The 503423-nt window shown below is 44.4% G+C and overlaps 4 protein-coding genes, 4 long non-coding RNA genes, 1 other non-coding gene and 2 pseudogenes across 20 annotated transcripts; 6 read left to right on the top strand and 5 right to left on the bottom strand.

The window, feature by feature from the left end:
- Window positions 1-70679: 70679 nt before the first annotated feature.
- Window positions 70680-71958, bottom strand: LOC109551420 (uncharacterized). The gene is made up of 2 exons (XR_002178185.3): window positions 71853-71958; window positions 70680-71524 (listed from the first exon to the last, which is right to left on the bottom strand). It is a non-coding gene; the product is annotated as an uncharacterized lncRNA (long non-coding RNA).
- Window positions 71959-72015: 57 nt separating this feature from the next.
- On the top strand, window positions 72016-76281 carry LOC141277360 (uncharacterized). The gene is given in 2 exon segments (XM_073797777.1): window positions 72016-72374; window positions 74681-76281. A coding segment is annotated over 1 exon segment (1194 nt). The 5' UTR covers window positions 72016-72374; window positions 74681-74757; the 3' UTR covers window positions 75952-76281.
- A 14743-nt stretch (window positions 76282-91024) lies between these two features.
- On the top strand, window positions 91025-110451 carry LOC109551419 (uncharacterized). Of its 4 annotated transcripts, XR_004523647.2 has the most exons (5): window positions 91025-94471; window positions 95808-95900; window positions 96897-96958; window positions 104438-104742; window positions 106368-110451. It is a non-coding gene; the product is annotated as an uncharacterized lncRNA (long non-coding RNA). The 4 variants fall into 4 exon arrangements; XR_004523648.2 differs by lacking the exon at window positions 96897-96958 and having other exon boundaries at window positions 91027-94471; XR_004523646.2 differs by lacking the exons at window positions 95808-95900; window positions 96897-96958 and having other exon boundaries at window positions 93966-94471.
- TRNAG-CCC (transfer RNA glycine (anticodon CCC)) lies at window positions 101121-101193 on the top strand. The gene has a single exon. It is a non-coding gene; the product is annotated as a tRNA-Gly (tRNA).
- Window positions 102926-127644, bottom strand: LOC141277361 (uncharacterized). Its single transcript, XR_012328633.1, has 2 exons — window positions 127559-127644; window positions 102926-123392 (listed from the first exon to the last, which is right to left on the bottom strand). It is a non-coding gene; the product is annotated as an uncharacterized lncRNA (long non-coding RNA).
- Window positions 127645-139916: 12272 nt separating this feature from the next.
- On the bottom strand, window positions 139917-166713 carry PSMD12 (proteasome 26S subunit, non-ATPase 12). 3 transcript variants are annotated; one of them, XM_019944461.3, is made up of 11 exons: window positions 166527-166713; window positions 157670-157729; window positions 157453-157581; window positions 153504-153611; window positions 151838-151942; window positions 147793-147942; window positions 147571-147705; window positions 146443-146555; window positions 145272-145446; window positions 143370-143447; window positions 139917-142400 (listed from the first exon to the last, which is right to left on the bottom strand). In XM_019944461.3, exons 1-11 carry the CDS (start codon window positions 166632-166634, stop codon window positions 142173-142175), a joined length of 1389 nt encoding a protein of 462 aa, XP_019800020.1. In that variant the 5' UTR covers window positions 166635-166713; the 3' UTR covers window positions 139917-142172. The 3 variants fall into 3 exon arrangements, with proteins under 3 accessions (XP_019800020.1, XP_019800022.1, XP_019800023.1); XM_019944463.3 differs by having other exon boundaries at window positions 139917-142382; window positions 166527-166711; XM_019944464.3 differs by lacking the exon at window positions 139917-142400 and adding an exon at window positions 142422-143094.
- Window positions 166714-171569: 4856 nt separating this feature from the next.
- Window positions 171570-177342, bottom strand: LOC109551411 (uncharacterized). 2 transcript variants are annotated; one of them, XR_002178166.3, is made up of 3 exons: window positions 176510-177342; window positions 174636-174807; window positions 171570-173323 (listed from the first exon to the last, which is right to left on the bottom strand). It is a non-coding gene; the product is annotated as an uncharacterized lncRNA (long non-coding RNA). The 2 variants fall into 2 exon arrangements; XR_012328733.1 differs by having other exon boundaries at window positions 174636-174724; window positions 176510-177339.
- On the top strand, window positions 175621-430492 carry PITPNC1 (phosphatidylinositol transfer protein cytoplasmic 1). 2 transcript variants are annotated; one of them, XM_019944351.3, is made up of 10 exons: window positions 175621-176519; window positions 301774-301922; window positions 315570-315658; window positions 316688-316695; window positions 338407-338478; window positions 385711-385806; window positions 409676-409831; window positions 412625-412688; window positions 421772-421890; window positions 425874-426013. In XM_019944351.3, the coding sequence occupies exons 1-10, from the start codon at window positions 176472-176474 to the stop codon at window positions 425877-425879; spliced, it is 807 nt and encodes a 268-aa protein (XP_019799910.1). In that variant the 5' UTR covers window positions 175621-176471; the 3' UTR covers window positions 425880-426013. The 2 variants fall into 2 exon arrangements, with proteins under 2 accessions (XP_019799910.1, XP_073654212.1); XM_073798111.1 differs by lacking the exons at window positions 316688-316695; window positions 421772-421890 and having other exon boundaries at window positions 175622-176519; window positions 425874-430492.
- On the bottom strand, window positions 198095-198212 carry LOC117309903 (5S ribosomal RNA; annotated as a pseudogene).
- Window positions 225762-226330, top strand: LOC141277376 (RNA-binding protein 4B pseudogene; annotated as a pseudogene).
- Window positions 430493-446879: 16387 nt separating the features above from the next.
- Window positions 446880-489827, top strand: NOL11 (nucleolar protein 11). Of its 5 annotated transcripts, XR_012328726.1 has the most exons (19): window positions 446881-447043; window positions 449308-449421; window positions 449538-449594; window positions 451129-451277; window positions 452421-452478; window positions 452795-452939; window positions 454316-454504; window positions 457946-458022; window positions 459187-459310; window positions 459804-459892; window positions 460712-460786; window positions 461241-461425; window positions 461595-461720; window positions 461874-462104; window positions 462550-462628; window positions 463148-463240; window positions 465392-465499; window positions 465659-479358; window positions 485540-489827. XR_012328726.1 is itself a non-coding variant. In XM_019944500.2 (18 exons), the coding sequence occupies exons 1-18, from the start codon at window positions 446903-446905 to the stop codon at window positions 465773-465775; spliced, it is 2142 nt and encodes a 713-aa protein (XP_019800059.1). In that variant the 5' UTR covers window positions 446880-446902; the 3' UTR covers window positions 465776-489827. The 5 variants fall into 5 exon arrangements, 4 of the variants coding, with proteins under 4 accessions (XP_019800059.1, XP_019800061.1, XP_004314981.1 ...); XM_019944500.2 differs by having other exon boundaries at window positions 446880-447043; window positions 461889-462104; window positions 465659-489827; XM_004314933.4 differs by having other exon boundaries at window positions 465659-489827.
- The last annotated feature ends 13596 nt before the right edge of the window (window positions 489828-503423 follow it).

Raw genomic sequence — 503423 nt, 5'->3', positions numbered from 1 at the left:
CACTTCCCGTTCTGTTATTTGCGTGGTGAGACGTCAGGGAGTGAAAGGGAAGTCGGAGGGGAGATGTAGTTACACACGAACGAAGATGCACTTTTCCTGGTGAATGTTACTCTGTTGGGTGACTTATCTCCAAAGAATGTCTGAGTCGGATAAAGGCAAATGGAAGAGATTAGTCTGGGTTGTTCAAGGGTCCTTAATGCCTCACCCGCAGAATCACCTGGAGCTTATTCTGGATTTACTTTCTCCTCCTCCTCTGATGCGACTTGAGAGCTTCACTCCCTCCTGGCTGGACCTCACAGCTCCTCCTAGGAGCTGGCTGCCTGTGCTGATGGAGAGAACAGGCATGAGATGTATTCGGACCCCACAGCCTCTGGGGGAGGATGGGGTGGTGGCAGCTTGTGGCCTGTGTCTCTTCTGAAATTTCCATTTCAGTTATTTTTCAAAGGGATGTTCAACCTTTCTTTTCCGGCCAACCTTAGCATGACACACTTCACCTCGGGATGAGATGGGTGACCCATGATGGAGGGAGGGGATGTCATGGGAGATTTTCAGTTGCTTTGAGTTGGGGAGTAGGGGAGGGACAGGCATCCCATCTCTGCTTGGAACACCCACTGTTCTTTTTTTTTTTTTTTTTGAGTATAATTGCTTTACAACGTTGTGTTAGTTTCTGCTGTACAATGCAGTGAATCAGCTATATGTATATATAGGTTTCCTATGCAAGCTCATTGTTTTAAGAATAAAAGGTGAAAAGATGTGAAAAGGGGGAGTTAACTAAAACCCTTCCCTGATAAAGATCTGCAGGCTCTCAAAGTTCAAGGGCGAGGCTCAAAGATAAGTGGTTTCTTCAGGGGCTTTAAAGGCTTTAAAGCCTGCGGGTCTGTAATCTCGGAGCTGGAGGTGAGGGAAACAACAGAGCATCCCTGGGTCAGTCTTCCAAGGACTGAGGATCCAGTGGGGGGTGCCTGCTCTGAGAAACAGGGAGAAGGACAAAATAGTCTTCAAGAATGAAGACACAATAAAAACTATAAGCAATATGAATCCCATCAGTGGGGAAATGGTTAAGAAATAATAGCTCATCTATAACATGTACTGTTATGCACACAGTAAAAAACATGAATTAGAACTATGTTGAGGACTTCCCTGGTGGCGCAGTAGTTAAGAATCCGCCTGCCAATGCAGGAAACATGGGTTCGAGCCCTGGTCCGGGAAGATCCCACATGACGCAGAGCAACTAAGCCCGTGCGCCACGACTACTGAGCCTGCACTCTAGAGCCCACGTGCCACAACTACTGAGCCCGCATGCCACAACTACTGAAGCCCACGCTCTCTAGAGCCTGTGCTCCACAACAAGAGAAGCCACCGCAATGAGAAACCCGCGCACCGCAACAAAGAGTAGCCCCCACTCGCCGCAACTAGAGAAAGCCCGCATGCAGCAACGAATACCCAACACAGCCAAAAATATATAAATTAAAAAAAAAAAAAGAACTATGTTGACATGGAAGGGGTGACAGTTTTACAAAAATGGGATAACAAACTCTTATATATTTGTCTACGTTTGTGTGTGTATTTCCAGTGCTATACCAACGTGGGAAGATGGTGCAGTTTGTCCCGGGTATAGACCGTAATTGGGTACCATGTCTGTAGAGAATGTTAAAACAGTAATACAAGTGCCTAGAAGTTTGTCTCCTTTTTATTATCACCATGCATCAGCAATTCTAAACACTGTTGGTGATAAAACACTTCTCCCTGCCGGGGGTATGGCTGCCTCTGCTTCCTGTCTCGCTCAGCCACTGTCTATTTGCATACAGTGTATATAAACATGAAGTCAAACATGGGGTGGGGGGCACACAGTTGTTCTTTAACCTGGGTTACCTGGGAAGGGCTTAGGGTTGGTGTGGTGGAGGTGGAAGAAGGATCAGCAAAGCAAAAATACAGGAGGAAACAAAACAGACTTCACTCAAGAATCATGGTGTGATGACACCCGTGCTTTTATTGAAAATTACACGTATGTACGTTTAAGTAAAGGGAAATTTTTTAAAAAAAGGGAAAAGGTCTTCAAAGGTCTAGATCCTCTTCCCAGAAAACCGCACACTTTCACACTGAACTCAGAAGGTTTAGACACCCTAAAATGGGTCTCCTCTTCCGAGGTGAGAATCTGCTGCAGACTTTGGGCTGGTCTGGGCTACAGTACGATCCCTTCTTCACCTCACACAGAGCAGCTGAAATCCCTGAACTTGGTCAGATGACCTGGATTGGAATCTTGTCCTCACAGCCCACTGTCTGTGACCTTGGTCAGGATCCTTACCCTAAGGAGCAATTTCCTCACATGTAGGAAGGGCCCCCACCTCCAAGCTGAGTGGACAGCACATGTGAACTTCTGGCCAGCTGAGTCTCGGTCTCCGCAGGTCACAGTCAACCACGGGACTTCTAAGAACAAAGTGTGTCTCCCATCATCCCCTCCAGGCCCCCTCAGTCAGCATCTGCCCAGGCAGAACTACACGTTCAAAGCTTTACATACGCGGCGCTTGATCCAAGCTAGTTGGATGTGAATTCGGCCACAGCTCATATAGTTGGAGAACTGGAGTGGCTGTTAGGGATCCAGGAACAACCCTTGCTGTAAACCCTTCAAAGACAGGGAGCCCAGAGCACAGCCAGACGCAGGTGGGATGGACTGGTTTGTGAACACTCACTGACTTGCCCTGGTCCCCGCAATCGCCTCTCATTCTCTCCACCAGTTTCCTCCTTTCCCCATCCTGCCAATTTTCTCTCTTTCTGCCTCCATTTTTTTCTTTACTTTCCCCCCTTCCTTTGCTCTCTCCACCTCAACTGGTCCTAAGTGTTTGCTGTATGTATTTTAAACGTTTTCTCTGTTTTTAATTAAAAGAAGAGTTCAATCCCCTCTCCAGATCCCCCACGTAGCACTCAGGAAGTGGTGCTGGTGCTGCTCTTACTACACGCAGCCGCATCTGCCCTTCACACCCCCGCTTCCAGGCATGGGCCACCTACGGGAAGGTTCCTGTTGGCCTCGCTGCCTCCAGTCCTACTCCGTGGCAGAGGCTGGGGAAGCTGACGGCTCTCGGTGACCTCACAGCGGGCTGGAGGGTCAGCTGGGAGGCAGGAGCTGTCCATGCTCCCGGGCAGTTGGGGTTTAGCCTCTCCCTTTCAGCTCAGAAGAGGCCTGGGAGCCTCAGCTGGTGACTCTGTGTTCTGCCTTTGGCTCTCAGCAAACACTGCTTGGAGGCCCTTCTGAGAGCACCAGGATCTGCACAGTTTGACCCAGGTCATGCCTGCCTCTTTCCTGGGTGGCTGCCCCCAGCAACACAAAGCTAAGAAGCAGAGGCCACTGGGAGACTGAGGCTGTGGCTGTCTAGGAGAGCTGGCCACTGCCAGGCCACGTGGGTAGGCACCCTTGTGGGGCTTGCTGGCCGGCGGTCAGTCCACGCCACGCCCAGCTCCCAGAGGTGCCACCGTGGTGTTCAAGCCTCAGACCGACCGGGCTCCGAGAGCTCTGGGCCCCATCACACAGGAAGCCCGGCTCCAGCGCATAGGTGGCCCTGGCAGTGGTGGGGCTGACCGCCCGTCCCTGCAGCTGCACTGGGAAAGCAGCACAGGGACTGTTACCCACCACTCGGCACACCAGCCCAAGGCTCCACCAGCCAGTTACCCTGACTCTGGGGTTTTCCTGTTTGGGCCACTGGCTTGGGCCACATCCTCAGTCCATCACGGAAGCCCCGTTCAGCACTCCTGCTGTAGAAGCAAGCAGAGGGATCTGGGTGTGGAGGCTGGACATCTTTCATTCTCTGCAGGGTCTTTAACCCTTTGTGTGTGTACAGGGGTCTGGGGGAGGATTGGGCCTGGGGCCAGGTGTGTTTTAGCTCACTTGACACCACAGGGTCCCTGAGAGGTTTGGGGCCTAGCCTGATGGCTGAGCCGTCACATAGCCGTTTCCTTGGCACTGGCAGCTCACCTGTTGGAGAAACTCCAAGGGAGAAGTGCTGGGTCCTTGAGCAGCCCAGCCCAGGCCAGGGAGAGTGACGCTTGAGCAGGGATGCTGACCCAGATTGGCACATAATGCTCCCAAAGTAAATTCAAAAATGAGGTTAAGGAGAATCCAAATGTAAGAGATGAGCCATTTGGGAAATGGCCTAACAGATTGGCTCTGACTGTGAGGTGTTTGCTGTCCAGGCTGATACAGAAGTGCTTCTCTAAGGCATTTTATTGCTCCGCCTGAAAAGATGTATAAATGGTTGGGTGTGGTCGGCATGGCACCTAGAAAAGGGAGCCCAGGGAGACAGATCTGGCTTTGTTCTCCAGCATTGCTTGGAAGGAGGGTGCCTTGGCCCTGAATATGGGATTCTGACCTTCATGGGAGGCACAGTCCTGGGGCGGAGGTGGGTGTCCCCACTGCATATTAACAATTCCCCTCTTAGGCTCATTTGTCTATTCCGCTAGCACTGATTCCCTGTTAATTTTCTGATCATAACTTGGCTTCCTTTGAAGAGTTGCCTATTGAATGAGGAAATACCGATGGGCAGATGAGTGGTAAATTGAAGTGTTGGCATTTTGGTTTGTACGTCAGTCTCTAGGAGTTTGTTTACTGTTGAGTCAGTCCCCTGAGCGGGGGAGCCCTTCTAGCCTATTCCTCTCTTCCCTGTGTGCTCTTCTTTCAAACTGCAGCAACACCAGTCTGTAGCATTCCTGATGCTGCTTTTTATAAATAGCTTTACTGAGGTATAATATGCATAAAACTCATTCATTTTAAGTGTAAAATGCACTCTTTTTAGTTAATTTATAAATTGCACAGTGATCACCATAACCCTGAAAGTTGTAGAAAATTTTCATTACCTCCAGAACACCCCTCATGCCCATTAGCAGTCAATCCCTCAAACCCCTCTCAACTCCAGGCAACCACTAATCTGTTTGCTGTCCCTATAAATGTGCCCTTTAGGGAACTTTCGTATAAATGGAATCGTAAAATAGGTAGTCTTTTGTATCATGTTTTGAGATTCATCCATGTTGTAGCATGCATCAGTAGTTTGTTCCTTTATGTTGCTGAATTGAATCCCATTGTATGGAGAGACCACATCTTGTTTATTCATTCACCAGTTAATGAACATTGCATTGTTTCCAGGTTTTGGCCATTATAAATAATTCTGCTGTGAACATTCACATTCAAGTCTTTGTGAGGACATATGTTTTCACTTCTCTTAAGTCGATACCTAGGAGTGGAATCATTTGGTTAAATAGTAAGTTTATATTTAACTTTCAAAGAAAATGCCAAATTATTTTCTAACATGGCTCTTCGGTTTTTTCTTTCCCACCAGAAATGTGTGAGCGCTCCAGTTCCTCTACATCCTGGTCAACACTTGTTATTTTATCTTTTTGATAACAGTCATTTTAGTGGGTGTGAGTAGTATCTCATTGTGGGCTTTAATTTGCAGTTCCCTATTGACTAATGATGTTGAGCATCTTTTCATGTTTAAAATCATTGTGTGCTTAAAGACATTGATTTATTATTATTTTAAATTTTTATTAAGTGACAGAATATGTGAGGTACTTAGTCCAGTTTTTCATATATATTTAAATACACTTAATTTCTTTATTGAAGTATAGTTAATGTACAATATTATATAGGTTACAGGTGTACAATATAGTGATACACAATTTTTAAAGATTATATTCCATTTATAGTTATTATAAAATATTAGCTATATTACCCACGTTGTATAATACATTCTTGTAGCTTATTTTATACATAATAGTTTGTACCTCTTAATCCCCTACCCCTATATTGCCCTTCCCCCATTTCCTCTCCCCACTGGTAACCACTAGTTTGTATTCTATTTTATTTTATTTTTTTATTGAAGTATAGTTGATTTACAATGTTGTGTCGGTCTCTGCTATACAGCAACGTGACTCAGTTATACACATATATACGTTCTTTTTTTATATTCTTTTCCATTATGGTTTATCCCAGGAGATTGGATATAGTTCCCTTTGCTATACAGTAGGACCTCATTGTTTATCCATTCTAAATGTGATAGTTTGCACGTACCAACCCCAAACTCTCAGTCCACTCCATATATATATCTATGAGTTTGTCCTCTATATCTGTGGTCTGCTTCTTTTTTGTTATATTTACTAGTTTGCTGTAGTCTTTAGATTCCATACATAGATGATGTCATACAGGATTTGTCTTTCTCTGTCCTACTTATTTCACTTAGCACAATGCCCTCCTGGTCCATCCATGTTGCTGCAAATGGCAGTATTTCATTCTTTTTTATGGCTGAGTAGTATTCCACTGTGTATATATCACGTCTTCGTTATCCATTCATCTGTTGATGGACACAAGCGATTCATTTATTATATCTACTCAAACCTCTTGTCCATTTTTAAACTGGGTTTTTTGTCTTCGTATTATAGAGTTTTAAGAGTTCTTTATATATTCTAGATACAAATCCTTTGTAAAATACATAATTTGTATTTTCTAGTCTCTGTCTTACCTCTTCACTTTTTCAATGATGTCTTTTGAAGTGCAAACATTTTTAATTTTGATGAAGTCCCATTTATCAGTTTGTCCCTTTAAGGATTATGCTTTTGGTGTTGTATGTAAGAACTCTTTGCCTAACCCTAGGTCACAGAGCTTTTTCTCCTACATTTTCTCCTAGAAGTTTTATAGATTTAGCTATTACATTTAGGTTCGTGATCCCTTTTGAGTGGTTGTGTGTGTTTGTGTGTGTGTGTGTGTGTGTGTGTGTCAGGAAACAGTCTACATTCACCTTTTTGGCATATGGATATACAATCGTTCCAGCGTCACTTGTTGAAAAGACTGTCCCTTCCCCTCTGCATTACCTTTGTTGAAAATCCACTGAACAAAAATGTGAGAGTTTGCTTCTGGGCCTCAATTCTCTTCCATTGATCTATATGTCTGTCCTTAAAGCCAGTTCCACGCTATCTTGATTACTGTCACTTTGTAGTAAGTGTTGAAATTAGGAAATGTTAAGTCCTACAATTTTGTTCTTCTGTTTAAAATTGTTCTGGTATTCTGTGTCCTTTGTAGTTCCACACACATTTTAGGATTAGCTTGTTATTTTCTGCAAAAAGAGAATGAAAGAATTTCAATAGGGGTCATGTGGAGTTTACAGATCCATTGGGGGAGAATTGCTACCTAAAAATACATAGTCTTTCAGTCCATGAACATGAAATGCCTCTCCATGTAGTTAGATCTTCTTTAATGGCTTTCAGCAATGCTTTGTAATAGTTTTCAGTGTACATGTTTTGGACTTCTTTTGTTATTGACTAAATTTATTCTTTTTTTTTTTTTGCTGCATTGGGTCTTTGTTGATGCACGCGGGCTTTCTCTAGCTGCAGCGAGCAGGGGCCACTCTTCGTTGCGTTCGTTGCGGTGCACAGGCCTCTCACTGCAGTGGCTTCTCTCGTTGCAGAGCCCAGGCTCCAGGCACGCCGGCCCCAGCTGTTGTGGCTCGCGAGCTCTAGAGCGCAGGCTCAGTAGTTGTGGCGCACGGGCCCAGTTGCCCTGCAGCATGTGGGATCCTCCTGGATCAGGATTCGAACCCGTGTCCCCTGCATTGGCAGGCGGATTCCCAACCACTGCGCCACCAGGGAAGCCCCCTTTTTTTTTTTTTAATTTATTTATTTTTGGCTGCGTTGGGTCTTCTTTGCTGTGCGCGAGCTTTCTCTAGTTGCGGTGAGCGGGGGCTACTATTCATCGCGGTGCATGGGCTTCTCGTTGTGGAGGCTTCTCTTGTTGCCAAGCACGGGCTCTAGGCACGCGGGCTTCAGCAGTTGTGGCACACGGGCTCTAGAGCGCAGGCTCTGTAGTTGTGGCACACAGGCTTAGTTGCTCCGCGGCATGTGGGATCTTCCCGGACCAGAGCTCGAACCCGTGTCCCCTGCATTGGCAGGTGGATTCCTAACCACTGCACCACCAGGGAAGCCCTAACTTTATTCTTAAGTTTAAAAGAAATGGATGCTATTGTGAATGGAATTTTCTTCTTAAGTTTATTGTTTGTTGCCACTGTATAGAATTGTAATTGCTGTTACATAGAAATGTTATTGATTTTTGAATACTGGTCTTGTGTCCTGTCATCTTGCTGAACTTTAGTAGTATATAGTTTTAGTATTTTTGATGGATTTCTTAGGATTGTACATAGGATCATCTGCAAATAATGACAGTTTTACTTCTTCCTTTCCAACACAGATACTTTTACTTTGTTTTGCCTTATTGCATTGGCTAAAACTCCTGTGCAGTGTTGAATAGAAGTGGCAAAAGTGGATGTTCTTGCCTTAGTCCTGATCTTATAGGGAAAGCATTTCATCAATCTTTCATCATTAAGTGATCTATTAAATTACATAGATGCCCTTTGTCAAGGGGAGGAATTTCCATTTCTGTTCCTCATTTGCGAAAATGTTTTATCATGAACAAGTATTGGATTTTGCCAAATGCCTTTTTTTTTTGAGTCTATTGAGATGATCATGAGGGTTTTGTTCTTTATTATATAAACAGTGTATTCCATTAACAAAATGTTGAATATTAAACCAACTTTTGGGTGTTATACCTCTTGCAAGGGGAGTAATTTTAAACATTGCTGGATTTGGTTTGCTAATGTTCTGCTAAGGATTTTTGTGTCTATATTCATGAAGGTTATTGGAATATGATTTTTTTTCTTGTTATGTCTTTGGCTAGAATATCAAGATAATACTGACCTCATCGAATGAATTGGGATGCATTCCCCCCTCTTCTATTTTTTTTTTGAATAGTTTGTGAATGATTGCTGTCATTTCTTCTTTCAGTATTTGCTAGAATTCACCAATGGAGTCATCTGGTTTTTCCTTGTGGGCTGATGTTAATTATTAATTCAATATCTTTACGTGTTATAGATCTCTTCAGATTCTATTTCTTCTTGAGTCAGTTTTGGTAATTTGTGTCTTTCTAGGAATTTGTCCATTTCATCTAAGCTGTCTAATTATTGACATAAAGCTGTTCATAGTGTTGTTTTATACTCCTTTTAATGTCTGTAGAGTCAGTAGTGATGACTCCTCTTTTATTCCTGATTTTGGTATTTTCTGTCCTTTTTCCCCCCTCATGTTTCTTCTGCTTCATAGCATCTGCTCCTTGCCTTGGACCCTGCCTCTTAAGCTGATCCCCAGTGGCACTCTTTGGGTTGTCATCTAACTTGGGCTTTTTGGTCGTGTGAGATGACACAGCTATGCACCTAGCAGGTGGCTGGCATTAGAAAGGGCTCAGTAAATGTTAGCATCTCCCCTTTTTTGTTTTCCTTGACCCTGGGCCTACCTGGACTTTGGTGAACTCCCACATGGCCTGTATATGAAAGCCCCAACCTCTTTTCTCCGATGATGACTGGAAGGCAGCCAGTCTGACTCTAGAGGTACCCTCCTACCCCACAGGAAAGACAAACACCCAGCCTGCTGGAGTCCAGACTCCTTAGCATACGGCATCTCTCCACTTGTTTCCTGCACAGTGATGCTTGGAATGGGGCTGGGGCTGGAGTGCAGTCAGCATAGAATATTTGGTGGGATCTCACCTCTGGGGGCACAGAGGTGTCAGGTAGGGCGGGGTGGGCATTGGAGGATGGGCTTGGCCAGTTACCACCACAGTATCTGCATGCTCTTCCTCCCTGTGCTGATCCTGGGCCACCCTGAACTCGGGCCCTAACTCATTCCTGCTGACCCCAGCTTCTAGGATGGGGAGTGGCCACAGTGAGGATCCCAGTCAGACCTGCAAGAAGTACTTTGCAAATAAGGGCCACCAGACTAACCCTCCCATCTTGGCTTTTCTATTTTCCTCTCCCTTAAGGAGCCATAATGAAAAATGTTATTTGAGTCAGATGTATTCTACTTACAGATGCTAGTTATAGATGGAAACAGGCCTATGAACTCTTGTTGATTGGTTGGAACCACGTTGGTTTTGGCTTTTGCGCTCCTTGTTAATATTTTTATTCCATTCTAAACTAATTAGGCATAAACAGTGGGACAGGAACTCCCCAAATGAGGGGATGCTGATGGCCTGTTAGGAGGCCTTGCCTGGGGAGCTCATGTGATCTCTTTAGCAAGAGCAGAGAAGTACTTTAATTTTAAAAACAAAGGATGTGGGTCCTGCCTGGGTGTTGTTTTCAGGGACCCCCCCTCCAACATTTGAGAGCTGCTTGTGAAGATTTCGGGGAGTCTTACTGACTCCTGGCCAGACTCTCACTCAGAGCCCTGCCAGCTGAAGTGATACACCCAAAGGGGCCAATGTCGCCAGGCCTGTCCATGTCCTGTCCCCACGGAGACCAGGCCATAAGCGCTCTGAATTGCAGCCCAGGGCACCTTCCTGGCTGAGCTCCCGGTAGCATCACCAGCAAGCAGAGGCTCTTCTGGTTTCCTTACCCTCTTGGGGCCCCCTGCTCCGTGGCCAACAACGCCAGAAGGGCAGGCATATTATTCTGCGGGGGCCACATCGACTGCGCAGTGAATCCCCGCCTCAGATCCTCATCACAGCTGCTGTCTGTGATCTCTGGGGGATGAAGCAGGGCTTCCATGTGGCCCTCGTGTGGTGGCAGCTGTGACAGGCCCCGTGGCTTTCCAGGCACCCACAGCTTGGCCACCTGCCCGTTCCTCCCTCTTCCTGGTAGAGCAGCTGGAACATTCTGGGTCCATCTCAGGATCGTTCTCTCCCCACTGGTGGCCCAGCTCCAGGTACACCCGCCTCCCTGCTCCAGAGACTCAGAGTAACTCAGACGCAGGGCGCTGGGGGCTCATCAGGCCTCTGCTCTGCCCAGGAAAGTCCAGGTGTGTGCAGTCAGAGCCCCAGGACTGTCCCAAAGGACAGGGCTGAGTCCCCCATGGTGCTTTTCCATCCTCCGCAGACAGCGTGGAATCCAAATGCTTGAGCAGGGTTGGGGTTCAGCTTTTCATCCCCTAAGCCATGTTACAGAATCATGACTTTTGTTCTAGAATCCACTTTATTCCCTTTCTTCTCTCGTGTCAAACTCTAATTCTGTGATTTAGGACAACTTCTCCTCTTGGGATCGAGATGACTAATCCTCAGACAGGTTGATACTGCGAGTCCCCCAGCCCTCCCACGGGAGGCAGTGGTGGGGAGGGCCGGTGGGCGCAGCTGCAGCTCCAGAGCCTTCGGATTCTCGGGGACTAAGGAGATGACTCCAGTGTTTGCTGTGCCGTCCACCCACAGCCTGGGAGGTGGTGTCTGGGGCAGGGTCCTGGGTCTGCGGAGACGACAAGCAGCTCTGCTCACCCAGCATCCACGCAGCCTCAGTCCTTCCCAAATCGCTTCCTTCTTATCCGTTTTTTCTACGAATAATGCCCAAGCAAGCTAAGAAAATGGAAACAGTATGAAAGTTCATGACGTGAGTCCTACTTCCCCACCACTGCCACCCACCCACCCACCCCCTGCCTCGGCGTGCCCTTGTGTATATATTTTCCTATCAGAGCTTCTGTTTCTTATGGCAGAATCATCAGATCTCGAATAATCCCCGCTTTCTTCCTGGGGAATGTCTTCCTACAAAACCCGCTTCTTTCCCTCCCCGTTGACGTTTGCATGCTGCCTTTTCTTTACTGTGACCCTGTCCTCAGAGAAGCCCCTTTCAGACTTGTCCCTCTGCCTCTGGGGCCGAGGCCGGCCATCGAGGTCTCTCGGGGACAGACGCTGGTCCTATCCTGGCCCTTGAGCTGCCGTCTGGGCTGATCCTCGTGCAACCAAGACAGCAGTACCGAGATGGTCCATACTGGGGCTGCTTACCCACGCCATGTGCCTAAGAAGAGAAAGAACACATGAGAAAAATAACAGGTAGGCAACTTTCCTGGAACTTGAAAGCTGTTAGCTTAAGCTGTGAACTTCATATTTGTAAGAGACGACCTGTTGTGTTTTCATGGGACTGAAGGCGCAAATGGTCCTCTGAGGCGTCAGGAACACCCTGCAGTTCACAGCAAGGTCACTGCCCCCACTGACGCTGTGCCATGCCTGTTTACATTCTGACCCCAGACCTCTGACATTCCTTAAATTGTTGGTAACTTGGGAGCAGAGACCAGCATGAAGTTTCAAAACCCACCCCCACTGTCTGTCCTGCTACCATGTCAATGCTGAGACATCATGCAGGGCCGTGGACAGAATGGACTACAGTGCGGACAGACGTCGATTGACCTTGGAAGTGACAGTGTCCCACCCTCCCACGTGCAGTAGGAAATCTGGATCCAGGAGGGTCGAGGGGAGGGTGTCTACAGGGCTGACCTGCGGGGTTGACAGGCCTGGCCACAGTCCCAAGATGGTCAGCACACTCTCCCTCTACTCGGGGTTGAAGACGTGGGTGCAGAAGCCGCTTCTCCTGGTCTGGGCAAGAGCCAGGAGCACACCCTGTCCTGGGCTTGGGTGTCTCCCCTGCCCACTCTGGGTGAAGGGGCCTCAGAAGAAGGGACCTGGGCAGCTCTGCTGAGAAAACACCTGAGAAAGTGACTGTGCTTTCGTCTGTTTGACGCAGTTGGGAAACCTCAGCGAGGTGCGTGGCTGAGAAAGCATGAAGGGTCAGAGCAGCCCGGCGGGAAAGCGAGTGGGACGGAGGCAAAGGCAGGGGCGGTATGGCCGCTGGCTGGAGGGTGGGGAGCTCGGGGTGGGGAGGAGATGGTCCCGGGTCCCCAGGCCTGTACAAATGGCAGGAAGGAGCCATGCTGGGGTGCTGGGCTTTCCTCACATCTAGGCAAGTCTGACCTAATTCGTTTGCACTGAACTCCAGACAGATCCCTGGAAAGGGAACTCGGGTGGGAGCCAGAGAGGAGACCCATCTGTGCACAGCAGGGAGGGGCAGGCAGGTGGGAGGCCCGCGCTAGAAGGAGCTTGGGCACATGATGGGAGTGCAGTTGGGGCAAGGGCAAGGCCAGTGGGGTCAACCTGCAAGGCTGTGTGACTCAGGGCCCCCAGACAGGGACAGGGTCAGAGCGAGGAAAACTTCCCACCTTGGGCAGGCTTGGCTCAGGAAATGGGCCTTGTGGCTGTGTCCTGGGAAGTGGGCATGTGAACAGGGAGGGCGTCTGTGGGCCCAGCAGGGGGAGCCGGGTGAGGCCGAGGGAGGTACCTGTGGGCTGGCAACACCGCCAAATGAGGAGACACCCAGCATCTGGAAAAGGAAAGTCCCAGCCGGGCAGCTGCTCCTCCTACCACGAGAGCCGTGAGCTAAGAGGCAGGGACCGGGAAGCAGCACACGAGGCTCCTCTGCCTGTCTTCCGTGGGTCAGCCCAGAGCAGGGGGCTGCCAGGGGCTGCACCCCAGGGACCCCCGTCACTCAAAGGCCACAGGACGTGTGGGAGCGAGCCTGGTCTCAGGGTCGGACTGAGGCCTAATCAGGATGTGTACCATTGGGACAGCCTGACAGCCCACCCAAGTGGAGGCTGAGGTCCCTGTGTGGGGAGGGGACAGACGCCCTCAGGCCCAGGTGGCTGACTTAACTGTCAGGCTCTCTGAGCTGTCCTGGGTCCCCAGTGCCATCAGACAGGCCGCTATCCAAGACTTTTCCCTTGTGACCTGAAATGAGAGATGTTTACATGTGAAGACAAACCACCGCGTTTGGGAGACACATTTTGCTCACTGCCCTTCCTGCTCCTTTTCCAGCCACGTTTTGCTCACTGTCACCAGCACTTTCCCCAAAGAGTCGCCACAATAGGCTAACTGGAAAGACAAATGTTCGGTCCCATCCCCACTTTCTCTGTTCCCCGTTTTCTCACCACTTCCTGTTAAGTTTGGGTTTAGTTCTTCCTTTTACTTTCTTCTCATGTCCTGGATCCGGCTGTGTCCGGCACTTTTTTTTTTATTATTAAATACCTCATTTCAAAAGTATGTATAAGAGTGGCTGGCCCCTGGTACTTGGGTCACATCTGCACCCTTGTCCTCACCCCTCAGGGCAGGAGGGAGGGTGTGAGCGTCCTGAGGTCACAGCCGGTCACCTTCCAGCAGGTGCTTCTCCTGGGAGCTCAGTGGGGACCTGGGTTGGGGGATATGCTGCCCTGGGTCTTCCCCCCGTGGCCCTCCCCAGGGCACCAGTGACTGCCCTGCTTCGCCCGTCTCCTTCCCTGGACATCTGGCCTGGACAGGTTTTGTGGCTATGGGGGCCGCTGCCCGCTGAGGTCCTGGGCGAGGAGAGGCCCAGGGGAGGCAAAGCTGGATGCGGCCGGGGCCTGTCGGGTCCTCCGGGCACGGCCCAGCACCTTCCACGGCTCCAGTGGGGAGGAAGACAGTGGGTATCGCTGGACCTGGCAGGACCCAACACCCATCCCTCTCTGTTGACTCCCCTCACACCTGCTCCAAAGGGACCCCCCCAATTTCTACACCTGCAAGAGGTCCACCTCGGGCCACACACTGGGAGTCCCCGGAGTTAGGGAGCCTGAAGGGGCCTCCCAGGGCCTTTGGGACCCAATCCAAAGAATCACCTGGATTACGTTAGCCCCTGGATTTGGCCAGCCCTCTCCCAGGGAGTAATGGGACCCACGGGAGCCAGGTGCTGCCCTCTGCCCCGGCGAGGGGGCGGGCAGGTTTTAAACCCCACCTCCCTCCGTTTGTTCCTCCCTCCCTGCACGTCTCTCGGTCAACCCTCCAGTTCTTCACGAGAAACACCGTTCTGACCCCAAGAACCCCTCAGCCCCCAGGAACCGCCCACACTGCAGGGGATCCAGGTGCCCAGATCTGGCCACCAGTTAGAGGCCCCTGAGCTACCAGGTGACACTGGGGTCCCTGCCTCTACTCCCCACATACCCTCAGCCCCCCAAGGCCAGGTGAGGCCGTCTGGGTGGTCTTTGGTGTATGGGCCCCTGTTTTAGCCCGGATCTGTTGTGATCATTCGGGGCTGCGCATCAGCTCAGACCTGAGTCCAATCCCCGGGGTGCCCCCTGTTGCTCGTCGGGGACCCCGTCTCCATCCAAGGACTCTCACAGGGCAAGTGGGCCTTCTCTTGGGGCAAATTTCACCTGAGATTCAGATAAGCATGATTCTTATTAAATATATACACTAAACTCTTCCGTAGAATAGATAAGTATAACTAACAAGAAAACTTTGTAATAAGAGGTGATGTGTATTGGGAAGTGTTTTAAAAGAGCATCCAAGGGCTTCCCTGGTGGCGCAGGGGTTAAGAATCCGCCTGCCAACGTGGGGGACACGTGTTCGAGCCCTGGTCCGGGAAGATACCACATGCCACGGAGCAACTAAGCCCGTGCACCACAACTACTGAGCCTCTGCTCTAGAGCCTGAGAGCCACAACTACTGAGACCACATGCCACAACTACTGAAGCCCACGCACCTAGAGCCCGTGCTCCGCAACAAGAGAAGCCACCGCAATGAGAAGAGAAGCCCACGCACCACAACAAAGACACAACGCATCCAAAAATAAATTAATTAACTAATTAATTTTTTAAAAAGTTTGCTCCCACTAATGGGTCACCATCCAGTTGGAAAAAAAAAAAGAGCATCTGTATAAAGATTGGCATCATTTTTACTAATTCTTTAGTCACAGCTTAATTCAACCCTGGACTTACTTCCCTTGAACCCCCTGGAATTCTCTAGAGTCACAGGGTTCCTGAGGACACAGCCTTTTGGGGTACTTATTCTCCATTCTTTTCAAGACACCTAATCATTTATTTAGCACCTATTATGCAGCAAGGACTGAGAATAAAAGTATAAATAAGACATAATCCTCATCTTTAAGGAAAAGCAAAACATACAATATGTAAAATCTACAGAGATCGGAGCTCTGAATCCTATTTTTCAAATCATTTTTCTCTGACCAGAAGGATGGAATCTTCTTTTTCCCTAAAAAGTTGTCATACATGCAAAAAGATAGTATATTCCAAAATACATGGAGAGTTTAAAGAAAACCAAAGCTCAGTCCCACTGAACTCCCAGGAGAATCACCTGTGAAAGGTGACCGGCTGTGACCTCAGGACACTCACACCATGCCTCCTGCCCTGAGGGGTGAGGACAGAGATGCAGATGTAACCCGAGTACCAGGGGCCAGCCACTCTTATGCATCTGTGGTAACTTTTAATGGAGTATAAACTGTAAAAATACTGAATCACTATGCTGTATGCCTGAAACTAATTTCAACTGAATCCACTATACTTCAATAAAAAAAAAAAAAAAACTAAGAAAGGAAGCCAGAACACCCACTGCGCTGCCCCCACTTGCCTGGTGAGGGGGGCGGCGTGGACGGCAAGAGTGATTGCTCAGGTCCACCACGCTTGGCCGTTCCTGTTTGGGAAACGGGTGGGTATGGAGTGGTCTCTCACTGGGGTTTATTGAGAGTTTGCTGATTATTAATGAGATAATGAGACTGGCATCTGCCCGTAGCGTCTGCCCATAGCTTCCTCTGCGAGTGGGCCCCTGCTCTGTCCCCGCACAGACCCTTCCTCACCTCCGCCCTCTGCCCCTCTGCCTTATTTTGGCTGCACCAAGAGGCATGCGGGGTCTTAGTTCCAGGACCAGGGATGGAACCCGTACCCCCTGCAGTGGAAGTGCAGATTCTTAACCACAGGACTGCCAGGGAAGCCCCTGCCTTTTGTCTTTTGATGCAGTTCCTGATTAGGATGTGGTGGAATTTGTCTGCCTTTTCCTTTGTGATTTTCCCGTTTCCTATCTTAACAAACCCTTCCCAGTCTCGAGTGCATATTCTCCTGTAGCTTTTACTTTCACAGTTTTGATTTTCACATACAAGTGCTTACCCATCTGGAAGCGATCTTTTGTGTTTGGTTCAAGATAGGGATCCAATTTCACTTTTTTTTTATACGCGTAACCAGCTTCTGGCGACGTTTACTGGTCTGCACTGGAGCTTCCATCTGCTTCTGGGCTCTGCCCCCTTGGCCAACACCATCCTGACCCTGTAACTCCATCACAGGTCTAGACACCCTACAGGGCAAGCGTTTCTCCCTTGTTCTTCACTCACTCACCCAGTAAGTGTTTATTGAGCACCTTGTATATGTCAGGAAGTTTCTAGGTGCTGGAAAAAATGTCACTGACAAAAACATCTGCTTTCTTTAAGCCTCCATTCGGGTGAGAGATAGTCTATAAATATAGTGATAGGTTTTTTGGAAAAAAAGAACGAGGAGAGTATAGGGTGACGGTGGGGTGAGGACTGCACTTTAAACAGAATGGTCAGAACAGAGCTAAAAAAAAGGACTTCTTTCCACAGCATCCCTCCCAACTGCTATAGATCTCTTTGTGCCCCCGGTCACCCTCCCCTCTCCCTGTGTCCCCTCTGTCCCCGACACCCCTCCCTGGCTTTGCTTACCGTGACTGCCCCACTCTTGTGTGCTCAGCTCCTCTCTCAGCCTCCAGAAGAGCCCAGATCCACCCAGCCCAGCGATGGCCCTTCCCTCCCCCACTCCTCTGGCCAGCTTCCCATCTTTCCTGTGTTCTGTGAACGGGCATCCTCACCTCCACCCCTAACCGGCCACTACGTCCAGCGCCAGTTGCATCTCTTTGCGCTGGCTCTGCTCCTCGGGACCCAGCACCCCTCTGCGGCCCTTCAGTTATAATATGTGGACCCCTCTTCCCTTGCCCTGCTTCTTGGGATCATCAGTTGTCACCTTCGCTGGGGCCTTCCCTCCTCGGTGCACCGTGAAGTCTGCAGGTCACGTGGAGTGCCACCTAGACTGAGGTGGGACGAGTGGTCCTGAGGGTGGCCCCGCCTGGATTCCTGCTTCCCGTTCTGGCCCCAGTGACCACTGACCCCCTCCTGTGTGCTAATGTTTATTAAGCACCACTGCGTGCAGGGGCTGGTCTAGCCCTCTCCTTCTCAGGGCCATCTGTGCATTTACCCTGGTGTCCCTAAAACCCACTGCTCTCTGTGATTTTGGCCTCTGTCAGAGGGGGCTGCCCACATCCACATCATTTTGGGAGGGATTGCAACTCTGAGCCTGGGAACCGCTGTGCAAGCAGGGTGTCTGGTGTCCTGAACCCAAGGGCAAGAATCGGGCCCAGCCTCAGCCGCGCTCCACCAGCTCAGCTCTGGATCCAAGGGGCAGCACTCATGTCTCTTGTCTTTTTTCCATTCACATTCTGAATCATCATCTGTTTATTAAACATGTGGGTTTTTTGATTTGCAGTTCTTTGGGCAGCAAAAGCGTGATCCCACCAGCTGTTTACAATCCATCATCCAGCAGTTTCCACGAGTTTGTTATGCTGCTTGTGACTGGGAAGGACAGTCTTGGTATCCAAATACTGGACTTGCAGCTTAATTCATCAGTGGGGCTCTCAGCATTCAAGTCATCATGTTGACCGCAAATTTGCATAATTCTCCTTGTTTGCTTTGCGCTCAAGGTCAGGTCTCCCCTGTTCTCAGCGGGTGCCCCTGGGAAGTAGCCAAGTGGCGGTACCTCCACCTGAAATTGGAGGAGCCAATCAGAGGTGTGTGGAGAGGTGAGGGAAGCTCAGGCCGATGTCTGGGACCAGCTCTAGCAAGGGAGCAGCTTCCCAGGCCTCGGTGACAATGTGGGTAGAGTCAGGGGGAGAGTTTCCTTTCCTGGGGAATTGCAGTTACCTTCCCCTAGAGCACAATCTTGTGCCAATAGATAAATGGGCAAAGGTCAAAAACCGGCATTTCAGAGCCGTGAAATTCAAATGGCTAATAAATACATGAAAAATAATTTTCCCACCAGTCATTAAAGAAACGCAAGACAAAATAATAAGGCCCTTGCATTTTACCCCCTGTGCTGGCGGGCGTGACTGCTGAGAATCTTGTTCAGCTCCACTTTCTGGGAAGAAATCTGCCAGTGTCCTTAAGAAAGTGCACACCTTTGGGCCTGTTCATTCTACTCTTGATAAGCTGTCCCGAGGACAATGGAAATGGACAAAGGTGAGGCACCAACACGTTCTCACAGCATTGTTTATAATCAGAAAGAATAAGACACAGCTTAGACGCCCAACATCAGAGCCATCACCTAAGCCAGTTCCCCTGGGGCCTCGAGATGGAAGAAGAGACCTAGAGGAGGGGGCCGTGTAAAGACAGAGGCAGACATGGGAGGGATGCGGTCACAACCAAGGACCCCTGGAGCCCCCAGCAGCTGGAAGAGGCAGGAAGGATCCTCTGCAGAGCCTCTAGAGGAGGCTGGATTCTAGGCTTCTAGTCTCCAAAACTGTGAGAGGATAAATTTCAGTTTTTCTAAGCCCCCCAGGTTGTGATCATTTCTAACAGCAGCCCTAGGCAACAAATAAGGCATGTAAAACCCCTATAACCAGAAAAAAAAAAAGTTTAATAGAAAGATAAAAGGTAGAAAAATCTACAGAGGATAAGCCAGGCCCTGTTCCAGAGATGCATGGAGCTGAGGCATAGCCCCGCTGAGTGGGTGGGCACAGCCCCTCCCCCAGCTGCCCGCCCTCCCTCGTGCCTGGTCCCCCCCACACACAGGCTTGCGGGCTCCTGCTGTGCTGTACCTCCTGGTCATCGGATTCTCTTTCTAACCTCTGTGGTTTCTGTCGTAACTGACTCTAATACAGAATAAAGTTACAATTTTAATGTAAAATTGTCCTTATTGAATCAAGTTTTTTGTTTATGTAAAGTTATGTAAAGTTGCTCTGGCCTCTCCCTTCCCCTCACAGACCTATGCGACCTGTCCAAACCCTTGACCACACCTTCCTGCAGGCCTCCACCGCTGCCTGGGCTCCTCCAGCCTGAATTGCTGCTCCCACCACCCCCAGCCCCAGCCTCCTCCAGCATGGCCTCCACCTTGCACCAAAGGCCCACTGGCTTGCACCTACCCTGCCCCAAGATCTCTGACTTCTCCTACCGGTGGAATTGAAGTCTGGCTTCACATCCTGGTAATCACAGTGCATTCCCAAACTCCCCAGATCCCTAATTTTGACTTCTTGCCTGCTCCAGCTGGCTGCACCCCAACCCGGCTCCAAGTGAAATTTGGTGGCTTTAATGAAAGGGTCTCCATTCAAAAATATCTCCTCTCACCAGCTGGTATTTCACCATTAGAGATTCATTCCTTTGGCTGAGGTGTGTCACTAACGTTTCCCCCCTACCACCCACAAAGCCACACTCCCTTCTTTCCTGGCCCCACCAGCATGTCAGCCTCAAGTCTGGTCTCACCTGCCCCTCCTGTGCCCACCCATCCCTATGCCGGGGTGCGGCCCATGGTCCCCTTCTCCCACACTCCCCCGGACAAGGAGAGAAGCACCTGGCAAACTCAGCTCTCACCGCACGTGGGGAATTACTGTTTTGTTTTCTCACACCCTAAGTACTTAATGTTTGCTGAATAAATGTTTGCTCTTTGGCACTGAATGGAGTAACATCAGTTTCTTTGTGAATGCTGGAAGCGACAGGAGTGAAGAGAGGTTTTGCCACCATCAGAACAAAGGGTTAGAAGGGGCTGGACCGTGGAGGGGAGGGATGGCCAGGGCCCATTTAGGCCATTCCCCCCATGGCCACCCCATGGTCACCTCCTGGCCTTCCTGTCAGGACCTTGCTCTCTGCTGGGCCAGCCCAGGACACACTCAGGTGAGACGGTGTCTCTGCCTCGGTCCCTCCATCCGTGAAACTCAGGTAGGTGGGTGTCATCAGGAGTGGGGGTCTCATTCCTCCACAATGTCTCGCCCCAATACGGTAATGCCTGCTGATCAGGCCCAGGGAAAGCACCAGTGGCCATGGCTCTCTGAGTCAGAAGCAGAGAAGGTGCTATTTGGTTTCTTTGTCTGCATGGGAGCCACTTCAAAGAAGACTCGGGGCCTCCGAGAAGATGCGCTGGCCCACGATCAGCCTGTGGGCCCTGAAGGTTATGCCAGGACTGGGGTCTTCATTCAAGTGCTTCCTTGTATCTACTTACAGACTAGTTTAGGGGACACCAAACTAGCATACACTCTCAAATAATACGCTCATGCCCTCCTGGAACAGAACAGTCTGGAGTGGATGGTGGGCCAGGCTGGGGGTGCAAAAGCCTAGAGAGGGCCGGGCTGGGGCTGAGGTGGGCGTATATACCCCAGTGGGACGGGGCCCCCCAAACACCCTGTGTGGCTGTGTCTAGTCAGGCTTGCGGGGAAGAGGGCTAGTGTAGCAGGTCTGCTTCTTCCCCTCTGCCCACTGTCCAGACGCCACCCAGCGTGCATCACCTGGAAGCTCGGAAATACAGAAAGAACGAGTGGAGAAGGAAGCGTTCAGGGCTGCTAGAGCCTCCCAGGGCGGTGGGAAGGGGCCTGACCCTCGGCATGAGGGCTGGACCCCTCCCTGCTAGGTGAGAGCTCTGAGGCGGGGCTGAGAGGGGCTGAGGAAGGGCTGGGAGGTCTAGGAGGGGCTGGGAGGGGCAGAGGGGCAGGAGGGGGGCAGGGAGGTGTATCCTTCATCACACATGTCTCCCAGTGCCAGGATGTCCCTCTGTCCCTTGGGGGTTGAGGTGGACGGCGTCATGGAGCAGAGTCGGTGAACCCCCTCTGGTTCCGAGTCTGGTGCAGCCAGTGGGGGTCGGAGCTGCAATGAGGAGGCAGGAAGGACCCCAAACGCCTCCTTTGTGCGTCCAGAACCCCGACTCCCCCAAACAGAAAAGCCCTTTAGACCAGTGTGTTGGGACAGCTCTGGGCTGGTTAGGGCTCTCCCTCCCCCCCAACCTGTGTCTCTCTCCGTGTGTGTCTGCGCGCTCTCACGTGTGTGTGATTGCCCGCAGGCCTCGCTCAGTCTGTAAGGGACGGCGGGGTGTGCGAGAGGGACGTCTGGGGCTTTTCTGGCTGGCACGGGTCCTGGACCCCAGTGCTGGCCGTGCAGCCCTGCACCCGGGTTTCCTGACAAGTCAGTTTCCCCCAGGAAATGACTGCGGGCTTTTGCCTGCATGTAGCATTTCCCATCTCCAGATGCCCAGGGACCCCACAGCCTTGGTATTCATGCACTGAACCCAGAGAAGGACCTGAGGCCCCCTCACCTGCCCACCGGGGGAAGGTGCAGGTGCAGGTGCCCAGGTCCAGGCTCTTGCTGTCATGGGGCAAGGGCGGGAGGGCGTTTCAGGCTGGCTGAGCAGTTTATGTAACTGCACACACGTGGGTTTACTTTGGCAGCCTTCAATAGCCCTACACACTGTAAATGCCTGCCCTCCTCCGGTCATTGGAACCCCCATCCCCCCACCCTGTGCTGGCTCAGCAAGTGTGCTCAGCTGATGCCTCCACCTTGGCTGTGACCTCCTGTCAGCTGAGCGAGGGTCCCTGGGGAGTCTTGGCAGCCTTGGCCATGCAGATGCCTTGCAGTGAAGGCTGAGGACTGGGGTACACGGAGCTCCCTCAGCTCTGCTGGTCTTCCCTGTCTGGTGCAACCACAGCTGCCTTGCGCCTCTCTCCTACCTGGTGGGGTCTCTCTTTTGACCTCAATGATGTCTACTGCTCTCACTATTCTCCTCCAATTGCGCTGACCATTGGGTCTCCTCTCAACCACGGCACCATTCCTTCCATCTCTGAATTTGGCTTCCTTCTCCATGGTATGGTGTCAGCCAAACAAAGCCCACAGAGGGGCTGGTGCTTGATAATATACTGGTGTCCTCCACATCCAGATACCTGCATTTCATAGGAAATGTTAGTGACACATCTAAGCCAAAGAAACGAATCTCTAATGGTGAAATACCAGCTGGTGAGAGGAGATATTTTTGAATGGAGGCCCTTTCATCAAAGCCATCAAATTTCACATGGAGCCAGGCTGGGGTCCACATCCAGGGATAATTTATTTACAGAGCAGCTGGTCTTGCAATGCAAGTGGCTTGTCAGTAAAGTCTCCACGGGCTGGACAGTGACATGAAGACTGAGGATACTCCTGCCAAGCAGTGTCTGTTTCTGTGTTTAGAAGAGATCTCACCTGATGCAGCCTGTACTCCTCTGTCAAGTTTGGAAAATATGCAGCAACCTTGGTGAGGAAATCCTATGTAGAGGTGATGTAACCACAAATATCTATGTCAGTGGTCCCCCACCCCTCCCCAGGTTTAGCGAAAACATGTCTGAGGCCTGTGGACAGATCGGTGTGAACACGGAGGATCCTGTCCAGTCCCTCCTGGGCCAGCAGTGGACGCTCCCTGTTGCTTCTAACTAGTGAGGCAACAGCTCCCTGAGCTCAGGTCTGAGGCAAAGCCACAGGTCTTGATTTTTCTAAATCACTCTGGATGCCACAGTTGGAGGGGGCCTGGCCTGGCCTCTGGGGGTCTCTGGGAACCCCCAGGGGCATTGTTTCCCCCACTCTCTGTGGCCCCCGGCCCTTCAGACAATCTAGCCCATCCCTTGGTGTACCTACTTCAGAGAACAAAGGGCTGTGGTATGCACAGGACACTACAGACCTGCAGGACACAAGGGGCGCTCTGTGGCGGAAGCGGGGACTGTCCCCTTTGGGGCTCTGAGTCTGAGCCTCAGGAGGCAGGACACCTCGAGTCCCCAGCGCTGGGACTTCCATGGAGGGAGGGTCCTGTGTCAGTCCCTGTGCCCCAGGCTTCAGGGGCACAGATGAGGAAACTGCGGCTTCTCAGGGTCACTAGGTAGCAGGGGCGGGGGGCGTGACTTGGCAGGCTTCGGACCCAGCTCATTTTCCACTTGGTCACTTTTTTAATGTAAGTGATTTATTTATAATAACAGTTTGCGTAATTCCAAATGTGGTGCACGGTATGTAGACTCTGAGTGGAATAAAGATTTCTGGACTTTGTTAAAGATTTCTGGACATTGTTAAACCCCCAGATGAGCTCCGAGCCTCCCTGGTGTCAGGACGCTGGGCACTGGTGGGGCCTGAGAGACTGAGACCGTGCTGGCCCTGGACCCTCCCCGGGAAGACCTCACAGTCACCCTTGGACAGCCTGCCTCCAAGAGGAAGGGACCCCCTCCCACTCCCCCACCCCCATCCCCACGCTCAGGGCTCTGGCTGTGCTGAGCTGTGTCCAATCCTCCCAGGGCCTGTGATGGCCAAGGTGCTGCCCTCACCCTGCCTCTTTGGGTTCCAGCTGTGACGTCACCAGGCTTGCTGGAGTCCACGGTGGAGGGGGCTGAGGTCGGGTGAAGGCTCCAGTTGGCGCAGAATTCCTTGTGCCTGACCCAGCTCTCAGGGGTCAAGACTATAGGGGTCAAGACCATGACCTCCTGGGCATCGCAGCTGCCCAGGGCCTGCCTGGGGAATCAACAGATGGAGTGTGTACAGAAGACAAGTTCACTTTATACATGACCACAGAGAAGTACGGGGTGGGGGGTTGTCACAACTCTTTGTGGGGGGCAGTTTCCTCTGGGCCCAGCATGTGGCCTCACCCTAGGTCCCCCACCATCCCCTTGAGCGAGCTCTGTGATTTCTGGACACCCAGGTCCCGTGACCATCAGACTTAGGACCTTCTCACCTCAGCTTCGCTGGAGCCCTTCTAGAAGCTGGCAGAGTGTCTCTTGGCCAACGGGAACTTCCTGTCACTCAGGGGAGGCTGGGCAAGGCTGGCAGGGATGCTCAGAAGGCGTCTCTGGGGACAAAACCGACTGCTTCTTGCTGTTCATCAGGATGATTTAAGTAGAAATGATTCAGAAACACATGGATTTCATTTCTTAGAAGCACATGGTTTGACGTTGGAGGAGGTGAGGACGGTTTGGGCCAAAGAAATTTGGGTTTGGCCCGAGTCAAACATGTGAGAGATAAATTGGGACAAGTTTTCCAAGCCCATTCGGGTCTGTGCACGGGTCTCCTCAAGGCGGGTGAGGAAGGGGCCCCCCCTTCTGCAATCAACAGCAGTCAGGGCAGTTGTATGAAATGATGTCCCAGCATTGTCTCTTTCACCCCCCAAACAGCTCTGTGGGTTCAGCTTTAGAAACCGAGTTTCTGAGAGATGGGGACCTGCCCATAGTCTCCAGGAGTCTGTGGTGAAGCTGGGGAAACAGTCTCTAGGCTCAACATCTGCCTACTTTCTGCACCTCTCCTCCAGCCTTCCTCTCTGTGCTGGAGGAGATGTTGTCCAGGGGGTGATGCTTGGGTCCCTGTTTCATACAGGGACCCTGGCAGTGTCCCTCAGGGGCTGGACCCTGGCAGGCACCCAGGTGCACGTCCAGCAGCCCTATGGGTCTGCTCAGCCCCTCAGGCCCTGAGAAAGCCGTTCTCCTGGATCAATCGGGATCAGCTGTGGGAGCAGGCCCATCCTGACCGCTCCAGGTGGGGCAGCAGAACCAGCCTGAATGGTGGGGAATCAGGGGACCAGCTCCGGGACTGTTGATTTAGGGTAATGTGAGACACGGGCGTAAGAGGGCTGCTGCTCCCAGCGGCTCTGGAGTCAGGGAGCAAAATCGCACGCAGTGGCCCCAGTCACGACATCCACAAAGCTGCATTGGATGCCGGACCCTGAGCAGGCAGACCCAAGGCTGGCAAATGTGCCCAACAGCAGGACGATGGCCTCCGAGTCACCCGCCACTGCAGTACCTGCGAGCCAACGTGGGAAGGTGTGTGAGGTTCCTTGGCTGCAAGGGCTGGGACACAGGCCTCCTCCAGGAAGGTGACAGCCGGCCCCAGGTCCCCGTGCAGTGCCCCTCTGGGGTCTTCGTTCCTCCTCTCAAGGCCCTGTTCCCTTTCCTTTTTGCTCCTGAAACCCTCATCAGCAACACCTGCCGGCCCCGCCCCCTTTCTCTCACAGGCGTTTCTTCCAACAAATCCTGGTACCATTCACCTGCCTCAGGGCTGCTTCTCGGAGGGCCAACTACCACATGCCCTCTGGAGGCATCACCTCAAGGCACTCAGGGAGCCGATTCCCCACAGGCTGCCTTTCGGGGAGTGCCATGGTCTCGGTGGCACAGGGGCCTGTCCCCGCAGTCTTGGGAAAGCACGGGAGGGTCTGCGAGGGAGTAGATGCCGAGTGCCCCCTTCCCAAGACCTGACCTGCCCCTCAGGCCCTGGAGCAGGAATGGGGAGGCACAGATGACCCCTCAGGACGGACAGGCCCACAGCCCACTCAAGGGCAGGCTCGGGATCAACCCACAGGCCTGTGACCCTGTGGCCGGTGATGGGCCGAGCCCTGGCCCGGGGGTGCTGCAGCTCTGCAGCTGCCCTGTAGGGCCCAGGGCTGAGGGGGTGCAGAGCTTGGGTCCCCCGCTCCACCTGGCCGTGCCCGGGAGCTTTGCTGGGATGACGAGAGCAGAGGAACTCGAGGGGCCCAAAGCAGTGCCTGGCACAGTGAGTAGCCTTACGTTAATGTCTGCTTTTCCTCCATTTTCACTGGTGCTTCCAGATCGGATTATCTCTGGAATGCCAAAAACCCTAGGGATGGGGAGAGGAGGACGGGGAGGGGGGAGATGTGGAGCGTGCAGAACGCCAGAGGGCCCAGTGGGCTGCCCAGGGCCAGAGCTGGACGCCCAGGGCAGGTTAACCAGCAGCACTCAGCCTCGGGCTCCCCTAAGCCACGTGTTATGGTCACCTCTGACCCCAATTAATAGCTGAAGGTGGTGCCGACTCAGCCCAGTACTCCAGCTCTGGCCTTCTCTCCACTCTACCACCGCGTCCCGGTTGGGCGGCGGGAAAGAAGGGTGACGGCACTCGGGCTGTGGCCGCGCTGCGTGGCCTCTGGCCCTCTGGTCAGGAAGGTGCGGGGGGTGGGGGCGAGGCAGAGGTGCCCTGGGGAGGCCCCGTATGCCAGCCCTACCCGCACCCCTCCGCCCCCCGTCTTCTCACAGAATGGAGCTTGGAAGGCAGAAACACCAGCATAGCTAGGCTGGCTCCCAAGGGCTGTTATTTTCAGTTTCCCCCACTTCTGAGTTCTTTTTCTCTGAATGGATAAAGATGGATGCGGTAGAGTCTTCCCAGTTTCCTCTCTTCTCCTTGGAGGACTTTTTATTTTTTACTGGAAAAGAATTTTTGACAACAGTCTGAGTAGCGCCCACCACAAGCTCTGCCGGGCGCCCAGTGCTGTGCTTTGCAGCCACCTTCCGTGCCAACGCTCCAGCCTGGTTCCTCAGCTGACCTCGGGTCCGGGGCCAGCGACTCGGGCTGGGAGCATCGCAGGCCTGAGTGCCAGACTCATTGTTTTCGTCAGCATGGTGGAAAACATTTGCTTTCTGGGAGGTGACCCTGTTTTCAAGAGCCAGCCTTTGGAGAACACAGGACGTGAAAGCTGGCTTTGGTTCTGAGGCCCGACAGCCCCGAGTCCTTGCTCGCAACCTGACGCTCCATCTGGGTCAGAAGCCCCAAGGGGCTTGAGTTGGTCCAGAAGGTTCCCTGTCTCCTGTGAGAGCCATGCCCAGCTGTCCACTGCTGGTAAAGTGGCACGACTGAGCCGACCGTCCCCCCCACACACACTGCAGGCCGCTGCCTGGCGTGGCTTCCTCCCTGGGCATGGGATCAGGGCATGGGGTCAGGACCCGCTTTGGTGGCCAAGCTGTGGAGGAGTGGACAGAGGGAAGCAACATTCCAGTGCGACGCTGGCTTTCCCGGTGGTGTTCGCTCGGAGAAGCTTGCTCTGAAGCCTGGCCCGAACGCTGGAGGTCGGACTGGGTGTGCCCTGGCCTTCTGCCCGGGAGGGTTTCTTGGCGCTCGGCTCTGCCCAGACTCTTGTGTAGGCCACTAGGTGGCCTTAGCCTGCTGGGCAGGTTACCGAAGCTGCAGCATCAGAATGAAAAATGAGCTGCTTGGTTCAGCTGGTCTCATGACATCAGGTGGAACATTTTAAAGTGGTTTCGCTGAATTTAACCTTTTGAGCATTTCAATGAAAACAAAAGCCCCTTTCATAATACCTAAAATTGAATTCAACAAACACTGACATCTACAGACACGTCACACCAAGTGGCCAGCATGGCCCTGTGGATCCTGGCACTCGTTGTTAGTTTGGGAGACCAGCGCGTAGTTGAGTCCCATAGAGAAAGGACAGAGTCGGGACCAGCAGAGCCGCAGCAGAGAGCCTGAGTCTGAGCCCTGTCTCCCTCACTGACTGAGGGACCTGGAGCAGGGGCTTAGCCCCTCTGAGCCTCCGTCCCTTCACGGCAAAGTGGGCTTAGGGATGGCGCCTGCTTCACCTACTCATGGGGATCAAACAGGATGCTTGTGGAAGTGTTGCCACAAAACCCACTGATCAAGACAGATCGGGACAAGGTATTTACAAGTTCTAAAATCAATTAAGGACTAATATCTTGAATGTACAAGAAGTCCCTTACTATCGACAAGAAAAAGACAAGAGCCACAATGGAAAATGGGCAAATGATATGAACAGGTAATTTGCAGAAGGGCCAACAAGCCAACGAAGAGATCCTCAGACACAGTGTCGACCAGAGGGACTTAGAGCAACAAAGAGAGGGGCATCTACACCTACTCGGTGGATGAAGTCGGGAAGCTGTGTGACGCCTGGGGCTGTGGGCCAATCTGATGGGACTTTGCTGAACTCGGAGTCTGCACGGGCCAGAGCCCCAGCTTCCGTTTCTGCCCAAGGTGAAGAGCAGAGGCTAGATTTACTCTCCTTCCTGAAACAACAGCAACAACACAGGTGAGCCCTATGACTCCTCAGCCCGGGGGGCACTGCGTGGAGGTCCAGACAAACGGGGTGGGGTTTGCAGCCGCAGGGTGGCCACCCAGGCTTCCTACGGCACCTGGGGAAGGTAGGAACCAGCACAGGAATACATAACACGAGTCTCCTTCTGTTTGTTTATAGCAGCTGGTCACATTTTGCAGGCAGTATAAAGCATTAAACGTGTCGGAACGATCACTTTTGTGCGTGAGAGAAGAGTGGGTGTGGGGAGTGGAACTGAAACGCATACAAGGTGGGGGGACCAACGTGGGCCACCTTGATCCAGAACCGTCGACAAGGAGCTCAGACCCCTTTGCTGGAGTCTCCTGCCCCCACGGAGAGAAAAGAAAAGGAAGACGGCCTTGTCCTGGTGCTCACCGCAGAGGAGCTGATCCGTGCACCTTACGGATGGTTAATAGTAACCGCTTGTCTCGGTGAGCCTGGAACTTAGATGGTGACGTGGAAAGGGGCCAGAGTTGGTGTTTACAGAGGAAATTGGGTGCGACGGTTAAAGGAGGCTCACTGGTAGATGTAGCCTTGTCTCTGAGCAGAGGACAGAGGAGCTTCAGGGTCACCACCGGCCGTGGCGAAGTGAGTGCCAGTGGCGCCCTGGTAAGAGGGGGTGTAGCCTGAGCTCCACCTGGGGATGTGGAGAAACGGATCATCTCCAAGAGAGAGCCGGGTAGGACTGGCTCAGGGTGAGGAGAAGAGGGGCTGGGAGCAGCCCTCGGTCTCTGAAGTTCTGGTTCATGGAACTGGATGACTCTGGGTGTGGGGGGCAGGTTCGAGGGGACAGAGGTAGGTTCAGTTTTATGCCATCTTGAGAGTGCGGTTTCTGTGGGGCCTCCAACGAGAGACATTCGTGTGCAGGAAGCGACCTCTGAGGCCAGCGCACATCCTAAGACTCTGGGACCTGGTGACCTCCGCCTTGGCCTGCAGCCTCCTGCCCCCACGTCAAGCGGAGGCTCGAGGCTTTGCTGAGACTCCCCAGCCGAGATGCCAAGTGTCTGCTTTCCCAGGTCCATGTGCAGCTCTCCCCAGAGGGCAGACGCACACCCACCCAGGCCCCAAACGCCAGCCCAGTCGGGCCACTCGTTCCTTGATGAGCTAACCTTCCAGACAGGGCACCCGACATGAAGAGGGCCCCTACCCCCTTCCTGAATCAAAGGCCAGGCTCTCGCCCTGCAGGGTCCCCCAAAGACAACAGATGCCTCAAAAACTGGCTGGTGCTGAGAGGTTTATCCTGGGTGGAGGGAGTGGGCCGGGCTTTCCACTCCTGTTGAACGTTCTGACACCAAGATGTACCTCTGTGAAGACACTTGAAGGTCACCCAAAGATGTGGAAATCTCCCTGACGTAACAGCATCATCTTCTCTGGGTCCCGGGGGTCGGTTGGCACGGCGTTCGGGCCTCTCGTGCACTGGGATGTGGATTCCTCCAGGAAGCTGCTGTGGAGGGTGCCGTGTGCTGGGATTGTTGAGGGGCAGGAAAGAGGAGGACGCAGAGCCACGAGAACGGATGCTTGTCAGCGACCTCTAGGAGAGCTCGCATGACCCTCGGCACGGCTCAGAGCCCAGCACCAGGGTGAGGCAACGGCATCCCACATTGTTGCCCTGGGACCTGTGGCATCGGGTGCGAGAGGGGAAATAGGTGCAACTGAACCTTCCGGAAGTTAGGACCTGGTGTCCCAGAGAGCCAAGGGCTGAGGCAGGACAGAGGACTCTGGGCCACGCAGCTCACCAAGCAGCTGGCCAGAGGCCGTCAGGCCGCCAGAGCAGACGCCTGGAGTGCCGGGGTCCTGGAGTTATCGATCACCTTTGTTTTACTCGAAGACGTTGGGCTTCCCGGGGAAGACAGACGCCCTGGCCGATGTTGTTCAGCTGATGGCTGGGTGACACCAGGAAGGAATTCACAAAGCCTGTGTGGCCCAAACAGGGGTCCAGTCAGATGAGGTCCATCCAGACAGAGATGAGCCATCCCAGGCTGCAGGGGGAGTGTGCCTGGGAGCCCGTGGGAATGGCTTTGTGCTTCCAGTTGGGGCTAGGACAGCCAGCAGCAGGGTGAGCCTCAGAGCCTGTCTCCTTGAGGTCCAGCCTTGTCCGCAGACAGGAAGTGATGAGAACTGCTTCAGGACAGCACCGGCTGGCCTCTGTGTTTGATGAAGTTTCCAGCTTCACACCCTCTGAAGAGGCCCTTGGCGGAGCCCTGAGGGAGGGTGTGAGTCCCAAGGGAAGTCGTAGGGTGAGTGGAGGCGAGGGGTATTTGTCCACCGCCTGGAGAAGTGAGCCTAGGAAAAGGACAATCCTTTTAATGCAAAGCCTATTTGCTTCTACTTGAATTGGTGATAATTTGGACGAAAGTGGATTGGAATTTATCTTTTGCCACAAGAAGCAGAGGGACAAATTTGCTATGCTAAATGCAAAGGTTAAAAAACTTGTGTTGCTGGCATCCAAACTGATTTAAAACTCTGTCTTCCAAGCAAAGAGAAGTGTTGGCTCTACCACGAGCACAGTGGTGCTCGGAAAAAGCAGGTTTTGTGTTTCTTCACCTATTGATGCAGCTGTTGTCATGTGAGGGACAGAACTGGGCTTCTTCAGATACATCCCGACAGTTGGCCTCTTTCACCATTTCAGCCCCATGTATCTCCCAGGTTCAGTTCCTGGACCTGCCCGTGCTTTTTCTCCCGTCTGGTTTCCACGGTCTCCCCTCTTTTCTGGCAAAGCCCCTTGCTGTGAACATGCTAGCGTTGTGTCAGGATTTCCCAGAACTTTACCCGGCTCCAGCCAGGGTCCCACCCACACGGTCATGCACAAGGACAAGCAGGGGCTCTGTGGGCACTGGCCTCACTTCCCTGATAATACCGTTGTCATCCTCGGCACTACCTCTGCTTCCACCATCGCCACCAGGGAGGCCTTTAAGGCACTTCTGTTGCTCAGGCCGGCTTCTAGGGAATGCACCCTCTCCATCACATTCCAAGATTGGTTGTGGTAGTAGTTCTGGTTCACATATGTGGATGTCGAGACTCAGAGAGGTTAAGTAACTTGCTCAGGGCCACACAGCTGTGAAGCAACAGAACCAGGATTTGAACCAGATCTGGCACCAAATCTCAGGCTTACGTTTGCTTGTCATGTAGCCTTTCTCAGACTAAAGGCAGTGACCACAGCTTCCAAAAGTGCCTCCCTTCCCAGAAGGAGCCCTGTTCATGAGGCCGGTCAAGCAAACGTGTGGACGCCAGTGTCCGGGCAGAGGTCCTAGGGGCTGAGGCCACAGGAGGTCTCCGAACAAGAGTAGGCAGCAAAGGGCCCCAGGAGGAGGGTGAACACCCTTCTGCCCCATCCTGCTTTGCGGCAACTTGGCTAAGGTGGGTTTGAAGTCAAAACCATCACTGACAGAGAACAGAGAGGGTTAGCTCAGGGCAGGGATGGTGGTGTCTGCGGGCAGCGCTGGAGCCACCGTGACCACCGTGCTTCCCTCCTGGCACACCTCTGTTTATTGTCTTTGTTCAAGGTCCCACTCCCTTTCCCTCGGCGTGTTTCCTTCATAACAGGATAGCAGCCACCTCGGCTGCTACGGGCTGTTCCAATGACTGAAAACACCAAGATAAGCACCCTGGCGGCAAAGGTCCCCAAGGCTGCGTCTTTGGAGCTCAGAGAGCCGGTCTCCCTGTATTCCGTCGCCTTGGACGGTGGTCGGCAGCAGCTCAGAGATCACGTCCTGAGTAGAGTGATATGGGGGCCTGGGTCTGTGCTTGGAGGCCCAGCCTCCGGGGCTGAGTCTTCAGTCTTAAAAGCTTTTCTAGCTCAAGGTGCTCTTCAAGTTTATTCATTATTGGTTGAAGGAACAGGCTCGATTCTTAATCCCGCAAGTGCTAGAATTTCTGGGCTCCCTGTATTTCCTCTCAATTCTCCTGCAAGTTTGTCCATTCTTTTCTGAGCTCATCTTTTTTCTTGAGGTACTTCATCAAACGCAGCAATAACAACTGATTCACTCTAGAGATATTTTGCTTGGAAAGCTATTCACCCAAAGCCAGAATTGCATTAGGTATGTTTCCTGTTTCCTAGCTTATTGCAGGAATCAGTTTTAGTGACTTTTTTTTCACCATTATGTAACATAGGTTGCCATTTTCCAACTTTCTTTTTTATTTTATTTTATTATTACTGTTTTTTTAGTTTTTGGCCTCACCTCGCAGCATGTGGGATCTTAGTTCCCCGACCAGGAATCGAACCTCCTCTACTGGAAGCACAGAGTCTTAACCACTGGACCGCCAAGGGAAGTCCCCCAACTTTCTAAAGCAGTTTCTTCACCACCTGGTCTAGCAGTCATATGGTATCATATGGCATCACTCCACTGTCAGCATCGGATTCTCCACTAGTCAGCTATTGCTGCAATAAGGCCGTGTGACAAGAGACCCTGCCAGTCCCAGTGGTTTAGGAGCAAATGTGTGTTCCTCACTCACACGTTTGTGTGTTGACAGCAGAATCCACTTCAGGCTGAGGTGGGGTCAGGTCTGCCTCTCAGCTCTCATCCCGGGACCCAGGTGGAAGAGGGGAACAAAGCAAGGGTGCAGGGGGGAGGCAGAAGCATGCCCTGCCTCTGAGACCTCTGGGCAGTACTGCCCACGTTCCACTATTCACAGCCGGTCAAGCTGCCAGGCCATGACACGGGGGCAGGGAGGGAAGGAAGAATTGTGAACAGACAAATACCATCTGCTACGGGACTGGCCGAAGGACCAAGGCGAAGTTAACACAAGACATGGCCTCAGAGCTGCCCCCGGCTCTCTGCTCCTGAAGCCCTTGGTCTCACAGAGCCAACACGACGAGGTAGGAAGGACGGAGCACAGGGTAGGCCATCCAGGTGCTGCCACCTACGTGCTCTCACAACGTGACCCGGCAGGCCACTCCCCAGTGTCCCTGGAGCTGCAGCTCCCTGCTGTGAATGTGATGAGGGGCGCCCCCCTACCAGGTAACCCAGAGTAAACCGTTGTCTGTTTGCAAAGTGCCTGCTTTGTGAGAGATGCTGACAGACACCACTTCTCAAGCCTTTGTCCTCTCCGTCTGGGTGGATGGAGGGGCACCAGATCCAGCGTGGTCCCCTGTGCTGAGCACCAGCGGAGGGCCCCACTGTCGTGTAGCTCGCATCTCAAGGGAGACGCCAATGCGGGAAGCAGAGGAGCAGAGGGAGGGCTGGGTCCTGGCCACCCAATCCAGGGAGCCAGACTGAACCCCCCCAAGAGCAGAGAAGCATCTCTCTGGCCACCCCACGTCCGATCAGGGTCTGGGGTTTTGGTGATGGCAGAGGAGGAAACGTCCCTGCCCCGTGGCGTTGCAGGCTCTAGAAACAACCCCACAACAGCCATGATAACACCCGCAGCTGCCTTCTCAAGTTCTTGCTTTGTGCTGGACATTTCCATAAGGAACATTTAACGTACTGTCTGTGGTAGGCTGATTGCGGCCCCCGAAATACACGTCCACATCCTAGCTCCCAGAAACTGTGAATAGGCCCTTATTTGGAAAATGGTCTTTGCAGATGTAATGAAGATAAGTGTCTCAAGGTGAGATCACCCTGGATTACTGGGGGGAAGGGGAGTCCTGAATCCAATGACAAGTGTCCCCCTCTTTTTAAGGGTATAACTCTTTTTTTAATTAATTAATTAATTTTATTTATTTTTATTTTTGTCTGTGTTGGGTCTTCACTGCTGTGCACGGGCTCTCTCTAGTTGTGGGGAGCGGGGCCTACTCTTTGTTGTGGTACGAGGGCTTCTAATTGTGGTGGCTTCTCTTGTTGTGGAGCACAGGTTCTAGGCGCACGGGCTTCAGTAGTTGTGACACGCAGCCTCAGTAGTTGTGGCTCCCAGGCTCTAGAGCACAGGCTCAGTAGTTGTGGCGCACGGGCTTAGTTGCTCCGCGGCATGTGGGATCCTCCCGGACCAGGGCTCGAACCCGTGTCCCCTGCACTGGCAGGCAGACTCTCAACCACTGCACCACCAGGGAAGCCCAACAAGTGTCCTTTCAAGAGAAAGGCAGGAGATTGGAGACAGAAGAGGAGAAGCCACTTGAAGACGACAAGCTACAGCTACAAGCCAGGGACACCTGGAGCCCCAGAAGCTGGAAGAGGCAGGAAGGATTCCCCACCCTAGAGCCATCGGGGGAGCATGGTCCTGCCAACACATTGGACTTCTGGCCTCCAGAACTACGAGAGAATACATTTATGTTGTTTTAAGCCCCCAGTTTGTGGTAATTTGTTACAGCAGCTGCAGGACACTAATACACCATCTTATTTATCTTACAAAGCCCGTGGTAGGTAGGATGCCCATTTTACAGGTGGAGAAACTGAGGCCCAGAGTTTAGAAAATGTGCCTATTGGTGGTTGCTGAGTGGCAAAAGCCGAATCCAGCCTTCTCCCAACTCCTGTGCCTCTGCCCTGAAACAGTCTACAGTCAAAGTGAAGTTCAGCTGACAGAGATGGGATGTGTGGCCCCGTAATGAAGAGAGAAGGGCAGAAGAGCCTGCCACACAAGGGGCCGCTGGAACAAAGTGGCGGGAAAACACTAATGGGAAAGCCCCAGAGAAGGCCTACCCTGGAGCATCGCTGGGTCACGGCCAACAGACCTCAGAGGAAGCAAGACAAGGGTCCGGTGTCCATGTGCAGGCTCTACACAGGGCTTGGGTAGGGACTTCCCTGCTGGGGGCGTCTCTGAGTTAGAGTTGGTTGGAAATGCCCACCCCACCTCTCATCTACCAGGAGGCTGGGCCTCTCCGTGCAGCCTGCTTCTGACCAGGGAGACCCAAGTTCCCATCCTACTTGGTGACTTGAGAGGGATGCAGCAGAAGTGCATTGTGGCCTTGCTGGGGAGCCCAGGGGATCCGCCCAGGGGGCTGATGGCCTCCCAGAGACTCTCTGTGCCTGGTGCATGGCAGGAACTCAACAAAGGGTAGTTCCTGTTCCTTTTCCACAGGAGAAAAAGGAGAGAGTCTGGGGATAAAGGAGGGGAGAGAAGGGACATTTACCCACAGAGATTCTCTTCTTCTGGCATTTAATCCTCACAACAGCTTCCCGAGGTGGGTCCCCGCATCTCCTCCTTGGTGGGGGGCACGTAGCTGTCACTGGGACAGTCACACTACCCTGTCCAGACCTCTGGGTGGTGTTCTGCCTGTGCCCTGGACCTCCTGTGCTCCAGCCCCTGCTTCAGAGCACCTGGTCCTGGGTGTGTTTTGACTTCGGGTCTTTCAATTCCTCTTCTGTCAGGCATCCACCCTGCCCCTGGCCTCCCATCCCAGCTCCCCCTTCTCAGACCCTGCCTGGGCAGCTACTCTAATCTGATCAGGTGACACCCCAGAGCAAAGACAAGTGTTCATCTGGGTGTGCACACACCATGTGGTGTGTGTGGCCATTCCTCTGTGGGTAGAGAATGTGTGTGTTTCCGGGTGTTCTGTGTGTGCACAGTGCATGTATAACATATTTGGTGTGTATACAGGGTGTCTATAAGGTGTGTGTGGTGTATGTGCATATTGTATAGGTGTGTTTGCAGGACTGTGTGACTTGTATGCTTGCAATGCAGTGAGTGCTGCAGTGTGCATGTGTGTACATGTCCATTCATGTGCTGTGGGTACGAATATGTGCGTGCACTCAGTGGCGTGTGCAGTATGTGAGTATATGTGTGTGTGCACACGTGCATATGTGCTCTAAAAAGAAAGCCAAGTGTGTGGCTGGACAACTTTTTGCTAATACCTTGGAGGATGGAAAGGCCAGAGAATTCAATCACACAGACTGCTCTTTGAAGAGATTGGTATGTGATGCAAAGATCCCCTCAGCAACATCAGCAGAAGCCAACAACAGAGGATTGTCTAGGGAAGACCTGTAGAGGACCCTCCTGTCAAATGGAATGAACCCTGTGACATACACAGGAGGCCCACAAAGTTCTTGAGAATATGATATCAGCAGAAACACTGTGATTTCAGCTTGAACGGAAAGGGACGGAGAGAGGATGAAATGAAAGATGAAAGGAGACTTTTGGACCTCCCAAAATTCTACTGGCAGGAAACAGGCTGATAAAACGGCTTATCTGCAAACACATGCTACCCTTCCTGAAAAAGGAAGGATAATTCAAAGAATGGAGCCATGAGCCCAGAGGACAGAACTGGGAACCACAGAGGATTATGCTCAGACCTTGAAACTTAATACTGTTTGCCCAGCTGGATTTTGAAATTGTGTGGGCCTGGTGACTCCTTTTTTCTTTCCATTTTCTCCCTTTTTGAATGGAAATGTCTAACACTGTCAACATAGGCCTGTCCCAACATTGTATTTTGGGAGAAGATAACTTGTTTCTTGAGTTCCACATGTTCACAGATGAAGAGGAGCTATGCATCGGGAGGACTGTACCTGGAGCTTCACCCATCCCTAATTTAGATTATTTAGATGATGAGATTTGGGACTTTTGGACTGATCGTATTTAAATGAGATTTTTTTTTTGGATTTCGATTTGATATTGTAATGCATGAGACTTTTGGAGATATTGGGGTGAGGTGAAAGCATTCTGCACGTGGGATTTTGCATGTGAATCTTTGGAGGCCAGAGGGCAGACCAGGGTCAGCAGAATAAGGGCCCCTAAAGAGGTCCACATCTTAATTCCCAAAACCTGTGAATATGCTCCCTCATTGGTCAAAGACGATTTTGCAGGTGTGATTAAGTTACGGACTTTGAGATGCAGAGATTATCCTGGATTACCCAGGTGGACCCAAGGCAATCGCAAGTCATTATAAGAGAGAGGCAGGGACGTCGGAGTTAGAGAAGGAGATGTGACAGAGAAGTGATATCAGAATGATGAGATTGTTGGTTTGAAGATGGAGGAAGAGACTAGACTCTGGAAGCTGGAAAAGGCAAGGAAGTACATTCTCCCTGGAGTCTCCCGAAGGAAAGAAACCTTTTGGACAACGTGGACTTAGCCCAAGGAAATCCATTTTGAACTTCTGACACCCAGAACTGTAAGATAATAAAATTGTGTTGTTTTAAAACACTAAAATTATGGTAATTTATTATAGCAGCAGTAGGAAACTATTGATAACACACGGGCCATGGTGACAAGGAGGAATCCGTAAAGGAGACGGTGAAGTGATAGAGGAGGAGGACCAAGACACGGGGGTCCTAGGAACCCCAGGAAGAAGGATTTTCCCGAAGGGGAGAAGTGCTCGGTACTAGGTATTGCTGATCCTCCCAGACGAGAGCTGAGACTTAACCCTGGCTTCAGCAAAGTGGAGGTCAGCCAAAGCATTTTTGGTGAACCAGGGGAGAGAAAAGCCTGCTTGAGAGGATTCAGGAGAGGCTAGGAGGAGAGGAGAGGGAGATGGCAAGGCTCTTTGCCGAGGGGGCTCGTGGTGAAGAGCAGAAAGGTAGTGAGCAGTCAGGATGCCCCTGGCCCACAGGAGTGGGGCAGCACGAGCGCTGTGGAGAGCGACCCGGTCACGGGGAGACCCGCTGGGGGGCCGTGTCCTTGAGTGGCAGGACGGGCTGGGTCCGGTGCACCCAGCCGAGTCAGCTGTGGGTGGGAGCTTGCCGTGGTGGGAGCACATGGAAGTTCTTTAATGATTGCTTCAATTTTCTCAGCGAAATGGGAAACAATCGTCTCTTTTTCGCTTGCTAAATGTGCTGGGCAGGCTTGAAAATACGTGCGCTTCACCCGGCGCCCTGGAGCCAGCAGGAAGCAATAGTCATGCGTCGCAGATGCAGCTTCAATATTGTTTGGTTGGAGAAGTAATATACCGCCCAACTAGCTTGTTTTAATTAGACAAACACCCCGGAGCCTGCCTGCTGCTAGAGAGGACCGCGCTGAGGTCAGCTCTGTTTGACATTCCTGACTTGCGAAGGGCGGCTTAGAACAGCAGAGCGGGCCCTGGGCTGAGCTCCCTGGAGCTGCTCCAGGGCCCTGCTTGAGAAATGTTCAGTCCTAGAGATTCCACCCCAATTTTAAACATCTGTTGGTGCTTGCGGAAAATGAGGTTGGGATTGTTTTGGTCACAGCCCGTGGAAGCTGCCATCGCGCAGTTTTTGAAGCGTTGGTGATGGATGCTTCACACTCCGACTCAAGTGGGGCCGCGCTGGCCTGACGGATGTAAACAGGGCACCACCTGCCCCGCGTGTCGGGCCCCCGCTCTCCTCAGAGACCAGCCGTGAGAATCCAGGGACCCGGGCATCCGGGGGGCTGCCCGGCAGCTCCACGCCATTCTGTCAGGTCCCCAGGGAAGCTGTGTGCGGTTCTGCGTTCTCCAAGGCTTCCCACCTCTCGGGGCCAGAGGCCCTGGCCTTCCTTTGAGAGGCCCGGTTCATCGCCTTCGGGAGCCTTGAGGGTGGTCCCTCCCTCTCCTTCCCTCCACACTCCCCTGAGTGCCTCCTCGGAGCAGCCAGCCGGCGTGCATGGCACAGATTTTTGTTTTATTTTGTTTTGTTTTTTTCAATCAAGCTGAGGCCAGCTTGGAGTCCCATTTCCCCTGGGATGGTGGAAACGTGAGTCTCGGGCCCTGAAGGGCCACCCCCTGCCCCCTGCCTGGTCTCGAGAAGTTTCTGGACCCTGTGCTTCCCCCCATCACCCACCCGGCCTCCTTGCTTCTCCTCTTCAGGTAGGCCCCTTGCTCACTAGGGCTGGGAAATGGGAACACTCTTCTCTGGTCTCCTTCCAGGCCCTTCTGACTGAGGCCACCTGGCACCTGCTGACCCTTGCCTGCCCTGGCCCGAGCTCCTTACCTGCACCTGTAAACACCTCGTGACCGTGTTGTCAGCCTTTCTGCTGGAGACCGGGGGGCAGGGGTCTGAGTCTACCTCTTATGGACCTGTCCCAGGCCCTAGAGCCATGCCCGGCACACCATCAGATCAGAGTAAGAAGCCAGATAGCAAACCTCAGCCTGCCGCTGTGCTGCGCACAGGCCGTTTCGCGCTCACACTGACCCTCTGCATGTGGGTCCTGGTGCTACACAGATACCCACGTACAGCATACAATGGGTCACTGAGGAGGGGTGTTCAGAGGCCTGGTGCTGGACTCAGGTCTGTGGGTTCCAGTCACTGTGGACACTGCCTTCTCTGAGCCTACAGACTCTTAACACACACAACATGTTTCCACACACACCCACCTCTCCCCATCTGTCCTTCTGCCTCTGCATCCGTTTGTCTAGCCATCCACGATTTCTATACCTATACTTAAACCTCTACACATCTATCTGTAGGACCTATCATCTTTCTATCCATCCATCCACCACACAACCAGATACACACACACACACCCCTCAGTCCCTGAATGTACTTGCATCTGCCTTGCCAGGCCAGCCTACCCCCTGCATCTGCTCGAGCCCTCAGATGGGCCGCCCCAGGTCCATCCCGCTGCCCTGGGGAGAGCTCCCTGCCCGGCTACCCTGGCTGTGTTCCCTCTTTGCTGGTCCCAGTGCCTTCCAGCGGGAGTAGGCTTCCTTCTCAAAGAATTTCTCCTCAGTGCCCGTTTCTTGCCTGTCAACATCACAGAGACCATCAACCCCAAGCCACGTAACATGGCCAACCCGATGGTCCCCTCTGCCCCCCGTTGGAGGTGGTTATTTAGCTGAAGGAGGTGGAGTTAGAGAAACTGAAAGGATAAGGCCCTTTACTTCCGATTTCACACCTGCAGCAAGGCTGAAGGTGGCAGTAAAGGAAGAGCATGGAGGCTGAGACAGGGGCCTCCACCCTGGCCTGCCTGTGACGGACACAGTCCTGCTTCCGGCCCCAGCTCAGCCAGCACAGCACCCACTGGCCTGGGTCCTGGACCAAAGGTGGCCGACATGATGGCACCTGGGGGACAGGGGCTTCTGAGGGTGGCCACAGGTGGGGGCCTCCTTTGGATGGATTAAAATATCAGCATGTGACTTCAGTCACATCTTCAGGTGATAACACACTTCTGAAGTCAACCTCATTCCTGGGAGGGAGGCACCTCCACTTTTCTGGTGCAGAAACTGTCTTGTGGAACTTACAAAAGTAAAGCCATTTTGTTTGTTTGATGTTAAGACCTTTAAGGTTGTTTCTGGTTTGTTCCCTCCTCCTGACTCCAGCCTGCCTGGACCAGGCGTCTGTGGGGCACGTTCTCTCCATGGGGCCTCAACACTGGGCTCCAAATGCCTCTCCTTTACAAGTGCACAGCGTGGGCCACCTGACAGAGCCACTGAGCCCAGCCCTGTGCCTGTGTACTAGCGTGTACATGGGTGCATGCGTGCATGTGTGTGCTCACACACGCATGCACACGCCAAAAGCTTCAGAGAAACAGCAGGCAGGAATGCAGGGGTTGGATGGGATGTGGGCTGTGCCTGGGGGTCCCTCCCGGGCCTGTGTAGGGGCGGGTGGGGCTGAGGCCACAGGAAGAACCTGCTACCCAGGACGGTGTGGGAGACACTGCTTCTCACCTACTTTATTTCCTGTTTTAACACATGTGAAATAAAAACTGTTAGGTCCCCATGAGGTTGAGCAGGTTTCCTGGAGTTGAAACCCTCCCAAACTGCCTGTCCTGGAGATGTGGGTGCTTCCTTGGCTACGAGCCCCATCCTTCCCCAGTCGACCCCTGCACAGAGTGGGTCCGCATGCCCAGGACCGACACCCCTGTCTTTTGTCTGCCCTGCTCCATGGGTGGAGCTCCTGAGGAGGGCCTCCAGGCCCACCTGGCCCCCTCACTGTCCCTGGGTTCCCTGAACCCCTTCTTGGGATCTCTGGAGGGGCTTCCCTGGGAGCCAGGGGACCTGATGCTGCCCAAGTCAGAGGGTGGAAGGTGTCAACGGAGGCCCTCCTGCTTTAGGACTGGATTTCTTGACCCACATCACCCCTGGGGGGTCCTGAGAACGGACACTCTCCCCTGTGGTCAGCCAGGCCTTGCTCTGTGCCCTGGGGATTGGGTCCAGTCCCTGGCTCCTGCCACAGGGAAGGACTCGAGGGCCCTATGGCTCTGCCGGTGCATGTCCCCTAACCTCCCTGCAAACCCCCGGCTGAGTCAGTTTCTGCCTGGAGAGGGCTCTTGGTGGGAGCCGGGGGCTTCAGAGTTCACGATAGAGCAGAGGCTGAGTAATGGGGAGGCTGGGGCTACACAGGGACCTCAAGGGGGTCTCGGAGCGGGGGCCAGCAAAGTGAGTCCACAGACTGGGGCAGGGCTGCAGCTGTGAGGCTAGGACTGCGGCTGGGGGCCGGGTTGGACCTGGTCCCCAAGAACGCTCATGGAATCTCAGTGCACTCTTCATGGGGCTGCCGTGATGAGAAAGGGCACCGTTCCCGGGCCCTGAGTGGGCCTTTCAGGGCTCATGAGCAGGGCCCGGGGACCCCATGGCCCCAACAAAGTCCCAGTACCTGTCCCGCCCAACCTGGGGGATGGTCATCAGGTCCACTGGGCCCAGGGAGACACCTGTTTCTTTTGGGAAGAGCTTGAAAGCCACTCTCCGGGGAGCCTATCCGCCTATGAGCCTGGGCACCTTTGGTGATCCAGCCCCACTGGGTGAGGCCGGCCACTCACTAATGTGTCAGGAGGGAGCTCTGGGTGTTCCACCTGGGTGAAGGGCCGGGTAGGGCTCAGGAGAGGAGGAGGTTTTCCAGGCTGGGGTGGAAGGAGATTCAAGGTCAAGGAACAGGCAGGGCCATGACCCGGAAGGACCCCCAAAATTACAGGGGGTCCTTCACCTTTGGCATGAGGGGCAAGGTCTGCAGGAATGGGGAGGCCCGTCAGGGAAGACCTGCTTCCTGGGACAGGCTGTGTTGGGAGTGCTGAGAAACTTGTGGGTCACAACGAGGGAGGATGGTGAGGCCCACACGAGGGGCAGGAGGGGCCTGGGTGGGGACAGAGTGTGGCCTTGGAGGTGGGACCCTGACAGCCCTGGATCTGTGTTTCTGCATCAACGCCTGTTGAAGCCACTGCAGGGCAGGCACCTTCCTCTAGGGACAGGGAACCTGAGATGGGCTCCAGGGTGGGAACTTAGGCTGGTTGGATTCAGCTGGAATGTCAGTTTGTTGTTCTTTGATGGAATTCAGGACCACAGCACAGCCCGGCCCGGGCAGGGCTGCCAGTGTGGGCTTTTCCTGCAGGGCAGGGCTGGCCTGATCGTGCCTCCCACCTGGAGACTGTGAGGAAGGAAGATAAGCACCAGAGAGGCTCCTAGCTGCTGGTGAACACAGGGAGATCTACAGGGACTCAGGACAGAATCTCAGAGCCCCAGACCCTGCCGGGTCCCAACAGGCCCCCTGCTGTGGTTGCCCTGGAGCCCATGTTGTGCCCCATGCTCTGCTCCCAGCCTGGGCTGTGGCCCTGGACCTCACCCCTTGGGCCTCCCCAAGTCCTCCCAGCCCCTCCCTGAGGCCCTGGAGGACACTGGAGCGTGTGTCATTTGGACACGACTCTAGTGTGTGGTTGCTCTTTTCAGACACACCCATAGCTGGGGATGAGAGGTCCCCTTGGACTTTGGTTTGGGGAGGGAAATAGGCTCTGGTCCATGTTAACCTAACTAGTATTTTGCTCTTAAAATTCCAGAGTCATATTTGAAGCCAGTCCAAGTCCTTCCTGCCATTGGTGGCTCTGAGACTCAGGGCACATCTGAGAACACCCAAGTGAGGCGGCCTGTGGTGCCCTGACTTGGGGGTGGGCAGGAGGCTGGGCAGCCCCCACCCACCGAGGCTGCTTGGCAGAGGGGCTGGAACCCGGTGTCACCCAGTGGGGAGGAACGTGCCTTCTGCTGGACAGCGCCAGCATGTGCGCGTGGGGCGGCGAATCCCCCACTTGGGGCCCCTACCCCCTGGATCGCCCCTCCTGACTCCCTGGCCCCCAAGGGGATCTCCACTCGGCCTCGGGTTGGGCTGTGTGTGCGGGCACCCTTGCTCTGGCCAGGTATGAGCACACAGTGGGCCTTCAGGGGCTTGTCCAGAGATTCACCCCAGAGTCGGCGATCCCAGCTGCAGCGGCATCATTCAAGCGCTAGGAGCGCTTCGCTACGACAGGGCTCTTTGCGGGGAAGGGGCAGGTCCAACCTGCAGGGTGAACTGGGCAGACGTTGGGAGGAAAGAGGGAGGCATCCAGGGTGGGTGGGAACGAGGCTTCAGCGGGCGGTTGGGGCCCTGGGCCTCCTTGGGGCCTCTGACCCCCGGCTGGCCGATGTGCACAAGGGGAGGGTCCCCCACGGTGGTTGGGGTCGGCTTCTGGGACGAGAGCAAGCAGCCCTCAGCCTGCGCTTCTTGAGCCGGCTGGGCAGTGAAGGCAGGGCTCAGTCAGTGTGGTGGGAGAGGGTCGTGCAGGCCCCTGGAGAGGCAGCCAGAAGAGGAGATGCCACCTGGCCGGGTACCCACCGTGTCCCTGCAGCTGCCCCATGAAGAAGACCCCATGGGGCAGCCAGGAGGAGATGATGGGACGGGGCCGTGGGTGGGGTGACTTCCAGAAGAGTCCCAAGGTCGAGGTTGGAGATGGAGGGGAGAGCAGGAGTGGCAGGTGGCCTCACAGCATCACATCATGCCCCATGGGTCCCACACAAGAAGCCTCAACTCCCAAGGGGGCCTGAGGCGGCCGAGCCCCCCAGGTACCCTCAGGGTCGCTCCACGTCTGGCCACCGCTGAGCACTGGCCCGTGGCCTCATAGCCCCCAGGTGAGCAGAGGGCCCCTCGTGGGTGACCCTGATCCTCACCGCACTTGGAGGAGTGCGGAAGGCTGGGAAGGCTGGGGCCTGCCACGCCTCAGCTCTCGCCACCGCAGCCCAGCGCCCCTCCTGCGTGCCTCCCCCAGGCCCCGAGGCGCGGGGGTGGGAAAAGCACCTGGAACAAGTCCCAGGTTGTTCCCAGGAAAGGGAGGTGCGCCCCTCCCTGATTCATGAGACGGGAAACCTGCCCAGGACACCCACCCCCGTCCAGGATGTTCCCACCGCACAGCGCACTTCACAGGCATCTGGCTCAAATAACTGGCTGATAGCATGAATAAATTAGAGACGGAACTCTCGGGAAGGCAGGGCCACCGCAGTCCATTCCAATGCAGTGTACACGGCGGGGGCTGTGGTTCCCTGGGATTCAAAGTCATCCCAGAGGGAAGGGCTGTGGGGCCGCCCACGCCCGCGCTGCCTCAGTGGCCACACAGCCCGCCAGTGGCGCTCACGCCGGGCTGGTAAGCCACACGGTGCTGGGCACGGTGGGGCGACAGGCCTGCCTGAAGAGCACAGCTCCGCCAGCGCCCCAGGCCAGACCCTGAGTGTCCCCCGCTGCCTCCTCACTGTGTGACCTCGCTGAGTCTCTTACCCCATCTGGGCCTCCATTTCCTCCTCCGGTTCTTGTGAGAACTGAGCAGAGACTGGCCCTGGTGGTGTTGGGAGGATGGCTTACCGGGAAGGTCCAGGACGTCGGGGTGGGGGACACACAGTGGTCCAGTGGGTGGCCACAGGAAGGCTGGAGGGAGGACACAATGGGCAGACCGCTGGTGAAGGAGCAGGATGGGAGCCAGGTCCGGAGGGGCCAGCAGGGGTAGGGGACCCTGAAACACAGCAGGGAGGGCTGCGGTGGGGAGCCTGAACGCCTGTCCCGGTAGTGGAGTGCTGCAGAGGGACACGCACCTCCCCGAGACCAGGAGAGTCAGGCCCTACTGCCCCGTCCTCAGGACCCCATCGCTGCTGCCCGGTCTATGTCTCCACCAGGGTTGATGGTGGCCCCTCAGAGTCCAGGACAGGCCACAGTCCCAGCCACATGTCCACAGCCCCACAGACACAGCCAGACGCAGGGTCTGCAGGCAAGGATGGCCTCCCTGCCTCCAAACCCCCCACCGGCCTCCCTGCCAGACCCCCAGCCCGCTGGCCCTCAAGGGTCTCAGACCCCACAGCCACCGCTCAGGGCTCTGAGTTCTCCATGACAACTGGCCTCCCTAGAAGGTGAAACTCAGGGCTTGGGCCCCTCAGGGTCTGTTTCCAGACGCGGCCTCAAACATCCCAGCACAGACGTCTTTCCACAGGGCAGGGGGTCACAGGGTAGGTGCATTTAAATTTCTGGTACAGGCGCCAAGTCGCCTTACAAAAGGCTGTTCTGATTCACGCCCCTGCGTATGGTTTGTGAGTGACCCCCTTTTCCTCACCTAACCAGCACTGGTTCTTGTCACTGAGTAGTTTTCAACTTCTCACGTCTATGATTAATACGGAGAATGAGTATTTTGTGGTATTCATTAAGGTGTTTTTATATCTTTTTTGTTCTTCTCCTTTGTCACTTTTCTGTTGGGTCGTTGGTTTTTTTCTTACTGCTTCACAGGAATTCTTTATACATGATGAATAACAGCCCTTGTATTTTCCCTGCAGATATTTGCTCCTAATCTGTTGCTTAATATTTTACCTTACTAATGGTGGTTTTCTTTTTCCATCACATAGCTGTCCTCAAGTTCTATGTTGTCAGATTTGTCAGTGGTTTCCTTCAAAGGCTTTGGATTTTGCATCTTGCCTCCCTTCCCGAGAATGTGCACTTATGCTCTTGTATTTTCTTCCAGTGCTTTTGTAATTATGCCTTTAATCTATCTTAGTTTATCTTGGGGTATGGGGTAAGACAGAGTGGAACCGTTCTTCCACATTAAATCTTAGATATCACGAGCCATGGAGGACACAAATTATAGCATGGGGTCTCGGAGCACAGGCTCTGGAGCAGGGCTTCCTGGGCTAGCATCCATGCCCTGCCCTTCACGGCCGGCGGGGCTCGGGGCGGGTATTGCTGAGCCTGTCTGAGCCTCAGTTTCCTCTTCTCCAGATAGTTCTTGTGCGGATTAAGTGAGCACCTGTGTGTGAATGACTCAGGAGTGAGCCAGGTGGTCTGAGGGAGACGGCATCGCATCCTGGGAGACTCCACAGCCTTCAAGTGGTTCCCCAGCCCGGGGTCCCCACCTCTTCCTGCTGCTTCCAGAAGAGAGGGGGTTGAGGGTAGGATCAGGAGGGGGAAGAAAAACCTCAGCCTCCAGGTGACTCTGCCGGAGTGAGACCAGCACCTACGCTCTGCAGGAACCCCCACACCCTGGTGACCTCAGGACAGAGACAGCCCCACCAGGCTGCTGGAGGCCTCTAGGGAGAAAACAGTCACGATGTTGTCATGTCCAGCCAGACTTTGACAAAACCCACGGAGGCCCCGAAAGCTGGAACTGGACATAAGGGAAGTGGTTAAGAAAGGTAAGAAGTAGAGGGGCCTGGCCAAGAGTGGGAGGTGAGGGTGTGAGTCGTGGGGATTGAGTCAGGACCCTCTCCAGACCACCACTGCCGGGAGCATCACCCGGGCGGCCTGGACCACTGAGGGATGGAGCTTGACCAGGAGCCAGGAGCCCCAGGCCCAAACCGCCCTGCTGACCGCGGTGGGACCTCTCTCCCGCGCTCTCCTTGTCTGACGGAGGAGGGGCTGTGCTGGCTGCCCACAGCGCCCTCCCAAGGTCCACCGCCTCAAGGATGGGCACCGAGGGGGTGGAGGGACGGGGCTCCCCAGCCAGACACCAGCTCGGGGAGGTCAGTCTGGGAGCACTGGCAGCAACAGCGGAGGCCACAAGAACCTGCTGCCAGAATGTGAAGAAAGAGCGTGCTCTTTTCAAAACGGGCTTCTTGAATTCTACAGAAGGAGAAAACTATTGAGTTTCCTCCTTTCCATCCGAGCCTGCCTCACATTTCCAACTTTATTAATTTTTGTGAGACTTGGGAGGCGAGACGGGCTTCCCCTGCTGCTCCGTGCCTATTAATGTTGCTGAGCTGAGCACAGTTGCAACACTTTCCTGTAAAATGGACTAAAACAGAAGTTGATGTGTTCCTCATATAAGAAATATATAAATCAGTTAAAAATAGTTCTCAGAGCGGATGTGATGATGTAGTGGCTGTCACAGGAAACACATGAATCAGGCTCATCCCCAGTAACAGGAAAGTGGAGGCAGACTCCACAGTCTTTGGGCCGCTCTTCGGGGGCCTCCAGGAAGGCAGATCCCTCAGGCTGCACCCCACACCCAGCCCAGGCAGAGGTTCTCAGCTGCCCTGAGCTGCCTGCACTTTTGCACACGTAGCTAATTGCTGGGTGTTTGTTCCTGGTTCAGATCTTCTTACCAACCACAGGACCTTACCAACGAGTGACACACATGCAAGTGCTTCACGGGTCATCCCTGCCAGGGACCCTGGTCCCTGGGGACAGAGCACAGCTGGTGGATTTTCAGGCTGGTTGACTTGGTGGGCAGAGCCCATATCCACCTGGGCCTTCACCCTGGTGGGGAATGGTGAGCATGGCCCCAAGAGCCTGGGCACAAGGCCTCTGGTTTCCTGTGAGAGCTCCAGATCTATGTGGACACATGAATAAGCAGAAATTTCACCCCCGTGCTACACAGTTGCCTGAGACCCAGGATGTCAGCATGGGCCCCGCTGCAGTGACAGTAGCAACCGTGGTTCTGCCAGTCAGGGGAGCAGGTGCTGAGGCCGCTGCAGCGCCGTGAGGCTGCCGGCTGAGGCCGTGGACCTTAGCTTTCGTGCAGTCGTTACAGAGAAAGGCTCTGACTCTGGATGCGTGGTGCAGGTTAGAGGGAGTAGATCAGCGTCCTCAAGCGACTTTTGGGGTTGAAGTCCTCTGAGCGTTTTCACAGTATTAGCCTGAGGGCCCTTAGCACTAACCGGCTACAGGCTTCTCACTTCCAGGGTAGGGGGTGGAGGGGGAAGAGCCCGGGGAGGATAAGGACCACCCATCGCCAGCCCGTGAGCCGCAGAGCCAGCAGGCAAATCATTTGCCTCATGAGCCTAAGTCAATGTTGAATGTGAACTTGAGAAAAACTCAGCTCAGAGTTGACGGAAAGGCCAGCAAGCGCTGAGGAAGTCCCACGTGCCTTTCACCCCCATTCCCTGGGGCGGGGACACCTCCCCGGGGGCCTGCACTGGGCTGGACCTCCTCCCCGAGCCCCAGGCCTGAGGCACGTGGCCATGGAGGCGGGTGGGGTTCCAGCTCATCACAGGCAGCGCTCTGGACATCCAGGTCAGCTCGGCGGGAAGACAGCAGAGGAGGTGAGCTGGCCCAGCTCTGCCTGAGTCAGGGCCTCTCTCTGCCTCCTGGCTGGGTGGGGTCCTTGGGGGACGGGGGCTGGGGGCAGAAGGGAAGGCACCTTGGCTGGGGAGGAGGCTTGTTTGGGAACACGCCCTTCCCAGGAAATCCCCCAAACACACACCTGTGGCATGTCCCCAGAGAGCAGCTGCAAAACTCAGAAGCAGTTTTCGTATTTTGGAGCCAGTAAAAGTGGCCTCCCCGAGTCTCAGCAGTTTCGTAGGTCCTCAAAAGCCTGTGGACTCTGTGCCCTGCGATTTAGGGTCAGAAAACTAAAGGAATCAGGAGGCTCCAGACCTCCCCTCCTGGGGAGAGGCCCCCAGAGGGAGAAAGAAGAGTTTATTCCCTGAGCTCAGCCTGAAAGTGGACCAGGAAAAAGAGCAGCCCAGCCCCTGCCCACTTATCACAAATGCGTGGGTGCTCACACGTGTGTATGTGTGCACATGTGCACACACACACTCACCCCCATGTGCTCACACGTGTGCTCACACATGCACATGCTTGCATACCCGCCTGGGCTTCCATGGGTGTGCACATGCACACGCACACACATGCACACGCACACACATGCACACGCACACACATGCACACGCCTTCATGCACACGTGCACATGTTTCGGCGTGAGGAGGCCAGGGGAGGGGCCTGTTCTCTGCCTTCCAGCCGCTTTCATCTTGCCGGGACCTAGCAGGTACTCACTGGCTATTGCCAACCCAGGCAGAGAGACAGGGGATCCAGATGGCTGGGGCTGAAGGGGTGGCTAAGTGGGGCTCGGGCTTGCCCATGGCTCCTGGTGCCTTCCCATTCCAAGCAAGGCTGAGGGGTGGACGTTACCATTCGCAAAGGGCTGGCGAGATTCAGAGATTCCCCAGGACGTGAAGGTACAGCTGTGATCTCTCTGGGAGGGGGTGACAACTGTGCTCTCCAAATCCTCATGAGATGGGTTCCTGTGGCCCCCACCCATCCCACTCCTGCCCCTCCCATGCAGTTCAAGGGCGGCGCTCCTGAGTAAATCAGACCCTTCTCCTCTCCCCCCACCTACAGGTGCGGACTTGGTTTCTGACCTCTGACCCTAGCACCCAAGGCTGTTGACTGTCTCCACTGGCTGGGATGCTGGTGTTTCATGTCTCACCCTTGATCTCCTCTCATGCTCTTCCTGGGTTTCTGAATCCAAACATCTCGAATGGCCTGAGCTCAGGGAAGGCACCTCTTCCGAGACCAGGGGTGTGATTTCTCCTAAATACTCCAAGCCCAGGTACCTGGATCCAGGCTAGAGACACTGGGTGGGGAAGTGCTTTTGGGGTCAGTCCCTGGTCGGCCAGCGTTTGGGTGGTGCTGGGACCCTCGCATCTGTGTCTGGCTGCAGAACGATTGCCAAGGGGTCGCTGTCTCCTCCAGTCCCTCCTGCTGGGCAGTGCCAGGCGGGGTAGATGCCGGGATCTGTTCCCGGCCAGCTCTCCCCTGTCCACACCTGTAAGGGCCCATCCTGGGCTCAGCAAAGAACCAGCCCTGCTCTCACTGACCCGGCGATGGAAAGTGTGTTTGAGCTTTACAGAGCATCTTACTGTTTTCAAGCCTGTGTTTAAGCAGCAGGTGGCTATGGAGCTTCACGGCATGGATGGAGTTAAGCATCACCGACTCCGGCCTGGAAGCCTCCCAGCTCAGCCTCGGACCTCTTGTGTCGCAGGCCCAGTCCCTGGTTGTCCACACTGCCCTGTCCGGCCATGGACTTTACCATGTGGTAAATATTGGGATGGCTGGCTTTCTTCTTAAAGTGTTTAAATGGCAAAGCACAGCACCTGAACACAGTTATCGACTGTGAAAATCTTCCCCAGGCTCCTAGCTCCCCATGAGGCCAGTGCACTGGTCAGGGCCTGTCTCTGTGAACCTGAACCTTAATCTCACGTGGCCAGGTCCTCACAGTTCAGGACCCTGTTCCTGGTACTGCCTGAAGAGGATCTTTGAGCAGCACAAACTTTGATAAGATCAGACTCAAAGCTGGGCAGCCACAGAGGCGAGACCTGGGAGTGGTCTCGGCCTTCCCGCCAGGTTTTGGTGACAACCTTAGCCAGGGGCACTGAGTGTCCACCCAGCCTGTCCCCGCCCTTTTCTTCCCTTGTCATCTATTTCTGCACTGTTTCTGGACTGTGAATCCTGAGTGTCTGCCCCAGACGCTCACCATGTGGGAGCTCATCCTCAAACCTCAGGGGTTAGTCGACACCCCAAAGCCCATCATTTAAGGTCCAGAACCTTCATCACGTAGATATACGAAGCGCCGGCTATTTCTGTGCCAACTTGCTAATGCACAAAAGGAAGAAAATTCAGGACATGGAGGGAGCGCTCCCCAAAGGCTTCTTCTGTGAGATGTACATCTGCCACGGCTGGCCACCACCTCCTCACCCTCCTGGGCTCACACCGCAGAGTTCACAGACCAGTCTGGCTCTGGGAAGGAAGAGCCCACCCTGGGCTCTGCTCCAAGCATTTGACAGGTCCTGGGCATCTTGTCCTCCAATCACACCCAATTTCCAGATGAAGAAATAGGCACAGAGAGGTTGGGGAATTTGCCCAATGTCACACAGCAGTGACTGAGATGGCACAGAGACTATCAGAGCGGGACAGGCCTAGGGCAAGCTTGGCGTCCTGAAAGGACAGGCTGCTTGGCTCCTGGCCAGGGGCTATGAGAACACGTGAGGGCAGCCCAGCCCACCCAGAGTGGCCGTGAGCATCACATTAGGTGCTCCGGGTGGGTGAGGTTGAGATGACGTTGATAAGACCCTGCTCTTGACCCCTCCCTGACTATCACTGCCCACCCCCTCCACTTGTGCCTCCGGAAGCTACCACTCCACCGAAAAGCCAGTTTTGCAGCTGGAGGAAACCCTCTCCTGGCAAGCTGGGCAGAACCCCTCCAAGTCCCCCTCGCCTAGATGCAGAGGCTGCCCTCCTGCTGAGCCCCCGGCCGGTGCGACCTGACCCTCTTCCAGCCTCACTCACTCCTTCCATTCTCTTCTCTCTGGCTGTGGAGGGGGTGCTGAGGCTGCAGAGGTGCCCCTCGGGCACTCTGGTTTCTGTATGGAGTGGCCACAGCTCTCAAAGCCACATTCCGCAAACCAAGGAAGGGCCCCTGTGCTAGGCCAGCAGGCCAGCGGGTGAGCACGCCTTCAGGCTCTGCCACCAGCCAGGCCATTCAGTCAAAGCACATGTTCTCCCTCTAATTGGAGCTGGATTAGGGCTGGGGCAAAGGAAACGGCTGCTTGTCAACAAAGAGGTCTTAGACTCAGGGCAGCGGTGGGTCAAGGCAGCAGCCAGCAGTGGGGAGGTCGGAGCAGGGCGGTGGCCCCCTCCCTAAGCAGCTCCCTTGGCAGTGGCCCTTCCTCTGCCGTTTCAGCTCTCACGGACCCAGCACAGCCCCAGAGCAGCAAGGCTCGCAGGGTTGATCCCAGCCTCCTCTGCTGAGCCCTCAACCCCTCGTGGGCTGAGGCCCATCAGACATGCCAGGGACCCCCAAAATCAGAACAGCCTGGGTGCAGGGGTGCCAACTGCTTCCGGGCCAGGTGGATGGAAGCTCTGGGGGTGGGGTCTGCAGAGTGCCCCAGGCATCCCGTTCTGTGCTTTCGACAAGAATACCGCCTATTCCTGGTGAGCTCATGGGGACCGATGGCACTGAATGGAAACCAGAGGGGGCACTGCTCACAAGTACCCCCACCCATCCTTCTGCAAGAAGGCACAGGCCCTCCGCACCGACTTCTGACTTCTGTCAGTCTGATGGAGATGGTGTCGGTACTGAGCATCCCTGTGGGCTCCCCTGAGCAGACGTTGGCTGGCGGCAGGGTTGGGGGTGGGGTCGGGGTAGAGGAGACCTTCCCAGAGGCCAGAGGAGGACAGCTGGGGCAACCAGGATCACAGGAGGTTCCTAGGCCCGAGGACCACAGAACACTGCACCAATGGGGCCGCATTCTCGCCTGTACAGGGGAGAGCAGGTACTCTGGGCTCAGACACCCCTTCCTGCATTCCCTGGAGAGCAGCCTGCCCAACATACCTGGTTGAGACGCATCCAAGCTGGGCTGGAACACGGGACATGCAGCCAGAGGCACCGTCGAGAATCCCCCTGGGAGGGTGTAGGTGGGGGTCTGGGCAGTGAGGGGTGTGAGTGATGGGCATCTGGACGGGGGTGGGCATTCTGGGCAGGCCCTGGGCCCCCACTGACATGCTGCCCACAGGAGCTCTGAACCCTCTCCTGAGGTGATCAGAGCAGGCGGGTTTGGGCTCAGCCCTGCCCTGAGAGCAGGTGAAGTCCAAAGTCTGGAAAGACGGCCCTGCAGCAGGTGTGCAGGGAACGCAAGGCTGGGAACCTGATTGCTGCCCACCGAGCACATTCAGGGCAGTGTAACTGGGCACAGACAGGCCAGTCTCAGGTGTGCTTCCAGAGTGTCACTTTCTGGGCAGGCTGGTGGGACCCACGGGCCTGCTCAAGTTTCTGCTTATGGCCTCTTGTCCCCACTGAGCCTCTTTCCGTTTGCAAAATGCACACACCCAGGGTCCTCTCTCTTAGCAGGGTCTACCTGGAACTTCTCTCTCACGTTGCATATTTCAAAACATCTCTCATTACAGGCTGACCAAGTGCCTGGGACTCAGCCCTTCTGCTCCCACACAGGTTTGCTGGGGCACCGACTGATGTTGGAAATCCCAGGAGACACCAGCAGCTGGCCAGGCCACACGGCCCCTCAGTCCCGGCTCTGCAGCCATCCAGCCCCTCCTCTCTCACACCTTGACCTGCCAGGGCCACCAGAGTGTTTGATGGTCACCACTTCTCAAGTTGTTCTGCCCCTTGAGTCAGCTGCTGCCAGTACCCAGCTTGCCCTAATCACCTACGGGGCTGGGGGGCTTGTAGACCCTACCCTCCACGCCCCATGTACCCCCCAGGATAGGGTGGCAGCAGGTGAGGTGTTCCCAAGGAGGTTGGGTGAGGGCGGCAGGGAGCAGAACCCGTGTGCTGGGCCTGCAGAGGCGCGACGTGGCCAGCTTCCGAGGGCTGTGGGTGGATGGAGTGCAGCCCAGAGCCTTCTCGAGCTGAGTCACACTCGAGCTCCAGGAAGCCCAGCCACATGACTTCCAAACTGAGGCAACTTGGACTTGCCGAATGTGAGCAAAGTTACTGCTGCTCCTGGAATCAAAGGGGAGTTGATGAGTTTCACCGATCATCCCCTTCCAAGAATTGTCGTCATCCCTGGGGCACCTCCAGGGTCAGCAGGGATGGTGTCAAGTGAAATCATATGAAGGGTGGGGACATCTCCACCTGCAGACGCTGGTGCTCCCTTTGACAGGGGAAATGGCTTGGACCCGTCTTGCAGAAGCTTTTGTGAGACAACTTGTCTATCTTAGACTGAGGAAGAGATGAAGCGTACAGGCTCAGAGAGACCCAAGTGCATGCACACTTGGATACACAGACACACACGCCTGGCCCACACACTGTGAGATACACACCCAGTGAGATACACTCAGAACACTCACACTCACCCACAAGAAACACACCCCCGCCTCACACCCCGACACGCTCACAGACACCCACCCATGCCGGCACTGAGCACACCCTCAGCCTGGTGGACGGGCTGGAGACCAAGGGCCCCAGGCCGACCTGAGACCCCAGGGCTTGGGACAGAAATGGTGGGAACATGCTGACTCTCTGCCTCGGATGCTGCAGGGCCGTGACATGTGCACCCTGGGTCCTGCCCCTGACCTGAGCCTCTAGCTTCTTATCCATGAAGTGGGCATCAAGGGCTGACCAGGTTGCCTAAGTGGAACCACACCCGAAGCATCGGGCACAGAGGGCAGAAAACATGGGAAAGTGGTGGAGGGCTTCCCAGAGCTCCGGCCTCTGCGTTGGGACACCCTCCGACGTCGCAGCCCTCTCTGCACTGCAGCCTGGCCCCTCATCCTGAGCCCACGCTCCCCAGCCATCAGGGGAGCCTCAGCAACCACCTGGGGTTCCAGCCAGGGCTGCAGGGAGTGTGCCCAGCCAGCAGCCCCTCCACTGCTCCTGCAGCGCCACCTGCTGGCCACAGGGAGCCTCAGTGTGCGCTGGGCACCAGCCCTGGGCATCTATCTGCCTAAACCCAAGGTTCCCAGAGCCCCAGGACAGGTTCAGACAGGGGGTAGGGGTGCAGACTGGTAAGGCCAGGGACCTGGACCTCAATTTCTAGAGTCAGGAAGGGCAGAAGCAAAGCTTTGGCGCCAGGAGCTGGGCTCCGTTCCCAGACTTCCTCTTGGAAGTGGGCGAGCGCAGGAGGGCTGGACGCTGAGCCACAGTGACCGGCTAAGCCTTCCAGCACTGCTCCCTGCCCCGGCCCGTTCCCTTTGCAGGCCCCAGAGTCGAGGCTTCCTCCTTGATAAAGCAAGGTCCAGGTAAGGACACAGGCTCCCATGGGATGGGCCAGCTGATCCCATGGACACACCAGGAAAGCCAAACACGTGGCCTGAGCTCTAGTCCACGAGGTGACCCTTGGCAGGACACCCCAAGAGAGTGAACAGGCTGCAGAGGGTGGAAAAGAATATTCGGGGGAAGCAGATGCAAGTTTTGTGTGGCTTACTAGTGTGTCCCTTAGATTCCACTCGAGATAGTGCATGGCTTTTTCACCAAGCTGCACAACCTCTCTGACTCTGGGCTGCTGCATTCCCACTGCCTGAACTCGCACCCCCAGCCTGCTTGGCCCCACAAGCCCCTCCAGACCCAGGCAGCAGCGCCCTCCACACTGGGGGCGTTCCTGGGCCTTGCTCCTTCTTTATTCAGGAGCGTGGTGTCATTCTCTGTAGAAGCTCACTCTGACTGAAGACAACAGTGTAACAGTTCACCTAAAAATACGTAAAAGTTTGAATCAGATCTCCAGTCTCCAGGACACTCAGCTACAACTTGGCACTTGGTCGAGTCTATTTCAACTCATTACTTCACCCAATTAGTTTCTCAACCCAGCCCCAGAGAGAGGATTTTTCCCTTACCTGGATTGCCCCCTTGGAGTTGAAAAATCCCAGATTTCACCCCCTGGTGCTGACATTGGCTCCCGTAACTTTCCACCTGCTGCTTTGTTCTAATCAAGATTTGCTGGTTACTCAGTTACGGAGTTGGTGGTTAACCCTCTCCCCTCCGCTGGTCCCCCAGAGAGAACCATCTTGCTTGCCTCACAGAAGGCTAGGACGTGCCTTACCGCTCACTTGCATCTTGGAGGTGCTGGAGGTGCTACCATCTGCTTTTTTTTTTTTTTTTTTTTTTTTTTTGCGGTACACAGGCCTCTCACTGTTGTGGCCCCTCCCGTTGCGGAGCACAGGCTCCGGACGCGCAGGCTCAGCGGCCATGGCTCACGGGCCCAGCCGCTCCGCGGCCCGTGGGATCTTCCCAGATTGGGGCACGAACCTGTGTCCCCTGCATCGGCAGGCGGACTCTCAACCACTGCGCCACCAGGGAAGCCCTACTATCTGCTTTACAGGTGAGGAGACTGAGGCCCTTAGAGCAGGAAGACCCGTTTAACACAGTTCCTTTGTCCTTTCTCTCCGGGCCCCGACCCCCTCTCTCTCTGTGTCACACACACACACGTACGCACGCACACACACACACACACACACACACACATGCATGCACACACACGCACGCACACACACGCACACTGGAGCAGAAAACGTGATGTGATAACGTACCTTAGAGCCTGTTGACTTGACCTTGTTCATGCAGACTGATGAGAGATGATAGATGATTGATAGATAGATAGATGGAGACAGATCACTGGGGGCTGAGAGCAGGGGGGGAATGGGGACAGAGATGAGGACCCCTCAGGTCCCCGCACTCACCCCCAGTAACCAGGGTGTTGGGACCGAGCTCTGACAGCACCCCCTTTCCCTGAGATGGGGGCCCAGGATGAGGAAGACGAGATGCTGCAGGTGCCTCCTTTGTGGCTGATGGCTTCCGGGGCTGTCTGAACTAGACAAACATCATCCCGACGGCTCTGTGCACACCCCACACTGCCCAGACGCAGATGCCCACTTGTAAGGAAGTGTCTTCTCCTGTCCCTTCCGCCACCCATTCTCACTCGCCTCCTCTGTACAGGGTTAAATCCTCTTCATCAGCATCTCCCTGCTCGGCTCACCTCCCAAAACTCTTCCCCATCCCTTCTCAGCCTGCAAGAGAAACAAAATAAAGACTGCAAGAGAAACAAAGCCTGCAAGAGAAACAAAATGAAGTAAAGTAATTGGACACCAGTTCTGACACCACATGCTCCTAGGAACTCTTGAGGAGCTAATGTCCACAGAATTGAGTATCGTTGGGCAGGAGGGAGATTTGCCTCATCTTGGTTTCGTCTTCCTGCGATTCAAGAGATGCTGTCTCTTGTTTGGGTCTCCTGCCCAGTGCGAGGCCCTGGCCTGTTCACTCTTCTCTGAGTGTTGGTCACAGGCCACCCCAAGGGGTCTCACCTGGCCGTGGGCTGCTGGCACAGGTGGTCGTGGTCTCTGAGGGGGTACAAGGCTGCCCTAGGCTCCTGTCAGGGTCCTCTTGTCTCCCCTGGGGCTAGATGTCCTCCGAGGGGGTCCGGAACCACTGATGCCTAAAGCAGACCTGGGGGACCCTGCCCCCTTCCCTTCCGTGTTCGCAAGAGCTGGGAGGTTCCAAGGATGCAGACGTCCCCCTGTGGTTTTCATCCCTTTTTCTGGTGAGCATCTGACATCCCTGAAACCCTCATTTCCCACTTTTCTCCGATTGATTCCTTTCCTCCCAACCCCTGTTCACTTTGTTCCTTCCAGGCTCCAACCATTTGTCCTCCCGTAATTTCACCCAGATGCCTCCCTCCTCACCCTGCCTATCACCAGCAGTAGTCTCCAAGGCCATATGAAGGGTAGATCCCACCAGAAGCTGGTCCTGAACCAAGGCTGCTCCCCTGGTGCCCAGGAGAGTCTGACCTGGGCAGCTCTGATTCCAGGAGAGTCTGATTCTGGGAGAGTCTGATCCTGGGACAGTCATCCTGGGCATCTCTGCTGCTGGGAGAGTCTGACCTGGGCAGCTCTGCTCAGGCCTGCCTGCCTGGCCTCACACAAGCAACCGTGGCTCCAGCTGACCTCCTCCTGTGGGAATCACCGAGTCAGGGGCCAGGATCTTCCACAAAAGGGCGCTGTGACTTGGTCTCTGCTGAAGGGAGGGATGAGAATCCGTAACCCGCCCTTCAGGCCTCTGACACAGGACTTTCCTACCCAAAGCCTTGGCCTTCTTTACCCTCCATCAAGAGCAAGGCAGGGCGGAATTTAACTGGAAAAAATCTGAAGTCAGTCCAAGTGCAAACCAAGCGCACGCTGGGCAGGTCAGAGGGGGCCACACCCACAGGAGCAGCCAGCCTGGGCTCGGCAGTCTGAGGGGGCCCACTCGGCAGAGCTGGGCCCGGGGCCAGAACAGACTCCGGGAGCCTGACAGGTCCGCCTGGTCCGGAACTGCAGCCCTCTCCCCTGCTTCTGGGCAACATCTGACAGGCTCCATGCCCCCACCCCCGGGGCTCACAGGGGGCTCAGTGGGGAATGAGGTTGGGGTTTTTTTGTTTTTGTTTTTAACGAAGATGTTAGGGGTAGGAGTTTATTTATTTATTTATTTATTTTTGCTGTGTTGGGTCTTCATTTCTGTGCGAGGGCTTTCTCTAGTTGTGGCAAGCAGGGGCCACTCTTCATCGCGGTGCACAGGCCTCTCACTATCGCCGCCTCTCTTTTTGCGGAGCACAGGCTCCAGTTGCGCAGGCTCAGTAGTTGTGGCTCACGAGCCTAGTTGCTCTGTGGCATGTGGGATCCTCCCAGACCAGGGCTCGAACCCGTGTCCCCTGCATTAGCAGGCAGATTCTCAACCACTGCGCCACCAGGGAAGCCCAAGGTTGGGATTTTACTTGTAAAGTTGCTCTTTATTAAGTTTAGACATTAATTCTTTAAATTAGCATTCAGTAAAATTATAGTTCTTCAGTGTACGGTCCTAAGAACTGAACACATTTATAGATTCATGTAATAACTTTATGGGTACAGAACAGCTACATCGTCCCCAAATCACTTTATAGTCACACCCTCCGCCACCCAACCCTTGGCAACCATCCCTATAGTTTTGTTTCTTATGAATGGAATCACGCAGAATGTCACCTTTGAGCCCAGCTCCTTTCACTCCTGTGATGACCTGAGATGCACCCCGGCTGCCGGCTGTATCATAGCTCCTTCCTTTCACTGGAGGGTCGTGCTCCACTGTGGGGTGTGCCACCCTATGGGAACCCACTTACTCCACTGAAGGGTATTTGGGTTGTTTCCAGGTTTGTGTGGTTATTGAACAGAGTTGCCACGTGCATCTGTGTACAGGTTTTTGTGTGAATGTAAGATTTAATTTCTTTGGGGCTTCCCTGGTGGTGCAGTGGTTAAGAATCCGCCTGCCAATGCAGGGGACACGGGTTCGAGCCCTGCTCCGGGAAGATCCCACATGCCACGGAGCAACTAAGGCCATGCACCACAACTACTGAGCCTGCGCTCTAGAGCCCGTGAGCCACAACTACTGAGGCTGCATGCCACAACTACTGAAGCCTGCATGCCTAGAGCTCATGCTCTGCAACAAGAGAAGCCACTGCAGTGAGAAGCCCGTGCACCAAAATGAAGAGTAGCCCCCGCTTGCCGCAACTAGAGAAAGCCTGCGCGTAGCAACAAAGAAGACCCAATGCAGCCAAAAATTAATTAATTTTAAAAAGATTTAACTTCTTTTGGGTAAACGCCCACAAGTGCAATTGCTGAGTGATATCATAAATATACGTCCAACTTTATAAGAAGTGCTAAACTGTGCTTGAGGGTGACCATACCATTTTGCATTCTTCCCGGTCATGAATGAGAGTTCCTATTGCTCCGTGTTCTTATCAGCCCTCAATAGTGTCAGTAATTTAACTCCATCCATTTGGTATGTAGTGGTATCTCACCACGCTTTTAATTTGCATTTCCCTAATGGCTAATGATGTTAAACATATTTTCATGGGCTCAGTTGCCATCCATGTATCTTTTTGTGGTGAAGCATCTGTTCAAGTCCTTTCCCAGCTTGTAACTGGATTATTTGCTTTTCTACTGTTGGATTTTGAGCGTTCTTTCTCTATTCTGGATACAGTGCCTTTGTAAGATATGTGATTTGAAAATATTTTCTCCTAGTCTATGTCTTGTTTTCATTCTCTTAACATCGTCTTTTGCCAAGCAGAAGTGTTTTGTTTGTTTGTTTTTTTGATTCGTAAACACTTATTTATTTATTTACATCTTTATTGGAGTATAATTGCTTTACAATGGTGTGTTAGTTTCTGCTTTATAACAAAGTGAATCAGCTATACATATACATATGTCCCCATATCTCTTCCCTCTTGCGTCTCCCTCCCTCCCACCCTCCCTATAGAAGTTTTTAATTTGGATGAAGTCCAGCTTGTCACTGTTTGCCACAGTTTGTCCCGGGGCTTTTGATGTCAAGTCTAGGAACTCTTCCCTAACCCCAAGTTCATGAAGATTTTCTCTATGTTTTCTTCTAAAAGTTTTACAGTTTTGTATTTAAATCTATGATCCATTTTGAGTTCATTCTTGTGTAAGGTGTGTGGTTTAAGTCAAGGTTCGTCGTTTGCACATTGTCCTGTTGTTCCCACGTCATCTATAGGTACAGACATTTCGTCAAGGCATCCCCCTTTTTAAAAATCTCCAATGTCTTTCTATTGGAGACAAAAGTCCTTACCCGCAGGGTCAGGTTTCCCCTCCTCTCTGAGCTTCCCTCCACTCTGTTCTCACCAGCCTCGGGCTCTCCTCCAGGGACCCACCCTCTACAAACTGTGGCTTCTGTATTGACTGGCCCTGTGCCCACCTGCCCTCTCCCTAGGATCTAAGCCCATAAGACAAGGGACACGCCTGCCTCGCCTGCCCTCTCACAAATATGCGGGAAAGTGTCCAAGGCTCTTTCCGGAGGAGCCACACCAGCCCAGCATCTAAGTGTGGGGTGTGCTGCGTGGATCGAGGGGCTCCTGAGGCCCCTCCTCTGGGTATGTCCTGCCTGGGAAGTGAAGGGGGAGCAGGCGGGCTGGGCAGGGCTGGGCTAGGAATCCATCCACATTTTAGGCAGGTCATTTTTGCCAGAGTTGGTGTGAGATTGGAGGGTCTAGGTGGGGAGAGAGGGGTCTGTCAGAAGGTGATTTCATTCATGCAAGTACAGAGGACAAGGTCACAGAAGGGAGACAGGGGAAGAATGGGGGGCAGGACTCAGTGATATGGGGATGACCTGATGGGGCTGGAGGCAGCCAGTGACCCTCTGCCAGAGGGACCAGGTGGGGGCCACATGTTGGAGGGTCTGTAGACAACCAGGATAGGGAAGCTGCAGTTTGGATGCAGCAGAACCAAGAGTCTGGGAAGCTGGTCTGCAGAAGAAGGATGGAGCAGTGGGGGAGAGGGAGAGAGGAGGAGGCGGTGGTGGAGAGTGAGAGAGACAGAAACAGACAGACAGCTAGAAAAGTAAGAGAGGAGGGTGGCAGAGAGAGAGACCAGCTTTGTCTACAAGGTCCCGAAACCCAGGGGAAAACACCTAAGGCCACATCAGTGAAAAGCAGTGTGTGTCGGTGACTTTCTGAGCGACATAAGGCACACGTTTCCTGTATCCGCCTTGAAAGTCAAGAACCTGACTCCGAATGATCCTAGCAAAGGATGAGGATGTCAAATCCCTGTTGTGACAGTGAAGGGGGGAGAACCAGGAAGGAGGGAGAGGCGGAGGGGAGAGAGGCTGTGAACACTGCCCTCCTGCTGCCAGCGACGCAGCGCCTCTGGGAACTGGGGCCAGTGGTGTTTCCTCACCAGCCACCCTGTCCGGGACGCCACTCCTTCTGTCCAAATGGACCTAGTGGTGCCTCTTGCTGTTCCCGCAGCGGCTGTTCATCAAGTGCCACTTCTGGATGTCCCCTGGTGCTCCAGTGTGCTGCCTGGCTTTGGGGTTCATACCTTGGGCTGGCCCTGTCCTGCCATGTGCCACTCCCAGGGTCAATAGGGAAGTGTACCTTACCCCCAGACGTTATTTAATTATTTATTTATTTACTCTTTTTTTTTTTTTTTTTTTTGAAGAGGCAAAATTATAAGGACAGACAACTGAACAGTGGTTGCCAGGGTTGCGTCCCCTCGAGGGCCTCACTAGCAAAGTTGTAGGGTGATGGAACTGTTCTGGGTGGTTCTATGATGGGGGTGTGTACTCCATGCACTTGTGCAACCCCATAGGACACCACAAAGAGTGACCCTGGCTATGAAAAAATCAAGAACAGCTGGATGTGTGGGGTCCCGGGCCAGTGCAGGCTGAAGGGAGTCCGGTGTATCAGATGGAAGACACACTCTCACTAAAAGGGGAGACAGAAAGGAACTGACCTGGACAACTTTGCAAAACCGTGCTTTGCTAAATGCTATAAAGAAAAGACGACTCTGTATACATACTGAACTCTAGTTGGTAAATTTATTTCCCACAGTGGTACAGGTTAGCAGTTTGAACCTACTTTACACGTACACTAGGATTTAACAAGTAAACATGCAGTAGGGAACCGCTGCACAAGGAGGGTTCAGATACGCTTGGGGAGATGCCAGAATGAACGGTCATATCAGCGTGAACTCAGGCTTGCGTCATATGTGCACGTGTGGGTGAGCACACACCTCCATATTTCCTAGCTTTGCCCCCTGAGAGTCCTGGAAGCACGTAACACCCCAGTGGCCACAAGAGTACCTCATGCCCAGATTTTGGTTTCTAAATCCTATCTTCGATAAAAGGAACCAGGGCTCCTTGGAGAAATGCCTGGTACGGGGGCTGAGGCTGAGAAAGTGCAAGATGAGCCTGGACCGTCCTACAGTCCCAGAAAGTAAGAAAAGGCTAAAAGAAAAAAAAAAAGCAGTATGGGTAACTAAAAGAATAGAATAAATATCCAACATGCATTTACACCCTTACGCTAAAAGTAAGCACAATTTACCGCAAATTTGCAGAGTGGTTCTTTTTTAAAAATATTTATTTATTATTTAAAAAACTGGGGGGGGCTGCCTCAGGTTTTACTTGCGGCACACGGGATCTTTGTCGCAGCGCGCGCGCTTCTCTCTAGTTGTGACATGCAGGTTTTCTCTCTCTAGTTGCGGCGCGGGTTCCAGAGCGCATGGGCTCTGTAGTTTGCTGCAGGCAGGCTCTCTAGCTGAGGCACATGAGCTCAGTAGTTGTGGAGCACGGGCTTCGTTGCCCCTCTGCATGTGGGATCTTAGATCGAACCTGCGTCCCCTGCACTGGAAGGCGGATTCTTTACCACTGGACCACCGGGGAAGTCCCTGTGTGGCAGTTCTTAACCATAAGTCTGCCCTTTTTTGTTGTTGGGAGAGCGGGTTAGCTGGGTGGGCCAGGGGGTCAAACTCCCTTGCCTGATCCAGACAAGTCCCCAGTAAGCTGCTGAGATTAGAGGCTTGGGATGCTCAGAACAAGACCTAAAAATACCTGTGCTGAGGAGGCCCACGGGGAGGGCCGTGTCTTGCCTTAGCACGATTTCCAAGGGTTTCTTATTTCTGTACCGGAGGTGGGGGATCTGACCTTTAACTTAATTTTTCCTTTTTCGCCCCAGGACTTGTACTGAGAGGTGATGTTTCCATATTTGCCTCAAATCAAGAAGCATACCTGGCATCCGAGGCCTTTGACTGCTGCTGCCTCATCAAGGTCGTCTGCCTGTGACCCAGGGGCGTCTGCCCATGGAGTTACCCTTCGATTCAGGTTCCTTCACGTGTCTGTGGCCCTCTCCAGGCCAGGCTCACAGCTAGAGCCAAGGTCCCTGAGATGAGAAGCCGCCAGGCGCTGGGAGCACCACACAGACTGCAGCAGGAGCTGGGGGTCCCCCTGGGGCACCCGAGAACCCCCCTCGGGGGACAGCACTCCCATTGATTCAACCTGCCCTCTTAAATATGGTGACCCTAATTAGATCAATCATCCTTCCTAATGGGCATCAGGAGATTTAAGAAGGATGATTGATTTAATGGGGGTCAGGCTATTTAACTGGGCTGATTGAATCTGTGGAAATCACGTGATTTGAGGGGCTGGTTTAATATATGGGAGTCACATGATACGAGGGTGCTGATTGAATCAATGGGAGTCACCTCATTTATGGGGACTGATTTAACAATAGGAGTCACGTGATCCAAGGGACTGATTGAATCAGCCCGAGCGCCGAACCCCCTCCAAGGAGGACAGCACCTATGTACACAACTGTGTACATACTATGTGTCCACAAAGGAACTTTGGCTATACAATGCACACACACAGCTGTGTACATAGCCCTCGCTCCCGCCATGCCCTCACTAGGCACTCACGGCTGCCGTCTCACAACCCTTGTTAAGGACAAATTATTCACCGGACACTTGTTAGAAAGTGCAAGAGAGACTTTATTCAAGACTGGCAAATGTGGGAAGAAACTGATTTCAACTCCCAGTGTAACAGGGACGAGTGAAGAGTGAAGGACGAGACAGCCCACAGCCAGGTGAGGATGCGAATGCAAATTACTAAGAGGAACCTAATTAGCTTCAAGCGTGGGGAATTCTTTGCTAAGACCGGGCTCAGGAGGCCAAGGATGAAGCCCGGGGAAGAAGAGGCGCCAGCCAGGGAGCCTCCAGAAGGGAGTCTCTACCGCCCTCACAACAGCCCCTTCCCTCCAAGTGGAGGTTCACACAGGTAAGGAACCAGTTCAGGAACCTGCCAAGGAAAGGCCACGCCGTGGCCAACGGATCCAAAGCTGGAGACTGACGCCAAGTCGAATGGGCCAAGACTCGAAGGCGTGTCTCCTCCCTTGTGTGTCCCTTTGCGCCTCAGCCTCTGGATTTCCCTTTATCCCAGGCCCTGCGTCCCTCTCTCTCGGACTCTCACTGGCCTCTGCTCTGACGTTCTCGGCCGGTGTGAGCTGCTATCTTCCCAGGCCCTCTCCACTACCACATTCTCCATCTGCCTCCCTTCCCGTTGCCTGCATGGAATTTCCAACCATGAGTCCCACTCTCTGCCCTGACTGGCCACAGCCCAGAACAGATCTGCTGATTAGGTTGTGTGCCTTGTGTAACACACTTATGTGCTGTGTGCCTGTTTCTAAAGGCGATGAGTACAATGTTTCATGTCTTCTTCTTTCTTAAAAGAAAAATCCAAACAGCAAAATTAATTTGCCCTTCATGGACTGTGCCCTGCTGGAAGCTTTCCACAGGTGCCCCGAGAGGAAGGGGTTCTTGGAGGAGGCTGAGCCCCGCCGGACTGTCTCTGCCACTGCAGAGGGAGGCTCTCAGATAACAGGTGGGGGATAGTTTCCTGGAGGCCACACCTGAAACTGTCCCGCTTCCCAGAGGGATGGCCCATGAGCCCCCTCCTCAAAGCCCAGAAACCAAGTTGAAACTGGTGTCCCCAGGACAGGGCCAGTTTTTCCTGTTTGTCCTGTTTGGGTACCCCAGGCAGCAGCCAGAAACCCAATATGCCAGAGCAGAGGGGGAGAGCAGAGGAGGGAAGGTAAACAGGAGACCCCAGGCAATACCATTCTGGGAGAATGTGGGGGCAGGGACACTGGAGGGGGCTGCAGACAAGAGCTGGATGGCCCAGCGCTAAGACCCTAAACACGTCCTCACCTGGTTCCAGAACCCTGCTCCCGCCTCCTACTCGGCGTCCTGTGCTGGAGGTACCTACCGCCACCTTTGGATGCTGGGTGCCCCGGGGCTCACCTCCTTGGGCGGTCTCTCCCCTCACAGTTAATGCTGTCCCCACACAGAGCTCATCTTCCAGCTCCAGCTGCTTCCTCTGCTGAAGACTCTCTCCATGGTCACCTCTCACGTGTCATGTGCAAATAAAGGCCCTCCATCGACCCCCGAAACCTCGTGCTTCCCATTCAGTAACAGGCAGTGTCGTTCTTCCAGATGCTCAGGCCAAACTGCAGTGTCACGCTCCACCTGGCTCTTTCTCACAAACCCCACATCCATCCTTGATTTCTTGCTGCTCTAATTTTATGATGTTTCCAAATCCACCACTCCTGTCATACGGCAGCACCACCCGGCCTCCTGCTGGTCTAAGCTACTTCACCAGGGCCCGGATTATGGTAAAGAGCCTCCCAACCTCCCCTGCTGTCTTCCTGCTGCCCACAGTCTTGTTCTTCACCCTCAGCCACCGAAAGACCTAGTCATAACCTTCTTCTCTCATCTCATTTAGAATGAAATCCAAAGTCTTCATGACACTCAGGAGGTCGGCATGCCGTAACCCCATTGTCCCCTCTATCCTCATTGCCCTGCAGATACTCTGGACTCTGGTTCCCCTCAGACAAGCACCCCTACCTCAGGGCCTTTGCACATCCCACCCATCTGCTAGAAAGCTCTTCCCCTAGGCATGTGCACGGCTGGCCTCACTTCATTCACACCAAAGCTCATCTTACTTGCTTGCCTATGATCTGTCTCCTTGCAAGAACCAAAGCTCCCAGGACACAGGGGCCTCATTTTCCTCCTGCTTCCCCAGCACCTGGGGTGATGGCTGGCACATAGTAGGTGTTCAGTAACATGAGTTATGAATAAATTAGTGAGTGGGGATGCTGCCGGCCACGACGTCTGGAGACTGTGTCCTGGCTGGAGGGGTGTGTCCTGAGCCACACCCTCTGTTCTGGACAGGTCCCCAGTGAGCCCCTGCCCCCACCCAACTACACAGACCACCCAGCTGCTTTCTCTGACCTTGGTACATGAAGCCCCCCCTGGCTTCTTCACAGACCCTCTTTTCTTCCATTCAAACCCTTCTTCTACCTCCCGGCCAAGCTCACTTAATTGTCCAAGCGGCTGGAGGACACTGCGTCACTGCTGTGTCTAGGGGGAGTATGGGGGAGCTCTGCAAAGGGGCTAGTGTTAGACAAGTACCAGCTCAGGGTAGAGTTCCATGCACCAGCGCCCTTTTCCAAAGGGTAGGGGGTCTTCCCTGTTGCACCTGGTGGGTGGTGGGTGGCGGATATTGACCAGGCAACAGCGAAGTTCCTCATTTGTCCTGGCCTCACTGGTGGAGATGGGACCCCCGTGGAACTGACTGCCTCAGGTGTTCTGTGCGCGCCCCCCACCCCTTGCCCTGGTGACTTGCTGTATCCAGCAAGCAGGAAGCAGCTGCCCCGTGCACAAAGAGCAGAGCTTTCCTCTGCAGTGAATCCTGGCGGGCAAATGCCAAGGGGGCACTCCTGCCAGCCTGGGTGCTCAAGGGTGATGAGCTGAGTCCTGCCGCCCCAAGGACACTGTGTGCTACTTAGGCCACTGACACTGGCTTCTGCACAAACAGCACATCGTGGGCATTTCATTACTGTCCAGTGGGTGCATTACTGTCCACTGCACCCCAAAGTGCCAAGTTCCTGGAGCCTGTTGGAGAGTTTGTCCTCTTCCGTGTGTGCCAGCCATAGTTCCAGGAGGAATACCGTGCAGCCTGGCGGGTACAATGTAGGGAAAGGGATTTGCATTTCCAGCCAATCACCCACCGTGCACCAGGCCCTGTGTGTGTGAATGATCTTGTGTGTCAGAGACCCCAGTGCCCCAAACGGAGCCCCAAGGCACTAAGTCCTCAGCCAGAATCCTACACACAGCCGCTGGCCACACCCCAGTGGTTGGCTGCCCCTGTTAAAACCACTTCTAGCTCCAGGCTCAGAGCACCTCGCTAAAGCCAGGGGTTGGGGTCCAAAGCCATCCCTGTTGAAGCTCATAGCAGGAGGAAGAAGAGAGCAAGAACCAATAAACCAAAGGAGCAGCCAAACACTACTAAGAGCTGTAGCACAGAGGGAGCGCACGGGCCCACCCGGCTTTGGCGTGATTCAGAGACCGGCTTTGCTCTTCCCTCTGCTGCCACCCAGCCCCCCCAAAGAGAGGCCGACCTGCAGCCAATCAGTTCCCTTCGACCTCAGCTCAACATTGGGGTGGGGGGAGGCAAGCAGCCCTTTGAGAATCTGCTTAAACGTGGGAAAAGCTTTCTTCTCAGGAAAATGCACGTGCCCAAGTTTGTGAAAACACCTGTAGGGGTACTCCAGGGATGCTAGGTAAAGAACTCCCTTTCAGAATCTAAATTTTAGATGAGGAGTGGTGTTGTTTGTACTCTATGGCCATCGAATCCTTGATTTCCTGAGGCCCAGGCGTGAAGAGCAAAACCTCCCAACTGAAGGCACCTGGAACCAGGATGTGGTCAGAGGGTGACAAAGCTTCCTGGGCTGGGACCAAAACAGAAATCCCAGAACAGACCCCTGATTCTATAAAAGCATATTTGATGTACTGGGGGCACTTCAAATCCATGGAAGAAAGGGCAGACGACTTTAGAAACAGTGTTGGGATGAGTGCTTGCTAGTTCAGCTTTTCCTCCTTAACGAACCACCCCAAATCTTAGTGGCTTAATGCAATCAGTTATTTGCTCGTGATTCTGTGGGTGGACAATTTGGGCTTTGCTCAAATAGGACGGTGACTTTGCTGGCTTCACCTGAGCTCCCCCGACCCTCTTAGTAATTGACACATTCCTCAAGCATGCAGCAGGTTAATGCATGTTCAACAAGCATGCAGCAGTTTGTCTCAGGCGCCTTCAAGCGACAGCTACTCTCCAAAGAGAGATCAAGCAGCCAGGGAGATCAAGTCCCATTGCACAAACACTTCTGTGCATCACATTTGTACCATTGCCTAAAGCAAGTCACGTGGCCAATCCCAGATCCAGGAGTGAAAAGATGGACCCCATCTCTTCATGAGAGGGGAGGCAAAAAGGCACGTGAGAGGGTCTCGAGCAATTTGTGGTCACGTGTTGTTTGCAATCTACCATACTTAGCCTTTTGAGGAAAGAATTAACTTAGAAACTTGCCTCAAATAGGACATTCACCAAAATGTACTCCCAATTGGAGTAAAATTTAAATATAAAAAATGAAACTGTGACAGTATTTGAGGACAGTATTGGTGAATATTTCTATGTCCTTGGAGGAGAAAAAACCCTTATGGTGAAAAAGTAAAAGTCAGAAACCATAAAGATAAAGTTATTTTGGCATGCATTCTTTTTTTTTTTTTTTTATTTTTGGCTGCATTGGGTCTTCGTTGCTGTGTGCAGGCTTTTACTAGTTGCAGTGAGCCGGGGCTGCTCTTTGTTGTGGTGTGCGGGCTTCTCATTGCGGTGGCTTCTCTCCGCTGTGGAACACTAGCTCTAGGCGCGTGGGCCTCAGCAGTTGTGGCACACGGGCCCAGTAGCTGTGGCTCGTGGGCTCCAGAGCGCAGGCTCAGCAGTTGTGGCACACCGGCTTAGTTGCTCCATGGCATGTGGGATCTTCCCGGACCAGGGCTCGAACCCTTGTCCCCTGCATTGGCAGGTGGATTCTTAACCACTGTGCCACCAGGGAAGTCCCAGGTGTGCCTTCTTAACAATTAAAATTATTCTTTTAAAACATCATGAACAAAATTAAAAGCCAAAATATAAATTGGAAAATTATTTGCAACACAAGTTTCAGAAAGAAAGATTTAATACTCTTTATATTTTGAGAGTTTATATCAGAAAGAAACAGCAAATGACATGATCAAATCTTGATAGAGGACACGGAAAATAATCACCAGCATTTTGTATGTTTTCTAAATGAATAAACAGCCAACAACACATGAAATATGCTCAACCCACTCTTAATTAAAGAAATACAAATTAAAACAAGGTGCCATTTTCACTTACTGAGTTGGCAAAGAGTTTTGTTTTGTTATTATTTTTTGTTAATAGGCAGTGCCCAGTATTATCAGTAAGTGATAGTGAGTAAAGAGGAGCTCCTGAACTAGGTCCCTCTGAGGATAGAGATCTCCTTGGTCCAACTCACAGATTCATTCCTTCAACCAATGTTATTGAGCACCTACCATGTGCTGGGCACAGCTTAGACTATAGAGCCTCCACTCAGAAGGTGACATTTGTGCAAAGATCTGAAAGTGAGAAGTGAGCCATGTGGCTATCTGTGGAAAAGGTCTCCCAGGCAGAGGAAACAGCGACATGAGCCCTGAAGATCCAACACATCCAGGGATCAGCCAGGGCCCAAGGGGCTCACGTGGAGCAGCTGAGGGAGAAGGTTAGGAGGACGTCAGAGGAGGTGGGGCATGGTGGGGCCTCTGCACGTCTTGAGGGACCTCACGAGCACCACATTGGCTTTTATTCTGAGTGCTGTGGGAGCAGAAGGGGAACAGGTTGACTTGGGTGTTAGCAGATCCCTCTGGCTAGTGCGTTGAGAATAGACTGGGGTGCCAGAGTAAAGTTTCTGCAACAACCCAGGTGAGAAGGGGTGGTGGGCCCTGAGTAACTGGTGAGATGCAAATAAGTGATCAATTCTGTACGTGTATTGGAGCTTACCAGGTAGGATTTCCTGATAAACTGGATGTGGGGTGGAGGGAAAGAGAAGATGACTCCAAGGTTCTGGCCTGAACAACTAAAAGGATGGAGCTGCCCTCCATGGAGATGAGAAAGCTCGGAGGAGCAGGTCTGGGGAGAGTATTGGAGCTCAGTCCTTGTCACGGATGTTGGAGTGGCGATGTTGAGTGGCAGGTGGACCCATGAGCCTGAGGTCACCTTAGCTGTGGTAACTTGATCTTGGAATTCCCAGCCTCCAGGATTAGGAGAAATAAATTTCTGTTGTTTCTAAGCTCTTTGATATCCAATTTTTTGTCTTCTTGATTTGACAAGGACTGAAAATGATGGAGTGACGCTTCCCCTCCTATTATTTTTTTGATTTCTTTTCATCGTTTTGCCTTCAGTTTTGGAATATATATATACGTATATGTATATATATACAAATTGATGAATATTGTATCCATATTACATATAGTAAATGTTAATCATTAAGAAATTAATTATTTATGGACTTCCCTGGTGGCACAGTGGTTAAGAATCCGCCTGTTAATGCAGGGGACACGGGTTTGAGCCCTGGTCTGGGAAGATCCCACATGCCACAGAGCAAATAAGCCGGTGCACCACAACTACTGAGCCTGCGCTCTAGAGCCCGCGAGCCACAACTACTGAGCCCACGTGCCACAACTACTGAAGCCCGTGCTCCGCAACAAGAGAAGCCACTGCAATGAGAAGCCTGTGCACCTCAAAGAGTAGCCCCCACTCACCACAACTAGAGAAAGCCTGTGTGCAGCAATGAAGACCCAACACAGCCAAAAATAAATAAATTTTAAAAATAATAAATTTATTTTTAAAAAAGAAATTAATTATTTGGAATTATATTTTGACCCTTTTATTTAACAAATATTTCTAGAGCACCACCACATTTTGGGGCATTGTCCTAGGCCCTTTGTCTCATCAGCAAAGTGCCACAGCATTGACTCTGCACTGCACTCTCCCATTTTTTTCATCGTGATAGTGTCACTGATGGCATACTTTCTCCATATTCTGTACCTTATGCCAGTTTTGCTATTTACGAAGCTATTTGTGATCAACTCTGAGGGATCATCTGCTTCTATGCCCTATGTCTAACTTTATGTGAGAGTATGTAATGCTTGCCATGTAACCTTCCTATAAATCGCAAAATATGTATTTTTAAAACTTTTTATGATAAAGCAGTAATTCTAATTCATGGTAGAAATTTTGGGAAATATGGAAAAACATGTAAGATAAAAAAAATTTTTAAAGCCTATGATCCCTGCAGCCCAAAATAGTATTCCCTCCTGGTATTTTTTTCTATATACACTTTAGTGCATTTTCCAACTTTTGCATAATGGACAGGCTGTCGCATTTGAAACCAGAAAACAAACATTTGCAGTTACAGTAGGGTTCTGTCATGCTCTTTGCAGGCTTGGCCAGAGAGAGGAAATGAGAAGATAAACAGCAGGATAGGTCTCCCCATTGTCACTGCTGCAGTGGCTCTGAGACGGAGACTTGATTGTTCTCAGGGGCTGCAGTACTTGGTGGGTCTGCTCCGCTGCACGTTTTCACCCTGCATTCCAGGCTGCCTGAGCTCTTGGCAGATTAAAAACAAACATAGCTGACATCTGGATGGTTTTGAAGTGTCTGCTGAGAAATGCCAAATGTGACGTTCACTCAGAATAATTCCTTAATGTTTTCTAATACCTAGTTCCTCGTTCCATTTTCCCCCGAATCTCAAATATATCTTTTTACAATTTGTTAGAAACAGTATCCAAAGAACCACAGCGTCCTCTAATGTCTGTGACATTTTACACTGTCTTTCCTTCCCAGGGCCTGTACGGTCCGGCGCGGGGAGCCCTCTGTCCTGCGCACACCAGTCCCCAGAATCTAAGCGCCGGCCAGCGCCCCTAACCTCGGAAGCAAGCTTCAGCCTCCATCAAGAGCACCGCAGAAGGGAGCAAGCGTCGGTGGTTACCATGGAATTCCAGCGTGCGGCTCTGATTAGCTGAGACACCTCCCGCTCGCCCACTCCGCTCCGCGCCGGGGGAGGGATACCCAGAGGCAGAGATTTCTCGGGGACTTCTGGGAAAAAGTAAGTCCTTGAGAACGAAAGCGGAAGCGGCGCGGCCCGAGGCCTTCTGGGAGTCGCAGTTCGTCGTCGTCAGGCGCTTTCGGACCCGCAGGCGGAGCCGCTTGGTTTCACGTGAGGTCCGTGCGGACTGGGGCCCTGCTGCCCCACCTCGTCTCCTGCCGGGAGCAGCGGGCGCTCGGCGCTGGGGCCTGGCGGGGAGCGGGACCCCGGGTTCCCTAGAGGCCGCGGAGGCCCAGGGCATTCCCTGTGCCGAGGAAGAGCGGAGGTGGAAGGAGAAAGAAATGTCAAGAAGAGAACTGCTTAAAGGGAAACTAAACCGAGCCAGAGTTTCCTTGCTGTGACAGCACATTTGGTGCAGTGGGCCAAAATTTTAATCTCCGGACTGCAGCCTGCGACCCCTAGACGGTGAGCCTTTGCTAAAATGTTTGCTTGAAGACCCGAAATTTGACTTGAAACAATTGTTTTTTGGGAGGACTTGTGGAGGACTTGCATTTATCCATATACTATAATCTACACCTTTCCAAGATTTTCTATTCTTAACACTTGCTGAAAATTATTTGAGTATGCAAACCTTGATTTAATTAAGAAAGCAAAGTATTGGCTTCCACAGTTTAAGTGACCATTCATTTGGGATTCTCAGAGGTTTGTATTTGTGAAAAAGAAAAAGGAACAGTTCTCTAGTGCCTTACCTCTCTTTGTACCACAACATCTCTTATGTTTATGATTGGTGAAAATGCTGTTGCCTCTAGTTAGTGATTCTACCCAAACGTTGACTGTGATCTTAGATCACCTTATCATACTGCCCTTCTGTTTTCAACCAGTCTGATAACACCTCCCTCTAAGGCTCTGTGTGTGTCTTCTCTAGTTTTGTGTCTTGTTGTTTGTGTTGACTGGAGGACAGTAAGTCTTTGTCCTTCGACACAGACTTTTGGGAGACTCAGATTATATGCTTTTAAAAACTGATAGTGCTAGTGCTTTAAAATTTTCAAAATATTTAGGTGATGACAGTTTTGATTTTGTTGCATATTTTCTTTCCCCACGAGCAGAATTCTCAGTTTCTAAAATGTGTCTCAGCCCAGGAAAGAATTGTGGAGATCCTGTGAGATGCTGAGGTCTCCAGAGGCACTTATTCAGATGAGGGATAAATCTGTGCACTTTAGGGGTGAATGTTTAGGAGGAGTGGAATCTCTAAAATGTTGTCCAAGGAGCTCTCCTTAATGCCTTAAATTCTGCTATTCTGTTCAGAGTTGGACCTTCTCTCTTTTTTTTTTTTTTGACATGGAAATATGTTTTTTGTTTTTTTTTTACCACAGTGAGAAACCTTACATTTATAAGGTTTCTCCCCAGTATGAATTCTCAGATGTTGAACAAGAGATGAATTTACAGTGAATGCTTTTCCACAAACTTTACATTTATAGGGTTTTTCTCCAGTATGAGTTCTCTGATGTTCAGTAAGAGATGAACTCTGGATAAATGCTTTTCCACAGTCATCACACATATAAGGTTTCTCACCGGTATGAATTCGTGTACGGATAAATGCTGTTATTCCTTTGTACATTGCTTTATCAGTTGCTGTTTTTACATTCCTCAGTGGCTTCTCTCCATGTGCTGTAGCTCTGCCATTTCTTCTTGTCACACTTTCTTTTTTTCTTTTTAAATTTATTTTATTTATTTATCCTTGACTGTGTTGGGTCTTCATTGCTGCCTGTGGGCTTGCGGGTTTTCTCTAGTTGCGGCGAGTGGGGGCCACTCTTCGTTGCGGTGCGTGGGCTTCTCATTGCAGCGGCTTCTCTTGTTGCAGAGCACGGGCTCTAGGGGCGTGGGAGTCAGTAGTTGTGGCATGCGGGCTCAGTGGTTGTGGCTCGCGGGCTCCAGAACGCAGGCTCAGCAATTGTGGTGCATGGGCCTAGCTGTTCCGTGGCATGTGGGATCTTCCCGGACCAGGGCCTGAACCTGTGTCCCCTGCATTGGCACGCAGATTCTTAACCACTGCGCCACCAGGGAAACCCCTTTTTTTCTTTTTTTTAATATGTATTTATTTGGCTGTGCCGGGTCTTAGTTGTGGCAGATGGGATCTTCATTGCAGCACGCGGGATTTTTTTTTTTTTTAAGTTGTGGCATGCGGGCTCTGAGTTGAGGCATGCAGTATCTAGTTCCCCAACAAGAGATTGAACCCAGGCGCCCTGCATTGGGAGTGTGGAGTCTTAACTGCTGGACCACCAGGGAAATCCCTGTCGCACATTTTCTAATACTGCTATACATCCCCTTCATTATTTGTCTTTTGACTAGGTACCTGTCCATTCTCTCATTTAAGCTCTGTTTAGTCTCCAGATTACTGTGGTAGTATAGTGGACAAAGCCTAAGTTCTATTTCTGACCATCTCATTAATAACTTCTGTATCTTTAGGTTATAATCACATAACCTCTCTAGTTCTAAACTTGTTTATCTTTAAATGAGAAGGTTAAACTTTTACATCTTTAAAACATTTTTTTCAGCTTTCAGACTCTTTGTGACATTGCCTATTGGGCCAACTTCTTTCCTACCACTTCTGCCTTTACTTAACTCTACTCCATTGACTTATTATTTTCCCAGATTACGAGACTGTAAATATGCATTCTAATTTTTAGTAAGGTTATTTATTTCCTCCTGAGTTCAGTTCCTGTAATCCCAACACAGAATATATGTTTTTATAAATGTTTTATTCCCCTCAGATTTGAAGAGCAGAGCAGATACCAAAGAGAAGACCATTAGAATATACTTTTGAGTGAGCAGTTCCATCACTGTCATCATGGAAAGGCTCAGAGGGGATGTGTTCAAAGAGTATTTATTTGAAGAAACCTGTGAATATGAGGCCAAGGTAGAAAAGCAAAAGGAGCACTCTGTAGACAAAATTTCAAAAAAATCTGTTGCCCAAACCACTGGTTTTCAGCAAATAATAGTTGGCCATGAAGAAATATCTTGTGAGGAAAATGGGCATACTTTTAATGAGTTTGAGAGAGGTTTTGATCTAAGATCTAAACTTATCCCACGGAATGTTACTCATTCAGAAAAGAAACTACATATATTTGATCCATTTGGGGAAAGTGTCAAATGGAACTTATCTCCAATTAAAAGTCAAAGAGCTTCTAAAAAGAAAACTTATAATTGTAGTGACTGTGGAAAAAATTTCAGTGACCGTTCAAACTTTTTTCGTCATGAGAGAATTCATACTGGTGAGAAACCTTATAAGTGTGATGACTGTGGAAAAGCATTTATCCAAAGTTCATCTCTTACTGAACATCAGAGAACTCATACTGGAGAAAAACCCTATAAATGTAAAGTTTGTGGAAAAGCATTCACTGTAAATTCATCACTTGTTCAACATCTGAGAATTCATACTGGGGAGAAACCTTATAAATGTAATGAATGTGGGAAAGCCTTCAGTGACTACTCATCCTTTATTCAACATCAAAGAATTCACAGTGGAGAGAAACCCTATGAATGTATTAACTGTTGGAAGTCCTTCACTGATATCTCAACTCTTACACAACATCAGAGAATTCACACTGGAGTGAAACCCTATAAGTGTAATGATTGTGGGAAGGCATTTAGATGAAGTACACACCTTACCCAACACCAGAAGACTCATACTGGGGAAAAGCCTTATAACTGTAATGAATGTGGAAAAGCATTCAGTGCCCACTCAACCTTTACACAACACCAAAGGATTCACACTGGAGAAAAACCCTATACATGCAGTGAATGTGGGAAGGGCTTCCCTGAAAACTCATCCCTTACTAAACATCATCGAATTCATACTGGAGAGAAACCTTATGAATGTTGTGAATGTGGTAAAGCTTTTAGCCAGAGCACTCATCTTATTCAACATCAGAGACGTCATACTGGAGAGAAACACTTTAAATGTGATAAATGTGGAAAAGCATTTGGTAACAGTTCGATCCTGATCAGACATCAGCAGCTTCACACTTTAGAGTCATCCTAACGATACTACAGTTTTGTGGACTACTTCATCCTTTCATGAGCCACTCTTACTTTTTGGTCATATGTCTCTTACCCATGCCACCCACTCTTGCTTACAATTAGAATTTCTAGGAATATTGTATTCCTGGGATAAAGTAAAACATTACATAATATTTTAAATTTAAGTTTCCCGTACTGACGCTGTTTTGTTAGGTGCATAGAGATTTAGATTGTTATGTGTTCTTGGAGAATTGGCCCTTTTTTCATACTTTAATGCCCCTTCTTATCCCGTAGTATCCTCCCTGTTCTGAAGTCTGCTCTGTCTGAAATTAATAAAAGTTACATCAGCTTACTTTTGATTAGTGTTAGCATGACATATCTTTCTCCATCTCTTTACTTTTAACATAATGTTTGTTACTGTTTTCTATTCTTTGTGTTTTTGTTTCCTTTCTTCCATCTTTTCTGCCTTCTCCCTCCACAATTTTCATCAAAAGTAGGCTATGACATCCCAAAGCACAAGGACCATCGGATGCTGCATGCGGTGGGGTGTGGGGGTCAGAAGGCACCTGAAGGTAAGAGTACCTCCAAACCTCACATTTGAAGTGTAGACTCTTTTCACAGTGGCTGTCCTGTGGCAGGATATTTTGCTATTAATTATAAACAAATACATAATTGAGCATTTTATGATTCCATTGTATCTCTTGTAGTACATTAATTATATGTCTTTTAAAAACATTTTATTGGTTGCCTTAGAGCTTGCAATATGTATTTTAAACTAAGTGCACCTTTAAATAAAATGACACTGCCTCACATGTAATGCAGGTACCTTATATCAGAAGTATTCCCATCCTTTGTGGCATTGCTGTCATTTGCTTCACTTGTGCATATACTATCACCCAATCACCCAATATGTTGTCATTATTATTGCTTTAAATAAACAATTATCTTTGAGATTTAAGAGTAAGAAAATATGTTTATTTTACCTTCCTAAAATTTCCTCACTGACGCTTTTCATGTCTTTTTTTTTTTTTTTTTGCGGTACGTGGGCCTCTCACTGCTGTGGCCTCTCCCATTGCAGAGCACAGGCTCCGGACGGGCAGGCTCAGTGGCCATGGCTCACGGGCCCAGCCGCCCCGCGGCATGTGGGATCTTCCCGGACCAGGGCACAAACCCGTGTCCCCTGCATCAGCAGGCGGACTCTCAACCACTGCACCACCAGCGAAGCCCTTCATGTCTTAATATAGATCTAAGTTTCTGAATAAATAAATTTTCTTCTGCCTGAAGAACTTCTTTTAACATTTTTAAGGACGGGTCTGCTAGCAATTAATTCCATTGGTTTTTGTTTGTCTGAGGAAGTATTTCTCCATTACCTTTGAAGGATAATTTCACTGTATGTAGAATTCTAAGCTGGTGAGGGTTTTTCTTTCAGCACTTTGAATATGTCATTCCACTACTTGCTTGCTTGCAGGTTTTCTGATGTGAGGTCCATTGTGATTCTTATCTTTGTTCGTCTATAGGTGTATTGTATTTCTCTGGCTTCTTTCAAGATGTTCTCTTTGTCTTTTTTTTTTTTTTAAAAGGTTGAATATATGCCTAGGAGTAGTTTGTTTGTGTTTTATCCTGCTTGGTATTCTCTGAGTTTCTTGTATATAAGAGTTGGTATTTGTCATTCATTTTGGAAAGTTCTCAGTCATTATTACTTCAAATATTTGTTCTCAGTTCTCAGTTTTTGTGCTCAGTTTTCCCTTTCTTCTCCTGGTATTCCAAGTACATATGTATTTCTTTTTTTATATATATAAAAATCTCCTTTTTAGGGCTTCCCTGGTGGCGCAGTGGTTGAGAGTCCGCCTGCCGACGCAGGGGACACGGGTTCGTGCCCTGGTCCAGGAAGATCCCACGTGCCGCAGAGCGGCTGGGCCCGTGAGCCATGGCCGCTGAGCCTGCGCGTCCGGAGCCTGTGCTCTGCAACGGGAGAGGTCACAGCAGTGAGAGGCCCGCGTACCGCAAAAAAAAAAAAAAAAAAAAAATCTCCTTTTTATTCTTTTTCAATTAAATATTCCTATAAATGCCAAGCAGTACATACACACAGAGCCAAGTTCTAAAGAACCAAAGAGTCATCCCTAGGTGCCAGAAAATAAGAAAAAACTCAAAGTCACAGCTGTAAGGGGGAAAGGTGGTACCAATAACCACAATACTATGTTTTCCCATGGGGTGCCATATCAGCTCTAGACCAGAGTGATGGAGACTGAACTTTTAACGACACAAGGATTAGGTATGTTCTAGTGCTGCACAGGTACAAAGCTAGAAATTTCCCCATAAAAATGATTTGTTCTTTGAATCTGTCATCCCTCTTATGGCCTCCATTGTTTGTGATGAGAAGTCAGATGTTAGTCTTATTGGGGTTTCTTAGTATCTGACAGGTCATACTTCTCTTGCTGTTTTCAAGATTTTGTCTTTGTGTTTCAGTACATATGTATTTCGTCTTTAATTTTGGCCCACAGTTCTTGGATGTTCTGGGTTTTTTCCTTCTTTATTTCTTTTTGCATCTCAGCCTGGAGATTTCTATTGACCTATTGACATTGATTCTTTCCGTGGCCAAGTTGAGTGTACTGATGAGCTCATTGAAAGATCTCTTCATTTCTGTCACTGTATTTTTTTCCTAGCATTTCTTTTTGATATTTTCCAGAGGCTCCATCTCTGCTAACATTACCCGTCTGTTCTTGCACATTGTCTCATTTTTCCACTAGTGCTCTTATTGTATTAATCATACTTACTTTAAATTCTCTGTCTGAAAATGCCAGTATCTGTACCCTATCTTAAGTCTGGTTCTGATGCTGGCTTGGTCTCTCCACAGTGTGCTCTTGCCTTTGGCGTACCTTGTAATTTTTTTGTTGAAAGCTGGACATGTTGTGTTGGGTAATAGGAACTGAGGTAAATGGGTCTTCAGTGTGAGGTTTCATTAACTCTACTAGGAGTTGGGCTGTGTTTAATGTTTGCTGTAGCCGTAAGTGTTGGAGGCTTCAGTGTCCTCTGGTGTCCTTATTTTTGCCTCTTGTTGTCTTTAGGTTTCTCTAGAAACTTTTCTTACATAGAGTCTGAGTCCTGGCATTCTCCCCGTTGTAATCCATTGTTCGTATACTGGAGCCTGTTGATGTGGTGGTAAGCTATTGGGTAGGGAAAGCATTCTGTAATCTAATAATTAAATCTCAGTTGTTTATAGTGAGTCTGAGTCCCTGGGCTTTGAATTTCAGAAGAATTTCTTAGCATTTTTCCCCCTTACCTTCCAAAACTAGGGCTTATAACAACAACATCTGGTTTCTTCTTCCCCACCCCTTGTCCACCTTCTAAACCGTCACTGTGTGGCAGGGCAGCGGTGGGGGCTCAGAGAGGAGGGAGAAGGTCTCAGAGTCCTGAGCTAGCTCATACTGGTGTGTGTGTGTGTGTGTGTGTGTGTGTGTGTGTGTGCGTGTGCGTGTGCGTGTGCGCGCGCGCGCGCGCGCGCGCGCATGAGTGGGGGAGTAGCAGCACCCAGGAGAGCAGCCTGGCCACTCCCTCCCCCTTCAGGCTACAGATGGAAGACTGAGGCCCAGGGAGTGTTCAGCTTCATCTACCCCTGCCCACATCCTTAAATTCCCCAAACCTCAACTGTGGGGGGGGGGGGGCAGAGATATTAGCAGATACAAATGCAAATCATTAATATGTCTACAATATATTTCATTTCTTGGTAATTCTAGCCTGCCTTTTCCCTTCTGTATTATAAATTTGGGAGCTTTTACTTTAGGTAGACTGAAGCGTTCCAGCACTTGGCCTTGCTGCTGAAAGAAAGCAAGAGGAGAAAAGAGTCTGTCTTCTCCCTGTAGCTGCAGGGAGTCCGATTCTCTTCAGTCTGATAATAATGTCTTGTTTAGGTCATGTCTTGCAAAGGAGTCCTGTGAGATGTCTGGACTTTAAGGTGATGGATACATCCCATGAACAAAACCCTCACCCTCCCGACCCACTGTCGTTCTGCTGGTCATCTTACTTGCCAGCTCAAAACCCTGGTAATACAATTTAAATTAACATCTGAGGTTTTGGGGCTTCCCTGGTGGCGCCGTGGTTAAGAATCCGCCTGCCAATGCAGGGGACATGGGTTCGAGCCCTAGTCTGGGTAGATCCACATGCCACAGAGCAACTAAGCCCATGCGCCTCAACTACTGAGCCTGCGCTCTAGAGCCTGTGACACACAACTGCTGAAGCCCTCGTGCCTAGAGCCTGTGCTCTGCAACAAGAGAGTCCACTGCAATGAGAAACCCGTATGTCGCAACGAAGAGTAGCCCCTACTCACCGCAACTAGAGAAAGCCCGCATGCAGCAACGAAGACCCAATGCAGCCAAAAAATAAATAAATAAATAAAATTTTTTTAAAAAATCTGAGTTTCAAAAGATAAATACTTTTCTTGTCTCCCACATGCAGAGAGGTAAAACTAAACCCAGCTGTGCTAGCTTTTAAAATTTAAGCAGAGTTTGGAGAGCTGCCAAATTGTAATGTGATTGCTGGGTTGCAGCAGAGATTTGCCACCTTGCTCAGGTCACCCAGGGAAAGGCGCACGGGAACAAGAGGAGGTTCCAGGGCTTACTAAGCATGATCGTTACACTTCACGCCCTTCCAGAGTTACTCAACAGGACTGTGAATGCTGCCTTGCTGGGTGTGCCTGGGGAGCAAGGGGGGACAAAAATGCTGACAAGGATCTCCTCCTCCCTTTGGGGGCCTTCTGTCAGTCTTCAGCTCTGTTGACAAATACCTGCGACTGCACTTTAGAAGCAGATGGCACAGGACCTTTTGGATTCACTTGTGCCTTTACTGCCCAATTAGCCTACAAACAGTTGGGGAGGAACTACCAGAATGGAACTCTTAAAAAATCAAATGGGCAAAGTTTGTGCAGAGATCAGACTGAAGTGACAACACTGCTCACAGCTAAGGACCTGTGACCTCAGACCCACAACAGATGGAGAGTTGGCTCTTCCCCAGGGAATGGCAGCCCTAGGAGACCTCAGGTACCCTGTCCCACTTCCCCTTGAACAGTTACTGCCCAGACATCTACCTTCTGCCTGGAACAGGCATGATACCTTCCTGTTGGGAGTCAAGTCCATCCGGAGTTGGCTACTCTGAACACTAATATGGGCAGGGGGCAAACCCTTGTGCCTGCTGCCCCTGGAGCAGGGTGGCACTCCAGAGCTTGCACATGACCACTGTTGACCTATCAGTTATTTGTCCAGCAAAAATGGGTTTATTCACAATCAGCAAAGAATTACAACCACTTCAAGGGTCTGCAACCATGGTGAGCCACGTGAAGGTCCCAAGCAAAATGGAGAGGGGAAATCTTATAGCGGGGGGAAAGGAAGTTGAGAGGACCATAGTAAACAAAGAGTCATGGCTTTTCTTTGGCTGAGTTGTGATGGTCTCTCATTGGCTAAGCTCTTGCTAGAAAAGAAGAGGAAGTCTTTCTTCCTCCTGTTAGGCTCTGCTGTTGACATAGAGCATGAGAAGACATTATAATTTAATCCACAGGCCCACTTCAACTTGTACCAGCTGTCCCAACTGTTTGAAAACATCTTTTTCCATTGTGATCCAGTTTTCTTTTTCTGGAACTGTTACTGAGTTTTTTACTTATTTTTGCAACCTTGATGGATTTAAAGCACACAAGATGAGTATGATCTGGATGGCCTTTTCCGTATGGCTTTTTAAACTAAGGATGTTTTCAATGTCCATTTGTGTTGTAACATGTATCAGTACTTCAGTTTTTTCATTGTGATTAAAATTCATAACATGACATTTACCATGTAAACATTTTAAGTGTATAGGTCTGTGGCATTAACTACCTTCATAATGTAAAAATATTCTCACCATCCATCTCTAGAACTTTTTCATTTCCCCCAAGTATCCATTAACTAACTGCCCTCAGCCCCTGACAACCACATTCTTTTTGTCACTGAATTTGACATCTCTGGATACCTTATATGAGTAGAATTGTACAATACTTGTCCTTCTGTAACTAAGTTATTTCACTTAGCATGGTGACTTCAAGGTTCATCCACATGTACCGTGTGTGAGAATTACCTTAGTTTTAAAGGCTGAATCATGTCCCTTTGTGTATATACTACACTTTGTTTATATGTTCATCCATTGATGGATACTTGGGTTGCTTCCACCTTTTGGCTATTGTGAATAATGCTGCTATGTGTATGGTTGTACAAATATCTGTTCCACTTCCTCCTTTCAAATATTTTGAGTATATACCCTGAAGTGGAATTGACAGATCATACACTAACTGTTTAAGTGTTTGAGGACATGCCATATTATTTTCCATAGTGGCAGCACCATTTTACTTTTTCCTTTATATGGCAGAATAATAGGGTAGTTTATGAATCTACCCATTTTGTTTATCCATTCACCCTTTGATAGACGTTTCAGTCATTTCTATCTTCTGGCTATTGTGAATGGTGCTGCTATGAATATTAATGTACAGGTTTTTGTTTGAACACCTGTTTTCAATTCTTCAGGGTCTATATCTAGGAGTGGGTTTGTTGAAGCTTATGGTAATTGTATTTTTTTTATCTTTTTGAGGAAATGCCAAACTAGTGTACACATATGCTGCAGTATTTTCCATTTCCACAAGCAATATTTGAGGGTTCTGATTTCTCTACATTGTTGCTAACATTTGATACTTTCATTTTTCTAGATTATAACCATTCTAGTGTTTGTGAAGGGGGATCACATTATGGTATTAATTTGCATTTCCACCATGACTATTGATGTTTGACATCTTTTATGTGCTTGTTGACCATTTGTATTTCTTGTCTGGAGACGAGTCTGTTCAAGTTCTTTTCCATTTTAAAACTTGAGTTGTCTTTTTGTTGATGATTTGTAAAAGTTCTTGATATATTCTGAAGAACAGACTCTTATCAGATATATCATGTGAAATACTTTCTTCTATTCTGTGAGCTGTGTTTTCACTTTCTGGATAGCACCTTTTGATGCAGAAAAGTGTTTAAAATTGAGGAAATCTAATCTATCCATTATTACATGGATGTTATAACTTTCTGCCTTTGTTTATCTGTAACTTCCCACTCCAATGATAAGAAACCTGGCTTTTTGTCATTCATTGAATTCATTTCTTGTTCCATTCCAGATTACAGATATAGTAGTTTCACTATTAGCTAATACCCCCATGGGAAAGAACTTACAGAGTCCAGTATTTGTGTATGCTACATTTTGCCTTTGTTCCATGGATTCCGTTCTTTTCCATAGTTACTTAGGTCAGTACCTTTTGCCCCACCACCGACAGTGAGTTTTTTTTTCATACATTTCTAAATCAGTTAGATTCTTTGTCATATTCTCTGTTCCATCCTGTGACACTCCCATATCATAAAAAAGCTAAATTTAAATATATTATGATTTACTTGTTAGGTTGTAAAAATCCATTAGAAAAGACTAATGCATAGTGGCAGGTGTCCATCACTAAAGTATCATATGTAATATTTCAACCCCCCACCCCATAACCTGTTTACCTTCTCTGTTTTACCTGTTCCAGAATGTCATATAAATGGAGTCATACAGGGTGTAGCCTCCTTAGACTGAATTCTTTCACTTAGCAATATACATGTAAGATTCATCCATGTTTTTTGCATGGATTGATAGTTTATTTCCTCCTATTTCTGAATAGTATTCGAAAACGTGTATGGGAGGAAAAATAATTTTCCCTTTACCCTCCTAGGTTCTTGGTTGAGGAGCACCCCCTGCTGTGATAAAAGTCGTCCATAATCATACAGACAAATGCAAATAGATATAGTATCTTTTTTTCTTGCAAAATTTTAGCCGTGAGTCAGTAAAACTGAGTAATATAATCATCAGTTTATATAAAATAATAGGCTCTGAATTGTGTTTCTGGCAGATGAAACAAGAAAGATTACTTGCTTAGTGAGAACTAAAGCTTTTTACTAATATTTGTGGAGAAGACTTTTAAGATTTGGATTTGCCCTGATATGTAACCTTATGGAGGCTGTGGACCAAAGTCTGTAACAAAGCAACTTCTGGAAATACCATGTGTCCATCTTGGTGTTTTTTAAAGCCAATCTGAGTGGATAAAATATCCAGTTTGTCTACAGTTAGCCTTTTCCTTTTCAGTCTCAGATAGTGCTTTTAGTGAACTAGGTTACTTTCCAATGGTTGGGCATGCAAAGGAAGAAAGCATTGCACTTTTTTGGGGGGGGAGGGAGTGTTAATTGCACTTCAGGTGAAGAAATAAATGGCTCATACTTTATGACAGGAAGCAAGAAGCACAATTAAAAGAAAGGCACCCTCAAGTTACACTTATATCCTTGGATGTTTGCATTTAAAGACATGGTTCTCCTACCTCAACATAATAAAGGCCATATACGACAAACCCACAGCAAACATCATTCTCAATGGTGAAAAACTGAAAGCATTTCCTCTAAGATCAGGAACAAGTCAAGGATGTCCACTCTCACCACTGTTATTCAACATAGTTTTGGAAGTCCTAACCACGGCAATTAGAGAAGAAAAAGAAATAAAAGGAATACAAATAGGAAAAGAAGAAGTAAAACTGTCACTGTTTGCAAATGACATGATACTATACATAGATAATCCTAAAGATGCCACCAGAAAACTACTAGAGCTAATCAATGAATTTGGTAAAGTTGCAGGATACAAAATCAATGCACAGAAATCTCTTGCATTCCTAGACACTAATGATGAAAAATCTGAAAGAGAAATTAAGAAAACACTCCCATTTACCATTGCAGCAAAAAGAATAAAATACCTAGGAATAAACCTACCTAGGGAGACAAAAGACCTGTATGCAGAAAACTATAAGACACTGATGAAAGAAATTAAAGATGATACCAACAGATAGAGAGATATACCATGTTCTTGGATTGGAAGAATCAATAGTGTGAAAATGACTATACTACCCAAAGCAATCTACAGATTCAGTGCAATCCCTATCAAATTACCAATGGTATTTTTTACGGAATTAGAACAAAAAAATCTTAAAATTTGTATGGAGACACAAAAGACCTCAAATAGCCAAAGCAGTCTTGAGGGAAAAAAACGGAGCTGGAGGAATCAGACTCCCTGACTTCAGACTATACTACAAAGCTACAGTAATCAAGACAATATGGTACTGGCACAAAAACAGAAGATCAATAGAACAAGATAGAAAGCCCAGAGATAAACCCACATACCTATGGTCAACTGATCTATGACAGAGGAAGCAAGGATATACAATGGAGAAAAGACAGTCTCTTCAATAAGTGGTGCTGGGAAAACTGGACAGCTACATGTAAAAGAATGAAATTAGAACACTCCCTAACACCATACACAAAAATAAAATGGATTGGAGACCTAAATGTAAGACTGGACACTATAAAACTCTTAGAGGAAAACATAGGAAGAACACTCTTTGACATAAATCACAGCAAGATCTTTTTTGATCCATCTCCTAGAGTAAGGGAAATAAAACCAAAAATAAACAAATGGGATCTAATGAAACTTCAGAGCTTTTGCACAGCAAAGGAAACCATAAACAAGATGAAAAGACAACCCTCAGAATAGGAGAAAATATTTGCAAATGAATCAACAAACAAAGGATTAATCTCCAAAATATATAAACAGCTCATGCAGCTCAATATTAAAAAAACAAACAACCCAATCCAAAAATGGGCAGAAGACCTAAATAGACATTTCTCCAAAGAAGACATACAGATGGCCAAGAAGCACTTGAGAAAGCTGCTCAACATCACTAATAATTAGAGAAATGCAAATCAAAACTACAATCAAAAAAAAAAAAACTACAATGAGGTATCACCTCACACCAGTTAGAATGGGCATCATCAGAAAATCTACAAACAACAAATGCTGGAGAGGGTGTGGAGAAAAGGGAACCCTCTTAAACCGTTGGTGGGAATGTAAATTGATACAGCCACTATGGAGAACAGTATGGAGTTTCCTTAAAAAACTAAAAATAGAATTACCTTTTGATCCAGCAATCCCACTACTGGGCATATACCCAGAGAAAACTATAATTCAAAAAGACACGTGCACCCCAGTGTTCATTGCAGCACTATGTACAATAGCCAGGTCATGGAAGCAACCTAAATGCCCATCGACAGATGAATGGATAAAGAAGATATGGCACATATATACAGTGGAATATTACTCGGCCATAAAAAGGAATGAAATTGGGTCATTTGTTGAGACGTGGATGGATCTAGAGCCTGTCATACAGAGTGAAGTTAAGTCAGAAAGAGAAAAACAAATATCGTATATTAACGCATATATGTGGAACCTAGAAAAATGGTACAGATGAACCGGTTTGCAGGGCAGAAATTGAGACACAGATGTAAAGAACAAACGTATGGACACCAAGAGGGGAAAGTGGCAGGGGGTGGGTGTGGGGGTGTAATGAATTGGGTGATTGGGATTGACATGTATACACTGATATGTATAAAATTGTTGACTAATAAGAACCTGCTGTATAAAAAAATAAATTTAATTTAAAAAAAGAAATAATAAAGACATGGTTCGCAGGACCTGGAGAACACAGCTCTTGCTGGTAGAAGGGCCTGAGGAAGGATGTAAGCATTTTAAAGAAGGAATTCTGGGGGCATATTTCTTATTATCAGAGGTGTAGGGCAATTACTATTTAAGTTTTTCTTCTTTCTTGAGTGTAGGACAGTTCATTTTCTAATGACCTGACATGAGAAGGAAGTAGAGGCTTTGATATCGGTGAGATGGGTGGGTGGGCTTTGAATTCCTCCTAGAACCACAGTTCTGTTTCTGTATCGATGAGATTAGTAAAGCAAGGATGGCTGCTTTTAATTCTTCAAAGAATTGCATATCCCACTCAATGATAACATCAAGAGGCTGACGTGCCCATTCAACTTCTTTTTTTTTTTTTTTTTGCGGTACGCGGGCCTCTCACTGCTGTGGCCTCTCCCGTTGCGGAGCACAGGCTCTGGACGCGCAGGCTCAGCGGCCATCGCTCACGGGCCCAGCCGCTCCACGGCATGTGGGATCTTCCCGGACCGGGGCACGAACCCGTGTCCCCTGCATCGGCAGGTGGACTCTCAACCACTGCACCACCAGGGAAGCCCTGTTCTTTTGTTTTGTTAAAGAAGTGTTCTTAGGCTCACCATGATCTTCCTTTGTCTTTCTTTTAATTTGATCATCTGGGAGGTTTCAATAGGATATTTGTTTTAGGGTGAGAACCTTTTAAAAAAATCCTTGCAAATATCGTCTTATCAGGTATTTGGCCAAAGCAACCAGTAAATTCTCCTGGCAGTATTGAACTCTCTTTTTCCTCCCAGGGAGTCTCCAAATGTATATTCCAAACATGACACAAATCCAGTAAGCCATTTTATTGCTTAACCATGGACAAAAAGTTGTCACTAAAGAGGGTAAAAAAGGCATCCCCCATGATCTAGTGAGTCACTCCCAAAGACAGCCAAAAGAAATAGACTAGATGAACCCCTAAGAGCTGGCAGCCTCCATAGGTAGGACATCAGCCTCAAGTGGGATGCAGCCCACATTTCTGGTCAGCCAGCTACAAATTCTGAGGCCCCAAATGTGACAATTGGCTGTCTACGGATGCAGGGTACACAAGCGGTGTTCCCCGCAGGAGAAAAGCCATAGAGAGAACATACTGCATCCAAGCCAAGCTCCCAGGACACCAAATAGAGCAAAAGGGAAAGCAGTGCTGTGCCTGGAGGGAAGGGACCCCAAAACTGAGGGTCATGCAAGATTACAACACCCAGAGAAGTAGTCCCTCCAAGTGTTTCCTCCTACCAGTCTAAATGGAAAGGAGACAAGGAGAGACTGTTACTGCCCTAAGTTGACCCGTTCAGAGCAGATATCTGGGAGGCTGACTTGGTCAGAATTTTTACCTTTTCTTAGTTCTTTCAGACATCCTGAGATCCCGTCACAACCTCTGGAGTGAGTGGTGTGTCCCAGCCTTCCCTTTGTTTTCGCCAAAACTGTGAGGGAGCAGAAAATTTTCCTCCGCCTTCTCAGGATTAGTGGCTAGGGCTTGTAAATTAAAGTTACAGAAGACAGCCAACCAAAAAAGTAACTAACGTGATAAATGGTGAAAGTTAAAGGCTTATAAACCTAACTTAATAGGGGAAACAGAGAGGGTAGAATTGGCTTCTATGGGAAGAACAGATAGGTTTCTCCAGGAATACAAACGGGTATTTTGGAAAACAATGAGAAAGTTTGTGACAGTGTTTGTCTGTACAAGGATGCGTGATCTTTGTATCTTCTTCAGGGTCATAGAACACCCTGCAGAAGGATTTATGGTAGGTTTACTCTTGGTCTCTCTTTTGGGAAGAGAAGCCACTCTGAAGAGGGAATTTATGGCCATGGTCATTTTAAGAAGTTTCAGCTTTTATTCCGATAAGGGGAGTTTCAAGAAGGCTTTTTTCTTGCATGTGTTGAATCTCACGTATCTTCAGCTTAAACTGTTTTTATACCAACCATAGGGTTCCGCCTGGCTCTCCATACCTCCAACTTTGTTCTTCTTTTTCAAGATTCCTTGATCTATTCTGAGTCCGTTACATTTTCCACATGAATTTTAGATTGTCAATTTCTGCAAAACACAACCTGGGAATTTGGTAGGGATTCTTTGAATCTTTTGGTCTATTTATGGAGTATTGCCATCTTAATAGACTTAAGCCTACTGATCCATGAATATGGGATTATTTTGCATTAATTTAGATCTTTTTTAAAAATTTTATTTATTTTTGGCTGTGTTGGGTCTTTGTTTCTGCATGCGGGCTTTCTTTAGTTGTGGTGAGCAGGGGCTACTCTTCGTTGCAGTGTGCGGGCTTCTCATTGTGGAGGCTTCTCTTGTTGCAGAGCACGGGCCCTAGGCAGGCTCAGTAGTTGTGACTCGTGGGCTCTAGAGCGCAGGCTCAGTAGTTGTGGCGCACGGGCTTCGTTGCTCCGCAGCATGTGGGATCTTCCCGGACCAGGGCTCGAACCTGTGTCGCCTGCATTGGCAGGTGGATTCTTAACCTCTGCGGCACCAGGGAAGTCCCTAGGTCTTTCTTAATTTGTTTCAACAAGCTATTGTAGTTTTCAGTGTACAGGTCTTGTACTTCCTTCCTCACCTCCAGTGGATGCTGATTCAGAACATACATAACCTCCTGGAGAAACTTGCCCCCACCCTGCCATGTCCTGCCACCTAGCTGGCCTGAAACTGAGTCACCAAAAGATTTTGTTCTTTACTTGATTCTTAATTCCTTTAGAATTCATTATTTTACTCTCATAAATGTTTATTATCCTTGTAGTAAATCTTTTAAAAATAAAAATGAAATAATGTAATTTAATTACTACATAGATGAGTGATGAATGGAGCACATGTGATTATAATCTTTTTGGAATTATAAAGGTAATACACACACATTATAAGAAATTGAAATATCACCTAAGGAGAAGATATTTGCAAATCCCACCCCCAGAGGTGACTGTCATGAGTGGTTTGGTGCATATCTCTCAGGCTCTGTCTCATTCTGTCTCTATCTCTGTCTCTCTCACTCTCACAAAAGCAGATTCATTTACATCTACGTTGATTTCAGATGTATGTAGTCTTACAGATGGGATCCTGGATGCAGACGGTTGGTCTACGTGCATCCCACATAAAGAACCCTGAAGTCCCCTCTCTCCTCTGTCATCAGGTAGAGACCCTGCACCCACTTTCCCCAACTGCACAGCATTCATTCATCTATGTGGACCAGAACTGATAGATCATTTCCCCCTCCATGAACATTAGTGTTGCTTACAATTCCCCACTATTTCAACCAGTGCTGTGATGAATACTCTTGAAAAGCCATCTTTGAAAAGTTGTGCAGGAATTTCAGTGGGATCAACTCTAAGGATTAGCACTGGTAGTAAAGGGATATACCTGTGGAACTTTGATGGGTCGTGCACACTGTTCTCCCCTAGAGGACTGTGCATTCACTCTTCCCTCTAGGGGATCTGCTGGGGCCTTTGCTTCCCCACATTGTCACCAGGGCTGGTGGTCACCAGACTAAAAACCTGCCAGTGTGATGGTGACCAACACTGTCTCCATAGAATTTATGTTTGCGTGTGTCCTGACCTGAGTGGTCAAGCATCTCTAAGATATATTGGCCGTACGCATGGCCTCTTGTTGAAATTATGTGTGTTTGCTCTGTTTCTTTTTAGAACATTGATTTTTGAGAGATTTTTGGACTACAGGGATGTTCAACCTTTCTCTGGGCTTGGATCATGGGGAATGCTTTTCCAGTTTGTGATTCGTCTTTCCAGGCGTCTTTCTTGGTCGGTTGGTTGGTTTGCTTTTGCCACATGAGAAGCTAAGCATTTCCCTTCTGTCTTCTGGCTCCGGTGTCACACTTAAAACAGCAGTGTCTACCCCGAAATTATGCACATATTTACTAAAATCTTGTACATCTCATCTTTAATCCATCTAGACTTCCCTTTCAAATAACAAAAATGCTATTTCAAATAAAAACAAAAATTCACCAGTCCCCTCTTAAAATATGTGGGCAGACACCAAAAGCCACCTTTTGTATGATTTCATTTATAGGAACCATCCAGAATAGGTAAAGAAACAGAGAAATAAAGAGGATTAGGGGTTGTGAGAGGGTGGAGGAGGGAAGAATGGGGAGTGCATGCGTTGGATACAGGATTTTATTTTGGGGAATGAAACAGTCTGGAACTAGACAGTGGTGGTGGTTGCACAGGATTGTGAATGTACTTAAGGCCCCTGAATCGCACAGTTTAAAATTAAAAAAGTTTAAATTTTATTATTTTACACTTAAAACACTTAAAGTACAGGGTGTCATAAATAATGTGAAAGAAAACAATAAAATTACAAGACACCCAAACACAAACAACGACAGGGGAAGTAAAGTAAATTTCAGGTCGGGGGAGGGTTGATGGTATAAATCTGGAGCTGACAGTGATGGTGGTTGCAGATCTGGCTCTGCCCATGGGGCTGGTGATTTCGGAAATGGCGCTGGGTCTCCTGCAGGTTCTCCCTGCAGGGGTGGTAAATTAACATCTGGATCTGGGACTCCTGCAAAAGCAGCTGCAGGTTCTCCCTGCCCAGGTGGTGGATCCTCATCTGGCTCTGGGTCTCCTGCTGGAGCTGTGAGAAAAGAAAAGATTACCCACAGGCCTGCCTTTTCACGAGCCTTTCCAAGGACAGAAATCTTCCCAGAGCCTTCCAGAGAAGTCCCAGCCCAGGAACCCATAGCAGGATGTCTTCTTTGACTGCAGTCCACCAGATGGGTGGTCTGATGCCAGTCTTTGCTCCTGGCCCAACACCAGCCTGTAGGGACTCCTCCCTGTGTAGCCCAGCACTCACCCCTCCCCACACACTCACACGCACCCAACCCCTTCTCTCCTTTGCGCTCTGCCACAGTGAGAGGCTCTAGGGCCTCCAGCTGACTCAGGCGAAGGTTGACACGGTGCTCCAGGTCAGAGCCAGATATGCTGAGCTGCATGTAAGCTGGGGACAGGACCCTGGGGAGTGGCCTGGGTGGTGTCTGGGCAGGAGGCCTTCATCTCTGGGTCCTGGTTCTGGAGAACCCTCCATGGCCACACTCAATGGGAGCCTGCGTTGGCCCTCGTTGGCAGTGTGGCGCACGGCCCCCTCTCTTGGGGAGATGGATTGGGAGTCCCCGTCGACCAGTCCTCGCTTATCTGCAGAGTGGGGCTCTGCAATGACAGTGACCAGCAGCCGGCCCGGCCCGGCCCGGCCCAGCCCAGAGGTATCAGAGCCCTGTCCAGCCATAATCACTGATTCTTCTGCCCACTTGACCTCTGCTCCCCGATCAGGCACAGACATGTGTCCGCTCAGATATCCACCCAGGAGGAAAGAGATACATTTGGAGGGCTTAGGGTAAATTTTGGGCAGAAGGGCACTGCCCCAGCTCTCCACATCCTACCCAGCCAGCTTTAACCTGGGGTGTGGACATGACCGGCCCACCAGGCTTCTGACCACTCATCAGCCTGCTCTTGCTGAGGCAGACCTACCCCACGTAAATCCCCCACCTCCACACATACAGGGAGGGGACACAGGGCTACCTGGGTGGGATCAGAGTGGTGGCCTGGCCTAGGCTGGCCTGCCCTGGGCCTCCGTTTGTTACCTTTGGGTCCCTCTGGGCAAATGGCCAAAGGCATCTGGGGTGAGACCTGACCAAATGTCTGGAGCGTCAGTAAAGGCTCTCACTGTGGACTTTCCTGAGACCATGTCCTCAGGATATTGGGACGCAGCAGAACATATCCGTTTGAGCATCTCCAACCAAGTGAACCGGGTAGGGGCTTCTCTAGAATGTGGGTGCCTAGTTACTCAGGTTCCAAGTTGTGTTGGGCTCTATTGCCAGGGAAGTGAGGTCGCTTCCTAGGGTCCCTTTACCCAGATTTCTTCCTTACACAGAGCTCCCCAAGGGCACCTCTGGGCTGCTGAGTGCTCACCGGCCCCCCATGCCATGTCCATGCACAGTGACACCAACACAGCCCACTCCACAGCCCTGGGGAGGCCAGGGTGCAGCCAGGACCCCAGCTGAGGACACAGCTGCTTTCAGACCTGGCTCCTCCTCCTCCCCAGTGATGTGGCCCTGACAAGCCATGTGCCTCTCAGGAACTCCCCAATCTCCCACCTGCACAGTGGAGGTCATTCTAGCAGCTACTTCCTAGGGAGTCCATCACGTGTATAGAACTATAAACACCTACAGTGCCTGTAAAACCCCTGGGCTGGTATCACATGTAGCTCATGCAGAGACTTAGCAAAGGAAGGATTACGTAAAGGGCTGGCGTAGCACAGAATACAACTGAAACAGGCCTGGGTCTGCTCTGGGATCTAGGGAAGGTCACTCCCCTTCCTGCCTGTTTCCCATCCCTCCTCCACCGTGGGAGGGTTGAAATTAAATAAAATTCAGACATCGTCCCCTTTGGCATACAACCTTCCAGGTTCTCCTGTTTTTTTTAAATTAATTTATTTATTATTTTTGTCTGCGTTGGGTCTTCGTTGCTGTGCGCCAGCTTTCTCTAGTTGTGGTGAGCAGAGGCTACTCTTCATTGTGGTGCGCGGGCTTCTCATCGTGGTGGCTTCTCGTTGCGGAGCACAGGCTCTAGGCGTGTGGGCTTCAGTAATTGCAGCATGCAGGCTCAGTAGTTGTGGCTCATGGGCTCTAGAGTGCAGGTTCAGTAGTTGTGGCACACGGGCTTAGTTGCTTCACGGCATGTGGGATCTTCCCGGACCAGGGATCAAACCGGCGTCCCCTGCATTGGCAGGAGGATTCTTAACCACTGCACCACCAGGGAAGCCCTCCTGTTATGTTTAGATTCAGGAACCAGTGTCTCATCTCAGCCTCTGTGGTGCCTCCTGGTCAAACGTCCTTGTGTAATCCCCACCCCTCCAGGGTGCATGGACATTGTGACTGGGTTCTAACATGAAGACTGATTTATGAAAAGTCTGTGACTTCTACTCAATCCCTCTCCCTTGCGTTCATTCTCTTTCTCTGTCTGTCAGTGCCTCTCTCTCTCTCTGTTTCTCTGTCTCTCTCTTTCTTATATGTATGTATGTATGTATATATTGTTAGGGCCCAGAGCAGGTCACTTCTAAATATGTCTTAATGACATATTAATTCTTTTGAATTAATGTTACTTAAGAAAAGACCCATGCAAGAGAGACACTTTGCATATTCTCTGTGTCTCCTGGAAAGCAGGAAATAAATCTCTCCTATGAAAGGTGCACCACCTGGGGGCTGAGGGCTGAGGGCTGCAGGCATGCTGCCTCCTGCAAATCAGTTCATTCTGGGAATCGTCTGTTGTGATTCCTGAGGTGTGAGGTAGCTTTGTGATGACAGAGGTCCTTATTTTTCTTTGTGGATTGCCTTTTTGTGTTGTGTGTTAAAACTCAAAGCTCATGATCTACATGACCAAACCCAAGCTCCTATTGATTTTCTTCTGTTTTCTTCTATAATTTTGAATAGTTTTGCATTTTAAGTTTGTCTATGAATAATTTTGAATGAATTTGGTGTAAGTTGTGAAGTTTGCGTCATTTCATGCCATATGATGTCCAATGAATTGTTCCTTAACTATTTTTAGAAAAGTTTTAGGACACTGTCTCCATTTCAGTTTGAATTTCTGCAGTTTAGTGGGTTCAGCCGTTCTACCAGCAGGGTGCGCTGTCTCCAGTGAACTGTGAGTCAGGTGCAGCCTGCCTGTCCCGCACTGACCACAGAGGAGACTGAGCCCGCCTCTCTGACTCACGGCGCACGCGCCTACCACCGGTCTTGGCTCTGCGCGCAGCTGACAGAAGTTTGCCTCAGGCGCCGCCAGAGCTTGTGCAGGGGTGGCCGGGTCAGCGTCTCTGCTGACAGGAGCTGAGTCTCCTTTAGACTCGCCGGGGCTTGGGCTTCAGGACAACACGGGGCTGTGTCCATGCTGACAGGAGCTGCGTTTCCTGACGACCCAGGAGACGCCAGGAGGAAAAGGTGAGGAGAAGTGAGGAGAAGCTTTCTGTGTGTGTGACTGACTGCTGAGGGAGAGGTGTCCGTCTTCACGCCCCCCAGGAAGGGCTTAACGTGGAAAACTGCGTTTTATGTCAGGTTTTTTGTTTGTTTTTGTTTGGTTGGTTTTGGGTTTTTTTTGCGGTATGCGGGCCTCTCACCGTTGTGGCCTCTCCCGTTGCGGAGCACAGGCTCCGGACGCGCAGGCTCAGCGGCCATGGCTCACGGGCGCAGCTGCTCCGCGGCATGTGGGATCCTCCCGGACCGGGGCACGAACCCGTGTCCCCTGCATCGGCAGGCGGACTCCCAACCACTGCGCCACCAGGGAAGCCCCTTTAGTCAGTTTTGTGTGCAGTGTAACCGGCATGAGTTATGTGGTGTCCATTTTTCCCAGCACTGCTTATTGTGGGGACTGTCGTTCCCCTTGGTGTGTCCTTGGCCCCTTTGTCGCAAAGTAACTGACCCCATCTGTGTGGGGTTAATTATGGGTTCTGTTCTGTTCCTCTGGTCCCTGCGCCTGTTTTTGTGCCAGTTCCACACTTTTTTGGCCACCGTAGCTTCACAATATAGTGTGAAGTCAGGGAGCAAGATGCCTGCAGCCTGTTCTCCTTTCTCAGGGTCGCTTTGGCTATTTGGGGTCCTTTATGGTTCCACACAAATGTTAGGATGATTTTTTTTTTTTTTTTTTTTTGCTGTACGCGGGCCTCTCACTGCCGCGGCCTCTCCCGTTGCGGAGCACAGGCTCCAGACGCGCAGGCTCAGCGGCCATGGCTCACGGGCCCAGCCGCTCCGCGGCATGTGGGATCTTCCCGGACCGGGGCACGAACCCGTGTCCCCTGCATCGGCAGGCGGACTCTCAACCACTGCGCCACCAGGGAAGCCGTGTTAGGATGATTTGTTTTATTTCTGTGAAAAATACCATTGGAAATTTGGTAGGGATGGCATTCACTGTGTACGTTGCTTTGGGCAGAATGGAAATTTTAACAATATTAATTCTTCCATTCCTTGAGAAGGGGCTATCTTTCCATTTATTTATGTCTTTTTCAATTTCTTCATCGATGTCTTAAAGTTTTCAGTGTGTAGGTCTTTCAAGTCCTTGGTTAAATTTATTCCTAGGTATTTTGTTCTTTTTGATGCAATTGTAATAGGGTTGTTTTCTTTCTCTTTCTGATGGTTCATTACTAGTGTTTAGAAATGCAATTGACGTGTGTGTATTGATTTTGTAACTTTACTGAATTCATGTATTAGTTCTAATAGTTTTTTTGGTGTGATGATGTAGAAAATTGAAACTTGAAAATCCCACTGTTTCTATTGCATCCAGATCATCCACAACACCAAAGACATAGTGGCTCCTAATCTAATCTTCCCACAGTGCCTGTAAATTCCATGTGGACTTTGGGTGAACTGGATCTGGGTAAGGCTTGGCCTCTATATGGAAGTTTGATGTTTTCTCTGCTTTTCTGGCATGGTAATGACAGGGCGTTTTGAAAAGTAACTTACTTCCCAGTAATTTCGAACATACAAACAACTTTACATACATAAAAACAAGTCATAGCTTGATCACGTATATTCCTAAATATTAATATTGACATTATTTAAAATGGAATTGTTTTCATAAATTGTTTTTCAGATCACTTATTGCTAGTGTACACATATAAGATAGATTTTCGTGAATTGATAATTTGTCCTATAATTTTGCTGAATTAGTTGATAGCTCAAATAATTTTTGTTGATATAGGAAGTTTTATATACAAGATGTGATCTGTGTTCTGTGAATAGACACAGCTTTAATTTTTCCATTCACACGTGGATGCCTTTTATTTCTTACCTCAAGACTCTGGTTAGAACTTCCAGTACACTACTGAGTAACAGCAGTGAAGGCCAGCTTCCTGGCCTTGTTCCTGATTTCAGGAGTAAATCTTTCAGGCTTTAACATTGAGTATGATGTTTTCTGTGGCTTTGTGTACTACTCTTTTCCATACTGAACAAATATCCTTTTATTACTACTTTTTAAAAAAAACTTTATTGGAGTATAGTTGATTTTCAATGTTGTTACTTTCTGCTGTACAGCAAAGTGAATCAGTTATACATATACATATATTCACTCTTTTTTAGATTCTTTTCACATGTAGGTCATTACTGAGTATTGAGTAGAGTTCCCTGTGCTCTACAGTAGGTCCTTATTAGTTATCTGTTTTATATATAGTAGTGTGTATATGTCAATCCCAATCTCCCAATTTATCCTTCCCCCTCTTTTCCCCTCTGGTAACCATAAGACTGTTATCTATATACCAATACATCTGTGACTCTATTTCTGTTTTGTAAATAAGTTCATTTGTACCATTTTTTTGGATTCCACATATAAGCGATATCATACAATGTTTGTCCTTCTCTGACTTACTTCACTCAGTATGACAATCTCTTGGTCCATCCATGTGGCTGCAAATGGCATTATTTCGTTCTCTTTTACAGGTGGGTAATATCTCATTGTTTATATGTATGCATCTTCTTTATCCATTCCTCTATCAATGGACATTTAGGTTGTTATTCCTACTTTTGAGTGTTTGTATCATGAAATAGCACTGGATTTTGATTATAGCTTTTTCTGCAATAATTGATAGGATCATGTGGGGGTTTTTCTGTTTTTTTGTTTGTTCTTGCGGTACGCGGGCCTCTCACTGTTGTGGCCTCTCCTGTTGCGGAGCACAGGCTCCGGACGCGCAGGCTCAGCGGCCATGGCTCACGGGCCCAGCCACTCCGCGGCATGTGGGATCTTCCCAGACCTGGGCACGAACCCGTGTCCCCTGCATCAGCAGGCAGACTCTCAACCACTGCACCACCAGGGAAGCCCTGATCATGTGTTTTTACTTCACACCTTTATTGTGGTTTAAATACGTTGCTTAGCTTTAATATGTTGAACAAGCTGAAATTTCTGGTGTAGAGACGCTTATGGCATTATCCGTTTAATATTCTTTTGCTTTCATGTTGCTCTTATTTTGTGGAGGATTCTTACGTTCCTAAGTTATACTGATGTAGTTTTCTTTTTTATGATGTATTTGTATGATGTGGTTAGATTTGGCTTGGTGTTAGTGGTTTGGAGGGTTAGTGTTAGGGCTGAGACTTGCGGGGGCTGGGGCTGGGTTATGGTTTACGGTTATGACATATGTATGGTTAATGACTATTTTATGGTTTTGGTCACGGTTGTAGTTTTCTTTATTAAGGTTTATGGTTTTGGTCTCATTGTGTTAGGGTATGGGTGAGGATTGGGATACAGGTGGGATACGGGTATGGGTATGGGTTAGGCTTAGGGTATGCACTAGGGTTAAGGTTAGGTCAGGGTTTAGGGTCAGGGTCCGAGTTTAGGATTGGGATCAGTGTCAGGGTGAGGATCAAGGTTGAGCTAGGCCATTGTTTTTCTGCCCCTCCAGCCCTGGGCCCTGATAGATGAATGTAATGTCTGCTCTGGTCACTCAACTGATTCAAATTGAACTCAGCTCAGTCAAGGGTACTTAGGGTCTCAGAGGTCATGCAGGGTTTCCCTCTACCCTCCCACCTGGGAAGGGATGCTGGCCCCACTCTGTCTGAGCAGCCACAGTCCAGCGCAGCCCTGACATGCAAGGTACTCTCTAGACATGTGTGGATTTATACAGGACTGGGTGCATCAAGCTGCCGGCCCATCGGTGCTACCTTGTTGAGGGCTGGTGGGGCCCTCCTGGGACTGGATGGATCCTCTGTTCCATCTGCATGGGTGTAAAAACAGTCAAGTCTCCGAACAGCCCTTGGCCTCTGAGCATCCAGGGAGGCATCCGTGGTCCTCCAGCTCAGGTCAGCCTTTGCCCCTCAAGCCCCTGTGGCCAATTACTGAGCCAATTGTGCTGCTGGGTAATTGAACAGCTACCTGGTTATCCTAGACAGTTCCTTGGGATGTTTCACTTCCCAGTATCCATGTGGTTGAAACAAATGCCTCCTCCCTCATTGCCTCTTAGCCTGCCAAGAGAGGTAATAACCCTCCAAACATTGAGTGTGGCCCTGGTCATGACAACCATACACAGACTGTGGCCCTGCAATCCTTCAACCTTCTGGTTGTAACCAAGATTGACATTCATATCCATTGAGAATCAAAGGTATTGAAGCACCACCTAGAGGGGCGGGATAGGGAGGGTTGGAAGGAGACGCAAGGAGGAGGAGATATGGGGATATATGTATATGTAGAGCTGATTCACTTTGTTATACAGCAGAAAGTAACACACCATTGTAAAGCAATTATACTCCAATAGAGATGTTAAAAAAAAAAAAGGTATTGAAGCATCTGGGACTCAGACAGTTTCACATTGAGGCCATATTGTTGGGGAGATATGTGCATCCCTGTCCCATACCCTGTGGTCTCTGGAAAGCCACCAACTGTGTTAGCGTGGTATAAAATAATCCTTGAGACTCCCACTGTTTCATTGAGTAATAATTTCTCTACTTTTTGTAGAGAGAAGAGACTGGAAAATGAGCAAATTTGTTCTTCATGGGTGGGTGATTAATGTGAACATGGGGCATGATGCCTGGGCTTCCACCTCCCAGGGACAGGAATGAGATCTCTGTGCCTTCCGAGGACACACAGGCTATTCTTGACCAATCTCTGAGATGTGTGGACCCGATGCCCAAGGCAGGAGCCCTGAGTTTCCCAACAACAACAAAGTTGCTTTTTCAGCAAGTGGGAGAGCTTCTTGCCATCCTGGGAGGACAGCAAGAGCACTGGAAGGGTGGCCACAGCCCCTGACCCTAAGTGAACCATTTCCCTCCTTGGACTTCAGATTCTGTCCTGTGCAGTGGGCTGTCGGTGATGTGGAATCTGCTGCTTCCCCCAACCCAGCATCTATTCTCAGCATCTCAGCTTTTGGGAATTACATCCCACCTGCTTCCAGTCCACACTTTTGCAGAGGGTTGATCCCATGTTCCACTCACCTCAAAAATGGGTATATGGTCCATGTCTAGCCAGTCCCATGTTCCATCCTCTTGTTCAAGGATGAGAATGTGACCCAAGCTGAGCAAAGGTCTTTAAAGCTGTGACTTTTCATGGAACCTAAAGAAGGAGAGACCCTTCCCAGTAGAATGGACATGAGTGGGCGTCAGCCTGGAGTTGCTGGAGGCCCCTGATGCAGAGATAGAGACTGTACCTGTGGATGGGGCCACCACAAAGTCACTTAGTAGGACAAAGGGACCAGGTCACACTATGAGAGTGTGAGCCCCTGTCCCACCAGGCCCAAAACCACTGCCATAACTGCCTCTTGCAAGTAGAAATACATATTTCTATCATTAAGAAATTTATTATTTTTACATCAGTAAGTGTGTCATTGGAATCAGAAAAGTCCTAGCTTACACATCAGAATCAGTAATCCCTGAGACTCCCTCTCGCAGGGTGTTCTCATTCAGGGCGTCATGGTGGGTGGAGGTGAAGACACTGGGTGGGGTCAGATTGTAGGGGAGCTGCTGGACATCTCTGTTCCTGTTCCTTCCCTGTCCAGGAGAGGGAAACTCCAGCAAAATGAGAGGAGAACCAGCAGGGGAAAGAGGTCCCTGGGTGGCTAATTGGTATGTTTGTATTTTCCTAATTTTAGAATCATTTTGTTAATGTGTTTTTATTACAAAATCACCCATTTCCTCTATATTTCCAGTTTGATACAATAGGTTTTTTTCTTATTTGACTTTTAATTTTCCCTCCCTTTTAGCTTCCTACAGACCTGTCACAATTAATGAACACATATTAATACCTTTTTATTAACTGAAGTCCATATTTTATTCTGGTTCCCTTTGTTCTACCTTTTTCTGTTCCAGATCCCATCCAGAGCACCACATGACATATAGTCATCATGTCTGTTCAGGCTCTTCTGGGTTTTGACAGTTTCTCAGACTATCCTTGTTTCTATGCCCTCGACAGGGTTGAGGAGGACTAGTCAGGTATTTTGTAGACTGTTCCGCATTGGGATTTACTTGGTGTTTTTCTCATGATTAGATTGGGTTTATGCGTTTTGAGGAAGTTAGGTCAGAGAGGTCAAGTGCATTCTCATCATTTTATGTCAAGGGAGCAGGCTCTCAAGGCAACTTATCACCGTTCATGTTAACTTTGGTCACATGGCTGAGGTCGTGTTTATCAGTTTTCCCTGTGAAGTTATTCTTCCCGTGTCCATACTGTATGTCTTATTTAGGAAGAACCCACACTTCAGAAGAGGGTTGGGTTACCTCCTTGATGGATGGCTGTGTGTCTACATCAGTTATTTGGAATTCTTCTGCATAGGACATTTCTATTCAACCCAATTCATAAGAATGTTTGTAATCATTTATTTTACTAGTGTGGGCACCTGAATAGTTATTTTATACTTGTGGTTATAATTCATCATTACAGTATTTGGGTGCTTAATTCATTCTTGCTTTGGATATTGAGAGCTTTTTTCATTGTCTTGTGGAATTATGTCAAATGAAAACATCTTGTAGGTTTTTTTTTTCTTGGTACTTCTTTACTTTCTGATAATTCAACATTATCCTGGCTCATATATTTAGTGTCTCAGTCCTAGTAGCAGCCATTTCTTCAAAGAGCCCTGATTCCTTTTATTAGAGGATGGTATTAAAAAACTTACCTTTGGGGACTTCCCTGGTGGTCCAGTGGGTAAGACTCTGCACTCCCAATGCAGGGGGCCCGGGTTCGATCCCTGGTCAGGGAACTAGATCCCACATGCGTGCCACAACTAGGAAGTCCTCAACCCCATGTGCCGCAACTAAGACCCGGCACAGCCAAAATAAGTAAATATTTAACAACAACAAAAGATCTCCCATTAAAAAAAAAAAAACAAACTTACATTTGGAAGCTAAATGTACCCAGCTGATAATGCACTGAAATATGTATTCCAACTTATATGTATACACCTAATTATAAACATTTTTTTAAAATTTATTTTTGGCTGCATTGGGACCTCTTCATTGCTGCACGCGGGCTTTCTCTAGTTGCGGCGAGCGGGGGCTACTCTTCATTGCGGTGCACAGGCTTCTCATTGCGGTGGCTTCTCTTGTTGCAGAGCACGAGCTCTAGAGCACGTGGGCTTCAGTAGTTGCGACACGCGGGCTCAGTAGTTATGGCTCACGGGCTCTAGAGCGTAGGCTCAGTAGTTGTGGTGCATGGGCTTAGCTGCTCCACAGCATGTGGGATCTTCCTGGACCAGGGCTTGAACCTGTGTCCCCTGCATTGGCAGGCAGATTCTTAACCACTGCGCCATCAGGGAAGATCTATAAACATTTCTATATGGAACTGTTTGTATCCATGTTAAGCTAAAGATGAGTTTACATAAATGCCACCAACCTGATCCATTATTACATGGATATTGTAACCTTCTCCCTTTGCTTATCTGTAACTTCCTACTCCAATGGTGAGAAACCTGGCTTCCACCATCTGTCATTTTTTGAATTCATCGCTTGCTCCATTCCAGATTACAAATACAGTGGTCTCAGCATTCTTAGCTCCTACCCCCAGGGAAATAACTTTATAAAATAGAGTCTAGGGACTTCCCTAGTAGTGCAGTGGTTAAGAATCTGCCTGCCAATGCAGGAGACACGTGTTCGATCCCTGGTCGGGGAAGATCCCATATGCCGCGGAGCAACTAAGCCCGTGCGCCACAACTACTGAGCCTGCGTGCTGCAACTACGGAAGCCCGCGCACCTAGAGGGCATGCTCTGCAACAAGAGAAGCCACTGCAATGAGAAGCCCGTGCACTGCAACAAAGAGTAGCCCTTGCTCGCCGCAACTAGAGAAAGCCCGCGCACAGCAACGAAGACCCAACACAGCCAAAAATAAATAAAATTTTTTTAAAAAGAAACAAAAACATAAAATAGAGTCCACTGTTAAGGTAGAGTCCACTGTTACCTTTATTCTACAGATTCCATTTATTTCCAAAGTTACCGAGGTCAGCACTTTTTGTCCCACCACCAACAGTGAGGTTATTTTTTAATACATTTCTAAATCAGTTTTTGTTAAATTCTGTAATGCATCCTGTGGCACTCTCATATCCTAAATAACTAAAATTAAATATATTATGATTTATTTGTTGGGCTGTAAAAATTTATGGGTTTAGACAAATGCATAGTGGCAGGTATTCATCACTAAAGTATCATATGGAATATTTCAGTCTCCCACCCATAACCCGTTTACCATCTCTCTGTTTTACTTGTTGCAGAATGTCATAAATGGGGCCATACAGTGTATAGCACTTCAGACTGGATTTTTTCACTTAGCAATATATGTGTAAGACTCATGTTTTTTGCATGGGTTGATGGTTCATTCCTTTATATTTCTGAATGCTATTCCACTGCATGTATATGGGAGGGAAAATAATTTTCCCTCTATCTTTCTTTGTTCTTCATTGAGATCCCCCATGTAGTAATGAAAATGAAAGGCAGATGAACTGGAGAAAGACATTCAGAAGTTTAATAACGTGTGTACCTCCTATATGCATAAGAGATATTCAGGAAAACTGAGTAACGCCCTGAAATGGCCCAAGCCATCACCTTAAATACCATCTTCATCTAAAGATAAAAAAATGAAGGAAGGGTATGGTTGTTGTGCAGATTTAAGTCTTACCTTCTCCACTGATACGAGTTTCTTGAGATTTATTCATCCTTCCATTCTTGGTATGGAGAGAGAGAGCTTTCAAATGGAGACTTCCTTTATAAATGTCAACTTCCTTCACAAAAGGGCAATCTTGACTTGATTTTCAGAGATTCTTATGTGTCTTCTTTTTTAAAAAAAAGAAATCAGCTCAAAGTAATCCTTATGCCAACAGGCATATTTTGGGGTGGCATATTCTGCTCCCCTTGAAATGAATGTACCCCAATTTGCTTATGCATTCTTCTACTGAAGGACATCCTGGTTTCTTTAAGTTTATAGCCATTATGAATAGAGTTGCTGTGCTTAATTACATCCTTGTTTGCATTTGGACATAGTTCTTAAAAGCAGTTGTCTAAATGCTGGACGCACGATGTTGGATCCTCACGTGAGCCTTATTAAGCTTTGGAAAAAACTTCTAAAATGTCTTTTAAAGTAGCTGTATATGCATTTCACCAGCAGTGAAGGAGAGCTCTTGTTTTTCCTCACCCTCCATCAATCAGTAGTAGTTTTTTTTTTTTTTCCTGAGTTTATTAGTTCTAATAGGTGTGCAGTGCTATCTCATTGTTGTTTTAACTTGCAATTCCCTAATGGTATATGATGTTATTTACTATCTGTATATCTTCTTTGGCCAGGTGTCTGTTCCAGTCTTTACCCATTTTTAATGGGGTTTGTTCTAGAATCCTTGGTGTAATTTGAGTACATATCTTTTATCAGTTATGTATTTTGAAAATATTTTTCTTTCAGTTTGTAGCTTGTCTTTTGGTTTTCTGAATAAGATATTTCATAGAGTTTAAAATTTTTTAAATCCATGTGCAAAATTTTATTTCTGGGCTTCCCTGGTGGCGCAGTGGTTGAGGGTCCGCCTGCCTATGAAGGGGACACAGGTTCGTGCCCCAGTCCGGGAGGGTCCCACATGGCGCGGAGCGGCTGGGCCCGTGGGCCATGGCCGCTGGGCCTGCGCATCCGGAGCCTGTGCTCTGCAATGGGAGGGGCCACGGCAGTGAGAGGCCCGCGTGCCACACACACAAAAATATATATATATATTATTTCTTAGGCTTTTGAGACTCTGTGTTAAAATTCATCACCAAACCCAAGGTTATGTAGATTTCCTTCTATGTTTTCACCTATAATTTTTATAGTTTTACATTTTAAATGTCTATGGACAATTTTGAGTGAATTTTGGTGTAAGTTGTAAAGTTTGTGTCTACAGTCTTTTGATTGCATATGGTTTCCAATTTATTATTCTATAACTATTTTTGGAGAAGTCATGGGATATTTGGCTCCATCTCAGTTTGAATTTCCAAATTTAGTGGTTCTGCAGGCTCGCCAGTTGTGAGCGTGGGCTCCAGGGAACTGAGAGGTTGAGGTCTGCACTTCCCAGCTGGCCAGCAGGCGGCACCAAGCCCACCTCTCTGATACTTGAGGTGCATGTGTGTTCCACTGGTGGACTTGGCTCATGAAGGAACTTGGCTACTTGTGCCACTGATAGAAGCTCGGTCTCTTCAGGATCCACCATGGTTTCAGCTTTGGGACAACACTTGGCTGAGTCCATGCAGACAGATCTGAACCCAGTGTCTTCAGGAACCACCAGGAGGCACCACTTTGGGAGTAAAAGGTGAGGAAAAATGGGAGGAGAAGCTTCCTGTGTGTGCCTTACTGCTAAGGGTGGGGGTGGGGGGTTGGGTGTCTGTTTTCAGAGGACCCAGCAGAGGAAGGACTTGATGTGGAAAATTGTGGATTTTAGTTAGTTTTGTATGTGTTGTTGATGGTGTCCAGTTTTCTTGGCAACATTTATTGAGGGGACTGTCTTTTCCCCGTTTTGTGTTCTTAACTCCTTGTTCGTGAATTTACAGACAACATACAAATGGGTTTCTTTCTGTGCTCTCTATTCTGTTCCTCTGGCCCATGTGTTTGTTTGTTTTTGTGCCAGTACCATACTGTTTTGGTTACTGTAGCTTCGTAATGTAGTGTGAAGTCAGGGAGGGAGATGATTCCAGCAGTGCTCATCTTTCTCAGGATGGCTTAGGCTATTCAGAGTTCTTTGTTGTTCCATACATGTGGTAGCATTGTTTGTTCTGTTTCCATGAAAAATACCATTTGAACATTGGAGGGATTGCATTGAACATATACACTGCTTCTGTTGCTGAATTAAGTTGTATGGACCCCCCTCCTTGGAGGTCCATACGACTTGATTCTGTAACAAATTTTAGTGAGCCAGCCAGAGGGTGGCTTTGGATCTGCCATTCTATCCAGTAATTCAGCCAGGACTTGCTTGCTGACCTAGGATTGACAAAGCTGGCTAAATAACTGGGTAGTTTGCCCCAATCCTTGACCTCTGGGCCAGTGAGGGCTACTGAATCCAGTCTGAGATCAAAAAGCAGCCAAGGGTTAGGTAGAGTTCTCCCTAGGTAAAGACCGGTTCCCCACCCTTGCGTATCTATAGCAAGGATGCTTGCTACACATTGGGGTAGTATCCAGGGGACAGCTGGCACAGGGGGCCCTGACCCTACTTCAGCCAATAAAGCCAAGATTGGTTGTAGGGGTTGGCTGGTTGAAGGAAAGGATCCTGGCCTGGCTAGAGCCAGACCTCTGTCTAGAGGACTGGACTGGGCAACTGGTTATCTAAATATAGCCGATCCTCTAGTAGTGGGTGAGATTGGACAATAGGCTGTCTAGTTGGACTGGTTCCAAGCAAGGGGACTGGACTGGATGAGAAGCCCTCTGGAGGCCACCACATGGTAAGAACATCGCCTTGTTTTCTGTCTGTATCGTAAGTCCTAGTCTCTGTTCTTTATACAAGTGAAGCTTCAGTCTCTGTTCTGTGTGGTCTTATCTGTCCTAATGCTCTTGGAAATCCTTGCTGCAACTGTGGGCACGGATCGAGCACATAAAAGCCACTAGGGCACTCACCACTGGAACACTCCTGTGAAAGGATAAGTCAGTCACAGACCAGGGTAGATGAGCACTGGGCACCCTGCTGACTGGAAACAAATGTCCGTGTAAGTAGCCACACTGTAAAACGCCCAAGCCACCCAGTCCCTGCTGTGTTCCCTATATCCTTTAGGATATAGTAAAATATCCAAGAGCACATCTTTTGTGTTGGTCTGTCTTACCCCAATTTGCCATCCCAGGGCAGGGTACCTGTCTCTGTCAGGTAGATCTCTCCCCACTACTGTCCATCACAGATCTCTTGGGATCCCTCCTCAGACGTGAACCCTTTAAAAATATTATTTTTGTCAGGTTTCAGGAAAATCGCTTTGCCTGGCTGGGGAAAGAAGAGGACCCCCAAATCATCCGAAGTCCTTGGGTCCTTGTAGCTGGTTGTATAGAGAACTGGACACATGCCAAATGAGTATTTGGCCTCCCTGCTCGATCACCTGTAACCAAGCATGGACAAGCCCTCTTTGAACAGTCTCCTGGAATGCTGGAGAGGCTCTCTGGGTAATTTATTTGGCTAGAGAACCCTTATTTCCCACTCCACCTTCACCCTATCTATCTCCAGGGACTGCTTGCTGAAAGCACCCACCTATATCAGGTATCTCCTACAGCCCCACAGTGGGTCTGGGAATGTCTCATTGCTGACTTAAGAGGGGATCTGGGACTTCCCTGGTGGCACAGTGGTTAAGAATCTGCCTGCCAGTGCAGGGGACACGGGTTCAAGCCCTGGTCTGGGAAGATCCCACATGCCGCAGAGCAACTAAGCCCGTGTGCCACAACTACTGAGCCTGCACTCTAGAGCCCACAAGCCACAACTACTGAAGCCCGTGCACCTACAGCCCATGCTCCACAAGAGAAGCCACCACAATGAGAAGCTCGTGCACTGTAATGAAGCCCCCACTCGCCACAACTAGAGAAAGCCCGCGGGCAGCAACGAAGACCCAATGCAGCCAAAAAAAAAAAGAGAGAGACAGAGAGGGGGGACCTTATAACTAAGGCCCTCTTAGACAGCATCTCCCCTCCCATACCCCACAAAGATTGGTTCACGTTTCAGAGCACCTAGATCACCTGGTGTGGGCTAATCTTGTGGGATCTGCATCGCCACCAACCCTAGAAGGAGGCCACTGGGAAGTTGGAAACAGACTAGAAATAAGGACTCCCCAGTAGGGGTAACCAAGCCTCTATCCCAGCGAAATCGCCACTAGGGTGCATCCTCCATAACTAGAAATTACCGCCCACTAACAGCTTCTTTTCTTTTGCAACACATGGCCCCAGTATAAACTGGTGGATGGAGAAAGTTGGCCAACTAATGGCTTTCTAAATTATAATACCATTTTTCAATTGGACCTCTGTTGCCAGCATTTGAAAAATATGGGATGAGATCCCCTATGTCCAATTTTTCATGGTGCTTTGCAAAAACAAGGGCCTCCGTGAGAAATGCAACATTATCTCTAATGTCTCTCTCTCCTGGTACTGGAATCTCAGCCTGAAGATTCTTTTTTTTTTTTTTTGCGGTACGCGGGCCTCTCACTGCCGTGGCCTCTCCCATTGCGGAGCACAGGCTCCGGATGCGCAGGCTCAGCAGCCATGCCTCGCGGGCCCAGCCGCTCCGCGGCATGTGGGATCCTCCTGGACCGGGGCACGAACCCGTGTCCCCTGCATGGGCAGGCGGACTCTCAACCACTGCGCCACCAGGGAAGCCCCTGAATATTCTCTTGACTTCCTCTCTCTGCCAAGGGTAGCTTCTCCCCCTTCTGACAGTTCACCCGAGACTCCTGAGTCATCTACCCCTACCTGACCTGGTTCCCTGACACCTTGTACGCCCTCTAATTCACAACCACCCTACCTGGTGCCCTTGCCACCTCCCCGACTCTCCCACCTCCATCTCTCAGCATGCCTCCCTTGGGGACTAGTCCAGTTCACACCCATAGCGGCATTCAGTACCAGCCCCCTGGAAGCAACAGGCTATTCCCCCTTTCCGAGGTCCTTAATGGAGAGGGCAGACTGACCACTGCATGTACCCGTATCTTCCTCAGATCTGTGTAACTGGAAGGATCAATCCAAGGGTTTGAAAGAAGATACCAAGGGGGTCCTTAATTTAGTCTGGGGAATATTCCACACTCCTTTCCACACTTGGGTGGATGTCCAAACCCTCCTGAACATCGTATTCTCTGTGGAAGAAAAGACACTGATTATAACTAATGCAACTGAAGAAGCTGATAAGACCAAGCAAGATAACGCAGGACAGGTTCTATACCAGCCTTGAATCCAGGCCATTCCCTACATGGACCCTTGGTGGGACCAGTAAGTGGAAAATGGTCAGCAGCACCTCACACATTTCAGGGATTTGATTCTTAAGAGCATTCAGTTGGCTGGGAAGAAACCCTTAAATTGGAGTAGGGTTCAGGGAGTCATCCAGGGACTGAAGGAAACCCCCTTGGCTTTCCTGGAATGCCTAAGGGAGTGCCTTTGTGGGTACACGAAGGTGAACCTGGAGTCAGTGGAAGGGTAGGCCATTCTTAAGTCCCATTTCACTTCCCAGAGCGCTCCAGACATTAGGAGAAAATTACAGAAGTTGGAGATAGGGCGCACTACACCTTCTTCCTGGGGTGGAGTCAGCATTTCGGGTGTTCAACAACCAGGATCTGGAGGCAGATGCCAAGGAAACTAGACCAGCGGAACCCAACTGCCAGTATTCTGGCTTCAGTAATTCAGGGTCAGTCAACCTCCCAGTGATGATGGGGCCTCCCCCAGAGGGACCCTGTGACATCAGTGAGTCACCCCAGGTATTGAAGACCACACCCACAGTGGAGAGAAGGGCTCAAAGCCAGTCCGTAGGGAGGAGGGCCACGGGGAGGGGGATGCCCCAGACGTCTCAGAAGGAAGCTAAAGGGACCACTGTGTCCAGGCTCATCCTTGCCGGTCTCACACGTGAAAGAAGAGGACTGAAGGGGCCCAGGGGCTCCTTGGAGAAGCCTTGGCTGACCCTGACTGTGGGGGTAAAACACACTTTCTAGTTCACTTTCTAGTCGACACAGGGGCCATCTACTCAGTCTTGAACACCCGACAAGGCAGAATGACCAAGGATAAATGTAAGATAATGGGAGTGGAAGGGAAGCCACAGGAACATAATTTTATAGAGCCCCTTGAGTGCGATTTGAAAGGGAGAATGTTATCTCACTCTTATATGTACCAGAATGCCCAATTCCCCTAATAGGAAAAGACTTACTATACAAATTGGGAGCTACAATTTATCTCTGAGACAAAAACCTTACCACTGAAAAGCCCAGAATACCCAAGGTGGATGATTAACAGTCATGGGCAGCTGTTCCTCATCAGCCACTGCACTGCAGGCCATCCTGGAAGCTCACCAGAGGACACATTATGAGCAGGAGGCCCTATATCAACGGCTCATCAGGGATTTCCCTGGTGGGCCACTGGCTAAGACTCTGTGCTCCCAGTGCAGGGGGCCTGGGTTTGATCCCTGTCAGGGAACTAGATCCCACATGCTGCAACTAAGAGTTCTCATGCTGCAGCTAAAGATCCTGCACGTTGCAAAGAAGATCCCACGTGCCACAACTAAGTCCCAGCACAGCCAAATAAATATATATATTTTTTAATGGCTCATCAAATCCATGACTGCCCCCAATTTCCGTAGTCTCCTTAAACAGGTGGTTGAAGCTTGCCCTATCTGCCTCCAGAATAAGGCCAACACAAACCCCCAACCAAGGTCAAGGGAGTGACCCCCACCCAGCATAGAGGCACATATCCAGGTCAAGACTGGCAACCTGATTTTACAGTAATGCCCTGGACACAAGGAAGTTTTAGATACTTGCTGGTTTTGACTGACACCTTCTCCGGCTGGATGGAAGCATTCCCCACCTGAACTGAGATTGCCTGGGAGGTCTCTAAGGCCCTGTTCAAGGAAATAATCCCTCAGTTTGGGCTCCCTAAGTCCATCCAGAATGACAGTGGGCCTGCCTTTGTTTCCCAAATGACTAAGGGAGTCACTAGAGCTCTAGGAATTAAATGGGGTTTACACTCCACTTGGAGATGACAATCCTCAAGAAAAGCAGAATAGGTCTTCCCTGGTGGCACAGTGGTTGGGAGTCTGCCTGCTAATGCAAGGGACACGGGTTCGAGCCCTGGTCTGGGAGGGTCCCACATGCCACAGAGCGGCTGGGCCCGTGGGCCACAGCTACTGAGCCTGCGCGTCTTCAATGGGTGAGGCTGCGATAGTGAGAGGCCTGCGCACCACGATGAAGAGTGGCCCCCACTTGCCACAACTTGGGAGGGCCCTCGCACAGAGACAAAGACCCAACACAGCAAAAATAATAAATTAATAAACTCCTACCCCCAGCATCTTAAAAAAAAAAAAAAAAGAAAAGCAGAATAAATCAAACCCTCAAAAGAAACTTAGCCAAACCATGTCAAGACAGTCATCAACCCTGGATCTCCCTTCTCCCCACAGCACTTTTGAGACTGCGAATAGCCCCTAAAGGAAAGCTCAGGTTAAGTCCATATGAGCCCATGTACATGAGGCCCATTCCTGAAGGACCCGGCTCCAAGACCAATCTTAAGGATATGGACCGGCAGAAATATACCTTACAGACAGGGGAAATAATCAAAGCTTTACATGCCTACGGGAATCCGGAACTGCCTTCCCCTTTAGACAGGGTTTTACATCCTTTCTCCCCTGAAAATTGATTTATTTGAAAACCTGGAAGGCTGGAAATCCACAAGACCAGTTAGACCCCAAGTGGACAGGACCTTATCTAGTAATCTGGACTACTTATTCTGCTTTACAGTTACAGGGTATAACTCCATGGGCCCACCATACCAGAGTGAAAACAGCACCTACACCGAAGGAAGAAGTTACTGAGCCATCCACTCAAAGCGCCTATGAACCTGTCACAGACCTTAAGTTACTTTTCAAAAGGCCTAACTTACCAATAGATAAGTAATGCGGTGGGCAGGCTTAGTAGTTGGCCTTGTCATTGCTATTGCCTTACTTGGCTCCTGCTGTTCTGCCAAACTCCCTCCCTCTGGCAGAAATCTCCTCTGTCCATGCTGGATATCAGGGACATTAACGTTGGAAGCAGGATGAGTAGCCATTATTGTCTATTCTTTCTTATCTTCTCTGCTCTCTTACAACTGTCCACATGGAATGGGAACTCAGTGCAATAGTAAATTTCTCACGGATTATAGCCCGTGGACAAAGTCTATCCCAGTGCTGGTCTGTCACCCCCAACCACAAAGTGATGCCTATGGATTAAAGGTATTACATTTTACCCCTAAGAATGACAGCCTCACTCTCACCTTGGCTAACGAGTCTGCTGAACCTTCCCCACTTGAAGTTCGTATCCCATCCATAATGCAGCTTCCCTGCTTGGACCTCACCCCTTGCACTAACATCTCTAACAAATACAAAGCCCTCACTCTAAAGTGCCATCACTCTAACCAGTCTCTGTGTCGCTGCCACTGCCCGTCAGCAGCCCTTACCAAAGGGAGGGACTTGCGATAACACCGGGGGCTGCTCTGGACTCTGATCACTGCTTCTTCCATTACCCCACAATTTAAGTGCCCCGGGACTGACTCCTATGGAAATCTCACCCATTGGTGCCCTCTGTACTGACTCAATGAATACACACAGGGACCAGATGGGAGATGTATTTACTGGGGAGGGAAGACACCAGTTGTCTGGGGTTTAGTAAGTGGCCCTCCTGAGGTCTGAGGAAAAGCCATTAGGTCCAGAATCCCCCAGTGACCCCTGCTATGCAGGTGGGCTTCTCTCCCCACACTGCAAGGGCACCCCCTCTTGGGCTACCCACTTACAGAGGTGGTTCAGTTCCTCAGAGGTGCACCAGGCATGCACGCCCCCTGGGTACCTGTTCCTTTGTGGCCCGAGAGTAAACCAGCTGCCGCATCAGAACAACCCCAACACCTTCCCTTTTCCAGGGTGGGCTCTAGCCTGCCCTTGCTTAGATAATGCCCAATTTGTGCACAAGGCATGCTAGGCCAGCTAAGTTCGAGGAACCTAGGTATAACCATTCATAATGTCACCCAGCCCCCAGATACAAGGGCTATAGAACTCACTCTGGCAGGAGTAGGGATTGCTCTTGGACTGGCGGCCTCCTGAGGAGGTTTCGCATACCATGAAATCACGCTACAAAATCTCACACGGGCCCTTGAGGACTTGTCTAAAAATACAGGGGATGCTTTACAAGGACTCTGTACTTCTCTGGACTCACTAGCAAATGTTGTTCTCGACAATAGGCAAGCCCTTGACGACCTCCTGGCTGAGCAAGGGGGAGTCTGTGCAGTTATGAATGAAACCTGCTGCATGTATCTCAATAACTCTGGTCAGATTGAGGTCAACATAAGAGAGATATATGAGCAAGCTCAATGGTAACATAGATATAACGCACAAAGTCCAGATCCAAGCTCCATCTGGAATACGGTCAAACAGAGCCTCCCCAGCTTAACCTGGTTTCCTTCATTTCCTGGCCCACTAACTGCTATCATCCTCCTGTTCATCTTCAGGCCTTGCCTCCTTAACTGCCTTGTCAACTTTGTTAGCAAAGGGCTTGAAGCCAGCAAACTTCAGATGACACAAACACAAGGGTACAAGCAACTGGGACTACAGCCTGGTGACCACCAGACATATTTTAGGCAACACAGGGAACAGTTCTGCCCCTCTAATCCAGGGGAAAACTATGCCCATGTTCAGCAGGAAGCAGCTTCAGAAGGCAGAGCATTGCCCTTCAGCACCCCTCAAGAATGAGGAGCAGTAACAGAAAAGGGGGGATTTTGTTGTCAGAGCTGTGCCAGTTCTTTGCTCAAAACCCACCAACCCCCGCTTGAACAGGAATTAACATGTATCTTTAAGTCACAGGGTCTGGAGACAGAAGAAGGAAGCTATAGGAAGAGATAAACACCAGATAGAACCAGCTGGAACAAAGGTGGCAACGAATCTGACCTCCAACAGACCCTCAGTCTCATTCTGCTGAGTTTACTACATTGGCTACTAGATGACACACCTACTGGTGGCCCTAACTGGAAGATATGGACCAAGAAAGGATAAAAAGGGTGTGGCTCCCCTTTCCAGAGAAGTGCTGCCCCTTCCCTAGACTAATGCATGTGCTCCCCATCATTAGCCTCACTCCTCCTGCCTTTGTCTTTACTCTTTAAAATCAAATCCCTCTCACCACATGGGCAAGGTGATCTGTGAACTAAGTTCCCACTTCTCCATTCCTTGGCCACAGAATAAAACTTGAGCTGCGTCAATCTCAGCTTCGGTTTCGTTCTTTGGGTATACAAACCCGAACTAGCATCTATTCTATACTTTCTTTTAATTCTTGTCCTTACACCAATAACAAGCATTATTGAAAACAGTCTCCTAAAAAGAAGACTCTTTGGGGAGTTTCCTGGTGGCCTAGTGGTTAGGAGTCCCAGCTTTCACTGCTGTGGCCCAGGGTTCAATCCCTGGTCAGGGAGCTGAGATCCCGCAAGCCACATGGTGCAGCCAAAAGAAAAAAAAGACTCTTTGCAGTCTATTTATTACCCTGGTTTTGTAAATCAGAGAAGGAGAGGGAATTCCCTGGCAGTGCAGTGGTTAGGACTCAGTGCTTTCACTGCTGGGGCCCAGGTTCAATCCCTGGTTGGGGAACTAAGATCCTGCAAGTCGTGCAGTGTGGGAAAGAAAGGAAGGAAGGAAGAAAGAAAGGGTTTTTTTTGCTGTTTTTTTTTTAGAAACAAAGTTTTTAAAAATAAAATACAATAAGGAAGGAAGGAATTGAATCCTTGTCAACTGGTGTCAAACCAATACCACAACCATTATGTCTTTCTCAATAAGTGAAATACCATTAAAATAAATTACATAACGTTGTAAAAGTTAAGTCATAGGCAAAACTCCTGTGTAACACTATGGCATATCCATTTCATCTAGGCTCTCAGGATGCAACATCACCTATTATGGAAGAACTTTTACATCTTCATGATCACATGTTAATAATCAGTTTTTGGATAAGTTCTCTAGTCCTCTATATGATTTTACTAATATTGACAACTAAACTGACTCATACACGTACACTAGATGCACAAGTAGAGATAACCATTTACCAGCCACCATTCTAATCTTAACTGCCTTATCATCATTACGAATCCTTTACGTGATACGTGAAATCAATAACTCTTCCCTAACATAAAATCTACAAGTCATGAATGATACTGAAGCTACAAATACACAGATTATGAAGATTTAAATTTAGACTCCTCAGGACTTCCCTGGTGGCGCAGTGGTTAAGAATCCACCTGCCAATTCAGGGGACGCGGATTTGATCCCTGGTCTGGGAAGATCCCACAAGCTGCAGAGCAGCTAAGCCTGTGCACCACAACTACTGAGCCCACATGCTGCAACTACTGAAGCCCCCATACCTAGAGCCCATGCTCTGCAACGAGAAGCCACCACAATGAGAAGCCTGTGCACCGCAACGAAGAGTAGCTCCCGCTCTCCACAACTAGAGAAAGTCCGCGCACAGCAACAAAGACGCAACACAGCCATAAAAATAAAATTTTAAAAAGTTAGGGCTTCCCTGGTGGTGCAGCGGTTGAGAGTCCGCTTGCCCATGCAGGGGACGCGGGTTTGTGCCCCGGTCTGGGAGGATCCCACATGCCACGGAGCGGCTGGGCCTGTGAGCCATGGCCGCTGGGCCTGCACGTCCGGAGCCTGTGCTCCGCAACGGGAGAGGCCGCAACAGTGAGAGGCCCGCGTACAGCAAAAAATAAATAAATAAAATAAATTTTTTTGACTCCTCTATAATCCCCACATCAGATCTAAAACCAGAATTATGACTAAGAGAACTCAACTAAGAGCTGAGTCATCTCAACTAAGATGACTAAGAGATAGTCATCGAATATTAGTTTCATCTGAAAATGTTTTACACTCATGAGCTGTTCCTTCTTTAGGCCTATAAAGCTATCCCAGGACGCCTAAATTAAAGAACGCTAATATTGACAGGACCAGGCCTATGTAGTGGAAAATGATCAGTAGAAGTCATTTTCCTGCATTCAAAGGCAGGACATAGGGAGATGGCTGAGGCTCGGGGTAAATCTGGAGCCTAAGGTGGACGTACTCAGCTCCAGAATAGGAACTGGGCCTCTGGGGTCCCAGACCACCCACTACTCCCTCCTGAGCGGGGTCTCGGGAACACCCCATGTCAGTGATGAGGCAGCCTGAGCACCTGTCACGACCTCGACGCTGTGTTCTGTGAGGGCCCCATGCTCTTGGGATCACACCCCACACTCTGCGGGTCGGCCCTGCAGGGTCCCTCTTGCCGCAGGAGCAGAGACCACCTAACAAGCAGCCCCCTCCCCAACCGGCAGGAAGAGGGGAGGGGAGCAGGGGCACCAGAGGAATCTCACTCAGACACCAGCATCCTAGGGGCGCCAGCAGGGACAGGGATGACACAGAAGGGCAGCCTGGGACCAGAAGGCACCACAGGCAGCTGGTCAGGTCCTGGCTCATCTGCACCCCCAGGTGCGCTGTCCCTTGTACACCCTCTCCCGAAATGCAGGTTCTTCAGATGCAAACAGGCAGAGCTTCAGACTGAAAGTCAGCTCTTCCAAACCTGACCTCTTCACAGCAAACTGCAAGATTGCACTCAAACAGGTGCCATGGAGTCGACAACTCATGGACCAAAGTGGACGTCAGTGCCAGGGCTGTGGGAGGGGGTGCGGGGTGAGACTTTCATGGTTATGGGATTTTGGTTTTACAAGATGAAAAGTTCTAGGGATGGTGTGATGGCCCCACGACAAGGTGAATGCACCTGATGCCTCAGAAACGTGCCCTTAGAATGGTGACGATGGTAAAGGGTAGGTGATGTGTGTTTTATTTTTTCCTGATTCTTGACCTTTAAAAGTTCTTTGTATGTTTTTTAAATTAATTAATTAATTAGGTTGTGCTGGGTCTTAGTTGTGGCAGGCGGGCTCCTTAGTTGTGGCTTGTGGCTCCTTAGTTGCAGCATGCTTGTGGGATCTAGTTCCCTGACCAGGGATCAAATCCGGGCCCCCTGCATTGGGAGCATGGAGTCTCAACCACTGTGCCACCAGGGAAGTCCCTGATGTGTATTTTAGTTCACTTAAAAATAAAATAAATTTTTTAAATGATGTCTTGTTAATTGAGATTCCAATTCAACTCCCCTATCACAAATGTGTGAGGCCCAAGCACCATCCCCCACCTCGGGGGCCATCATGGTACCCTCCCATGGCACGTGACGGACCATTCTTAGGGGGGCTCATCTGTGCTACCTGAGCTCTGTCCAGGGGAACCCAGACAGTGTGACCCCCATGGATTAGATATGCTATATGATATGCTGTGATATTAATATGATACCACCAAGGGTTACTGATCACTCAGCAGAACACAGAGCAGCAACCGGCTCACAGGTGCCTGTCCTCATATGAACATGACAAGATCAAGAGAAGAAAAGGGACCACAGGTTAATCAGGGCAACACCCTCAATTCAGATGTTGGAAATCTCAGAGGGGACAAGACACACTGCAGGCAAAGAGCAGATATGGCGTCTCCCCCTACATGTGAACCTGACCCATGTAGATGGGGTGAGACCCACACAAGCCCCAGACCCTCACCTGGGGTCACACATCCACACTCACCAGGGTTACCCCACCATCCAAGACCCCACACCTGGGGTCACACATCCACACACGAGAGTGACCCCACCTTCCCAGACCCTGCACCCAGGGTCACACATCCACACACGAGAGTGACCCCACCTTCCCAGACCCCGCACCCAGGGTCACACATCCACCTCGGTCAGGACACCATGGCTGTGTTGGGTGGACCCCCAATGTGTGAACAAGCCGGGTCCGCAGGACCTCCTAGGGCTGTAGAAAGAAGTGTAGGGTCCGTCTCCTCTCCCAACACTTGTCCCAAGAAGTCAGTCCCCTCCTGTTTTAACTTCGGTCCTGTGCTATTTTAATTGTTTTTCAAACTTTCATGCTGGGCTTCCCTGGTGGCGCAGTGGTTGAGAGTCCGCCTGCCGATGCAGGGGACACGGGTTTGTGCCCTGGTCCGGGAAGATCCCACATGCCGCGGAGCCGCTGGGCCCATGAGCCACGGCCGCTGAGCCTGCGCGTCTAGAGCCTGTGCCCCGCAACGGGAGAGGCCACACAGTGAGAGGCCCGCGTACCGCAAAAAAAAAAAAAAAAAAAAAAGTTAACGGTAAATGATTTTTGATTCATAGGACTTTCTGAAGTTATTCCACAAATATTATAAGACATGAGAAATTAATGTAGGTATTACATGTGTCCTTTGAGGGATGAATGGAGAAGCAAAACACGGTCCATCCATTCCATGGAATGTTATTCAGCCTAAAAAGGAAGGCAATTCTGACACGGGCTACAGCATGGATGAACCTTGACAGCATTATTCTCAGTGACATAAGCCAGACACAAAAGAACAAATAATGTTTGATCCACTCACACAAGGCCCCTAGAACAGTCAGGTCCATAGAGACAGAAAGTAGGATGGTGGGTGCCAGGGGCTGAGGGAGGGGGAATGGGGAGTCAGTGTTTAATGGGGACAGTTTCAGTTTTGCAAGATTAAAAAGTTCTGGAGGTAGATGGCAGTCGTGGTTGCACAGCAGTGTGAATTACTTCCCTGAAATGTGCATTTAAAAATGGTTAAGATGGTAAATTCTATGTTATGTGCATTTGACCACAATTTTTAAAACTTAAAAAAATAAAAAAACAGGGCTTCCCTGGTGGCGCAGTGGTTGGGAATCCGCCTGCCAATGCAGGGGACACGGGTTCGAGCCCTGGTCCGGGAAGATCCCACATGCCGTGGAGCAACTAAGCCCATGCGCGATGGCTACTGACACCTGCACTCTAGAGCCTGCGAGCCACAACTACTGAGCCCACGTGCCACAACTGCTGAAGCCCGTGTGCCAAAAGCCCGTGCTCCGCAACAAGAGAGGCCACTGCAATGAGAAGCCCACGTAATGCAAAGCGAAGAGTAGCCCCCGCTCGCCGCAACTAGAGAGAGCCCGGGCGCAGCAACGAAGACCTAACTCAGACAAAAATAAATAAATAAAATTTATATTTTAAAAAAAACAGTAAATAGTCCATGAATGCAACAAGATGCACACTTTACTAATAACCCAGGGAATTAAAACCATAAGAAAAAATTATGCATAGACCTACCAGACTGGCAGACATTAAAAACACGGTATCAAATATCAGCGGGATGTGGAGCAATGGAAAGCCTGGTACATGCAACCAGTGGTGGGCATGCAACCACTGCTAAAACAATCTGGCCTCAGCGAAGTCCCTACACACAGACCCACACTGCTGTTCCCAGTTAAACACAAACCCATAAGCACTGCACCAGGACACACTGTCATGGACTCTGCAGCCCCAGGAGCCAAAACCAACCTGAAGGACATCACAAGCAGATGTAGAAATGAACTATGCACACTCCTACGAAGCATGCTCGTGTTCACCACTGTTTTCCAGCTGCCTTCCCATAACTTACTCCCCTCAAAAGAAACCCAAAACCCTTTGCTTTGTACAGCCCCAGATGGGTGACAAGCCGGAGTTCTATTCACTCTTGGGGTGACCATCAGTGGGTGCCCCCCTGCATATGTGCGACATCATGAATGCGTCTGTGAACTAACATGATCCTAATGAACTTGTGTGTGCCTTTCTCTTGTTGATCTGTCCTTGGCCCGTCTTGTGTATGGGGCCCCCGCCAGAGAACCCAAGATGGGCAGAGAAAAAGATGTTCTCTTCTCCTCTGCAGTGAGACCCTCCCTCGATATGTGGTCACCCCAGAAACCTGGTCACCCTGGATATCTGATTGGTTCCTCATCCTCCACCCCGCCCCCCCAGGTGATGTCTGATTGCAAGGATCCCGGTAGATCAGTTTAGCCAGAATCCCCGCTGACCCCCAATGTATACTCTTAGCAAGAGTCCATCTCTGCCCGCTCATTCTGCTCATTGGCTGTAAACCCCTTGCCCATGCTGAATTCAGAATGGAGCCTGGTTCTATACAGAGGCTTCTTTTCCCCCATTGCAGTAGCTCCTGAATAAAATCTGCTCTTGCTGTCTTCATCACCATCTGGCTCTAGTTCTCTCTGAGAGAGGACACAGCCGGAAGAGAAGACAGCGGTCTACACACCAAAGAGGGAGCCGCAGGAGAAACCAACCCTGCCAACACCTTGAACTCGGAGCTCCAGCCTCTGGAACCCATGAGACAATAAATGTCTGTCGTTTAACCACCCAGTATGTGGTGTTTGTTACAGCAGCCCCAGGAAACAGACACCATCCTCTGAGAGAAGTGGTGAAGAGCTGGTTTTGCACCTGAGCTCCACCACCAGCAAGCCACCCTTGGACCAGTTACCCCATCATCCATGCCTTGGTTTCTCATCTGTAAAATAGGATTGGTAATAGTGCCCATCTCAGAGCGTTGTAGGGTGGATTCCGTGAGCTAAAGTGTATGAGGTACTCAGAACTGGGGCCCACAATAACCATGCAGCGTGTTGGCCATCACCCCAACATTTTGGACCCTCTCCTCTGGTGAGGAAGTGTTCCCTCTAGTCTGGGGGAGGCCCACCCACCGGTACCATTTCCAGCTGTTAGAAACTCTTTGTTTACAGCTGTGGGGGATCAGAACTTGCCACCCCAAATATGCCACTTTGGCATAAGGGTTACTTTGAGTTGAGATGATTGAAAAGCAGCAAAAAGAAAAAGTCTGCCCTCCTCCATATGCCTGATCCCTTTGTGAGGATGTGCCCCTCCCTTTCCTGTAGCAGGAAGGGGAGAAAGAATCTTACCATCTGAGAAGGTACTGGCTTCAGTCTGCATGACCTCACTAAGTGAGCTCTGTCTTCCATGATTTTCCCCTGTTTATTTACCTTCCCAAAACTTCCTGTCCCTAGAAACTGAAACCTGTTTGCCTTTGTCTGGTCAGTTCTCCAGAAACTTATCACCCTCTGTTAACAGGCACACAAGTCCCTAAGTCTGTCTTTTTGTGTCTCTGCTTCCTTTTTATGAAGGACTCTGTAAACAGACATAATAAACCTTTTGCTCCTGTTAACCTGTTGTTCGTCAGTTTAATTTGCAGATCCCAGGTACAGAACATAAGAGGGTAGAGGAAAAGTTTTTCATGTCCTACACATCAGGTACACCAAGAGCCAACCCCCCAATGTTCTTGTTCTGCCTCAGCAGCAACAGAGACCAACCCTCTACCCATCTATGAGACACTCAGCTAGCACCCCTGCCTACATCTTCTCTCACAGCCTGTCCCGAGGCTCTCTCAGCTCATGCCTTGTCTTATAAATGTCCCCCCAGGTGTGAGCGTGGGACCACAGGCCACCTGGGGGGCATGTGACATTCAGGCAGCAAGTGTCCAGGTGGCTGGAGCTGGACTCTGCCACGCAGCACACACGGCAGTGATTCCATCCCTGTGCCATCAGCTACGATGGCCCGCCCATCCCCCATGCAGATTTCTGAAATGCTTGTGGATCAGGGCCAGGGCTCAGACCCCAAAACCCCACCCTCAGGACTCTGCAGTGTGGGATGGCTGCATCCTAGGGACCCCAAGTAGGAGTGTGGTCAGCCCCGATGCAGGGACACACACCTCTGCTGTCCATATTAGGAGAACAGGGGAGGTCTGCACCCCTCTAGACCACCCACCCCACTGGGCCCCCTTCACAGCCAACTGGAGTACTGACTGGCATCTGTGTCCTTCTGTATCCTGAGTTGGGCCAGGTCTCAGTGATCCCAGACGCAGGGGCTCAGGTAACTCCTGGGATCTCATGGGGATTCCCCATTTGCTTTTAAGGGAAAACTACTAGGTTTCAAATGAAGGGAACCAGAATTCACCAACCCAAAAAGTGCCCGTTTGGCATAAGCATTATTCTGAGGGGAAGGCCACTGAGAACCAGGAGACTCAGGAAACGCTCTAAGAACAGGGCACAAGCATTGTGTATGTAAAGGAAATTCACATTGATAAAGAAAATGCTCGGGATTCGCTGGTGGCGCAGTGGTTAAGAATCTGCCTGCCAACGCAGGGGACTCGGGTTTGAGCCCTGGTCCAGGAAGATCCCACATGCTACGGAGCAACTAAGCCTGTGAGCCACAACTACTGAGCCCGCGCACCACAACTACTGAAGCCTGCGCACCTAGAGCCCGTGCTCCACAAGAGAAGCCACCGCAATGAGAAGCCCACACACCACAACGAAGAGTGGCCCCTGCTCGCCACAAGTAGAGAAAGCCCATGCGTAGCAACAAAGACCCAACGCAGCCAAAAATAAAGAAAGAAAGAAAGAAAGAAAAGAAAAGAAAAAGAAAATGCCCATTTGTAGGGCCCTCTCCTTCTCCCACACCTAGACGAGGAGGCCGCTTAACAACTCTCATCAATAAAAGTCACCAACTTGAATCTGCATCACAAACCCCACTAAACACCCTTGTTCACTGTGCTTTCCTGGCCGCCTTCCCATTAAATACTCCCCCGAATCCCTTCCTTCTGTCCAGCCCATGATAGTATTTAACTCCCCGGTTCTCACTGCCTCCTTGAGTAACACTGCTTTATAAACTCCCACACCTACATACGTCATTCAAAAAAAAATTTTTTTTTTCTCTTGGGTCTTCCCTGGTGGCGCAGTGGTTGAGAGTCCGCCTGCCAATGCAGGGGACACGGGTTTGCGCCCCGGTCCGGGAAGATCCCACATGCCGCGGAGCGGCTGGGCCCGTAAGCCATGGCCGCTGAGCCTGCGCGTCCGGAGCCTGTGCTCTGCAACGGGAGAGGCCACAACAGTGAGAGGCCTGCGTACCACAAAAAAAAAAAAAAAAAAAAATTTTTTTTCTCTTGTTAGTCTGTCTTTTCTCATTTTAACTTCTGGGTTCCAGATACTGGACCTGGAAGGGGAGAGGGCACCGGAGATGGCTGCCATCCATTGTGAAAGCCATATTGGCATCTTCAGGAATGGCGTGAGCCATTGGTAACCACGGCTACTGTTAGAAGTTAACTTACAACCTTACACTGCATAAACTATATTCACAATAAAGGCAGCAAATTCTCAAAACTCACCACTACTACTGTAGACCTCACTGGTTATCGTACTGCATGTACCACCATCCCTGCTTGCTCTTACCCCTCCCACCCACAGTGCATGTGGTGGAAACGCTCTCTGGGGTTCTTCCTGACTCCAAGTTCAGGAACATCACATTGGAAACCTGAAACTGGCCACTGTGGAAATACCTGGGAACATCTACACCACAGAAACGGCAATGCCACAACCCAGCCTTGGTTGATTGTTTTGTTGATGGTCTAGACTTAGGAAGTGATGGGGAAAGTGTGACTCGTGCAGACCAGGTGCACAGGTATGTGTCTGCGGTGCTGCACTGTAAAGACAGAACACTCTTCCGCATCTGAAACCCAGGATGCAATTCAGCAGAGGCTGCTGACGTCAAGGAGGAAGGAGGGAGGTTCTACACACGTGGAGTTCGTAGTCTGACTCCTTAATTACAAGAAAATACCAGGCAATGTCAGAACCGCTCTCGTGTATCGACTAGGGGACCATGGGTGATGGGGAAACAGGAGCCGGGCAAACATCCACAGAAGCATCCCAGGAGGCCCTGGGCTCTCTGGAATCTATACCAGCATCCTGTCCATTAGCATTTGTTGTGAGTTGTGTGCTACGCATCCTGTATATCAGTTTACCTAATAAACGTATGTGCCCATACATGCACCTTTTTGGGGAAGACCATTGATAATAACTGTGTTACCTGTTATTACATGATATCCGCATATTATCATCTCTGTTATCTGTGTACCACTCTCCTTCACATCATCTTATTTCATAAACCGCGCACGCATGCTGCCTCTTCTTTCCTTGGAGAGCGGGGTCCTGAACATTGGCCAGCACACTCCTGCCCCCGACCCCATCACCAGCCCCTGGCAGAACCTGGACCCTCAAACATCTGCTGGACTCACACCCAAAACCCAGGTGTCCAGGGGTTTGGATTTTCCAGACTTTTACCTCGATTTCACAACTTGCCAAATTGGATAAACACGGCCACTTTGCACACTCAGATGTCAGCGAGGGCAGTGGGCAGAGCTCCTGTGAGACGGAGGAAGAGGAACACAGTGTGTCCGACCAGCAGGTCCACAGTTACGACCACGGTGAAGCTGGGCACCCTCACACGAGAACAAGACAAGGATGCTGCTGTTCCAGGATGTCTGCGTCCGGGCACCGTCACCACAGGAGAAAGGGTCACCCCAACAGACCTCAGCCTCACTCATGCCTGAGTAAAGGAAGGAATAAAGGAAGGAAGGAAGGAATGGGTGGTGACCCAGCAGGGTGTCCACAGGGACCCAAGCCCCTCCCCCAGAGAAATTCCAGAGTCCCTCCCAACAGGGAGCTTGCCTGACACCTGCACTGCAGGCCCTCCACACACTCCTTGACCCCAAACACAGGTTTGTTGAGTGAATGAACAAACGTCACCCCCACGTACAGTCACTAGAGCCCCTACGTTTTAAGACTGCCCCTGCACCTTAGAGGCACACAGACATTTCTATCTACAGGGTCCAGTGTTCCTCCAGGAGAATCCAGCTAAAATGTGAACTTGAAAGTGGAAAGGTCACCCCTTCCCTGTACCTGTCTTGTACCTCCCTCAGGCCTGCTCACCTGCTCGGCATCCTCAAGTGCACACACCGGATTGATTTGCCTGTGACTAATATTAGCGGCAGTGGTTCCAGAAGCGGGGGTGGTGGTGACTGTTCTATCACTAGCACGTTGCTTTGCAATTTTAATCCTCGACTGAGTGAAATAATTCCTGGGGCCTCATCTACCTTGAGACAGAACAGAAAACATCCATCCACAGTGCAGACAGATTTGCAAAGTAGGCAGGAGAACTCGGTTTCTACACAGCCCACCTGGGACTCACACTGGGCAGCATAAGAGCAAATCTAAATTCAAACCTCCGGCCTTAATTCTCCGAGAATAAAGGGCGACTTCCCCCTTTCCTTTCCTTAGGACATTTATTTTAGAAAACATGGGAATTCCTTCTCTGTCTCTTTGAAGTGTGTGCACATCTTTTAAAGACGGACATGCCTCTGACACTCTCACATCTCAGAATGTTTCCTGCAGAACTGGGCGTGTCTCAGAAATGTAATGGAGGAAAAAACCCTGACTCCCAGCTCCTGGAAGGAGAACCTAATTCCAGCGGGGCCTGGCTCCAAACACAAACTCGCCTCCATCATGAAGAAATCAGGGATTGTTTTATCTGGGAACATGGATGGAGCAGGTGGTCTCCGGTAAGACTCTTCCTTCTCTGCAGCCTCTCAGCGGGTCTGCCCCTGATGCCACCTGTGAGGCGCACCCCACTGTGGTTTCATGCAGGTTCCAGAATAAACAGGGTCTTCTCTCCTGTGTTTGTGGAATGTCCTCTCCCTCCTGGCACAGGTCAGGGTCTGAGTGACCCGCCCCCCCACTCCTGTCACAGCCTAGGATCTGAGTGTCCCCTTCCTCCTGTCACAGCCCATTGCCTTTCGACAATGTTGAAGCTGACCTGAGGTCCAGAAATCCCCTCACCCTCTGTGTCCAGGAAACAGCTTTCCGCAAAGACCCTTCCCCACAAAGGCTCAGCTGAGACTCAGGATCCCCCCTTTTCTGACCAGCCACACAGACCCAGTCCCTCCCTGGGCTCATCAGCCAGGAACTGACCCACTCCTTCCGAGGGTCAGTCAGAACAAGGGCTGGTTACACACACGATCCCATCCTCCCCATCCCAGCCTGCAGCCAACCACCGTCCTCTGCCTGGCAGAAGCCCTTCTCAGAGCACCTCCTGCGTCGGGGTCTCTGATCCACGTGCCATCAGGCTACCTTTCAAGCCAACCTCACACCCGGGCCTTTATAGCTGTGTTTGCACCCCTCCATGGAGAAACCTCCTTTGTCCCAACTATCCAGATGCTTGCAATCCTTGTTGGGAGTTATCCCTGTTGTCACAGTCCCTGCTCGACAGCAACAGTCCTCTAGTTTTATATTCCCCCTCTACAGTAATAATCCTCCTCTATTGTTATATCCCACCTCTATGGTAACAACCCCTCCCCAGAGAGTAATAATCCTCCTCTATTGTCATAGTCCCCCCTCTACAGTAACAGTCCCCCCTCTAGACTAACAGTCCCCCCTCTAGAGTAATAGTCTTCCTCTACTGTAATAGTCCCCCTCTATTGCCATAGTCCCCCCTCTACACTAGTAGCTCCACTCTAGTGTCACAGACCTCACTCTACAGTAATAGTCCCCTCTGTATTGTCATAGTTCCCCCTCTGCAGTAACAGTCCTCTATTGTAAAAGTCCTGCTTCTTTTGTAATAGTCCCCTCTGTACAGTAATAGTCCCCCCTCTACAGCAATAGACCTCCATCTATTGTAACAGTCTCACCTATACTACAATAGTCCCCTCTCGACAGGAATAGTTCTCCACTATTGTAATAGTCCCCCCTCTGGTAAAAGTCCACTCTCTACAGAAACAGTGTTGCCTCTACTGTAATAGTCCCCCTCTACAGAATGGTCCCCCTCTATTTAATAGTTCCTTTTATTATAAGTCCCCCCTCTATTGTCACAGTCCCTCCTCTATTTTAACAGCTCCCCACATTATCATAGTCCCCCCCATTGTAAGATTCCCCCTCTACAGTAAGAGTCCCCCCACTACAGTAGTAGTCTTCCTTTATTGTAAGAGTCCCCTCTTCACAGTAATATCCCCCCACGTGGTCATAGCCCCCATTGATTGTCATATTCCCCCCTCTATCATATTAGTCATCTCTTTACAGTAATATTGCCCCTTGTACAGATATAGTCCTTCCTCTGCAGTAAGAGTCCCCCCTCTATTGGAATAGTCCCTCCCCCACTCTCACCCCCTTGTAATGGTCCCCCCTCCTCCTCACAATAATCCTTTTGAAATAAAAGTCTCCTTTCTAACCCAGATTTGATTTTATTTCATAGGCCTCAAGGGACTGCAAGGGTGACATACAGCAAGACACTTATTGCAGGGTCCAGGCGTGAGTGGTGTACAGGCACCTGTGGATGTATGTCCCCCATCATGTAGGGCACCTGTTGGTATGCCTGTGTCACCATCGCGGGGGCACCTGTGTGTGTGTCTGTCACCATTGTGGGGACACCTGTGGGTGTGTGTCTGCATCCCCATCACAGAGGAGACCTCTCCCCAAACACAAGTCACATGACACTAAGCGTGTCCTGTCCACTCCTGTCCCCATGTCCCCAGGCCTCTCCCCATAACTCAGGTCACCTGACCACTGAGTCTCCTGTCCCATCCTGTCCCAGATCCCCCAGACCTCTGTTTCATCAGAATCTGGGTCACTTTGTAACAAGTCCCTCATCCTCCCATTTGCTCCCTCCTGAGGTCATGGGTTTATCCAGGGTGGGAGGAAAATCATCCCATCCCCGGGGACACCAGTCCTGCACTTGCCAGGCACTCACCACCTCCCAGGTACACAGATGTGGGTCACCCGTCCACTCCCTTGACTGCAGACCCCAGCTCTCTGGTTTCCAAATACAGATTCAGGTGTGCTCAGCACTACTGTAAACCCAGAACCGCCCAGGCAATCCCCACTCCCCAGCTGCAGCTCAACCTCCAGCCCTGGGCCAGTACCCCTGGGAGTAAGCTGGGTGCACCTGTGCACCCTGAAGCCTTCCCCACCCAGCGCTTCCTCAGCTGCATCCACTCCATTCTTTGCCTTCTCAGTCAACATGGGACTCAGATGAGCACCAGGAGAGGATTTCACAAAATGCAGCAGCTGCAAGATGAGTTAAGGTTCCAGCCCCAGTGACCCGCCTGGAGTTCTCAGGCGAAGGAACGCATGGACGTGCACACAGCCGTCAAACCCGCCCGACGTTCCCGTCCTCCTCCTCACCTGGCCTCCCCGCGAATGCTCAGCGGGCTCCTCAAACGCTTGCTAGGCTCCCCAAATGCTCACGGGGCCTCCTGACCGCTCACCGGGGACCCCAACTGCTCGCCAGTCTCCCCAAACGCTCAGCGGGCTCCCCAAATGCTCACCCACACCGACCTGCCCGATGGCCCTGTCCCCGCAGCATAAGGACAGGGCAGGAGACCTCAGCCAGGAAGTTCTTCCCCGACCCCGACCTGACCTACCGACTCGGTTGGCGGCACAGGAGACGGTGGACTTGTCGCAGCCCCAGTGAGCCGCAGCCCCGGGGCTCCTGCGGGCTTAGCGGCTCTGACCCAGCAGGGTGCCCACCTGCCCACCCCACCCCAGCCCCGACTCCCCCGCCACCCCGGCGCTGGCAACAACGAAGCCGGCGAGTGGACGCCTCCCCACTGCGGGCCCCAGCCCTCCAGCCCCTCCTGCTGCCCCTCCAGCCCCGGCGTCCCAGGAAAGAAGGAGGAGCCGAGGCCTGAGGGGAGCGCGGACCACCCTCGACCCCCGCCCCACCTCGAGACTCAGTTCAGCCGTGCAGGCGGTACCCACAGCGCGGTCCAGCAGCAGCTCCTGCCTCCTCGCTCCGTCTCTCACCGCTGGAGCCTCCGGCGCTTCCGCAAACGCTCTGGGCCGTGATTGGATGTGAAACACCCACTCCTGTGAGGGCGTGGGCGGGGCTGCCTCCCGCAGCTGACCTATCCCAACCCCAGCGCGGGCAGCAACCCCCCCCCCCCCCCGCAACTCTGGAGGAGACCCGCTGTGGGAACAGCGCTGCCCCCAGCTGGTGGGGGGGGGGGGTCCCCAGATTCTCACGCCAGACAGTATGGAGGGACCAGACCCTCACAAGGGACGTGAGCGCTTTCTGAGTGTGACCATGGCGTCCAGTAGTCAGATGGCGGCATGTGAGGACGTCCTGGGTGTGACCTCGGGGTCCAATGGAATGTTCCCAAGATTATAGTTGATTATGTTGGTAAATAATATTCCATTTAAGCTCAGCTACAAGTTGCTTGACTTGTGTTCAGGCCTCTGATGGCCATAGCTGACATACAGCATCCCCCAGAATTAAAAAATACCAAATGCATGAAACCAGTTATGTATGAGCATAAGCTGATCTGATAGTCCATCCAGATGTCTTATTTAGGGGGAAAGAGTGGGCAATTTTAGGTGAGATGGCCCAGAAGTAAGAACCAGATGCCAGATGTCATTCATTTATAGAAATCCCCATTGTTCTTGGGCCCAGAAAAGGGGAGAGGCACGTTTGTGGATGAGTTGATGGTTTATCAAAGTTTTCTGATTAAGCTCTCTGGTTATCGGTTATGATAAGCATGTAGACTGGAAATGTTTGGACAAATTGTGGTATGTACAATTAATAGACATATGTTGGGAATTCCCTGTCAGTCCAGGGCTTAGGACTCCGCGTTTTCACTGCTGAGGACCAGGGTTCAAGCCGTGGTTGGGGAAGTAAGATCCCACAAGCCGCACAGCGCGGCAAAAAAATAATAATAATAATTTTTAAAATAGGGGCTTCCCTGGTGGCACAGTGGTTAAGAATCCGCCTGCCAATGCAGGGGATACGGGTTCGACCCCTGGCCTGGGAAGATCCCACATGCTGTGGAGCAACTGAGCCCGTGTGCTACAACTACTGAGCCTGCGTGCCACAACTACTGAAACCCACACGCCTAGAGCCTGTGCTCCACAACAAGAGAAGCCACCGCAATGAGAAGGCTGCTCACCGCAACAAAGAGTAACCCCTGCTCGCCGCAACTAGAGAAAGCCCACTCACAGCAACAAAGACCCAACACAGCCAAAAATAAAAACAAATAAATAAATTTATTTAAAAATAAATATATAAAATTTAATTTAATTTAATTTAAAAAATAAGCATATGTCTTATATCAATCACTTCAATTAGCCCTGTGAATATTCCATAGGGACTGGAATCTAATATGGATTAAACTGTTTAATGTGTCCTGTAATATCGATAGGCTGAAGTACATGCTTATACACATGAGGTAGATAATTAATACATGATTACATGATCATGTATTATGATAAAGCATAGGTATTGTACTTATATATGTGGAAGGGCATGTAATGCACAAAGTACAGTATAATATCTGTTTTTATAATGTCATTTTTAACACTTACACAGTACTTAAAGATAGTGTTAATGTCCCATAAGCAAATTGTTCAGGGAATAGTTTCAGTAGAATTTCAACTTTGGGAGCTGAAGGTGGAGCTGGAGCCTCTTCCTTGAGTCTTAGGGAGATATGTTGTTCTCCTTTTCTGATTTACAAAACCAGGGTAATAAACAGACTACAAAGAATCTTCTTGGGCTTCCTTGGTGGTGCAGTGGTTGAGAGTCCGCCTGCCGATGCAGGGGACACGGGTTCGTGCCCCGGTCCGGGAAGATCACACATGCCACAGAGCGGCTAGGCCCGTGAGCCATGGCCGCTAAGCCTGCGCGTCCGGAGCCTGTGCTCCGCGACAGGAGAGGCCACAACAGTGAGAGGCCCGCGTACTGCAAAAAAAAAACAGTCTTCTTTTTAGGAGGTTATTTTCAATAATGCTTGTTATTGGTATAAGGACAAGAATTAAAAGAATTAATAGAAGCTATAGAATAGATGCTATTTCGGGTTTGTGCAGCCAAAAAATGAAACTGAAGCTCAGATTGATGCAGGCCAAGTTTTATTCTGTGGCCAAGGAATGGAGAAGTGAGCACTTAGTTCACAGATCATCTTGCCCATGTGGTGAGAGGGATTTGATTTTAAAGAGTAAAGACAAAGGCAGGAGGAGTGAGGCTAATGATGGGGAGGCACATGCATTAGTCTAGGGAAGGGGCAGCACTTCCCTGGAAAGGGGAGCCACACCCTTTTTATCCTTTCTTGGTCCATATCTTCCAGTTAGGGCCACCAGTAGGTGTGTCATCTAGCAGCCAATGTAGTAAACTCAGCAGAATGAGACTGAGGGTCTGTTGGAGGTCAGATTCGTTGCCACCTTTGTTCCAGCTGGTTCTATCTGGTGTTTATCTCTTCCTATAGCTTCCTTCTTCTGTCTCCAGACCCTGTGACTTAAAGATACATGTTAATTCCTGTTCAAGCGGGGATTGGTGGGTTTTGAGCAAAGAACTGGCACAGCTCTGACAACAAAATCCCCCCTTTTCTGTTACTGCTCCTCATTCTTGAGGGGTGCTGAAGGGCAATGCTCTGCCTTCTGAAGCTGCTTCCTGCTGAACATGGGCATAGTTATCCCCTGGATTAGAGGAGCAGAACTGTTCCCTGTGTTGCCTAAAATATGTCTGGTGGTCACCAGGCTGTAGTCCCAGTTGCTTGTACCCTTGTGTTTGTGTCATCTGAAGTCTGCTGGCTTCAAGCCCTTTGCTAACAAAGTTGACAAGGCAGTTAAGGAGGCAAGGCCTGAAGATGAACAGGAGGATGATAGCAGTTAGTGGGCCAGGAAATGAAGGAAACCAGGTTAAGCTGGGGAGGCTCTGTTTGACCGTATTCCAGATGGAGCTTGGATCTGGACTTTGTGCGTTATATCTATGTTACCATTGAGCTTGCTCATATATCTCTCTTATGTTGACCTCAATCTGACCAGAGTTATTGAGATACATGCAGCAGGTTTCATTCATAACTGCACAGACTCCCCTTGCTCAGCCAGGAGGTCGTCAAGGGCTTGCCTATTGTCGAGAACAACATTTGCTAGTGAGTCCAGAGAAGTACAGAGTCCTTGTAAAGCATCCCCTGTATTTTTAGACAAGTCCTCAAGGGCCCGTACGTTGATTACAACATCGATCACTAGGAAGATTTACAGATGGCTTAAACTCTGTGTAATCATGTGGAAAATGCCAACTGTCTTAGTCTGGATTCCCCAGAAAACACAGCCTGAGGCAAAAGCTTATGGGCTACTAAAGTATTAGGGAGTGTGATTTCGGGGGGCAGGAATGAGGTACCAGGGGAGGGAGGCCAGGAAGGAGAGAGAGGCACTACTGGAGGACGATGCATCATTAAACCTGCTGCCGCTCAGTGTGGCTGGCTGCTCAGTCCTGGGGGACTGTCCTCCAAGAAGTCATATAACCAGCACCTTCCTCCCTTTTGGCAGCACAGGCTCACCTGCGTGTCAAGCTGGAGGTCCTGCTGTGTCAACAGGGAAGCCTAAGGGTAGGAGGAGGGAAGTGGTGAAGCAGACCCAGGGCAGGACCTGGTGTGGCCACATCAGCTTGAAATCATTTGCATCTACACAGAGATGATCAGTGAGTTTGTGGCTGGAAAGTGACAGATGAAAGCCAGAAATTCTCAAGTGGTGCATGAGTGGTATCTGATAGGCCATCTGAATACTAATCCAAACTGCGACCCTAAAGAATATAAGAAGCAAAATGTCAGTGAGGCCTTAGAGCCTCAAGACAACAGCCCATCCAGAATGTGTTCAAGGATATTTACAACAGTAGTGTTTGTAAAGGGGAAAAAATAAAAATCAAGAACAAAAACTAGGGGAATTCCCTGGTGGTCCAGTGGTTAAGACTTCACCTTCCAATGCGGAGGATGAGGGTTTGATCCCTGGTTGGGGAGCTAAGATCCCACATGCCTTGGGGCCAAAAACCAAAACATAAAACGGAAGCAATATTGTAACAAATTCAATAAAGACTTTAAAAAATGGTCCGCATTCCCAAAAAAAATTCTTAAAAAAAAAAAAAGAAAAACCATTCAAACAAAATGGAGACTGGTTAATAAATGATGATATCTAAGACAATAAAAATCTACAGCTTATTAAAAAGAATGATGACGGGGGATAGTGGGGGGAGACAGGAAGAAAGGATTACAGAGGGACAGCAGGAAAGTTTTGGAGGTTGGTGACACATATGTCCACTATTTGCTATTGGTGAGAGTTGGCAGGATGAATACAGATCTAAAAACTGATCAAGGGGACTTCCCTGGTGGCGCAGTGGTTAAGAATCTGCCTGCCAATGCAGGGGACGTGTGTTCGAGCCCTGGTCCGGGAAGATCCCACATGCCACGGAGCAACTAAGCCCCTGTGCCACAACTACTGAGCCTGCGTGCCACAACTACTGAAGCCAGCACACCTAGAGCCCATGCTCTGCAAAGAGAAGCCACCACAATGAGAAGCCCGCGCACCACAACAAAAGCTCCTGCTTGCCGCAACTAGAGAAAGCCCACGTGCAGCAATGAAGACCCAACACAGCCAAAAATAAATTTATTAAAAAACAAAACAAAAAAACTGATCAAGGGACTTCCCTGGTGGCGCATGGTTAAGACTCCATGCTCCCAATGCAGGGGGCCCGGGTTCAATCCCTGGTCCGGGAACCAGATCCCACATGCATGCCGCAGTTAAGAGTTCGCATGCTGCAACTAAGGAGCTGGCGAGCCGCAACTAAGGAGCCTGCCTGCCACAACTAAGACCCCACGCAACCAAATAAATAAATTTAAAAAAAACCTGATCGAAATGTACCCTTCAAATATGTGAGGTTTAAGGAATTCCCTGGCAGTCCAGGGGTTAGGACTCCACGCTTCCACTGCAGGGGGCACGGGTTCAATCCCTGGTCGGGGACTTAACATCCCGCATGTCGCGTGGACAAAAAAAAAAAAAAGTGAAGTTTATTGTATGTCAATAAAGCTGTTAAAAATAAAAAAAACTGAGAGTGGGGTGGGGGAAATGGAGAGATGTTGGTCAAAGGGTACAAATTTTCAGTTATAACATGAATCAGTTCTGGGGAGCTAAGGTACAGCATGGTGACTGCAGTTAATAATATATAATAATGTGTTATATAGTTGAAATTTCCTGAGAATAGTTATTAAATGTTCTCACCATACACACACACACACACAAGATAACTATGTGAGGTGATGGATGTGTTAATTAGCTCGATTGCGGTCATCATTTCACAATGTATACATATATCAAAACATATTGTACACGAGCTATAGGACAGGGACTTCCCTGTTAGTCCAGTGGTTACGAATCTGCCTTCCAATGCAGGAAACGCGGTTCGATACCTGGTGGGGGAACTAAGATCCCACATGCCATGGGGCAACTAAGCCCTTGCGCTACAACTAGAGAGAAGCCAGGGCACTGCAACTACAGAGCCCACGCGCTCTGGAGCCCATGCACCACAACCAGAGAGAAGCCCGTGCGCGGCAACGGAAGATCCCACATGCCTCAACTAAGACCTGATGCAGCCAAAAATAAATAAATAAATATTTTTTAAAAATCTATAGGACATAAATTTTGAAAACAACCTTGAGACTCAGTGCTTCCAGATGCATCTAAAAGAAGAAAATGAAAACAGCTCTCAGCAATTCTCCTAGTTTAATTCGTTTTGAGTAGCAGAACTGGATGATTTTGATCCAAACCCCAGGATTCCAAGGAAACTGTTTTGACAGTCAGTTTACCATTTAGAGAAGCCGGTAATTCATAAACATACACACGTCATGATGATACCATCTCAAAAGACACAGCATCTAATGCGGCTCTACCAAGCTGTAGTGTAACTCCTGTGACCAGTAAAGAGTTTGAAAATGCTTTGACAGAAAGAGCACTTGAATGTAATATCGGCCAATGTTTTCCTGAACATAAAACGCTGCCATAAACATTCACAAAGAGCATGGGAATTGAAAAACCAGAAAGGAAATGAGTGATAGGTATCTCATGGGAAGGAGCATAAATTCCTTGCAAAGGCATAAGTGTTCTATAGGCACTTGTATCCCATCCAACTTTTACCTGACAACTGAGTTTACTTTGAATGACTTCAAGTAGTGAGCAATTTGCCTATCTCAGCAAGCATTCCATAATAATTGGAGTTTAGCTAACTTATTTCAACAATATGGTATATCTCAAAAGCCAGGGAAGTATATAAATGGTTGAACATTCAAGATTTAAAAAAAAAAAAAAAAAAGCTTCAGGCCCAAAATGAAGTTGTTGAAGTTCAAGATAAGAAAAGGACACTCTTGTCTCTTTGACCAGGGAGAGTACAAAAACTGTCTCTCAAGAAAGACTTCACTGTATCACATTTATTACCTTGGTGAATTTTCTACAGGCCAGGTCTGACCTCTGAACTTGTAGACACAGAAACCTAGTGTTTCCAGCTCAAAGAGCAGATCCATCTTTCAGAGGAAAATATACACCATCTACTCATTGCATTCTGGCGTATAACACCAGAATGATCACTTACTTATCGCTAATGAGAATTTAACTGTTATCCTCATGATCAACTCTTCCTCTCCTGGTAGGCAAATATATATGTTATCAGAAAAAGTTATGTATGTAAAAACAAAATTAAAAATAATAAAAAGTATGTATGTATGTATTATTTCTCGTTTGATTTTTATTATAGTAAAATATAATACCATAAAATGTACCATTTAAACCACTTGTAAGTATAGAAAAAGTATTTAAAACTTGGAAATAGGTAGAAGAGATTGCTGGGTTTTCTTTCAGTGCAGTGTTGATCTTGACTTTGGGCTATTTTAAAATTCTGTAGGAGCAGAGATTAATTTACAGATTTCTGTCCATTAGTGATGCAAAGTGTCTGGCAAAATAGGAAACCTCAAAACATTACAATGCATGGCCCTGTTGGACATTAACCAATTTTGTATCTAGCAGTTTTATTCTTATATAAATATTCCTTTGAACTGGTTTTAACATCTTACTGATTCCCTTATTAATTGTAAGTTGAATAAAATCTTTTTTTAAACATCTTTATTAGAGTATAATTGCTTTACAATGGTGTGTCAGTTTCTGCTTTATAACAAAGTGAATCAGTTATACATATACATATGTCCCCATATCTCCTCCCTCTTGCGTCTCCCTCCCACCCTCCCTATCCCACCCCTCTAGGTGGTCACAAAGCACCGAGCTGATCTCCCTGTGCTATGTGACTGCTTCCCACTAGCTATCTATTTTACGTTTGGTAGTGTATATATGTCCATACCACTCTCTCACTTTGTCCCAGCTTACCCTTCCCCCTCCCCATATCCTCAAGTCCATTCTCTAGTAGGTCTGCGTCTTTAGTCCCGTCTTGCCCCTAGGTTCTTCTGACCATTTTTTTTTTTTTAAGATTCCATATATATGTATTAGCACACGGTATTTGTTTTTCTCTTTCTGACTTACTTCACTCTGTATGACAGTCTCTATGTATGACAGTCTCTAGGTCCATCCACCTCACTACAGATAACTCAGTTTCGTTCCTTTATATGGCTGAGTAATATTCCATTGAATAAAATCTTTGATAAGCATATTTTATATTTACATGAGTCATGATCTTACCTTGTTATAAAAAAAAAAAACCTAAGGTGAAATTCACATAAAATTAACCATTTTAAAGTGAAAAACTCAGTGGAAAATAATATATTCACAATGTTGTACAACCATCACATGGATCTAGTTCCATAATTTTTTTTCTTTTTAATTTGGCTGCCTTGGGTCTTCATTGCTGCACGTGGGCTTTCTCTAGTTGCAGCAAGCGGGGGCTACTCTTCGTTGCAGTGACTTCTCTTGTTGGGGAGCACGGGCTCTAGGCACACGGGCTTCAGTAGTTGTGGCACGTGGGCCCAGTAGCTGTGGCTCCCAGGCTCTAGAGCGCAGGCTCAGTAGTTGTGGCACACGGGTTTAGTTTCTCCGCAGCATGTGGGATCTTCCCAGACCAGGGCTCAAACCCCTGCATTGGCAGGCAGATTCTTAACCACTGCACCACCAGGGAAGTCCCTCCATAACATTTTTATCACCGCAAAATAAAATGCCTGATCCATTCAACAGTAACTTTCACTCCCTCCTCCCCCAAGTCCCTGACAAGTACCAATCTGCTTTTTTCTCTTGGATTTACCTATTCTGGATGTTTCATAGAAATGGAATCACACAATATGTGGTCTTTTGTGTCTGACTTCTTTATATTTGGCATGTTTCAGGATTCATCATCACCATAGCATATATCAGCATTCCTGACTTTCCTTTTCCTGGCTAAATAATATTCTATTGTATGGACATACCACAATGTATCCATTCATCCTCTGATGACCAGTTGGGTAATTTCTGTCTTTTGGTTATTTTGAAAAGTGCTGTTATGAACATTTATGTACAAGTATTTGTTTGAATACTGTTTTCAGTTCTCTTTGGTATATACCTAGGAGTGGAATTGCTGGGTCATATGGTAATTCTAAGTTTATGTTTCTGAGAATCCACTGAACATGTTTTCCACATGACTGAATCATTTTACAGTAGGTTTTATCTTTTTGAAAATAATACTTGGTAAGTTGTCAAATAATACTTCATAAGTTATCATGAACTTAAGTTAAATCATTACCTTAAGTTTGCTTATTGAGTATTAAGTCAGATCAGGTGAGCTTATTATACGACTTTAGGCTATTTTTGCATGCTGCCTCAATTTCTTGAGAACTGTTTCCAAAAATGGGACTATGGGCTTTGGGCTGTAATTCCTGTCCCCATTTCCATAGTTAGGATGGCCCAACCTAAAAGTCCAGAACACTTGGATTTGGTGAGCTAAGCATGTCTCTCCCCCACACACACCCCCATGTACTTCTATGACTAATTTTTCTAGCTTGCAATGGCCACCTCCTTGATTGACATTTTAGATATAAATCTTAGAGTAAAGTTAGAGTTATCTGGTTATTCTTCAAAGTCCACGCATTTTGCAACTATGAGCTAGGCACTATTCTGGATGTTGAGAATTTAGTTGTCAACTAGTTGTGAAAGTTGGTCTCTAGAAGCTTACCTCCTTAGAGTCAGATTTTGTCAGTCAGGAAGCCATTACATATCTGCTTCTCTGCTTTGGTCCAGAATATGTTGCTATTATCATCTAAATCTTAGAGGAAGAGTTTACTTCCAAACTCTTACTACAATCCCTAAGTACTGATGGCAGAAGAAAATTACATTATCCTTTCTTTCAAGATTTGCATGCTAAAAGGTGAAGGGGATGCGGTCTTGTATAGCATTTCCATTAAGTGGGAACACTTTGAATAAAATAACGGCCCTGCATTCTACACACAATGGAAATCGATGTGGAAGCACCAGGAAGCCAGTTGTTTAGTATTCTGTAGCGAGGCATCACATCGTACATTTGGCAGCAGCAGATACGCATTTTAAGAAACATCTATTCTTTCCCAGCATTCTCTTTGCTATTTCTTGAAGGTTAGTTAGCTCTTTTAAACTCATCTAATTCTTCAAAATCCTTAAATGAATATGAAAATCTTGATCAAGTAAAATTAGTTTACATATTTAACCTTTTTACTTTCTGTGCTTTCAAGTGACATTTAAGCATAAAAAAAAAAAAAAGGCATTATGAAACCAGAAAGTTTTCTTTCACATTTCAAGGAAAATGTCCAAAGTTCAAATTAAGATATGAAATTAAACAGGGCACTAAATTTAGAAATATTAAAGATGAAGATTTTTTACTGCAGGGTTGGTACTCATTACATATTAAATAATGAGGCTGTATGTATGGGAATATAGAAAAATTAAGAAAAGGTGTTACCTGTGACACCCACTTTTTTCCTTGTAGATAAAGCTTCTTGCATTGAGAACATTATTTCTACAGCCTGAAGTTTCTGAAAACTTGGCCCAGATATTTCGTGTCTGTGTGAATGTGTAAATAATATTTAGCAACTTTTATTATTCATATTAAATAATACTTTTATTTGTCCCAGAGATGCCAAATATGCTTTAGACTTTTTGGTACTAAAACCCTAAAACATTCTTAATGGGTTTCAGATACAAGACCACCTATTATAAAGACAGGAGGGCCCTATTTGATGCTAATCGCTCTACTGGGACTTATGCACATGATACACAACCAACATGGCTGACACTTGGTCTTATAACTCTGATGTGGTTCCTATTCCATTGACCCCCTTGAGAGTAGATCCAACAACACAGTTCTTTTGGAATTTGTCTTTATGGTTAATGAGAAAATAGTAACAGCTTTACCGGGAATTGGTCCTTCTGGTCTACCACATCATTCCCTTGTACATAAATATTCTTTTGGTTTTAAAAGCCAATGTGCAAATTGAGTGAAGGGTACAAAGGACCTCTCTGCACTATCTTTACAATTGCCTCTGAATAATTTTTTGTTGTTGTTTTTAAGCCAATATACCTAAAAGAACTGAAAAAGGACTTCAGATAGTTGTATACCCATGTTCACAGCAGCACTAGTCACAATAGCCAAAAGGTAGAAAAAATCCAAGTGACCATCAAAAGATGAAGACACAGAAGTGGTCTATCCATACAGTGGAAATCTATTCAGCCATAAAATGGAATGAAGTCCTGAAACATGCTACAACATGGATGAACCTTGAAAACATTATGCTAAGCAAAATAAACCAGTGACGAAATGGAAAAATATTGTATGATCCCACTTACACGAAATATCTGGAGTAGGCAAAGTCATACAAACAGAAAGGAGACCATAAGTTACCAGGGGCTGGGGAAGGGGGCAGGTGGGGAACTACTGCTAATGGTTACAGAGCTTCTGTTTGGGATAACGAAGTTTTGGAAATAGTGGTGATGGTTGTACAATACTGTGCATGTAATTAATACCACTGAATTGCACACTTACAGGGTAATTAGAAGTTGGAAGCTGAGGATCAAAATTCCAGTGATATGCTGGTGAAGGGTTAAAAAAGATTAATTGGGAGCTTCCCTGGTGGCGCAGTGGTTGGGAGTCCGCCTGCCGAAGCAGGGGACATGGGTTCGTGCCCCGGTCCGGGAGGATCCCACATGCCGCAGAGCGGCTGGGCCCGTGGGCCATGGCCACTGAGCCTGCGTGTCGGGAGCCTGTGCTCCGCGGCAGGAGAGGCCACAGCAGTGAGAGGCCTGCGTACCGCAAAAAAAAAAAAAAAAAGAAAAAAAAGATTAATTGGTTAAAACAAGTGTTTAGGTTTCTATTATGTAACAAAATGATGGATACAACGATAAACATGGTTCCCAATCTTATAGAGAGAAGATAGCAAGATGATGAAACTTTTGCAATCTTCAAAGAGATGTCATTCAATTCTTTCAACATAGGAAATATTAAGCTCCAAATTAGGGACACTTTTATATCCACTCAAAAAGTGAGAACATTACATCTCAGGGGGCAAGATAAAACTAGACTTTCCAATCGCCAGGCTCAAAAACAAATGAAAATGGATAAGCATCACCCTGCAGCACAATCCTAACTTTACTGATATTCATGTTCACTCAATATTTTTTTCTCACCAAAATATCTTTTACAAACTTAACATGGTTCTTTTCTTGCATTTACTGCAAGTATCCTCAAGGAGTGGTTCTCAAAGTGTGGTGCATGGATCAGCAGCATCCGTGTCACCTGAGAACTTGTTAGAAATTAAAACTGAATCAGAAACTCTGGGGGTGGGGCCAGTAATCCGTGTTGGAACAAGCCCTGCAGGTGATTCGCATGTGTGCTAAGTGAGAGAACCATTGGTCAAAGCACAATAAGGCACAGCCTGTCACCAACCCCAAATCAGAAAGAATCCAGGGGAAAAAGCCAACCTGTTGCAATGTACAAAATGTTTTCTCACTGCTTAAAAACAGGATTAGAGGGCTTCCCTGGTGTTGCAGTGGTTGAGAGTCTGCCTGCCGATGTAGGGGACACGGGTTCGTGCCCCGGTCCGGGAAGATCCCACATGCCGCGGAGCGGCTGGGCCCGTGAGCCACGGCCGCTGAGCCTGCGCGTCTGGAGCCTGTGCTCCGCAACGGAAGAGGCCACAACAATGAGAGGCCCGCGTACCGGGAAAAAAAAAAAAAAAAAAAACAGGATTAGAGAGGTAACATGACTTAGAAAGAAAAATGAAAAGTATCTGTGGCTTTTTGTTATAAACAGTAAAAGAACTGAAAAAAGTGATCTTTTAAAGTATGAGTTTATTCTCTAGGTTTTCTTAAATATCCACAAATTAGTGCTTTTATTGCAGCTATATCCAGAAGCTGGAAACAATTTAAAATGTTCTTTTATCATACATTTAACACTTAAGAGATAGAATGGAACAGTATGAATTTTAGAGATGTTTTTCAATGATTCAACAAAACGCATATGGAAATTGATAATTACAGAAATAATGATTAAACTCTAAAATAAAAACATAAATTATATAGAAATGAAAGGGTAAAAGGTGTTTCATTAAAAACAAACAAACAAAAAAAACAGTGGCTCATCACCTCTCCTGCTGGTTAGTAACCTAATGAAAACAATGAGTCAAGTATTCACTTCTCCATATTAAAACCAAGTGGTTCTAACCTTTTCATGCATGCCAGCTTTAGGTCAGAAATGCGAGCCAGGATTTTAGGTTCAGAACATCTCAAATATTTTACTGCCTTAAGCTAATGGATTCTTCTTTGTAACACGAGAAATTGGTAATAATTCTTAAGTTTGCTTGGACAGAAAAAACAATGGATGAGCAGTTAATCAAGTCAAGTGGGATTTGGTCACTGGGACACAGTTACAAATGGCGCCAAATCAGAACACACAAAAAGCTTAGTTTGAGGGTGAGCATGTTAAAATAAAAAACAAAGAAGAGGAGCATTTGAGATCTTTACAGAAACATATCTGGCCAAACAGTCTAGGTTTGGCAAGTACAAGGGGAATGAGTCCCTAGAAAGATGAAGTTAATGAGAAGCTAGATTCAAATTAGTTCCAACTCAATTTACAAATTAACAATGCAAAATGATTTTATTTTCCATCCTTTTCATTCAATAGAAAATTAAAAACTATATTCTTACTGCTAATGTAAACTTCTGATGTTTCTTACCTTGCCATATTTTTCGTTAGTTTTTAAAGATAAGTGATAGCAGATATTATTATTAATGTGACCAATACATTAAATTTCCAAAGAATAAAATTAGATTAATACTACGTTATTCCCCCCCCCAAAAAAATACTACGTTATTATTCACAATAGAGGTTCTACAACTGTCCCCAGCCCTGGGATCACGAAGTAGGACGATTTAGTGATCATTAAGTGGAAAATGAATTGTGAAAACTGTTGTTTCCAGAATACCTTTCCCTCTCTATTTGTATTTAAAAAAAAGATCTTATACTTTCTTCATTTAAACATATTTTAAATAACCTAACATTGTTTCCTTTTTCCATCTTCTCTGAAATCAAATTTTAAAACTTCTAAAATTTGCTCATAGTAAGTGATCTCAGATGTTTCTTTTAACAGTAAAACTACTTTAATTCTGTTTAAAAAAAAGTGTCAACACTATACCATTTGCCAAGAGGGTGGCCTGAAGTCTCTTTTTTTTGGTCATTTTTAATGCATTTTAGGTTGTTATCTAGCATGCATATAATGGAATTAAAGTTCCTATAGGAGAGAATGAAGTTGGAGCATTAATGATGTAATTACACATGGAAGTTAAAGCCACAAAGGAGTTATAAAAATGACCTTGTGTATTAACCTCTGTCAACACAATTAGTTCAACACCTGGTCAAGTCAGGGAAAGGGGGTAACAATAAGCTACTGTGACTGAAACTAGCTTGACTCAAAAAAAAAAAAAAAAGTCTATAGCCTACCAGATAGCTCTGTACACACTCAATCTAGAGACTTTCTACCACAATACTAAAATACAAATTCTTCACAAGTCACAACTTTATCCCAAATGTTCTTATAGGTTCTATGCTGCTTTTTAAATTCTACTAAATAATCAATAGCTTTACAACAAAATTAATTTTATTTAAAAAACACTTAAATCACTATCCCACAAAATGTTTAGAAACACAGGTAACCATGGAAGGTAAACGTGCATATACTGCTTTTATTATTATAGTTATGGTTGTTAGCTGAATGAAAACAAATAGCAGCTAAAAAGGTTTCAAATGATAGAATAACGTATTTAGGTAAGTTATGACAATTTTTTGAGTACTCAGACAATAGAAATGTATTATATATTTTTGCACCAACTGCACATGCAAAGTTAACAATGAAATCGAGGAACTGAAGATCAAAAGGGGCCTCAAATATGTTCACTAGCTTTTAAATTTTAGACAAAAGAGCTGAGAATAGAAAAAAAAAAAAACCCAACATATACCCCATAAAAGTCTTTTTCTTTTTTAATGACTTCCAATTTTAACTCTCTTCTAAAAGCATTAAGGGCATGGAGACACTTATTGTAGATTATGTATCATCTCCTCTTTGGCTATGAGGTGTGTGGTTTTGTTAACTAGAGACATCAATGAGTTCAGTTTCTGAGACCAGTCATTTAATAAATTATTTGGATCCTTGGGTCTCTGGAAGTTGATAATTCCTGCCAACCTGTCTACTTTAGCAAAGATGGTCTTGTTAACTACTAGATTCGAGAGAAAAGCCTCTGACTCCTGCAAGAGAGAGACAAACTGGATTAAGACAAGATAATTTTAATTATCAATAAACAAAATTTAAGGAAAGCATTCTCTACACTCTTCACTCAAGAATATGCTAAAATTCATTAATAGTTAGAAACTGCTGATTTCCTGCAATGATGTACTTATTTTACTAAGAGTCTAGGGAATGATTAGAATGAGTACACTCAAAGTCAGCATTCAGTTTGAACCTCCCGGCAAACTTAATGCTGTGGGTACTGCCCAAGAACCTGTTGCCACCAGCAATTTGGTCTACCTTCTACGTTTCCCCCTAAAAGGCAGTATTATACAGTTAGTTTCAGTTAGAAATGGTGGGTTAGAATATATGCTCTGCCACTTGCCAACTCTGTAGCCAAAGAGAAGGCACTTTACTTCTAAGGACCCAGGCACCCTCGTCCAGAAACGAGAAGAGCTAATGAACTAACCGAGGATCAAGCCCTCTAACCCCAACATTCCACAATTCCTCCTTTTCAGCTAAACTGTCAGACTCCTTCTGGTGACAGAAATGGTTTTTCAGACCATTACTATACACTTTGCTTAACTCCTATCTCTTTGTTATTGTACATTTTACCAACATGAAAACCAGACCTGAAGATGATATCCCTCTAACATGTCCTGGGTCCTTTTCAGGTGAACTGCAGTCACGTCTCCCTCATATGTTTTATTTGTACAGTTCACTTTTGGGAACCTAGACATATTTATTACAGAAATATATACTTTATCTTCAAATTAATCACTGTAAAACTACCATATTTAAGTGAAGATTTTAACTAGTATAAATAATATTAATGTAGCTATAAACTTGTTATTTAGGCTACTCTTTGGTATTCAAGATAGCTTGGGGAAACTTTCTATCACCTAAACTTAAAATTAAGTAATAAAACAAAATTGATTTTCTTGCTCAATTTTTACAAGTCAGTTGATTTTCAAAATGAACGGTTACAAACAACGTTTACTACTTACATCGACAGACAGATCCAGAAGTTGTGCCATCCTCTTCATCGTTATCCTCGTGTAATACTTGGCCATTATTCTAATATTCTGAAGAGAGAATATAGGGCACAGAGGACACAGCTGTCAGTAAGGCCAAAAGCCCATCCCATTTGTTTTCATATCCAAATAGGTTTAGTTAAAATGTCAAATGCTCAGAGCTTTTATTTTGCTATAGTCCACCACTGGAATGAAGCTGGTTCTAAATGTCAATAACGAAACTAAATATTTAGATATTTTGGCTTCTGCAGTTATTTTTAGTTATTCTGAGTACACTCTACAACTCTTCTAAAATATATATAGTCAAAATATAGGCTTAACTAAATTAGTTGTTAAAAGTTGTAACCGTACTAAAATATGTTTGCTAAATGCAAGAATCTAAAGTTAAGTTTTTCTAATTATGACACAAATGTTTAAAAGGCTAAAATTTTTAAAAGATCAAAATCATCTCAAAACGCTACCTTATCATCATTATAACTATGTAAAGATAACTCAGAATTAAACTCTTAATTTTCACTGGAAGTGGTGCTAAAGTTAGAGAGACGCCCCTTTGTTATTCTTAATGTTAATGTTATTAACAAAGCAGCAGCACTCACAAGGAAAAAGGGGGATGGTGGGGAGAAAAATGAGCTCATCTCTGAAGAAGCTGCACCTCCTCCCATCTCTAATCAGGGCTGAGGGCAACTCCAACCTCTCAGAAAGCATAAGAATCACTCAAGACTCCCCGCTTTTCCTTCATCCTTTAAATTTAACCAATGACCAAATTCTATTACTTTTCTTCTTTAAAACAGTTAATTCCATTCCACCCACTCTTCCTCAATACCTTGGCTACTGCCTTAATTCAAGCCCATAAAGCCACTTAGCTAGTCTCATCTCCAGTCTTTTCTCTCTCCAAATCCACTCTTCACACTTCCTCCCAGAGGAATCTTTATAAAATACAAGCCTGGTCATTATCCTCTCAGCTTTGTTACGACCCAGCCCTTTTCCGTACCTCCAACTTCCTTTCTCACTGAGCCCTTTCCTTGGAGGTCCTCAAGTTCCCCTGGTTTGCTGCCTCCATGCCCCAGCGCAGACCATCCCATCTGCCTACCGGGACTGCCCTCCCTTGTCTGCCTGCTGACTACATACTCTTCTCACAAATCTTACCTCCCACATCGATTCCTATGTATCCAGCCTGACCATTCTTCATGGTGGAACCAATCAACTCTCTCCTTGTGCTCCCCTCTAGTACATGTATACTTGTACCATAATACATAATTTATAAATGCATCTTCCACTGTGATTTATTTTTAAGCATTTTGAAGGTAGGGACCATGTCTTATTCTCCCATGTGTCCCAGCACCTTGTACAGTGTGTGGCATATAGAAGGCTCACAATAAATGTTTGTTAATGAATGAATGTTGACATAATTCAATTTGTAGTGACACCAAGAAGATCAAAGGTCAGGTTTAAGACATGCTACCCATTTCCAAAACTACCCAGCGAGTACCAGAAAGAAAACACTCCCTCCACCCCCATCCATCCCTCACATTCTTAAGAAATTCCTTCTGATTTATATGCTATAAAACTGGATTCTTGAGAGGTCCTCTCAAAATGCAGCATGCTAACACAGTTATCTTTTCTGAAAAGCTAAAAAGAGGTGGGGAAAAAAAGACAAGAGGGGTAAGATAAATTCTGATATGCTTTGGGAAATAAGACAATAAACATCTGAACAACAAAGTTACATCACTACTACATTGGGCATAGAAAAAAAAATCCTAAAGTGAAGAATTAAAGACATAACATCCAAAAGAAACATTTGAGGAATAAAAGTTTATGCTCAAATTTGCCAAAGTTTACTTCTAAATTGTCATCTCCATCATGCCAGATCCTTACATGTTCAACAACTCTGTTTTTCAAGTCTTTCCACCTTTTTTCACCTTCCTCTGTATAACCAAAAACATCAGTTGCAGGACTCTCCAGAGAACCTTTTCTTAATTCCATTCCATAGTCTTCAACAAGTGTGGACCAACGCATCAACTCCATTGTGGTAAAAAGCTTTAAAAGATCCCTGTAAATTAAATAAAACTTAATATATTCCAAATCTGTAAAAATTAAGTTGCATCTAATAGCAAATTTTAAAATATCAACAAAGAGGATTTTTACAGTTTTGTTTGTAGAACAAGATACAAGTTATTACTTATTTTACCAACTTTACTACCATTTTTTCCACAGTAATTGTGAAAAGCACATTCCCCTACTTATCATTTTGCTATCTCCTCTATTGTATTTGCCAATCTCTGGACTAATTGACTGTAAACTTACTAATGAAACAGATAAAAGAAAAATAGCTTAAAAAAAAAGCACAATGGGCTTATGATAAAGCCTATGTCTGTTTTATTATTTATTTATTTATGGCTGCATTGGGTCTTCGCTGCACGCGCGGGCTTTCTCTAGTTGTGGCGAGCGGGGGCTACTCTTTGTTGCGGTGCGCAGGCTTCTCATTGCGGTGGCTTCTTTTGTTGTGGAGCACAGGCTTTAGGCGCGTGGGCTTCAGTAGTTGTGACACGCGGGCTCAGGAGCTGTGGCTCGTGGGCTCTAGAGCACAGGCTCAGTAGTTGTGGCGCATGGGCTTAGTTGCTCTGTGTCATGTGGGATCTTCCCGGACCAGGGCTCGAAACTGTGTCCCCTGCACTGGCAGACGGATTCTTAACCACTGTGCCACCAGCGAAGCCCATGTTGTATATAATGGATTTTCAGAAGCATCTACTTCTGAAAATCACAAAGTCGCAAACATTTATAAATGATAAAATTTATCAGATGATTAATTAAACAAAAGTGAGTTTGAAATAAGACTTCTACTTGATAAGTGGCTTAGAATGGAGTGTTATAACCTCACTGCATTAATTTCAAATGTAGTCCTAAAAAAACACTTTATTTTCTCTAGTTTCATTCTCTAATACAATCTATCAGTAACCAATTAAGAAGGATACACTTAGGTTAACCAATTTTCTTTCAAAACGGTGCTTCTACTGAGACATACGATACTAATTATAAAAGTACTTACTTGTATTTAGGAATTTCTTCTAACTTCTTGTCACCACTTATTCGGTGAACCAAATCTGACTGTTCATTGTCAAAAGGAGCCAAGATAACATAAAGGACAACACTTTTCAGGGCCTAAAAAGGTTGTACAATGCAACAGTTTACATACAAGACTAGAAACAAAATGGAAACTTTGGCAGAAAGTGAAAATTCATGGCATAATTGTATATACTCATTTTTAATACTGTATTCAAAAGTCAGGGGAAAAACCTTATCAGATTGCTCTTCATAGTGCTTTTCTTTAATGTTGACTTTTCATAAAACTATTATAAAACAAATGCAGCGAATCTTTGCTAATTTTTTTTCCTTTCTGGCTGTGCTGCACGGCTTGTGGAAATCTTAGTTCCCCGACCAGGGATTGAACCTGCACCCTCGGCAGTGAAAAAACAAAGTCCTAACCACTGGACCACCAGGGAATTCCCGAATCTTTGCTAATTTGAATTACTACCTGGGTTGGCTTTTTTTTTTAAACTGAAGTATAGTTGATTTACTTAGTGTTAGCTTCAGGTGTACAGCAAAGTGACTCAGTTTCTTATATATATATACACACACACACATATATATGTGTATATATATATATTCTTTTTCAGATTCCTTTCCATTACAGGTTATTACAAGATATCGACTATAGTTCCCTGTGCTATAGGGTAACTCCTTGCTGTTTATTTTATATAATACATAGTGGTATGTATCTGTTAATCCCATACTCCTAATTTATTCCTCCCCCAAACTTGTTTTTTAAATAAATGTATAAAAAAAGGTTCTTATAACAAGTTAGCAGCAAAAATGTGGAATCCACATATAATCTATTCACAAACTTTGCAAAATAATTTTCCAAAGTAATGCTAGGTCTTTATCTGTGACCTTTGTTAGAAGGTAACCTGCTGTACATGTCTTAAATAGTAAGCCTACATTTCTTCAAAGGCCATAAATAATTCATCTGAATCAGTAAGGATAAAGTGAACTATCAACAGACTGAACAGAAAGCAGTACCACACAATTGCGTGTAATTACTGAAGTTAAAATTATTTCAAAAAATGCAAATTCTTCCTAATAAGTATCAATGTCAAGTTTAAGACTATATTCTTACCTGTTGCCACTTTTCACTTTCTGCCTGTATACAGGGAGTATCATAGATTGCTCTGTAGTGCTTACAAATAGACAAATAAGATCCTTCATGTTGATCCAGCTGAATCATTAAGTTATAGTATTTCAACTTTAATTTCTGAAAAAAGTTGACAAAATAAATCGGGGTTTACAGGGTTTCCCCCCAACATTTTCAAAGTAAACTTATAGTAAGAGATAGGCTTACCTCTGTATTTTCTTCCTGGAAAAATTTGGTGTTAATTTTCTTGCTGATGATTTGTGTACGAATGTAATCCTTCACAGCTAGGCAGAGCCGCATTTGCTCCAAAATAAACTCCACTCGCTCTTTCTTTTCCATTGACCCATACGTTTCTACCTAGCAGAGTAAGCCCCCAACCAAGATTATAATCTTTAGTAATATTTTTAAATTGCAACAAAATTAAATAGACATTAAAAATTCACACTTGATAAATAATATGAACCTTCACGCATATTGAGTGTTGATGGTGATATAAAAAGCTAGTTTCCTCCAGGAAATTACAATTTAAAAAAATTATTATATAGTAAAACGGATATTTTTCTTTTGGTGTAAAGTTCTATGAATTGTAACACATGCACAGATTTCTGCAACCACCATCACAATCAAGACACAGAACAGTTCCATCACCCGCATAACTCCCTCACATGCCCCCTTTACAGTCACACTCATAACCCCTGAAAACCAATGATCTGTCCTCTAATACCACAGAACTGTGTTTTCTTTATTATTATTCATTCATTCATTCATTCATTTTTGGCTGCATCGGGTCTTAGTTGCAGCACGCTGGACCTTCCATTGCGGCACGCGGGCTTCTCTCTGGTTGTGACGCACAGGCTCCAGAGTGTGTGGGCTCTGTAGTTGCAGCACACAGGCTTAGTTGCCCCACAGCATGTGGGATCTTAGTTCCCCGACCAGGGGTCAAACCCACATCCCCTGCATTGGAAGGTGAATTCTTAACCACTGGACCACTGGGGAAGTCCCCCAGACTTCTTTTCAAGAATGTCAAATATAACATGCAACCTTTTGAGACTGTGTTTACTCAGCATAATGCTTTGAATAAGATTCATTCAAGTTGTTGTATAAATCAAACAGTTCGTTCCTTTTTATGGCTAAGTAGTATTCCATGCATGGATGAACCCCAGTTTATCCATTCACCTGCTGAAGAACAACTGGGTTGATTCAATCTTTTGCCTATCACAAATAAAGCTACTCTGAACATTAGTGGACAAGTTTTGTGTGAACATAAATTTTCCTGTCTCTTGGGTACCCAGGGATGGGATTGCTGGGTTATACAGTAAGCGTATGTTTAACTTTATAAGAAACTGCCAACCTGTTTTCCAGAGTGGCTGCACCATTTTGCATACCGATCAGCAATCTATGAGAGTTCCAGCTGCTTTGCATCCCTGCCAGCTCTTGGTATTGTCAGTATTTTAAAAAACTTTTAGGTATTCTAATAGGCATGTAGTAGTATCTCATCATGGTTTTAATTTGCATTTTCCTAATGGCTAATAAGGAAATGACAATTCTAAAAATGAAAAAAGATATCAGTTGCAATGCTAACTATATAATAGTTGAAACCGTTATACAAAAAAGAGGCACAGGTCTTTTGAAAATTCAGATGACAAGGCTGATATGACCCTTCATGGGTACAGAATGTAGAGTTACAGTAGATACCCACAAATATAACACAGAATCAATTATATCAAACACTATGAAAAAGTTTCTAATATAATATTTGGCATACATATGTTATAAATGATTTATAACATCTAGAATGACACTTTTACAAAGTAGAATGAAGTAAGGCTATTATTACTACAATTTGGTCTGAAATGTTTTTATTTCACTGTCTTGTCCTTCGTTATTTTTTTTAATAGTTAGTCAACATATTGTGTGCCAGGCACTGTGCTAAGCACTCTATGTACACTAATTCTCCTTTGTAATTTCTTAAGGAAAATAAAAACACACACAATGAACCATCAATGTTTCATTTTGACATGTTCACTCACTCTCCATGTGTCAATTACTTTGAAGCAAATCTCAGACAAGATATTATAAATATTTCAATATGTATCTCTAAAAGATAAACTGAAAAAAATATCATACCTAAAAGTTCTTTATATCACGAAATATCTACTCACTCCTCAATAGTCTCATTTATTTTTTTAATCAACTCAGAATCCAAATAAGGTTCATATTCTGCAATTTGTAGCTATGTTTCTTATGTCTCTTTTTTCCTTGCCATTTATTCATTGAAGAAATCAAGTCAATCATCCTATAGTTTTCTAGAGTCTGAAGTTTGCAGACTGCGTCCCTGTGGTATCATTTAACAGGCTCCTCTGTCCCTGGTATACCTTAAAAACTGGCAGTTAAACCTAGAGGCGTTATATAACTGAGATTAATTTTTTGGCAAGAATACTTCACAGGGGATGTTGAATCATGAGGCATATAGTCCTCCTGGTTGGCAAATAGAGTTGGGAGGCAAAACTGTGGAGCAAATAAAAAGATCAGTGGTTGCCAAGGGTTAGGGAGAGGAAGGGATAAATAGGCAGAGCCCAAAGGGTTTTCATAAGCAGTGAAACTATTCTTTATGATACTACAGTGCTGGAGACACGTCATTATATGTTTGTCAAAATCCGTAGAGTGTACAACACCGCGAGTGAACCCTAATGTAAAACTCTGTACTTTGGGTGATAACGATGTGTCAGTGCAGGCTCACTGACTGTAACTAACGCACCACGCTGGTTCGGGATGCTGATAGTAGGGGAGGTTGTGTGTTGTGGCAGCAGTGGGTAGTACTTCCCACTCAATTTGCTGTGAACCTAAAAATATTTTTTTTAAAAAGTCTTTTAATTGAAAAGAAAAAAAAAAGGTGTGTGTTTGGCGGGGTGGGGAGCCTGAAGCCAAACAGAACTAGTGGTAATCCAACAAGTTACTTAACTCCTTTGAGTCACAATTTCCTTGGCTGAAAAGTGGGGATAAAAACAGTGTTGCATGTGAACATTAAATGAGATCAAGTATATAGAGAACATGTTTTAAAAAATGACAACAAACACAATGCATGCCATACAAGTTCCTTCCAGTATTATTTTTTTCCTTTCCTTTATCTAAAATGGATAAGGTACATAATTGAAAAGTTAAAATAATCGATTTAACTTAATGGGGAGCCTTTGATGAACTAAAATTATAAGCAAAAATTTGAGCATAGGGCTTTCCTGGTGGCACAGTGGTTAAGAATCCGTCTGCCAACGCAGGGGACACAGGTTCAAGCCCTGGTCCAGGAAGATCCCACATGACGTACAGCAACTAAGCCCACGAGCCACAACTACTGAGCCTGCGCTCTAGAGCCTGTGAGCCACAACTAGTGAGCCCACGTGCCACAAATACTGAAGCCTGCGCGCCTAGAGCCCGTGCTCCGCAACAAAAGAAGCCACCACAAGGAGAAGCCAGCACACCACAACGAAGAGTAACCCCGGCTCACCACAACTAGAGAAAGCCCGCGCAGCAATGAAGACCCAACGCAGCCAAAAATAAATAAATAAATAAATTTATTTAAAAAAAAATTTTGAGCATAGTTTACGTACATTTTTCTGATAGGAGAAATGGCTTTTCTCAGATTTCTTAGCACTCTGCTATCTCATTTTAAGGCCTCTCTTAAAAACTGTCCTGAAACACAGCAAACTATGAAGGAGTTTTTCTTTGTTAAACCAATATAGACTAGAAGTTGACCACCAATCAAATATTCATTAAGAATGAAGCCAACGATGAACAGTAAATTCCTAAGGCATAAGTAAATGAACGTGAATTACTGGTTTTATTTAAATTCTAAAGAGAATTAAAATGTTCAAATAAGGGCACAAAGTTAAGACTAATTTGTTGAACCTACTTTTCTTCAAAACGTTTTTAGCAGTTAAATTTGGTTGGGACCATAATTACACAACTTCCAGCTACTTAAACAACCTCACACTCTACAGTACTCACTCTTAATCCTGGTGGTTCAGAAGAAAGTGATAAGGTGCCAAAATAAGCAATTACAAGAAAATATTGCTGACTGTTTTTTTTTTCTTTGCTGCGCCACACGGCTTGTGGGATCTTAGTTCCCCAACCAGGGACTGAACCTGAGCCTTCGGCAGTGAAAGCGCCAAGACCTAACCACTGGACTGCCAGGAAATTCCCAAAATACTGCTGACTGAATGTAAAATTTTACATACTCTAAAATGCAGCACCTTACCTGTAACTCTTGTAAAATGGAAGCTGCCTCTTTGACGTCACCGTTTTGCTCTTTTATAGTTGCTAATGTTTTAGTCAGCCGAGCACGCTCAATTTCAACATAAATCTACAAATACAAGAGGTTTATATTATCTAAATTCCTACAGAAACGTGTTAAAATTGAAAAGGTAGAACTGAACTATTATTCAAACAAGGTATTTCTCTTGCAGCTGTCATGCACTTTATCCTCCACATACCAACAGCATTGTGTGACATTTTACATTTCACAATCACATAATTTTTAAAGAAAATATCTCTATAAAATGTTATCCATATTTTGCACTTTGCTTTGAGAACTTCAGTATGAAATCACTGTGCTTAACAACTAACAGGACCAAAAACTAAATAAATGGCACAGAAAGTGCCTTTAAAAGAACTGATTATTTGAAAAATAACACTTTGCAAAGAGCGTATGCAGTCTATTATCTATAATTCAACCAATACTCTCATTCTGATTTCTCTTTAAATGCAAGGCTACTTTCTCTAAAGACATCTGATCTTGCTAAGTTAAAGTTACTAGCATTTTTGTAGCCATTTGTAATGCTAGTAGATTTATAATTTCCAACAAATTAAACATTAAAAATATAACTATAGCCTAACAAAGTCTAGGGAACTAATTTTCATGCTTGGGCTTGCTGACCCATTTAGCCTTTGCTCTGCAGCAACCCCTTTTCCCCACTCCAGTCCCAAATCCTTAATCTCCAATGATAACAAACTGCTTACACTTTCCTAAATGTACTAAGTGTTTCTCACTCTGATATCTCTGCATATAATTTCCCCTATGTCTTAAATGCCCTTCTCCCTATGCTCTGGCCCAGCAGAATTTCTATTCATTCTTAAAAAGCCAGCTGAGCCACCATAAACTCTCTGAGGCTTTCCTGGGGTCCTCAGCCAGTCAACCCCTACCTCTGTGCTGCAGGGAACAGCAAGCACATTGCTACTGTCATGACCAGCACAGTAACTATTTCCATGATTGATCTCTTTTGAGGTTAAAAATAGCGTCCTGCCCATTTTGGACCTCGCACAACACAGGTAGGTGCTCAATAAACGTTTAATGAACTAAACTATCAAAAGAGGCAGTAAGTTATATATAAACTAAGTTTTTGTCTTCAAACCACAAAAATCTACCTAGAAAGAAACGTATCTACCATAGCCACCATTTCATACTTGCCGTGTTTAGAGAAACACTAGATTGGGGGTGGGGATGGGGCACAGGCATCAAAAGAAATACAGATCGTTTCTGGCAAGACAGTCAAAGTTTGAAAGCTAACCTCACACTGTAAACGCTCTAAGAAACCTTAGCTATCCCAAACATAGACTTCTTGAGCAGGTCTAGGCCACGTGAAGAAATAACCTTATGTTTAATTATTACCAAATGTAAATTTGGGATAAGATCACTAATTTCTAGAAAAATCTGGATATACTAAGACTGTCACTATTTCAGTATATTCACTGGCATATGGGAAGACACTAGAAGGAGATGTATTTACAAAGATATGGGTTAAATTAAGATGACGACATTCTGTGTATTCCATCTTATAAACACATACATATGTACCTATATAAAATGTTTAAACACATAAGTATCTCTGAGTACTTACTGTGAGTTCTGCTAATAGAAAACTTACCTTTCCTTCTGTAACCATTCGTAGAGTATCAATTAATCGAAGTTTGATTGGAAGGTCTGTGATTTCCTCAACGTAAGTACAGCACTGTTGAACCATTTTTGCAACAGCCTAAAATAATAAAAACCATTCATAAGTTAAATTCATTCCTCATACAGGAAAAGGAACTATTTTATTGATGGAAGTGCTGTGGTCAAATCTGGTCTTCCCAAGCAACTCTAGATACTGAATTGCCGATTAAAAAAAATATAAGAAATCAATTCCCCCAGCCCCACCCCTGCAACCCTTAGCTAAGAAGTACTGAATACTCAGTGACAAAGCAGTAAAGGTTAGGAAAACCTCAGGTGTAAAGACCTTACCCCTCTCCACTACAACTGGTGGGTGAGCTGATTACACAACAGGAAAGGTGGAAGAGGCATGTCTGGCAATGTCTGTTAGAAGGCTGGCTGGCTAGCTTTTTTACAGTCAAGAAGGAAAGTATGGAAGAAGTGGCAACAGATTAAGGGCAGGGAAAGGTGGGGGGAGAGAAAAGCAGAGTTTAACAGTGGCTATGACAGTGGTGAAGCCATAAAAAAGAGTCGGTGGCAGAGCAGAAGGTAAGACAGTTCCACCATCTGGGCGGGGAGCAGGAGCCACAGCCAGCCACGCCCACCTCAATAAAATGCGACACTGAAAAGCTCAGCATCTCTTGCCCACAGTTCCCTGACAGGTAGCACAAGCAGCTTGTACTACATTTCTTCCAGCACTAACAGTCTATGATCTAGGTCAGGGGTCAGCTGACCTTTTCTATATATGTTTATAAATATTTACACAGTAAGTATTTTAGAGTTTGTGAGCCATAGGATCCTCTGTGGCAACTACTCATTTTTATTTTATAAATAAATTTATTTATTTATTTTTGTCTGCTTTGGGTCTTTGTTGCTGCACGCAGACTTTCTCTAATTGCTGCGAGCGGGGGCTGCTCTTCATTGTGGTGCGTGGGCTTCTCATTGCGGTGCACGGGCTTCTCATTGCGGTGGCTTCTCTTGTTGCAGAGCATGGGCTCTAGATGCGTGGGCTTCCCTACTTGTGGCTCACGGGCTCTAGAGTGCAGGCTCAGTAGTTGTGACGCACGGGCTTAGTTGCTCCGTGGCATGTGGGATCTTCCCAGACCAGGGCTTGAACCCGTGTTCCCTGCATTGGCAGGTGGATTCTTAACCACTGCGCCACTAGGGAAGACCTGTGGCAACTATCCGGCTCTGCCTTTGTAACTCCACAGATATGCCATACATGACAAATGGGTGTGGCTCTGTCCCCCCAAAATTTTATTTACAAAGGTGGCAGGTAGGATTTGGTCCTTGGCCCATAGTTCACCAACCCCTAATCTAGATTCTAAACAGCATATCATAATCATTGATAATAATAATTAGGACTCTGTCATCAGGAAAATGTTAAATTACATTAAGCATATTTTAAGATAGCAGAAAAGTAAACAGAATATCTTGCTGTCAATTATATCTCAGTAAAGCTTTAAAAATAAATCCCATGGTATATCTTGCAAAGATTTCCTTGAAAAACATTTAATGTTCACATAGCTCAGATCAGACTTAATTATCTGAAAATTAGCTGTTTAGAGACTCCCAGGAGTCCCAGAAGGCGAAGGTTTTATTGTAAAATATAACTCCTTCAGTAAGTGCAAAGCTCTGGAACACCTAGTCTCTCACAAAACAGATGATCCCTCTAAAACTAATTATAATAATGATTTCTAGAAGGGCATACAACTTGATCATTCTAAAAGCTGTGCAAAAAATACATTAACAGAAACCAGATGGGGAAAAGAAAAGGAAACAAATCAATATTCTAATGATAAGTGAACATCCTGCTGCTCCCTGAAAAAACTGTAGGGAAGTCATTAGTGAAGTTACAGTTGGCGTGATGCTGACCCTCTGCACTGAAGTGATAGTGAGTTAGAAAACGTTAATCTTAAGCAATCTAGAAAAGGTTATTTTAAGAAGATTACTAATTTCTAACCCTGATAAAGCAAAAATGAAAAGTTTGAGGTAAAACATAATTATGAGAAAAGGAAAGAGATATTTGGAGTCCCTAAGTACTTTCCAGCTGTGAAGACATAACATATTAAGGCACAAAGAGCAGCTCTGGTTCCAGTTCTGGGGATGTCACTAGCCAGCTGTAACACTGACTCCAACTCTTTCCCCAAGAAGCCTTCCCTAATAAACTTAATTAAAACCTTTCTCTTCCTCTTTTCATACATCTTAGCATTTTTACTATTCTAATGTCACTTACTATATGTTGCCATGTATGCAAGTAATTTTTAAAAAATTTAAAAATCAATCTTGGGACATGTTAAAGATTGCTATGATTACTTGCGATTTATGTTCTGTACTAAGCTATAGGTTACTTACACATTTCTTCACATTCCAAAAGGCTTACATATAAAATTCAGTTTCTCTATTAGAAAAGTAACAGAGTAAACAGTCCCTCGACTAGTTCTAAAATGTTATGACTCTATGAAATTAAATCTGTATTTTAGGATATGTGCTTTGAACTTTATATTAATACTATATAAAACACATATTTTTGTTTATTTTAACCCAGGTTGCCCCAAGACTTCTAATTAAGTAGCCCTTTCAAAACTGTCCCATAGAAAGCAAGTCTCTTAGAAAATCAGAGGAGGATGATGGTTTATCCATGTTAGTCTCTCAAACCACAGAAATGAGCAGCAAAAATCATATTTAAATGAATTTCACATTCACATGTACTAGAGAGCCTCAATTAAATCTATGTTAATTCTTAACAGTGAATTTTATATGCATGTAAACTTATCTAAGAAAAAGGAAAAAAACCAATCACAGTAACTTTGCTTTTTGCAAAAAATAATTTAACCCACTCTAATATCAAGCTCACTCTCACAGCAGACTAATTAATAAAATACGGGCTTTGGACAAGAACCCTGTACTTCTATTTTTTGGTTCTACTACTACCTTGTTTTACAATGTCATTACCTTTACCATTTGAAAGCAAAAAATAAAAACCCATAAGCTACTCGGAACAGCATTTTAAAGATGAAATATAAATGTAAAAAGTGGAGTCTATTTCTAAAGAGGATCATTTAAATACATCTCAAGCAGAACAGGAAAGCAGTAAAGAAAATCCAGCTTCACAAAAACACCAAAAGAGAACATATATAATCTTTAAACAAAATGAGTAGTCTGAAATTTTTAACAAAATGATGTCTGAAAATGGCCTCAAAAATAAGTTAAATAGGGGCTTCCCTGGTGGCTCAGTGGTTGAGAATCTGCCTGTCAATGCAGGGGACATGGGTTCGATCCCTGGTCCGGGAAGATCCAACATGCCGTGGAGCAACTAAGCCCGTGCACCACAACTACTGAGCCCACGTGCCACAACTACTGAAGCCCGTGCGCCTATAGCCTCTGCTCCGCAACAAGAGGAGTCACCGCACTAGAAAGCCCACGGGCGGCAACGAAGACCCAAGGCAGCAATCAATCAATCAATCAATCAATAAGAGAGAGTAGCCCCCGCTCACCACAACTATAGAAAGCCCACGCGCAGCAACTAAGACCCAACGCAGCCAAAAAAAAAAAAGTTAAATATTAAGTGTTTAATAAAGGCATGATTAAGTAAATTACGGATTATCGACTTGACAGATTATAACACAACCATTTAAAATAATAAATATGAAGGAGCGACATGGAAATAGAAGCTGCATCAACACTCTCAGAACAATTTTGTAAAAATATGCAAATATATAAAGATTAGAAGACAAAAATAAAAGCAGTTGTCATGAGAATATGGATAGAATTTTTTAAAACTCTCTAAATGTTGTGATGTTGATTTAACAGTAGATTTAAAACAGATTCATAGAAAGGTTTTTTTTTCTGAAAGTCCTTATTTAAATTTGAATGTATTTGTTTTTGATCAATCATGAACTCACTTGTTTTAACTGACTCCGTCTTTTTGACAAAAGCATAATATTTTCATTAAGTAAATCCCATTCTTTAGCCTCATAGCACATCTTCACTACTGCAACTAAGATACGGGATGTAGACACCATATCAGAAGCCTGTAAGAATGAAAATATATTGAAAGTTAATGGAAACAGTGTCAAATGAAATTAATGGCAATTGAGGTTTTCATTATAATCTACTCACAGTTCGGGTCTGTTTTTCCAAAGAGAGAAGGGTTTCAATGACTTCTTGAAGTCTTCCTTCCTAAAACAAAAGGTAAATGAACAATGAAAACACCAACAACACAAAACCAAATAACAGTCTAACATGAGATGTTTCTGACACAGAAAGACAAAATCAATAGCCTATTTTAGAGGAAAGAGACTACTGTTGTCTTTTTCTCCTTTTCATGATACTGCCTGCTTCTCCAGAGGATTCCAGAAGTCAGTGGTTCCCAACTTGGGGCCCACAAGCTACTTTTTTTTTTAATAGATCTTTATTGGAGTATAATTGCTTCACAATGCTGTGTTAGTTTCTGTTGTACAACAAAGTGAATCAGCCATATGCATACATTTATCCCCATATCCCCTCCCTCTTGAGCATCCCTCCCACCCTCCCTATCCCACCCCTCTACGTCATCGCAAAGCACTGAGCTGATCTCCCTGTGCTATGTTGCTGCTTCCCATTAGCTATTTTACATTCAGTAGTGTATATATGTCAATGCCCTAACCCACTACTGGGCATATACCCTGAGAAAACCATAATTCAAAAAGAGACATGTACCCACAATGTTCATTGCAGCACTATTTACAATAGGCAGGACATGGACCCAACCTAAGTGTCCATCAACAGATGAATGGGTAAAGATGTGGCACATATATACAATGGAATATTTCTCAGCCATAAAAGGAAATGAAATTGAGTTATTTGTAGTGAGGTGTATGAACCTAGAGTCTGTCATACAGAGTGAAGTAAGTCAGAAAGAGAAAAACAAATACCACAAGGTTTTTTTTTTTTTTTTTGCGGTACGTGGGCCTCTCACTGTTGTGGCCTGTCCCGGTACGGAGCTCCGGACATGCAGGCTCAATGGCCATGGCTCACAGGCCCAGCCACTCCGCGGCACGTGGGATCTTCCCGGACCGGGGCATGAACCCGTGTCCCCTGCATTGGCAGGCAGACTCTCAACCACTGCTCCACCAGGGAAGCCCCACAAGCTATTTTTAACATTTCAAAATGCCTAGGAGAAACTGACTCTAGAACAACAATGATTTAACACTCAAGAAAAACATCAAGTCTTTGTTTTGGATTCTAATTCATCACCTCAGTGTGGGAACACCTGTTTATCTTGTTCTGAAGAGACTCTTAACTGGCTGTCACCCGTGTCTTTGAAGAATAAAAATGGGAAAGTAATGATTTCTTTATAAATTCACCAAAAGTATTTTAAAACATGAAGTTCTGAGGAGAAATAAAAAGGATATTTGGTGGTAAAAAGATAGGAAACCCTGGTTTAATTTTTCAATGACTTTAGAAATAAATTATAATTGTGCTTAAAGAAAACAAAGCCTACCTGAGATTACCCACGCATGCTATACCAAGTCATCAATTGACAATAATCTCCATCTCGTACGTAAAAACAAAACATTCTCCCTGGGGCATACATTAAGAAATGGGAATAACAAAATTCAAATAATATAAACCTAGATGATAATACACCAGGACTAAAATAAGCCATATTAGGAACCACACATTTTGATAAAAACAAAACCACCCCACAGCACAAAGATTGCATTAATTTAAGATATTGATATTACTAACATTGAATGAATTGGAAGCGATGAGGAGGGTTTCATTTATAAATCGCTTTTCTAACCCTAAAGGAAATTTATTTTTATTTTAATGACATTCATAGATGGTACATGAGTACTACTCTTTTACTGATGAGAGAAACTAAACAGCTTTTGAATTAAGGGCACAAATAATGTTTAGACTTTTCAAAATACTGTTCCCATATTTTCCAAGATAACTTTTAAGCTATGAATTTTCTAGGCAGCACAGAAAATGCACTGTATAGGCATTGTTTGAATTTATTTTAATTAAATCTAAAACATACAATTACTAACATTTTAACAATGTTTCCCATGCAAAGGGGAGCACCAGTTCTGAAAGCTGTATAGGTTTACGTGTACAATAAATGTTGGCTAAATGTCCATCAGAGCAGAAGAACAAAGAACAAATCTATAAATTCTCCAAAGTTAAAGGTTAATAAATCATAAAAATCAAAGAATCAAAACCTGTGTTGTTCAAAGGTCAACTGTAATTTCCATAGGGAAATGGTTACTACTTGGCAACAAAATATAGTGCAAAAATTGCTAAAATGCAAAATACTGTTTACTGATGGTCCCCTCTTGTCACTTTTGTAATTACTATTAGTCACATGATTGTGATCAACAGCATGTAGTTTACTGTATGGTATTTTAATTCAGAAATATGCATTTTAAAGAATTGCACCCTCCAATGAAGGAATCACATACCACTCTAGAGCTGGGGTCTACCAGTATCAACAAAACATTAAATGTCACCATCACCTTCTCAGAAAGGCGTTCTTGGAAAATGCTCTCTAAAGTCAGTAGTCACTCAGCACCTCCTTTAACACTCCAGCCCACTGACTTTCTGCTTTGCAATGACCCTGTGGACAAAGAATGTCACCTGCCATTTCAGTAAACAAAGGACGTTGCGGCTGTAAAACAGGATACTGGTCCTAGATAGTTACGATGCATGTCAAAGAAATGATTTCAGTAAGCCCAGGCTCCTGCATCTTCCCCTACAGAGAAAAACACTAAAATCATTAACTTCAGATGTCTGTTTTTGTGATTAGCAGTAATCTTTTGATGTTCAACTACATGTTTGTTTTTTTTTCAGCCAAAACTCCTATGTATTCTGGCTCCTCCATCACCTCTTTGGAACAGTCCCTCAGAGCTATCTGAGTGGCTGCCTTTTTGGGCTATAGTTCTCAGTAACGCCCCAAATAAGACATAATTCTCCACTTTTAGGTTGTGTATTTTTTTTCAGTCGACAACCCCAAACTCTTTTCCATTTTAATGTTCACTGTCTTTCTAATCTCACTAGAATGTACTCTGTAAGAGCTGGGGCCATGTCTATACTGTTCATCACTGTAGTTCAGTGCTCTGCACCTGCCCAAGCATATAATGGTGTTTTGTAGATACTGTGTACCAGTATCTTTATACCTTTATACCTTGTACCACAGTTATTAATGTGCATGTCTTGCCTCCTAAGTGGTCTATAAGTTCTTTAGGGCTGGACATTGTTTGATTGTTTCCCTTACACCAACCTGCACACAGTATGTGTTCAATGGATTGACATTGACCTGAACTATTCACTTGATCTTGGCTTACAATTCCTGATTCTTACTGTTACAGTAAGTAGGATGTGACAAATTATATGGCTGACAATTCAGTGCTATCTGAAAAACGTTACCATCAATTTCATTAAATACAACTCCCAATTCTCTAATCATCCCACTTTTCCACCCAATCTTCCATGTACAAGCTCATGGCTAAACATCTTCCTCGTTCCTTTCCTATCTATTCACGTATCTTCCTTGAAATTCTACCTCCTCAATGCTGCCTTTCAATTCAGAGGAACAAGGTGGTCAGAGCTATCAAAACCAAGTTGTTAGAACATGTGACTTTTGTGACTCCTTTTTCTCATTAAAATAATCCTTGTCGGGGCTTCCCTGGTGGCACAGTGGTTGAGAGTCCGCCTGCCAATGCAGGGGACATGGGTTCGTGCCCCGGTCCGGGAGGATCCCACATGCCGCAGAGCGGCTGGGCCCGTGAGCCATGGCCGCTGAGCCTGCGCGTCCGGAGCCTGTGCTCCGCAACGGGAGACGCCACAACAGTGAGAGGCCTGTGTACCAGGGGGAAAAAAAAAATCCTTGTCAATGAGGTAACTGACTAAGGAGTTTATTCAACATCAATACATGTTGGGTATCTGTATATTCTGTATGTTTGTGTCCTTTAACTCCTAAATGATCCAATCTTTTAATGATTTCTTAAACAACCTCAACAAGTAAGAAAAGGCCCATAAAAAGTTAACCACAAACAGTTGAAATGTAATGCCAATCCAATACTTTTAAATGACCTATTTCTTGAAGGGGTCTTTTGTCCAAGCTACTAACAATCAGTAAACTGTTTTACATTTCACCTCCTCTTTATTTTTAGTGTTAACCATGAGAAGAGGTTGCAGGTGACCAAATGAAATGAAAAGACATTAAGAGGAGGGAGAGGGACTTCCCTGTGGCGCAGTGGTTAAGAATCCTCCTGCCAATGCAGGGAACACGGGTTCGAGCCCTGGTCCAGGAAGATCCCACATGCCGCGGGGCAATTAAGCCCGTGCGCCACAACTACTGAAGCCCGCGCGCCTAGAGCCCATGTTCTGCAACAAGAGAAGCCACCACAATGAGAAGGCCGCGCACCGCAACAAAGAGTAGCCCCCACTCGCCACAACTAGAGAGAGTCCGCGTGCAGCAATGAAGACCCAACGCAGCCAAAGATAAATAAATGAAATAAATTTAAAAAAAAAAAAGAGAAGGGAGAAACGAAGGATATATTTGATTTAAGAATGCAAGTAGGGCTTCCCTGGTGGTGCAATGGTTGAGAGTCCGCCTGCCGATGCAGGGGACACGGGTTCGTGCCCCGGTCTGGGAAGATCCCACGTGCTGCGGAGCGGCTGGGCCTGTGAGCCATGGCCACTGAGTCTGCACGTCCGGAGCCTGTGCTCCGCAACGGGAGAGGCCACAACAGTGAGGCCCGCGTACCGCAAAAAAAAAAAAAAAAAAAGGAATGCAAGTAGTCCCTAAATAACCATATGCCAAATATACACGGTAATCCAAAAGCAGGCGGTGGGGGTAGGGGTTGGAGGGGAACCTTCTGTGCATTAGAGCTGTTAAATACTACATCTTTACAGTTCAGAAAAGGCCCTCATTAGATTAATTTTTAACTCCCTAATGCCAGGGTGAAATAACAACTATTATCTAGAACTAGTATCACTTTTATTATCTCACCAATCTGATACAGGGTCCTCAAATACCAATCACAGAGGCAGTAGAATGTAATGGTTAAAAACAGGCTCTGCAGCCAGAATGCTTGAGTCTAAATTCCAGATCTACCACTGTGTTACTTTAAGAAAGACACTTACCCTCTCTGACCCTCAATTTTCTCTTCAGTGATATGGGCATAATAATATCTATAGTTCCTGCTGCATAGAGTTGGTGTTAGGATTAAGGCAATGATGGCTAACATTATTAGTCACTGTTGTTATTTGCTAGGTGAGTGTTAGGACACAGAAACAGAATTGTACTAGGTCAGGGACTTCCCTGGTGGTCCAGTGGGTAGGGCTCTGCGCTCCCAATGTGGGAGGCCCAGGTTTGATCCCTGGTAGGGGAACTAGATCCCGATTGCACGCCACAACTAAGAAGTTCGCATGCTGCAATGAAAAGATCCCGCATGCTGCAACTAAGACCAGGAGCAGCATGCATGCATGCATGCATAAATAAACAAATAGATAGATAGATAGATAGAACTGTACTAGGTCACAACTGTAGGAGATTCAAATGGCCTAGATTTGGCAAGTATACCACGTGGGGTTAGACTTCGGTCTGACTTTTGAAGGCTTCTGCTATATGTGGTATTCTCACCTGATACATTCTTATTAATTCTCTATACATATAATTTTTATCTTCGAATGTCTTTCACATTAAAAATAAAAAATGTCTTAAGGAAAGTAAGCACAAAAGTGATAGTCTCTTAAAGAAGCCATGGGATGTAGCAAAAAGAACACTATACCTATTGCCAGGAGACCTCAGCTTGATCTGATTCTTCTATAGACCTTGGATAACTACTGAAGCTGCCTGAACCTTAGTTTTCTCACAAGCAAAGTGAAGGTAACAAAACTTCCTTCAGTTTTATTGATGGGCTCAAAATAAAAAACTAAAGAATGTATGCTAAAGTGTTCCATGCATTCCAATGTAGAAATGCAATGCTTTAAATATATTTTTATGATTGGCAGAATGGCTATAAAATAATATAAAATGAGGGATAGAAAGCAAAACAGGGAAACATACCCTAAAAAACCCTAAGACAGCTATCTAATCCAGAAGTTGAAAACTGCGGGTCTGTATTAAAAAATCCTTCTACCTTCCCATGCCCCAGCCCTCTTCCCCCTGCCCCGCCTCCCCACAAAGACAATCCATATCTACACCTTGTTTTGTTCGACAGGCACAGTGGCTTAAGAGAAAAATCAGGGCTTCCCTGGTGGCGCAGTGGTTAAGAATCCGCCTGCCAATGCAGGGGACACGGGTTCGAGCCCTGGTCCAGGAAGATCCCACATGCCGTGAAGCAACTAAGCCCGTGCGCCACAACTACTGAGCCTGTGCTCCAGGGCCCGCAAGCCACAACTACTGAAGTCCGCGCACCTAGAGCCCATGCTCCACAACAAGAGAAGCCACGGCAATGAGAAGCCTGCGCACCGCAAGGAAGAGTAGCCCCCGCTCGCCACAACTAGAGAAAAGCCCATGCGCAGCAACGAAGACCCAACGCAGCCAAAAATAAATAAATTAAATAAATAAATTTAAAAAAAGAAAAATCAAATGGCTTTAATTTTACATAGTTTAGCAGGCCCCAACATTCCCTGCTTCAAACATTTCCATCACCCACTTGACACCCAAAAAATCATTTGGCATTTGAGTTTGCAAATCTTCTCAACTGTCTTGAACGTAACAGCGATGTTCTAAATAAATGCCATACATTGACTGCTAGAACAATTGTAGCAGCGAAATATTTTTTTCTTACTGGCCTATAAGCTATTTGAAAGCAAGAGCTCTGTCCACTAATTTTATACCCCCATAAAGTCTAGCACTGACTGGGTCTTACACACAGTAGGCTATCAGAAGAAATTGGTAAGGGGAAGATTTTTTTTCACCCTAGTCTCAGTTCTTGGAACAACTGTACTCCTTTAAAGCAATTAGTTTCCTCCTTATGGCAACTATCAATCTATTAATTCCAAAGAGGTGGTTTGGGGCTGACTTTGACCTGTACATATGTTTTGTCTGATCTACATGGTATTGGCTCAAACAGTGCTTTAAAACAGATTAGTGTCCAGTTTCTAAATATAAAGGCAATTCATATAAAAATCCATATTCCTGGTCTCTCCCTCAAATTAGAGGAGTTCATAAAGTGTGGCCTTCATTCGCAATTGGCAAAGATTAACCTAAGGTGCAGAGTTCCTACTCTCTTTCCTTGAGCAGGTGCTCAGAAGTTCAGGTTTCATTACACTTTGCTCACTGGGCAGGACACTTGGTGAGAGCAGAAGCTCTAGAATCAGTATGCCTGGGTTTGCATCCTGGCTCCACCACTTTACTAGCTGTATGACTTTGGAGCATGTGACTCAACTTCTCTTAGACTGTTTTCCTATCATAAAATAAGAATGATAATAATACCTACCTCACAGGGCTAAGGTGAGGATCAAATGAGTTAATACATGAGTGCCTGGCACTGCAGAAAGCACTCAATAAATGTCAGAGATTGTTTATCTGCCCTGCGCTGGAGGTGTTTGAGTTTTCCAACCTCTATGTAACAGGTGATGTTTCTTTTATGTAACTGGTGATGTTTCTTTATAGTAGCAGCTAGAAAGCTCAGAGATGAATTGATGGCTACCCTCCACTTAGGGTACTGAACCTAAGAAATACAAGTGTATCAACTTCATCATCTTTCCCTAACCTTGTCTTTTGTAAAGCCCCACTAAATTCTTTTTTGGAAAAAAAGGGAAGCATTGAAAGGGTTCCTTCTGAGAATTAAATGTGAAGTATTACTTGACACTCCTCCTGCCCCTGAATTTAGTATGTTTTAATGTACTTAGGTAGTAAGCTCCTTAAGAGACAAAAACAACCCTATTAGTGAATGCATCCCAGATGAATAGCAATACATGTTTGTGGCTGGATTGATCAAGGAATTTAAAGAGGCCTGAGCACAACCCTTAACAACGTTCCCTGATGAAGGTGATGCAACAACTATCCAAACCCTAGTCAGGCACCTAGGTTTAAATCCCTGGTTCTACCTATTGCTAATGTTAGGATGGACAGACAACTCTAAGCCTTGGTTCCTTTACATGTAAAATGATACACAAAGTTGCCTGACACACAGCATCCCATGTTGCACGATAAATGTTCAGATCAAGTAAAATTTCTATTTCATGGAAGATATGCAGCTGGGCTAAACTACTGTTAACGACCTCCATTAATTATGTTACTTTGTACTTCTGTGCCTGTTTGTCTTTACTCGTGCAGTTCCTGCTCCCAGGGATGACTCCTCCCCAGCCCAATCTTACTCTGCAAGGCCTGATACAAACGTCAGCTTCTCTGTAAAACCCTCCCTTAACCGACCAGTAAAAACGAACGGCTTCCTTCTGTGTTCCAGTAAGACTTTCATACTTGTATGGCACTCACTACCACGCGTAACTTGTGTAATTTGTTGTGTACACGGACTCCTTAGGGACAGGGGTCCTGTGTTAATCACCTTCGTCCCTATCCCTTTCCTGTCCCTTCTCCTGGCCAAAGGCCAAGCACATCGCCACGATGCGTACGCAACTTAACCAGAGAAACTGATTCGACAAGAGCAAGAGAACTAAACTCTCTGATCTAGCGTGAATGCTGACGCGGCCTTAATCCCTGAGAAACTACTCAAGTAAACGTGAAACAGTATCCAAGAAAAGGTAAAAAGTACTAATGGAGCCCCAACTCCTAAGGCAATGAAGTGACCATCTGTCCTGGGGAGGTTCTGGGAAGCTGTATGCACTAGCGTACTCCGGCTGCGGGGTCTCCCTGGTCAGGCCGACCTGGGATCTCCTACTTCTGCAGGCCTAGCTCGGGCCGGGCAGGCAACAGCGGGATGCGCGCTCCAGCCCGCAGGCCCCCTGAGGCCTAAGCAAGCTCGGCGCCGTGACTCAGCCCCTGGCTCCCGCCAACACCCAGCCGGCCTCCCCTCACCTTGGCCAGCTTCTCGCACTCCGGCAATCGCTGATCCACTGTGGCGCTGTAGTCCACCTCCATCTTGACGATGCGCCCATCTGCCCGCTCCAAGTCGCCGTCCGCCATGGTCCCTACCTGAGCGTCCGTTGATGTCCCCCTAATTCGGCACCACTAGTCACCCACACCGGAAGCTGCCGGCGCACCCCCTCAGGCAGTGCGTCGGCGGCCCGCGCGAAGGACCCCACGAGGCCCCTTGCGCAGGCCGCCAGGCAGGCAGCGCCGCGGACAGCCCTGGGGGGCGGAGCTGGGGCGCGAGGCTCGCTCGTGCACCCTACGTCCGGTTTTGTCTTTGCTGACAGACTTCTCATCTACAGTTTGCGGTGAGAAAAGCTAGTGTAATCGAATAGGCTATGATACATATTCTTACACCTCTGCTTTGAAATATTATGATTTCTCAGAGCCGTGGGCAAGCCGCTTAACTTTTCTTAGATCTCGGTTTTCTCCTGTCTATAGGAGCAGGCTGAAATAAACGCCGAAGAAAAGAGTTCTCAGGTTTCATCTGGCTGAGAATCTTGGCATAATCTGTGGGATCTCTTAAAGTTAATAAGAGAAGGTATGGCAGTGGCTGAGTAGTATAATAGGTAAATATTATGTTGCTAAGAAGAATCTTTAGAAGTTTTATTTGCTTTCCCTTTCCAAACTCTTATGAGCATCAAAAGAGATCACGTATATCCGAGCCGATTTTCCAGTTAGGGACCATACAAGTTTTCTTTATTATCATCCACACCATCTGGGTCCCTTTTTTTAAAAAAAGCTTAAGATCCTTGAACGTGAGAATGAGGCTGTGTGTGGTGTGGTCCAAGTGTCAACAGTAGCCTGGGAAGCAAATGGGAAATCTTGGAGCGGTCTACTGTTATGTTAGTGATTCTCAGTTTAATCAGCACCAACCTCCCTTTATATATGCTGAATAGACCTTTTTTTAAAAAAAAAAAACTGTTCTGGGGACTTCCCTGGCCGTCCAGTGGTTAAGACTCTGCTTCCCATGCAGGGTGTGTGGGTTCAATCCCTGGTCTGGGAACTAATATTCCACATGCTGCATGGCTTGGACAAAAAAATTAAAAAGAAAAAACAAACAAACTATTCTGGAATGAAAATCATGGATAATATAACCCATCTACACACATAACTAAAAAACAAACACGAAACAAGAAAACATCCTAGCTGTAAAGGAGAAACATTGCAAAATAGCAAAATAATAATATATTTCAAAATATAAAGGCTAAAACATGTCTACAGTAGAAATACAAAGAAGTAGCCATTTGCTTGTACACATATACAATACAATAACTATAAATGCAAACATTACAGCTGCCACAGGTGTGTTCTTTTGGTTCCTCAAACATAAGGGTGGCATGATTTTTCCAATATGGTGTACAACTTCTTGGTAAAGTTCTGACTATATTGAAGTATAATTTTCCATTGTTTTTCACATAGAAGAAGTCTTAGAAAATTTAGTGCGTATTAAAACTTCAAAAAAAAAAAAGCTTGGCATATGTTTAATGGAGTTAGGCCTCAGACACATAAGGAGGTGTCTGGCAGGACATTGAAAAGTCTGATGGAATGTGAGACGATATTTTATTGTGTAGGTTTGTTGCATTGCAGTTGTTCGGCATCCCAATTACATATTGATACCTTCCTCATCCACCGTGACTGTGACAACCCCAAATTCCCTTACAAATTTCGAAAACACACTCTAACAGCTCGTTGAGACACACTAGGGTAAGATGTTTTCTGGCTCTACATTTGGTGGGCAGTTGCTTTGACTAGAGTAGACGAAAGGATTTGGAGTTCTACACTTTGTGCGAAAAGTTTGAAAAAACAAAAAGTAACAAAGGTGTGATGGACTAAACAGATTTATGGTTTACGGAACTCAAAAAATAAGAGTGTAAAGAAGGCAAATAGGTGGAGAAAAGTCAGCTCCACAGCAAACTGAAGCCCTTCCTCTCTAGGCTTGGAGGTAACAATAATGAAAGCCAACTGAAATCTAAGAAAGTGCTTGCAAAGGAAACAAAAATTTAAAGTGAAGTAAATAAAGAAGGAAACCAGTAAAAGTCCGAGCAATGGGCAGAGAAAATAGGTAAAATTCCTGTATTATAGACAGATTCTTTATAAATCTATTATTTGAGTGAGTCTGAGATTAAATATGTGGCTTTGTAAGAAAGAAATTGGTTTCAGAAGAGAAAAATTGGCAGTGGAAGAATAAGGAATCTAGGAATTCCCTGGCTGCCCAGTGGTTAGGGCTCCAAGCTTCCACTGCAGGGGGCACAGGTTCCATCCCTGGTTAGGGAACCTGCGTGCCACGCCGCATGGCCAAAAAAAAAAAAAAAAAAGAATAAGGAATCTAAAATGAAGGGAGAAGTACTGATTGGAAAAAGTTTATTCAGAAAGAACCATGGTAATATATATTATGATACTAATTATTGAAAATAGTGTGCCTATATATTAATTGCTACATTGGTATATATATTTTTTCATATTTGGCATTTCTGGCACTTTCAGCTTATTGGCTGTGCACATATCTGACCCAAAGTTCCTGCCTTTGTGAAGTGAACATTCTAATGGGGAGGAAGACAGAAAATCAACATGTAAATATGTGCCAGGGATGATAGTGCTTGGGAGGTGGTCGAAGAGGGCATCGCCAGTGAGCTAAGACCTGAAGTAAGGGAGTCTTGCAGGTTGCTGGGGGATGAAGATTCCAGGCAGAGGCAGGAGCAAGAACCCTGAGCTGAGAGCAATCAGATCATGCCTGGCTTGTTTGAAAAACAGAATGAGTAAGGGCGAGAGTTGTAGGAGATGAGATTTAAGGCAATTTGACCATTAGAAGGACTTGGTTTTTAATCTGAGTGAGATGGAGAGCCAATGGGAGTTTGGGGCAAAGGAGTGGCAGGACCTGATTTACATAGTAAAAGAATCACTCTATTTCCTAAGAGACGGAAGCTGTTTTCTGCTGGGCAGAAGCTGGGAGACTAGTTAGAAAGTTTTTGCAATAATGCAGGGGGAAAATGATGGTGTCTTGGACGAGGGTGCAGGCAGTAGAAGTGGTAAGAAGTGGCTAGATCCTGGATATAATCTGAAAATAGAGCCAAGATAGGACTTGTGGTTGGTTATGAGAGGAAAGGGGTCAAACATGTCTGCAAGATTTTTGAGCTTAATCTCTGAAAAGATGGAGTTGCCATTTGCCAAGATGGAGCAGACTAGGGACAAGAAAGTCAGAAGGAAAAGGACAGGAGTCAGTTTTGGATATGTTAATTTGAGGTGCCTATTGGGTATCCAAGTGACAATGCTGAGAAGGCAAGTGGATATACAAATGTCAAATTAAAGGGAGTAATTTGGGCTAGAGGTTTGAAGTTAGGAGGCATTAACATACTGATGGTATTGAAAGTCACGGGGCTTACATTACAGAACACTTCCTGAAATGTGTGTAAAATATTTGTTTGTAAAATATTTGTTTTTATTTATTTACTTATATATTTTTTTGGCCGCACCGCTTGCGGGATCTTAGTTCCCTGACCAGGGATTGAACCCGGGCAGTGAAAGCGCCGAGTCCTAACCACTGGACCACCAGGGAATTTCCAAAATATTTGTTTTTATAAATTGCTTATTTTAAAGGCAATGGGAGAACTTGATATTTTCAAGTCTGTTATGAATCATTTTGTAAAGAAAAATATTTTATCTTTTGGGTAAATGTCAGGTGAGTAAAGGCATACCTAAGTCATTGTATCCATTTACTCTTGCTCCTGTAACAAATAACCATGAATTTGGTGGCTTGAAACAAAAGCAACTGATGTTCTCACAGTCTGGAATCCAGAAGTCTGAAGTCAGTGTCAGTGGGCTGAAATCGAGGTATGGCAGGGCCATGTTCTCTCTGGAGGCTCTAGGGGACAGTCTGTTCCTTGCCTCTTCCAGCTTCTGGTGGCTGTGGGCATCCCTTGGCTTGTGGGGATCTCATCACTCCAGTCTCTGCTTTCATGGTCACAGTGCCTTCTCCTCTTCTGTGTGTGTGTGTGTCAGATGTCCACCTGCCTTTCTCTTACACAGATACTTGTGACTATATTTAGGGACATCCAGATAATCCACGGTAGTCTCATCTCAAAGTCTTTAACGTAACCACATCTGCCAAGACCCTTTTTCCAATACGGTAACATTTTCAGTTTCCAGGGCTTAGGGCCTGATGTCTTTGGGGGGCCATTATTCAGCTGCACTGTAGTCACCTACGCAATTTCTAAACTGGGGTTTTGATATAAATGGTTACATACTCTTAATAGCAAACATAATTCCTTCTTCTCTCTGGGGACATTTAAAATGTTCCACAAAAAGTCAAATTCCATGACGTCTCTATGGCACTACATAGCTAAGAAATACTATTTCTGGATCTGTGTTGACATCATTTGATGATACTAGGTCAAATATAATTTGGCATTAAAGAGTTACCGTAAGTTATGGTTGCACAGTTACTTCCTCTTAAAGGATACTCAGGGTCAAGGACAACGTCTTCTTTCATCACTAAAATTTCTCTCCAGTGAGTATAAGTTACAGATCCTCTCATAATTCATCTCAAAATATTCCAGTGTTTGCCAACTTCTGTAAAAACAGGTAATGCAATAAAAAGTGAAACCTTCATAAAATTTATTACTAGCTTATTTATTAAAAAAAAAAGAAGACAAAACCATACGTTTGGCCACGGATCCTCCAGGGTTTTTTCCCATGTGAAGCAATTTGTACCACATCATTGTCAATTAATCTTTATTTTATGAGCATTTACTGCACAGCTGTAAGCAATTCCACATCAAAGGCATTCTCCGTATTTAATAGAGGACTGATAAATGGGTCTACACATAAGAATTGCTTTGGGACTTGCTTTGTGTAGTTTTATTAAGAATGAATTTAACATTTGCATAGGACCTAACAAGGTTAGACATACAAGTGTTTAAAACACACACACACACACACACACACACACACACACACACACACACAGGAATATATAGACATAGCCTCCTCTGGAATTAAATAATGTTTAATAAAACAAAAATTAATTGCAAAGTATAACTTTGGTTTTCAAAAATCGCCCTTAAAGAGGGGGAGGGGCATGTCAAAAGGACGCAGGAACCGACCTGGAAGAGCTACCAATGGCCAAAGCTGGACCAGTGTGAACAACAAAAATAACGTCGTATTGAATTATAACTCAAAGTAGAGAGGAAATATGCCTGAGTCCACACTGATATAAGTAAATAATTGAATGAACACACAAATGAGGGAGAAAGGACACATCTCGCAGGATACCATATTGTGTGTGTAGATACCCTCCCCTTGAGGGGGTGGGGCTTAGCTCTGCTCCCTTGAGTGTAGGCTGCACTTCAAGACTGCCTTCCAAAGAATAGAATAGAGTATGGAAAGGGAAAACTAGTCACTTTAAAATAGAAAAACTTGGTAGACATTACCGTAACCAAATGATCAAGGTTAAAGTTAAGTCCTTTATCAAGGGCTACTTGGCTAATAGAAAGCAGAGCATGGGAATGAGAAGGGGACATCTTTATAGAACTGTGATATAACAGTTTTGTTCTGTTCCTTCTCTCCTTAGCTCTAAAACAAGTTGAAGTTCAGTCTCTTCAAAAGCTTCTTTGGAGTAGCTACACATTTAGATAAGATTAATGAATGTTACATAATGCAGTGATTCTCCACTGCAGCAGTTCCCCCCCTCCACACCCATCCCCATATTTGGCAATGTACGTGGGTGTGTGGGTGGGATTGCTACTGATACTCAGTGTGTAGAGACCAGGGATGCTGCTGAATCCTACAGTGATTCCCCCAGCAAAGAATTATCTGTTATCAAATGTCAATAGTGCCAAGGTCGAGAATCCTGAACTCATATGCATACACCTAATAGACCTTGATTGGGTACCCACAATATCCCTCAAACCAGGCTACACTTTACAGATGACACAATAGGACATGGCCCATCTCCTCAGGAAGGTTACCATCATGTTGGGGAATTGGAGAACAAGTGAAACACTTCAAGTAAAGGATATGACATTATATATATAAAGGCCACACTGGCATACAAACCAGAACCAAAATGAATAGTCCAGATCAGTGATCTGGGTTGTCTAGAAAGGTAAAGAGTTATCTAGAATGGCTCCACGTAAGAGATAGGATTCTCATTGGGCCTTGATTAACCCAGAGACTTTAGTGAGGAGGAAATAGGAAGATGGAAAGAACCACAATAGCTTACTTTACAAGTACCAGGGGATATTCTTGGAATAAAATAGGAAGAGTCACAAAGTCTGTTGATACACTCTTCTTTCAGATCCTAGTTACAGAACTAGAACTAGAGCCCTACAGTTTTTTTTTTTCCACACAAACTGGGAAGAGGTTTCAATGTGGGGGAGGGGGTGAATCAACAGAATTCGGGTGAACACAATGGGTTGAACAGCTCCCCAGATGATTGATTGAGATGCACACCTCCCCCATCTGGCGTTCTGAGACCCCCTGCCTTCAGAGGGTGTCACCCATCTGAGAATATATGCTGTCATAGACATGAGTAGGCTAATACTCTCTTCCTTTTGGTCGCATCATTCCTCACTGGTAACTTTACTCCTGGTTCTTCTCTTTGCCCTCTGCTCCCCATCCACACTTTTTAATATGTGATGATCCGTAACTGTAGAGTGTACGTTGTTAATGGAACATCGCTACCATCCATAGTGATGATAGCAACACCTTCAAGGCTCTTTGGAAATGGATATTGCAAACTCCGTCTGTTGAAAAGAAAACAAAGATACAGTTCTTGCCAGACTCTTGCTGACGATGTGACTTAAAACATTTTAAAGCAAGGTGTCTGACCAGTAGATGGCGCCCTCCTCCCTTGTGTGAATGAGTTATGAATGAATACGCTCTCTCTTTGCCCTCCCCTCTCCCAAGCACTGTTGTGGAGAAAACCCATCGGTTCCCAAGTCCTATCCATATCTTTTAAATTCATTGTCTTTTCTTCATTCGCTGTCTAATTCAGACCCTCCCCGTTGTCTCCTTTAGAATTACAGTCATATAAACCTCTGGCCTCTGGTATCCTTCTGTCCCAACCCATCCAACACACTACCATCAGAATCACTTTCCAACAACACAGATTGTCAGTGCCCTGCTGCTTAATTGTGTCCTGAGGGAGGGAGTGGGAGAGGATTCTCTGTGAAGGCAGTGGCAAGAGCAGAAGGATCGAAGTAAGTGGAGCCCTTCTCTGAACAACAGAGTTTTTTCATTTGGCTGGAGCAGGGCCGGGGAAGGGTGATGGGGCTCTGTGGGAAAGGTAGATTCAGAGCCTCGATCCTCCCGCCAGGGAATTTTAACTTGCTCAGTTAGACCACAGAGAATCACTAAGAGGTGTTGAAGGCAGAAGGATTAGAGCTGTGCCTGAACAAGGGTCATGTGACCAGGCGTGCGGACTGACTGAAAAGGAAAAGTTCAGGAAAGAAGTCAGCTTAGCAGAGGGGAAAGAACAGAAGCATATATGTGGTAATTTGCAGTTTGCGAGATTCGGAGAAGTAGTTCCTCAACCGTAATATTCATCAGTAAAATACTTCATTATACAGAATCAATGTCAGGAAGCATCTAGGAAAGCCAGGAATTTGTCCACCTACCCTGATGTCGTGTGTGCATATGCATGTGTGGCTAGCCAATACATCCCCTAGCTGCCTCTGGGAAGAGTTTTAAGTGCCAGAAGTGAAGCCACTACGCCGTGTTTTAGTGAGAAGCAGGAAAAAGAAAAACAGCTTGAGCATCCTCTGCGTATCACAGGCTTTCATGTGTTATTATTCAGCAGTACAGTGTCAGATTTAGATTTTCCACCTCGAGGAATTTGGTTTAGCTTCAATTAGTTGCTGTGAATCTTTCTGAGCCAACTCTGGGAAGCATTTATCTAGAAAATAGTTTTTTCCCTAGAATATAAGCTGGATAGAGGGTGTCATTTTTCTATCAGCCTTTGTATTATATTCACACAGTTATAATTTCTCTCCAGCCATCTGGATGATTTTAGCCACAGCCCACCATAGTTATATTGGTTAATTACTTATTACTTACAATTTTAAATACTATAAGATTGAGGCCATCAGTATCGCCATCCAAAGCCCTGTGAGGAGCTGCAGGATCTTAGAGCACGAATATTTTTTCTGAGGAAAGATGATGCTTGCAGGTTATTCTGCAGAGAGGCAACTGATGCATTTTTCATCCAGCAACTTTTCAGAAAAACAAGCTTAAAAACACCAGACAAATGAAAAACAGACTTCAGCAGTTACATGCAGCTTCCTGAGTAACTGAAGAATGTGCCTCTTGTGGTTAAAATGAGGGATCTGTTTAATATGGATGAAATACCAACACTCCAGGCATTTTCACTGACATTTCACTGTGACTTTTTGAACTTGGGAATGCTGACAGGAAAACCTATTCTTGCTGCTCTGCGAAGCCTGCAGTCAGACTGCAGAGCAGTGCCAGGAGAGGTAAAAGGCTATGCCTGGTTCATGTTCCCCGTGGTTTGTGTGTCTTTCTGTTTGGATTTCATTTTCATTCACATTGTTGGACTTTCCAGTTTCTGGATTCCTGCTCTGAAACCAGTTAGGAAACCAGGCAAGGGTTTGCTCTCCTGCTCCCAAATCCCATCGCCTCTCCAGCGCTGGACTTGCTTACTGGACCAAAGTGAAAACACTCTCGGTGGGCATTTGTAAAAACCTTCTCTAAAGGTCAAGGGGCACTTCTGTACCTTGGACCCAGAAACTACCCAGAGTGGCTGGACAGAGCACTGTGGCACCCGGGGTACATTTGAGAACAGATTCAAAGGGTAAAGGAGCCGAAGGGAGCCCCCTTTTCCGATCCTCCCCATCGCCGGCCGGCCTCGGCTCTCCGCGGCAGCCCTGCCGTCTGGCAGCAGCCGGGGAGAGACATGCTGTTTTGTTTAAATCCTCCACATTCTTTGCCATTTCCCCATTGGCCGGATGGGGCTACCCTCCCCGCCGAGGCGGCTGCTGATGTCAGCTTCGCTCGCGCTCGCTCCTCCCGCACCCACCTCCCCGGCCCGAGGCACACTGCAGCTCGGCGCCGACTCTCCGGCCCCGGCGAGGTGGCTGCAAACTCTCGGGCACGCACGGCGCTCGGGGATCCGGACTCGGGGGAGGGGACGCGCACGGAAGGCGCCAGCTTCCTCCCGCCCGCCCCTCGCAGCCGCGAGCTGAGGTCGGAGGAACCCGGAGCCCCAGCCCGGCAGAGCTGAGCGGCGGCGGCGGCTTCCCTTTTCTCCCCCAGCGAGCCCTGAAGCGCCTCGGGGACCGGCCCTAAAAAGAGCAGGAAATCTTGTTTACCGCCCAAGGAGCACAGCCGATCGAGCCTTTGTCTGGAAAGTCAGCATCTCTGGCTCCGTCAGCAATGTGTGCCTGGTGACATTAGCCTTGGGCAGACCGGCCGGAAAAGGGGGGTCGCCAGGTTCAGATCTGGTTTCAGAGGCGGATCGAGCGGGTGACTTTTGTGCATTCGTTTTAATTTTTGGAAATCTCTCTTATTTTTCCTCCCTCGCCCGCTGCCGGGCATGTCCTGAACTGGCGCCCGCTACTACTGCCCCGGGCTGCCGATCAGAGCGGTTTCCAGTGGGTCTCCCTCCCTCCCTGGCTGACTTTGCAACACCGCGTTCCAGGCGGATCGACCTCGGCGAGGAAGGAGGCGGGGGAGCCGCGAACACCAGGACCCAAGCCTTGACATGCTCTCGGGCGGAGAGGAGGAAGCCAGGACCTGAGCGCACCGCCGGGGCTAATTCGCCGCCCGGGTCCGAGCACGGGGCTCCGGGCGCTTTGCCCTGAGCCTGGGCGGCAGCCTTGTTGGTCTGGGGGAGCCCCCCTCTTCCCGCCTCGGGGGTCCGCGGCCGGCAGGACCATGCTGCTGAAGGAGTACCGGATCTGCATGCCGCTCACCGTAGCCGAGGTAAGCGCCGCGCCGGGCCCGGCCTCGCCCACTCCCCGTCCCCGGCTCCGGGGCGCCGCGCCTCCCGGCCGGCGGGTCCACTGCGGGCGGCGGGGAAACCCTGGTGGAAAACTGCCTTCCAAACCGGGAGGCTGGAGGGGGAGGAGGAAGTGGAATTACTGCTTCCACTTGTCACCCCAGCAAGGAGGGCGGCGTTGGGTGGGGCGGTGGACTGCAGGTGGGTTTAGGGGGGGGGCTACCAGAATCCAGATTGCTGGGGATCAGAATGCGCCAAAGGGATTTGGTCGCCCCCTCCTTCCAATTAATAAAATGAATAAAGCAAACCCAAGAGCCCCAAGCATGCCCTGGTAGCTGGGGGGGCAATCCGACCTGGCGTGGGCCCAGGTTCCCCTCCCGCCCTTCGCTGGAAGGTTGGGGTAAGGGAGAAGCCCTTCGCCCTCGGGATTTGGAGGGCCCGGGCCCCGCCTCGGGGCACCTCGGAACCCTCGGGGGGTCCGTTTGGGCTCGGACCCCTTGCCATCGCCGCCAAACTGGGCGCCTCTCCCGCCACGCCCGCGCTTCGAGGCCCCCGGACCTGGCTTCGACCTTTCTCTAACCGCCTGGGTCGGAAACTTTCTGCTTGTCTTGTTTCTTGGGCCGTGGGGAGAGCTCTCTGCGGGCGAGCGGGGAACGGCGGGGGCTGCGGAGCGGCCACAGGGGGGCGCTCCAGCACGTGGGTGCGGGCCCGGTCCGGGTTCCCGGGTCCCGCAGCTTCAGGGCGAGGGGAGGGTGCTTGTCCTGGGCTCGTCCTCCGCGCGCTGCTCAGGTTCCTTTCTCCCGAACCCCTCCCTCCCCACCCCCTTCCCCCACCCCAAGCCTCAAGCTCGATCTTTCAGGAAACGATGACTCAGTGAGGATTATTCAGGCCCCGGCTTTCCTTTATTCCCGCTCTGCCTCCTTATCTTTGGTGATTTCACAATTGCTTAGCGCTTGTCCAGGGACATCGTGGGAGCTTGAAGCCAATCAAGGCAATTTGAAACTTACCAGTGTGGTTTGGTGTGGCAACACACATGACACCAGCGACCCAAACCGTGTTTATGTTTAAATACAGTGCACTTAATCTGTCAGACATGTTACTGAGCCACTATTTGGGGAAGGGGCGAGGTGCTTCGGGAGAGAAAAAGGTGGGGACTTGTCTACATTTGTTGTCTGGAGCAAGTGTTAAGGAAGAGCCAAGTACAATCCAAGGCAAGATCAAAGTATGGTTCCGAGTTTACAAAATGTATTCTAGGGACACTGGCTGCCAAAGAGATCAGCCCCCACCCCAACGATCAACCGAGCGGTGCAGTTCGTTGGCTTTGGAGGAGATAACATTTGAGCAAGTTCTTGAAGGAGGGATGCCATGTGGGTAGGCAGACCGTGTAAATCACGTGGAAAAGCAGCACACAATGCTATGTGGACGATGGGAGAGGCAAATGAATGAAACTGGTTAACCGGAGTTTTTCTAGAAAAGGTTATCGAGATCTTCTCACCCCTGAGCAGATGAGCTGGAGTAGTTCAGCTTGGAGGTGTGTCTGCTTCCACTCCATCTCCTCCTAATGCCTTTATTTATTGAGAGGAGTTTGGGATCTAGGGGCAATGCTGGTACTGCATGAAATGCCCCCCATTGCAGGTGATAGTCAAGAAAGTAACCAGCTCTAGAATCTTCTGTACTACCTACAAAATCTCTTTATTCTGTTATTTTCCCTCCTCAGGCTTTCTTGAACCCTCAGACACTGCCCTTTCTCCACATTTATTTTTGTACTGAAATAACTACAACTTTGGGGAGAAGTAATCATATTTGAGTGGTATAGGTGGAGACCCTTCCTTTCTTGATTGGCAAATGAAATGAGACTCGGCCTGTAATATAATGTATAATTATAACTTAATTAATGTGTAATTCATTTGGACCAAAGCATGATTCAGTGTCTGTAAGGTCATATTCGGAAGTAGTTTTCTTCTTTGTTAGTGAAGCAGAGGGGCAGTTTAGATTGAGCAGGGTTTCAAAGCGGAAGGATTCAGATTAACCAAGTCAGATGATGGATGAGGACGCGAGGCCCAGCTTGCCAGAGGTTAGACCCCTAGAGTCTGACTGGTAGTGAACCCCACAATCCACCATCCACCTTAGCACTGTGTCCTCCCAACCTTAACTCTGAAAACTGGGAAGGCATTATCTTCAAAGAAGACAACTACCATCCACTTTGGTAGACTTTTAGAAACCTCACTTTTGCTACAACTCTTGATTTGCTCTGGGCCTGATTCAGCCTACATGAAACTTCTAGGATTTGTCCCTGTTCTGACAACCACAGTTAATTAGTAGCAATGTCCATACTTTTAAAAACGAGACAAATGCCCTTGTTTTGGAGAGTCATCAAAAGGACCAACACTGTATGTCTATTCTTTTTCCCTGGTCTTATCTAGTTTAACTCTTCTTGGAGGGGAGTGTAAGGGAGACTGGTGTGTTATCCACATTTTGCAGATGAGTGAACAGAGATTCAGAAAGGTTAAGTAATGTGCGCCAGGCCACACAACTAGTTAATAGCCAAGCCAGAACCATGGTAAAACCATTAGTATTTGTTTCTCCTTACTCTGCTTGCCCGTTACTCATGTTTAATCTAGAAAAAAAAAAAAATTCTTGAAAACAGAAAAAGTCAGCACTATCAACTAAATGAAAAATCAAAGACCTTTTGATTTGGTATAGAGTGTGCTAGTTTCTACTATTTCTCTCGCCTTATTTTAACTCATAAAATATTCCTTAGTTCCAGGAAAGAAGAACAGGTCTGGGAGATAAAGCAAGTAAAGCTGAATTACAGTCTAGATCAGTGTTGGTGTTTTGTTTTTCAGACATTCATATCAGAGTAAAGAATTATAAGTAACATCCCATGGATTTATTTTTTTATTATTATTATTTTTTGCGGTACGCGGGCCTCTCACTGCTGTGGCGTTTCCCGTTGTGGAGCACAGGCTCCAGATGCACAGGCTCAGCAGCCATGGCTCACGGGCCCAGCCGCTCCGCAGCATGTGGGATCCTCCCGGACCGGGGCACGAACCCATGTCCCCTGCATCGGCAGGCGGACTCTCAACCACTGTGCCACCAGGGAAGCCCCCATGGATTTATTTTAATTTAAAAAACCCCACTTCATTGGAATAGTCTCCTCATTTATTTTCAATGTTGTTGTCTCTGAACTAAATATAAGCCCATTGGAAAGTTCTAAACAACAAAGGTCCCTGGGGGCCAATAGTTACCTATGAAGAGACAGTTGTCATTGTCTTCATTTGAAACATTTGGTGATATAGATTCTAGAATTTTAGACTTGGAAGGACCATTAGAGATGGTCTAGAGTTGAAGCATTTCACTTTGTGGAGGAGAAGACTAGAGCTATAGAAGGTGCAGTTAGTTGCCCATCTCATAGCCAAGGGCAAGGTCTAGGCCAGAACCCGGGGCAAAGCTCTTTTGCTGGGATTCCTTGTTGGAAGGAAATGTCCCTAAGCCGAATGTGCAAAGCAGGAGACTAAATCAGTCTCTAGTTGGAAGGTGGGTTGGAGACTCTGACCTTGTCTTCTTAGGGGAATTTTAGGGGTTGTCAGCTGCCCCTAAAGGTGGCCAGGAGCCTCTCTTTGAAGCTGCTCTTGTATAACAAGTCCACTGGTTTTCCTTAGATTGTATTTTTTTGGGGGGGTAGCTTTTGGATGTGTGGCTCAATGCAGATTATGGTGGAGTTCAAGGCCCTTCCCTCCTAAGCCACTCCTTGGTGCTGCCACTGGTCCCAGCATCCTGGTCCCAAACTGCATCTTCAGGGCTCCGTGGAGCACAGTCTGATCACTCCTCCCTGGCAGGTCCTTATCGGTAAGATAAGCATCTTCCAAGAGCTGAGCACAGCCCAGTATGATCTAAGGTAGGAATCTTTTCAACTTCATTGCTTGCTTTGGTGTTTAATACTTCCTTTTCTGACTGCATCAACATTAATGTCTGGGATTTACTTGTGATTTTCAGGGATTTTTTTTTTTTTTTGCTGTACGCGGGCCTCTCACTGTTGTGGCCTCTTCTGTTGTGGAGCACAGGCTCCGGACACGCAGGCTCAGCGGCCATGGCTCACGGGCCCAGCCGCTCTGCGGCACGTGGGATCTTCCCAGACCGGGGCACGAACCCGTGTCCCCTGCATCGGCAAGTGGACTCTCAACCGCTGTGCCACCAGGGAAGCCCGATCTTCAGGGATTTGACGCACGATGGAAAACAGAAACACTCCCCTCCAAGAAAAGAAGAAAGAGAGAGAAAAGAAAAATAAAAACCCAACTTTTTAACAGAATATTATTTTATTCTTTGTCCTGGCAGGGAGCCAGCGCACTTTATTCAGGCCCCCCTGAGTCCCCAGAGAATTTTCTTGCGCACATTTCTGAGAACAGATTTGGGATAGGGGTGATGCCATCTCTGGAATGACATAAATGAAGATGCCAAAATGCCCAACAGTGTTCCTTTTTGCTCCGTTTTAAAGCATTTTCATGAAATGCATCTGCAAACCTATTGGGACAGAAATTCTTTAAGGAAAGAGGGTTTTTTTCATATATAAATTTATTTATTTATTTTTTGGCTGCGTTTGGTCTTTGCTGCTGCGCGCAGGCTTTCTCTAGTTGCGGCGAGCGGGGCCTACTCTTCGTTGCGGTGCGCAGGCTTTTCATTGCGGTGGCTTCTCTTGTTGCAGAGCATGGGCTCTAGGTGCATGGGCTTCAGTAGTTGTGACGTGTGGGCTCAGTAGTTGTGGCTCACGGGCTCTAGAGCGCAGGCTCAGTAGTTGTGACGCACAGGCTAGTTGCTCTGAGGCATGTGGGATATTCCCGGACCAGGGCTCCAACCTTTGTGTCCCCTGCATTGGCAGGCAGATTCTTAACCACTGTGCCACCAGGGAAGGCCAGGAAAGAGGTTTTAAATTTGATATTTTCATCAACACTTTGTTTTCGGTACAAAGTGATATCCTTGAATGTAAAGGAGAAAAGACTCCTTGGATTAATCTCATAGACCTGCTCCAGGGTTCCTCATAAACATAATTTTGGAATTTTTTTTTTTTAAGAATGAGCCCTATTTTGACTTTTGTTTTTCCTAATTGTTAGCTTAGTTGGGAGGGACAAAGGCTGGGGTTGTGAGTGATCTCTGGGTGATCCCGTTAGCTTCTCTGGCCTGTTTCACAGTCATCAGGGAACAGTGTTGCTCATTGCTGCCCAGCTGTCTCCCAAAGCTCCCTTCTTGGTCGTGAGGGGCACCCGGGAAGTGGGGGGCGGGTTAATGGATCAGTGCAAACCTTTCACCACTAATAGAACAGACAACGAGGAGCAGATGCTGTCTTCCTGGCTGGTCAGTGAAAGTGACTTTGTGGAGAAAGGACACTGCATTTTCCCTGTGATTTGGGTGTGAATGCCTGTCACATGAAACAGATTCTAGGTCTTGGGAGAAAAAAAAAACAAAAACACTATTGTTAACAAAACCCTAGTTAAAAGTGGGTAGTAATTAACTTTTGCTTTTCATTACAAAGGCAGGGGGTGAATTCCCAAGGCCCTTAAAAATCAACTTCAAAACACTGTATCTGATTGACTATAACTGATATTCAGGGAAAGTGAGGCATCTTCCTTTCAGAAAGGCTCTCATTTTGGTGAATGGAGAATACTATTTTTTATAGGTAGTTTTTTTTTAAAAAAATAATCTATTTTCAACACTTAACCTCTTTAAGATCTCTTCCTTGCCCCAGTGTCAATCAGGGAAGTGTGCGTGTGTGTGTGTGTGTGTGTGTGTGTGTGTGTGTGTAGGGCAGAGGGTTCACAAAGATGTTTTATTTTGTTTTTTTAAATATAAAAGTGTGTGCACAGTGACAGGCAGTAAGTGTGTTTTTCAGGGGCAGCGATTACTGGAAAAGTACGTCGAGGTTCATTGCTTTGGCCGCTTGAGTGAGGGCGCAGCTGCCCTGGCTGGCCTCTGTGGATTCTGGCCTGCTTTCTGTCGCCTGGAGGTCTGTATGGTCAAGTAACTCTGAAAACTTTTTTGAAAACTAGCAAACGTGTCTGCCTCTGTTCAGAGAAGAAGACAAATACAGAAACCAGCTGATTTGTAGCAAGAAGTCAGGAAGGTTTTACAAATCTTTAGCAAATCGCTGGGAGACAAAATTTAGCAAATCGCTGGGAGACGGAAAAAAGAATTTCAGGTTGCAGACTGCCAGCTGCCTGCCCTGTGTCTCATGCTTGAAATCAGGAATTTTGTTGTATTCCCAAGTAGAGATTTTTTGTAGGCTACATGGCAGATGAAGTTGAAGTGTGTTATAACTATTAAAACTGGAAAACAAATTGTATCTGGAAAATGTAAAGTTTGAAAGAAGTATCTTATGAAAACTTAGAAGCAATTCATACAAACAGGATCTCGGGGTGCACACCTCCAGGGGGCGCCATTTACATGGAACCCAAACGGAACGGTGCAACGTGATAGCCCTGCAGCTGACCAACTGCCTTTGTCAGTCCTCTAAAGCTCCCCAGCCCCTGGTGCTGTCATGTGTTAAAACTTGAGAGTTAATAGCAGTCTTGCAGGTTTATAAGTGGATATGTTAACGCCTCAGCGACATCTTTCCTGACCACTCCATATAAAATAGTTTTCCCCTATTATTCTCTATCTTTGCACTTATTTCCTTCATAGCATTTATCTTTTTAAAAAATTTTTATTGGCGTATAGTTGATTTCCAATGGTGTGTTAGTTTCTGCTGTACAGCAAAGTGAATCAGTTATACATATACATATATACTCTCTTTTTAAGATTCTATCCCCATATAGGTCATTACAGAGTACTGAGTAGAGTTCCCTGTGCTATACAGTAGGTTCTTATTAGCTATCTATTTTATACACAGTAGTGTGTATATGTCAATCCCAGTCTCCCAATTTATCCCTCCCCTCCTTTTGCATTTATCTTAATCTGTACTTATTTACTTGTTTGTCATCCATCTCCATCACTATCTTTTCAACGTGTAATCCACATAAGAAAACACTAACAAGATCTTTTAACTTATTTTTTCTTTCATACGAAGTGTTTGAAATCCAGTGTGTATTTTCCATTTGCAGCACATTTCTTTTTTTTTTAATTAAATTTTTTTTTATATTGGAGCATAGTTGATTAACAATGTTGTGTTAGTTTCAGGTATATAGCAAAGTGATTCAGTTATACATATACATGTATCTTTTCTTTTTCAAATTGTTTTCTTTTAGGTTATTACAGAATATGGAGCAGAGTTCCCTGTGCTAGCACATTTCAATTCCCATTGGCCACTTTGCAGGGTTCAAGGGTCACATGTGGCTGGTGGCTGCCATATTGGATAGGGCAGCTCTAGTGCTTAAACCTTGGGTCTGGCATACAGTAAATGCTTGCTGAATGAATGGATGAGAAGAAGCTGAGAAAAATAGGAACCTTTTAGGAAAGCTGTCCCTAGATGTTTTCCTTCACACTGTTTAAGTTTTTCACTTAAGCTTTATACCTCTTGAAATTTTGCAAACTAGAGATTCTTTTTTATTAAAAACCTCCTCATTTTAAAATTCCACAGCAGTACCTCTGAGAAGTTTGAGGCCATTCACTCCTGGGAGTTAATGTAATCAGTCTGCCTTCCTCCAGATTCCTGGAGGAGTATATTCAATATCTATTGTTATATAAGAAATTTTCACAAACTTAGCAGCTCCATGTTCTTCTGGAGCTTGGAGTACTCTTGCAAGTTCACGTGGTTGTTGGCAGAATTCAATTCCTTGTGGCTGTAGGACTAAGTCTCCCCTTTCTTGCTGGCCATCAGCTAGGGGCCAGCTCTTAGAGGCCACCTGCTATTTCCTGCCATGTGGCCCTCGCCACAATGTGGCCGTTTGCCCCTTGGCCAACAGGAAAGCATTTGCTCCAACTTTGAACCTCTGACTTGTCTCTGACCTCTACTCTTTTTCAAAAAGAATGGTCTGATTAGGCCCACCCCCATTCAAGGTGAAGGAATTGTACATATACAGGGTGTGCACACTGGGAACCTCAGGGATCATTCTGCTTACCGTAGGGAGATGAGCTGAATTGAAAGTTTCTGTTGGAGGAAAGAAGTAGTTATTTCTCGTATCTAGGAAACTTAGGGATCTGGAAGGTTCAGGCTGGCCCTGGGGCAGCATGAAAGTGTTTATCACAAATACTTACTGAACTCTTACTCTGTGCCAGGTGCTAGGCCAGGTGCTAGACCTGGTGCCAGGGATGGAGCAGCAAACAAGGCAGACATGATCCCTACCCTCTTAGAGCTTACAGTCCAGAGAACATTGGAGAAGTTTCCTTGCGATCTTAAGATAGATTATGGTGATGGTTGCACAACTCTGTGTAAATATATTAAAAACCATTGAGTTGGTATGTAAAATACATCTCAATAAAGCTGTGTTTTTTTTTTTTAAGAGGTATCTATGGATTTTTCCAGCAGAATAGACATCTATGTTCAGAGAGAGAGCCATTGACAGAAAGCACGGAAATTGAATTATGAGTACGAACACTGAAAAGTTATGGTCCCTGTTCTCAAGAAGATGACTCTGATTGTCCTGAATTTAGACAGCTTTCCAAAGGAGGTTGTTCTCTTCTGCAGCAGTGTGGGAAAAAAAAAATCTGCCAGATTTGGACTAGAATGACCACAGTTTAGGTCAGAATTTGATACTTAGCAGAAAAAACATAATCACAACTTGGAACAGCTACAGGGCTTTAGGGTACCAGGCGGTGGAGCGGGGGGACGGACATTCATTGACAGATTTCACAATCTTCAGGAACAGCCCCCCTCCCCACCCCTAATCGGGGACAGAGGCTGGCACCAGCCATCATTAATGGAAGGAACAGTAAGTACCTGGTGACCTTTCTGGCTGTGGTTCCAGGTGCAGTCCTCTGCTTTCTCTGCACATTGAGTGGGAAATGATGTGTTGGCAGAATGAATCCTGGAATATGTGTTCTGGAGGAGATGATTCTACATGGGAGTTGAGTCCTCTGCTTTATTCATCTCTGGCAGATGTCCTTGAGACTTTCTATCACAGGCTTCATTATAAAATAGACTAAATGACTATTTAAATTGTGTATCAGTAGTCTCTGTCTAGGATGGCAAAATCACGCCGCATTAGGCTGGGCAAGTCTCCCAGGATGACACAGAGTTAGAAGGAACCCCCCCCTGTGCCCAGGACACACTGTCTTGGCCACTAGCTTTACCCGTGACAGAGAAAGGAGTATAGGGTCACTGGCCACTTCCTGGCTTATGGCCTGAGCAACATTATACAATGCTGTTTGTTGATTTAGAAACACGAAAGCCAGTGCTCACCAAGATTTTGACATCAAGTATAAAGTGAGTCATTCTTTCATTTCCCAGCACTCTGACAAAGGGGCCAGCTCTTAAAACTCCTTTTTAGACTTTAGTGGAAGTCGACTTATCCACCTAAACAAGTAGCTAATGTAAGTTCTTGATCAGATTTATCCAGTGGTTCTTCACTTTTTTTTAATCTTTCTTTTTTTTTTTGCTTCTTTTAAGTTTGGGTGAAGCACGGCCTTCTAGAATTCCTATTGTTCCCAAGCAAAGAAAAAACATCATCATCCTTTAATTTCTTTAGAATTAATCTGACAATCTTTAGGGTGTTGTTTCTTTCCCAGGATGAATCACCTAGAGAAGTGAGATTGGCCAAACAAATGTAATTTGATGACAACCTGTAATAATGTTGCTTAAGCACCTAATCTAAGCAACTAATCTCCAAAGACTGCGCCCTGTCCCATGTCAGCTACACACACACACCATTTAGGTCTGATTATATTTGCCGTATTAAGGTCAGATCCAGATGTTTCTGAGCATTAGTTTGTGTATTTTTATACCCCAATTAACTGATCTGTGTATTTATTCAGAAGAAAATTTGTCAGCTGGGGTTAGAGAAGTCACCATGAACTTGGATGCTAATATAATTAAGTGATTGAAGCCTTCAAATGCATTAGGTCTTATTTGCTGGATTAGGAGTTCCCCAAAACTCTCCAATATTTTCTAGTTTTAACCGTCATGGTGGGATTTATTTATTTATTTATTTATTTATTTATTTATTTATTTATTCTTAAAACGACCAAGTTTCACTTATCTCTTGGCTCTCTGGCAAGAGTGTTTCCAACTGGCATTGACCGTTTATAGAAATGGTGTAGGACCTTTTAATAATTACTGTGCCCACGCTTCCTGAAAGGTATCGTGGAGGACTGAATAGTCCCTAGGAAGTGCAGGGTTACACTGTTCATTATGCTTACCTGAGCCATCTCTGTCTTCGTGTCTTACACAGATTGTGAAAGTTGCTTGCCCTGATTCTCTCTTTTTTAAACAATAAATTTATTTATTTATTTTTTTTGGCTGCTTTGGGTCTTTTTTGCTGTGCGCAGGCTTTCTCTAGTTGCAGCGAGCAGGGGCTGCGGTGCACGGGCTTCTCACTGCGGTGGCTTCTCTTGCTGCAGAGCACCGGCTCTAGGTGCGCGGGCTTCAGTAATTGTGGCACATGGGCTCAGTAGTTGTGGCTCATGGGCTCTAGAGCACAGGCTCAGTAGTTGTGGCGCACGGGCTTAGTTGTTCCACGGCATGTGGGATCTTCCCAGATGAGGGCTTGAACCCATGTCCCCTGCATTGGCAGGTGGATTCTTAACCACTGCGCCACCAGTCCTCACTTTGCTTTTCTGTACATAATAAAATAGCACTATGTGCCTCAGCGACGCATCCCGTGAAACCTGCTTGGAAAGTAAGAGTTTTAAAAATTCAGTTTCTGTTTTGTATGCTTGGATTGCAAGCAGTCACATTCCGCATGCAAAGGAGGCAAAGAGAAATTACATTTGTCCAGCGCTTTCTTGTTTATTTAATCCTTGTAATGGTCCTGTGAGTTGCATATTAGCATCCCATTTTACAGATGTGGATCACAGGTGCTTGCATGGCTATTCAATGGTAGACCTGGATTCATGCCCATGCTGGTCAGACTTCCGAGCCCAGGCTCTTTGCTTTCCCAGTTCTGCCTTCCCTAGAATCCCAAAGCTGGAAGGAGCATTAGAGATTATTTAGTTCTATCCCAATACACACACACACACACACACACACACACACACACACACACACACCCCTTAAAGATTAAATAACTTGTTCAGGATTATCAAAGGAAATAGTTGGGGGGAGGTAGTTCTTCTGTTCCAGTTAAGCTAAGAGAGTGGTCCATAAGCTTTATCTCCTACTGAAGAATCAGTTTTATTCAAGTATTAAACCAAGTGACGTTCCTCAGTTTAACTTTGATAAATGAATCATACTCCTCTTTGAAAAGAAGTTTTGTAGTTCATGCTCTAAAAAGAGAACCACCCCTACACTTTGAGAAATTATTCCTTTTAATGGCAGTGACAGCCTTTGGCTTTCATAGACATCTTTAGCCGAGATGTTCACTGATAAGCACCTGTAGGTTTCTGAAAATTAGTATCTGGAAATAACAATGGGAACAGACAAGTGACACCATGTTTCTGGCACATTTCGTTGAAAACTTAAACCTCTTTCACATGGAGGTAAGCAAACTGGAGGGTATGAAAAATGATCAAAATGTATTAGTCAGCACTGTGTACTTTCCCTTCCTGCTGAGAAGGCGGCTCCTTGGAAACTTGTGTCTCACCTTTACTAGCATTGCCTCACAGGCAGTTTACAAACCACATGCACAAATTCATATTGCTCCTGTAGAGTCACACCTCATGTGGGCTAAAATAAAATTTTTAACTTGATAAGATTATTATTCTGAAAATGGAGCTATAAAAGGCTTTTTTAAAATTAAAAATTGTCCTCCAAAGACATTTACCGTTATCAGGAATGTTCAAAACAATGAAAAAAATCCAAACAAACCTGTCTTAAATTTTACGGCAGAGATTCAGAGATGTTTTGCTCTGTGTCAACACTATGGAAATAAACATGTAATGCCCTAAAATGAACTATTTGAAGGGGAGAACACTTAATTGGATGTGTAATTCAGGTCAGTTTTTTAAAATAATTTTTAAAAAATTATGGTAAAACATATTACATAAAATTGCCATCTCAACTTTTTGGTTTTCTTCCCACACTGCGCGGCACGCGGGATCTTAGTTCCCTGACCAGGGATCGAACCCTCGCCCCCTGCAGGGGAAGTGTAGAGTCTGGACCGCCAGGGAAGTCCCCGTAACTATTTTTCTTAAACTTATTATTTTTAATTTTTATTTTATTTTATTTATTTATTTAGTTAGTTTTGGCTGTGTTGGGTCTTCGTTGCTGCACGTGGGCTTTCTCTAGCTGCTACTTTTTGTGCGGTGCACGGGCTTCTCATTGCGGTGGCTTCTCTTGTTGTGGAGCACAGGCTCTAGGTGCACGGTCTTCAGTAGTTGTGGCACGAGGGCTCAGTAGTTGTGGCACACGGGCTTAGTTGCCCCGCGGCATGTGGGATCTTCCCAGACCAGGGATCAAATCTGTGTCCCCTGAATTGGCAGGCGGGTTCTTAACTACTGAGCCACCAAGGAAGTTCTTAACTATTTTTTAAGTGTAGAATTCGGTGACATGAAGGGCATTCACATTTTTGGCCAGCCATCACCACCATCCATCTTCAGAACTCTTTTCATCTTGTAAAACTGAAACTCTGTACCCATAAACAATAACTCCCTATCCACCTCCCTGCAGCCCATGGCAACCACCATTCTACATTCTATGAGTTTTCTGTTCTAGGTGTCTGGTCAGCATTTTTTTCTTTCCTTTAAAGCATTGGTTATATTACTTTATCATTAAACTCATACATCATTTCCTGAAGCAAACTTAATAAAACTTGAAATAACAGAAGGTAACTAGAAATATTTTCTGAATTCTGCCTTCTTTCAAAGGAGGAAAATGACAAGATGGACCTGTATCCATATTTTGGGTGGCATTAATGACTCAATTTAGTGACCTATACCTTTGTAGCAACAGCTGGAGTGCCTGACAGTTTTAATTCAGGAGTCCTACTATATTGTCATTTAAGACAAAAAGTGCATTTTTGCTTGGAATACTTACTAAGACAGGAAGAAGTACCAGTGCATTTTAGAAGTATTTCCAACAACGTTGTCACTGACAAGTGTTCTTCAATTAAAGTAGAAGACAGAATATTTGATTAATGATAATGCTTTATTCCTGTACCAGGTGGAAACAGACATCAATTGGACTCTTTTTCTAAATAAAGAAGTACAGTTAAAATGTTAGCTTTTTTTTTTTTTTTTTTAGGATTTGATAAATATTTAACTCAGGAGAAAAAACTAATTTATTATTATGATGGCTTATTAACAAGTTAACTTTGCAACATTTTCATTGTTGTCAATTCTCTTAGTGATGTCTGTAGGTAGAGTTTTCAACTCACTAGCCAACAACCTGGATTTCATTAGATTTTTTAGGATTATAGTCCTGCCGCTCTCAAGGAGCAGTTTGTGTCCTGCACTGTCCAAGAAAGTAGTGGGTTGTAGAAAAATGTTGGTCTCCAGTCTGAGAACTTTCCAGTGTGCCTGGGCCACCTTACAGATGTCTGTTTAATCTCTAATGCACCCGAAATAGTAGACATCTGCAAAACAAAGTCACAGAAAACAACACTCTTGTTAAAGTAGTAATTAGCAGTTTAACCAAATAGAAAAACAACACTGGATAGATGTTTAAGAAAACAAGACTTGTAATCACCTCCTTGTATGGACAGGTAGTTCTGAAGACAGGGGTTATCACTAAAGTTTGTATTTGAATCCCTGGACATGTCTTCTGAGATGTGTGAGTTCCCTGTGGTTTGTACCCTCTTGACATGGGCCTTCATCAGGAAAATTTTGCTGAGTTTACCCTGACCTGAAATAATGATGATGAAGATGCTGGAGCCGATGAAAAGACAAATAAAGCCATTCATGTCACCTAACATTTATCATCATTTTGGGCTATTTCAGCCTCCATTAAAGTGACATGGTGGATAAAAGTGGTTTTCTCAATGCTTGAAAAATGCTGTGAAAATAGATGGTTCTTTTGCTCAATGAGACAGGTTTAAAGATACGAAATAGAGTTATTTAATCCCCCCCCAAGTGCAAAGAGTTTGGTAACTAGAATTGTCTTTAATCATTGGGGTACAGACTGTACTGTGTACACTGGAGCCCCGAATCCTGGACTATTGAAGGCTATGACGAATGCTTCTTTTTTGGATGTTGTGTTTTTGTTGCTCATAAAGAGGCATCGTGCTCAAAATGAAAAACCTTTAGATTCAGGCTTCAATAGTTCACCTCTTTGGGATTGTGTCTGATGGAAACTTGGATGCAGCTGACTGTAATTATGTTTTTTTCAGCAGTATGACATATAGTGCTGCAGAGATGGGTGTTCTTAGAGATTTCTTGCCAAGACTGGCTGAAAAGGAGTTTGGTTATTGTTTTCTTAAAAAATAGTAATTAGGCTATTAGTTGTCCAAATGGAATAACCCCCTAAAGCCTTTTCAAGAAACACACTTCCAAAAGGGTCAAGTATATTTAAAATTAGCCATTATTTACATAGTGTTCAGCCTTCTGCCTTAGCTCTTTTAGGAGGTTTTTGTTTGTTTGTTTGTTTTAATGTTGGTTATATCTGTCAGAAACCATCTTTTTTTTTTTTTTTTTTTGCGGTACACGGGCCTCACACTGTTGTGGCCTCTCCCATTGTGGAACATAGGCTCCGGACGCGCAGGCTCAGCGGCCATGGCTCACGGGCCAAGCCGCTCCGCGGCATGTGGGATCTTCGCGGACTGGGGCACGAACCCGCGTCCCCTGCATCGGTAGGCGGGCTCTCAACCACTGCACCACCAGGGAAGCCCAACCATCTTATTTTTTAAAGGGGTTCAGTAATGGTTCTCATATCAAAAGCAGCCAAATCCCTGGCATCATAGGAAGCTTCATCATAGATTCATCTGTTTTTCATCTGCAGAACGGCTGCATTCAGTGTTGTCCTGGCCTTTGGACAGTCTCTTCTGTGGATCTGGAGAAGGAACTGCGCACGGGTCTTGCAGGCCTCTATCTTTGAGAATACTCAAGAGCAAAGGAAAAAGAAGCAGTTAGAAATGGTGGCCAGGGCTAATGGACTGTGCTTCTGGGATGGAGCCCAGGCCTATGTTTGTGACCACTGGGCTCAGGATTTGCCTTGGTGTCTCTCAGATCCCCAGATGAGGTAGAACCTGTTCACCCAGATGCAGACTCACTCGGCCCTGCCACATGCCACCCCACGACACACCTTTTGGGTGTGTCTCATCTTAAAGCTGGGTGATCAGCTTTCTTTCCCGTTGGTTGGGTCTTTTTGAATGGCAAATCAGCCGTACCTTACAAAGTTCATCTTTTAAGTCCTGGTAATCAGCCCACCTCTCACGGGGAGTATCATGCCTGAAAAGAGGCCTCATCACTTTCAAACATGATTTTCCTTTCATTTTCCTCCACCCTTTCCTTGGCATTTTATCTCCTGGAGCTAAAGTACCTATATTGCCCTAACTCGGGGTTTCTGGCTTAGGGTGGTGCAGTATGGTGAGGCCTTGCTGATTGATAGCCATGAATTGATTTAGGAAGACTGGATTTTCTTGTGCCTCAGTTTCCTCAACTTTCAATACCCCTCTTTTTAAATTTTTTATTTCTCATACAAGTTTAAAGGTTACAGTTATTTATAGTTATTACAAAATATTGGCTATATTCCCCGTGTCGTACAATACATCCTTGAGCCTATCTTATATCCAGTGGTTTGTACCTCCCACTCCCCCACCCCTATATTTCCCCTCCCTGCTTCCCTCTCCCCACTGGTAACCACTAGTTTGTTCTCTATATCTGTGAGTCTGCTTCTTTTTTGTTATATTCACTAGTTTGTTGTATTTTTAGATTCCACATATAAGTGATATCATACAGTATTTGTCTTTCTCTGTCTGACTTATTTCACTTAGCATAATGCCCTCCAAGTCCATCCATGTTGCTGCAAATGTCAAATTTTCATTCTTTTTTATGGCTGAGTAGTATTCCAGTACCCTTCTTTTTGCCTCCATGAGGGGCTGATCACATGACATACAAGCCCATTCAGCAAATGTAAGGGACAGTGATAATTGTCCAAGTGTGGATGCTGTGTGAATACCTGGTAATCATGCATTCCCTGAGCTGTGCATGAAATCACACGGTCTCACACCTTTAAATACCTTTATTTTAGAAGTCCATCTAGTACAATATTCATTTTTGGAGTCTGTACTTTCCAAATGGCCCGTGGGAAGGAATCCTGAGGTGTCCAGAGGATCTGAGTTTGTCCTGTGGGAACGTTATGTCATAGTAACACATGCTTAAGGATTAGTTTATTTCCAGCCCTGCAGAAGCTATAAATTGCTTCCTAAAATTTTATTCTCCAACACCGTGATGTTTATGTTGCTATGGTGGTATGTCTCTTGCTTGGGTGTGAAGGTTACCATTGGAAATAGATAGGCCAAAATAACAGCTTAACAGGTGGCTGTGCTTTGTGAAGTTGTTTGTAAAACTATTTTATGAAGTCCAGTGCAAGTAAATCACCCAACTGTGCCCTTTACTGTATTTTGTATTTGAGCACATTCTTTTTTTTTTTCTTAACGCATTCTTCCTCTTTCCATTTTAAATATATATAGACTATTCCCCTTTTTCAAGCAGCACCAAGCTGATTTCCTGTAGTAACACAAGGCAAGATTCCAGCTCATTTTATTTAGCAGTGGACGTCCTTTCCTTATTTTCTGTAGTTGGAACCCTCCTCCTAAAAATAACCCTTCTTGTTTTTACTGTGCTTCTTTTTGTACCTCCTGTGCTCTTTATTTAAATAAACCTCTTTTTAATATGCCACTTGCATATATATGTACCTACACACATATATGTATACACATACATATAGGTATATATATTTCCCTGTAAGGTATAATCCTTAGTGAATGTGGTAATAGAAATTGTTTCCATTGACCTGTCATTAAGCTGTCACCTGTTATTTATGATCATTTTCTTTGGAGATAAAATTTAGAGAGAACCTGAGTGTTAAACCAGTTCAGCTTCCTACCCACTGTAAGAATCTTCTATAATAATCTTGCATGGCAATCATCTTGCCTTTTAGCTTAAATACCAGCATGGCAGGGTGCTTGCTCTTCTGTGATATAACATCTATGATTGTCCACTTTGATGTGTTAGAAGATGCTTTTTTTTTTGGCTGAGCGGCTTGTGGGATCTTAGTTCCCTGACCAGGGATCAAACCCAGGCCACCAGCAGAGGAACTGGGGAGTCCTAACCACTGAACCACCAGGGGATTCCCAGAAGATGCTCTCTTATGTTTAATTGATGTCTGCCTCCCTAGAACTTTCATTTTCCTGTCTATGGTGACACAAACACAAGCCACTTCCACATGCTGGCTCTTTAAATATTTAGAGAAAACTATAATGTTGTCCTTTGGTTTTCTCTTTTGCTGGCTTAATATCCACAATTCCCTCAACAATTCGCCTTAGGAAATGGTTTCAGACTCCCTCCCCAATCTGTTGGACCTCCTCTGTTATTGCCCTTTCAAAAATATTGAATGCGGTGCTCTAGAGCAAGGGTCAGTAAGCTTTTTCTGTAAAAAGGCCAGATAGAAATATTTTAGAATTGCAGGCTATAAGATTGCAACAACTCAACTCTGACCTTGCGACATGAAATCAGGAGGAGACAATACGTAAATGAATGGGCATGGCTGTGTCTGGTAAAATTTTATTTATGGACCCTGAAATTTGAATTTCATATAATTTTCAAATGTCATGAAATATTATCCTTTCGCCTTTTTTCAACCCACGCATAGCTAGCTCGTGGGCCGTACAAAAAGAGGTGTGGGCCAGGTTGGGCTCAAGATATTATCGGAGGACCAGTACTGAAAATATGGGAACTGTTACTTCAGCACCTTATGCTATGTTGATGCTTTAGTATTAGCATTGTCATTTTTGGAAGCTGCATCAGACTGCTGGCTGACACGGTTATCAGTTCACCTTCGTCTTATCCACGTGATTCTTCGGGCAAAGCTAAGTGTCTCCATCCGGTGTGTCTGAGGCCTACAACAACAAGCAGCCTTAGAGTGATAACAACCATTACCGTAGGACTTTGAAATGTAAATGTGATGAATGGCATCTGCTGATTTCAAGTTTGACAAAACGGTTTTGGTTCTTGCTTTTGTTATTTACCGTATTAGCTACTCCTCTTAATTTAGTGCTAGGTGTGATAAGCATGCCTTTCTGTCTTCATCCAACAACACAGCGACTTTTCAGTCCAATCCAAATCCTAAAATATAGGTCATAGCTGCTCACCTTGGTTGCAGAAACCAGTAAGCACTTGGGTAGAGAGATGAAGCCTTCAGTTATATTAATAAGCTTAAGAATGGATGATTCTCCACTTCCTCATTAGTTTTAATTTTAAAAATAAGGTTCTCATGAAATTTTTTTGAAACAGTTTAACCAAGATTATAATTTACCATGCAGAGGAGAAAATTCAGTAAATGGCGAAGCCGATTTTTTTTTTTAGTGCCTAAATGTTTAATTAAAATTATATATTTCTCTATGTGGACATTTACTTAAGAAGGCTTTGCTTTTTCACAAGAAAGGGGAAAACACAGAGGGCCAATGTTTGTGGAACATTCTAGTGTGGCAGGATCACTGTGTTAATTATCTCATTTCATCTTTGCAGTCATCCTCCAAGGTGGATCCTAATATCTTCATTTTACAGATGTCAGAGAATCAGTGGCAGATTTGGATTCCAATCCAGGGCTCTTTGGCTACAAATTTCCATTTGCTTTCTCCAACACCATTGCTTTCCACAGCCAAAGAGAAGTTGACATTCATTCATCATCAAGTTACTTGTATTAATTTAGACAGTTGATTCTAAAATGGATATATGTTCCTGAATTAATTACTGGAATGATACATTTCTAGAGTATATATCCCAGAAACTGTGATATAAAATAAAAATATTGATTTCCTTAGTGGAAAAAGAGTGTTCAAGTTAAAACTATTTGCTTTTGCCGATCTTTGGTAAAACTGGAAACATAGATACAATTTTCGATGACCTACAGCAATTATAAATCTTGAGGGTAACCTTAATTGTTTTTAGAAAGCTTGTCTGTTTATCTAGACCGTATCTTGCAAAAAAGGCACTTCAAGATGTCATTATATGAATATTCAGAAACTAATAGAGTCTAGATGAGAATGTGTGATAATCTAAAGATATCATTTAAGTCGGGGCTTTAAAAATATATTACTTCGGGCTTCCCTGGTGGCGCAGTGGTTGAGAGTCCGCCTGCCGATGCAGGGGATACGGGTTCGTGCCCCCGTCCGGGAAGATCCCACATGCCGCGGAGCGGCTGGGCCCGTGAGCCATGGCCGCTGAGCCTGCGCGTCTGGAGCCTGTGCTCCGCAACGGGAGAGGCCACAACAGTGAGAGGCCCGCGTACCATAAAAAAAAAATATATATATATATAACTTCAAGTGAAGAACAAGCCTCATAAACAAGTTCCTTACAATTTCCTATGGTCTAATTCCACCTTATCCCAAGTCCTTAAAAGCAGATTTATAAAAGGGAGAGGAAACAACTTTTCAGAATAAAAATTTGAAGCTCTCAAAGTAAAATATATTGATATTTTAATTGTATGAAATTGTTATGTATGAAATTGTATGAAATGGATTCTTTAATAATAGCTGGTGCTGGGACTGTCAAAACCTTTGCTGAAATTATTCCATGAGGAAGCTGGTTTATGGCTTTCTGGAGCTGGTGGCCGCTCATGCTTTAGTTTATAAGTTCCTTGGAGGGTTGTGATTGTCATTGCCTCTATTTTAACTCCCCATAATTTTCTGTAATGGTATTTTGCACACTGAGGTTGCTTAGTTAAGGTTGACTACCAACTTATGGTCATTTAAATTCAAATCCAATTTTTGTGTTGATTGTGGTTTGAAAAACAGAAAAAAAAGTATATTTATTGCTCTTGTAAATGTTTTGTTTTTTTATTGAATATTGAATAGATATGAAGCAATACACCCACGAACCTATTGCCCAGCTTAATAAGTAGAATGATACAAGTTCACTGAACACTGTACATGCCCCCAGTGATCCCAGGCTCTCTATACATGTGGCATCCCAGAGGAGGTAGTCTTCAACAGCTTGCTGGGTTCTTTTCTATTAACTTTTTGTATTGAGATATAATTCACATAACATAAAGTTCATTCTTTTAAATAAGTATACAGATCACTGGTTTTAGTATATTCACAAGTTTGTGCAACCATCACCGCTTTCTTATTCTAGAACATTTCTATCACTCGGAAAGAAATCCTGTCCCCATTGTCAGTCACCCCTCACTCCCCACTTTGCCTAGCCCTTGGCAACCATTGATCTACTTTCTATATTTATGGGTTTCCGTATTCCAGATATTTCATATAGATGGAATCATACAATATATGGTTTTCTGTGTCAGCTTCTTTCCCTTAGCATAGTGTTTTCAAGATTCATCCATGTAGCATGAATCAGTACTTCATTCTTTTTTATGGCCGAATAATATTTCATTGTATGGATATATCACATTGTGTTCATACAGTTATCAGTTGTTATCAATTGTTTCCACTGTTGGGCTATTATGAATAATGCTGCTATGAATATTCGTGTCTGGGCTTTTGTTTGAACAACTTTCACTTCTGTTGGATATATACCTAAAGGTGGAATTACTGGGTTGTATGGAAATTCTGTTTAACTTATTGAGGAACTGCCAGAATGTTTTCCACAGTTGATGCACTGTTTTATATTCCTACTAGCTGTGTATTAGTGTTCTAGATTCTCTGCATCCTAGCCAATACTTGTTACTTTCTGTCTTTTTGATTCTAGTCATCCTTAGTGGGTGTGCAGTAGGATCTCAGCATGGTTTTGATTTGCATTTCCTTAATGACAATCATAATGTTGGACATCTTTTCATGTGCTTATTAGCTATTTCTCTATCTTTGGAGAAATTTCTATTCAAGTTATGTGTCTTTTTATTGTTGGGTTCTAAGAGTTCTTTCTGTATTTTGGATGTTAGACCCTTATCAGATAACATGATTTGCACAAATTTTCTCACATTCTGTGGGCTCTTGTTTCACTTTCTTGATAGTGTCCTTTGAAGCACAACAGTTTTAAATTTTTATTAAGTCCAAGGTACTTTTTCTTTTGCTTTTGGTGTAATATCTAAGAAATCGTTCCCTAAGCCAATGATCCAGTGCCACAAAGATTTATACTTATGTTTTCTTCTAAGAGTTTTACCACTTAAGCTCTTACATTCACGTCTTTGGTCCATTTTGAGTAGATTTTTGAGTATGGTATCGGGTAGTGGTCCAAATTTATTCTTTTGCATGTGGATATCCACTTTGTCCTAGCACCATTTTTTTTTTTTTTAGCTGTGCTGCACAGCTTGCAGATCTTAGTTCCCCGACCAGGGACTGAACCCAGGCCCCAGCAGTGAAAGCGCCAAGTCCTAACTACTTGACCGCCAGGGAATTCCCAGCACCACTTTTTTTTTTTTTAAAGCCTACAGCACCTTGTATTCACATTTGGTCTCCCATCCAAGTACTAACCAGGCTGACCCTGCTTAGCTTCCGAGATCAGACGAGATCAGGTACATTAAGGGCGGTATGGCCATAGATTCCACATCATTTCTGAAAAGACTGTGTTTCCCCATTGTATTGCAGAGCTTGATCTTTTTATTTATTTATTTTTTTTGAGGTACGCGGGCCTCTCACTGTTATGGCTTCTCCCGTTGTGGAGCACAGGCTCCGGACGCGCAGGCTCAGCGGCCATGGCTCACGGGCCCAGCTGCTCCGCGGCATGTGGGATCTTCCCAGATCGGGGCACGAACCCCTGTCCCCTGCATCGGCAGGCGGACTCTCAACCACTGTGCCACCAGGGAAGCCCGAGCTTGATCTTTTTTACTGAACATTTTGATCTTGAGATTGATGCATATAATTCATTCACTTTTATGGCTGCCGTAATGTATTTAATTCATTCTTTGACCCATAGTGGGTTGTTCCCAGAGTTTTGCTTTTCTACACACTGTTGCTGGGAACATACTTAAACATGTTTTTTATTACCCACATGTGAGAGTGTCTTTCTAGGGAATATGACTAGGGGTGTAGAGTTATGCACATGTTTCCCAAAGTGATTGTAATATTTATGCTCCTATCAGCAATGTATAAGAGTTTATATCCAGGAAAACTCAGCTTTTAAACGTTCTCTTTGTTAGTGTCTCCTTGAATAGTTACTACCGAAAGGAAAGAAGTAGTATTTGCAAGTGAAATTTGCCTCTTAGGCTTCTACTATTTTATTAGCAAGAATTATTATTATTTTAAAATTTTTTATTTATTTATTTATGGCTGAGTTGGGTCTTCGTTGCTGCGCGCGGGCTTCTCTCTAGTTTGTCTAGTGGGGGCTACGCTTCCTTGAGGTGCGCGGGCTTCTCATTGCGGTGGCTTCTCTTGTTGTGGAGCACGGGCTCTAGGCGCACGGGCTCAGTAATTGTGGCTCGCGGGCTCTAGAGCACAGGCTCAGTAGTTGTGGCACACAGGCTTAGTTGCTTTGCGACAAGTGGGATCTTCCTGGACCAGGGCTTGAACCCGTGTCCCCTGCATTGGCAGGCAGATTCTTAACCACTGCACCACCAGGGAAGTCCAGCAAGAATTATTGTAAGCAAGCAAAAGGCCAGTAGTCGGAGAACCCAGTATCCAGTTAGTATCTCTTTAAATTTGTAAATATCAGTGTGAGGCTTAAACAGATCTTTGGCTCGTTGAGGTGGTGAAGCTTTTGCTAATAGTGAATAAGGGTGTGTGTTCATTAAAGCAACATCACACCAGCCTATTATTACTCTCTTACATAGGGTCTGGGACTAGTATAGTGTAGCAGTTGGCAGAATCAGGGTATCAAGGGGTGAGGAGAGCTGCTTCACTTTCTTGGAACCCGCATATTATAGTTATGCTAAGACAAAATTGTGTCCATGATGATGAGAAACATACCCTATCACATCCTATAGCATCATGTGGAAGGGTTGGCTGACACAAAGTTGGGTAGATGGTACTCAGAACATTGAAGGAGATGGAAATGCTCTCTGCTTGTGATTACAGGGAGTTACACCTGGAAAACACAACAGCTCTATGCTGGACCACCAGTGTGGTCCAGATAGGTGGGTGTCAACAGGGATGGCCATGAGAAGGTGAAGAAAGACCTCTAGAAGGCAGGTGGCTGGGGGGTGAAGGAAGCCTGCCTAGCAGCATCAGAAAAGCATGTGGGGAAGTGCTCCAGCTCAGAGTGGGACTCAGGGACAGGATGTCAGTTACAAAGCAGGAGTGAGGGTTGGGGGAAGAAGAGATGGGCAAGATGCCCCAGCCCTAGGGGCACTTGAGTAGCTCATCAGTTGCTGTATTCAAGAAACTGAAACTCAAATCCAAGAGAAATGGCAACTCAGTCTCAGGAACAAATTGATGTTATGACTAGTGGTATATAGACTGAATGTTTATGGTCTCCCCCACCCCTCACCTTGACGTTAGCCCCAGGATGCCTGGAATTAACCAAGTCCTCCAACTCAACTAGATACTAAAGTCTTGATGACTCCTCACTCATTTGCATCCCTGTAATTATGCTCCTGATCTCTCGTGACCTGGGGAAAGAGAAGAAATTGGAAGATAATAAGTACTGGTATTCCATTTCCTCAAATATTTATCTTTTCACTTAAATTTCTTTTCCCTTTTAGTGTATTGTTTCCCGTTTACATATTTCTTTTTGGTTCCTATCTATTGTTTCTCCATTATAGTTTTCCTCTGCAGTTAGTTGGTTCCTGGATGTAATTTCAGAGTATTTGAGAAGTCGAGAATGATGGAGGAGAAATTGAAAGTGTAGGTACAGAAAGAGATGACAGTGGGGGAATGGAATTTATTGTTCCTTTTGTCCAATGTGAAGCCAAAGCTGGAGGCTAGATCATTCAGAAAGAGAATTCAGTGTTTTCTAAACTACCTGCATATAAGAATGACTTGGTGGCGTGACCTGATTCAGTACTTCTGAGGAGAGGATAAAGAATTTATTTTTTGTTTGTTTGTTTGTTTTTTGCGATACGCGGGCCTCTCACTGTTGTGGCCTCTCCCGTTGCGGAGCACAGGCTCCGGACGCGCAGGCTCAGTGGCCATGGCTCACGGGCCCAGCCGCTCCGCGGCATGTGGGATCTTCCCGGACCGGGGCACGAACCCGTGTCCCCTGCATCGGCAGGCGGACTCTCAACCACTGCGCCACCAGGGAAACCCAAGAATTTGTTTTTTTAGCAAACACTCCCCATGACTATAATAAACCAAATATGGGAATCAAACTTAAACCTTTTTAAAATAAAGCACCCAAGTTGGACCCATTAGTTCGACTATAGAATTACTGAATATTTTTAGTATTGACAGAGAAAAACACTTTATAAAGTGCTTAAATTTATTTACTTACTTATTTATTTATTTATTTATTTATTTTTGCGGTACACGGGCCTCTCACTCTTGTGGCCTCTCCCGTTGCGGAGCACAGGCTCCGGACGCGCAGGCCCAGCGGCCATGGCTCACGGGCCCAGCCGCTCCGAGGTATGTGGGATATTCCCGGACTGGGGCGCGTAACCATGTCCCCTGCATCGGTAGGCGGACTCTCAACCACTGCGCCACCAGGGAAGCCCATAGATTGTAAGTTTCTTAATAACAAGACCCATGTCGCATTCTTCTCCGAATCCCTAGGGTCAGCGCACCCTCTTTTACAGTGAGTCTAAGCCTTTAAGTGTGACATTTAAAAAAAATAATAAATTTATTTATTTATTTATTTTTGACTGCTTTGGGTCTTCGTTGCTGCGCACGGGCTTTCTCTAGTTGCGGTGTGCAGGCTTCTCATTGCGGTGGCTTCTCTTGTTGTGGAGCATGGGCTGTAGGTGCGCGGGCTTCAGTAGTTGTGGCACATGGGCTCAGTAGTTGTGGCTTGCGGACTCTAGAGTGCAGGCTCAGTAGTTGTGGCACATGGGCTTAGTTGCTCCGCGGCACGTGGGATCTTCCCGGATCGGGGCACGAACCTGTGTCCCCTGCATCGGCAGGCGGACTCTCAACCACTGCGCCACCAGGGAAGCCCCCCATACCTATTTTTATTAGAGACTAAATTTCTAACTTGCTCAATTTGTTTGTTTATGGCAGCGCTGCTCTGCCAGTCCTAGGAGAAGACAATTTTACATTTAAATGGAATATTCTAACTTTGCTTAGTAAGTAATGACCTAGAAATTACAGTGCAGGGAAATGGGATTTCAGTGTTTCATGAAAAAAGTTCCTATCAGAAGAGCATCATGTTTTTCATTTTTTGGATAGGTAGGCAGATTTCTACCTGTTCCGTGAAACAGTCTTGTTAGAGGGGGAGGAAACGAAAAAGAAAGGCATTAGCGACCAAGGATGACAGTCATTTTAGGTTTTCTGCTTAATATAATCATGATGAAAATGAATGCCCTCGACCAGAGAAAACATACAGTACTGATGCCTTGGGTTGTGTTCAGAGATCTCTCAGCCTGTGAGAACTTCATGTTACTTGGGTCTAGCTTGGCATTGCAAAGTAACTAGCTCTTTTTATGCCAGCTGATCTGTAAGGGACAGAGGACCACACCTTCTTTGCCCAGATTAACACTGGGTTGAGAATTCAGTGAATTTAAGCGGAGATGGTGGCTTGCAACCACAACTAAAAGCTTGCTTAGAGGGAGAAGGAGAAAAGGAGAGGAAAAATGTGGAAGCAAGAAAGATGGCAATAGGAGGTTGGAAAAGGCTGGCAGCAGGTGCAGGGGATGGAGGGGTACTTGTGGTACATGTGGCGGAGAAGTAGAAGCTCTCTCCGAATTGTTCAATCAGCTCTGTTTCATTGGCACAGATTCTAGAAGTTTCCTAATTCTTGGGTAGAGCATAGATAGGGTGTATTTCGTACGAAGCCAGATTTATATCCAGCAAACATTATCTCAAGTTGCTGTGCCAGACTCATGCATCCTTCTCTGTGTCTTTGTCTCAAGTTTTGTGGATTCGGTACATGCTTTAGATCTCAGAGCTAGCCAGGCTTTCATGCTTGTTTGGGATACTTTCTCGTTTTGACTTTAAAATGGGATCAGGAAAATTCTGAGAAAGGGAAGTCCCTCTTTTTCTCTGAATTACAGAGTAAATGGACTCATGTTAAAAAATCCTTTTATTCCAGAATGATCCACCTCTGGCTGTACATAAAGCACAAAGTTATCAGAGACATTTTCCTTTGTGCTCTGTGGGCCTGACATGAGTCTGCCTTTGATTCCCAAGGGGGTGTCAGGAAAGCACTGCTTTTCAGATTGGAGGTAAAAAAAGGTACTCCATGGAAGGGAATATATTTTATTGATCCATGATTAGTGAGTCTTTTTTATGACATGCTTTGTATTAAATGCGATTTGAAAACCTTCAAAGGAAGATGCGCAGGAATTACTAAGTCACGGCCTGTCGGCATGCCTCCGAACGCAGCCAGAAGCAGGGGAGCAAAAATCTCAGTGTGCAGCAAGATCTCCAAATTCTTGGAGGCACATGACGTGAATCCGTTCAATTTTCTGCTTGTGTTTTTATTTCCAGTGCATTTCCTGACATTTATGTATTTTCTCCTCATAGAAGCACTTATAGTGCCTTGGTACTCAGGCTTATTTTCCAGTATTTCTTCTGATCAAATCAGTAGTCCTCTACTTACATAGTCTGTATGCAGTGGAAGGAAAATCAGAAATGCCTAATGTGGGTCCTAATTCATAAAGAGCCTACTAAGAATCTCACCATCCATGAATAATGCATTGTCCATGAAGTTAACTAGAACATACTCAGCTCCGGTCCATTTGTGGGGAGGGGGCTCTTTTCGGGTCCTTCTGGGTGCACGGGGGAAGGTGGTACTTTGGGAGACCTCTGCACACCTCTCCCTGGCTTCTTCCCTTCCAGGTAGGCTGAGCCTAGGCTTTCTTCTTTATGGTGCTTGTGAGAACTTGGTAGGTGGAAAAAGAACTGCTAGTTTTTCACCCTGTGTTGGATTCATTCACACGTACAGCATAGGATCAATGTCTTTTATCTTGGTGCCAAAGACTTGGGAAAAGCAGATGGTAAATTTCAAAACCCATTTATGTTGTTCCTAACCCCTTTGTATAGCATGGCATTAGGGAAAGAACCAGGTTGCTCTATCAGATGACACCTTATCCAGGTTATGGCTGTTCTTAAATGGCTTTATGTGAAGTCCCACTCTTTTTGTGGTCTTAGAGAAGTTATCTTAAATCTTCCTGTGGCTTAGTTTCCCTACCTCCTTGAAATGTGGCAAAAGTACAGTGTCCATTGGTCTAGTCAGTATTTATCAGGTTCTGGGAATACAGTGGTGAGTGAGCCAGCAAATCCTTCCTTGATGGGGCCTACAGTCTAGAAGGGCCAAGGCAATTAGAGACCTTCCAGAGATAATAACGAGAGGCGAATTCCACATGTAGATGATACATGAGGCCCACAGGAAATGACCTCAAATTGAAGTTAAGATTCACAGTATGAGAGCTTAATATCTGTGAACGCTTGGAACCCAGCAAGGTGAGCTGGTATAACTTGCAGGAAGTATGACTCACTTGTGACTGTAATGAAGAAGGCTTAAACCTAATCATCTGAAGTACCTATATATACTTCGAAAGACTGAAAGGAGAGGCAAGGAAAAATAAAATAAAAATAAAAGGAGAGGCAGAGAGCAAATCAAAACAGCACGTCCCCAGGGCTGTCCCAGGAAGTGAGGAGGTCGTAGACCTTTGACATTGTCCAGCTATCATTACATAGAGTTGGGGGGAGAAAACAAAACAAAATAGGGTTTTGGGGATAGAATGAATTTGAATCCCAGTTTTGCCACTTCTTACTAGGTGCTTGACCTTGGACAAGTCACGTCAACCCTCTGAGCTTCAGTGTGCTCATCTTTTAAAGTGTGCCGAGACAGGGAACTATATTCAATATCTTGTAGTAACCTATAATGGAAAAGAATCTGAAAAAGAATAGAGATATATATACATGTATAACTGAATCACTTTGCTGTACACCAGAAACTAACACAACATTGTAAATCAACTATACTGCAATAAAAAAATAAATAAAAGTGGGCTGAGAAAGAGTGGTCGTGTGGTCGTGCCTCAGTGCCTTCTGTGGCCTGTGCACTTAGCAAATGTGGCTCTTCCCTAAGGGATGAAGCTCAGATTTGAACCCAGCAGCTAGGTCTTAATTCTGTTACTCCCAAGACTTCAGCATCCTTGCCTTTTTTTTTTCTTTTTAAATATGGGAAAGAGTACAAGGAAGAGCTGCATTTTAATTGTATTACTGCTTAACTGCTAATTGTTTTGATAGATTGAAAAAAGTCCATTGATTCTTCGTGGAGGAGTGCTTGCTGGAGAGTGAGTCAGGCGTCTGCGTTAACTCGTTCAGAAGCTTTTTGTGGCATATTGATTTAAAAACCTCCCAACAAGATGGGAGGATCTTATTTAATAGAAATATTGTCAGGATGGCATTGAGATTTGGGTGTGGCTTTCAAATCAAGCAATACAAGTTGAATAAAGGTCTTTTCCCTAACAGACAGAAGAATCTTGATGGACTGGGGAAATACTCACCATCATCTTGCAGGGCTTTGCCTGGGGGAGGTAATATTTGCCTGGAGCACCCTCACCCCCACCAGCAGGCCTGCTGGGGAGAGCTGGTGAAATATGGTCACTTTCAACCTACAGGGTTACGTGGTTTACCTGCGTTGAAAGAAATGGGTGTGCTCCCAACTGTATCTATGTGGGTTTCCATCCTGGGTTCTGGGGTCAAGGGCAAATAGGAGAAGGTTGCTAAAGAAAAGAAGAGAGTTTCTGTTGCTCCTTCAAAAGCAGGCTCCAGATTTGTATTCTCCAGCCTGGAAGGAATATGTGGTCTGAGTCTCACATGAAGAGAGTCGCAGTGTTCCTTCTTGAGTGTCTTGGTCCTTATTTGGATTCAGTGCTGAAACATCCGGATCAGTTTCACAGAAGAGGTTTTGAGTAGATTCCTTGCAGATCTGAAAGTCACACTTCTGTGAAACTGGTTTTAACACCAATCCAAACCCCACTGGTGTTCCTGTTACATTTTACAGCTATTCATATGCCCCTGTATAAATGACCTCTGCAGAGAAAGAAGAATCACTAGTTCATTGTGCAGGAAGATGGGGCCCTCAGAAATAGCTACAGCTTCTTCAAGACCTGCCACCCGTTCAGAAGGTGCATTGCTTCACCAGAAATCCAGTTTACTTTAGGCAAAATTTTTCTTAAAGGGCCAGCTAGTGACTGTTTTTGGCTTGGCAGGCTACAAGGTCTCTGGCACAATCATTCAATGCTGCCACTGAAGCTCAAAAACAGCCATAGACAATAGGTTAGAGGGATGAGTATGAGACTGCATTTCAATAAAACTCTATTTACCAAATAGGCCATTGGTCCTCAACCTCTGGTTTGCTGACACCTGCATAGATCATCATAAACTTCCTGTACTCTTCGAAGTATGAAAATTATACTTTGGAGTAAGAAACTCATTTGAATATAAATACATGTTTAGAGTTTCTATATTGAAGTATCACAATGTTTTCTTACAACTTATTTAATTTTTATATAAATGTTCCACATTTATTTCCTGAAAATTGGATTTCTCATTTGCATTGCTTGGTAAGGGCACCCATGTTTGATATGAAACAAATTAATTGATAATGTTGGAATTCCTATGCACGTTGAAGTTCACTTTCGCTTGCCAACGACATTCTCAGCACCGTGTTCCGTGCTTCTCTCCTTTGTAGCAAATGCAAGTGTGAGGTCCCTTTGACTCCTTAATACCATGGAGGTGCCATTCCAGGCCACTCTCTCCTAGTCCCAATTCCCCCCAGGAGAAGTTCTCCTGGTTGTCTGGAATGAGTTCACATTAATACGCAGGGCTTTGTGGCACTGTGAGATGCTGGCTACTTTACTCCTTTCCCACCATTTACAGTTTCTCACTATTAAAACCTCCTCCGACTCCTCTCACAGGAGCGTGTGATCCGGATTTGCCGGATTTTCAAAGTCTTCCTTCATTGCACGTGAACATTGGCTGCACCCGGAGCTTGGCTGCGAACTGATTATTCTCACCAGGACCTGTTAACACAAATTCCATCACTCCCAAGGCTAAAAATAAACCGTATTTAACACTTGGAAGCAAAATTCCAAGCAAATATATAATCTGATTTGATTGAATCTTTGTTGAAAATGTTCATGGTGGAATCAAATGCTTACTTTTAAGGTGGAAGATGGCATTCCTTCTGTGAACAGGTAGATAGAAATCAATTCCATCTATCAACTGATGTAATCACAGAGATTGATGGATGCCTCAGCATCTGAAATGGCACTATTTCATCTTGTTTAAGAGTGTTCCCCCTTAGGGGCTTCCTTGGTGGCACAACGGTTAAGAATCCGCCTGCCAATGCGGGGACACGGGTTCAAGCCCTGGTCCGGGAAGATCCCACATGCCGCGGAGCAGCTAGGCCCATGCGCCACAACTACCGAGCCTGTTGTCTAGAGCCCGCGTGCCACAGCTACTGAAGCCTGCGCGCCTAGAGCCGGTACTCCGCAAGAGAAGCCACCGCAATGAAAAGCACGCGCACAGTAACGAAGAGTAGTCTCCACTCACTGCAACTGAGAAAGCCTGCGTGCAGCAATGAAGACCCAACGCAGCCAAAAATAAATAAATTAATTTAAAAAAAAAAAAGAGAGAGAGAGAGTTGTCCCCCGCCCCCCCCCCCCCCGGGAATTCCCGGGCCTTCCAGTGGTTAGGACTCAGTGGTTAGTACTATGATCCCACAAGCCGCGTGGCCAAAAGAAAAACAAAAAAAATAAGAGGGTTCCCCCCAGTTGTGGCACACAGCCATTGAGGATCAGTCTTCTATTTAAATCATGGTGCTACATTAGAGGACTTAGGAATATTTAGTGTTTGTGTGTCCAGCTAGTGTCTGTGTAATATAAAAACATACTATGCTTAGGAGATAAAAATATTAATATAGTCATTTGTGACAGAATTATAGATGATTTTAAACTTTCTTATAATTTGTTTTACAAATGCTCAATTATGAATATGTATTACTCTAAGAAAAACAGTACAAAAGTTTTCGAAGTTTTTTTTGTCTGTGACCCACAGTAAGAAATATTGTACAATTTACATCCCAACCCAGTACAAACATGCATTTATGTATTTATACAATTAAAACAAGCGTTTCATGAAGTATTAGTTAACCTTTGTGCTACCTGTCCTTATCTCCTGATGTTTTCTATTTTTCTATTTTATTTTATTGAAGAAAAAGAAAGGAAGAAGAGAATGAAGGTATTTACCAACTAAAATGACCTCATGAACCCCTGATGCGTAAATTGAAAAATACTGACTATTGTGCAATGGTGCCAGTCTTGTATTTCATGGGTCAGTAAAATTTCAAAAGAAATTTTGGCACTTGATGTAAGATTAACTCCCTGCTGCTGCTCTGTGCCATAAAAAACTTGGAACGTTGAAAGACCTTTATTAGGTGTTTCTACTTTTGATGAACTGTCCCTTTAAGGATCATTGACATAAACAATGCTTCTTCTAAAAACACTTTCCTGTATTGTCTCACCCTGGAGATTTACCCTTCTTACATTTTCTCCCATCTTTTAACCTCCTGTCAGCCTCTTTATACCTTTATTCATGACGGGAACACAGCTTGTTTGGCAGTTTTAGGGGACAGTTAGAAAATATTCCTTGACAGTGCCATGAGTCTGCAGTTTTTAAGTTGTGGTTTTGGCTAGAGAGGACTTAGATGGGTGAGCGGAATACTAAGAATAGGGGAAAGACGTGCTTCTGTTTAATTACATGGTAATTTGTAAAACAGACCGGATTCTGTGGCCCTTGAATGCTAATGTAGATTTGTCCTTACTTAAAAGCATAAAGCCGGAGGAATGCATAACTCACACATTTCCACACATTTTAGATCTCCAGGGGCTCCAGGGGCTCCACGTGCATCAGTCTGAAAACGTTTTCTTCGTTTATCTTCGAAGTGGTGACTTTTTTGGACAACGGGTTGTATGTCTATTTCATCAGCAACACCTGTATTTACAATGTCCTCTCTTTGGCTCCCTCCGATATTTTCAGTTTCAGATGGCACTGGCCACACCCCTGTATTTCCTCAGTGGATTAACCCTCCAGGAAAGTTCCAGCCATCTGAAACTCAGGAAACAAGCTGGGTGTGCCTGATAAGGAAGGTTGAACAAAATCATGTAAATTTTTCTAGGATGTTTTCTGTCATAATAGCTAACGTTTTGCTGGGCTTGCTATGTTCTAGAAACTTTGTTACAGGCTTTCTGAACATCAAAGAAAAAAATTTAACTCTAAGAAAAAAATAAATACTCCTCTGCCTTGATCTCTTGAGAGATCTTTGTAAATATCAGCTATTATAGTGTATCCTACCTATGGATTTCGGCTCTGTGGGACTATTGTTCTCATTTAGCCTATCACTATTTATTGAGTGATTATTATGTGCTAGACACTGCTCTGGGCACTAGGGATGTGCAGCCACATGTCAAGGAACACCTGGGGCCACCAGAAACTTCCTGCTTTCTGCATGGGGGGACCCAGACAATAACGTATAAACATAAAAATATAATGTAATGTCAGGTAGAGATTTTAAAAAGGCAGGATAAAGGAGCAGGGAGTAGGGATGGGAGAAGCAATGGGGAAGGCCTTTGATGAAATGACATTTGAGCTGAGACCTGCATGAATCATGGGAACAAGCCTTGCAGATATTTGGCAAAAGAGCCAATTGCTTCTGCGCTAAATGGTTCTCCCTCTTCTGCTTTTTATAGTTTTCCTGTCTTCTCCTTGCTTGAGCCAGACCAACGGAAGCCAGATCTAGAGAGGAGACAGAGCTACAAGTGTGCCTTAGGGAAGGCAAAGGGCTTAGCTGCAGCTGCAGGGGCAGGTCTGGACACGTGGGTGACGCCGCATAGGGAGAGTGCGGTGGCTGCTATGATCGGCCAAGCTTGCAGGCAGTTGCATCAGAGGACCACCCAGCTGGGGGAGAAGAGGCATCCAAAGAATAGTCCGGCGGCCAGCAGGCCAGCAGAAGTGCAGTACGGGCTGAATGGGGGTGTTGTCAGCAGAGACCACAGGTGGCACTGCTACTCGGGCTCAGAACAGAACCTGGCTCTCCAAGGGCATGGAGCAGAGCAAGGCTGGAGCACAGAAGCAGAAACTCTGGTTTGAGAGAGCACCTTGATTACATATGTTAAGGAGGTCAAGCGTTTAGTGCTTAGAACCAGGGCTGCAGCTTGGGAATGAGTCTTGCAGCAACTGACTTAATGCTGACACTTCAGCTATGGAGCCAGGGTCCTGTGTCCCCTCCTCCTGCTCATATAGGATGACCAGAAACTTCTTTGCATCCCTTTGAATGCCATCGGCTGTCTGCCGCTCTCTGTTATACTGCCTGTCCATTTGCACATGTTGATTGCCTCCTCTGCCCAGGAACTCATTAGCTTACCAGCAAAGGGATGCTCTCAACCCTGTTCAGACAGTTTCCTCTTCCGGCTCTCACAGGCCTATAACATAACCTTTACATTCCCCTTGGCAAAATGCTGTCATCTTTTTTGGGGAGGTAGGCTAGAAGCCAAAAGCACAAGATCTAGACTCAGACCACCTGGTTTGAGCCCTGGCTCCCCTTGGCAAGTGACTCAACCTCAGTTACCTCATCTGTAAAATGGGAATAATAATAGCACCTACCTTGTAGGATTTTTGTGAAGACGAAATCCCCCCACAGTGTCTGGACCCATGAGTGTCACTGCTTTTTACATGTCTTTGTGCCCTCACTAAACTGGGAAGCCCTCCAGGCACGTCCCTGTCCTCATGGGGCTGACATTCTACTGGTGGAGACAGACCATAAGTAAGCGAACACAGAAATAAATAATATAATTTCAGATGGTATTGAGTGTAATAAAGAAAAATCAAATTAGAGTAATATAATCAAGTGACCTAAGGTACCTGTGGGTGTGCGTATGGGTGCTATTTTATTTTATTTTATTTTCATAAATAAGATCTTTAATTTGTCACCATTAAAAGTCTGAATTTTAAACAGATTCTTGGACTGGTGGCTCATATCCATCAGCTTGTTCAACTTTAGCACCTGTCTCATCCCCAGTAGCTTTTCTAGAACTACTACCTTTACCATGTAGCTCCATGAGTTTTCCCAATTCAAACTTGGGCTTCTTCAGCTTTTTACTTTTCTAACAAAGACATCATGGAGCAGACAAATAGATTGACAAGCCTTTTCTATGTCTTTTCCAGTGCTGTCTGGAATCCTGCAAACCAGTAATGATATATTAGAATAAACCTACACTTCATTTAATATGGGTGCTATTTTATTTTTTAAATTAATTAATTAATTTATTTATTTTGCTGCGTTTGGTCTTCGTTGCTGCACGCGGGCTTTCTCTAGTTGTGGCGAGCGGAGGCTACTCTTTGTTGCAGTGCGTGAGCTTCTCATTGCGGTGGCTTCTCTTGTTGCGGAGCACAGGCTCTAGGCGTGCAGGCTTCAGTAGTTGTGGTGTATGGGCTCAGTAGTTGTGGCTCACGTGCTCTAGAGCACAGGCTCAGTAGTTGTGGTGCACGGGCTTAGTTGCTCCACGGCATGTGGGATCTTCCCGGACCAGGGCTTGAACCCATGTCCCCTGCATTCTGAACACTGTGCCACCAGGGAAGTCCCTATGGGTGCTATTTTGAATAAGATGGATGGAGAAGGCTTTTCTGAGGAATTGACATTTGAACAATGGTAGGATCCAAGTGACAATCTGGAGGACAGCCGTCCAGGTAGAGGGAGACAGAGGGGTCAGCAAGTGCTGGAGTGACCTTGGTGTGTTTGAACGAGGAGGAGAGTAAGGGTAGAGCTGAGTGAACAGGAGGAGCACAGACAGGGTGAAGCGAGGGCAGGGGGAGGAGAGGGGACGGAGGGATGAAGAGGGCAGACTGTGAAGGGCTTCCAGGAGTTTGGGGTGTGGCCTTCTTACAGCAGGAGCCACTGAGAGTTATAAGCAGGGGAGTGACATGATTTTTTTTTATATATAAATTTATTTATTATTTATTTATTTATTTTTGGCTGCGTTGGGTCTTCGTTGCTGTACGCAGACTTTCTCTAGTTGCAGCGAGCAGGGGCTACTCTTCCTTGCGGTGCGCGGGCTTCTCATTGCAGTGGCTTCTCTTGTTGTGGAGTATGGGCTGTAGGCGTGCAGGCTTCAGTAGTTGCAGCACGCGGGCTCAGTAGCTGTGGCTCACGGGCTTAGTTGTTCCACGGCATGTGGGATCTTCCCAGACCAGGGCTCAAACCTGTGTCCCCTGCATTGGCAGGTGGATTCTTAACCACTGCGCCACCAGGGAAGCCCACAGTGGTTGTTTTTGATACGCTTGTTTTGGAGGTGGGAAGGTTCTCACTCTGGACATCCACTGATAGACCTGCAAGATTATGAATTTTGACATGTAGTCTGAAACCATGCACCTCAGATTGGGACCTGAACCCAGGCGTCCAGGAGTTGAACCCGGCCAAACCCCACAGTCTTCCAACTGAGATCACAGCTGGTTTCAGGACTTAATGAAGCTCAGGTTCTTGACGTCTCATCGCAGAAAGAATTCAGTGAGAGACAAAGTGATAGGTAAGAAGTGGACTTATTTAGAGAGAAACACACTCCACAGACAGAGTGTGGGCCACCTCAGAAGGTTAGAAAGGCCGAGTGCCATGATTTGATTTCTGTCTCTTTGCTGTATGGAAAGTTGAGGCAAGAGGAAGAGCAGGGATAGAAGGGCACCAGGGATTCTTGGACTTCAGGGATGTTGAGGTTCAGGGATTTGTTCTGGTGGCCTTTCGGGGGAGGTGGGGTGCTCAGTTAGTTTGATGATAGCCTTCTGTGGTAGGTCTGATAGTGTCCCCTCAAAATTCATGTCCACCCAGAACCTCAGAATGTGACCTTAATTGGAAATAGGGTTTTTGCAGATGTAGTCAGTTAAGAACCTCGAGATGAAATCATCCTGGATATAGGGTGACTGGGATCCTTACATGAAGAGAGGACACAGACACAGAGAAGATGGCCTTGTGAAGGCGGAGGCAGAGGTTGGGGACATGCAGCTGTAAGTCAAGGAATGTCTGGGGCCACCGGAAGCTGGAAGAGGCAGGAAGGATTCTTCCCTAGGGCCTTCAGGGGGAGTGTGGCCCTGCTGACACCTTGATTTTGGACTTCTAGCTTCCAGAGCTGTGAGAGAATAACATTTCTGTTGCTTTAAGTGACTCAGGTGGTATTATTACTCTGTTATTGCAGCCACAGGAAACTAATGCAGTTCCTAAGGGTCTTTGGTCTCTTAGGAGATTGCACTGGGGTGGAGGGTGGGAGTCTTTTCAGGAGCTTTGACAGCTCTTTAGACCTCCCTTAACATCAGGGAGGGTGGTCTTAACCAGGAACTTGAAGGAGCATTAGTAGCCCAGAGGAGGCGTCTGATGAATGTTGGTTGAATGAATGAATGAATGCATGAATGAGTGAGTGAGTGAATGAATAGGCCTGTCTGTGAATGAATAGGGCCATGATCTGCCCTGACCATCATTAAATAGCCCCAATTGTGATAATTATAAGCTGCCATCTACAGTGGCATGGATGCCCCTTCTGCCATGTGCCTTCTAAGCTCCTGCAGGTTGAGAAACCAGATTAATTAAGATCTTTGGTAGAATTTGGATGAGAAGGATGGAGTTCCTGAGTGAGAGCCTAAGTGACTTTCGAATGCATAGAATGTGTGGATTTTAGAATCTGGACTTTTAACACTGATTTTCTGAGCTCAGAGGTAATTTTTTTCTTCCTTCCTTTTACATGTTCATTTAGCTGGGTCAAATTAGGAGAACTGGAGAAGCAATCCAGACATATAATCCTCTGCCTCAGCAACAAAAAGCAGTCCTGCTGATGGTTTATTGCTACTAATTTTTTTGTTTTGTTTTGTTTAGAGGTTGAAACTGCTGAACAGTGAGAGGAAACTCCAGGCCACAAAAACTTTATTTTATCGTAATCCTGCCAGGGGCCCACCCCCTCTGCTACTATAAATTTCTCTTGGCCTGTCCTGTAGAAAGTGTACATGGCCTGAGATCAAGCTTTTTTTTTTTTTTTTTAATTAAACTAATGGACTGCACTCTCCTCCATAAAACACGGGTCCAGGTGGTGATGCCCTGCTGAGCATCGGTCTCTCCCAGGAAGCCTGGCCCTTTGTCTTAGTGATACAAATTCCTGGTCACGTCTGGACACACAGTAGGTACTGAATGAATGCTTCTTTAATTGAAATCAGGGCTGAAATGCAAAACTGGTTGGGCATGTGTACCTGGACAGTGTCCATTTCTATGTCAGTTTCTCTCCTGTGTAGTTGATGAGCTTCCTAATGTTGATTTTTAAAAGAACCAAGAACTGTATTTAGTTAATTTAAAAAAATGCAGACTAGGATTCAGAACAGCTGTGTTTGCTGTTGGCATGGCTGTTATCCTCCTCATGCTGGTGTTTTGTCACAACAGTACCACATTGTAGAAACAAAAGTTTAGAAAGAGGGGCGGAAGGAGGGGGTGGGATGAATTGGGAGATTGGGATTGACATATATACACTAATATGTATAAAATAGATAATAATAAGAACCTGCTGTATGAAAAATAAATAAATAAAATAAAATTCAAGGAAAAAAAAAAGGAAAAAGGATGACTTTTCATCCTCCAGCTACCAGTACAACCTGCAGCCTCAGCTCACAGTACTTAATTTTGTATCTGGTAATAGGGCGCAGAGACAATTCTTTTTTTTTTTTTTTAACATCTTTATTGGAGTATAATTGCTTTACAATATTGTGTTAGTTTCTGCTGTATAACAAAGTGAATCAGCTCTGCATATGCACATCCCCACATCCCCTCCCTCTTGTGCCTCCCTTCCACCCTCTTTTTCCCACCCCTCTAGGTGGTCACAAAGCACCGAGCTGATCTCCCTGTGCTATGCGGCTGCTTCCCACTAGCTATCTTACATTTAGTAGTGTATATATGTCAATGCTACTCTTTCACTTCTTCCCAGCTTACCCTTCCCCCTCCCTGTGTCCTCAAGTCCATTCTCTACATCTGTGCCTTTATTCCTGTCCTGCCCCTAGGTTCATCAGAACCTTTTTTTTTTAATTTAGATTCCATATATATGTGTTAGCATACGGTATTTGTTTTTCTCAGAGATAATTCTGTGAAGCAGATGTGTGAAGGGCTGATCCTTATGGAAGCTAACTTTTTTTGTTTTTTTAATTTATTTTTATTTATTTTTGGCTGCATTGGGTCTTTGTTCCTGTGTGCGGGCTTTCTTTAGTTGCAGTGAGCTAGGGCTACTCTTTTGTTGCAGTGCGCTTCTCTTGTTGCGGAGCATAGGTTCTAGGCGCGCAGGCTTCAGTAGTTGTGGCACACGGGCTCAGTAATTGTTGCTTGCGGGCTCTAGAGCGTAGGCTCAGTAGTTGTGGCGCATGGGTTTAGTTGCTCTGTGGCATGTGGGATCTTCCTGGACCGGGGCTCAAACCCATGTCCGCTGCATTGGCAGGCGGATTCTTAACCACTGCGCCACCAGGGAAGCCCTGGAAGCTAATTTCTTATAGAAATAAATATATTCTGCAGCCCTGGGAAGGGGGCATGAAATTATTCTAAGACGCTTCCTTTTTGAGTGCGTTTGAATATGTTCATGGGTTGTGTAGAATTTTTTGCATCCCGTTATCCAATGTATCACCTTTTGACACATTTCTTGTTTATAAGTATCCCAGCCAGTGATGAATAGAGAAAGAAGATAAAGGAAAAAAATAAAATGAGCAGGAAAACAAAAGAAGCAAACAAGCAAGTCAAAAAAAAAGGAGGGGGGGGAACTTCCCTGGTGGCACAGTGGTTGAGAATCCGCCTGCCAATGCAGGGGACACGGGTTCCATCCCTGGTCAACATGCCGTGGAGCAACTAAGCCCATGAGCCACAACTACTGAGCCTTCACTCTAGAGCCCGCGAGCCACAACTACTTACTGAAGCCCGTGCGCCTAGAGCCCGTGTTCACAACAAGAGAAGCCCTCACACCGCAATGAAGAGTAGCCGCCGGTCACCGCAACTACAGAAAACCCGCGTGCAGCAATGAAGACCCAACTCAGACAAAAAAAACCCAAAATCCCCACAAAACCCAAAACCTCTTTCCCAGTAGGTAATAACTTTGGATGTAAAACTTATCAGGCAGGCAGGAGGAGAGTGAAAAGTCTGCCTAAAATGAGAGCTGTCTGTAGGCTGCATTCAGGTTATCACAGGTCACCTGCAGGCTGGAACACAGCCAAAACTAGGGTGAGGCTAGTGAGACATGCCCCTGGGGACCCAAATTGAAGGGGCATCCCCCAAACTCAATAATCGCAATGAATAATATTTTTAATCCATTGTATTTTAAAAATCATCATTAATGCAAAATATTCCCATGCTGAATAACATATCAAAATGTCGAGTGCAGGATCTGACACTGCACTGGCAAACTCAAACTCATTCACCTCTCTCTAACCAGAACGTCACTGAGCTCTCAAAAGGAAAAGTTTCTCCTTACTCTAAGCCTGGCTTTGCTCTGGGTTTGAATTCTAGCTCCTTTAGGACCAGCTCTATGAACTCAGGCTCACGACTCAACCTTTCTGAGCTTCCTTTTGTAAAATAAAGATAGCGCTTTCCGTTGCAGGGCTCTGGGGTGGTTTAAAAAATATGCCTGTGATATACTGGGCACATAGTAGATGCCCAATAAACCATAGCATTGAATAATTCATAGTTACTCACAGAGAATTCAGTTCTTCAGGAGACCCAAGCAGGTCCTGCCTCTTACACGAGTCTCTTACACATCTGTCAGGGTTAACACAGCTCTGCTTTCACTTTATAGAATGTCTCAGAGTATAGCCTGGTGCCTGCGCTTTGAACACTCATACATCCGTTCAACTGCTCAGTAACCGATTTCCTGTTTAGTCGTAGCTCCTTGCCTGGGCCGGGCCATGGATGGCAAGTTGATATCTCTGTACCTCCCTCTCAGAGCAACTCAGCCTTCCGAAGCCATCCAAAAGTTAGGTTTGGTAGCAGCTTTTATTTATTAAGGCCTCCTCCATCATTGTGATCTCTCTTGAGTGCATTTCCACACCTGATGGTTCATCAGGATGACGCCTCACCCTTATTGTCACTTAAACTGTCCACAATCCTGAACTGGCCTCTCATTTGCTCCGCAGAGATGGGGCCATATTCCATGACACAGGACTGAAGCTGGGGGCCGAGTGGAAATCACATGGGCAGGAGGGTCGAGTGGGAATCCGGTTACTATTTGATACAGAAAACTGCAAAGCCCCCCACCCATTTTCTCCTATTGTCCAAGGCTGGTGGGACCAACCGTTTTTTTCAGCCTTTCTTCTAATCTGATCATAGCTTCAGAGATGACAAAGCAGAGCCCTCACTTCAGTTATTCTCCTCCTTAGTTCTAAGGATGCAAAATGAGATGGGAGAATGACAGGAGAGTGTCACTCAAACAACTTATTAGATTTTGGGGAGGGGGGTCTTAGTTATCATGAATGGGTCGTACGTTTTGAACATTCATCACTGCGTCCTGCTCTTCAGCGAGAGACAGTTTGTAAAATAGGAACGACATACTTCTGGCTTCAGTTGTGTGTGCTTTGGACTTAAGCTCTTATTTTCCACTTAATTAGTTAATAGGAATGTATCGAGCTAGGCGCAAAATGATACAAAAGATTAGGAGAACGGGATTTTTGACCCTGAAGGTTTATGACGTAGTTGGGGAGAATAAATTGTGCTCGAGCTGAGCCTTTAGGCTGATACTCCTACTGCATTTATATATTCTCTCATTTCTGCCCTAGAAATGTTGCTCGAGTTTGGCCTCTTCCTCTTTCACACTCTTGTTTTAGGGCTGTCGGCCCTCACTTACTGCCCGGGCTATGGCAGGGCCCTACCAAGCTCTATGGGGGCCTTGAGGCAAAGAAAACTGTGCACCCCTATGTCCACTTATCAAAATATCCTCCCGTGTTGACAACCAAGTGGGAAAAGTTAATAAAAGCTCTACAACAAAAAAATACAACTCTATGGAAAGCCTCATGTTGTCCAATCTGTTCCTATATCATTGCCCACCCTTGTAAACCCACCCAGCATGGTGAGGGCTGGGGGGTGGACAGGTGGGGTGGTGCTTGCAGTTTCATAATAAAGCAGGGTGGTAAACCAAAGGGTAACATCTGTCTTTACTTACATAATTTTTTTTTTCCATTGTGGACTTTCCTGGCTTTAATTTTGATTTCTAAAAAAATATTGCATTAAAATAATATGCATCCGAATCGCTGAGTTCTTTGGCGTCCCCGTAAATTTTGTACCTCACTCTCTCCGTACCTAATCCTGGCTATGACCTGCTGCAAAAGCCCATTCCAGGCTGTTAGGTGCACAGCTGACAGTGACCTTGCTAACAGACCAACAGTGATCATGTCACTTCCGCATTTGCTCCTGATTGTCTAAGAGGTAAAATTCAGCCCTGTTGGCCTGGCTGCAAGCCTCTTCACATTCTGGGCCTCCACTTACCTCACCAGGGCATCTGCCCCACCTGGCCCTGTTCCTTCCTCATCACGCCTCTTCAGGACTGCGTCTTTGCCCACACCACAACTTCTGCCCGAGTTTCGCTCCTGTCCCCAAACTCCTTCACCTTGGACGTCCCTGCTTAGCTCTTGAGTTCTACCTGGGATAACAGCTCCCGGCTGGGCTGCCTTTTTGAGTTCCCCAAGTAGGCTTAATTGCTGTTTTCCCATAGAAATTTATTTGTTTCCACTCGATTCCTATCCTGGCTGTTACACTCACGATTCCACTGTGATTTATCTGTTTACCTGTGTCCCCAGTTACACTGCCTGCTCTCCTTGAGGAGAGCAACCGGGCTTTTCATGTCAAATGAATAATGAATACAGCTGGATACAGTGAAAAAAAGCAGTAACAGCAACTATGAAATAATTCATGGAAAACAATAGAACAGCCTAGCGGGCTCTGCTTTTAATGTCAGGTAATTCTGAGTTCAAATGTTGGTTGTCCTTAGCTAGCTTTGTGACACTAAAGTTTTCAGATTTTTACTATGGAAACTTTCAAACATAAGCAAAAGTAGAGAGACCCAGGACTTCCCTGGTGGGCCAGTGCTTAAGACTTTGCCTTCTAATGCAGCGGGTGCAGGTTCAGTACCTGGTCAGGGAGCTAAGATCCCACATGCCAAAAAACCAAAACATAAAACACAAGCAATATTGTAACAAATTCAATAAAGACTTCTTTTTTTTTTTTTGCGGTACACGGGCCTCTCACTGTTGTGGCCTCTCCCGTTGCGGAGCACAGGCTCTGGACGCGCAGGCTCAGCGGCCATGGCTCACGGGCCCAGCCGCTCGCGGCATGTGGGATACTCCCGGACTGGGGCACAAACCCGTGTCCCCTGCATCGGCAGGCGGACCCTCAACCACTGCGCAACCAGGGAAGCCCAAGACTTATTTTTTTTGAGATTTATTTATTTATTTGTTTGTTTTTTGGAGGCGTTGGGTCTTTGTTGCTGCACGCGGACTTTCTCTTGTTGCAGCGAGCGGGGGCTACTCTTCGTTGCGGTGTACGGGCTTCTCATTGTGGTGGCTTGTCTTGTTGCGGAGTACAGGCTCTAGGCGCGCGGGCTCAGTAGTTGCGGCACATGGGCTCAGTAGTTGTGGCATGCGGGCTCAGTAGTTGTGGCACGCAGGCTCAGTAGTTGTGGCTCGTGGGCTCTAGAGCGCAGGCTCAGTAGTTGTGGTGCACAGGCTTAGTTGCTCCGCGGCATGTGGGATCTTCCTGGACCAGGGCTCAAACCCGTGTCCCCTGCATTGGCAGACGGATTCTTAACCACTGCGCCACCAGGGAAGCCCAATAAAGACTTTTTAAAAAAAGTAGAGAGACCCCCTCTGATGAACCCACATGGGGCCCACCCCGAATGCCCCACCCTCCACTCCTATCCTTGGATTGTTTTTGAAGCAAATTCCAGACAACATATTATTCCAAATAGAATTATTTCGATAAGAACATTTAACTTTTAATTGATTGCAAACTCAATATGAACCACGTGCAAAAAAGAGCTGTCAGGGGGTTTGGGTCATGGGGAGGCCCTTTTAAAGCAAGTCTTGAAGGATGAATACGGATTTTGGCAAAGAAAGGTTGTAAGTCGGCAGCTGTAAGTCATGTGTGCGCAAGGGGTCAACAGATTGTTTTTGCTGGAACAGGGGTCAGGGCAGGGAGAGGGAATGGGAAGGAAAACCTAGGTGTGGAACAGATGGGGGGCCAGGCCCTTGATGCTTTAGAGGCAGCCTTTTAGGTGTGTGGGGGGGCTGGGGGAATCTTAGTTTGTGTTCCTTTGAAGGTCTGCACTCAATTGTGACAGGGGGCTGAGGACAGTAGTAATATTGATTCAGTGCCCTTCAACTGTCTCTCAGAGCATTTTCCTTGTTTACTGATTTCTCCTTTAACAGCAAAAGCAATCGTCGCTGGACATTTAAAGAACTGACTCCTCTACCAACCACCAGGCTTTAGTGGAGGAGAAATGAGGACTCAGTTTTCCATGCTGAGCCCTACACTAAGATGACCTGGCAACTGTGTATTTTATCCCACTGGGTTTAATCCTTATTATGAATAACAGAGCGAAGCTTTGTTATTCACAGGAGTTGCATTTCTGCTGCTGGGAGAATTAGCTGCAATCTTATTCGCAAGGTGCCTTCTGATGCAATGAGGCCTTTTGAAGTGTGCATAAATAGAGGCTATTGTTTAGGCATTCGGAGGTAAGGCTTAGATTGCTCCAGAAGTTCCAGTCTGACTCTAGGTATCTTTGTTTGGCTGATTCTTTTTTTTTTCTCCCTGGGGCCACAAGTAGTAGTTTTCTCCATATGGCTTTAGCGACTTGCCTCTTCATCACCTCCTGAAACTAGGGCACAACCAACACTTTTTCTGTAGGTTTTTCTGCTTAGAGGAGGAGGAAATTGTTCTGGGTCCAAAAAACAGAATGGAGAAAAAAATGTGCAAGTTTAACTAGGATATCACACAGAAATGGAGCCTTTGGTAAAGAAATAATTTTGTTTCTGATTAAGTTTTTTTTTTTTAAGCTAGGAGAAATAGAAGCATAGTAAAGAGTGAGCCTATTAATTTATTGCCACCTGGAATCTCTTAGGAGACTTTAGGATCTCTGAAGGAGAGAACTGATCATTTGTTTAAGTCTTCGAAGCTCGCACACCCCAGTTCCCCAGCACAATAAGCCTTTCTGGGCCTTTGGAGCAGCGGATGTGAAACTTCGTCTTCAAAACCGCAGAGAGAAGTCTCCTTTCTTTGAAGGTGTTTATTTTCTGAAGTTTTTACCTGGGATCCCAGCTAACACACATGGCTGTTTTTTGGTTTTTTAATTTTTTTCTTGCAATGAGAAATTTTAAGATCTACTCTCTCAGCAGCTTTCAAACGTACAATCGAGTATTGTTACCCACGGTCTCCACACCAATACATCACATCCCCAGGACTTCTCTCACCACACTGCTTTTCTGGAAAGGCTTATTGAAAATGATTTGTGGGTTTAATCTGGGTGTTTTCTTTTGATCACCTCGGTCTGCATGTGTCCCTAATTGTATGGCTGTCTGAGGTTCTTCCACCCAGAGTGAAGTGATTTTCTCATCTGGAACCAGATGCTTCCAGAATCGGGGCAGCTTCCTCGACTTGCGGGAGGGGGTACCAGGCTTCTCCAGGACCCAGGAAGCTGCCCTTTGTAGGTGCTTCACACTTGCTTTATTCACGACTCCGTCTTCATAATGTTACCTCCGTTTCTCCCCTCCACTGGATCTGTTTAGAGCCACCGGGCCATTCTCTCCTCTTTTGTGACTCTGTGAATCTAAGACTAGAATCTAGTCCTTCCCAAGGGATAAGATCTTCTGCTGCAAAGTCCTTTCTCACCATCCACAGACAAAATCACCATTAGGCCATGTTTACTGAACTGCAAAGGTGGGTGCATCATCTCCTTCAAGCATTAACACTTTTATCTCTTTGCTCTTCCCCCTGCCACCTGTGCGTTGTCACCCAAGCGATTAAAACCATTTGGTTGTAATTCTTCGATTTGCACTGACCTTCTAAGGGGTGTCCATGTTGACACAGCAAAGTCCCTTCTCTTGCCTTTTCTCCTCCGCCATGTTTGAGCTTGGCTTAAAGGCTTGGTATTTGGAAGAAGTTAAAAGTGATCCAGTGACTTGCTTTGGACGATGCTGATACACACATCTTTGGAAGCCTTAGACTGGGGAATGTCAACTTAATTTGGATTCTGTCAGCTTGTTGCATTCTCATCACCCGTTTTGAGGGCTTGCTGAGAACCTGAGATTATTTGTTAAACTGCCATTGGAATAAACACAACACTTTTCTTGAAAGGGAAAAGGACTTTTTAAAGAAAGTAATAAGCATACCTCTATATTTTCTTGACAGATATCAAAGAAAAAAAAATCTTCCTGTTTTTACCTTGACAAGACATCTAACATCGCTGGGAGGTTTTGCTTGCATGAGAACTTCAACATTATAATCTAGAAATCTCAAGCTCAACAACTTTCTCTGTCTGGGGATGGGGAAAAGGGATGATAAAATAGTTCTCTATATAGCTGGTTACCAAAATAGTCAAATATGAAAGCTATTTCATCTCCTTTTAAAAGGTTAGTCTTTTGATATATGAATCACAATTGATGCTAAAAGGAAAGTGTTAGAAACATAAACTTTTTTTTCTCTGCTAGTTCAGGTTTTGAATGTTTTAATTACTTAACTGTTTATTTTTCTGGCAGTGAGGTTAGTACTGGTAGCCAGTGATTACCAACAATTAAAAAAACAAGTCATCTAAGACAACACTTACACACCCAGAAAACCCAACTAAAATCACACTTCGTTTTTTGCTTTTATGGTTTCCAAGTAAATTCTGAATCAGTTTCATGATTCTTGTGGTATTTTTCCAAATTAATGACTTTGGACATTTGGACGCTGAGCTGTGTGAATGCTGAATGTGTTTTCTTCCCTTTGCTATCAATTAGGTATTTAAGAATGCATCTTATGAAGAAATAGCCACCTAAAAATACGCCAAAGGCCACAGTCCTGTATCCTTCCTCAGACGGAATACTGCAAGGGAGACTTAAAAAAATTGCGGTTATATGTGTCATAAAATTTACATTTAACATTTAAACTTTTTTAAGTGTACAGTTCAGTGGCATTAAGTACATTCATAATGCTGTGCAACCATCACCACTACGCATCTCCAGCACTTTTTCGTCAACCCAAACAGAAACTCATTAAACACTAACTCCTTGTGCCCCTTTTAAACAGATTGTTATATACATTAAACACTAACCCATTAAACACTAACTCCTTGTTAAACCCATTAAACACTAACTCCTTGTGCCCCCTTTCCCCAGCCCCTGGCAGCCACCATTCTATTGTACTTTCTGTTTCTATGAATTTGACTATTCAAGGTACCTCATATAAGAGGCATCATGTGTCTGGATTATTTCACTGAGCATAATGCTTTGTAGGTTCATCCATGTGGTAGCATCTGTCAGAATCTCCTTCCTTTACAAGGCTGGATAATATTCCATTGTATGTAGGTACCACATTCTGTTTATCCACTCATCTGTCAGTCAATGCACAGGAGACTTTTAAATTTAATTTTTGCTCTCATCACACACATACACAAAAAGGTAACCACGAGAAGAAATATGTTAATTAGCTTGACTGTAGTAATCATTTCATTGTGTATATGTATCTGAAATCATCATCTCAAATGCCTTAAGTACATATAATTTTTATTTAAAAAATAGAATAGTATAAAAATTTTACTTTTTTTTTTTTTTTTTTTTTTTTTTTTGCGGTATGCGGGCCTCTCACTGTTGTGGCCTCTCACGCTGCGGAGCACAGGCTCCGAACACTCACGCTCAGTGGCCATGGCTCACAGGCTCAGCCGCTCCGCGGCATGTGGGATCCTCCCGGACCGGGACACGAACCCGTATCCCCTGCATCGGCAGGCAGACTCTCAACCACTGTGCCACCAGGGAAGCCCAAATTTTACTTTTAATATGTGCCATTTGGCATCTTTCCCCCTAATTTCCTGGCATTCTTTCACTTGGGGGTCATTTTTTGAGCCTTACATGCTGACAGGTGTTGAGAACACAGAAATGAATGAGCTCTACCCTGCATGCAGGGAACTTCTTTTCTGGTTGGGTAGACAGACCAGGAAATAGGGTCCAAGGCTTGGTGGTGGCCATCCAAGCAGAAAGCAGAGGGGAAGGTGGGTGACTCACTGTTGGAGAAGGGCTACATCCATTGTGGCTGGGAGTGTGGGGGCCTGATGAATGAAGGCCTCTAGGTCATGTTCTAAGTTCTCCTACTCAAAGGCTAGAAATAGAGGTCAGCAGAATTAAAGGTCATGTATAGAAGGAGAATCTGATATACTGCAGTACTCCACCTGTAGGCATGATTTCTTGTAAATTATATTCACGTTTTACCGTCAAAGACACTTCTCTCCCCTAAAATAATAGAGCACAACTTTAACTCATTTGGCCCCTATATAGACAGGAGGTTGTGTGGGATGACAAACTTTCAAGCAGTATTACCATACACTGTGCAACACCTTAAATTTTCAAAATCTGATCCGTGCATTCTATTCCCATTTGTACATACAAAGAATATAATTAACTTGTCCATGGTGGAAGAATATAGAATCTGGATCTTCTGGTATTTAGCCTACTGTTCTTTTGTCTATATTTCCTAGTACCCTGTATATAACAATCTGTGAAATTTTTTGTCCTCTCCATGTGTCAGCCATATGGGGGCTTTGGGAAGGTCCAAGAAGGTAGATCTCCAGGGTGCCAATTTGCACAGTATATTATTGACAAGATGGTAGAACTGATGTGCATTTGGATGGTTGTGGATGAGCTGAGGGCAATAGATGGACTCTGACCCATGTACCCTTAACTTGAAAGAGCAGACTAGTACCCACATTCACAATATGAGAGTTTCAAAGGCAGCGAAAGCATGCGCCTTGCTTTCTAGATAGCAGATTCTATATAGTCTCAGTTGCCTCTGTTATGTTCTGCATTCTGCTCTCCCGTCTATGTATTTGTCCCCAGTTTGATCATCATCTTTGGCATGTTTGTTTTGTAATCTGTATCTCTTTATACAATCTATTGGTGGTCTGCTAGGAACAAACTGACAAGAAAAGCAACATGGCGCCCGCGAGCCTGCGGCAGCGCGCAGTGGCGCGTGCGTGAGCTGACGCGCGAGCAGTGCCCGGTCGCGCCGCCGGCGCTCGGGCGCCCGCCGCCATTTTGTAGGGTTCTCTGAGACGCCAGAGCCGCCTCCGCCGCCGCCGCCGCCGCAAAGCGGCGGCTCTTGTCAGGACGGTGACGCCGTTCATCGGACACCTGCCCCAGGAGGGCACAGAGCAGGCGATCCGCTGACTCCTTGAGCAGTGTGGGAAGGTGCGGGAATGTGACATCATTAAGAACTACAGCTTTGGGAATTCCCTGGCGCTCCAGTGGTTAGGACTCCTTGCTTTCACCAGGGAGGGCTCTGGTTTGATCCCTGGTCGGGGCACTAAGGTCCCGCAAGCTGCACCGAAAAACAAACAACAACAACAGAAGCCACAAAACTACGGCTTTGTGCACATAGAGGACCAACCAGGTGGCGGCCGAGGATGCCATCCACTACAAGTCGCACAGGGTGAACATCACCATGGAAGCCGCAAGGATAAGAGCAGAGCTTCAGGGACTTCCCTGTTGGCGTAGTGGTTAAGAATCCGCCTGCCCATGCAGGGAACACGGGTTCAAGCCCTGGTCCACATGCTGCGGAGCAACTAAGCCTATAAGCCTGTGCGCCACAACTATTGAAGCCCGTGTGCCTGGAGCCCGTGCTCTGCAACAAGAGAAGCCACCGCAATAAGAAGCCTGCGCACCACAAAGAAGAGTAACCCCCTCTCAGTGCAACTAGAGACGCAACTAGAGAAAGCCTGCGCGCAGCAATGAAGACCCAATGCAGCCATAAATAAATAAATTTATTTAAAAAAGAAAAAGAGCAAAGCTTCAGCCAAGTTGCACATAGGCAACATCAGTCCTACTTGTACCAACCAGGAGCTTTGGGCCAGGTTGGAGGAGCATGGTTCAGTCATCGAATGTGACATTATGAAAGATTATGCCTTCGTACACGTGGAGCGGGCAGAGGATGCAGTAGGGCTGTCAGGGGCCTTGACAGCACAGAGTTTCAAGGCACACGAACATACGTGCAGTTGTCCACCAGCCAGCTTCGGACTGCCCCTGGGATGGGAGACCAGAGTGGCAGCTGTCAGTGTGGGAAGGAGGGGCACTGGTCAGAAGAGTGCCCCGTAGATTGTACGGGTAGTGTGGCGGACTTTACCGAGCACCGTAACAAACGGTGTGGAGCTGCGTGCACACCTGACACCGTTGGCTACGGGGAATCCGTGTGTAACAAGGATGCATAGGGCGCACTCCACCACCAGCCTTACCGAGTCCGCTCTTAGGAGGCAGTGGCAGCAGCAGCTTCCGTGTCCAACTACCTGCAACTATTACTTGTCCCATCTGCTTCAAGACCACAGCACAACCCCAGGTGAGGATTATGCTAGTAGCTTCTCTTTCCTGTACAGTGGAATCCCTCCTACCTTGCTTTCCTTAGGAGTTGACCCCTCTCTCTGTCTACCTGCAACATCTCCTTTCCCTTTATTTTTATTTATTTTCAAATTTAATTTTCTTTAAAAATTTTTTTCAATTGGCTGCACCTCGTGGCATGCGGGATCTTAGTTCCCTGACCAGGGGATGAACCTTCTTCCCCCCACCCCCAAAGCGCTGCTGGGTCATGACCACTGGACCACCAGGGAATTCCCCTCCTTTTCCTTTAAAATGACCATATGTAGTGACAGGCAACCTTCTACTCTTCTCTGTTAACTCTGGACTTTGACACTGAAGCTAATCTTCTGAAATTGCTAGGACCATTGGGATTTTGTTTGTTGTTGTTTTGTTTTGTCTTTTTATGGCTGATCGTGGTACAACATTAACTGAAATTTAGCCTTGCTTTACTCCACTTCTCTCACTTGTTTTTTAATAAAATATTTTGGCAAATAAACGTTTCTAACGCTTAAAAAAAAAAAGAACAGCAACTGAAGGAAAAGCACTTTCTTAATGTCGTTGCGTGGATGACTGGGTAGACTCTGTAATTAGCCTTTTTTTTTTTTTTTTTTTTTTTGGCTGCACGCTTGCAGGTATCTTAGTTCCCTGACCAGGGATCAAACCCAGGCCCCCAGCAGCGGAAGCGAGGAGTCCTAACCACTGGACTGCCAGGGAGTTCCCTATAATGAGCCTTTTTGATCTTGAGCCCTAAGTTCTTGCTGTTTATGTGAGTCCATAGCAATCTTAACAGTTCAGTGGTTTCAGTGACTATTTCTTTGCTAAGAATTCCCCAAGCCACAGCGTCAACCCCAGACTCTTTCCAGTTTTGCAACTCTTTGCTGGATATTTGTACCTGAATATCTTGACAGCACCTCACAATCAACCTAAAACAGTATTTATGTCACCACCTTCCCCCAAAACTGCTTCTGCTCCTGTCGTCCTTATTTGTTTTAGTGACACCACCATCTTAGCTGCTAAGATTAGAAACTGTCTTCTTTCCCACCACCTCATTAGAAACTAAATAGTTGGTTCTGTGTCTTTCACCTGGACACGGCCTCTTGCTTTTTTCCCCTCATCTCTAAGTCATCTTCTTTTTACACTGCCTCCAGAGTTAGCTTTCTAAAACTCAAATGTGATAGTCACTCAGCCCCCTTCAGATTCCGTAGTGACTCCCATGACCTATGAGATGAAGTACCGACTTCTTACCAACTTGTTTTCTCACTTACCCCGTCTCTAAGTGCAGCTTGCCCTTTAGTATCACCTATTTCTTTTCCCTCCCCAAATCCTACTTGAGTTTTCATGCCTTCCTGCCTCTGCCCACTGTTAAATCCCTGCCTCAGCTAAATGTCCGTTATCAGGATATTATCTCAAAATTTCCCTCTTCTAAAGGCTTCCCTACCCTTTCTTCTACCTCGAGCAGATATCTGCCCCTTCGCTCCTGTAGTTTTGTTTTAAAACAGCTTTATTGAGGTCTAATTTGCATACCATAAATTCACACGTAAGTATACTGATGAGTTTTAGTAAATCCATGTATTTGTGCAATTCAGTTTTAGTACTTTCTGTCACCCCACAAAGTTCTCTCTTGCCTGTTTGTAGACAGTCCTTGCTCTCACCCCAATCTCAGGCAACCACTGATCCGCTTCTGCATCTATAGTTTGTCTTTTCTAGAAATGTCATATAAAATCATACAAGGGCTTCCCTGGTGGCTCAGTGGTTGAGAGTCCGCCTGCCGATGCAGGGGACACAGGTTCGTGCCCCGGTCCGGGAAGATCCCACATGCCGCAGAGCGGCTGGGCCCGTGAGCCATGGCCGCTGAGCCTGCGCGTCCGGAGCCTGTGCTCCGCAACGGGAGAGGCCACAACAGTGAGAGGCCCGCGTAAAATAAATAAATAAATAAATAAATCGTGCTACTTTAAAATCATACAATATGCAGTCTTTTGAGACTGGCCTCCCTCAGCATGCAGTTTTTGAGTCCATCCATATTGTTGAGTGTATCATAGTTGGTTCTTTTTTATTGCTGAGTAGTATTCCATTGTGTGGATATACCACATTTTGTTTATCCAGTTACCAGTTGATGGACGTTTGGGTTGTTTCCAGTTTGGGGCTATTATGAAAATACTGCTATGATCATCTGTATATAAGTCTTGGTATGGATGCATGTTTCCATTCCTCTCAGGTAGATACTTAAGAGTTGAATGTCTGGGTCATATGTTTAACTTTAACAGAAACCACCAGGCTGTTTTCCAAAGTGGCTGTTGCATTTTATATTTTACGTTCTGCTTTCTCCACATCCTTGCCAATATTTGGTATTATCTGTCCTTTTGATTTTAGATATTTTACTGGGTGTGGTGGTATCTCATTGTGGTTTTAATTTACATTTTCTGTAGTCATTTAAAACTGCTTTCTATTATAGAATGTTGTATTGATATATATCTTCTGATCTGTGCGCTATGCTAGGGTTTGGTAAGTGGATGAATGAACAATCCCATACTTAGGATGAGTGGCCAAATTCTCAGTTATTTTTGGAACAGAAAACACTGATAAGTTAACTTCAGAAATGATATAAAAGTCAAGTCTCTTTCCCTGAACAAATTTTTGCCAGAGTTTCTAAGAAGCAATAACCTTGACTGAACTAAGTTTTACTTTCTTTTTTTGCTCACCCCTTGGTGGGAGGTAATAGATAAAAAATATAGACATAGCAGGAGAAGGAGAAAAAAAACAGTCTCTAAACGACTAAGAGCTTGTGGAATAGCTTGGGAGAGAGAACCATTTGGGTTCTTGGTTACTCCATGGTTCCAGGTGTGGGGACTCCATTAATACTGTGACCTCTGCTTCTCCCCACTTGCTTTTCTCTGTCAATTCAAACAGGAGTCTGCAGACATTTTCAGTAAAGGGTCACATAGTAAATATTTTAGGCTTTTTGGGCCAATACACAACATCAAGGACATTATGTAGGTGCTTATATAATGAGAGACTAAACAAATTTCCACAAATTTTATTGATGAAATTCAAAACAGAATAATAATAATAAAAGGGTACAATTTTCTATTATACAGGTCTACTAATAAAAAGAATGGAATTCTTTTTTTTTTTAAATTAATTTATTTGTTTTCATTTTTGGCTGCGTTGGGTCTTTGTTGCTGTGCGTGGGCTTTCTCTAGTCACGGCGAGCGGGGGCTACTCTTTGTTGCGGTGTGCGGGCTTCTCATTGCGGTGGCTTCTCTTGTTGCGGAGCACGGGCTGTAGGCACGCGGGCTCTAGAGCGCAGGCTCAGTAGTTGTGGTGCACGGGCTTAGTTGCTCCGTGGCATGTGGCATCTTCCTGGGCTAGGGATTGAACCCATGTCCCTTGTGTTGGCAGGTGGATTCTTAACCACTGTGCCATCAGGGAAGCCCAAGAATGGAATTCTTTTGAGGAGGATAATACTTTGGTTAATTGGAGTTCAGAATTAGTGTTTCCTATCATCATGGTAGAAACAGGGCCTCATTCTCCAATGACGCTTCACTGAAACATTGTGGTCTTCCATCCTGAGAATTCACCAGACTGTGCTGGCTGCATTTGCCCTTATAGTGGTGGAGAACTTTTCACATGGAGGAAGCAGCTTAAGAGGATGAGGTCTGGGGTAAGACTCCTTGGGTGTGAATTTCAGCAAAGACTCAGTAACTAGGAGATCTTTGACTACTTACCTGACCAATCTAGGAGCTTCTGTTCCTTCATCTGTAAAATGGGTCATAGTACCTACTTCACAGGGTTGTTGTAAAGATTAAATACAAAGATTAGATTAGAATGGCAGTTTATAAATACTATTCTTCTTTTGATTTTTTTTTTCAACGATTTAAAAATGTAAAACCATTCCTAACTCACAGGCAGGGTGGCAGGCTGGATTTGGCCTGCGGGATATAATTTGTGGACCCCTGCATTAGAGTATAAACTGGAATTATTGCCACTTACTTTAGAAGTAATGATTGCTTTTCCCCCCTAATTGCAGAGCACCATATGCTCACTGCAGAAAACTTGGAAAACAGAGAAAAGCACAATAAAAAAAAGTCATTCAGAATCTTTACCATCCAGAAGTGCTTCACTGGAGGTCCCTTGTCTTTGTATATATATATATACACATATTTTTTAAAATTAAAACAAACTCATACTATGCATACTGCTTTGTATCTTTTTTCACTTACTAATATATACTTGTCACTAATAATCTTCTATAACCTTAACCTGAATTTTAATGACTGCATACTGTTCTGTTATACAGATGCATTACAGTTTACTAAAACAGTTCCCAACAACATTAAAGTTGTTTTGAACTTTTCACCATTTGACATAACTCAGGTGTAAACGAATACACAAATGTTTGTACACATTTCTGATTACTTCCTTGGGATAAATTACAAGAATTCAGTCCCTGGGTTAAAGAGTATCTACAGTTTTTTAAAAAGATTTTTTGATGTGGACCTTTTTTGTAGTCTTTATTGAATTTGTTACAATATTGCTTCTGTTTTATGTTTCGGTTTTTGGCCCAGAGGCATGTGGGATCTTAGCTCCTTGATCAGGGATCGAACCTGCACCCCCTGCATAGGAAGACGAAGTCTTAACCACTGGACTGCCAGGGAAGTCCCAAGAGTATCTATATCTTTTAAGTTTTGGTGTATCTTGCAAAATTGTTCCCTAGGGAAGGTGTATAGTTCTATACCCTCCCAAGTGGTGTATAAGAACATTGTCATTTACTGTGGTCTTATATTTTTACTTGGTTATTGGGCTTATGGATTTAAACAGTGAAAACATTTTTATTTTTGAAACAATTCAAATAGATTAAAATGTACAGACAGTAATGAAACTCGCACCCACGTACATACCAGAAAGATTACGCAAGTGTTAACATTTTGCTGTACTTGCTTGTGTTATTTTAAGAAAAACATGTTACAGATTAAAAACTAAGTCTGTCGGGGCTTCCCTGGTGGCGCAGTGGTTTAGAGTCTGCCTGCCGATGCAGGGGACACGGGTTCGTGCCCCAGTCTGGGAGGATCCCGCATGCCGCGGAGCGGCTAGGCCCGTGAGCCATGGCCGCTGGGCCTGCGCGTCTGGAGCCTGTGCTCCGCAACGGGAGAGGCCACAACAGTGAGAGGCCCGCGTACCGCAAAAAAAAAAAAAAAAAAGTCTGTCATTATCATCCCATTCTACAGATGAGAATGGGAATCTCATATCATTGATGAGAGCAATCAATCTGCAAAAGGTTAAGAAATTGTGTAAGTAGTAAGAACAGGTAAGTGGTTTTACTTACTGGTAAAGTAAGTAAGAGGTTCTTATTTACAAGAACCTCTTGTAAATAGCATATGGCTAAATTTAAAAAAAAAATCCAGTCTGAGTGTTTTTTTTTTTTTCAGTCTGAGTTTTTTAACCAGCTATTTTAATCTGTTTGCATTTATAGTAACAATTGATATTTTAAATTATTTCTCTTATTTCATGTTTTCTATTTTCCATACTTTTCCTTTGCTTTCTTTTTCTCATTTCCTGTCTCTTACTGAATTGAGTTTTATTGGTTCCTCCCTTTTTTCCTCTACTGGCTTTATTATCCTTAAATGTGTGTTCTTAGAAAGCAGTCTAAAATTAACTCCAGTCATTCCCCCCTACCAGTTTCTTTTCTTTTCATTTAACTTAAATTTCTCCTTGTTTTTGGTATTTTATAGCCTTTGATATTCTGCCATTTAACTATAGCATGTGTAGATTTGTTTTGGTTTATTCTGCTCAGAACTTGCTGTTATTCTCTACATGGGAGATTTATGGTTTTTACAATTCTGGAAAATCCTTAACTATTATCTTTAAAAATATTGCTCCCCTTCATGTCAGCAGCCATGAAAATGTGCCTCTCAGATCTCCTGCTGTGGGAAGCCTAGTTCACTGACCCCAGATGCCATGTCTCAGGATTCACTCAAAAGCCACACTTCCCCTGGGCTGTTACTGGTTGCTGGCTTAGTAAGATGTGGCTACTAGTGCTAGCCCATCCTGTAGGATATAGGACTCTTCTAATGGGGAGTCCTTGAGCCATGACTTTCTGGTCTGAGGTTTCTCCTTGCCCACTCCTTCTCTTCCCAACATCCTTTCTTGGCATCTGCTTATTGGAGGACCCAAACTAACACAGTCTCTCTATTTGCATCATCTGGATCTTGCATTAAATGCGTCAGAATAGTCTCATTGTACTCCCTATTCCAGGAGCTATTCTTTCATGCCCCTTTTATCTCTGTGATGCCCCTTGGTAATTTCTTCAAATCTGTCTTCCATTTTACTTAATTCTCTCTTTACTTGTGTCTAATCTATTTAACGTATCTGTTGACTTTTTAATTTCAGTGATTATAATATTTATTTCTAGAAGTTCTATTTGGCTTATTTTCATACCTGGCTGTTTTTGGTATTTTTTCCCTCAGGGTTTTATTTCCTACTTTTATGTCTTTCATAGTTTTAAGCATATTTATTTCTTATTCTCTTTTTCAAATTTTAATTTTATTATCCCAAGTTCCTGGAATTCTTTTTTTTTTAATTAATTTTTTTTTTGCTGCTCTGGGTCTTCATTGCTGCATGGGGGCTTTCTCTAGTTGTGGAGAGCGGGGGCTACTCTTTGTTGAGGTGCATGGGCTTCTCATTGCAGTGGCTTCTCTTGTGGAGCATGGGCTCTAGGCACACAGGATTTAGTAGTTGCAGCATGTGGGCTCAGTAGTTGTGGCTCATGGACTCTAGAGCACGGGCTCAGTAGTTGTGGTACACAGGCTTAGTTGCTCCGTGGCATGTGGGATCTTCCCGGACCAAGGATTGAACCTGTGTCCCCTGCATTGGCAGGTGGATTCTTAACCACTGGACTACCAGGAAAGTACCCAAGTTCCTGGAATTCTAACAATCTTGTTTGTTGTGTTTGCTGTTTTCTTCTCATGATATGTTGTAATTTTAAATTTTCTTATAAGCTGATCTTGAGTGGGGATTACTTTTTCTGTGACCTGATAACAGGTCCCCTCCAGAACAATTTGCATTGCTTCTTCTAGAGATCTCAGGAGTATCACTGGCTTGGGGCCAGTGTTTCTGCTAATTTCTTAGGTTGGAACTTCCTGGATTACTCTGCTCAAGGCTCAGATCTGGATATCCATATTTCAGAGGAGAGGTTTCTTTTTTTCACTCAAAATTGTCCTCTTGGACCCCTTTTGGACCCCTTTTCTAGGGTATGAGTTCTCCCCCGCCCCCAGTCTTCACTGAGGAAGCCCCTCTTTGAGGATCCTGCCTCTCCTCAAGTGTTTTAGTTCCAACTCTGTGCCTCATGGCAGCCCATGGTTCCACCTCCTTTGTCCACTTGGGTTTTAAAATGCAAGTCTGTAAGTTACAAAAGCAGTCTCAGAATCCACGTGCTTTCACTCAGTTTTTCCCTTTCTTTTTCAGGTCATATTTTACCCAGCATTCTTAAGTATTTGTAGTAGGAGGGTTTTTTCCACATTGTCTTAATCTGCCACCCTCTTGCTGCACCTGAAGTCCCATTTACCATATTCAGTTCTGTGCTGCAAGGCTTCTCAGGGTACCAGTTTCTAAGCAGTATCATTAGTGAAACCCATAAACTCACCCATTGTTAGAAAAGCCAAGTGCTTGAGATCCTGTTGAGACTGTAGATATATAGTATGTCCTAAGGGATCTGGAAAAAAAGCTACCTTTGTTTTCCAACCCATGGTCACTTCATTGGTAAATCCAGGAAGTGCCGTAAGATTTTACAGATGGAACTGATGCTTAGAAAACAATGAAATTGAATCATCATCATCATCATCATCATTTCTTTTACGATACGGCCTAGGAACAGAGCTCTTCTGTTTACCTCCCTTCTTTCTCCCAGCTTTCCCACCTTCCTTCTCAATTTGTCCTTTGTCAACAGGGCAGAAAAGAAGGGCTGAAGTGATGTATGGGTATAATCCACTGTGCACTGCTAAAAAGATAAACTTAAATGAAGTGATTTATTACCTGGTGACAGGTATTCTGCCCCCGGAATTGTCTGTCAGAGTGAATGCTCATTGATTTTCCTTACTTTCTCTGTCAGCCTCTGGATAGCCATTGTTCATTACACGTGGATAAGATGCCAGCGTATTCTCGCAGCCTCCGCACCGTGCTGCAGGGGTTAGCCTTTATTTCTGTTCTAGGGCTCAGAACTCTTTGATTCTCTTGCTTTAAACTGTGTATATGAGAAGAGCAAATGCCACTGGTTTCTCAAATTACTCAAGTTAGAAGTAAAACATATTCTGTATTCCCATTTTGAACAAGCTTCTAGAATCTTCCTACATGAGTCAAATAGATAATAGGTCCCAATACAACAGCACAGGATAATATATAGCTGTCAGGGCAGTGCCTGAGTCAGTCTGGTCTGTCTTAGAATAAAGATACTCCATATCCTTTGGGAACTAATGAAATAGGTAATTTTCTTTCACTTAAGGGGACCACATGCATACCATATAGGACATGTCTTTCCTGTTTTGCTCCAAACCCATCCCATTGTGTTGGAGAGTGACAAGCAAAATCTTTTCAGCAACCACAGTGCAGCCTTGGGAGTCAGGATCAGTGTTGTGGAGTCTCAGCAATGACCAGGTGTTGAGGTGGTCTTAAAAATCTGAGAATTTTGACCTGGCATGAACCTTAGACCATTTAATCCAGTGTTTTAACTGTAGATGAGGAATCTGACGCTTCAAAGTATGTTATAACTTGCTCATCATCACAGAATCAGTCACACAGCCAGCACTCAACCTGGTCCTTGGACTTCCTGCCCATCACTGTTCCCTGGGGAACTTCTCTTCCACTTCTCACCTGGGTAGCAGTTCCATTTGCTTTCACAATGTACTGCTTGAATTTAAAGATGACTGTTGTCAACGGCTCGCATCATTGAAGTTCATGTGTTTGGTCCTTTGATAAGGAGAGTTCTGCTGATTCTGAGTTGGGAGGAGGGAGCTTAGCTACAATTTTGATTTTTCCTTTTTTTCTATCGTGTGCTTAAGTATGGTGACCTGGACAAGAACACCACAAAGCAGGCACTTTCCAAATACACGTTGCACTGGAAAAAAGACTGCTTTTATGCAGTTGGGGTGGAGCCAGGGAAATTATTTACATGATGTAATGGTATTTTCTAAATGGCATATTTCAAGGAAAAAGACTAGTTGGATCACTAAATAATTATAGGCAAATACATAGATTGTATTTATATATACACACGTATATATAGTAATATACTAATCGTATATAGCATTTGTATTTTTTAAAACCATAAGCATCCTGTAGTAATTTGGACTTGTAAATGCCTTTGCATAGCAAGTAACAGTTTATAATAGCTAAGGAGAGATGAACACTGATAGTATTTTTCTTTTTGTATCTCTGATTGGCAGGTAGGGGGAATCGAAAGCTTGATTTGGGTTACTTTTTTGTTTATTTATTTATCTATCTATTTATTTATTTATTTATGGCTGCGTTGGGTCTTCATTGCTGCAGGCGGGCTTTCTCTAGTAGCGGCGAGCGGGGGCTACTCTTCGTTGTGGTGCTCGGGCTTCTCATCGCAGTGGCTTCTCTTGTTGCAGAGCACGGGCTCTAGGCGTGTGGGCTTCAGTAGTTGTGGCTTGTGGGCTCCAGAGAGCAGGCTCAGTAGTTGTGGCGCACGGGCTCAGCTGCTCTGTGGCATGTGGGATCCTCCCGGACCAGGGATCGAACCCGTGTCCCCCGCACCGGCACGCAGATTCCCAACCACTGCGCCACCAGGGAAGCCCAGTTTTGATTCTTTTCAATACTTAGTTACAATACTGATGAATCACTTTCTTAATTGAATATGTGGCATGTATTTCCACAGTATGCATTTGTGGCAGCATCAGCTTTCCCTGAGCCCTTACTAATAGTTCTTACAAGTTAAGCAGGATGTTGCCTTCATGGTGTAATGATTTGGTACTTCACATAGTGCTTTGGAGGCTGGAGGAAGCAAATTCAGCCCCCAGAAGTCCTTAACTTAGAGTCGAGAAGCATCACTGATACCAGGAGAAGCTACCTGAATGTGTATTTGGTGGTAAAAGTAAAAAGATATTTTATGTGTCCAGACAAGCAGAGGAAAAAAATATATAGACCTGCATTATATTCATTTTCTTCCCTGTGTTCCCTAGTGGCCTGATTATTCATCTGGCTGAGATGTAAGATCTTTTGAGCTTATAACATAATAGTTATTCATAAAGGCGTTTAGGCTGATGGCTTTCTCAGAACGTCCTGCTGTTCAGGATGGACTTCATCTATATTTCAATGAATTTCTAAACGGGAGAAACAGAACATTTTCCCTTTGATTAATTCATTGGTTTTTTTAGTCCTTAAGGACCCATATGCTGGTGAACTCCAAAAGGAAGTCAGTAAAGGAAAAATGGTAAATTGGAACTGAAACCGTGAACTGGCCCCATAAAAATCTTTGAACACTGTCCTAAATTCAACATCTGAAATATAATGGGCCAGGCAAAGATCTATGAAAGCTAATTTTAAAAGCTAACGTAAAATTGCACCAAAGAAGGACATTGTTATGAGTTGTATAAAGTTCTTAGGCTGTTTCAGACCACTCTTTTACAACTCTCTGGCTTTTAACCTACTTTGCCCAAGAATCAAGTACTTTAGCAAATTATAACTAGTTAGGTCATAGACACATGCTTTGCGTTCTTGGGCTATTCACTGGGAGTATGCCCTCTGGAACTATGATTTTAAGATTTTACATTATTGGATGTATACCTGTCTTAGAGTGGTCCCCAGAGATCAACCCTAAGATGAGAAATGGGGGAGGTGATCCTAGGAAGCCCAAAGAGGAGCACAGGGCAGTGAGAAAGGGGAAGGAGGGAAGGCAGTAGAGTGTAAAGGAGAGAGTTTCCTACTGATCCGGTATAGAGGAAAAGGCCTTGAAAAACACCAAGGAAGATCATCTGTGCCTCAATTCTAGCACCAGTGTGAAATCCCATTTTAAATACCTTGTTGAAAAAGACTTGATAGCTGACATAACTCTTTTTTTGCCTTATAAGTGATCTGTGAGATTGGATTTGCCAGTGTTGAGTTTTTCCCAACTTGAGTACACAGTGTCCAGGAACTAGCAAAATCAGCCTTTTGTAGTAGGATCTTTTTAGGACATGGCTCTGTCACCCAGGTATGAGGGGGGCACCTCCTTCTGGCGTCCTTTCTCCAATCTGAGTAAGGGAGAACCAGGACATGAGCTTTCTCTCTGGTGCTTGGGGCGTCGGTGGGCTTGGGTCTGAACCTTCTCTGCCTAGTTGTCCTCAAGGGAGCACTGGAGTCCTTGAACTGGAAATTCTCTTCCCAGGATCTACCAGAAACCTCTAAAACTTCAAGGAAGCTTAATTCCCAATGTCTTGGGTCAGATTGTTTAGAAGTTGAGGGATTCTCATGGAGATGATGTATGGGCCTAGGAGGTGGAGGTGAGGAGAGTGGCAGGGCAGTGGGGGAAAGGGGAGTTTTAGCTGGGTTTCTGGGGAGCTCTGTCTCCCCTTGCCCAGGGGTCAGCCTTTTGTTTCCCTCTCCCATGTCAGCCATTGATTGGTTATGGGCCTCCCTCAGGGCAGGTATAACCTTCTAGGTGGAGATGCTCCCATAGGCCAAAGGCAATTTTACAGACTAGGGGGCCAGATGGGACCCATTAGCAGTCAACACTTACAGCAAACCTTACGTGGTATAAAGGGGTACAGGCAGGGCACTCTGGCCTTACCCAGCAGAGAATAGGGCCAGGCATTCACCTTTTCTTACTCATTCCCTTTAACACAATTCACCGCTCCTCCAAGTGTCCCTCTTCACAGCAGTCCTTTGCCCTTCCAAATTCAGTGTCCTCGGCCCCCTCCCTTGAAAAACTTACTCCTGGACACAGGAGGGGAGAATCAGATGCCCCTGCCTTCTGGCTGAGCTGGACCCCACTGGGGGTTCGCTGGCTCTGGGAGGAGTGGTGGTCCCTGGTGTTGGTGGGAGGTAGGATGGGAGATGATGAAGGCTTTCATCCTGATCCATCTTTCAACCATTTGCTTCCAGAGTCAACCCATGGCAAATAGGTCTCAGCAGTGAATATTAATTTTCTGCCCCAAACTATTTTCCTCCTATATACAGGGCTTTGACCCTACTGTTTGCAAAATAACAAGCTGGCGTTCTTGTGCTGAGGTCCGCTTGATTCCTTCTTGAGCCTGCTTTTGTTCCCATTTTAGCTGAAAAGGGCTTTGAGGCATCCAGATTTTTTTCCTGACCTCAGATTTCTTTCCAGATACAAGATGGGGAGAGGGAGCTGTGGACGAGTGAGAAAGGTTTCAGGTGTACCTGTTTCATATTTACTCTGACCCAGAGTGACTGGGGTATTAATTTAATGGATGTTGTCACCAAGGCTTTTGAAGTGGCCGTAGTCGGTGACTGAATGGCAGTTACACAATTTTGAATTTGGGAACCAGGTATTGTTCTTTCGCTACACCAACCTGTCGCTTTAGGCATGTTATAAGGTTTGCTTTGCCCACACCCCAACCAGATTTGCTCTACAAGTTAATGTCACTCAGGGTAAACGCTACACTATCTCTGCATCAAAGCCACCTGCCAGCCACAGCCAGGTGTGTAGTGCATTTGGATATTGTGTTAAAATATCTCCATGACCTCTAAGAATAGAACTGCCATAGGTCAGCCTGATATTCTAGAAAGCTGTTCCTGGGACCTACTCCATCCATTAGAAGTGAGTCACTAAATCCAGCCCACATTCAAGGTGGGGGGGATTAAGCTCTACCTAGTAGAGGGAGGAACATGAAAAAAAGGTTGTTTAGGGGTGCTAAAACCACCACAGTGATTAATAAATGCTTTTGGAGAGATGCTTTGAGGCTATGCCAGAAACTTGTTTCTCCTTTAAAAACTTTCAACATTTACCAGCGGATCTCACCGGCAACCATTATTACCATCATGTTCTGTTAATGGTTTTCCATTTCTTTCATTCCTTCTATGTTTATTTCTTGGAATTCTTCTGTGAGGTTGTTTTGTCCCTTCTCTTCCATTTATTTATTTATCCACTTATTTTTTATATCAGTATAGACTCAACAGGTATTTGTGTATTCTCTAGGTGAGAGATGTTTTTAAAAGGGGAAAACAGCCTCTCTGAACCAGGTAGAGGGAGGTGGTGAGGGAGGGTGTGGATGCTGAGGAGGAGGACGTGGTGGAGGAAGACAAGTTCCTGAGAAGGCCGGTGAGAATGAGGTCCAAAAGAGGGGGGGCCTTGGCAAAAATGAGGGACACTCTGTTCTCAAAAACAGGGACAAAGAAAGCTTGGGAAGGTTGCTTTTTTTCTCAGGAAGGAGTTCCCATTAATTATCTTTTGTCTTCTCGGTCAGGATGTTTTTTGGTGACGACAGTAGGAAATTGGCTTTTGGAATTTAAATTTTCTTGGCGGAAATTCCTGGCCTCTGGAGGAGGCTTTCTTGAACCACAGCACTATTGACATCTGGACTGGCTCATTCTTTGTTGTGAGGGGCTGTCCTGTGCACTGTAGGGTGTTTAGTGGCATCCCTGGCCTCCACTCACCGGATGCCAGTGGCATCCTCCCCTGCTTTCCCAGTGTGATCACCAGAATGTATCCTGTGCCACCAAGTTGGAGGCAGTGCCACCAAATGTCCCCTGGAGAATAAAATGGCTTTTGGCTGAGAACCAGTGATCTGAAATAGCATACACCATGCTGGCCATGCACAGAACTCCTGAGTGTTACTTTTGAAAGACTAAGACGATGGCATTTACCTGAGCTCCTGCACAGAGAACTCTGCTGCCCTGGCGTGAACATCAGTGTGGCCGCAGTTGATAAGTGGGTGGGGGGGTTCTGGGGAACAGCTGATGATGTTCTCAGCACACAAGAGGAAATGGAGCTCTGGTTCTCAGAGGGTCTTTGTTCTGGCGAGTGTTGCTGTGGTTATAGCCTTGCCTTCTGGTGGTGGGTTGTTTTGCTTTCTCTGTGGTTTCTGTGTGCGTTTGAGAATCAGCTTCAATGTGATGTCAGCTGGGGACAAGAAGCTCTTCTCACCGATGAGTTTCTGAAAGCCCATTTGTTCTAACTGCAACATGACACTAACCTAGCTTGGGTGCACGTCGGTTGCTGGTAAAGTTGTTTCCTGAGCGAGCCGGGGATGGCGGGGACTCCTAGTCCTTTACAACTCTCGTTTTATTATCCAGAGACACTTCTGCATTTTGACTTTTTTTTTTAAACCTTTTTTACCTTCAGTTAGTTTTTAACGAGACACTGCATTTCAAACATAGCAAACATGACAGAGATTGAGGAACGAGGGGGAGGCTGAAACGACCTTGCACGACCGCTGATGCCATCTATTGGTGGTTGGCAGAACTGATGCCCTTCGAAGCTGTTCATTGCACAGAAAGTTGAAAATTGGCAGCAGAGAACCTTCCTTGCACCCAGGGAGCTTGGGATTGGCAGGACAGGGGAAGAGTTGGGGGGGGGCGGTAATGTGGGTTTGCTTCGTAGATCAGCACCAGTCATCGGTGGGTGCCGGGAATCCATATTTAAAGTAATTTTAGGAGGATTTTTCAAGGTACTGGCTAGGTTGCCATTGGGACCTAAAATCCATTGATGAGTCAGTTGTCATTTAAGAAAGAATCCCAGTGCATTGGGCTTTGGGGTGTTAACAGAACAGCCAGGAGATCTCAGCTAAAAACAGTCTCTTCCATAGAATTAACACGGAGCTGGTATTTGTGAAATTTGATTAGTCGGGGACACTATGAACTCATTCTAACCAAGGAAACTAAGACTCGATGAGTAAAATAACTATTGTATTTTATCTTCTTTCAAAGTGCTTTCAAATACTGCACACTTGTTTCTATACCAATCCATTTCGGCCAGCATATCCCCTTTTTCTGATACCAAACTGAGATTCCTAGAGATTAAGTTTCCTGGGTCCACATATCTAGTTGATAGTGAGAGCCAGAATTAGTCCAGCCAGTGGATCCTCAACCCTGGTTGCACATAAGACTCACCTGGGGTACTTAAGAAAAAGAATTAGTCCAGCCAGTGGATCCTCAACCCTGGTTGCACATAAGACTCACCTGGGGTACTTAAGAAAAAGCCCAGTGATTGGCATCACTGCCACATATACTGATTTAATTGAGCAGGGGAAGGACTGGGTCAGGGGGTTCCCTTTCAGAACTATAGTGATTCTAATGTGTTGCCTGGATTGAACTGCTACAACTCAGAGTATGGTCTATAGGCCAGCAGCAGAGCATCATTTGGAAACTTGTTAGAAATGCAGAATCTCAGGCCCCATCCCAGAACTTCTGAATCAGAATCTGCACTGTAACAAGATTCCCAGGTGAAGTTTGGAAATACTGGGTGTTGCCTCTGAGGCAAGATTTTCTGAGCTGTCCATTGGTATCTCCATTGGGCACTCCAGCTTTTTTTTTTTACCATTCAGACAGCATTCGAGGGTTGGGTGGCCTCCACTGAGGGTTCCAGCTTCCCCCTGCCCTATGAGTTCTCCTAGACTGAGAACACAGGTGCTCCCCTCCTCCCCCTAAAAGTCTTGTTCAGTGCTCGCAGGTAGAGTGTGTTTTCACAGGCCCCAGTTTCCGGGTGCATCGTAGCATTGTCACCAAACCAAGACTCCAGTCTAGGTGCCTCCAGGCTCTGCCTGTTAAGAGTGATGGCACCCTGATCAGCCGGTGATGAAAGGGTCACCTTGTGTTCAGCCCCTAAGACTCTCACTTTACCTCTAGCTTAGAGACCGCTTGGATTGGAAAGGAAGGAGGTACTATGCCTTTTTCTTTCTCCCTAAAGAGAAAGTACTCTGGGTCAGTGTTTGTTTTTTGAATATTTGAATGAAATGAAGCCTGTGAGGGCATCTGGGAAACTTTTTGACGTTACAGACAGGCTTCATCCAACCCCAGCTGGGTTTCGGTGGAGGGACCTCTTACCCAGCAAACGCATCCATTGTCTTTCTCATAGAGATCTTTTTTAGTTCATTTCTTCAAATCCAGTGCTCTACGAGTGATCTTTTCTAAATCTGTAGCTGCATGTTGGGTAGTGCCTGAAAGAGACACAGAAGTCCCTGTTCAGCCTCTTTTTGGGAAACTGAGAGCCTTGGCTTCTTTTCCACCCGTCCTCTGCTGTTTTTAACAACAAACCCCCTTTGATGAAGGGCCAGTCTGAGCTGGGCAGAGCCAACCATTTCTCCTCACTTCCAAGCTCCCCTCCACCATCTCCTCTCCCTCTTCCAACCTTCCTCCCCGCAGGAACAAAACAATAACAAACGAAACTGGGAAAAAACAAGGGAGGTTTGTCCCCATTTCTGAAATCCTTTGAAAGGATGTTACTGAAAGAGGATTCAGAAGTGCATGGAGGGTTTCTATGTCTCTTTTTCTGGAAGCGTTGGGAGGTCTCTGTGCACCCGATCTGGAGAGACTGGAATGATCATTTCTGCATGGAAGCCACTCATTAGTGGCTACCAACAAGAAGACCTTGCCAGGTGCTTGTCATGCCTCTGAATTCAGAGGTTTTGAAAAGACCCCAAATGGGGCTTGTGGCTTTCTTCAGTCTTGTTGGGTTTCATTTTTTTCCCCTTCCTCTTCCAACCACTCTGTTCTCTGTCCAGCGTTTCTCCTCTGTTGCCCACAGCAACCCCAGCAGTTGGTACCGGAGTAGGGGGAGCTGGAGGCCAGGTTACCTCGGAGTCAAGAAATCCTTAACTGATCAAGTCACCAGAGTCATACACAGGAATAGGTTTTCCGGAAAATCTCCCGATTCAAACCACCCTCCACAGCTCCCCCCCACCTTGCCTTTCCAGAGAGGCTTGTTTCTTCTGGTCCCCGAGAAGCCAGTTACTGAGACACCCGGGCCCCACCTCTGGAGGCATCTGTTTACAAACAGTGCTGCGTAAACTCTCTAATGCGTTTCTTTTCAGCTCACACTTTCCCTCCACACAGACAGAGTCCGTAGGCTCTTTTACAGTGGAGGGTGTTACAGAATATAGTATCACTCTCCCTGTGCAGAGAGACAGACTGGGGGAAGAATCAGCCCACGGCCAGTGGTGTAGAATAGTCAGCCAGGCTGTAAGGTTTTTTCTCTTTTGCTCTTTACCACAGGAAAGCGCTTTGTCAGGAGGAAGTGCCAGTGTCGTCATGGAAATAAATGATCAGGCGGTAGCAGCCAGATGAATTGAGCCGTCCTCGATTTCGGAGACCTCTACCATTAATATATCTAAAATTCAGTGTACAAATGAGCATAGGACGACTTGATCTGGGATACCTCTTGCAATTCTTTTGCAGCTCAATTAGTAAATTTCCTTTCCCTTTGAATACCACAACACTCTCTGAAACTCAGAGAACCTAGCAGGTAGAACGTTGAAGGAGTTTTCTGAAGGAGAAAAAACAAAGCAAGTTTGGAAACATGAAATAGTGATCCTCATTTGGATCATGCCTTCTGGTATCTAAGCGTACCAGTTCCTTTAAATTCCAAGGACGGGCAGGCTCTTTGGATATTTGTCAATGACAAGTGAGTATGGGTTGAGTAAAGGCATTTTCTTCTGCAGTGTTCGTTTCTATTTCCATGGTTTGCCTCAGTCCTTTTCTTTAATTAATGCTGTTTATGCTCACTGATGAATAATTCAGAGTCATTACAAGCAACAGATGTCAGAGGATTCAAAATGACTTTCTCTGAATTATTTATTATTTCCAAAAAAGTAACAGGTTTGTTGAACAAGTAATTGGCAACACAGATGTAGATCAAGGTTTGTCAGCAGGAAACAAGGTCTACTACTGCTTTCCCTTTTGTGCATGTTACTAGCCAGGACTGCATTGTACAGGGGGAGTTTGCCTGACACTGCATAGGGAGTCAGTTACTTATTCCGGGTGCTGAGTGGGGAGCTGGACCTTGTTTGGTTTTTCCGGTTGACAAAACATAAATAGGAGTTCGTTCAAAAATATAATGAATGAAGGCAGCCTTGCAAACACCTATCAGACATAATGACTTAATGCAGGTCCCCAGAAAGAGGGAACATCTTTGTCTGCAAAGATATGCCGAGAATAGAGACCTGGGGGGAAAAAAACCTGATGGATGTGTAAAGGTTTGTATATAAAAATGTTCTCTGCAGGGTTGTTTATAACAGAATTTTTAAAAGGAAAAAATGCGGGCTTCCTTGGTGGCACAGTGGTTGAGAGTCTGCTTGCTGATGCAGGGGACATGGGTTCGTGCCCCAGTCCAGGAAGATCCCGTATGCTGCGGAGCAGCTAGGCCCGTGAGCCATGGCCGCTGAGCCTGCGCGTCCAGAGCCTGTGCTCTGCAATGGGAAAGGCCACAACAATGAGAGCCCACGTACCACAAAAAAAAAAAAAAAGAAAGAAAAAACGCAAGTGGCCAACAATGAAAAATTAGTTGAATAAATTTTGATAAATCCAAGCAGTAGAATATTATATAGCCATTAAAATTAATTATATGTATTTTTGATACAGAAAAATATTAGAGAGTTCCCTTGCATCCAGTGGTTAGGACTCAGTGTTTTCACTGCCAGGGCCTTGGGTTCGATCTCTGGTTGGGGAACTAAGACCCTGCAAAATGTGTGGCACGGCCAAAAAAAAGAAAAAATACATTAATATATTAGATAGACGATGATATTAAGTGAGAGAGGCTATATTTCTGTAGAAAACTATGTGTATGTGGTTTTTCTATAGACATAGAGAAAAGTCGAGAAGGAACTACCCCAAAATGTTAATAATTATTTAGGTGGTATAGGGCAGTGGTCCTCAGCCTTTTTGGCACCAGGGACCGGTTTTGTGGAAGACAGTTTTTCCCACAGATGGGGCGGGGGGGAGGGGGGAATATGGTTCAGGCAGTAATGTGACCAATGGGGAGCGATGGGGAGTGGCAGATGAAGCTTCGCTAGCTCCGCTCGCTTGCGGACTGCTCACCTTCTGCTGTACTGGTCTGCGGACCAGGGGTTGGGGACCCCTGGTGTAGGGTCCAGGTGACTTTTCTTCTGCTTCTTGTATTTTCTCATCCTTTCCACTATAAATATTCATGCATTAGTTAGAGTAAAAAGCCAAGCTGCTAAGAAATCCACAGTATTGAGGCTTAATGAATTTGTCTCTCATTTAACAATTTGAGGTAGCTGTTCCAGATATGCAGGGGGCTCTGTTCCGTTCAGATATTCACAATCCCGGGTTCCTTCCATCCTGTGGCTCCCCCCTTCCCCAGGGCCTTGTCATCTTTTTTTTTTTTTTTTTAATGTTTATTTATCTATTTGGCTGTGCCAGGTCTTAGTTGCGACACACAAGGATCTTCGTGGCTGCATGCGGGATCTTTAATTCCGGCATGTGATCTCTTAGTTGCGGCATGTGGGATCTAGTTCTCTGACCAGAGATTGAACCGGGGCCCCCTGCATTGGGAGCGTGGAGTCTTAGTGACTGGACCACCAGGGAAGTCCCAGGGCCTTGTCGTCTTGTACATGGTCAAGGCTGGGTGCTGTCACAAGGAAGAAGAGGGGGCATGGAAGAGACTCTGTTCCCAAAGTGGCACACATCACTTCAGCTCACATGCCTTTCCAGGGACACAGTCACATGACTAAACTCAACTGCCAACTACAAGGCAGGCAGGGAACAAAATCCTGATAGGCATCTATTGTGGCCTGCGACAACGCTATGCTACAGAGGAAGGAGAAAATGAATTTTGCTGGAAAGCTTTCAGGCTGTGCTAAATGTATTACCTGTATAAGAAAAAATAATATAAATTTTTTCTAAAGGGATAGAACTTTGGATTAGATGCCTTCCGAGGGCACTTCCTTTAGAAATTAAGCGTACAGAGGAAGTATAAAATTTGGATACCGCCTTCAAGGGATTTACAGTTTGATATAGTAACTAGACCAATAATAATTCAAAGTCTTATATGCAAAGGGCCAAAAGAGGAGCCAGATCAATACAGAAGAGAAAATTGGCTAGGATCGTGGAATAAGGCTTAGGTGATTTGAAAAGTTTGCAATTCTGCTTTGTTGAGCTACGAGGATTACTTGTATCTTTGGAAGAAGAAAAACTATTTATGTTTTGTGCTATTTTACAGTAGTATGATCTCCTTTTACATCATCGAGGAACCGAATCATAATTTCCTACTGACCTAACAGTAAGACTCTGATTGACCTTCAGTTAGCTGTTGTTCATTGTAATTCCTTGTTAAATCTGTATTGATCTATTTTTTAAAATAAATTTATTTATTTTATTTATTTATTTTTGGCTGCGTTGGGTCTTTGTTGCTGCGCACGGGCTTTCTCTAGTTGTGGTGAATGGGGCTACTCTTCATTGCGGTGCGCGGGCTTCTCCTTGCAGTGGCTTCTCTTGTTGTGGAGCACGGGCTCTAGGCGTGTGGGCTTCAGTAGTTGTAGCACACAGGCTCAGTAGTTGTGGCTCGCGGGCTCTAGAGTGCAGGCTCAGTACTTGTGGCACACTGGCTTAGTTGCTCCGCGACATGTGGGATCTTCCTGGACCAGGGCTCGAATCCGTGTCCCCTGCATTGGCAGGCGTATTCTTAACCACTGCACCACCAGTGTAGTGATCTTATCATAAAATATTTCAGAAGGGCTACAATTTGAATAAAGCTCTTAACAATAATTTATCAGTTACTTAAAGAATAAACTTAAAAGAATACAGTTTTAAAGTTTTAAAATATGATTATCTAGAGGTATTTCTAGACCTGTTTGGAAGGCAAACCAGAAGTATAATATAGATAAAGGTTTTTTTTTCTCCTTTGGATAGAAATTTTTCTATCTTTGATATTTTTAGTAACCATACGATATATTACCTCCTTCACAATAGGATCAGATTTTGCATATCTTTTGCCTAGCGTCAGATTTTTCAAGTCTGTAGAGTTTAGGCTGTTAAAACCGAAAAATGTTCTGGTTTTATATATAAAACTTTGTAAAGTCAAATGGTGGGTTTTTCTCTCTTTTTTTTTTTTTCTTTTTTAAAGTATAGTTGATTTACAATGTTGTGTTAGTTTCAAGTGTACCTTTTTCAGATTCTTTTCCATTATAGGTTATTAAAAGATTGAATGTAGTTCCTTGTGCCATACAGTAGGTCCTTGTTGTTAGTCCCTTCTTTAATCCACCACAAATATCCCTTAAGACATACTGGAATCCAATTGCCCTGTGATTTGGTATTTCCCTGATAGTTCATGAGGTGCAACAAAAATGTTTGAAGGAAGACAGTAAGAACTGTTTGGTGCTTTAGGTTTTTTTTGTTTTGTTTCATTTTCAGGAAATTCAGGTTGCAGAAGCCCCATAGGGCAAGAATCATTGCAAATGAGGCCCAGATTTGAACATTGCTGTTTTGTAAATTGTGCTTATTCTCATAATAAAGATTTCTACAGCTGGAAAGAACTTTAAAAATTGGGTGATCCAGTTGCCTTATTTTGCAGATGAGGAACCGAGATGCAGACAGGTCAAGTCACTTGCTGAGGTCACATTCATTCGTGGCAAAATTCAGAACCATGCTTTGACTTTCTGTCCTCAGGTCACTATACCACCCCATGCCTCCCTTTATCTTAGGCCTCTGGGGATTGCCAGCTTACTTTCCACCAGTGATAGGAACCTCAGATAGAAACTCCGATGAGGAGAGGGCAGTACTTTCACAGCTCCTGACCTGTGGGAGTGATGGGTTGGCATCGGGATGAAGTGGGAGTGAGGGCACCATCTTTATAACCCAGCTCTTCTTGCCCCTTTCTTTCTTTTTTTTTTTTTTTGCCTGCCCCTTTCTTGATGCTTTGTCTACTGAACATTTGCAGAAATGTTCTTGATTCATAGTAATAATAAACACGTTAGGGGGCAGAAATTGGACTTGCAGCCAATTTTGTAGGAAGTTTCATTGCCAACACATCTCAAGATACAGAATTTCAGTTTCTCTCTTTATTTTTTTTACCATTATTTAAGAGCGCTGAGAGTTGAAATCTCACAGTGACAACAAAAATATAGTATTTTCTTCTTATTGTAAAAGTGGTCAAAGAGCTGAAAAGCCATACCATTTTTTGTATGTGTGTGTGGTACGCAGGCCTCTCACTGTTGCGGCCTCTCCCATTGTGGAGCACAGGCTCCGGATGCGCAGGCTCAGTGGCCATGGCCCACGGGCCCAGCTGCTCCGCGGCACATGGGATCTTCCCGGATTGGGGCACGAACCCGTGTCCCCTGCATCGGCAGGCGGACTCTCAACCACTGTGCCACCAGGGAAGCCCAAGCCATACCATTTTTTAAAATATTTATTTACTTGGCTGCGCCGGGTCTCAGTTGCAGAATGCAGGATCTTTTTAGTTGCGGCATGTGGGATCTAGTTCCCTGACCAGGGATTGAACCCAGGCCCCCTGCATCCCTGCATTGGGAGCACGGAGTCTTAGACACTGGACCACCAGGGAAGTCCCCCATTTTTAAAAAATAATTTTATTCTCCTTTTTTGATCAACATTAAGATGAATTGTCTCTTTGGGGGTGTGATTCTGGTTTAATCGGTCCAAATGTTTTGGAAAATGTTTCATGACCTATAGGTTTATTGATTTCAAAGACTATAAATCCATCTGCCCATCTATCCATCACCTGCCTACCCATCTGAGGGCAGAATGGGAGGATGGGAAGTTCCCAGGGAAGTACCAACTGCTTAGATTGGTGGGTAGCCTGGGCAGACTTAGTACTTTATACTTTGATTTTTCGACTTGAAAAGCACGTAGATCTTAATTTTCAAAATATAGCTCTGTTTATAATGGAAGAGAAGTAAAATGTAGCCAAGACTGTTGACTGTCATGGAATAGCCATTCTCCCTTCACCCCTATTAACCCATTTCTTTATTCAGTTTCCTTGCTTGTAACATGGGCATGATACCCAGCTCTGAAAGTGCCTGTGTGATAGATGCTTGTGTTAGTTTCCACTGTCTAGCTTCGCCTAATTAGATTTGTGTTAAGCTTGAGATCATTTATAGCCAACTTTTTCCAGATTAAAAACATAAGCCTTTGTTGAACTATCTCGTCATTCTAAATTGGAACCATCTTGACTTTATATCAAAGAATTCATCTTTAGTTCAGTTACCACATAAGCGGGCTTAATCCTCTAGGGGCTGCTGTCATTGTTAATTTACATCTGACCTTGTTCTGAAAAGAATATTTAAAGCAGTGGAACCCTAATTTAGAACTTGCTGGTGCTTGCTTTGCCTATTCGTCTGGACCTGTAAAAACGAGTCCATTTCCCTAAGAAATCAGACTGAAGGCTTTAATAAAAATTTCAGATGCCACCATAAGAACTAGAACTTCTTTTGATTCTTGCTCATTGTGTCAATGAAGGTGGTTACGCTGAGTATTACCATCTTACAAATAGGGAAGCAGAGAGAGACCCAGTGACTTACCTAAGGTTGGTAGAACGTAGCCACTGGGTTCTCACTCCCAACCACTTGACCAGACACTGTGTGTGTGTGTGTGTGTGTGTGTGTGTGTGTGTGTGTGTGTGTGTGAGTTTGCTGGTTTCCTGGTGCTCAGGCTACTGGGAGCATCTGTCACAGGCACAGTGGGAATTATGTGGAGCATGCTGGGAAGCGTCTGGCTTTTCATCTGGATTTGTGGATTTATTTTGTAATAGGGTATCTGCCAGACCATGTGCCTGGGAGTCAGCAATAGCAGCAGCTGATGGGTGTTTCTTTGGGAGAAGAACAGACTTGCCAAGTCAGTCTGGCATATCAGGATTTGAGAGACATTGGAACTACAGAAAAAAAATTATTGAAGATGACTCTTAAGATGTCAAGAGGAAAAAAAATGACTTCTTAGGCCAGAAAAGCAAAAGCTATCATACTCTGTGAGCCCTGCGCTGAGAGATGGCTTTTCAAGGGCGGCTTAAACGCGTTAGATTAGTCTGCAATGTGGATTAAGGGACTGTGGGATTTAATAACTGATGTATTAAAGAATGGCCCTGCGAATGTTACTCTGCCATAAAAACGTAACCACTCTAATTGAATTTAGAGGCAATATTAAAGTTACTCTTTTGGTGATGCTTCCTAGATATATTAAATAAAATATCAAAAGTCACAGTTGATTAAGCTGAAACTTCAGCATGTGAGAGTTATTAAGCACTAAATTCTGTTGCTAGAGGTTTTTATTTTATTTTTTTCTGAAATGTAAGAAATTTCTCCCTTTACATAATTTATGGTCATTCCACTATTTCAGTGTGCCAGAAAATGTTCTCAGAGCCTTAACGGTGTTTTGGAACACAGTATATTATCTTATTGTTGGGCTGTTTATATAACGAACACTCAATATTTATTGATGGTGGTATTTCGTGAGCTGAATTCTCTCTTATGGGCAAAGAAAGCAATAGGCTATTAAGCTACATATGGTGCTTTGGGTGCTTTTAAGGAGTAATGGTGGAAAATACACCTTTTCTTCCTCCTCCCGTGGCAGTATGTAGTTTTGCTAGCCTTATGTCTGCACACAAAGACCTTCTGAGAAGATGGCCTTGATCTGCGGTGGTACCAATGTATAGCTGGGATGCTGCTGTGCACATACATACTCCATGGACCACTTCATGTTCCAGAGTTCCATGGACTCCAGAGAGCCTTGTGGAAATCATGAAGCTTCCATGGCAGTTATAAGCAGGGAGTATTTTCCTTTCCATCCAAACAAGGGGGGGATCTTTTCCTTTCCATCCATGGGGCAAACTTGAGACAGGGGGGCGGGGAGGCAAGGAGGTTACGTTTATGTGTCTGAATTCAGAAACATAATGAGGACTATAGTTGAAAAGTATCTATGCATTTGGAGCAGGGGGTAGCGATTAGAAGCACCCAGGAAACCAGATCCCTTCTTGCTCTTCAGGCTGTCTCCTGGAGTCCCGAAAGTGGCACGTCCTGTATTAAAGAGTATTGTGGAATTTATTTGTAAGTATCTATATGAAGAAAACCCATAAAATATGGACATTGGTTAGAACTTATCACAAATGAGTCATACCGTTTATGTTTCCTTTTCCCTCTGTGGACAAGAACCTCTCCCCTTTTCTGTTATTGCTTAGATTTAGAGAAATTTCTTTTATCTTGCAGAACCTTATGCCAAAGAAACAACTGTTTCACTGTGTCTGAGCTCAGTAGAAGGATGTTTGAGTACTTAATGCAACTCCTGTTGAGTGATTGGCTTCTGGCAGAAGTGTTAATATGCAATCTCTTAAAGCAGAAGGTTTACATTTTTCCAGCTGCCAAACTTTGGGCTTCCTGGTGAATCACTGGGACAGACTTTCTTGGTCAAGTGTGAGTGGTGCCCTGGGGCTGCTGGTCCGAGGCTGGGGAAGCATGACAAGTTGTTTTAGATGCCTGGCCAGAGCTCAAACACGTGGGCTTGGGGACCAGCCTCTAGGGCCCAGGTGACTTCCCCTAGAAAACATCTTCACAAGTCATCCCCTGAATAGGATCATCACAGACTGAAGGAAAGGGTTAGGACCATTGATCAGAGGAGAGCTGCAGGTTTTTTCCTTCTCTGTCTGTCGCAGAGGTGTTAGTCAAGAAGAAAGCTTACTCACTTGAAAGCTTTGGATTACAGAGCAGCTAAAAAAGAGCTGCTGCCAACGGAATTTTCTTCTTGTTGAAGTTGTTCTTTGCCCCTAGAATACTAAGCCAAAAGGAAGGAAAAGATGAAAAATAAGCCCCTCTTTCACAATACGTTTGAGTCAACCCATCAAAAAGGAAACCAGAGATTTCTCAACTAACAAATAAGTGGCATTTGGGAATTAGAAAAAGGCTCCTTGATAAAGTTATTTGGGAATTAATCATCAGTTGGCTCCTCGTAGGCGTGGAGCACATTGGAATTCACCTCGTCTTGTTTGGAAACTGGCAGCTTGGTGGTTATATAACGTGAAACACAAGGCCTGCCAGCCGGCCCTCATGTGCCCCCTGGGGAGTTGCAAAGCTCTATAACTCTTTCTTGAGTCAGCCAGTCCTGCCAAACAGATTTCAGTGGCCTGGGGTATGTCGTGCGCAGGCCTCAGACGTCAGAATTTTACAGATGACACATCTACCTTTGTGATTTTGCCCTCAGTAACCTCTGCCAACACCAGAGAGAAGTAAGTGAGAGGCACTCATTGGGTACCCCCCTACTTGTTAAAAAATTTACCATCCTAACCATTTTTGTGTCCCATTCAGTACATTCACATTGTTTGTGCTACTGTCATCACTGTCCATGCAAGTTTTCTTCTTGCAAAACTGAAACTCTGTACCCATTAAACAATAATTCTCTGTGTCCTCCCTCCCCCCAGCCCCCAGCAACCACCAATTGACTTTCTGTCTCTATTATTTGACTATTCCAGGGACCTCATATAAGTGGGATCATCCAGTATTTGTACTGTGACTGGCTTATTTCGTTTGCACCAACATCCTCAAGGTTCATCCATGTTGTAGCCTATGTCAGAATACCCCTTCCTTTTTCAGGCTGAATAATATTCCTCTGTATGTATAGACCACATTTTGTTTATCCATTCCTCAGTCGATGGATGGATGGATTGCTTCGACTTTTTGGCTATTGTGAATAATGTTGCTGTGAACACAGGTATACAGATATTTGTTTGAGTCCCTGCGTTTTAGTCTTTTGGATATATATCAAAATGTGGAATTGCTGGATCATATGGTAATGGGCTCCTCTTTTAAATAGGAAAAGTATCCTAAGAACCTGTGAGTACTTTAAGAGTACAGGACCTGAATGCTTGCTCTGTTCCTCCTTTCTCCAACTCTAGTCCACATGCCTCTGTGGTCACAGGCATGGTGGGGAAAGGTGACCTTGTCCCAGGCTGAGATCACCCATGTAGATCTTCTCAGTTTGACCACACATTCATTTAGCCCACTGAAGCACAGAGGATGACAAATTGAAGATCACGTCATATAAATGACCCCTCCCTCCTCCTTTTCTTTTTCTTTTCTTTTCTCTTTCTTCTTTCGAAAACTATGATTTTGGTCTCTACGCAGCTGTTTTGGCCTAAACTCCAGTAAACCAATGGCACTCCAGGTTGGCTACACATTGGAGTTACCTGGTTGCTTACTGCCATCCAAAACCCACCTCCAGAGATTGTGATTTAATTGGTTTGAGGTCTGACCTGGGCATGGGGGTTTGGGAAAGCTGAGTGAGTCTGCTGGGCAGCCAGCGTTCTGAAGCACCAGGTAAATGGCTAAATATAAATGAATATTTTCTCCATCCCTTTCTTTCTGTCTGCTTCTTGGTTATTTCTTTAGAACACATCTGCAGATTTGTAAATCTCAGCCCACATTTTAAAGACTTTTAATAGGCTTTTCTTTTTAAATTAATGAGCTGCATGATGTAATTTTGAAACAAAGAATGAGGAGACCTGGGTTGTATGCTTGTGTACATCATTATCTAACTGGGGAATGATGAATTACTTGTCAGGATCGCAGGTTTCTTGTGCTTTGGCTTTAAAACAATCTTGGCTTTAAAATTAGAATGAGGATTGGCAAACCAGTTAGAAGAATGAGATTAAAGATCATTTTTCTTAATTTTTTTTTTTTTTGCGGTATGCGGGCCTCTCACTGTTGTGGCCTCTCCCGTTGTGGAGCACAGGCTCCGGATGCGCAGGCTCAGTGGCCATGGCTCATGGGCCCGGCCGCTCTGCGGCATGTGGGATCTTCCCGGACCGGGGCACGAACCCATGTCCCCTGCATCGGCAGGCGGACTCTCAACCACTGTGCCACCAGGGAAGCCCCTTAATTTTTATTTATTTATTTTTGGCTGCGTTGGGTCTTCGTTGCTGCCCGCGGGTATTCTCTAGTTGCGGCGAGCGGGGGCTACTCTTCGTTGTGGTGCGCAGGCTTTTCACTACGGTGGCTTCTCTTGTTGCGGAGCATGGGCTCCAGGTGCACGGGCTTCAGTAGTTGTGGCGCGCAGGCTCAGTAGTTGTGGTGCATGGGCTTAGTTGCTGCACGGCATGTGGGATGTTCCCTGACCAGGGCTCGAACCCGTGTCCCCTGCATTGGCAGGCGGATTCTTAACCACTGTGAAGAAGCCCGAGATTAAAGATTTTGTTTTAAAAAAAAAAAGTCCTCTCTGGCTTTAACATGCCATAACTCTGAATGAACAGGTGGAATTGATGGGGAGTGAGGCAGGCCTGTATTGTAGTTCCATGAGTGTGAATTACGTCATGTTCTAGCGATAATGAGCAGGAAGATAAAGAACCTTCCCACAGGGTGCTGCCGGGAGTTCTGTCCCAGAAGCAGCCTCGGGCAGTTCTGATCAGTTACTAAAAGGATACAAAATAAAGATCTCCAAAGCTCTGTAGTTAATCAGAAAGCAGGAATGTAGTGCCAGGTAGACTGTAAGAGTGTTCGGGCTTTTTATGTGATGGAGAGAACATAGCAGGACTCTGGTCCAACAGAGCAGAGCGTCAGAGGCCTCCCCATCTCCATGAAAATTGTCACCTCTTTACCACCATCCACCTTGTGCCACATGCTGTTTAAATCTGTATTTCTTCTTGGAAATTCTTTCAAAGTTTATACTTCTTTCTCTCCTCAGATCCTATTTGAGGACTGTGAATGGCTCAGGTTTTTTATGTTTGTTTTTTCCTCTCTCTAGATTAACACAGCTAATGTTGAATTATGGTGCCAGGAGCTATTAGTGTAGAAAAGCAGAGAATGCAGTCCTCCCCTGGATACCTCCAGGCATGGAATTTTACTTCCATGGTGACTTCTTAGGCCCATGGGAAAGTGAGAGGCGGTGGCCTCCTGGGGGGCGGCCGACTCAGCCTCTGGAACTGGGAGCCGGAGCCAGCCCCATAGTGTGTGACGGTCAGGATGACGCAGAGAGGCATGTGAATGCAGCCGGCTGCTGCAGCTGGTGCACTTGACTCTGGGCAGGGCGTTCCCAGGAACCCGCAGGACACTGAGGACCGAGAGTGATATAACCCAGATCTGCCAGATGTGGGAGCCAGTGTGAGTCCCGCTGGACAATTCATTAAGAAACATTTTCTGGTCATCTGGGCAGGGAACACTGGCTGCTTCCCCTGCCGTCTGGGGTTGGAGGCACCCAAGTCCACATACCAGGAATCCCCAAGTTTACGAACATCTGTCTAAAATTACAGCCTGATTCTCTGAGCTGACACAGTGCAGAGCCCAGACTCTCTGATGGCCCCTGGCTTGTAATTTGTTAAAGAATTTCAACACTTTGGGTAGTGGAGGATGGGGGGAAATCAGTTAATAAAAACATACATGGAAGTTGCTGTGAGGTTTCTGTACATTCTACTAAGAACAGAAGTGGGATGGGAGGTTGTGAAAAGCCAAAAACTCTGCAGGCATTACGGCCAGTGAAATACCAGAGATTGTGTTCTTCTTTTTTGTTAGATGCGTGCAGAATGTGTCATGGTGAATAACAAATGTATTTCTGAGAAGTTGTACTTTTTTTTTAATCCTTGTGGATATATACATACAATCAGAAAAGTGCATTCATGCACCACTGTGTAAAATTTCACACCCAGGTAACTGTAGTGAGTTGAATGGTGGCTCCCAGAAAGAGATGTCCTCCAGAACCTGTGAATGTGATCTTTTTTGGAAAGGGGTCTTTGAGATTAAATTAGGGCTCTTGAGATAAGATCATCCTGGGTGGTCCCTAAATCCAATGACAGGTATCCTTACAAGAGACAGAAGAGGAGAAGAGACCATGGGAGAGAAGCCCACGTGAAGATAGAGACAGATTGGAGAGATACGGCCACAAGGAACAGTTGGAGACACCAGAAGCTGGAAAAGGCAAGGAACAGATTGTCCCTTAGAGCCTTCAGAGGGAGCCTGGCCTTGCCGACACCTTGATTTCTGACTTCGGCTTCCAGAACTGTGAGAGAATAAATTTGTGTTGGGTTAAGCCACCAAGTCTGTAGTAATTTGCTCTGAAAACTAAAACAATAACCAACACCCAGCTCAAGAAATAGGATCCTCATGCCTCATTCCTGTCTTCTCATCACCCCAGGATAACCACTGTCCTGACTTCCAACACCATAGATAGAATTTATGCCCTTGGAACTTATTTAAATGGAATCATATGGTATGTGGTCTTCTGTGGCATGCTTCTTCCACTCAGCACTGTGTGTGAGATGTGTCCTATTGTTGCGTGTTTGATCATTCCCATTGCTGTGTAGTGTTCCATGGTGTGAAGATGCCACAATTTATTTATTCTTCTCCTTCTGGGGACATTTGAGTAGCTTCCTGTTTGGAGTTATTACAAATCGTGCTTTTAGGGAACATATTGTATATTTTGTTGGTGATATTCTCAGGAGTTGAATTGTTAATATGTTCAGCTTTAGTAGATAGTGCCAAACAGTTTTCTAGTTAATTTTTAAAATATCCAGTCATATTTGGAATCCTTTTGTTAAAAGGAGAATCGAATGGTGAATTCAGTAGCTGTTCTTTAATGTGGATATTTTGTAAGACCCAAGTGTTGGACACAGGGTTTTCTAGGAGCAAGGACCCTCTTCCTTAGGTGGGAACTCTGCATTCTCAGTGAGGAGTACTCCATGTGTCAGAAGAACCCGTCACAGGGCCGGGCAATTGTTAGAGCCCTAACAGAGAGGCTGCTGAGCTACTGACTGTGAATTCTAAATATTCTTAACCCATCACTGGAAAGATGAATGGCACAGCTGCAGTATCCTCCACCTTGAGCGTCAGCAACAAATTTGCAGTCTTGTAAGAGCTCCAGTTTTAACTCTCCTTTCCAGCTTTCAGGTTTAGTTCTACACTCTATACCTGAGAAAGCGATCAAATGATGTGCAGCGTTTCTAAATATCCTGCTTTGATAGGCCTGTGGAAAAAGTACTGGTGTAGTGGAGTAAACTAGATTAAAATTCAAGGCCCCACCCGTCTAAAGTGGAGGCTGCTTCTCAGTTGCCTGATGCCTCTGGACCCTTGTGGGAATAGGGGAGAGTGGGTTTGACCTTGAAGTACTGAAATGGGGCTTGGAAAGGGGAAGAAGGTGTGGTGGCAGCAACCTAGCAATCATTGTAAAAGATGTCTTTTTTTCTTACTTCAGTAGCAATGCATCTTCCTTTTAAGAATGAGAAAAATACAGGTCTGCCAGATAATACCCACGAATCTGACTCCCAGAGTTAACCACTGTTGAATATATTTGCATATACACTGCATGTATAAACCTTCCTTTCAATGCAGACATCTGTTTCTGCAGTTTACAAATATTTATTGAATGCCTGCCATGTGCCAGTCCCTAGGGATAAAGCATGAATAAACAGACAAAACCCCTGTCTGCATGGAGCTGACATTCCAGGGAGATTATGTATAAAATACTACTACCAAAATGAGATCATACGGCACACATTTATTATCAACTGCTTTCTTCTACTGAACAATACTTTTAACGTCTTTCCATGGAAACAGATATTCTGATATAATTTTTGTAGATTTATCAGTGAACAAAACCTGAACTAAGCCTCTGCCCTTAAGAAGACTGCCATTATCAGGAGTCAGCCAGCCTGCCCTATCCCTGGGCACGATTTGCTTTGTAACAAATCAAATTGTAGTAAATCAAAATTTGGAAAATAAAAGAGCCTTTGTCAGAGCAAAAGTTACCATTGGATGAAATTTGCCTGAGCACCTTTTATTATGGAACTTGTACTTTGGCATCATCTAGAAATGGGCCAGCCATTGGTAGCCACGTGAGATATTTTCTTTCTTTCTTTCTTTCTTTTTTGGTGGAAGACCAGACTCTTGTTTGTTTATTTATTTTTTCCAGGTTTATTGAGTTATAATTGACATACAACACTGTATAAATTTAAGGTGAGTAGTACAGTGATTTGACTTACATATATTGTGAATTCTTTCTGTTTCTTAAGGAGTGGTGTTTACCTCCTTCAGTCTCTTGAATTTCTAGGAGTGAATATTTCCCATCTCTCCTACAGTTCATTAACCATGTCATACTCACTAAAGTTATTCTCAATCTTGCTGGCTTTGTCATCTCTGGACTAGCATTTCTCAAACTTTGTTTCCAGGGAAAATTAATTTCCAGGATAAAAGGGTTCCATGGTTGGGAATTCCTTGGCGGTCTAGTGGTTAGGACTCCACGCGTTCACTGCCGAGGCCATGGGTTCAATCCCTGGTTGGGGAACTAAGATCCAAGCTGTGCAGCGTGGCCAGAAAACAAACAAACAAAAAAACCCCACGCACACAAGGGTTCCATAAACTTGAGACATGCTAGGGTAAATAAAGTCACTATGTCCTATGATAAAGGACTTTTCAGAGCCTATTCTATGCCCGTTGGCTTTGGTCTCTCTGGAAAGGCGATCTTTTATTCATTTAACTACTATTTATTGAGCATCCATGAGCCAGATGCTGGGGTTACACTAGTAAACAGGACAGACAAGGTCTCTCTTTGTTTTTTGTGTTTTTTTTTAATTTATTTTATTTTTATTTGGCTGTGCTGGGTCTTAGTTTCATCGTGTGGGATCTTCGTTGCAGAGTGCGGGATCTTTAGTTGTGGCATGCGGGCTCTTAGTTACGGCATGCAGGATCTAGTTCCCTGACCAGGGATGGAACCTGGGCCCCCTGCATTGGGAGCATGCAGTCTTAACCACTGGACCACCATGGAAGTCCCAAGGTCTCTCTTTTCACATGCTAAGTGGTTGAAACAGCCGCAAACACGTAAATCCATACGTGAAATAAATGAATAAGTAACTTCTGATAGTGATAAAAGCTGAAAAGACAGTAAAACAAGATGACATTATAGAGTGGGGATAGAGTGTTTTCACTTTGGGAAATGTTGCTTTTGATGTGAAACTGTAGCTTTGTGCATTTTAAACTTTTCTTTCTGGTTTACCATTAGTTTTATTATTACTAAGTATATTTTAAAAATCTGCATCTTGGTCTGCCGCTGTTTTAATGCTACTAGTTGACTATTGGAAATGCAGTCATGTATGACACGATACTGATGCTCCTAGTGACCAATGACAGGCATTTGGCTGGAGTTAGAGCTGGTGGCCATTACCAGATGTGTTAATAGCTATAACAGATGCAGTTGGTACCCTGCCCATATTCCTTCATCTTTACCACTTCAATGCACATTGGCCTGACTTCTGACTTACAGCACCTGCATTTCTTTGCTTGAAGATTTTTCTGGCCTATAGGTCACTTTGCTGCCTATGAAGCAATGCTTCCTGGGAGCAGCCCAACCAATGACTGACATACCCCAGCTCCCTCACCCTTCGGGGTGGGTAATTCTAAGGGGTGTGTCTACATGGTTTTTGCAGGTTCCACCAGTGGGGTTCAGCTCAGTTGTGCAGGGTGGTAATTGGCTTGAAACACACCATTTATTTCATATCTTCCCTTCTCTATATCACTTCCTCATTCCTTTTACCTCCCAAATAAATTGCTTGCACTTGAGTTCTTTTCTTTCTTTTTTTTTTTAAGAAGACTCAGGGCCCCCTGCGTATCCATGCTGTCACTTCTCACTCCTGATTTCTCTCCTGTTCCCTTTTCTCAGTTCTTTTCTGCTGGGGGAATCCACGTTAAGTGCTAGCCCATGTCAGAATCAAATCTATGACCTTGAATTCCACTCACAGTGATTAGTCACATAGATGACTGGTCATGTCATTTAGCTGATCATGACAAATGAAAAAAGAGAAGGCAATCTAATGACATCTGTCTACAGAATTACATGAGGGGAACGTGAGGGGAAAACACACTCAACTCTAGAATGATGTGGCCTGTTTTCAGTGGCTGTCTTGACCAATGACTTGGGCAACTGTACATTGCATACATTGACATGTAATTAAATGTGAGTTAGCAGTTTGTAACTATGTATTAGCCAACATAAACTCTGCTTTAAGAAAGTTGGAATGATGTCTTCGTTAACAGCTGCCTACTTTCCTTTTAGTCATTTGATTGAACTGGCAAATCACATTTCTTATTTTAAAAAAATTAATGGCTAAGTACATCTCGATTTTAGCTCAGGTTGTTTTAGAGAACCTGAAAAGCTAGACATTCCTCTTGCTTGGCATCCTGTTATGCCAAAATAATGAGATAAAATAGAAGAAGTTTGGCGCTATTACTAATGCAGCAGATCCTAATAATTAGTTACATTTCCTTTCCTGAAAAGCAAACATCTATCAAAAATCAAATAGTGAAAGTTTATTTTTTACTTCTTAGTTCTCAAGAAATGCTTACAAAGATAGAATGGTTTACGGATTTGGGCTGCAAACTTGAACTTGTTAAGACAACCTTGATGGATAAAGGTTTCTCAACCTAGAGGCTGACATCTTAGTATCGTCACACAGATAGAATTCCAGAATATTACATCCATTTTGACAACAAAATTACATTAAAAAAAACAGCCTAAAAAATTAACAAAAAAATCCAGCCTATTTTATAGTCTCATTTCTAGTGTTTTTGAAAAGCTATCAGTTATTGTTTCTTCTTGTTTCTCAAATATTTCTATTAATCTCTCATTCTGGACATACAAGAGAATTGTTTCCTGGTCTTTTGTAGCTGGATGAGGCCACATGACTAGTTCTGGCTAATGACCTGTAACGCGAGTGACATAGTGCCACATTCAGCATTTTCTTGCTAGTGTGGGCCCTCCAAGAGTTCTCCCTTCCCCTTTTGTGTGGTGACCAGCAAAGTTCAAGGTGGTGACTGCTCTGTCAACCCGGGTGTCTGAGTGATGAGGAGGATCAGAGCAGTCCTGTTGACCTGCTTGAGCAAGGAGTAAACTTTGACTGTTCTGAGCCATGGAGATCTTGTAGTTCTTTGTTACCACAACATGACAGACCAACCCTGACTGATACAGCTATGGGCATAACATACAGCGGCTTACAGGGAGAGCACTTCTAGCTGATTCTATTATGTTGTCATTGCTAGAGAGTTTTTGTTGTTGATTATAAAAAACTGAACACATATAATCAGCATTGAGAAATAAATGTCTTTGTTTTTTATTTTATTTAAAAAATATATTTATTTATTTATTTGGTTGCGCTGTGTCTTAGTTGTGGTTCGTGGGCTCTTTAATTGCAGCAGGCCGCCTCCTTAGTTGTGGCATGCGAACTCTTAGTTGCCACACACATGTGGGATCTAGTTCCCTGGCCAGGGATCGACCCCGGGCCCCCTGCATTGGCAGCGCGGAGTCCTAACCACTGCGCCACCAGGAAAGTCCCTGTCTTCGTTTTTTTTTTAAAAAAAAATTTATTTATTTTGGCTGGACTGGGTCTTAGTTGCGGCACACAGGAACCTTGTTGCAGCATGCAGACTTCTTAGTTGCAGCATGCAGACTCTTAGTTGCAGCATGTGGACTCTTAGTTGTGGCGTGCTTGCGGGATCCAGTTCCCCAACCAGGAATCAAACCCAGGCCCCCTGCATTGGGAGCATGGAGTCTTACCCACTGGACCACCAGGGAAGTCCCTAGAAATAAATGTCTTTGGATATGGGACAGTTTATATGTATTGGCCATCTTTTTTTGTGTGTGTGGAAGTATAGTTGATTGACAATGTTGTGTTAATTTCTGCTATACAGCAAAGTGATCCAGTTATACATGTATATACATACTCTTTTCAATTATGATTTATTACAGGATATTGAATGTAGTTCCCCTGCTATACAGTAGTACCTTGTTGTTTATCTGTTTTATATATAGTAGTTTGTATCTGCTAATCCTAAACTCCTGCTTTATCCCTCCCCCACCCCCTTTCACCTTTGGTAACCATAAGTTTGTTTTCTGTGTTTGTGAGTCTGTTTCTGTTTCATCAATAAGTTCATTTGCATCATATTTTAGATTCCACATGTGTGATACATATGGTATTTGTCTTTCTCTGACTTACTTCACTTAGTATGATAATCTCTAGGTCCATCCGTGTTGCTGCAAAAGGCATTATTTTATTCTTTCTTATGGCTGGGTAGTATTCCATTGAGTGTATATACCATATCTTCTTTATCCATTCATCTGTCTGCGGATTCCATGTCTTGGCTGTTGTAAATAGTGCTGCTATGAACATTGGGGTGCATGTATCTTTTCGAATTAGAGCTTTTGTCTTTTCCAGATATATGTCCAGGAGTGGGATTGCTGAATCATATGGCAGTTCTATTTTTAGTTTTTTGAGGAACCTCCGTACTGTTCTCCATAGTGACTGCACCGATTTACATTCCCACCAACAGTGTAGGAGGGTTCCCTTTTCTCCACATCCTCTCCAGCATTTGTTATTTGTAGACTTTTTTTTTTCTTCAATTTATTTTTGGCTGCGTTGGGTCTTCATTGCTGTGCGTGGGCTTTCTCTAGTTGCGGCGAGTGGAGGCTACTTTTCATTGCGGTGCGCGGGCTTCTCATTGCGGTGGCTTCTCTTGTTGCAGAGCACAGGCTCTAGGCGCATGGGCTTCAGTAGTTGTGGCTTGTAGGCTCTAGAGCACAGGCTCAGTAGTTGTGGCACACGGGCTTAGTTGTTCTGTGGTCTGTGGGATCTTCCTGGACCAGGGCTCGAACCCGTGTCCCCTGCATTGGCAGGCGGATTCTTTTTTTTTTTTTTTTTTTGGCAGGTGGATTCTTAACCACTGCGCCACCAGGGAAGCCCAGTCCCTAGACTTTTTAATGATGCTCATTCTGACTGGTGTGAGGTGGTATCTCACTGTAGTTTTGATTTGTATTTCTCTAATAATCAGCGATGTTGAGCATCTTTTCATATGCCTGTTGGTGTATTGACCATCTTTCATTTGATTATTTTCCACTCCTTATGCTTAGAATTTGGAAATTCTGAAACACAAATGAATTTTTGGTGTTGCTGAGAATTGAATTCTGAGGAGAAAACGTTGCAGGAATTACAGAGAGCATTTTTGGAGTAGTGACAAGTGTAATACTTGTCCTTAGAGAAAAAAATGGAGAGAGCACAACTTGAACTGGGGAGTGGAAAGAACACATTTTCAAAATACCGCCCCTCTAACAAACACTTTCGTGAGGGAGACATTTCCCCTTCCCCATAATTTTCTTCTCCATCTCCTCCTACTGTTGAACTATATAGATTCTTGCATGCGGTAATTTCCCCATGAAAATTATATGAAAAATATTTTCAGTCTTCTGAGCATAACCAAATATGCAGGTTTTTAACTAGTTCCGTGAGGCATCTAAGTCTCATTCCTGGCTTTCTTTGAGTTGAGCCATACAAAGGTTAGTGCTTGTCTTTCCTAAACCAAGTTAGGTTGGGTTCCTTTGTGACAAGTATTACGCTAAACTTAAGCCTTAATCTCCCCTTGTTTACTATGGAATTACTGTGTCAGCCTTTGAATTCCAGTCCACTGAGACACATGGAAAGCACTTACTGTTCCCCTCTGGTTGAGCCCACCTGAGAGCATTAGGTGCAGTTCATTCTACAAAAAATGTTTTCATTTCTGTCAGACTTCTCAAGCGATTTTAACCCAGACTCATACATGGTGATTGAAAGAGTTAGTATTATCACAGATTAGCAGAATTATTTCTATTTAGACCAGAGGAGAGAAGGTTGAGGGTGATACTGTCAAAAGTGTATAAGTGGGTATTTTTTAATTCAGAAGTGATACACAGGGGCTTCCCTGGTGACGCAGTGGTTAAGAATCCGCCTGCCAATGCAGGGGACACGGGTTCAAGCCCTGGTCCGGGAAGATCCCACATTCCACAGAGCAACTAAGCCCAAGCGCCACAACTACTGAGCCCACGCACCATGACTACTGAAGCCCGCTCGCCTAGAGCCCCTGCTCTGTGACAAGAGAAGCCACCGCAATGAGAAGCCCGTGCACCGCAACGAAGAGTAGCCCCCGCTCCCTGCTCGTTCCAACTGGAGAAAGCTCTCACGCAGCAACGAAGACCCAACACAGCCAAAAATAAATAAATTCATTAAAAAAAAAGTGATATACAAATAACCCATGTATATTTACAGTAAGAAGTACTCTTTCAACCTTCCCAATTCTGTCCTTCTCTGCAGAGCTTACCACCATCAAAAATGTGCTGTTTATCCTTTCAGACTTTATTCTGTGCATTTTACAAACATGAAAATAAGACTTACCTAGGTTGTTTTTTTTTTTTTAACATAAATGTCCACACAAGACATGTTGTGATAAACTCACCTTTTAAAAACTTTATATATAATGGAAGTCTCTCTCTGCAGGTACACTTATATCTACCACATTCTTTTTAGCAGCAGCTCATCAAGTAGATGAACAAAAATGTAACTATTCCCTTAATGATCAACATTCAGGAAGTTTCAATTTCTTGCTGTTGCAAATAAGATAAATCTCTATTTCCATAAACTCATTTGTGTGTTTCTTTATGTTTTCACACAGATGTGTATTTTCCCAGGATGGATTCTTAAGGTGGAATTACTGGTCCAAAATATGCACATCTTCAGGACTTCTCTGGCAGTCCAGTGGTTAAGACTCTGCTCTTCCAATGCAGGAGGGGCACGGGTTCGATCCCTGGTCAGGGGCCTAAGATCCCACATGCTGTTTGGCGTGGCCAAAAAAATTAAAATAAAATAAAAATATGCACATCTTCAATTTTGGCAGACGTTGCCATCATGCCTTCCCAAAAGCCATATCACTTCATAATCCTACCAGCAGTGTTCCATGATCTCTTTTTTGTCAGTTATTTCTGTTTCCTTCTCTTTCACCATATTTACTGGCTGTCTATAGAGTTGTCAGATAAAATATAGGATGCCCAGTTAAATTTGAGTTACAGAGAAACAAAAAATAATTTTTTTAGTATAAGTATGTCCCAAGTATTGCATGGGAGATATTAATACTAAAAAAATTATTTGTTGTTTATCTGAAATTCAGATATAATTGGGTGTCCTGTATTTTTCTTCGTTGAACCTGGCAACTCTAGCTTACCCAATACCAGAGACAAGACCTCATTCGCTCCTCAAGGAACTTACCTTCTAGTGGTGGAGAAAGACTACTGCAAAACGCTGTTTTCCTTACTGCTGCCAGAGGGATCTTTCTGACAAGATCACAATCTCTCCTTATAAAGATGAGCCTTTTCCTTCGAGGTCTGCCCCCCTGCTGGGCGCTAGGCTCATTTTCCCCACCACTAACAGCCATGCCCTCTTCAGCCCTATACATCCTCTCCACTCTCAGCACTTCTTTTGTTTGTTTGTTTTCATTTGTGGTAAAAAACACATGACATGAATTTACCCTCTTAAAAGTTTCTAAATATATAGTACAGTATTATGACCTTTATGCACATTGTTGTACAACAAATCTAGAGCTTTTTCATCTCACATGACTAAAACTCTGTACTCATTCTCTGGTAACCCTGGTGACCACTATTCTAGTTTCGTTTCTATGGGTTTGATTACTTCAGATACCTTATTTAAGTGGAATTATGCAATGTTTATCTAGTTTGTGATTGGCTTATTTCACTTAGCATAATGTCCTCAGGTTCATCCATGTTGTAGCATATGGCAGGATTTCTTTTTTTAAGGCTGAATAATATTCCATTGTATGTTTACACCACATTTTCTTTATCCATCCATTGATGGACAGATGCTTCCATGTCTTGACTATTGTGAATAATGCTGCAGTGAACATGGGTGTCAAATATTTCTTTGAGATTGTATTTTCAGTTCTTTTGGATATATACCCAGAAGCAAGATTGCTTCTGGATATGGTAGTTTTAATTTTTTGAGGAACCTCTCCTCCATACTGTTTCCCATAGCAGCTGCACTGTTTTACATTCCCACCACAAGTGTTCCAATTTCTCCACATCCTCGTCAACACTTGTCATCTTCTGTTTTTCTGATAGTAGCTATCCTAAAGTATGTGAGGGGATGTCTCATTGTGGGTTTTTTTTTTTTTTTTTTTTTGCGGTATATGGGCCTCTCACAGGCTCTGGACGCGCAGGCTCAGCGGCCATGGCCCATGGGCCCAGCCGCTCCGCGGCATGTGGGATCTTCCCGGACCGGGGCACGAACCCATGTCTCCTGCATCGGCAAGCGGACTCTCAACCACTGCGCCACCAGGGAAGCCCTCATTGTGGTTTTGATTTGCATTTCCCTGATGATTAGTGATGTTGAGTACCTTTTCTCCCACTTTTACCTGTCAACATTCTAGATAAATAAATATGGCATATCCATATAATGGAATATTATTTGGCATAAAAAGGTATGGAGTGGGCCTTCCCTGGTGGAGCAGTAGTTAAGGATCCACCTGCCAATGCAGGGGACATGGGTTCGGTCACTGGTCCGGGAAGATCCCACATGCTGCAGAGCAACTAAGCCTGTGCGCCATACCTGCTGAGCCCACGTGCCACAACTCCTGAAGCCCACGTGCCCTAGAGCCTGCAAGACACTAATACTGAGCCCACGTGCCACAACTACTGAAGCCCGAGTGCCTAGAGCCTGTGCTCTGCAACAAGAGAAGCCTCTGCAATGAGAAGCCTGTGCACCGCAACGAAGAATAGCCCCCACTCACCACAAATAGAGAAAGCCCACGTGCAGCAACAAAGACCCAACGCAGCCAAAATAAAATTAAATTAAAAAAAAAAAGGTGTGAAGTACTGATACATGCTACAAGATGGATAAACCTTGAAAATATCATGCTAAGTGAAAGAATCCAGACACAAAAGGCCACATATTAAAAAAAAAAAAAAGCCACCTATTGTGTGATTCCATTTATATGAAATGTCTAGAACAGACACATCCATAGAGACAGAAAACTGATTACTGGTTGCCATAGGCTAGGGAGAATGGGAATTAAGTGCTCATGGGTATGGGACTTCTTTTGGGAGTAATGAGAATGTTCTGAAATTAGATACAGTAGTGGGCATGGTTATAGAACGTTGTGTGTATATATTAAAAACTAGTGAATATTATATTTTAAAGAGTTAGTTTGGGGAATTCCCTGGTGGTCCAGTGGTTAAGACTCCGAGCTTTCACTGCTGAGGGTGCAATTCAATCCCTGCTCGGGGAACTAAGATCCCACAAGCCATGTGGTGGGGGAAAAAAAGAGTTTTATGATCTATGAATTCTATCTCAATTAAAAAACTCTTAATTGCCATTCTCTAGTCTTAATGTCTTTAGGTTGTTTCTAAAAGTTGAACACCAAGGAACAACATTTATGTGATTGTTGCTGTGTAAACATTTTCACTGCAGGCCCAGGCACTAGGGTTATATTATCTTCTCTACAGGATTAACATCACAGACCACCTAAAAAACAGTATTTCATGCATCAAGGTCCAAATGAATTCTCTGTTTTGTACTATCAACTACAGCTGTTTTGTTTTCCTGGAGTTCCTACTTATCTTTCTTTTTCATGTGGACAAAAAATAATGTTCTTTCATCATCTAGTGTGATTACCATGCTCTCGGTTACAAGACATCCCCTTACTTCTCAGAGCCACCATCATCTTGTCCCAGCCCACCAGCCACTGTCCTCAGTTTCACTGCCTTGGCTCAACATTTTATTGAATTTCTTGTCGTCTTCTTTTCATGTTCTATCCCCTTATTTTGAAGCCTCTTGAATGGGTATACCCTCTTGGAAATTCCGAATAAGAAAAAGTACAGGAGAGATAAACTTTCTGAATCCTAGCATGTCTGAAAATATCTTAATTTTGTTCTACTTTGCCTGTGCCTCAGTTTTCTCATCTGTGCGATGGGGGTGATCATAAATTGCACCTACCTCAGCGTTGTTAATGAGGATTAAATGTGTTAGTGTGCGAAAAGCTGTTAGACAATCTTTGGCACATAGTAAATTTGTTCAGTAAACGTTAGACCTTAATGTTGTAATTGAAGCCCATTAGATGTACCATAGCGTTCAGCACTCTGAAAACGTTATATGGACTAACAGTAAAGTAATAAGATGAAAGTTTGTGTGATTAAGTAAATAATCCTATTACCGTAGTTGCACCGTAGGCTTATGAATTATTCCTTAGTGTTTTTCTTCTCTTATTTCATGAAGTCATAATCAGTGTTGTAGGATTTACTTGTGCTTTTTTTTTTTTTTAGGTCACTAGGCTGTTCTCAGCTCTCTGGATTTTTAATAAAGCACAGTCTGTTCCAGGAAATGGCTTTAAATTGTAATGCAAATTTGATTTAGATGTATGAAAGCAGCTTGGGAGGGTAACAATGCAAGCTACTTAAGGAGTTTGGAAAATTTAGGATATTGAAGATTTAAGGAGTAGTTTGGCTCCGGCACCAAAGCGCTAAAACGTAAAACTATCAGGCTGATCAATCTGTAGGAGCTGTTCAAGAGGTTTCTCGGGGCATTTAGACTATTGACACTAAGTGATGTCTGCCAGGGGATAGTCGGTGCATTTGTCAGTCCTGGCCTCACCGTAACCCTTTCTCAAGAAGGAAGGGACAAGGGGTTATGAGCAGGCTCTGACAGGGAGACTGGGTCTGGTCTCAGGTACTCAGGAATGTGCCTGGGGAAGTTTGAGTGAGCTCAGTCGGGTGATGCTAATTAGATAAAGCGATAGAGGTTGAGAGAACTGTGCGTTCAAAAGATCCTAGGAGGAGGGGAGCAGGCCAGTGTATCTGTAACACAGAACTAGAAAGGAGAGGCGGGTACATGCTCCAGTTAGACGAGGTACCCAGTCAGGGCGTCCATCATGGGCCATGCTGAAGCCTGGGGCTTTATTCCAAGAGCAGTCGAAGGGCTTTGTCTTGGGAAGCAACAAAAACAGATTTATAGTGAGGAGAAGGAAATGGATAGGGACAAGAGTAGATTAGAGCACTCCTCTTTGGAAGCTATTATGGGGTCCAGCAGTGGTTGTATCTTTGACCAGGGCAACAGCTGTGGGATGGAGAGAATCAGTGGAGGTGAGAGTTATTGGGAAATAAATCTCCGGGATGTGCTGGGGGGTGGGGTAGGGAGGCATCCAGGATGATACTTTGGATTTCCCAATTGTAGAACTGGGCAGAAGGTGGGAGAAATTATCACATATAGAACCGCTTCCTCTCACAAATGAGTGTATGGAAGGGACTCAGATTTGAAAGGAAAAGGCTTTCTGGGTAAGTTCTTTGCAGCCCTGGTATTTTCTCCAACCTTCCAGGAGTCTGTGGAGCATCCTTCCCCAAAGGACCACTTGACCACTCTATTGAACATAAGTCGTTTTCATTTTCTTTTGTATCTGTCTGGAAGTTTAGAGAAATGAAAACACGCCAACATTGTATAAACAAAACAGTCACTCAGATCTTCCCATTTTCTCAGGTTGGTGCCAAACAGGTCTTATCTAAAAAGCAAAGCAGCTAAAAAGGCACAGAGGCAATAATTGCTTTGCTATTCCAGGAACTGGCAGCCACATGTGCAAAACTATTAAAGAGCACAATTTCAAACTTCTGCTGAAAAGTTATAAGGAAATGGCTAAAATCTCTCTAGAACCCATTCCTCGCTGGGGCAAAAGGACCTGGAAAACATATTTTAACAAAACAGTGTTTAACGATATTCGTAATTTGAGTCATCTGTCTTTTTTTCTTGGTCAGTCTAGCTAAAAGTTTGTCAATTTTGTTGATCTTTTCAAAGCACCAGCTTTTGGATTCATTGATTTTTCTCTGTTACTTTTCTCTGTTTTAGCTGCATCTCACAAGTTTTGATATGTTGTGTCTTAATTTTTATTCCTTTAAAAGTATTTACTAATTTCTCTTGTGATTTCTTCTTTGACCCATTGGTTATTTAAGAGTGAGTTGTTTTATTTACACCTATTTGTGAATTTCTCAAATTTCTTTTTCTTTAAATAAATTTTTTTTTTTTATTTTTATTTTTGGCTGCATTGGGTCTTCGTTGCTGCGCGTGGGCTTTCTCTAGTTGTGGTGAGCAGGGGCTACTCTTCGTTGCAGTGGCTTCTCTTGGTGCGGAGCACAGACTCTAGGCATGCGGGCTTCAGTAGTTGTGGCACGCAGGCCCAGTAGTTGTGGCTTGCGGGCTCTAGAGCACAGGCTCAGTAGTTGTGGTGCACAGGCTTAGTTGCTCTGTGGCATATGGGATCTTCCGGGACCAGGGCTCGAACCCATGTCCCCTGCTTTGGCAGGCAGATTCTTAACCACTGGGCCACCAGGGAAGCCCTCAAATTTCTAATTTCATTCCATTGTTGTCAGAGAACATGCTTTGAGTGAATTCAGTCCTTTTAAATTTATTGAAGTTTGTTTTATGGTCTAGCAATTGGTCTATCCTGGAGACTGTTCTTCTGCACTGAAAAGAATGTATTCTGCTCTGTTGGGTGGAGTGTTCTGTTATGTTAGGTCTGGTTGGTTTATGGTGTTCATGTCTTTTGTCTCCTTGTTGATCTTCTGCCTAACTGTGCTATCCATTATTGAGAGTGGGGTTTTGAAGTCTCCAACTGTTATAGTTTAATAATCTATTTCTCCCATTAATTTTTGCTTTATGTACTTCAGGGCTCTCTTAGGAGCATACGTGTTTATAATTGTATCTTCCTGATGGGTTGACCTTTTTGTCATTATAAATTGTCCCTCTTCATGTGGAGAACAGGGAACCCTCCTACACTGTTGGTTGGGATGTAAATTGGTACAACCATTATGGAAAATAGTATGGAGGTTCCTTAAAAAACTAAAAATAGAACTACTGTATGATCCAGCAATCCCACTCCTGGACATATATCTGGAGAAAACTCTAATTCGAAAAGATACATGCACTCCATTGTTCATAGCAGCACTATTTACAATAGCCAAGACATGAAAGCAACCTAAATGTCCATTGACAGATGAAAGGATAAAGAAAAGGTGGAATATTACTCAGCCATAAAAAAGAATGGGATTGACATATATACACTAATATGTATAAAATGGATAGCTAATAAGAACCTGCTGTATAAAAAAATAAATAAAATAAAATTCAAAAAAAATGAAATAATGCCATTTGCATCCACATGGATGGACCCAGAGATTATCATAGTAAGTGAAGTAAGTCAGACAGAGAAAGACAAATATCAAATGATAATGCTTATATGTACAATCTAAAAAAATGATACAAATGACTTATTTACAAAACAGAAATAGAGTCACAGATGCGGAAAACAAAATTATGGTTACCGGGGGTGGGGGGAAAGGAGAGGAGGGATAAATTGGGAGATTGGGATTGACATATACACACTACTATATATAAAATACATAACTAATAAGGACCTACTGTAGAGCACAGGGAACTCTACTCAGTACTCTGTAATGACCTATATGGGAAAAGAATCTAAAAAAGAGTGGATATATGTATATGTATAACTGATTCACTTTGCTGTACAGCAGAAACTAACACAACGTTGTAAATCAACTATACTCCAGTAAAAATTTTTTTTTTAATTCTCTGCTTCATAATAAAAAAAATGTCCCCTTTATTTCTGGTAGTGTTTTTGTTTTAAATTCTACTTTGTCTGATATTAATGCAGCTATTCCATCTTCCTTTATAGCTACTGTTTGCATGATTTTTTTCCCCATCTATACTTTCAACCAATTTGTAACTTTGCATCTAAATTCTCTTGTAGACAGCTTATAGATAGATCTTTTTTTAAAAAAATGTTTATTTATTTAGGCTGCACCGGGTCTTAGTTGTGGCATGCGAGATCTTCATTGCAGCATGTTTTAGTTGTGGCATGTGGACTCTTAGTTGAGGCATGAAAACTTGTAGTTGCAGCATGCATGTGGGATCTAGTTCCCTGACCAGAGATCGAACCCTGGCCCCCTGCATTGGGAGTGTGGATTCTTACCCACTGGACCACCAGGGAAGTCCCTCTTGTTGTTGTTTTTTTTTAATCAAGCCTGATTATCTCTGCTTTGGATTGCTTAATCAGCTCACATTTAGTATTATTGATATAGTTGGATTTGCATCTGCTGTTGTACCTTTTGCTTTCTATATCTCATGTCTTACGTCTTTTTATGTTCCTCTATCTCCCTTCACTGCTTTCTTTTGCATTGAGTGAATATTTTTTAGTGTAGCACTTACGTTATTTTAATGAGTTTTTTTTGTTTTTTTTTTGTTTTTTTGTTTTTTTGTAGTACACGGGCCTCTCACTGTTGTGGCCTCTTCCGTTGCGGAGCAAGGCTCCGGACACGCAGGCTCAGCAGCCATGGCTCACAGGCCCAGCTGCTCTGTGGCATGTGGGATCTTCCCGGACCGGGGCACGAACCCGTGTCCCCTGCATCGGCAGGCGGACTCTCAACCACTGCGCCACCAGGGAAGCCCCTAATGAGTTTTTTAAAACTATTTAAAAAGTTATTTTCTTAGTATTTACTCTTAGGCTTGCCATATACATCATAATGTATCAGAATTTATTTCAGATTTATACTATAGTGACTTAATTCCAATGAGACATGGAAACTTTAGTCCTCCTCCCTCTTTTTGTTCTATTATTATTATATGTATCACAGCTGTGTGTGTTACAAAGCCCACAGTACATTGTTATAATTATTACTTTATATAATTTTAAGTCATTTGAAGAAGCTGAGAGAAGAAATGGAGAGTATGTATTTATAGAGTTTGTTATATTAACCTATTTATTTACCGTTTCTGGCTCTCTTCATTGGTGTTGGCGGATATGAGTTACCATCTGGTACCATTCCCTTCCTCTAATATAGCTTTCTTCACACACATCTCCTCTGTGCAGTTATCGTCAAATATACTACATTTCTATCCATTATAGGCCCAACAGTACAATTCTAGACATACTGTTTTATACTGTTGCTTTTTAAATCAGTTAAGACAAGAAAGGATAAATATGTGCTTATACAATTTTTTTAGTTACATAATTACCTTTATTGGCACTCTTTTTTCATGTGGATTCAAGTTGCTGTCTGGGGTGGCTTGTGATATTTGAAATGCTATTTATATTAACTCCCACTTATTTGTTTTTAAAAAAACAAGAAACCAAAATAACATACAACAAAAGAGGAAATTCTCTTCAGCCATTCTCTTTTTTCCCCATCAATTCTGTAATGCAAATGCTGCTATATATGACACTGTTAACCTTAAAATAGCAGTCACCATACTGTCCGTGGTTCCCCACGTGTCTGAATGCTTGATTTTCCCTAAAAAGAGGTGATGATGCTTAGGAGTTGGCAGCCTCTGCACACCATACCTGACATCCAGGCACAAGACCAGAGGATGGAACTGTGCTGAAACAGTAAAAACAGGCTTGTAACAGCCGTCAACAGGCTAGAGCTTAAAAGTGTTAAAAGGAGAGAATTTTAATTGCCTTGATTACTTTGCCAAGATGGTGTTTTGTGTTGTTCCTGCCCTCTGATGACTGTAAATTATGTTTTGTTGAGCTTTTGTTTAATTTTGTTCTGATTATAAAAGTGGTACGTTCTCATTGAGAATATTTAGGAAATTCAAAAAAAAAAAGAAAAAGAAATTCACAACCCAGAGATAACTACTCAATATTTTTTTCTTACTCTTAATATTTTGGAGAGTCTTTTCTCCCTTCCTTCCTCCCTCCCTCCCTTCCTTCCTCCCTCTCTAATGTGTATATGTTTATATGTACATATAATATTTAAATGGCATCTAAATTTGGACTTAGTTTCCTTTAAGCCTAAGACTTATATAATAGTCATGTTCCTATCTGTTTATCTTGTTTCTGATAGCCACTTTGCCTATATCACCTAATATTTAATATATAGTGTTCCTATTGTTATTTTCTATTTTTTAATTGCTTATAGCTATAGTTTCTATTTATACCATAACCAAAAGTTTATCAAAAAGTTCTTTTAAATTTCCAAGTGTGGGGGAATTTCCTGGTAGTCCAGTGGTTAGGACTCAGTGCTTTCACTGCTGGGTTCAATTCCTGGTTGGGGAACTAAGATCCCACAAGCTGCGCAGCATGGCAAAAAAAAAAAAATTCCAACTGTTGGGGTTTTGATCTAGACTTATGCTATTTTAAGTGAGGTTTTTTTGAGGGGTGAGGGAAGGTGTGACAGTGAGTCCTGTATAGTTTCATTTGGAATTTATTTAGGTTTTTATTGTGGTTTACTATATGATTAGTTTTTATAAATGTTCCATGAACACATAAAAAGAAATTATAGCCCTTGTTATCATGAATCAAGATCACTTCTTTTTGTTTGTTGTCTGCTAAATCTTTTTTTTTTTAATAAATTTATTTATTTATTTATTTTTGGCTGTGTTGGGTCTCTGTTTCTGTGCGAGGGCTTTCTCTAGTTGCGGCAAGCAGGGGCCACTCTTCATCGCCGTGCGCGGGCCTCTCACCATCATGGCCTCTCTTGTTGCGGAGCGCAGGCTCAGTAGCTGTGGCTCACGGGCCTAGTTGCTCCGCGGCATGTGGAATCCTCCCAGACCAGGGCTCGAACCCATGTCCCCTGCATTGGCAGGCAGACTCTCAACCACTGCGCCACCAGGGAAGCTCTGTTGTCTGCTAAATCTTTGATCATCCTTTTATTGTAACATTTCAGTCTCGTTTAGTTTAAGACTTGTCTCTTGTAAGCAAAAATGTCACTGGGTTTTATTTTTTTCCACCCATTATGAAAGTTATTTCCTTTTAATATGGAAGTGTATATCTTTTAAAATTATAACTAATAGTATGATCTTGTTTCATCTTATTTTATTTTTACTTTTCCTTTAACATTTGCTATTTGCTATATGTACTATATCTTCTCTAGTGATTTGAAAATTCACATCCTGTTTTTTTTTTTTTTTTTTTTTTTTTTCAATATACGGGCCTCTCACTGTTGTGGCCTCTCCCATTGCGGAGCACAGGCTCCGGTCGCTCAGGCTTAGCGGCCATGGCTCACGGGCCCAGCCGCTCCGCAGCATCACATCCTGTTTTAATCCTTCCTTTAAACTTTGCAAAAAGCATTCTCAACCTTCACTTTTTCTGATTATCGAGGTCAAAGTAATCAATACGTGGAACAATATTTTTTGTCTTCCCTCCCCTTCTTCATTTATGTTCCTTCAAGCCATCTCCACCTACAATAAAACATGTAGCTCTCAGAATGTTATTAATACTTTTTTTGCATTGAATATTATATTTTAAAATTTTAATTTTCAGTCAGTATTTCATATTTATAGTGATTATTTAGACATAACTATTTTGCTGGTTTCACTGTACACTACTAGACCTTTTCTGTCTTGAGCTCTTAATTTTGATACTTCTTAGACATCTAGAGGAGATCTTCAAATAGTAGTTTCAGAGAAAGGGATGTGTTTGAACCTCTGCATGTGTACCTTCTTTTTTTTTTAAGTCTTTATTGAATTTGTTACAATATTGCTTTTTTAATACAAATTTATTTGTTTATTTTATTTTTTTTATTTTTGGCTGTGTTGGGTCTTTCTTGCTGCAGGCGGGCTTTCTCTAGTTGTGGCAAGCGGGGGCTACCCTTCGTTGCGGTGTGTGGGCTTCTCATTGTGGTGGCTTCTCTTGTTGGGAGCATGGACTCTAGGCGCGTGGGCTTCAGTAGTTGTGGCTCGCGGGCTCTAGAGCACAGGCTCAGTAATTGTGGCGCACGGGCTTAGTTGCTCTGCGGCATGTGGGATCTTCCCGGACCAGAGCTCGAACCTGTGTCTCCTGCATTGGCAGGCGGATTCTTAACCACTGCGCCACCAGGGAAGCCACTTGCATGTGTACCTATTCACACAGATGCCAGCTGGGCCATACATAAAATTGTGGAGTAACTCTCTTTTCTTCCCAAATTTGTTTGCCGATGTTTCTTTCTATTCTGGCCAGCAGCTCTACCTCTTTACCTAATTTGCACTGGGGCTTCCATCATGGCTTTTTGGCTATATGCTTTTTCCAGTTGTTGGCCCTCTGTTGTTACCCCATCCTTGAAACCCCTTGCCTGCCCTCATGGGCACTGGGCTGATATCAGTCCCATTCAGTTCCTTTCCATTTTCTCTCCTTCCTTCCTTAAGTCGTCATGCTGGGGAGACACAACTGTGTGCCAGGTAGACCAGTTAGTGACAATGAAAGTTCACTTGATCGTGGGCAAGTGCATAAATCCTATTTAACTGGCTTTTACCAACTGAAAAAGTGCCAATATATTTTAATGTGAAGAGAAATACTGAAGAAAGGAGAAACAAAAAAAGATGAAGTAAGATTTTACACAAACTTCCAGATTAGATGATGCTAAAGATCTATAGAAGTTTTCTGAATATACAATCTCTCTATAGATTTACGATTTTGTTTGTTTTGTCCACATCACTGCCTTAATCATGGATTTCAGTCTTTGGAAGAAGATGTGGTGGCCCTCATGGGCTGGGGAAAGTAGTAGTTTCTTCAGTTTTAATAGGCTTTTCCGGCAAAAGTTTATAAATTCTGCAAGTCCATGTTATCATACAAGCTGAAAAAAACTTTTTTCCATTTAATAATTTATTTGTGGGAAGTCCCTGGCAGTCCAGTGGTTAGGACTCCACGTTTCACTGCCGAGGGCCCAGGTTCAGTCCCTGGTTGGGGAACTAAGATCCCACAAGCCACGTGGCGAGACCGAAATTAAATAAATAAACAAACAAATTATTTGCTATTTGAATGCTAGAGTAAATTCAGAACAGGAATTGGCAATTGCTGTTGTCTTCTATCAATGATAAAAATTCAATTCAACAAACATCTTCTCAATACTTACTATGTGTAATGCACTGGGGTAAACAAAAAATTTTTAAATTCTTATTTGGTAATTGGGTGCTCATTAAATTATGTCCATACAAGGGATATCTTGTGCAGCCATTAATAATTTTTGAAGAATATTTAAAGATATGGGAAATGCTGATAATAATATATTCAGTTAGGAAAAGCACTTTACGAAGTGATATATTTAGTATAATTTCTAATTTAGCTTAAAAACATTTTGAAAGACTAAAAAGAATACGTACCTAAATGTTACTATTGTTTATTTCTGGATGAGTAAGAAAACTCTTTACCATATTCTAATTTTTCTATAAGGAAAACAAATCAATTTAATAACCAGATAATAGTATGATTTTGTTGTTTTTTAAGGATATAGTGCAGCTCTGTAGGATTATAGGGAATAGGCACAATCATCCCCATTTCAGGAATCCACTTTGACCTCTCAGAAAAGGTGAGATGGAAGCTGGGCCTTGAAATGAGGGCCAAATATTAATAGGCAAATACGCAGAAAGGATGATGCGTACACCAAGCAGAAGAGCCCATTGAAAAAATGTGCAGTATTGAGCGGGAGCACAGCAAATGAAGTGGGGTGGGTGGTGAGAGAGGCAGGGCTGAGAGGATCTTGAAACTTTGGTAAGGAGGCCAGATTTTGCTCTGCCTATTGGGGGAAAACATTGAAGGTTTTAAATTTGGGGTGAGAGAATCAGATCAAGAGTAAATCTGTGCTCTAGACAGGTGATTCCAAAACGAATAGGTTGAATGCAAGGCCGGAGACCAGAGGCAGGGGAACCCTTAGGAGACATGCTCCTGGTTCCTTCTGTGTCTCTGGCTGAGCCTTCTCAGTTGTGTTCCCCAGGCTTTCTTCCTTCCTCTCCCGCTAATTGCTGGATGCTACTGGGTCCTGCCTCCCATCCCTATTCTGCCTTGGCTGTACCACCTTCAGGATGCTGTCCATTTCAGTGGTCCAGCCTAGGTCTTTTTTATAGACTCCAAACCAGTATGTGTTTAATTATGTCCAGGTCACCTTCACCTAGTTGTTTCCTGACTCCTCAACTTCACAGAAACTTCTGTCTTCCTTCTGAAGTCTGCTTCTCCTCCTCCTCTCTCGAGCCCCGGAACATAGTCTCTTTTCCCCATCCTACCAGTTAACCGAGACAGAAACTTCAGTGTCCTTACAAAACATACAAAGGGACAACTATTGTATGATTCCACTTACATGAAGTACTTAGAATAGGCAAATTCATAGAGATAGGAAGTAGAATGGTGGGTGCCAGGGGTGGGGGGATGGGAGGGGGATGCCGAGTTAGTGTTTCATGGGTAAAGAGTTTCTGTTTGGGATGGTGAAAAAGTTCTGGTGATGGTTGCACCATTCTGTGGCAGTAATTAATGCCACTGAATGGTATACTTTAAAATGGTTAAAATGGTAAATTTTCTGTGATGTATATTTTACCACAGTTAAAAACTAAAATAAGATAAAATAAAACCTGTTCAACTTGGTTTGAACCAGTTTCTTTCAGACTTATTTGATTATGGAGCTCTCTGATCAAAAGGGGAAAAAAATGTTTTAAAGTGGAACATAATATTCACATCCTTTAGATGTAAGAGGAACATACTTTGGGGAACATTCCACTATTTGAGGGCAAGGAAGAGGAATTAAGTTCCTCATTTCCTCACACACTGCTGGAACTCAATGCATTTCTTTTTAAGAAACATTATTAGAAATGGTGATTGGGCTTTTATTTAGGAAAATTGTGGGTCAGTTAGCCTTCCTCAGGCTGACCTAATGATATTATTTCTATGGGAGCTTCAAAACACTTTAGCCTGAAAAGGAAATTCTAGGACACAATCCACTCAAATTGGAGGCAGATTTACTTCAACAGTTCTAAGTACATAGTCTCACTTTATGCAGAGCTTTGCAAATTACTTTGAGAAGATAGGAGTTTCTCCCTATTTTGGGTAACTTCTACGTCTCTTCTCTGGGCCACCTTTTGATAACCTCTTGTCCTGCATGGATGCCAAGACTCTTGCTTTGGTTACCTTTCTGAGTTCTTGTTTCAAGAGCCTATCTAATGCCCCAAGCCCTGTACAACTCAAGAGGGTGCTCTTGTGCAGTACACAACCTGTGCAACTGCCCATGTCAATAAACACCCTCAGGTCCCTTTCTTATTCTGTGTACCGTACACCCCAGGAATAGGAATCCTGCCTTGCAATTTCAGCATAGGGTCACCTTTTCCATACCAACTTATTTATTTTCTTTTCTTTTTTTTTTTTTTGCGGTACACAGGCCTCTCACTGTTGTGGCCTCTCCCGTTGTGGAGCACAGGCTCCGGACGCGCGGACTCAGCGGCCATGGCCCACGGGCCCAGCCGCTCCGCGGCATGTGGGATCTTCCCGGACCGGGGCATAAACCCGTGTCCCCTGCATCGGCAGGCGAACTCTCAACCACTGCGCCACCAGGGAAGCCCCCAACTTATTTCTTTAATTGAAAAACACATGCTTTTTATAAAAGCTTCAAACCTTACAGAAGTACATTTCCCACAATCCTCTCTTAGGTAATTATCGTTAACAATTGACTATATAATTTTTTTTAGTTTTTTCCCCCATTCATATACTAGTACATGTGTGTGCACTTTACTGAAACTCCTGCTATACCTACTGTTTGCAGTGTACTTTTTTTTTTTTTTCCACTTAACTATGCATCTGGGGCCTCTCTCCATTTTGGCAAGTAGAGATCTATTTCATGATTTAATAGCTGTATTGTATTTCATTATTTGGATGTACCTTGATTTATCTAGCTGGTCCCATTGATAGACAATTGGAGTTTTTCCAGCTTTGTGCTATTGCATATAATGAATAATCTGAAGCATATAAATCTTTGCACAATTGCAAAACAGTTTCTCTAGGAAAAATTCCTAGGTAGAGTAACTAGGTCAAATGATATAAACATCTTAAATTTTAATAGATAAAATCATCTTCCTAGAGGATTTAATCACTTCGCTCTCCCACCAGTGTGATCAAGGGTCTATTCCCTCCACCTCACCAACACTGGCAAACCTTTTTCATCTTTACTAATCTGATAGGTGAGAAGTTTTAGTTTGTGTTAAAAAGATTTTTTTTACATGTCTTCCCATTGTAAAATTCTGTAGTGATACTGAATACTTGAGGTTGAATATTTTTCATTTGTTTATCGGCCATTTGTATTTCTTTGAGTCCTTCCCCGGCTTCTACTTGGCTGTACACTTCAATTCCTCATTTCTGTGCTCTACCTGCCAGGATGGGAAATCTGTTCCCTCTCTTCAGACCCCTGTGCTGACTACCACTTCCTGCCTCAGAGCTGGAAGGAGTGATGTCCAGCCCAGGACTTTTGGTGGGAGAGACCTGGGGTGAGTCCCAGCTGCTCCACATATCTGTGTGACTTTTGATAATTTTCCTAACTTCTCTATGCCCCAGTTTCCTCATCTGAAAACTGAGATGGTAATTTTGCCTACAACAAAGGGTTGCCTTCAGGATTAAATGGGATAATTGTTATGTAAAGCATTTAGTCCTTGCTTCATACAGTGTAAACGTTTGGGAAACACTAACTATTGTTATTATTGCTATAATAAAGTGTACTCTTTGTTTTCTAAATTATGCTTCCTGGCCAGTGTCAGTATTGAGATGGTGAGGATATGGAGAAAGCCTTTGAAAATGGAACGATGCTAAAACATTTACAGTGTTCTTATATCTTCTGCATTCCTATAATTGTCTTGGGGCTCAAACATTAATAAGGCAGCTTGGCTCCGAATATAACACTTTACAGTATTATTCTGCTTGTGCACATCTGTTTTCTCTCTTTATTGTAACCGAGTTACATGTAATCAGAGGTTACAAACTAATGTGGCTAAATGTAGCTCATCAGTTTCTCATGTTTATAGAGTGTTATGAGTTGTTTTTTAATTTTGGCCAACATTTAGAAGTAGGATGTTCATATAAAAATCTACATTTCCAGCTTTTCTTGAGTAATAGGAAATGTTGACTAGCCTCCACTAGAGCTGGGTCGCTGCGCCCCCTTTAGACGGGGCGTGGGTTCTCCAGGTTCCTATTGCCCGCCCTGCCCCCACGCCGGTTCTTCCCCTTTCCCTCTCCCATGCAGCTGGTTATCATTTATAATTCATCATCATACTTGCCTTGTTGTTTTCCTTAAGGTAGAGGAATATATCCTGGTACCCGTGTCTCTACTAAAAGTGGGAAACTAAGACAAAAATTGTATATTGAACATATTTCTATGTATAAGTGAAGGATTGCCCCATGTGTTTAATTTGCCGAGAAAGTGAATCTGTTCATTTTATTTTATTTTTAAATTTATTTATTTATTTTTGGCTGAGTTGGGTCTTCGTTGCTGCGTGCAGGCTTTCTCTAGTTGCGGCGAGCGGGGTCTACTCTTCCTTGCAGTGCACGGGCATCTCATTGCGGTGGCCTCTTTTGTTGCAGAGCACGGACTCTAGGCACACGGGCTTCAGTAGTTGTGGCACGCAGGCTCAGTAGTTGTGGCTTGTGGGCTCTAGAGCGCAGGCTCAGTAGTGGTGGCACACGGGCTTAGTTGCTCTGCAGCATGTGGGATCTTCCCGGACCAGGGCTCGAGCCCCTGTCCCCTGCATTGGCAGGTGGATTCTTAACCACTGTGCCACCAGGGAAACCCCAGTTTGTTCATTTTAGCCATGAGCTTCATTCATTGACCTAACCTGCCCCTGGAGACAATAGAGATGTGAATTCTATATGAATCAGTCCTAACAACCTGCCTCTACTGGGCGTTTAAGGGCCCTCTCTGCTCCTTTTCCCCAGTGGTTCTCAATCTTAACTTGGAAGTTTGAAAAGATACCGAGGCCTGGGTGTTCGGTTGTTCTACCCCCCACCCCCCCCGCCCCTCCTCCTGCAAAGAGCAGGAGAGCCTTTTTGGATGGATCAAGGGGAGGAAAGTTTACTGGATTTGTGTCTAGGGACATGATCTGTCTTTCTTGGCATGCTGCCTCTTAGGATCCCCAGCTTTCCCCATAAAACTGAGGGTTATGAGTCCTGGCATTCGTGGGCTGAAAGGCCAAGAGGGCTAATGAGACCAGCCATGCCCTCCTTCTCAGGGAGGAGAGATGTGCTTCCATTCTTTTCCCTTGGTGTGTTCCTTTCTTTGGACTGCTCGTCCTTCACTCTCAAAGTGGTGAGACTTAGAGGGTCGAGCTTTGGCTGTGGACTTGAAGACAGTGAGGCCAGGCTGCCTGCCTGGCTGTCACCCCCAGGACAGCTCTCCCTGGGCAGCAGGCCCTGCCAGTTGCAGGCGGGGAGGGCCGCTCATTAGGCTTGGAACCCCTGTTGGGGCTGAGGACAGAGCAAGTGTGAATAATGCCTCAGCTTGAGCAGCATCTTGTCCAGTTTCCCCCCAAAGTGTGGCTTAGCATGGCCGGTTGAGGACCTGGGTGGTCAGGCCCCAGTGGCAGATCCCTCATCAAATCTCAGCATCATAGAGCACTGACCCCTCCCAGCTTCCACAAGCATACACGAGGGCTCTATCTTGTGTTCGCAGGCAGCCTGTTCTTCCTTTTCAAGTATTTATATTTTATCATCATTTTTTGTTTATATGTCTGTTTCCCTTACTAGAACCTAAGCTCCTTGACGGCAGGGACTGTACTTTATCATTTTAATAACCTTGGTGCCCAGGGCATAATTGGTGTTTGATAAATATTCTCTAATGGATTTACATTTTCATAATTTTATTGACTCTTTTGCCATATGAAAAGCTGTTTTCTAGGTGCTATGGGAACATAGGAGGTTTAAAATGTAGTTTGTGTTCTGAAGGAACTTGTCATCCAGTTGGGGAGATAAGCTCAATCATTCATTCCTTCAGTCATTCATTTGAACATATACTGAGCATCTAAGCTCTGGTCAGTTTGGCGTTGGGGATATGATATCAAGGTGTGTACTCCACTCTCAAGTGGCTTCCAGTTAGTAGGAGAGATAGATATAAAATGATATAAAATGAGCACAACGTAAGGTGATAAGTGCAATGATAGGATTCCTAACAATTGTTAAAAATATAGAGTAAAAAATAAATAGCTCAAAAGAGTAATGGAGGAACTAACACAAAGCAGTGCATGACTTGGTAGTTGTGATTAGAAGTAAAGCCCAGCTTTCCTAGGGGCCACCGAGGGGATATTGAGAAGTGTCTGCTGAGAAAGCGTCTCCCATGAAATCAGTGGTGCACAGTGCCCCTCCGTACAGCTAAGGTGCAGCAAAGGCCCACCTTGAAAACACCCGTCCTGGGCTTCCCTGGTGGCACAGTGGTTGAGAGTCCGCCTGCCGGTGCAGGGGACACGGGTTCATGCCCCGGTCCAGGAAGATCCCACATGCCACGGAGCGGCTGGGCCCATGAGCCATGGCCACTGAGCCTGCACATCCGGAGCGTGTGCTCCGCAACGGGAGAGGCCACAACAGTGAGAGGCCCGCGTACCGCAAAAAAAACAAAAAAACACCCGTCCGACCTGCTTGACCTAGTGTTTCCCAAGCTTATGTGAGCGTGATGCTCTTTTCTCCCCACTATTTAACTAACATCCTATGGAACTGACATTCCTTAAAGTCATTTTAGGAAATGCCAGTGTAGATACCATCTGTAATTAGATAGCTGGTGGCTCTTAACATTTTGCGGGGAGGTGGATCTTTTGAGAAGTTAACAGTGGGGGGAATTGTGCACAATTCATGCATTCCTTGAAGCCCATCTGAGACCCTTGTCCATGGTCAGGGAAAGAAAAGAAGGGAGCAAATCCCAGGTAGGAGGGATCTGTGTGGGCCAAGACAAAAGAGGATGGAAAAGATGGGTCTTAGTGCCAAGCAGTTTGACTGTGAGGGAGGGAGAGATGGGGCAGAGAGACAGGGGACCATGGTGGAGTTGGAGATGGTCAACTGTGGAAGGCCTGAGATAGCTGGCATGGAATTACCAGTCGTTAATGACCAATTGCCTGTGAAGGTTAAGGGAGATGCAAGGTCGAGAACACATCTACTAATGGACACTGGAGTCATAGAAGGATTATTCATAGAAACAGGAAAGTCACAGAGCCAAAATCTTCCACATGTCAAAACCTATTATTATTATCATGTTGAAATGCTCCAACTTGCCTTTTTTACCAACCCTGCCCTCCCCCCGCCAACTTGCCCTTATTAATTTGTGCTGAATCTCCCAATTGAAAAATTCACTTTCAGAATTGGATTTGCCATCTAACTGGGCCTCCTACCTTGAACAATTAAAAATCCGATTGGTCTGACTTCTAATTTTAGAAGGAATCAAGCTGACCTTCGTTGAGCTGTTGCCAACGGGAGCCTGTTACCTGGGTGACTAGATTTACAATATGTCAGTATGCAAATACCATCTGCCCAAGAGGAGGAAGGAAGGCCTTCCTCCTCTGAGGGTTGTCAGAAGTTCTGGAAATGTCTTCCTCTGGGAATGGGGAGGAGGCTTGCCAAAGAGGAGGAAAACCAGGAATGATGTGATTTTTCAAGGTTAGAGTCTTTTCCTCACTCTAGGAGTGAGGACAGGAGTTTGTGGTTTGCCTTACGGACTGTCCTGTAAGGTTGATCACTAGGGATATACATGTAAGTCAGATTTTACATTTCTTGGGGAGGGGGGGAGGGAACCAAAAGGGTAGCATCTATCACTTCAGTGTATTTAGATTCAGATGACTGCAGAAGTTTAATGAAGCCTTTGAGTATGCAATTCTTGTTTTCCACAATGCCTTCAGGAATCTAATTTCAATTGTTAAGAGCATCTGAGCCCGCTGCCTTGGGCTCTCAAGAAGGGTGAAGAGAAGTGGATATTTCATCTCACTTTCCCTCACATCAGCTTGACTGGGGAAGCTGAAGGGATTTTCTCCCCAGAATATCTGTATTCAGCTCCTGTCCTGCACATTGTTTCAGGCTAAGGTTTACAATCACATTTGGAAACATTCAAATCTGAAGGCAGGCAGGGAAGTTCTATTCCTTTTCATGAAATAACTGTCACATCAGCTGTCAGCTGCAGGAGTTTCTTCTACCCACGTGTTTTGTGAGTCCAAATTAGATGGACTCATTAATTTTAATTTTTACTTTAAAATCTCAAGGACTTGTATGGGTGGGTACGCTTCCTTTAATTGCCGTGTGTCAGAATTTGTGTAGGAGGAAGAGTTTCCAGGAGCAGGGCCAAGAACCTTGGGCTCTTAGCTTCTAATTTTGTCCCCCCTGGTAACTTCCCGTGACCTCCTTCTCTGCTTGCTCTCGTTGGCACTGCCATCTCCCACCTCTTTAAAAAACTCCTAATATCCACCTAAAACTGTCAGCAGCATGAAAGAGTGAGGAAGGTCACTTTACTTCCCAGGGTACTTTCACCCAGCCTTATAAATAAATAGCTTTTCATGTCAAGCAAGTGGCTGAGGAGATGAATGCCAGAGACAAGGGATGGTAAATCCCGGAGCTCGACTGCCTGGTTTCAAATCCCAGCTCTGCTACTTTCTAGCTGGGTAAAGTTGGGCAAGTTACTCAACCTCTGTGTGCACCAGTTTCTTCATTTGTAAAACAGGGATAAAAATACTACTATCTCATAGAGTTGCTGTGAGGATTAAATAAGTATGAATGCTTTAGGACCATGCTGACCCCAGAAAAGTTAGCACCGTGTAGCAGCATTATTCTTCTTTGCTTTTTTTCCAAAACAAACAACTTTTTATTGAAGTATAGTTGATTTACAATGTTGTGTTTGTTTCTGGTGTACAGCAAAATGATTCAGTTTTTTCAGATTCTTTTCCATTATAGGTATTACAAGATACTGAATATAATTCCCTCTGCTACACAATAAATCCTTGTTGCTTAGCTATTTTATATGTAGTAGTTGTGTATTTGTTAATCCCAAACTCCTAATTTATCCCCCCACCTTTCCCCTTTGGTAACCACAAGTGTGTTTTCTATGTGAGTTTATTTCTGTTTTGTAAATAAGTTTTGTAAATAAGTTCATTTGTATCGTTTTTTTAGATTTCACATATAAGTGATTTCATATATTTGTCTTTGTCTGACTTACTTTACTTAGTAGTAAGATAATCTCTAGGTCCATTCATGTTGCTGCAAATGGCATTATTTCATTCTTTTTTATGTCTGAGTAGTATTCCATTGTGTGTGTATATATATATATATATATATATATATATATATATATATATATATATATATACACCACATCTTCTTAATCCATTCCTCTGTTGGTGAATATTTAGGTTGCTTCCATGTCTTGGCTATTGTAAATAGTGCTGCTATGAACATAAGGGTGCATGTATCTTTTTGAATTAGCATTTTTGTCTTTTCCAGATATATGCCCAGGAGTGGGATTGCTGGATCCCATGGTAACTCTATTTTTAGTTTTTTAAGGAACCTCCGTACTGTCCTCCATAGTTGCAGCACCGATTTACTTTCCCACCAACAGTGCAGGAGTGTTCCCTTTTCTCCACACCCTTTTGTGTGGCAGCTTTTATTATTATTTCTGTGTGTATCTTCAGAGGCCCTAGGAAGTAGTGAGGTTTTGCTGTGAGCAAGTAAATGTCCAGGATTTATTTGCAGGCTGTGACTTCCTGCTTCCTTCTTAACAGGCTAGTGCCTGTCCACACACAGGTCAAGCCTCATTTTCTGTGTGATGCCCTCCTGGACAACTGTAGTCTGTGCCGCTCCCTTTCTAACCCTCGCACACTTTCCGTGTGTGTCGTATAATTAGTACCTTTGGATCTGCTATCTTAGCTCCTAATTGTCTGTAGTGTCATACTTAGCTCTTTGTTGTCCCCGCAGATTAATGAAAAGACACCATGAGCCTGGACAGTTGCCCAGGATGTCTATTCATCAGACGTGCCCAAGTTTCAAATATGGTGACATGAGCAAGCAAGGCCACACTTGTCCCATAATTTATTCTTGGTTTTTGAAGTCACTTGTTTGACTTTCTACAAGTCACTTAAAATTATCAAAAGTAAGTATGAGACATTATTGGTGGGAATGTCAAATGGTGTACCAGCTGTGGAAAATGGTCTGGCAGTTCCTCAAAAGGTTAAACATAGTTATCATATGACCCAGCAATTCACCCCTAGATATCTACCCAAGAGACATGGACACAAGTCCACACAAAGATTCATACATATATGTTCATTGTGGTATTACTTGTAATAGCCAAAAAGTGGAAATAACCCAAATATTTATCAAGTGATAAATGAACAGACATGGGATAGCCATATAATGGAATATTATTTGGCAGTAAAAAAGGAAGGAAATACTGATACATGCTACAACATGGATGAATCTTAAAACTTTATGCTAGCACTATTCACCGTAGCCAAGACATGGAAACAACCTAAATGTCCATTTAGGTTGACAGATGAATGGGTAAATAAGAGGTGGTATGTATATACAATGGAATACTATTCAGCCGTAAAAAAGAATGAAATAATGCCATTTGCAGCAACATGGATGGACCTAGAGGTGATCATACTAAGTGAAGTAAGAAAGATAAAGGCAAATATCATATGATATCACTTATATGTGGAATCTAAAATATGACACAAATGAACTTATCTACAAAACAGAAACAGACCGACAGACATAGAGAACAGACTTGTGGTTGCAGGGGTGGGTGGGGGTGGAGGAGAGATGGAGTGGGAGTTTGGGATTAGCAGGTGCAAACTATTATATACAGAATGGATAAACAACAAGGTCCTATTGTATAGCACAGGGAGCTATATTCAATATCCTGTGATAAACCATAATGGAAAAATATGATAAAGAATATATATGTATAACTGAATCACTTTTCTGTACACCAGAAATTAACACAACATTGTAAATCAACTATATTTCAATTTTAAAAAAACACACTATGCTAAGTGAAAGCAGTCAGTCACAAAAGGCCACATACTGTATGATTCCATTTATATGAAATGTCCAGAATGACCATATCCCTAGTGACTGAAGGTAGATTAGTGGTTGCCAGGGGCTGGGAGGAGGGGAGAACGGGGAGTTACCGCTAATGGGTGTGGAGTTTCTTTTGGGGATGATGAAAATATTCTGGAATTAGATAGTGGAGACAGTTGCATAGCCTTGTGAATATACTAAAAACTACTGAATTGTATACTTAAAAAAAAAAAAACACAACTAGCAAGCATGAGAAACTACTTAAATCCACTGCAGAGTCTAAAGTTATTTCCAAGATTACTTTTTCAAGAGTAGCTTCACCTAAAATAGAATAAAGAGTGACTTAAACCATAAGAAAAACATGAAAAAGGCAAATTACCCAGAGTGGCTTTTTTTACCTCAAATCTTTGAATATAAGTCATACACGTTTGATTCATAAGTAAATTCTGCAAGACTGTTTGCTGCCTTCTACATTGTGATTCTATAATTTACTACATTCCTGGCTGGGCCATCAAAATAATCCTGAAAGCAGCTTCTATAAGAGAAATAGAAGTGCCTTTTCAGGTCATGCCCACCACCACCCCTGGACTCCCTAAGGTAATAATTCATGGCTGTCTCTTTGTGGTGCCCTACACCATAGTCACTTAACTATTATGAATATGTTGGGGCCTTTTTACATAAAGGGATTTATTGCATTTTCATCTTCTGTTTGCAGGCAGAGCATTTCAAAGGGATACCCTCCAATTCCCTGAAAAATAACCACCTCAGTTCATCAGTGCTTTATCAGAAAGGTCTTCTGATTTAAATAAATGGTAGAGTTGAAATCTCTCCCAGGGCAGTCGCAAGTACTTATTTGGAAGACAGATTTGACATGCCCAAGCACCACCTAAAGAGAGCCTTACAACAGTGAGATCCAAGAAAGAAATTAGCGTTGACTTTACAACATCATGTGACCACATCCCACCCATTAGGATGGCTATTATTGAAAAACAAACAAAAAATGGAAAGTAACCAGTGTTGGCAAGGATGTGGAACAACTGGAATCCTTGTGCATTGTTGCTGGGAATAAAATGGTGCAGCTGCTGTGGAAAACAGTTTGGTGGTTCCTTAAAAAGTTAAACATAGAATTATCATATGATCCAGCAAATCCACATCTAGGTGTGAACTCAAACAGATACTTGTATACCAACGTTCATAGCAGCATTAGTCACAATAATAGCCAGAGGGTGGAAGCCACCCAAATACCCATCAGCAGATGCATGAATAAGTATCCATGGTATACACATACAATGGAATGTTTTTCAGCCTTAAAAAGGAATGAAATTCTGACACATACTACAACATGGATGAACCTTGAAAACGTTATGCTAAAGTGAAAAAGCCCATCAAGAAAGGACGCACATTGTGTGATTTCACTTACATGACGTATCTAGAATAGACACGTTCATAGACAGGAAGTAGATTAGAGGTTACTAGGGAGGAGGAATGGAATTGCTATCTAATGGGGACAGAGTTTCTTTCTGAAATGATGAAAAAGTTCAGAAATGGAAGGTGGTGTTGGTTGCACAACAATTATGAATGAACTTAATGCAACTGAATTCTACATTTAAAAATGGCTAAAACGGGCTTCCCTGGTGGCACAGTGGTTGAGAGTCCGCCTGCCGAAGCAGGGGACACGGGTTCGTGCCCCGGTCCGGGAAGATCCCACGTGCCGCGGAGCGGCTGGGCCCGTGAGCCATGGCCGCTGAGCCTGCGCGTCTGGAGCCTGTGCTCTGCAACGGGAGAGGCGACAGCAGTGAGAGGCCCGCGTACCGCAAAAAAAAAAAAAAAAAAGGCTAAAATGGTAAATTTTGTTAACTATATTTTACCACAATTAAAAAATAAAAAAAGAATCCTGTGAGGAACAGCATTCCGATTCATCATTTTGTCTCTGTGTTCTTTTTTCTCCCCACTCTTTGAAAACACGGTGAATTGTATTTATTTCATCACGGCGTTGCCTCCCCTAGGAGAATGCACAGAGATGGAGGATTACTGACTGTTGACGGAGCAAGAACAGGGTCACCACTCGGCCTTAAAAGTACCATTTGATGGAATCTCTCTCTTGGTCATTAGAATAAGTCTGAGATGCATCAGAAAGTTATTTATTTATTTGTATTTTTATTGAAGTATAGTTGATTTATAATGTTGTATTAGTTTCTGATGTATAGCAAAGTGATTCAGTTACACGCACACACATATATTATACATATTCTTTTTCATATTCTTTTCCATACGGTTTATTATAGGATATTGAATATAGTCCCCTGTGCTGTACAGTAGGGCCTTGTCATTTATCCATCCTATACAATAGTTTGCATCTGCTAATCCCAAACTCCCACTCCATCCCTCCTCTACTCCCCCTTTAGCAACCACAGGTCTGTTGTCTATGTCTGTGAGTCCGTTTCTGTTTTGTAGATAAGTTCATTTGTGTCATACTTTAGATTCCACATATAAGTGATATCATATGATACTTGTCTTTCTGACTTACTTCACTTAGTATGATCATCTCTGGGTCCATCCATGTTGCTGCAGATGGCATTATTTCATTCTTTTTTATGGCTGAGTAGCAGTCCATCATGTGTGTGTATATATATATATAACACATCTTCTTTATCCATTCATCTGTCGATGGACATTTAGGTTGCTTCCATGTCTTGGCTATTGTAAATAGTGTTGCTGTGAACATTGGGGTGCATGTATCTGAAAAAGATAGAATTTTTTGTTTTTTGTGGGTTTTTTTTGCGGTACGCGGGCCTCTCACTGTTGTGGCCTCTCCCGTTGCGGAGCACAGGCTCCAGACGCGCAGGCTCAGCGGCCATGGCTCACGGGCCCAGCCGCTCCGCGGCATGTGGGATTCTCCCGGACCGGGGCACAAACCCGTGTCCCCTGCATCGGCAGGCGGACTCTAACCACTGTGCCACCAGGGAAGCCCCAAAGATAGATTTTTAAATGTAGCAATTCCTGGAAATGTACCCAGTTTACTCTATTTTGCCTGTCTTCATTAACTGTCTCAGGAGAGCAGGAGTTGACAACTGTATACTTTTCTCCATCAGTTATCTGCTTCTTTTTACCAAGGAAGAAACACCCATAGGCTGCTATTGCTTAGGAGAATGGTGCCTTCCCAGCCACATACCCTACAGCTACCTATGGGCTACAGGTACCACTGCAGGCATGTGAAACCTGGGGCCACTCCTCCAAAGTGGGGTGAAAACAGATGCTGGAGTTTTCCAGACTTTGAACCACAGATATAACTTGGTCATAACTCTCATCATTGCTCTAGAGTTAGCAGAGCCCTGAAACCACTTGCCGTGTCAACTAGCACTTAAGCAAGCAAAGGGGTTCAGTGACCTTCAAATATTACTGAGATCTTGTTCTAGGCATGAAGTGTCTTGAATAATTCTTTCAAAACATTAAGAACTCCCATTGTTCAATTGTACATGAAGCAGCACGTGCTTCTCTTTGCATTCAGTGTGCTCTTCTGCTCTCAGACGTTCTCAAAGACACTAAAACTAATTGCTGTCATTCCTACGAGTATATTTCTAGCTTTAACCAGAACAACAGCATCTCTTGATGTCACCCATCATTTTCCTGAAGGATTGGTAGGTACAATAGGCTTCACAAACAGGGGCTTTTCTAATTCTGGAAAGAGCCTGTTACCCCCATAAAGCTAGAACTCTCTCCTAGAAACACCTCTGGTTATGAGGCCAAGGTTAAGGAGATGAGCATCGACACAGCAGGGTGTGGCAAGGAGACGGTGCAGGATATATTTCTGGGAAGGTTCTATCTTAGTTTTCTCCCTTTTTGGTCTTGTGATTGGCTGTGGGTTTCTGCTTTGTAGTAAACACAAGAGCCTTGATTGCTTTCTAAAAGTCAGCCCTGTTACCAAACCTCTCCATTTACTTGAGTTGCAGTTGGTTTCACATTTCTTGGCAAATGGTCCCATGGCTTTTACGTCAGCCTCAAGTTCCTTCAGCTCACAGCCTTGTGTCTTCGAGGTGGAACTCAGGAAACCCTCCTCTTCTCCAGAGACCAGGTCGACCTTGTTCATCGCTCTGCCTCCAGTATCTACAGAGCCTGATGTACTCTGTTTGTTCAGTGCACGAACGAGAAGGGACCAAGAGTGTCCCCCAACCAAAGTCTGGAGAAATCCTATGTTCTGCCTCAAGGGCCAACTACCCTTGTGGTTTTGAACTGAGTTCTGGCAGTTCCTGTCTTTGCTCTCAGTGGTTTTTCATGCTGCTCTCTAATGGCTAACGTGTTCAGATTCTCATTTATCAATACCAGGGGATGACACCTCTTGCCTGAGCCGATGCTTATAAAGTAGGCTCTACTCACTCTGTGTTATCATATTGGCTTTTCAATATGTGTATCAAATGAGTTCTCAGGGCTAGAATACCACCCCCAAGGATGAGTCAGTGTTGGAAGGAGCAGTTAAAATGTGCTCTCTTGGGACTTCCTTGGTGGTGCAGTGGTTAAGAATCCCCCTGCCAATGCAGGGGACACGGGTTCGAGCCGTGGTCCGGGAAGATCCCACATGCCGCGGAGCAGCTGAGCCCGTGCTCCGCAACAAGAGAAGCCACCGCAATGAGAAGCCCACACACTGCAACGAAGAGCAGCTCCTGCTCGCCGCAACTAGAGAAAGCCCATGTGCAGCAACGAAGACCCAATGCAGCCAAAAATAATAAATAAACTTATTTTTTTTTAATGTGCACTCTTACTTTTCATATACTATACCCTCCTGTACTCGGTCAAGTGGATTATGCTGCTGGACGGCTGAGTGTACTAGAAACAATTTACGGTTTTGTACAGTCACAGGCGTGTAGAGTTCTGCTTGCACCAGCACGAAGCATACCCTGAGCCCTTTCCTTGGCATTGAGTTGCTCTATTTCTATTCAGTTTAGTCCAAAACTTAGAATGGGTTAAGCACCAGCCTACAATGCTGTTTATATTAGTTTGTCACAGAAGGTGGATTTTTGAATTAAATGTCAATAACCCAGCTCCTGCTTAAATCTTTTTATCAGCTTTTTCATTCCTGCACCCTGGCATTATGACACAGTATTACGTAATAAACAAGGCACCTCTGATAGCTGCTTATAAAGATCCGGGAGAAAAGATAAATATGTGATGAAGCACTGATATCCTGAAATATGAGCTGCAGGTTTGTATTTTCTTTGTGGGATCGGATATTGGTTTTCGTGCTTTATTGACCTGGCAGGGAGAGAGCTGACGAAACACCAAGGAACTTTACACCTTCTTTTTTTTTTTAAACCTCACTTGTCTACATGGAGAAATCTGGACATTTGAGTCGCAGAGCCAGAAGGACTGATGGGGCTAGCCAGTCATGTCGTTGCAGAACCCAAATCAGATCCAGCCCTTAGAGGTAAAAATACACACCATACCTTCCCAATGGAATAAAGGAAATGGAATTGGGCTTGTTGTAGAGTTGCTCCCAGGCAGATGGAGGAGCTGGGCTGTGAACTGTGAGCTGGGGTTCTCAGTGACCCTAGTTAAGGTTGGCGGGGTCAGAATGCATTTGTATTCGGTTAATCACTCTTTCCCTTCTGTCAGGCTGTTTGTCCGTAACACTGTCACAGTCAGCACCATGTTGCTTGGGAACATCAGCAACAGGAATCCTCCAGATTGCTAATGTCAAAGACATTTAAGTTTAGGGCAGAGCGAGCCAGGCATCTCCCCTGGCATGGCAGGAATCGGGCGTCTCATGCAACATTGTCTCTGGGGGAAGTCATTTTATAGTTCTGTCCCCTTGGCTCAACACCTTCAAATAAGCTTCCAAACCAAAGGTCCATCCAAATATAGAAGTCCCTGTCCTAAAAAAAGTTTTTTCATAATCATAAAAATAGAATCACTGATAGATGGCCACCTTGAGGCGTGAAGTAAGTAAGCGACAGGGGAAAACGACATGTTCCAGGTTTTTTAAAGAATTGTGATGAAATATACATCACATAAAGTTTACCGTTCTAACCATTTTTAAGTGTACAGTTCAGTGGCATTGAGTGCATTCACATTGTTATGCAAACATCAACACCATCCATCCATCCCCAGAACTTTTTCATCATCCCACACAGAAACTCTGTCCTATTAAGCGTTAACTCCCCACCCCTGCTGGCAACCACCATTCTACTTTCTGTCTCTGTGAATTTGACTGCCCTAGGGACGTCATATAAATGGATGTTCCCAAGTTTTTTTATAACGTTTTGGGAAGTGTTTGATCTGACTACCATCTAATACAATTTTTGCAGAAGGAAATGACGGTCTTGGGCTGATGCTCAGGTTTTCCCCGATTTTTGCATTGTAGGGGTGTGTATGGCAGATGCCTTGTTCTCTTAGCCTGTATAGAACTGTAGCAAGGGACTTCTCTGGTGGCGCAGTAGTTAAGAATCCACCTGCCAATGCAGGGGACACGGGTTCGAGCCCTGGTCCGGGAAGATCCCACATGCCGTGGAGCAACTAAGCCCGTGCGCTACAACTACTGAGCCTGCGCTCTAGAGCCCGTGAGCCACAACTACTGAAGCCTGCGTGCCTAGAGCCCGTGCTCCGCAACAAGAGAAGCCACCGCAATGAGAAGCGCGTGTGCTGCAACAAAGAGTTGCCCCCGCTCGCTGCAACTAGAGGAAGCCCAGGCGCAGCAACGAAGACCCAATGCAGCCAAAAATAAATAAAGATTTGACCTTTTAAAAAAAGAACTGTAGCAAAATGGAAACAAATGAAACAGATCTTCACCTCCCAGTCAGATGTGTTGCCAAACAGAAGGAGCCATAGCTACAGCATACAGTTTTACATTTTATAAAGCATATTAATTTGTAAGTTTTTTTCTCACTTGATTGTCACCATGTCCCATGAGGTGTTTCCTTAGTCCCATTTTAATGATAAGAAACTGTGGCTCAGTTAAGCAAATTGTCTAGGGTTACAAAACTCATCAAAGGCAGAATCAGGACTTTGGCTGCAGGTTTTCAATTTTAAAACTGCAGTGCTTTCCACCATAGCACACAGTGAACAATTATCACCTCTCTGGAGGTCCAGGTAATGCCAGTCCTCAGAAAGGGAGAGCTTCTCCAAATGTATGCCTTATTACCAGTGCCCTACCTCGCTAGCTTGGAAACACATGGAAACCCTTGACCTGACCAGCCAGCCTCTGAAGTCTTGGTATGGATTGATGGCCTGACTCTCCATCCCTGATGGTCAAGTTTAGGGCTTAGACCAGCACCATCCAATAGAAATATGTGAGCCACAAATGCCAACCACATATGTAAAGAAACAGGTGAAGTTATTTTTAAGAATATATTTTAGTTAACCCTGTATCTCTAAAATACTATCATTTCCATATGCAGTCAATTTAAAAATTATTAATGAGCTTTACTTTTTTTGTTGTTGTTACTAAGTTTTTTGCTGTTGTTACTAAGTGTGCGTTTTACACTTATAAGCAGTCTCAAGCCAGATGCTAAAATTTCATCAGAGGTACCTGATGTGAATTGAGATTTCATAAAAGTTTTCAGTTTAAACAGTAGATTTATGTCTACTGAATGGTGTGTCTCAGACGTGTGTAAAAGTTTTCTTATAGCTGAATCGAGTATCAGTTTTAAAGTTTAAGTTAATTAAAAGGAAAGAAAATTTTAAATTCAGTCCCTCCATCGCACAGGCCCCATTTCCAATGCTCATAAGCTACATATGGCGAGTGGCCACCATCCCGGACAGCGCTGGTTAGTGCTGGACCCAGTAGCACTGCACTAGACAGGGGTCAGCAACCTTTTTCTGTAAAAGGCCTGATAGTAAATATTTTCAGCTCTTTGAACCACACAGTATCTGCTGTGGTATCGTGAGAGCAGTCACAGAATGAATGAGTACGGCTGTGTTCCAATGAAACTTTATTTTAAAAACACAGGCACCAGGCCACATAGTTTGCTGACTGCTGGACCAGAGCATTTGTCCCACTGCCTCAGCTGTGCTGTGAGATTCTAAAAAACAGCTGGCTCTAGCCTCTAGTTTTCTGATATGAGGTTGTTAAAATCTGGCCTCATCACATCCCCTTCCCCGAGTGGAATTACAATTTTGGCACCACTTGGCGTGAAGACTGCAATGCACTGGAGTCCTGGGTGATGTTTTATCTTTCAGGCACTCTCTGCAGGGGGCTCCTTGGGCATCGTGAGGCAATTGCTCCACTGTGCTTTGAGGTCCGTTTATTGAGAGTAGAGAAGACTGGGGGAAAAAAGCCAAGAAATGCATTAAGGGTGATGTGAATAATGTGGCAAACTCCCAGCAATGCCACCTTGTATCACCCTCTGCTCTTTCCTCTCTCCACACAGCCAGAGTGAGAGAGGCAGGAATCATGCACATTTCAAAGATGGAAACATACATGATATCAGGTTAAGTCAGAGGGACAGGTATTTCTCCGTGGTTGTCATATTGTGTGGTATCTGTCTGCTTTGATGGTAGAAGTGGAAATAGTTGTAAATTCTGATTCCCAATCTGGGGCCTTGAAGACCTGAGTCATGACATCAGGGAATAACTCCATCCAGGCTGAATAATGTTTATTGCAAAACAGTGGTTCCCACCTTTCACATCGTGATGTTTGAAAAAGGTATTGGGACTAATGAAGGATGAGAAAGGGGGCAGGAAGGGAGGGATTGGAAGAAAGATGACACCCCCTTGGTTCTTCATGGAGGGGAATATGGGAGCCTGGCCTTGCAGAGATCTCTGAAGCTCAGCAATTGGGGGAAGGGGCAGTTAAGTGAAAGCTTAGGGTTCTACTGAACCTAAAACTTTGGGCCTAGTACTTCTAATGGCAAGGATGCTATTTAGGTGTTGGTGATGGTCAGTTAATAATCCCTTACCATAATCAGGAGTTTTGACTTGGGGTCACCTTTTCTAAAAATCAGGGTTTGAGGTGAACTGTATTAAGTACCTTGGTCGTGCCCAGTCACAGAGTTTGCAAAAGTACAAAGTGATGAAACCCCCTTGGCTTTTCCAGGCATGTTATGCAACTCTGCCTTCCCTCAAGTTCTGCAGCTTTATCAAACATGCAGTGCTGCATGCAAATGGGAAAGATCTGCGTCCCCATGGGTTTTTTTTGACTACAGAGAGAATTATTTGGGGTAGCTGTTCTGATGATGGCTCTCATGGAGGCTCAGCCCTGCAGCGCAGAGCTGTCTCTAATCGTGATTGCCTGTAATGATGATTTCCCCAAACTCTGGAATTATAACAGTAGATTTTACAAAGTTAGAGCATAATTGCTCCATCATTCCATATGTGCGCACAGTTTAAACAACTTTGATCTTTCAAATGATATCAGACTTTTGTTCTTCATCTTCTGAAATAGCAAAGTTCAAAGGCAGTGGCTCTGAACCATCCCTCTTTGTTCATCATAATGAGATCTAGGTTTGTTAAAGCAGTTCACCTGTTAGAGAAATAAGGGCTGAAGCTGAGTGGAGAAGAAAGAGTACAGACCCATGGTCTTCAAACCAGCTCTGCCACCTAGAAGCCACGTGGCAGGAGGAAGTCTCTAGCCTCTCGGAGACTCAGCTTCCTCATCTGTAAATATGTACCTGAATCATTGTGAGTCTTAGAAATGAATATAAAGCACTTAATTGGTGCCTCTCACTGATAGGCAATCAGTTAAGCTTTACTCTATCACCACCACCATCATCATTATCAATTCTGTTATCGACTCTCTGGCTTCAGTGTCTTCCGAATCCTTCTGAGTCTATGGATTTCGCAGCCTTCATTTCACATACAAGTTTGTTTGGAGTTGGTGATCTGTGATGTAGTATTCTCACTGAATTAGTGATAGAGCTTTGCAAGAATTCAGTGTTAAAAGAGGAAAGAAGAAACAGGTCCCCTAAAGATGGAACCTTTTGGTCTTGGCACCGTCTGGTACTGAGCAAGTACTAATGAAGGCCTTCCCCACTCTCTGCCGCAGTGGTTCTCAGCTTTTAGCGTTGTATTTGGGTAAGATCCCCAACTTCCATCTACCTCAGAGTGTGAATGTAAAAGGGCTGGAATGGCCCAGGATTCAGCATTTTTAGGAGTATCTCTGGTGATTTTGAGACACGGTTGAAGGACTCTCTGTCCTGCCCTGTCCGCTCTAATTGAGAAGCTTCTCGATGCATGTGTCTTTGAGTCAGTTTGTGTTTTAAAACCTCTGCTTCTGGATGGCCCAGCTCAGATGGCCACAACCAGGAGAACAGGCCTGATTTGCTTGAGCGTGAATAAAGTGACAGCCGCAGGGCCCTTGACCACCTCAGTGTCTGGGCTTGAGTGTCCCGCCACCTCCCAACAATGTCACCCACGTTACTGCCTCCAGCGTCTGTCAGTCGCCCACGGCCTGACGCTATCTTAGTGAGCTAATGCTGGTGTCTGCCCTGCAATGGCTCTTTCAGGAGCCACCAGAATGATCAATGAGGCTGGGCAGCCAGGCCCTCCTCTGGCTGACGGTGAATCAGCCTCTGGCTGCCTCGGCCCTTTCCTTTCAACAGGGCAGGAAGCAATCGAGCTGAGCGCAGCCAGGCTGACTCGCGTCTGGCTAATGGCTTTTCTGTGTCATGCATCGCCCTTGGTCCCATACATTTTCATGCGTGAGTGAGTTGGAGCTCCTGGAGATGGTCCAGGGATAGGCATCCCTTCTGTCAAGTCCCCCCACCCCCGACTAAAGCCCTTGACAGCATTTTGGCTTAGGGGTATCTGCTTCAGAAGTGGGGTCAACACTTTTTTAAAACAATTGAGGTTTTCAACTAAAGAAAAATGCACAACCTAAAAGACGCAAGTTAAGTTGTATTTGGGGAGCTTACTGAGTCCTAGAGCTCTGAGAAACTGCTCCAAGAGGTAAAGGAGGAGCCAGAATATATAGGAGTTTTTTTTGTCTTTCTTTATAAATTTATTTATTTATTATTTTTGGCTGTGTAGGGTCTTTGTTGCTGCGCGCGGGCTTTCTCTAGTTGTGGTGAGTGGGGGCTACTCTTCATTGCAGTGCGCGGGCTTCTCACTGCGGTGGCTTCTCTTGTTGCAGAGCACAGGCTCTAGAGCACGTGGGCTTCAGTAGATGCGGCTCATGGGCTCAGTAGTTGTGGCGCACGGGCTTAGTTGCTCCACGGCATGTGGGATCTTCCTGGACGAGGGCTCGAACCCGTGTCCCCTGCATTGGCAGGCGGATTCTTAGCCACTGTGCCACCAGGGAAGGCCTGGAGTTTTTTTTATGTGTGGGAAGATGCAAGAGTCTGGGCTCATTGAAATGATTCCTTAGATATACATCTTAACTATCTAGGGCCAGTATCCAAAGCACAGAATGTTACATTTTTGTCTCCATCCTGAATTCCCCTCAGGGCACGCCATTGGGGCTGGGTGGGGTGGGGGGACGTTGTGTGGCTACAGTGGCTAATGGCTTGATGGCCGGCAAACATTCATTGTTTACTGGAATGGTGGCAGCATTCCCTTTCCACAAGGTGGAAATCACATAACACAAAATTAACCATTTTAAAGTCAATTCAGCAGCATCTAGTACACTCACAATATTGTGCAACCACCACCTCTATCCAGATCCAGAACACTTTCATCACCCCAAAAGGAAGCCGCTTACCCATTGTATGGGTTTGCTCGGGCTGCCATAGCAAAGCACCACAGAATGGGTGGCTTAACCAACCAGAGTTGTAACGGCTCACAGTTGTGAATGGTGGAAGTCAAAGATCAAGTGTCAGCAGGCAGGGCTGGTTCCTTCTGAAGGCTGGGAGGGAAGGATCTGTTCCAGGTCCGTCCTTGGCTGGTAGATGGCCATCTTCGTGCATCGCTTCATCTCCTATTCTTTTTTTTTTTTTTTTTCATCTCCTATTCTTCCTATGAGTGTCTCTATGTCCAACTTGCCCCTTTGTGTAAGGAAACCAGTCCTATTGGACTAGTGCCCATCCTAATGACCTCATTTTAATTTGATTACCTCTGTAAGGACCCTATCTCCAAATAAGGTCACATTCTGAGGTACTGGGACTTCAACATATGAATTTTGGGAAAACACAATTCAACTGGTAACACACATTAAGCAGTATCAGTATCAGTACTTCCTTCCTTTTTATGGCACAGTAATATTCCATTGTAAGTAAACACGTATTTTTTTGAACTCCAAGTACAAAGCAACTGCCAGTGAAATCTCCACCCCCTGGGCAGCTGGACATGCTGTTCCAGGCTTGTGTGCCCATCCGTATAAGGTAGAGTGTTGATCTCACATATCTCCAATCTGTAAACTTTTTCTCACTGTCTTTCTCCTTGACACAGTATTAGTCAGTCTTTGTGAGCAAAGGGAAGAGGGGAAGCCAAGGCAAGTTTCTAATCCCAAAATTTGTTTAAAAATAAATTTTATCTTTGATTTTCCTCTCTCCTCTCCCTGCTCTTATCCTCAGCACACACACACAGTTACATTAAACGCATTTTAAATGCAGACCCTTCTGGGGGAGAGGCGTGGCACAGACAGGAAGCACTGCCCTTTGAGAAGAGCCAGAAGGCTGCAGTTCCCATTGTCATGGTTACTGGGCCTGGTCCCTCAGGCTGGCCTCACACCAGAGCCTTTCCCATTCTGTTCACACTCCCCTCCCGGCACCTGCCTCAGAATGGAAGAGGGACCTTTGGATGTGTGTGTCCTCTCAGCTTTGGAACTGACTGCACTGTTGACTTGTACATTATACATGCCCCCTTAATTTAAAATCTATTTCTCTCTCTTATGCACATAGACAGGGGACCTACATACCTGCTGGCCTGGGCTCTTTGGGAATAACCCGGAGCCGTGATTAGCCTGCTGCAGACTCAGGCCCCTTCCCCCCATCCCTCGGGCCTTGATGATGCTGACGCTGTGTGTTGTTTCACACCGAATCTGTGGAAGGACCACAGCAGTGTCTCATCGCCCTGCCTGCTGATTCTGAGCAGACTTCCTCGGTGCAAAAGTCATTTGACTCCCTCCTTCCTTTCTCTCTTCTTTTCCCCTCCGTCAAATTAGTTTTGTCACTTTGGAAGTTCACTGGGTGAAGAGATGCCTGCTGGCCCCAGGGTTTTCAGAGAGGCAAGAAAGAGAATGGAACAGCTCAAAGATACAGGTGGCACGGACAGTGTTCACATTACATGTTATTCCATTTTATCATTTTCGTGTAAGCACATGTAACTTCTGGCATCTCAGCCTGGAAGGCCCCGCACTAAAGCCCCAGGACTTAAAGATACTGTAGATTTTCCTCCTTGTGGACCAGCCTAAAGGTGGGTCCAGTTTCCACTCATAGTGGGGCCTGGGCATCTGGAGGGTTTTTTTTTTTAAAGCTTCCAGGTGACTCTAACGTCCAGCCACCTTTGAGAACCACCATTCTATGGGACAGAGGCCTCCAGGAGAGTTGAACACTTTGAGAGAGGCGATGGAAGAGACAGGTGACATCTAATTCTCTTGTGCCCAGCAATGCAGTTAATCAGGCAGAAAGAAGGGACAGAAATCACAAACCTTAGCCTGTCTGAGCCTGTCTTGAGCCAAGCAGGATAGGACTTCAGCGTCACTTAACCCTGTAGAGCCAGAGTGGAAAGGGAGACTCCAGCGTGCCCACCTCCCAGCTGCTACCCATGGGTTGGTTGATCGGCTGCCAAACCTTGAAGGCCATCGGCCACACCAGCAAGTATCTGCCAAGGTGATGCAGAGTGTTCACAGGAACAGGCCGTTTCTGCATTCTACTCACAGCTCGTTCTCCACCTTCTTCCTGGGGAAGAGTACCAGCAGGCCCACGTGCCTGCTTTCTTTTCCCAACAGGAAGTGCTGATGCTCTGAGTTGCTTGCGGCGCAGCGGCGGCGGTGGCGCGGGGGCAGTTTTCGGAGGCGAGCGATGGGTCTGACCCCTCTGTGTCTGTGTGTTTTGTAGTACAAAATTGGACAGCTGTACATGATCAGCAAGCACAGCCACGAACAGAGCGACCGAGGAGAAGGGGTGGAGGTCGTCCAGAACGAGCCCTTCGAGGACCCTCACCATGGGAACGGGCAGTTCACGGAGAAACGCGTGTATCTCAACAGGTAAGTCCTGGCAGCGGGTGCTCCGCCTCCGGGCGCCCACCCTGCCCAGGGGCTCCCACCCAGCCCCACTGCAAGACTGAGGTAGAGGCTGTGACTGTCTGGGATAAAAAGGTGACTTGGAAAGTCTTTACATCCGCCCTCCAAAACTGCCAGTCTAGTTGCTGCCAAAAACAGAAACCCCTGCGTTCTGCAAAATAGTCCTCAAGCGCGTTTTCATCAGGAGGAGCTTTCCTCTTACCTCTCCCAACCCTTCCACGACATGTTAAGATGAAATCTGATCTTAAGAATGAAAGGGCTTTGTCTTCACCCGTGGTCCCGGGTTAGCAGAAGGAAAGAGACAGCTTTGCCTGTAAGTTGTACAAAAGTAAGTGCTGAATGTGGCCGTGTGCTGTTGGGGTCTTGACTCAGTAAGATTTCCACTTCCTGCCGAGTGACCACTCGGGTGTCCGCAAAGGGAGATGACACAACCACCGGTCACCTGTGACCAAAGTGATATGGAGTACTCGGGTGGTTTCTGTTTCTCAAGTAGACCCATCCTTCCGAAGGTAGAGGTTGTCATCTCTCCTCTGAAAGGGTAAAGATTCAAGGATGATCAACCAGCACTGATCAGGACTGCCATTTCTGTTTTGCAAAATACATTCTTTAATCTCTTCTGTTTTCTTATCACTAATGACATAATTGATTGTTGGGGCTTGTCTGATCTTCTCCTGACCTTACACCCCCCTTCCAGGTCATTTTCTTCCTTTCAGTTTTCTGGGTCAGAACATTTGTAGTCACGTGCCATATTTTCTCAAAAGTAACTGTCTATGTCAGTGAACCAGCATATGACCATTGTGGTCGTTGCTAGCATCTCCATGAATACTCTTTACCACCATCTATGGCCTCTCCTATTGGCCTTTTCTCATCCAGAAAGCACTTCCAGCATAGTAGCTGGACTGTGTCCCCAGTTTAAACACTGACGCTTGTGAATATTTCTCCATGCTCAGTGCCACGGTCAGGTGTTTCTGAGAGGAGCCATATTTGGATTCCCTCATTCTTGTATGACCTCTACCCTTCGACAGGCTGAAGGGGACTATTTCTTCTTGATGGGAGGGTTTGTGTTCTGTCAGCGTGTTTGGAAATCTCTCAGACCAATATCCTGACCCTGGCTGATTTAATCTTCCCAGGGAAGCAGTACCAGGGAATTCCTGAGTCACGATGAAATGCAAATGAGATTGATCCTGTTCATCTCTCAGTAGCTGTGAATTCCCAGGATTTGGAACCCGTGCAGCCTGCAGCCAGCTGTTGATTTGCAGGAGTAGCTGAGCTCTGGGTCTAGCCTGAGGATGGCTTCCTTGCAGAGAGAGGTTTCTCAATATGCTGCTTTGGCATTCTTAGTGCAAAGGGTGTACTCGAAATCAAATATTGAGCATCGATCACCTCTGTAGAGCAAAGAGAAGTGGGGCAGGGGGGTGGTGCAAGAAAATAGATACAAACCTACACAAAATTTCATTTCTCAGCAGACGATTGCATTTTCCAAAGTTATTGCCTGGGGAATGTTCCCTGTGTACCAAATTCAAGAAATTAGAAAACTTTATAACTTTTCCTGAAACAGAACAAGAAGTGTCCAGCTGTCTCTGTCATGTCTGTTTTCTCTATCAAAATATATGACATTTATTTTAAAGGAGAATACTAAACATTAGTAAGAGGGAAATTTGTTATAAATAGAATATCTGGACTTCCAGTAATAATAACTAAAAGGATTAGTACGGACCCTCCCCCCACCTCATATGACAGACACAGGATGAAATATAACAATATAAAGCTGAGTTCAAAGCAAAGAAAGGGAAATCCTCAGGTACTAGAAATAAAGAGGAAACTAACTGGAGTGGAAAGCAGATGAGTTAATGCTAAGTAAGCTGGGGGATGTCAGAACTGAGTGTGGGCCCTGACACCTAGGGGCTGTGGATGTCATTCCCATAAGGGGACAGGAAGTGTAGCCTCGGTGCATGTAAATGGGGTGTTGGGACTGAGAATGGTGCAAAAAAAATCATGTCTGACAATCAAGGGCTGAGAAAGGTTACTACTCAGAGACACAGATTGAAAGAACTACTAAAGGTTGTACTTGAAGTAAAAGGAAATTGAAACCAAGAAATAGGAGGAGGGAATCTAAAAATAATAGTAAACAAAGAAATTGGTAAACATCTGGACAAATCTGAATGAGCATAGAATGTTTCAAATATATGAATAGTTAGTAATTGGAAATATTTGTGGAATTTAAATAACAGACAATAATAACAGAAGATGAAAGGGTAGTAAGTATAGTTAAAAAAAAAGTACTCTAAGTTGCTAATATCATCTAGGAAGAAAAAAGAGATGTTTATTAATTAAAAAAAATTTAAGGCAGGGAATTCCCTGGTGGTCCAGTGGTTAAGACTCTGTGCTCCCAATGCAGGGGGCCTGGGTTCGATACTGCGTGCCATAGCTAAGAGCCTGCATGCCACAACTAAAAGATCCCACATGCTGCAACTAAGACCTGTCTCAGCCAAATAAATATTTTTTAAAAATTTAAGGCAAATATGTGTATTCAAAATGTAAAGGTAACCTCTAAAAGAATAGTAAAATAATATGTAACTTCCAAGAGAAAACTTGACCAATCCAATGGAAGGCAGAGGAAGAACAAAGAGAAGCCTACAAAAAGCACAGTAAATAGAAAACAAATTTTGTTTGTCAGATGATAAATTGAAATGTGTCAGTGATCACAATAATAATGTGTGTTACACCCTAAACCTGAACCTAGCTCAACAAAGATATGGCAACACTGACAAAATCACAAGTGGCCTAAAGTTATAATGGGAGATTTTAACCTACTTGTTTAATAAACTGATAGATCGAATAGACAAACAATTGAAGAAACATAGAGAAGATGTAAATGACAGAATTACAAGCTTGATATAGTGGACATTAATAGACCCTGGAACCAACATGCCTTTCAAACACACATGAAAAAAACTGATTATACAAAGTAGGCCAGAAACCAGTCTCAAATACCAGAAAATCAATATTGTGTAGATCCTGTTGGCTGATTAAAGAGCATGACAATAAGAAATTGGTAGCAACAATAAATGAACTCCCTCATCATTTAGAAATGTAAAAATTTCTAAGTATTTCACGGGTTGAAAATGTCAGATACTTATTTTCCCAGCCACCTTTGCAACTAGGGATGGCAAGTGACCTAGTTCCAGCCAATGAGATGTGAGATTTTCCTCCCTGATTAAAAAAGGAAAGATGTTCAAGAGAGGCATGATCTGCTTCTAAGAAAGGAGGTGGGAAATACATGGTGATGGCTGGGAAGGCAACTAATAGTGCCTACCACATGAATCTTGATAACAAAACTGAACAGTAACAGTATAAAAGGGAAGCTTATAGACTGATTTCAGTTAAGAACATAGACAGGAAAATCCTATATGAAACTTTAGCAAATCAAATACCTCAGAGTATAATAATAGTAATTCATGACCTGATCAGATTTATGACTGATTGTTAACATCGATTTGAGAATTTGACAAGATTGCTGGGTATAAAATTCATAATACAAAAATCAGTAACACTATTATAGTGCAGGAGCAATAAATGGAAAAAATAATTTTAAAAAATTCCATTTATAAGAGAAAGGAAACCTAAAGGTAGCCAGTAAAGAATCCACAAGATATACAAAATCTTTTCGGAGGAAAATATAAAACATTAGCAGAGGACATTTTAAAAAACCTAGACAAATGAGAATATTCATGGATGGGAAAAGCTATGTAATAAAGTTGCCATCAATTCCCAAATCAATTATAAATTTAAGGCAAAACTAATTAAAATGCCAACCAGGTTGTTTTTAAACAGAATTTGAGAATATAATCCTAAAATTCCTAATTACTAAAGCTTTATAAGGAGTCTTGATGTCTGGTAAGGTGAGTCTCTCCTACTTACTGAACTTTTCCAGAATTGTTCATATGAATCTTAGGATTAGAAACCCAAGTGATATGCAGAATACCGGAAGAAACCAAGGACATTTAACCTAGAAAAGCTAGACTTGGGTGTATAATGGTTTGATCAGGTGGGAGAAGGATTAGGCGTATGTATTCTAGATGACCTCAAGAGGACCAATTAGACTAAGACCAATGGGTGAGAATGCCAGGAGAAAAATTTAGGCTCAGTTTAAGGAAGAAATCTAAGTATTTGAGCCATCAGAGAACAAAGTAAGGTGACTTATAGTCAATTATGCTGCTGCTGGGGGTGTTTGAGCATAAGCAGAACACACCCTTGTCAGGCTGTCCTTGAGTAGATTCAAACATCAAGTAGGTGGTTAAAATGGACAACCTTTCAGATCCTTTTCAACCCTAATTTTCTATACTTAAAGTCTGTTTCAGATATTGTCTCATCTCCTCTCCAGCATACATAAATGAATAACCAGTGAGGCACCGGAAAAAAATATACCTTTAGCTCCTTTTGCACAAATCTAAAGTAGGTCCATTATTTTATCTCAGAACCAGGGAGATTATGGTTTAGTAAGAGAGAAAGAAAGAAAAAATTGGTATGTGACATAGCTATAAAATAATAAGTATTTTCGTAATCATAAAAGTAAACCAAACCTACTACTTTGTAGTTACAAACTAGAGTTAACCCACCTCGAGTTAACCCATGTCCTGCATGCACAGGTCATGGGACTGCCATGTTGGTGAGGCTCCTTTGTAATTGTGATTCATTAAATGAGTGTGTATTGAAATTGACAATGTGTAACAAATTGCTCTGGTGTTGGAGAGAATCTCTTAATAATTAAGACATGGTTCTTGTATTCTGATCAAAGTAGGGCCGTAGGTCAACCGATTCCATTATTTGTAAGTTCATCTGTCCACCTTATGAGTGGTGTCAAGGAGGAAAAACTTTTCTTCAGTCTACTTAGTTATTGGTGATTCGGGTCCCGAGAATTAAATTGAAACTGACAGATAAACAGGAGAAAAGACAAGTTTTTATTCATGTACATAGGCAAGAGCATACAGAAAAATGTGACTCAAAGGGGTGGTTAGAATTTGGGGCTTATATACCATTTTTTAAAAATAAATTTTAATTTATTTATTTATGGCTGCGTTGGGTCTTCGTTGCTGAGCGCTGGCTTTCTCTAGTTGCGGCAAGCAGGAGCTACTCCTGTTGCGGTGTGCAGGCTTCTCACTGCGGTGGCTTCTCTTGTTGCAGAGCACGGGCTCTAGGTGCGCGGGCCTCAGTAGTTGTGGCACGCGGGCTTCAGTAGTTGTGACTCACGGGCTTAGTTGCTCCGCAGCATGTGGGATCTCCCCGGACCAGGGCACGAACCCGTGTCACCTGCAATGGCAGGCGGATTCTTCACCTCTGTGCCACCAGGGAAGCCCTTATATACAATTTTTAATGAGGGAGAGAAAAGAGATTTATGGGAAAAGAAATGTATGAAAAATAAATGAGGCCTTAGGAGAATGGATGGGAGACAAGATGGACATTGTGACAAAGTCTATTTAGGTGATTTCTTATCCTGGTGCTTACTTCTTGTCTCTGGTGATCGGAGTCAATCTTCTCTGGTTGTGAAACTCACGGAGAGGGGATTTATGACAGTTGAATTCTTTTGGGAGGTTCTGTTTTTATGCAGATAAGGGGAGTTCAGAAAAAGTGTCTTTCTGCGACTGTTGGATTCTCAAGTGTCTTCAGCTCAAAATAATCCTGATGTCACTGTAGCATGTTGTGGACCCCTTCACTGACCACAGGGAAGTGGGTCCTGAGAGTTGGACTGGAAGTAGCCAAGATGTTCCAGTGCCCACTTAATAATTTACACAGAGGGACTTCCCTGGTGGTCCAGTGGTTAAGACTCCACGCTTCCAATGCAGGGGGCGCGGGTTTAATCCCTGGTCGGGGAACTAAGATCCCACATGCCACACAGTGTGGCCAAATAAATAAATAACAACGCAAAGAAATATCAATGTCCTGTGGACCTGAATTCACGAGCTGGCAAAGGGAATGCATGCTCTTCCTTATGTCAATCTGTATGGGAAGACAAATCACATTCAGAAACTGCTTTATTGATTTATTACCCAAAGTAGCTATTTGGGGTATTGGAAGTACTCAGTCCCTGTGTCATCAGGGCCTCCTCTCTGAGTCTGTCTTGACCAGAAAGGACATTTTGTGTAAGGATGTTAGTGGTCCACACAATTATCTGGAGGCTTGAGAATGGACAGCTCTCAGGGCAGCTCCAAGAGGCCAAGAGCAGCAATGATGACAACCATCTTTAAGTGAAACTGACCTTTTCATTCTGCCATTACCATCGTGGCTGCTGTGGGTGGGTCTGAATTGTCCATTTTTTCTTTCTATCATTTGTTCTAAAATTTCAAACATGGGGAGTTCCCTGGTGGCCCAGTGGTTACGGTTACAGACTTGCACTGCTGTGGCCTGGGTTCAATCCCTGGCTGGGGAACTGAGATCCCGCCAGCTGCATGGCATGGCCCAAAAAATAAGTAAATAGAATAAAATAAAATTCCAAACATAAGCTTCCCATTGAGTTCCCAGGCCAAGCCAGGCTACTAGTGGGTGGGGAGAGGGACTTCCAGACTGTTTTCCAAAGCGGCTGCACCATTTTACACTCCCTCCAGCAATGTATGAGGGTTCCAATTTCTCTACATAATCACCGACACTTGTTATTGTTCGTCTTTTTGATTACAGCCATCCTAGTGGGTGTGAAGTGGTATCTTGCTTGGGTTTTTGATTGGCGTTTCCCTAATGACATTGAGCATCTTTTCATGTGCCCATGGGCCATTTATTTGTCTTCTTCGGAGACATGTCTATTGAAATCCCTTGCCCATTTTTGAATTGAGCATAATGTCTTTTTCAAATGCCATTTATCCTTCTAGTACTTGCCTCTTATCTCCCAGTACTGTGGGGTTACTCCACTCTCTGGCCCTTCCTGTAGCGTCTGATACAGTTATGTGCAGTACATTTGGGTGGCTGCCTAATGCATTTAGAACATTACATTAGTTCTAATACATTAGTACATTTGGTGGTTGTCCTTGGGCCTTTGATCCAGTTCAGTTAACCAAATAAGTGGTATTTCTTGGCTTGTCTTCAAAAATCCTGGTTTCAACCGGCATCCAGGGGAAGGAGGCAAGATACTAATCAAACTCTGGAACAGCGATTCTAAATAAAACCTGTTGTCCAGAATCATGTGAGGGTGGGGCTTTTCTTTTGTTCCCTTTCATTTTCACTTCATCCCTAGCATCACTCCAATCCCCTCCCACTGAAGCTCATGAGGAGAGGGAATCTGATTGGGGGGAGGGGCATTGGAGAAAAGATGGAGCCTATTTTTAGGCTTGTTTATCAGTCATGAAGTGTCATGTTCTTCTCCACTACTGCTGCTGGATTAATTAGGCTGTGCTGGCAGCTGCCAGTCAGGGAGGGTTGCCAGCTTCTAACGGTGATTCCGCCTAATGCGTGAATCGATTTGCACAACGTGAACATTTCTCCCACTACATGGCTCTTGCCTTGCAGGGCAACCTCTCCTGGCTTCTCGTGGCTCTGGGTAGGAGAGGGTACAGCTTCCCTAAGCCATGAATCCTGTTTAACTGGATAAGCAAAGCCACCAGCTGGTCACTTTACCTTACCTCAGCTCATTGGTAGAGCCTTGTTGCTGTGGCTTGGGTCTTTCTTTCACATTTCTTCTTCCTGTTCTCCCAGATCTTCCCCACAGTATGAGCTAACTGCCCACAGCTCATGTGGCAGAGGGAGAGCCCACTACCCAGGCAACAAGTCAAAGAGGAAGTGTTGGGGCCAGAGACTCTGACCTAAGAGCTTATTTCCGCACTATTTTGAAAGACTCTTCATGGTTATTATTGACTTCTGAATATCCAGAGACGATCTTCATTCATTCAGAAAATATTTATTGAGCACCTGCTGTGTGCCAGGCATCATTCTAGGTGCTGGCTGGGTGAGCAGCAGTGGACAGGACAAAGATCCCTGCCCTGATGGGAACGCGTTCTAGTTATGAGTGACAGGAGTGAAACAATAGCCATGTATATAAGAACATTATATATTTTAGAATATTCAGTCATATATTCTATATATATATTCTATGTGTATAGAATATAATATTAAATAAATTAATAGTATTTTAAATATATACTGGATGTTACTTCCCTGGTGGTGCAGTGGTTAAGAATCTGCCTGCCAAGGCAGGGGACACGGGTTCAAGCCCTGGTCCGGGAAGATACTACGTGCCACGGAGCAGCTAAACCCGTGGGCCACAACTACTGAGCCTGCGCTCTAGAGCCTGTGAGCCACAACTACTGAAGCCCGCGTGCCTAGAGCCCATGCTCTGCAACGAGAAGCCACTGCAATGAGAAGCCCGCGCACCACAATGAAAAGTAGCCCCCGCTCTCCGCAACTAGAGAAAGGCTGTGCACAGCAATGAAGACCCAAGGCAGCCAAAAATAAATAAAGAAATAAATAAATTTATTTAAAAAAAAAATATATATATATACTGGAGAAAATAGAGCACGTAGAGCCTTCTTCCCAACATACCTTTCAGTCCATGCTCTTCTATTTGGTCCCCATCTCAATCCTTAAGAACACGCCAAGGCGTCTCATGCTGCCGGGTCCCCTGCCTTCTGCCCCCTCAGCTACTCCCATGGAACATCACAGAAACAGAATGTTTTGGCCTGGTTGGGATCTTACAGGGCATCTCGTCAAGTGATTTCCACCTTGGTTGTGCCTCGCTCCTGCCTGATGATGTTGACACATGTGGCTGGCTCCCCTGGGTGCTCCCCACACCCCTGCCACATTACCCTAACACTCGCCACATGCAGAGCCTTCCAAGAACTGACACGAGGCAGGCTTCTTTTCCCAGAATCACAGCACAAACTGTCCTTTTTTTTTTTTTCCTCCTTGCGGTACGAGGGCCTCTCACTGCTGTGGCCTCCCCCTCTGCAGAGCACAGGCTCCGGACGCACAGGCTCAGCGACCATGGCTCACGGGCCCAGCTGCTCCGCGGCATGTGGGATCTTCCCGGAACAGGGCACGAACCCGTGTCCCCTGCATCGACAGGCGGACTCTCAACCACTGCGCCACCAGGGAAGCCCTAATCACATTTATTAAGTCCTTTGTGTCCTTCCTAGAGTTATCCCTCCCGAGCTACACATGCCTTAAATTCATTTTGGGTTCCATTGCCTAGATACAAGGCCATGAAAATTTGATGAAAATAGGGTACTTCACTCCATTTTAAATTTCCTAACTCATATTGTGACCAAACTTGATTACATAACGCACTAAGTTTTTTTCCTTTTAATTCCTGTTGTCCAAATCTTTCCCAACCCCAGAGTATATGGCCCAGAGGAGTATTGGTTGGGACTGATGCAGCCCTGACCCATTTCAGACAAGCCTGAGGTGACGTCTCTAACTCCTGAGCTATCCAAAATTCCACTCTTAAGTCAAAATCCACCACGCAATTTAGTCAAGATTTGCACTTAGTTTTAGATGCTATCCCTTCCAAGGTAGTCTCCCAACCAGGTGTTAGTTCCCCAGAAGTCGCAAAGAGATGGCACAGAAGACGTCCCCAATGGTGTTGATGATGAACAGGAGTTGGTCTAGCTATAAGCTGGGAATAAAGGGTCAGCACTTGTGAGTGTCAGAGGGAGGGGAGTAAAAACAATAAAAAGTACACCTTGGTGGTCACACAGGTCTTCTGGGGTTAACAGAAGAAAGAAAGAAATAGAGCAGGGATGAACAAGAATACAAGAATGTAGGAGAAAAACCTCAGGGTCAAGGAGAAGAGTATAGAGATTAATAATTCTGTCCTGGACCTGCTGTTGGATGTACATAAGTATACGGGGTTGACCCGCCAGTCAAAAATGAGCAGACAGGGCTTCCCTGGTGGCGCAGTGGTTGACAGTCCACCTGCTGATGCAGGGAACACGGGTTCAAGCCCCGGTCCGGGAAGATCCCACATGCCGTGGAGCAGCTGGGCCCGTGAGCCATGGCCGCTGAGCCTGCGCGTCCGGAGCCTGTGCTTTGCAACGGGAGAGGCCACAACGGTGAGAGGCCCGCGTACCGCAAAAAAAAAAAAAAAAATGAGCAGACACTGGCAGAGCATCTTCCCCAGTATGCATGGCTTGTGGCATCCCACGGGCCTCTTTAGGACCAAGAGCTGACTCTCAACATTTTCTTACCTTATCACTGTCTCTTTGTGGTCACCAGCTGAAACTGTGCACGTCAAATACAGACTTGAACCCACGTGGCCGGGACTCAGACCCGGTCAAAACCCTGACTGGGACTCGAACCCACGTGGCTGGGGCTCGAACCTGGCCAAAACCCGGACTGGGACTCAAACCCAGCCAAAACCCTGATTGGGACTCCAACCCTCGTGGCTGGGACTCAGACCTGGCCAACACCCAGTCTTCCAACTGAGATCACACACCTGGTTTCAGGACTTAATGAAGCTCAGATTCTTGACATCTCATTGCAGAAAGAATTCAGTGAGAGACAAAGTGATAGGTAAGAAATGGATTTATTTAGAGAGAAACACACTCCACAGACAGAGTGTGGGCCACCTCAGAAGGTGAGAAAGGCACCAGGGTATGGGGTTGTCAGTTTTTATAGGGGTGGGTAATTTCATAGGCTAATGAGTGGGAGGAGTATTCCAGGTATTTCAGGAAGGGGCGGGGATTTCCAGTAATTGGGTCACCGCCCACTTTTTGATCCTTATGGTCGGTCTTGGAACTGTCACGGTGCCTGTGGGTGTGTCATTTAGCTTACTGATGTGAGCGTATACTAAGGCTCAAGGTCTAGTGCAGTCGACTTGTCCACCATCTTGGACCCATTTGGTTCTAATCAGTTTATGTCATGTTCTCGGGCTGTGTCATTCTTTCAGAGGTTGTACCCTGCCCCCTTCTCTCCTGTTTCACAACCAGGACAGTCCCATTTAACCTGAGACAAGTTGACCAGCTGTCACTGATGTATGTTCTGTTCCATGTGAAGTAAAGAAGTAAGAAACAACACAATTTGAGAAGTTTATCTTTGGTAGGCATGGACAAAGGTTTTGGGGAAAGGTGGTAGCATTCCACGTCAGCACATTTCCTAATTCCTTAAAGGTTTTAGAATTTTGTCTTTTTCCTCAGTGTCCCTAAAGCCTGAGCCATGGTGAGATGGTCTTGGGAGGTTTAGTCTCGGCCACTGGACCAAGAGGACGTGATTCAAGTCATGCCACCTTTCCAGAAGAGAGGTTCTTGTTTGATGCCAGGTAGTGAGTTTGAATGACAGGCTTCTCCTTGGAATTGTAGGCAGTATACATCACAAAAGGGACAGCAGCAGTGGGGTCTAATTTAATTCCATTTTCCTTTGCAGCCCTGATAAATTATTGCTGCATGGAAAAATGAATTTTACTTTCTCAGACAAAAATGATTTGAATGTTGAATGTGCTCTGGGGAAGTCAGGGGCTAGGAGAAGGTCTCTAGTGGACTTAAAAATATTTAAATGGCATATCACAGAATTTGTTCCAACACCTCCTGTGCCTGGCCTGGTAAATGGATTATTCCAGAAGGGCCTCCTTTCCAGACTGTTTAGAAGTCACATAAAATTGTATCAGCCATCTTGGCTAAATGTTATGTGTTTTCGGGCGTTTTGTTGGAAAAGGTATTCGATTATAGTTCTGCATACATTGGTGGATGGAGCAGCTAAGATAAAGATTCTAGAGCCTGGAGTCGTGACCACTTACAAATAGGACAAGTTTCAACATGAGTGGAAAATGGCCAGTGTTTGTCATCTTCCTTCCAGAAAATGATTGTTGCTTAGGGATGTGGTTCTGCTGGGAGACTTTTTAAATGACAGAGGGATTGAGTTATGGAGGGAGGAAGACTTGGGTCCCAAAGTGGTATGAAGAGGAGGCTGGTGAATCTGGGGAGGGGTGCAGTGTAGACGGAACACCCCCCGCACTAGAGAACAGTGGAGAAAGGGCTCTAATGCTCGTAAGGAGACATAAGTACTTTGTCTAAACTGAACAATGCCTAACTTACCTTGGGGAAATTCCACAATCCTGTTTCGGTCCCGTTAAAAGCAAAAGAAAACCACTTGCCTGTGAGTAGCTCCACACCTCCCTGTATGACACTTTGGCATATCACTCTGGGGTGTGGTGGCAAACAGGAGGGCACCTGGGGGACGGTATGCTCGTGACCACTTCCCACAAGCCAGCCCAACGCGACTTTCCCACTCAGTGTTGACCCCAGTTACCCTCCAGCTTCAGTGACTGAAAGAATAAATCCTAGGCGAAAGCTGTAAAAACCCCTGTTGGGAAGCAGCCCCTTCCTTCTAAGGTAAATGAGCAGTTACTGCAGAGCTGATTTTATGGGAGTGAGACATTCTGCGTTAGATCAGCAAGAAGAATTGTCCTGTGAATCATAAAACTGCTCCGTGCGCCCCTCATAGCACACCTGAGAGCAGTGGCCTCCATCTGACACTCACCCGGCTTCGGGGGGGCGGGGCGGGGCGGGGGACGCAGCTCTGATTTCCCCATTTGTTTTAGCGCTGAGTATCGGCCTGGAGCTTTCTTTGGGTTAGGTCTGACCAGCCATCGAAAATACGTATTTGCCTTTTAGAAAGCAGGGACTGGATACTGTCAGAAATAAGAGAAACAATTTGGGAAGACATGCAAGGTGCACAGTATTTCACTGGCTCTGGTTGTCATTTAAACCCCATGTCCAAGAGGGATTGGGGGTTTGGGGTTCTTTTACCTTGATGTCCCCCCTCTCTTAGCTAGATCAGCTTGCAACTCACAACCACTTCTTGATGTTCTTTATTGCCAACACGCAACCCTCAGGAGCTGGGAGTCTGCGTCATCGCTCTAGGTGTGAGGTACTGCTAGACGTTGGTGTCCCAGACACTTAGCTGTAGGCACCAGCATAGGAAAGAAACAAAATGGTAGCATCTGGAAAGACAGAAAACGCCACAGTAGAGTGCTGGGTGGGGAATAAAATCATGCAGCCATGCTTCAGTAGTATATCATTCTATATATTTAAATATAATATTTAAAGGAATTCTCTGGGCCTGCAGTAAGCTGTAGAGTTTGCCTCAGAAGGAAAACAGAACAAAGCAAAGCAAAACTTAATTCGTCCTTGGTTTACCAAGGGTCTTGGGACCTGTGCCCTTGGGTTTTCCTTGTTTTGAGAATGTTTTCTGCAAATGGCTGCCCGGGTGCCTGTTCCAGAGGAATGACTCTGTCTTTGCATTAGTTTCCTGGGGCTGCAGCAACAAATGGCTGTGAACTGGGTGGCTTTAGACAACACACATTTATCTCCTCCCAAGGTGGAGGCCTGAAATCAGGGTATTGAAATACCTGAAATCAGGGTATTGGCTGTGTTGGTTCTTTCTGGGGAACCAATCCGTTCTCTGCCTCTCTCCTGCCTTCTAGTGTCTGTGGCCATCCTATGTGTCCTAAATATGAACTGAGGACGATTTAACTATGGTAAAGACCAGGGAGGTGGGGACCGAGTGGCTACAGAGAGAAGAGCGGAAATAGAAGTCCTCTGATTTCTCTAGCAGTCAGTTTCTCTGGAAAAATGTGGTAGCAGGGTGAGGCCCTGGACAGACTCTAATTGTCTTTTTTTCTTTCTTTCGTCTTAGCAAACTGCCTAGTTGGGCTAGAGCTGTTGTTCCCAAGATATTTTATGTTACAGAGAAGGCGTGGAACTATTATCCCTACACGATTACAGGTAAGTCCTTGTACACCCAGTATGTTGCATGTATCCATGCAAGGACATAGGAGGATTCAGATTTCACTGACTGAGGGTGGATTATCCAAGCAGGGACTGGTGGGAACGCTGTGATATCTCCCTGACCCTTTGCTCCATACTTTTAGGTCAGCACTCTTCCTAGCAGGGGGTTGGGGGGCTTAAGCTAAACTATTCCATCTTCCTTCTTAAAGTGATTGTAGTAAATAACATATGGAGAAGAAATGGGAAACTCTTTTTAGTGACATTTCTAGAGATTTCATGATTCTTATTTCTCCCTCTTTTCTCAGTAATCCCCAAATAATGTTGAGTTGGGGTTTGTTCATAAACAAGTTGTTTATTTTGACTTGTTTGCTTTGCAAATGCCCCCCCCCCCCACAAAACAAAACCTGACTGTTTTTTATATAAAAGGTTCTGTTGGGTCTCTCTGCTCCAAAGCACTTCCTTTGCAATAGGATAATATGAAAATCACTTTCTTCCTCACTTGTAGTGGAGTGATAATAACACTCAGTGTTGGTACTGAACTAGACACTGTGGCCAAAAATTTAGAAGGTTTGGTTCCTGCCCTCGAACACATGAAAATTCAAGATCCTATTTGAATGTCATCCTGACAGGGTCTTATTGGTTTTAAAAGCTGCTTTTCCACTTAAAAGATTTCCTTTGTGGTTAATGAAATGCTCTACTGGAATTATTAGTCTTTAATTCTGCTTTTCTAAGGCCAACTCTTTGGTTTTTAATTAGCCACAAACCTATAGGCTAATTGAATCTTATCTTACACTCCTTATCTACCTAGCCACAGAAGTATGTGAAAGAGTTTCGAGAGCAAACATGGAGACACTTAGTATTTATGAAGGTTTAATCCTCGGAAGGTTTCTTTACCACAATTTTAATAATTATAATTCAGCAATATTTATTAGTTCTGTGGTTTTATATTGCATGTAAGTGTGGTCTAAATCATCCTTTTCTCTCTTTTTTCTTTTCCCTCTTGTCCAAATGAACATCTGGGACCAGAATACACAGTAAGTTTCACTTAATCATTTAAAAATATTCAGCCTAAGATCAGTGGAGTAATTGGAACTTCCCTTGTGCTTCTCATCTTATCGATGTAATAAAAAAAAAATAGAGGAATAATTCAGAATCAGAAATATTTAAATGTAGGCTATTACATAGTTATATATAATGCAATAATTTGAATGTTCTCATTTGTTCAAGAGTATGAATGTTAATTTAAAATGCCTTTACATAATTAACTTTGGCTTGTATTTTTAAATAGCTTGACTGCTCTACTTGTGATAGTTCACTGTAATAGAACAGTTTCTAGCAATGTGGTATTAAAGAGATGGTGGTAGTTATCAATGGAAGGTGAGGCTTTTCCTTATAGTCTGTGACCTGATCCCTCATAGAAAGACCTTGAAACAAAAGGTCAAACTATTGAGGTACGTTCAAACTGTTTTACTCAGATTGGACAGTCTCGGTGGCTTGATAAAGTCGTTTAATTTCTACCTGTCCTAAGAGCCTGTAGAGTCATTACTTACACTTAAAAAAAAAATGTCTGTAAGGTCATTGTGTTGTGGTATTTTCATTTGGATCATTTCCCCCAATGACAAACAGGTCAAACTGTCATAAGAAGAAAATGGTTAACTGAGCTGTGATGGAGTTGAGTTTTTAGTCTTAATCAAAACAGCCAAAGGGAAGAGAGATGGTGAGAACTACATGGAGAAAAATGATTCCTCATGTCCTTGGTATGAGCATGGTACATACATGGCACATAGTAGATTCTCAATGAATAGTTATTGAATGACAGAAGGAATGCATGGGTCAAAGGTAGATGGGTAGTCCCAACAGATACAAGAGTGTCACCTGCTTTGGAGTCAGGTAGGCCTGAATATCCTCTGGTTCTTACTAGCTAAAGTTCTTAAGTAAATGACCCACAACTGCCAGTTCTTGAACTCATGCTGGTCCATTACTGTGTTCTCACCCATCCTTTGCAAAATGAAAGAAAAAAAAAGTTTTTCATAAAATTAAATTTATTCCACTTAAAGGACTGTTGATAATTAGAACCATCATTCTTGGGTATTAAAATGTCTTTTCTTTTATGAAATGAAGGAATATATATAGCACCCTCCCCGATGTCCCTATCTTTGGGGAAAAAAAGGCAGTTCTGTGGCAAAATACAATCTTTACAATTTAGACGTCAGAGAAACACTGTTCTAGAACAAGGAACTTAACTTCTGTGAACCTAAATTTCTTCCTCTCTAAAATTGGGATAATCCCTTTTTCATAGAGCTACTAGTAGTAAGATTCAATGATCTAACACAGGGGTTAGGAGACTTTTTCTGTAAAGGGTCATCTAGTAAATATTTTCTGCTCTGTGGGCCAGTCTCTGTCTCTGAGAAAGCAGCCAGAGATGATATGTAGAGATATGGGTTTGGTCCTGTTTACCCAGGCAGTAGGCTGCATTTGGCCCCCAGGCTATAGTTTATCAACCCCTGATCTAATGTATGGAAAACTGTTAGCAAGTTGCCTATAAATAGCAGGCAATTAAGTGGTTCCCGGACAGCACTCCCCAGCCCCATCAATTGCACCATCTTCAAGAGGAAGACTTCTCGGGATCTTTTGAATCCCGCCTCCATTAACAGTCATGCAGATTAATTCCTTTTAAGCCTCCATTTCCTCATCTGTAAGAGTGGAAAATATGATAACTTTCCCGTGAGGATGATATGAAGATTATATCAAATAATCCACATGAAATCTCAGCCTAGTCCTTGGTACATGGTAAATCCTCCGTTATTATTATATATCATACAGTGCTGGAAGCTGCCATCATTAAAATGGAAGTTCTATGGACAAATAAATGGGACTATATCTTGGTGCCCCTCAAGGCAGACTGGGCTCGTTAGACTGGACGGTACTAATTTTCTAGGATTTAATTTGATTTTATTGATAGCTGATGTGACCCCATTTCCCACAGTCTCCCTAAGCTTGTATGTGGACTTTTCATTTGAAACATAATCCGTAGTTGCAAGGCCAAGAGAATGCTTGTCCCTATAACTTTGCAAAGGCAGTTATTTGCTGCTTTAGAATTGGGTCACCTTGACTTGACCCGAAACTGATAGTACTTATTCTCCATAAATTCATGACACTGCTGTGAAATATGGGGGTGATTAACAGAGAAATGAAGTCTGAAAAATGTTTAGTGGTATTGTGCTCATTTTTTAAGGCTATGTATTAAAGTACTGAAAACAGAAGGCAACAGAATGGAAACCATGGTTCCTGACAAAGCCTTCCCCACAGGGACGCACCTCCCATGGAAGCCTTTCCCGCCAGTCTCCATCACCATGAACCCTGGTCTCTTGTGCCCACCTCTGTGCAGGCCATGGAGGATTTCTGAGGGGCTCATAGCCTTTACTTCTGCCCAGTCTCTGCCCCACAGTACTGCTGCAGTTCTAATCATACAGTTCAAACTTTTAAAGGGACACAAATTATTTCTGCTTGAGGAAATTTGGAGACAAAACATGAAGAAGTTAGAGTTGTATAGTCTCATACTCAGCCCCTTCTGACTCTTTAAGTATTACTTGATTTCTTCTAGGCCCTCATGTTTTTGGTCAATTCCTCCCTAATGTAATCCTTGGGATAGTTCCCCAGAGCTGCCGTAACAAAGTGTCACAAATTGGGTGGCTTAAAACAACAGAAATTTATTGTCTTACAGTTCTGGAAGCTAAAAGTCTAAATCAAGTTGTCGGCAGGGTAATGCTTTCTCTGCAACCTGTAGGGAAGGAATCCCTCTTTGCCTCTTTCTAGCTTCTGGTGGCCTCTGGCATTCCTTGGCTTGTGGGAGCACCACTGCAATCTCTGCCTCCGTTTTCACATAGCTGTCTTCCCTCTGTGTGTGTCTGTATCTTCACATGGCATCCTCTTCACTGTGTCTCTCTCTTCTTCTTATAAGGACATCAGTCATATTGGATTAAGGACCTGCCTTATGCCAGTTTGACCTCATCTTAACTAATTACATCTGTGATGACCCTAATTCCCAGTAGGATCACATTCTGAGGAACTGGGTTTAGGAATTCAACATATATTTAGTGGGGACCCAATTCAACCCATAACATCATCTTTCAATTTTAGGTTAACAGTAATTTATTACTGAGCACCAACAATGTGTAAAGCATCCTGCTAGATGCTAGGCTTCATTAAGCAATAACCCCTGCCCTTTAGGAAGTCACAGTCTGGTGGGAAATAGTTAGACATTCCAGTCAAAACCTGGGAGTCATCTGCAAGTCCTGGAGTTTTCTGGAGGCAAGGTGGGACAGGCCATCACACAGCTCAGGGGACAGGCTGGCACTCAGACCTGGATGAGCTCTGAGCTGGGCTAACAGCAGAGGTTCAGACCAGAGGGCAGAATGAACGGCACTGGGAATCTGGGCAGAATGAATGGCACTGGGCATCCAGCCAGAAAAATGATTGCAATGTGAGAGGGAAGGCCCTGGCCCCTGCACTGGGGCCGTGAGCTTCAGAGACAGGACTAGAGTCCTCAAAAAGCTGTACAGGTGAGAATAGGACACAGCCCTCTTACATAGGTTACTTGGTCATGAGATGCTGGGCTGATAAAGTTGCCAGCTTTAGCAAGTAAAAATACAGAATGTCCAGTTAAGTTTGAATTTTCAGATTAACAGCAAGTAATTTTTAGTATAAGTATGTCTCAAAAATTACATGGGCTATACTTATACTAAAAGAGGGCTCATCTCATGTTTTTTTCAATTTATTTTTTACTTATTTATTTTTGGCTGCACTGGGTCTTGTTGCTGCATGCAGGCTTTCTCTAGTTGCGGTGAGCAGGGACTACTCTTTGTTGCAGTGCACGTGCTTCTCATTATGGTGGCTTCTTTTGTTGCGGAGCACAGGCTCTAGGCACACAGGCTTCAGTAGTTGTAGCGTGCAGGCTCAGCAGTTGTGGCACAGGGAAGTCACCTCATCTCATATTTTATCTGGCAAGCCTGTTAGGGGGAGGGGTGACAGTGGGGCAGAACTGGTCTCAGAGACTAATGAACAAAAATCAGGTTATAAGAACAGGGGCATATTGGCAGGCCAAGGGAAACGGAGGAGAGAGAATTGTATAACTCAGGAAACTGTCCTGCAGTTGACATGCCACATTAATGGTGGGGCCAATCACGTGATATGTCATAACAACGTAAGTACTTCCTGCCTCAGTTAGGATTAACTCAGGAAGTGAAATGGAATGAATGGGACAGAGTAGGGGAAAATAAAGTGAGAGCAGGTGAATACGTAGCTGTCAGTAATTCAAGGAAGACCAGTGCTATGTGTTACAGTCAAAGTGCAAACAGAGGATTGTGCAAAGGAGAGAGAAATTCTGCCTGGGAGAATTGTGGGAAGATTTCTTGGAGCAGGTGGGGTTTGAGCTGGACCTTGGGGAGAGTAGAACTCCCACCTGTAGATACCTGTTCTGTCTTAGTCTGCTTGGGCTGCGTCACAAAACACCATAAACTGGGTGGCTTAAACAATAGACATTTATTTTTCACAGTTTTGGAGTCTGGGAAGTTCGCAATCACGGTATCAGCTGGTTCATTTCCTGATGAAAGCTCTCTTCCTGGTTTGCTGACAGTCCTCTTGCTGTGTCCTCACATGGCAGAGAGAGAAGAAAAGCAAGGTCTCTGGTCTCTTCTTATAAGGGCACTAATCCCATCATGAGGGCCCCACCCTCATGACCTCATCTAAACCTCATGACCTCCCAAAGGCCCCATCTCCAAATACCATCACATTTGGGGGTTGGGGCTTCAGCATATGAATGGAGGGGAACAAACATTTAGTCCGCCATGTGGTCATTCCAGGCTCAGTGGGCATGTGATGTTGCTGGATCCTGGCTGCCCAGACATGTGGAGGCCAGGTGATGGTAGCTTTGAGTTTCAGGGCAAGGTCTGCATTTAATTCTCCATAGGGAAGCAACATTGTTCCCAGCTAGTCCACTTTTATTTTCCATCCCAAATATAGCACAGCTTTTCTTTCCATCTCCCCAGTGAGGACCTCTGCGTTTTTTTCTCTCTGGCTGCAGGTGCACACTTTCAGGCCTGCAGTGTTCATTTTGAAGCTGCCTGCCTCCTCCTGACTAGGACTCAGCCGTGTTCTCATGCTCTCTACCCGGGAGGAAGAGCCCACTCTTCTCTCTGACTACAGGGTCTGCTCCCAGGATTTAGGACAGAGGCTTTCAATTGTCTTCATCTTTTCCCCTCTTTTGAATGCTTTTTCACTGGGCTCTTTATCCACTGATCCTTTAATCCTAAATACCTCTTCTTGATGTCATTCCAAGCCCCATATTTCCTATCTGTGCCCCAAAGCAAAACTTCCCCAAAGCCAAATTCCCAACTGGGGTCACCATACTCCACCCTCCCTCAGGGAGGCAGAGGGGCTCAGTAATACTCCGGACAGGTGTCTTTTCTCATATGATTAGTCCAGAGCATTGTATGTCTATTCCTAGGATCCCCTGGGTCTTATTTCTGACTGCCCAGCTTATTACTGAGACCTCACGCTGCCCTCATTTGTGAGAAAATCCAGCTAAGGGAACTTTCTCTTCAGGGTCATCTAGGGCTTCGGTGTTATCACAGTTATTAAGACGTAAAAGCTTTTTCATCACCGTGAGTGACCGTGTGTGTTTAGGATTATGTGGAAATGCCATTTGCCCAGGAAGTGAAAAAAAATATCTTTAGCTCGGTTATAGGAAAAAAAATCTTAATTGTACAGTAAACAAAGAACAACACAACAGCTATTTTCCAGAGGACAGACCATCTAACCAGTTCTTCAAAACCTGCCGGTTCTTCTGAAGTTTATAAAGTCACAGAGGAAGGTGCCCAAAGAGACTGGCTGCTTTCCAAAGTCGCCGATTTTGTTTTTCTAGGGCTAAAAAAAGGCCTCACTGGAGTATGAACATAGCTCAGCAGCATCAATTCAACCTCAGTAGTAATGAAGGGGGGAAGAAAAGGCTTTTCTTCTCATTTGTAAGAAATTGAAAACTCAAGCTATTATAAGTCGATAGCAGTGACCTAGAATATACAGTTGCTGTATGTATTTTGCTGCCATGAGCACCCACTCCAGCAAAACATCTTTTAATTCGAATCCGCAGAAGAGGTGATGACAAATGGAGAGCACCCTTCTGTTAGTTGGAAGGGCTAGCCGTTCCCCAAAGATAGTAGTGGGCTGTCCAGTGCTACCCAACATTTTAATTATTTAGTTGAAAGAGGTAGAAAAAGTCAACTGTAAGAAACCAGGGGGTAGGAAATGACTCTTGCATGAGAACCTCAAATGGTACTGAGCCACAGTGAGAGATGCGTTTGTTCAGTGTTGGGTTAGTCCTGCTGGGGAAGAAAGTCAGGATGCTCACAATTGAGTCGTCAGTAACCCAAGGTGAACTCGGGTTATCTTCCCAGGAGTGGCACTAGGGAGATAGAGGTATTTTTCTGAAAGCAGCTAACTGTCCTGGATAGGAATTTCACTTTCAATCTTGACCTCATCAGCTTCCCCGATAATAGAAAGAGCTGATGGGTGCTGTGTGTACAGACCGACCTCCATTCCTCTCAGGCCTCTCGTCCTTCTTAAGCTCCCCCTCCCCCACCTTCCACTGACTCCCAGCCAAGGGCAGTAGAAACCCCTAAATTGCATAACCAGGAAATAGTTACAAGTCTAGGGCAAATACATTATTACACCTGAACTCTAGGAGTGGTCTTGTCTGGAAGGAAATTAGAAGACAATCTGGCCATCTCAGCTACTATGTGAGCTAAGATAGAATGGAGGTCCCTAAATATTCCTTTTTTGGCATCATGGAGATGGGGTAATGATGGGAGTTAAGTCTCTGCATCACAGTTAACCCTGAGTATCCGGGGCAGTATGTAATTTGGGGGTGGAGGGGGCAACGGAAGTATCCCTTCTTAGAAATGGGGCCGTATGAGCTGGGACCTGTTAGGGACCAGGCCATAGAAACAGTCTTCCAGCTGGGGATGCTGGATGAGCCAGGCACAGGCCATCCTCCCAGAGAGGGTGGTGAAGTCAGGTGAGTCATGGGTCATGGCATGAGGCTGGTGTCATAGAGTCAGAGCAGCCAAGTTCAGAAGTCTTCCAGGTTCAAGAAAACTTAGACAGAAACAGTCTGGAACCGTTTATAACTATCACTAAGATGGTTCATAGCCAGTTAAGTAAAGGAAACACCGGGTTATACTGATTTTACCACATTTTGTTATTGTAGAATAACAGTATCGTTGTGAATCTCCAAAAGGAGGCTGTAGTGTGCAACACTTCCCACACTCTGTTTGTCCGTGAGACCTCGGATTTTGCAAAGCCAGTCTTCTAAAACTTAGGGATGCTCCAGAAGCTTCTCTCAGGGTCAGAGCTATTACGTGCCCACTAAATAGGCCAGTGGACCAATTCTATTTCAGTAAATGTTACTGTTTCCCTAAATTTTAGTGGGCTAATGTGTTGCCTGAAGATTACTATGACTCAAATACCAGAGTTTTTTTTGAAGAACTCCCAACTGTAATGATTTTTTTTTTTAAGAATCAGGTGACACAGAACCTGCAAGTTCTTTTCAAGCAAAGTCAATTCTGTTAGACCAAACAGCCAAGGCAGTAGTACATGGGGATGACAGTGAGCTTATGCATTCTGATTTATTTCACTTTAGAAAATGAACTTGGTTGCACGGGTGAACCAGTTACAAACAAGCTTATTCGCCGAAGTGCCTTTGTCCTTATGCAGGGCTAGGACTTGTCTCCACATCTCAGCAACCCAATTGATTGCTGCCTGGGGAAGACTTTGGAACAGACAGTGTTGTTTGTCCGATTTATCCCAGTTCCATTTGCTCTAGCTGTTCCCAAGCTCTTCTTTGTACATCAAAGAAAATTCATTCAGCCATTTTGGTGGGGGGGAGAGCAGAAGCTAAACTATGCTTCTCTACCATAATGTAGCTTTTAAAGTTATTTGCATTTTTTAAGAATTGAAATATAGTTGATTTACAATGTGTTAGTTTCAGGTGTACAGCAAAATGATTCAGTTATACACACATATGTATATTTGTTTTCAGATTCTTTTCCATTATAGGTTATTACAAGATATGGAATGTAGGTCCCTGTGCTATACAGTAGGACCTTGTTGTTTATCTTTTTTTTTTTTTTTTTTTTGCGATACACGGGCCTGTCACTGTCGCGGCCTCTCCCGTTGCGGAGCACAGGCTCCGGACGCGCAGGCTCAGCGGCCATGGCTCACGGGCCCAGCCGCTCCGCGGCATGCGGGATCTTCCCGGATCGGGGCACGAACCCATGGCCCCTGCATCGGCAGGCGGACTCTCAACCACTGCGCCACCAGGGAAGCCCTATCTATTTTATATATACTATTGTGTATCTGTTAATCCCAAACTCCTAATTTATCCTCCCCCGCCCCGCCTTTCCCTTTTGGTAACCTTAAGTTTGTTTTCTATGTCTGTGAGTCTGTTTCTGTTTTGTAAATAAGTTCATTTGTATCTTTTTTACATTCCACATATAAGCGATATCATATGATATTTGTCTTTCTCTGACTGACTTCACTTAGTATGATAATCTCTAGGTCCATGTTTGCATCTTTTTAAACACCGCTAAGAATGACTTTGCAGAGGATAATCACCAAAGAAAAAAATATTTGTTTAAAGGTATTTTCAATAGAAGATTTCCCTAAGAAGTACTCTTTTCCTTCTTTTCTATTTTCTACTTGTACTGAAAATTAGATTTCTCTTCTACAATTTATTGATACCTATGAATTTGTGTTCAGTTCAAGTTGGTGAGATCAAAGTAATACAACCTGGAAGATTTTGTGGGACAGCTTTCTTTCTGCAAAAATAAAATAAAACACATATAAATATGGATATACTGAAATAGTACATTTCAGTGATTAAATAAAGTGAATGCAAGTTGCCCCCATGTCTTTCAACTTTTCTAGTCACTAAGATACTCAGAACTACATGATAGTATGTGTTTAAGTGAGGAATTTGCCCAGTTGGTTAAGAGGGGTGATTCTTACCATTTTTAACTGAGAAGGCTTGTAATCTGGAAGTTTCCTCCCTGGCCATATGCCAACCTATATTTGGGGAGTCACTGATTCGTTCCAATCTCTCTTACTTACATGCAGTTCCTTTTCATTTGATGTATTCCGCCTGCTCCTTCACTCGTCCTGCCTCTGTCGTGTGTAGCTATTGGTATTCACAAGCATCCTGGGCTTATTCCTGCCTTGGCAGGTCCAGCTCTAGATTGGATGAGCCTGAATTTAGTTTCCCTCCTCAATTTTCATAGAAGCGCCAGTAGCAAACATTGCCCCGTTGAGAAAACATACTTTCATTCATGCATTTGCTCCTTCTCCCTCCTGGCCTTGCTTCTCCAGTGAGTGGCTGTTACTCAGCATGTCAGAAGAGGGACGAGGCTTCATCAATGGAGGAACTAATGAATGAACAGAAGCCTCAGTGTAGGGTGCAGGCTGGTGAGAAGCAGCGGAGAGGCTGTCATTCATTTCCTCACTGTGGGCTGGAATACAAACAGCTGTTTCCTGCTGTATTTCCATGCTCTGCCTTCTACACACTGCCTTCCTCTCACCCTCCCCAACTTCTCTTTCAGGCCCCACCGCTCCTCTTGGCCCCATTTTTCTTCCGATGCAGCCTATATTTGGGAAATCACTCTCTGATTCATCCTCATCTTTATTATTTACATGTGATTCCTTTTTGCCTTCTCTTTGCTTTAAAATTCTTCCACTTTTTTTCCCCACTTGGGTTCCTCATCTCATTTTTCCGGACCGATCTTCTTTGCAATTTTTTTCCAACTATCCTGTCTCTAGGACCACCCACCCAGATGTATAAAATCATATGTGACCCTCGGAACCCAGAACAGCCAAGGAAGCCCAAATATCTCCCCTTCTTTCCTTTGCATCTTTCCCTGCAGGATGACTGAGATTCTGAGTAGATGTGGGACCACCAGACATACACCTTCTTGAAATTGTTGTGTGTATTGAAGATTTTCTATGCACAAAAGAGTATATATATATTACCTTCCAACTATGGGGCAAATTTTCTGTCCAAATGGAAGGATAAAATTTTTCTGATGAAGAATAAAGAAAGTCGAAAGGTACTTTAAAATCTAGGTTGTCTACTGCCTCTACATACAGATTCACCACCCACAGTCTCCTGTTTTACAAACAGCAGAGGCTCCAGCCCCAGATTCCTAGAAGGTAATAAATCCTAAACTCTACACCTATTTCACCAGGTTCACTGGAACATTCTGGATGTAAGTCTTCTGTTAGTGACAGGACGAAGCATTTGCAAATCCAGTTTTATTAAGGATCCCATCTCAAGCTGAAATTCCCTGTATGGCTTTGGAGTGCATTTAATATGATAATATAGAATATAGTACCAGGGAATCGATGTCTTCAGTGGGGTTCCATTAGAGAGAAGGTCAAGTCTATATAGAGTTTTATGTTCATTGATAGGAGGGAACACATGTTGCTTGCAGTCAGAACAAGATGGTCAGAGAGGAATGCATTGAATTCCAGATAAAAGCTAAAAGGAAATGATTTTTTTTAATGTTTATTTATTTATTTGGCCATGCTGGGTCTTAATTGTGGCACGCGGGATCTTCGTTGCCGCATGTGGGCTCTTAGTTGCGGCCTGCGGGATCTAGTTCCCTAACTAGGGATGGAACCCGGCCCCCCTGCATTGGGAGCATGGAGTCTTAATCACTGTACCATCAGGGAAGTCCTAAAAGGAAATGATCTTTTAAAAGCCTATAAATACTTCATGTACCCCAAGCCAGCTTCTCAACTCTTCCATTTAATTTTCTTGACTCCAAGCCTCCTTGTAAAGTGTTGCTCTCAGACATGGAAGGATTCCGGCTGCTAACCAGAAACAAGGCATTGAATTATTGGGCTCAATCAGCGGTTTTCAAACTTTTCTTCTTTGGTCCAGGAAGTTCCACGGACATGCCTCACTGGCCACCGCGACCCTGCATAACATTTTATTTGTTTTTTTAAAAACAAAACATTTTACCATTTTATTTTATTTTATTTATTTATTTTATAAATTTATTTATTCATTTATTTTTGGCTGCGTTGGGTCTTTGTTGCTGTGCGCAGGCTTTCTCTGGTTGCGGAGAACGGGAGCTACTCTTCGTTGCAGTGTGCGGGCTTCTCATTGTGGTGGCTTCTCTTGTTGCGGAGCATGGGCTCTAGGTGCGCGGGCTTCAGTAGTTGCGGCACGTGGGCTCCTTAGTTGCGGCACATGGGCTCCCCAGTTGTGGCACTCAGACTCCTCAGTTGTGGCATGAGAACTCTTAGTTGCGGCATGTATGTGAGATCTAGTTCCCTGACCAGGGATCAAACACCCGGGCCCCCTGCATTGGGAGTGCAGAGTCTTATCCTCTGCGCCACCAGGGAAGTCCCGTGAATTTCCTAAATGAATATTTCCCCAATTTATCTTTCGGGTACCTCCTGTTTTTCCTTCTTTGGGCTTGTTTAAAAGAGGCACATCTCTCATTGAATGGATGCACATGGACATATTTTCTTTGCTCTCAGTGGCCACAGGGCATGCTGAGGGGCCTTAGCCACCATCACCCCCAACTGAGCACTCAACTCCACTGGAAACACTCGTGTGCTTTCCTAATACTCAACAGGCAGCAGGATGTGGAGTCATGAGCTTGAACTCAGAGCCAGACAGCCTGAGTTGAATCCATCCCAGCTCTATCATGTAAGTGTTATGATTTGGGGCATGCTACGCAACCTTTCCCTGCCTTTGTTTCCTTATCTGTAAAATGGGGGTAACAGTAGTATATCCCTCATAGAGTTATATGAGGGTTATGGAGTTAATAGATTAATTATTATATACCACGTACTTGGAAGAGTGCCTGATGATAGTTAGTATAGTATCCATACTGTTGTCATTTTTACCTCAGTACTGAGTCATGTCTGTGTGTCTCAGTTGGACATGAGGAATGGTTAGCTGGGATCATCATTTTGACCCAAAGGTATTTCAGAACTTTCTGGGATTAAGAAACACTGGGCACTTATAAGTGCTGCAAGGATGTGGAGAACCTGGCACCCTCAGACACTACTGATGGGGATGCAAAATGGTACAGCCATTTTGGAAAACCATCTGGCAGTTCCTCAAAAAGTTAAATGTAGAGGTACCATATGACTAGCAATTCCACTCTAAGTGTATACCCAAGAGAAATAAAAACATATGTTCACACAAAAACATGTACAAGAATGTCCATGGCAGCATTATTCATAATAGCCAAAAACTGGAAGCAAATGTCCATCAGTTGATGAATAGGTAAGTTAAATATGGTATATCCATACAATGGAATATTATTCTTCCATAAAAAAGGATGATAAGTGAGAGAATCCAAACACAAAAGACCACATATTATATGATTCCATTTGTATGTAATGTCCAGAATAGACAAGTCAGAGACAGAAAGTAGCTTAGTGGTTTCTTCAGGCATGGGGTAAGGGGGAGGTGGGAGTGACTGCTAACGGGCACAGGGCTTCTGTTTAGGGTGATGAAATGTTTTAAACTCAGATCATGGTGATGGTTGCACAACTCTGTGAACAGACTAAGAAACAGTGATCTATACACTTGAAATGGGTGAATAATATGGGATGTGAATAACGTTATTTTAAAAAGAAAAGAAAAATCAAGTTCTAGGTTCAGGTGTGGGCTCTGGGACTCCACCAACTTTCTGAAAGCAAGTCATTAGGAGAGGAGCCTGGGATCTGTTTTTAACAAGCCCACCAGATGAAGCATCATTAAGTAAGTTTTTGAAACACACTGTTAGAATATGATTGCTACTTTACTGGTATGGGGAGGGATTAGTACCCTTTAGCTTACAGTTTTCACCATGCGCTAGGTGCGATGGCGGGTATAGTGTGACAATAATGATGATCATCAAAGTGCATGGTGCAGTTCTTCCAGGAGTTTCGCCACTGCGTGTTTTTGAAGTGCAGAGCCCCCGGAGAGCCTCAGACTTGTCTCCCTGGCCCGTTCTCTGCAGCCACCATCCCCTCTCGCCCTAGGCAGGTGTGGAAACTGCAGCCAGCACCACCCAGAAACTGACTGTGAAATTCCCAGTGCACTTGCACCTTTCTCTTTAAGACTTGCTTACATTCAGTTTCCTTCTCTTAAGTGTTTCTTATTGCCATGGCAACCCTAATCAATCACTGGACTAAAAATATCTCTTTCACTTTTCCAAAGCATGGCTGTAGTGAATTGAAAATTCAGCTCTGCCATGTATTTTGCATATGCTACTTTCCTTTCCCAACACGGAACCTGGGTGTGCCTGTGTCTGGAAATTAGTCTTGCAGGGGCCCAGGTACTTCACTCGTCTTTCCTGGCATTCTTCTTCCCGACTGCAGATTCTCCCATCACTTCCAATACATACAAGTACACGTGTTTAATCTTCAACAGAGAACATTGCTTTTCTGCACATCGGTTTTAGGTGCTGGAGATTTCACAGGTACCCGATGATCACTTTGCAATAAGAGGTTCATTCCAGTGGATAACATTATGTTTGAAAGGCAAATTAAAGATGCTCAGATACTGGCTACAAAGGAAGTTGGTCCTGGTAGGGAGCAGATGAAAGCAGTACTAGTGAGACTCTTCTGGCTTGGGAAGATCTAAGCTAGAAAATCAAAGAGGATGATAGGAGATCTTTTGCCTTTTTTATCTGATTTCTCCATGATACCAGTGTTATTTTTAGAGGGTTAGGGACAAAATAAACCCTGGGTCTAATAAAGTGAATATTTGTTATGTTTCTCCTGGCCAAGCTGCTTTTCTAGTTAACAAGAGAGAGAAAAAGATTTTTCATGAGAGAGAAGGTTCCAGATCTTGAATGGGCCCAGGGGAGGAAGGAGGGCAGGGAGGGGCCGAAATGACTCATGACGTCCCCCAGGCTCCGGGGGAGTCACTGGCCCAACCCTCTGCCTGTAAGCAGGCTCATCTCATGGGACCCCCTGGGGTTCCCAAATGTTGTTTTTTGATGCTATTTCTTAACTTTTCTGAGCCTCGGTTTTTAAAATAAGGCTGAGTGAACCAACAGGCACAAAGCCTTTAGATCTAGGAAAGAAGAAAGTTCACTGAGATTCTGGTAGTATTCTTGTTTCCCTACATGTAGTTGGCAGGGGATCAAGGAAATCTGAGAAGAGGTGAGGGGAGAGGACCCCTGTGCAGAAAGAGGAGCTGCTAGGCCTTTAGGTAAAGGAGGACAGTAAGAGGATGGACCTGGAAGATGTGATGACATGTCCTCAAAACACAGCAGGTCAGGGGTCACAGCAAGGCTGGAGGAACCCAAGCCTGCTCTGTGGCTTGGCCACCATCCATGTCATGGGAAGGACCAATCAGGTGTTGTGTTGCTACCACTTCAGCAAACCCACAACCTCCCAAGACATCCTTGCACATACACAGTGGAAGGGTCCCCCTACAGGCATACCAGCTCTATTTACTCTCCATATAGTCTGTGGGATTCCATGGGGAGGGGTACAACAGGGTGGGCCAACATTTCTCTAGTATCTGTTCAGCCAGATACTGCCTGGCCTTGGACATTTGTTATCTCACCCCACAGCTGTGAGGTTGGTATTGTATCCATTTTACAGATGAGAAAACTGAAGCTCAGGGTGATTAAGGAATTTGCCCAAAGTCTCAGTTTGTGTGAAAAGACGCTGGCGTTTGAATTAAAGGCTGTCTCACTCCAAAACCTGCATTCTTTCTACTGAACAATCCTACTCGCTCCCTGTGGGCTAGGTGCACACTGCTGCGTCTGGACACCAGTCAATGGCAAGTTTTGTGGCATCAGTTCCTAGTAAATATCGCCCTGGGCAATAAGTAGTGGCCATTGACAAAGTGGATGACATCACAGGTGGAACAACTAAGAAAGAGTACAGATTTCCCGTCCCATTTCCCTAGATATGTTCAAACCTCAAAGTCAGTGATACTTTCCTCACATAAGAACCAAATGGGTGATTTGGCAGGGAAGCACTGGTTGGATTCTTGAGGTTTGGTGTTATATTGGTTTTCTATTGCTATATAATAAATTTCCCACAAACTTAGTTACTTAAAACATCACACATACATTTTCTCAGAGTTTCCACTGGGGCTCAGGTTAGCTGGGTCCTTGGTTCAGAGTCTCAGTCAGATTGAAATCAAGGTCTCAGCCACGGTTCCAATCTCATCTGAGGCTCAGGGTCCTCTTCCAAGCTCTCTGGTTGTTGGCAGGATTCTGTTCCTTGCGGTTGTAGGACTGAAGTCTGGTTTTCTAGTTCGCTGGCCTCCAGGGGTCGCTCTTTGCTCCTAGAGGCTCCCTCAGGTTCTAGCCACGTGGCCCTCTCAGGATATGGCAGCTTACTTCCTCAAAATCAACCTGCTTCTTCTAAAAAGAAGTCTTATATAATGTAACATAATCTGATCACCTTTGTAATCTAATCAGAAGAGCAACTATCCCATCATATTCACAGGTCTTGTCTACACTTAAGGGGAGGGATTATACAAAGTGTGCAAGATTATACCAGGGGCTGGGAATCTTGGAGACCATCTTAAAAGTCTGTCTACCTTGGGTATTTTAAATTTATTTATTTATTTTTGGCTGCATTGGGTCTTTGTTGCTGCACGAGCTTTCTCTAGTTGCGGCGAGCGGGGGCTACTCTTTGTTGCGGTGCGCAGCCTTCTCATTGCGGTGGCTTCTCTTGTTGCAGAGCACGGGCTCTAGGCACGTGAGCTTCAGTAGTTGTGGCACACGGGCTCAGTGGTTGTGGCTCTTGGCCTCTAGAGCGCAGGCTCAGTAGTTGTGGTGCACGGGCTTAGTTGCTCCGTGGCATGTGGGATCTTCCCAGACCAGGGATCAAACCCGTGACCCCCTGCATTGGCTGGCAGATTCTTAACCACTGAGCCACCAGGGAGGTCCCTACCTTAGGTATTTTAGCCTTTCCTCCATGTTGCTATGGGCCAAATGGAACTTTAAGCATTCAGTGTTCCCAAATGACATGGAGAGCATAAGAATCCTCTGAATCCCTTGGACATCTTACAGTTTTAGCCAGTTGGTGGCACTCCTGATGTCTCTCTTCTTGCATCATGTAACAGTTTGGTTGTGTCAGGATTCCCAACTTTTTTTCTGCTCCTACACTCTGACAGTTCCTTCAGTGATATGGAATCCCCCTCACCCTAGGAAATGTGTCAGAATCTTTAGGGGCTGGCATATATTTTGAGAAAGTCCAGGGTTGGACGGTGGGGTGCTCCCTTCTCCACCCCCTGGATATTTGAGAATGACTAGGTTAGGTGGTATCTTCCCAGCTGGAGCAAAGCCCTTTGTCACAGAAAGCAGATTTAAGCAAATTGAAATTAAAGTAGATGCTCTGATGCCTGAATAACTGGAGGGAAAGTGACTTAAGCCATTCCTGATGGCAGTGGGGAGTAGGGGAGGGATCCTGGTGTTGGAATAGTATTGGAGCTTATCATCTCTTTGGTGAGCCAAACACATAGACAACTCATTGTGATGATGGAAAAGGAGACAGTGCTGTGACAAAGGAACAAAGAGAATGCTACGTGCGTACAAGGGATAATCATTCTGAAGTGGTTTGAGATGGCTGATGGGTAAAATTTAGGAAGGCAATGTCAGGCTGGGGGAACTGTAGGCATAAAAGCGTGGTAGCCAGAAGTGTTCCAGGGAATGGAAAGCGGTCTTCTGTGACTGGCCATGGGATGAATACAGGGCAAAGCCGGAAAGAAGATTCGGGTCAGATACAGAAGACTCCAGGTCTTCCCCTGAAGGAGAGAAACTGAGTCAGCAGAACTTGGGGGTTCACTGGATGTGACGGGTGAGTGTAGTGGATGGAATAATGTCCCCCTAAATATTCATGTCCACCGGAACCTCAAGTGTGACCTTATTTGGAAGTAGGGTCTTTGCAGGTGTAATTACTTAAGGACCTTGAGATGAGAGATGAAATCACACTGGATTTAAGGTGAGCTAAATCCAATAACTTATGTCTTACAAGAAGAGGACACAGAGACACACGGAGGGGAGAAGGTGAATGGAGACAGAAGCAGAGATTGGAGTTGAGCCACAGACCAAGGAGCGCCTGGGACCACCAGAAGCCGGAAGAGGCAAGGAAGGATGCTTCCCTAGAGCCTTCAGAGGGAGCACGACATTGCCAACACCTTGATTTCAGACTTATAGCCTCCAGGACTGTGAGAGGTTACATTTCTGTTGTTTTAAGCCACATTCGTGGTAATTTGACAGCCCTGGGAAACTCGTGCAGTGCAGAAGAACATTCGAGTTCAGTATGGACTATTCAAGTTTGGTGGGCCTAGAGGACCCTTGTTGGGGACAGCCAGTGGGCAACTGGACATGTGACAAGGGCAGTTGGGGTGAAAGATGTCAATTTGGGAGGATTCATAAAAAAGGGTCATGGAAAAGTCAGGAGCAGATGAGATCACTTGGTGCAAGAAAATAGGGTGGAGGACAGAACCTAAGGGACCGCCTTCATTGAAGGAATGGAGGAGGGAAGAGAAGGCTGGGAAGGAGCTGCTATCATAGGAGGAATTGCTTCATCACATAGAACAGTGTAGAGAGCCCTACAGGGTGTGGATGCAGAATCAATTGCTGCTTTGGAAATTCTTTGATCATCAGTCATTTCCATACCATATTGCACTGGTTGAGAAAAAAATGGTAGGAGATGAAAAAGTAGAGCCAGCAAGCATCGACTGTTCTTTTAATAGAGTTTGATTGTGAAGACGAGGAGGAATGGGATTGGTTGTAGCTTGAGGAAGAAACATAACTGAGGGAACTTGATGCTTGTTTGTTTTTTTAAGAATATGACACTTTGGGGACTTCCCTGGTGGTCCAATGGTTAAGACTCCACGCTCCCATTGCAGGGGGCCCGGGTTTGATCCCTGGTCAGGGAACTAGGTCACGTGTGCCGCAACTAAAAAGATCCCACACGCTGCATCTAAGACCCGGCACAGCCAAAGAAAGAGAGAGAGAGAGAGAGGGAGGGAGGGAGGGAGGAGAGAAGGAAGGAAGAAAGGAAGAAAGAAAGAATGTGATACTTTTCATTATATTTTTAGATGGTAGAAAGGAAGCAGGGAGAAGATGCAAATAATCAATGAAACAAGTTTCTGGAGAAGAGACTTACATATATTTTTAACCCTGCACCTATTCTGTGCCAGGCATTGTGCTGGGTTTACCTGAATGATCTCATTGATCTTCTCAGCACGCCTACAGAGTAGAGAAGGAGAGTCCCCATTCTGTAAATGAGGAAACAGGCTGGGGATGGGAAAATAATTTGCCCCAGTTGATACATCTCAGGTCTGATGACTCCTATGTCTCAGTTCTGATCATTATATTATTTTTCCATTGGGATAAAGAAGGCAGCATCTTTCTCTGATTCATGAAGAATAAGAAGCATCATAAAGGAATAAGCAGGACTTCACTGGTGGCACAGTGGTTAAGAATCCGCCTGCCAGTGCAGGGGACACGGGTTCGAGCCCTGGTCCGGGAAGATCCCACGTGCCACAGAGCAACTAAGCCCGTGCGCCACAACTACTGAGCCTGAGCTCTAGAGCCCGCAAGTCACAACTACTGAGCCCGCGTGCGTAGAGCCTGTGCTTCGCAACAAGAGAAGCCATCACACTGAGAAGCTCGTGCACTGCAACAGAGTAGCACCCGTTCGCCACAACTAGAGAAAGTCCGCGTACAGCAACGAAGACCCAACACAGCCAAAAATAAAATAAATTAAATAAATAAATTTTAAAAAAAATAAAGGAGGGCTTCCCTGGTGGCGCAGTGGTTGAGAGTCCGCCTGCCGATGCAGGGAACACGGGTTCGTGCCCCGGTCCGGGAAGATCCCACAGCACTGACCAGCCTGGAGCTGGCCTGGCTGACCCAGGTCTGCCCACTGCCTTGCGGAAACCAGGTGCACTTCTAGCCTCCGGCAGGGTTACCATTCTGACATGAAAATAACCTAAGTCCTTGACTCAAAAATAACAACATCTGTTACCTTGCATAAGAGTTTTGCATTTTGTATTTGGGTTTAATACCCAAATGCTAAAATTCATTTGTTTGACCTTAGTTAAGTGGTTTAGAGATTCAACCGATAAAAACTCCTTGCGGGGTTCCACTCTGACGCACCCAGACCCACCTCCCCACCCTGAACAGCTCTGTTCTCTCGCCACCTTGTACTGTGCACACGTTGGATTTAGCCTCATGAATTATGGGTTAAAAAGGACAAATCGGTTCACCTGAAGCTTGTTATTTTTAAAAGGGTCTCTGCAGGTGTGTGTCCTCAAGTTCACGTGTTGATTGAGAGCTCTGCCGTGGGGCTCTGAGCCGCTCCATCTCGATTCACTATGGGAGGCCCCTCCTTGGAGAACTCCCTGGGTCTGGGTGTGAGGGCAGCAGTTGTGCAGTGAGAGGTTTGAGAGGAGACAGCAAAGAAAGTGTTAATGAATGATCGCAGGGCTTCTTTCTCCATAAAAGCAATTACTGGGATTGATTGTTTCCATGTTTCCTTAGTCACGTTCAGCTTGCTTGTTTCACTCAGATTAAGACAGATGAACACCGAATGCACACAGGCATGTGATGTCAGCAGAATTATCAATGGCACATCGAAGCCCTCTGCCTTCTTGCACAGGTGCCATTGGGGGGGGTCTCAGCTGGGCTGAAAGGGGATCACGGTCACGGTGGGGTGACCGTATGGGGCAAGGGTGCATGTTGTGGACCTCGGGGTTTTAGATAATGCATTCTCTCTCTTTCCTTCCCATGCATGGTATAGTGAGGTGGTTTTCCAACTTAAGCCTGCATCAGCATCCCTGGAGGGCTTGTTAAACACAGATGCCTGGGCTCCATCCCCAGAGTTTCTGATTCACTGGGTCTGGCATTGGCCCCAAGAATTTGCTTTTCTGAGAAGTTCCAGGATCCTGCTGCTACTGGCTCAGAGATCCCATGCTGAGAACCAGTGGGGTAGTCATCAAGAGCATGGACTCGGGGACCAGGCCACAAGACTTTCAATCCCAACTCTACTGTTCACTACCTATGTGATCATGGGCCATTTACTTACCCTCTCTGTGCCTCCGTTTCCTCATCTTTAACACACGGCTGATGATAATAGTTCCTACTTCATAGGGTGGTGACAAGGAATAAAGGAATTAGAACTTGGAAGCTCTTAGACCAGTGCCAGGTGTAGAATATGTGCTCTGTGTACGTTGGATAAATAAATAAAGGAGCCAACCTCTTGGACTGTGAGCGTGTTGGCCCAAGCCTCACTCCTCCAACACCAGCAGCTCCCAGTGGAGTTGCTAGGTCATTTTAGCCGGTAGTCTTCAATCCCATCTCTGGTGGTAGAGAAGGTGAATGCCCTGCTCAGTGCCAGCAGGAGGAAGGCTACATCGACATCCATCAATATCCTCTTCTCGGGCTTCCCTGGTGGCGCAGTGGTTGAGAGTCCGCCTGCCGATGCAGGGGACACGGGTTCGTGCCCCGGTCCGGGAAGATCCCACATGCCGCGGAGCGGCTGGGCCCGTGAGCCATGGCCGCTGAGCCTGCGCGTCCGGAGCCTGTGCTCCGCAACGGGAGAGGACACAACAGTGAGAGGCCCGCGTACCACAAAAAACAAACAAACCAAAAAAATCCTCTTCTCAAGCTACGCTAACCCTTATAGTCTACTGAATACATAGAATGGGCTCAAGGAGACGGGGACTCCAGGATGGTGTGCATTTGGGGTTTTTCTCCCCTGTGCCGACAGAAAGAGAGGCCGCATTTCATGTCAAGTTCAACTGCAGCCTCATACTGATTTGCTGCCCTCTGTGCAAAGTTGGCTTGATGCCCAGCACTGTTACGTTTTATGCACATGATTTTATTTAACCCTCACAATGTCACTGTTAAGTAATCGTTATTTTACCTGTTTAAATATTGCTGGGGTTCGGACAAGTTCAATGACTTGTCCAAAGTCACATGGCTATCAAGTGATAAATCCAAAACTAAAACAAGTCTGTCTGACTTCAGTAATTTATAATCTTTTTTTTTACACCAAATTCTAGATATTTTATTCAAGAGTAAAAAGACAGAACACAAACACACACACATTCCACCCTGGGTTAGGCAGGATAATGGCTCCCTAAAGATGTATATGTTCAAATTGCTGGAACCTGAATTAAGATTGCACATGGAATGAGGGCTGCTAATTAACTGACTTTACCTTGGAAAGATTATCGTGGGTCACCTGGGTAGGCCTAAGTAACTTATAATCTTAAAGCTCTACGCTACCGCCTCTAGCTTTACATGAATATGTACATCATGGTTAAGGCTGGTTCCCAGGCATCCAGCAGTGGCAGCTACTCCCTGAAGTGAAGCACCCTGGAACTGGAATTGTCTCTGTTCCAGGGGGTTGCTCTTCTAAAGCCTGTGGTCGGACTCATAAAGCATATTCTTTTGGGAAATGTCCTCTTCGGCGACTTGCCTGATTGCTTAATTATTCTCTCCGGCCTGACTCCTGGATGAAATCGTGTTCACGTTGCCAAAAAGGTGGCTTTCCTTGCATACAGACATGGAACTAGTATCTTAACATTTCTGATCGTGGACAGTGCTCGCAACCAAACGGTCAGGAGAGCAGCCGGAGGCTAAACTGAAGATGTGAAGAGAGAAAGGACGGTGTGTTGATGAAACTTTTCTTTTTTTCCGTAGTGTTCCTTTCTGCCAAAATTCTCCATTCATATAGAAACCAAGTATGAGGACAACAAAGGAAGCAACAACAGCGTGAGTAGCCCCCTTGCCACCCCACCCCATGCCCCGCCCCAATCCATACCGCGCTCTCCCCTCACGGACTCTGAGAGCCCCTCACAGCTCCTGTGTGGCCAGGGCCAGCAGCACGATCTGTGCCTGGGACCTCAGAGAAGCTCTGGCTTTTCTTCTCATCATTCTGTACTTTCCATGGCCTCTGTGCAGAAATCTCTATCATCTGGAGTGATTGTCTCTGGGGATCAAGAAGGTTGATGGGGACCTTGGAACTCTAGATCATTGGATTGAACACAAATCTTCTCAATGACATTTGCTTAGAAGAATGAATGCAATCAGGTGTATGTGTGCACACATACATGGATACACATATTTTCTGGGCTGTGCATATGTTCACGTATTCACACACACACGCACACAAATCCCACCTTAAAAAATCAGCGTAACCCTCCAGCAGATGTTTACCTCGTGAGGCATTCTGACTCTCGCTAAATTTTAGCCAAGAACTTTGTTTATTAGTATTGCTTAAAATTCACTTCTGACCTGGCTTTTGCCCCACCTCTTTCTGTCGGGGTGATACATTTCTAAATCCCCATCCCCTTGGGAGTGGATGGTTTGACCTACAAGAACCTCACCCTGACATTGGGTTGTGGGTTCCATCAGGACGCATTGAGGGAAGAACCTGTATCTAGAAGCTGCAGGGCTTCACTTATTGATTTCTACTTCATTTTCATGTTTTGCATTTGTGGAGAAAGATGAAAATTGAGGCTGTGGCAAAATGAGTAAGAGAGTTCTGACAAGGTGACCCCTTTGGTGCTGTCATTGAGCCAAGGAGATGCAAAACAAGATGCAGGAGGCCAAGGAGATACCTAAGTGCCCAGAAGAACTATCTAAGGTCATAAACGTTGTCAATTTGAAAACCTTTTTTTGTGAAAACAGTCACTGAGATAAACTAAGAAACTCTCTAGAAGGGACAGCTTTGGCCAGGCTGACTCTGTTTCTTCATGTTGACATCTTCTAGAAATTTCCTGCCCTTGGCAAGAACAAATACTTCTAGAAAGTATGGGTGTGTTTGTGCAGAACTCAGGGTGTCCCATTCAAGGTGGAGTCTGCCTGGACAGAGCTTGAGTGGTTCCCAAGAGGAGTCACCCAAGAACTACATTTCATACCAGCATGGTAAGGGAGGACACTGGTTCATTCACTCAGTATTCAATAAGAGCACATCCAGCACTCTCTATTTAGATGTCACTGTGTGAGCTGCATGGATGGTGTTAAAAATTCAGACCTGTTTCTCAAATTCCAGGGACTCATGGTTTAGGTTGGGGGCGAACCAACATATTAAATGACTAAAAACATTAGCGCGTTAATGGGCGTCCCTTCCTTCGGTGTGAAGAGTCACCACTAGTCAACCCTTGGAATGGAAAGCGCTTGAGGAGTGACATTCCATAATGACCCATCTATTCACAGGGACTGCCATGGCTTGTGCCCGGTCACTTCAGCTTCTTGAACTAAGTTAGGAAACCTGAAGATTATCAGGGGTTGACAAACTACTTTATTTGTAAATAAAGTTATTTTGGAACACAGCTACATTCACTCATCTGTGGATATCTAAGCTGCTTTCATGCTACACCAGCAGAATGAGTACTTACAACAGAGCTCATGTGGTCTGCAAAGCCTAGAATATTTACTACATGGCCCTTTACAGAAAAAAGAGTTTGCTAACTCCTGGTCAGAGGGACTCAGATCAGAATGGCATGCACCACATCTCCAAATTTGACCCCTTGATAGATCCATCCCAGCTGAATGCCTTCTCTAGAGTTCCTGAAACTTTCCAGAGAAGAATGCAAACTGCAAGGGTGCTCTTCCCCCAGTAAGTTCAGGATCCTCAATGGTTAGCGTCCCCTGGTGGTGGGTGACCTAACAGAGCCGTTTAGTCCCGTGTCCTTGTCAACAGCCTGAAATCAGAGGTACTTTGCTGGCCAACTGCGTCAAAGCCTCATTGTCTAAAATAGTGTTGCACAGTGTACCTTGAACCCTTCTTTTCTGATTGGAAAATTAACATGGTTCTTAAAACTTGGAAAACACACACAAAGAAAGCAAACCCAGTAGTAATCCCATACTTCAGAGATAACTGCTGTTAGCATTTTGGTTCATCCTGCAAAGTGTTAATGAATTTACTTTTCAGCCAATTTCCCTAAAATTGACTCATACAACATCCTGTTTTTACCATGTCATGAAGTATCCTTCCCAGTAATATTTAATAGCTGTGCTGCATTCCCTACTTAAATGTACTTCTTTGAACAGTTGACAGTCACTGGATCTTGAAGTGGTCTTGACCATTTTGATGTAGCTGTAGACCATCAGGAAAAGGGTGATAGAGATCAGAGATGCCTGAATTGCTTTTCCTGTCACAATTTAAAAAATACGGGGTGCGGGGGAGGCAAAGGGGTTTAAAACATCTTTTAATCTTTCTAGACAAATCGCCTTGCTTTCTCTTTTCCTCTGTCGCTCTGTCCTGTCTTCATGAATAGTTAAAACCCGCTCCGTTTGTAGAGGTATGGAATGGATGTGCGGCCTCGCCTTGATCCTTATAGGACCAGCGTAATCTTCTGGTTTATCCTCAGCTCAGGTCTAATCTAAAAAAAAACAAATCACATGGTTATCATTTACTGTCTTGTATCCCCTTTTTTGGCAAGTGCTAGGGTCTTTTCACTACTCTCCTAGGAATTTAGCTTTGTCACTACTCTCTTAGGAATTTAAAATACCAGGTTAGTCACCCTAAAGTCAGGATCCGTGCTTACAGTCAGCACCCTCTACCCACGCCAAAGGCCAGTTCTCTCTGAGACTTAGGCTGGCCTGCAGGAGAAGCACTGAACCCCAGGGCACCTGTGGGCAGTCCATGTCAACACAATTTGCTTCCTCTGGGAGAAATGCCAGCTAGTGTACCCTGTGTGGCCTCCACCTCCACAACTGGCTGGCTCTGAGGCTGCCCGGGGGAGCCAGCTCCTTATCTCTCTGTCATGACACCCAACTTGCCCAAGTCCGAGTTCACTGAAGAGGCCCTGCATGTGTTTGCCCAGCCTCTGCCTGGCTCTGATCCATAAATCCCCAGGTCTTGCTTCTGAGCTATTGGACCAGACAGGCCAGCCCCAGCTTGATTAGACTTCTTCTTTGCCAATTCGTCTTCCTCTAATTTCCATATTCAGCAGCAGCTGTTGGTTACCCAGCTGGTTCAAGCTTGGTCCCTGGAGGCAGAAAAGGAAGACTCCATTGGTTTTCATTCACACTTGTTAATGTTTCCAAATCAGAACTTGAGAAATATATATTTATGTAATAATACTTCATTAAAAGATAGCTTTGTCCAGGGGTTCAAAACTGGAGCCTTAAGCAGATGGTGTGTGCTGGCATGCTCTTTTTCTGTCCAGGGATGAGTATGGAGTTTCTGGTGGGAGGCAGAATTGCTAAAGAAAGCAGTGCAGTGGTGGGTGTTTCTCTCGTCTCACTGCTTTGCCAAATTATTTAATAAACTCAGGCCACTTCTTTGCATTTTCTGGGTATATAGTCTTATCATTCAGCTACCATCCTTCATACTGCTATCTGCACCCTATTTCCTTCCCTACCTGCCAAAACTTTAATGAAATGGATGACGATAAGAAGCAGTAATTAAATTGAAAGACGCTAGTGATAATCATATTGATTACTGATCGAATAGAGTACATGCTGTTATCCTATTATCAATTACCACCTAAGTCATCTTTTTACATGACCCAATATCTAGTGTAAAAATTGGGATATCTAGATTTAAATATCTTCTCCTCCTTGTTAAAATAAAACTAGTATATTTATGATTGAGAAAACCTGTAAACTGTGATTACATTAACCAGGACACAATGGGGAAGTTGTCTTAAATCGAGACCCATTTGTTTTATGCACATACTGATGAGAATTCTTTAGGCCTTAATTAGTGCTGAGGAGGATGGCACCATGCCAAAAAGTAAGGCTCTGTTGTTTGTCCAAGGCCATAAATCTAGATCTGGGAGAGTCAGTGCTTATCATTCGAGTGTCAGCTGCTGCCAGGTTACTGTTGTTCATTGTGGTTAATGGGGGGCAGCCTTGCGTCCACTTCCTCTTCCAAACAAAGCAGGTACCACTTAAAAGCAGTGGTTCTCAGCCTTGGCTGCACGTGGACTCATCTGAGAAGCTTTAACAATGGCTCCTGCTTGGGTTCCACCCATCCTGGGATCCTGATTTAATTGGTCTGGGGTGCAGACTGGTCTAGGGCAGTGCTTCTGACACTGTCCCTCTAGGAACACAGAATTTTCCAATTGGAAGTGTGTGGACTTTTTTTTTTTTTTTTTTTTAGTGAAAACGTATGCATTTAGCTACAACATTTGAAATTAAATTGCAGGTATCATAACACTTTGCACCTAAATACTTCAGCACGTTATCTCCTATGAACAAAAGCGTTCTCTCGTTCTCTTGCATAATAATAATACCATATCACATCCAAGAAATGTAATATTGATAGAATAATATTATTCAATATGAGTCCATATCAAAATTTCTCAAATTATCTCCAAAACATCCTAGATATTTGTGTTGATACAAGATTCAATCAAGAATCATGGATTTCATTTGATTATCTCTTCTTTTTAGTCTCTTTTAATCTAAATTCTAGAATAGTACCTTTGGCTTTTTTTCCTTAATGATAATGACATTTTTGAAGAGTCCAGGTCAGTTGTCTTGTTTACAATCTGGATTTGTCTGATTGTTTCCTCGCGATTAGATTCATAATAAACATCTTTGGCAAGAATACTACAGAAGTAATGTTGTTTACTTCCCATTGCGTCACATCAGGAGGTTCATATGCCATTGCCCTGTTATTGGTGATGCTAAATTTGATCACTTATTTAAGGTGGTGTCTTCTAGAACTCTTCATTGCAAAGGTACACTTTTCCTTTGAAATTAATAAGTAATCTGCAGAGTAATCAGGAATGAGCATATTTAACAAGCTCTTATGGTTATTTTTTTTTTTAATTTTTATTGGAGTATAGTTGCTTTACAATGTTGTATTTGTTTCTTGCTGTACAGCAAAGTGATTCAGTTATACGTATACATATATCTGCTCGTTTTTGGATTTCCTTCCCATTTAGGTCACCACAGATCATTGAGTAGGGTTCCCTGTGCTAAACAGTAGGTTCTCATTAGTTATCTATCTTATACTTAGTAGTGTATGTATGTCAATCCCAATCTCCCAATTTGTCCCACCTCCTCCTTCCCCCCTTGGTAACCGTAAGTTTGTTCTCTACATCTGTGACTCCATTTCTGCTTTGTCAATAAGTTCATCTGTACCATTTTTCTAGATTCCACATAGAAGTGTGTGTGGCCTTTTAGAGTCTACCCTCCAGTCAAACCTGATATGTTCTTTTTGGAGGGCGTAGGATATGCCATCCCCACCCCATCTGAGGATCTAGACCAATGATTCTCAATCATGGCTGCATATTAAAGTGACGTGGGAAGCTTTAGACTCGCTGATGCCACCGTCCCACTCCGCAGGATTCTGATTTCATTTGTCTGGGATTGGGGTCCAGTCACTGGGATTTGTAGAGCTCCCTCAGGGGAACCTAAGAGCCATCAAGGCTGAGAACTACAGATTTAAACGAAATATTAAGTGCTATTTAAAACTAACAGTGAATACTTAGGAAATCAGGTTCTCCAAATTTCTTCACTTCTTCATACCCTTGCAAACAGAACAGTTTACAAAAAACATATTTATAACCACCACCACCCCACACACACGATAAAGGGGCCGGGGGGCACTATATTTCTTCTCATTAGCCATTATTCCTCAGCAGTGAAACTTCTCTGACCAGATGGAAAACATGTCCAGTTTAGTTCCTGGAAGCATGAGGCTCTGTCCTTCACAGAGCTGTCCTTGGAAATTGCCTAGAAAAAGTTTTTGGATTTTTTTTTTATATAAATGTATTTATTTTATTTATTTATTTTTGGCTGTGTTGGGTCTTTTTTGCTGCGCGCAGGCTTTCTCTAGTTGCGGTGAGTGGGGCTACTCTTCGTTGCGGTGCACAGGCTTCTCATTGCGGTGGCCTCTCTCGTTGCGGAGCATGGGCTCTAGGTGCGCAGGCTTCAGGAGTTGTGGCGCACGGGCTTAGTTGCTCCGCGGCATGTGGGATCCTCCCGGACCAGGGCTCGAACCCGTGTCCCCTGCATTGGCAGGCAGATTCTTAACCACTTCGTCACCAGGGAAGTCCCCAAGTTTGGGGAATTTATTTAGTTTCTAGTTCAGCTATGTCATAATGAAAAAACACAAAGTTGTTCTTTGTGAAACAAAAAGATATGTATTGAAACCCCAGCTCTATGACTTAAGCAATGGAGTCTTGGCTTCTTCATCGAGAAAATAGAATAAACAATGCTTGCATCACAGTGTGGAGGATTCGTCCAGGTTAATTTACCTGGAAGCACTTCATAAACTGTAAAGTGCTATACAAATATTAAGTATTGCTTCAGTTATGGTCCTACCTTGGGATTAACTACGTTACAGATGATTTTCTAATGAGACTCTGCTTTTGTCTGAATTGTCAATTAACCATTTCTTGTCAACAAATTTTGAGTACCTACTATGTGCCAGGCATTGTAAGAGGCAATGAGGATACAGCAATAAGACACACAAGGTCTCCACTACTCATGGAATGGGGGAAAGCACATAATAAGCAAGTAAACAAAGGATTCCAGTTGTAGGAAGTGCTAAGAAGGCGATAAATAGGATGGAGGGGAGCTCAGCTAGAAGCCATGTGGTCAGGAAACGCCTCTCAGAAGAGGTGACAAATCCATGTGAGACCTGAGGCTGGGAAGGAGCCGACCCTCTGAAGGGTTGTCCAGCCAAGGGGACTGTTGTAAGCTGAGTTTGTGTCCCCCCAGAATTCATGTTGGAGTACCTGAGACTATAACTGTGTTTGAAGATAAGGCTTTTAAAGAGGTGATTAAGTTAAAAGGAGGCCGTTAGGGTGGGCCCTAATCCAATCTGACTGTTATCCTTCAAAGAAGAGGAAACTTGGATACACGAAACCAGGGAAGTGCAAGCACAGAGGAAAGACCACATGAGGATGACCATGTGAGGACACAGCAGAAAGCTGGCCATACTAGACCAAGGAGAGAGGTCTCAGAAGAAACCAAACCTGCCAACACCTTGATCTTGGACTTCCAGCCTCCAGAACTCTGAGAAAATGGAATTGCGTTGTTTAAGCCACTCCATCTGTGGTATTTTGTTATAGCAACCCTAGCACACTAATACAGGGACAAGAAGGGCAAAGGCCCAAGCCCCTGATGCAGCCTGGCATAATCCAGGAACTGTCAGAAAACCAGCAGCCAGAGCACTAGGGATGAGAGCAGACTGGTAGGAAATGAGATGGAGGAAGTAACAGAAGCCAGATCGTGTAAAACCTATGAGGCCGTAGCTAGAGGTTGGATTTTAGCGCAGTGGGAAGTTATGCGGGGATTTTAAACAAAGGAGAGACATGATATTTAGGGTTTTTTTTTTTTTTTAATAAATTTTTTAGTTTGGAATTGTCTTAAATTTACACTAATGTTGCAAAGATGGTGCAGAGAGTTCTCATATACCCTTTACCCAGCTTCCCCTAAATGTTAACATCTTATATAACCATGAATCATTTTTCAAAACTGCAGACTTGATTCAGATTTCACCAGTTTTCCCACTAATGTCCTTTTTCTGTTCCAGCATCCAGTTTAGGATGCCCAATTACAGTGTGTGATTTATGTCTTTCAACGTTTGTTCTGGCCACTCTGTGGAGGGTGGTGGGAGGACGACAGGAATAGAAGCAGGGATTCCAGTTGGCAGCAAGTGCAAGAATCCAGACCAAAGATGATGGTGGCTTGGGCTGGAGAGACAGCAGTGGATAAAGATAGGTGTATTTTGGAAACAGACTGACTTTCTTTGGGGGTTGATGCATCAGATGGGGGCAAAGTAAGGATGACCTCAGGATTTCTAGCTTTGTCTTTGGACCCTGAGTGGGTGGTAGGGAACAGTGCAGGAGAAGCAGGAAGTCAAGTGCCCCAGCAGGGACACAATCAGTTTGAGATACCAATGAGACTTCCAAGTGGAAATGGTAGGTAAGGAGTTGGATATATGAATCTGGAGTTCAGAGGGAGGTGTAAGGTCATGATTCAGAGATAGAAATAAGTGAGGTTATTTAGGAAGAGGAGTGACAGAAAAAGGAAAGTTCTGGTTGCTCCAGGATGGAGAGCACCCTGGCCCTGAGAAGGACTTTCCCATGGCTTTCAATCCAGCTTCTGACTATTTTCTTTTCTCCGTGGTTAAGACCAAGTCATTTTCAGTCACTGAGTTGTGCTTGATTTTAGGGAGCTAGATTATCTCATTTAGTCAACTACATAGGTCCACCTGAGAAATCTAGTTTCTTCCCCTGGATGGGTGTCTTCTTTGGATGAATTGAGGAAACATTTCAATATTTTGACTTGGCTCAATTTGCATTGCCTTGGAGAGATGGCCAAAAGAGTTCTCCTCCTGACCACAAATAGTTCCCACTGGAAGTTACCAACCGACAAAGAGGGAATTTCACCATCTAAGGAGAGCTCTATTTATTGAGGATTTGTTATTGCAATAGTCGTCATGAAGTTCATTTCGTTAGTATTAGTATTTGTATTGATGTTAAAATCAAGAGGGCAGTATGGATGGATGTAGGGTAAAATAATTTATTTACCCATTTCAAAATGTACTAAAATTAATTTGTGAAGCAGGGGAGCCCGTGAGAACCGTAGAATCCATATTTACAAGCCTTCCTTAAATGGCTTCTAATTGAGGATTAGAGAAAGGAAAAAGCATTTGCTTTATTTTTAGACATGATGTCTTCAACTTAACCTTAGATTATTATAATCAGCCACCTACAAAATCTGCAGTTTTCTCTAATAAGTCATCAGAACATGCTGAAAAGAAGTTTGCACAAAACACCCCCATTTGCAGTTTTGAAGGATTATTATCCATTTTGGTACATGAAGTGGAAAAGTCAGTGTCCTTACTCAGTCTGTGTCTAATAGTATCATTTTGAGGACAATGGAAAACATTATATTTCATTCCTTAAGATGTTGCCTTTGCTCTTTGTGGTACAGTTTGCCATCTGAGAGCTAGATGTTAAAAAAACAAACAAACATGTGAGCCAAAAGTGCATCTATCCAGCATGAGGACTAGCTCTCTAATTGAGGAGAATCACGATGCAGGTTATCTCTGCCTTCAGGGAAGCTAGAGATTATTGGTAGTAATCATTATTGTTAATAGATACAGCTCAAAGTAGTATTCGCTTTCTGTGTAGGCCTGGCTCACTGGTGCTCTGGTAAATCTAAAAAAGACCTGACTGTGCTGACCAGTTAGTACTAAGGGTTAAGAAGACAGTTAACCAAACTGGTCAAAAGCAGCAACATCAAAGGGACGAGCCTGAATTCATGGTTAGGAAACCAGTGGACAGAGCCAGAGAAGCAATACCAAGTGTCAAGGTCTAGGTGACCATTTTACAGCTACCGTAGTAATAATTGATTCAAGCACGAGTCACCAATGGATGCTAAAACCATTGAGTGAAACAGTATTTGGGAACAGGAATTTACACTGCCTCAAAGTATCATCCCAGAGATTATTTATTAATTATGAACAGTGGAGAAATCTAGTGGATGCCATCAAGTAAGCAAATTTTACATTGCCAATAATAGGACAGAATGACATAATGTGCCTCCCATTGTGATACACTGAGGACACAACGTCACAAATCATAATATGGATTATCCTTGCCAAAAATATTTAACCTGAATCCAATCAGGAGGAAGCAATCAGACAAATCCAAACTGAGGGACACTCCACAAAGCAACTAGCCCAAAATCCTCAAAACAGAATGTGTCATCAAAGACCAAAGACCAAAACAAAACAAAAGCCTGGGGGACTGCCCTAGATTAAAGGAGTCTAAAGGAATTCGACAAGTGAATTTAACACCTAATCCTTGATTAGATTCTGGATTAACAAAAGGGGTGGACTTGTGCAGGACACAGAAAAGATATTATAAGACAATTGGGAAATGAATCTGGACCCTATATTACCTAATAGTGTGGTATAGTATTGAGTCAATATTAAATTTCTTGCCTGTGATTATTATATTGTAGATATATAGGAGAATGTCCTTGTTCTTAGAAATACATGCTGACATATTTAGGAAGGAAGTACCATGCAACATACTTTTACTCTCATATGGTTCAGCCAAAAAAATTTATATGTGTATGTTTTTCCTTCTTTAAAAAAGTCTTGGGGGCTTCCCTGGTGGCGCAGTGCCTGAGAGCCCGCCTGCCGATGCAGGGGACACGGGTTCATGCCCCGGTCTGGGAAGATCCCACGTTCCACGGAGCGGCTGGGCCCGTGAGCCATGGCCGCTGAGCCTGCGCGTCCGGAGCCTGTGCTCCGCAAAGGGAGAGGCCACAACAGTGAGAGGCCCGCATACCGCAAAAAAAAAAAAGTCTTATAAAAATAGAGGAACTATTCACGTGTTGCAATGAGATGTCAAATAACTTAAAGTTACACAGTGAGTTTTTCTTTTTTTGTAGTCACGAAGCAGAAGCTTTCAGTCTTCTCTCCCTTTTTGGTGATATCCTGATTTCATTAATGAAACAGCAAAATAATTAGCCTAATCATAAATATTATCAGCATCAACACTGATTCTATTCACCCAAAAGATGTTTACAAAGAGGAGATTTTTTTGAATTGCAGAAGCCCTAGGTTCTCTCTTGTAATTTCACACTCTGGGCTGTGTCTTGAAGTTTTGAAAAGGCAGATGGAGATGATTCAGACTAGACTTCTAAGTGTACAACCCTCCTAAGGGTTAGAGCCCAGGTTATGTACCACCATAGATATTTGTATACTACCCTATTTGCTTCCCTCCAAGTACAGCCCTTATCAACCTATATAGTAATTGCTCATTTAACTGCCTCTCTAACCCATTCAAAGCTCTCTGAAGGCAGACACCATCATTAATACCAACACAGCCTTAAGGCACCTAGGAACAATCTAATTTTTATAGACAAAATTTTGTTGAAGGGCATAACAGAGACCTGAATACATGATAAATACTCCATGTTCATGGATGGAAAGACTAAATACAATAAAGAAGTAAATTATTTCCTAAATTAATCTCCAAATTAAATGTAATTCCAATCAAAACCCCAACAGGATTGTCATAAAATTGAATGTAAAATTCATATGGAGGAATAAAAGTCCAAAAACAGCCAGTATAATTTTTGAATAAAGAACAAGGAGGGAGATTCATCATACCAGATAGCATAACCATAGTTAAGTGTGGTATTGGCACAAAGATAGAAATAGACCCAAGCTGATAATGAGAGTTGGATACATAGTCGTTAAGGCAGCTTGGAAAGATAAATTTCTCAGGAAATGACATTGGGTCAATTGACATTTCATATGGAAAAAATAACATATTAGATCCCTACCTCTCGCCATGTTAAAAAAAAAACAAAAACAAAAAACTCCTAAAGGAATTTATAAACTTGAGTGAGGGAAGTCATTTAAGAATATACTGTTGGGACATAGAGAATGGACTTGAGGACACGGGGAGGGGGAAGGGTAAGCTGGGACGAAGTGAGAGAGTGGCATGGACATATATACACTACCAAATGTAAAATAGATAGCTAGTGGGAAGCAGCCACATAGCACAGGGAAATCAGCTCGGTGCTTTGTGACCACCTAGAGGGGTGAGATAGGGAGGGTGGGAGGGACATGTAAGAGGGAAGAGATATGGGGATATATGTATATGTATAGCTGATTCACTTTGTTATAAAGCAGAAACTAACACACCATTGTAAAACAATTATACTCCAATAAAGATGTTAATAAACAAATAAAACGCTAAAATAAATAAATATATATATATATATATATAGTTGGGACTTCCCTGGTGGCGCGGTGGTTAAGAATCCGCCTGCCAATGCAGGGGACATGGGTTCGAGCCCTGGTCCGGGACGATCCCACATACCGTGGTGCAGCTAAGCCTGTGTGCCACAACTGCTGAGCCTGTGCTTTAGAGCCCGTGAGCCACGACTACTGAAGCCCACCCAGGGCCTGTGGTCCACAACAACAGAAACCACCGCAGTGAGAAGCCTGCACACTGCAATGAAGAATAATCCCCGCTCGTCACAACTAGAGAAAGCCCACATACAGCAACAAAGACCCAACACAGCTGAATATTAATTAATTAATTAATTTTTAAAAATATATTGTTTATGGATACATTTACATATTTTACAAAATATAAAGTTTATGAAAATATAGACCAGATTCACAACAAATTTATGATAGCTGTCAGCATGGAATAGAAAGGAAAAGGACTTTAACTTTAAATGTGAAACTTTCTTTGAATAAAGAAAGAAAGAAAAGAAGGGGCAGAATCAAATATGGCAAACCATTTACATGGGTTCATTTTGAGCGGTGAGTAGTGACTCTTTATTATATGATCCTTGGTATTCTTCTGGCCATTGGTCTTTTTTTTAAAAATTTTATTGAAATATAGTTGATTTACAATGTTGTGTTAATTTCTGCTGTAGAGCAAATTGATTCAGTTATACACATATATATTCTTTTTCATATTCTTTTCCATTATCGTTTATCAGAGGATTAAAAAAATTTTTTTTTGAATTTTATTTTATTTATTTGTTTATACAGCAGGTTCTTATTAGTTATCTATTTTCTACATATTAGTGTATATATGTCAATCCCAATCTCCCAATTCATCACACCACCACCCCCCCACCCGCCGCTTTCCCCGTTTGGTGTCCATATGTTCTCTACATCTGTGTCTCTATTTCTGCCCTGCAAACCGGTTCATCTGTGCCATTTTTCTAGGTTCCACATATATGCGTTAATGTACGATATTTGTTTTTCTCTTTCTGATTTACCTCACTCTGTATGACAGTCTCTAGATCCATCCACGTCTCTACAAATGACCCAATTTTGTTCCTTTTTATGGCTGAGTAATATTCCAGTGTATATATGTACCACATGTTTATCCATTCATCTGTCGATGGGCATTTAGGTTGCTTCCATGACCTGGATATTGTAAATAGTGCTGCAATGAACATTGGGGTGCATGTGTCTTTTTGAATTATGGTTTTCTCTGCATATATATGCCCAGTAGTGGGATTTCTGGGTCATATGGTACTTCTATTTTTAGTTTTTTTAAGGACCCTCCATACTGTTCTCCATAGTGGCTGTATCAATTTACATTCCCACCAACAGTGCAAGAGGGCTCCCTTTTCTCCACACCCTCTCCAGCATTTGTTGTTTGTAGATTTTCTGATGATGCCCATTCTAACTGGTGTGAGGTGATACCTCACTGTAGTTTTGATTTGCATTTCTCTAATAATTAGTGATGTTGAGCAGCTTTTCATGTGCTTCTTGGCCATTGTATGTCTTCTTTGGAGAAATGTCTATTTAGGTCTTCTGCCCATTTTTGGATTGGGTTGTTTGTTTTTTTAATATTGAACCGCATGAACTGTTTATATATTTTGGAGATTAATCCTTTGTCCGTTGATTTGTTTGCAGATATTTTCTCCCATTCTGAGGGTTGTCTTTTCGTCTTCTTTGTAGTTTCCTTTGCTTTGCAAAAGCTTTCAAGTTTCATCAGGTCCCAGTTGTTTATTTTTGTTTTTATTTCCATTACTCTAGGAGGTGGATCAAAAAAGATCTTACTGTGATTTATGTCAAAGAGTGTTCTTCCTGTGTTTTCCTCTAAGAGTTTTGTAGTGTCCGGTCTTACATTTAGGTCTCTAATCCATTTTGAGTTTATTTTTGTGTATTGTGTTAGGGAGTGTTCTAATTTCATTCTTTCACATGTAGCTGTCCAGTTTTCCCAGCACCACTTATTGAAGGGGCTGTCTTGTCTCTATTGAGTATCCTTGCCTCCTTTGTCATAGATTAGTTGACAATAGGTGCATGGGTTTATCTCTAGGCTTTCTATCCTGTTCCATTGATCTATATTTCTGTTTTTGTGCCAGTACCATATTGTCTTGATTACTGTAGCTTTGTAGTATAGTCTGAAGCCAGGGAGTCTGATTCCTCCGGCTCAGTCTTTTTCTTCCCAAAGACTGCTTTGGCGGGACTTCCCTGGTGGTGCAGTGGTTAAGAATCCGCCTGCCAATGCAGGGGACATGGGTTCAAGCCCTGGTCCGGGAAGATCCGACATGCCGCAGAGCAGCTAAGCCTGTACGCCACAACTACTGAGCCTGCGCTCTAGAGCCTGCGAGCCACAACTACTGAGCCCACGTGCCACAACTAGTGAAGCCCGCGCACCTAGAGCCTGTGCTCCGCAACAAGAGAAGGCACTGCAATGAGAAGCCCGTGCACCGCAACAAAGAGTAGCCCCCACTCACTGCAACTAGAGAAAGCCCACGCACAGCAATGAAGACCTAATGCAGACAGAAATAAATAAATAAAATAAATAAAAAATTAAAAAAAAAAAGACTGCTTTGGCTATTTGGGGTTTTTTGTGTCTCCATACAAATTTTAAGATTTTTTATTCTAGTTCTGTAAAAAATGCCACTGGTAATTTGATAGGGATTGCATTGAATCTGTAGATTGCTTTGAGTAGTATAGTTGTTTTCACAATATTTATTCTTCCAATCCAAGAACATGGTATATCTCTCCATCTGTTTGTGTCACCTTTGATTTCTTTCATGTGTCTTACAGTTTTCGGAGTACAGGTCTTTTACCTCCTTAGGTAGATTTATTCCTAGGTATTTTATTCTTTTTGTTGCAATGGTGAATGGGATTGTTTCCTTAATTTCTCTTTCTGATCTTTCGTTGTTAGTGTGTAGGAATGCAAGAGATTTCTATGCATTAATTTTCTATCCTGCAACCTTACCAAATTCATTGATGACCTCTAGTAGTTTTCTGGTGGCATCTTTAGGATTCTCTATGTATAGTATCATGTTGTCTGCAAACAGTGACAGTTTTCCTTCTTTTTTTTCTGATTTGTATTCCTTTTATTTCTTTTTCTTCTCTGATTGCCGTGGCTAGGACTTCCAAAACTTGTGTTGAATAATAGTGGCAAGAGTGGACATCCTTGCTGTGTTTCTGATCTTAGAGGAAATGTTCTCAGTTTTTCACCATTGAGAATGATGTTGGCTGTGAGTTTGTTGTATATGGCCTTTATTATGTTGAGGTAGATTCCCTCTATGCCCACTTTCTGGAGAGTTTTTATCATAAATGGGTGTTGAATTTTGTCAGAAGCTTTTTCTGCATCTATTGAGATGATCATATGGTTTTTATTCTTCAATTTGTTAATATGGTGTATCACATTGATTGATTTGCAGATATTGAAGAATCCTTGCATTCCTGGGATAAATCCCACTTGATCATGGTGTATGATCCTTTTAATGTGTTGTTGGATGCTGTTTGCTAGTATTTTGTTGAGGATTTTTGCATCTATATTCATCAGTGATATTGGTCTGTAATTTTCTTTCTTTGTAGTACCTTTGTCTGGTTTTGGTATCAGGGTGATGGTGGCCTCATAGAATGAGTTTGGGAGTGTTCCTTCCTCTGCAATTTTTTGGAAGAGTTTGAGAAGGATGGGTGTTAGCTCTTCTCTAAGTGTTTGATAGAATTCACCTGTGAAGCCATCTGGTCCTGGACTTTTGTTTGTTGGAAGATTTTTTTTTTTTTTTTTTTTTTTGTGGTACGCGGGCCTCTCACCGCTGTGGCCTCTCTCGTTGCGGAGCACAGGCTCCGGACGCGCAGGCTCAGCGGCCACGGCTCATGGGCCCAGCTGCTCCGTGGCATGTGGGATCCTCCCAGACCGGGTCACGAACCCATGTCCCCTGCATTGGCAGGCAGACTCTCAACCACTGCACCACCAGGGAAGCCCTGTTGGAAGATTTTTAATCACAGTTTCAATTTCCTTACTTGTGATTGGTCTGTTCATATTTTCTATTTCTTCTTGGTTCAGTCTTGGAAGGTTATACCTTTCTAAGAATTTGTCCATTTCTTCCAGGTTGTCCATTTTATTGGCATAGAGTTGCTTGTAGTAGTCTCTTAGGATGCTTTGTATTTCTACTGTGTCTGTTGTAACTTCTCCTTTTTCATTTCTAATTTTATTGATTGGAGTCCTCTCCCTCTTTTTCTTGCTGAGACTGACTAAAGGTTTATCAATTTTGTTTATCTTCTCAAAGAACCAGCTTCTAGTTTTATTGATCTTTGCTATTTTTTTCTTTGTTTCTATTTCATTTATTTCTGCTCTTGACCTTTATGATTTCTTTCCTTCTACTAACTTTGGGTTTTGTTTGTTCTTCTCTTTTTCCTTTAGGTGTAAGGTTAGATGGTTTATTTGAGATTTTTCTTGTTTCCTGAGGTAGGCTTGTAGTGCTATAAACTTCCCTCTTAGAATTGCTTTTCTGCATCCCATAGGTTTTGGATCGTCGTGTTTTTGTAGTAATTTGTCTCTAGGTATTTTTTGATTTCCTCTTTGATTTCTTCAGTGATCTCTTGGTTATTTAGTAACCTATTGTTTAGCCTCCATGTGTTTGTGTTTTTTACGGGTTTGTTTTCCCTGTAATCGATTTCTAATCTCATAAGGTTGTGGTCGGAAAAGATGCTAGATATGATTTCAGTTTTCTTAAATTTACCGAGGCTTGATTTGTGACCCAAGATGTGATCTATCCTGGAGAATGTTCCGTGTGCACTTGAGAAGAAAGTGTAATCTGCTGTTTTTGGATGGAATGTCCTATATATATCAATTAAATCTATCTGGTCTATTGTGTCATTTAAAGCTTGTGTTTCCCTATTAATTTTGTTTGGATAATCTGTCCATTGGTGTAAGTGAGGTGTTAAAAGTCCCCCACTATTATTGTGTTACTGTCGATTTCCTCTTTTATAGCTGTTAGCAGTCGCCTTATGTATTGAGGTGCTCCTATGTTGGGTGCATAATTATTTATAGCTGTTATATCTTCTTCTTGGATTGATCCCTTGATCATTATGTAGTGTCCTTCCTTGTCTCTTGTAACATTCTTTATTTTAAAGTCTATTTTATCTGATATGAGTATTGCTATCCAGCTTTCTTTTGATTTCCATTTGCATGGAATATCTTTTTCCATCCCCTCACTTTCAGTCTGTATGTGTCCCTAGGTCTGAAGTGGGTCTCTTGTAGACAGCATATATATGGGTCTTGTTTTTGTATCCATTCAGCAAGCCTGTGTCTTTTGGTTGGAGCATTTAATCCATTCACATTTAAGGTAATTATCGATATGTATGTTCCTATTACCATTTTCTTAATTGTTAGGGGTTTGTTTTTGTAGGTCCTTTTCTTCTCTTGTGTTTCCCACGTAGAGAAGTTCCTTTAGCATTTGTTGTAGAGCTGGTTTGGTGGTGCTGACTTCTTTTAGCTTTTGCTTGTCTGTAAAGCTTTTGGTTTCTCCGTCAAATCTGAATGAGATCCTTGCCAGGTAGAGTAATCTTGGTTGTAGTTTATTCCCTTTCATCACTTTAAAAATATCATGCCACTCCCTTCTGGCCTACACAGTTTCTGCTGAGAAATCAGCTGTTAACCTTATAGGAGTTCCCTTGTGTGTTATTTGTTGTTTTTCCCTTGTTGCTTTCAGTAATTTTTCTTTGTGTTTAATTTTTATCAGTTTGATTACTGTGTGTCTTGGCGTGTTTCTCCTTGGTTTTATCCTACCTGGGACTCTCTGTGCTTCCTGGACTTGGGTGGCTATTTCCTTTCCCACGTTAGGGAAGTTTTCGACTATAATCTCTTCAAATATTTTCTCTGGTCCTTTCTCTCTCGCTTCTCCTTCTGGGACCCCTGTAATGCAAATATTGTTGTGTTTAATGTCCCAGAAGTCTCTTAGGCTGTCTTCATTTCTTTTCCTTCTTTTCTCTTTATTCTGTTCTGCAGCAGTGAATTCCACCATTCTGTCTTCCAGGTCACTTATCCGTTCTTCTGCCTCAGTTATTCTGCTATTGATTCCTTCCAGTGTATTTTTCTTTCAGTTATTGTATTGTTCATCTCTGTTTGTTTGTTCTTTAATTCTTCTAGGTCTTTGTTCTTTAATTCTTCTAGGTCTTTGTTATACATTTCTTGCATCTTCTTGATCTTTGCCTCCATTTTTTTTCCGAGTTCCTGGATCATCTTCACTATCATTATTCTGAATTCTTTTTCTGGAAGATTGCCTATCTCCACTTCATTTAGTTGTTTTTCTGGGGTTTTATCTTGTTCCTTCATCTGGTACAAAGTCCTGTGCGTTTTCATTTTGTCTGTCTTTCTGTGAATGTGGTTTTCCTTCCACAGGCTGTAGAATTGTAATTCTTCATGCTTCTGCTGTCTGCCTTCTGGTGGATGAAGCAATCTAAGAGGCTTGTGCAAGCTTCCTGATGGGAGGGACTGGTGGTGGGTAGAGCTGGCTGTTGCTCTGGTGGGCAGAGCTCAGTAGCACTTTAATCTGCTTGTCTGCTGATGGGTGGGGCTGGGTTCCCTCCCTGTTGGTTGTTTGGCTGAGGCAACCCACCACTGGAGCCTACCTGGCTCTTTGGTGGGGCTAATGGCAGACTCTGGGAGGGCTCAGCCAAGGAGTACTTCCCAGAACTTCTGCTGCCAGTGTCCTTGTCCCCACAGTGAGCCACAGCCACCCCCGCCTCTGCAGGAGACCCTCCAACACTAGCAGGTAGGTCTGGTTCAGTCTCCTGTGGGGTCACTGCTCCTTCCCCTGGGTCCCGATACACACACTGCTTTGTGTGTGCCCTCCAAGAGTGGAGTCTCTGTTTCCCCCAGTCCTGTCGAAGTCCTACAGTCAAATCCCACTAGCCTTCAAAATCTGATTCTCTAGGAATTTCTCCTCCCGTTGCCGGACCCCAGGTTGGGAAGCCTGACGTGGGGCTCAGAACCTTCACTCCAGTGGGTGGACTTCTGTGGTATAAGTGTTCTCCAGTTTGTGAGTCACCCACCCACCAGTTATGGTATTTGACTTTATTGTGATTGCACCCCTCCTACCATCTCATTGTGGCTTCTCTTTTCTCTGTCTTTGGATGTGGGGTACCTTTTTTGGTGAGTTCCAGTGTCTTCCTGTCGATGATTATTCAGCAGTTAGTTGTGATTCTGGTGCTCTTGCAAGAGGGAGTGAGCACACGTCCTTCTACTCCTCCATCTTGAACCAACCTCTATCATAGGGTATTGAATATAGTTCCCTGGATGTCGGTCTTTTGAGGTTTGAAAAAGATATTCATCCAACTCTTCTGTTCCATGAGACTCAAACCTCTTCTGTTTTCTGTAAAATCCATCCTCAGTTCCTGTCACTTTGCAGTTGCTTCCCAAATATTTGGCTTTTTCTTTCCCCCTCAGAAAAGACCTAATTACTGTGGGAAAACAGTGCACTTCACTTAAAAAAAAAAGGCACAACTTTCCTGTTTATTTACCTAGAGCTTTGTGTTTATGTTTGTTGAGCCCAGTTGTTGGTAGCTCAGTGAATGGATTGCTTAAAACAGATGGTGACCGACAACCTTTGGGTCTTGGAGCCATTTGAATGAGGACACTTTAGGAACCTGCCAAAAGCTCGCAGCTGGCCAGGCCCATTTAGTAGATAATATACTAGATTCAGAGAACTCACTGGCCTTGAACCAAACAGGATCCAAAGCAGAGCTCTGGAGCTCAGTGATAATGGGACTTCATTGTCCTGAACTTCCCCAGCAGTGAAAAGGGGAAAACAATGCCCACCTCAGAGGATGATTGGGAGGATTCAGTGAGAGGATGCATGTCATATACTCCAGAACAATTGTTCTTTTCTTCTCTCTAACTTCAGTTATGCTTTGTGGAAACCACTTCAGAGTTAGACCCTTGGCAAGTACGAGATCTGCAAGTGGGGAAATTAATCAGGTTAGTTCTTTTGGAGTGAAGGTGCTGAGTTCTCACATTTCCAAAGCCTGTAGTCCCTACTCCTTTTCTACCATCCAGGAAGGGGCATCCTCAGACATAAGTTGGGAAGTCACATGTTTCTGGGAGCTTTTGAGTTCACTTTTCCAAGGTGAAGGAGGGGAGTGGTCACTGGCCAGAGCCCTGGACCTGCGACCTGTTGGCCTCCTGCCTGGAAGTTCTGGTTTCAGAACCCATCCTTCCTCGGCTCTCAGTCACCTGGAGGGGATCCTGATTGGCACATCTTGACCCCAAGAGGTGACAAGCCACCTGTCCTACTGCTCCAAAGTAGTCATCAACAGCATAGAGGCTGAATGGTGAAGAGGTGAAGGCTGCAGGCACTGGAGTCAGACCAATTGGGTTTGATTCCTGGGTCAGCCACTTAGCAGCTAGTTAAGCATGTTATTCACCTCTTTGTACCCCTGTAAATGGATATAATAATAGTCCCTACTTATCAGGTACTTGTGAAGATTAAATGTGTTAATCATGAAAAGCACTCAGAACAGTGCGTGGTCCACCCCGTTGTACTCAACGTGTTATTGTTATTGGTGTTTCCATATTTCATCAAGTCCAAGGTGGCCATTGTTTTCGATCTTTAACAGCCCTAAAAATGAAACGTGTGTTAGTCGATGGCATCGTGCAGTGATCAGTGGCAACATTTTTCTTTTTTGGTGGTATAACTGGTAGTGTCTTGGGTTCAATGAATTGAGCATGAGACCTCCTTCTGCACAGGATGTTGAGACGTCTGAATAGTGAACTTAAGCCCAAAAGATTGTGTGCATATGAAGTGTGAACACTGTTCCGGATTCTGTTGAAGAAAAGGCATTGAATAAATAAGCTCTTCAGTCATCCAGGCCTGGAAGGTTGCTTAACTTTTTCCAGGGCACTGATCCGCTTCCTCATGACGCAAAGGACTTGATAGAGGTCCGAAAAAGGATCACTTGAATCTTCCCACTCTTAGATTCAGAGCCTTCATCTTTATAAAATGAATTTCTCTCTAAAATCCCTGGGTGTTATCTATCTGATTAACACCTCCAAGGACAAAAGTCTCCACTAGTATTTTAGTCTTTAAAAAAAAAAAAGAGAGGCAAGGGGATGATGATAGCTGACCTTACAGAAAAGAAGTTAATGATTTCCAATGGACATGGTTTCAAAGCAATTTTTTCCTTTTGATGCACTGAAAGCATTGCTTCCATCTGCTCCTCTGCTTGTACACAGACTCTGTATTTGAACCAAGCAGCGTGTCAGCTGTTGCCCACCAAATTCTGTACTTGATCTTCTGAGACGGATAGTAATTCTGTCTGAACGATACTAAGCTATTAAATCAAATTTAAATCACATTTCCCCACTAATACCTATTGAAAACCTGTTTCTAGTCCATCAGGCTTTACAGCCTTTCGGTACATAAACTTAGTAAATACAAACTTCATGGAGCTGCATCTGAAAATCTTTCATCTTGTTTCCAGCCCTTTAAGGAGACAGTCATAGATACCTTTGGAATATGCAGACCATTATGTGGAGTAATAATTTTCTTTGGCTATGCCAATCAGATTATTAATAAATAGATGTTGAAAAGCATCAGCTAAATGCCGTCATGGAGTAGATACTCAGGGGTGAAACCGAATAATTGGCTTTTTGGTGCTGAAGAGTTTTATTATCACTCATACCTAAGTTCAAAGGAAATCAGAAATCTGTCATGAGTTTGAGTTTGTTATTAACTCAACTTCACCTTGGTTGGCTTGTCAAAACCAGAGTGAAGTATTGAAATAAAATATGAAGTGTATTAGGGAAGAACCTCAGCAATGAAGGACACTAGAAAGAATGAGTTTTCTAGTAACTTAATTTTTTTTTTTTTTTGCGGTACGCGGGCCCCCACTGTTGTGGCCTCTCCTGTTGCAGAGCACAGGCTCCGGAGGCACAGGCCCAGCAGCCATAGTTCACGGGCCCAGCCGCTCCGCGGCATGTGGGATCTTCCCGGACCGGGTCACGAACCCTTGTCCCCTGCATCGGCAGGCGGACTCTCAACCACTGCGCCACCAGGGAAGCCCTAGTAACTTAATTTTGATCTATGGGTGAAGCCTTGTTTTCAGCACCCAGCTAAATTTGCTTAGAACCATCTGGGTCTCTTGAAATAGATGATGTTAAACCAGCTACACCAGTTGCACACATGGTATGCCTTTGTTGAGACTTTTTGTAACAGTTTGAAATAGAAAAAATTACTTTAAAATAAAAAGTAGTTTCATGTGATACCCAGGGTGACTTAATATTCTGCTTTGGCTAAGAGTTCGTATCATTGCATTGCTTCTTCTTTCTAAGATTTCTAAGATACATATATATATAAATATGTATATATACACACACACACACACACACACACACACACACACACACACAGATATTTTGGGGGGCGCACTGCGAGGCTTGTGGGATCTTAGTTCCCTGACCAGGGCCTGAACCCGCGCCCTCAGCAGTGAAAGCGCAGAGTCCTAACCACTGGACTGCCAGGGAATTCCCAAGATTTCTAAGATTTTATTCAAAAAATCTTACTATTGGGAAAAACATTCTTTCTTATACAATTAAGGATAAAAATTAGTTACTCCCTCTGGGTAGAGATTTTTGAGAGTTATGTTTTTGTGCCAGATTTGTTGTCTAGCTGCCCTGAAAACTGCCTTCTAGCACACACTTTGTAAGTTTACACCATGGGGTGTTGAGGAACAGAATGTACAATGGGTGACACTTATCGTTACTCAATGTACAAACAGGAATGTCCAATGTAAAGGACTTTTCCAACTCTGTTTGCTTTATCTTGTACCAAGCCAGTGCCCCTACAGATAACAGGTGTTTGTTACACTGGACAAAGTCAAGAAGTGGTTCTTTGGTCAAAAGATTCAGGGACTTTAACAGGTTTCTCCTGCTGCCAAGTTGTCGGAAGAGTCCGACAGTGTCTCAAGGGCAGTGAGCACCAGCGTTGAGAGATGGAGTTGTAACCATTTTCAACAGACCTAGATTTACTCGTGTTGTTCCCAATCATTATTCTAAACCGACAAGGCTGTAAAGTCTTCTGGTTTAAAGACTGTTCCCTTGGGTGTTCCTTATTCCCTAGAGCTGCAGTAAATTCTTATGTTTTAAAGATTCTTCCCCCTGGATTTTCCTTACCCCCTTGGATCAGTTTTAGAATGATAATGTTCTGAACCAAATAATTGATATAAACCACCTATCCCAGTTCCTACCAGTAACAGAGGTTTAGTAAATACCAATTTTCATCATTGATCCCTTTGTCGTAACTTCCCAGTGGGAATCTGAGAAGTCCTTTATTTTGCATTGAAAGGAGAGGATGATCTCAATAATGCATTAATTCATTATACAGGAAATGTTTGTCGAGCATCTGTTTTGTACCAGGAGTTGTCAGTTTGGGGAGGCAAGTACTGTCATTGCAGCATGATGTGATAGGTATTCCAGAGAACACAGGGTGGAGGACAAGACTGAAAAGAAAGGCAGGGTGATCATGCAAGGAGGGACTAGCTGAGAAAACAGGAGACTTGCGGTAGATCAGATGAGAGAGAATGCAGCCCAAAATTTAAAGCACTGACAGAAGAAATGGGAGAGGATTAATTAGGAAGAGAGAGGAGCATCGGTGCCTAATTGGATTTGGGAATGGGTTGGGACGACTGGCTCAGGGGTCTGGGATGATTCAGAGTTTTGTCATGGATTGGTGGTAGTGCCACCAACTAAGACAAGGAATTGTTTTAAGTAGTTTAGGAGAGGTTGATGAGTTCAGTTTTGGTCCAACTGAGTTTGAAGTGCTTATGGAAATTTTAGTGAAAATAACCAGTAAGAAATTGGACCTATAAATCCAAAGCTGAGACCTAGAGATATAGATTTGAAAGTCATAAAGCAAAGGTAGTTTGAAGCCATAGGAACAGAGGATATTACCCAAACGGTATGTGAGGAGTAAAGAGAGAAGAGGGGTAAGAATGGCGCTTGTGGGAGTTTTGACATTTAAGGGGAAGGAAATGGAAGAGCATCCCATAAAGATGGATGAGAAAAGGGATCCTTCAGAGGTTAGGAGGAGAATTGGGAAGCTAGGAGGTTACAAAACCTCAGGAAAGAGAGAATGCCAAGAAAGAAAGTGTCACCAGCGACAGTAGCAACAGAGTTCAAGAAGATAGAACTTAAAGGTCATGTGAGATTGAGCAATAAGGAGGTCATTCGTGACCTTTATGAAAACGAGTGAAATGATAGTGGTGGAACCCAGCTTGCATTGTACCAAAGAGGAATTTTGAGATGGTTGGCTCTGAAAGGAAGAAAAGAAATTGAATCAGAATGGGATTCAGAGTTGAGGTGAGAAGCCTATGGAAAACTTCCCATCTTGGTGGAAAACAAGTTCATGTTCAAATGCCTCTCCTCTGTTCCAAACAGTTAGCAATAACAGATAAAATACAAAAAGAGAAAACAAAATGATATAGCTAGAGTTGTGGAAACAGGACAGAAACTCAGGAGGATTGGATGCATGGAGTGGCTGGTCTGTGATCCTGGGGGCAGGTGTTTGTGGGTCTTATGAGGCAATGGAACTAAAAGTGTTTCATGCAAAACAAGGGACCAGGGCTTCCCTGGTGGCGCGGTGGTTGAGAGTACGCCTGCCGATGCAGGGGGCGCGGGTTCATGCCCCGGTCCGGGAAGATCCCACATGCCGCGGAGCAGCTGGGCCCGTGAGCCATGGCTGCTGAGCCTGCGCATCCGGAGCCTGTGCTCCACAACGGGAGAGGCCACAACAGTGAGAGGCCCGCATACCACACACACACACACACACACAAAAAACAAGGGACCAGAGCCAGGTTCAGTGTTTGAAGAGGCTGAAAGCATCTCCATTGGTAAAAGGAAACTGAAAGCATCTTCTATGACCGTTGCCTGGGCCACGGCATAAAAGAACTGGTTTTGCTCTTGGAGGCAACTGTAAAACCTAAAGACTGATGCAAGGAGTGGGGGATGGGTTGGAGATGGAGAAACAGAGCACCAACCAAAAAAAAGAATAAGAAAGAGAAGCTTACTACTCAAAAATACCCCCAAACCAATTGTTAAGAGACAACCAGTATGATCAACAATCAAAACACAAATTGAATGCAAATTAAAAAATTTATAGATGGATCTGATTTAAATAGTATGTTTGTGCTGCTTGAAGGGGGAAATAAGGAAATAATATCCATTTTAAAAGAATGAAGGAATTCTTGGCAGTCCTTTGGTTAGGACTCCACGCTTCCACTACCAAGAGCCCCAGTTCAATCCTGGTTGGGGAACTAAGATCCTGCAAGCTGCACATGGCACAGGCAAAAAAGTTAAAAATAAAAATAAAAGAATGAGAAATTAAGAAACAAAACAAACAAAAAGAAGTGACTGAGGATTTGAAAAAGAAGCGATTGGAAATTTGGGAACCCAGTTGCTGAAATGAAAGACTCCATAGGTAAGACAAACTCTAGACGCAGCTAAAGAGATAATTAGTAAATTGGAAGACAGTATTGAGGAATACAACCCAGTTTATAGCACAGAAGCATAAAGAATTTAAAAAAATAAATAGCTAACAGTACAGCCACTATGGAGAACAGTATGGAGGTTCCTTAAAAAACTAAAAATAGGGCTTCCCTGGTGGCACAGTGGTTGAGAGTCCGCCTGCCGATGCAGGGGACATGGGTTCGTGCCCCGGTCCGGGAAGATCCCGCATGCCGCGGAGCGGCTGGGCCCATGAGCCATGGCCGCTGAGTCTGCGCGTCCGGAGCCTGTGCTCTGCAACGGGAGAGGCCACAACAGTGAGAGGCCCGCGTACCGCAAAAAAACCCCCAAAAAACTAAAAATAGAATTACCATATGACCCAACAATCGCAGCTACTGGGCATATACCCATAGAAAACCATAATTTAAAAAGACACATGCACCCCAATGTTCATTGCAGCACTATTTACAATATCCAGGTCATGGAAGCAACCTAAATGCCCATCAGCAGATGAATGGATAAAGAAGATGTGGTACATATATACAGTGGAATATTACTCAGCCATAAAAAGGAACAAAATTGGGTCATTTGTAGAGACGTGGATGGATCTAGAGACTGTCATACAGAGTGAAGTAAGTCAGAAAGAGAAAAACAAATATCGTATATTAACGCATATATGGGAAATCTAGAAAAATGGTACAGATGAACCGGTTTGCAAGGCAGAAATAGAGACACAGATGTAGAGAACAAATGTATGGACACCAAGGGGGGAAGGGGGTGGTGGTGGGATGAATTGGGAGATTGGGATTGACATATATACACTAATATGTATAAAATAGATAACTAATAAGAACCTGCTGTATAAAAAAAATAAAATAAAATTCAAAAAAAACCCAAAAACCAAAAAATAGAGTTACCATATGACCCAGCAATCCCACTCCTGGGCATATATACGTAAAAGACAAAAACTCTAATTCGAAGAGATACACGCACCCCAGTGTTCCTGGCAGCCCTATTTACAATAGCCAAGACATGGAAGCAGCCTAAATGTCCATCAGTAGATGAATGGATAAAGAAGACGTGGTCTATATATACAATGGTATATTATTCAGCCATAGAAAAATGAAGTATTTCCATTTGCAGCAAGATGGATGGATTTAGAGATTATTATACTAATGAAGTAAGTCAGACAGAAAAGATAAATTATCATATGATATCACTTCTATGTGGAATCTTTAAAAATGATACAAATGAACTTATTTACACAACAGAAACAACTCACAGACATAGAAAACAAACTTATGGTTACCAAAGACGCAACGGGAGTGGGGAATAAATTAGGAGTTTGAAATGAACAGGTACACACTACTATATGTAAAAATGTAGGTAATCAACAAGGACCTACCATATAGCGCAGGGGACTCTACTCAATATTCTGCAACAACTTATATGGGAAAAGCATCTGAAAAAGAATGGATATATATGTGTATCTATAACGGAATCACTGTGCTGTACACCTGAAAGTAACACAACATTATAAAGTGACTATACCCCAGTATAAAATAAAAATTAAATTAAAAAAAATTTTAAAAAGAAGTTAATGAGGGGCTATATTTAAAAAGTGAACCCAGGGAAAGGCATGCGATACAAGAAACAAACATGGGCCCACTGATTGATAAAACATTGTAAATCAGCTCTTGACTGAAGTACCGAGAGGAAGGAGCCAGCAGGCAAGTGAGAGTTTAGAAGTAGAAGAGCAAGGGCCTGTTCCCAGAAGTCAGGGGGTGAGTGGTCTTCATGAGCCCCTTAAAAAAAAAAAAAAAAAAGAGAGGGCAGAGAGCTGGGCAGGTAAGGTTATGTCTATGGGGAAGGGAAAGTCACCGGCCTCACACCTGATGGCCTCTAGTTTCCAGTAATGTGAGAAGAAAGGTCATCTACTGAAAGGGAAGGAGACAGGGAAGAGGGCTTAAAGAAGAGGATCAAGGTCAAAGATAACCTGAATGGGAAATGGATGAAGGAACCAACTCCAGAAGGGGAAAAGGGTTACTTGAAAGCTTTGGCAGTCTGGTGATTTGGGAAATTTTGAATAAGTTGTGCCACCAGCCTTACTATGTGTTGGTGTCATTTTCCCAGCTGTGCTCTGCAGCCTGCCTGTCGGAGCAGAAGAGGAAACGGTGGAATTGATTCAGGATTCGCTTTCAGTGTGGGTTCAGCAGGGTATGGAAAAGTGGAGTGAGAAAGTGAAGGTCATCGTGAGCCTTGAGTCCAGTGGAGGCTCTCAGGGATCAGAGAGCTCAACCAGGTCAAGGAGAAGCGGTACCAGGAGTGAGAGGATTGAGTTGGACGTTGGAAAAAAAGTACCTAGAGTTTTCAGATTTCAAAAGTGGACTAATTCCAGGAGATTCAAGACCAGGGTGGGGTTTGGGGAGGGAGAGGAAGTGGGGAGGAGGTGAAATGGAGGTAAAGGTCATTGGAGGAGAAGTAAAAAAGGAGTTAGGAGGCTGAGCCTGTGGCATTGCCTGGGCTGTCCATATGGACACTGAGATCACAGAGACGTGGACATGAGTTGGGATAAAGCAGAACCTGGAATGCGGTCCACGGTGTTCCGGGAAGTGAAGCACCAGGGGTGTCCAGATCACTGGTCTGTAACTAACACCAGTCAGCATGACCATGTGGCTAGAAAGCATGAGCCTGAAAGGAAGAGGGTCCCCCAAAGTGCCAATGATTCTACAAGTGACCACTAACCTCTAGGAATTTTAATGGGCTTTTGACTTTTCTCCCAAGCATTGTCTGGAAGTGGATTGATTAGTGATTCTGAATATGCTGCCTCTTCAATACTGAGCTCTGTATCCTAAGGGAGGACATCTCTTGTGCTTCATGCCCAGCTTATCACAGATGTGTGCCAACCCACGGGGGCTGTGGTGTTTGCTACGTGACAGACCCTGGGCCACCTCTTAACCAGAGCCAGTAATCTGAGCAGTAATCACAGAATTCAGTAGTCCTCTCACACCTTTTCCCCAGGCTCCAAAGTCCAGAATCAGAGTCAAAAGTAACTTCTTCAAGAGTGGAGGGTCATAGTGATAATAGTAATCATCATCACCACCACCATCATCATCATGAAAGTGATGTGGATAATGGCTAGCGATGATGATGATAGTTCTGTGGCTATTTGCCGGACTATTTACTGAGCATGAGCCCAGCATCCTGCTAACCTGTTGTAGCTATGGTCGTATTAAATTCTCACAACTATCATCATCCCCATTTTACAGCTGAGAACTTAGGCTTCACGAGAGCAAGTGGTCTGCCCATGATCAGAACTAGCAAGTGTCAGACCTGGAACTTGATTCTGGGTTAGTTTAGCCTCAAAGCACCAACTCTCATATAACGAATATGCTCTCTTTGGCTCTAAAAATAGAGTTATAAGACTGTATGTGGAATCTGCTGCCTGGGTTTTTTAAGCCTGGTTGAAGGTTTAAATTTTCATAGTGAGGAAAGGGAAATAGTCCCTCCCATGTTATAGAAGCAATGTCCAAAAACACTTTTCTTTTTCTCCTTCGAAGTTTTGCAGGGCAGCAAATATTCCTAAAAGGAATTGTCATGGTAATGATATCCTTTGTCCTCTTGGCTTGTTAAAAAACTCTATTAGTAGGAATTTTCTCAGAGGTTTAGAGCCTTATAAGGAAAGTTTATCAACTGGAAGAGTCAGGGAAATTGCTTTCCAACCATGTGTTCAGTTTTTGTATATCTGCCAGTATGAGTGGTGGGACAGAGCTGGGTCATCTTGAGTCTGGCTCCAATCAGATACCTTGGGATTAGAAGGTGAGGATGTTCAGCCGGTAGCGGGATGCTGGTGGCACACGGAGAAGGGGATAAAAATGATCAGATTCTGAGAAAAAGAAGATCTAGGTGGGAAAGAGAGAATGTCCTCAGAGATAAAGGCAAAGGAAATAAGTTAAAAATAAATTGAGGCCAATGATAAACCAAAGGGCTCCTTGAAGGAACAGAGTTGAACCGAGAACTCTATTCCTAGAGCCCAATGTCTGAACAGTTTATTTTCCCTACCTTTTAAGTCCCCACGTGCCTTTCTCAGCTGAGATCCAGTGCCAAAGGACATCTCAAAATACCCACAGCCAAAACTACTCAGCATATCTCGCCACGCAGAGAGAGAGCTCTGCAAAAGCCTTTGTCCTGAACTGTTTATGGATTTTCCATAGTCTGGGCGAGACCTTGGATATATGCCACCTACCAACTGGCAGCCGCCTTCCAGCCTGGGGACAGACCTTGTCCTCGAGACTGGGGAGTCTTCACTGGGTTTGTTGTGACTTTCCTCTGTTTTGCACATTCATCCTGAAAACCTCCCAGACTTTTCTTAATGAAGATTTTAGTTAGGAGAAATTGCATTAGTGGGCTCATGTATTTCTGTCATTCCTTCCCAATTATGTTAGTGGTAAGTGAAGGTAGTACAGTAAACTCCTGTATTTGTTATGGGCTGTGCCTGGGAGTCATAATGGACAATAAAATAATAAGTAATGGGCAGGACGACAGCTCTTAAAACCAGGTCGGAAAACCCCTCCAGCGCCAGACAGGAAAATGGCTCCTGCAGTTACCAGGAAATCTAGTGAATTCAGCTGGCATTCACAGGGCTCCTGTTAGGTACCAGCACTCAAGCCTGACACCTAACATTTCAACTTGAGAGCATTGTGCTGTGTATTAATCTCAGTCAACATTCACAACATCTCAAGGTAGATATGGTTATAATCAGTTTGCAGATGAGGGCACTGCTGCTGAGAGATGTTTAAATAAATTGCCCAAGGCCACACAATTAATAACAGACAAAACTGAGGTCCTCAGTCTTTTGATTGTGTGTTCTTTGTTCTTTCCACACTCCACCTCAGCTGCCAAGAAGCAGATCCTGTGGCCAGAGTGGACCTCAGTGGGAAGGCATCAGATGGAAGCTTTCTGCCTAAACTGGCTATCTGAATTAATGGAACAGTGGGTGGTGGGGGATAAATGAGGGAATTATTCAGTAGTTTGGTTGAACAAGTCTTCAATGTGTAAACAAGTCTTACATAAGTCATGAAAAATGGGATGGAGAGAAATGAGAGAAGAGAGTAACAGATAAAAATGTTTTCTTTATCAAGCCTTGGGGGAAAACACTCTTTCCTCAAACACCCAACATGGTATTTCTCTCTCTCTCTCTCTTTTTTTTTTTTATTACTAAGACAAGTGACCCTTTTTTTACCCAAACCCAAATTCGGATGCCTTCAAAGAGATGTTTGGAGAATGAAGCATTGCATTGACAACCACCTTTTCTAAAAAGCTCAAAGGAACACCCTTATATTCAGCCAAGTGGCCCTGAAGAGGAAAGGTATGTAAACGCAGGCTGGGGGCCCCTGGCCCACGCTTGAATGACCAGGTGTAGAATAAGGACCCTTTGCCTGGAAGACTGTACATCCATCTCAGAAACATCTTTGAAGCTGAGCTTCATAATGGAAACGCTGACACAACCTGCTCTCAGCAGCCACGATATTAAACAGGCACGGAGCCAGCAGAAGTGGCTTGGAGCCAGGGAGGAGAGATTAGCATCACAAGTAAGAGATTTTAGGCTCTGAGCCAGGAGACGTTTTCTTTTCTTTTCTTTTCATTAAAAAAAAAAAGAATAAAAAGAAAGAAAGAACCAAAAAAAAAAAAGGAAAGGTGCAAGAGAACTTATTTAGCAACCCTTTTTCAGGTGGTTCTCCTGCGAATACAGATAAGCATAGAAACAAACTGCTGTCTGTCTGAAAATTCGGCAGTTGTTTGACCTTAAAATGGTCTTGGCAGAAACCCTTGCAACCGGCACCCCCTCGGCTGTCCTTGGTTGGCCCCTGTGCAGAATGGGGTATGTTATCTGCATCAGGGAAATAGTGGCCAGCAAGGTCCATTTTTCACTTGGAGTTGGAGGAAGCTCCATTTGAGCAAAAATTGGGTTTGCTACCTTCTTGCCCTACGGAGCTCTAGGAGCTCTAGGAAAGAAACGTGCAGGGGGTGGAAGCTTGTGGAAGCGGCTCCCCGGAAGGGTGAGCGTCAGTCATAGGGCCCAGTAGGACCTCTTTCAAGACAGCTTTTTTCTCACAAGGTGCTCCCTGTGGGATGCAGCCTTTTGAGATTTCGGGAGAGGGAGCCAGCCCCGGGATTTCATGATGCCGCAGAGCCGAGGTAGCATTTTCTAAGAGAGCCATGGGACCGGCCAGCCCCATTCCAGGGCACGCACCAAGCACTGCTCAGAGCTGGACCACTGCAGACAGGTGGAGGTTTTTTGTTGCAGGTAATTCTTGAGACTGGACACCATACCCGGTTTTCCCGTTAACAGTTTCTTCTGGCATTTTAGCTGCTTTCTCCAAAGCAGCGAAACTATTGATTGGTTGTGACTTTTTTTTAAACTTTTAACTTAAAAAAATGTCAGACCTACAGAGAAGTTGCAAGAATAACACAGCGATTCTAGATTCACCCATGGTTAACATTTTTCTACATCTGCTTTGTCTCTCTCCCTAAATATTAACACATTATTATTTTTTCCAGAACTCTTTGAGAGTAAGTTGCAGACGTCATGACCCTTCACTCTTAAAGACTTCAGTGTGCATGTCCTAAGAACAGGGACTTCTCTTATGTAACCACAGTGCAGTGATTAAATTCTGGAAATTTAACATTGATACAATACTATTATCTGATATAGAGTCATTTACATTTTGCCAATTGTCTTTTATAGTGAACAACCATAAAAACCTTCATGATTTGTGTTTTCATCCAGGCACATACGTTACATTTAGTTGTTACTTTCTTTGGACTTCTTTAATCTGAAGCAATTTCTCAACTTTTCTGTCTTTCATGACACTGACATCTTGAAAAGCACAGGCCATTTTGGGGGATGTCCCTTTTTCTTGTGATTTCCTAACTGTGTTCTCATGATTAGATTCGGACTGGCATCTTTGGTAGAAATTCTATAGAAGTGACACTGGGTCTTGGTGGACTTTCAAAATGCCCTTCCCCAACATGTGTGTCTTCCCTGTGTTTTATTTTCTGGCCTTTGAGAAGACTGTGGCCTCCTTTGGTTTTCCCAGCTGTGTTTATCACAGAGCTGGAGTTGGCGGCCCAGTGTGAGGGCTCTGTGTGGGCTGAGGGTTCAGGCTGACGTGTTCTAGGACTGAAGAAGGAATAGTGGCTCCCTGATCTGAAGTCCCCCTGGGAGAGAGCACAGGGAAAATCCCGAAGCAGGAGTGGCAGGACTTCTAAGGTGGCCTCTAACTTCTGCAAACAGCTGATGGAGCCCTAACAGACTCACTTAGAGCAGAAGTGGGTCTGATGGGATTTGAGGGAAAAGAGGCCAAATTCCCTCCATCCATTTACCTTTTGTACCCAAGTTGCTGAGCTAGAGAATTCCATTTGGACGGTTTTCCTCCTAAATATCACGTCCATCCTATCTTCTTCTTTTCAACTGCTTATCTCTTTTCTAGAACCATCTCTCACTAAACCCATCTCCCACAAAGCTGCCTGAGGGGATCCATTTAGACCCCAAATTTGATTATTTCACAGTGGCTTCCATTGCCAGGGTGGAATCCATCTGACCACTACTTCCCTCTACAGTTTCTTGATTTCATACTCCCTGCCTCAAACATATTCCCCAAATACCACATGTTTATAGAATCTTAAGCATCACCTGGAGGTTTATTAGAACCTCAGGCCCTACCCTAGACCCACTGAACCAGACCTACATTTTAGCAAGTTTCCCCAGGTGATTTATGTGCACATTAAAGTATAGGAAGTGCTATTTAGAACATGCTGGAAAGTTCTTAAGTTGCCCCTCAGGCTCTTGCTGTCGTTGGTTTTGAGGCATGAGTCTCTAACTATTCTTTGACCTAGGGATTCAGCGTCTAAAGTTTTGCAGTTATTTTTCCTAATTTGCAGGAAGAAGGAAATTTCACGGATGGGATTTTTCTCAATTTTTCTTTTTCCTCGCACAATTTTTTTTCTAAACTTTGACATCTGTTACTACTTGTTGGCTAACAAGATGTCATCTGCTGGCGGTCAACAAAATGAACCAACTACCAGCAAACAAATGCTAATGTTAAAACTCAAAGTTGGGGGCTTCCCTGGTGGCGCAGTGGTTGAGAGCCCACCTGCCGATGCAGGGGACACGGGTTCGTGCCCCGATCCAGGAAGATCCCACGTGCCGCGAAGCGGCTGGGCCCGTGGGCCATGGCCGCTAAGCCTGCGCGTCCGGAGCCTGTGCTCTGTAATGGGAGAGGCCACAACAATGAGAGCCCACGTACCGCAAAAAAATAAACAAAACAAAACTCAAAGTTGGTGGTATTTAGTGCAACAGTTCAGTTCCAAAACAGCAAAATATAAGAAAACAAAAAAATTAACTGTTGAGCTTTGATTATATATGAGACATTAAAAGATTGAAGAACACACAGATGAATGAGATAACATTTGTTACAGCCTTTTGCCCACTACCTTGGGGACCACATGGGCTCATAGTGCTGGGGCACTTAATGGGACCCAAGCAGTGGCCATCCTCTTACTAGAGCCCTTGGGGTGCTACCAGTCCTGATTTGCAGAATTCAGTGAAATAAAAGACTTTTGCTGTCACCTGTCAAGTTTATTTCATCTTCCATGTCCAGACGACTATCCAAACCAGAACATTTCCTCTGGATTCCCCAGTTTGATAGTTTTTAAAACAAAAATCACAATGAGTCTGTTGCCACTTGCTTGATTTGGCTTTACTTGGAGAGATTTCAAAAGCCTGGAGCTGAAAGATAATTGTTCAAGGAAAGATAATTATAAATATCTTTATATCTTTATATCTAAATATAAAAAGATAATATAAATATAAATATAAATATCAAGGAAAGATAATTGTTTCCTTGAGTGTTAATGACTTATAAGCCTCTAATTTAACCAACGTAGCAACAGCTGAGACAAACCACTTACTATAGGTAGTGTTTCCCCTGGCAAGTCCATCAGGGAGATATGCATTGGGATTTCTGGGAGGCCAGGGATTTAACCATAACCAAATGTTACCCAACATAATGAATTATACACATTGTTGCTTTACTAAAAGGTGATCAAGAAGGGCTTGGCACAGCTTGGCATGACCTTGAAAGATGAGTTGGTGTGAGCCAGGCAAATAGGGTGGGGAAGAGCCTTTAAGGCAAAGGGATGAGCAAGAGCCAGGGTGTGGAAAGTTGAAAGGGTGAGTTGTTAGGAAGCTTGATGCTCAGAGGGGTGAGTGGGGCCTGCCTGGAGCAAGGAAGAGAGAAAGGAGGAATTCTAGGCAGTGTGAGTTGACAGGTAGAAGCAGGTATACTAATTCCATGCATTTGTGTAGCATTTTGGAGTTTGCAAAGCCCCTTCACACCTGGTTATCTCACCTGGCCCTGACTGGTCCTGCTTACTTCTGGATGATGAAATGGAGGCATGGAGGAGTTTCTAGGCACACACAACTCATGAAACCAGGATTAGACCCAGATTTTTATTTTTATTTTTATTTTTATTTTTTGAGGTACACGGGCCTCTCACCACTGTGGCCTCTTCCGTTGCGGAGCACAGGATCCGGACGCGCAGGCTCAGTGGCCATGGCTCACGGGCCCCGCTGCTCCGCGGCATGTGGGATCTTCCTGGACCGGGGCACGAACCCGTGTCCCCTGCATCGGCAGGCAGACTCTCAACCACTGCGCCACCAGGGAAGCCCTAGACCCAGATATTCTGACTCCTAGGCCCATTCCACCATAAACTATGTTCCAGGGGCAGTGAAGAAACCATGCTAGCATATTGGGAAGAAAACTCACGGGTGGGTGTATATAGGTGGATGGATGAATGGGTGGATGGATAGACGGATGGATGCATGATGGAAACCAGAATCTCAAGAGAAAGGGTATTAAGGATTCTGCAGTTGTCCAGATGAGATAGAGAATAGAAGGTCTGTCAGGGAGATGGATTGGTGAGATATGGAGGTAGACATAGAGGGATTCATAGGACTTACTGCCTGCCCTGATGTAAGAATACAAAAGAAAGAAGAGCCTAGGGTGACACCCAAGTTTCTACCTTGGACCACAAGAGGAAGGGTAGGCTCAAACCTTAGAGCCCAAAGGGGTAGCGATGAAGACGACGAATGTAATTTTGAATACATTGATTTTTAAAAATTTTAATTTCATTGGAATACAGTTGATTTACAATGTTGTGTTAGTTTCAGGTGTACAGCAAAGTGATTCAGTTATACATATAAATATATCCATTCTTTTTAAGATTCTTTTCTGATATAGGTTATCCCAGAATATTGAGTAGAGTTCCCTGTGCTATACAGTAGGTCCTTGTTGGTTACCAATATCATATATAGTAGTGTGTGTATGTTCATCCCAAGCTCCTGATTTATCCCTCCCCCCAACGTTTTCCCTTTGGTAACCATAAGTTTTTAACCAGGTCCAAATGAAGTGGGCTTTACCTTCCATTAACCAAAATTCCAGAAACAGAGACCTAGGTGAAATAAAAAGGTGTTTATTGGATATTTGTTAACACTGTGGCCTGGGAGGCACAGATTCAAAGAAGCATTTGAATTGTGTTCCACTGGACTACAAAATGGGGGAGGCTTATGAAGGCAGAAAAACACAAGGTTACGGTCAGCTACATGAATTGTTCCTCAAGAATTATAATTGGAGCTGGCAAGGACTAAGGGTGTTTGTTAAGTAAGGATTGGTTGGGGTCTGAAATGGTTGCATGGGGACAAAGGGAGACCTTGAGACCATAAGGTTGCAGCTGGCAGGTGGTGTTTTGAATATGGCTGGAGGTGTCCTTGGGTCAGGTACAGTTCAAAGAAAGTTCAAGTTTTCAGGGTGCAGAGACGTGTCTGAGACCAGATTCTCAATGGCCACCCGACTCATTTTTGTGCGCCTGAACTGTGATTACTCCATTTTCATTTCCATTTGTCATCACTGCTTTATGTCATCGTGTCCTCGCTGCTACCGGATGAGGGAGGAACTAATACTGCTCTTTACAGATGAGGAAAAGTGAGGTCTACTTGTCCTCAGTAGCAACCCCAGGTCACCCAGCCGAGCAGCAGAGCCCAGGTCTGCTGACTCTGCAGTCTGGGCTCATCACCACTGCACTATATTTCCTCTCTCTACAATTTTCTGACTCTGTTTTACATAATAAAGAAGTAAACAGAAACGGGGGCCTAATTACACCATGACCTTGGGTAGCACTCAGGAAGCAGCCCCCTCCCATCTCCTGGCCCATGTCTGTCTTACCCACGCCTGGAGAGCTCCTTCTGGAGCCTTCCGGTCGGCTGCCTGGGGCAGGTCTATGGAGCTCAGCCAGAAGCCTTGCCTAGTTCCCCGACTTTGCCTTGGGAGGTATTTAGAACCAGTCCACACAAAAGGAAAAACCAAACAAAACACAACCTACCAGGAAAATGTAACCATTTGTTCCTTGATTTTGTTTTTTCTGACAGTAGATGCAATCTATCACGAATCCTAAGTGGGTTTGGGCCGGTGTCCATTCCATTGTGTTGCCCAGAGAGGCACGCCAGGAATGAGCTAGAAGGAGACACAAGGCCCTGAAGCACCTCAGGCCGCTTGTTTGGTGAACCAGAGGAGGAACCTCTGTGGCCTCTGAGAGTAAGGCTACTGGCAGCCTTCTTCCAGGACTCTCCGCGTTGTTTTTTGACTTCCCAGTGTGGCCGCCCCACCAGGCACAGGCCTCAGCAAGCCACCTACATCAGCATTTTAGTCCCTTCCCTTAAGGCTGAGTCAGTAGCTTCTCAGGGAAAAGAAAAGGACAGGTGTCAGGCACATTACTTCTTGTGCAAAGGATTCATTGTTTGGACTCAAAGAAGTTTTCGAGAAGGACAGAATCAACGTCGCCTTGACGTAGCAAACCTCACACACTGAGGCTATTGAGGGCTGGCCCGTCGCAAGCCCGTGAGCATTTCCAGGTGAAATAGCCATTCGTCAACTTGCAGGAAAACCAGCAGTTCTAGTTCCCAGAGGCCACCTTGTGAATTGAAATCAGAAGGAACAAGGAGAAATTGAAACTATTTTAAGCTCGGCTTCTGAGACTTACTTTAGGAAGCATTATTGATCATACTGCAGGGAAACTATACACATTCTTGGGTGTAAGGAGCCAGTACCCACATGTACCCATGTGACATGTTGGCTTGATCTCATGACACAGCCCATGGGTCCAAAGGGGGCTGCGGCCACAGGAAGAATTTGAATCGAGGCTGTTCTGTGCTGAAATCAGACCAAGCTTATGAAAAGAGCCTTGTTACAGCTGCCCTGGGAACCGTAACTTAGAAGCATTTTTGTGCCATGAAAGCCTTTTCAGTAAATGAATTGAGTCATAGCATTTGTGACCCTACTGGGTTGTTTTAATGTACTTTTCTGTTCCTTTCTTAATTAGTTACCATGATCAGAGCACCTTACAAGAACACTGTTTTGCCAGTCCGAATCTTTTTCTCCTCAGTCACCATGTCACTTTGATTACCCAAATGAATCAGGGTTCATCTTTGTTTTCCTGCATGGGACTTCAGGTCACAGCACGAAATGGTTGTCAACCCTCCACTGTTTTTGCCAGCGCTCTTTCTAGACACAAATCCGGGAATTGAAAGAAGTATTCTTTCCCTCACAGGGAGCACACTGTGAATTCATATCTACTGTGTTATGTATGCCCTTTGACCCTTAGGTCTCCTCCCTGCCCCTTCCCCAGGCATCCTTTCCTCTTATATCTCTCTGTGTTCTCAGCCCCAGGTATGTTTATCAGCAGCTTTTTATTTTAAACTTCACTGATGAGCAGTGCCCTGCGTTATTCCTGTCCTTCTGTCTCTACTGTTATCATCAGGTTCCTGCCTGTTTTTGAATTTTCTGCAAGCTTTAAGGTGGGTGGAGAAAGGAAAAGGACAAATCTCCAACACTGGCTGATGTTAAAGAAAAAGTTGTTCGTGACACTTGGTGAAGACAGGCTGACTTCAAGGTGCTGGCATGGTTGGCTTCTGAGTTGCAGACTGCCAACTTCTCCCTGTGTCCTCACATGGTAGAAGGGTCTAGGGAGCTCTATGGGGTCTTTTTTTGGGGGGGGTCTTTTTTATAGGGTACTAATCCCACTCTTGGGGGCTCCACCCTCATGACCTAATCACCTTCCAAAGGCCCCATCTCCTAATACTGCTGCACTGGGCATTTGTTTTCAACATACGAATTTGGGGGCCAGGGGCAGGGGATACAAACATTCAGTCCATAGCAATCCTTAACTAATTATATATGCAAAGGCCCTATTTCCAAATAAGGTCATATTCTGAGGTTCCCGGTGGGCATGAATTTGGGGGAGGCACTAGTCAATTCACTATGGGAGTATTGATTTCTCTTCTCATAAAGAAGAATCAACATAATACCCTATAACTCAGCCATCCCACTCCTGGGTATGAACCCTAAAGAAGTGAAAATTTGTGTACACACAAATGCTTTTAGCAGCTCTCTTCGTAATTGCCCTAGACTTTAATGGGGGAATAAACAAATTGCTGTACATTCATACAATGGAATACTACTTAGTAAGCAAAAGGAATGAGCTTCGATTTGCACAACCACAGGATAAATCTCAAAGGCATGGTCCTGAGTGAAAAGAGCCAGTCTCAAAGTGTTAAAATCTGTATGATTCCATTTGTAAGACGTTCTTGAAAAGACGAAAACTGTAGGAATGGAGGACGCGTGAGTGGTTGCCAGGGGTTGGGGTGTGGGGAAATTGTGATGATAAATTAGTTTCTTGGGGTGGTGAAACTGTTCTGAATCTTAATTGTAGTTGTGGTTGCAAGAATCTATACATGTGTTAAAATTCATAGAACTGTATACTCCCCCCAAAATCAATTTTAAAAAAGATTGTTTCAGGGGCAGGGAGTCCAAAATAAAAAACAAGGATCAACACCTTTCTAAAGGTGCTGAGTTATTTTATTTTTTGTGAATGACGAGATGGCACTAGCTTTCGTGTAAAGTTAATTTTTTTTTAACTTATTTTTTTGTCTGCGTTGGGTCTTCGTTGCTGCACGCAGCTTTCTCTAGTTGCAGTGAGCAGGGGGCTTCTTTTCATTGCGGTGCGCGGGCTTCACATTGCGGTGGCTTCTCTTGTGGAGCACGGGCTCTAGGCACGCAGGCTCAGCAGTTGTAGCTTGCGGGCTCCAGAGTGCAGGCTCAGTAGTTGTGGCGCACGGGCTTAGTTGCTCCGTGGCATGTGAGATCTTCCCAGACCAGGGCTTGAACCCGTGTCCCCTGCATTGGCAGGTGGATTCTTAACCACTGCACCACCAGGGAAGCCCCTAAAGTTAACTTCTAAACTTTTGTCTCTCCTCATAGAAAACAAACATATGGTTACCAAAGGGGAAGGGGAGAGAGGGATAAATTAGAAGTTTGGGATTAACATATACGTACTACTATATATAAAATAATCAACAAGGACCTACTATATAGCACAGGGAACTGTATTCACTATCTTATAATAACCTATAATAGAAAAGAATCTGAAAAAGAATATATATATATGTAATTCCTCCTTGCTGAATTTGGACTGGAGTACTTCTTGTCTGATACATACCTTTTAGTACTTATTACTTTATTTTATTTTTTATTTTTATTATTATTATTTTTTGTGTGTGTGGTACGCGGGCCTCTCACTGTTGTGGCCTCTCCTGTTGCGGAGCACAGGCTCCGGACGCGCAGGCTCAGCAGCCATGGCTCACGGGCCCAGCCGCTCCGCGGCATGTGGGATCTTCCCGGACGGGGGCACGAACCCGTATCCCCTGCATTGGCAGGCGGACTCTCAACCACTGCGCCACCAGGGAAGCCCTAGTACTTATTACTTTAGTAACAGATTATATCTTATATGGTGCTGTTAATTAAATCTTGCATTGAATCAAGTCTTCTACAAAATCCTAAGGCCCCTTGAAAATGGAGCTTATCTCACACATTTTAAGAGGCACAGTGTTGACCACATAGCAGATGCTTAATAAGTATTTGCTGATTTATTGATTGCTGTAAGCCTAGTGTCTTCTCTTCAGAGCACTGTCGTTGAGTAGGTCCACCTTCAGAACAAATAAGTTACCCAACTCTATTCTGCGGATGGGGGTGGGAAAGAAGCAGAAGTGTTTTTCAAGAGACCAAAGAAGACCATCCTTTTTTATCTCTATCATAATGGCGATGGAGAAGACAAGTCGCATATTCTTGGATTGGATCATATAGCTTACATATTTGTGAAACAGTCACGATTGTATTGTGTAGGCGTGAAAATGTTCTCGGTGGGAATACCAGTAGAGATGGGGTAATTAAATGATGGTTGTCTTTGTCAATAACTTGGACTATTTTTTTTCCCAGCCATAAGTGCTTTTCAGGCTCTCCTACCAGGTATGGTACTGTTAGAGAATAATCAATAGAACCATGAACCGACTCTAGCCCCATATGCTGAATGTATGAACCAGGGACCCGTATCCCCTGCCCTGCACCAAATCAGTTGTCCACTTTGCAAAGCCAGAGCGCTGAAATGAAAGCATTGTTAAAACAATAATTCTGCTTCCAGTGTTCCTTCTTGCTGAACCTATTCTTTGTTAGTCAGTTGCCTCCCCCTGAAACGTCCCAAGTACAGCGAAAAAAAGTTAGAGCAGAACAGCAGCTTAGCTGGGATTCTTTGTCCCCTTAATCATATGTGAAGCATAAAATGAGACGACTAATAGACTTTTCTCAAAATCCCTACTAATCAGCCACCTCTACCTTGCATCCTTGGTAGTTTGGACAGATGGCAGGAAGATAAAATCCACACAGCTACTAAGCTTGGATCTTCCTCCCCCCCCCCCATTTTTTTTTTTAATAATAGAGTTTATTTTTTAGAGCAGTTTTGAGTTTATGGAAAAATCGCGCAGAAAGTACAGACAGTTCCCATCTAAACTTGGATCTTAAACCACAAACTTACTGTTATAGAGAAAGGGGTTGCAGAAGCCATGATTCCCAGGATTGTGGATTTCTGAAAAGCTGCTGTACACAGTGCTCTCCCTGGCTGGGCTATCACAAAATCCAGAAACGTCTAAAAGCAAAACGAGAGATTAAATAAAATCTAGAAAGGCACCCCTGTTCAAGGAAGAAATCTAGTGCGTCATTAAAACACATTCCATATTTATCAATGTACCTTTCCCTTCTGAGTTACAACCACATGACTCAGCATCTGTCTGTATTAAATATGGGGCATGTCCCCTTCTCCATCCTACCCACGCCCATGTTTACCCTCCTGGGAAAATCTTTTTTAAGAATGGAGTTATTAATGGCTACATAATAGTTCATCGAATGGATTTATCATAATTTCCTTGGCCATTCTCCCATACTGGGATATTTTGACTGTTTGCTTTTTTTTTTTTTCCCCCCTCTCTCTCTGTTTTTTCTTGCTGTTACATTAATGTTACAGTGAAAATCTTTGTACATAAAGCTTTTTGTTTATTTAATATTCTTAAGATGAATTCTCAAAGCTTAAATTTACCAGATCAAAGTATATGGAGATTTTAAAGATGCTTGATACTTAATGTTCATAGTGCTTTACAAAAAAGGGAAAATTACTCCCTTTTCATTTTGGAATCTTTAAGATAGTTTTTACTCAGGAGATTTGCCTTCTCATTATAATATTGCTTAGTTCATATTAAAAGGAGTTTGTTTATTGAGTGTTCATTGTGTAGTTGGGGGGTAGAGTTCAGAAGAGTCAACCAGATTGGCACTGAAATCCATTACAGATGATTCGTGGGTGGGTATGTCTCTGATAAATAACCACAGATGGGAACATTATTATAAGGGATATAGGGGAAGTACCATATTTGACTCCCAAACCCAACTCCCATCTCAAAAAGGGACAAATGCCGCCCAAGAAGCTCCCAAGAGCATGAAGGTACACAGCACCTGTGTCAGGTGAGATCCTGGTGGAGCTTTGGCTTAATGTATCAACATTAAGATGTGTCTCATCCTAAACTATCTCAGCAGATCTCATTCCACCTCAAAGAGCTGGTGGTTGGACCAGAGTTCCGGCAGCCGCTGCTGCTGCGGCTGCCACTGGGGAAGCCCCAGTGAATAGTTAATCTTGCTGTTTTCCTTTGGGGCCTGGCTAATCCTCTGTTTGTAATAGTGTTGGCTTAATTCTGGATCATGCCCTAAACTAAGGATGAAGATGAAGCTGTTTTACCCCCGCTGTGGCCTCTGATTACGCTACGTCGTGACCACTGCCACTTCCTGTTTCCCTGCTGCAGCCCCTCTGTGCACCACCCACGTCAGCTGCATGTGGGTGAAGGGGCAAAGAACAGGATGTAGGAGCCTAACATGACCCGCAAGTCACTCACCATCACCGACATTTTAACTGGAAAGAATTCTAGTGGTCATGTGGGTCACTTGATCTCAGCCACACTGGGGCCATAGATCTCCCTGATAATCAGATGAAAGTGGTCAAACCCTCTCTCCGGAAAGAAAGCATCTCCTCAAACGTTGGGTACAATTCCAGGATATTTCACAGCTCCCTGCTACCCATCCATCTAGATGACGCCTTTTATTCTGCAGATAAGGATATGGAGACCCAAAAGAGGTGCTGGGTCCTGCCCAAGGTTACACAGAGGTGATAACTGAATTCAAACTCAGCTGTCCTGATTCCCATTGTGGGATCCATCAGCCAATACTACGAGGTTTCCACTCTATGTTGAGCCCTATATTGGGGATTATAGAAAGTTAGGGTGCTTACCAGCAAAGAAATAGAACTTGGGTTCATGAAAGGAATCTGAGATCAATCAGTAAGCAATATTCGTGCCATAGGTTCTTCTTTGGAAAGTAGAAGCTGATGTCTTCCGGTAATTCAGCAGTCATGTGTTGAGCACCTACGAGCATCTCCTAAAGGCTCTTAATCATTGGGAGATTTATTATTTATTGGAAATTAAGACTCTATGTCATCTCCAGCCTGAAGAAGATGTTGAGGTCCTCAAACTGATTTTTTTGTAGCTTTTTTTTTCAGGTCCTCACCCTGAAACGTTGACTGTGAAGGTGCTTGGTATTTCATGGACTTGGATGCAAGAATTAAGTGTCATATTGAAGAAGGAGTCCAGAGTTGGAACTGAAAGCTACCTAGGTAGATTCTACTGCAGCCTCAGCAGAAAAGCTTCAAGTCGTTGGGGAGTTCCCAATAATAGCTACTCAGGACATACATTTTTTGGTAGCAGGAAGAGAATCAGAGTCCAGTTTCATCTTTCTGGAAAGAAATAGGAAGTACTCTTGATTGATATTTATCTTCTCGGTTGGGTGCCAAGAGGCAGCCTTTTATCCCTGGAGGAGTCTGGTTGTGAAGCCTGGAGACTTGCCCTGAATCAGAGCTTCTCTACCGACGGGCTGTGTGACTGCAGGCAGCTCTTTTACTTCTCTGAGCCTTGGTTTTCTCATTTGAAAACTGGAAATAATAATACTATCCTGACCTTGTAGTTGTTGAGTCAACATAAATGACTCCTCTCCCTAGCTTGACAGTATATTCTTTCTTTTGTAGCAAATATTTTCTTCCATCTTGTATTTTGGGGAGTAGCTTCCCAGTCTTTCTCTCCCACTAGATGGTAACTCATTAAGGGCAGGAACTCAGCCTTTCTTTTTTTTTTTTTTACAATGTTTCTTCTAGCAATGTCAGATTCTGAGACACTTCAGTTAATTTTGGCTTTAGATTGAGTTTCTCTCCAACACTCCACTCTCTATGTGGTGTGTCTACATTTTTCAGTGTATCCAGTGACAATGTATGCCATAAATTATTGGCTTTGGGGCCCAAAACTCAGAGTAGAAAGGTAAAGCAATATAATGGAGAGAGTACATGAAGGAGATATGGATTTGATTTGATTTTCCATGGCTGATTTGCTCTGTGACATTGGGCAAACTGTGTAACCTCCGTGGGCCTTCATCTGTGTCACCATTCCTGCCTATCTGCGATGGGGTCATGGCTGCCATATTACATCTGAGAGATTTTCTGGTGCAAAGTGGTGGGTTTGGTGGTAAGAGAACTCAGCCCTTCTTATCTTTGCAGCCCCCAAAGCCAAGGGCGCCGTTTTGTATGCAGTGGAGGTATTAGTTGGGGCCCAATTGGGAGGCATAAACCACACAGTAATTTGAACAGGAAGAGTATGTAAGTAATATAAGGAATTATTAAACTTTGATTGGAGTAACCGTAAAGATGTAAAGAGAAGTCAAAGGCTAAGGGAGTAGACGCAAGCAAGAACAAACTTGAAAGGGGTCCACCTCCATGGCTGGAGTTCAGACCTCCTTGCAGGAGTTGTGGTTGTAGCCCACTGGATGGCAGAGAAGTTTGCTGGGTTTCCTGGACCAGAGCTTGTCCACAGTTGCTGGGCAGCAGAAAACAGCCCTCTGGGTTCAGGTGAGATGAGACTGGTGGGAAGGTATATAGGGTCAGGGCACCACTGGCAGTGCGAGGCCTGGCACACATGGTGCCTAAATCAGGAGGGCCATGTTGAAGGCCAGGACTCCGAGGTCACCAGGCAACTGTGTACTCCGGGCATGCAGCTGGGACAGAGCAGCACCGCATGTCCCCCGTCCTCCCCCCCACCCCCACCCCAACAGATTCTGCAGCAGGAATAAGATTCAAACCAGGAAGAGAAGCACCCTTCTTCCTGCAGGGTCCCCCTAATAAATGACTTAGTGTCCTACTCGCTGTCAAGGAGAACTTCTTACAGGGTCCAGTCTGTTATCTCAGAGCAGAGACTTAAGGGTGAACTTGGAGCAGAAGGGCAATAATGTAATAATGTGATAATGGGTGATCCAAAAGTATTTGAATTAAATTAGGAAAAGCCACCTAATCTGTCAATAACTCCCTTAACCCCTGTTCATTTTCCCTTCTTTCAGTCCCATAAATTTTACCACCAATAAATGTCAAAGCTCTCTAACTTCTCTTGTAATTTACTCTCTAGCAGCTCATTTGCCTCTGGGGTGTTCCCTTCTGTTTTGTTTTCTTAATGAGGCACATGTCTTCCTTCTCTTGCACACACTTTAAAAGAGATTCATGGGAAGAGAGAGAAACAAACACCCTGAGACCCAGTGTTTCATTTCACAACTTATTTCTCCACTCAACCTTGAACTTACTTTCCTTCCGTCTCTCCATTCCATTTCAAAGCAATCAACCTGTCCCTCCCAAACACATTGAGAGTGTCCCCAAGCTCTTGACTTCAACTGGCCATGGAAGGAGTCAGAGCTGATCCAGGAACCAGTCTTTCTCTGCCTTTATGGAAAATGCAGTGGCCTCCTCAAGTCAGACTGGGGAGTTAATCTTGAATAAATCTGAAGAGTCCAGTATCTAATCATTATAGAAGAAAATTGGTGACAGAGCAAACAGCAGACTGGGCAGATAATAATCAGCACAGATATTATTCAGAAAGCATTTGGAAAGGACTAGGAGTTTCAACTTGTAAAGAGCCCTCCAGATGCTCTCCTGCGGGAGAGTGTGTTATTAATAGGCTCCAAATTTGTGTCAAGACAATGTTCTTCGGCGTCAACCACTCTGTTCTTTCAAAATATTTCATTCTCTTCTAGAGAGTCAGATTTAACTAGTGTTAGTGGATGATTCCCTTGTAGGAATTAGCTAAACAGAGAGGTAGGGCTACAGTTAAGACTTTCTCCAAGGATCAAGTGATTTGCAAACTTAATCTGTTTACTATCCTTCAGAAGTGTATCCCTTTAGATCAGAAAAAGTGGCAATGGGAAAAAGTAGAGGAACTTAATCTTTCCACTAGAGTGTACATCTATATATGTGGCTGTCTGACATATTTCTTGTTTTTTTTTTTTTTTTTTTTTTTGCGGTACGCGGGCCTCTCACTGTTGTGGCCTCTCCCATTGCAGAGCACAGGCTCCGGACGCGCAGGCTCAGCGGCCATGGCTCACGGGCCCAGCCGCTCCGCAGCATGTGGGATCTTCCCGGACCGGGGCACAAACCCGCGTCCCCTGCATCAGCAGGCAGACTCTCAACCACTGCGCCACCAGGGAAACACTGTCTTACATATTTCTTTGCAAGTGTTGGACATTCTGGGCCAGTGGAATCAAGCGTAGCTTGGCAGGAAGCCATCTCAGTACTTTTTCAAGCTCCACCTTCTTACCACTGTGTGTACCAAGGAAATCATGCTCTTAAATGATCAAGAATAAGACAGTGGGTAATGGGATTATGGACAATCTTTATTTTCTTCTTTTTCGTTTATCTGTATTTTCTTCAATGAGTGTGTGTTATTTCTGATATTAAATATATGTAAACATTGTAATGAAAAAAAAAAACCCCACATTTTTCTTCTCTAAATCTCAGGCTGTATTACTGCTTTTTGTCTCCTATCTACCCAGAACCTTTTTAGCCTCTTCCCTCCCCCTGTTTAGATTAACTGCCAAAAATCAGCAGACTTCCTTTTTGGAAGAAACTTTTGGAAGAGATTTATGTCTTCACTCTTGAACTACTAAAAACAGCCTGTTTTTCTTCTTCCCCTAACCAAGTGGTGATTGATGCTACACCTGCCTCTGATGTGACAAAATGTAAGCGATGAATAAAACCTTTTCGTGATTCTTGCACATTCGGGGGCAGCGTAGAGCTCTCCCCGGGGGCACCGAGCCATGTGAAGATGCTCTGTGGGGAGTTATTCCGCCTCAGGCACCGTTGGGCCAACTTGCAGGCACCTTGAGGATCTCACCCACTGTCACTAACCTTTGATACTGTTGCTGTGCTCTTTCAGATTTTTGACAATGAAGCCAAAGATCTGGAGAGAGAAGTGTGCTTTATCGATATTGCCTGCGATGAAATTCCAGAACGTTACTACAAAGAATCTGAGGTGAGCAATAGATGGGGTGACATGTGGAAGAGAGTCATTCAATCATTCATTCAACAAACATTTATTAAGTCCACACTGACCTGGGACACTTCCATCTGTCTTTGTGTTGATTCAATTTGCTTTCACATCTTGCTGGACTCTTTACTGCGGGTCTCAAAATGAAGTCCCTACTGCTTGGGGCCCGTGGTTAACCCCGGCTGCCACTCAATTTCAATGTAGTCTCCTATCTCCCCAGCTCTGCCATCAATCTGGGCAGCAAAATACTCACAAGGCTGAACCACCCAACGATAACTGGCCTATAAAATGCAGCAGCCACCTCTGGCTTCCTGTTTGGCCAGGCCTGGGCCCAGCCTGTCTCCCCCGCTCTGCAGGAGCTGTGTTTTATTTGTACCTTTGGGGTCTAACACAAAGAAAATGCTCCATCAATCCTCCCTGAGTGCATATTGAAACTTGGACAGCTCATCTCTGCACAGAACCTTTCTCTCAAAACCAGAAGTGCCTTCATGCAGCCCTCTCTTTTTTTCATCTTGACTAAGAATAAATTTAAGAGAATATGTGTCTGTATGACTCCCACCTACCAGAATCCATTGTGTGCTTCAGTGCGAACTTGCTATTTTACTGTTAGTGCAAGTCCCCATTTGTATCCTGTTAGTATTTTATTAATGGCTGCTGACGGAACTTGGGTGACCCCCTTGGAAATAACGTCCCAGCCCTGCAATGACAACAGATGCTGGGCTATTTTTGTTGTTTAGCAACATTCAGCCAATCACAATATGTTTGGAGTTGGGGCCCCAGTCTCGTCCTTGAGCTGTAACACATGGACCTTGAAACTCTTCCCTCAGCTTGGTTAGGGCTGATTTAAGACATAATAAATAAACCCGGTAAAAATGAATTCTACCGTGACACACACTGGGCTCCCAATGTGGTTCAGATTTTTTTTGCTTCCACCTTTTGGGATTCGTTTGGATATCAGAGTCTAACCCAATGTTAGCAAATGCTTAGCTGCTTAATTGCAGGCATGGGCTCTGCAGCTGCTGTCTCTTTAAAGTCGGGGAGAGGCTGATGTGAATTACTCTTGGTGGGACTCAAGGATGAGCTTTTGAACGTCATCCATTTACATTACATTCTGCAGCCAACCACACTTGTGAATTTTCAGAAGAACAAAATGAAATGCTCTCTGTATAACTGTGGACCTGCTCAAGAGGAGAAGCTTGGCCTCCCCTTGTCTTAGAGGAGGTACTTCTGTGGTTTCATCTCAAGGCCACCAGTACTTATGGGGCTTCAGTGATGTGCAAAGCATCATGCAGTGCATTGGGTGAAGCTGTTGCCCCGTCGCTTCTGTGGCTCCTTGGGCCTGGGGGGCTGCTGTCTTACCTGGACGTCCTGGCCTCTTTGGTAGCTCAAGCCTTCTAGAAAGGCAACGTTGCCAGAAAACTCTGAACTGATTTCAGCTCTTCCTCTTAGATAGCTTTGGTGTGGTCCTGCCTGGCACTCAGGGAGTTCCCTTCTGATTCGGAGGAAAGTCTTAGGACAGATATGGAACACTAATGACAAAATCAACACGTCTCATTTCTAGTCATCGTGTACCTGACTCATCTCCCTGTGCATTGTGCTCCCAAGAACCACCACTGGAAAGCTTTTTCTCATTGACACAGATGTTCAAGGACCATTTTTTCATGTTTCACAGTCATTCATTTTCCTGGGTCATAAAATATTCTTTTCTAGATGCAGTTTGACCAAGGAAATGAGAGGGGAATAGTCATTCATCCAGTAAATATGTACTGAGTACTCACTGAGTGTCACAGACAATATTTAGATGGGGACGTGGCAATGAACAGAAGAGACACTGAGGGTGTCTAGCAGGGGAGCCAAACAACAAAGAAATAACTACATGAGCACATATGGAGTAAAAGTCACAGGTGCCATAAGGAAGCTTGCAGGGAGAGACCACGATAGGGAAACTGAATTTAAGAGGATGGGATCAGGAATGATGCTCAGGGAGAAATGGCCTGCTGGGACCCGCAGGATGAAAAGAGCTGGGGGACAGTGCTCCAGGGGGAGGTGACAGCATGCATGGGAGTCCCAAGGTGTTACCTATAAGGAAACAAAAGAAGGCCAGTGTGGTTGCAGCAGCAGAAACAGAAGGAAGAATGGCACAAAGGGAGGTTGGGAAAGAGGGTGGGATCATGTTAAGACGCTTAGATTTTATTTACATGCAGTAGGATGCCTTCGAAGAAATTAAAGCTGGGACATCATATGATCCGATTTGTGCTTTTAAAAGATTGCTCTGGATGGAGAAGGGACCGGCCGGGAGCAGAGTGGAAGTCAGGAAACCACTGAGGTCATCGGAGTTGTCTACCTTGTTGATTATTGAAGTTATATGGCAACTTGAAGTGGAGGGCTGGGAGCAGATGGCTTGGAGGTATATTTTAAAGAGAGACTTGACAGGGATTGGTCGTGGACTGGGTGTGAAGGTGAGAGAAGAGGAAGAGTCAGGGTGACCTTAAGGTTTACAGCTTGGGCAACAGATAGATGGGGGTGAGAAGAGGAGTGGATTTTGGAGAAAGATGGATGGATTTTGTGATGACAGTGAGACATCTAGAACAAATAGAAGTGGGTCTGGAGCTTAAATGAGAGATCTGGGCTGGAGACAAATTGGAGAGTATTTGGGAAATAGAAGAATTTAAAGTCCTGAGGATGGATGAGAGTGAGCAAGCGTACAGTATAATGGGAAAGGGGTTCGGGTCCGAGCATTAAATTTAGGACAGCAATATTTGGAGATCAGGAAGAGGATGAGGAGGCCCCAGGGATCTACAAAGAATTGGCCAGAGAATTAGAAGGAAAACAAGGAGAGAGCACCAAGGAATGCAAGTTTCAAGAGAGGAGAGGGATTGGTTATGCTTAATGCTGTTGAGAGATCAAATAAGATGAGAATGGAAAACTGTCTCTAAGAGCAGTGGTTTTCCACTGGGGGCGATCTTGCCCCACAAGGATGCTTACAATGTCTGGAGACATTTTTTTTTAAGATTTTTATTTATTTATTTATTTATTTTTGGCTGTGTCAGATCTTAGTTGTGGCACGCGGGATCTTCATTGAGGCACGCGGGATCTTTTGTTGTGGCGTGTGGGCTCCTCTCTAGTTGTGGTGCACAGGCTCCAGGACGTGAGGGCTCTGTACTTGTGGTGCACGGGTTCCAGAGCACATGGGCTCTGTAGTTTGTGGCATGCAGGCTCTCTAGTTGAGGCATAGAGCTCAGTAGTTGTGGCGCTCGGGCTTAGTTGCCCCGCGGCATGTAGGATCTTAGTTCCCTGACCAGGGATCGACCCCGGCATTGTAAGGTGGATTCTTTACCACTGGACCAACAGGGAAGTCCCTGGAGACATTTTTGGTTGTCACAACTTGGGAGTGCTACCAGCCACTAACCACATCCTATAATGAACAGGACAGCCCGCCACAACAAGAGTGATGGACCCTCAAATGTCAGTATGCCAAGGCTGGGAAATCCTGCCCTGAAAGTAAAGGTCGTTGGAGATGAATGGAGGTCTGGACTCAGCTCTCACACTCAGAGCCACCCCTGCCTGTCCTGGAGTCTTACTTAATGGATGTGGAGGAAGGGGGCCCCAGAGGGCTCAGCCCTGCACACTCTGTCAAGCCCTGCTTCCCAAACGATCGCCAGCCTACATTACAGGTAGAATTTTTTCTCACTCGCCCTGGCAGTTAGACCACAGAGGAAAAGGCAGACTTGGGAGCCTGCAATAAAATAATAGGAAAAGTATGTTCCGTGGGACTCCCTTATGACCTAAACCCACCATCATTGGACTTCCAGAATCCACACTGCAGTATGAGCCTACCAGAAGGGAGAGAAGTGAGTGTCCTAGGCTGTTTAGGTTGTGTGTCAGTAGCCAGGGACAGAGAATAAGGGAAACAACCGATTCAGAAGGCAAACCACTTCCAAATACATTTCTCCTCTGCACACTGTAAATAATTAACATCCTCCTCCCTGCCACAAGAATTTCCTTCTAAAATGAAATCTGACCTTGTCATTTTCTGCTTAAAAGCCTGGTCCCCTTAGCATGGTCCTCTGCCTTCTCCCCTCCAGCCCTCCCCACCTCTGTTCCTCTCAATTTGGAAGCTTCTAGTCATTACTCTTTAGAGTTCAGCTCAAATGTGACTTCTCCTCTTTGGACTCTCCTGGGCACCCCACTCCCTACCCACTGGCAGCAAGGATTCTGGTCTGTGGCTTCTAGATCATGCTGGCTCGTGCTAGCTCACAGTTATACCCTGAGCTCCACGAAGACAAGGGTTGTCGTCTTCATCACCATTCCCCAGCAGCTAGGACAGAACCAGCACATAGCAGCCACTCACAAAACGGTTGTTGAATGAATGAGTGAAAGCCACGGGCTTTATTTTTTCCTTCTAGCAGTGACAATTTCGGAGCAGGCGCTATCAATGAAAATGCATTTGTGGCCATTAAGCTCACAGTAGTGAAGCAGAGTTCCTTATATATATATTAAAGCTGAAATGCTGGTGGGCTCAGTCTATTCTGAGACTTAGAGGCTTATGCATTCAGACCAGGGTTATCTGGGTCACCACTCAGCTGCCGTGACACACACACACACACACACACACACACACACACACACACACACACACACACTCACACTCACACTCACACTCACACTCTCACTCACTCACTCCATCCAGGCCGAAGCAGGGAACTGGAAACCTCCGAACCACATGAGGCAAGAATGCCTCTCTCACTAAGGCGACCAGAGCTGGAAGTTTTCCGCTGGGTGCCCTCTGCCTGGTGGCACAAGGGCCCCCACTAAGCAGAGTTTCAGAAGGACTCCGGAGACTCAGCATCGGCCGGTAGCTCAGCCCAGCGCTCTCTTTATTCTCATTTTGTGGTGCCGTTGTTTCCCAGCCACATCAGGGGCCTAAGCTGCAGCTCCCAAGAACCTCTTAATCTCAAGTTTTTCTCTCCTATCTGTGGCAGGACTCCACAGGGCAGCACTGCATTGTTTAAAAAAAAAGAAAACAGTGTGATTTCTCGGGCCCAGAGAGCACCTCCAGGTGCACCTCCACAGGGCCCCACCAAGGCCCTGCCCCCATTAGAATCATGAAGCTCTTTGCATCAAGTCACATCAGCACCACCCAAGCAGCAAAGACGAAGAGAAGCCAGTGTCTGAGCAGGTTGTACTTGTTATGTGGTCGATACGTGCGTTCTTTCTTCTGCCAAGGTGCCCATCCCTCTGATGCTCTGCCAGAATTTCAAGGTGAAAATCCCAACCCAGGAAGGAGGAACTCAGGCCGATCAGTTGTAGCATGCCCTCAGAGGACACGGGCAGTGAGCCCACACCTGCAAAGCTGAGTTGGCCATTTGCGATGCAGGAACAAATCTCAACACCCAGCCTCCAGGACTGGTCCAGCCTGGACAGTCTCCAAAAGTCAGGCTTAGGGAGCTCTAACTCAGAGGCCTTTGGTGTTGGCCCAAGTCCAGTGCTCTTCCTCCTGGATTCACTGCAGTCGTTTTTAAGGTTCAGCTTCCATTACAAGATCAAGAGGGACCAGAAAAAGTGGCATCTCTAGTGGCCTTCCAGGGGTCTGTCCCCGCAGCTCCCCCCCAGAGACACGAATGTGGAGTCATACGCAGTTTCTAAATGTTCAGCCTTGAGTAGAAAGGGGGAAAAAGAAAAAAGAAATGTCATTTTCTGGGAGAGGAAGTTTAGAAGTAGAGGATGTGTTGTGCTTTGTTTTTTAAAAATCTTCATTGATTTATGTAAAGCAAAGGGGAGTTTATAGACCAGTGGTTTCCAACTAAGGCCAGTTTTGCTCCCCAGGGGTCATCTGGCAACGTCTGGAGGTATTTTCGATTGTCACCACTGGCAAGGGGTTGTTTGCTACGGCATCTAGTACGCAGAGACCAGGAATGCTGCTATAAACATCCTGCGATGCCCAGGACAGCCCCACAGCAGAGAATTACCCAGCCCGAAATGCCAACTGCGGCAAAGTCGAGAAACTCTGCTGTAGGCCAATCCAAGGACAGGAAATGCAGGAAAACCTATTAGAAGCAAGACTCATTAATTTCTTTCGTTTGCATTTATTAAGTGCTTACTGTGTACCAGGCTCTGTGCTAGGCACTGGGGCTACAAAGGCCATAATCGTGTCTAGTCTCCACTACCCTTTGAACTGGATCCTTTGTTTTTTTTTTAAGAAAAAAAGGAAATTCCTCTTTCTCTTCATTTTGCAAGATGTAAAAGAGGTCTCCATTTTACCAGTGTTAAATAAAGCATAATAATTCTAATGGAGAAATCAGGGAAATTTCCAACGTTTTGAACTCGGGTAGCAATGAAGGAGAATGTGAGACTGTCTCAGAAGCAAGTACCCCTGAAGTGGTATGCTTGAAGGTAGGAGAGTACCAGGCAAGTTTTTAGGCAGGATTTGATTTAGAGCTTTCCCTTTGAGTTGGGTGACGAGGGGACTCTTTTGGAACTCAGCCTCCAGGCCCCCTGGATTATAGAGTTTTCCTGAACTAAGGAATCCTTACAAGCCAGTTCATTGGTCACACCCGATCTAAATATCTGCTGAATTCTCTCTTAAGGGAGAGAGAAGCGAACAAAGAGATACATCTAACTTTTCCAGTAACTGTCAAGGGTAAGAGATTAAATGCTGTTTGCTAAGTACAACAGGCCCCAGAAAGGGAACAGAGAGATGAAATGAGTAAATACTGTCATACTCAGCTGTACCCTTCAGTACAAAGTGCTTCATCCAAACCACTCTGTTCCCTCAAATTAAGAATATTTTCATGTCGGTCTATATCTTGATGGTTGAGGGTGGTCAAATTTTTCAGTTATCAAAAAAAAAAAAATTTTTCAGTTATCTCCAAATGGCCAGATTTAACACAGCTGCCTCCTGCTGGGGTCCACTGTGGAGTTCAGTTTGTTGTTGTGCTGTTATTGTCATTTTTTTTCCCTTTTCCCTCCGTCCATCTGCTTCTTTCTGAGAATAATGCAGCTGTCTGGTGATGGGTTCCAATTTGGCGGCGCTGGGCACCTCTGGGATAATAAGAACTGTCTGCGCCCACTGGTGTGGGGCGAAGCCTCCACCACCAAAGTGCTCCCCAGTGATAGCCTCCAAAGCTGGCACAGAAAGCCTGCAAGGAGATAGTCAGTGGAAGGGTCTCCAGTAGCTGCTGCATCGCAGGGCCCTGCGCCTCTCCCTTCACAGGGTCTCCATGAGGCCAGTGCTATTAGAGAGGGAAGCACGTGGTGGCCTCTGGAAGTGGCCGGAGCAATAGATGAGAAGGAAAGCCATTGGAAGAAGAACTTTTTTTTTCTTGGCTGCATCGGGTCTTCATTGCTGCACACGGGCTTTCTCTAGTTGCGGTGAGTGGGGGGCTACTTTTCTTTGTGGTGCACGGGCTTCTCATTGCGGTGGCTTCTCTTTGTTGAGGAGCATGGGCTCTAGGCGCGTGGGCTTCAGTAGTTGTGGCTCGCGGGCTCAGTAGTTGTGGCTCGCGGGCTCAGTAGTTGTGGCGCATGGGTTTAGTTGCTCTGTGGCATGTGAGATCTTCCCGGACCAGGGCACGAACCCGTGTCCCCTGCATCGGCAGGCGGACTCTCAACCACTGTGCCACCAGGGAAGCCCAGCAGGCGGATTCTTAACCACTGCACCACCAGGGAAGTCCCAAGTTAGGCGTTGTTAAAGTTGGTGTTTATGGGGCTTATAATTAAACATAACGCATACATGACATTATTTTATAAAAATGAGCTCACACGATGCAACTTTGCAACATGCATTTTCTCAATAACGATATAAGCTTGCCGTCTTTCTGGGGCAGGACACGTCTCTCTAGCAGACTTCGTAATGACTGTATGATGTGCCAGTGTATGGTTATGCCATTCTCCATTTGGTGGACGTTTAGAGTGTTTCCATTCTTTTGCTATTATAGTACTTCAGGCAACACCCTCATGCTGTATATTTTTTTGGCATAGTTTTAATATTTCTGTAGAATAAGTTCTAAAAGTGAAATTGTTGTGTCAGTGGGCATGTGGGTTTAAATCTTTTTAGATATAGCCAAATTGCCCCCCACTCCAAAGCTATATTAAATGACTCTCTGATCCACACTTGTGTGGGAACACACTGAATTTTGAAGAAGTGAGATTGGAAAGGCAGTGTACTGAGTGAGAGCAAAGGCGGTGAAAAGGTAGGGAATTCCGCTGCACGTTCAAGGGTCAGTGAGTAACCGGGGCAGAAAAGAAGAGCCTCCAATGTCAAGCCAAGGAATTTGGCTTTTATTCTGCAAGTAGCTGAGAACTTTCAAAGCAGGGTCACCAGCCACCTTGCAAGGCGTCTCAATTTGTGACCACACCAGAGAAACTGACTTTCTCAGGGGGCGGGGGGGGGGGGCGGTGGTGAGGGCAGACCGCTGGACACCAAGAGGTTTAGAACCCTGTAACTCATCAACTTACTTGTCTCCTTCTTCTGCTACCTCTTTTCGTGAACAAATCACCTTCAGCCATATTGGCAGCAATAAAACTTTGTTAATGAAAAGAAACTTTTGGAAATAACAGGGCACTAAACAGTAGTTCAGTCTTCAACAACCCTGGCTGCGTCATTTTTAGACCAATAACAAATAGGTACTCTCTTTCAGTTCTCATTTCTTCCAAGTAAAAGAAAGCTGGGTCCCCAAGTCTTACTGAAATACCACGCCTAGTGCTGGTGTTTAAAACCACTACTGTTATTTTGGCCTAATCACGTGGAGCTACTGCAATGTGTGAGCAAAGCCAATTTTTATTGGGAGTACTAGGAAAACGTTAGTGCCCAACTCCACCCTAGAGAAAGGATTTTTGTTTTTTTAATTTTTCAAGGGGAAAAATAACCAACTTAAACTGCTGCAATAGTTTTCATGAATGAGGTTCCCCAGAGCTCGGTGCCCAGAATAGCAGTTCCAAATCTTACCAATTGGATTGGGTAGTGAAATGCCAAACCATGTGAATCAAACAAAACTGAGGCAAATGAATTCCTAAATATCAGATCAAAACCAGAGATTCTAAGTCTCTGCCAGGAGTGGAGTTGCTGATTGTGGTGCTGGGTCATTGAGTCAATAGAAAGAGCCTTTGGGGAAATGGCCCCATGTCCCAAAAGGGAGGATTCAACCAAGCAAAACATCCATTGAAGGGAGAAACAATTGGGCTTGTTGAAGAGGGATCTGTGCGAAAGATAACCTCTAGAACTCACGGATGGGGATTCCCAGCCCATGCTTTCCTTGAGTAGACGGAGCTCAACCCTAATGTACTAAGGGGCTCAGGCTTTGGGAGGCCTCCCAGGTGATCACAGCCATTGCACTTCATCAGCACCAATGATGATTCACCATCTTGAATCTCTTCCTCCGTTCAAATGAGTGGATGGATATGGAGAGATGAGATGAGATGCAATGAGACGATGTGATGAAAGGCAAAGCATTAAAATGCACAGTACTGGCACACAGTTAGCATTTAATAAATGTTCCCTTCTCCCTGCTTTGACACTGGCATTGAGATCTGCAGATGTGTCGCTGGGATGGTTGCTCAGTAGAAACCAAGTGTCTTTGTTTCTTAAGATTTTTTTTTTTTGATGTGGACCATTTTTTTTAAGTCTTTATTGAATTTGTTACAATATTGCTTCTGTTTTTTATGTTTTGGTTTTTTGGCCACGAGGCATGTGGGATCTTAGCTCCCCGACCAGGAATCGAACCTGCATCCCCTGCATTGGAAGGCAAAGCCAGGGAAGTCCCCCAAGTGTCTTTGGAAAGTGGCTGCCATGAGTGGGGCTCTGGGAGTTTGTTTGCATATTGCTTTTTACTTGTTGGCATGAATGCAGAAGAGAAGCACAGGGTTGGTTTCAATCACTCCAGTCCACAAGATGACAGAATTTGCTGCAGGTACAGCAAGATCCTTCAGAAAATGGAGCCATTTGTACTGCTGAGACCTTTTAAAAAATGTGTTCGTATTGCTTCTGTTATTGTTTAACCTGAATTCAGACTGGCATGTGCCTCTTATACTTCACCCCTAAGAAACCTTAGAGGTTGCATTTACTGTTTGTTGTGCCAACCTGGGGCAGTCTGTAGCACTGGAGTCCCAGGATGCTACCCAAGGCAGTTTGGGCATTTTATCAGCTGTCTACCACAAGCCTTTTACCAGGTGTATTTTAGAAGAATAATAGTTAAGACTTTAAAAGAAGGAAGCGGGATCCAAAGGAAAGGCTTTCAGCCAGAAGTGAACAGATATAACCAAGCTCTTCTTCAGTCCCATCTCATGGAGAACCTCCATCTGTACGTTCAAGAAAACAGGCATTAAATCCACAGCTTGCCACCTACATCAGCCCCTGCTATTTTTTGCCTTATTAAAACACCAGGACTTCCTGTCCCTTAGAGCAGAGTTCCCAGATCAGATTAGAATCACCTTAGGAGCTTAAAAAAGTGCAGATGCCTGGGACCCTCTCTGGACCTACCAAACCAGATGCAGTAAGGTGGGACCCAAGGATCTGTGTATGAATGCATCACGTTTGGGGGAAAACCTCAGAGGAGAGCTTCCCAACATTTTTCATGCCATGATATGCACATAGAAAATGATCGGTTTTGATTGGCATGTCAGGGAGCTCCTGGTCACAGAGGACCACCCCCCAGGGTCAGGAGGCCCAGTCTGCTCACCCAGGGGCAAAGGGGACCCGGACCTTGTCACACCTGTTTATCCATTCAAGGTAGGGAAGCTCTGCCTAAGCAAGGTCGATTTACAGTGTTCACATTCTAAAACCATTTTATTGTTACTTAATTTTGTAGAGGCGAAAGGAAACAGCAATGTAAGCCTGGAAGACTGCCCAATCCCCTACCGAGGGAGGGGTCAATACCTTTGATTTTCATTCCATCTGTTGAGAATCTGATACCATCTGTCATCTGTAGAGTCATACTCAATGCCTTCCTTGCCAACCAACAGTATTTTTATAATATACATTTGTGCAGTTTTCTCCTAAGTTGCTGCTGAGTTGGGGGCTGGCTTAGGATCGACCCTCATCCAAATTTATTTTCTTTCATTGAAGACCGTAATCAGTGTCCGTCAGATCCTCTGGCTAGATCTTGCCCAAGCCCTTTCCCAACTAGCTCTAAGAATCTAGGGCTGTGACTCTGGGATGATGGAAGTGATATTTTTTTCTCTTGAGAAATAAGACCTGACCTAGTGATTCTCTCCTCCACTTCCATTGTTTCAGACTCCAAGTACAACTGTTCAGCTTCTGCTCCAAAAATATCCAGGAAAGAATAGGTGCTATTTAGTAGCTTGTCTTCATCTTTTTTTTAATTGTTAAGGGACCCAAAGAAAGACATAGAATTATCAGCTCATTAACTTGGGCCTTATACGTTTCAACAGATTTCTCACAGAATTACTAAACCTGACTTTAGAGGGACAGGAACTAACTTTTGAGAAAAAGAAAGGTCATTGCTAAGTTATTTTATTCAGTTATATCATTTAATGCTAACCATTCAGTAGAATAGATATTGTTTCCATTTTATAGATAGGGAAACTGAGGCTCAGAGAGTCTAAGTAGCTTGCTGACGTTTCAGGAAGCCTTGATTCAAACCCCAAAGATTGTGCTTCTCCTCCCCCACCAAGCTGGCCCCTTCAGGCAAAGCTGAAGTTACAAACACTGTTGTCTGTCTTTATAAAGCACTCTAGGAAATTTGTTTCCTCCTAAAATGTAATTCGTTAACCCGGAGTCTCACTGACCATATGAATGGAGGATCTTAGGGAAAGACAGAGTAAGTAAGAGGAAGGGCCTTTCCAGTCCCTTGGTTACCCTCCTTAGGTTTAATGATCTGATGGAAGTCGACTCCCCATCTTTTAGGAAAGTTTTCCTCCTTGTGAACATTCTAGAAAATAGTGGGTTGGCCAAAACAAACCTGGTCTGGAAAAAACAAAACGTGGCCATCCCACAGCAGAGTAATACAGGAACCCGTTAAAGAAAAAATAAAAGTCATAGCCCCCAAAGAATACACCCACAGACACCAGTTTAGGAAACATTCCTTTTCTCATTTTTATCATCCCCTCAGCAGTCTTGGAGTTAAATAACTTGCCCAGGTTCACACAGGTAGTAGTCGCTGGAGCAGAAATTCAAACCCACGCGTGTCTCATTGCAAAGCTTTTTTGGTCCCCCACTCAGTTCTGCTCCACAGAACCTCGGGCCCCACAGAGGTGCTTCTGAGCCCAGTAAACAGTGACATATATTGTGTCAAACAATGAAGATTGAAACAGTCCAAGGAATCCACTCATCATTTTTACCTTCTTTATATGTTGGGATTCCAAATAATAATTACATCTGGGAAAACAAAATGAGTTCTAAAGCTAAGATCAGTTTGAAATCTATTCCAGCTTTAAAAATGGAAATCCTTTATTGCCTTCAAATACAGAGTGATTGGCTTATTGACTATCTCTGTCCCAGTTTCTGTTCAACAAGTTGGAGGTCCAAGTTTCCCAAAACAATACCATACATGAGGGGCAAACTAGATTCAGGGACAGTTAATCCAGTGCTGATCACTGTTGCCATGTTGCAACTCATCGAGAATATTTCTTAGTCTGTTATCAGCTTTTTAAAAAAAATTTTTTTAATTGATTGATGGATTGATGGATTGGCTGCATTGGGTCTTCGTTGCTGCACACGGGCTTTCTCTAGTTGCCGCGAGGGGGGGGAGCTACTCTTCTTTGCGATGCGAGGGCTTCTCATTGCAGTGGCTTCTCTTGTTGCGGAGCATGGGCTCTAGGCGCGCAGGCTTCAGTAGTTGTGGCACATGAGCTTCCGTAGTTGTGGCTCGCAGGCTCTAGAGCGCAGGCTCAGTAGTTGTGGCGCACAGGCTTAGTTGCTGCGCAGCATGTGGGACCTTCCCGGAACAGGTCTCGAATCCATATCCCCTGCATTGGCAGGTGGATTCTTAACCACTGCGCCACCAGGGAAGCCCCTGTTATCAGCTTTTGATTTCAGAAACTTACACTATCTGTGGGCAAAATTGTATATCCTCAGTATGGATATATGATACGGTTATTAATGCTTCATAGCCTGTGTCCAAACAGCACAGCTAAGATCAGAGTGAGCAGGGACAGTCCACAACACGAAGTCCCAGCTCAGAGTCTGCCAATGGAGCCAGGTCCTAACCGCCCTCCTTTCTGGGAAGAGATTGGCTCCCTGGCTATTAGGATGCTGGTGCCTAGCCTCTCACTGTCACACAACATAAGGCGGGGTTCTCTCCAGTGGGTCTTTGAATAACTTTATTGGTTTTGATTAGAGGTGATCTTGAAAATATAGTCATATCTGTGCCAAAAGGAACAGAGTAGCTTCATGTAACAGGATATTAGGGAGCCGCCTCTTGTTGCTCTGAAATTGGGAACCAGGCCCAAAGCTGGGGACAAAGAGGAGTTACAACGCCACATTCCCTGGGCAGCCGCTCATCACTGAGGCCAGGGACTCCCCAGGGCTGGCCCAGACGGCCCAGCTGGCCCTTTCGCCATGGCACCCATCATCCATCTCCCCTCCATTCCTAGTCTGTATTTGAAGATGGGGGAGGGGAGTTCTCAGAATCATTGGGGGTACACTTATTGCCTAACCCCAAAGCCATGTGACGGGAGAATTCCAAGAGAATTAATTACAGAAACTGGAGCATCTGCAAAAGAAAAAAAAAAGGCTGACTATTTGCTGAGCTGCGAACCTGCAGGTCCACACGCAGCTCCGCCATCCAGGGAGACTGGGGCGAGGCTGCAAAGTGGCCCCAGGAGTTCATAGGGGAACATAGAGATTGATTGATGCCTGCTGCCCATCTGGAGATTTCTGAAGGAGGAGGCTTGTGGAAGGAGCCCATGGCAAGGGCTCAGATGGAGCTGTGGAGAGTGAGTCTGGGAATAGGATGGGGACGTTCCTTTGGACATTATACGAAATGAAGATAATGTACTACTTTAGAGTTTTGTAGTCAGGAGAATTCCAGGGTGTTTGCCCTGAAACCCACAAATTCTCCAATTCTCTGATACCAACCCGGTGTCAACAATTCACTTCAGTTCTGACACTACCTGGCTTTAGCATCACATAGCACAAGTTCAAGGACTCAGTCCCACAAGACCACGCCCACTTCAGATGCCAGTCACAAGTCCAGGGCCACCACATTAACCAGTATTAACTAGTATTAACTCCTTCCCACAAAGTCAACCTCACGTTCGAGAATTTGCTGGGAAGGCTCACAGAAATCAGGAAACCACTTGACTTATGTTTAACAAACGAACATTTACTAGTTTTTTAGAAAGAGTGCAATTCAGGAACAGCCAAAAGGAAACGATGCACAGGGCAAAGGATGAGGGAGGGAGGTACAAGGTTGCACGTCCTCTCCAGGCATGCCCACTGCACCACCACCACCCCACCACCACCACCACCACCACCACCCCCCCCCCCCGCCCCAGCACAGTGATGTGTTCACCAACCTGGAAGCTCTCCAGATCTCACTGTCAAGAATTTGTATATTTCAATCGCCAGCCTCCCTCTTCTCCCTTCCCCAGAGGTCAGCGGTCTAAGCCCTTGATCTTTCTGGGAACCAGCCCCATCGTGAGGCTATCTAAGGGCTGCACCCTGAGTCACCTCACGTATATTTCTTATACCACAAAGATTAAATGAGAGAGCATATCTGAAGTGCTTGACCCGGGCTCTGGTACCCAGCAAGCATTTGATGAACATTAGCTAGTGTGGCGACTTCCCCCTCCTTCCATCCTCCACTTTCTCCTGACCACCTCTCTCAGGGTTCTCTTTTGCCTTCGTCTCCTCCCCGCCCCCCCCTAAAAGGCATCACCAGTGGTCACCCTCAGGGCTAGAGGCTGCTGACTAGTCAATGGTTTTGTGGTTTGTACTCAAATTTTCCATTTTAATCTTCCTCTTCTTCAGGTAGAGTTTTGAGTTCTCCCGGCCCTGAATTAGAACCGAGAAGGGCTCAGAACACCCACCAAAACACTCCCCCTGCCCAGCCACCTTTCTCTCTGCCTTTCTACATGTCACACACACCTTCTGAGTCAAGCTCCTTTAAGAGTTGCTTTGCAGAGGACCAACAGATCACTCCGTGTTTGCAGTACACGCTAGTGCCAAGAGCAAATGCTTTAAAAATAGCACTTTAGGTATTAACTGCTAACAAAGCAAGAATTGGCTGCTTCTGGCTACAATTTGCATTTGGGATTTTTTTTTTTTTTTTTTTAAGCTGATGCATAGCAGGTGACCTTTTAAGTAAAGTTTTTGGCCAGTTCTCAAGTGCACTGTGATGAAAGCTCCTTAGTGCTGTTGGCTTTTTTTTTTTTTAACACCTTTATGAGACCTACCTCACATACCATACAGTTCACCCACTTAAAGTGTAGAATTCAGTGGATTTTAGTACTTTCACAGATGTGCGTAACCATCACCACAGTCAAATTTAAAACATGTTCATCAACCCAGTAAAGAAACCCTGTATGAATTTTATTTTTTTTTATTTATTTATTTTTGGCTGTGTTGGGTCTCCGTTGCTGCGCGCGGGCTTTCTCTAGTTGCTGAGAGCAGGGTTGTGGTGCGTGGGCTTCTCATTGCAGTGGCTTCTCTTGTTACGGATCACGGGCACTAAGTGAGCGGGCTCAGTAGTTGTGGCTCATGGGCTCTGGAGCGCAGGCTCAGTAGTTTTAGCGCACTGGCTTAGTTGCTCCACAGGCATGTGGGATCTTCCCGGACCAGGGCTCAAACCCGTGTCCCCTGCATTGGCAGGCGGATTCTTAACCTCTGCGCCACCAGGGAAGTCCCAGAGACCCTGTATGCGTTAGCTATCACACCCCCTAGTCTTTTATCCTCAATCCCACCCCAGCCCTAGGCAATCACTAATCTTCCTATCTCTGTAGATTTCCCTGTTCTAGACGCTTCATATGAATGGGATCCTTTAATATGTGGTCTGTTGGGACTAGCTTCTTTGAAAGCACTTTAATTTTTATGCATATCCCTTTTAGGATTCAGGTTTAAGAAATGTTGGTCCAAATTTGCGGCTAAATTTTAGCTGGTTGAAACGGCCATTCATTGAAGGGGAATGAGAATAATACCACCTTGGAGTCATCAGGAAAAGTTCCTGAATGCAGGAAAAAATCTGATATTTTTCAGATTGGTTAGTTCATCTCTATTTGAGGGCTGAGCATTATGGTTACATAATATAGTAATTCCTAGCCAGTTACTGCTTAGCCCCTTTTCATTTAACATTTATCAAAGACTTCTAATTTCAGTTAACAGGGCACGCCCCTGTTGGCTATAGTCCTTTGTGGTTCAAATTGAAAGCGTAATTAATCACGGAGACTTTATATCTCAGTGAACGTTGGCTAATAATATTGCCTCTGAGATGCAAGCTGTGCTCCAGCCAGGTTGAGATCTCCTGCGGGTTTCTCCTGGCACCTCCCAGGTGTGAGACTGATCCTGACAAACCCAGGGACACAGTTTCACATGGGCTGCACTAATCAAAGCCCTTAGCATCACCTTTGTTCTGCTTTGTCCAAGTGCGAGATGGATGAAATTTGAAGGTGTGACTGACCCCGGGGAGAGGAAAGAGGAAGCCTTCTAAAGAAGATGCGCCCGCGCGGAAGGAAGTGTGACCAGCGAGGTCCATCTGGCCCCGGGGAGAAGCCCTGGCACCAGTGCGGCTCCCTCCGTAAAGATGGGCTTTAATGACAAGGGTCCAAGTTGCCATCTGCCAAGCCTGGGGAGCACCGATAGGATCCAGAGCCAGAGCTCTCACTGGGGGTGAATTTAGAAGCCCCCCAGCTGGAGGAACTTGCAGCCTGGTGCGTTCCCAGCTAGCCAGCTGCTGGGCAGAGTCCTCAAGGCAAGAGCATTGACCGAGTAGGTGAACAAGCTGTGGAAGAGTTACAGGGTAATCTAGAAGACTTCCCTTGTGAAAACCTCTCTGACTTGGTGTTAGAGGTTGGCCTGGTTCCCCACAAAAAGATATGTTGAAGTCCTGACCCCCAGTACCTGAGAGTGTGACCTTACTTGGAAATATGGTCTTTACAGAGGTAATCAAATGAAAATGAGGTTCAGTGCTCTCTAATCCAATATGACTGTGTCCTTACGAAAGGGGGAAATTTAGAGACAGAGACAGACATGCACAGAAGGAAGACGATGTGAAGACACACGGGGAGGACGCCATGTGACCGGGGTGTACATCTACAAGTCAAGGAACACCAGAATTCCCAGCAAACCAAACCACCAGAATTAGCAAAGAGGCATGGAACAGATTCTCCTTTACAAGCCCCAGAAGGGACCTGCTCTACTGACACCTTGATCTGAGACTTCTAGCCTCCAGAACCGTGAGACAATAAATTTCTGTTAAGCCACCCAGTTTGTGGGTGGTTTACCACAAAGTGGCTGTTAAGTGGGTGGTACTTTGTTATGATAGCTCTAGCAGACTTACACAGCTAGGCTCCCCGTTAGGGAAACAAGCTCCACCCTAGCTTGGATGATTACTGGAAGGAAAGGATTGCATTTATCTCTGTGTCGTTCTCAACTCTTCAGGAGGAAGGCTTTTATATAACGCCTGAGATGCTCGAAGTTATCTGGTTTCAAGGCTGGCCCATCCTGACATGGGGAGATAGCTGCCCAGTGTGTCCACCTGCCAGGGAAGCTCCCAGCTTGGATGGACCAGCTCCTTTGTGTGCCCCTATGTGGTTCCAGAACCTTGGTGAAATCAGTAAAATCCCTTCCTTTAAGGGATCAGCCTACAGTAGGGCAATCTGCTTTGCTCTCTGCTTTGTCAACTTGGAACAGTGTTCCTGAAACATAAGAGAAAGAGGGAAAGGAATTGATTCTAAGATTGAAGACTATCATTTGTCCTTGGCCCAGAACCTAGTCATTAGAGTCCAATAAGCAAAAACCCTTTTCTTGGGATTTCTTCCACCACCATACTTAATGGACACTGACAGGTGACAGCTTCCAGAAAATGGAAATGCCCACCCTGCCTCTCACTGACACAAGAACACCAGCATTATGGTGGGCAGCCATATTTTTTGGCACTTATTTTTCTATACACTCAACCACAGGATAACAATAAAGTAAAGATAATCCTGCAGCACTTAAGATATTCCTGCTGCCTTTCTTCTGAGGAGCTGAGATTTGAGGAAATTGAAATCTCTTAAGGATGTTTCAGTATCATGTGCTTCTTAAAGCCCTGGGATATCTCCTGTATATCATGCATCACCTGTTGGGTGTTGGGCTGGGGACTTCACCGACATTATCCAAGTTAAGCCTTGCAACAGTCCCACAAGGGAATTAGTATTAACACCATCCTGCAGATGAGGAGACTGAAGCCCCTTCTGACAGATTGTGCCAGAATTTCAGATGAGAATCCACATGGTCTAGGAGCAGGGAGCCCAGGTCTGGGAGTCAGGTTGACCTGAGCTTGAGGCCTGGAGAACTGTGGGTAAGTCAGCAATCGCCTCTGAGCTTCAGGCTCCTCGTGTGGAGCACAGAGATGACATTTGCACCTTACGGTAGTGGTTAAATCTTGGCTGTATGTTTGGATCACCTGGGGAGCTTTTGAAATCCTGGATGCATGGACCCCACCCAAGACTGATTTGATCAGAAGCATTGGGGATTTAACCGTACTCCTCACCCCCAGAGGTTTCTTTCACAGTTCTGGAGGACAGAAGTTCTTAGTGACGGTGAGGCTCTAGGGAAGAATCCTTTCTTGCCTCTTCTGGCTTCTGGCGGCTCCAGGAGTTCTGTGGTTTGTGGCTGCATATCTCCAACCTCTGCCTCCAACTTCACATGGCCTCCTTTCTGTGTCTTCTTTTCTGTCCCTTATCAGGACACTTGTTATTGGATTTAGGGCCCACCCTCTTAATCTAGGATGAGCTCGTCTCTAGAGCCTTAGTTTCATTACATCTGCAAAGACCTTTTTTCCCAAAGAAGATCTCATTCATAGGTACTAGGGATGAAGACTTGGACATATCTTTTGGTGTGGGGGGGTCACCAACCCACTACAGAGAACTTTCACTGTGTTTTCTGATTGCACCGGGTTGGGATCCAGCAAGAGTTTGGAGATGCATAATCTCTCAGTCACACTAAAGTCAAATTTTATGTCCTTTTAAAATAGGCCAGGGCTTCCCTGGTGGCACAAGTGGTTAAGAATCCGCCTGCCAATGCAGGGCACACGGGTTCGAGCCCTGGTCCGGGAAGATCCCACATGCTGCGGAGCAACTAAGCCCGTGCGCCACAACTACTGAAGCCTGCGCTCTAGAGCCCTCGAGCCACAACTACTGAGCCTGTGTGCCACAACTACTGAAGCCCACGCGCCTAGAGCCCGTGCTCTGCAACAAGAGAAACCAATGCAATGAGAAGACTGCGCACCGCAACAAAGAGTAGCCCCCGCTCACCGCAACTAGAGAAAGCCCGCACGCAGCAACAAAGACCCAATGCAGCCAAAAATAAATAAATAAATTTATTAAAAATTAAAAAATACTATAGCAGCTATAGAAAGAAATACAAACTAGAAAATTAAAAAATTTTAAAAAAAGTTGTAAGAAAGATCGAGTGCTGTATGAATGGGGCAATTTAGATATTTATGTTCATAAACTCAAGTGAGAGAATGAGGGTTGAAGATAATAATTTCCAGAAGAATGAGTATTTGGGGGGAAGGTGGGGAGGAGAAATAGGGGGGGAGGGGAAAAGGCAGAAAGTTTGTAGTGACCAGAATACTTCAGATAAGACCCAGTGGTTTGATTTTTTAAATTGTATTAGTTTATCTATTTATTTTGCTCATTGTCATTCAAAGGTATTCAGCTGGATGTTCGCTTCTGATCTTGAGTTTTGATTAAAGGAGTCCTTTGGTAAATCCCTCTCCCGTACTTCCCTCCAGCTCTCTGAAAGTGAATCCCTAATTATAGGCCATGGATGAGATTTACTAGATGAAATCAGCAGCTGTGGATATGACACCAGACTCGCAAAAAATCAACACACTGTTGCCATAAAAAGCCCAATTGTTAATTGCTTCTTTGGCATCTGGCTATAACAAAAACACCCTTTCGCTGTTTAATATTCAAAGTAAATGTACTGGAAAGAACATTGGGCTAGAATTAGGGGAGGCAGGGATTCTTATCCCAGCTCTGTTACCAAGTGCCCATGGTTTGGGGACAAAACATTTCATTTTCTCAGGCCTCAGTATCCTTATCCATAAAACCGAGGGTATGAAGTCAAATTACCACTTCCAGTTTAAAAATCCCTTTCCGCATCTTGAAAATACAGCACACTTCTCATACCCATCTAGCCTTTTCCCAAAGCTCTGTTTCACGAACGCCTGATATCATTCTATAATTTTGTGGTTCGATCGGGAGCCACATGTGAATTTAAGTGTCTGCATAGTTTTCACTTTGCAGGCAGTACTTTTCAGGTCTTATTCAGAAGTGAAGTTTGCTGTGAGGCCCCACAACTCTTAATTGCTTTGGAAATGCAATCTGCCGGTGTTCCACGTTTAATATTACAGAGTCTTAACGTCATTCTTGAGATGTCTGGAATCTACACGAAGATTCTAGGATAGGTATCACGTCAAGATCCACAGTGGCTGGCTGAAGGAACAAGCCGAGGCTAGTCCATGAATCAGGGACTCACGTTGGGGAGGGGAGCGTGGGGTGCAGCCAGCTGACCCAGGGGCCTCCATCTTCAGGCTTCTCTCAGGCCCAGTGCACAGGACCTGAGACAAGTGAAAGCAGCTCGGGCCACGGCCACACTTCCTTTGTTGACTGGGTCCTTTGTCTCTTAAATGTCTGGGTTGCCAGGAACTTTGCCCTCTCGCTTTCAACTGCTCGCTGGCACTGCAACTGTCCTTTATTTACCCAGTTGCTAACCAGAGTAGGATAACCTCCACTCAGGTTCACGAGGGTTTGCCTGTGTGTATTCTGGTCGGCCACAGCCTGGAGGTCGTGTCTTTTGAGCCTCAAGATAGTTGTCCATGTGCTGATAATCATACTCGTCACTTGCCTCTTGCGGGAAAGTCAAAGGGCAGGTGGGAAAAGAAACCAGCTTCCCCTGTTTAACTCCAGCTCTTGTATTTTAAGTTTCAGGAACTGCTTGGCAGCCGTACATTTCCTTGTGTATAGTTTTCAAGGGTGTAGCTAATTGTATGAACTTTCGGTGAGCTCTGGGAAAAAAGCAAGCAGCATTCTTTCTCTTCATCTTTGGAGATCCAGTTATTGCATCTGTTTTGGAATCCATTTGATGCTCCTGTTTTGTTATCTCTTGCTGAGTAACAATGCATCCAAGAATTTAGTGGCTTAAAACAACAATGTATTAGTTCTCACAATTCTGCCATCTCGATTGGGCTTAGCTGGGCAGGATCTTCTGTTCCTCGTGGTATATGCTTGGACTGAAACATCAAAGACGGCTCTTTCGCTCATGTGCTGGCTTCTCAGATGGAATGAGCGAGCATCTCTCCACATGGCCCTCCACATGGCAGGCTTGGGCTTCCTCACAGCATGGTGGTCTCAGGGTGATCAAGCTAGATTTTTTACATTGTGGCAGACTTCCCATTTTCAGCTTCTCTTAAAGACCTGAACTGACACAGTGTCTCTTCTGCCACATTCTTTTGGTCAAAGCAAGTCACAGACCAGTCTAGATTCAAGGGGAGGGGAAGTAGCCTCCACCTCTTACAGGCATAGTGAGGGAGGGAATTGATGGGGGCCATCTTTGGAGATTATCTCCCATAGTCTCCCTGGTGATATATCTCTTCATTTACTGGCCTTCTGTCTTTGTTCTTTTTTTTTAATTTTTTTGTCTCTGTTGGGTCTTCGTTGCTGCACGTGGGCTTTCTCTAGTTGTGGCGAGCAGGGGCTACTCTTTGCTGCAGTGTGCGGGCTTCTCATTGCGGTGGCTTCTCTCATTATGGAGCACAGGCTCTAGGCGTGCAGGCTTCAGTACTTGTGCCACGTGGGCTTCAGTAGTTGTGGCTCGCAGACTCAAGAGCGCAGCCTCAGTAGTTGTGGCGCACGGGCCTAGTTGCTCCGCAGCATGTGGGGTCTTCCCGGACCAGGGCTCAAACCTGTGTCCCCTGCATTGGCAGGTGGATTCTTAACCACTGCACATTTTGTGGTGTAGGAATACAGGTCAGGCAGGAATTAGTCCCATGGTCTTAAACATCACATCTTTTACCAGCAATTCCAGGGTGCTTTGGAAAGGCATTGCTATCTCTGCCCTGGACTGTAGGGCTGAGCATCAGAGGCTTCACTGACTGCCTTGGGAAGTACAATAATGGCCAACATCAGTTGGGCACTTGCTATGGGCCAAACTCTGTGCTTATGCCTTTCTCATATATCATGTTATTATCATAATCTTTCTAGGCCTATGCACATAATTTCAGTAGCAGTTTCTGGGTTGGTCCAGGTGATAAAAATATAGCTTGGCAAAGTTGGTACTAAAGATTCAAAAATGCTGCCCACACTCAAGTCCCTCCCTCCCCAGAAGTACTTATTTCCTTGGGGTAGTTATTATGCATCCTTCTTTCCTTACTCCCTTCCAGAAACCCTTTTGTCAATTCTGTATTCCATTAATTATATATGTGTCCCACTCTGGTCCCTGTCTACCCCCAGACCCACCATCTTCCTGCCACTGATACAAGTAAGGAAGGACCCTGGAGGAAAGTCAGGGAACAGAGATCATCTAAGTAGAATTGAGTCCATTCTCTGAGTGGAGGGAAGTGCCCTGCAATCACACACAGGCCATACCTTTCAGACCACACATGCACCTGGTGCCCTCGCACAACCCCCAGGGCAAAGAAATCTGGTTGAGGGGAAGCATAATGTAATACCTGGTTCTGTGCCTGCCCACAGGCTGCATTCAGTAAACACAGTTAGGACAATGATTTTTTTTTTGGGGGGGCTGCATTGGATCTTTGTTGCTGCGCGTGGGCTTTCTCTAGTTGCGGCGAGTGGGGCTACTCTTCATTGCAGTGAGTGGGCTTCTCATTGTAGTGGCTTCTCTTGTTGCGGAGCACGGGCTCTAGGCACGTGGGCTTCAGTAGTTGTGGCATGCGGGCTCAGTAGTTGTGGCTCACGGGCTCTAGAGCACAGGCTCAGTAGTTGTGGCGCATGGGCTTAGTTGCTCCGTGGCACGTGGGGTCTTCCCAGACCAGGGCCCGAACCCGTGTCCCCTGCATCAGCAGGCGGATTCTCAACCACTGCGCCACCAGGGAAGCCCCAGGATAATTATTATAGTATTACTTTATGCAAGAATATCAGCAGGGAAACTCCCTGGCGGTCCAGCGGTTAGGACTCTGCAATTTCACTGCCGAGGGCACGGGTTCAATCCCTGGTCGAGAAAGTAGGATCCCGCAAGCAGCGTGATATGGCCAAAAAAAAAAAAGAATATCAGCAAACCCAGAGCCAGTGCACACCTGAAAAACCCTACTGAGGTAGTAGATAGCATTTTTTATATTTCATTTATGTATTTTCATAGCTTTATTGGCATCTAATCTATATACCATAAAGTTCATCCATTTAAAGCGTTCAGCTCATTGGTTTTTAGCATATTTACAGAGTTGTGAGCCATCACCTTAAATCTAATTTTAGGGCATTTTCATCACCTCAAAAATAACTTCGTTCCCATAGCAGTGATCCCCATACTATCTCCCTCCCCCGGCCTTAGGCCACTTATCTACGTTTTCCGTACATTTGCCTATTCTAGATATTTTACATACATGGAATTAGACACTGTGTCTTTGGGTGACTGGTTTCTTTCGCTTGGCTTCCCTTATTCACTTATTTCGTGTAAAAAGATGGTTGAACTTTTAAGTTATCATTTCTTTGATTTTTTTTTTTTTTTCTCCAGGATCCTAAACACTTCAAGTCAGAGAAGACAGGACGGGGCCAGTTAAGGGAAGGCTGGAGAGATAGTCATCAGCCCATCATGTGTTCCTACAAGCTGGTGACCGTGAAGTTCGAGGTCTGGGGGCTTCAGACCAGAGTGGAACAATTTGTACACAAGGTAAGTAAATGGACAGCAGTTCCTGGGCTATGGACAAAGTAATTGTCTTTGTTGTGAGCTGGAGTGCCCAATGCCCAACAGATGTATAAGCGCTGAGCCAACACGAGGTACCTGCATCTAGAAAACCTGGTTTTCATGAAAATGCATTTTGTCTACTGTTTAATTTTCTTCCACTAATAGATATCTTACACTTTATCTCTCATTCTGTGACCTCCATGTCTATTGGGTGAGTATGTTCAGGAAGTTGGGCTTTCAAAATATACTTCTCTCTTTGGCATCAGGCTAATCTAGTTCCAGAGAGAGGTACTTGTACTTGGTCCTTGGGTACTCAGGTTCAGACAGAAGCACAGGGTTTATCTGTATGTGCAGAGTCCCCCCAAGGACAGATCTCACTCAAAAGATCCTGCAAATGTAGACACCTGAGGTAGAAGTTGCCCCAAGAGACAGAACAGGAAATCCCAGTGGTCCCATTAGATGGTGTACCCCAGCATTTCTGCCCTTTTAATAATTCTGCTACCAAAGAATTATTAACAACCTCAAAACACAGATTTCAGTTGTATGCCTACTTTGACTAAACATGTTAATGTTGTAGCAGGAACCCATTTGGGGTGATGATTTAAGTTTGTTAGGGGCTTCTAACATAACTCTTATCCTTATGGAAATTAATGGGAAATACAATGTTGAGCATTGCCCTTTGTAACTCCTATTTTCATGAAAATAAATACTATCCAAGTTGTCTCTACATTCCAGATAGGCTGGATATCTGTTTATTTTTCCACTTAAAAACTGATAAAGAATAGCTTTCTGAAATTCTTTTGGGGGCACTGGAATTTAACCTTAATGCACTGAGCTTTTTGTTACTTAGATGGATTTATCTACTGATCTTGGGGGCAGTTGACAATAAAATATGTAAATCTTGAATTTGGGTCCAAGAAAGAGATTGAACTTGGGCTCCTGATAATAGCAGACCCTGGAGCAAATTTGAAGCAGAGAAGTGTACTGATCTGCTGAGCTCCAGAATCCATTCTGCCCAGCCCGGGGTGGGAGCCAAGTGGCACACAGAGAAATCAAGTTCTGGGACCTGCTGTGTCCCAGGTATTAAGCAGGAAGACAGTCCGGGCTCTCAGAGTAAATATTTTCCAGCCTCAGCTCTGGGTCGAGCTCCAGCTATATATTCTTGACTTCCTACAACATCCCACCTTTTTTTTGAACCCCAAATGATCTCCTCTTATCAGGGCCACTACCATAGTATGTTTTATTATCTCCTCTTCTCACAAAGCATATTTAGATTGCCACAGGGCTCACTGCGTTTCTTTTCTAGTTTTGAGAATCCATTTCTTTAAAATACTTGCAAGAATTACGCTCTAGTAATAGGCATTCCCATTGCCCATTTCCAAATATAATGAAGTGTTATCAACACCCCCAAAACACACCTGCTGTGGCACATGAGCCACTAATGAGTATCTGAGGCTAGCATTTGCATGGGTTTTAAGTGCCAGGGATGCCTTTCTCTGAACACCTTTGTGTTTGAAGAATCTATTCACAGTTAAGGGGGAAAAATGTTCGAAAGGGAGCCATTAGCACATTATTGAATTCTTGTTTCCAGTAGACAGCTGTGTTGTGCTTAATGCAATAGGGTGTATTTACTGATGCCTCAATGCAGTTCTTTTGATTTCCATGAATTTGACACACTCAGCACTCAAGTGTGTATGGCTTCATGTTGTTTCTTATTTTCATTACATGTTTCCTCCTTCCGAATTACAAAAGCCTCACTAGATATCCAGAGGCCTGGAGTAATAAACACTTCATTATGAAAGCTTCCCTTGTTCCTGCAAATTCACTGAATTAAAATCCTTCATTTATTGAAACATGCTTGAACCTTCTGCAAGAGGTTTTTGACAATTGCTAGATTTGTTTGGCAGGAAGAAAGGAATGTTGGAGGGAGAGCGTTGAGTATCTAAGAAATGTAAAAAGGCATATTTACAGAAGAGAGAAAAAGAATACCGTGAAATAAAAGCACATAAATGGTATATAACACACAAACCCTCTAGAATTATTTTTCTTAGTCTTCTATTGCCGTTATATGTCACCGTAAGAAACAATTTCATTCCTTTTGTCTCCAGTTAAGTTCATTATTCCCATTACTTTCTACTCTGGTTCAGGTCTCTTATTTCATCTCTTTCAAGAATAGTTGACTAAACTGCTCCCCCCCCCCCCGCTTTTATTACATGAAAATCAAGCCTAGAAAGATATTTACTTCTCTTGAATCCCACACCTTCAATTATTTTTTTAAAAAATTTAGCAATATTTAGGATACTTCATTAGAAAAGAGAGAGTTTTAAGTGCTTTTGGCTTAGAAGTGACTTGCTACCCGGACAAATGTTCTTGATTTCCAACATTTATGACCTCCTGGCACCACTGAGACGCACCCTTCCACAAAAGAAAAGTAGAACCTGTTTTAGGTAAAAATAAATGAAGAGAAAAATCTTAAGGTGATCAGTCCTAGAGATTCAGTCCAGTCACTGCTGTGTGACTGCCAAGTCGTTGTCATTAGTGTGAACAACCTCCAGCCCAACTTTCAAATAAGATAAAGAGATTAATTTACAGCAAGTGTATGGACACCATGGAAAGGGCTGAGAGTAAGTATGTCAGCCCCTAATTGTCATCACATATGGCCAGAGGGATGGAGAAATTTGTAATTGCCAGGATTCCAAGAATTGGGAACCATCCCTTTTCCAGATAGTTTTCATCAAACCTCGTATTCTGTCAAACATCCTTCTTTTGCTTTTTTAGGTGGTCCGAGATATTCTTCTGATTGGACATAGACAGGCTTTTGCATGGGTTGATGAGTGGTATGGTAAGTCAACTTCCCCAAAATGACTCATAGAACAACTTCATAACATGTTGGCTTGGGCTTTCAGTCCATCTGGCTTCAACTGCTACCTAGAAAGACAACAACAAAGGCAGGGCTATTGCTTCCTGTATTGGAAACAGCACTGTCCATGGGACATAATGAAGAAGAATGTAGTGATAGAAGCTTGGTCTAAAATAACCACAACACTTAGTTATTGACTAAGTAGGACCTCAGCATGTTTGATGCTTACATACTTGATAATGCAGGGCTCCATAATTCTCTGTTGGATGGGCTTCAAACCCATCCTGATTTATCCCAAACTTCAAGATCAGTGCCATGTGAAGCATCATATCAAGTGAAAGCAGTCCTTTGATTTAGAGACTATTGGAAACACTCCCTCACCAAAAACATAAGGACTCTGTAAGAATTCAAGGACAAAGACATTGGTACCACCTTATTTCTAACTGAGACTATTGTTCTGACTTGTTTTAAAATGCTTTGGGAAGAATTAAACAAGTTCTGTATATTTTCAGTAAATGGAAAGAAACAAGGTTTGTTTCATCCCATGATGGATGGAGGACCCTTCCCATATCCCCAGTGCTATCATTTTGTCCACATGAATCCTTGACATTCCCAGAATCAGTCATCGGAGGCTAGTGTCCTTGACTATAAAAAGAAACAAACTATAAAAAGAAACAAATGTGACTTGGGTCATATCTGATTGCCTAATGAAATGCCCTTCTCCTTGGCCTTTTCCTAAGTCACATTGAATTTGTTCTCAGTGTAACCTAGATTGCATTTGGGTGCCTTTCTGTCATTGTTCCACCAATCCCTTCCCTCTTCTTAGCAGAAGGTATCAAATTTGAAGTGAAAAGTTACATTGGACTGAATGGGCAAAGACAGTAATTGTTATTAATGTTGTTAGCTGTTTCTGACGACATTTCAAAAGACAGCGTTCTGTAGGCTATGGGAGTGCTTTTTTTTTTTTTTTTTTTTTGCACAATTTTCCCAGATCCACATCTTTTGAAAAGCAAATGCATCTTTGCATCTTCCTGGGTTTGCTCAAATGCAGACCTCTGGAAGAGACTCTTTGGAAAGATCATCATTTGCTTTCTCTTATCACACACCCCGAGGACGCTGCTCACAGGCAGCCATATTGTCACACCTCCTGAACACATATCTGTGGTTGTCTATTGAGAGACAGAGGGAGGGAGAGTCTCCTGTGATTAATTCCCCAGATCATTAAACAAATCTTTCTGGTTGTTTTTTTTCTGGAGAACTTTTCTCAGATCCTTAAGGGGAGTACAGACACCCCAAAGGTTAAGAACTGCTGGTCTCCCCCAACTTGCACTCCACCACGCTCCTGGCATCCTTGCCACCGACACTAAGGGAATTTCAAAAGGTTGTTCAAATAAGAGGCTCAAAACTGTTGAGAAGTTTGGCAAGTGAACGGAGGCCTGAAGGGCCAAAACTCTGCCACACTGAAGACCAAGAGACAGGGCACTTCAGTAGATTTCTCTTGAGTGCCAGGATGCCTTAGAGGACTTTTCGGAAAAGGCAGCATCAAAAAGGGTAGCCGTGGGCTTCCCTGGTGGCGCAGGGGTTGAGAGTCCGCCTGCCAATGCAAGGGACACGGGTTCGTGCCCCGGTCCGGGAGGATGCCGTGGAGCAGCTGGGCCCGTGAGCCATGGCTGCTGGGCCTGCGCGTCCGGAGCCTGTGCTGCGCAACAGGAGAGGCCACAGCAGTGAGAGGCCCGCGTACCGCAAAAAAAAAAAAAAAAAAAAAAGGGTAGCCGTACCCTGATTAAGAGGACAAAACACTACAAGCCTGTTGATCAGAAAAGAGAATTTGAGTAGAGGCAAGATATAGAAAAAGAAAATGTGGGCGGGAGTCTAGTAAGGGAATGGCTGGAGTGCAGAGGATGGGGGCCGATTCTTTTCCATCTCACCTGAGCCTGAAGCAAGAAGAGACTTAAAAGACTTTTAGTCCAAAACAAAACAAAACAAAACTCAGACTATTACAGGGGCCCAAAGTTAGAATAATGCATCAAAGGAAGACCTTTAAGATGAGAACATCTACTTAAGATGGGTGAGGTGGAGACAGGAATTAACTCAGAGAGTCTACTGACAAAAAGCCCTTTCTGTATCTGAGTGCAGAAAGAAGCGTGTGGTTTAGCAGATATAGATGGTCAGGGCACCTTGTACTCCCCAGAGAAGGCATCCACCCATTATATATACAATCCTAGCCCCAACCAAAACAAGCAGCGTTTTCACTCAGCAAGGGGTCTGAGACCCACCCCATCAATTTCATTTAAATTACTGGCATCATTGCCCCCAGCTGAGCTGCTTGCCAGGAAAACAGTAGCTCCTTCATTACACAGATGCAGACACTCAGTCAAATAAATGAAAATAGCCCTGCTCACAGCCCCTTATTCAAGGTAATGCTGCAGACTGCGGGCCTTTCAGGTAAATGGCTGTGTCACCGCCCACCAGAACAGGCCTTCAGTTTTGGGTTCCTGAAGTTGCTTATTTTTCTTTGGTCTCTACAGGCTCAGTGAGGCTCTCATAGTAAACATGGAAAAGGTTCAAAGTAAAGAACTCCTTTCCTATAGCTTATGGCACTTATTCTGCAAGTGGGCCTGCCACATCAGTGTCCTTGGGGTACTTGTTACAAGTTCAGATTCTCAGACCCCACCCCAACCTGCTGAATCAGATACTCAAGGGGTACAGCCCAGCAATCTGTGTTTTAACAAGCCCTCCAGATGAATCCGATGCTCGCTAAAATTTTAAGAATGACTTTAAATCAGATTAGATTGAAGGGACAGTTTAATTAATTCAATCCAAATTTAATTATACTAGAGAGTGGTAGATGTCTTCAGGGCCAACTGCTAAACTCTGATGCCTTGTAAGCATTAGGAAAAAGGCGCCCCTTCTGGGCAGTTTCAGCAGGTGCCGTCAGCTTAGGGCTGAATTTTAGCTCCATTGACCTCCTGGGCTGTGTGTTCCTACAGTGCCCAAACTGGACACCCTTATGCACTGGCAGCCCAGGATGATCTCTTTCTCCCTGATTAGACTCACCACCTCCAGTGCTTAATTAAGAGTAAAAAGAAAAAAAAAAGACACTGTAGATGATGGTGATCATTTCTTGCCCGAGGATTAATTTTGTATCTTTTCTGAATTTCAGCATTTGACTGTCACATAACTATTTCCTAAAACAGATTTTATTCTGCTCTTGCACATTGTAAAATATAACCATTTCCACTGCTGGAGGAATTGAGTTTGTCTTTCAAAGCCTTGATTGGTCTTTATCCATGAGCCTTGGGTGTCTCCTGCATGACTGCAACACTAATCAGAAGAAACAACTGCACATTTCAGAAGGTGGGGTGAAAGGGGAGGTGGATAAAAATAGGCAGCCCTGCTTCACCAAAGCATGGTTTTGCTTCACAAATCTGACAGTATTTTGAGAGAGGAACACAGAGGGTTTCCCAAGGGAGGTTGTGATTGAGTGGAACCTCGTGAATCCTGACCCTTCTAAAAAAGTAGAGGTGGTAGCTCTGGCTAGTATAGATGAAACTCCCTCATGAAAGTGACATAAAAATCATTCTGGAGTCCTTAGAGCAGCCTAACAACGAGAGAAGCAAGCTCAAGGTGGAGAAAGAAGCCAGCTTAGGGACTGGCATTAGCTGACTGAGTTCACCAAGCCAGCATTTCCCAATGGCCTCAGGTTTCCTGAAACATGAACTTGAGTGCTGTGGCCCTTATGCAACATTTTATGTGAGTGTGCTTACCTTCATTTTTCCGGGGAGAGAACCCATTGCTCTCCATCACATTTTCAAAGGGATCTGTGATGCGCCCTCCTCCACCTCCCCAAATTAAGAACTGTGGGAAAAAAAATCACAACTATAGATTACAATTCTAGATCTTAGTGGTCTGAATTACATGGAAAGGGTATGCACCAAGCCTTGAGGATTGGCTACTTTCACTACAAAAAAGTGAACTAGTTATAACAAGCATCTGTTGAATTTATAACCATTTTAAAGAGTTTAAAAAAAAGAAAAAAAGCACTTCCCAAAGCATGGCCACCATTCTGCTGGAGTCAAAGGTGTATCAAACCTAATTCATGATTGCTGGAGCTTCCTCTGACCAACCACTTGTTTAAGACTTCCATTTTGACTTAGAGAAAAAAAAAAAATTACTTCAGTAGGCTGAGGAGCCTGGAAATAGAGAGAAAACATTTGTAGAAGGAAATAAAATATAATGTGCCATTGGACAGGCCACTGAATTAGGGTATATGATGCTTTATTAAAATTGTCGCCACTGCAGCTGTGCAATACAATGAAGGAAAATCTCTGCTTGCAGACATTTTGCTCCATGTCATTTGCAGTTTCTCTGTACGTTCAAATGACCTCTATCCTGAAGCCTTTTCAAATATACAGTCTTGCCTTCACTTCCAGTGAAATAAACCTGCCTTCTTTAATAAAATGATTGAAAGAAAATTGCCACCAGAAACAAAGTTGAAAGACTAATAGAAGCTATCTGCAACATGTGTAGCCAACAGAGGACTAATATCTACAGTATATAAATCAAAAATCCAACAACTCAATAAAAAAAAAAAGGTTAAGAACATAAATAGGTAAACCATGGAAGAAGAAATGCAAATGACCAATAACCTCACTACTAATCACAAGAAACGTAATGAGAACAGCAAGAAGATATGACATTTGCCCATCTGATAGCCAAAGTTTTAAAGAGCGATAATAATCCAGTTTTGGATAGGTGGGAGAACACACTGACAGTTTCTGTATAAAAAGTGATAGTGATAAGTACAAATAACCTGTGACCCAGTAATTCCACTTCTAGATATTTATTCTTGAGGAATACACATGTTCGTGAATATAAATACGAAGCTGTTCAGTGTAGTGTTGTTTATAAGAGCTAAAATCTAGTCTCCATGTAAATGTCCATTAGCAGAAATACGGTCAAGTAAACTATGGTAGACTCATACTATGAATATTGTGTGTAACAGTTAAAAAGAATAAGGTAGTTCTCTACATACTGGTATGGAAATATGTTTTTCCCATTAGTGGAAAAAGTCAGCCAGAATAATATGTATCATATGGTATACTATAGTATGATTCCATAAATGTGAAATTAAGTGAGACTGTGTGTAATAGTAACATACACGTGAATTCATAGGAAAAAATCTGGCAGTTATCTCCAGAAGGAACAGGGTTGATAAGGGAAGTTAAAAGGAATTACTCTGTTTTCTCTATGTAATCCAGTGCTACTTGAATTATTTCTATGGAAAATAATTCATGCATTACTTGAGTGATTCAATGAGTAAATAATAAGTGAAATCCGCATTTTATAACAAAGCAGAAAATAGTTGAAGCAGACCAAGACTCATACAGAGGTATATCTTGCTTAGTACATGGTTTAAGAAATTGAAGAAGCTTCTCAATTAACGAATCCCCTGAATCCAGAGCTTCTTTGACGAAGCTGAGCTGGTGGTAGAGAAAAGGGTTCTTTCTACCCAGGCCAATTCAGTGTGACCTCTACATGCTGGGACAGAAGTCTGGGGTCTGCTTACTCTCCTCACCGGAAGGAGGACGAGAAAGAGAAGGACAGAAATGGTCTTGCAAGAGGGCAAAGACAGAAAATCTTGCGATGAAGAGAGCATTTATACCCCCAGATTATCAGTCACACTCGTATAGCCAAGTGTCAAAGATACTAGGACATGCCTTCCTTATCAGAAGAAATTTGGTACTAGTTCCAATAGTCTCTTAAATCAGGGAGTTAGGCCAGTGTTATTTAAGAACACTTCATTTAAGAAACTTTACTTAAGAAAAGTAAATTATGACCTTTCAAATCTATAAAGTAAGGGGTGATTATTGATCAGTTTATTTGCAAAATAATTGACATACGATTCCTTTGAGTTTCCCTGATACGCATAAGCATTTGTTTGCTGGGAGCAAAGAGATCTGAACCTAAACTGTGAGAAGTCACTCTGATCATTGAAAATCAATCAGTAATGAAGATGAATCATCTCCAAAAGTGTAATCTGTCATTGTGTGTGTGTAATTGAATTTACTAAAAAATTGATTCATGTGTAGATTTTGAGGTAATATACTTTGCTGAAGCAAGACATAATGCATTCTACCAGATAACCTGAATAGGAACATTTTCACTTAATTAGGCTTTCCATAAATTATTGAGGAATATTGAAAATGTTGACATCATTTCCATAAGCGTGTATGGTATGCGGGGATAGTTCAGGATTTAGACAAAAGTACTGGGTTGGCCTAAAAGTTCATTTGGGTTTTTCCATAACATCTTATGGAAAAACCCAAATGCACTTTTAGGCCAGCCCAATATTTTCCTTCAGCATTGGCTGGGACCAAATTATCATCAGCTTTTAGAGAACTACTAGAAATGTTCTTCGGATTTTTTTGTTTTTGTTTTTTGGCCATGCTGCTCGGCTTGCAGGATCTGTTTCCTGACAAGGGATTGAACCCAGGCCACGGCAGTGAAAGCACTGAATCCTAACCACTAGGCCACAAGGGAACTCCCTAGAAATGTTCATTCTTATGTGGTCTAATTGAGAGATTTTTTTTTTTCTTTCAGATGAAATTTTCTGCAACTTGGTTTCTTAACTCTTCATTTTAAGAAAAAAGGAATCATGTTTCTAGAATAGGCAAAAATTCTAGAAAAGTATATCTTACCTATTTGCAAATTGATGGTATCCATCTTCTAATGACCTCAAATAATCGATTTTAAAATAATGTTCTCTTTTTCTTTCTTACAGAAGTAATGCATATTTGATATAGAAAACTTAGAAAATGTAGATAAACAAAAAGGAGAAAATGAAAATTACCTATAATTCCAACTCCTCAAAACAATCACTCTTTTAACATTTTGAAGTGTACCCTTTCAAAAGTCTTTTTTAAGTGTATATAATGCTTTTCTGGTAAAAAAAATGATTTCTTTTACCTCCAATTTTTTATTTAACAATATACCAAGGACATTTCTCTATAGTGTTAAATATCCTTCTGCATCATTTTTAACCACTGCATAATACCATCAGGCCCCTGAGTTGTTTTCAATTTTTCACTATTATGAACAAGATAATAATGAGTATCTTTGTTATTAAATCTTTCTTCACATCCATAAAAATTGAGATATCTTTGAAAGCCCATAGTCACACAGTTTAAGCCCCTCTCTTAACATTGAGCTAATTAAAAATAAAGAATGATTTCCTTTGAGATTCACTAGAACAAAGAAATGAAACCGCCTTTGTTTTTGTTTTCAAAATTACTGGCATGCCAGCAAGGGGGGAAATAAAGTGTCTAATGAACATATGTATGAAGAAATTTTAAACTTTTAACTTAAAATGACCTAAGTATTCATTCCAGGTGTATTTGTGTTTAAGAATTTTGATCACCAGCCATTGAAATTAAAGTGATTGTATTGAAAGGATGTTATTATTGTTAACTAAGACGCATTTGTTCTAATCACAAAGCAGCATCTCTTTACTGCTTTCCATTTGCCTTGATTTTCTAAAAGAAAAGCATGCTCTTTGCTTGGCCAGACTGTTGCTTGGCTTTCTTGATACTTACATTGCTTATGGACAGCGTTTTTGATTAACGGTTTCGGGGTGTGGAGGGGGACCATCAGCTAAATAAAATAGCCCAGGCGTGGATTTAGAGCTGCCCTCCATCTTGGCCGCAAGACTACCCTGAATTAATTCATAAACTTCTGGCAAGTCTACCCTTTAGAATTGAAGAGACTCTCACATGACACACATGGATTGATATAAAAAGACACCGGACCACATCATGCAGAAACGACTTAAGGAAAAATTCCAGCTGCACATAACCCGCTCTACATCCCCACCAAGCTAACTAGTGACCAAGGCAGTAGCTTGATTAACCAATTGTTGTGCATGTACCATTCATTGTAAAGAGTCATGAAGTTAAATTCTGCCGTGAGAGTCTCAGAAGAATGCCCACTGGGGAAATTGCAAATAAAATGTTGTAAAATAACCAAGGAGTGGAGTGGGGAGTGGAGGATAAAGCAACAGAAGTATTTAATGTGAGGCTAATTGTTATTTTTATGTTTCACCTATTGAAGATAACAGGTTCTTTGTTGAAGTTTTTTATCAGTTGGATTTAGACAAGGCTTCTCAACCTTGGCACCACTGACATTTTGGACCAAATCATTCTTTGCTGGGGAGGCGGGGAGGACTGTGCACTGTAGGATGTGCCACAGCATCCCTGGCCTCTACCCACTACATGCCAGTAGCACCTCCACCCCAGTTGTGACAACCAAAAATGTCACAAAACTGTCCCCTGTTGAGAACCACTGGATTAAGAAATGAGCATTCTGAAATACTGAAAAAGTGAAGACTCAGGCCAAACATCATCATGTCATGTGCCATTTTATTTAGAGATCAGTGTGAGTGGAAGTAGTGCCACCCATCTTTGTGCTATGATGCTAGACTTGAAGTTCAGTGCCGACCTGTACTCTCTGACACCATGTATTCTGTGCAAAAATACCTCTCTGTGTGAGCATCGCACCAAATCTCACTGGTAGCAGTGAGCATCATTTCTCTGCCCTCTACGTCATGTCTCTTACAATAGCAATGAAAGTGTTCTTTCTGTTGAATGCATTGTTGTAAAGAATCTCCAAATCTATTTTGAAAGGTATATGGAAGGTAAGTATTAGACCACACAGACCTGACCCTGTCCCTTAAAGGGATCTTCTAACCATGCTTTTAGGAGATCTCAGGCTACAGCCCTATCCACGAGCTAATACTTTCTACCCACCTAGCTCATTTTACAAGAATCACCCCTAAATAATTTCCACTCTTTTCAGTTCTAAGACTATTTTGACTTAACTTCCTTGTATTCACTCCCCCTTTGGCTGGTTTGCCTAACTTTATGATTGACTCTTCATAAAGTTAGTGAGTTCCCTGCTTTTTACTCCTCTCTCTGGCTTCTGCTAAGCTGCCATCTTCCCCTGAAGTCTCCCCCATTGAAAGTTTGGATTTAATAACGGAAGTTGCCAACATCTTGACCTTCTTTCAGATATGACAATGGATGATGTTCGGGAATACGAGAAAAACATGCATGAACAAACCAACATAAAAGTTTGCAATCAGCATTCCTCCACTGTGGATGACATAGAGAGCCAGGCCCAAACAAGTGTATGTAGAATTTTTAAAACATGTTGCCCACCCTTTACCAACATACACATAAACTGATCTTTGAAAAGACTTCAAATGCATCAGTTCTCAAACTTCCACAAAAAAGCGTCATCACCCAGAGGCTGTTGGTGAAGAACCTGAGCTGGGTCTTAATTGGACAGTGTTACCTCTTGCTTCCAGACATTCCCATTCTTTAACGCCGCTTGACTCGGGGGTTATTTCGGTCGTAAAACCAAGAGCATGTAGAGTGGAAACATTGTGTGGCCTGCACCACAAAAGAACAGAGGGGTGAAAACAGACGTCCTAAGAAAGCTAGACCATCAATGCCAGTAACTTTTAAAGACATAGTTAACACTCATTCATTTAAGTCGTTCATTCTGGCTCATCTAGTATCTTAGGTTTCTTTACATTTGCTTTGAAATGCTTTCTAGGGCTCTTTATGGCTATCTGACCCAATCACTTCCTTTTTACTTAGGTTCATGTCCAGATGGGGCTGCCATCTGTGCATACATACTGGCTGAGCAGCGAAGGTGTGATGAGCTAGCTCTAGCCCGGGACTTAAGCATCAGAGAACCTGAGGTTATTTAATGGCACATTGGTGATTGAGAGCTGACCGTACGGTGTATGCCAGCATCTTAAATATAGTTCTATCTCAATCATTCGTGCTAATGAAGAGGAGTGACAGATAACAAAGAAAAATGTAATCGCCAAGTCATTTAAATGTATCTTTGGCCAGAGCTGTGATCTCTTTGGGTGCCAGCTTGAGCCCACATGTCTGTTAGCCCCACAGTAATACACGTTAGATATTTAAGAAATTGACAGTGTAGTTACAGAAAATTGACAGATGGCTATCGTTGTAAATGCTTTAGATACGCAAAGACCTTTGGTTGCACTTTGGAAATTTCTAGTGAACTTTTGAGAGCATGTCTTTGGAATGTGCCCTGTAAAACCTATGTGCTGCTATTGGATGCATGTGACTGCCCTTGAGGTTGAAATGGACTTCCTCCCCATTTTGGATGCAGTGATTGGATTTGCAGAAAGCTCTTTGGATCAGGAGGTGTTCCTCTGTAGGCACCGACCAGTTCCTATAGGACTTCCCCTTTCCTCTCTCCCTGTTCTAAAGTTAGAAGTGCTCATTAAGGAAACTGTCCTTGAATTTCTATCACTTTCAATTACCTTTTCTTTAGGAACGTTAGACACCTGTTCCCTCTCAGCTGCTCTCTGAAAGCCACTCACTATATATAAGCACCACAAGACAAAGGAAGCCAGAGGAAAGGGGAAGATGCCAGGTAGCCAAAGGATACTAAACAGTGCTTTCCTCATTCTAAGTTCTTACACCTTATTGAATTTGTTACAATATTGCTTCTGTTTTATGTTTTGGTTTTTTGGCCTGGAGGCATGTGAGATCTTAGTTCCCCAGCCAGGGATGGAACCCTCACCCCCTGCATTGGAAGGCGAAGTCTTAACCACTGGACCACCAGGGAAGTCCCAACGTGGTTACCTTTAAATGCTTACCACCATTTCCCTTATTCTTTGAATTCCATCAAATTGGGGGTCATTTATTTTTCTATATTTTTCTTCTCTATCATAATGAAAAAGTTGAAATCAAGGGGCTGCTGTCCATCAGGAATAAAAACTGCATGGGTGCTCAGTAAATTTAAATCATTGACCTGAGTAGAGACAAACTAGATTGAAATTAGGCAAAATGAGCATCCATGGCCACGGGCAATAAGGAAAATAACAGTCTCCTATTCAATTGAGTAGGTTCAATACTTTCAAGGAAGAGAACTTCTAAGAGACTCTGAACGGGAGTGTAAAATCAAACTTCTGTACTTTGGATGATTTCTGCCCCCTGCTGGATGTGTGGAGTGGAGCACTATATTCAGCCACTTGTATGGAAAACCTGATTTTTCAAAGATGATATCATTTATTATAGCAGAAACATACTGCTGAGATTTTGCTGACGTTCACTGAAATTTTTCTGAGTCTCAATTTGTTTTTATTTTTCTTATACTTTTTTTAAACATATTTATTGGAGTATAATTGCTTTACAATGGTGTGTTAGTTTCTGCTTTATAACAAAGTGAATCAGATATACATATACATATATCCCCATATCTCTTCCCTCTTGCGTCTCCCTCCCTCCCACCCTCCCTATCCCACCCCTCTGGTGGTCACAAAGCACGAGCTGATCTCCCTGTGCTATGCGACTGCTTCTCAATTTTGTTTTGAAATACCTCCTTTTAAAGAACTTAATCTTATTTCTGAGCTTGTTTAATAGTCTTAGTATTTTTTTAAAGTGGTAAGTTTACAGGTACAGTTCTTGCTATATTCTGAATTTCATATTCTGTCAACACAGGCATAATTTTTTATTTCCTTTGTAAGAACTTTTTCCTTTCAGAAAATTTTAATAATTGTTCCTAGGAAATCCTCTTAAGGATTTTGTTTTTTGCGCAATGTTCCTGGTTTGCTCATATGTTATATGACTCTCTGTCTCTCTCTCTCTCTGTCTCTCTGTCTCTCGTCTCTCTCTCTTTCTCTCTCTCTCTCTCTCTATATATATCCTAATGATTAATACTATATTAACTCCATAGTTAGTATTTCCAAAGGGGCTCTATGTTTCGTACTATTTTATGTGGTATCATCTAATGTGGTATCACCTACTAAGTTCATGGGAGAGGCCACAAATGAAAAATGGGTCTCTGGAAGCTAAAACAGATGTAGAAATCCATGGGCAGCAGATTTCACATTTTACAAGCTTTTAGGCCTTCACTGAGCTTTTTCTAATATGCCCAGTTATCTGTTTTCCCTGTTACCAGTAATAAAATTGGCAAAAGATACCAGGGATAGCCAGACTGAGAGTAATTAATAATAACCATAATAGTAGTAGTAATAATAATAGAGTTTCTAAGAATGAGAGAAGAGATACTAAACTATATAAAGCAAACCGGCCCTAAGAAAGAAGGCATCACTGTATTGTAACACAGTGATATTCCTTCAGTGTATTATGTCTAAAATGTAGTAAGTGTATATAATACGTTATTCACTGTAGTTACATTAGGGAAGGATTTACATTTAAAGGAATTTTTCTTTTTTACTTTCTCACGTAATAACATTTCAGGTATTTGGAAAGTCTACACCATCTGACAATGCCTGTTAAATGAGGCGTCACTGAATTTATTTCTTGAATGCCAAATAATGCTCTTTTTTCTTTTAAATAAAATTCTCACCCATTATGTGATACTATCCTTTTGTTCTCTGCTCTTTTTCTTTTTATGTTTCCTTGAGAAATGGTTTCGTTTTTTTGGTTTGGGGATAGTTAGCAGAGTTTGTTGTTGTTGTTGTCATATCTTACTTATTTTTTAAGAAGAAATAATTAAAACACAGCGTCTGAAAAATCTCAGGGTGGATACACAGTCAGGAAACAAGTAACCCCTAGAATACATAAAGTATATTCATTGAATAAGAGGATAGCATGTTGAAAAATTCTGATGATCTGCCTATTTACCCTATAAAGGTGAACTTATATTTTCACGATCTAAAGTGGATAATAGTATGTATCATTTTGGGGCCATTGATTGCTTTAATAATCTTCCCTTTATAGAAAAGATGGCCAGGTCTAATAATAGCTCTGCATACCATACCATACGCACAACACACAGACACACACAGCTCCGGTGTGCTTCTGTACTCTCCTGATAAGTTCTTTTTTCAGAATACTTAAAGTACTCACTGAAAAGTGCTTTGGACAACCTTGGATGGTTACTCATAAAGGAATTTTTTTTTTTCAGAGGTCTGCCTCAGTAAAAAGAAAAAAATTCAGGGCTTAGCATTTCGATGATAATTTGGGTTTATAATCTGGAGAGATCCCCTTATCATAGAGTTCTGATGGGTCCTTTAAAAACAGGCAGAGAGATGAATCCGTTTGCATCTCTTCTAAATACCTGCTCATTTTTTTCTTCTTTCTGTTTTTTTCCTTTAAGACATGACAATGGATGAAGTCCGAGAATTTGAACGAGCCACTCAGGAAGCCACCAACAAGAAAATTGGCGTTTTCCCCCCTGCCGTTTCTATCTCCAGCATTCCCCTGCTGCCGTCCTCAGTCCGCAGCGCCCCTTCCAGCGCTCCATCCACTCCTCTCTCCACAGATGCGCCAGAATTTCTGTCGGTTCCCAAAGATCGGCCCCGGAAAAAGTCTGCCCCAGAAACTCTCACGCTTCCAGACCCTGAGAAAAAAGCCACCCTGAATTTACCTGGCATACATTCTTCAGATAAGCCATGTCGGCCTAAAGCAGAGTAACTTCATAAGAATATTTCATGGGGTTTTATATTTTCGGTTTGGGGTCTTGTTTTTTTTGTTTGTTGTTTTTTTTTTAATAATCTGGTATAGAAAAAGACTGCTTTGTCACTCAAACATGTCCCTTTGATCTTTTGAGTGTGCATGTAGTTAAGTAATTTCACATATGATTCCTTAAGTATGCCACACAGCGTCATATTAGATGTAAGATGTAAGACTTGCAAAGGACAGAAGGGATCTTCTGTAGCCACAGCTGGATGCCAGGGAGGAAGCCTTGTTTATTGGGCATTTGATGAGGTTGGCATGGACTTCAAGGGTAAATAAATGAAAACTTTGCACCACTGTGTTACAAGGTGTAGTGAAATAGTGAAGTCAGTTTCCTCCCATCAAACCTGAAATTCTCAAAAATATTCTCAGGCATAATATACCTAATTGTTAAATTTTGAACTGCTCCTTACCAATACTTGAATACCAGTAGTTACTGAGATTCCTATTTGCGTTAGTCTGACTCAGGATTTGGGGCCTAATTAACTCTTTAAATTTTTTGGAAATTTTAATTATCAACATGTAGAGGCTCCAAGTGCAATTAACAGTAACTTATTTATACCTTTCACAGAATTTAATAAAGATTCCACTTGTTTCTGTCTTTTAATAACTTTCCCCTTCGTGCCCTTGTGGCCTCAGAAATCTTTAAGAATTACATGGATGAATGTGACCATAACTGTCTGATTTGGGGATGGTTTGGTTTAGGAACCAATAGGCCCAGGTGAGGCAAACGTCTTTTTTTTTCTACAGGTACCAACGAACCTTGACCTATCACCTTCCGTCATCCTTTAAGATTCTCAGAATTTGCAATTAATTGAGTAGAATTCATTGACTCTTTACCCATTCAAAGAAGTTCAAGGATAGAGTAAACTACCTGGACTTTAACACTGTCAGAGTTGTCTCCCATCCCCTTCCTCATTTTACTCTTAATAACATCTAGACCTCCCTGAACGGATTGCCCATCACTAGACCTTAGAAAAGATTGTCATTCTCTTGCTCCTTACTTGAAATCCAAATATTGGGAATGTCACAAAAGTCGAGTGAATACAGTCGAGTGGGAGGAGAAAATGAGCAGAATGGCTGACTCCTATCTGTAGAGTAACAAGGAAAAGTGATAAAAGATGCCCCTCTGTCTAGCTTTCTTTTCTGAGAGTATTGGTAATGCAAGATTAGACTCAAGGTTGATGGGAGACAAGATCACTCACCAAAGTGGCAGAAAGAGAACTCTCCTTTGATCTAAAGAGAAGACTGCCACCTTCGCACCTCACTGCCTTTAAACACAGAAAGAAGAGCAAACAGAATCTGGCATTTCCTTTTGTCCTCCAAGAGAGGAAGAGAACAAGGTAATTGGGCAACTCCAAGGCCCCAGCTAGCCTTCCTGACCATAACCTCCAACCTCAGGAAAGGGACCTTCCCCAAACACAGATTCCAAAGGACACTACATAGACCAAGGAGGGTATCCTCCTCCTCTTACACAGCCTCTCAGCCAGTGGACCCTGCCTGCTTCTCTCTCTCAGAGCACAGCACTCTGCCTAGTGTCCTTCCAGTTAACAGACTCTCCCAAGGTGCAGGTGCTGGTCCCATGAGCCCAGCACCAAGTGTTCTAAGTCATATGTCAGATTGTCAAGATCATTTCTTTATCTATAGGTTGACATTTAGCTTAATAAATAAATAAACCCAGAACTCAAAGGGAACCCATTGCAAATAGCTTAGATCAACAGTGCATCTCTTCCCTAAGAATGATAGCACCATAGTAAGACACCGCCTTTGCATGGTATGGTAGCATGATTTTTGCTTGTGGGAAAACTCAATCTTTTATCAAGACCTCTTGGACTTCTCAATGGCTCTCTTTCGACACAGTAGCACTTAACAAGAATGTTTCCCTTTGGAAGTAAAATTCTCCTTTCAGAAGACAGTGACATAGTGTGTATATTTGCTTACCATTTGCAAGCTGAAATCAGGAGGGGGTGGGATCGTGATTTTTGCATGGAATGAATTTATTTTGTGCGTGCTGTTCACACATCTAGACCTAGTTTTTCTGTTGATGCCATTGCTAATTTTCCATTTTTGTAAAGTAGCTTCTGCTATCAAGGTCAGCAATTCTATATGCTTTAGAAAGCTAATTTCTGGTTTCCTACTGTGAGTTTTCTTTCTCTTATAGCCAGTACAATACCACAGACATTACTTGCAAAACTACCACTGATAGTGTAATTCTTAGCCAACAAATATGTGTGCTCTTAAAGTATGTTCAGTTTTTCTGTCTACATGTGGTTTGTGTGCATTTTCACGGGGGTGGGGGGGAGACGGGTGCAGATATCCCTTTAGCTGCTTTGAATATTTAGTCCAGTCATCACAGGGCATAAATGACTTCAGTATTTTATTTGTCTTGATTGTCAAGTGTCATTTCACAGTCTCCATACATGAATTTGTTTATTGTGGGGTACAAGCCTGCGATGAATGTGTATATAGAACATTATTAATTCCTATAAGGCTGGAAATTAAGTGGCTGCATGATGGAAATTTAGAAGAAGAAAAAAGCAGGAACTTGAATTCATTAAGCATGTTTAGGGGAAGAATAGAATCTTAACTCAGTGCCTCTGTCTGCAATGTGGAAACCTTCAACCTTGTTCACCAAAATTGTACTATACCTGTATATATATAAATATAGTGAATCCGACACCACCAGTTTTAAGTCTCTGGTAGCCAACTTAAAATAAATAATCCACAGAATAACATGTATGTTCACCCGATCTTTGTCTCTCATGTTAGTGGAGACCATCAAAATGACCATAGATTTCATTACTTTGAATGGACTTCAAATTACGAAATGCCCTTGTGCTTTTCGTTGGCTATAGTACAGCACTGTTGCTTTAGCTGTGCTTTCCCAGGATAAGAAGCCCTTGGTGTTTTTACTGCATAAACTTTGTCAGAAGTCAGCTCTGAAGACCATTTCATTTTCCTACTTTTGGGCTGGAATAAGACAAAGCAAAGAGGAAGCATAACAACAAAGGAGTCCGTGACATTTTTGTTACTACATGATAACCAAAACAGTATGAGTCCACTGGTGAACGAATTTATAAACCCTTCTGTTTTGGTCTTGCATTTGTGTGAGGGAAAATGGCTTTAAGTTATTTGGAGGTATTTATTAGCCATGTTTTTGGTTGTGAAAATAAATCTCTAAATAGCACAATTGTGTGTGTCTAATGTAGACACTCAAAAAACACAAAAAGACCCCCAAAAGTTATGTGGTTTTCTTCCAAGACACTGTGATAAACAGTGACCTAAGAGAATAGATTCTGACACTTCTCAAAAAATCATTTTTCCATGAAAATTTCAAGGCTAATGGATTTATGCGTATTTTAAAATTCTACTCGCCTTAGCATCTTTTCAATGGCTCAGAGACGACACGTCACTGGCTGGCATAGGTCAACAACAATTTTACTTTTCAGAAGGGCCAGAGAATAATTTACTCCACGTGTAATACGTACTCAGATAATCCAATGGGAAAGATTGTTTAAATAGTTTTAGTCCCTTTCTGATCATCTGATTCAGTAGGCTGGGTGACGATATGCCATCTAAGCCATAATTCTTGAAATTAAAAAAAAAACCAGTGACTGCACTTGATCATAAATCATTTAAAACTATTCTTTCCTGCTGAAACCAAGTGTTACACAAGAGCATGGCAATGGCATACAGAGGCAACACATACCAGATTCTTCTGTGTTCTACCTTCAAAACAATCTGTTTCATTTGAAATGTAAGTGTTTAAGCTTTTTAGGAGTTAGTGCAATAAGAGAATGTGAATCTGTTGAGACCTTTCCAGATGCTGTTATTGTTATTTTGTCGTTAAGTTAACAGGTGCTTCAGGGTAAGCCTCTCAATGTTTTTGCTTAAAATCAAAAGCCTGTCTGTTGAATTGCAAGTCTCCCTTCAGTCTGTGTGTGTCGCCAAGGAGAGGTTCTTTGAGTTGATGTTATACCTGTGCCACTTGTATGTAGCTTCAAGTGTAATTTTTAGCGTTTACATTTCGAGCTGAGATCTTGATTAAATGAGTCAATATACCACTGCCACAGCTGAGGGACCAAGTTTTGGGCTGCACAGTGTTATAGACAGCAAGCAAAGCAAACAAAATTGATCCTCACACGCCATCCTCCTGTGTCATTTTATGGCTGTTTTGTGGTTTTTTCCCCAGTTATTTATTATTGATAATAACTTACTTTTTCTTACATTCTGTTGTAAATAAAGTACAAAGCAATCTTCTTTCCAAGTGTAGCTTCCTCTCTCTCTTTCTCAGATCTTCCCAAGGGAATGTTAACTATTGGGAGCTTGGGAGTTGATGGGAAAGAAGCTATCAAGGGAGAAAGAACAAGCCAAAGGCCGGAACTTAGACCCAGTTCTAGGGGACTTGTGTGCAAAGAAGCCTGGCCTGCTAATAGGCGTATGGTGTCTTCAGGGCTGGGCCCTTGGTAAGAAATGCCTGGGTGCCAGCTCTAACTCTCCAGCCAAAAAATACCCAAAGTGAATATAACCCGGTGGGATACACATGCAGACTCATCCATCCACCCATCAGGTGCTTGGTTACCCCTCATCAAATGTGAGGCAAGAGTCTTGAGTGGTAACCAAGGTAAAGCATCCCCCAGGGAATCTGTAGGAACACCACCTTAGGGGGGACACCAGATCCTCTCCACCGCAGGGCAAGCCAGGTAAGCTGCGCTGAAATGGCTCTGACCTGACGGTGGTTTCTCCATCTCAAGTAGCTCCTGTTGTTCACAAAAGCGTCCTCTGGGGACGGGAGGAGGAGCACAGAAATGCTTCAGCACCCATCTTTCAATAGTCTCCTCGGAGCTTAAGCAGAGACACACCTCTCCCTCCTATTCAATCCTGTAATGCGTGTCAGTATCCATATTATGCTTCTTTTTATTGAAGTACAGTTGATTTACAATGTTGTGTTACTTTCTGCTGTACAGCAAAGTGATTCAGTTATACATATGTACATTCTTTTTCATATTCTTTTCCTTTATGGTTTATCACAGGATACTGAATATAGTTCCCTGTGCTATGCAATACGACTTTGTTGTTTATCCATTCTATATATAATAGTTTGCATCTGCTAATCCCCAACTCCCAATCCTCCCTCCCCCACCCCCCCATCCCCCTTGGCAACCACAAGTCTATTCTCTATGTCTGTGAGTCTGTTTCTGATTTGTAGATACGTGCATTTGTATTATTTTTTAGATTCCACATATAAGTGATATCATACGGTATTTGTCTTTCTCTGTCCGACTTACTTAGTATGATCAACTCTAGGCCCATCCATGTTGCTGCAAATGGCATTATTTCATTCTTTCTGATGGCCGAGTAATATTCTGTTGTATATATGTACCACATCTTCTTTATCCATTCCTCTGTCGATGGACATTTAGGTTGCTTCCATGTCTTGGCTGTTGTGAATAGTGCTGCTGTGAACATAGGGGTGCGTGTATCTTTTCGAATTAGAGTTTTGTCCAGGTATATGCCGAGGAGCATCCACATTGTGTGCCTCAATCTCTGATTGTGCCAGGCCACAGCTTCCTCTGACAGTGCACCATGACACACTGAAGATGGTCGCCAGATTACGTACACTAATTCAGTTAATCAAAACATGCTTGAGTTTCGAGCTGCAAATTCACCATTACCACTCCTGCCCTGCCATTTTTAAAAATATTTATTTATTCATTTATGGCTGCATTGGGTCTTCGTTGCTGTGGCGCAGGCTTCAGCAGTTGTGGCACGTGTACCTTTTCATTTGTTCTTCAAAACACACGAACTTCCCACACGTAGTTGCTGGCTGAAAGCGAACTCGGTACAGCCAGGCTGGCTGTTTCTTCCTGGGGCCAAACTATATAGGTTGCCTGATGTTAAATGTATAGATATTTATCACATCACCAGTTTCCCTGTACAGCTTTTAATCATGATGTTATCTCATTTGAGTGTTACTCTTAGATTTCAGCACACCCACGTTCTTTTCTAAAACTTCCTGTTTCCTTCACTATATTCACTTGGGATTTTTTGCCTCCAGCTTCCAACTGTACCTTGGCCTCTCAGGTTTAAGATCAGTCATGTATCGTTTCTCCTAGCCCTGCTCTGAAATATCCCTAAATGAAAATGTTAGTCTCAAGCCTGAAGCTTTGATGGCTTTGGAACAACAATCAACCTATGTGTACGTGTACATTCATGTGCATGTGCGTGCATGTGTGCGTGTGTGTGTGTGGTGTGTGTGTGTGAGCCTGTAACTTGTGTGGCTGATCCAGACAAGCCCTGTTTACCAGTTTATTGACTTTCTCTGCTTAATTTTTAGCCCTCTAGTATTCCACACCTCCATAAATTCTCCCTTTTCTACAGCATCTAATCTAGTAGGATATCTCATTCAAGTCCAAACATTTAACTACTTCTCCTTCACTTGGGAAAATTGGAAATGGCCTGGAACTAACTTTGCCTTAATATTCTTGCCCAGTCCCAGCATGGAGGACTTGAGCTAATAAGTAGCCAAAGAAACTGGATATGGCCTCAGGTCCTTCTGAATCCAGCCATTCGGTACAGCAACATTAAACAGCTGAATTAAACACCTGGAATTTAGGGGATAATTATGTTTAACTAGAAGTACCAGCTGTCTTCACTAAAGGCAGACACTAAGGACTGGGAATCATCATTTCCCCCTCCTTTAACTTATAGAAAGGAGATTTGGCCGTCTGTTACTCAAGGGTGTTTGAGGGCAGACAAATCTGGACCTTTGTGATTTTTTTTAAAAAATCGTATTCCAAAACAACTTTCCTGCTCCCAAGGGATTCTGCATGCATGCAAGATGCTGACAGTTTACTGCTCTTTAGCAACACTTGGGACTCACTCTGTGATCTTCAGCACACAAGTGATTATATTCAGAGCAGTCCAAAGATAGCTTGCTGCTCTCCATGTGCAGTCTGCTGTTAAAGACAGTCATCAGTATTAACGTGTGCTATACCTCTTCCCAGAACACAACTTGGAAATTTAGAAACATGTCTACGAGTTTGAATTTTCCCACTCTTATCTTAGGGTTATTGCATTTCTTTGCATCTTGTTAAAATCTATTATACGGACCCAAGATCATGAATTTTCTTTTCACCTTCATTAAGTACTTTGGAATTTGCTCTTTCTTCTGCGGAAGGTAACTCATAGATGCATACCTTTCTACAAAACACTTCAAGGATCTTGAATCATTTTATATACACCTTTACGTTTGGTACATAACATGGCCATCATTTTCATAGCTGTGTAATATTCCATTGGGTTGGAAATCTATCATTTACTTAAACATTGCTTTAGTATTTGGCATATAGGTTATTTTCTGGATTTTGTTATCATATATAGGGTTGTTAGGAACATCTTTGTAATATAGTTTATGTCTTTTTTTAAGATTTTTTTGATGTGGACCATTTTTTAAAGTCTTTATTGAATTTGTTACAATGTTGCTTCTGTTTTATGTTTTGGTTTTCTGGCCACATGGCATGTGGGATCTTAGCTCCCCAACCAGGGATCGAACTCGCACCCCCTGCATTGGAAGGCAATGTCTTAACCACTGGACCACCAGGGAAGTCCCTATGTCTTCTTTCTAATTATTTGTTTTGGATAAATTCCCAGAAATTGAATTACTAGGTCAAAGGATATAAATATATATATATATATATATTTTATATATATAAATTTATTTATTTTTGGCTTCATTAGGTCTTAGTTGCTGTGCTCAGGTTTCCTTTTTAGTTGCAGTGAGCAGGGGCTACTCTTCGTTGCGGTGCGCAGGCCTCTCATTAAGGTGGAAAGGATATAAATATTTTTATGACTTTGAGTGTTTACTGACAATATCTCTTCCATAGAAAATTGTACCAATTTACAATTCCACTGAGAGTGTATGAATAAGAACATTTGTCTTTTTTTTTTTTTTTTGCGGTACGCGGGACTCTCACTGTTGTGGCCTCTCCCGTTGCAGAGCACAGGCTCCAGACGCGCAGGCTCAGCGGCCATGGCTCACGGGCCCAGCTGCTCCACGGCATGTGGGATCTTCCCGGACCGGGGCACGAACCTGTGTCCCCTGCATCGGCAGGCGGACTCTCAACCACTGCGCCACCAGGGAAGCCCCTAGAACATTTGTCTTTTTAAACAAGTATTTGTAGTTTTAAAAGTTCACTATTCTCAAGTTATTAAGCAATGGCTAGCATCCACTTCCCACGTTAAGTCCTTTGTTTGTTTAATGTCTTAATATTCTCTTTTGGGGTGTTCATATGATGAAGGGCAAGTCTAGACAAAGAAGTTCTCTGATTTATTTAAATGTTCCATGCCTTCCCTAGCTTAGAAATGTTGACTGGTTACTACAGAAAGAAAAGCATAAGGAATTCCATTTTATTGAATAAACAAACATCAATTTTTTTAATTTAATTTTTATTTTATGTAGGGGTATAGTTGATTTACAATGTTGTGTTAGTTTCAGGTGTACAGCAAAGTGGTTCAGTTATACATATGCATATATCCATTCTTTTTCAGGTTCTTTTCCCATACAGGTTATTACAGAACATTAAGTAGAGTTCCCTATGCTATACAGTAGGTCCTTGTTGATTATCTATTTTACATATTCTAGTGTGTATATGTTAATCCCAACCTCCTAATTTATCCCTCCCCACAGCCTTTCCCCTTTGGTAACCATAAGTTTGTTTCCAGAGTCTGTTTCTGAACAAATATCAATTTTAAGTGATTTTGTTTTCAAGCTTTCATTGATAACAAACATTTAATGCATTTTTACTTGAGTATTTCCTGAAAACTACCATATATGTGCCAACAAGTTTTGTTTGGTTGGTTTTTTTGCTTGTTTTTTTTAACCAAGAGAAAATCAAAGTAAAAACTCGAGAATTTTAGTTTAGAATCAGTGATTTCCTGGTTCTAATAGAACCTTGGTAAGGACAGAGCAGAGTCCTTTCAAAGTCTTTTCATTTAACTTCTTGGAAAGAATGCGATGATGGATTGCACACATGCTCCGAAAAAGGAAGGTAACAGTCTGTGTGTCATCCCCTCCTGAGCCACGTGAGAGTCATTCCTGGGGAATAGAGAATTTTTCTCAGGGAGAATGGCCGTTTCTCACTCATAATAAGGACAAGGTATCAGATTTACCTGCAAGTTAGTTCAGAATCTGACTGCAGTCTTTACTTTTTTGTTGTCAGTGTTGTGTGTGTGTGTTTAATATTTATTTATTTTATTTATTTTTTTGGCTGTGTCGGGTCTTAGTTGCAGCATGCGGGATCTTCATTGAGGCATGTGAGATCTTTCACTGTGGCGCGGGCTTCTCTCTAGTTGTGGCGTGCAGATTTTCTCTCTCTAATTGTGGCACGCAGGGTCCAGAGCTCGTGGGCTCTGTAGTTGAGGCACGTGGACTCAGTAGTTGTGGAGAGCGGGCTTAGTTGCCCCGCAGTGTGTGGGATCTTATTTCCCCGACCAGGGATCAAACCTGCGTCCCCTGCATTGGAAGGCAGATTCTTTACCACTGGACCACTAGGGAAGTCCCAGTTTGTGTGCTGATGTCAACTTTCTATTTTGAAATAATTATAGCTGCAAAGGAAGTTACAAAGAAATGTACATGGATGTCCTATACACCCTTAACCCAGCCTCCCCCAATGATAACAGCTTGTATAACTACCATACAATATCACAACCAAGAAACTGACATGGGTACAATCCATAAAGCTTATTCAGATTTCACCAGTTTTACATGCACCCATTTGTGTGTGTGCAAGTGTGTATGTGTTTGGTTCTACGCCAATTTTATCACCTGTTTAGCTTCATGTAACTACTGCCACATTCAATACATGGAACTATTCTATCACTGCAGAACTCTCGAATACTGTCCCTTTATAGCGAAGCCCCCTCACCCCACCCCCCTCACCTTGCCCCACAGAACCTTTACTTTTAAAAACAAAGGGCTTCCCTGTTGGCACAGTGGTTAAGAACCCGCCTGCCAATGCAGGGGACACGGGTTCGAGCCCTGGTCTGAGAAGATCCCACATGCTGCAGAGCAACTAAGCCCATGTGCCACAACTACTGAGGCCGTGTGCCACGACTACTGAAGCCCGCGCGCCTAGAGCCTGTGCTCCACAACAAGAGAAGCCACTGCAATGAGAAGCCTGAGCACCACAGCGAAGCGTAGCCCCCGCTCGCCTCAACTAAAGAAAGCCCGCGTGCAGTGACGAAGATCCAACACAGCCAAAAATAAATTAAATAAATAAATTTATTAAATAAATAAAAACAAAGAAAATATATCATTGAGGCCGTATCAGTTTTTCTTTCTACTAAAACATACTACAGCTCTCAAACATTTTTTTTTTTTTGGCTATTTTTAAATTGCGGTAAAATATACAAAGCATAAAATTTACCATTTTAACTGTTTGTAAGTGTACAATTCAGTGGCATTAAGTATATTCACAATGCTGTGCAATCATCACCACTCATTTCCATAAATTTTTCGTCATCCCAAACAGAAACTCTACCCAATGAACAATAACGCCCTATCCTTCCCTCCCTCTAGCCCCCAATAGCCTCTGTTCTACTTTCTGTCTCTATAAATTTGCCTGTTATGGATATTTTCTGTAAATGGAGTCATATAATATTTGTCCTTGTGTATCTAGCTTATGTCACTTTGCATAATGTTTTCAAGTTTCATTCATTTTATAGCCTGTATCAGACATTTTAAAGGATTGTTTTGTGGGGGAAAAATATCTGATAAGCCGGTAAACATACTTTCCTGTGTATTGCATTTTTTAACAGAAGTGTTCTAAAGCTGTGTGATGTTGGCAAATCACTTCATCTTTCTGAGCGTTCATTTCTTCAAGTGTAACAGTAAGTGGCGTATTTTATATCTTAATGGCAGGTATGTAAAAATAAGATTGCTACTTGGTAGCAGAAGCTGCTGCTGAAGAATCATGAGAAGAAGAGAGGGTACAGGCAAATTCAGACAAAAGCTCCATGATAAAGAGCAGGTAGGGACTTCCCTGGTGGCGCAGTGGTTAAGAATCCGCCTGCCAATGCAGGAGACACGGGTTCAAGCCCTAGTCCAGGAAGATCCCACATGCCGTGGAGCAACTAAGCCCACTCTCAACAACTACTGAAGCCCGCGTGCCTAGAGCCTGTGCACCGCAACTACTGAGCCCGTGCACCACAACCACTGAGCCCATGTGCTGCAGCTACTGAAGCCTGCGCACATAGAGCCCGTGCTCCGCAACAAAAGCCATCGCAATGAGAAGCCCACGCACTGCAAGGAAGACCCAACACAGCCAAAAATAAATAAATAAATAAAATTTAAGAACTTAAAAAAAGAAAGAGCAGGTAGATCATGAGGAAGAGAGGATGGCTGTTCCCTAGAGCTCCATCATTATGTGAAGCTCCTTTCATTTTGAGTCTATTTTGCGTGAGTCTCTTCCTTTCAACCACACGAGGTAGCTAAAAGCAGTTGGGAAGTAGGTTGAAATGTCATTTCTAGAAACAAGTTTTCCAAAGGAAACATATGTAAGAAGTGCAAATTTGTATTCCTTTTCTAGGACTTAAACAAACATTAACAACACCTTAAGTAAAAAGAATGGTGTTTCAAGAATAAGGTGAAAGACGTTTCTGCTCGAAAAGAATGGTACAGATGAATCCAGACATGCAAAACCTGCCTCATTTCCATGCATGCAAGTTGTAAAATAATTATGTTTTACTCCAGTAAAGAGAATTAAATGAGGGTGCTTCGATTTTTAAAACAACAACAACAAACTGACTAATTCAGTTTATCTGGTGGGTCAATAGTGTGTTATATTCAGATTCTTTTGAGAAATATGATGTTATTGTCAGAATATAAAGATGTCCAAAAGTTCCCTTTTTTCTGATATGCTAGGTCTAATTTACATCTAGATGAAAAAGCTTTTTAGCATAATAAGATACCCTCCCCAACCTGATGAATAGCTTTTGAATCAGATCTGATTAATACACAGAAAAGTTTAAGAGAAAGGCCAAAACTTTGTTAATTTGTTTTGCTAAGTAATACCAGCACCTCAGCTGAAACTCTTCATTGATTCCTTTTAAATAAAATTAAACCAAATGTACCCAAAGAAGCGTCCATAGCTTAAACATTAGCCACTTCAAATCTGGATCCAAATATGAATCAGTTATTTTCATTGTTTTGGGTGAGTTCCTTTCCTTCCCCTCCTCACTGCATCTTCCTTGATTCTTCAAGTGAAAACCAAGGAAAGGTGGATTAAAAAGTAGAATACCTCAAAATCTTCCGAGGGGACAATCTGAGAGTCTTTCTTCTCAGAGGGACCGTTGGAACCTATAAAGGGGGCCCCTAAGATGTCACGTGGTATTCTCTTCCCTCCTATTTGGAGGCTTTTACTTTCCTCTAAAAGGTGCTCTCCAGCTCAAACATCTGGGTTATTCATAATGGCTGTACACATAATGGCTCTCTAACCCTAGTCCCAGCCTCTGTAATGCCTGCCACTGGGTCTCCAAGACCTTCCCTCAAATCCACCACCCCATCGCCTACCCCCACTGAGACAATGGAAGCCACCACCCTTGTCTAGATTCTAGCAGATAAAGATGTCTTTCTGGGACTTCCCTGGTGGCCCAGTGGTTGGGAGTCTGCCTGCCAATGCAGGGGACATGGGTTCGAGCCCTGGTCCGGGAGGATCCCACATGCTGTGGAGCAACTAAGCCCATGTGCCACAACTACTGAGCCTGTGCTCTAGAGCCTGAGAGCCACAACTACTGAGCCCACGTGCCAAAAAAAAAAAAAAAAAAAAAAGATGTCTTTCTGACATCCCAAACTCTAGAAAACATTTTGCTATTGAACGATGCTCTCTGGGGTTTTGAACGCTAACATAAAGGTGATACTCATGGTCCTTCAGCTGCACTGAGGTTTGCCTGGTTTCCCTAAAGAGCGTGAGGAAATTTGGACTGAGTTCAAAACAACTGACTCTCAAACTAGCTTTGGGAACATAGCTCTTCTAGAGTTTGGGGATTCCTTGTGTGTGTGCATATTTTTAATAACACTTATAGATACTAATTAAATGTAATTCAGGGAAGAAGTCATCTGTTTTTTGAGATAATGAATTTAATTTTACTGGAATTAAATCTAATTTAGTTCCATAAAAAATAATTTATTGATACGAAAACTACATAAACTGCAAAATTCTAAGCATAAGTGGCCACTCTATTTCCAAACATTAAACTTTAGATGAGAAAAAAAACTAGGTATAGCTAACATTTGCCATGAAGACAGCCCCCCAAAAAAATGTTTAGCAGAAAAGTGGAAATGTTTGTGTCAAAAGCACCAACCCTCTTGCTCCTTTCCTACTGACTTCATTACTAAGAGAAAACGTAAGCAATTTATAAATCTGTATTTATACAAAAAAAGGTAGTCAACTAAAAGTTTAGGCTAAGAATAGAATGAAATTATTTTGGAGGGCTGGTTGAGAAGGAGGGGCTTAGTTGCATTGCTTGTCTTTAATCCATACACACCCTCATACTGACTCATGGGACATGGGAGTGGTGGGAAACAGTTCCCAGAGAGCTGAACAGGGGCCTAGCCCAGACCCACTTGACCTTTCCCTTAGCAGCAATTCCACAAATAAGCCCATCAGTACCCACCCTCAGGCTGCCCCATTTGCCAGACCAAATAGAGTTTAGGGGTAGAAAGAGTTTAAGCAGCCTCAAACCTCTTCTTTAGCCCCATCCCCAAAACGCTGAGAAAAACTATTAAGTTACCCTCCTCCTAGGCTGACCTGGGTGCTTTATCTTCAGCCTGCATCCCCTCCTGGCCCTCCTTGTGAACTGGGTCACAGGGCCAATCTCTGCTTTGGTCCTCATTCCTCATTCTGGTCCTGATATAGTTTATTCTATAATCTAGTACAGTCTTTCATCCTTTTTTTCTTTTTCCTTTCCTTCCTTCCTTCCTTTTTTCCTTTCATGGTGCCTGTTATGTAGCAGACACTAGGAGAGCACAGGGGACAGAGAAGTGAGCAAAAATAAATCTGGTCTCTCACCTTATTGTTTAATGGAAAAGATATATAATACTTACATAATCACACAAATAAATGTGTAACTGCTACTTGATACAGGGTCAGTGAAGGAAAGTTACATCATACTAGGAGAGCATAGAACACAAGGAAAAGAGGGCTATTCAGTGGAGACTGAGATGTGAAAAGTATGCGGCAGTTAGTTGATTTAGGAGAAGCTAAAAGCATTCCCAGCAAAGGAAATAGCATGTACAAAGGCCCTGAGGTGGGAGAGGGCATAGCCTATTCCAAAACAATATAGCTTGAGTCAGGAAACAAGGGATATTTGATGAGAGATGAGGCAGGAAAGAGTAATAGGGGTCAGATCTTGCAAAGCCCTTGTGGAAAAGGTTGCCAGATTTACCAAATAAAAATACAGGATGGGGACTTCCTTGGTGGTCCAGTGGTTAAGACTGCATTTCCACTGCAGGGGGCGTGTGTTCGATCCCTGTTCGGGGAACTAAGATCCTGAGTACCGCATGGCATGGCCAAAAAAACAGGATGCCAGGTTGAATTTAATTTCGGATATGCAATGAATAATTGCATAGGATATATTTATACTAAACAATTATGTGTTATCTGAAATTCAGATTCAACTGGGCATCCTGTGTTTTGTTTGTCAGCCCTACTTGTGGGTCAGGTAAGGATTTGATCTTGTTCCTCCTGAGACCAAGGTATTAAAGTATTTTAAGCAGAGGTGGCATAATCTGATTAGAACTCTAAATAGATCATACTGGCTACAGATTGGAAGTGGGCAAGTGGAGAAACAGGGAGACGGGGAAGCAATTACAGTGGCCAAGTAAGAGGGGCTTGAACTTGAGGGGTGGCAGTAGAGAAGGAGAGAGGTGAGCCACTGGAGCGAATTTTAAAAGATAAAATCAACAGCACTTGGGATCTACTCGGGTCCCATTGCTTTAGACACCTTCCATGTGCCAATGAGGCCCAAACCTACATCTCCAACCTGAGCCTCTGCCAGGAATGCCAGGATCCGAGGAGCTACCCACTTATTTGGCATCTCAAACTGAACACAGTCAAAATAGAACTCTGGGTCTACCTCCTCAAACCACTCCCTGAGAAATCATCTCCTTCCCCGTGTCAGTAAAGAACATCCCAACCCACCTGGTCCCTCAAGGCAAAACATGCCCTTAATTCCTCTCTTCCTCTCACTGCCACACTCAATCCATCCGCCATCCTGTTGACCCTGCCCACCCTGAATTGGTGCATTTTTTTTCTATCTCCACTATTAGCACCTACCACAAACCACCATCTGTTGCATCTAGAAGAATGCCAGAGCCTCGAGACTGGTATATCTATTTCTACTTTTATTCACCTCTGAACCATTCTCCACTTGGGAGCAAGGATGATCTTTTCGAAACAGAAGTCAGACCTTAGCTTAAAACCCTTCAATGACTTCTTATTGCATTTAGAATATGCCAACTCCTCAGCCAGCTTACAGAGAGCCCTACAAAATTAAGGTCCCTGCCTGCCTCAGTCTCATCATCATCTAATCTCCCCCTCACCTGACCCCTTCTTGTCCATCAAATCTCAGTGGAAAGGTCTCATCTTTAGGGAGACTTTTCTTGAGCAGATTGTCTCCCACCACTGGATTGCGAGCTCTCTGAGATGAGGAGCTTCCCCTGTCTCCTTCGCTGCGGAATTCACAGCTCCTAGGCCCTCATCAGTATTTGGGAAATGAACAAATGCATTGGTACAGTTTGGCTCTGGGAGACAAGGGAGAAGTTTCAGGGTTTTCCAACCAGATCTGAAGCCCTGTCCTGCTCTTGCTTCACCCTGATCCTCAGTCCAGTGACTGGAAACTACTTCCGGTGGCCAGACCTTTCTCAGGGTGTTTATTCATTCACCTGCCAGCACTCCCTTTTCCAGAGCTCTGGTCACTGTTCAGGGCTCCTCTGACTTCAACTTGGACCCCTGGTGATGACAAGTTGCCCAGCCCAAACTCTTCCTGAAGATTGTTGGGTTCTGTGAGCATTTGACTCTGCCCACCCATCTAAAACCCCTCAACCCAGGTCTTTTCTCCCATTTCCCTATCATCCTATTACAATTAAACTACAAATGCTTGCTTGACCTCAAATTCCAAACACAGCCATTGGGTTTTGGCATTCAGTGGGAGGGCACTAGCATTAGACTGAAATGTATACAGATTATGAAAAAAGAGCTTAGATTCTTCCTTTATCTCTGATATTTGCTGTGGGAAACATCTTCAGAGGTGTCTGCCTGAGTGCCAGTAATATCGTCCAGTTCATTTCTGTGGCCTCAAAGGCATTTTGAGATTCTAAAACTGGAAAACATAACTCAGAGTAACTTAAACCTTTATTTAAGCACCATTAAAACTTCCATACAGGGCTTCCCTGGTGGCGCAGTGGTTGAGAGTCCACCTGCCGATGCAGGGGACGCGGGTTCGTGCCCCGGTCTGGGAAGATCCCACATGCCGCGGAGCGGCTGGGACCGTGAGCCGTGGCCGCTGAGCCTGCGCATCCGGAGTCTGTGCTCCGCAACGGGAGAGGCCACAACAGTAAGAGGCCCGCGTACTGCAAAAAAAAAAAGAAAAGAAAAGAAAACTTCCGTATAATGTGCAGATTTGGTAGAATATTTATATCTACCATCCATCCTGTTCTCAGAATGGTGCTTCTAGAAATGTTCCTTTGGCAAAGAATTTACTATATCCCATTCAAGCAATGCACAAGTCATCAACTGGCAACCTTCCATGAAGAATCTATAATGGGTAACATTCTCCCTTTTGAATATGGGCAGGCATCCCTACTATATAATTAGGCTTATTCATTGTATATTTATCACCTGATTCTATTCTAGGAATTGAATGTGAGAGGCAGTATCTTCCCCCAGCCTTCATAGCTAGGCAGCCAAGTGGCATAAACATGACAAACAATCCAGATAGAATGAACATCCACAGCTCACATTAAAATGTACAGGGTCACAGCTGCCTTTGAAGACCAGCCCTTAAACGTCTCTAACCAGTGATGGATAGCCAGGCCTTGCTCTTGCATCGATTCATCTTGGAAGTGGAACACTTTGACCCGTTCTTATCTTAGGCTAGGTTGCAGAAGACTCCTAGTGCCCTCATTACAGCTGGTGTCCTTCCAAAAAGGACTGCGATCTTCTTAGACTCAAATTTATGGACAAACGTGCCAGTGCAGTTCTGGGTTTCTCAATCTGTTAAGTCTTACTTTATCCTAATGGGTCAAGTGCGCTTCCCGTTTATTACAATGGCTTGCCATATAAGGGTGATTTATTCAACAAGCATGTATTAAACTCTATATGGATCAGATACAACTGCTGGTGCCATGAATACAAAGATGTAAAGTGATTCGTTCAATCAAATGGCACATTTTTTACTGAGTGCCTACGAAGTGCTTGGAAATGAGGATGCATAGGCAAGTAGGACAGATAGGGACCGGCTACCCTCAAGAAGCTTATGATACAGTGGGGGAGCCTAGGTAATGAGCAAATAAATAGATAAAATAGTTTAAAACTGTGATGAAAAGGAAACAGGTAAATTGAGTTGGGGGGTGGGGTGGGAGGATGGACACAATTTAGTTCATAACACTAATCCAAAAAGAGAAAGAAACAAAGAAAATTTAAAGATCTATCTCCAGTCGCATAATCTTTTCTAGGGCTAAAAATAAGAGTCAGAGTTGTTCCAATTAGCGTCTGTAAGAAGTTCAGTAGCCTTCTTAGAGCAGCTGTTCTTTTCCTTGCCCTAAGGTCTCTTGGGTACCAGGAAGGTGGGGCTTAGTTTTCACTTCCAAGGTGAAAGCCCTCCCACGTTTTCTTCCTATTTTGACTCCCTCAGGGTCTTTACACCTAGTCCAGACTCCAGAACTCAGGAAAGGTTGCTCCATCTCTCTTTTCTGGAACAAGGAACTTTGATCTCACCCTTCCCAGGCAGGTAAACTTGATCCCTATACTTGCTCTTCAAGTGCAAGTCTGAGTACAACCCTTGGCAGTCCTGAGGCCCTTTCAGAGAGTCCATGAAGACAAACTCTTCAGATGTTATTTTCCTTTTGGGGAGTACTACGGAGCTCTTTTGGTATGGTATGACATGTGATACCACAATGGACTGATTGCAGAAGCAGATATGAGAATCTGGTTACCTTTTATTAAGCCAGACATTAAAGAGATTTGCAAAAATGTAAAACAATGCCACTCTTCTCACTAAATTGTTTCTCAAATTATTTTTTATAAAAATGTTATTTATGTTTATATAAAGTTATTTATTTATTTTTTTGACTGTGTTCGGTCTTTGCTGCGGTGTGTGGGCTTGTCATTGCAGTGGCTTCTCTTGTTGCGGAGCAGGGGCTCTAGAACTCAGACTCAGTAATTATGGTACATGGGCTTAGTTGCTTCACGGCATGTGTGATCTTCCTGGACCAGGGCTTGAACCTGTGTCCCCTACATTGGCAGGCGGATTCTTAACCACTGCGCCACCAGGGAAGTCCTATTACTTATGTTAACGTGTTTACATTTATTATTTTCAAATGAATAAATACATATTTCTCAACTCCCCACTTTTAATTTCTAATACAGTTAATACCAATAGATATACCTCATAAAAACAGAAGCTTTTTGCAGTCATCAATAATTTTTAAGAGTGTAAAGGAATCCTGAAATCACAAAGTTTGAGAACCCCTGTTTTAAAATCCTCAAGCTGAAGAAGAGTGAAAGCACACGTGCAGAATTATGAGTGAACTTTCACTCTTTATTCATTAGTCCCCCAAATATTAATGGGACAGGCACTATGCGAGATACTAGTGATAAATCCAGTCCCTTCAAAGAAATAAACGTAATGGGGGAAATACATGAGTAACTGGGCTATTCCAGTACTGGATGTACCAATAACACAGGTGCCCTGAATCAGACATTTAATTCAGTCTCAGTCAGGGAAGACTTCCTGGAGGAGGAGGTGCCTAGCCCGGCATCTCAAACATGGGCAGTAGGTGCAAAACACGGTTCAGTAGAGACTGTGCTGAGAGAAGAAGAAAGGTTTCACAGAGGCCAGGATATCTAGGCTGAATCACTGTATTTCTTTTCCAAATAACAAAGGGGCCACAAATTCAAAGTCAACCTCCTTAGGCACTTTGAAAAAAAAAGACCTATTAGGGCTTCCTTGGTGGCGTAGTGGTTAAGAATCTGCCTGCCATTGCAGGGCACACGGGTTCGAGCCCTGGTCCAGGAAGATCCCACATGCCACGGAGCAACTAAGCTCGTGCACCACAACTACTAAGCCTGCGCTCTAGAGCCTGTGAGCCACAACTGCTGAAGCCCGTGTGCCTAGAGCCCACTCTCTGCAACAAGAGAAGCCACCGCAATGAGAAGACCGCAAACCGTGACGAAGAGTAGCCCCCGCTCGCCGCAACTAGAGAAAAACCCGCGCACAGCAACAAAGACCCAACGCAGACAAAAAAAAAATTAAAAAAAAAAAAAAACCTATTAGCCTTATTAAGAATTTACAGTAGGGAATTCCCTGGCGGTCCAGTGTTTAGCACTCCATGCCTCCACTGCAGGGGGTACAGGTTCCATCCCTGTTCGGGGAATTAAGATCCCACATGCTGCATGGTGAGGCCAAAAAAAAAAAAGAATTTACTGTAGGCATTTGATTCTTTCATAATAGCTGCATAACCTCCTATCTCCTGTGTTATAATGCTGTGGCCACGAGCACACACAAGGTGATCCGTGTGGATGCTTAATCTAAACTGATGTGGAGGCATTTTGCTTTGTGATGTAGCACATAGTACATATCTGTTAACAATTGCCTGTTTACGTGGTTTCGCCCTAAGAACATGCATAATTTATCTTTTTTGAGTTTTTATATTATTGATTGAATCAGTCATGTTTATCTTAAAAATCTCTCCCAGAAATGGTCTTGCCAAAAATTGCCCAGAGGGATCTTGAACGTCACCTGCTTCATCAGACAAGTCTGAATTTCCTGTAACCTGGAGATATTTCCCCGCGGGTGCTCAGAGAGCCAGGGGGGACAGACAACCTGGGAGGCCCAAAAGGCTGCAGACTAGACCTTTGTGGCGGGTTCTGAGAAGCAGGGGGTATTAGGCATTTCAGTTAGGTACAGCACGTTATGAAGAGTTAATCTGAAGAGAGAAATATTTTTCCTTTGGGACACTGTTCTATGAAGCCATGTTAGTAATTCCCAGAGTTCGCTTCAAATTAAAAAATCTAGTTTATTTATATTGGGCCACTTGCCACGCTCATCCTTCAGCCTCTCAAGTCCGTAGCTGAATAAGGGGCAGCGGATGCAGTACCTAACAGGTAAGATCTCCCCCGCCCGCCCATTCTTTCCCGTCTAGAGCAGTACACCGGGACTCGGCGGTGTGGCCTGGGAAGCGGAGTCTAGACGCAAACTCCAGGCCCCGCCTACCCGATGGCGTCCGCGGCGCCGCTAGCTATCTCTACCCGCCAGAGGTCGCAGGCTCAACGAGCAGGTATCTCAGTTAGCGAGTGACTAATCCAGTCGGCGAGAACTAATCCAGTTCTCACGAGAGAAAGCGCGAAGCCTGCCGGGACGGACGCGCGGCCTTCCGTAAGTTGGACCAAAATGGCAGCCTTGGAGGAAGGCTTCACGTTGACTGCGGTACCGCTGGGTTCCGGGCCTGACGGACCCCTTGGAGTGGAGCAGAGCGACAAAACAGACCAGTTTCTAGTGACGGACAGCGGCAGGACCGTCATCCTCTATAAGGTGAGAGCAATAGGATCGGAGCGCCCCTGCTGCTGTCTCGCCCCTTTCTGAGTTCGGAGCCGGAACCTCAGGTTTCTCACAGCTTTGGAAAGAGGTCTTGCAGCGAGCTTAGCGGAGAGCCGTTGTGGCCTTTTGGGGACGCTGAATGAGGTCTAGAATCTGACTCGGTTGTTTTCCCGGAGAGGCATATTTCCGAATTGCAGGTGGCAGAGCGTCTAAGTGCACGTGGGCTAGATTCGGAAAGGAAAGGAAAGGAGAGGAAACCTGTGCTTTCGCTTCATATCTCCCGGAGATATCCTTGCTAAGATCCCCTTCTGGGGTCTCTGTCACCCCAGCTGCCCGCAGAAGGGTTGAACGGAGATTGGTGGGGTGGGAGAAGGTGTCACTGCCAGAAACAGTGCTTTAACCTTGTGTCCGTACGCTTCTTACTCACTCGTTAGGAGGGAAAGTTTTGTCGGTGTTTTGTTTTGGCTTTTTGCTTTCTTGGCAGTTTAGTAGGCATCTTGATTCCGAGTGACCTGTTTCCAGCTATGGTTCACCCTGTGAATCCTGGATTTGCGTCCCTTGAACTCTACACACCCCGCCCCCCATTTAGCCTAAGGACTGCTTTAGCACATTTTCTAAACTTTGCTTTTAGTGGTTCCATAGAAAGTAATTCTTTCTATGTGAGCTGCTGAACAGTTTTCTGTGTCTTTAAGAAGTTGGGTATCTCAACATCGGTAATCATCAGGGAAATGAAAACCAAAACCACAATATCACCTCACACCTGTCAGAATGGCTGTCATCAAAAAGAACACAAAAAAATGTTGGTGAGGACATGGAGAAAAGAGAAGCCTTGTACCCTGTTGGTGGGAATGTAAAGTGGTGCAGTCACTATGGAAGACAGTATGGTGATTTCTCAAAAAACTAAAAATAGAGCAACCATGTGACCCAGCAGTTTCACTCCTGGGTATATATCCAAAAAAACCCCCAAAAAACAAAAACACTAATTCGAAAAGATACATGCACCCAGTGTTCATAGCAGCATGATTTATTATTATTTATTATCTTCCATTCCAAGATATGGAAGCAACCTAAGCGTGCATCAATAGATGAATGGATAAAGAAGTGGTGTACATCTATACAATGGAATACTACTCAGCCATTAAAAAAATAATGAAATTTTGCCGTTTGCAGCAACATGGAGGGCATTATGCTAAGTGAAGAGAGTCAGAGAAAGACGAATACTGTGATAGCACTTATGTATGGAATCTAAAAACTACAACAAACTAGTGATTATAACAAAAAAGAAGCAGACTCACAGATATAGAGAACAAACTAGTGGTTACCAGTGGTGACAGGGAAGGGGGGAGGGGCAAAATAGGGATACAGGAGTAAGAGGTATAAACAGTTATGTATAAAATAAGCTACGAGGATATATTGTACAACAGGGGGAATATAGCCAATATTTTATAATAACTATAAGTGGAGTATAGCCTTTAAAACTGAATCACTAGATGGTACACCTGTAACTTATATAATATTGTGCAACAACTATACTTCAATTAAAAAAAAAGCTAGCTGTCTGCTTTGAAGTTTGGGGAACAGGTTGCCAACAGTACACTATACTGTTTGCTTGTTTTGATGCTTCTGAAGACACCATTGGTTTTTACCTGGCTGTCAAGTGGACTTTTTGCAGTTCCTGCATAGGAATAGAGTGGCTGATTAGAATTGGCATGATGCCGGCTATCCTTATTCTGTTTCTCATGCCCTTGTTCAAGGGCACAACTGCATCAGTTTTTTAAATATACTAATATTGTTCATTATCAAAGTGCCGATACTAATTTACTTATTTTCACTTTAGGAACTTATATTTTCATTTTAACTACTCTTTTAAAGTTTTTTTTTTAATTGTAGTAAAGTACACATAACAAAATTTACTATCTTAATGACTATAAGTGTACAGTTCAGGGTATTAAGTACATATATTCACATTGTTGTGCAGTCATCACCACCATCCATCTCCAGAACTCTTTTCATCTGGTAAAACTGAAACTCTGTACTCATTAAATAATAACTCCCAATTTCCCCAACCCCAGGCAACCACCATTCTACTTTCTGTCTTCAGTGGAATCCACATAGTATTTGTCTTTTTGTGACTAGCTATTGTTTTAATTTAGGAGATTTGTTAAATGCTATCGTTTTAATGATTTCTTCCGAATGTAAATTTAATCGCTTTAATGTCTGAAACTGACTTTTTGAATATTGTATGTTCATTTCATTAGGTTTCTGATCAGAAACCCTTGGGGAGCTGGTCAGTGAAACAAGGTCAAATTATAACATGTCCAGCTGTGTGCAACTTTCAAACTGGAGAGTATATTGTTGTACATGATAATAAGGTGAGTTTTAAAACTTTTATATAATATATACAAAACAAATCAAATTTTATTAACTATTCATGTTGTATGTAAATGGAAATTGGAATGCTTTTTTAACTTGTATGTTTTTATTTCAGGTCTTGAGAATATGGAATAATGAAGACGTAAACCTGGATAAAGTATTTAAAGCGACAGTAAGTCTTTGGATTTTCCAACACATTTATTTAGTTTATTGGTGAGATGGAATAATTTGTAATGTAGCAGTTATTTATCTTAAAGTGTCTGTGAACATGACATAAAGGTTATAACCAGTTTTTCATTCTAGCTATCCTACAGTATGTCTTGGTAAAATGTCTCAACTTATGAGTTAATATGTTATAAAATGTTACACGATATGTTATTTTCATATGAGGTTGAGGATTTAAATAATTCATGAATGATACATTGATAGTTATTTCCATGAGTTTAAATGTTTGTGGTGTGTCCCTTGCAAGAGCAAATGAACTTCATTGTTCTCTTTCTTAAAATAGGTAGAACAGACCCTGCAAGTTTTATGCATTATACATTTTAAAAGTGGCACATACTGCAGTGAAAAAGAACCATGACTAACTGTGCCTTTTCTCCTAATGACCTAAAGTATGTTAATTAACTTTGTCTTATAAAATGAAGATCTCTAACTAGGTTAATCTTGAAAGTTCTTTATGGCTCTAAATGTCTAACTCTAAATACAATTGGCATATTTTAGAATTGGTTCACAACAGAGCTGATTCACATACAACCGCAGTTGTCACCCGGACCCTTGAAACCTCTAGCCAGCTACCTGTGCTGCCACCTGGCTCCAGTCATTTTGTTTACCCTGAAGTAACACGATCCTGAATTTTACACAATGGGTTTTTTTTTGTTGTTTTTTTAATCCTACATATGGTGTTAACTTCTTTTCCTGGGCTTGCAGGCTATGTATACATACATACATAAATACACACACACACAAACATATATATATGTGTGTGTGGCTCATGTATTCATATATGGCATCTTTCTTTTTCTAATACCAGAACCGCTTATAACTCTGCATTAGTGCCTTTGTTTGTACCTCTCCTCACCTCCAGTTTTGAGAGACCCAGGTTATAGCCTAACCTCCAGTATTTACAGTGGAAAGATAAACCAAAAATGAATAAAAGTGATTACATATGGGGGTGAGCAGGGGAGAGGATAGAGAATAGGATCAAAAGTTAGACTTCTGAATGTATTTTATGTTAGATTTAACTTTGGAACCATACATAATTATGAAACAAAATTGAGTAAAAATGAAAGCAAATCAGTCCCTTAAAGATAAGCCTTCTCCGGGACTTCCCTGGTGGTGCAGTGGTTGGGAATCCGCCTGCCAATGCAGGGGACACGGGTTCGAGCCCTGGTCCGGGAAGATCCCACATGCCGTGGAGCAGCTAAGCCCGTGAGCCACAACTACTGAGCCTGCGCTCTAGAGCCCGTGCTCCGCAGCAAGAGAGGCCACCGCAATGAGAGGCCCGCGCACTGCAGCGAGGAGTATCCCCTGCTGGCTGCAGCTAGAGAGAGCCCGCGCGCGGCAATGAAGACCCAATACAGCCAAAAATAAACAAATAAGTTTATTTAAAAAAAAAAAAAAGATAAGCCTTCTATAAATGTCCTGATTCTATTAGGTGGCAGTTCCTTTAGAATAAAAATTTAAATGTTTTTATGTTCTTCTAGTTGTCCGCTGAGGTATATAGGATACATTCAATACAGGGGACAGAACCCTTGGTGCTGTTCAAGGAAGGTGCCATTCGTGGTTTAGAGGCCTTGCTTGCAGAGCCCCAGCAGAAAATTGAAACTGTTATCTCTGATGAAGAAGTGATTAAGTAAGTTCTAATACTTGTAATTTTTACCAAAAAGAAAATGCACTCTGTGTTTTTTATATTCTTTGCCTTGTTCAAAAGTATTTTGATTATAAACATGATAAAAGTAAGCTGATTGAAAACCATCTAAAAGACAAGTAGCCAAAATTACATCCCTCAAAAGCCTCTGGCGTGATAAGTGATTGAGGAAACTGGGGCCAAATGAGTCCTGTCCTAATAACAGAACTGGATAGTCAGTTATTTGAAAATTAAGTGAGTAATCCCACAAGACCGGAATCTTCTGTCATATAGCCCTGACTGCCAAGATCAGAACCCTTTCGCCTGAAGAAATATGCAGCTTGTTAGTGGAATCAGGATAATGCTTTGAGACCCCTTCTTTCCCAGATTCTGGAATAAAACTTGGGAAATGACTTGCACAAATGATAGAAGGAAATCTCACAGTTTTACATCTATCCAATCCCTATTCTTTCATCCCATTTCCTGTTTGGTTAACTTGCTGCCCCTCCCGGCCCACCTGGTGTAAACTAAATCTTTAAAGGTCCAAGCAAAGACTTGTACGTAGTCACTCAACAATGTGGACAGTGACCAGTTATATCTTAGACCCAATGAATGCCTCTAAAGTGTGAGCAACTGTATTTGGAGGAAATCTTTACGCAAAAAGATATAGGTAGAGAATCTGGGTTCTAATCCCCACTTTGCCAGAAAATGGCTGTGCAGCCTTGGTTACAGGCCCTTTACCCTCCCTATGCCTCAGTTCCCGCTGTCACTTGAAGAAGGCAGGTGAGACGCTAATGTTTTCCTGAGAACACTAGGCCCCAAAATGACTCTGAAAAAAGGAGGGGTGGGTCAATTAAGTTTGGGGAACACCGCATCTTGTCTTACATGCCCTTGGTACTTTATAGTTCACGTTATTGTCTTTAAAGTTCTGGGAAGCTCAGCAACTTGCATTTAATCCAGAGATGCATTTGACGGAGGAATGCCTTCTAGGTCCCTGTGGTAGATATTTTGAAACATTGAATTAAGTGTTCTCTGCTACCTCTCTGGCTCTAAAAAATATTTAATAAAAGGTAATCTCTTAAATTTAGATTGATGGTGTGTTTCAACTGGTGATTTTGCATTTTATAATTTTTCTTTTTCTTTTTTTAGGTGGACAAAGTTTTTTATGGTATTTAGGCATCCTGTGCTGATTTTTATTACTGAAAAAGTAAGCGATATCTTTAATTCCTGGCCCATTTTGTGACATTTCAGAGTCATCTGTATGATTTTTAAAACTAAAATTGGACTTTGGTATTTCTTTCAGAAAATTTTAATATATTTTTAAAATACTGAAAAATCTATTAGTTATAATTATTTCTATGCCTGAATTAAATATATTTTATAACTTTTTAAATTTAATTGGACAAGAGGTTTTTAAGCACTCATTAAAGTAATTACAGTGGGGCAACAGCTGGTCTCAACATTTAAATATAGTTGGTGGAAATGGGAATATTTTTAAAATAAAATAACTTTTTATTTTCCAGCATGGAAATTACTTTGCTTATGTACAAAAGTTTAACTCACGTATCCTAAGCAAATACACACTTTTACTTGGACAAGAAGAAAAATCGGTTACACAGAGTTTTAGTACATCTGTGCATCGGAAATTCATCTCTCTGATGTCATTAAGTAAGTATTTTTTTTAAACTTTCAGAGTTTATAAATAAAGGGGTATTACAGGATAGTGTTTTAAGTTCGAGTCTTCAGTTTTTACAGTTTTCTGTTGTAGTATTTCCCTTTCCATGCTTCCTTACAAGCATTTATACCTTCACTTTTTGCATTTTGCCATGTCTAGTCACGCAACAGGTCAGTAATTCTCTGCAGGTAAATTTTATGTCTTAAAATTTTATCATAAGCAGTAAATAATATAATACCAGTAAAAAAGGAAAAATCACTCTTTATTATGATAAGTCCAGTTTTTTTGATATTGTATTTAGTGAACCATGAAATACCTAAGGTTGGTACTGCATGGCCTCCCCATTCCTCTTTTCCAACCTATAGTTTGCCATTCTTTTGAGCAGTGACAGAGACAGGTGGGTAAAAGGACACTAACAGAGCAGTCTTGGACTCTTACTAGCCACCATTTTACAGATTATTTTTTAATTCCTTGGAATTTACCTCTACTTAATGTTCTGAGGTTTAATCCCAGTCTTATGCATCTGGGGGAAAAAATGCCTTTGTGGTCTTCTCTCCCCCCAGCCCTTTATGGCTTCTTTTGAAGTTGTTTTGGGAAGGTTAAGGGAGGAAGAAACAGAGCAGTATTTAGGAAACATTTTCATGTTATCACAGTTTAAAATCTTTGTGAAGTTTTTCAATGTGCAAACGTTTGCAGTGGCTGTTAAGAAAAAGGCTCCCTTCGTTCATCATGTCTAGAGTGTCATTGGAATCCGCTTAATATCTTTGCTTAAGAGGGACTGGTTTTCTTAAAGTTTAACCTATAGGACATATTAATTGTTACACAGAAGTTTGTGAGTTATGTTTTAGCTTTTGAACATTGAAGTAAGGGAATCTGAACCAAAGGGTCATAAAATCTTCATGTAACATAGCTAGAACCACATGAAATTGCCAAAAATACAATTGACCTACAAAACCCAGCAATTTAATAAGGTTTTAGGGTGCTGGAGTAACAAGAAATGTAATATTTAGACCAGAATGCTAATTAATTTCTAATAAGAGATACAGCCTTTTACTGATTGAATTGTCTGTATTCCTGGCAGTCCCCTCATATTTTAAGTTATTACAGATATTTACAATTTTTATTTCATGGTTATCATGACATTTCTTACTGAGATTTTTATTAATATTTCTCCTCCATCAACTTTAGGTTTGTAGTATATTCTTTATGGGAAAGCATAGAGTGATGTGATTATTACATTTGTTTATTTTTCTGGTTGGATTCTCTATCAAATTGGTAAAATCTTATTAACAACTTAGTACATTTAATTATAACCGATATAGAACTATCATTTATCCAATAAGGAACAATAAATACTTGTTTCCAACAGGCTCTGATGGATGTGTATATGAAACCTTGATACCAGTACATCCAAGTGACCCAGAAAAAAATCAGAGGGTAGTTCCATCACTGTTGCTCAAGTCCGTGGTGTCTGGCAATGCTCGAAGTGGTGTTGCACTCACCATCCTGGATCAAGATCACGTAGCAGTCCTGGGACCACCACTATCAGCTTCTAAGGGTAACTAAAATCCAATCAGTTAAGAAGTCCTTTGGATTTTTTCCATCAAAGTGTACTTTTAAGTCTCCTCTTTCTTTTTCATTTATTTATTACCACCCTAATTCATTCTCTTTTTCACTGTAGCTTCCTAATTCTTGAATAGGTCTTTGATTTCATCTTGCCTTGATCAGTTTCTCTAAAACATTTCCTATATCACTCACTACCTTGCTTGTCACCAGTGTCTTAAATAAAAACTGCAAATATCTGTGCCAGCCTGTAGGCATTGGAAACATTGGTAAGACTTGCAGTAGAGGATTGAATTCATACCTTGGTGACATTTTAGCAGAATATAAATTCATTAGTCTTAGACAGCTTGAAATTTGGGGACTACTAGTGTGCCTTTTTTTTTTTTTTTTTTTTTTTTGCGGTACGCGGGCCTCTCACTGTTGTGGCCTCTCCCGTTGCGGAGCACAGGCTCCGGATGCGCAGGCTCAGCGGCCATGGCTCACGGGCCTAGCCGCTCCGCGGTATGTGGGATCTTCCCAGACTGGGGCACAAACCCGTGTCCCCTGCATCGGCAGGGGGACTCTCAACCACTGCGCCACCAGGGAAGCCCTAGTGTGCCTTTTGTCTCTGTGACTTCAGAGCAGGATTTTCATCATCACCTCACCTCCTCACCCCCAAACACCCCTCCACACAGACAATTGTAGTCTATCATGAAGGACACAGTTGTTCCTGGCTAGTGCAAGATTGGGGTCTCCCAGCCTACACTATAAAACTCCAAATCTATGGTTTAGCATTCAACTCTCGCCACAGTCTAGACCCTGTCCACGTTTTCCAGTCTCTTCTCCCAATTTCAAAGCAAGAACTCTCTGCTTTATTCAGGCCAGGCTCCCTATTGACTACAAACTTGATATGGCCATCCTTGTGTATTTTGTTTTGTTTCTTCTTTTTAAGATAGGAGCTACCACTTATGGTATACTGTCCTGTGCCAGGTGTTTTACTTGTATTATTTCATTATCTGTGTCATTTAATCCTCCAACAACCCTATGAGAGAAAGTCTAGTTATTATCACCCTTATTTTACAAATGAGAAACTGAGATGTTAGGTAACTAAGTAGTGGAACTAGGGTTCAACCCAAGTAGGTTGACTCTTACGCCATATATCTTACCATTCTTAAGTCCTGGCTTTTAGCCACTTTACCAAGCTGTGCTTCTCCTCTCTCAACCCCCATCCTCCCTCTCTAGTTCCTGGTCTAACCCCAAAAAAACTCAGTAACCTCAGTAAAGTTTCCCATGTCTCTTTCCAGAGTTTTTTAAAATATATGCAAATACTACTACTTATTTTTCTTCCTCTTTTTACACAAATGGTAGCATACCTTATCCTCTGTTGGATACCTTAATTTATCCACTTACCTGAGATATCATAGAGAGCCTTCCATAGCAGCATCTGTATTGACTTCTTTTTTCTTTTTAAAATTTTATTTATTTATTTTTGGCTGTGTTGGGTCTTCATTGCTGCACGCGGGCTTTCTCTAGTTGCGGCGAGCGGGGGCTACTCTTCGTTGCGGTGTGTGGGCTTTTCATTGCAGTGGCTTCTCTCATTGTGGAGCACAGACTCCAGGCGTGCGGCCTTCAGTAGTTGCAGCACGTGGGCTCAGTAGTTGTGGCACACAAGCTTAGTTGCTCCGCGGCATGTAGGATCTTCCCAGACCAGGGATCGAACCCGTGTCCACTGCATTGGCCGGCGGATTCTCAACCACTGTGCCACCAGGGAAGCCCGACTTTATTTTTTTAAGAGGAAAATATAGGCAGAACATTCCGACATAAATCACAGCAATAGTTTTTTGCATCTGTCTGCTAACAGAAGGGAAATAAAAACAAAAATAAACAATTGGGGCCTAATTAAATTTTAAAAGCTTTTGCACAGCAAAAAGAAACATTGACAAATCGAACAGACAGCCTACTGAATGGGAGAAAATATTTGCAAATGATATGACTGATAAGGGATTAATATCCAACATATATAAACAGCTCATACAACTCAAAGTCAAAAAAACAACCCAATTGAAAAATGGGCAGAAGAACTGGATAGACATTTTTTCAAAGAGGAAATGCAGATGGCCAACACACACATGAGGAGATGCTCAACATCGCTAATCATCAGGGGAATGCAAACCAAAACCACAATGAGCTATCACCTCACACCTGTCAGAGTGGCTGTCATCACAAAGAACACAAATAATAGGTGTTGGCGAGGATGTGGAGAAAAGGGAAGCCTCGTACTCTGTTGGTGGGAATGTAAATTGGTGCAGCCACTGTGGAAAACAGTATGGAGGTTTCTCAAAAAACTAAAAATAGAACTACCATATGACCCAGCAGTTTCACTCCTGGGTATATATCTGAAAAAACAAACTAATTCAGAAAGATACCTGGACCCCAATGTTCATAGCAGCATTATTTACAATTGCCAAGATAGGAAAGCATCCTAAGTGTCCATCAACAGATGAGTGGGTAAAGAAGTGGTGTGGGTGTGTAGATATGTATGTGTGTATATATATTTGTGTGTGTGTGTGTGTGTACATATATATACATATAATGGACTGCTACACAACCATTAAAAAGAATGAAATTTTGCCATTGCAGCAACATGGATGAACTTGGAGGACATGCGAAGTGAAATAAGTCAGACAGAGAAAGGCAAATACTGTATGACATCACTTATATGTGGACTCTAAAAAGTACAACAAACTAGTGAATAAAACAAAAGGAGCAGACTCAGAGATACAGAGGACAAAGTAGTTACCAGTGGGGAGAGGGAAGGGAGGAGGAGCAAGATAGGGGTAGTGGAGTAAGAGGTACAAACTATTATGTATAAAATAAGCTACAAGCATATGTGTACAACATGGAGAATAAGCCAGTATTTTATAATAACTATAAATTGTGAATCACTATATTGTACAACTGTAATTTATGTAATATTGTGCAGCAACTGTACTTCAATAGAAAATTCATTAATTTTTTAAAAAAATGCTTTATTTTTTTAGAGAAGTTTGAGGTTCACAGCAAAATCGAGGGGAAGGTACACAGATTCCCATATGCCCCTTGCCTGCATATGTGTCCACTTCTTGTCATGATATCGCATATCTGTGAATTTCTGTCTTCATTACTCATTTTTCTTCTTAATAAAGCAAGACCTATGTGTTTAACTATGACTTCCCTCCTCCCTCCCTCCCTTCTCCTCACCCCCAGCACCATATATTTATATTTGGCTGACTTCTGAACTTGGGACTTTTTTTTTTTTTTTTTTTTTTAATTTTTTGGCTGCACCACGAGGCATGCGGGATCTTTAGTTCCCCCACCAGGGGTCAGACCCGCACCCCCTGCAGTGGAAGCGCGGAGTCTTAACCACTGGACCTCCAGGGAAGTCCCAACTTCTGAATTTGTATGTCTTATTTTATAGAATGCCTCTCCATATGGAATACAAAATTTCAAACACTACAGACTTCAAAAGAGTTACCACAAGGGACCAGCGGTCAAGTAAGTTTTTGCACTTTGGGGTTTTTTTCAAATGTACTTATTTTTGTGTCTGACGAATAGACTGTAAGGGAAGAGACCTCTTCGGATCTAAATATTTTATCAGTTTTGATTAAAATAAATTAAGAAATATTTTCTACCTGCGAGATTATATTTAATTTGGTTATTTTTATAGTTTCTTTATGTTTGTCACTTTCAAAAGACTAAATTATAAGCTAATTATAGATCAGGAGAGAACAGTTAGCTAGTTAACAAAACTTTTTAATCTCACTTTGGTTTTATCTTTTTACTTTTGTATTTTGAACTATATCCAAGGGCTGTTACTTTGCCTAATAAATTAGTCTTTTAGGTTATATGTTAAATGTTATCATGGAATTACATAAGAATACTTAAAGAATTAAAATTTAAGGTGACCAGACTGTAAACTTCCTGAGGCAAGGGACCTTGTCTTTTTTTTTCTGCATCATATCTTCAGTGCTTAACAAAGGTACTCAGTAAGTACTGGTTGTTTAGTGAATATAAGATATAAATAAATCAAGATATGGGATGTTGTTGATCATTGTACTTTAGAGGATAAGGAGACTATGTTTCTTAGCATAGAATTCTAATTTATATTTAAACAAGTAATTTTCACAAGATTAGCCGTTCACAATTCCACTGCTCTAACAAACTTCACTTTTGATTTCCGTGTTCCTTTGAGCTTTTTGTTCATATACCTGTCTCAGTTTTACAATTTTGTATTGAGATCATGAGACAGAAACTGTTAAATTCTGCTTTTTTCATTTCGTGCATCAAAACAGTTTGCCTGTGTTACAGTAGCCTTTGTGAGTATCACGTTAATAGATGTGTAATACTGACAATATTTATTTTAAACAATTCATTTATTTTAAATATATGTGTTGATCAAATTTTTATGAGTCAAAAGAAATTATCTTTAAATTATGCTTTATTCAGACATGGGCAAAAATAAGAGCTTTGTAAACCTACCTCAATTAATAAATTGAACATATGAGATTATTCTGGAAAGTTGCTTAACTTCACCTTATCCTTTTCTGTTATATTAAGATTACTTCCACCACAAGTTATTGTTATAAGTTATATGGCTTTGTTGAATCAGATATTAGAAGAGAAAAAGGATTGCTTACATTTTTGATAACTTTTTTGTAGCTCTGGTATCATGGGGAAAATTTGTTTATGCTACATGGAAAATTTCTAACTGTAATCCCATACAAGTGTGAGGTGTCATCATTAGCAGGTGCTCTTGGAAAACTCAAGCATGGTCAAGATCCAGGTAGGAACTTAAATGTTTTATTACTAAAAACCAATTTATAAACTTCTAGTTTGATATGTAGATTTTCACAGCTATTGGTTTGCATAACCTGTTCTTAGTGTTGAAATTTGCCAGTGTTCATTCAGATTTTATTGGTCAGGAAGCTACCTTGGGAACAGTCCACATTGCAGATACTGCTGCAGGTTAAAGAGCTATGCTGCATTTTGAACGCCAGTGTTCTGACTTTAGGGGCAACGGGAAAGTCCTGCAGACAAAATCAGAAATGCTTTTTCCCTCCTTGGTTTACCAGTGGCCTCATCTGTTGGGCACATAGCCTTTTAGGATATTATGATTTACTGATCTGAGGTTATTGGTAGAATGAAATGGACTTTAAAGCCGCTTTTGAATTGTGCGTGAGTGGTGGTTGTTTTATTGTTCTTTGTTTGATTGATTGGCTGGGTAAATACCAATAGGTCAAAAAATTCCAGAAATTGTGTGTTCTGTGTTTTCTTAGACATTCATGCCATGACTCATTTTGTAAACTGGGAAACATCACAGGGATATGGACTTGGATCTCAGAACTCAGAGCAGTCAAAGAGAATCGTAAGTTTGGTAGTTGAAATAGAAATGTTACTACAGATGTTAAAAAACAGAAAAGGCTGAATTATTTTAATAATTCATATTTGTACAACTCTTACAACTTGCTCTTAATGATGGGGTGATTTGAAGCTTGAACCCAGTAACCTGACAGCCCTTATCCGAAAGTGATACATGTCGTCTAGTAGTTTTTATGGGCATGTGTGTAAGACCCAGGTGTAAAAATGGACCAGTTTGCAATTAGTAATAATAGAGTATAGAGATTTTATTTATGAAAAATGAAAACCTTAAAGATATTTAAGTTAAAAGTTGAAATAGACCCACTTTTCACTATAAGAAAACCAAACCCTAAAAAAGCTTGTGAATGGACTTCCCTGGTGGCGCAGTGGTTAAGATTCCCCACCTGCCAATGCAGGGGACACGGGTTCGAGTCCTGGTCTGTTCCCACATGCCCCGGAGCAGCTAAGCCCCTGTGCCACAACTACTGAGCCTGTGCTCTAGAGCCCGCAAGCCACAGCTACTGAGCCCGCATGCCACAACTACTGAAGCCCACATTCCTAGAGCCCGTGCTCCGCAACAAGAGAAGCCACTGCAATGAGAAGCCCGCGCACCGCAATGAAGAGTAGCCCCCACTCGCCACAACTAGAGAAAGCCCACACGCAGCAAGGAAGACCTAAAGCAGCCAAAAATAAATAAATTAAAAAAAAAAAAGTTTGTGATTAGAGCAAAAGTGTGCCAGTCTCTTTGGGACATTTTATATTCTTCTAAATGTCTATTGCATCTTTTGTGTTGTTTTGAGATCCTAATCAATTTACTGAATTCCAGTTAAGGAGAAGGAAAATTGAAGTGAGTGTACAGCCGGAGGTCCCACCATCCACACAACTCTTAGCAGCCGTACAGGTAAATTTTAAAATATTAGAAATACGAAAAATCAACTCATGGTTAAAAGAAATCCTATGTACTTTTTATTCTGTCTTCCTCTTGTGATCATTTTTAGAGCTATGGCTAACATTTGTATAGTATATTGAGGTTGTCAGAGTGATGCTTTGGCTTATTTGACTCTCACTAAGCATTTTGTGAGATCAGTGTGATGGTGGTGGCCTCATATCTCATTCACCTTTGCATTGAATGTTTGTAATTTAGCTTCTTAGAAATTTTGATTTCTAAATCCTTGAGTTTTTTTTTTTCTTCTTTGTATTTTGTCTTTGTCCAGTAAATTGTAGTATCAACTGCAGTTTCACAGGAATGCATGAATGCTGTTAGTGATTTAAGACAATGTTAAGCTAGGAACTTTTAAGTGCAGAGCGACATTTATTAATGTACCACACTGAACTCTTTACTTCTGCCCTTTCAGAAAGATTCAGAAAAACATATTGAAGTAGAACTACGTAAATTTTTGGCTGTTAAGCGGACCCCGGACTTTCATACTATTATTGGGGATGTAGTAATAGGAATTCTGGGAAGATATAAAGCAGAACCATCGTTTTATCCTCGGAACTGTCTGATGCAGCTTATCCAAACGCGTGTGCTTTCTTACAGGTAAATGTTTCTATACAGGTAAATGTTTCTGTACACCAAACTTTATACACATAACTCTTTTGACCTTGTTTTTTGCAGTTCTGATTTTTATACTCTGTAAAAGCCTTATGAATTATTTGCAATTGAGAGTTTCTTAATATGTATAAATGATTCATGTTTTTGGTCTTAGCTTGTGCCCTGGCTTAATGGAGTCTGCCTTAGAAAAGACGGATGTGCAGATCCTACAGATCTGCCTACAGCAGTTCCCTGACATCCCTGAGTCAGTCACCTGCGCTTGCTTAAAAATTTTCTTGAGGTAAGTTAGAAGCTGATGGTACTTTACTTTCACTGCATTTTTAATCTATTGTTTTATTTTATTTCTAAAACTTTAAAGTCTTAGAAAATAAAAATTTTCCAGTAAGTTCAACTACTTGTAAGAATTATTTCCTGCTTTCAATTAACATGATAGCATTGGTGATGACAGTCTTCAAGAAACAGATATCAATATGGAGTCAGTTTCTGACTATACTGCTACTATACAAGATGGGGAAATAGAACAACAAACTGAAATTCTTCAAAATGGTTTCAATCCTGAAGAAGATAACTGTGAGAATTGTGCTCAGGAGTTGATTGAGAAGCCTCAGGCTGCAACAGAGGAGAGCACTTCATGCCCTGTTACAGGGAAAAGAGCAGCGCTACTGTATCCTTTGAAACCATTTCCCTTGTATTGTCTCTTTCCCAGGGATGTAGTCCAATGCCAAGCAAAAACTAAGGGGTAATTAGATAATTTAAGGTGGTTTTTTCCTTTTCTTTTTTTCAATTTTTTTCAGTTTCTGCTTGAAAATGGATTACATTCAATGCTGTGTTCAAACAACTTACTTAAACCTTATTTAAGAAGCTGTACTAAGATAGAAGCTCTATCACTTCTAAAAATTAGTATACTGAATAAACACCAATTATCTATAATAGCAAAATATTCCAGATGATCTCTAGTGACGAGGAGAATGTTCAGTGATAACACTCTTCTAGAAAAGTAGAACTTTTGTATAAATTTAGAAAAATGTTACTGGGGAAGGGAATTACTCATTATTTCGGTAGAAAAGTCTTTATTAGTTGAAATGAGATTTTCCTTTATTCCCAAGTAGAAATGCAATTCTTCATTCAGCATATAGCGAGACGTTTCTTCTGCCTCATTTGAAGGACATCCCAGCACAACACATCACTGTGAGTGTTCTTACGAATCCTACAGGATTTTATTTCTGGGTTAAGTGTTGCTCCTTAACTCTACGCAGCTTCTAGGGCATTCGAAAGGTTATAAAGTTCTTTCATCTGAGTAAGAGATTTCCCAGCCCTCAAGGTGAAAAATCGTGCCTGGGAGACTAGAGTGACCTGGAGGAGGCAGAGCTTGACGTGTTCCTGGTGCCAGACCCGAAGGCCGGGTTCATCCATCTAAGTTAGAAACGAGTAGGAACTAAAAAGAATTGCCCAGAGAAGGATTCTCTCTTCTCTACTTATTATTTACAAACAAAATAAACTCCTCACCCACCCCTCCCAAACCAAATGAACTCTCCTTTGATGGCAGGGAGTGCACTTGATTCATGTGTCCCCTGATGTCTAGCATATCTGTTTGATGTACAGTTAAATTCACTAGCCTCTTAAAATGCTTTCCAGTCTCTTTGTTAGCTTCACATAGAGAAAATTTTCCTATCAAAGTGATTGTTCTTTTTCCCCCCCAACACCTAGCTATTTCTCCAGTATTTGTATTTCCTTTATCTGAAGTGTAGTGAAAATGCTACTATGACTCTTCCTGGAATACACCCTCCAACCCTGAACCAGGTGAGGTAATCTTTTTATTTTGATCTGATGCTGGGAAAAATATGTTAAATAAAAAAAAGGTGTTTTTTATATATATATATATATATATATATATATATATATATATATATATATATAGTATCAGAATCTGGAATCCAGGAACTGATTTCTCCCTGTCTCGTGGTTCCTACGACCCTCCTCCCTCACCAGTACACAAACCACTGGAGTGGATCACTCAATTTGGTAGATGGATTTTTTAGAGCCATAATTCTATACTAAGGAACTTAAATTCATCTTAAATTCCTGATTCTTTATTGTGACCCTTTTCAAGAATTTCCTCAGCTTCATTGGGAGAGAGCGATAATAAGTGTCCTCCTAATAACCTAATAATCCCAAGTCCCTCTTAGAGATAACCAATACTAAGAGTTGCATTTATGTCTAGAAATTTGCTTTCTGTACCTTAACTTATCTTTCTCTTGTCTTCCTAATGCAAATTAGATCACGTGCATGCTATTCTGCAGCTTGTCTTTTTTTCACTCATTGCTACATTTTACACATTTTCTTTTTTTTTTTTTTTGCGGTACGCGGGCCTCTCACTGTTGTGGCCTCTCCCGTTACAGAGCACAGGCTCCGGACGCGCAGGCTCAGCGGCCATGGCTCATGGGCCCAGCCGCTCCGCAGCATGTGGGATCTTCCCAGACCGGGGCACGAACCTGTGTCCCCTGCATTGGCAGGCGGACTCTCAACCGCTGCGCCACCAGGGAAGCCCTTTACACATTTTCTGAATCAGGCTATATACATCTGCCACATTCTTTTTAACCACTGCATACTATTTGATTTTATAGAAAATCTTAATTTGTTAGTCCCCTATTGATTGGCATTTAAATTGCTTACAGTTTTTTGCTATTGTAAACAAACTTTCAGTGAGCATCTTTATAGAAATATTCTTGCATATTATGAGAGAACACCTCTTGGGTAAATTCCCATTAGTGAAATTACTGGATAAAGGGTGCATGCATTTTTAGTTTCAAAAGTGCCAGGCTAAAAAAAAAAAAAAAAAAAAAAAAAATGCCAGGCTACCTTTCCAAAGGGTTGTGACAAGAGGTACTATGGCCACCAAGATCTGAGACCTTACTCTCTGCTAGTCAAGTAGGTAACAAGTAAGTGTTTTATTTTAATTTGCATTTCTTTGATAATAAGAAAGGTGGACCATCATTTCTTGCCAATTTATATTCCTTTTTGTGTACTGCTTAATCAGGTTCTTTGTCCAATTTTTCTATTGCATTTCCTGTCTTTATCATTTTGCCTTATAAATTATTCTTCATATATTAAGAGAAATTAGTCTGTTTCTATGAAGTGTATTACAAATACTTTTTTCCTATCACTCTTTTTTACTTGCTTTAGTGTAATTTTTGCCATAGATGGGTTTTTAATTTTCATGCTGTCAAAATTATTAGGCTTTTCCTTTACTGCTTCTTTTTGGGTACGCCATGCTTAAGGCCCTTCCCACTCTAAGAGTGTAAAAATAGCCATCCTGTCTTCCCCTAGTACATTTCTTTTCCTTTTCTTTGTTTAACTCTTTGATACATATAAAGTTTATTTTGGTGTAGAGAGTTACATAGGTATCAGCTTTCCCCCCTCCCTGCAAATGGATAGTTGGTTTCCTTAATGCTTTTTCATGACACTGATATTTGCATGTTAACACCATTTGAAGGTGTAGACTACATAGGATACTTTAATAAATGTATAGTAATAATTTTATTTTAGTTCTTGATACCTTATCTATAATACACGACACCTTATTCTTGGGTCATAGTGTATATTTCAGAATAGGAGATGAGTGGGTTCTTTTTTTTGTAGCTGCGAGTAGTTATCAAGAATTTTTTAAAATAAAAAGTGCTAGCTCTCCCTTGGATTAAATATCACTGTGGCTTTCTTTTTACTGATTAATCTGATGGAAAAGATCCAATTATGCTTGTAAAATGACAAGTAGAAAAGCAGAAAAGAGGCTTTTTCGATTGCTTAGAAATTCCTTCATCTCTAAAATGTTCAGACTTCTGTAAAGAAGACTTATTTTTTCTTATAACTGTTTGATACTATTATGGACTTTGTAAAGTGAATTAACCTAAAATTAAATTTAAAATCTTAACTCCTTTTCCTGTTTATCTTCAGATTATGGATTGGATATGTCTACTTCTAGATGCTAATTTTACTGTTGTGGTAATGATACCAGAAGCAAAAAGGCTACTGTTAAGTCTTTACAAGTTTGTGAAATCCCAGGTATGTAATTATTTGATTATACTGAATTCTGTTTGTAACCAAGAAGCACCAAAATTATAATTTATTAAAATTTTTCTTGGAATAGCCCTAAGTAATTGTGGAGGATTTATCCATATGTACAAGTTATGGTAAAAGTTATTTTGGAACTTTTTTCTTTAGATAAGCATTTGTTCTGAGCTCAACAAGATTGAAGTAAGTTTTCGTGAGCTACAGAAATTAAATCAAGAAAAGACTAATAGAGAATTATATTCAATTGAAGTGCTGGAACTCTTCTGATACTACCAGTTCTCCTTCATAGACGTTTTATGAAGCTCTTTTATGTGGATTCTTCCTACTCAACCAGGCAAGAGATGTGTTTTGTTTGTGACTGTCTCTTCGGTGACAAGAGAAATGTCTGAGCAAGTACCTAGACCATCACTTATTGATTCTCCTAGGTCAGACTGCAGGTTTCACGTGAAGCTATTCTAGCTTATGGACACTGGTGGGGAGAGATTCTGAAACTTTTAAAAATATGTAACGGAGGTGTTTTTAAGTAAACTTATTTGTGTATTGATACAAGCTGAATTTCTTACCATCCATTTGAATAGTTCTTCTTTTAATAAAAAACCACCATTGAAGAAACAGTGATTCTAGGAAAAACATGGTTTTATCACAGTCGGAAGCTGTCCCAGCTCATCTGTGTTCATGGGGAACAGAAGAGGGCGTTTCCACAGGCAGGGTGGGAAGGGGCCTTGTACACGCCTGTGCTTATCTCCTGCCATCCTCTCTGGTTCTTTACCTCCTTGCACTACCTTCTTACATACCCAGGGCTTGAACATTATCCCTCAGATTACCTCTGTGATTAGGATGTTAATTTCAGTTACAGAAATATATTTCTAGATAGTAAAAAAAAAAAAAGTCTCTTTTGACCGTAGAATTTCCTGTTTTAACTCGGGTTTAGGACAAACGAAAGGCTTTATGTAGAAGAAATGGATGCTTTTGTTTCTTAAAAATAAACTCAAATTTATTATTGTTAAAAGTGAAATCACTTTTTCAGGTGATGAACTAAGTTTCCCAAGAGTAACTTGAAACATTTATGAGCTGTGAAAGTCTCTGTTGAATAAATCATTTTGAAACCTCTTTTAACCTGAAAGGTCACAATATATATATTTTTTTAAATTCCAGTAAATTCTAGCGCATAATATAAGTTCAAGTGTGGTTCTAGAGCCCATGTTATACAGAATCCTGATGGCTCAACTTAATTTGCGTTAGAGAAAGGCTTCATTTAGGTCAGGCACTCTGTAAAGTTTAGTTACAACTGTTGCAGTTAACAAAGAGGTTCTCCCTTGTTATTCTTTTTTTTTTTTTTTTATTGAAGTATAGTTGATTTACAATGTTGTGTTAATTCCTTAGTCATTCTTAATCTCTCTTTAATCTGAGAGAAAAGAAATACCAAAGATAGCAGCATATATTAACAGTTATGCTCACTTTAAGTGGGACCTTTTGCTCAGACAATTTAAACTAAGTGATACAGTACTTCTCAGCAGAAATGAAAAATAGGAGTCTCCACGATGTTTATCGTCTTTTTATCTTTTTTGTGAACCATTTAAGAATTACTTACAGGCACCCAGACATAAAATTGTGTGTTCCTAAGCTTTTCTTAAAACTTTGAACGTTATGGGGCTTCCCTGGTGGTACAGTGGTTGAGAATCCGCCTGCCAAAGCAGGGGACACAGGTTTGAGCCCTGGTCCAGGAAGATCCCACATGCCACGGAGCATCTAAGCCCGTGTGCCATAACTACTGAGCCTGTGCTCTAGAGCCTGTGAGCCACGACTGCTGAGCCCGCGTGCCACAGCTACTGAAGCCCGTGCACCTAGAGCCCGTGCTCCGCAACAAGAGAAGCCACTGCAATGAGAAGCCCACGCACCACAACGAAGAGTAGCCCCCACTCGCCACAACTAGGGAAAGCCAGTGCACAGCAGCGAAGACCCAACGCAGCCAAAAATAAATAAATTAATTAATTAACAACAAACCAAACAAAAAAACTTTGAACTTTAGCATATCCTTTATGATTTACAGATCCTTTTACGGGGGTTAAGATTATTCAGGATTGTCACAGTTTTTAGATTCTGAGTTATTTATGATTTAATTTATAAGAACCCATAATAAGAGACGAATCTCAGATTGATTGATGAATTCTTTCAGCCAGAGCAAACAAGCAGACGAAATTCATAGATTGACAATAAGCTCTTCACGACTCCTGATTTAATTGTACTTGAAGACAGCTTCTTCAGTGAAACTTGCCCGGTCAGGGTTCAAACTAGCAGAGGCCTTTGACTGAGGAGAGGCCAGAGGAAGATTCCCTGTTCCCTCCAACTTTTGTCTGTTTGGAAGGAACTTCTGTGTAGGGTCCTAATAAAGTCTTTATTATAAAGTTTAATAATTCGGCCTGTAAATATTATGGAAGCAAATTACTGATTTTTAAAATAAGTAGAAAAGTGTAATTGCTTTTAAATACTAGTTGCAAATGATCTCTAGGTTGCCTACAGACTAAGTTAGACTAAATTTAGAAATTAAATAAGGATTTTATAAGGACATATAGAGGATTATTTTTTAATTAAGTTATAATTGATAAGAGACTTTTATAGGCTGAGTTCTTCAAGGCAAGGACTTTGTCTTACCCTTTATGCACTCTAAGTACAGGACCACTGGCACATAATCAGTGTTCAGTAATGGTTATTGAATAAAGTTACTGAATAGTAGATCTTATCTGCCCAATTATAGAGCAATAATTCTGAGGTTTTGCAACAGTTACTTTTTCTGGCAAGTAAATCCTCTGTTCACCACATATAGGCAGTGTATCTTCTGCCTCTGGACTTTTATTTTTTATAACTTAATTATAACTCAGGTTTGTTTCTGATTATATATACTACATCTATATAATAATAAAAGAATTCTTTTCTTTTTCTTTGCCACACCTCATGGCTTGTAGGATCTTAGTTCTCTGACAAGGGATTGAGCCCCTGCCCTGGCAGTGAAAGCACTGAGTCCTAACCACTGGACTACCAGGGAATTCCCAAGAATTCTTCTTTAAACTTCTTAAGTTCTCCATCTAGGAAATGGTTTCTTGCTGTGACCTTAATGGTTTTTGAGGGAAATGTGGACTAACAGGTTATCATTGCTACTTAAAAGTAGATGTTTTCTTTTTGCCTCTTTAGTCTTATTTGTAAATATTTGGTGACTCTAACTATAGTGGAGTCCATTCTGGATCATGTAGAATTTTAAAACAAAGATGGATTTTTTGCCCTAGCTCTTTTAAAAATATTTTAATCCTAAAGTAATTGCAAGAAAAAACAATGAATACCCCTGTATCCTTAGCCTAAATTTATCTGTTCCTAACATCTTGCCATGTTAGTTTTACACTATATATTTTTTCTTTTTTCCTGAATCATTAGAGAGTTATTTACAAACATTCAGCTTAATCTCATAATTCAGTTTAATCCAATAAATACTTACGTTTAATCCTGTAAAACAAGGGCATTAATTTCACATGACCACAATGCAATTATCAAATTCAGGAAATTAATGTTAATACAGTGCTATTTAGAATGATTACAGTCCTTATTCAGATTTCCACAGTTGTCCCAGTAATGTCTGTTATAATTGGACTTCCTCCTTCCTAAAATCCATTCAAGCATCATGCATTTAGGTTTCATGCATTGCATTTAGGTTTCATGTTTCTTTAATTTCCTTTAATGTAGAACAGTTCCCTAGAAAATTGCATTTCTGAAGAATCTAGGCCAGTTATTTTGCAGAATGTCCCTCAGTTTGCATTTGTCTCGTTTCCACATGATTAGATTCAGATTAAACATTTCTGACGAGAATACTACAGAGAAGGCACAGCATCAGGAGGCATTGCTGTGAGTTGTCCTATCATTGGTGATGCTAAATTGGATCACTTAGTTAAGGTAGGATTTACCAGATTGCCTCACTCTAAAGGTACCTTTTTCCCTTTGTACTTCATAAGTAACCTATGTATTTATTATTTATCTTTGAGACTGTGTGAATATCCTATTCTGGAATATTATTCTTCCCTAACAGTGAACCCATTGGTAATTTTTGCATGAATCGGTTATTGCTTTGGTGACAGTTATGGTTGCAAATGTAAAAATTGTTTTGGTATAAATCTCTATTTTTTATTTTTTTTATAAATTTATTTATTTTATTTCTTTATTTTTGGCTGTGTTGGGTCTTCGTTGCTGTGCGCCGGCTTTCTCTAGTTGCGGCGAGCAGGGGCTACTCTTTGTTGCGGTGCGTGAGCTTCTCATTGCGGTGGCTTCTCTTGTTGCGGAGCACGGGCTCTAGGTGCACAGGCTTCAGCATTTGTGGCTCACAGGCTCTAGAGCGCAGGCTCAGTAGTTGTGGTGCATGGGCTTAGTTGCTCCGCGGCATGTGGGATCTTCCCGGACCAGGGCTCGAACCCATGTCCACTGCATTGGCAGGCAGATTCTTAACCACTGCGCCACCAGGGAAGCCCCCAAATCTCACTTTAAAATGGAATGCTGTGTGCCATGTAGCCGCCATTCTCATCTCTTAAGTCTGCTTTCTAATCTATAGATGGATGAGCAGATAAATGGATGGAGGTATTTCACAGATTTGAACAGTTATAATCACACTGAGCATACAATGTGTGGTCTACTTTTTTCACTTAATATTTTCATAAAACCATGTTTTTACATAGTTAACATGTTTTGATTCTTAAAAGTTTCAGACTCAGAAAACAAGAGCTGAGAAGGCTTACCAATAATTTATTCATAAATGTCAAGTGTCTTATCCTGTTCCCACAGCTTTATTTTAGCAAAGCTGAAATGTGATTTTAGATTATACTCTTCCACTTCCTTTAATCATCATCATTATAATTTGGGGATGCTTTTGAAAACATACCCACATCAGTGGAATTTTTGGAGTGCTTTTGTTTGCTTCAGACAAATTTCTCAAGGAAAAAACTACTCAAAATTCTGGACAACTTTTTTGAAGAGACTGGCATTATTTAAAATAACCTCCCCAGAGCCTTTTCATCTCTAAGAAAGCAGTGTACTGTTATTAAAGGGGTTTTAAATAGATGTCTCTCAAGGTTCCACTTTTAGTTTTAGATCACATACTATTACCTAGATTAACATAGCCAGTAATTAGGTGGAATTGTGCTTTTTGTGTGTTAGATGTTTAATGTATAGTACATGTCAGATCCCAGTTGCTGTGATATTCTAGCTCATTTTTAGACTTAGAATATCAAATAGTTTTTTAATTGTATTTTAACTAGTAAAACGTGTACATTTGTATACTTACCATTTAAGCTCATAATATGTTTATGATATATAAGCTACTATATAGTTGATTACATAGCACTTACTCTGTGCCAACCATTGTTCTAAATGCTTTAGAAATATTAATTGATTTAATACTCTTAAGTCTGCTTATCAATCCTGTAAAGTAAGATTTACTGTTGAGGAAATTGACACACAGACCTCAGTTTAGACTAATGGTAACCTTCCATTAGTCTGAGGATGAAAGAATGCTTTGAATCAGAGAGAGAAAAAAATGTAGTGGTGTTTATGCAGCAAAAGTTAGAGAACATGGACAACTTGTTAAGTGGGAAACCAAAAACTATGCTGCTCTGGAGGGACAGATGGGAGTCTGTGAGAGGTGCACATTGTTGCCAAAAAGAAATTTTTAAATTATTTTTCCTCTTTAATTCTGTACTCACCGAGCAATTCACACTGATTTGTTTTCCCAGAAACATAAATACCTTGGTATGAGAGGTGATGAGGTAATTATAGTTTCCTATAATCCTTATAAATTAACAAATTGAAATTCTTCTTTAAAACTGTAATTTCACGTTAACCTAATTATCCTTGGCTACTTTTCATTTCTGGATGAATTTGTTTGATTTGGGTTGTCAGTGCCAAATTTGTTATTCATTATTATGATATATTCAGACCACAGGGCTTACAACATTTATTTCTTCTGGTTTATTTGGATATTTTATTGCCTCATTGTTAAATGTCTTATATTTTACATTGTACATCAGATAAGGTGTAGTTAGATGTTTTATTTTACTTTACAGTGAACTTGGATACCGAGTACTTCAGGTACATACTTGAAGAAAGGCTCTTGGATTTGCACAGAACACATGCACCATCCTGTATCATTACTAGGTTGGACAGTAGCATGTAATGTGCAATAGCATACACTCCACAAAATGAAATTTGTACCATTTTCATCAGTTTGATTGGTGCATGATTCCCTTAAGAAAATTAGGAAGCTTAAGTCTTCTGTAACCTTTGGTGTAAAGCTTTTAATTTATTTATACGTTGCCTCTCAAAGAGAAATGTACCATTAAGAGGATATAATAGAAATGGAAAATTAGGCCCAGGAAAGGTGGCTACAACATATGGCAACTGCAAAAGTCAAGAAACTTTTAATTTAAGTTCACAAAGACTCTACCTGATTATATATTTTAAACTTTTATTTTATAGGTTCCTCCTCTTTTTTCTTTTTTTTCTTTGTATTGTGGAGAATTTCAAACATACAGTAGACAGATTCTGAGTATAATGAATCCCATGCATTGATCACCCAGATTCAACATTTATCAGTATTTTCCCAATCCTGTTTCATCTATACCTCCACTTACTTCCCAGACATCAGATATTTTCATCCCTGAATATTTCAGTCAGTCATATATTTTTACAAGTTATTTGAATCAAGAAAGTGAAGTTCACGTATTTGTGACTGATAAGTCTCATGACTTTCAGTCTATAGGTTTTCTTCCCATCTCTTGTTTTTTTCTTTTTTGTGAAATTAGGTCATTTATCCTGTAGAATTTCCTGTCTGGGTTATGCTGGTTATTTCCTCATAGTATCACTTTTCACATTCTTCTGAGTTCATATTTCCTCTAAATTGATATTTGGATGTAGAAATTTTATGAGATGCTGGTTCCTTTGGACTGCAGAGTACAATTTTAAATAAGCTACTGAACCATTTCACGATACCGTAAGTAAGTATAAATTAATATGTTTACTTATATGATGGGTAAGTGTGTGTTTAAATTGATCATGTTTCAAAAACTATATGTTTATTCCCTAGGATTTCAAAGGAAGTTTTGTCTATACCTACACCTTTAATAGGTCGTACTGTTTGCTGTTGTAGTCTTTTTTTTTTTTAGTTTATTTATTTTATTTATTTATTTTTGGCTGCGTTGGGTCTTCATTGCTGTGCGCGGGCTTTCTCTAGTTGCAGCAAGCGGGGGCTACTCTTTGTTGCGGTGCGCGGCTCTAGGCTCGTGGGCTTCAGTAGTTGTGGCTCGAGGGCTCCAGAGCACAGGCTCAGTAGTTGTGGCACACGGGCTTAGTTGCTCCGCGGCATGTGGGATCTTCCCGGACCCAGGCTCGAACCCGTGTCCCCTGCATTTGCTGGCAGATTCTTAACCACTGCGCCACCAGGGAAGCCCCCTGTTGTAGTCGTGATGCTGTGTATTTCTCTGACATACTTCTGTTGGCAATGCCTGATTGCATTTGCTATAGGGTGGAATGTCTCTGGAAATGTCTGAAGGGTCAGTTTTCTTACCTGGTCTCTATTGTAGATTTTATAGCCACTTTTGCTTCAAATGTCTGCCTTTTTTTCTTCTAATTCTGTAGTTTTCCTTTATATAGTATGACAGAGAAGGCCACGGGGAACTTTTAGATCTTTTAAAGAATCAATATTAATATTTTAGGTTTTGTGCAAATATACTGAGACCCTGAGGGAAACATCAATTAGGACCTTAGGTGTTTGGTTAAAAGGCTTAGGCCTTTCTTGCTGAGCCCCGCACCCCCCCCCCCCCCCCCCCCCCCCCGTGCCAGGGCAAATTGGATTATGTTCAGGAAGAGGCAAGGGATCAACCTGTGTTAGGAGCTGTTAGCAGATGAATAGGAAGATGACACAGAGGACATGTTCATTAAATAATTACTGAGTGATTGGAGAAGACAGCTTGAGTGGGAAATAACTACATGATGAAAGAAAAGTTCCCACAAACCAGAAGCTAAGTAAGGAACCAAGGTATTGGTTAGACACAAGCATAAAGTCAGGGGGGAAAAGATAAGGAACTTCACCTAAGAGAGGAGATTCCTCACCTGACCCCTCTGCCAGTGGGAAAACGAACTTCCATCCAAAGGAGATGCTCAGCCCATCTCCTTTCCCCACAGGCGTCATCAGCAAATGGACTGTATTGCAAACCCGCAACTCATAACACTATTAGGGAATTAGTAAACATAAAAAGCAGAAGGTTTTTTGTTTTGGGGGGGTTTTTTAGTCAGAAAAGTGGGGAGAGGTATTGCTTTTATTGTCTCCATAAATATTTATTGAGCACCTGCTAAGGGGAGTACAAAAAGTGGGAGAAAAATTTCTGCCTTTTATGTGCTTACTATCTGGCAGAGGAGACCTCAAAGCAAAAGCAAATAGCAATACAAGTTCCCCTTTGCACGCCACGTGAGTGTCACCAAGGAGCAGTGCTTCTGGAGTTCTATTCAAGAAATCTACAGCAGTGCTTCCCAAGCTTTAGGCTTCATGAATCAGTAAAATGTCCAGAAGATTTTGGGATCTGACATAAGGTTGCCAAGTTTTTCTGCTAATTAACTTATAAGAAGTACTCGTATGTTGTCCTAATTTTTCTCAGTTCACCTCAAACCTGCGCCAACAGTCATAGGGCATCTGTGTTTTACAGTCATGAAAATAAACAGGTGTGGGCAACAAAGGAAGGGCAATTGTTGGAAGTTTACATCTTCCATCCCTCCCCACTGCTGACCACCCAAAGGCGGGAATGGGGCCCAGTCACTGCTATTTGAGCAAAAGTGGCCCAGTCCTTGGTTTGGTTCCAGGACTTCTCCCAGAGTTTTTGTTAGCAGTTAGGAGAATCACCCACCTAGGAGTACAGGTTGTCCAGAGAAGGTTAAGAATAAGTTTGGTTTCTTCAATTTAAGTGACCTCAATGCTCAAAGCATTATTTTTAACCTGAGCTAAGACCCTGATCACACTTGGTTGGGGTTCTCATTGAAAGGCAAGCATCCTTTCACTTAACACCCTTAGTGGGAGTTACCAGTTGTTGGTGCTGACTGGGTGCAGTGGTGATAGAAATGCAAACAGGTCCGCTCAGTGAGGCTGGTGACTCTGAATACAGACCAGAGGACGCCAGCTTCTGTCTTTGTAAATGCTGAGCACTCATTCAAATGCAGAATATTCCACTTTAGCTAGGAGCTGAGAAGTATTTGATTTACAGACCTCTTATTCTTGGTCACCCTTGGGGGCGGAAATCACTCTGTTATAATGCACATAATTTAACACATATTCCCCTGGATTTAGCCTCAGTCTTCTGGCTGACGACCCTCAAATTTTTATCTCCAGCTCTGACTTTCCCACTAATTCCCAGATTCGCATTTCCATCGCCTAATTAACATCTCAGATTAGATATCTCAAGTTTAACATAGCCAAAATGGAACTCTTCATTTCCCCCCACATCTGTTTCCTCCTGCCTGGACTTCTGGGGACTTGGAACCACACTTCCCATCCGTCAGCAAGTGCCCTCAACCTTCCCTATAAAATATGTCAGCGCGCCTTGCCTCCGTGTCCACTGCAGCCGTCTTTCCGCATCTCCGTCATCTCTCACCCTCCCCACTGCAGCAGCCCCTGACTCATCTGCTCACTTGCCCTCTGCCTTTTCTCCTATCCGTTCTCTCCAGGGCAGTGAAAGTGATCCCAAAACGTAAGTCAGATTGCTGCACACTGCCCTTTAAAAAGCTTTTACTGATGTAGTGATAAATGCTACACTGTGGATGAACCTAGAAAACGTTATGCTAAGTGAAAGAAGCCAGTCACAAAAGGTTATTTAATGTATGATTCCATTTATATGAAATGTCCAGAATAGTCAAATCCATGGAGACAGAAAGCAGATTAGTGGCGGCCAGAGGCTGTGGGTGGGCGGGTGGCGGGAGGAGGGAGGAATAGGAATTCACATTACAACGGTGAATTCTATGTTATGTGAATTCTACCCAGTTTTTTTTTTAAAAAAAAAGCTCCAATGGCTTCTTATTGCAGCCTTTAAACTCGGACTCCTTACCACAATCCGCAAAGCCCAGCACGGTGGCCCCTGGCCCATTCCTTACACTGTGAGCCTGGCCCACAGGCCTGCTCTGAGCAGCCCTGCCCCGCCTGCCTCCAGCCCTCTGTTCATGCTGGCCCCCCACCTGCTGTTGTGTCTCCAGCCCCACCACAGGGCAGGCTCCTTCTTAGCCTTTGGGTCTCTACGTTTGAGAAGCCTTTCCTGCCCATTCTACCTCTGCATCAGCTCTTTGCTTCCTCCTTGCACTGATCATGTTACCTACTTGTTTGCTTGGGTTTTCTGTTGCCCCCCATTAAACTACATGAGTTCATGAGGGCAGGACCAAGTCTGTCCTGTATTTCCAGAATCTAGACAGCGCCTGGTTACTGCAGTCTAGAAATTCACAGAATGAATGGGAAAAAAACCTATTTTTTGAGTGTGGAGTAAATGAATGAATGAAGCTTCGAATGTTAAGAATACAGGACCCTTTCTTTGAACTTTGTAATAGGGAAAAACACACATACTACCTACATGAGGTCTTATGGGCAGGAATTGGAGAAAGTGTTTGTATGTCAAGCAGGTGTTTCTCAGGAGACTAATTGGTGCTCAGGACTTGGCTAAAAGCTGCTGGTGACAGAATGTAAAACTTGGCCTGCCTCTGAGGAATGCACAACTTCTTCAGCAGCGAGCCCTCTTTTAGCGCAAATGCTAATTCAGGAAAAATACAAGTGTTTACAGGCTTCATTTTTTTTTCCTCTCAGTCAAGATGACATGAGCTTTACTGAATGCTATGAAAAGAGACCAGATATTCTTACAATGAGATAACCTAGTTTATTGACTAGAAGAATCTCATCAAAGAAAATTGTGCCCTGTTACCAGGAAAGCAATTGGGTCTGCACTGAGCAAGCAGCTTTCTAACCTTCTTACCTTATTTTTGGATTGGCTTTAGTTCATCCTATGACCTTCCATGCACTAGCTCATTTTTTCTTTTAATTAACTTCTCCAGGTGAGTATTCCCATTATTTCCACTTTGCAGATGAGGAAACTAAGGCTCAGAGAGACCAGATGACTTGGCCTAGAGTCGCGGCTTAGCTGAAGCACTAGAGCCAAATGTCTTCACACTCTGTTTAACTTTGAGCGAGTTACTCAGCCTTACTAAGCTCCCTTTTCTTGCTTTGCTCCAATCTTATCCTATCTACCTGGGGGATTGCAGTGCAAATTAAATGAAATAATTAATGCATAGAAAATGCCTGGCTATGGTCATAAGCCTTTAATCAGGTTTGCTATTATTACGATTTTTCTCCATTTAATGTCAGGTTGACACTGCCCTTCCAAGGTGGCCTGGAGGGGACTGAGGTCCCCTTCTGTCTGCTCTACATCCAGGTTTCCTGAAAGACCAGAGACCTGGCCACTGGAGCTGAGCACTGGGATCCAAGGGCCAAGAAAGCCACAAACATGGGTCCTTCCAGCCTCTCCTTACGTGCTCTTCATACCACACACGTGCTCACACACACACATGCTCAGTGCGATGGAATTTCCAGATTGGACAGGAGAAAGGAATGTATACTGAGACCTGCAATAGGCAGAAAACTAATTCAGCCTGGCTCCATTCCCAGGGCCAGGCATCCCTGGTGTCATCCAGACCAGAGTCCACACCCAGTCACCTCTGACCAACCCTCCAGCCGCTTGGCTCTTCTCCCAGAACCATCCTCTCTCGGGGCAGAGTGTATATTAGCAAGACTCAGAGAGCAGGGGGTGAAAGGGCCCAGAGAAGAGAGAAGGAAAGAAGGCCCTCTCCCCTCCACCACAACCTCCCTCAGGCCGATCCTCTGGGACCACAACACTTTAGCCAAGGCTGTTAGGAGGCAGAAGCTCTGCTCACCCCATCCCCACAATGGATAATGGAAAATTAAAGCAATTCTGGAGATAAAAGTAGTTCTTCAAACCCTCCTTCACATTTTAGGTGAATGAGGGTTGTCTCTGTTCTCTACTTTGTGCAGCCATGGCAACCAGGTATCTTTAAACTTTCATGTTTCTCGAAGCCTTGAGCCCCTTAATAAAGAGCAGCTAAGCTTTATGCACGTTCACGCTCTTACCCATGCAGAGCACTCTCCGCCCTGTGCCCTGGGTGTTGCCCTTTGCGGTGACCATATACCCTGTTGTTTCACATAAAATGAACTCAGCAGTTTTTGGGGTTTTTTTTTAATTTATTTTTGGCTGCATTGGGTCTTTGTTGCTGCGCGCGGGCTTTCTCTAGTTGCGGCGAGCAGGGGCTACTCTTTGTTGCTGTGCGCGGGCTTCTTATTGCGGTGGCTTCTCTTGTGCCGCACAGGCTCTAGGTGCGCGGGCTTCAGTAGTTGTAGCACACAGGCTAAGTAGTTGTGGCTCGCGGGCTCTAGAGCGCAGGCTCAGTAGTTGTGGCGCATGGGCTTAGTTGCTGTGTGGCATGTGGGAACTTCCCGGAGCAGGGCTCGAATCCATATCCCCTGCATTGGCAGGCGGATTCTTAACCACTGTGCCACCAGGGAAGCCCGAGCTCAGCAATTTTATTTTTACCTTTAGAAATCTCCAATGAAGGGAGTAATTCTGTAGCGTTTTGATTGCTTAAAAACTGGTTTATAAAATTTAAAAAGTGTTTTAAAGAGGTACTCCTGTGCACCTTAATATTAAAATGTAGTGCTATCTTCTTATTGATTATTCCCTTGTAAATGAATCAGTGTTTAACTACAAAAGTGGGTGGAAAGTATGGATGATTGCCCCCTCCAAATTGATACTGTTTTGCTTTAAGACCAACGTATGATCTCAAGATAATTTTAATTTAGAATTTTAAAATATAATTTAGGCTTTCACTACAAAATACATTGCAAGGGTGTAATAGAGAGGGGGAAGGGTAACCTATAAACTTAGAGACATAAAAGATATGTCAATTTAAACAAACCTAGACAATGTATGACATATATAAAACAAAGAGAAGGTTGGTCTCTGATTAGAGATACTTGATGATAAAAGGACTTATTCTTGATTTTGTTTTAGGTGCTTTATGTTTTCAGAAGGGAAGTTCCTGTCTTTTAGAGCTATATATACTAAAATATTTATGTAAGAAATTATATGATTTCTAGTATTTGTCTCAAAATAATATGGGAGAGGGGAAAGTGGGGGGTGTTGGATGAAACATACTTGGCCATGAGTTTGATGATTGTTGAAGCTACAGATGGGTTCGTGGGAATTCGTTATACTAGTCTCTCTACATTTGAAATTAATTTCCCATAATGATTTAAAGAAGAAATTAAATATACACACACATTCAGTCAATACAAAATACTTTCTAAAGATAGGGTTTTTCTGGCTTATTCTAGTCTGTTTGTAAAAAATGTGTTGAAATGGCCAATTGGTCCTGCCCACAGCAGAGAGGTTGGGACCTAATGAAATCCTGATTAGAGGTCAAGTCTTGAGAGCTATTTATTTTGTATTTTTAAGTGAATGAATCACACCTGAATTTCTAATTTTTATGAGTATATAAAACTTCACTATAAATAGTGCTTTAATTTAATCTTTTCTCCCCCCCTCCCCTTTATGTTCACCATAACCCTTTGAGGAATGTGGACACTAAAAATTCAACGAAGAAGCAAACAGGATGAGCTGAGTGACCTGTGCAGGGTAACCAACCCAACTCCAGGGGTGCACTGGGCCTGGCTGCCTCCATGGGGCCCACCCAGTGAGAGGGGACTGAGAGAATGGAGTAAACCATTGGTAAAAGAATGTATCTGTAGGGCGATGATTGTTTTGTAATGTGTAGAAACATTGAATTGCTGTGTTGTGCCCAAGGAACTAACATAGTGTTGTAGGCCAATTATACTTCAAAAACAAACAGAAAAAGAGATCAGATTTGTGGTTACCAGAGGCGGGCAGGGTAGAAACATTGAATCGCTAGTAGAAACATAATCGCTAGTAGAAACGTTGAATCGCTATGTTGTGTGCAAGGAACTAACATAGTGTTATAGGCCAATTATACTTCAAAAACATACAGAAAAAGAGATCAGATTTGTGGTTACCAGAGGCAGGCAGGGGCTGGGGTGGGGAGGTGTTAGATGAAGGTGGTCAGAAGGTACAAACTTCCTGTTATAAGATAAATAAGTACTGTGTCTGTAATGTACACCATGATTAACATAATGAACACTGCTGTGTGTTATCTATGAAAGCTGTTAAGGGAGCAAATCCTAAGAGTTCTCATCACAAGGGGGAAAAAAAAGGATGTATCTGTAGGAACTGGACCAAGTTGTCTTCCAGGGCAGCATGTGTTAACAGAAAGGTATTATGGGATGCCTTAGCCCTTCTTTGCAAACCCCAGTTCTTAGTTGTTATGGAACTTGAGGCAAGTCACTTAAACTCTAAGACTCAGTTTCCACATCTGGAAATGGGATAACAAGATTTGCCTTGCAGGTTGCTTTGATGCTCTCTGCAGTGAATAAGCACCTGGGGCGCTGTAGGCTCTGTGTGATTGCTGGCTGGCATCTGAATGTGATTAGGTGTTTGGGGTTCAGACTGTTTTACAGCCAGTGTTTCAAACAAGTGGTTTTGATCCCAGGCTATTTCTCCTTTAGCACATATTAAGTGAGTGCCTACTCGTGCTAGGCATAATTCTGGGTGTTCGGGATACAACGATTGAATTAAATAAACATGGGTCGTGGCTCCCGCAGAGCTTACAGACTAGAGATTAGCCCACAAGAGCACCTGAAATAGAGTGTTGATAGTATAGGACTATCAGCTTGTCTTCGTCTTCACAGTTCTGTGGGAAAATGCAGGCCCCATTCCTACTTCAGTGATGGGAGAGCACATCTCACCTCACCCTGCACTGCAGAGGGCTACCTGTTGGCTCCTGGGAAGGTGAGATGGCCAGGGAGCTCCATGAAAGAGTTGGGACAAGTAGAGGGTGTCAGAATCAGGGCAAAGGAAGTTGCATGGGGGCAGGGCCACATTAGGCAGACTGATGGATACCCCTAGTTCCAATATTTGGAAGGGACTTGGTTTGAGAAGAATCCTTCATCTTGAAAACAGGCTCCCTCCCCCCATGTGGATAGTGGGCAGGTTAGAAGTAAAATACAAGATAGCCACATCTCAGAGGTTTCCAGGGTTAAGAGAGAGCACTGGTCCCTTGAACCACTGTCCTCAGGATGTCCTTGGAACATCATTGGAATAGGATTGTCCTTGGAATTATGCTGGGTGTCATTCCTGCTGTTGGCGGGATGCAGAGGGTGATTGGCAATGTCAAAAATGGTGTCAACTTTGTCACAAAGGGGTCATCTGTGCTGCGGTGCCCTAGGGGTGCCCACCTTCATGCTACAGACCCTCTCTGAATTCACCAAGGAGTGAACTGCTGGAGGGACTGAGGGTCAAATGGTCCCAAAGTGTTCTGCATGGAGGACTCTCCCAGAGGGCATTCATCCCCAGACCCTTAGTCTGGAAGGAGTCATAGAACACATATAGAGGAATCTCTGAGAGGCTTCAGGCTGTAAATATCTTTTCTGGAATTGCGCTTCTCATAGGAATACGTTTCCCCCTCATTGCCAACAGTTTTCCTTCTGACTCTCACTGAGTTTGGAAAAGCTGGAGGTTGGGCCAGGAGAGAGAACCTACAGGTGTTGCTGATGCAAGTAAGGACTTAGGGCAGGTCCAGGATAGATGCTCAGAGGACACCCAATGTGAGGGTGCTGAGCTGGGCCAAGGGCTGGGACAGGAATGAGGTTAAGACCATTGCGATTCCATAAGGAAGACACAATTTTGTGTTCATTGGAGCTTGTGGTTGAAAACCAGAGAACTGGCCTAGGTGTAGAGGTCAGGACCAAAGTGGAGTCAGATGCAAGAAAGAAGGAATCGTAGAAGGTAAATTACATCAAAAGCACAAATGGATCCAGGATTTCTCCACCATCTTCACCTGGCGATAGTCTCCTTGGGGCCTTACCTGTCTTCTATTCAGCTGGATAAGCCATTCAAGTGCCTGTTGATTGGAATCTGCTAGTATTAAGAGACCACTTTTCATTTAATCTTCTTGTGTGATTTGGAAGTCCTCAAAATCCTTACTGCTCAAAGCATGGCAGCAGATCAGCAGTGGCAGTATCCCCTAGGGAGCTGGAAATCCAGAACTGCTTCACTCCTGATCTGTGTACAGGCTCAGAATCTGCATTTTTAACAAGACCCTCAGAATATAATGGACAGATTTCTTCAGGGAGACCCTATGTGATTTAGTGTTGGCATTTTCATACGCTGTTGTTGTATAGTCTTTCTGGAGGATAGTTTATCAATATGCATCAAAAACCTTAAAATTTGCATATCTTTTAATACAACAATTGTATTTCTAGGAATTTATCAGAGATGGGTACAAAGATGTATGTGAAGAGGATGTTCATCATAGTGTGACTTTACAGTAGCAAAAAAGCATAAACAAGCTAAATAGCCAGCTATAGAGCAGTAATAATTCATAAAAAGACATTCTATGCAGCCATTAAAATCACTTTGTTGGACTTCCCTGGTGACGCAGTGGTTAAGAATCTGCTTGCCAACACGGGACACAGGTTTGAGTCCTGGTCCACATGCCGTGGAGCAACTAAGCCCGTGCACCACAACTACTGAGCCTGCGCTCTAGACCCCGTGAGCCACAACTACTGAAGCCTGTGTGCCTAGAGCCTGTGCTCCGCAACAAGAGAAGCCACCGCAATGAGAAGCCCGTGCACCGCAACGAAGAGTAGCCCCCACTTGCCATAACTAAAGAAAGCCTGTATGCAGCAATGAAGACCCAATGCAGTCAAAAATTTTTAAAATAAAAATAATAATAATTTAAAAATAGAGATCGGGGAAGAAAAAGAGTAAGATCAGAGTCACTTATTCCCTCGGCTTTCCCGAAGAGCTTACCTTGCTTTGGCTGTCCCTCCATGGAAGGTGCCTTACAAGACAACTTTCTGCACACAGCTCTGCTTCCAGCTTCTGGGAATCTTTCCCTCCTCCTGTCCCTTCAGCCCGGAGGAAGTAACAGTTGGACTGTTACCAGCCCCAGGAGTACTGGGCTGCCCCTCGAGGTATCCCGACGCCATGCCCAGCCTTGGGTAGATAGTCCATTTTTCAAACCTCCTTGCCTGGTCCTAGTTTAAGCATGCCACCTGTTTCCAGCTAGAACTCAAGCACCGTGTTTTTTACCACCACACCGTTCTCAAGCTGCAGACAGGGTCACGTGAAGATTAACTGTATTGTGTGGGTTCCCACTTATGCCTGCTGTTGGGAAAGGACCTCCAGCTGCCTCAAAGTTTCAGTGGGATCTTTCCGAGCATCCCCCAGACAGTGTGCACACATGCTCGCCAGCAAGCTCTGCCTTCTTCTCGAGGCGTCTGCTGTTTCCTCCACCTTGGCTGCTTTCAGTGATACCTGCTGCCTGTGAAGAAGGTGTGGGATCTCCTCTTGCCATTTTGTCTGATACCCACAGTCAAGAAAGTGTCACACAGGCCCTGCCGTCTTCACAAGATGCTCCGCTGCGGCCTCCCTTGGATGCGGTCGCTCCCATGGTATATCCATCGGGTTTCTACCAGAGAAGCACAACCAGTAGAAAAGGTGTCTGTATAAAGAAATCTGTTGCAAGGAATTGGCTCACGTGGTCGTGGGGGCTGACAAGTCTGAAATCTGTAGGGCAAGCCAGGCTGGAAACTCTTGGGCAGGAGCTGATGCTACAGTCCACAGCCACATTTCTTCTTCCTCAGGGAAATCTCAGTTATTAAGGCCTTTGAACCGATTAAATGAGGCCCACCCAGATTATCAAGGATAATCTCCTTTAGTTAAACTCAGTTGATGGTAGGTGTCAATAATCACATCTACAAAACACCAGCAACACTTAGGTGAGTGTTAGACTGAATAACTGGGTCCGATAGCTTAGCCAGGTTGATATGTGAAACTGTCACGCGTGAATACCACCCACGTCAGTGCGCAGGAGGCCAAAGTTGCATTAGTGTTCTCTGCAAACTCAGCAGGCTGAAGCGTGCTGTCTGCCATGATAAATCCATGTAGACGTGGGGAGCGAGGCCACTCTCCCTACTTTACCAAAATACTTTGTCACATGGACAAAGTGAAAGGGAACATGATTGCTCCTGGTCCTATGTCTTATAGACTTCGTGCTGGAAACAGCTCTTCCAGATTTTGTTCATATATAGCCCAGAAACTGAGACAGTTCAGACCGAGGACGCTGGGTTCCAGGTGGCTGGGTCAGGGACCACACAGGTAAGAGTGACAAGCACCACCTCTACACTCTATCACCTGAAGCTCATTGAGGTGCCAGGTTTGCCTGCCTGAAGCCATCTTCCCCTAGGATGCATTCTTTCCCAGGAAATAACTCGTTCTGCAGGCGACTAGACTCCAGGGCTGCACGCCCTGGCGTGCCTGCATTCCAGGACCCCGGGGGCGCCCACCCCAAAGGGGAGGGGAAGCTGAAAAGGAACTCCAAATGAAAATATCACAGAAAAAGGAAGACTTGTGAAAAAGCATTAGCCAATGAGTATTTTTAATCAGAAAAGAAATAATAATGACAATAAGAAGGGCTATGCAACAATCCAGAATTTGTTGACAGAATTTCGTGACAAAATGGCAAAGGCTAAAGAGGACCTAAAACCAACACAGCGGCTGCAAAGAAAGAGCAGAATTCTTGCAAAATAACAATGAATCAATGGTTTGACCCGTTAAAATGTCCTCCTGCCCAACTCTCAGGCAGGGCTCCTCCTGGGAGGTGCCCCAGCCCCACCCTGTGCACCCTGCCTCTCTCCAGGTAAGGTGAATGCATTCTCTCCCATCTGCTTCGTGGCTTAAGGGGTTAAGGAGTGCCTCTCACACCTGGAATCTTCACTTAATGGAGAAGCATTAGAATCATTACACCTAAAAACAGGTATAAAAAGATGTATAATTAAGAGCTTGTGAAAACACACACACAAAAAACACTCACATTAATCACATTCTTGCATATACAATTATTGTTTTTTTCTGGAAGAAAGCCCAAGAAGCTGTTTGCCTTTAGGGAGAGGGATAGGTGGTAGGGAAGAAAGATTTTACTTTTCACTTAGCTTTTATCTGTAACCTTTGAATTTTAAAACCTGTACATATACTGAATTTTTTTTTATTGGAGTATAGTTGGTTTACAATGTTGCGTTAGTTTCAGGTGTCCAGCAAAATGAATCTGTTATACATATATCCACTCTTTTTTAGATTCTTTTTGTATATTGAATTTTTGTAAAGTGTAAAACCAAGATGCCCTAACATAGTGTGGTTTGATTAATTTAATTAACAATTTAATTTGGTGCATACCATAGTAGAAGTGCTTGCCATAATATTCTAAGAAGGAAAAGTAAGATACATAAGAACTGGGAAGAAAGAAATACATATAAGTTATGAAAACAAAAATTGGGAAAACAAAAATGCCTTACACGATGTCTAAGTTATTTTAGAGAGTAATCTAGAAAAATGTTTCAAACACTAGTAAATCTTTTTATCCCTTGGCCTATGCATTATTGGTCAGGACTCCTTTGGTTGCAAGTGACGGAAATCCAATACAGACTGGCTCAAACAAAAGGAGTTTATCCAAACGAGCTGATTCTGGATCCAGGAGCTCAAAGCAGGACCCCAGGGGTCTGAGCTCCTCAGCAATCCCTGACTCTGGCTTTGTTCTCTGGCAGCCTTCCTCCCTCGCTCTGCTGGGGAAGAAGCCCTGCCAGTGCCATGCTAACAAGAGCTGCATAACTCTAGTCCTTAGATGGACTCTCAGAATCCACAACAGTTCCCCAGAAGGACTCTGATAGATCTGCCTAGGTCCTATGCCCATCACTGAGAAGCCTCATGTTCAGATATGGGGTACTCTAATTGGCAAAGACAATCTATGTGGTGACCAGACTGGTTTGTTTCTTCCCAGACACAGGAGGAGACTACATTTCCCAGGTGCCCTCATAACTACAGGAAGCATGTACCAATTCTAGCCAATGAAATGTGGCTGAAGAGAGACATACAACTTATGAGTTAACTCCTAAAATGTACCCCCTTCCCCTGCTCATCAATGGTGGATGCATGCACAGGGCTAACCAAGGGCTCCAAAGAAGCCCTACAGAACATTGAAGACACTAAAAGGAAGGCACTTGTATTTCTGAATTTCTGCTTATAGAAGAGCCTCCCATGTTCCATCCCCTCTGCCTTCCAAAACCCTAATCAAGCTATGATATCACCAAGAAAAAAACTCAGACTGTGTTAAACCACTGAAATTTGTGGCTTCTTGTTACCGATCTACTATGAACAAGTTGGCTCAAACGCCCACCCCTGAGACAGGACAGGTGGGGACTTCTACTTAAAAGCACATAAGAACCATAAAGTGGAGGAGAGGGTGTTCCCAATGGAAAGGGATGCGTGTCAGACAAAAAAGGAATAGATGAACACCTCAACCCAATTATCTCAAGTTTGAGGATTCATCCCAAGGAAATAATCCAAGAGGAAACTAAAGTAATTTTGGAAAAAGAAAATGTTTATTGCAGAGCTTTTTTTTTTTTTTTTTTGGCCACGCGACTTGCGAGATCTTAGTTCCCCAACTAGGGATTGAACCCAGACCCTGGCAGTGAAAGTACCGAGTCCTAACCACTGGACTACCAGGGAATTCCCTGCGGAGCTATTTATAATAGCATCAGATTGGCCATGTCCCCAGAGCTAAAAACCTGGAAGCAACAAAGCAAAATGTGGTCTGTCAGTATACTGGATCCCATTGATACATGGAACCGTTATAGGAAATAATGTTAAACAAATGCCAAGAACAAAAGGATTGAGTTCTCTCCTTATTCCTTGCAAGGGTGCTGCGGCTCAGACTCCCCTGGCAGCTGAATGGAGGAATTGAATCCTCAGAACCAGGGGTCTAAATCAGGGAGTCCTCCCTGAATCTGAAGGAGGAGGCTGAGCCAGAAATTGTACAGGAGCCCTGGGGCTCACATTCATGGGAAGAGCCTCCAGAAGGGACATGGGATCAAGGTTCAGAACCAGAGAGAGGAGAGAAAAGTTTGAGCAGATGAGGATCAAACTGGGGAAGGAGGGGAAGCAAGCATCCTGAGGGCATCAGGGGTGCCGTGCTGTCAGATGGTGTTTAGGGCTGACTTTTGGGGGTGGCTGGGCTTGCCCAGTCTTCTAAGTCCCCTTGATAGGGCAGGGCAGGGCATCCCTTCACTCACCCAGCAGAATGTCTTAGTCTTTCCAGAGCAGTGCTTGAAGGGGAGATGGGGGCCATAATCCTTCTGCCAGCTCATACCCTTTCGTTAGCACCAAACGTTGGAGCTGGTCCTGAGGCAGTTGGGGGTCAGTATTTCCTGCACCACATGTCACACTTGCCCCTCTTGACTTGTCTGGACTGCTAGTGTGGGTATGGAGGGTGGTCTGGGGTAGAAGAGAGTAGTTGAGGACAGAATGGATCTGCATGGATGGAGAGCAATGCCACGGCTCTGCAAGAAGTGGCATTTCCATCTTCAAGGCCAGGTGGCACGTATATGGCAGGAATCAGGTGGGCAGAGCCCTGTGGTAGGCAGAATAATGACTCCCCAAAGATGTCCATGTCCTGTAAATATGTTTGTTACATGGCAAGGGGGTATTAAGGTTGCAAATGGAATTAAGGTTGCTAAAGAGGTAACCTTAAAACAAGAGAAATTATACTGGGTTATCTGGGTGGGCTCCGTGGAATCACAAGGGTCCTTTAAATGTGGAAAAGGTGGGCAGAAAAGTCAGAGTCAGGGAGAGAAATTTAAGATGCTATGCTGACGACCTTGAAGATAGAGGAAGTGGCTGTGAGCCCAGGAATGCAGAAGCTGGCCTCTAAAAGCTGGAAAAGACAAGGAAATGGATTCTCCTCTAGAGCCTCCAGAGGGAACACAGTTCTGCCAGCACCTTGAGACCCATTTCCAACCTCTGATCTCCAGGACTATAAGATAATAATTTGTGTTGGGGCTTCCCTGGTGGCGCAGTGGTTGAGAGTCCGCCTGCCGATGCAGGGGACACGGGTTCGTGCCCCGGTCCGGGAAGATCCCACATGCCGCAGAGTGGCTGGGCCCGTGAGCCATGGCCGCTGAGCCTGCGCGTCCGGAGCCTGTGCTCCGCAACAGGAGAGGCCACAACAGTGAGAGGCCCACGTACTGCAAACAAACAAACAAACAAACAAATAAATAAATAATTTGTGTTGTGGTTTGGTTTGGTTTGGCCACGCAGCTTGTGCTGGGATCTTAGTTTCCCGACCAGGGCAGTGAAAGCGTGGAGTCCTAACCACTGGACCACCAGGGAATTCCCAGTAAATTTGTGTTGTTTTTTTAAAAAAATTATTTATTTATTTATTTTTGGCTGCGTTGGGTCTTCGTTGCTGCGCATGGGCTTTCTCTAGTTGCAGCAAGTGGGAGCTACTCTTCGTCGCGGTGCGCGGGCTTCTCATTGCGGTGGTTTCTCTTGTTGTGGAGCACGGGCTCTAGGCACACGGGCTTCAGTAGTTGTGGCTCACGGGCTCTAGAGCACAGGCTCAGTAGTTGTGGCGTACGGGCTTAGTTGCTCTGTGGCATGTGGGGTCTTCCCAGACCAGGGCTCGAACCCGTGTCCCCTGCATTGGCAGGCAGATTCTTAACCACTGCGCCACCAGGGAAGCCCAATTTGTGTTGTTTTAAACCATTAAATTTGTGGTGTTGCAGCAGCAATAGGAAACTCATCTCTTTCCCCCCAGGATAAGCGTCATGTAGCTCCTCAGCATGCTGCACAAGGAGATCTCTGAGCTCTCAGAGCCCAACAGTGGGTTTTTTCCCACCCAGGAGTGGGTGTCAGAATCACCTGGTAACTCTTATTTATGTGTTTGTTAATTAATTAATTTATTATGGACTATTTTGAGAACAAAAATATGACAAAAGTCGAACAAACATCCATGTATATTTACCACTTAAGAAACAAAAATCACCAATACAGCTTAGCGTTCCTACCACCCCCCAAAAAAACTGAAAAAAATTGTGCAATAATTACCAATATACCCAAGATAAGATTCTATAATTTATATTTTACTGTTTGATCATACATCTATCCATTTCCCACCTGTCTAGTCATCCATCAACCCATCTTATTTATTTATTTATTTATTTTTGCGATACGTGGACCTCTCACTGCTGTGGCCTCTCCCGTCGCGGAGCACAGACTCCGGACGCGCAGGCTCAGCGGCCATGGCTCACGGGCCCAGCCGCTCCGCGGCATGTGGGACCTTCCCAGACCGGGGCACGAACCCGCGTCCCCTGCATCGGCAGGCGGACTCTCAACCACTGCGCCACCGGGGAAGCTCAACCCGTCTTAATTTTTATGCATGTCAAAGTAAGTTACAAACATCAGTATACTTCATCATACATATCATGTGTTTGTTTATGAGTTTTAAATTTTGTTTAGAGGACTTCCCTTGTGGCACAGTGGTTAAGAATCCGCCTGCCAGTTCAGGGGACAAGGGTTCGAGCCCTGGTCCGGGAAGATCCCACATGCCGCACGGAGCAACTAAGCCCGTGCACCACAACTACTGAAGCCCCCTAGAGCCCATGTGCTGCAACTACTGAAGCCTGCACGCCTAGAGCCTGTGCTCCCCAACAAGAGAAGCCACTGCGATGAGAAGCCTGTGCACCGCAACGAAGAATAGCCCCCGCTCAACGCATCTAGAGAAAGCCCTGTGTGCAGCAACGAAGACACAACGCAGCCAAAAAAAAATTTTTTTTGTTTAGGTCAGACTTATATACAAGGGAATGCACGGATATTAAATATACCCTTTGATGTATTTAACAAATGCATGCATCCGTATAACCCAAACCCCTCTGGAGATGCAGAATATCACCCCGTACTCTTTTCCATTCAATCCCTCCTCCACCTCCCCAGACGTAACAATCTATTGTGATTTCTTTTCCACCATAGATTTACCTGTTCTAGAACTTTACAAAAATAGAGTGAAATGGTATATCTTCTTTTGTGTCTGGCTTCCTTTACTTAACGTAATGTTTTGGGGATTTGTTTATGTTGTTACATGTATCAGTAGTTGTCCCTTTTTACTGTAAATAGTAATCCATTGTATGAAATACCAGGGTTTTTTTTTAAGCCATTCTCCTGGACACTTGAACTATTTTCAGTTTGGGGCTATTACAATTAAAGCTTCCATAAACGTTTTTGTACAACTGTGAGTCTGCGTGTGGTCACGTGTTTTTATTTCTCTTGGGTAAATACATAGGAATAGGTTTGCTGGGTTATAAGGTAGGGTGTATGTTTAATTTTATGGGGAACTGTCACACATTTTCCCAATGTTGTTGTGCTATGTTTAACTCCCACCAAAAATACACGGGAGCTCTGGTTACTCTACTACCCTCTTCAACATTTGCTATTTTCAGTCTTGAATTTTAGGCATTTCGGTGGGAGTATAGAAGTATCTCATTGTGATTTTAGCTTGCATTTCTCAGATGACTAAATGCTGGAGAGCACTTTTTCAAGTATATATTGGCCATTCATATGTTTTCCCTTGTGGAATGCCTTTTTAAATCCTTTGCCTATTTTAAAGATTGAATTGCTTTTATTATTGAGTTTTAAGAGTTCTTTTTATGTCCAGGATATCTCTCCTTTGTGAAATATATATTTTGAGAATACTTGGGACTTCCCTGGTGGCACAGTGGGTAAGAGTCCGCCTGCCAATGCAGGGGATATGGGTTCAAGCCCTGGTCCGGGGAAGATCCCACATGACGCAGAGCAACTAAGCCCGTGCGCCACAACTACTGAGCCTGCACTCTAGAGCCCGTGCTCCGCAACAAGGCCCGTGCTCCGCAACAAGAGAAGCCACCGCAGTGAGAAGCCCACGCACTGCAACAAAGACCCAATGCAGCCAAAAAATAAAATTTATTTTAAAAAATTATAAAAGAAAAGAATATTTTCACTCAGTCTGTGCCTCATCTATTCCTTTTCTTAATGATGTCTTTTAATGAGCAAAAGTTTTAAATTTTGATGTCTAATGTATCAATGTTTCTTTTATGGTTATTGCTTTCTGTGTCCTGAGAAACCTTAGTCTACACCCAAGTGATGAAGATATTCTCCTGTTTCCTTCTAGAAGCTTTATAGTTTCAGCTTTCATATTTAAGTCTAGGGTTCTTCTTGAATTAATTTTTGTGTATGGTGCCAGGTAAGGGGTCAGGGTTCATTTGTTTTTTCACCTGGTATGGGTATCCAGTTTTCCAGCAACCTTTGTTGGAAACATTTTCCTTTCCCCACAGGATTTCTTTGATACTTTTGTTGAAAATCAAATGACCTCATAAATATCTATTTATGGCAGGAATTCTGTTTTTTAAAAGCTCTTCCGGTGACTCTGATGTACACCCCTAGGTGCAAGCCCTTGAGGTCCTAACCATTTGCTGGTAAGGTGGTTGGTGATTTAGAACGTTCAAGAAATGGAAGCTGGACTTCCCTGGTGGTGCAGTGGTTTAGAGTCCGCCTGCCAATGCAGGGGACACGGGTTTGTGCCCTGGTCCGGGAAGATCCTACATACCACGGAGCGGCTAGGCCCGTGAGCCATGGCCGCTGAGCCTGCGCGTCCGGAGCCTGTGATCCGCAACGGGAGAGGCCACAACAGTGAGAGGCCCGCGTACCGCAAAAAAAACAAAAAAAAGAAATGGAAGCCATGGTAAGTGTGTGTCAGTGTATTTTGGACATGGGACTGTGCTGAACTGTTAGCAGATTTTACAGTTAAGGTGGGTGGTGAAGCCATGTTTCCTGGTGGGCAGGGAGCAGAGAGAGTTCTCTATAGTTTGATGTATTCCATCAGGAACCCAGAAGAAAGGTCCAGTATAGAGGGTAGAGTCACCCGCTTAGTCAGGGTATCCCTTCCCCAACCATAATGATGTGATGCCTGTGGGCATCACGAGGGCCTGGAGAGGGTATATGAGCCCTTAGGACCGTTGCGGTCTATTCTTAGCCAGAGTACCTGTGATTCAAGGACTCATGGATTTTAGGGACAGTTTGGTGGCCGCAGGGCCACCAAAAGTTCTTTTAAGGGTTTTGAATGATCGATCGTTAGTGACATGCCAAGTACTGTCTTATCTTATCCCTGCACTGCTGTGCAGGTTCCAGCTGCCCAGGCATTGATGCTTCAGGTGGAAGAGGATCCTGTGCATTCCTTACCTTACCTTTGGGGAAGCTTGGATTTCAGCTAACTGGATGATAGTCTTGCAGAGTTGTTTAGACCAGCAGCAACAAACCTAGCATGGCTGCAAAGTTCTCAGGCCATGGGGCTTTGGAGGTGGGACTTCCCTGCCATCCCCAGCTTTTGTGACAGGATATCTGCTAAACAGTTTTGCTCAGCTGGCAAATGTGAGAATCCCAGTCTTTGAAGACTGTGATGAGGCATGAGATGAGCTGAGTGTGTCACGGGCACGCCTGGCTGTCAGGTGAAGGACACCCCTTCTTGAAGGCCACCTTGTTCCCTAGCAAGTCTGTCTTCCCCACAAGGTCAACTTTAGCCATCTTAGGTTTCTTGACATGGAGTCGCAGGGGAGGAAGTCACTTAGGCTGGGGACTTCTTGAGACAGGCCGGAAGGGCTGGCTTTGAGGATGTCAGGCCGGGCTGATTTGGGGGAGGCCAAGGTCAAGTTAAAAAGAAAGAGTTGTTTATCCCTGACACAAAACACAGAGCGAGGCTGGTACCAGAGGAATCCCATTTCTTTTTGAGGTCACTCAGAGGAAACAGGTTGGCAAAGTAGGGGATGGACCACCCAGATTCTTGAGCCCCAAGAAACCCGATATTCCAGAATTGCATAGGGGAGGGTGTCCCCATCCCAGAAGACTGGATTCTTTGCCCTGCGTCTCAAGGATACACTGCCCAGAATGAACGAGACCCAGAATGTCAGTCTAGCTCACAAAATTACAGTTCTGGGGATTGGCCTGGAGGTGGCGTGCCTGTCGTTGATCTGGAACTGCTGGACCAAGGCTTAGCCAGGTCTGGCAGAAGGATTAGGATGTCACCTGTGGAAGATGATGCCCCGGAAGGCTTGGCTGGACCTTTTCATCAGCCCCTGGAGAGAGCGGGAGCATTGCCCAAGCCTAAGAGCACTGCCGTGTCTTCCAGCTTCTCAAGACTTATATTGAAATCTGTTTCTAACTCCCATTCCCTCAAATCCAGAGTGATCCAGATTTTAAGTACTATACCCCAGTTTCTTGGTAAACCGTTTCGAATCTAGCCTTACCACGAATCCTTCCATGACACAACTTAAACATTCTTCTGATCAAAATGCACTCCGAGGGTTTACAGGGCAAAGATACATCTGACCTCTTTAAGGAAAGTAATGCAAGTGGGGCTAGATGAAGGAGCCAGTAATACTTTTGTCACCCCATGCCCTGCCTCCTGGCTAGCCCCCCTCAGTGATGTTGAGCCCCAGGTCCCCTAGTGGAGGGATCAGGTAGAAGACCGAGCTGCAGGAGGTCTGAGGCCCCTTGCTAGATTTGGGACTCTGTTCATTCATTTCTGGGCCACAGCTCTGGCCAGGGGATTCCGTCTATACAAACAGGTTGAGGCACGTCTGCAAGACTACCTTTCATTCCGTGCCTCTGTGATCTGGGTCTAGTTTTCTAAACATGATAGAAGGTAGAGAATCAGCAAAGCAAGGTGCAGTCCTGGGTAGTGACAGCTTTAAGACTACAGTAGCCCTGGCTGAGGGCAGAGCCTCTGAAATTAGGTTCAGCCTGGCCATGGTGGCTCTCGAGGTCAATCCACTGTGTGTGTGTGTGGTCCCAGAGCAGCAGATCCTTTCCTTCCAGCCTCAATCCATGGATACGCTATCCCAGCCAAGGTGTGGGAAGCTTCCCCACGCCCAGCCTCTTATTTATATTATCCCCTCAGCATCAGCTGGCAGATGAGTCCCATGTTTCATTTGCCACGTTCCTTCCCCTAAAAAAAAAGGTAATTCGTTTTATGATCAAGCTAACATACATTCACTTTTGAGTAAAGCAAATAAATGTTTAATAAAATTCTAAACCTCCTAAGACGTTGGCTTTATAGCTTCCTGGCTGAGAAGACGGCATTTGTGAGGGCGAGAAGATAATGAAATGGCTGAAGTTACTGAGGGTAGCTTGTAATTGATCAGGAAAGAAAACTATTCCATCCCTGTGTTGCTCAGTGAAAATGACATGGTAGGAAGACTAAATGGGGCTTTGAAAAACCTGTACCTCCTTCACTTCCTATTTGCCAGGGCTGTTAAGAGAGAAGTGAAGGGCAAAAGAAGTAACTCCATCACGATGGAAACCCAGTTTAGGAAAAAAGATCATGTGTAGCTTCCTCCTGCAAACTAAATTCATTTTCTACAGCCAGACCAGCAGGGGCTGTGAATTCTTGAATGAGATGCCTGTGGTAGGGAGAGGCAGAGGCCACTCTGGGTAACTGTCCTGACAAGCTAAGAAAAATGACATCGGGCGTGGTTGAAAGCTGGCGGCTGGCTGCTTCTAGGATAAATGTTCCCCATGAGTTTGGAGGACTCAGGAATGAAGGAATAAAAAATCACCCTGAATATTTGAACGAATAAAGGCTATTTTCAGGCAATGCAATACTAGCTTGAAACGTATGTCTCTTCCCAGTTTGTTTTATTCTTGCCGTTTTTGTTGTTATTACTTTTTTTAATCCTCTCATTCTCTTCATTCAGAACGAGGTAGGTAATTGATTTCTTTATCAAGATGCCGGGCGATACATTTTTCCCGGCTTTCAGGGAGCACAGAAAATCTAAAACCATTGTCTGGCAGATGAAGCTTTCAGCTGCAATCATCTTTATCTTTATCATCAGGTAAGCCTGCTGGCATATATTTTTATTCAGAAGCGTTTTCTTTTACTGGTCAAGTAACATTTTTGTGATTGCATTATCCAAAAATAAAAAAAGAATTTTTTAACTATGATCGACATAAAGCTTGTTAGATCTTTTTTTTTTGTTTGCGGTACGCGGGCCTCTCAGTGTCGTGGCCTCTCCCGTTGCGAAACACAGGCTCTGGACGCGCAGGCTCAGCGGCCATGGCTCACGGGCCCAGCCGCTCCGCGGCATGTGGGATCTTCCCGGACCGGGGCACGAACCCGCGTCCCCTGCATTGGCAGGCGGACTCTCAACCACTGCGCCACCAGCGAAGCCATATATATATATATATATATATATATATATATATATATATATATATATATATATAAACATCTTTATTGGGGTATAATTGCTCCACAATGGTGTGTTAGTTTCTGCTCTACCCATATTTTTTTAATTGGGGAAAAATAAGCATAAAATCCATTTACCATTTTAACCATTTTAAACTGTCTAGTTCAGTGGCATTAAGTACATTCACACTGTTGTGCAGTCATCATCCCTATCCCTCTCCAGAACTTTATCAACATCCCAAACTGAAACTCTGTACCCATTAAACAGTAACTCCCCATTTCCCTCCTCTCACAGCCCCTGGCCACTACATCCTGCTTTCTGTCTCTATGAATTTAACTATTCTAGGGACCTCATATAAGTGGAATTGTATAGTATTTATCCTTTTGTGTCTGGCTTATTTCACTTGGCACGTCTTCAAGGTTCAACCTTGTCGAAGCATATGTCAGAATTTCCTTCCTTTAAAAGATTGAATAGGGGACTTCCCTGGCCGTCCAGCGGTTAATACTCCATGCTTTCACTGCAGGGAGCCCAGATTGGATCCCGGGTTGGGGAATTAAGATCCCACATGCTGCGGGGTGTGGCCAATAAATAAATAAAAGATTGAATAATGTTCCACTGTATGGATATATCCATTCATCAGTTGATGGACATTGGGTTTTCACTTTTTGGCAATTACGAATGATGCTACTATAAACATCTGTGTACAAGTTTTTGCATGAACATGTTTTCAATTCTCTTGGCTGTATACCTAGGAGTAGCATTGCTGGGTCATATGGCAACTCATGTTTAACCTTTTGAGGAGCTGCCAACGTATTTTCCACAGTGCTGCCCCATTTTACACTCTCACCAACAACATATAAGGGTTCTAATTTCTCCACATCCACCAACACTTGTTATTTTCCTTTTTAAAAAAATTACAGCCATCCTAGTGGATCTCATTTTGGCTTAGGTTTGAATTTATAATATTTTAATTGTTTAAATCAGGAGAATATATTAATTCTTTTCTTGTATAACTAGTAAAATAATTATTTTACAAAAGAAGTGCATCAAATGTAAAGGACAAAACATATCTAAGGTGCTGTCACTGCAAATAAATTATTCACTTAGCTAACAGAGTTTAAGGGTAAGTCAGAGAAGGGCTCAGGACTGTTGTGAACTGCAGTGTTCTTCCCAGGGAGACGATGGGATGGTAGAGATTTAACCTCCAGATTTAACCTCCATTTAAATCTCTTAAGTTAAGAGATTTAACTTAAAAGATAATAATCAAAACACAAACTTTTTGAGAACTTCCCACGTTACCAGGCTCTGTGTTAAATGCTTTATGTGAATTTTTTTCAGTTAGTCCTTAAAACAATCCTAAGCAATAAGTACTATTCTTTATTTTTAACAGCTGGGAAAACTAGGACTTAGAGAGGTTATAGAATTATGCAAATCATGCTATTATGTGGTAGCCCCAGGGCTGAATCCAGACCTGATTCCTGAGTATTAACATTGGACAATTCCATGTCACTGTACACACACTTCTCAGTGTTCTCCTATTAATAAAATAATAATTATAGAATCATAATAATTATTATTATCCCTAACTTTTTAAAAATAAATTTATTTATTTTATTTTATTTATTTTATTTTTGGCTGCATTGGGTCTTCTTTGCTGCACACGGGCTTATCTCTCTCTGGTTGTAGTGAGCGGGGCTACTCTTCATTGTGGTGCGCAGGCTTCTCATTGTGGTGGCTTCTCTTGTTGGGAGCATGGGCTCTAGGCACGTGGGCTTCAGTAGTTGTGGCGTACGGGCTCAGTAGTTATGGCTCGCGGGCTCTAGAGAGCAGGCTCAGTAGTTGTGATGCACGGGCTTAGTTGCTCCGTGGCATGTGGGATCTTCCCGGACCAGGTCTCGAACCTGTGTTCCCTGCATTGGCAGGCGGATTCTTAACCACTGCACCACCAGGGAAGCCCCTATTATCCCTAACTTTATTCAGCGTTTGCTGAGTTTCAGGCACTGTACTGGGCTCCTCGTGTGCATTCTTTTATTTAATATGCGTAACAACCCTATGAGATGGGTACAGTGGTCATCATCCCCGTTTTACATATGACAAAATAGAGGTCAAGAAACCTGCCCCGGATTACAGAGTTGCCCCAACACATTTAGTCTTTTTTTTTTTTTGCCATACTGCGTGGCATGTGGGATCTTAGTTACCCGACCAGGGATCAAACCCATGCCCCTTGCAGTGGAAGCACAGAGTCTTAACCACTGGACAGCCAGGGAAATCCCCATTTAGGCTTCTTACTGTTGCCCAAACATGCTGGGTCCAGTGAGTGAGTAAGTGAAGGCATCCATGGACATTCCCACCGCCCTAAATTTGCTTCCTCCATTCCCACAGTCCAGAATAGCTTGTCTGCCTGGATCAAGACCTTCCTCCCCTCCCCACTGGTCCCTGATGATGTCACTTTCTCTGGGCACATACAAGACCATCAGGCCTCACCCATCAAGTTGTTCCAGTCCCTTCAATCCTGTAATAATCCTTTGCTCTTTATTTTTTTAAGAATTTTTTTTTTTTAATGCAGACCATTTTTAAAGTCTTCATTGAATTTGTTACAATATTGCTTCTGTTTTATGTTTTGGTTTTTTGGCTGCAAAGCATGTGAGATCTTAGCTCCCAGACCAGGGATCAAACTCACACCCCCTGCATTGGAAGGCGAAGTCTTAACCACTGGACCGCCAGGGAAGTCCCATAATCCTTCACTCTTAAGTTACCAATTGGTTCTCCTTTTGCACATGCAACAACAAACCGCTTGTCTCTACTCCATTCTGCTAGGTATGTTGGGAGGAGATGAATAAGATGCATTTCTACCCTCGGTGGGCTCTCCCCACCTGCAGGTGGAACAGATGTGTAAACAAGCAAATACAACACAGTGGGAGAAATGCAAAAGATAAATACATGTGATGAATTGGGCAACACATATAACCAGAAATAAAGAGATGCATATGCAAGGCTCAGGGAGGATCAGTAGAGCAAACCCAGGCAAGTGACAATGCGGCCCTGAACTAATCAAAATTCATCAGCATATTTTAAAAGGTGTATAGTGGTGCTGGTTTCGAGTCCTGACTCCATCATGCTCCAGCTTATGGGCAAATGACATGGCCTCGGGGCTCCAGTTTCTATCTAAGGAAGATAATACCTGCTCCAGAGTGGTGCTTTAATATAGAGGATTAAATGAGATAATATCTTAAAATGTATACGTGCCATCAATGATAATTGTAAATTACTACTGAAAAACATTTTAATACAGAAAAAACCTTTTAGCACAAAGATATTCATGAAATGTTATTTGTAATAGGAAAAACATTGAAACAAACTCAAAATCCTCCTGGAGTATTATGCAGCCATTAAATTGTAAGTCTGTATTGTAGAATTACAGATACAAAAGCCCTAGACAAAACTGTGTGTGTGGTGTCATCTTGGCTATGTAATTATATTCCAAAAGTCCCCGGGCCTCTCCAGCCTGTGGGTTTAAATGAGGCCATATTTACCTTGTACCCAAATTTCTCTGCTTCATTGCCCCCACCTGCTCCTGCAGACTTTTGCAAATGTTCTGGGTGCCCTAGGGAATAGCTAGAGCATATCTGCTTTCCCCTGCCACCCCAATATTCATAAAATGGCTGTACTTATAGACACAGCCACTCTTTCCAGAACTTTGCCCTTGCTAGTACTTCACAGTGGACACCTCCGTGGAAGGTGACCAACCACCGGGTTCACCTGGAACCAAGAGGGATGCAAGACTCAGGCTAAAACTGGGAAAGTCCTTGGCAGATCAGGTTAAGTTGGTGACCCTATTTCACTGCACGGAATACTTCCAAAGATGCAAACAATTTAGGTCCCCAGATGGTGTTTGTTTTCTCAGCTGGAGCCAGGCTGTGTTCCTCCCTAAATAAGGACTGATGGGTGAGCAGAATATTTGTGTTTAAATTCAGAGGGCTTTTACTTCTGGTACCAGGGAAGTGAGAAAACTAATCAAATGATTGCTTGAGAAACAGGTGATCAGAGCACAGGTCTGGACAAGAGATGCTCGTTTGGGAAACATGAGCTCATTGGGTGGCAACAGAAGTCATGGGTGTGGGCGAGAGGGTCCAGGCAATGTGTAAGTAGGACAGAAGTGTGACTATGATGACATTGGAGCCAGTAGGTGGAGGGAGATGAGTCCACAAAAGAAACTGAGGGGAGTTGTCAAAGAGATCAGAGGAAAAGTAGGATTAGAGGTTCACAGGTCTGGGGTACAGTTTCCTCAATCAGCCCTTGTTTTCCATTTGGTTATGCCTTACCCCAAAGCCAGTGTTTTTGTTATTGTTGTTGTTTTGTTTTTTTAAATTATTTATTTATTTTTGGCTGCATTGGGTGTTTGTTGCTGTGTGTGGGCTTTTTCTAGTTGCGGCGAGCGGGGCTACTCTTCATTGCAGTGCGTGGGCTTCTCATTGCGGTGGCTTCTCTTGTTGCGGAGCACGGGCTCTAGGTGCGCAGGCTTCAGTAGTTGTGGCGCTCTCGGGCTTAGTTACTCTGCCGCATGTGGGATCTTCCCGGACCAGGGCTCAAACCCGTGTCCCCTGCATTGGCAGGCAGACTCTTACCCACTGTGCCACCAGGGAAGGCCCCCAAAGCTAGTGTTGATACTGACTAATCATTCTCTCTCTCTCTGGTTTTTTTTTTTTGGCCATGCAGTGCGGCATGTGGGATCTTAGTTCCCCATGTGGGATCTTAGTTCCCCCACCAGGGATCGAAGTTGTGCCCCCTGCAGTGGAAGCGCGGAGTCCTAACAACTGGACCGCCAGGGAATTCCCTGACTGATCATTCTCTACATCATGGAATAGACTTCTCTTCCTGTTCTTTCATCTCTGAAATGTAAATGATTCTCCAAGGTCTATATGAGGTGCTCTTCTCTCTCTGCACTTCCGCTCATAGTAGTTTAACTTATCCACGTGGCTGCCGCTTTCATCTCAATGAGGCTGGCTCCCAAATCATACCTCTAGTTTTAATCTCGCTAGAGCTTCGGTCCACATTTCAAACTGTCTCCTAGACATTTCCACCTCATTTTCCCATCAGTAAGCCAAATCCAGCCTACCTAGATAAGAAGCATCGCAGGATCATAAGCACATTGGAAGGAACCATAGAGATGATCTAATCTAGACCTGCCGAACCAGGGAGCTATGACACGCACTAGTGCACAGTGAATGAGGTATGGGCGGGCGGAGATGTTCATCCTCCCAGCCCCCAGCGTGGCTGGAGCCTCTGGACCAGTCACCTCTGTTCACTACAGCCTCATCCTCTGATGACCTTCAGAGAGGGGGGCGGGGTCTGAGAGTGAGCAAGAGGCCACCACTGGCAGCCAGATGCACGGCACATCGTTGCCTACGTAGAGATGCTGGAGGAGTTTGTGTCCCAGGTGCCCAAGGAATGCAAGGAGCAACCAGTGGGCAGGAAGTTGTGAATGAGTGCATATGTGTGGCGGGGGTTCTGTGCAGGCAGCTCAGAAACTCCATCTTCACAAACTTTGATGTTGGATAATTTTGTCTGTTTGTGGCAGATGTGCCACAAAGATGTCTAAACTGTGAACTGACTATTCTAATAGTGTCTGTGTTCTGTAAACTAGGGCTTCAATCATTGTTTTGAAATACTAGCTATGATCAAGTCTGATTGGATCAAAAATCCACAAGAAATTTTATAAGCACATTTGTCAATGAAAGAAGAGGAAGAGCCTTAAATATAACTTAAATATAATTTCTACTGTTGTAAATGTTTGAACGGTTATCAAAGATGGTTTAAATTTCTTTGGGTCACCTACTACTATACAGTTTCTTGTCATTTAAAGAGATCACTGTTCAAGAGTCTCAGTCAGGAACGAGCTATTTAAAACACAAAGCTGAGAATATAAAATTAGGTACTAGGATTCAAGTTCAAGTTTCTCATGTAATAAAAATGACTTTTTGAAAAGTGTTAACAAATTCACAATTTAATATCTTCTCTAATGCTATATATTTAATTTTTATTATAATCATATTCTATAAAGAAAACATTTTATCACATTCAATAAGCTCCTCTAGTTTTCATTGGATGCTATAATGTGAAACAGTTGGAAAGTACAGATCTAACCCAGCACCTTAACTTATTTATGAGGAAACTGGGGCCCAATCAGGGTGACTCATCTAAGGTCACAGAGCTAATCACTTCCTTCCTAAACCAGCTCCTGTGCTGACTTTCTGAGTCTTACCTGTAGGTCTGTGATACATCATTCTCCAAGTTACCCACATCCAAGTCAACTCATGTTCACTTCCCTCTCTGTCGTATCTCACCCAACCTACATTCCCTCTCACATTGAAGGAATACTCCACTTTATGGGAGCTGACAGCCAGCTGCTTGCCACGTTGGCCTCCAATTTGTAAAAAAACACAGTATCTGCAAAGCGCAGTAAAGTGAAGCATGATAAAATGAGGTATGCCTGTATGTTTATTTCCATTTTGCTGCCACTCCTCCCTCAATTCACACCTTGGTCTCATGGAAAACTCCTGTGACTAGGTGACTAAGGAAGACATTTGAGCTTGGTTTAACAGTTGGTATCAGCTGGCAGTGGACTGCTAAGGTGTTCTAGCTACACTTGGAGATGGTCTTGAAAATGGTCTTGGAAGTGGCAAAAGGAAGTCTTCCCAGTGGGCAGAGCTTTGAGTTGTACTTTTGTGGTTCTCTTTGCCTTGAGAAAGACTCTACACCAATTCATGGGCCAGCTGGGTAAGGACTTAGGCTGGTGACAAGGAGGTTTGGGAGAGAGGATGTAGCTGTAGATGAACCTCAGAATAGACCTAGAAAGTGAGAGTACTTGTATCCTATATGAATATTTATCAAAATGTCCCCACTGCTGGGACTTCCCTGGTGGCCCAGTGGTTAAGAATCTGCTTTCCAATGCAGGGGATGCAGGTTCAATCCCTGGTCGGGGAATTAAGATCCCACATGCCGCGGGGCAACTGAGCCCGTGCACCACGACTACTGAGCACAAAGGCCACAACTAGAGGGAAGCCTGCACACTGCAACGAAGACCCTGCATGCCACAATGAAGACCTGACGCAGGCAAACATAAAAAAAAAAAAAAAGTCCCCACTGCTAAAGAAGCTTTAATAAATTAGTGAACAAGGGCTTCCCTGGTGGCACAGAGAGTCCGCCTGCCGATGCAGGGGACGTGGGTTCGTGACCCGGTCCGGGAAGATCCCACATGCTGCGGAGTGGCTGGGCCCGTGAGCCATGGCCGCTGAGCCTGCACTTCCGGAGCCTATGCTCCACAACGGGAGAGGCCACAACAGTGAGAGGCCCGTGTACCGCAAAAAAAAAAAAAAAAAAAAAAAATTAGTGAACAAGATGACTGGACAGGTGGGTGAAGCCCTTTTCCTAGTCAACCCAGTGCCTGCTCACTGGGGTCATGAGCTCCTCACAGGATTCTCCTCAGCAAGGCTAATCTGTTGCCACTGCAGAATGCCCGTTTTAGAAGGAATCATTATCAGGTATTATTTCTGTCATGGTGGTTAAGTGAGTCAACTTCATTGGGAGGAGGTTTATACTGAATTTGGATTTCCTTTCCTACCAGCCACGCCTTTACCATCCTTATTCTAAATGGGTTTACCAAATACCTTATTCACCATCATGGTATCTTATACATCATGGTGTATGTCTTAGTTCAGGCTGTTATCACAAATTACCATAGCCTGTGGGGCTTATAAACAACAGAAATTTATTTCTCACAAGCTGGAAGTCTGAGATCAGGATGCCAGTGTGGCTGGGTTCTAGTGAGAGCCCTCTTCCGGGTTGCAGACTGCCGATTTATTATATCCTCACCCAGAGAGCAGAGATGGGAAGCAGTCTCTCTCATAATCTTATAAAGGCACGTATCTCATTCATGCGGGCTCTACCCTCATGATCTCACCTAATCCTAATTAACTCTCAAAGGCCCCATCTCCTAATACATCACATTGGGGGGAGGATTTCATCTTACGAATTTTGTAGCAACAGAAACATTTAGTCCATAACAGCATCTGACCAAGGAACTAACTTTACAGTGAAATAAGTAAAGAAACTGGCTGTCCTATCAGATTCACTAGCCCTGTGTTGTGGACCCCGACAACCAGAAGCAGCTGGCTTTAAGGAATAGTGGAATGACCCAGGGAATTCACGCCTACTGAGCCAGCTGGAAGACAAGAGCTTGAGAGCTTGGATTCTATTTACAATGGTCCCTGGGTATCCTCGGGGAATTGGTCCAGGACAGCTCTTCCTATACCCTCCCACCCCCAGATACCAAAATCCAAGCTTGCTCAAGTCCCTTATATAAAATGGCATAGTATTTGCACATAACCTACACACATTCTCCCATATACTTTAAATCGTCTCTAGATCACTTATAATACCTAATGAGAACCTATTTTATTTGTTTATTTTTAATTTATTTTATATTTTTTGGCTGCACTGGGTCTTCGTTGCTGCGTGTGGGCTTTCTCTAGTTGCTGCGAGCGGGGTCTACTCTTCGTTGCGGTGCGCGGGCTTCTCATTACGGTGGCTTCTCTTGTTGTAGAGCACGGGCTCTAG

Source organism: Tursiops truncatus, chromosome 20, assembly GCF_011762595.2.
Source record: "Tursiops truncatus isolate mTurTru1 chromosome 20, mTurTru1.mat.Y, whole genome shotgun sequence".
NCBI classification, from domain to species: Eukaryota; Metazoa; Chordata; class Mammalia; order Artiodactyla; family Delphinidae; genus Tursiops; species Tursiops truncatus.
The sequence above is the reverse complement of the archived record's forward strand: the minus strand, read 5'-3'. Positions and strand labels throughout refer to the sequence as shown.

Excerpts from the sequence above, each read along its gene's own strand:
- PSMD12 (XM_019944461.3), bottom strand. The coding sequence starts at position 166,634 with ATGGCGGACGGCGACTTGGAGCGGGCAGATGGGCGCATCGTCAAGATG. Across the intron at positions 157,730-166,526 it reads AGTGCGAGAAGCTGGCCAAG|GAAGGAAGACTTCAAGAAGT; the intron begins GTGAGGGGAGGC and ends CTTTTGTTTTAG. Across the intron at positions 147,706-147,792 it reads TCCAGGAAGAAAATACAGAG|AAATTAAAGTTGAAATACTA; the intron begins GTAAGCCTATCT and ends AACTTTTTTCAG.
- NOL11 (XM_004314933.4), top strand. The coding sequence starts at position 446,903 with ATGGCAGCCTTGGAGGAAGGCTTCACGTTGACTGCGGTACCGCTGGGT. Across the intron at positions 447,044-449,307 it reads GGACCGTCATCCTCTATAAG|GTTTCTGATCAGAAACCCTT; the intron begins GTGAGAGCAATA and ends TCATTTCATTAG. Across the intron at positions 451,278-452,420 it reads TCTGATGAAGAAGTGATTAA|GTGGACAAAGTTTTTTATGG; the intron begins GTAAGTTCTAAT and ends TTCTTTTTTTAG.
- PITPNC1 (XM_073798111.1), top strand. The coding sequence starts at position 301,880 with ATGGGAACGGGCAGTTCACGGAGAAACGCGTGTATCTCAACAG. Across the intron at positions 409,832-412,624 it reads TGGAACAATTTGTACACAAG|GTGGTCCGAGATATTCTTCT; the intron begins GTAAGTAAATGG and ends TTGCTTTTTTAG. Across the intron at positions 412,689-425,873 it reads ATGGGTTGATGAGTGGTATG|ACATGACAATGGATGAAGTC; the intron begins GTAAGTCAACTT and ends TTTTCCTTTAAG.